The sequence below is a fragment of the Cyprinodon tularosa genome, unplaced genomic scaffold, assembly GCF_016077235.1.
Source record: "Cyprinodon tularosa strain WSP-4 unplaced genomic scaffold, ASM1607723v1 ctg42, whole genome shotgun sequence".
NCBI classification, from domain to species: Eukaryota; Metazoa; Chordata; class Actinopteri; order Cyprinodontiformes; family Cyprinodontidae; genus Cyprinodon; species Cyprinodon tularosa.
In genome coordinates this window covers 2,803,489-3,380,204 of record NW_024039141.1, presented here as the reverse complement: position 1 = coordinate 3,380,204, position 576,716 = coordinate 2,803,489, and the positions used below count along the sequence as shown (strand labels likewise).

Below are 576,716 nucleotides of genomic sequence, written 5' to 3'. Positions count from 1 at the left end.
TGAAATTGCTGTATTGTAGTTCTAAAATAAAATTAGAAAAAAACAGAAAAGATAATATGGCAAAAAATAAAGAATTCAATAATATATTGTTACCTATATTTTCTTCCTGGTATTTTCAGAATATTTGTTAACTATTAAAAAATTATTTTCCAATCCAAGTCATAAAGTTCTTAATTTCTATCCATTTCTTGAAGTCGTAGGGAAACGGCTGTTCCAACTGTTGCATTTCTGAATTCTCCCGAGTGGTGCACAACTTTACACGAGTGAATAAAGTGAATGTGATTGGTCGTTTATCAAGAGGGCAGGATTGTTGTGGCAGAACGTTTGCAAGCATGTTTGATTGTGACCGGTTTCTTCAACGCATCTTGCTAACCAGTTAGCAACTTAGAAGTATCACTAAATTGTGACTAGGCTGATTTATACTCAGAAACCATGTCATCTGCGTGTGTGTTGCAGTGAATGCAAATGTGCCTCCACCCCTACCGCAGATACTCTGGTGCACCTCTCCAAAACTGTAGTTGACCGCAGACAGGAGGCATATGATTGGTCAAATCTACATCCGCTATACACTATGCGTGGAAAACGACTTGTGATGTTGGACCAGCTAGAAGAGCAAGGTGAGCGAGACCGCTGGGACCCTTTTTCCACCTGGAACCCCACTCTTTTTCACCCTCATGTCCCTTGGTTGTGGCACAATCTTGCCCCCATGTCCTCACCGCCTCAGCTGTATCTACGCCTGCCGAAGACACAGACCTAGGACCTAACTCAATGGTCAAGTAAATGATTCTTATTTATTATTTCAGCCGTTGCAAATATTAGCGGTGATATATGAATCAAGAAGCTAAGAAGCTTTTTTAAATATAATTTTTCAAAATTTTGGAACAGTATAGTCTTATAAAGAGTACATTTATATACATGTTTAAGTCAGAAGGATTTGACATTTAAGTATGATTTCCCTATGACTTTAAGGAATGAAGAAATGATATAAACCTTCTTTTAAAACAGCCCATCATTAAATAAGAATATCCAAAATTACCCTTCTCTCCTTGTTGATGTCCATGTACCAAATTACTGTTATGCTTGTGAGGGGATATAATCCCTTTAGACAGGAGTGGCAGCTGGCAATGGCACGCTACATTGACTGGTTGGTAAAAAGAGAGGCTAAGCAACTGTTCACGGTGTCTAGGGGTAGAAGTTGAAGTGGTTGGTTGCTGTCCAAGTGCTCTTGCATTTTACAGGGTCCTGATCATCTCTGTTAAAGCCAAAATATTGAACAGTAATGCCATTACCTCTGTAAGGGCTATAGCGGGAAGCTGAGTAGAGATTGATGGTTTGCTCGGGAAAATATCTTCCAAAGATCGCTGGTAGAAAATCACCACAAAGCTAGAAAAAGAAACGATGTCCGCTTGAAATAAATGTATAATCAAACAGCTTCCTGTTTATCTAAAACATTTTTCTTTTTAGCTGAATTCCGGAAAATAGGTTCTCAGCAGTATATATGGGAGGTAATCACTAACTTCTTTAAGAGTTTCTCAGTAGTTAAAAGGAAAAGGTTCTCACGTGTTTACTGTATAGAGAGATTTTCACCAATTTATATGAACAGTTTTCAGTATTTTCCATGAGGGCTCTTCACTAGTTTGTTTGCATAGTTTTAAATGTAGTATGTGCAAAAGTTGGATTTCATAAATATGAAAGCTCATTGTGAAAATGTGATTTTGAAAAATTATTTATGGAATATATGTCAAAGCAAAGACAATAATGTATCAGCTGGCAAGTACTTCTCAAAATCAGACAGCCTTCCGGGCAATCAAATATATGCAATAAAAAACTCTAGCTTGTGAATGTTTTTTGAAACTGATAGAGAGGCAGGAATTAGATATTTATAAAAACAAGATGATTTTAAAACCCATAGAAACATGGTTAATATGCCCTGTATAATATTTTTCTGATGCACTGCCCAAATGTAAGGACAATCCTGTTCTCTGCATTTGGGTCCTAAAAAAATTAAAACAGGACCAGGAGCAAAAAAAAAAAAGTACAGGTCACTGCCAAAATTATCTAGTGTGCAGTCTGTTCCACCACAAAATGTGAACAATCCATTAAAGATGAGCTTTCAGTTCATGTTTCAGATAAAAATCTATCATCCAGTTTTTGTATCTCCATGTTTTTGTATCTCCATGTAAAATAGATGTCCTTACCCAGCACTATTTACACCAAAGATGTGTAGTGTTGCACTATTTACACCAAATGTGTGTAGTGTTGCAAACATTTTATTAACATCAAAGTCTACAACATCACTCTCGGAGATTACACATTTTAAAGCATAGAATTCATCAGAGCAAATATTACTTTCAAACAGTAATTCACTTTGAAGCTACATCTCCACTGATCCTTTTCCTACTTTTCTAGTAACCTCTTGTGGCTAAAACATACCGACAATATTTCAAATTGTCTCGTTCTCTTGCTCTTTTAGAGCAAGCGGTTAAGAATTTCAATGTTGTTTGTTTGTTAAGGAAAAAAAATATATGTACCCCAGACTAGTACGATTAGAGGGAAAGCAGATTGAGACAGACACAGCCTAGATCTATAATTGGAATCTGTTCTTGGATGTGCACAGTGTGAATGCCTATTCTCCAAAAGCTCTGTCTCCTCATAATAAGAAAGGGGCTTCTGGACAAATTTTTGTAGATTCTGCTTGTTTGGAAAGAGGATGGCAGTAAATATTAATGCAACTGCAGAGATTTTTGCTTCATATTACCACAAAAAGCACATTTTCCTAAATGTGCAGACATTCTTTTCTAGCTAACCAATGCAGTTAACTACGTAAATATATTTGTTTTAGTTTTATAATGTAGGAAATAAAAACTTCTTGACATCATTGAGCTTTAAAGCTGTGAACGGCCATCAATAATGCTTACAGTTCCTTGTTTCTAGGGTCTGAAGGCTGGAGCTCTGTGTTCCTGTTGATTGGTCTATTATCGGAGACACCAACATGGAACTGCCTATGGTGATAATGGTGTGCTCCCTCATTCATACTGACACAGAGAAATGGTAAGCCATTATAACTCGCAGCTTCTCAACATAGCCTGTCTCTGCAGCCCCTCATTCAGCAACTGTCCCCTGCAGTAGACAAATAATTCCTGTTATGGAAAATGATACAAAACCTTGATGGTAACATTTTTGACACTGCCGCTTTAGCAGCTGAAAACCAGTTGAAGAGGTAAAAGAGCTACTCAAACCTTTCCAATTCTATAGAAGAACTGCAGTTTAAGCTAGGTGTAAATGGTATGCTATTGAGGTTTATTATAAATGACTTTACTGAATGTTCTCAACAGGTTCATTGAAATTCAAGCAGAGCTGTTAAAGAGATGCAGAAGACCAGAGACTAAGGTTTAGTTCATCACATGGCAACAAACACACACAAGAGCAATTATATAACCACAAAGCAATTTAGATTGAACACTGAAATAAAACCTTCTTTTTTTGTTTTCAGCACACTCTCCATCCCTATGTCTGACATTAAATTATCTCATACAAAATTAAGTTGATTATATACTAAATGATAACCGGGAGGTATGTGTTCATTCCCTGAAAAACACAAACTATTCAAGTAAAATTGGGTTAAAGGCTATTTGTAATATTTTGTAAGTAAATAACATTTAAATAATAGTTATAATGGTAATATAATCATCAGTTATCTAAAGTCATGTTTTTTTTTTTTTTTTTTTTGGGGGGGGGTGCCTTTTTTAAATGTAGTATCGAGTATTAAGTTTCATTTATTTTCTATGGTTTATATACTGCCTGGCCAAAAAAAAAGTCGCCACCTGGAATCAACTAAGCAAATAGGATACGAGCCTCCTATGGGATAATTACTACATGGGTGATTATCTTTCAGCTTGCAACAAGTTATTTAACCCCTGGTGCAATGTCTTGCTTCTCATTTCCTAAACAACCATGTAGAAAGACACATCTCGTGGTCGTGGAAAAGATGTTAGTCTGTTTGAGAAGGGTCAAATCATTGGCATGCATCAAGCAGAGAAAACATCTAAAGAGATTGCAGAAGCTACTAAAATTGGGTTAAGAACGGTCCAACGCATTATTAAATACTGGAAGGATAGTGGGGACCCATCATCTTCAAGAACGAAATGTGGCCGGAAAAAAATCCTGAACGATCGTGATCAGCGATCACTTAAACATGTGGTGAGATCAAATCGAAGAAAAACAACAAAAACAATCAGGGCTATGTTTAATACTGAAAGTAAGAGCATTTCCACACGCACAATGTGAAGGGAACTCAAGGGATTGGGACTGAACAGCTGTGTAGACGTAAGAAACCCACTAATCATTGAGGCTAACCGGGAAAAAAAGCCTTCAATTTGCTAGGGAGCTTAAAGATTGGACTGTGGAGCAATGGAAGAAGGTCATGTGGTCTGATGAGTCCAGATATACCCTGTTCCAGAGTGATGGGCGAATCACGGTAAGAAGAGAGGCAGGTGAAGTGATGCACCCACCATGCCTAGTGCCTACTGTACAAGCCTGATGGGGCGGTGTTATAATCTGGGGTTTGCTGCAGTTGGTCAGGTCTAGGTTCACCAACAGTATGTGCTAAAAGAATGAGGTCAACTGACTACCTGAATATACTAAATGACCAGGTCATTCTATCAATGGACTTTTTCTTCCCTGATGGCACAGGCATATTCCAAGATGACAATGCCAGGATTCATCGGGCTCAAATTGTGAAAGACTGGTTCAGGGAGCATGACACATCATTTTTACACATGGATTGGCCACCACAGAGTCCAGACCTCAACCCCATTGAGAATCTTTGGGATGTACTAGAGAGGGCTTTGTGCAGCGGTCAGACTCTACCATCATACATGCAAGATCTTGGTGAAAAATTAATGCAACTCTGGATGGAAATAAATCTTTTGACATTGCAGAAGCTTATTGAAACAATGCCACAGCGAATGCGTGCCGTAATCAAAGCTAAAGGCGGTCAAACAAAGTATTAGAGTGAGTTACCTTTTTTTTTTGGTGGCAACTTTTTTTTGGCCAGGCAGTGTATCTTGACCTGTCCAGGTTGTACCCCACCTCTCGCCAATAGACTGCCGCAGGTAGACACTGGCCCAACCCCGACCCTGACAAGGACTACCGGTAAGTGGGGGAAAATGGATGTATGGGTTTATATCTTAATTGAACCAGAATTGACTGTTCAACCTTTATCAAAATCCCAAATCCATTGTTTTCTAAAAAAAAAATAAATGGTTTGTCTAACTGTTTATCATAATTCACCTAAGACAAGCTTACTTTCTGTAAGGCAATGTGTATAAGGCAAGTTTAGCAATTCTTAGGGTTTCTTATACAGGACTGTTGATTTACAAGGTGCTTCAGCCATTCACAGCTAAGTTGAGCTCTTCCACCCTGTAGACTCTCAAAGCCATGGAACATTGATGGATTGATGTTCTTGCCTGTCTTTTTTTTTTCTTTTTTCCATTTGCAATGTTCTGCTCGGCTATTACCCACAGAGCATTTGATTGCATAGCTGCAATAAGGAATTCATTGAGCAAATCCCTCATCTGATGAGCTATGACTGATTGCTTTCTTTCCACACAAATGTTTCTTTTGAATAAGCTGCATCTCAGTCTATTGATTTTTTTTTTTGTATTCCACACTAAAATGTATGTTATGTTTAATCTCACAATCAATCCGTTTTTTGCTTACAGACATTACTCAGCTGAGGAAACTGATAGTGAAATGAATGGCATAAGGCCTGGAAATGGAGCTAATCTGCTATAGTATTGATTTCCAGTTTTCTTAGATTTTCCAGAGTATACAAATTTAGGCAAAGAAGCAAAGCCTGGTATCAAAGCCCACTGTGGAAAGGGAATGTCACTCTGTGGTGTCACCATCTGCTGATATATTTCCGTGTTGCAAAAGAAAAACATAATAAATGTTTATGTATCTTTTTCTAACTATAAAAGCTGTGGAGCTGTTTTAGTGTTATGTTCTAGTAGTAATGACTAGAAAAAAGCCTCTGGAGCAGGGAAAAAGTAGAAAAAGAACAGCTAACCATTGTACTGAAAGAACATCGTTAGCTGAAAGTGCTTTGAAAGTCCTTTGACCTTGCATGTTCTGATATTTTCAGATGTTTATTGCCCTCCCCGGTAGAGGTGGCAAATATCTTTTTAATCAGATATTATTCGGACTGTCATATATCGTTTATGAACACACTCCCAACTAGCTGAGTGTTACAACAATAAATGAAGGAGTGATCTGAGCTCAAATCATGGTCAAACAGTTAATTCTGCACATGCATTGAATACATTAACCACAACTCCTGTTCAAAATATAAGAGTTTATTAACAAAAATCATTCAGCTCTAAGTCAAACACATTTCTTTTAGTCAAAAACTTTTGACTAAAAGTAGTGAAACTCAACAAAACTAAACTATGTACAGAGAGGAAGGGGAAACATTGTTGAAAACCATATTACAGTTTAAGATAGATTTTGAATCTGAAAACCAAAGTTTATTAGGAAAAATTTGGGATGTGATCAAATTAGCTTTTCACTAATGTAGATAAATTGGAATGTTTTCAAACCAATTCACAATGCAAATCCAAGAGGTGAATAAAACATTATTATTATAATGTTTTATTAAATGATTTGCTTAATCAAGAACCAAGTTAAAGGTAGTTAAATTAACCCTCTTTGAAATAGCTAGCAGCAAATAGACATGAGGATTCCATTAAATGACTTTTGGTCATTCTTGGGATAATTTTGAGGTTTATTGTGTAATTATTCAGCCCTGTGATTATTAATACAATAAATAATAAAGGCATAAAGTGAGTGGCTTAGCTTAAAGAGCATATGACAAACTATGACTGGATTATCAGAATTCAGAATTCGGCCTTTTCTCAAGCTTAAAGTAGTGTCTATCCAAGCTACATGGGCACATTTCAGTTTTTATTATTTTCAAAAATATAAATTAGCTTTGGAGTGAGGCCTGCTCTCAGTAGTTTTCTTGATCCCTATTTAAAATATTGCACCTTAAGCATTCTATAGAACATTTAGTATACTTAAAGTAAACATTTAATTCAGTTGTTTAGAAATACCTCAAGTATGCCTTTACTATGTGCTAAGGCCAAACCAACTTCTACAATTGCACTGTTTTACAAATTATAGAAAGCTAAAAGAAATCAGATTGACCTGCCTAAGAAATGAAAATGGAAAGCGGCCGTTTCATGTCCTTACCCCCATGTACAATGCATTGTACATAGCTAGAACGGCTAGTGGCAGCCATGGAAAGGCTGTCAAAGCAGAAAGTCAAAATCCCTCCACATCACTATTTTTAGCTTAGCCTTGCATATGTCAGGGATTTATGCTGACATGTGTAAATACTCCTGTTCACTAATAATTGCAGAATAAATATAGTCAACAGAACAGGATACAGAGTAATTAAGGATAAACTTATTTCTACATAAGTCTAAGTTGGAAAGTTTGGTACAAAAGCAATGACTCATGGTCAATTTCTATTTTTGTAGAACTTAGAAAAAGTTATTAACTTAGATAAATGATTCTAATACATGCAATAATTTTAGTCATAGCAAAAAAAAGTTTGGATGAAATGAATTTTTATATGTAGCAGTTTAGTGCTCCAAATGCTCCGTTTTACAGCTGATACTTTGAGAAAAACATACTAATCAATTAATCTTCTCTTAATGAAATATGGTATCCTTTGTTGGAGTTGCCGTGCAGAATTTTGTTTATTTTTTATGGGCAGTCTACCATATTCACTGGCATACATGTCAGTCTGTACTGTGCTTCCTTTTAACATTATTAGCCAATGAAGGTGGAAACCCCTTTATTAAAATTAAAGCCAAATACCAATTTGGCCATAGATCACCAAAGCTATTCTTACATGCAAATAAATAAATGGAATAAAAAGCCAATCAGACTAAGAATGATTTATGTGAACACGTCAGTCAGAATATTCAGATTAAGTTTGGTAGGATTGGTATGAAATTATAATCCAACTAAATGTGATGGTTTATGCTAAATTACATTCTTATCGTCATGTATGCAAACATTTCTTAGGATTGAGTTACTCTAAATAAGGCAACCTGACCTGGGTGTTCATGTGCACACCATTTCAATGTGCCATATTTCCGGCTTGAGTGGCTAATTGCACGATATTCCAATAATTGATGTCAATAAAAAATATAAATTCTCTTTGTGTGTGTTACATGTTGTACATGTAAACAGAGCTATGGTTTTGCAAAACTCAGAGTCTGAAAACAATGATGGATCTCATCATAAATGTCTGGATCTAATTTCTTTGTGTTGTTTTTTTTCTCTCACCTGAACAATTTATATGTTTTCTACAGGGTTTTGTGTTTGTGTGAGCAGTAAAGGGTATTCACGAGATAATTACATTATGCTGTCTGACTGAAATATACTTAGCTTTTCAGGTTTAAATACTTTATCTGGCACGCAGTCTCAAAGAAGAAACCAAAAATCAATACAGGTTGGCACTGTAAATGGATACAGCTGCTTGAAATTCTAATTCCTTTATCAGGAGAAAGAACAAGCCAGAGTCTTGACAATTCATTTAGCAAACGAGGACTCTGGAGACTTGTGAAATCTCAAGGGCTTATAGTGCATTCTGCTTTGAAGGGTAGGACAAACCTAGAGTAGCTGGAAAGAGTGTTATTATTGTCAGAGTCTGCATACCTGTTAATGCCCTACTGGCATTTCAAGTGCAGGTATTAACATTTAAAACTTTATCAAGGTCGTTATCTTGCGACCCAAATGATATGATGAATGTCCACTATGAATTTAAACAACTACTAAGAGCCATAAAGCATCTGTTAAGATGTTCTGTACAGTCATCACAGCTCCCTCAGCTAAATCTTCAAACTGTCACTGGCAATTGCATTGCAAATATCAAGTTTCCCAACCGGCAAATTTTGTCTGAGGCTATGCTTATGTGTGGTAATCTGCCAAACTTTCAAGTGCAATCACTCTCCACTGGAAAGTCCAGCTTTTTATTTGACACGGAGTGTTACACTGGACCAGCATCTAATTATTTTTCCCCAGTGATTAACATTTGAAGGGAGCTCAATCTTGAACAGCCAGAGAATGTGTTGCATCACAGCACAGCTCACAGGCATGCAAGATATTTTTAAGTCTTTTATTTGATGTCTGTGTTGATTTTTTTATTTGTTTTGTTTTTTTTTCTAGTGATGTTCTGTATGACTATTTGTGTGGGGGTTGGTGTTGGGGTGGGCAAGTATCTTTTACCTTTTAGGCACACTAAAATACAGATTTTCCAGGAATCCGGTACATTGTGAGGACTAACATGTACATGAGGAAAAGTTATCTTCTAGGGTTAAATGTTATATTTAGGACTAAGGTTTGAATTGGGTTTCGCATAGTTGTAGGGTTAGGTATATGTTAGTGATCGGTAGGGTTAGGGTAAAGATCCAGGGTTTGGCCATACAAATGAATGTTGAATGAATGTAATTAAATGCAAAGTCTCTATAAAGGCTGCAGAACATAATGTGTTTTTGTGTTTTGTGTTGCTGTTCCTTGAAAACAATTTTATATAACTGATGTTAGATCCTGCGCAGTCAACCCTTAACTCTGTGTTCATTGACATGATGGCTCAGATTTTATTTTCTTCTACTCATCTTTCTACATATGTGGCTACAACCACATTGGGAAATCCTGTGGCTCACTTTATCTGTCTCTCCTTCCTGTGTGACTAAAAATCAACTGGAGAGACTGAACTGGAAAAGGGTTGCAGATCCAGATATTTCCAACCTAACAGTCCTGAAGGCCATTATGCTGTCAGGGTTCTCCCCTTTTGGGACTCTTAGTTTTTAGTTTTCCATTATTCTGTTTTGTTGATCTTTGGTGTAAACTCTATCAAAGAGTCAAGGGGGGGTTGCTTAACATCCATAGAAAGTCGGTCATCGTACTTCACAAGATTTATAAAAAGCACACGCTAACTAGACATTTAAAAAGTAATCAACTTACGGGGTCTTTTCCTTTTCAGAAGCATCCCCAACAACTTCTGTTTTTCTTTTTAAGGTGCTAGTGCATCGCAGTTGTGCTCTCCTGATAAGCCAATGAAGACAAACCACTTTATCACCAACTGCCCAAAAGTATTTCCATACTTTGGATACTTTTGGTCTCCTAGGAAATGCCTCCGTCCTCAATTCAGACTCACCTGCCGCTGCCATTTTCATATCAAGCTCAAAACAGAACCAACAGTAAGAGAAGCTTTTGATAGGAGATTAAAAGGGAGCGAATTAGCCAATGGTGTGTAAACAGCAAAACTAGTGCAGTGGAGTGGAATTACCTGAGCTCAGAGGATCCGTTTCCTCAGACCAAAATAAATAGTGAATAAACAGGCTTCTAAAAAAATAGTCATCAACGGAGAAAATATCAGTTAACAAATTTTCATCGTCGATAATCGCGGTAGCACTAGAACGAAACCCAGGATGAGTCTACAGCAGAACGTCAGCAGAGCACAGGCCCCAATCTCAGAACGCAATGTATTCACAACATTAATTTTAAGGTCACTAGAAGAACTTATACACAGCAGGGTTGATATTTAAAAGTCGTTTTAATTTAGCCCCCTGGAAGGATTCTTTTGTCGAACCTCTAGCGCAGACAACAGCCAGCAGATGCCTTCTTTACCCTGCTCTGCTACTCTGTGTACCCTGCAGGCTGATCTTTCCATCCCCAAAGGTTCACTTTAAGAGGCTAGCTTTGGCTAGTCATACCATGTCCTTGCTCTGTTTCCCTGGCAAGCTTCAGCAGGCACTTTGTCTGCCTGGCAGACTTATCCGATCTACCGATTCTTGGACCCTTTACCGTTAGCCTCCATAGCTGACCCGGTCTGCTGAATCCTCTCCCCGCTAGCACTGTTAAGATCTACCGCTGTGCTTCTCTGCTCTCATTCTGAATAAATGAAAAAGACATAATGTTTCATAAATCCTTTAAGAAACACATCCTTTAAGATGCCTAAAATTATTATCAGTTCCTAATATATAAGTTCCAGCTCATGGTAAGAAATGCACACAAACTTGTCATTTACACTTTTAAATTGTTACATTTTGACTCAGCAGTTCATTTATCTTCTGGTGTCTTACATTTTTTATTTACGTTGGTAACCTTTTTCAAAACTTGCTTTGACCTCTGAACACACAAACAAAGCAATTATTCTATTTTTAACCACATGCAGCTAATAAGCAATGTTAAGTTAGAGAACATTGTAACATTGAATAAATGGTCGGCATTCACTGTGCAAATCACTCTATACATTGCAACATTAGTAATTATACCTGACAAAACATATCTTTGTACACATGTAAACGAAATGAACAGAACAACATACAATTACAAGTACAAAATTACTGGTCACAGCATAGTTTTATGTGTAACTGCTGTGTTGATACCATTGTTCCTACTGGCCATTGTTTTCCAGTGCTGGCATTCAAAGTTTTAAAAATGGAGCTTTTAGGATGCTAATTAAGTAGCCTTTGTTTCTGGGTGGTAAACGTGGAATTTTCATGTGCACTTGTTGCTGAAAAGCTCCGAAAATTGGATTTTAATAATCAGCTCTTTAGAGGCTAGGATGAAAAAACTAAAAGCCTCTTGCATAAGTTTCAATGCATCTTAGTAATGCATGAAACAATGTACATGGCATGTTGCTAAAACATACGTACATCCAGTGGGAATCACCTTAGAAGGGTAGGGAAATCAGTCTCATCTTAGCATATGTGTGTTTGCCTCAAACTAACGTCCAAAATCTCTTTCAGGAAATGTCTTTATTTTTATGCAGCGCATTTGTACAGTGTTTTTTCACTTCACTGCAGTTCCTATCTGACATTTAGCTCTATTCTCCTTTTGCTCATTCTACATCCCTGATAATCCACATGCTGTCTCTTTTTAATTACTAATGTCTAATCAACTCAGAAGGTTACTTGACGGTTGGTGTTTCACATTGTAAAGGACACCAGACAGGTACAGAAATAATTTGATATACGTACAAACTTTGGTATTATATACCCCATTTAAGTGGCAGTTTTCTACTATTACTCTTTGACTCCAAATATTGGCCCCATAATATAAGCCCCATAACTACAGCTGCAGTACTACCGCGGTATTTGTTCAACGAAGGGCAGCATATATTGGCTACTGCTTCAAGAACAAGAAGATCCCACTGGTGGTAAGTTTGACTGTGGCTAGCACCAGCAGTAAGTTTATACAGACTCTACAACAGACTGATGCAGGAGCTACAGGTGGAAGATGGGAATGAGGCAGCTGAGTGACATAAACATAATATAAGTTGGTGAAGAATCCCAAGACTTGATGCAATTCTTGGTGGTTCTTATTCTCTGTGGCCTATATGTAATGTTTGCACTAAACACAAAACCAAAGCTTTGATTAAACTATATAGGCAGTAAATATATAGCATGTTTGAATGTCTATATTTGCAAAGCAGTTGCAGATGTAGCCCAATACATAATATCCCACAAAACAACAGTATATAATGTAAGAAAACATAATAGTAACCTCAAACTTTCCTTTGCTTGCTCAATCTGAGTAAGACAAAGGCAGGTTTTGTACACAAAAACACTTTAATACAGTTTTAAAACAGATTTAAAAAATATTTTTTTTCAGGTAATAACAGGCAGGCTTAACTTCATCCTAAGCTTGTATAGAACATTAGAGTCATTTTAGTGAAACAGTTTTCAAGGAAAATTAGAATTATGCCCTCTAAAGAAATGTATTTTTATGGCTCTGCTGAATGTATCCCTTTAGTACTTATATATTCAATCCAATTCAGTTCATTTATATCGCTTCAATTCACAACACATGTCATCTCAAGGCTCTTTACAATTATACTGGATACTACAGTCCATTGATTCAAAGTTTTTTACCTAAGGAAAACCAGTTGATTGCATCGACTCACTGACTCGAATGCAATCCCTCACACTAAGCATGCTTCTAGTGACAGTGAAGAGGAAAAACTCCCTTTTAACAGGAATAAACTTCCAGCAGAACCAGGTTCAGTGCAGAGGTTGACTGGGGTTTAAGGAGACAGAAGTAGAGATACAAAAGGCAACTATAAAAGGCGGCCCCGTCCAGGAAAGACACAGCCAGGCAGACGAGCTCCGAGCATACTCCCATGTCAGAGGATGAAGAGAGCACATCCAGCCAGTCAGAGAAACAGGACTACACTGGCAAAACAGGCCGATCTCCAACATCTATAAACAAATGTGTTGATGGCAGCAGCACAGCTGATATGTCTCTCCAGGATGGTGACACAGCCAAAAAGGAACAGACGAGGCGAAGCTACTATGAGGAAAAGCAGGGAGAGCATAATGTTAGAGATTGAACTATTGGATTCTTTGGTGTGGGAGAATAGAGATAGAATGAAGCAGAATGATAAAATAGGGGTCCCTATGTCCTCCAGAAGTCTAAGCCTATAGCAGCATAACTATACAGCTGGCTCAGGATAACTTTAGCCACTCTAACTATAAGCTTTAAGCCTACCTTTAAAAGTAGACAGGGTGTCTGCTTCACAAACTAAAACTGGTAGTTGGTTCCACAGGAGAGGAGCTTGATAACTAAGAGATCTGCCTCCCATTCAACTTAGAAATTCTATGAACCACTAGTAAACCTGCAGATTGAGAGTGAAGTGCTCTGTTAGGGACGGAAGGAACAATCAGATGGAGCTTGGCCATTTAAGGCTTTATATGTGAGAAGGAGGATTTAAAATTCTATTCTTGATTTAACAGGCATCCAATGAAGGGAAGCTAGGATAGGAGAGATATGATCTCTCTTTTTTATTTTCATCAGAACTCTGGCTGCAGCATTTTGGATCAGCTGAAGGCTTTAAACGGCAGTTGTGGACTTCCTGATAGTAAAGAATTACAATAGTCCAGCCTTGAAGTAACAAATGCATGGACTAGTTTCTTAGCATCGCCCCTGGACATGATATTTCTATTTTTTGCAATATTCCGTGGATAAAAGAAGGAAATTTTAGAAACCTCTTTGATATGTGATTTAAATGACAGGTCTTGATCAAAAATAACACCAGACTAGAAACACATGGCTATAACTTTTGTTTTGTCTTTCTTCAAAAGCAGAAAGTTAAGAGTCATCCAGGTTTTTATGTCTTCAAAACATGCCTATAATCTATGTAATGGGTTAGTTTCTTCTGGATTTATAAACAGATATAGCTGGGTATCATCAGCGTAACAGTGAAAGTTAATCCCATGCTGTTTAATAATTCTACCGATTGGGAGCATATATGTCGTAAAGAGTATTGGTCCTAGCTCTGATCCCAGTGGTACTCCACAGGCAACCCTTGAGCATTAGGAGGATCTGTCATTAACATGAACAAACTGAAATCGATCAGATAGATAAGATTTAAACCAGCCTAGAGCTGTTCCTTTAATTCCTATAAAATATTAAAGTCTTTCTAAAAGAATGTTATGATCAACTGTATCAATTGCAGCACTGAGATCTAACAGGACAAGTACAGATACAAGTCCATTATCTGAGGCCATGAGAATATCATTAGCGACTTTCACCAGAGCTGTTTCAGTGCTGTAGTGAATCACAAAGAACAATTTGCACCAAACTGGTGCCTTTATGTATTGTTAAGTAAGGTTATCTTCTAGATAAGTAGAAAAGTCTCTAAATCTTGAGTTATAATTTTGTCAATATTCTTTGTGTTCTTTTATTTTAACCAGCGCACTTAAATTAAAGTTAGACATGAGACCATAAGTTACAGCTAAAGCTTTATCTTTATCTTGTCTTTATCTACACAGAACATTTCTGGAAGTAACTGCAGCAGAACTTCCATCTCCTATGGTTTCTGTGAAAACAATAATTAGAGACGAAACCAATCCATTAAAACCCCTTTGACTTAAGGAAGATAAGCCTTAGGCACCAATTAAAGAGGAAACTTAGCTCACCCTGCAAGGGATACTGCAAGGGATACTGTACATAGTTTGAACTTTAAACCAATTGATATAAGTAAGTTTAAACCTATTTAAACCCATGCTAAAATGTATGAAAACATTCTTGCTTTTTGTTTGCTTGAACACCTCTTACATGTCACTACCCAGTGGTAGGGAGCTGGTGTTTGAATTCAAATCCTCAAGCCACTGAAGTGGTGATAAGCAGGGTAGAGTCTGTCTGCCAAAAAAAAAAAAAGGAACTCTGATACATATTAAACACATGCTGAATAATAGCGTTAATGTCAGGTGCTCTCCGTGGTGCTACAAAGTCAGGTGCATCTGGCTTTTCTCATGGGAATGAGATAGGAATTACAATAAGACACTTTTTAAAAAAACCTAAGCTGTTAAAAGAACAGATAACAGCACTAGGCTCTTGGTATTATTGCACAATATTCATTTTTTTTAATGTAAAAATTTTTTTTTATAAAATAATGGTTTGAAATTAGAATAAAGGCACAATGCAGCCCAATTACCTTGTAGATTAAATTTTTGAAATCAGATGTGTTTGCTACGCTTTGGGATTATAGGGTTGAGTGAAGTTTTCCTTTACTCCTAGAAACTGGTCATCAACAGCTTGAATATTGCATGCGTTTATCTGGCTTTTGCTCATTTTTACCAGGTTCTTCAGCTTCCTTCATAGTTAAAAATCATACTAATTAGAATTTTCTTTGCAAGGCAACTTGTCCAAGGAACTGCATGTCTTTTGTTCTGTGATGAAGCGATAGACTGGACCAAAAGCAAAGGTCGGTCAGTTACTGCAGGAGAAAATTCTGTATACATGTAAAACACTATTAACTATAAGCCTGTTTTAAAGTAAAACGAGGATGTTACAGATTGGGAGGTTTTTTTTATGGCGGCAGGTCTTGTTTCTGGTGGACCGCAGCCTCTTGCCAGGCGTTAGGGTGTGAAAAAGTTTGTGTCCAGGGTAAGTGGGGGCAGCTGCAGCAAGAAGATTACAGCCCAGTACTGTTGGTGATGGCAGGGGTGTGCCAGATGGTGAAGGAGCATGAGAGAAGGGACTCGTTAATGATGGAGTTGAAGTGCACCATCACTATGGAAAGTAAAAGTTCTTCAACTGCCAAAGGTGTTGGGAGCTGGAGAAGTTCCATCTCTCTCCAGCAGAGTCCACCATGGACATTTTTTTTTTTTTTTTCTCTTTTTTTCTTTGGGGGGTTTGGCATGTCTGTTTTCTCGGGGGGCAGGCGGGCCTGCTGGGTGGGGGTCCTGCTGGCGGCGCGCCGCTGGTGTGTGGGGGTCCGGGCGGCTCCGGCGGGGGTAGTGTTGGGGGGCCGGTCTGGGCGGGCTGGCTGCGCTGGCTGGGTATTCGGGTGGGTTTTCCCTCCTGGAGGCATGGCGGGGCTGCTCTGTTCCCACTGATCGCGGCGGGTGGGGCTGCGGGGCGGGTGTGGGCCTGGGGTGGCTATGACCGGCGCGTGGTGGGGGGCCGGGGCGGCGGAGCTGCTCTGGCCGCGTGTCGGGGCCTGGTGCGGGCTGCGGGGGGGGTGGCGGACGTGGCTGGGCTGCTTTGGCATCGTCCGGTGGGGGGGGCGGCGCGGTTCGCTCCGCTCTGGCTTTGTGCTGCCCCTCGGGCTGCTGGGGGGGGGTGGTTGCGCCGGCTGCGGTCTGCTCCTCTTGCGGTTTTGCGCCGGGCGGCTTTTCTGCTCTCGGGCTGATTCTGTTGAGCTATTGAGCATTTTTTTCTATGGTTAAAACTTTACATGCACAAGTTCACCCTCACAAACAACTACAGGTGCTAGGCTTCAGGTACTTAGAGATTCACTTCCAAACAGAAACCCCACATTCATATCTTCAGGTAACACAGAGTACATGTCAGACTTAATAATATTACTTTAGTGATAGTTTCAAGGTGTTTGCTTTATTGTATATCTCGTACCATGTTTTTTGGTTGTGCTGTTCTTTTTTCTTTTTTTTTTTTTTTTTCTCCATCTCATTACAGGTGTTGAAGCAGACTGAAAATGTTTTGTCATTGTCTCCTTCCTATCTCCTCTTTCTTTCATCTTTTGTCCTGTTTTTTTCTTTTTCTTTTTCCTTCTTCTTCTTCTGTTTTTCTGCTCTACTTACATTGCAGTGTCCATATGAACTGTAAAACTCCCTGCATAATTATAATAAAGCAATTTAAAAAAAAAAAAAAAAAAAAAAAAAAAAAAAAAAGAGTCCACCATGGATCCTCCTGAGCTGAGCCTTCGACACACCTGAGGCGCATCTCATCATCAGAGGATCCACAGTATAAAAGCTTTCTTCAGACCTTGCCTCAACGCCGCAGTGTTAAATCCAGTTGGTTAGCACCTAAGCCTAGAATCTTCTGAGAACCTTGGTTGTCATTGAATCCAGACTGGATTCTAACCCTTTGTCTCTGCTTTCAGGAATCCTGTCTTTCTCCTGTGAAGCTCTGGAAGAGCTTAACCTGCCGAGCCTGCCTTCTGAGCCAAACCTGAAGACTCTTCTCTGGATTCCCAAGCAGCTCAGGACTAAGAGCTGGAAACTCAGAACCAAGGTCTGCCTTCAAGCTAGAATTAAGACGCTGAAGCAGTTATCGGACTCTGCTGAACGAAACAATCTCTGGATCCCAACAGTTCCCAAGGCTTTATCAGGACTCCTCGAGGTACAAACCAGAAAACCTTAAAGACTCAAACTCAACAGAGCCAACTCTAACTAAACTGTCTCCCTCACAGACTCCAGTGAACCAGCCCCCCAGGCCTGAACCAGTACCAGTGTTATTTCCATGTGCTTTGGTGAAACAATAAACCTGTTAAACTTTTATTGTTGTGTTCTGCATCTTGGGCCTCTCAGTAACCCATCATGACAAAAGGAGGTACATTCCTTAATGTGCTTTCATGGGAAGGGATTGATCAACAGTTCCCACTTGGGGTGTGAAGCGAGTATTCCCAGGAAGAGGAAAAGTCAATACACATGATGATGTGGGAGGGAGTGGGGGGTGGGGGGCTGTGCTCTTTCTAAAGCCTTCAGATGTCTCCACTGTTTTCCTAATGTTAAGTGTTGACTGCTCTTTCTTGCAGTGATAAATCTCCCATCTGTAGGTCAACTCAACCCCGTGAAATTTGCCAAATGAAGTTGGTGTCATCTGCAAATGTCAGGAACTTGACTGGTGACTGGAGGTGAAGCTGTCGACATGCAAACCATAGAGGGGGAAATGCTCCTGAAATGAGTCCTCTCTCCAGCTTCACGTGGTGAGAGTGTTCCAGAGTTACCTTAGTGAGTCTGAATGATTGATCCTGACCTGTTCTGCCTCTCAACCACTGCGCCTGCTTGTTTCCTTCTGATCTGTTTGCCTGAACTGTATTTGGACTCCAGCTGGATTCTTCCTTTTTGCTGAATTTGGCACTGCTTCAAGTCACTGACCTGGAATTCCCTTCAGAACCTTTCTGGACTTCTGAACTCCTGATTATGAATCCCGAACATGTCCGGCTTTGGCTTCACACTCTAGATTATCGTTCCTTTTCATCTTCCCGGATCTGATCTCATGCTTGTTCTCCATCCTCCAGGACTGCGGCGTCTGATACACTCTGTTCGGCACCCGCCACATCTTGCTGGGAGCCCACCAGCTGGATCCTACCTTGTTCTCTGGGCTTTGACTAAACTATTAAACCAGGTTAGTGACTCACCCGTTTGTAATAATCGTCCGTCAGATTAAACTTGATAATAATCTGTGTTTCCCGTTCTGCAGAGGCTCCTGCCTTAGATGTCCTTATTATAATTGCAGATCTGCCATTTTTAAACAATAACTTTTTAATTATCCGACTCTCTGTCTGCCTTGAATACTGGGTCAACCATTTCACTGGTTTCCTGAACATATGCAAATCGTGATGCTTAATTCTCCTGGCTAACCCTGAGAAAAACAAGTTGTAGTGGATGGATGGGGTGATCGAAAAGTAATTGTGACAAACATAATCAACAATTTGATTAAAGTACACACTAAAGAGAATAACCTAGCAAAACAACACACCCTCCACAACTTAGATTTGGCTGATTAAAGTTACAGTAGATCCTTTCCCTACACTGCAGGTCAAGAAAAGCTCATAGGTAAATAAATACTTAAGAAAATTTGACATGAAACAACGAATAAAATCATTATATATATATCATATTAAATTCCGGTCCTGTGGCAAGTCCCTATTATATAATTTAAAACTAATTTATGTGGGTTTTTTTGAGAATGTAGTCTGCAGTGACCTTATACTGTATATATATTCATAGAAAAATCTCTAATGGCTGCTAAGAAAGACAAATGACAATGATAATAAGACAACAACAAAACTCAGCAAAGTTATATCATAAGAAATATTTGTGAAAGAATCTTTGCTTTTTCTTGATTACAGCTGCAGTCAGCAATCCTTGGCTTGGAGACAAAACAAAGCAATTCTTAATTTCCAGCAGTCACAAATGCCAGAACCCAAGGCGCATGGAAGCAGCAGATAAAGTTGTTATTGGCAAATGTCCTTGGTGCAAGCAGAGTGAGCGCAGTAATCCTACTGTGTTATTAGTCTCCTAGGACCCTGGGACTCTGCGTTGCTATCACAGGCTGGTCCCATGTAGATAACACCAGCTCAATTCACCCTCACATCTACTCATAGTTAAATTGTCTACAATTATCAAGACTTAGGAGCTTATGACCGCCCTCTTTTATTTGTGCAGCCTCCCTCACAAGCTCCAAAGTTTTAAATGGTGGACATTGCTTAGCATATTAATTCCCCGTTAAAATACTGATCCAATCAGCTTTCCCTTAAGCTTTAATTGACCATTAAACCACAAAGTTAGGTATTATATAGTTTGTATGTTTATTTCCAAGCTATATTTACCTAAATTTCTATCTCTAGAAAACAAAGCAATTTATCATCTTTTAAACAGCATTTGTAAAAAACAGTTCTTACAAATTTGCATACAAAAGATATCAACAAAGATAAGACATCAATAGGCAGGGTGTCTAAATGTAGAAATACCCTGCTCCTTAATAGCCAGTGTTACTCACTCTTCTTGACATAATTTTGGGGAGATGCTTATCTTAATCATACAGCATTTCTTTATTTTGGCTTTGAGATGTTGAAGCGAGTCTCTTGCACGTACAGCCTGTTTCCATTCGCTAGAATCCTAAAATTAGTTCAGTATATTTACATATTTTTAATTCACAACAAATGTTATCTCAAGGCACTTAACACTGTCAATTCAGTCACATAGACTGACTGGTTAAAATGTTTCTAAGAACAACCAGCCCATGGTTATTGTTGAGGATCAAATGACAATGATAAAAGCAGAAGTAACTCCACCCTGACGTCACATCCCTGCAACAGAAATTACTTAGGCATCCTCCCTCTTCAACTCTCTTTTTCTTGTGGCTTTCAGGCTTCAAAAAGGGAGACATACGCCAGTTTTTAGGTGAGACAACGTTGTAGCCACCGAAACCCCTCCAGAGAAGAGTGTCCTTCCTGACCGAATCAAGCTGCACATCACCTATGATTCAGAAGGAGCTGAACTTGTGACTGTCATTTCCTGCATTTCAAACTTAATGAAAGCAGTCTGAACACGTCTGCTGAAGCAAATGAAAAATTCTCCATTTCTGTCAACTCACGGAACAGCTGGACTCAATTGCTGTTCTGCTGAGGAGATACATAAGCCGCTGACCCATTCCATACTTGTCTCCCACTGCCTTGAACTGGACAGCAACCCATTGGTTCGGCTGCTTTTTGGAGCTGTGGTTTTGCCACCGCAGCCTGCTGTGACAAACTACCCACTGACTTAAGGAGACACATGTGCCAAAACCGCTGTACGTGATAGAATTAAGTCCCGCAAAGTTTGCTTATGCCATTAGCATTAGAATAACTTAAATCTCTTTACACGAAGAGATCGGGCGCCCTGAATGTTCCTGGAACGGAACCACTGAACCAAGTCGGACTCTGGGACTGAACTAAAACCCCACCCCATTAAATTCCACTGAGGCAGGGGTCAGCATGCGGCTTATGAATTGTTTCCACCTGATAAGATGTAGACAGTTTTCAGTTTTCTCCAGGTAATTACTTCGGTGACAATGTGGCCCTGTCAAGTTGCCTGCAACTAAACATAGCTATTTTGTCAGGGGTTTTATCCCTTTGGCTGACCAGTCACCACATATGACTATCACCTGGGAGGTTGTGGGATAAAATTTCACCCGGGCCCTCTGTGGCACAGTTGCCACAGTTGGTGTCAGAAGTGGGATCCTTGTGCAAACAGTAAAGAGTCCATATATTCAATTATGATGGTGATGTTTCACCCTTGAAAAAGGGAATATGGAAAAAAAAAAGTTGGACACAGTGTTACTTCTGTCAGTTCCAGTGCTGCAATGGACGAGCAGAAGCAACACGTTTCCCCTGCTTCAAATCAAACACAACCAGTCGAGTTGTGTAAACAAATCGGTAAACAAACTCCTAAAACACAAAATCTTGAAAGATTTCAGTCTTCAAATCCTATATATATATATGCATAGTCAGAAAAGTAACATTAAATAAAATTAATTTTAAACAGATTTTAACTTGCTTATCTTTTTCACTGCTTCTCTCTGTGGCCTTGAGACTAGAAAAAAATTGTTTATCAATCTACAGATCATTAGTGTTAATTTCCATTAACCACCAAAGAAAGCTGTTCATATACAGGTAAAATGTATATGGCTATCACCTTTGTCTCCTTTGGCTATGGTAATGAAAGATGGTAACGCAGCATTGTGTCCTTTAGTGGGAGGCACTGCCACTCAGCTCTGCCTGTTGTAAAGGCAGATTTAACCAAAGTTATAATTATGTCCCTTTGAAAAGGTTCCCCAGTTCCTAAAAACAGGTGTCTCTTCCAGGTGGGTCTAAAAATGACCCACAGCTTCATTGTCTCCCAGTCAGGCTTCCGTGCTCACCACAGAAATTGCCCTTGTCGAGGAATTCAATTTTAATAAATGTAGACTTTGGAAGAACCAAAGTGCTGGTATTATTGGACTTTAGAGCAGCATTTGACACTCTTGACCACTCTATTTCATATAGTGCCTGTAAAGCTGGATCAGCCTTTCTGATACAACACTCAGCACGTTGTATTTGAAGGTCCAAGCATTTATATTAATTTATTTATTTGCAAGGGACAGTCCATTAATAAGCATTCCTTCAAATGTACCAGAATTATCCAAAAGGTCATTTTTCATCTGTTTTACCTGGACAAAACTTAAAATGTCTACTTAAAAACACAACAGTAAGAATTTTACAGAAATACAAACAGGTATAACTTTACAAAACTTGTTTAAAAATACAGAATTAATGTTCACTAGACTATAGACTTTAGGTTAATAAAATAGAATAAAACATTAAAGTAAAAATAATTACACCATATATATAATTACACTACACTGCTATATAATTACACTATATATATAAAAAAAAAAACTCTTCCCCACCCATTGCAGGTAGTCTCAAGCTCACCAGAAGCCTGGGAGCTTGAGGGTTCTCCGCAGTATATTTGCTGTTCCTAGAACTGTTCTGGACTGAGATGTATTGTATGTATTTCCCGGGATCTGCTGTAACCACTCTTCAAGTTTGGGGGTAACTGCCCCGAGTGCCCCAATGACCACGGGCACCACTGATGCCTTAACCTTCCATTTCTCCAGCTCTCTTCTGAGACACTGGTATTTCTCTCGTTTTTCATGTTCTTTTTTCCTAAAGATGCAGTCAATTAGTATTTCTTTGTCAACCACAATGGCTTTCATCTGCTTTTTGTCCACCACTACAATATCCAGCATGTTTGCCATTACCATTCAGTCTGTCTTTATCTGGAAGTCCCACAGGATCTTGGCTTGGTCATTCTCTACCGACTTTGGAGGTGTTTCCCAGTTTGACCTTGGGGTTTCCAGCCCATACTCTTCCCTGATTTTCCTGTATAGTATGTAAGATTTCCCTGCTAGCATCTTACACCCTGCATGTATATGCTGGATTGTCTCAGGGACCTCTTTGTCCAGTCTGCACCTGGGGTCTTGTCTGGTGTGGTAGATCTGGGCCTCTATTGCTCTGGTGCTTTGGGCCTGCTCCTGTGCAGCCATGATGAGTGCCTCTGTGCTGTCCTTCAGTCTGGCCTTGTCTAGCCATTGGTAGGATTTCCTGATATTGGCCACTTCAGTTATGTTTTGGTGCTACATCTCATGTAGTTGTTTATCCTCCCATGAGTCTCTGGCACCTCATTTTCTGTTCCCCATTGTCTGAAATGTTCACTGAGCATGTTGTCTGTTGGAGCCTTGTTCTTGATGTACTTATGGATCTTGGATGTTTCATCCCGAATAGTGGGTCTTACGCACATTAGTCCTCTGCCTCCTTCCTTACAGCATGCGTACAGTCTCAGGGTGCTGGATTTGGGTGGTATCCTCAGTGTCTTGACATCTGTGGCCTGTACCTCCTCCTTTGGCCAGCTTATAATTCTTGCAGAGTATCTGATTACTGGCAGAGCATAGCTATTTTCTATTTATTGCCCAAGACTACCTTCCCTTTCTTAGTTACCATCCAACCAAACTTCTCTAGTCTGAATGACATACCAATGTCCATACCACCCGATATCTGGGTGGTATGTCAATGACTCGCTTATTCTTATCGTACAGATTGATGTCATCCATGTAGGGGAGGTGACTGATGGTGGCCCTGTTCCTGAGTCAGTATCCGTAGCCAGTCTTGTTTGCCACAGTCTTGTTAGGGCCTGTCACAGTCTTATATAGACAGAGAGAGAGAGAAAACAACAACAACAAAAAAACTTCAGTCTGGCACGCGGATGACGTCATTCACACTCCGCTTTGTTTTAAAAAAATATAGATATAAAAAATATAACTGCGGATGTCTGGGGGACAGTGATTCGCCTACATGTTATGAATGCTGGCGTACCATAAAGAATAAATTATGAACAGTTTAGTTTGTGCCTTCAACCCGTTGCCCATAGGAACACGTTACTTGGATATAACCTAACCGCATATCTTCAGAACAGCTCCAAATGACACAAAACTCATATGGGTGAGTAGAATATGATGTAATAACGTCAAGGGCCCAATGTAAAAAAAAAAACAGCGTTCCACTTAAAGTGGGATACACCACGCTATATATATATTACCTGTGGTCATCTGCTGTTGATAAGAGCTACAACCTTGTTTTGGCTCCAAATGTGGGAAAAATTAATCAGGCTGTCAACATTTTGAGGTGTTGGACAACACCAAGAATATGTGAACTTCGGAAAAAAAAGCCAAACCTCTCAGTTCTGACATGGCATGTTTTACAGCATTTTATCTTGTTTGGTGCTATAGTTTCCATAGGCATTGCTTTCCATTTATTAAAGCTTGTCAACTGAGAGGCAAAACAGAAATGAGGCTTATCCATGCTGGTAAACTGAAATGCTATTGGCCCTAAAGCAAAGTACACTACTCTCAGAGAAATGGTGAACATAACTATCCCTAGGCCAGATGGCATTCTGAAGAACTCTGTGAGAAATAGAAACAGTTCACAACTTTTTTTTTCTTTAATTAAAGATGTAAGTAGATTGATGAAATCCAGTTAGACCATGAAGCATTAGCCCTTATAAATGATAGAAAAGATCATAGGGAAATGCATAATGTTTGAAGTTCATGCTTTTTTAGATGAGACTGATTCAAAAACAATATGAAACAAAATGCATTACATACACCTCACAGATGGAATATCAAACAGACATGCTTATTGGTGATGTAATAGAATGCATTAAAGCATTATCATGAAACATTCAGTCTTGTTTTTCCCTCTTGCTCCAGAGTTCAAACTGACCTTTTGAACATTTGATCTCTGAATTAGATTGAAAGGAAAACTAATGTCAGCTGGGAACAGATTTCATCTAGAGTTTATGGTTTAACTCCAACCTTGCATGTTGTGTTTGTGACGCATCACTTGTTATTTTCTATGTGGCTTTTTTCACCAAATAAGCCATTTCAACATATCCCTATTGATAGACTTACTACTACACTGGAGTGACCTTTGATATTTTATATCAGCAAGTGGCCTTTGCATAGCATATGCATGAGTCTGTGCCTTTGTGTGGACTCTATTTCATATATTTACCAATACAAGCTCATTGTAGCATGTGAATATTTTTTTCATACCACAATACATGTTTCAGTTATGTCCCGTATGAACAGCTTGAGCTAGTTTTAAATTATATAGTTGATTCCTTCAGGAAGCCCGATTTAAAAAAGGCCGATTAAAAAGGGCAACCCAGCTTCACTACTGACAAAATATTATTATTTTATGTTCAACAATGGACAAAAATTTTTTCAGGGCTAGTAAAAATTTGAACTAATATCACATCATAACATATGGATAAAGTTTCAGTTCATCCAGCAGTTTTAAAAATTATAATTTATTATATATTTTTAAATGTACAGGTAAAAAGGTTTTTATTTACATGTATAAAACATTTCCTCAGCTTGCCTCTGTGTTGCATTTAGATTCCATTTAATACAAAGACAAGGCAAACAAATAAAGATTTGTTGCTCTTATAAATAATTTGGAAGTACAGTAGCGAGGAGTTATTCACAATCAGCCTAACAACTGTCCTTAACAAACTTTCCCATGCTGCAGCTCCCCAAACATTATGAGCTTCTAGCCGGGTATCCCCTTGCAAAGTAGTAGCCTACAAAATACATAAAGAAAAATAAACTTTTGAAATGTTTTTCTTACTTCTATCCCCATTAGAGTTGTTAAACCTAATAATAATAATTAGCATTTTTCAACGTTTAATTTATTGCCACTGAATAACAAGCATTTTAGCAAATTGCTGATGAGAACAGAACAAAAAAAATCTAACCAGTCTCAAGTGTGTGTAGTAAGGAGACAGGATTCAATGTGTGTCATTGCTGTATTTGACGCCTATCACTGTACACCAGTAAAAATGTTCTTTGTGTTTCTTAGAGTACCTCTAAAGTAATTAAGGTAGGTTGTTGCAAAGGGAGACCTGCATATCAAGGCCACTCTATTGCCAAAAGGCAGTCTCCACATTGAAAACCTCTGTCTCAACATATAAATAATAACTTGTACACCACTTGTCCCTATTGGGGGGCATTTTTGATGTACTTTTACCATTTCTGGTAAAAGTACAAATGCTATTGTGTTAAAATGCTCTGCAAGGTCATGTGATTATCAGCGTCCAATTATTTAAATTTCTAAGCACCTGAACATCTCATTGATAAAATGTAAGGTTACGATCTTCCATGTAAAATGTCCATAATGATAAAGTAATAGCCCTGCAATGGACCGCCGACCTGTCCAGGGGGGACTCTGCCTTACATCCATCAACTGCCGGAGAAAGACACTGACCCCACCGCAACCCTGAGGGAATCAACTGGAGTGGAATGATGGATGGATGGATGGATGGATGGATGGATGGATGGATGGATGGATGGATGGATGGATGGATGGATGGATGGATGGATGGATGGAATATAATAGATAAATGAATTAAATTGTGTATGATTGTATACATTTTATGAACATTTTTATAATTCAGTGTAATAAAAGAAAACAAAACTAAATGGCTATCCACCTTTTAATAGCTTGTGCACAAATAAGCGGCTTACCCACAGGCTATAGGCCAGTGAAATAATATTATAAATCCCACATGCCTCTTATTTTTTTTAATGAAAGCCAGCTGAAAGACATTCTAGTTTCTGGAGATATGAGTACTAACTCTGTCGGTTGTCATAATAAAGAAAATGCAATTCTTCATATTCTATATCTTTGGTATAATTTATAGTTAAGCTCTCCCAGTTACTGCACTTGTAGTTCATGTTTGGAAAATAAAACTGTGAAATTTCTTTTCTCTAGTCATCAGCATTGTGAATTTGTGGAAAAAAAAAAAAATATGCAAAAGGTCCATTTAGCAAAAAATATCCAAATTAGGACCCAAAGCGCCAAACTGGATTATATGACCAATTTTATCATAAAAAAAAAACAATTTCTATATGTAGTGTAGTGTTACACAAATTGTCATTCAAGCTTTCTTACAGTACATCATATTTAAAATTTTCAGTTTTCTGAATCTTAACTTTACATTTTCCAGTGGCGGGATGTAAAGAAATACAAGTACTTTGCTACTAACCCATCAAAAAATAGTCAGAAAGTTCAGATTATTGAGAACTTTGCTAAGCCTCGAAAATTTTTGCTTACTAAGGTCATTGTTTTGCCTATAACCTTTAGAAGGAATAGAACACTTCAGGAATTTTCTTTCTTAATTGTTTCTCCCATAAAACTTTTTGACAGCCATTTCTTTCAAACTGTGAAAGGCACCGAAACAGTTTCTTTCCTTGTTTGTTTTGACAGTAGATATGTGAGCAGTGATAGCCACTGCAGTGCTTGCATCTCTGTTGGAAAATGATCAATGCCATCCTTTCTCACATTAAGAGGCACGATGCAGCTTGGTCTTTTACAGGGTCGTGTTGGATGCTCTTGGATAGGAGAGGAGAGGATAATGGTCCTAAGTTGTCCTGAAAGTGGATTAAGGTTTGCAGTTTCAGAAACCGATCTAGACATTACATCACAAACTGCAGAAAGCTTGGTTTCCTTCTCCCAATAGGCTCTGACACAGCATTTGTACTAGGCCCATATGCATATACATGCCTAAAACTTGCTTTATCTCCTTTGCAAATGTGTTTATGGACTTTCCCTCCTTTTGGACACTATTGTTTTTTTTTTTTTTGTTCTGCTATCCCCTTGAGTATTTCATCCGTGACAAACTGCTTGAAGTACATATGCCTTCTCCAACACTGGCAATAAAATCGACAGCTTGAGCTTCACATTGTATTTTTTTCCATCTGTGTTCTTTCTTTTTCTCATTGGCCTTGAGTGATACATTTATTGGCCTTGACTTATACATATTATTAGGATTAATCTTGTCTTTTAACCCACTAAATCAAGGTTAAGGGTATACCTCCTTCATTTTTTAACCAACTGGAAGAAATTGTCCCCTTATGACCATCCCCTCTTTATTTTCATGATGATGCAGAAATGCATGTAGACAGTGAAAAGGGACTGGCATAAATAAACAGGGTGGAGGAAATGAACAGAATAAAAAACATAAAAAGAACAAGAAAAAAAGAAACAACACACAAACATAAATACATATTAAAACAATTAATTAAATAATAAAAGTGAAAATTACAATCATATATCTATATCTATGTATATCTATTTATCTTTTAAGCATTTATGTTTTTCTGTATTCATTTTTAATTATGTCAAACTAACAAATAACTGTAAACTTGCAAATAGAAGCTGTGTGCCTTAAGACAGAATTAAAGCTTTTTAGTTTCCAGTCTGCTCTCTGTCAACAATTAAATGCATGACCTTGGGCCTGGGCATATAGAGCGGGGACGATAGAGGGAGAGAGACATGCATGAAAGGATCACAGGTGCGATTCAAAACCCAGGTCGGCCACGTCAAGGACTAAGACCTCCGTACATGGGTCTGGCACGCTAACACTTAGCCACCAAGGCACGCCCCTAAGTATGTTCTTTTTAATCCTAAAGAACTGACTTCTATAGATCTCAATACCGAGTAGAATGGGGGAGAAAATATATATACATATAATCAAAACATCGCACAGAAATTCAAAGTTTTAGCTTTTACTTCAATTGTTCTCTTTTAAAGACCTCAAACAATGCACAGCTCATATAAAACAGCAGTGGCGCACAATATATGTTTTTTCTTCATTATCAGCTGAAAACTGTCTGTTATAAGGCTGGTAATATATCAGGTCCGACACACTCATAACAGCAAATGCATTCTCCACAATCTCTATTTGGAAAGCACTCAGGTGCTCATCAAAAAAAAACTGTCATGATTTTAGTAGTCAAAAGAAATACTTAATCACTGGCTATGATGTGGACAAATTTTTAAAAAACAGGGATTTCCACATTGGAAAAGAAGATGGCGTCTCCTTTGACCAGTTGAAGCCGTTAAGTCTTAAACTTAAACTAAACAGCAAACAGTTAACACTAAAATCTAACAATGTAGATATGTTACAAGTTACACTGGCAGTGTTGTTTTACTGCTACATATTGTTAATACAACACCCACTATTTAATTAACACTATACCTAAGATTGTAACAAGAGCATATTTGCTGTGTACTGTTGAGAATCAGTTGAAATTGCATGTAATCACAAAACTTTCCTTCTGTCATCTCACAGCAGGAGGCACAGGCAGAGCAACACACTGATTTGGTTACATTCCCCTTCTGCTTTTATTGCTTTACCAAGTAAAGAAGAGAGGAGTAATCTCTTTTGTTAAGTTGGAAACTGTTATGTTTTAAATGCTACAAAGCTTAGATTTTCCTGAGTTACCACTTCAGTTTACACACACTGCTCTGGCTAACCAGATTAATAAATTCATAGCAAAAAAGTAACAAGGGAAGGGGTTTATCTCAAAGTTAGTTGAGATCCATTAACAGATAAACCATGTGCCATTGGAGCACTGCGGTAATACCCTCACAGCGTGAGGCTGATTGCCATCATTGTTCCTTCTCAAAATACGGAATGAGATCCCCACAGAGGAAATCCCAGATAAAAGCTGTTTCTTCTCAAATATTAGGAAAACAGAGCATTTGGTGGAGTTATATCATCTGGGATGAGACATTGTTGATTTTTGAAAATACAACCCATAATTTTATATTAAAAATTTCCATAAAAATAGAGTTATGTTGGCAGAACTGTGGTGATTTTCACAACATAAAAACAGATACATTTACTTTTAAATTAATAAAGTTTAATATCTTCAAATGAAAACACAAAGATTTAATTTTCAACATGTTGTAGACCAGTGAACATCTGCTGTCAAGTTTGTATGATAGCCAATGCTCCTATAGCCTTAATTAGCTCACAACACCAGGCATGAACATTACACCAATTATCTTTCCTCAAGCTTCCACTGGGAGAAATGTTACCCATGGCAGGTTCTCTATAGGGGATCCTCTGGCAGATGCACATCTAATTACACCTATGGGGAGATTCTCTTGGATGTCAGAATGGTCTCATTTATCCTCATACAGGGCAATTTACTCCCCTGTGTTCTCCTGGCAATGACCAAAGGTAGAGTTTTATGAAGAAAAGCAGTCTGCTTATACATACCTGTTTGGCTTTACATCAACAATTAACCAACGGGAATGTTTTCTCCCCTAAACCCTTTATGTTGAGGTTAATTGTATTTGCATTCTCTTCCTTTTACAAATTTCAGCAAGATTTGAAGTTTTAAGACTGGAAGGTTAAGTATTCATAAACAAATATTTTAAGCTGCACTTCTGCTAAGGTGTCTTAATCCTGAAGCCATACCTCTGCTGCAGCACAGCATTAAGCAATCAATAATTTAGTTCAAAACCACCTGATGAATGGTCCATCCCAGTCTCACTCAATATGAATTGTGCTTGAGTTAGTTTATAAATTGTGACACCACTGAAATTTCCTCCCAAATAAGACTTTCTTTCAGCTTAGTTCACACTGAGGAGCTTCAGAGTCAGTCTTACAACATACGTGATAATATGCTTACTGTAGATGTGTCCTGCACAAATGAGTACGGACAGTGCACAGGCTGACATAGCAAACCTACTGTTGTAAATACTTACAGCAAAGGTTGTGGACTTTAGAGGAACAATAAGAATAGAAAAAAATTAATAAAAATCTAAAGTTTTGATGGAATAAAAAAATAAAAATACCTCTTGCACATTTTTAGACCCTCTACAAGCTTTGTGATGGGTGTTCTCTGATAACTGTTAATATCCTGTATTGATTTTGCTGTTGCTTATAAACATGACAAAATTTTTTTTGTTTGAATTGAATTGTATAAAGCGTATCTCCAATTCGGCTGCATTACTTTGTTTCGCCCTGCCTTTTTCTCCACTGTTATTATTCCTGATGATCCAAACATGCTTTAACACAGACTCTCTCATTGTTGTCTTTCATTGCAGCAATGCCTTCTTTGTGCCCACTGACACTTTTGTGTGTGAGTTTGCACCTGACTGCTACAAAGTTGAACAGCTATAACTGCAGTTGAAGTTTAGATGGCTTTGCAAATTTAAATATTTGCATATTCTCCACCAGGATGTGTCAATACGATCTGCATATTGTTGAAGGTACACATCCAAAAAAAGGGATAAACATGCTACCAGCTAGATTGCACTTCCAAATCTTCTTCTTTGAAGATCCACTCTGCGCCTTAAACAACATTGAACATGTTTTAAGAGGTGCAAACACTCTGAAGATTAGGCTCATAATATTCCTGTTCTCCACATTTAAAAATAGCTGATGTGGCATCTTTACATATATAAAGAGTTCCCGCTATGTTTTCTAATATGATGTTGCCGTTTTCTGCACGTTTCTCTCCTATGGATAACAAACCCTGAAAGTGAGCCCAGCGCCTCTCAAGCACTAGAGCAACTTAAGCCTTGATGAACCAGTAACGAATGAATAGAAATCTAACTTTGCATCCATTTTTTTTTATCTATTTGTTTATATGTTCTTGCTCTTCTACTGTTAAAATCTTTCACCTTCATTGTCAATAATAGAAGCAGTAGATTTGCTATGTCAGCCTCTGCCCTGATAAGAGGTTTCTTATCAAAACTAGGTTGCACGGGAATGTCTGATCACATTATTAGGTATGCCCAAGGCTGACTGAAGTTGCTCTGTGCAGTAGCAGTTGCTGGAAGAAAAAACCCTATTTGGGAGCCAGTTTTCCAATACCAACAGGATCGAGTGAGACCAGGATGGATCACTCAGCAGGTGGTTGTGGAATAAATTATTTAATATGTTGGTGCTGTGCTGCAGCAGAGGAATCCTAGTTATGTACAAGTATCAAAGCACATACAGGTGCTGGTCATAAAATTAAAATATCATGAAAAAGTAGATTGATTTCAGTAATTCCATTTAAAAAGTGAAACTTGTATATTATATTCATACATTACATACAAACTCATATATTTCAGATGTTTATTTTGTTTAATTTTGATGATTAAAAATGAAAATCTCAAATTCATCATATCAGAAAATTAGAATATTGTGAAAAGGTTCAAAATTGATGGCCCCTGGTGCCACACTCTAATCAGCTAATTAACTCAAACCACCTGCAAAAGCCTTTAAATGGTCTTTCAGTCTAGTTCTATAGGCCACACAATCATGGGGAAGACTGCTGACTTGACAGTTGTCCAAAAGACGACCATCGACACCTTGCACAAGGAGGGCAATACACAAAAGGTCATCGCTAAAGAGGCTGGCTGTTCACAGAGCTCAGTGTCCAAGCACATTAATAGAGAGGCGAAGGGAAGGAAAAGATGTGGTCGAAAAAAGTGTACAAGCAAGAGAGATAACCGCACCCTGGAGAGGATTGTGAAACAAAACCCATTCAAAAATGTGGGGGAGATTCACAAAGAGTGGACTGCAGCTGGAGTGAGTGCTTCAAGAACCACCACACACAGACGTATGAAAGACATGGGTTTCTGCTGTCGCATTCCTTGTGTCAAGCCACTCTTGAACCACAGACAGCGTCAGAAGCGTCTAAAGAGAAACAGGACTGGACTGCTGGTGAGTGGTCCAAAGTCATGTTCTCTGATGAAAGTAAATTTTGCATTTCCTTTGGAAATCAAGGTCCCAGAGTCTGGAGGAAAAGAAGAGAGGCACTTCATCCACGTTGCTTGAAGTCCAGTGTAAAGTTTCCACAGTCAGTGATGGTTTGGGGTGCCATGTCATCTGCTGGTGTTGGTCCATTGTGTTTTCTGAGGTCCAGGGTCAACGCAGCCACATACCAGGAAGTTTTACAGCACTTCATGCTTCCTGCAGCTGACCAACTTTTTGGAGATGCAGATTTCATTTTCCAACAGGACTTGGCACCTGCACACAGTGCCAAAGCTACCAGTACCTGGTTGAAGGACCATGGTATCCCTGTTCTTAATTGGCCAGCAAACTCTCCTGACCTTAACCCCATAGAAAATCTATGGGGTATTGTGAAGAAGAAGATGCAATACACCAGACCCAACAATTCAGAAGAGCTAAAAGCCACTATTAGAGCAACCTGGGCTATCATAACACCTGAGCAGTGCCACAGACTGATCGACTCCATGCCACGCCGCATTGCTGCAGTAATACAGGCCAAAGGAGGCCCAACTAAATACTGAGTGCTGTACATGCTCATACTTTTCATGTTCATACTTTTCAGTTGGCCAACATTTCTATAAATCCTTTGTTTTTATTGATCTTCAGTAATATTCTAATTTTCTGATATGATGAATTTGAGATTTTCATTTGTTGTCATTTGTAATCATCAAAATTAAACAAAATAAACATCTGAAATATATGAGTTTGTATGTAATGTATGAATATAATATACAAGTTTCACTTTTTAAATGGAATTACTGAAATCAATCTACTTTTTCATGATATTCTAATTTTATGACCAGCACCTGTACTGTGGTATTTTTTTTAGAGATCTGAAAATGACCACAGGGCTTTTTACTTGTTGAGAATTTAGCCTTAATATTTACATTAATTGAGTTTTGGATTATCCCTATTTTGCCCAAACATTCTAACACATGAAACCATTTGACAACAGTAAGCCTCATCTTGTCTTCTAACCCACTAACACAATGATGAGCTTAATGCTGTACTGCTATCATGTTTTAACAACAAGTAAACATCCTTATTTCCCCAGAGCTGCTATAAAATTAAATGGAGACTGAATCTTATTCTCCTCCTGAATGACCGCTCCTGAAGCAGAGGCTACAGTTTATGTTGGGGCCATATGAGAATAGCATACAACTTAAGTCGTCCATCTGTGCAGGTTGACAGAAAAAATAATAATAAACTGATAATGTCATAGGAGCATCGGAGATTTCTCTTGTAATACTAATACAGTGGGGGTGACAGTGGCATTGGGTGTACATAAACTACATAAACTGTAGGAGTTTGTCCTGTAATCGAAGGATTGACGGTTCAAGCCCCGGCTCTGACATGATCAGACATGATATCCCCTCCACTTTCGAGAAGAAGGACACTGCTTGTCACCCTCTATGAGAAATCCTTGTTGAGGTTTTAGCCTCCGTCTATTCGAGTAAGCAGCGAGAAAGTAGAGCCCTGATTGGATAACACCTCAAAATAGGTCACTTCCAGTGATGCTCAGCCTCTTAGGGTGTCTATAGACCAGGGGCGGGTCATGAAGCTGCCTGCTCAATGCTGATTGGCAAACATACTTGAATTGTGGCAAACATAACATCTGTTTTGATATCAGGTGATGTTTTAAGAAGACAGAAATGTTATAAATGATTATTCACAAGGAAAATATATAAGTCTCTGACTTCAAGTTGTGACTCAAAGAAAGTTGATTCCACTCTAAGAGACAATCAGTCACAATCAGTCACGGTACATGAAATAAACACAGGCAACCACAATTAAAACAAGAGCACTTATGTTAAACCTAATCATACCTATCACAGTATTATTATATTCAATGAAATATGTGAATACTAAAAAAACTAATATAAACATAGGATTTGTGAAAAAATCAGTCCTTGGGGTAGTCTTTGCATGGCACAGAAGGCACCTCAAATGCAAATGTCTGGCTCAGGCAGAACCAGTTCCTATTTAGTCGATTAACAATTTCACTTCTCCTCATTCGTTGTGCAAAGAGAAAGTACCAACAAAGACGATGCTGGTTTTCAGCTCAAAGCTGCTTCGCAGATGGATGCAGTCACGTTTGCCAGCAAAATGAAGACCACACCTCCGGAGGTATCCTCTAAGCGGTCGTGATTGTCAGTAGGGATATTGGGTATTTCTTTTCATCAAGATGAGGTGTTAAATTTGAAAAGAAACTGGTTGGACAGTTTTAAAGGAACAGCTGAACAGCTATCCAGGATATGATGCCAGAGAGATAGACCTTGTTGAGTGAAGTTGTAATTTGATCCGTTACAAGGGTAATTATTTAGTTTAACCTTCATGTCAGATTTAGGGGACTAATCGGCGAAACAAGACACTGGACTGTGATTGCAAAAGAATCATTAAAGCTTTTCATTTTTGGAGCTTGTCACCAAGTGTTATTAAGTAAAGCGTTACGGTAACTACCTTACTTTTCCAGTAACTAATACTGTAACTAATTAGTTTGTGAAAGTCAATAATGTGTCAGCAATTGCCAAGCTTTAAACAGATGTGTTATTTGCTACTTACTGTGTATAAGTAAGGACTAAATATTTCCTGGCACACAAATCAGCAAGATGCATGTGTGGCGCACGTGGCGTATGCAACAGCTATGCACATTTGCAGAGTGAACACAGTGCAATGGTGCAGAGCCACCAATTAAAAAAAAAAAGTTCTTACTGAAGGCTAAATGTTTCTGTGATTTGCTCATTATGTGTGGGAACAAAGAGATTATAAACGTTGGTTAGAAGCTGTGATCTAAAGATGTTCCTCACATTATCTTAACACTCACTGACAACTATCTGCCTTTAATCAACACATATTCTTTTCAGGGATATAAGGATTTTACTTGCATGATTTACGTTTTCTCAAGCAAACATTCTGAGATCTCACAGTCCAGGGTTTTCTTCTGGAATAATGAAACAGCTGTTTAATTCCATTGCAAATGACATATTTTTGTTTTTGTTAGATTTCCTGGAAAGCATTATTTTTTTAACTTTCAAAGCTATTCTAGAGCCAACTGAAGGCTCCTAATGTGCAAAAAAAAAAAAAGAAAAAATGCCAAAACATCTTATTTTTCTTGTATTATAAGCTAGAAACATCATCATATCTACATAATTATAGTCTAACTCACTTGATAAACCACACGCCAAAATAGTTCAGGTTATTTTACAAGGTTTTCAGAGAACACCTTGTAGAACATTTGTTAATTAATAACCAAAACTTATATTCTATAAGTCAACTACTAGTTGCATTTAAAATTCAGGAAGGTTTTCCAAATTTGTCAACACTTTAGATCATAACAAGTAACTGCATAGTTACTTGGGAAATTACTTTCACTTATCAGTAACTGAGTTACTAACTCAGTTATGTTTTGGAGAAGTTAATAACAACTAAAACTCGTTACTTTTTTAAGTAACTTGCCCAACACTGCTTCTAACAGAGAAAACAAAACAATGCACCTTTATAGAGATGCAGGAGTAAATCATTTTGGTGATATATTGTGATTTTTGGCTGCTTGATATAATATCGATCTTTCAGTTACTAGAATCATTTTTTTAAAAACAAAAGATTTTCACCTAAAACAATAATGGAAAAATGGGCTACCTTTGCATCGCCACGCTGGCAGATAGCTCTGTGGAGCCCTTTCGCAGTGTGGTGCAGAACCAAATATGTAGTTGAGGCAGGTCACAGTGAAAGACATGGACTGACTAAAAACCCCCCCAAAAAACAGATACAAAAATAACTCAATGATTATTATCATCTGATCAACATATTATATTATATTTTATATATACGTTTCATTTTGATAGCTGGGAAAATTATTGCAGTATAGAGTGATATTGCAATATTGTGATAGTATCGTATCGTGATCAAAGTACTGTGATACGTTTCGTATTGCAATACCCACTCTAATACTCACCGCTACACTTTTATAACACTAAGAGCACCAAAACATCTCAGCACTGAAAACAACCCCTGAATAACAAAGTTAATACCAGTCTTCCATCCTTATCCAAACAATGTTTTACATTCTGTTCAATTAAGTTTTTTTTTAAGACGGCAAAATAGCATTGCCATAAAAAGGACAAGTAGCAAAATCAAAATCATCCCCACCGACACTTTTGATGCCTATAAATGATGTTGGTCCTCTACAGAATCCTGTCTGATTGCGACAACATAATGAACTCTAGCACTACAGCAATCTTTTCTCATTTAGTTGTGCTGCATGGACATCGCCAATGAGATCTCCATTACAGAGTTAAACTATGTCTGAGAACATAGCCATACTATAATGTCAGTGCCAGAGGCTTAATGTTGTTTCACACAGCAGCATCAATCCCAGATTAACCTCCAGGTTGGCAGACGTTTCACTGCAGGAAATTCTTGAAGTTATTTTGCAACAAGGATAAGGGTTGCATTTTCTTTAATGGAGAAAATAGGCATAGATGAATCTGGACATCAGCACAGTTTGCCACAAATGGACAACCCAATGAACTGTCTTTAAACTAACTGCAAAACAGCCTGTGGTATTTTGTATGAGGTGAAATCATTAATGTCAAGGACATAGTGCATCTAACCATATGAGAGGAATGTTGAAAATTTGTCTGCTGTAAATTGAGGGAAGAAGTTGAACCCAAATGGTCTTACCTCAGTGATAATGCACTAATATTAGAGTCACTATTATGTTTCTGTGCTGCATTGCACCACCACCTTTGCAGGCCTTGTTATTCACCAGCGATGCAGCCTTTCTGTAAGAATGAATATTATACCTTTTGGGGCAATGTGGTGTGGGGAAGAATTTAGTCCTAACATGCTGTCGAGTGGTTCCCCCCAAAATAGGGCAGACAAAATGTATGAAGCTAAAATTAAAGAATACTTTTATTAAAGCCTTACTTTACCTTATCAGTTTAGTTTTGTGCTAGATGTTTGGAATATCTGAATTTTAAATAGTTGCTATATGTAAGCAGTGCATGTTTTAGTCTCTGATAAAATGGCTTATCTTTTCAATTACAAAATGTTTATCCTGAAATTTGATCAGCATGCCAGAACTTGCTTCCAGAAAGCGTTATGTTAGATACTGTCACTGTTCATGGAGATTCAGAGCTTGTTTGACAAACTCTGCACTGCAGCTGTATGTCTGAGACCCGCAGAGGTTTGCTGCAGGAAATTGCATTATATCTTGTGTGAATCAACAGGCTGGGAGCTTGCTGAATAAATGTGTCCATGTGGAAATAGGCTTGTGGTGAGAGGAGTGCGATACAGCAATCATCAAAGAAAGTTTCTTTCTGGACATTGACTAGGAGCATTACTTTTAAACAAACTGCTCGGGGATTCTTAGTAAAAGATGTTTTTGTTTGTTTGTTTTTTTAGCAACAGCCACATCCATAACCTAAGCACCAAAAGCACCTAATGTTTCAAAGTATGATTTTCACTTTCACCAGATGGTTTTGGGGGGATATTAAATGACATTCAGATCCCCGTTTTTATTGATAGAAGTTTCTCATCCAGTACTTGTAAAGGCAGTTTTTTTTTTATTTTGTAAAGACTTAATCCCTTCCTGAGAAAATTCCAGTCAGTCAGTGCAAAAAACAGAAAGAAACTGAATTATGAATTTAAAGTGTACAGTACAAAACTACTTGTTTTCATTACACAAATGAAATTCTTGTCAACTAAATTTTGTTTCGACAAAGACTCTTGTCCAGGGAAATAATGGCAAACTGTAGCTTATGACATTTGCCAAGGTGTTTCTGAGTGTTTGTGCTCTTGTGTCGTTTTTTTTTTTTTTTTTTTTCATTTGTACTGATGTAAGTTTATTTTTAGCCAACTCTTTCTGTGGTATCTACTGGAGTAAAGATAACTTACCTAGGAGGAAATTACCATGATCATTCAGAAGCATAGTTAATGGTCACACTGTCAGTTTAACATTCAAACATTTTTATATTTATCACATGGCTGTGTGGCATAACACTGAATTCTATCATAAGGTGTCTTTTGAAAAAGGTAATAAAAACCTGATATTAAACATAGATATGTAATTTTCATCTTGTTTTAGAATGGTCAGTGTAGCTTATAACAGTGATTGTTAGAAGAAATATTATAATGCCTTTCCTACTAATAAGTAAAAAAGTGATGATCTCAAGAATAACTGATCTAAAATTGGCAAACTCAGTTATAGAGAGTGAAAGAGACCAGACTCAAGCTTTTTTTTTTTTTTGATTGGCTAATCTGTTGAACTGCCATCCATCGAAGACAAGCCCAGTCAAAAAATGAAAGTTTTGCAGCCATTGCTTCAAAATTAAGCCAAAGAGCACTACTTCCCTGACTTCCATTTCTAACTGATATTAGACTTTACCTCAAAACTTAAAAGGAGCCAAAAATAGTACTTAATAATAAAATCAGTAAGCTGTTCTAAGCACAGAGAACTGCTATCAGTCTTGCCTTAGATGGTAATGACGTCTTAGCTTCCTTCTTTGGCCTCGAGCACTGCAGACTGATAAGAGTATGGTTTGTTAATCTTACTTCTGTTATGAGGGTCAGCAAGATTCTTCACTTTCCCCCTTTCTGTACAAAATCAGACTTTATTTTGATCTAAATGCATCCAGGATGTATTTAAACCATGGCTAAAAACACTTTATAAATTCAGCTTTTGTTTCCTAATAGTTAAAGCAGATGGGTATAACTTCTTTGATTTTTGGATTTAAAGCAGCACTCTCTTCCTGATCAAAGCTCAAGAACATAATGTTAAGGTTGTGTGTGTTTTCTGTCTTCAAAGCTCATGTAGTGTAATCAAAGAGATACCCAGCCTTGATAATGCGGAACGTTTGTTGAACTAATGCAGTTTGACTAAAAAGATTGTTAATATTTTCTGACATGTATGTTGACAAAGACTTCTTCATCCATTTTGAATTTTAAAGTCAGATTATTAAAAGCTAAGCCAATGTCACCCAGCTTATCAAACTAACTCTGAGCTTTAATCTCAAGCGACAGCAAGTCATTCTGCAAAAAAAAAAAAGAAACTGAAAAATATCTACAATGGGTGACTTTTTTTTTATTGAATATTGTATAGGAATTTATTTCAGACAGACAATAAATGAATCAACACACAAAAGAGGTTAGTTACTGTAACATCAAACCAAGCCAAACAATAATTTCCAAACTAACTAAATATACCTGAACATAAATAGGAACAAAAACCTCTCCCAAATAAACCTGTCAGTATATACAGCCAGAAAACTGACCTGATTAATGTTAATTTGCCCTTGTGGTTGTAGTTGACATAGCAATACTAAGCGACTGCAACATCAGGAAAAAATAACATTAAAACCTAGAGAAATATCAGGGGCTCAGAGAAGAGCTGGAGAAAACCTTGAAGGTCAAGGCATCAGTGGTACCCGTGGTCACTGGGGCAGTCGGGGCAGTGACCCCCAAACTTGAAGAGTGGTTACAGTAGATCCCTGGAAATACATCAGACATCTCGGTCCAGAAGATTGCAGTTCTAGGAACAGCAAAGATACTGCGCAGAACCCACAAGCTCCCATTCCTCTGGTAGAGGACCTGAGCTTGGAGGAAAAAGGGGGGGAAGACCACCCGCAATGGGTGAGGAAAAGTTTTATTATTTAATTACATATATATAATTATATTTACATCCACATACATGCATGTGACCGAAAACATATATACCTATACAAACAAAATCAGGCCAAAATCCACGTTTACACCCTTGTACATCAGAACTCAGAGTACTGTACAATCATGTCTTAATTTCCACTAGAAAGCTAGGAAAATACCTGAGTTGCTCAGATGAGGTAAACTTTGACCTTTAAACATGGCAGAGAGCAGCAAAACAATTCTTTGTGGTGAATATTGCATCGTTAAGCGTTTTCTTTCTTGTTGTGTTCATAGCCTAAACAATGCTGTGATATATTTTTAAAAATTATCTCACCATTTAAACCTATGTCGTTTTTGAAATGACCGTTATGATTTGACTTAATCAGATACTCGCTAGCAGTCAGTCCATGCATTTGAAGCATGGTCTTCTTGCTATCGTAGATGAATTAGAAAATCTGTCTTGCACAAGTAGCAGGTCAGGATAGTCTTTGGATCCAACATGTTTCTCTTCTATACCACAACAAAAGCACTTGAACACAATGCATGTGATCAGCCAACAAATCAATGCAATTCAAAAGAACATTTTGAAAATCTGTAGCCATTAGTTTGTTCAGGTAAGTCTTTAACCTTGAGACATATTCTGATTGGACCTAGTTGAGAGATCTAATGAATCAAATTAATAGCCAGCATACAGTTATGTTTTCTTCAAGCTATCAAGTACCAATTATTTCAAGAATACATCATTTTACTGTATTTTCAAATACAGAGGAATTCTAAATTTTGTGGGAGCCTTTGCTAAGCTAATGCCCCTAATGTTCTATCTCTGTTTAGATATTAAATCAGTACCAGTCAGTTTCAAGTTATACTTTTGATTCATAGCAGCTTTACTGATGACTACACTAATTAGTCTGGCAGATTTTTAGCAAAGAACAAAATCATTCCATTACTACTGGTGCTGCCCTGCTATGTTAATTCATCCAACATAGCAACATATTCAGATTCACTAAATGAAGAATAACAAGAGGAAAGATTCATCCTTGTTAAATGAATTAAGATGATTATTTCAGTGACACACTTCAAAGTATTTGGTAAGAAAAAAAGAGTCAACCACATGTCAGTTAATAAAGTCCTGATGATTGAAATAGATATTACAAGACTGAGCAAGGTTACAGAGCAAACTCAATAAGTATATCAATCTCAATGGCGTTGCGACCCAAAACGTTGAATAGTGTAAATCCATTAGCTTTCAGATATCTGTTGAAGTGATGGTAGGGTGCATAATGCCTTCTGACAGCTATGAAATAAACCCAACACCGCTGTGAGCAAGTATTTATCTATAAAGCTTTACATTCTGATGGCACAAACATTTAAAAACGATGACAGGCATTTTTTTTCTTTCCATCTCACAAAAAATATAATTTCATGCTGGATTAACTACATATTGACCAGAAGTAAGAAATATAATATTCTTTAGGCACAATCGAACCCTGCAGGCTAAAAGATGTTAATCAATTCATTTTGTTTCAGCTTAGTATTGAAGGAGCAAAGAGAGAGAGAAAGAGGTGAACAACTAGAGAAGTGTGTCTGATTTCGACGCCTGACCTAGGGGCAGTCAAATCCTTAATCTGGAGACATTCCTTCTGACACTGCAGCGTGTCGACTGCAGATGCAACACACATCAATGATTCAATTCCACTACTTTACATTTTAATTGCTTATTACCATGTTAGTTCAGCTTGTAGAAAAGACTTATAGGTCTATGATAGCGACACATCCCTGCTTAAGCTCCATTTTAAAAGCACAGAGCTGCAACTAGAACATTAACATAAACAAATCATTTGTGAGTTTTTCAGTTTAGCATACCAGGTACCGCTGCTTTTTGACTTCACATACAGTGTGGGCTAACTATGACCATTTTAATAAGAATAAACATTTGGGAACATTTCTAGAGACTAACTATAGTTCAGGTTACTGATTGTAACAAACATCTGAAGCAACATAAATGTTCAAAGTACTATATTTGCTTCTTGAAATACTCCTACTAGGGCTAAATTAAAATGGCTTTTTTTTAAAGCCACTCCCAAACCTCTTAAGAGCATTTCCTGTTTCCTCCTTTCTCAACATTATTTTCTCTGTCTTCCAACTTGATTTAAAGTTAAAACCGTGTTCAATTCATGATACTTTCTCATCTTCTAATTTGTATACTTGTTAATGCACTTGACTATTGAATAATTTATGATTTTATACTGCAATGTGATGTAAATATACCTCTTCATCACTTGATAAGACAGATAAAGCAGAGGTTGCAGAAGGCATTTGGTATCATGACAGTCTACATATTGTTGGAGGGGAGAGGCACAATCTGTCTCTATGATTGTGTGAAAAAAAAGAGGGAAAAGGACACAAGAAGTTGATTAATGTTTATTTTAAAGATGCTGAAATAAATCTAATTCTAAAGAAATTCTAAAGAAAATCAAGCCTAGCAAAAAAAAGGCTAAATTGGCAAAACAAAAACCCAAGGTGGGGAGAAAGGTTGGGCCCAATATTGCTCCCCATTAGCAACACTCCCTTTTACATATGGCTGAGTTGACAAATCAGGGGTGACCAATGATGCACTTCAATCGAAGCCATCCCTGCTCAACCGGACACCCGACAGGGTTATTTAATGTTACATTTGGAGATAGACCAGTTTTTGCACGTTGTTATGTGGTTATGTCATCTAATTCATTTTGGGTGAGAATCATACATGTGTCTTTAGAATATTTTTAGGGAAGGCGTAACTTACTAAATGTTAGATTTATTGATAAGGCTTGAAATCCAAGTTAATTTCCTTCTAACTTTACAAATACTGTATGTGCTTGGATTACTTTGTCATACAAAACCCCAATATGAATATTTATTTCAAAGTTACAAATACATTCACAAAGCATTCAAAAGAACCAGGTTTTGGAAAACAAATAGATTATTTGCTAATACGCCATTGCTTTATCCCCTTGAGCCAACTCAGCAGAGGGTGCTACAGTAGAGGGTTAGTAGAAAGCAACAATCTTTGTACCACTTGCTCTAAATCAGTTTTTTTTTTTTTTTTTTTTCAAAAGTCATGGAAGATGGCTTTTCTGATGGAGAAGTATAGTCCATCATGGTTAAGGAATACATGCTCAATAGTCAAGCTTTGTGACTTTTGTTCAAATAGGCACCATCTGTTCCACCTCACTGATAGTGATAATGTGAAGAGAATCATTACAGAGATTTAACAAACATATGGCAGCTGTCATGCACCGAGGCTTTGTTTGGAGCCTTCTTTGCATGTTGTGTATCATAGAGCTCCTGTCTTATGAATATTAAAGGAATATTGGGATATTTGATGTAGTGTGTTTTATATTAAATGTTCTAAATCATTATATGAAGCTAAAACATAAGAAATGTCCTAATATGACAAAAAAAAAGAATATGTTTTTGTTCAAGTAAAGTAAGGGTAGTACTATATCCAAAAGCAATACATTTGTTTTGGTCTTTTTTATTTTTTAGACGATAAAGGCTATCATTAAATATGCCTGGATACAGTATATTTAACAGAGTAGATGTGAATACCGGTAATTAAGATTTAAAAAGGGAACCAGAATGAAGTCTAACAAGAAATTTTTTTGTTGTGTTTTTATTTTTATAGCACTATTCCTGTGCTCTTCTCAAAACTATAATTTGTACATGGATGGGTTTAGCAAATAGAGATCAATTTTAATGTAGCAGTATCAATAACATACATTTTTAGGTTGATAAAAAGGGTTCATGTAGCCCTTTACGTTCCTTAAAAATATTTTCATCTTACCTTGTCGCAAATATGAGGAGAATGATCCAACATCACATTTCATGACTTTACATTGCTTTGCAACATTAAAATAATCTGCTGTATATGTGCTTAAATGAAGAATAACTACAACTTGTTTTGTGGATTTTGTTATCAGGTGTAGCAGTTCATTGTAAAAATGGATTAAATTTTACTAAGACTATTTGCAAACAGCACATTCAGCTGCAAATCAAACTTGTTTTTATGACAGCAGATTTATGTGGAATATTCTGGATTTAGTTCAGTGTACAAAGCAGATAAACTTCGTACAAAACGCATATCTGTGTGTCTTTGTATTGGCTGCAGTGTATCTAACAGAGAAAATGCAAACAAAACACAAATAAAGATGAAAGTCAAACAAGAAAAAGACAACAGATATTCATTAGACCTCTACCTCCTCGTGTTTGCTATTATTTTAAATAACTAAAGATCACATGCATGAAAATAAGCTGAATTTTTACTTTAACAACTGCAGTAGCAGCCATTCAAAATGGCCACTCCCAGTAAATGCCAGCCGGATGGCAGCCCACTTCCTTCCCTCTCCCAGCGAAATCCCTTCCAACCTCCATTCACTGAAGTGCTCACCTCTTGCATATTTTTTTTACTATGACTCCACCTTTTCACTGAATTGCAGGGTCTGACCAGCAAATAACACTTCTCTTTAGATCTTAATGTCCACAAATCATGGCAGATATAATATTTTAGAACAAATATTGATGTTTAAAAAGGAATTGTAGGGGACCAGCCTAGGGCACATCAATGAAAGTGGGGACATTTTCAATGGCTACTACTGTAAAAAAGTATCTGTGAGCAATTTAAGTGAAAAAAAAGGGATTGTGGACATCTAGCTTTATCTTGTAGTTTAGGATGGTTATTAATCGGGTTTGTGTCTTGTGACTTTTCTTGGAGTTGGAAGAAGCAGGCAATGACATTTTTATTAAGTAGTTGATATACTTCTCACAGCTATTGACCAGATATATTGCCTTATTCAAACAGTTGCCAAAAAGTACACTATAATTAGAGCTTGCTTTCCACACAGCCCTGAGGGTTAAAGATGTTCTCATTATCTTTATTGCTTCTTATTGTCACAAGTCCAGACATGTCAAAATAATAAGGAATCAAACATTAGGGCTCTTATATTGTTTGTTGTGGTTTACAGCCTCAGGTTGTGGGGTTACACCTTAATGTCATTATAATTAGACTTTTGTTGTTAATACAGTCTGTAAATCTGAAGCAATAAATTAGTTTAGTTAGTTTTCTTTATCTTACTTTATAACATAAATACTAACATTATATATTTCTTGATATATTTAGCTGAGTAGATATGAATTATTCCTCATAAGCCACAAGACTAACTTGAACTCTGTAATATTCATTAGCAGGAAGAGATTTTCTTGTATGATTAGTTTCTGTAACCATTAAAATATTTTAAATCTACAATTTACAAGGCTTTTAATGTTATAGTTTTTTTCTAAAATAATAAAACTTATTGAAAACTTATGAAAGTATTTTATGGAATGTGTGTGTCATGCCAAGGAACAATTTAATTCAATTTGGTAATGATCCAGGCCATGTGCAAGTTTTAGCTATAGGTGTAAGTCATAGATTGGGGCGAAATTTGCAGAGCTCTCCGAGTGCTTTTTCTAGTATTGCTAAATGTTACTACATTACATTGATGTTATAAAATAATGGCAAAAATATTTATATCATTTTGTCTTTTCATTTAGTTTTATAAAATAAGTTTTATCACGACAGTTTGTGAGACTGAAGGATCAACAGTTTGAACAGGTAGTCAGCAGCAGAGGAGCACCACAGGGGATCGTACTCTTACCATTGCTTTTTACTTCATACACTTCAGATTTTCACAAAGACCTGTCTATTGAAGAAATACTCTGATGAGTTTTCAGTATTTGGGTGCATAGGGATGGACAAGAAGCAGAGCACAGAGAGCTAATAAACCACTTTATACCATGGTGTGAAAGCAATCAAATAATCCTGTATGTGAACAAAACAGAACCAATTTGAATTCTATTAACATAATGGCAGACTAGGGGGCGGTTCAGGGATTATAAATACCTAAGCGTTAACTGTGACAACACACTGGACTGGCTGGAGACAGCTGAAGCAGGCTACAAATAGTACAATTAGAATTCTTAAGAATTCCTCATGCTTTCAGAGATGGCATACATGGATGGATGGATGGATGGATGGATGGATGGATGGATGGATGGATGGATGGATGGATGGATGGATGGATGGATGGATGGATGGATGGATGGATGGATGGATGGATGGATGTGTTTGGATGGATGGATGGATGGATGGATGTTTTTCATAAAATGAAAAACTTTGTAAACAATCAATCATCCCCTTCAGAAAACTGTTCAAACAGCAATCAAAGGCTTTTCCAGATCTCCAACAAGACTGCTACAGATGACATTTGTAACCTAAAGATATCTATATATACAACTTAGAGTTATAAACAGCATTTTAATAGCTTCTTTTTTTTTAATTATCGTCCTAACAGTGCGGCAGGCTGTCTATTGTCGATTAATTTACTTGTGTTAGCAGCATTCTTCAAAAATTAGAGCAGATCTTATGTTTCTTGATTACAAAATAAAAGAAATATAACCCAAAAAAAAGTATGGTTTCCCGTTTCTATATTCTTCAGTATAACCCAAATTAAGCTACAACCTTTCTGGAACAACTGAGGATAAACAAGGCTAACTGCACTGCTGTGCAATATTTCATAATAATTACAGTATGGCTTTTCAGTTAAATACACTCAATGTTTGGCATCTTCTGCTTTACCTTCTTATCATCTGAGTCTGTGTTCACACAAAAGTACTGTGATGCTTTGAAATCTTGACATAATGGGCACTAACAGACTATGACTGAAGATGGCACCACAAGAAGGGCAAAAATATACTCAATTAGAATCCCTCTACCACAGCAGTGAGCGATTTCCATGATCACCAGCTGCTGCTTGTTAGTCTCTACACCTGTGTAGCTTAAGTCCTAAGCACTGTGTAAGCCACAGTGGCAGTCCGTGGCTCTATGCCCTCTGATTGCTCCTAGTTATCCGCAGGTTTCTGCTGAGCTGACAGCCAAGACTCACAGGCCATATGGCCAAAGCAAGGAAACTGGGCTTAGAATTTAGAAGGCCGCTTCCAGACTTATTAGCTTTCCAATTAGATATAAATGTCCAATCAGGAGACATCTTTGACACTACAAGCTATTAGTAACATTATCTGCAGCTCTAAAATCTGATAAAGAATTGGATGCATTTTTTTTTATTAAATTTGGTAAACAGGTACATTTTGTTGTTTTTTGTAAAACATTCAACCAAGTATTATTTTCTACCTAATAATTCCATGTAAGATCATTGAGAGAGTGGTAAAGAGCCAAATTGTGGCAGGGTTTTACCTTCTTTAGATGTAGTTTTGATTATATATATAAAAAAAAAAAAACTCCTTTACCTGTTCTGTTTAAACAGCAGATTGAACAAGTTGGTCCTGGATGAGGCACTGGATGAAGCTCTATGACAATTACTGCAGCTCTTTCTTTGCATTTAGTTAAGGCTGATTTTTTTTTTCTACTTTGAAGCAGTCATATGCTGGACATTGTTCAACCAAATATTCTGGGCTCTATTTATCAAACTTTGTAATTAGTCCTAAGTTTAATTAAGTTTAATGGACTTATGAGAAAACAAATTTTAAGTAAAATGCTGAACTAAAAAGTTATTTGTCAAGTATCTCAATCAAAATTTTAGCAAAGTTTAGGAAAAAATCTGAACTGTGACTCTTAGAGCGAGTTATGACAATACCTAATATAATAAATGGAATTTCAGAGGATGAGCTTTCTAAGTAACTTCTAACTTCAAATGGAAGTGTTTATTGATGGCTGTGATGGCTTATCATTATCTACAGAATTTTACAACCTAAATATTACAATACAATCTGGTAGAACTATTGAAAACACAAGGTTTTTACTGACCTGTTGAGCTGCTGAAAACACGCATTTAAATGGTGATGTGACATGAACAGACATGTTTATCTTTTTTTTTTTTTATTATTATGAGGCTCATTTATGAGCAATAACTTCAGAATCAGAGCAAAAGAAGAAGTTTTAACAGCTGGACTATTTCAAAAAAGAATTAAAAATAACTAAATAAAATTGACAGAGTAGTTCATTTAGGACAACACACTGACATGCTGTAAGTTCATTAGTATACTACTTTTTGAGCTGCGCTTAAAGGTATAGTGGTCCTCCTAATTGTCAATCTTCTGGTGATATGTTTACATAAGGCCGTCCTACATGCTCATCCCCATTTTCACTTGCCGTTGGTGAGTCTGACAAAGTGGAAAAATTGTAAATCTTCTTTTAAAAGTAAGCTTGAATGATTGATACAAACAGCAACTTTTAAACAGAGCGTGCTTTTAAAATGAGAAATGGGCTTGTGCATCCTCTCGCACATGTTTAATAGGTGTTCCCTCTAGGGAGCAGGTTCAGGGTTGTTCATGTGCAATTTTTTTTAAAGAGGAGAGGGTGGGTCTTTCCAAAATTTCACAAAAATCCTCCACTATAACTTTGACTGACACAGAGCCACCAGTTAATTTTTTATCCAAGCTGATGTTATCATATTTTGTTTTACAGAAAACTGTAAAGGAAATGCAGTTAATGTTCCATTTTCTGTTAAAACATTGTAATGGCTTTCAATTCCAGCATGAAGCTCAGCTGCATGTGGTTACTGGTGAGATTACATCCCTTATTTTGTCCTTAACACAAATTATACCCACTGTGTTCAAACATAACCGTTTGAGGTGTGTGTCTTCAAAGCTAAAACGTCTTCAGCTCCAGTAACTTCCGTGCATCTCTCTCTCGCCACAATACCTTTCTCTAGTGGCAATTCCTACCCACTTAAGAAACCTTGGAGGTCTGGTAAATATATGAAGGAGTAGGAGTGATTTCTAGTCTTCAGAAAGTTAATAGATATTGTAGCTTTTATTCTTAACTTTGAGAGTAGGAGTATATTCTACAAATTCTCAGCACTTAGGACTAAAATGGTACTCTAAGATGCTTGATAAACACAGCCCCTGATCAACTTACTTGTAACACTGCTGCGTTGCAGCATTAAGATCAAGATTTTGATTCCACCGTGAGGCCTATTTGTTTTTAAAAAAAAAATGTTCATGTGATGTTTTAAAGCTTTAGAAATTAACTATACTTTACCAATAAAATTAGATCAAATGGATTAAACCAATTTTTACCTTGGCTTTTTTGTGTAAATAATAAAAGTTGTTTTTCTCAGTGAATGACAGGGGTGAGAAGAAACTTAAGAAGGGAAGAAGGACATGAGAATGGAGCAGAGAAATAGGATAACGAGAATACCACATAAGGTCCTACAAGTCTGTTTCCACACCTGCAGTCAGAGGGGGATAAAGAAAACCAAAAGAGACAGAAAAAATATCATAGGGTAACCAAAGCATGTTTAACAACCTGACTGAAAAATACACAACATCGTTATGTGTGTGTGTTTCCTGTTTATTACATTTGATTGCCACAATAACTAAGGACTTCAGCTACTAGTTCTGTTTCACCAGAAGTAGCTAAAGAAGCTTGGTGGTCCTTATAATAACTACTCCCTCTGGAATAATCAAAGAAAGTTAAGAATCAATTATTTGAAAGTTTATTGACTTCTGATTAATGACTTCTGTCCATATTTCAGATCACTTTCTTTTATCCTTCAACGTTTCCCTGTCTCTCTCCATAATCAAGCCTGTCCGTCAGATTTCCTTCCGCAATATTAAGAACATAAACACAGACATTTTATCCTCCCACATTGACAATATCCCAATCCCTGCTCTTTCCTCTCCGGACCACCTTGTCACACACTACAACTCTGGGCTTTCCAATATTCTCAATTCCCTTGCCCCTCTCAAAACCCGGTCTGTATCCTTTTCCCGCTCTGCCCCTTGGTTTACTCCTGAGCTCCGCCTCATGAAAGCCAAAGGTCGGCAACTGGAACGCCTCCACAAAAAAACTGGTCTCTCCATACACAAAGAAATGCATAAAACTCATCTACTTCAATATTCAAATTCAATAGCCATTACTAAATCAAATTACTATTCTGACCTTATCTGCTCCAGGATGGAAATTCCAAGTCTCTCTTTTCCATAATGCATAAGATCTTTGACCCCCCTGACACCCTGCCTTCTTATATGTATTCTACTCAGACCTGTAATTCTTTGTCAACCTTCTTTAATGAAAAAATCTGCTCCATTCACCAGCAATTACATATGACCACCTTGCCTCCCACTTCCCCTCCGCCCCTCCCCCGTAGCCAGTCATTTTCCTCCTTCCTACTGCCCACTTCTTCTGAAATTTCTGACCTCATTCAAAAATCCAAGTCCTCTACCTGTTCTCTTGACCCCCTCCCAACAGCTCTGGTCAAAACCTGTCTTACCTCCCTCCTCCCCTTCATTACTTCCATTATTCATTCCTCACTCTCTTCTGGTATTGTTCCTTCATTTTTCAAAACTGCATCTGTCTCCCCGATTCTGAAAAAACCTGGTTTTGATCCCACTAACTTTAATAATCTTCGTCCCATTTCTAATCTTCCCTTTATCTCTAAAATACTTGAAAAAACTGTGTCTGCTCAACTCCACACCTTTCTTACCCTCAACAGTCTTTACGAGCCTTTCCAGTCTGGTTTTCGCCCCTCTCATAGTACTGAAACTGCTCTAATAAAAATCACAAACGATATCCTTATAGCTGCTGACTCCGGACTCCTCTCCATCCTCATCCTTCTCGATCTCAGTGCAGCCTTTGATACCATTTCTCATCCCATTCTACTCAATAGATTATCCTCTCTTGGCATCTCTCACATCCCTCTTGACTGGTTCCGCTCATATCTCTCCGACCGCACTCAGTTTATTCAGCTCAAATCTTTCACTTCGCACCCTTCCCCTGTCACTTCTGGTGTTCCTCAAGGCTCAGTTCTTGGCCCCCTCCTCTTCATCACCTACCTTCTTCCCCTTGGCAGTATTTTCCGGAAATTCAACATTCACTTTCACTGTTATGCGGATGACACCCAGCTTTATTTATCCAGTAAACCCACTTCCTCACTCCCCCCTTGTCCCTTACTAACTGCCTACTTGAAATTAAAGACTGGTTCACCTCAAACTTCCTTAAACTAAAGAGTGATAAAACAGAACTCCTCCTCGTTGCCACTAAATCCACCCTATCTAAAATCAAAAGTTTCTCACTACCCATTGACAACTCCTTAGTCTCCCCCTCCCCTCAGGTCAAGAGTCTGGGTGTCATCCTCGACTCCTCCCTCTCCTTTCAGTCTCACATAAATAAAATTACCAGGTCTGCATACTTCCACCTTCGCAACATTAACCGTCTCCGTTCCTCCCTCACCACTCATACTGCCTCTGTCCTTATCCACAGCCTCATCACCTCCCGTATTGATTATTGCAATTCTCTTCTTTTTGGCCTCCCTCATAAATCTCTCCATAAACTTCAACTTCTTCAGAACTCTGCTGCTCGTGTCATCACCAGAACCCCCTCCTTCCATCATATTTCCCCTGTTCTTCACCAACTCCATTGGCTCCCAGTTCAATTCAGAATTCAATTTAAAATCCTTCTCTATACTTTCAAAGCCATCCATAACCTTGCTCCTCCATATCTGTCAGACCTCCTTCACATTGCCACCTCCTCCCGCTCCCTTAGATCCTCCTCCTCCATCCACCTCACTGTACCCCCAGCTCGACTTGTCACCATGGGGAGCAGAGCCTTCAGCCGCTCTGCTCCCCAGCTCTGGAACTCACTTCCTCCCGACCTCCGCAGTATTGACTCTCTCCCCTTATTCAAAGCCAGACTCAAAACCCATCTGTTCCAGCTCGCTTATTTGTGATATACAGGTGCTGGTCATAAAATTAGAATATCATGAAAAAGTAGATTGATTTCAGTAATTCCATTTAAAAAGTGAAACTTGTATATTATATTCATACATTACATACAAACTCATATATTTCAGATGTTTATTTTGTTTAATTTTGATGATTACAAATGACAACAAATGAAAATCTCAAATTCATCATATCAGAAAATTAGAATATTACTGAAGACCAATAAAAACAAAGGATTTATAGAAATGTTGGCCAACTGAAAAGTATGAACATGAAAAGTATGAGCATGTACAGCACTCAGTATTTAGTTGGGCCTCCTTTGGCCTGTATTACTGCAGCAATGCGGCGTGGCATGGAGTCGATCAGTCTGTGGCACTGCTCAGGTGTTATGATAGCCCAGGTTGCTCTAATAGTGGCTTTTAGCTCTTCTGAATTGTTGGGTCTGGTGTATTGCATCTTCTTCTTCACAATACCCCATAGATTTTCTATGGGGTTAAGGTCAGGAGAGTTTGCTGGCCAATTTAGAACAGGGATACCATGGTCCTTCAACCAGGTACTGGTAGCTTTGGCACTGTGTGCAGGTGCCAAGTCCTGTTGGAAAATGAAATCTGCATCTCCAAAAAGTTGGTCAGCTGCAGGAAGCATGAAGTGCTGTAAAACTTCCTGGTATGTGGCTGCGTTGACCCTGGACCTCAGAAAACACAATGGACCAACACCAGCAGATGACATGGCACCCCAAACCATCACTGACTGTGGAAACTTTACACTGGACTTCAAGCAACGTGGATGAAGTGCCTCTCTTCTTTTCCTCCAGACTCTGGGACCTTGATTTCCAAAGGAAATGCAAAATTTACTTTCATCAGAGAACATGACTTTGGACCACTCACCAGCAGTCCAGTCCTGTTTCTCTTTAGACGCTTCTGACGCTGTCTGTGGTTCAAGAGTGGCTTGACACAAGGAATGCGACAGCAGAAACCCATGTCTTTCATACGTCTGTGTGTGGTGGTTCTTGAAGCACTCACTCCAGCTGCAGTCCACTCTTTGTGAATCTCCCCCACATTTTTGAAGGGGTTTTGTTTCACAATCCTCTCCAGGGTGCGGTTATCTCTCTTGCTTGTACACTTTTTTCGACCACATCTTTTCCTTCCCTTCGCCTCTCTATTAATGTGCTTGGACACTGAGCTCTGTGAACAGCCAGCCTCTTTAGCGATGACCTTTTGTGTCTTGCCCTCCTTGTGCAAGGTGTCGATGGTCGTCTTTTGGACAACTGTCAAGTCAGCAGTCTTCCCCATGATTGTGTAGCCTATAGAACTAGACTGAAAGACCATTTAAAGGCTTTTGCAGGTGGTTTGAGTTAATTAGCTGATTAGAGTGTGGCACCAGGGGCCATCAATTTTGAACCTTTTCACAATATTCTAATTTTCTGATATGATGAATTTGAGATTTTCATTTGTTGTCATTTGTAATCATCAAAATTAAACAAAATAAACATCTGAAATATATGAGTTTGTATGTAATGTATGAATATAATATACAAGTTTCACTTTTTAAATGGAATTACTGAAATCAATCTACTTTTTCATGATATTCTAATTTTATGACCAGCACCTGTAGCTTAAAATTAAATATTATTTTACCAAAAAAATTTTATTTACCTCTGATTTGTATTATGAATTGGTTCAGACACATTCTAACTGCTCTAAATCAGTTTAAGATTGATTCCAGATAAACATTGGTTCTCAAACATAAACATCTTCCTATTGATTATGTATTTTTTGTGTGTAAATAGTAATTTAGTTTAGTTGAATTTTTTTTTCATAAATTCTTATGTTCTAATTCTCATGAGTTTGATTAAATTAAAATTTTCCCCCTTACTGTCTGAAAATTATCTATTTAAAGTAGATATTTGCTCCTTTGTGATTCACGTGAATGAATCTTCTGGCCTGGTGTGATTTGTGATTTCCAAGGAGTGACAAATGTGTCACTGATTCCTCACTTGCCGTTGTAAGAATCAACACTAATTTGTTTTCGCTGTCAGGCTGTTTTGCTGACTGAATGATTCCTGCCCTTAATGCAGAGCACCTACTACATTGAGATTGGTGCTGTTTTACCTGCTCACATGGCATACCAATTAAATAAGATAGGACAGGCATGACACACTGCAACTGATCTTTTTCATAAATCTAAGAGTCACCATAGTCATATTCTTTAAAAAAAAATTTTGCTCTAACCTGGCTGTCTTACAGTTGCCAGATCTTCAAAATAAGGTAAGGAGAGATTAAATTAATTACCATTTATAGCTGTTAAGGGAATATAAAATCCAGCAAAAGGTCTTTGATTAAAACACCTTATTTCTTTAAACCATATTTATAGCCTATTATGAAAGTAAATGAGCAGAAGATGCAGTTAAAGTTCTGTAAATAGCGCACCTTATGACCGAAGCAGAGCATTTCAACTTCAAAAACTTAATACTGCTGTTGCTTGAACTGAATGATTCAGTGAATGAGTTTTCTGTATGAATCAAATTAAATTAAGTCTGTTTACCCAAAAGAACTGGTTTTCTGATAAATTGTAGAACACTGAATGTAACTTTGACTGTTTCTTCTCCTCTTCCTGTTGCCTCTGTTTGCCTATCAGAGCTTTTGTTCCCTACAGAACCTCTGATTGTAGAAAGGATCACAGCTCACTGTTCCCTAAACAATCATTCATTAGCTGCTAGGTTATTAAATCAAAACAGGTCGTAAATAGGTAACATACAGTATGATAGTATACACATGCATACCAAACACATTCAGACACATTATCTCACAGACCTACACATGCATGGACTTGTATGAATGTTTATGTTGACAACAGATCCCTCAGCATTATTCTACTTAATCGGCAATTTAATTACAATTGTGGCCCATCAATATGTCCAGACCACTGCAAAAAACATTTGCTTTGCTTTGAAAAGGCTAAAGAAATAAAAAACATAAAATATTTTTAAAGAGGCATTATGTAAGTTTGTTTTAATGAAAAATATCTTTAAAATAACCTCTTAATTTGACCCATTATTACTAAAACATAATTTATTGGGTTGACCGATTCCTCAGTAGTTCAGCGTCGATGCATCTATGAGCCAGTAGCTGATTTTCCTTGATGTACTTTGCGTCTGAAGTTCCCATTCTGTTTGCTAGATATAACATTAAGCACGTCTATTTAATTGGGTCTGACCAAGCAACCAGTATCCTCCTAAACTCAAACACCAATGGAAACTCTGGGTTAGGTGAAAAAGGTAAAAAAAAAAAAAAACTTGCTAAGAACAAGCGCAAGATACCCGAACAAGCAGAGGAGTGATGTAGTTCTGTGTTGTGGCCACAGTATCATTACAAAACTCCGTAATGCCTCTTTGAGAAACTGAATCATTTTTGCTTGCAACAAAAAGTGTAATTAAAACAATTGACTAATTGAATTAATCAACACAATGAAAATAACAATAAAATGAAAATAAATTCCCTTAAACATTGATTTTAACACATCATTTTTTGCTTTCCTTATGGAAAAGTGTATGGTCTAATCACCAATAGGACTTTTTAAAGAAACTCTTGTTTAATAAGTAAGAAAAATCAACTCACTCTGGGTAAGGAGTGTCAGGGGAGTGTGAAAGGATTGTCTGTTTTGGCGGTAGATCCCTCAGCATAGTTCTCCTTTAGGACAAGGACCACAGAGACTCTTGTGTGCAATTTTGGGACAGTGTGTCAATAATTTTATGCCTTTGAGGGAAAACTGGGTGTGTGTTTTATTGACTTTTTCTGTTGTCTCACTAACAATTCTAAACATTCTCATTTTTACACATAGATAAGAACCAGAAGTATCTGTAATGGCCTTCCTGATGGTCTCTAGAAAGACTGGCATATTACAACATCAAAACATTTTGTTCAATTTAGAAATGTTTTTCTTTTTGTTCCCGCTCTGGGGAAATGCTGGTGTTTCACTGACAAAACATAAGGACAAACGAAACATATATCTACACACAAGATTTAAAAAATACAAAATAAAAAAATTTAAAAGATCAGCTTGTAAAGCAAAGAAAAGAATACCTATCAGATGTTATTTAAAAGTTTCTTTAAAGCTACAGTGTGTAATAATTACAGGGATATACAGTCAGAAATGTAATATATTATACATAACTATGTTATTTATCATCATCTACGAGCTCAGCCTCTTAACCTTAATATTTGCGTTGCCTTAGAATTCGTTATTTATAATTACATAGGAGCGGGTCTCACAGCCATGGAGGCAGATATCTTTGCGCTACGGCAGCGCAGAGCCAACAAACTAGCGATTGCGAGATCTCCCATTACGCTCGAAAGTAACTACGGCAAGTTGAGAGAGATTAACTGAGACGGTACTGAACAATAGATGGCAGTATTAAAATTATCTATGTAAACAAACCTCATCACTTGAGAAGGTAGGTGAAGCGGACGTCGTGGAAGACATTTTGTCCTGTAACGCTCGCCGTACTGTTGGGGGGGAGAAGCGGTGGGGGGGAGATGTTCATGTTGCTGCAGTCTGCAGTCTGACCGCTAGATGTCGCTAAAAGTTACACACTGTAGCTTTAAAGATGTAGACACAGATTAAATAAAAACATATCAATATGCAAAAATGAAAAAGCAATCAGAAAAAAAGCACATAAAAAACTGTGAGAATAACAACATCGATAGGGTCAGTCAGTCATTCTGGTTCAAGCCGCTGATCTCTCCATGTCAGTCATTGTGTCCTTCGGCAAGACACTTCACCTGCACTTTCTGTTATTCACAAACATAGCAAGACCCCCTCTTCTGTACCTGGTTCTCTTGGCCAGAGAGAGATGATAATTTTGCCTGTTTGTATGTGTGTTAGCGCTCACTAACTTTGTCTGCAGTGTAAACTCTCGGGGTATTTAAGAGATACAAACACACGAGAATCTATCTTGTTTCTCTCCTGCTACAACCATTCGAGACCAACAGGTCGGCCACATTTGCTCACATTGCATCATTACGGTTTAATGTGGTACATGTAACTGTGATATAAACAAAAGTTGCCAAGCCCACAGCTGATCAAATATAAACATGGCTGCACTGAAGGATGTAAACGTAGCTGCTGCTATCATCTCTTTTTATCCAAATCCACAATTTTATCATTGATAAAGAAACATCATGAGTGTAAAAGGGAGGCTATGGTTTCTCATGGTGTCTGCTGCTACTGTACTACTTTGTTTCTGATTGGCCAAAACTCAACTTGGGTTGGTGGGCACTGGTGTCACTTCATCCAATCAGCTTTTAAAGGATCTGCTAAATGTCCCTTCTTTCCCAAAACAGATTTGATCAGTGCAACTAAAGCCGGGCTTACACTCTGCAATATTTTGCCTTTTTCGGGGCGAATTCCAGTCGTGTGAAAATTTTTCTGATTGGCCAGACTTTCAGCCTGATTGTGCGTCATGCATTGTGTAGTGTACAGGGGGTAACGAGGCTCGATCAGCATCTCATGACCACCTCCCGATCAGGAATCGTGAGGTCGGGAGAAAATCGAACATGTTTAATTTTCATTTGAGGGTCGTGGGCAAATCCCTCAAACAAGGACTCTTCCTCTTGCTCTCAGATGAAAAAACAGAAGCATTGCAGGGTACCAGGTAGCGCCATCTCACTGCGGAGCTGAGTCCGACGTGGTTTTTGGACGTACAGTGTGAGCAGGTTGATCGTATCAGCGCCGTGCTGCACATACATCGTCAGCTGTGAACTCACACTGTGAGCTGTAGCTGCGTGCAACAATAGAAAAAATTTGTATGCCTGGCTTTATGTATAGAACTAAACCTGAGTGCCACACTTGTGCTTTAATGTAACACAAAATAGTTTGATTCATTAACCTATCAATAATATATTTAAGTGTTTTTCTCATTTATTTATGTTATTGGATAAATGGGTTATTGTGAGTAAATTGAAATTTTTTGCCATCATCATAAAAAATTTGATTATTTTTTCTTATAGTAACAAAAAAATACTTTTCTATATCTTTTTTATCTAAAAAGTTACCCATTTTCTAGCTTTGTCTTTTTTTTTTTTATAAAATGTTATATAAATGCCTCACTGAATATTTTGACCAAAAGATCACTTCACACTGCTCACAGTCATCATATTCAACTTGAAAACCATATTTGCCCCTTATCCTCACTGTGTTATTGTGTTTTTATACAGTTGTCTATTTCTGCAGAGCCATTCAAAGGGTTCTCTGTGAGAAGACCAACAGAGCATACAATATCCTTCCAAGGGGTTTCATCAGGGGGGCTATTAATAGGTTCAAGGGACATCCTCATCCTCCTCAACACCAGACACTCCCAACAACTTACAACTTCTTCTAAAACTGTCCACAGATAAGTGCCCCCCTCTCCTGGTATTGGAGCTGAAAAGGTGGAGGGAAGTGAGCCACTGGACATGATGTTGTGCTATCATTTGGAGAGCTCTTTGACTGATGATGGTTGTTCCATACAAGGCTTGTGTTTATATAAAATTTAAGGAAACTGTATGACAAAGAGGTTCAAAGACACATGTGTTAAAAAAAATTGTAATTATCAGTAACTGTATTTCAGTTGCATCACAGTTTTTCAGTTTTATGCTCAGTAGTGTTGTGCAAAAAAGTTTAATAAATTATGGATCTCATGCCAGTCTGAATATTTTTAAACACATGAACAATAAATGTTTTGACAATTAAGTAAATTATCTGTGTAATAAATGCTTAATATTTGGGTTAAATGGGGAGTTTAAGATGCAATTCTCCTTCTTTCAACGTGTTTACACACTTTCATTTTACCTTTCATCTGCTACCACTGCAATTAAACTTCATGACTTTTTAAGTGTTTTTGTAAACTCAGCGTAATTACAAATCTCATTTAAGATAGAACAGATATTAAATGAAACAACACAACAGTGATAATGTAGGGAGGTTTAGGGAATGAAAACAAGAAGAAGTAAACACAAAATGTGGGATAGAATCAGTAATGGCAAGAGAAGAATCACAGAATAAAGTAATTTATGTAGAAGGATTAATATTCCAAGAGGGTCATTAGAGGACTGGAAACAGGTAAGTGATCAATCACCACTGTGAAAGGGACATGAACATGGCCAACCAAGGGAGGTAGACATGACAGAAAACTGACATAATAAGCAATATCTGAGTTACACTATCCAATTAGAAATCCCAAACAGAGAGCTGCCTATATTCCTAAAACAAGAACAATTTCTTCAACTTTGCTCAATTGGATTTTATTTTATCAGTTTAAAGAAATGGCATTTGTTCTGTTAGTTGTTCAGCATGAAACATATTTGGCCCACATTAAGAAAACTTTGCATTTCTTTTGGAGGAGCTTACAAAATCGCCAGGAGCCAAATGTTAAGCCATTACTTTTGTTTTTGTTTGTTTTGTTTTTCCTATTTTAAGTGCATACAATTGTTGTGAACTAGTTCAGAAAATTGCAGGGTAAGGCCTGGTAAACGACTGTGGGAATTTTATTTTTTAAATACAACAATACAACCTTTACAAAAGGGGAACTCTCTTAAAAACATTTTCAGCTAGGCCACATGCAATTATCTCTGTGTCCAACCCTCTCTGATTCAAATTTTATCAAATTTTGATAGCAGGAAAGGTTGACCAAAACATCAAGATAAAATATTTATATTTGTGACAGGTTCTCTATTGTTGTTGTTTAACTGAATAAATAAGAACTTGTAGAAAGGACCACACATTAAAGTCACTCATACTCGTGCTTATATATACATCCTCTGCTGAATATATTGTAAATATATAATACAAGATGTGTAGTGATTTGGATCAAGTAATAAAAAAAAAAAAAAAGAAAAATGCATGAAGAATGGTGGGTGGTTGTGTTGCTACCATTGCTGAAATCAAGCTGTGCCCTTGGTCTTTCCATGAACAATTTACATACACAGACATCATCTGAATACTAATAATACACTATGGTTAGCCCATGGACAACACTGAAAGTGTCTCCTTGTCTAGGTCAGTCTGCATGGAAATGTAATCCTGTGACTCAGTTTTTAAGTATGGCATTACCATAATAAACCTAGAAACAGAAATAAAATTGTTATATTTTGATGGAACATTCAGCTGATTATTACTAAGGTAAATGTTAGCGTAACTTTCAACAAAAATCTTTGAGTGATGAAAATCCTAACCTTGGTGTGCTTTTCTTGAAGAGTTATTCACTGTGGATGATTGCTCATATTGTTGCTGCATGTAAATCAGTCTCTGCTGTCACTATTTTTATATGGCATGAAGGACAATATAATTACAATGAGACTGTATGTCATAAGATATTAGCTCCTATTACAAAGCCCATAAAAATAATGTTAAGATATTAGTGAACTGAGAACCTATACCAAGTATTTACAAAAATATATTCTAGAATTTTTTTCGTAATAACATTTTCTCAATCAAATACATATTTAATTATGATTTGTAGGCAGCAGGCTTAACTTGTGGTTTTAGGTCATACTTTATACATATTTCTGTAAGTTAATGGCTGTGCCTATCAATTTGTTGTCATGGTTTTGGGTAGGTAGGTAGCACTGCTGCCTTGCAGCAAGAAGGTTCTGGGTTTGATTCCCGGAACGTTCTGCATGGAGTTTGCTGGTTCTCCCTGAGCATGCGTGGGTTCTCTCAAGGTACTCCAGCTTCCTCCCACAGTCCAAAAACATGACTTTTAGGTTGATTGGCTTCTCTAAATTCTCCATAGGTGTGAGTGTCTGCGTGAATGTTTGTTTGTCCTGTTTGTCTCTGTGTTGCCCTGCGATGGACTGGCGACCTGTCCAGGGTGTACCCCGCCTCTCGCCCATGGACAGCTGGAGATACTGTAGGCACCAGCACCCCTCGCGACCCCAATTGGGACAAGCGTGTCAGATAATTGATGGATGGTTTTGGGTAAGCTTTTGACCCACATACAAAACACACTCAGGAGATAGGGAAAAATGTTTTATGTTTATTTTCAAAAAACAGCAAGAACTGGTAGTGGAGGTCCTAGGCTGTGGTCTGGTTCTTCGGCTGTTTAGCAGAGGATGACAAGGTAGTTTAAAGGTGGGATGGATGAAGGGAGTTTTCAAATGAGAAGGTTTGCTTAATGATGGGCATGAGTGGAGTTGCCAGGGAGGAATGAGTGGAGTCTGAGGAGTGACAATGATGGACGATGAGGAGCCAGTCTCCAGAGGTGGAACAGTTGGAGGATGAGCAGGATTCGATCAGGGCGTGCAACTCAGAGGAGGAGGAGTCCAGGAGGCTGCTGGCAGAAAACAGCAGGGAGTCTCTTCTGTTGGTTTGTCGAGAGAGAACCGGGGAGCTTCTGGTGACACAATCCAAAACACAGAGGCAACCTGAGAAGAAGTACAAGAGATGGGTTAAACTTTCAAAATCATAAATTAAAAGCTTGCCCAAGACACTTACTGTTTTCTATAAATAGTAAATATTTTTTCTTGGCTATACATCATTAAGACATGTCTTCATCAGCATTTTCTTAATGTTCATTTTAAAAGAGCTGGATTTAAACAGCAAAATTTAAATTAACTAACTAAATGTTACTGGGCTTTGAAAAAACAATTATTGAAGAACCCAGCTAGATGTTGCTTCAAAAACACAACATAATAAACATATATTTACTCTTTCTAATAAATACTTTCACTTTGTTTTTGTTCCAAAAATCTTCTTTAGTTCAAACTATAGCAATACCTTTTTTTCTATTATAGAAGAAGCCTCCTTTCAATGCCTCAATTTTTGGGGGGCTTCTTTTTTCTTTTTTACCTGGAGTCATGCAGCAAACCAAGCAAGCTAAATAAGCCCTGTCATCATCATCATCAACTGTGACGTGCGAGTGGAGCGGTGCCCCGTCTTTGGGGGTTATTCTGGCTGCTCTGTTTGATGCGAGTTGCCCTTATCGTTGCAGTCTGTCTCACCCATCATGTCACCGCACCAAAACAGTTGAGGGCAGTTTTACAATCACCCATGCTAAAGAATGACCAACCAGAAAGATGAAGGTTTTAAAACCTTTCTTACACCAATATGGTTAAAGAAAGATCAGGACTAAAAAATATTTTAGAAGTAAAATAAGGAATGTTATATGTAAATGTGACTTCTGCTTCTTCCTATTTACCTACTCTGCTTTCTCTAAGGGAAATTGAGATTTAAAAATAATCGTAACAAAGCATTTAAAAAAATATTTAGTAAACTCCACACAAGATCGAATAAGCTACAAGCAGAACCTGTATCAAAAGCAGGAACCTTTGTCACATTTATTAGTTCACTATAGAAAGGATTATGACAGAGATGATGTCAGCACTGGTTGAATTGGCTTTCAATGAAATCGACTAAACAAACCATTAAATATTTTTTACTACTGGCATCCTACAAGCCCAGGAATACTGCTCAACTTACTGTTACTGAAGCAAAAGTAAAATAACAAGAAAAAATAACCAACCAATCAATGTACACTCTCTAAACTCATGCATTAAATGTATTTTTCTAATTTTGTTAGTCCAACCCATGATAAAAAAAAAATGCCCAATGGGTTTGTGCTACCAAAGGGATAATGTGAGGATAAAGGACCCAAGTTGTACTACAGGTTTTACGGGTTTTACATAAACTATGAGGTTTGGGTTTTTAACCCAGACATTGGATGTGGAAAAGACAAAAAATGAAAAAATACTTTATTGATTCCAAACGGAAATTAGATTAATTGAACCTCTGCATTGTTATATTATGGCTACAAAAGGTGGATTTAAATGAATAAAGTAAAAAAATAAGTAATATTCAGGTTAAAATCAATATGGGAAATTTTCTAGCAAGCTTTGTGTTTCTTTGCAGGTGAAATGATGATGTTATATCAAGTAAATATACCGTAAACAATTAAATATTTTGATTGTTACTAAAAATGATAAAGCAAGTTATCTCTTCTTTTACCCAACAAATTCGGTTTTTGTATCCATTTGACAGACCAGACCATCTTTAGTCTGATGTATACAGCTTTTTTAACAGTGAATGACCAGCTTAGCAGTGGAATTAACATTTTCATTAATAAATTGCAGCAATGATCTAAATGTAAACAGTGTAGGAGAGATGGTGCAAAAAGGTTTGACGAGGAAGGTTCAGAAAATATGGTGCAAAATGAAGTAGAACACTGAACTGAATTCTATTAAGTAGTGCAACTACAATGTTTACAGTACAATGCAGAGTCTCGATTTGTGACTTTGATTAGAGTTTTCAACAGTCTTATGGCAGCGGGGAAAAAAGCTGTTACAAAACCTGCTGGGGCTGTATCCAATACTGCGCAGGTATATGGTGGGGGTGTGAGGGATCAATGATGTTACGGGCTTGGGACACACAACGCTGGGATGAAATGTCTTTTTGTAGTCTTCTTGTTTTTAGGTCAGGACTTTTCCTTTGTGCTGCATTACTAATTACCGGGACACCAGAGGCTGTGGTGAAAGCCTAAGATGTTTGATTGAGTGACTCCATCATCCATGCATTTCGCTCTCCATAACAAATAGAAGACGTTCTACTCAATGCAGTAATTCAATCTGGCTCCATGGCACTGTTGCATTAAGAAGAACCCTCCTCCATGGTTCACAGGTTTTAGCCAGTGTGAATGATTGCTAACTGCTCTTTGCTTTCCTCCACAGATCAGCTGACTTATGTACATCTTATACTACTGATTTCACAGAAATTCAAATCACTGCTTAGAATGTTCATTTTACCTTGAAGGTATTTGTGAGGATTTCAGAGAATTTTTTAAAAGACCCGCCCTCTCCACCTTAAAAAAATGCAGATGCACAACCCTGTACCTGCTCCCGAGAGGAAACGCCTATTAAACGAGTGCGAGAGTGTGCACAAGCCCATTTCTCCTTGTGCATGCTCTGTTTAAAAGTCGCTGGTCTCATAGCTCATACAAGCTTACTGTGTAGTAAATTAACATTTTTATGGCAGATATAATGCCATTGGATTTTAGTTGAGAAATACATAATTTTTCTGGTCGGAATTCTGACTTAATTTGCTCTCATCTTCATGCTTCTCTACTATATGTGATTAACCATATTTACACGCACAAATCTTTTGCATACATCTAGCCACAATCACTATTGTTCATCATAATATAAGACAGAAGATTTGTGCATCTGTGTATATGACTCACAGTGGAGATACCTTTTAGCTGACTTGTACTTATAGAATTGCCAAACTAACTTACTTAAATACTTGTCTTTTTACCTTAAGAACAAGTCCATCAAGGAGAGCATGAAAGGCAAATATGAGTCATAAGCAGTGAACCTGAGGAAAGGTTCTGACAAATATAAAGGCTGACACAGGAGCAAACTTTTTCCAAACATGCCCTATTATTTTCATTTCAGTCTTCAGTGGTCTGATTGACTTATTCAGACTGGAGAGGGCAAAGTGAATGTCTCCCTTTTCTATTTCCATCACCTTGTCATGCTTGTTTAATTCTTTACAGAATATCAAACCGATCCTTACATCATAACAGGGGTCTAGATGCTGTCTGAGTTAAGAGAATGGGTGAATCAGGGAAATGAATTTCTGAAATATGAATGTGATATTTTACCACAACTGTCTAATTAATTCATAAGGTCTCATGTTTAGTCGGGGATTTCATCATTGAATTACATGCACTTAAAAGTAGTGCTGCTGTTGCAACAGGAAAATTAAGATTCGGTGATGTTACTGTAAAACCTTTTAATATTTCCTTGTGTTGCAGAAGAGATTTTGTTTAATATAAAATACATATTTGGTGCATTGGTGTTCCAGCTATGTGGGTGGGGAATGCTTCTTCCACTCTGCTGTAAGGAGAGGCTTGCCTGTGCTATTAAACGTGTAAATGTAAATTGCAGGTAGGCGGTTATGCTTTCTGCCTCTTAAATCTGTGTAGGTTCTTGATTGGAAGACTAGTGCCACCTAGTGGTTTCCACAATTACCACACTTTAAGCCACTTCATCAAAAATGGTTCACTGGCGTATTTTTTTGTTCTGCAAAAAAAAGAAGATCACTGCTTTTTTTTTAGTATCTTTTCTTAAGATATTAACAAACACTATGATTACAGGATTCTTCCCTTTTTCTGTCTTAGAAAAACTTTTCATAATGGTTCATCATGATTTACTGCTTATAAAAAAATTATTAAAATCATATATAATACATGTATTTTTCAGGCAAAATGAAAAAGTAGTGAATTTTTCCTTATGGTTGTACAATACGCATTATCATTACGTTAAGTATACCTGTTTAACAGTTAAAAAATTTAGGCAAAGACTCTTCCAGTGAAATTAAATACCATTAAATTATCTACAGTTCTCTATGGTTGATAGAAACACAACTGAAAACAAAAATCCCACAGTAAGACATGGTGGTGCTCACATCATAATATGGTAAAGATAAACATTTTAGTAGGGAGAAGGAAGCTTGTCAAATTTGATAGAAAGATCACTTGTGTTAGATTAACTACAATGAAGCTGTCCAGATCCAATCATTTTCATCTATTTACCGTAAAATCTGTGTTGAGATCTATCAATCACTGCTATTCAAACAGACACACTTTTTACATTTTAATTTTATAAAACATTTAGTAATCATGTTCCTTTCACTTCACAATTGTGCACTACTCTTTGCTGGTCTGTTTTATAAGAGTATAAAAAATACAAAATGTATATCACCAAGAGCTTTTTTCTCATTTTCCTTCACATATATATTTATAAATTTAATTTTATCTCATTCTTTTTAATATGATACCAGTTATCCCAAAGAGCATTTCAATCTGAAAAACTCACAAAGAGAGAAAGATGCAATTAGAAGAGTTTATTGATACAATAGTTTGAACTTTGGCGCTCAGGCCTCGGCAGGAAACATAAACGCTGATTTATACTTTAATGCAGATAAACTGATGTATGAGAATAAGGATATTCCCCCTGGGCCTGAAACTGGTGGTGGAGTTTAGATAGATGAAGTTTGGTTAATCCATAGAGGCTAGTATACAGGGTGATGCTTGAGTTAGATGTCACTGAATGAACAAAGTTTGCATAAACTGTCCATGAAGAGCAAGCATGAAGCGACTGTGGAGAGAAAAAACTCCCCTTTGGGAAGAAATCTCTGGCAGAACCAGGCTCAACGTGGCGGTCTTCTGCCGGACCGTTTAAAGTGACAGGGAACTCCGTGAAAGTCTGGAGGGAGTACACACTGGAGGTGAGGTTGAAGGAGCATCGAGGAGGAGTCGGATGAGCTCACTACAATGGTGGAGAAGGGGATGGAGGTGGGTTGTCTGAATCAAAGTCCGACATAGGAGCGATGGATCTTGCGCTTGTTGAAGAGCAGGCCTAGAGATGATTTGGAGTGGCTTTAAGTAGAGTGCTGGAAGATGATTGGGCATCGAGGAAAGTGGCTTGAAGCGGGTTGGCTGCGTCGGAGGCGGATCAGCCTCAGATTGAATGGAAGTAATCAGAGTTTCTTCAGTTGAATTTCCGCCTTAGCTTCATTTGTGAGGTTAGACACTGATGTTGGGCCAATTAAGGCCAATTAAGCTTTTCTACCAAAAACTTACTGACTCATCTCTTTTTAGACCTTCTATTGTCTACTGCTATGGCATCAAAATTTTATTTTATAGTCTGAAAAAAAAAGTAACAGAAAAAAAAATGTATACTTAATACAAAATAATCATGCCAGTACCATTTTAATGCAAAGTGCATCTTGCCACTGCTCAAGAGTGCAGGGATTCCGTGTTTAACGGCACTGAATCTGACATTTTGAATCTCACATGGTCTCACAGTTGCTCTGTGATAACAATCTATTTTATGACTCTCTCAATGAACTGTTCTCAAGCTAATCTGAAGTTCCCAGGAGGTTTGAGGTCTTCGACTGATGAATCTCTACGGAAGGGTAAAATCTGAATATTCTGTGTCTCAGCATCCATTGGTTTTCAATGATGCTTACTACTTCAGGCTTGATTGCTGTCAATCAGCAGGAATTCACAAAACGTCTGACAGCAACTGTTTTTTTTGTGTTTTTTTATGCTTTTTTGTTTTGTTTATGCAAATGTTTGTCTGCATGCTATGGTGCTGGACTGTAAGCATTTTTCATTGATTGGAAACATCTCCATTCAGAGATCTGAATAGCGCAAGGAATTTCAGGCTTTATAATGTAAAATAAAGGTTTATGGATGTAATAGGAAAATAATCTTAAATGTTTAATGGCATTATGAATATCTTAAGAGGCACTAAACGGAGCTAAGGCTTGTATGCATTGTATAACTCAAATAAATTAAAAAATGAAATCAGAGTCATTTAGTGGAAAAGCCTTCATGGTGACATGGGTTAGAGGGGAGAAAAAAAGATAATTAATAAATGATTGTTTATCACGAGAAGATGGAAACCTCTGTTTCCTTGAAAAAAGGTTTTTCATAATATAGAACTGCATTCATAGTGCAAAAGCTTATGATGTAAATAGTTTGGGCAGAATTCAGAGTTGATTGGATGCTAGATGAGATTAAATGCCAACAGAATAATAAACTGTTTAATGAATGGATTACATTTTGCTTCCAAATTGTTTTAAATTTGATCAAACAATCATTTTAGAAAAAAAAATGTTTTGTAGTTATTTTCAAAGAATATCTTTATCCTATTTTTATTTACTTCTTGAATGAATAGTTTGTAGTATAGTTGGAAAGCTATGGGTTCCATTGCATTGATTTAACCTCTTTATTCATGTTTTCTCTCATTATCTTCACTTCAGGCTGTATTGTTCAACTAATGATGAATGGTGACACTGCCAGAAGCCAAGATGGGTTCTCACTTTGACCACACAAATGCTGCACTTTCAATACCTCTCCAGAAAGATTCATTACTGTAATTAGAGTTTTGCTTATCCACATTATTCCTCACTAGTTGCTCATTGCAATCATTCCCTACTTGCGGCAGAAGCTGAGCCTGTTGTGGTTCTGCTGGCATCAGGAGTGGGTGGCTAGACTGGTTTTCTATTTTTATGAAGGTGGACATCACCAGCTTGGATAATCAACTCCAACAGATTGCTCTCTGAAAAACAAATTGCTTCATTTAACCATGAAAATGATTGAGCAAAAGGCTGACAAACACGGCGGAGTGCATTTATCAAAGCTGTTTACATAAGACACGAATCACTGCTGCTGGAACCACTTGAAAAATTGCTTTGTTATAGTTACAATTTATCATTGACATGTTGTATTTACCAAAAAACAAATCTGTCAGTTGTTAGTAAAGATAAATTCAACAACTCAATTATTATTCCTGCCTGAATTTACAGAGAAATCTCCAGAGTGTGCGGCACATGCTAAAGCATTAAAGGTCAAAACATAAGAAGCTTTCATCCATCAAATAACGTTCAAGTTTCTATTGTACAACTTTAATTTATCGGCAACCTTGTTACTGTTTGATTGTATCATGGGTTTTCTGTAATTCATACACACTCAAAATTATAAGTAAAAAAATCCGAATACATACACAGTCCTATTCATAAACTGAGTGGGTTAAATCCAGCAACAAGTTGCGTCTCAAACTCACAGTTTTTGTAACAATGAAAAAATACTTCAGCATAATTCTGGGTTAATATCTGATTGTCACTCTTAAGCATATTGGTACTGTTCATCAAACTGATAGGTTTTCTCTCGCCCTTTTCTCTGTGTTTTTTTTTTCAAGGTAATAACCATACTTTAGCAGTTAGGTCAATTTGTCTATTAAAAAAAAAAAAAGATAAAATCTCTCTGGACCTAGAAACCACCCAGGCTCCAGATTGTCATAAACTGGGAACTGCTGATAGCACCATTGTCAATGTCCACAGTAACACAGTGGATACTTTTATACACCACCACAGCGCTAACTAAGAAATAAGCGCCTCTGTCTAAATAAACACCAATGCAACTTACATTTGCAGCTAGCATCATAGAAAATCCAAATGCTTTGTTAAAGAATGACTTGGGATAAGATGAGAACAGACCTCTCCATCTCTTTTTTTAATATATACTAACACTGTCAAGCATGATGCTAATAACCTGCTGTGGGATTTGCACAGGATTCATGCACCACCTCCGAGTCGTTTGTTTGCATAACCCTCAAATCTAGCCCTAAAGTTGAAAAGCTGACATCTATGATTTCATTAAAACTATCAACAAAATTTTTGACTTATTTCATATTCAAAGCTTGTACCATTGTCATATGAACCTCAAGAAGAAAAAAAAAATAAACATGTACATTTAAACATTTCAGGATATATTTATACTTTGAATCTTTGAATTCAGCTGAAACCAAAATCAAGTCAATGCATTGAGACAATCAGGGTCTGTCTATGTAGTAGTCAATATTCATCTCTCTCTAAGGTTGGACCTTAAAAGAATTGGCAATCAATAAATAACCTAACATGTAAAGGCCCAAAATAATAATATGAGGAAGGTCCTAAAAAAAATGGTAAACTGAAAGGCTCATATAGAATATTACTGTCTAATGAGTTGCTAATTTAAGATAGGTCTACAAGCCAGTGGATTATTGCATATTTTCTTAAAAGGGTTGTTTTGCTTTAGAAAAAAGGGACCAGAGGTTTTAAACAGTTATGGCTCTATCAGTATCTTTTGCAGCACAAGGTTGTGAAAGCTTTGGGAATGCTCTTTGCCATTAACCTATTAAAACACAGTTTGAGCAGTAGATTGGTACATTATGAGAATCTTTTATTTGTACCTCATTAAAGCAAAATTAGTTACCAATAAGGTTTACCATTAAAAGGCAGGTTTGCTTCCCGAATTCCAACAGATTTCTGCTAGTTTCTTTTCCTTTATTTTTAGACATTTTGAAGCTTTGTTATTTTCACTGTATCGCACATAACCAGCCAATTGTTTTTATTTTTCTAATTCATTGGTAGGTATGGATAATATATGTTTTATTAACATCCAAGATGGATTTGAATAATATATATTAGAAATAGATACATTGATTTCTACACAATTTCAGTTAGGCATTATAACTAATGATCAGCCAAAATCTTGAAAGACTTATTTTATATTAATAGGGGAAAGGGGTTTTTACTTATTTTTAGGAAATTAACTCAAACTAAACTAAGAGTCCTGATCATAGGCTACCTTAAATCATCTAATTTATGGTTTCCATTTTGGTAAGAAGCACATGGAAGTTTAATTGGATTGCTCTCCATACCATTTCCCTCCAAACTAGTGTTTCACTGGTACCGATTCCAGTATCAGGCAGGGCCCCGATACCGCACTGAAATGGTGATATCGGTATCGGCAAGTACTGACAAATAGGGCACCGATACCATTTTGAGAGCCAAAGGTTTGTTCAACCATTGTCACCCATTCCAGGAAGGCAATAAAAAGTCCTACTGGATTCACTTTGTATTAGTCTTTTTCCTCCTTCACAAAGGTAGGCAGCAGCTTGACAAAGCCATGATGGCAATTATTTTACATCCAACTAGGATGCAGTTCTTCATATATACACCCACATCAATTTTAAACAGATGGTATCAGTGTGGTTTCGGTATCAGCCGATACTGCACAGCCAGGTATCGGGTATCGGTATCAGGGCCAAAAAATGGCATCGCCCCAACACTACTCCAAACCTTAACACAGCAGCATCATTGGCCATGTTAATATAGCCAGAACCTTAGCGATTAAATGTTATGATTCCCATAATTTTCTAAAATAAGAAGAAAAACAAGAAAATGGACCCCTATGCAATTTTTTGAGTGGTTTTTGTATTGCATTATATCACCCAAATTTGACTAAATTTACTTGAAATTATTTTAAAACGTAACTCACACAGAATAAGTAAAAGCGGTTTTCAAATAGTTTTACATTTTATTAATAATAATAATAATAATACATTTTATTTGTATTGCACTTTACATTTCAACAAAATCTCAAAGTGCTACAAAATTCAGTTGGTTAACATCACCTGGTTTGTTTCAACTGTGATGGGCTGATGACCTGATAACTGATACTGAGATAAAGATAAGCCACCTGTGACCCAAATGTTTTATGGTCTGAAGAATTTTCTTTATCAAATAACAGAACCAAAGTGATTATTTTTAATGTTTTTAGTCACAATGCATTTGACAATATCATATACTCTTCCTAATATTGCTTGTTGAAAACGTAACTAATATATGATGAGATATTTAGGGAAAGGTTCAGAAGTCTTGCAGACATTCACCAATTATTTTTTTCCACATTTTATGCATTGGGGAGAGGATTGCAAAGCAAGTAAAAAGTCTGCAGTTACTTTTACCTCTTTTGTCCTTGTGCTTTTCCACATTCTTTAACACCAACCCACACAGAATCCCAGAGCCTGAAACTATAAAAATTTACATGGAAGGCTTAAGCAACTATAAAGACTCTGATGAAAAGAGACTGAAAGAAAACTGTGACACAGAAAAGATGATTTAGAGGGCAAGGTTCCAGATTGCTCAAAACAGCTTGTTTAAATGAGAGAACTGCAGTTTGCCAAAGTGATAACATATAAATAAGTTTACATGCTAAAATTACACAGTAAATATATTGAAGTAGTTTTCTATATTTCATATTGATCATGTCTGTCTTAGTAATGTCTGTATCATTAGGTCATTAAAAATGAACATGTTGCAGTTAAAACTGATACTTATCAAGGCTTTCAGTAAAAATAGGTTTGTGTGCTTAAGTGTGATCTCTTCTCATGGTGTTTGTTTCTAAAAAAACAAAGCTTAGAAAATTGGCAAGGACTTCAAAGTATGTAGTGTGTGATTTGGAGAGCGGGGTGTACGCTTCAGAGATTTCTGCAGAAGTCTCTTGATTTCCCCGGAAGCAACATTAAATCCTATTCAGCCCGGCCGGCCATATTTTTTGGATTTGTGTCCAAAAAAAGAGCTTGGAATGAGCCCAGTTGTTTTTCTCATCAGAATTTAATAACTCTGCACTCGACAGTTTCAAGGTACATGATGACAGTTTTCTCATTGAAATCACATTCATTGTTCCAGAAACCACAGATGGCTCTTAATTCACATGGTTTTAGTTTCCTACATTATAAGCATTCAGTGTTTTTTCTTTGGATTGTTTTTTTTTTCATAGCAATTGAGTTATCTTACTGTTTGTAACAACACTTTATCAAAACTTGTTGACAATTATCTTTGTAAAACAACTGAGGGGAGCAACAATGTTTAATGGAAATTGTCACTCAAAGCAGAAGACATTAAAGGCAGTATTGGATTATGGAGTTGAAAGTATCAGGTGGGCTGTAATGTTACTCTGCAGTATAGGGCTTCAATGATGTAGCAAAATGTGCTTGCCTACAGACTGTGACATTTGCATGGGAACTGATGGGCTGCTGTCTGTGGTGGCTGAATTATTCAGTCTTTAAATTTTGTAACTGTTATCAAAGGCTTAGATGTTGCACCAGTTTATGCGCGTGCTAGTGTTTATGCTACATCTGAGAGAAGAGCTTTGGAAAGGGAAATAAAAAAAAGAAATCAAAGCACATAAATTTAAAACTCCAGTTATTTAAAACTTGTGCTTGAGTTTTGCTTCAGTTTTACAATGTATTAAACAAAAAAATCTTACTGTTTTTTTTATTTTTTATTTAGGGATGTAAATCATGAGCTTTTGTTACAACTGAGATGCTAACTTAAATACGGATTCTGCATTTTTCTATCACACACAGTAATTGTATATTATGCATGACAAAATGTGACACAAAAGGACTATTTCGCTCTGTAAAGAACCAGATTTTTCCGTTGATCCTGCCATTTCTAAAATACTTTTTGAAACTTAACTGCATGATACTTTATATCTTTAAACTATAATGTTTTTTCAAAACAAAAAAAAATTATATATACTGCATATATATATATATATATATATATATATATATATATATATATATATATATTTATATATACATATATTTTTTTAAGCGTTTTATTGTCATTACACTGTCACAGCAGGTATTAGCATACTGTATATATATATATATATATATATATATATATATATATATATATGCACAAAAGGTACACTGGTTGTCATCATAGAAAAAACAGTAAGCTTGTAAAATATATCTCTACAACAAAGAGATACAGTCATTTTCAATTATTTCAATTAGAAAATATTTTACAATAAGGTAATATTTTTTGTTAGGTTCTATTGAAATTCCTTTTAAAACTGTAAAAGTGCGGAAAGCCCGATTTCTTTTAAATCAAGACTAAAAACACATTTGTTTAGGATTGCCTTCAACTGTTCTAGTTAAACAGTTCAACTAAAACATATTTTCTTTAGTCCAACTGTTTTTAATATTCTTTTTTGTTTCTGCATTTTTTATTTTATTTTATTTATTTATTTTTTCCTACTTGCTTTGATTCTGTTTTATCTTCCTGTATTTTAATCATGTAAAGCACTTTGCATTGTCTTTGTACTGAATTGTGCTATACAAATAAATTTGCCTTGCCTTGGCCTTTTAAAAAGCAAAAACTAGTAAACAATTATTCAATAAACCACATTTTAATTTGAAATACATGTTTATATATGCCCGATGAATGTATTTTTTATTTACTTGTTTTGTTTACTCATTTATTTATTTTTTTTACAGGTTCTTTGATTTAAGTACGTTATCTGTAGATGCAGTAGGAGAAGAAAAAACTTATAAAAACTCTAAATTGAAACCAGATCTCAGTTGAAATTCTAACCCATAGTATTCTAATTCTAACCCAATAATAACCTTGAATTTAATGTTTTGTTAATGTTTGTAGTTTTTAATGATTTAAATCTTTTGCTTGTCTGCAATCAATCTATATAATGTGATTAAATGTGTGAATTAATTCACCAAAATAAATAAAATATTCAAAGGCATTGCAGTTAATGATATGGTCATATTATATTTCAGAACTTACCTTCTACTTGGGATATAGTTAATTATGCTGCTTTGTGTTGGTCTCTTACATCAAAATAACTCAAAAGAATATACTAAGGCCCGCTGCAACAGCAAAATCTGAAAAAGGTAATCCTTATCAATGTCCTCAACATCCCAAACGCAAACAATTCAAAGAGTCGCAGCATTTCACAGCAAACTCCAGCCCAAAGACATAACATTAAGCATGAAGTTTGAGAATTCAGTAAATAGGAGCCAGTCAGTAAATGCTTAAAGGATTTTATTTTATTATCAGTTTTAAATTACTGAACAGTTTTCCTTAAAGTTATTCCTGTTGTTGATATGAAAGCTTGAAATACATATTTGGAATACGTCCCATTAAATATCTGGATTTAAGTTATACAACATAATTCTCATAAAACATAACACTTTTTTTTTTCCCCCTTCTGTGTGTTCGGTTCTGAGCTTTTAGAAGCTCCTTATGAAAGCAGCATGTTTTCATCAGAGCGTTATAAGCCTCAGGACAAAAATCTGCCAGTCTGACACGGCACAATTTTGTTTCAGAAAATATTTGACACTTGGTGAGACTCTGTATCTCTCAGACCTCCGTTGGCTTTGCTATAAATTGCTTTTGTGAGACAGGCCCCAAGCTCCATTACCCTCAGTGGAAAACCATCTAATGCAAGGAGTTGTCAGCTTGAGGCTGATGTGTTCTCACGACTGACTGACAGAATTCCCTCTCTCTGTCTCGCTACCTTTCTCTATCTGTCCTCCGCTATCTCCTTCTTCTGTCTCTACAAACCCTCGCTGTGCACTATGTTAGGATCATACTGCTCCTGCAAGCATTTCAGTTTTCCAATCGATTGCAAGAGCAGCTTTTTCCAGCGTCGTTAGCCTGTCAGTCCTCAGACCACCCACTGCTGAAGGAAGAGGGAGCTAAACTTATAAAATTTACCATTTACATATAACAAATATTTAATAACCACAACAGTATCTTCTTATATTTAGCACCATTAACATCCACTAGCTGATTGCAAGCATGGTATTCATCAAAAATGTTATTGGAAGGTGAAAGAACTAAATCCATTAGAGATACAAGTTGATGGGTTTTTCTGGCCTGTTTAGGACGTAACAAAATGGGGGGAGAGAAATGGTTTTATGAAAATAGTATCATTGTGTCAACAAAATCTTTAACTATTTCGTAAGTACAGAGCAATGAAATTCACCTCTGCACTTAACTCATCCCCTTGGGGAGCAGTTGGCTGCCATTTTGCGGCGCCCGGGGAGCAGTATGGGGTTAAGGGTCTTTTGCTCAGGGACCCAGAGCGGCAGTCTGTGGGAGTGGGGCTTGAACTCAGAACCTCTGGATTCCTAACGCAATGCCCTAACCACTAGGCCCCCACTCCCCTCAAACTATATGTGAAAAGCTATGTGAATGCTGATTTCTTCAGCACAATGATTACATGCTTTGTAAATAATAGCACAGTATTAATTAATGTAAAGAGCCGGCCTATTAGGCGATTTCTAACTACATATACAACAGGGCCTTGCATAATCACATTATTTTTCAAGTAACATAACACAGACGGGGATTATTGATCGATCAAAATAATGTTAAAAAAAATCTTGCGGTAGAAATGGGTGAATAAGTTGTGTAGTTTACTTAAAGATTATTTTATCTTGTAGGTCATGCATATTCCTAGGAACACTAACATCAGTAATGCTAAAACATTTCAGTGTGACCTCACTCTTTATACATGTCACAATAATTAGTGTTATATGGTAGAAAACCATGCACTACCATTATAAATGCAGAGGAGGCGAAAAACGTTGTTAATGTTCAACATAAGAATTTTTCTGCTGAATCATCATTTCAGCCTGAAAGAAGTGTCACTGTGCATACTTGTCATGTAGAAATACACCCACCATTGAGCTGCATCACTTCAATTTTGAGCAATATTTTATAAGCATTCTGAGACCTTGAAAAAAAAGTAAAATTCATAATCATTTTAAACACAACCTTTTTGTAAACTTTAAACTGTTACAGTTAAGATGTCTGTTTTTCTCCTGGATTATTTCCATCTCTTTCAGATGTCTTTACCCCTCATTTTATAATTGCTTATTTAGGCACAAACAACAACTGTTCCCCTTTTAATAAATTGCTCTGGAAATAATTAACTTTGGATATAACACATAACTTATGAATTAGCATTACCATTTGCTTTTTAGATTGTTTGATTTTTATGAACATGCTGTAAATTTTTGTATGGACAATTTTAGTTTCCTTTATCATCAAAGACAAAGCAAAGGGCTCCAAATAGTTTTACAGATTGTCTAACAGCATATTTTACAGCACAGCTACAAAGATAATTTCAACCTGATCAAACTTGGTTGCCTAATTATTTATAAGATTATAAAGGAGATTTGCATAAAAAATTCATCTCATGCAATTTGAGTTAAAAGTGCAAATTTTTTATTCCCCAATCTCAAACTTGAATCTTTAAGGGCCATGGACAGCAATTTCTAGATTTGTCCTTTGCCCTTTGCCAAATGGCTAAACTATCTCACTAGCAGGAGTCAAGTTATCTAATAAAATGTTTCTGGTGTCAGGTGTGTTGGGAGCAGAGACACATCTTAAAGTTACAGGATACCAGCCCTTGATAACTGGAGTTTGAGACCACTGCAAATTGATTGTAAGGAGAAATTGGCCAGTTACAACATAGATTATTCTGTTATGTTTACAGGGCTTTGGGAGCAAGGGTTATACAAAAGGGTTTAACTGCATTCCCTTATTCTATATGCCATCCTTTTACTTCCAGTCCTCAAGGTCTGTTGTCCTGACCTTTTGGGTGTCCACTTCAACATTCCTGAGTCAAATAATTAGGTCATTAGAAGGAGTTTGGAGAATTTGGTATACTGAGGAGATAATTCAGCCATTTGATTGAGGTCTGAAAGCAGAGAAGCATCTTACAGGTGAGGTATACACTATACTGTACATCGAGGACTGCAACTGAGGACCCCTGTTATATGCTATATAGCACTGCGATAGATTGGTCCAAGGTGTACCCTGCCTTTCATCCATAGACTGCTAGAGATAGATAAACGGAAGAACATGGATGGATGGATGGAGGGAGGGAGATGGATGGACACTATATGCTATGGTTATGACTTTGTTTTCTCTTCTCTCATTAAAATTTTGATTTCACGATACAGACTAAATAGGAGATGTTTTTTCTAAAAAGGCAAATTAGCCTGGTTTTTCACTGTGTGTGCACCTCCATTATACCAAAAGGATACTCTAATTTTATAAAGCAAATAAACTATTTTCAATCATCCTAGGGCATTAGATTGTGTAGAACCTCTCAAAAAAACAACAAAGCAAAATAATGAAATCTGAAAGTTTACACCTTGTCTAATAGGGCATTTGATTATGAATTTAAAAAAAAGTCTAATTTAAAAAAAAACTCTTTTTCCCAAACTTTTTTCTCACTGCTGACAAAAAAAAAAAAACATAAAGAAGGTGAAAAACACCATTTTTATAACTGTTAACAAAAATCTTCTCTTATTTGAAATATAGTACTTTGGATTAAAGATTAGCTATTCAAACAACAACTCTGTGACATTTTAACATTTCCAGATTAATTAAATTGAAGGTTCAGTAAACTAACCTTCAATTAGTTTAAAATTTAGTTTTTTTAAGTGTACTGATTTTTTATAAAAACAAACATCTCAAAGATAATTGCAGTAAGAAATATTTTCAGGATACTAAGCAGGCAACAAGAGAATTAAGAAAAAGTACTGGTGTTAGTTTGTTTACCTCTGAAGTGAAAAGTTTGGATGACATATTGGGACGTCATTCTTCTTGCAAGTCAGATAGCCAGTAAGTTTTGATAATTGCTGTTTTAATTAGCAAGCCATCTAATAGCAATGCCCACCAACAACATCATTTTTTTTGCATTTCTGTGCATTATAACGGTTAACTAAGAATTCAATTAACAGAGGGCATTGAGTACTCGGTGTCTGAATGGCTGAAACTCATGTTTTAAAATACTTAGACATGCAAATGAACTATTCTTACGGCTGTTCCAACGTTTTAAACACATTGTGCCCATTTTGTATTCGGAGGTTGGGTTTGGTGAAAAACCTAAAATTTTTGTTGTGACACAGCTTTATCCCCTTGTTTACTGCTTTAACTTGGAACAATGAAGGTCCGATATAACAGCATCTTTCAACCAAAATGCTGGTATTTACACAGATTTTTTGCCATGTTCAAAAATACACAATAAACTGAACTATTTTTATTATCTTACTTTTCGTTGTCACAGTAAACACAACGCCAGAGACAAAATCATACTGCAGCATCTTGTCAGGATTTGGGATCGTTTGGCTGTGTGTTTCTTTCTAGGTTTCACTAGAGGGCGCCCTGGCACTGCTGTTGGGCTGGCTGATTCTCCACACCTGTGTGACTGTAACTACAGACAGGTGTACCCAAACATCTCATCACCTCTGCATATAAGAGGAGTGGTTTACCAGTCACTCAACACTCACTGTGTTCAGCCTAAGGTTCACAAACTCTTTCTCAAACCACCACCCAAAACCCTCAATCCCAGATCTCCTACTCTCTCCCTGGCGGCGAACTTTATAGCCTACATGTTTCTGGCGAATCCCTTAGCTGCTTCTCTGCTGGATCATCTACTTATTCATATTAACTTCTATACAATAAACATGATTTCTTCTCAATGCTGTTTTCTTCTGGGAGTCCTTTTTACATGCGGGTCAGAAAGTTTGGAAAAAACCCACAGTACATTTCTGTTCTTGTTATACATTTAAGTCTGTAGCATACTTTGATGTTCACATAAGCCAGGCAGGCATGGATTATTTGGACATGTTAAAAATCTTCACAGCATGAGTACCAAAGCTCACACTTGCAATGTAAAGTATAACTCACATGTGCACTACCATTGCAGAAGTGATGCAACTGAATGTCAAGTATGAAAGCAATGACTCAATTATTACACTGCTTGGTCTAATTCGAAAGAATGTTTTAAACAGAAAGGACTTGGTTTCTTTTCTTATTACTTCTACCAATAATTTCACCGCTTATTGACACTCGTATACCTTTTATTTCAACAAGTCTGACCCTCAGATATGAATGAATTGATAAATACATTTTGCCATAACTTGTCATAGCTGAATGGCATCATTTTGACATCCATAAGCTAAAGACATTTTTAGTTCTGAAACACATTGAAGAGTAAAACATATTTCAAAGGCCTGATGATACCTGAAAAATATATTTATCATTACGAATGTATGTATATTTTTTTATGTTTCATACCAAAAATCACTAATATGTCCCATTTTTCTGTTCCACATGTTTGTCTCGTAAAGATCAAGATTTTTTTGTGTTATATAACAAAAGGAAAAGGGATTTTGAACCACATCCTCTGTAATTAGGTCCACTGGGTGAATCATCAGAACCAATCAATGAAAAAAGATAGAAGTGAAGTTGTGAAGGTGCTGAAGCAAAGAAATGCCAGTACAACTATTTGACAGAGATTGCAGTCTGCCTTGCAAAGTTTAAACAGAATTGTACAAACTTATGATCCAATTAAAGTAATCCCCAAAGATTATATAAGCCTAAACTTTATGCCATGATTGGAAAACAAGACAGTTTTGCCCCATATAACATGTACATGTAGGCCTACACAGCCAAAGTTTAAATGTACAGGTACATGGTAATGTGGCCCTTTCAGACTACTACATATATAAAAAACAAAAAAAATAAGATGCCAAAAGTGTAAATGCATTCACACAGTTTACCTGGTAGTACTGATAAACTGACAACCAGCTAAAGGGCTGGTTATACTTCCGCAGCAGTGTGTCGAAGCGAGCTTTTCGCAGTTAGGACGGCGACTTTTTTGATTTATGCTCAATTTTGAAACGTGGTCTACAATATGTTATTCCACAGCGCAAGAGTAACAATCATGAACTAGCTGTGGGTCTAGATACGGCCGTGGTGTTGAGGAAGTGGGGGCAAGTTTGTCCGACAATGGAGGGATATGAGGGCGAAAAAGAGCCGGGATCCAGGTGGAAAACGGGTCCCAGTATTCTCGCATACCTTGCTTTCTAGCTCAAGGTACCAAACAGGAAGTATGCATAGAGTACAGCAGATGTAGAATTGACCAATTAGAGGCCTCCTGTCTGGGGTCACCTACAATTTGGGAGAGGTGCAGCAGAGTGTCTGTGGAGGGGGTGGGGGCGTCTCTGTTTTCACCACGACACCTATGCAAACGACCGAGTTTTGAAGTATAAATCAACCTTAAGCCAGGCAAAACCCTCCATAGAATCATAACAGCACTACAGCTTACATACAGCGTACCTTCATGTACCTCAGAGGTGACTGAATTTTTACTGTATTTCATCAGTAATGACTGAATAACAAAATAATAGAATCAGTTCATTAAAATGATTGAAATCTGTTACTTGTAAAAAAAAAAAGATTTCCAGACTACATCTGGAATCACAAATTATTCCTGACTGTCAACTGGGCCACCAGCAAACCATTGCTATCATTACTACAGGGGGAGTGGCTGCCTAGTGGTTATGGCATTATCCTTGGATTCCAGAGGTTCTGAGTTCAAGCCCCACTCCCACAGACTGCCATTCTGGGCAAGACCCTTAACCCCACACTACTCCCCAGGTGCTACACAATGGCAGCCCACAGCTCTCCACGGGGATGGGTTAAATGCAGAGAGTGAATTTTGTTGCTTTGTACTTGTGACAATGTAAAGACAATAAAGTTGAATTCTATTATTTTCTACTATTACTGTCCAGCAACAATCACTCTGGTTCATACCAGAGAGGGTGAATCAGTGCCATTTTCATTCAGTACTACTTGGAAAATCCCTCCTCAACAGAATATCTCTGCTTTTAGTTGGTTAGTGCAAGGCTAAATTCACCTGTTAAACTTTACCTTGGAGTATTAGATGCTGCTGTGAATGACAGAGAACATAAATTCCCTCCTAAATAGCTTGTACTGCTTGTAACTGACTGATTGTCTCAAGGGGGAGGGTGGAGGTTTGGCAGGACCCAAATGCAGACACAAAGCTAGAGGTGGTTACATAAAGGTTTAATTAACCACAAGTTCAACAAAAGCAAAAATATAAAACATAAATCCACAATAATCCAAAAATGCTCAAAGCCAAGAATACTCACAACAAGAAGGGGACAGAGTAATAACGATAAACCAGCCAACAGTGACTGAACAGGAGGGGAATAAATGGGAGAGACAAACAAAGACCAGGCTAATTAGCAGATTGGGAGCAGGTGTGAACAGAAGCAATAAGGGAGCTAGGGAAAAGGAGACTAACACAAGAGGGCAAACAGGAAATATCCAAGAACTCAAATACAATCAAAATAACTAGAACACAAGAATGAAAAATAAGACCAATGAAAACTCAGAGGTAAAACTTCAACAAAACCAAAACCATGACAGATTGACTGACTGACTGATGACTGAGTAAAAAAAAATGAATGAATAAGTTAATTCATTCATTCATTTCAGAAAAAAATGTAATCCAGTCATATTTACACATTTAACATACAAACATTAGGTATAATTGAAGATATATATAATTGCATTACATTTATAATTCAGTACTTATGTCTGAAAAGTAGACAGGGGTATTTGCCTGCAATATGTCTCTACAGCGATCCCTCACGCCGAGCATTGATGCATGCAGTCATTGCATCGCTGAAATCAGCTGGTTTTACTTGGATAGAATACTTTAAATCAGTGACTGTATGATCTGGTTGAGTTGTCTCTGTAAAGTGCCTTGAGATGGCATGTGTTGTGAATTGGCACTATAAAACTAAACTGAATTGAATTTCATGGAATAGGGATAACAATAGGGATAACAATTTTGCCCTCGTACGTATAATCGTACGTATAATCCCCCAATGGTCATTTGATCCTTAATGAGAGGATAAAAATGAGTGGCATCCTCATTTGTAGTGCAGATTGAGTTTTTAACCTGCAAGCACATTTGAGTGATCAATACTTTGAAGATGTGACTGAATTTGATGCTCCACAAATCCTCTTAATTTCATTACATCCAGATCAATGTAGCAATTTGCCAACATTTATGGCCATATATGAAAATGTGAAAGCAGCTTAAAGCTCCATGTCATGTACCCAGTGTTGGCTTTAATGTTCTCATCCTGGTACCACTATTAGCTGATCTGCTGAGGCAGCAACAATAGATATGAAGCAAAGTGGATCCAAGTTAGCCTCTAAAATCCTGACCTGCAGTCAGTAAACCAGGAGTTCTGGTTGGAAACCATTTACAGGACTGCTGTTCTCACATATTTGTGCATTTCTAGCAAAAGCACTTGACAATTTTTGCTTCATTCCACCGTGTCTCCTTCATTAACTTTTCTATTTACCTGAGAGTGGATGGCGCCTTGTGGAAAGCAGTGTTTTCTTCACCTTGCAGCTTTTCTTTTATTTTTGCCCCCTGGGGCTAACAGAGCTCACTCTAATTCTTTGAGAGCCATCATCTTGATCCTGCAATTCGTATTTGCTTCTCCTAATTAATGATGAAGTTATGAGAGTTCATTTGTCGGTGAAGACTTCTACTCTTTTTCTCCTTTACCCTTAGGCTTATGTTCCAACCATCATTAAAAAGTGTTCAGGAGGAGATTAAACAGGTGCAAAATTTTAACCTTGAATCTTAAAATACCTTAGCAGCACATATACTGTGTCTATATGTGAATGTCATCTTTAGTATTTAAACTTAAAATTTCAGAAACAAATTTATCTTGTAGAACGGTCCAACGTTTTTTAAGGAATTCCTCCCATTAAACTCTTTCTCATGTGCCCTTGTTTAAAAATAGTTTATAATTGTCAATATTCCTCATGTTTGTGGCTTTTAAAAACAGAAAATATATATTTGCTTAGGCCCAATTCAGTCTAAATAATATTAAGTTACAATAGAAGCCCTTTTTTGAAGAAGCAATCACAGGGAGATAAGCAGTACATAGTGTAAGTCAAATTTCCTATTTTCTAAGATAAAGCATCTAGGTGAGCAGAAAACAGGTAGTTTTTTTATTTATTTTTAAAAAAATCTAGCAAAAGAACTCTAGCAGTAAAATAATAAATCATACATACCTGGATGTGGAATCATGAGATTCTCCCTTTAAATAGGGTCTAAAAAAATTTTTTAAAAAGTAGGTACTACTGTTCATGCAGAATGCCAGAAAATGCTGTGACATTATTTAAATAATTCACTTTGAGTTACAGAAGCTTTGTAGACAGAAGATGATGGAAGTTTTAGTCAGTCTAGTAATGATCAGTTTTCTTAACTAACAATCATTGAAACATTAGACACCAAGTCATTGTGCTTGGGTTTCAATATATTGTTTTATTTAAGGAAGTTTAAGCATTTATATGTATATATATATATATATATATATATATATATATATATATATATATATATATATATATATATATATATATATATATATATATATATATATATATATATTCCAACATGCTGAACTGAATGGTGCTGTGTTTGGTACAATGGAAAAATATTCATTTTTTATAATCAAATGTAAACTGGTATATTAACATTTCTTAAAACTGACTGGATCGGTCAATATGTTATTTTATTTACATGTTACAGCGACTTACATAATTCTAAAGGTGTAGTGTGATCAATATTTCCACTTGACAAAACTCTTATTTTTGAAAATCTTCTGTGTCTTTGTGTTGTTTTGGATTGTGAGTTAAATTCTGTTTCGCATCCTCATTATTTACAGCTTTTTAAATTTTTGCTTTTTCTCGTCTCGTCTTGTCGTCTCGTCTCGTCGTCTCCCGCTTTATCCGGAACCGGGTCGCGGGGGCAGCAGACTAAGCAGAGACTCCCAGACTTCCCTCTCCGCAGACACCTCCTCCAGCTCTGTTGGGGGAAGCCCTAGGCGCCTCCAGGCCAGCCGAGAGACATAGTCTCTCCAGCGTGTCCTGGGTCGTCCCCTGGGCCTCCTCCCGGTGGGACATGCCTGGAACACCTCCCGAGGGAGGCGTCCAGGGGGCATCCGTAGAAGATGTCCGAGCCACCTCAACTGACTCCTCTCGATGTGGAGGAGAACCGGCTCTACACTGTGCCTCTCCCGAATGACCGAGCTCCTCACCCTATCTCTAAGGGAGAGCCCAGCCACCCTGCGGAGAAAGCTCATTTCAGCCGCTTGTATCCGGGATCTCGTTCTTTCGGTCATGATCCAAATTTCATGACCATAGGTGAGGGTAGGAACGTAGACCGACCGGTAAATTGAGAGCTTTGCCTTTTCGCTCAGCTCTCTCTTCACCAGGACAGACCGGTGCAGCGTCCGCATTATTGCAGCAGCCGCACCGATCCGTCTATCGATCTCCCGCTCCATTCTTCCCTCACTCGTGAACAGGACCCCAAGATACTTGAACTCCTCCACTTGAGGCAAGGACTCCCCTCCAACCCGAAGGGGACATGCCACCTTTTTCCGGTCGAGAACCATGGCCTCGGATTTGGAGGAGCTGATTCTCATCCCGGCCGCTTCACACTCGGCTGCTAACCGCCCCAGCGCACGCTGTAGGTCTTGGCAGGAGGGAGCCAGCAGAACTACATCATCCGCAAAAAGCAGGGACGAGATCCGCTGTTCCCCAAACCAGACCCCCTCCGGTCCTTGGCTGCACCTAGAAATCCTGTCCATAAAAGTTATGAACAGGACCGGTGACAGAGGGCAGCCCTGTCGGAGTCCAACATGCACCGGGAACAGGTCCGACTTAATGCCGGCAATGCGAACCAGACTCCTGCTCCGCTTGTACAGAGAACGGATGGCCCTTAATAAAGGGCCCCCGACTCCATACTCCTGGAGCACCCCCCACAGGGCAGCACGAGGGACACGGTCGAATGCCTTCTCCAAGTCCACAAAACACATGTGGACTGGTTGGGCAAACTCCCATGAACCCTCAAGCACCCTGCAGAGGGTGTAGAGCTGGTCCACCGTTCCACGGCCAGGACGAAAACCACACTGCTCCTCCTGCAGCCGAGGTTCGACAATCAGCCGGACTCTCCTCTCCAGCACCCTGGCATAGGCCTTTCCGGGGAGGCTGAGAAGTGTGATTCCCCGATAGTTGGAACACACCCTCCGGTCCCCCTTCTTGTGGAGGGGAACCACCACCCCAGTCTGCCAATCCATGGGAACTGTCCCCGACCTCCACGCGATGTTGAAGAGACGTGTCAACCATGACAGCCCGACAACATCCAGAGCTCTGAGATACTCAGGACGGATCTCGTCCACCCCCGAAGCCTTGCCACCGTGGAGTTTTTTGACTACCTCGGTGACTTCAGCCTGGGTGATGGACGAACCCAGCCCCAAGCACCTCGTCTCTTCTTCCCCCATGGAAGGCATGTCTGTCGGGTTGAGGAGATCCTCAAAGTATTCCTTCCACCGCCCGACAATATCCTTCTTCAAGGTCAGCAGCTCCCCACACCGACTAAAAACAGTGTTAGTGAAGCACTGCTTTCCCCTCCGGAGGCGCCGGACGGTTTGCCAGAATCGCTTTGAGGCCAACCGATAGTCTTTTTCCATGGCCTCTCCGAACTCCTCCCAGGCCCGAGATTTTGCCTCTGCAACCTCCCGGGCCGCGACACGCTTGGCCTCACGGTACCTGCTTGCTGCTTCAGGAGTCCCACAAGCCAGCCAGGCTTGATAGGACTCCTTCTTCAGCTTGACGGCATCCCTTACTATCGGTGTCCACCACCGGGTTCGGGGATTGCCACCACGACAGGCACCGCAAACCTTACGGCCACAGCTACGGGCAGCCGCATCGACAATAGAGGCAGAGAACACAGCCCATTCGGACTCCATGTCTCCAACCTCCCTCGGAACCTGAGAGAAGCTCTCCCGGAGGTGGGAGTTGAACACGTCTCTGACCGAGGGCTCCACCAGACGTTCCCACCAGACCCTCACTACACGTTTGGGCCTGCCGAGTCTTTCAGGCTTCCTCCTCTTCCAGCATATCCAACTCACCACCAGGTGGTGGTCGGTGGACAGCTCCGCCCCTCTCTTCACCCGAGTGTCCAAGACATGCGGCCGAAGATCAGAAGATACGACTACAAAGTCGATCATCGACCTTCGGCCTAGGGTGTCCTGGTGCCAAGTGCACCGATGGACATCCTTATGCCTGAACATGGTGTTCATTATCGACAATCCGTGACTTGCACAGAAGTCCAATAATGAGACACCCCTCGGGTTCAGAGCTGGGGGCCCGTTCCTCCCAATCACGCCCCTCCAGGTGTCACTGTCGTTTCCCACGTGGGCGTTGAAGTCTCCCAGCAGAATGATGGAATCCCCGGGAGGGGCGCTTTCTAACACCCTCCCCAGGGATGCTAAGAAGGCCTGGTACTCCATACTGCCGTTCGGCCCATAGGCCGAAACAACTGTCAGAGTCCTCCCTTCAACCTGAAGGCGAAGGGAGGCGACCCTCTCGTCTACCGGGGTGAACTCCAACACGAGACGGCTGAGCTGGGGGGAGACAAGCAGCCCGACCTCCGCCCTCCGCCTCTCCTCGCGGGTAACTCCATAGTAGGAGAGAGTCCAGCCTCTCTCAAGGAGCTGGGTTCCAGAGCCCTGGCTGCGCGTAGAGGAGAGCCCAACTATTTCTAGCTGGTATCGCTCCACCTCCAGCACAAGCTCGGGCTCCTTCCCCGCCAGTGAGGTGACATTCCACGTCCCCAGAGCCAGTTTAAGCGCCCGCGGATCAGGTCGCCGAGGTCTCCGCCTCTGGCTGCCGCCCAATCCTCTTTGCACCGGTCCCTCATTGTTCCCCCTGCAGGTGGTGGGCCCACTGGGGGATGGCCTCGCGTCGCTCCTTCGGGCTGGGCCCGGCCGGGTCCCGCGAGGAAGAACCCGACCACCAGGCGCTCGCCGACGAACCCCAACCCCAGGCCTGGCTCCAGGGTGGGGTCCCGGCTCCGCCGTACCGGGCGACGTCACGTGCCTCGTTTGAGTCCTCGTCATAAGGGTTTTTGAACCGCTCTTCGTCTGACCTGTCACCCAGAGCCTGTTTGCCTTGGGAAACCCTTCCAGGGGCATTTAGCCCCCGACAACATAGCCTCTGGGATCACCCAGGCACTGAAACCCCTCCACCACGTTAAGGTGGCGGTTCAAGGAGGGGAACCGCCACTGCTTTTTCCTTATTTTTTTTAAAAACATCTAAATTCTATTAGATGTTTTTTTCAACTCTTTCCCACTCAGATAACCTTTAAATGATCCCTACTTTTGCTTATATCATATTTCCATCCAATCAGAATCCAAGGACAAAACATATAATATTAATAATGCTCCAGTGAAGCAAAGCCAAAGAATTACATTTGCCAACTGCTTTTTAAAATGAAAGGGCTGCAGTTAGGTAAAACAATCAATGTAAGTTAAAAAAGGACTTTGGGTTGGCTAATAAATGGATGACTCAAACTTTAAATTTTGGTAACAACTCTAAGGAATGCTGGATTGTTATTTTCATCCCCCAGGTTGAGCTTGTTGGGTCATTTAATTTGGTTGTTTTTGATGAATTGCGTATACTTGTAATAATTGTAGCTTTTTTCTCTTACAGTACCGAATAGTTTATTTTATATAATCAAATAAAGCTTCATATAGTCCTTATGATGAAAGTTTGGATTGGTACACTAGAAAGCCAGCAATAGCTTACATGTTAGTCTTTGTTGTTGTTGTTTTTTTTTAAGCTAGCCCGGAGGGCTCTGGCCACATTTCATCTAGTGCTTTAGCTAGTCAAGCAGTTTTTTCAGTTGAGTTACTTATCAAATGAGTAAGAACTAAATGGATTACCATTACTTTAATGTTTTTTTTTCTTTAACGATTAAAAGTGTAAGTAACAGAATCACTTTTCACAAGAAACTGCTGAGTGTGCTTTTGTTGCAAAGGCAATAAGTTGCCAAGGCTCTGTTTCACAGAACTTCATCTTTGTTGGCCTTTTTGATGCAGCCTTCTAGATTTCTGACATTTGGTTACTTCTTTCCGCGTTGCCATGATTTTGGCTCCCGACCTTCTCCTCCATGGTCGACATTGTCCATTATGGCCCCTTTAGCATGACATTTGCCAAGCATCTCAATGATTACTAACACTGAATTGTACGTGTATCAGCTTATTGGCTTTTGTAATGATCACAGTATGGATTAAACTTACTGTTGTTTTAAAAACATGATGGACACAGATGTCAACTCCAGTCCTTAAGAGCTGGTATCCTGCACCTTTAAGATGTGTCTCTGTTTTAATTCACCGGAATCAAATAATTATTGGCAGGAATCTGTACAACTTAAATGCAAACAGTAAAGGCAAATTAGCCATTTGATTCAGGTCATTTTACCAAACTTCTTTTTTGAAAGGACATCGACATGTGATTGAACATCAGTCATCCAAATAAAACATTTAAATTTTTTAACTTAAATTTATTATTGCCAGAGACCAACAAGTGACAGCATGCGGGAAAAAAATCCAAAGCGGAAATCCATGTTCATGCTTTAGAATTACATTTATTCAAACAGAATTACTGCTAATCAAGAGGCCTCTTAGAGAACAATGCATTTGAATTACATCAACAGATGGATAGAAAGAGAGTGGGAGCTTAGTTGAAAAAGAAAGAGGAAGAACAGGTGAAAGAAAAATCCCACCTAAGATTCTAATTTTAAATTTAGTTCAAGTTAATTACCAGCTAAGCTTTAAAACTAAACGTACATGTTTGTGTTTTTGCAGCAAAAAAATTAATTAAATTTGCATAAACTTTATTATAATGGATAAGAAAATGCCTCTTAACAATAGTAAAGTGTCAAAATGCTGCTTTGCCTTCTAAAATTCCTTATAAGGGATAAGCTATTAGTCCATTCACACCTGCATATCAATCAGACACACATCGATCCCCAACCCCCAAACTGCAATCTTAATTTTTTTGTTAATGGCCCATGAAAAACTTTATGGGAATGGGAGGGGTTGGGGCTAAAGTTAGTCAGACTGAGAATTTACTCACACTGAGGTTTCTCTGAAAGTAGCATTACTACCTACATGTCTTGAATCAAAAGATCTGTGTTCTAGGGTATTGTATGCTGCAGTTTCATTAATTTCCTCATTGATTTACATTCACTTCTGCTTGAAAGGATGGTTGTACAGTGACATCTTGTGGTCAACCTGTCACCTTAGGAATGAGGATTTTTATAAGTAGAAGTTTACAATGTCTCGAGTTGGGCATGATTTATAAATTTTTTGACCTATTTGTGGTTGAGTTAAATGACTCTTATTAGAGAATAATTACGATATTTTTCATGAAGAAAGGTCAGAGGGTTTCATTTTACATGTTTGTTTTTTCTAATAAGAACAAGGTTGAATTTATACCTTCATTCATCCATTTTTCATCACATTTTATCCCAGATGGGGTCGTGAAGGGTGCTGGTACCTAAATCCATCTGTCTATGGGCAAGAGGGGGGGTACATTCTGGACAGGTCACCAGTCCATTGCAGGGCAACACAGAGACAAATAGGTCAAACAACCATTCACACACACTCACACCTAAGGAGAATTTAGAGAAGCCAATTAACCTAACAGACATGTTTTTGGACTGTGGGAGGAAGCCAGAGTACCTGGAGAGAACCCGCATGCACATGCAGAGCATGCAAACAAACATGTCTTTCGGTTGTGCTGTTCTTTTTTCATCTCATGACAAGTGATGAAGCAGACTGAAAATGTTTTTGTCATCGTCTCCTTTCTATCTATTTTTCTTTCATCTTTTCTCTTTTTTTCTTTTTCTTCTTCTGTTTTTCTGCCCTTTTTATATTGCAGTGTCCATATAAACTTTAAAACTCCCTGCATAATTATAATAAAGCAATTTATATGCATGAATCAAGTGTAGCAGTATGGCAATTGCCATACTGCTACACTTGTGAAAGTAAAATCTGTTGGGCTCTTTTTGGCATCAAGACAATTATTCTTATTGCCACATTGCCAGACAGGACACTGAAAAAAATTTTTTTAAATAAGAGCATGCAAACAAAGACCCTGGGCGTGTGAGAGCCTACTGTCACACTCTAAAGCTGTGTGGTAAATTTTACATTTCTCATTTTCAAAATAAGTTGCACATCTCATATATTTTCATTAGTCTGACTTTAAGTTAGCTTTTCGCAGTGCACAAATGTAGTTAACTTTATTTGTCAGGTTGTTTTTTTTGTCAAGATGCAATGGATTCATTCCTTTTTTTCTTTCAGTTGCCAGTTTTCTTTGGATCTGCTGGTGGAGGGCTGCAACGAGCTCCAGCTTTCCTCAATAGGCTCTATACACAACTCCACCACTTCCTGAACTTCAGGAAGCTCCTTTGTTTCCTGTCTTTCATGATTGGATGCACTGATTAATCCAAGTGTGTATGACCTAAGTAACTGGCCAGACACACCTGGATTAATCAGTTCGTCCAGTAATGAAAGACAGGAAACAAAGGAGCTACCTTAAATCCAGGAAGTAGTGGAGCTGTGCATAAAGCCCATAGGTTGTTGCAGGCTAATCAGCGGGTCAACCCATTTGTAATGGGAAGGGAAATTTGTTTATCGTTTGTTTAAATAGTCTTAGTTTGGGGAATTTTGTTAATTAGTTAAATGTAAAAAGTACCTAGTGTCTGGCCAGTATTTATCTGATTAATTAAGTTTATTTGTTTGTTAGTTTGTTAGTCAGTTATCCCCCTTGTGCGTCAACAGTGGTCTGATCAGCCACTATTTAAGTTTCCCTCATTTCTTGTTTGTTAGTTCAGTTTGTGCTTCAGTTCTTTATGTTTGTGCAAATCCCTCACAAGAAGCTTCTGTTAAAACAAGTTTTTACCATAGCTGTTCATTTAAGATATAGTTTTCAAGAAAATAGCAGTAGTCCTGTTTATACTTTAATGATTTTATTTTGTACGTGACAGTAGTACCTTTGGAAGCAGAACAGACCACTCTTGCTCAACAGTTTGTAAAGTGTTTTTAGCTTAAAGCATTATCTTGAATCGTTTAAACAAACCCCCTCTTATTGTGGTGACAAATAGTCAATATTTGTCTCGACTGAGCATTATTCTTTCTACCGGGAGGCTTTTGCTTGTTAATTAGCACATCTGTATCTTTCACCCGAACCAGTAAAGACATAAGTTGATGCCTATTTCTTTGTTAGCACTCAGAAGGCAGAAAACGTATTTTGGTCGGGACAGTCTGGCTGGTCTTCCAGCACTTCCCAAATAATGTTTGTATTAACACCTACCATCCTCAGCTTATTAACTTTAACAATGATCAGAAAATATTATTCCTAGTCATAATAAGGTTTTACTAGAACAAAATAATCAGCATTAATTTCAGAGAGGCAATAAAATCAAGGCCGTTTCAAGCCCTTTATAATTTTTTTTTAAGTTGTACGCTAAACAAAATAAAACACTGCCGTTGAAAACACAAAAAAATTGGGAAGTGGATTTCATGTAGTTATTTTAATGTGCTCGTTACATCTCAATGTGCTAATTACAAGGCCATTTTAACCAGATATATGAGATACATCACCGAAGTTGCTTATACTTCTACTAGTCAGATGGTGGTGCTGTCTACCTATGCATCTATGAAACCCCTTGCTTACTGTAAACCGTGAATGACTGAATAGACTGAATAATATCCATTAATCTTCATGATAGATTCTGTGCGAGGGATGGTGCATTGGATAATGAATATGCATATTTATGAGGTTCTTCAGTCATGACCAAGATAATCCTGGCATGCATAAGTTACATTTTTCTCCACAGCCATTTTACTCCTATTTCCTGGAAGCCTTACTGGGTCACCCACAGCATGCAGCTTCTACCGCTGGACCTCTAACCCTGCTTATTTCCCAAGTCCCATCCGCTTTGAGAGGCATATAGGAAATGGTAATTACTGGTGTCTCTGACTACCCGCATATAATAACTGTATGGAGAACAATGAACATATTACTGGAACAGTCGAGTACCTTTGCACCAAAAAATACATCACTGTAGCATTTTAGAATATGAGCGAACTAAAGTGAGAATAAGTGAGACAAGTTGGCAAAGAGAGCTACAGAAGCTTGAAAAATTCTGCAGGAAAGAGAAACACCATGGGGATTCATGATAATCATTCATATAGACTTCAGTGTCATACTGGGTAATGACTAAATCCTAACACTATGCAAACCTGTTAAATCTGTAGGGTTATTATACCCTTATATGTCTGCAATGCACTGGGTTTGTTTGAAAGTAATAAGAAAATAACAGAGAAAGCCTAACACAAACAGAAAAGTACACTATCATCAGCCTGACAGCAGGTATTAAGGCCTAGAGGCAAACACTATTGCCCAGTACCTGGAAAATTGCAATAAAATAAGTTTTTAGACTACAATTAGGATTAAAAAACAATTTGAAAGGCAATAAACAGGAGAATGTTAACACAGCTGCTGGAGAAGGTGCAGCCATAGAGACACGTTTTGGGGCCACAGATACAGCAAAATGACCAACCTGGAAACCAACTGATAGATGTAGAAAGACCATTCCAGACATGTTACAGGGTCGGTCTTGTTTAATTTCAGTATCTGACTTGGAATTCTTTGGAGGTTATTAGTTGGCTAGCAGTGGCCTTTTTAAGCAAAGTACCTGAAAACGTGTCATCAGCATTTACTATCTAACAAACAATCCACAACGGAAAGCTGTCAGAACAACCTCAGCTTAAAGAAATTACATTTTCGGAGGCGAGTTTATTTTACAGTTAGTCACATGGGAGCCAGTTCACTTCAACCTTAAATATTTAATAATATCACTTTCTAAAAATATTTATATTTATATAAATATTTGAATTTAAAAAATAATCATCTTTACATTATTTGATTATTTACATAGATGACTGAGCTGATTTGTTGTCAATTTTTCCTCATACAGAGCATATACAGAAAAAAAGGTTTAAAAAACAAATCTCCCAAAACCAAATCTAATATTTACTGGGACAGAAGATGTATAATTTCAATCAAAACTGGTTGAAAATGTAAACTTGCTTGTTGGGTTTGAAAATAAACTACAGCAGGAGCCTGCTTTTTTACTACCAAAGATCTAATCAGACTTCCACAAACATCTTCCAAAGTTGGACATTTTAAAATAAGGCTGTTTGATCAACTTTTTTAAAGAAGGCTGTGTTGACAACATTTCTTCGCACTACAAAGTGAGCTTGTCCATTTTGTCACTTTACTGTTGTTAAGATGATTAGTCGTGTTCTTGCTAATGAGTTAGCACAAGTCAGTGGTTGACAGATTCAGTAAGAGTTATAAAGTTATTCTTTTACATGGTGGCATTCTGGCTAGTATTGTGGTCTCACACTAAGAGAATGCTTTTAAAGGTATACTATGCAACCGGTGTTGATTTTTCCAGCAAGGCTCCCCCTAGAGGGCGAAAGTAAAAGTGCACTGTCGTAAATATGCTCAGCTGTTCTCCTGGTTTCTCCGTCAACCCAGGCGCGGTTGTTTTGAGCTTAGCAGACAGGCGAACGCAACAAATCACCATGTCTACTGCGGTAAAGAGCCCTTTTCCTCTTTCTTGCCTGCTCGACATGGGCTTTCGCTGTTTTCTCGCTGGTTCCGCCATGATAACTGCACAAATATCGCCACTGCGCTAGCAACGAGCATGCCTTTCACTGGAGGCGTGTAGCAGTTCTCGCCGTAAAGCAAGACCGACTCTCGCGATGCACGAGACTTCTTAGCCTGTGGGTGCGGGCCGAGGGCTCCTGCAATTGCAAGTATGGTATTTCCCCTACAGACCACCAGGGCAGCCGAGAAATCCTTTGTTCAACCTGAAATGACTCATTTAATCATCCAAAACGTTATGGAACACATTAATTAACTGAAAAATGTTGCATAGTGTGCCTTTGGTGTTTTTAGTGCAAACATAGGCTCCTTGTCACTGTCTTGGTTTTGTAAAGTTTTCTTTTGAGTATTCAGTTTTACTTTGCTTTTCTAGTTTTATTGGCTTAATTCCTATTTTGTTGTGTTTTCTGGATACATTTGAGTTCTTAGGTTTTTCTTTGTGTCCTCTTGTGTTGGTCTCTTTTTCCCCATAGCTCCCTTCTAGTATCCTCTCTACACACCTGCTCCCAAAAGCTCTTTAGTCCTGTCTTTGTCTAGTCTCCCATATTAACTCTCCCTGTACAGTTCCTTATGCATGGTTTTTTGTTTGTTTGCGTTTTTGTTGGATTTTTGTATTCCTGCCTTGTTTTGCATTTTTGTGTTGGGTTTTTGGATTTTTGCTTCTTTTACCTTTTTACTCCATTAAAACTACAAGAACTCACCTCTGCCTCACTCCGTCTGCATTTGAGTCATCAAAACCTCAACCAAACCCTGACACTCCTGTGATTGTTGGATTAACAAGTAACACTGAATAACTGAATAATAACTAAACCTGAATAACTGAATAATCTTTCAGTATGTGAGCATGGTTGTCTGGCATTTGTGTGATCAGACAAAAGGACCATCACACTAATTGCTTTAGGCTAAAAATCTAATTTAATAATGTTTCACGACCTTAACCCAACATTGTTGTGTGAAATCAGTTCAGACCAAAATGATCCATCTTTTACTCATGTCTTTGTCAGAAAAATAACTGAAATTAGGTTTTGTTTAGAAAGTTTTTGATCAATTCTGCTAATTTTCAGAGTACCCTTTCCAAGCAAAAGCATTGAGGTTATCACAACTATTTAGAGGGTTTAAACAAGCTCTAACAATTATTTTTCCATTATAGAAGGACCCCAGGCACAGATAGCCAAGAAACATAATTCTTTAATATTAACACAAACGAAATGAAATAAGCAAAAGGAGAACTAAGGATGAGGGCCCAGGCAAGACACTGAAGTAATAGAGTGTGAGGCAGAACAACCCAAGAATCAAGCAATGAACAATTAGCACCATCACTGTATTTACCAACAGATAAGTGGAGATTGACACTGAATCCAGATTATTCAATTAGGAGATTGTGTGAAGCAGCTGCGGAAAAAGGAGCACAGGGAGTCTGAGAAATTAAGTTTAAATATCTTGAGAGGCTATAGATGAATAAACAAAAAAATGTCTGTCAAACAAAGGGGAAAAGTAAAGCTGATCTTGCAGAAACTATTTAAAATTTACAAAAACAGAACTCAAGAATACCTAAAGAAAGCAAATCTAGAGGAATAATCTTAGATGGCAAAACCACAGTGATGATAATAACAGAAATGAACAATATATGGCAAGCCCTAAAGAGAACAATAAGACTCAAAAATACCCTCCATCCCCCCCCAAAAAATAACAATATAAACCAGCCAAGACTCTAAACAAAACATATACTTTGAATAATTTGGATTTCTGGCTAAATACATGAGGTTCAGTACACTGAGAAAACAAATGGGACAAGATAACCCTGATTTTTACTTGATTTGGCAAAGAATCCACAAAGAAGCAATTCTAAAAAATAAGTGCAGACAAAAATAACTGCTCTGTGTTTTTTTTCAGCGTCACATGTAAAACAAACAAATAAGAAACAGAAATGGCTAAAGAGAAAAAAATGGGAACTAATGTAACATGGTAAGAACAGTAGCTACGTTTACATGGACACAACTAATCGGATTGAAGGCCTGATCAGATCAAAAATGTTTCATGTAAACATGTCAGACTGAAGATTCTAATCCGATTCGGTCCGATCGGATCTAAATTTAATTCTGAATGAGAGAGGAGGTTTTTGCCGATCGCCATTCTGATTGGCGTCCATGTAAACACCCATTCGGATCTTAAGAGTAAAATAATCTTCACTGCGCATGTGTGCGACGTCAGCGTGACGTTTTTCCGCCTTGTTAACAACAGGAAACCACCGGTCGCTCTCGCTCTTGTTGTGAACAACATGGCGGGAGGAGTCTAGGAACGCCGACTTATACACTCAAGTTCATTTAAAGCTGCAGGAAGCAGGAATTTATCCTCCTCCTCTTCCTCTTTTCTCTCTCCACAGCCCACTCGCTCTCCCACGCTGGTTCAATCGCTCATTCTCTACATTTTCTCTCGGACATTTCGCTGCCAAGCGCTTTTTTCCTCCTCTCTCCTTTTTTCTTTCCGCTCGCTCCGAGCGCATCGTTTGTCAGGCCTCCCAAAAACCAGACGCAGACAGAACTGCCAAGTTTGGCAGGAAGTTCTGCGCATGCTTAAAAGATTTAATCTGATCCAACACTTGGTACATGTATACACACGTCATGATCGGATCATTCCATTTAGTGTCCATGTAAACGGAGATTTTGAATTTCTGATCAACCAAGGTTTGGATCGGATCGGGGAAATTTTGCGCATGTAAACGTAGCTAATGTTACCTCACAGCTCATACTGTTGAATGTATTATGTTTATACATGAAAGATTTTTTGTTGTGATATGTTAATAATATATTTAAGTACCGTAGCTAAATCTATGTCTTGCTTTTTTTTAGGTAAAGCATTTTCTTTCAGCTTTGAGTGGTGTTAAGGCACTTTATAAATAAAGCTGATGATGATGAAGTCACAGGTACTTTAGTATGTATATGTTTATCAAAGTTATATCAGAAAAACAAAAAGTTGTGCACTCATATTCTGAATTATTTTTGCCCTATAAACATTTTAGCAAGCTCTACATTAAAGGCTCCGTTAGTTCACTTATATGTATTAGCTGATTTACATATTTAAAACACCAAAGCTAGAGTGTAAACTAACTTCAAGTAAGATATTTTACTTTAAGTTTGACTATATTTTAGTCATTTTCCATGTGGATTAAGCTTCTGTTGTTTTTTTAGCTTGTTTTGCCAGCTAGTATTTATTTTAATTACAAGAGATGCTCTCTTGTGCACATGCAGAACATTTCTCCCATGTAAAGCATTATATAAGATCTTTCCTTGAATCAAAGAATCATTTCAGTCTGCAGCAAGTGTCTTCAGTTGCCTAGCAACTCCAGCCCTGGTGTGGACTAATGCTGTCTGGTGTGTGGAGGTAAATCGGGGGGCAATCTGATTTCAAAATAGGTTGCATGTAGGCATGGGTCAAACTTCTTTGTTGCTTTTGTATGGCTACTTTCCCTTTCTGGGATCCAGATTGTGCTGCTTGTTTTGAAAATAGAGAAAACATACAGATACTAAAATAAAGGATGTGGTTCAGAGAGGACGCTGTTGCTTAATTAAAAGAGGCTTAAGAGACTTAGATCCAAGGTAAAAGTATGAATCAGACAGATTCTAGTCATGGGAAAGTAATATTTTGCTGTTGACCACGTAGATTAAAGCCTACAAGTTCTTCGAAACAGTGAAATTAACCATGCCTGCCACCTGAGCTGCCAAGTCCGCAGGCAAGCTGTGGCTCTGTTCAAAGCATGGAAATTCACTCTGTGGAGAACAGCCATGTCCTTACTCATTGGTATGTATAATTGCAGCACTGGCTCCTATGTGCACATGTGAAATGCAAGTGCCTATAGCAATTGTTCTTCTTCTTGCAGGTTTCCTGCTCCACGTTCGTTATGCTTCACTACAGAACTTCCACATTGCCTTCAGCAAGAAGGTTTCTCTTTTGCACCTTCATTATTTTTTTATTTATTTTTTTGGTCATTAAAGTTACATGGCAGATCGTTGCTTTCATAACAGATGCATATTGTATGTCTTTGATGCTAGGTGCAGGTGCACAAGCTCTAAGGTTAAACCAGATTTTTGCAACCATACATATGTGCCACTCAGGATGCCATTTTTGAAGCAAGAAGAGACACGGAACAGTGGAATAACTTCCATTCAGGGGATCACAAAGAGTGAAAACATTTTTCATAGATTTGTTTGAGATATACTTTATGTCCTGTCTCCTTGTGATACTTTTTAATTACATTTAAAAAGGTGCTATTTACAGTAAAGGAGTTAATGGAAGAAATTTTCAGACATTTTTAATTTTCTAACTTACAAACAATAAAAAATTGCTTGGAGGGAAGAATCTTGTTCTATTGTATGTGCTTTAAAATTTATCCTAAGAATGCTAAAGTATTGTAAAAGGATGGTATTTTTGGCCTTTTGACAGAAAGTTAAAATGCATCTTTAAAATGTCTCCTTAGGTCAAGTCTCAGTCATTTGTCCTTGTGTAGAGTTTCCATGTTCTTTTCTTTTTTTGGTTTTTTTATGTTGCCATGTATTTAGCTCTAAACTCCAGCTAATCCACCGAAATATAATCTTATCTAATTTCATTTAGCAATCTGTCAAAACATTTACATTTGATTTATACTGTTCTATTCAGAAATTTAAATGTTGTATATTTGACAAAATATATTTATTACTTAGTTTTAGCTAAAAATACATACATTCATCTTCATCATCCAGGTCATAGTCATTCCGTAAAAATTCAAAAAATATCCACTGGACTTGGTTTCAAATCTTGGAAACCAAGTCCAGTGGATATTTTTTGAATTTTTACGGAATTTACTTCGTCACCATTTCATTTTATTGAGTAAATACTTTAAAAATAAAATGTGGCACATAAAGTTATGTCCCATCCATATCTTACATTTGCTGTTGGTTTGCATTTCAGTTTTTAAACAGATCAGAATGCATGAATTAGTCCAAATTGAGTAAAACAGTACACAAACACTTTTTTTTTTTTTTTTAAATACATCTGAGGTCAAGAATGCTTCCATCACATTTACAGACTCCTGACTTCGTCCTACCCGCTGACACAAATACCATTTCGGGCCAGACCACCCTGCGAGCTGCTGCAGCCTTAAGCAGAGTTCCCCTGACTAGGAATCTGCGATAAAATCAGGCAAAAATTGTGCAGCGTGTCCTCAGCTTTAGGGCTCAGGAGTCTTTCTTTTAAGTGAACGAACCATCATGAGGCCCAAGCAACATACCCATTGGGTTAGAGATAAAGGTTAAAGCCGGATTAGGCCATAAAACAATCTTTAGCTTTGAACATCTTACACAGAGTGCATCAATCCATCATCTAAAAATTGGAAAGAGCACAACTGCAAAGCTACCTTGACATGGCAAAAAGTACTTTAATAAGAGAATTATGAAAGAGGCCTGCAGTAACTCTAGAGAACCTGCAGAGATATACAACTGAGTTGAGAAAATCCGTTAAAAGGAAAACCAGCTGTGTACTGCATAAAATCTATCTTCTATCCAAATGAAGCAACATTTTAAACACAAAAAAAATCCAGCATAATTTCCCTCAGCAGATTGTAAAATGCAATGTAGGAGACCCAACAATTTTATCCATCAGATGAGATTGAAATGAAACTTTGTGGACCTTATGCCAAAGCTTTACTACGGGTACAGTAAGCTAACATTTCTAATTGAAAATAACAACTGTAAAAAAAATATTTGTAGCAGCATCATGCTGAGCAAGTATTTTTCTTTGGCAGGAATGGCAAGCTGCTAAGGGTTAATTAAAACATAGATTGCGTTAAATACAGACACATTTCCAGTAGAAAACCTGTCAGAGGTTGAAAAAGACTTAATATTGAGGAGGGAGTTCACATTCCAGGAAAATTGAAACAAAAACCCACAACAAAGAAAATGTTTTGATTTGATCACATTGCTGGAATAGATTTGTAAGTAAATGCCTGGGGATTTTCAGCGTTTTTTTGTTCACCAATACTATGCATCCAATCTGAAAAAGAGCTTCAGGTGTTCTACAATTAATTAGGTGGGGAGAGTCATCTCTTGACATGTGATTATGGTCAAAATCTGCATGTGTATGCAGAAAACAATGGCTCTTTAAAGTACAGATGAACAGAGTTTAATATTTAAGCTAGGGATGCACAATATAATTGGCCCCCTATTGGTATCGGCCTGTATCGGCCTTAAAACTGAATATCGGACATCGGCCACCCCACCGATATTTAACCCGATATTTGATCAGCTAAAAAAAAATTAAAAATACTACTTCTTATTCCTCAAAAACTTCTTTTTTACAGACTTAAAAACTTCTAAAGACGAGGAAAAAAAAATATTGATACATTAAAATATCACAATATCTTCATATGCTCATATATTGCCATTTAAAAACACCATACCAATCTCTTTTACTAATGAAATATTGCTATATGTCATCGTTATGCTACGAAATCCCCCCAAAATTCACGAAATGTTGCCATATTTTTATATGGTGATATATTGACGCGGTATCTATCTATTTTACTAACAAAATCTCACAAGAATTTGCAAAATATCACAAGAGTTTGTAACAGAACGATGAAATTTCACAAGATTTTGAAAGTAAAATAGATCGATACCGCGTTTTTAACAATCAATTTGATATCAGCATATGAAAATATATTTGAGTATATTATTTTTCAAAGTGTCAGAAATGGATAACAAAACTGTTATTTTCAATGACTACTTATTTTTGTCCAGCTTTAACATCGGTATCGATATCGGTTATCGGCTACATGAGTTTTAAAATATCGGCATATCGGATATCGGCCAAAATCCCAATATCGTGCAGCCCTAATTTAAGCCAAATTTTTCAGATATAGAATTTTTTTTTCATGGTCTAAAACTTAAATGTCCATGAAAATACATTGAAAGTTGGGAAACTGATATGAGACAATTAAAGAGTACTTTGTCTTTTACACTGTAAGACTGTTTTATATTACCACCTAAACACAAACACAATATGCAAGCAAAAACACCTAGGGTTTGTGTTACTAAAGGTGTGTTCCTGAGTGAAACGGACAGATAAAGCAATAGAAAAATATATTCATATGTATTAACCTATAAGATAAAACCTGCTAAATGCTTTGTTTCATCATGCCTGATGTTTAAAGGGACTGCCTCATTTTTTTCCAATCTCAAAATATTTTCTAAACCTTTTTGATGCTTTCCGTTGACTTGCTTCCTGCCCCAAAAACTCACTTTGTCACATAGTGACGCATCATTTCACATGCTGAATTTTTTAAATCTGGAACTGGAAATCCTTTCTCAGCATGCAATATCCATTAGGGGGAAAATTATTCATATGATTCCCCTGCATTATTTATTGCTTAATGAAGAGAAATATGTGCCACTCATGCTCTCACCATTCTACTTTTCCCCTTTCAGGATTTCTAGTCTTTTATTGGATCTTCCTTTGCCAGGAATGGAGTTTTGTTAAAAACTGTAGATGAATGCCCGAGTGTCCTCATTTAAATACTGCCATTTCAAAGACCTATAGAGATCAGCAGTATTTCTTTTTATTCCTTAGGTTGGCTTTTACTAAAACTGCGAGGAAGCCTTTTGATCTGAGAGTAGACACACCTAAATTACTTATAGAAGACCAAAGCCTCCACTGCATGTGTTAACTTTTTTGCACGACATTCTGAACAGACTTGGTCCAATGCACTGCAGAACTGGTTTTAGATAGATTTAGATACATGACAAAACAGGGTTTAATGCAAAATTATGAAAGATTGAAAAATGACATTAGATACGACACATCAGATAGAATCTACTGAGAGCATTTGTTGCCTGTGGAAATGAGTGCGAAAACATTAAGCAGATATTCCTGTTTGGCATACTGACTGTCACTCTGTGTTACAGTCAAGGCTGGCTTGCCTCTGTGTCTGGTTTTGGAATTTTTCTTGTTGTTGTGCAGAGCAGAGGGAGCAGATGGAGACGTTGCAGGTGGGAGAATCAAGCTTCTGTCCTGGATTGAAAGCTGGGAGAGGAGGGACTGTACGTGTGCTGCTAATATATCCCAACCTCTTCAGGGTTCCAAATATCACAGTACCAAGGGTGATAAATGAACATGCAAAGGCGACACTAACCATGTCAGTGTTTGGAGGATTTTGCGCACTTGCTTTTTACGTAGTTAAACACAATGGATGCTTATTCTTGCAAAAACACAAGACCTGTTTGTGCTTAGAATTCATACTTTACAGTGCAATATCCTAAAGGAATCCGGCATACTTTTACTGATTCAGCTTACATGTTTGCAAATTGAGGTAAATACCACAGTCAGTGTAAATGAGCCGTCACTGACCTTTTGCTGCAAATAAACATTAGTGGTTTATGCTGCCGGTTCTCTGTAACCTGCAGCTTTTATGGGTCACAAAGAACACTTAAATGCACTTACAGTTGGAAACAGTGCTGTGGGCTATAGTATGTGGTTCAACAGACAAAAGAATTTTAATTTGAAGTATTTATGCTTTTAGATTTCAACATTTCACCCTTTTGCATTTCTCCCCCCTTCCTGCAGAACCTTACCTTTGTTTACTTTACAGTTTTGGATTTTGGCTCCCTTTGATAAATAATTGACATGTTCTTCTCCTGATATACACTTTTAATGCATTTTTCAAAAATGTTGTGAAAATCATCTCTTATAGTCGTCCTATTCTGCAGAATTCAGAATCCACCTCAGCAGGGTCACTCAGATGTATAGTTTATTTTAATAAATTTAAAACATAATGAATGCATTTCTTTGTCCTTTGAAAAGAATGAAAATACATAAACATGAAATCCCCCATTCACCTGACACTACACTGTTATTCTACTGTGGATTTATATCGGTCTTAACTTTCATGTTCCCATATTTTCAGTTCAAATGCTTGATGATGTTGTTTTTTTGTTCTTGTTGAACAACACAGCACACCTACAGCTCATAACATTTAGTGAATTGTTTACTTAGTTGCTGCCTGTGCTGTAGAGCTTCATTTATTTGAATGCTCCAGGCAAAAGGAATTTCAAAGTGATAACAGTCTTTTAGAGACACTTTTTTTGGCTATGGCAAATGCTAAATCTTTAATGGAATTGCTTGGCAGACTCACTGTGATAGCTTAAAATGCTTTGACTGATTGCACAACAACTTTGTAAATGTTTAAATTCTCATATTACAGAAGCACATTATTGTGTTTACCTGCAAATAGTAACTGTCATTATTTCTTATCAAAACACATACAGGATCCACAGTTTATTATGGTTTTTATGTGATGGACTAAAAAAGTAGTGGCTGACATTTAAAATGGAAGGAAACAAATATGCTAATCTAAAATATTTACAAATTTGAATTTTAAAAAGGCATTCAATGAATAAACAGCAGAGATGGCAAAAGTACTCACTTTCCGTACTTGAGTAGAAGTACAGATACTTGTGTTAAAAAATACTCTGGTAAAAGTGGAAGTACTGATTAAACTTCTTTACTCCAGTAAAAGTAACAAAGTACAGGCTTGTAAATTTACTTAAAGTATAAAAGTAAAAGTAGAAACCACTTTTTTCATGCTGTTGCCTACATTTTAATGGATGTATGCCAATAGGACTAGATCTCCGTTGTATTCATTTTCAATCATCTCGTCGTCCATGCTACTATGCTAACGCCACCGCCACAAGCTGCAATGATTTGCCGCGAATGAATACCTCCGAATCTGTCGATTCATCTTGTAGTGGTGCGTCAAATGCAACGTAGATTCCCATCCAATTAGATTGAATTTGGTATTGATGACGTGAAAAATAATAACGGTAACTCCATTGAAATGATTCAAAACTAAAGTAACGAGCCAATTTTTTAAATGTAAGGAGTAGAAAGTACAGATATTTGTGTAAAAACGTAAGGAGTAGAAGTAAAAAGTCACCATAAAAATAAGTAGTAAAGTAAAGTAAAAATATCAGAAAAATCTACTTGAGTACAGTAAAGAAGTATTTGTACTTCGTTAAAATATCAGTACAAATTTAAAGCAGTTTGATTGGGTAGATGCTACTCCGTGTTGATACTATTTGCACAAAAAGAAATTATAAATTGAAAAAAAATGTACCTTTAACGTTGAGCTTCAGATCTTGTGATCTTTTCAGTTATCCTGAAATAAAATAAAGTTTAAGGTTCACAAACTTATGTTGTCACAATTTGAGGGGTTTAGAATATTTTTACAAAGCACACTAGTGTTCATCATTGACCAAGACTATGTGTGCAGGTCTGCTGTGCTGATAAATAATTAATAGTTTCTATAGAGAGCATTTCATTTGAAATAATTAAATGTCTGAACGATTTTTGCAGCCAATAGAGAAAGATGCAGTAGAAGTCAATTTTATCTCTTACTTCTTAACCTTGCTTGGGCTCATCTGGCTGCAGCCCTGACATCAGCCAACCCGCTAATTAGTTCCCACTGTGATGAAGCAGGGCGCCAAGCGTCCCCAGCTGTCATTACTAACAATAATAAATGAAAACATTGTGGTCTGCTCTCGGTATATGACTGAGCTTCATAGTAATTTCTACTAACAAGTCAGTGTCAACTGCTAAACACGTTCAAACAATAATGACTGTGAAATCTTGAACCTATTATTTTTTTGTTTATTCAGCAAAAGTGAATAAATCAATAACTTTCTTTTTTTAAAATCTAGTAAAAGGACAAATTTAACAAAAACAAAGGTGTAATTTAATATATGTTTAATGACATTTTATGTATAATTTAGTGATTATGTTTGAAAAGTAGAATAAAGAACTGAAACCTTTTTTAATCTTGCCATTCTCTTTACTATATTCCTAAATATGCTTTAGAAAAGTAAAGAAATAGAACAACAGCAAAATTCAATATGGCCATAAAAGTGTGGATATTTGTTATAACTCTCAGTTCTAAGTTATTTGTCATTTAAAGTAGCTCTCCAAATGTGTGGGCATCCCTCAGTTTTATAAGTTAATTCTTAATAAAAGAGTTTAGCTTTTAAACTTTGAATGTAACTATGTCATATATAATCCTTCTGTCCCCTTTTACTGCTTTTTTTTTTAACAAAGTAAAGCTACAAATCATAAACCAAATCGTACTCAGCACCGGAGAGAGATGGCACCACTGGGACTCGTCTATTTGGAAGCCAAACCAGTAGAAGAAGAATATAAAGCTCTCTAGAGTGAAACATGCTGCCTTGGCAAATTTTGCAATTTTGTGCTGAAAGCCCTAAAAAGGAAAGGTGGCAACATATTTGGACAAAGACATGGCTGAGTAAACGTGGCTACTATAGTCAGTTAATTTTACAGAAAGAACTCAGTTTCACTCGCACCCCGCAATGCTTCTGTGCTTCCATCTGAGAGGAAGAAATAGAATCCTTGTTTTCGCATGCCCTCTCAGCAACTTCCCCACGACGGAAGACTCAAAATCATACATGTTTGATTTTCTCCCGACCTCCTGGTGAGAGGATAATCGCCCCACGTTACCAACTGTACACTACATGACACACGATCAGGCTGATATTTGGGCCAATCTGAAAATTCTCAACTGGAAAGTTGCCCCGAAAAGGGCAAAAAAATCGCACAGTATAAGGCCTGCTTTATGAATGTATTAATCTTATATAGTGATATAAATGTAAGGTAAAATAATTGCGAATAATCACAGCATTTTTTATTCAGTCATTGCTTTTGATTTTGGAGTCCCGCTGCCACCCCAAGATTTTATTGGCCAAATGTAAACTACTCTATGAAAAATGTACCAAGATTTTATCAGGATCCCAGTTTTAGTGTTCGTCTGTTTGGCTTGTCTTTTGTGTTTCTCCCTTCCACCACCAGGAGGCGCCTGGCTCCAGTTCGCCTCCTCACACACCTGCAAGCTGTTGCCTCATCACCGGACTGCTCTTAAGCTGCTGGTTTCCACTACTTCGACGCCAGTGTGTTTGCCAGTTTGGGGTACTCTAGCCAAGCCTTGTTTATGCTGAGTCTAATCTGAGTTTTTGCAGTTTGAGTTTTTGTTCTCTAGCCAGGCTGAGATCACTTTGAGTTTTACTGAGCGCTTGTTTCTCCCTGAGTCTCAGCTTTGTTTGTTCTTTGCCTTTCGGCAGGAAGCCTTCCTGCAAACTGGACCTTTTCAGACCGTCTTCTCCCAAGTGGGAAAAACTGAGTCTTACACTGAGCGACAGATTCCAAACAGGAGGTTTGGATCCAGTCACCTTTGAAAACGCTTAGATCACTCTCTGAGTAAGGAAGTCACCTTCACCACGACACGTTCAAGTACCACAGGAAAACTGAGTTGCAACCAGCGGCTGCATTATTCCACTCCGTCCGAGTTCTGGGTAAACCCTGTTCCGCCCTCCACCGAATCAAACAAACTCTGGAAGACCAACACACAGACTGGAGTCTATGAGTCTCTTCTCCTCTGGAAACGTGAGTGGCAACAATACCTCACCTTCAAGATTACCAACTCCAATTTCCCACTGAGCTTGAATGTAACAGTCTGTCTTCCCCTCGTCTTCTAGTTTCCGGCTGAGCAGAGTTCGGAGGAACTCTGCACTGAACTCAAAATTACCTTCAATAAAATCCGTTGAACTTTATTCTGTGTCTCTCTGTTTAGCTTCACTGCATGTGGCTCCGAGCCTAGAAAAATCATGACAGATTTCCCCTTGCTTTTCCAGGATCTAGGCCTTTCTGGTGATGACGTTCGCTCCCCTCAGCCTCCTTCCTTGTTTAAGCAGAGCCGTCTTTTGTTTTCTATTGAAGATTCTCCTGATAATGCCATATTTGTCTCCTCTGCAGGGGATGGCAAGCTTACAGTTCAGGTTAATCCCTTGGGACTGGAGAAATTTAGCTGTTGTTCAGTAGACTCACAGGCCAGCTCTTCCAACCCCATTGTCAGTGGCTTCTGGGTGAGGATTTAATCTGTAGCCTGGTGATGATAACTTTATTCTTGTATATAGTTCCTTTTATTGTTTTCAGCATTTTGATGACAGTGAGCTTTCATCTTTTCAATCAACCATAGAATACATTTCTGCTGCTGAAAACTTCCACTGGCAAAAGATCCAGGGAAATATGTTTTTATATCATCAACCTCCTCCGCTGATAGTGTCTTCTTTAGTCTCAGTCTTTAACGGCTTTCCTCTATTAACCTTAAGTTTATAAAATCGATGTAACCAGAATGAATTGTAAAAATGGAATAATACAAAACACAAAATGCCATGAGAAAATTCTCAAAAATAAAAAGTTCACAAACTCTACAAAAAGTTCTTGAAAGGAATAATAGAAAAAAAAAGCTTTATAATAATAGTTTTCGGGGGGGTTTTCACCTCATTACAGTTCATTGAAGACAATTTGACACAAAAGTGATTACGAATCCAGGATGGAGACAAGGAAGTGTGAACATCAATGGCATGCAGATTCAAGAAGCCAGTGAAAGGTGATATTCTGTTGAAATGCAAATTCTCTGAGGGGTTTGTTCCAGAGGCATGCACAATGAAATTGCCCTTTAAATGCGTTGGCATACTAATGTCTTAAAATGCCTAACCCTTAGCCCATTCAGACAAATTGTGGCATTAAAACTGACTTGTAGTTCACACCATAGAATGTAACACTTAATCACTTAGCTTTGTTCAACGGTGTATCTGGGACACACTATAGGGTACAATGCAGGGATACAGTTCATTTTTATCTGGAGGAAGGAAGGTAACACTCTCTGATTCATAACCCAACGCCCACCACACACACAAACACAACCACACATTATTTCTTTCTTCATTTCCTTTTTTATGTTTTCTATAAACTAAAGATGAGAATAAAACATTTAGAAGGACAAGCAAGAACACATGAGAAACTTTTTCTTTGCTGTTGTTTTTTTTTCTTCCTGTTTTATGTTTAGTTGCGTGCACACACACCATGTGGGCGGCCGCCCTTCAGGCTTCAGTGCTTCACTGAAAACCTTGACGCTTAAAGGTTCTACACAGTGTCTTTTCATGCAACAGTGTCCTTCTGGATAAAGATTTCAGATGTTGGCTCTGGAATGTGATGCAACCCCTCTCCCAGTTTTAGGATCACAGTTTCACAAGTGCTTAAAATACTGCTTCAATGTTAAGGCCTGCTGTTTTAAAGTTTCTGCGTCCTTTTTAGTACTGGTATTTCTCAGACTTCATGTTTTTCCTCTTAATTGATGGGTTCGTTTGATATTTGAATTTGCTTCTTCTACAACCACTACACATGGTTAACTATCAGTAGTTTGATTTAAATTGGGAATCACAAAACATTTGTTTCATTATAACTTTAGAAGAGCAATTTTATTTCTTTGCAGATTACCTTTATGATTTTTTCTTAATAGCACAAGCTAGAGAAAGGAGGAGGCTTCTTAGTTTGATTTTATTTAATACACCTATCAACCCCTGTCAGTAATAAACTAGGTTAATTTTTGCATAGTGAGCCATTAATTGATCACCACTATCTATATAATGAGTTATTAATATTTCAAATGAGTTGTCAGGACACTCTTTTTATTTCAGCTACAGTTTATGATAAAAAAAAAAACACATATTTTTTCACAAACTGATCTAAATATTAAATGTTTTTAAAGTATAATCAATATTTCTTCAGCTGGAGCAGTTTGTAGCACTGTTACCTTGTAGTAAGAAGATCCTACGTTTAATTCCCCACCCAGGGTCTTTCTGCATGTAGTTTGCATGATCTCCCAATGCATGCATGGTCCCAGCTTTCTCCCACAGTCCAAAAAACATGATTGTTAGGTTAATTGGCATCTCTAAATTGTCCTTAGGTGTGAGTGCATGTGCGTGCATGGCTGTATGCCTCTTTGTATCTCTGTGCTGCCCTGCGATAGACTGGTGACCTTTCCAGGCTGTACCCTGCCTTTAGCCCATAGACTGCCAGAGATAGGCACTGGCCCCACCGCAATGGATCACCCGGAAGGAAGGAAGGAAGGAAGGAAGGAAGGAAGGAAGGAAGGAAGGAAGGAAGGAAGGAAGGAAGGAAGGAAGGAAGGAAGGAAGGAAGGAAGGAAGGAAGGAAGGAAGGAAGGAAGGAAGGAAGGAAGGAAGGAAGGAAGGATAGATGGATAGGTGGATAGATAGATAGATAGATAGATAGATAGATAGATAGATAGATAGATAGATAGATAGATAGATAGATAGATAGATAGATAGATAGATAGATAGATAGATAGATAGATAGATAGATAGATAGATAGATAGATAGATAGATAGATAGATAGATAGATAGATAGATAGATAGATAGATAGATAGATAGATAGATAGATAGGGTAAATTCAGGTAAATTATAATTCCAATCATTCCATGCAATTTTTCAAGGTGACTTCTACTTTCATATAATGTCTGCCAAATCATATGAAGCCACATGTTATTTTGTTTTTAACAATATTGTGTACATGTCCTCAACTTCTTCAACCCTTTATTCCCCTGAGTAGGATACAATCATAAGTCCATAACAAACAGACACCGATCATGCAGTAAAAACTCTAACTTAAAAACTGAAAAAAAAAGTCTCCTTATGGGGATAAAAACCAACCTATATTCACTCAGATTATATTGATCTCTTTGCTGAAGCCCTTAAAGCCATACTGTAGCAGGCAGGGTTATTCAGTGGAGCAAAAACCTGGAACTTTGCTCAAACAGGCAGAGTACAGGTGCTGGTCATAAAATTAGAATATCATCACTGCAAAAACAATCCAGAAATAAGTAAAAAATGGCTTAAATTAAGTATATTTAGCCTTAATTTGAGCAGGTAAATAAGATGATTTGCCAATGGAATGAGTATTTTCACTCTTAAAATAAGACAGTTAGATAATATTTACTTGAAATAAGACGATAAAATAGTTTTTTCTTATTTTAAAAGGAAATTGTCTTGTTCCATTGGCAAAGTGTCTTACTTACCTCCTCAAATCAAGGAAAAACACACTTATTTTAAGAAAAAATAACTTATTGAGATTTATATTTTTTGCAGTGATGAAAAAGTAGATTGATTTCAGTAATTCCATTTAAAAAGTGAAACTTGTATATTATATTCATACATTACATACAAACTCATATATTTCAGATGTTTATTTTGTTTAATTTTGATGATTACAAATGACAACAAATGAAAATCTCAAATTCATCATATCAGAAAATTAGAATATTACTGAAGACCAATAAAAACAAAGGATTTATAGAAATGTTGGCCAACTGAAAAGTATGAACATGAAAAGTATGAGCATGTACAGCACTCAGTATTTAGTTGGGCCTCCTTTGGCCTGTATTACTGCAGCAATGCGGCGTGGCATGGAGTCGATCAGTCTGTGGCACTGCTCAGGTGTTATGATAGCCCAGGTTGCTCTAATAGTGGCTTTTAGCTCTTCTGAATTGTTGGGTCTGGTGTATTGCATCTTCTTCTTCACAATACCCCATAGATTTTCTATGGGGTTAAGGTCAGGAGAGTTTGCTGGCCAATTAAGAACAGGGAAACCATGGTCCTTCAACCAGGTACTGGTAGCTTTGGCACTGTGTGCAGGTGCCAAGTCCTGTTGGAAAATGAAATCTGCATCTCCAAAAAGTTGGTCAGCTGCAGGAAGCATGAAGTGCTCTAAAACTTCCTGGTATGTGGCTGCGTTGACCCTGGACCTCAGAAAACACAATGGACCAACACCAGCAGATGACATGGCACCCCAAACCATCACTGACTGTGGAAACTTTACACTGGACTTCAAGCAACGTGGATGAAGTGCCTCTCTTCTTTTCCTCCAGACTCTGGGACCTTGATTTCCAAAGGAAATGCAAAATTTACTTTCATCAGAGAACATGACTTTGGACCACTCACCAGCAGTCCAGTCCTGTTTCTCTTTAGCCCAGGCAAGACGCTTCTGACGCTGTCTGTGGTTCAAGAGTGGCTTGACACAAGGAATGTGACAGCAGAAACCCATGTCTTTCATACGTCTGTGTGTGGTGGTTCTTGAAGCACTCACTCCAGCTGCAGTCCACTCTTTGTGAATCTCCCCCACATTTTTGAATGGGTTTTGTTTCACAATCCTCTCCAGGGTGCGGTTATCTCTCTTGCTTGTACACTTTTTTCGACCACATCTTTTCCTTCCCTTCGCCTCTCTATTAATGTGCTTGGACACTGAGCTCTGTGAACAGCCAGCCTCTTTAGCGATGACCTTTTGTGTCTTGCCCTCCTTGTGCAAGGTGTCGATGGTCGTCTTTTGGACAACTGTCAAGTCAGCAGTCTTCCCCATGATTGTGTAGCCTATAGAACTAGACTGAAAGACCATTTAAAGGCTTTTGCAGGTGGTTTGAGTTAATTAGCTGATTAGAGTGTGGCACCAGGGGCCATCAATTTTGAACCTTTTCACAATATTCTAATTTTCTGATATGATGAATTTGAGATTTTCATTTGTTGTCATTTGTAATCATCAAAATTAAACAAAATAAACATCTGAAATATATGAGTTTGTATGTAATGTATGAATATAATATACACGTTTCACTTTTTAAATGGAATTACTGAAATCAATCTACTTTTTCATGATATTCTAATTTTATGACCAGCACCTGTATTGCCTGTATTTTGGCCCAGCCTAGGTCTTAAACCGCTTATGATCAGCACTTTCAAGGCCTGCAGAAGAAGAGAAGCTTCAAGATTCAATAGTAATATGAACATACTGAGGATTTAAAATTAATTTTATTAAAACTTTGAAGAAGTCAATGGAAATGCCATGTTAGTTACTAATTCACAGATGAGCAGACGTAATGTTGCATGCAAGGTTTCATTTACCTGCTATTTGGCTGGACAGTAAACAGAATTGAGCCAAATATTTGATTAAACTTTATAAAAGAACATGAAAAACATCTTCTTCTCTCACAGTAAATCAACTTTCTTCTGATTGAGAGGAAGTTACTACATTTTTTATTGTATATATTACATGGCTTTAAAAGCAAAGTCTACATTTTTTTGGATTCTATCAGTCTAGATTCTTATTGCTGTACAACTTTTAGAATACAAAGAAATAAGGATCAACAAACTATTTTACAGTTTATGTGAGGTGTTTAGTGTTTACTATATTGTTGAGCTTTAAATGTATGTTAGAATCAATCAGGTACTTTGCAATATGGGTCTGTAGCAGGACTCAGACTGCAGATGCATAGATGCATTAGTGAGTCGGCTCTACGATTGGCATTCAGTTGAACTCCCTGCAGGATTTCAAGCAATAAATATGGAAATCTGAGTATGAGAGCCAAGCTCTTGTCTTGCTGCTTTTTTTTCCTATTGCACAGTTTAGTCAAGTATCACTTTAGGATAAACAGACTAATAGCACACAGAGAAATTGGTGATGATGACTTGAAAAACATATTCGATGAAACAATCAAACCTTTCCAATTTTCACAACCCCTTTCTCCCTAAACTACTTTGCTTTCCAGAAACCACACATGAGAAGTATGATGATTGGGACAGTAAAAGCATCTGTGTACAATAGATTTTGCATGTTAAGTTTAGAATCCTGTAGGACTTGTGCAAAAAAAAGGATCAGCTAAGCCTCAGGCAGTTGGCACAAAATATCCACAAATCCCCTCTCCCACCCTGGGCAGTGACACATGCTGTGACTAACCCTTTTGCTTGATAATGCCTTTAAGAATGCCATAAGAAAAATGCATAAGCTAATGTATAACGTATGGCAGTAAACATTTAAAACCAACAAAAACAGTGTCTGATGTAAACGTTGGTATGCCTCAGCAGTTTGATTAAAACTATTTGCCAGACTATTGGAATCCCAGGGAGATCTGCTGATTTTAGAAACTGCTTTGTAATCAGCCTCTACCTGAGATCCAATCACCGCAAGTGGAGGTCTCAAAATACCATAAATGTGTTCTCAGACAAAAAAAGTAGTCAGACTGTACTGTAGCTGGAAATGGATGTTTATGTTGGGAAATTACGAAACAGTACAAGTCATGCACACAGGAACATGACCATTCGCACAGACTCTAAGAGTAGGTCAAATGCTAATGCAAAGATCTGCCTTTTCTGCTTTTATGTACACCTGTAATTTATAAAAAATATAAAAACCACAATCTTCCATAAATTTCACAAATATTTTACCGTTGCTTAATTAAAAAATTCACTCCTGTGTCTAATGCTGTGCTGAGAATAAGGGATTATGTCTATGTGCATATGCTGTGGGTTCATGATATCTCCTGGAGTTAAAATAGGAAGAAAATAAACCTAGAGGTCTAGTAATGAAATTGTATGTTTTCATTTTCTCTAAATTGGATGAAATTTATCACTCCTTGTTCATGCAACATCTACCCTTGCTTTTGTTAAAATTCTTTATCTTATATCTTAACAATTCCATAAAAAGGGCTTTGAAAGTTATCAAGCGTTATTAAACATACTAGTCTTTGGAATAACACTGCATTTACAAGGGGCGAAGGAAAAAACCCTGCTAATCACTCAAACTGAGTCAGATATTATTTCATGCCACCCATATGAGGACAGTGTTATTCTTTGCACTGGACATCTGTTACAGACAGATCTGACAGAAGCACTCAGCTCATCCAAGTGTAAATAAATGAGGGAAAACAGAGGATCTTAATTAATCTGTAGAAGGTTGTACTAAAATAAATGATGTCAACTTGAAAAGGCATGAATCATATTTGCTTTAGTAGGACACAGGCATATTTTTTTTATTGTTGTTAGTCCTGTCAAAAAATGATAAAAAAAAAAAAAAAAAAAAAAAAAAAATATATATATATATATATATATATATATATATATTATAACAGAGGAAGCAGATGAAAATCTGTGTTTATTTCTCTGTGTAGGGTAGGAATGTGGAAAGGCAAGATTTAATAGAACACTATTTTAACAACCAGAATTTACTCTTTTTTTTTTTTTTTTTTTATTAACGTACATTAAAAACCACTCATATAAATGGGTTTATAGTCAAATATTTCAAGTAGTTTATATTATCATTTACTTTATCATTTTCTATGTGGACATTGTTACTGTTTGTCTTTAAAGAGGGCTGTTGTTCCAGGTTTGACAGAAAGGCCTTTATCAGACTGTTGCATGTTTTCATGGGTTAAGACAAATGCTCATATTTGAATTTCTCTCCACAATTATCAGCATGACCATTCGTGCTTTTCTTGGGATGGTATCAGCTACCTGTGCAGAAAACTGCAAACCAAAACACAGAAAAGAACAGTCATTACTTGACTGTTATATGGATGAACTGCATTGGGCTCAGATTTCCTGCTTACCTGTATGCTCCTGTATGCAGTTGGAGATACTGAAAATCTTAGCAAAGCCACTATTTGCTGCATAATCTAAAAAGCGTATTTGTTATTAAAAGGATATAAACATCTTCATAACCTTCCCCAGCCACAGAATAAAGAACTACGTTAAGGAAGGATTAGCAATGCTGCAATAATGCATGTAACATGAAATAAAAGACACAACTAAGAGGAAACCTTGGAACAGCTTAAATACCTTTTTTTTTTTTTCATTTTTTGATAAAGAATTAAAAAATGTTATAGAAGCTTTGGACTGCATAGAATGTCTGTCTGAAGCACAAGAAGGTGATTTGTTAACAGAAATTTTCTATGTTTAGGTAAGAGTTAGGTATGGTTTTACCTGTCAAAAACATACATTAATTACGTTAATTACATTATCTGAACAGATCTTATTGTTTCCAAACCAGTTTTAGCTGAATCCAATCTAAAATAGGCCTTGTTTTTGCTAATAAACTGCCAGATTTTCTACTGGTATGAATTCTGAGGACAAAGGAATGTCGTAATAGAGGCTGCGTTCACACTGATGGTCTATCTGTCCATCCACCCATCAATTAATCTTCTGCTGCTTACTATGTCAGGGTTGCGTTGGGGCCTATCTCCAGCAGTCTATGGGCGAGAGGCAAAGTCTGATTTTTTTTTGCAAAGTTGTTCAGACTACTACTTCAACGCAGCGACCATCAGGTTCCGGTCTGAATGTTTCTTGCACTGAACATGACCAGTATGTGCAGAAAGTCAGTGTAGAAATAACCAATGTTGAAACGTTACTTAGAAAACATAACTAGTTATAGTTACAAGTTATTTTATGAAAAAAAAATAACTTAGTTATACATATAAGTCAGTTGCTCAGTTACTCCTCAGTCAAGGTAACTAGTTAACTACCAAAGCAACTATGCAGTTACTTTTTATGGTTCAGAATGTCAAAGAATTCGGAAAACCTTCTCTTTTTGGAACTTTAAATACAACTAGAAAATTCAATAATGGAAAATAAATTGTTTGTTATTTATCAATGTATTTAGTCATTAATTAAGATGACTACACATCTGAATACATTGAAAACTATTCTGTATTATTTTGGTGTGTATGTTTTTTGTCAAGTGAGTTTCAATATAATTAGTTAAATGTGATAATGTTTTTGTTAAAAATAAAAGAACAATAAAGAAAGAACAATAAAATTTCAAATTTTAAGCTTTATCATTTTTGCACATTGACAGCCTTCAATTATAGCTATAAAAAATAATGCTTTTCCAGCAGATTGACATATACTTTGCAATATATTTAATCAGGTGTTACACTATTCCAGAAAAAAAAAATAGTAGTATGATCCCAGTATATTTGCTTGTCAAGATAATATCAAGATAATGTGAGGAGCTTCTTTAGATCACAGCTTCTATAAACTCTTTGTTCCTGCATATAATGAGCAAGTCACAGAAACTTTTAAGCTTGGTTTATGCTTGATGCATCCGCGAGGTCCGCACTGCCAAATTTCGTCATTTTAGGCTTCCATTCCCCTCTTTGTGGACTCCATGAAGACAGGATTTTCAAAGGGAGCACCTACGAAAATTTGTAATAACATGAACTGATTTGCACAGAAAATAGCAGCTCATGCTGGGGAGGTTTTGCTAATTTAAACAACCTGGGATTTAACTCATAAATACCACATCTAGGAACATATTGTGGGAAAAATTCCTGCAAAAAAATTACTGTCGCTCTTGGACAGCATAGAAAGCTACACTATGAAAAATTTGTAAACAGCTGGGTTTTCGACTAATACCATTCATGATGTACTCAGGGTGTGATCCTAAATCTTTTGCATTGCATGCAAAGACTAAAACCTTTATACTGGAGAGACTGAATGCCAGGACAAAAAAGTCATAGAAATCGATCAATTTTACGATCTGCATGCTACCATATTAGCTTCCACTGGTTATTTTAAGGTTTATATTTTTTTTATTTAGTTGAGTAAATGAGAGTTAACTTCTTAAATTATTATATTTTCAGTTAAGTGGTTAGAAAAGGTGTATTTTAAGCTGTTTAGACATTTTCTCCATCACCTATTGTTTGCTGAATCAGTCAATCTGTGATCGATCTCATGGTCTCCTAAAAAAGCTGCACACCTTTTATTCTTGATTACTTTCACCTGCCTAGAAATTATCCCATCTTTTGAGCCTGGCTTGGCCTTTGTGAAACAGATGAAGCCACAATGCATTAGTCAGAGTCAAGCCTGACTTACCCTTTTTTCCTGAAGTTTCTTACTTCAGCCTTCGAGAAATAGGCCTCCGTAAACCAAAAATAATGAACAAACTAAGAAAAGTACCTGCAAATGTAAACCTTAATAGCAAACCCTAGATGGCTAAATTAACAGAACATGTCAAGAACTGTAGAACATACAATGCAATAGGAAAATTTTGAAAAAAAAGAAACGAAAATGAGAAATGCACCCAAAGGCCTTGGGATTGTGACATCATTTGAAAACAATGCATATAAATGCAGATTTAGTATGCAAATTAGAAAAACCCAGCATAAGTAGGGACAGCTATTCCTACTAAACAGCTGCTAAGTACTTCCAATCTGATCACATCAGTAGGCATTAGTAGTATAAACACAACACGCTGGCTGTTAGGTGATATTAGGCATAATCTGAACAATAATCTGCAGTGGTTTTATACCTAAATCTGTCCAGTCTTCATTTGGGATAATCGTGTCTTGATTAGACAGACATTTTCAATTCCCCTCTAACAGTTTGGCTTTTTCCAGGCTTCCTAAATAGGAACTTTTACTATTCTGTATCCTTGAAAAGACATTACTTATTTGTATTCTCTATGGATACAGAGATTGCATGAATTAAGTCACAGCTGAAATTGGGTGAACTCGAGCCAGTCATCTATCGAAAAAAAAAAACTCCAGAGGCCACTGTTTGGATGTCTTTGAAGCACTTTGAGTGCAGATGGTGCTACAAAATAAATCTTTTGATCTGTCACAGCTTGACATTGTAGATATTGAATTTCACTAAAATGACTCAATGTAATTGAGATTTTTGATTTGGTCTTTTTTCTGTAAAAAACAGGAGAATTGCTAGTACTAATTCTGCTTGTGCTACAATCTTCCATCTGTTTGACATTTTACCTGCACCAGCACCATATAGGTTTCTGGCAAAGAGACTTAACCCATGACATTTTGTTTACTCAATTTCATCAAATTTCATTGCATTTGAACATTAAGGTACCAAGATTTTTTCCCCAGTTTAGTTCAGGTCTGAACATATCGAACTGTGTCGTTGAATAAAAATATGCACCAGGGACTCCTCTTTGAGTTATTATGTCCAACAGTGTGCCTTATTTTGGTGCATGAGTCTAATGAGGTAATTTTAGGCCCACATCTAGGAACAGTGCATTGTTATTTACTTCATAATTCTGTCTATGGCCACCTGAAGAAAAGGTACTGTAGTATGCATCCATTAGGTTCACAATGACAGGAGCATACACCGTCTCAAAATATGGCAATTATACCAAGACTGCATTTTTCACTCCCCTTATTAAGATTATTTTTTGGCATTGTGGCCTTTATTTAGTTATATTTGAAAGTATGCAGACAGGAAATGTAGAGAGATGGGAGAAGACATGCAGCAAAGGGTTAGGCTGGGATTTGAACTTGTGGCGACCATGTTGAGGACTGAAGCCTCTGTACATGGTGGTGATCTTAACCCCTCTAACACGTTTGCAACCAAATTTTAAATAACAAACTTAATGCCACATAGACATAAAAAGAGACATGACTCACAAAACACTAAGTAGTGTTACTTTCACTGCATGGAAAGTGGGATTTTCGTCAATATACGGCACTGTAGATTGTCGTGGAACTTCAGGTTGGCTGCAGTTTACGGCAATTTGCAGGCTTCGCCGAAAACTCACTTAAATTGTCAGAAATTGACGTGGAATTTCTTAGGCAGTGTTCCCCCCATGCCTCCCCCCCATGGAACTCTAGGGGAGGCTTTAACATGTAAATGAACATGCTGTGAGCTATACAAATGCAAACCAGGGTTGCAGGGGGGGTTTTACCCCAAGTGACACCTTTCTGGGTAAGAAAATCTCTGATACAAAGAGATCAGGTATAGCCTCTTACATTTTAGCTTGAATTGATTTATTTAATTAAAGTATAGAGACCAAAACAGATCTTTAGCTGACAGAGCAATACATTTAAAGCAGTAATTATTTTTTTTTAAATTTGCATTTAAGATAAAAAATAAAATGTTGTCTGTCAATATGTTCAATTCACAATTACTTAAGTGGAAAAGTTTCAAGAAATGATTCTGAGATGATTCACTTTATAACATGGCGCATTATCCTGTTGGAAGTAGCCATCAGAAGATTGGTACACTGTGGTCATAAGGACATAGGTCAGCATGCTAAATTGGTATTAAGTGGCCCAAAGTGTGGCAATAAATATCCCCCAAATAGATGGTAGAAATAGATCAGGCTCAGTATAGCCTAATTATAGACTCTTACATTTTAGCTTGAATTGATTTATTTAATTAAAGTACGCTAGATTACTGTGTATGCAAATGTTATGTAAAAAAAATACACAAAATAATTTACTTCAAAAATTAGTTTTACTCAGAATCAGTTGGCTGTAATGGTTAATTTTTTTTTTTAGATTTCCACTTTTTTTTTTTTTTTGTTATTGAATATATAAGAAAACAATAACAATCTCAAATAACAAGTCAATAACAAATATTTCAATACAAGAAGAAATATCACAACTCCTGCTTTTGAAAAATAAAATTAAATGCACAGGCTGGAACAAAGTATAAAATAAAATAAAATAAATAAAAATAAATAAAATAATAATAGGGTTTAAAGTAAATTAATCAGAGGGGACTACCAACTGAAATTCTTCAATTAACTCAAACAATTTAATTGCATTTAAATTCTGCATCTTTCTCAGACATCTTTTGAAAAGGGAAAGTTCATTTTTGAGAGCAGAGATTGAGAGGGAGCATTTTGCATAGCGACATTTATGGATATAATACTTTGTTACAATTATTAGAATATTGATTAAAAATTCCAAATTTTTTTTCTTTAATGGATAAACCGAATTGAATGTTTTGCCAGGAAATAAAATCTAAATTTATTGTTTTAGAAGACAGAAAGGTTCGAAGTTGATCCCATAAGTTTAATACTTCTTTACATTCATAAAAAAGATGTTTAGTTGTTTCCAATTGAGTTGTACAAAAGCCACAATTCTCAACATTAAACTTAAATCTCTCTCTTAAAAACTCATTTGAAGGATATATGTTATTTATTATTTTAAATTGTAATTCTTTATATTTAGGAGGAATTGGGAATTTCAAATAATTTGTCCTAATTTTGACTATCATAGATTTCTTAAAATTTTGTAAGAGAGCTTTGCTTTTTGTTCTTCCTGGGTACATATAATTTATAGAATATTGATTCAAAAACTTGTTGTTGCATTTATTATCTCTAATGTCCACCTGCTCAAATTCAATCTTATGGAGACAAACAATTGCAATTGCAAACAATTTATAGGTGCATTACCGCCACCTTCCAGAATGGAGCGACGCGAGCTCTTCTCGCGAGTCCTTCCGTATAACAATGACGTCGTATGTGATTGGAGGAGCCTGATGAGCCTTCGGCCCCATCGTCCAATCACGTGTGAGCTTTTGTGCACTACGACTACTCGCGAGACCAGCATATTACCAGACATGTTTGTGTTACTATACTCAGAAGAACTTCATCTCCAGTTACCGTGTTTGTATTTTGTTGTTACGTGAACAATGGCTGCACGACGTCTCGCGTTCAACTCGCCTCCAACTTAGGGTGGCCAGATGTCCGGCTTTAGGGCGGACAGTCCGGATTTTCATTGCACTGTCCGGCGTCCGGCGCTGCACCCAGCCGGACGTGTATTTGTCCTCCTTTACCCCCAGATTCCACATACTCCGTCAGCGCTCTGCCCCGCTCACGTACGGAGTACTTGTCTGTCATGTAAATCAATGAGAGCTGTTCCACATCCTCCGCTCGTCACCGCCCACGTACGTCTTCTCCGTCCTTCACCGTCAAAATACGGAGCTGAGCTATTTTTTGCTCCCCTCCGGTCCGTCCAGATCAAGACCCGCTATTGCAATCGCACCAAACAGAAAAAAGAATGTAGAGAAGACCCGGTTTGTCAAATTAAATTATAGTAAAAACAGATCGGTATCTAGAAATTAGAGCATAGTTTGTATATATTCCCAAAAACTAAGAGCAATTAATTAAATAATTGGATGCACACTATTGGTGCTTCAACAGACCAGGAAGAAGTTGTGAGATTCTAGAGTGAATCTCACAACTTTAAAAGAAAATTCTTATTGCAGGAATGGATGAAGAGATGATGAGTTTGGAAGCAGAGAATAAACAGAGTTCATACAAACTATGTATGATCCTAGTTATCCCTGTTACAAAAATCCACAACAGAAAGAAAATATTTGGGCAGAAACTGAACATCTGCTGGATGATGATGGGGATTTTTTTAATATGTCAGATTAAATTAAGCGTTCACAGGGTTTATACAGGAATGAGGAACTCTAATTTAATGCTCTTTTAATGCTATTAGAAATAATTTTAATGCCATCAACAAGTATCATGTACACAAGTTATTAGTTTACATGAAATAAGGAGCTGTAAGCACAGTTCCATGACTCAAGTTTATATATATATATATATATATATATATATATATATATATATATATATATAGATAGATAGATAGATATATAGATAGATATGGATAGATAGAGAACATGGTGAAATCATCTTTACTCTCGACAGGCTGCAGCCATGTCATGAATTCCTCTTTTCCAGCCACTTTTTGCAGTTTGCATCGTCCTATTCTCTAGCTCTTTCTCGAGCTTCTTTTCCAAACAACTGCTTTATGATCAATTGCAGCAGTTCTGCGCAAATTAATTGTGTTAAAAAATGGTCACTTTTTAAACACCACAATGTATTAAATAAATACAAATGCTGGGAACCGATTCTTTTTTACATTTCTTTAATATTTTGTTCTATTCAGCTACACAAGCATCCTCTTTAAACTACTAAGAATTGTGCTATAAATGTGACTTTACCCGATTCTTATGTACACCTTAGTAATTTATTGATATGCCGCACAATGTCCTCCTTTTTGGTGCTATAGAAATGGCCACCCTACTCCAACTGCTCTTAGTCCACAACTTTCGGCCAGCCCGCAGACTGACGAGAAGAAACTGCTGATTGCTATCAGCGGACTGTCTCGTCAGCTTGCCCAACATACTGCCAACATGAATGAGCGCCTCACTCAGCTGGAGAATTCGATGCACTCCAGGTTGCAGTCCATAGAGGACAAGATGGCGGCTCTGCAGTCGAGCAACTTTGTGGGATATACGAACTCGAGGAAGAGAAGACGGGTGCACAACGCCACGCTAGCGGTAAATATATGTTCGATTACTGGTAGCTATGCTAAAAGCAGCCTAGCTTAGCTAGGCAAGCTAAAGACAACCTAGCCTAGCTAGGTAAGCTAAAAGCAGCCTAGCCTAAAGCTTTATTAAAGTGTATTTTTTGTGATTCACAGGAAGCAGTATGCCGTCTTAGCAACTCGGAGACTAATTGCAGGCGCTATGAACCGGAGCAGGGGTAAGGTTTAAAGAATATGCTTTCATTCTGCGGTAAAAGGACATGGATACGGATAAATACCGACCATAGCTGTACTTTTTTTTTTTTCACAGACTACAGTCACGTCACAATGAGGCGGTGACCTCCTATTTGCCATCTCGGCAAGTCCAGATTTGCACGATGTTGATAAAGACGACATTGTGTGTAAGTGACTTGTTTTAATGTTTTCTCCTTCCTTGTTACTGTGACTTGCGTTTGATTTTTTTTTTTATTCATACCACTCTCATTTAATTGTTTTCCAGCTGCCTGTAAGACGCATTATGAGACGGTACGCAGGAGCTTCAGATACATGCTGCTAGCCAACACGCTGCGTGCGGAGGCTGCCAGGCTATCTGCTCGGAGTCGGGCCAGAAGAAAGAGGGTAAGACTTTATTTGGTGACTATTTTTCAGGTGCATTGATAGATGTGTTGTGTCCATATGCAGTGCACTGATTCATTGTTTTTTTTTCAGCTGCTGAAGGCGAGGCAGAGTGTGCTGGCAGATGAGGAAGTGGAACTCTGTAAGTCCGCCACCGTCGACCTCATGTCCGACGAAGAAGATGGCGTCGTCGGCGGTGTCTCTGGATGGATTGTACGGTCGCCGCCATTTCGTAGGCCGGATCTCACTGAACTCTGTGTTAAGCTGCAGTCCCGGTTAGAAGCGATGCCGAAGTACAGGGCCACGCACAGTAGGCGTCTGCACATCGGACCTGCCTCGGAGGGAATGCTGCCTGTTACCTCCAACCCCGAGGAAGCAAACGGACCGTTCACGGAGTTGTAATTTTTAGATACGCATGTGTTTGGATATGCGTTGTATATAGTTGTGTGTGTTTTAATAAAGCTCTTTCTATGCATAAACAGCTTCCTGGCAAATCTTCATTTCCTGTATAAATTCATTCATGTCCTTGATGGTAGCATAATAATTGTGTAGTAGTGTAGGATAACATAAATACACAGCATATGAATGAATAAATATATGAATGAATAAATATATGAATATATATATGAATGAATAAATATATATATATGAATAAATATATATATGTAAATATATATATATATATATATATATATATATATATATATATATATATATATATATATATATATATATATATATATATATATGCCAACCAATCACGAGCGACTTTACTTGTTTAAAAAGAAGTGGTTCCGTCCAATACTCAGTAAGAAAATTAAAGCCTGGCATGGCCACGTGTGGTTTTGCTGCCAATCACGAGCGATTTCATTTGTTTGAGAATAGTGGTTTCAGCCAATACTGAGAAGGTTATTCAAGCCAGACCTGGCCAGCCGCGCGGGTTTGCTGCATTCATATGCTAATTAGGGCCATTAGTACAGCTGATCGCTCTCCACATACGTCATGGTATGTTTCCGACAATTTGTGGCACGACAAACGCGGACAAGCACGGGTTGCAAATTGTCGGAAACTGACGAAAATCAGGCAGATCTGCGGGAGTTTACGGGGGTTTACGGGGACGAAAATCTCACTTTTCATGCAGTGTTTGTTACTTTCAGCCATATTAATAACCTCTCCACAAACTAATGCCTCTGTCACACCTTGATGACTTAGACCAGTGTATGCCAGGCGTAAGGAACATCTGGCAAAAACGTTTTGTATAAGTTATGAGCACGCTGAAATACGGTGAAGCACACGTCAGAGATACAGGAAGTACATCAAGGAATGTTGAGCATACTCAAAATTTCCAGACGTATTCCAGCGTATGCCATACATGGGGTATAAATTACAGGTAAATTATCTGATTGTTGACAAACGTTAAGTGCAAGTTACTCATACGTCATGGCGTCTAGCTTACCAAAACCTGTGAGTAGCTTGTTCATAACTTATGCATTACGTATCTCCAACGCCTATCAACATATCTGATGTGTTCCAGGCGACCACTGAACGTGATTCTAACTTACAGCTACTATATAATGGCATATTGGCAGCATTTTAGTATAAAAGGGGGTTCACAGGAGGAAACCGTCAGTTCTCCTCCAGACTGCATCAACATCATAGGGTGAGCGAGAAGGTGAGTGTGATGGATCCTCCCTGCATTCATGCCGGCGACCAACAAACTTCCTAGCAGACATGACGCTGAATCTACTGCAACTGCAAACCATTTTTCTTTCTTTTTTCTTTTTATTTATTATTTCTTTTTGGTGGGCAGTAAACAGCAGCTTAGATAATACCTCGATCAAAGAAATCTTTTTGTGCAGTCCCGGCGCCTCCAGGCGCATTACTGCTCCCCTCAGGACACTGGCTTGTGACATTTCATGGGCATTACGGTGCCATACGTTATGCATAAGTTAGGCTGTCATTGGACATACAGTCTGGAAATGTTATGAATACGCTATGCATACGCCCAAAATTGAAAAAATACATAGAAAGTTCAGCTTATGCCAACATTTTAGAGATTCTGGGATGCCAGGCATACGCCGTCTAAATTAGCAAGGTGTGACAGGGCCCTCACCATAAGCAATATTTGGTGCACTACTAAAAAATACAAAAACCCACCCTAAAATTCTCCTGACTGGACAGAAACACAAGCCTTTTACTCCATCACAGACCTTTTGAGATGATAATTTTCATCCTGCTCATTTTCAGCCACTTGTCAAAATTATTACACAATAGACATTGATTGTAGTGGTTTTATTAAATTTCTTAATTAAGAGTTTTCCTGGGGGGGGCGGGGGGGGGGGCGGGGGGGGTATGAAAATGCACAAGACGAATCGCCATCCTCTAAAATAGATTTATTATTACAGTTTTTTTTAGTTTTTTTTTAACAATATCTCTGTGTGTGTGTGTCAGTGTGTGTGTATAATTGAGTCATTTCCCACTTAGGTCAATGTGTCATTATTAACGGTTCATATAAATGTCAGAAAGGTTGGTAGACTGCTTTGCCATGGACACTCGAGAAACAATGATGAAGATAAATGGTTAAAAAAAAATTTTTTTCATTAAAGCCACAGGCAACAAAAACACCCAGGCAAGATCCAATGTGTACAATTATGAACCTTATTGCTACGTTTGCATATAGTACCCACAGGCTTCCAAATGTCTTGACAACACATAAGCATGATTTTAAAGTATAAGATATCTAAATGTAAATTAAAATTTTAGAGTACCATGTATCGTTATTTTTGTTTGTCTATATATAAAAACAAGATCATTAGCCTGGAATTTGATTTATGCCTACTGCTTAATTTATTTCTTTTTCTGTAAAATAAGCCATTCCATCATTGCCCCATAGGGCAAGGAATCTGTTCTCATATCAAAGTGAAACAAAGAGCTCTGGACATTGTCCACCAAAACCTTAGAATCACTTTGCTTTCTGTGATAATTCATAAACAATGTAATAAATGTCAGATGAACAGACCTAATACCACTATAAAAAATGCTTCTAAAAAATGGCAGAGAGCTGACCACAGAGAGCTACTTTTTTATTTTTTTACTATTTCCTTGTTAGAGATTGATTCATTGCCGACAATGATCTCATTCAGTCACTGTTGAGCAAAGTGCAAGTTTATTGTGACCAAATAGAGTTTAACAAGCAAACAATTTTGTTTTTTTCTCATCATTAAATGAAATACACTGAAATACCGAAATTAAGAAACAAAACTGTGCAGTCGAAAAACTGAGAAGGAATTTTCAGTCACAAAGGAAGATACCGTGATGGTTCAAAGTGTGGCAATTAAACTAATCATGTTTTTCTTGGGTGGAACAATTAGGCTGTGGGTGAGCTTCAATCAGCTAACCAAAAATTTATTTTTCTCTACTTTGCAGCTTAAATGAACCACATTATCTAAAAAATCTCAAGCTATTCTGGGATGAACTGTGCAATCCCAAACACAAGCCACAGGCTCTTTCTGATCAGGTTAGAAACAAATTGATGTGCTATTAATTGTTTTTTCATTTCTGCATCTTAAAAGATGCCAAATTTATAAATGAGGTTTACAATTTTGTCTTAGCAAACTTCTTTTGATGTAACATTATGACTAAAGAGAAACAAAGAGGCACTGAAAAGCAATAACTGTATGAGAGCCGTTAACAAGTCATTTTTTCTCCTGACTCATGTTTTAGAAAGGTACGTCTAAGTGAAGCATCAAATTTTGAAAGTTCTTGTCTAATGGATGTCATTTGGTCTATCTGAAACACTGCATTGCCATATAGGTCACAAATTAGAGACACCTGTTTGTTTCTTTTAAAATAAATTAACACACATTCTTTTTTTTTATACTAATTTTAAGTCAGAAACTTTAATTATTATAGGGTAACTTTTTTCTATTGCCTAAACGACTTACAGAGAAAGGATTCTGGATTCTATTCAAACAAAGTTCATGCAAACTTTTGTAAACACTTTTCTTTCACATCCAGATTTTTCTTTTCATGACTTATATAGATCTTTAGACTGCAATTTGATTATATTTCATGCTTAAAAAAAAAACTAAGCAAATAAATATTCCTTAATAGGAATTCCTGGTTGTGTAGCTCCAGTGAAATACTAAACCTAATGATTTTTGTTTTTTCTTCTTTCCGGAGTCAAAGTGTGTTCACCTTGAGATAACACTATCATGGCGACATACTGTAAGAGGTAAAACTTTGCTTCTAATAGTGAGGATTGCTTCCTTCCAGTTAAAATGACCCTTTATTGATATACAGTCCTGTTCATCAGAATGGCAGTTGTCCTTTTCACTGTTCTGCTGACTCTCTTCTCTTGCTGACCTGTCGAATTTATTTATCTTTTCCTTCTTGTATCCTTGTCTTGATTGTACCATACTTGACAGATTTGAGCTTTGCTGCCCAATGTTTTGTTCCTTTGTAGCCCTCTACCCTTTTCCCCTTTATTCTTTTCAGTCTGATGCCTTTAGTCACCTTAAAGTATTAGAACCAAATTTCATACCTTGTATTTAATATTAACATATTTTTAGATTACATGTTCAAAATACTTTAATAGTTTTAAGGTGATGGCTTTCAAATATAATTACTGAGTCTTCTGTGTGTAGGCTTAAAGATTATTTTGAAGTATCCTCTCCAGTTGCCTAAGGCTCAGCATTTCTATGTTTGTCACAGGGTTGATATGCCTTAAGAGAGGAAAAGAAAAAAAAAAACTCTCCTTGTGATGACTGAACTTGCAAAGCTTTAGTATGCACTTCATGTCATGGTGGTGAGTACAAAGAGTAAGGCCAACAGAACCCCCTTTCAGTGGTACCATTTTTTGTTATTCATTTGTATTTTTCCAGCATCTTGCCCAGTCAAAGCAGGCCTCCCACCCTGGTCGGTATTAGATTATCTGCGTCTTTTTTATCTATGATTGGTGTTTGATTTAAAAGTCAAAGGCAAAAAAGCCAATGTCGCATCCACCCCTTGCTGTTCTATAATTACATGATCACTCCACACAAGTGTGGCATAACCCCTTTCATAGACGCAAGTTTTTTGTTCAAGAGAACTAAATAGGTTTTAAATGATTTGAACCAGGAAGGCTACTGTAACTACTGATTCTGTCTGTGTTTCACTCCAAAGATAGATAGATAGAGATTGATACTAAAGTGTATACTACTGAACTCTTACAACATAACTATTTTGTGAGTCATAGATTATTTAAGACACACTTTTTATTCTCTGAAACATTTGAATCTGTTTATAGAATTGAATGATGATTACATTTTGTGGCATATTATACTTACATGTTAGATTCACCAGAGCAAACAAAGATATTCACTCCTGGTAAAGATGGGTAAAATGCCTAAAAGTTTAATAAATAAAGAATATCAGGAAATAACTGTTTTGAATAAAATCCCAGTTACTAGAAGGTCTCCTAAAACTTAAATCAAAACAGGTAAAGAGAGTATTTTGTGAATGTATACTTTAAGAGGCAGACATAGGCAATGTGGAGTCAACAAGTCATCTCCATGTCATGTATTTAATCTGCCCAGCCAATTAACCAGGTGAGTCCAATCTGTACAGGTTAATTCACGGTGAAGATTGGACTCACCTGCTTCAGTGGCTGGGTAGAACAAACACATGACATGGAGATGACTTGTTGACTCCACATTGCCCATGTCTGTTATGAGGTGATCTAATTATATTGGAACCTTTACTAACTACATGACTTAATATTTTTTGGGGCTATCAATACAGCATAATGTGCATTCTTAAATATCTTAGCAGTTCTGCAAAAAGGAAAGACAAAGTTATATGCAATACTTGTAAAACACATCTAACTTCCTAAGACTGAAACATAGCTGCTTGGTGACCCATATCCAGACTGAGCAAAAGTTTAAATGTTTCTGAAGCATTTAAAGCTAGACTATTCAAGAACCCATTTACAGTATTTCTTACCACAGAAGGATGTTAAAGGAAGGAAAAAATCTGCTACATGCAACTCAAAGCCCAAAGCACATATCAACAATACCTCACAGCAATCTTTTCAATGCACATATTTAATAAGTACACTGTATTGCCAAAAGTATTTGCTTACTTAATTATTAGAATCAGATGTTTCAATCACTTCCATGGCCATAGGTGTATAAAACCAAGCATCCAGACTGTTTTAACAAATATCTGTGAAAGAATGGGTTGCTCTCAAAGTGCGTTCACACCGCGAGCAATCTGGACGTCAAAATCGCTTAAACGACAAAATGTGTATGCTGAGTCATGAAACAAGAATGTCAACCTTAAAACATCATCCGTACAATCAGTTCATCAGGATTTTGACCCTAAGAAATGCAGTCGCAGTTCTTGAACTGCAATGGCCAGCCTGTGGGGGATTTTCAGCCGCCGTTCATAGACGCTGGAATTGAATATAAAGTTTTCTTGAGGGTTGATTGTAAAAACTACAAGTACCAGTATATAAAATTGGATATTGGTCTTCCTGTGTTCTGTTGGAGGTGGAAAAACGACAGGGGGAAACAGAGGAGCCTGCTGACAGATGGAATGGCAGAGCGGGGAGAGAACGCGTCTACTGGTCTGTTTGGTGGTAGGAACACCAAACAGTCCTTCTAGGGCTACATAAAACAGCTTTTTTTAAAGCCACCTACTCACATCTTAAGAGTATTCCTTATTTCATCCTTATATTGTATTATCAATATTATTTTCCCTGTCCCCCATTTTAAGAAAAAGATTGCCTGATCCTGACCCGTTCTGCCTTTGAACCTCTGAGCCTGCGTGTCCCTGTTCTGATCTGTTTTCCTGACCTTTCTTCGGACTCCTGCTGGATTGTGCCTGTTGACCGAACCTGGAACTGCTTCCTCACACTGACCTGGATTTCCCTTCGGTACCTCTTTGGATCTTCTGGCCCGGACTCCTGAACCTCTACGACACCGGCTTTGATTTTGCCCTCTGGATTGTCCTGCCTTCCTTCGTCTGCTTGGATCTGAACTCCTGACAATTTAGCTGTTTTTAAGACTTAAACCTCTGGAACTCTCTGGGCAGCGTTCACCCCGTGTTGTCCAGCTGTAATCCAGCTCTTCCTCTGGGTACGGACCGAACTTTAAGACCAGGTTAGTGACTCACACGTTCATAATCATCCTTCGCCAGATTAACGGGGTCACTAACTTGACTTTTTCTCCTGCAGAGGTTCTTGCCTTAGACACCCTATCTGTTCACTGCAGAGCCGTCATTTTTAAATAAACGCCCTTTGAAATATCTTACTGTCTGTCTGAATACTGAGTCTGTTCTGAGCCTTGACAGTTTTAGTGAACAAGTGTTACCAGGCGACCTTTTGGCTGGCTTTCCGGTAAGAAAATGAAACTATCAGTCAAAGTGAAGTGGAAGTATCAGCAGGTTTATTCAGCTTCACAGCATCAAGCCTCCTATCAAATACAAAATCTCTGCCTTAAACACATTTAAATCAAATATATACATACACATCTAGGTTTTTTTTTTTATGAACATTTTCTATTTTAAATTTACACCCAAACACTATAGAAATCTCACAAATTATGTGCACCAACCCCCCATATTTTCCATTGTCTCCCCCAGAACCTATAAAAGGTGTATTGACCCCCACAGAAGCATTTGTCCAAACACCCTGGAGAGAAAACAGAACAGGTAAGTCACTTTCCTAGCATCACAAGACTTCTTCTGCACTCTCTTCCAACAGATTGTACACTAACATATGCTAAAGTTTCTAAACAGTAACAGACAACTACCCAAATTGTTAATGGAGCTGCTGTGCAGAGCCTAGAAGAAAAGGCTACACACCAACTAATGAAATACTCAAATATCAAATAAATCATTTAAAATCCTTGCGCACAAATGATTCTTTATGTGCATGCTTAAAGTGCAGTGCTAAATAAAGTGTCATAGTGCTAATCAAGCTGCTCTTTTGCCATAAAGTGTAAATGTCTTTAAAGTGATAAAAGTAATTTACATAAAAAAAAATGTTCCAGTCGTGAAGACCTCTTTTTTTATGGAGATTAGGCAAGGCAAGGCAAGGCAAATTTATTTGTAAAGCACAATTCAGTACAAAGACAATGCAAAGTGCTTTACATGATTAAAATACAGGAAGATAAAACAGAATCAAAGCAAGTAGGAAAAAAAAAATGAATAAAATAAAATAACAAAAATTCAGAAACAAAAAAGAATATTAAAAACAGTTGGGTTAGCATTTGATCAAAAATTTCTCCTTGGGCAGTTGACAATTCCCCAAAACCTTGCCTTTTGTTCTACTACCATAGAACTGCAAAACCTTTCCCATTATTTACAGGTAATTTAACTCTGCCCGATATGCAATTTAGCTCTGCCCGATACACACCAATCCTATGGTGCCAACCTGGATAACTGGGGGGGATCCCACTCTAGATTACTGACGTCTCAGTAAAATTAAGTACCTTCTGGTGGCACCTACAACCTTCCTCTCACTGCTAGAGAGAGCCTCATGTTCCTATGCGAGGTCTTTTGGTTCACAGGTGGAACAAAACCTGAACTGCCTTTTTACTCCCCAAAAAGAAAAGTTATCTTTTATTTTGTAAAAAATGAATAAAATAAAATCTTTAACATTTTTGTTTATTGCAACATTAAAAGAACCTTATTTTCTTAGCAATATCGGAAATAATGATAAAATCTATATATAAATCTTTATTAAAAAGGTAATTTCTAAAGGCAGCTGGTTGCATTTGATGCTATTTAAGAGTATTAGTTATCTGTGTGGCATACAACTGCACACCACACCTTTCAGATCTTTATTTTTAAGAATAGTTGAAAAACCATCTCATTTTGTCATCACCCGTCACATATAAAGGCTGTAAATTATATACTGACCATTGTGGTTCTAATGATATTACATGAGAGAAAGTTTATAGGCTTGTGCCAGAAATATGAATATTTATCAGTATCTTAGAAGCAGTTTATACAGGAAAGCAAGATGAAGAATAAAATTTACTGTTTTACTTATTAGGTACCCGAGTCATCCGCTCAGAATAAAACCCTCCCTGTGCATTCATTAATTTACTCTGGCCCAATAAAAAGAAGCCTCTGTCTTGATTAGATCTGTCATCTTTGTAGAATTTAATCTAAATTTTAAACTTTGCTTCAGCACAGGATTGGTTCTTCTGCAGAAGACACTAAAAAGTGACCCTTTGACTTAATAAAACAAGGTTATATTTGACGAGTTGTCAAAGCAGACAGAGCAGATGGGCAGGGGATAGCTGGGTGGCATAAACCGTCCGCTCCTTTTCATGTATGATGAGTGTGCCCTTGGTTACCTAGTAACTCTCTTTATCCGTCTCCAGTTGGCGCTCCCGCACACGTCCGCACGGGAAAGCGCAGCGCGGTCCCGCGATGCGCGCGTAGAGAAGAGTCAAGGCGAAAGCGTCAAAACGCACCAGGACTTGGAGGGGAGCTTCCCGCTGGAGTAAAAATAATATGAACATTGCCTTAATGGCATGGGAATCCGTGAATTTTAGAGAAGGATAATGAGGGCCGTGTTCGCTCCGCAAGAAGGTTATTCCCTAAAAACATAAGCTTTACAGAATTCCAAGGATATTTGGAGTACACACTCTACAACTGCAAGTGAAGACTCCGAGACGGACAATCAGTCCCGGCTTCTTTTTAATTCTAAGAAAGACATGGGGAAATGTTCACCTTGGAAAAGCAGGTGAGTCATTTCCTATATACTTTGTGGTGTCTGCGTGCAGAGCTGAGCCAGTCAGTATGATGCGGGGAGAGATTGGTACTCGCATTTTAATATATTACTTTTTTTTTCTCTCCTTCTGTAAGAGTTTGGTCACAAAGCAACATAAAATCTGCCTCGCAGCCAAAGCACGGACAGTCTATAAACGCTGGCTTATCAGACTTTTCCATGTTAGAAACAGGATTTATTTTGTTCTTTTTACTGATGCCCTAAATGCAGCTTTTACCCAGATGTTCGTATGTTACTTGTCTCACGGCGCGCTCACAGCGTCGATGCGGTAAATTCAATGCTCTGTGGTGGAAATGTGGAAGGCACTTGTTACTTGGGCATAAACGCAAAGACATCTTCTGCGGGAGATGAAGCGATGACGCGCTGGCTCCCTGTCATTGCTCTGCCTAAGAAATCTAACCTAGGACCCACTTGAGTAGTTAAAGACAAATTATTAAATTTGCAAATAAAATTTCGGGGATTCGATTTCAGTTTGCAGAAGTATTCTGTTGCCTATCTGCAAAACAAGTAAGGTGAGATCCAGCCTGACCCTAATATATATATATATATATATATATATATATATATATATATATATATATATATATATATATATATATATATATATATATATATATATATATATATATATATATATATATTTGCAGAGAGCTTTGCATATTTAATTTGTATCTGCATAGTATGTATTTTGCAGAACTCATCTCTAAACTAATTGATAATTTCAGCTTGTTCAATCCCTGACCTTTAAATGCTGCTCTTAAATGCTGCACAACTTGCTCTGCAGAGGAGCTCGTTAATCAATATATATATATATATATATATATATATATATATATATATATATATATATGTATATATATATATATATGTATATATATATATATGTATATATGTATATATGTATATATATATATATATATATATATGTATATATATATATATGTATATATGTATATATATATATGTATATATGTATATATGTATATATATATATATGTATATATATATATATGTATATATGTATATATATATATATATATATATATATATATATATATATATATATATATATATATATATATATATATATATATATATATATATGTATGTGGGTGTGTGTGTGTGTGTGTGAGAGAGAGAGTGTGGTATTCCTGGAGACATGACACAGCTCAGAAATAAGTGCTTTGATTGTAGTTGTTGGCCAGAAAGGAATATTTAACTGAGTGAGAGTTGAATTCCAAAGAGGGAAGAAGAGGAACTAAAAAATGTCATACAAGAGTTGTCATGGTGATAAGTTGAATGAGCAAAGTGTCCCTGTTGCCTGAGCATTTAGGAGATAATCCAGCCTTTTATTGCACGGCACTCTCTTGATGAAAGACTCTTTTAATTGGTGGTGATAACACACACACACATATGGAATTCCTGGTTTCTCTTGCATATATTTAAAAGCCACTACTGGATATTGCATGAGGACTCCTTTTTTGTTTACAAGCAAATTGTGTTCATTTATATTGTATGCTGCTCCACCATATCATGTGAAGGATTATGCATGTTGCTGCTAGAGCTGCTTATTAATTCTCTCCCTCTCTCTCTCTTTTTTTTTGGCCCCTCTGTATTTGCATTCCATCGCCGATGTTTCAAGTCCCCCTGCTGTTTTAATATCCACTTTTCACTCTTTTTGTGATTTTTTTTTCACTTCATATTGTTCTTGGATGTACTTGTGCTGTGGAACAATCACGGCTGCTTCATTTACAACTAAAAACTGAGCTTTCAGTCCGAGCTGTGGGAGAGTAATTACAGGGAGCGCAGCTCACTGAATGTGTTCATTTGCTGTAGCCAGATTATGCCGGAAAGGCCGCAGCTATCAAGATGTGGTCAGTGCATGATCACCAACACGTACTAACACACACCAGGAGACACAGACATTCATCCCAAAATGAGGCCTAAGGTCTGTTGTTTAGCCATGTGTCTTAGAGCTACTCCAGGAAAGCCACGAGACGCTTAGCCTGATGCAAAGGTCAGCTTCCTTCTGACTTAAAGAAAATACACCTGGGTACAGCTTGGCCTGACTTAACATGGATAAACCAGTCATTGGTTTTTGGCTCTACAGCCCTCTTTTACTCTACCTTCACTCGCTCTTTCAACACGCACACATTGATGCTCTCAAATACAGACACAAGCAGAGGTGTGCAAGCTTCTGTCATCTTATCTATATGTTGATGCTCACGGATGCACATATGAGAGACCGCAGACAATATTTTTGTTTTCTTATATTCTTTATTGCACTGGATTGGTTGCATTGAAAAAGCTGGAACAAGAGCTTAATAATTTCTCAAACAGGTGCGCCTGACCTTCAAAGAGTTTTTAATCACAGCCCATTCCAGTAGCTGCAGAGGTTGTAAGGCAATGTTTACATAATTATATTTTTTTTTACAAAAGAAAGGGAACAGTTAGAAACCTAATGGAGTGATTAAGATGTATTGGGGTTTTAAAAAGTTTCCTCATATAATTAATTACAGTATGAAGTTTTTTTGAATGAGTGCCAGAAAAAAGTGCCTAGGTACCAAACATTATGTCTGTTCACAAGGAGTTTGCATGTGGTCCACTTTTTTGTGATCGCAGTGGTTTCAAGTGCAGACAGACACATTACAGAATGCTGTAATACTCTAATTCAAAGTGGTGGCGCCAAACACACATCTGCTGGGAGCTGAATAATATTAAACAGTAATGACACTTGTTCTAATGGAAAAGTGTGGGTAGATAGGCTCTTTTCCTCCACATTGATGATATAAAACTCAAGGTAATATCACCAACTGTGAAGAAATAGGGAAAACTGTATCTCTAAGGAGTATTGTGTGGTTCAGCAGACTCCAAAATAAATATAAATGAGGATGCACGATTGCAAGCAGGCTCTAAGCTGAGGGATGTAAAGGTCTTTATGCAGTAGGCCTCCTTTCCCAACACACCATGTCACTGCATATGTCTGGTCACCTAGCTGAAGTAAAGAAAGTGTAATTTTCTCAAAACCTATCCGCCTTATTAAGATTTCACTGTATAAGAAAGTTGCAGCTAAATACACACTTTTAGTCACACTTGTGTTATTGCCATTTGATAAAGATTTTACCCTTCTACATGTCACAGCATACGTAATAAACGACATAATGTGCAATCATGTTCAATACCCTGTGAAAAAAAACTGTTTATATTTAATACCCTATATTATAACAATAACCATTGGTTAACCATTGCCCGATCGCCCGGGGCAAGTAGTTTTTATTGTCTGGAGAGTACAAATAGCAAAAAAAATTATTTATCACCCAAAATTACTTTAAAATCACCGACATTCGATGAAAACGACCTAGAAGCTTTGCCGGCACCATTTTTGTTGTTTTGTACACATTCTCGCGTGATTTGAAAAAGTCACATGATTTAAAAAAGCCAGGTGATTTTCCGCCAGATGCCGTGATTTTTGTCCACCTAGCGGTAATTTTGATGTAGTTACCAAAACGACAAACAAGCTAGAAAGCTCTATCATATGGCAGTCTTCTGTACAGTGAAGCAGGTCATGCATTAAAAAATGTTCATAAAATTTTTTTCTCTTAGACATTGGAGAGGTGCATTTAAATGTTATAGAGCTAAACATGTTAAATTGGTGACCTGTTATGTTATTATTATTGTCTTGTTTCTGCATTTATTTTGTCAGGGAAAACTAATCCTGAGTCAGTTAAAAGTCAGGGAATTCTGCAATGATGTGGAAAGACTGTATAAAATAACTATGTATAATGATTCTCTAGAAAAGTCACATTATATTAATAGTATTATCTTGTATAAACATACCATGACTCTAATATAAAAGTTATTCATTTGTGACATTAACTTCTGTCTTGTGATTTATCTTAAGTTTTTAACCTGTCAAGTTTTTTTTTTTTTTTTTTTAACATTACAATTAATATTTTTCCAAGCACACAACAGTTTAAAGCAAAGTTTAGTTTGAAAAGAATGTGCAGGAAGGATTGAAAAGCATGTTAACACGGTAATGTAGGCTTGAGTTCATTATCTGACGCATCCAGATACACACCAGGAACCTGTAAACTTAAAAAATACCGAATTACAAAAAACATTTAAAAAACAAACAGGTTTCATCGATATATATACAAAAATGAATATTAGGAACTATATTTATCAAACATTATACTGGGCAAGTAAAAATTGTCTCTGGGCAAATGAAATGTCAAAGTCACTTGCCCGAAGGGCCTCGTCAACCCCTGATATATATATATATAGATATATATATATATCTATATATATATATATCTATATATATATATATAGATATATATATATATATCTATATATATATATAGAGAGAGAGAGAGAGAGAGAGAGAGAGAGCAATAGGCGCCAAGATCTACCACACAAGACAAGTGCAGGATGAAAGATGCTGACAGGGAGACCTTACATAAAGCGCCATAACCAAGTGGCTGGAATAGTGTACAGGAACATCTGTGCAGAGTATGGCCTGGAAACCCCAAGGTCAAAGTGGGAAACACCCCAAAAATGGCAGAGAATGACCAAGCCAAGATCCTGTGGGACTTCCAGATACAGACGGACCAAATGGTAATGGCAAACCAACCGGACATTGTGGTGGTGGACAAAAAGCAGAGGAAAAGCCGTTGTGGTTGACATAGCAATACCAAGTGACTACAACATCAGGAAAAAGGAACATGAGAAACTAGATATATACCAGGGGTTCATTGAAGAGCTGGAGAAAACCTGGAAGATCAACGCATCAGTGGTACCCATGGTCATTGGGGTATTTGGTGCAGTGACCCCAAACTTTAGGAGTGGTTACAGCAGATCCCTGGAAATACATCAGAAATCTCAGTCCAGAAACCCACTGCTGTTCATTTTGGTTCATTTGGAGTTCATTTGGTTGCTCTGTGGATGCATTTTATAATGTGTATGTATCCCCATGCACTTTTTGCACCTTCTTTTGACTATTAAGCCAATGTGAATTTCTCCAAAAAACAGTCTATCTTATTATATCTTATAATAACCCATTCATTACTGTAAAAAAAAATAATTTGGCCGTTTTAATCATGCAGATATAGTATGTACTTCAATCAGGCACATACTGTACGAGTTTTTTAAATTTTTGGGCTGATTCTCCAGTCATGCGAAAATGTTTTGGATCAGGCCAGGTTTAGTCTCGACGTGTGGTTTTTGGACGTCCAGTGTGAGCAGCTCAATCGCATCTGAGCATTGGGCCACACAGTGTAACAACAGACATTGTGAACTGTGAACTTTTAGGCAAGGCAAAGGCAAGTCAATGCAAATGTATTTGTATAGCACAATTCAGAACAAAGACAATGCAAAGTGCTTTACATGATTAAGATACCGGAAAATAAATCAGAATAAAAAAAAAAACAGCAGTTTTGTTTTACAGATTAAGCTGTAGCTGAGTTCAAAGATAAAAAATATCAAAGTGTTTGCACACCCTTAAAGGTTGATTTTGAGCAAATGTGAATTTAACTTCACCAATTAAAACTGAGTTGATGTGATTGATGTCTCCTAGATTTCTTTAATATTGATTCACAAAAAATAAAGAGGGGAGCTCTAACACACAATAACAAAAAGCTAATAAAACTTGATGTACATTATTGCTGCAGAGACCCTGAACATCCTCAACTTTATCTAAAGGAAATCATGATGACATGGTTACTGAATTCCTGATTATTGTGAAAATCACAATTGTTTGGTTCAATACGGGAAGTTCAAGCATTTAATTGGATTACTCCTGACTCTGGAAACATCCATTTTTTCCCAGCTCCCTTTTTTTGCTATCCTCTTTTCAGCTTTAGCTGGATTTATCCTCCTCGTTCACCAGGGGCTTTCTTTTCCATCCTTTCAGTTTTTACTGGGCTGATGATACCCAAACCTGGTAGAAAACTAATTGGGTTTTTATAAAGGGACACTTTTGTCTGGACCTCTGGTGTCAACAATGGTAAAAGTGGTAGAAACCAGTTGCAGAGCTGGTCTTTTATTGTTGGAGGGCAGATAGGGTAAATGCTATCCCAGGGGTGTCCACAGACCCTGAGAATAATTAGTTTTTTAAACAATCATTTGCAGTTGTAATTCCTGAATTTCAAATTAGTTATATTTTAGTAAAGAGAGAAGATTTGTGCTTTTAATTCTTTTAATTTTTCTTTTTATAAACAATGTAACAAAGATGAAGCATATTCTTACCACAATGTCCTTGTGTTATGCTTTTGTATTTTAAAATCTTCGAAAATAAGTCCTTTAAGTCCAAATCTTAGTCTTGTTATCAATATTTTTTTCATTTCCACTAATTCTTTCATTGATAATTTCTCCTGCTGCCTTTGTGATCCTTTTAACCATCTGACCTTTTCTGCTATTCTTTCTTCTGCCTTTAATTGATAATCCTTTATTATCCTTTATTTATCCCTTTGGTTTGAGTTTGAGTTGTTCAACTATTTTCAGAAACAAGAAGTCGATAGCTGTCAAATGATGTATCACACATGTAATTTGGTCTCACATTTCCTTGGTTATTTGCTTTTCCATTTAGGGAATGCAGAACAGCGAGGATTATTTAAAACGAGGTGGGTGTTAAGAGGTTAAGTAAAGTTTGATTAAAATATTTTACCCAGTTTAAGTGTCTGTGGATCCGGTCAGTGAGGCTTTCACTTCTGACTGCTAATTCATCTTTGCAGTGGTCCCTAATGGTTTCCTCTATAGGTGGTGGGTCCAGTGGGGGATGGTCTAACATCACTCTCTCAGTCTAACCAGTCCCACAAGGAGGAACCAGGCCTGACTTCAAGGTGTGGTCTTAAAACAGCTTACACTGTTTGAGATTATTGTTAGACAGTGGAAGGAATACTTTGAGGATCTATTCTGCCTTATGTGGCAGAAAAAGAGAGGATGTACTTGGAGCTGGATTCGTTCATCACCCAGGCTGAAGTCACTAATGTTGTCAAAAGACTTGCGGCCCACTGCATACCAGGGTGCTGGAGGGGAGAGTACGGCTGATTGTCGAACCTCAGCTTCAGGAGGTTTAGTACGGCTTTTGTCCTGGCTTTGGAACATTAGATCAGTTTTACACCCTCTGGAGGGTGCTTCAGGGTTCATTGGAGTTTGCCCAAATGGTCCACACATGTTTTGTGGCCCTTAAGAAGGCATTTTACCTTGTCCATTCCATTGCCTTGTGATGGATGTTCCATGAGTCAGGGGCCCTTTACTAGGAGGCATTCAGTAGACGTACGTACAAGCTAAGCAAGGTTTGGTCCAGCATCAGTTTGTACCTGTCCCTGGTGCATGTTGGACACCAGCAGGGCTACCCTGTGTGTTTTGGTCCACACTCTGGTCCTGGATACAGTGAAAGACTAAGTGTATGAGTACTTTATCCAGTTACATTTGAAATATATATGTTACCGAGTAAAAATGAATACTAGGTGAAAGAAAAGACAAACACCAGAGGCAGTAGGAGTGATCAATCAGCTGGTTTAGTAATTAGATCCCAACAAGGAGCTAAATCTATTGGCCTCTTGTGGTGCTAGCAACAATTCAATTGTGCCTAAACTGGTCCTTAAATTATTTTACAAACTAAACTTTGTATAAAAAGATTGAACTGTCTGCATTTAAAAACTCAACATTAAATCTTTTCAGCAAATAGGGGGAAGTAAAACAACATTTTAGAGCTAAGAGAAAAACTATGAATATTCTCTTGGGTAATTGTATAAAACATGCTGTTTTTTTCATAATGTTACAGCTCATAGCCTAATGGTAAAAATAGCATCATTAGCTGTACCCGAATGGACATTTATTACTACATGTAGTAGTCAATAGGTGGACAGTATCCGTTTCAGTTTAATGTTTAGGATATTGACCATGCAAACATGCTTAGTAGTATTTTAACAACAAATGTCAATATATGATATCAGTTTTATCTGGTACTGCTTACACTAAAAAGAGAGGATCAGGCTCTTGGTTTGGGGACTGGTATTTAAAATGATTAAATATTAGGGATAACTGATAGATTGCAAAAAGGAAATGGGAAGAAGATCTACCACATTCTGAGGAGGAGGGAAACCACAGAGCCACTTAATAGATGTAGGGAAGAATACAGGTAAGTGGGTTTGGTGTACCAAAGAAGGATGATAATATGGGGTTAAATAATCAGCTTTAGACAACTCTAATAACTGCAGCTAATAGAAGAACAAGAAAATCACTAAAAGCACAGATATCTCTCAAAGATTTAGAATGTCAGAAAAGTACCCTGAAATAACAGTTGCTGGGAATTATCGCTTAGTAAATTGGTCCATATAAGTAAACAATGTTGACATCTTTTAATTTTGTGCTGCTTTATTTTCTATAAAGGTGCTTCTTTAATTAAAAGCTGTTAAAGACAAATAACCCTGTTTTTAATGAAGCATGAGCATTTTCTTTTGCTTGCAAAAAAGTGACACATTTTACACAGGGGATCTTGTTTGCATTTAAGTACAGTTTTAATAAAGTTACTGTATTTTTACTTGTATATGTTTTGCATTATTTCCTAGTCCGCATAGTATCAACTACTGTATAGGACTGATCTTGTTCTGTGAAATTTCAAGTCAAGTATCAAGTATCAAGTCAGCTTTATTGTCACTTCTTTCATATGCAAAAGACATACAAGGGAAATGAAATTACGTTTTCTCTCTATACCATGCCAGGACAAGACATATACAAGACTGACATTTTACAGACTGACATAAAGTGCGGTGGACTGGTAACAATAAGTCGTCAATAATAAATACAGTACAAAGAATATATGACATTTAACATTAACATTCAATATTTAACATTGAACATGTAAAAGAAGATAAGATTTCAATCGCTAATGTGAAACCTGGGGGACCAGTCAGCCCTTGCCCTCATTCTAGCTCAGCCCCTGGTAGCCACCCATCTGTGGGTATTATGTACTTTATGTTCCTTTTGCCTATAGGACTGTGCCTAGTCTTTTCTAAAATGTCTCGGAGCTTACAAAGAGAGTTATCTGTAACTATAACTTGTTTTTTACAATCTGTTTTGGTAATTCAGCAGCCTGTACGTATATCGGTGTTGACTCCCATCAGATTTGGAGAGACCAATCATAGAGCAGGAGGTGGGGCTTTACGATATGTTACTCTCAGCACCAGAATTACCCATAATGTAGCTGCACTTTTCTGCTAGACTAACAAAAAGTTGACAATTGTAATGGAGCAATCTTGCAAATCAATTAAGAACGCAATAGAGAGCAAACCTCATATGCTCACATATTTTAGGCAAAATTAGCAGAAACCATTTGCTTGAGAGTTTCTTCAACAGCTACACATATTTCACAGACTACAAAATAACCAAAAACAGAGCGCTTGCTGGGAATTCTTTGCATCCATTCATCCATCCATCCGTTTTCTTCCACTTATCGGGTCATGGAGGAAGCAGTCTAAGCAAAGATGCCCAGACTTCCCGATCCATGCACACTTCCTCCAGCTGACCTGGGCGGACCTCAAAGCAACACCAGGCAAGCTCAGAGACATAGTTCCTCCAGCCTGTCCTGGGCCTTCCACGAGGCCTCCTCCCAATGGGACATGCCTGGAACACCTCCCGAGGGAGGCGACCTGGAGGCATCCGAAACAGATGCCCAAGCCACCTCAGCTGGCTCTTTTGACGTGGAGGAGCAACAACTCTACTCCGCGCTCCTCCCGGTTAACTGAGCTCCACACCCGATCTCGCAGGGTGGCTGGGCGCACCCTTCAAGATCGAATTCGAGTTATTTTATTGGTTCAAACCTGATGTTAGTCCCGCCTTTGAAGTCAAGCTCTATCAGCACTTTATCAGACTGATACGCCTATTATCAGTCTGGCTGGCCAGGTTAAAGCTGAAGTCTGTAAGTTTTTAAAAATCACCTTTTTGTCATATTGGCTAAAACTGTCCCTATGCCCAGACAGCAGTACATGTGATATGTAACCTGTGAAAAAAACTGCTTCAATTGGTCCCGCCTACTGCCTGTATTTCAATCTGGAGAGAATAATTCGGGACGAGTCAAAACAACCAATCAGGAGCGTCTGATGGAGTGTCAATCACAGCTCACACACGCTGAATCCCGCCCCCCCCCTTCTAATCGCATGCGGTAGCCGCGCAGATGCTGTGAGAGGGGTGGAGCTTGGAGGTGGGGCATGAGTGAAGCAGAGAGGGTGGGGGAGTGGCGTGAAACCTGTTTTTCTTCAAATTTTCAGTCGAAGTCTGCTCTCTTCTCAATGTTACAGACTGCAGCTTTAAGATGGCAAAGAATTTCAATTCAATTCAATTCAATTTATTTATATAGCGCCAAATTCACAACACAAGTCATCTCAAGGCACTTTACAGTTCAACCAGATCATACAGTGAAATGGATTCAGAGTTTTCTATCTAAGGAAAACCAGTTGATTGAATTGACTCAAATACAATCCCTCACACTAAGCATGCTTGTAGCGACGGTGGAGAGGAAAAACTCCCTTTTAACAAGAAGAAACCTCCAGCAGAACCAGGCTCAGTGTGAGCGGCCATCTGCCGAGGCCGACTGGGGTTCAAGGTGACAGAAGCAGAGATACAAAAAGCAGCTGTAAAAGGCGGCCCCGTCCAGGAAACACACAGCCAGGCAGACGAGCTCCGAGCCAGCTCCCATGTCAGAGGATGAAGACAAGTAACCCCAAAGAAAAAAAAACAAAAACTTTACTTTGTCTAGTGAACCTATTTTTAGGTTTATTTAGCAACATGTTTTAGAACAAAAAAATGTCATAACTAATGATTTTCTGACAATAGGGAAATTTGTTTATTAATGATAACATGGCACTTAAAAAAGCTTGTAACAACCTTCACTTATAAGATGTTTCACATGGTCTTAGGATGTACAACAAATTCACAGACTTATGACAGATACACCACCATCTTAAACATAAAAAAATAATAATCTTTTTCTACACTGAATACCTACCAGGTGTGTCTGTTGTTAAAAAGCTTAATCAAAATCAACCAACACAGTTCCAGTTTAAGACCCAGTGGAATTTAGCAAACTGGCTGCAGTTCTCTTAAAGGGAGGGTTGGAAGTGTTTTTTTTTTTCCTTTCTTTACCATTTTGCTCATTGTGAGCAAATTATTTATGGGTCATTGTCAACCCTAGTGGCCATTTGGCTAAAAATATAAGCTTAGAATAGTGTTCTTTTTTTATACCCAAAATAAATAAATAACACAAAATTATGGAATACCTATTAAAGAACCTGTTGTCGGGGAACCAGTTTTTGTGTTACTTGTTTTATTTAGTGAACAATTGTTTAATACTGTCTAATATATCCCTTTTAAATTTAAGTACTTAAATAAAGATCTGCTTTTGTCACATGTTATTGTAAGATTAATCCTATGTCACACATCTTTACTAGAGCCATTAACTTTTGTTGATCTTAGCCATACATTAAAAAAAAATTTGTAGTCATCTTGTTTTATTTTAATTAAAAGGCAAAGCTATAAATGAAAATCAAACTTTCATTTAATGCACACTTAAGCTGAGCACCTAATGTGTCCCTATCAGACGTGGCCGTACTGTGACTAATGCAGGAGGATCAACTTGTCTCTTCATATTTGCTTGTGAGGATGCACCGCTGTCATCATCAAATCACACCTATTGTGACAAAATTTCCTTAGAAACACAGTGTGACTCCTCTCTGGTGTCATTATTAATAATGTATCAGACATAATTGTTTAAGCTGTTGAAAAGATGGAGGGATCTTTGGATGACTAACAAAGTGATTTTGGCCTCAGGCACAAAGAAATGCCTCAAGCCTGCTGCATATAACATATTTAACAGCGATATTACATTGTTCATGGCCCAAAAACATCTCCCCTGACTAACAGGTTTCCCTGCCAAAGACCAATGTCTGCTTAGTAAACAAGATTCTTTTGGACATTGCCTTTCTAACTACAAAGCAGATGTCACACAGTATGTCTCCGCTCAGTGTCTGCCAGAAGTTATTCACTTATTAATTATTTATTAATTAGGCTATTTACACCCCGTAACACACAGTCGAAGCACACTGGGTTCAAATCAGAGATTTAGTCGGATACGCATCCGCAGTATGGGCTGTCTTTGATAACTCTTCTTTAGAAAATTGAGTTTAAAATGAATTGTAGAAAGGGGAAACATCAAGAGTATTGGGAGGAGGTTCAGAAAAGTACAGTCTCTGAGGCAAATCTGTACTTTAGGCTTACATATGCTTAGTTTGTGATAAAGCTGAGCTTCTTCATTCGTGTCATCCACAGAACAAAGACCATTTCCTCTGGTGAAAGAATCAATCCACCGAGGCAGTGTATGCATGTTTGTTTATGTTCCTCCAGCTTAATGTAAATAAATGGCTGCACTTTGGTGTTATTGTGACTGTGTTGCTATGAGTGACTTAAGGTAATTTGACCAGGACCAGACAGAAAATGCTGCTGGCTTGCTTTGGATTTCTGCAAAATGTCTTTCAGCATCAGTGATGCAATTGTGTAGAACTGAATTATATAAAAAGAAAAGTCCCCATACTGTTGGGTGACTGGACTTTTTTGTCTTACTGATGCCTGCTGTTTTGGTTTGACCATAATATTGCTGAGGTGTAGCGAAAAAGCTTAAATTAGTACTGTGGTACCTTTGGGAACCCATGATGTCCTGTTTATCTCTTCTATTTGGGAGGGTAAAAGTTCCTGACAAAGTACAATGTGACTAAAATAAAAGAGTTATCTTATAAATAGTCTGAGATTAGAAACAACTTATCTATAAGGAAGGACACATTGGAGGAGCTACCATACCCAATCTGGTTTTTGACTGTGTGGACATTAATGTCAGCAATACACGATTGACAAAAAAACACATATATTCCTTTTTACCTCTGCTGTAATCCCTTATTTTTCTGCTTCAGCCTCCAGAAATAAGCTGATCACAGACAACCAGCATACTTTCTCACATAAAAAGTTGTTTTGTGTAATTTTGCAGCTAAGGTTACAAGAGATTGCAAAACAAAATGCATGAAAATATATTTTTATGGCCATTCTGTCAATGCAAGAGAACCAGTTGGTGTCAAAAACAAATTAAAATCAAACATACATTTGGTAAACAAAAAGCCCTTGCAGCACTATGGCTAACAGAGTGGTGTGGCCGAGCAATGCGTGCGGAGCTTCACTATAATATTGCACTGTTTGTATAAAGACTCCAAAACGGCACCTTTTAAGAGACATGCCTAAGACATGGACTTCTAACTGAATAATATCAGTCACGCAGTGGATCATGGTAAAGTGAAGCTAGAGTACAAGAGATCTAAACATTCATTATTCAATGGTAATGAGGTGGAAGGAGCAAGAAGTTGACCTGGACCTCCGGTGTGGCTTATAAATAAAAAAAAGTTTGATAATAGGCCATTGACCATGTGCCTTATAATCCACTGTATACGTGTACACTAAAAGAGGCTGGCAGTGCACTTACTTAATCTGTATCCATCAAATGTTATATCAGGAAACATCTTGCCTTATTGACTTAAAAAGAGGAATGAGCAATAATTTGATTTTGTTCATCACAAAAGGCCTCACCACCAAATTTAAAGTTTAAGTATTGACTGAGACTTTGACATTAACATCCCGAAGACAGACGTGTGATAGAACTATGGGATACTCTTACAAATGTTGGTTTGACTGAACATGTTAACTCTTTCTGCACCACTAAATAAATAAATAAGCTTCCAGGCAATTCCAGTCTTTTTCATCAGTTTACAAAAGGAGATTGTTAACTGGCTCCAAAGGTGGCCCAGTAAAAACACGGGCAGGCAGAGATACTGCAAGCCAGTTCCCATTTCAAAGAATTCTAGAGATCACATACAGTTACACCTTCATTAGTAAGGTCATTGAAAAAGCTTTCATCAGTTAAACACCTGCCTGACAATGACCAGTCACTTTGATTCCTTCAAGTAAGGCGTTCTGCTCACCAGAAAACAGAAACTGGCCTTTTTAAGGCATTCAATGACATCTGCTTAAAGGCAGACTGTGGAAGAACCCTAGTGCTGGTATTATGAGACCTGGTTACAGCGTTCAACACTGTTGATCAATCTTTTTTAATAGAGTGTCTGGAAAATTGGGTCCCCCTGTCTGGTATAAAATTGCTCAAGTTTAAATCTTCGCTGAAGGACAGGGACTATTTCTGTTTCTGTTGGTAATTTTACGTCAGAGACCTCAAAGATCACAGGTAGTGTTGAAATTAAAGTCAGTCCTATTCACTATCTAAATGATCCTCCTAAGTCAGATTATAATAAACAACAAGAAAAGTTACCATAACTATTCAGAGGAAACACAGCTATAAATTACAACCTCAGTAGGTGACTATAAAAATATTCAAGGACTCCGTAAATACATGGAAGAAATCAGTGCATTGATGTGCCTAAAATCAGCTGAAGCAAAACAAATCAGTATTAAAAAAGTTTGGAAGAATGTTCAAAAGTTATCACACAGCTTCAGTTAATACAGCTTGAACCACCTTAAAATCTCATTGTAGTGATGGTCTCAGACCAGAACCTTCTTGACATGAAAACAGTAACAAAATTGGCCTTAAATCACCTTAAGTTGATCTCCAGGATTAACTTGACTGATGCCTCATCAGGACCATGAAAAACAAATTAATGTGTCTATCGATAGTAGAAGTGATTGATAAGACAGAGGAAAAAAACAAGGATTAGATTAAGTAAATGTAAATCATTAAAGCGGTCTTATGTTTATACCTTATAAGGATACAAATCCAACAATGTAAAAATCCCCACTGTTCAGAGTCAAAGCTGTAGTGCATCCTAATCTTTTTACTTAGAGGTGGGAAGGGACGATGGACAATTGATAGAAGTTACAGGTCTTTTTGAAGGCACCAGTCATTTTGGTGTAGATGGCTCTCCTTCTGAACAAGCTGAAGAGGATCCTGTTGCTTCTTGATTGGTGCCATCTTCCTCTCCTCTGGAAGGTTTGAACTTCTTATAAACTGGTCATTATTCTGTTGGCCTGCAGAGATCTGTGCAGATCCTACAGCTTCTTATGTGTAATAGTGGATCTAATGCACCTTATGCATTGAATGGTAAATTGCTTGCTCACCTCGAAAGAAAAATATCACTGGGTTTTTCATTTTGATGATGTTTTACAGTGTAAGGATTTCACTGTTCTGTAAAAGTAAATTTTTATACATACTAAGCTTGAAGAAGACTTCATACAGAGACACAACTGAGGGATTGGACAAATGTGCGGGCAGTAATCACATGCCAATTGCTATATTTTGACCAGTCAGCATAATGTCTTAGTCTTTGGCATAGTTCTTTATAAACTCCGGAACTGTTCACGGCTGAAAAAATGGGGATCCTGTGACTTCTGGCTCTATTTTTCTTGAGTGTTTTAAACCGTTCTCATCAAAATTTCTCATGATGTTAGGCAAGATTGCTTGGCAAAGTCAAAACAAAAATTGCTGTTACCATTGTGTTTTTTTCTGCAGGTGTGTTTGTAGAAATAAACATTTAACACTAAACATTAGAATAAGTTGTTTTTTTGGGACGTTTATTTACTGATATTTAACCTAAAGTTTAGATAAACACGAAATCCTCAAAAAATTAAATCACTATCAAATCAGTTCAATAATGAAAAGTCATTAATATATGTACAAGTTGTATTTGGGTTTTAATGTTTAATAATATTCTTTAAAAAGGTCTTGCAAAATGCCCTTATACAGCCAATCGAACTCCTCTATGGGTGAATGAAGAAATAATCCAACAGGAAAAAGAACAGGTTGCGGCCCTAATTATTTATCAGTCCTGACTTCCACAGTTAAACCGTGATAGAAACTCTTACAGACCTGCCATTCCACACGCACACAGCTGAGAAAGCACCTGTTGGCAGAGCAGTTTGATGCTCCATGTGACGATGTGTTTGCTCCAATCAGACAGGGTTTTTCTGATCTGTGCAAAAATATAGAAATCCAAAACATGTTACTTTTTCCCTTTTAGCCCTTTTCCTTTTTTAGCAGAGCAGCAGCAACAATGTTTTGAAGCTGCAGAGCCTTTCTCTTTCTAAGATCTTGGGGTCCAGTGTCTGAAATTGTTCTGACTGTGTTTGCAAATACTTTCTGAGCTTCCACTGAATGCTATAATTGGTAAGGTGCTATGTTGCGCCTTTGTCTTTTTACTTCCAGCTTGTGCGTCATAAGACTAAATGGTTTAATTCTGTGTTTTGACTTAGTTTCTGCGACTGTGTTTTTTTCTTTTGTACGGTGACCTTGAGTGTCAAGAAAGGCACGTTTGAAATAAAATTTATTATTTATTATTATTATAATTAAAACCCCTATCTCACAAAACAAAGTGAAGTTTAAAACAAATGCATTTATTGGCTCATTATATGTTTTCTTCTAAATTAATTTAGCAGAGAAATTACAAAATAAAAAAGCTCCATATTATTTTTTTATAAAACTAGTTTGAAAAAAAAGTCGCTTTTCATATTTTGATTGTAAATTATGAGTGAATGGATGATACAAAGATTTGATACAAAGAAAGAAAGAATGATACACCAATTTATTTTCAATAATGTCCATCATAATATTTACTTAAACAAGTTGTCAAACTCAGCCCATGAGAAAACTAAAGGTTTTCCTGTAGACTTCGATAGTCATGGTGCGTTTTCTTTTCATTGGGGTTGTCATTGAGAATGTTTTCAATGCTAAAGTTTCTATTGTATGCTGGTTTTCTTCAAGAAGTGTGACGATTCTCCTGTCCAGTCACTTAATTTCTGCTGCTACAGAATCCATCCATATAATATACATGAGCTCTGGAGCAGGTTTGGGCTATAGGCCTGTGATCCATGTTGACTTGATCTGTTGATCTTTATTTTTTTTTCTGTTTTCCCCTTGGCGCTTTCAGTTAAATTTTGACTTATCTCATTATATGTTTTCTAAGTCATTTAAATTTCCATTTAGAGTCATCAAAGTTGTTTTCTAGTTATATTTAAGCATTGTATTTTTTTGGTTTCTCTCTGTTGCCCCCTTGTGCCATTGTCCTTTCCCTTAGCTCCCTTCTAGATACTTTTATTTTTTTAATACAACTTTATTTGTTTCTGCAAAGAACAATACAGAGCAACCATATTGCACTATAGGTATTCATAACAACCATTTTTCACAGACATTTTCAACAAGTGTAAATTCACATTTTTACCAGTCAAGTAAATGTCCTCATTTTGTGCAAAACAAGAAACAGTAAGGAAGAAAGACAAGAAAAAAGAAATAAATTAAGATCGTACATCTATTAAACAAAAGTTAATGCTAGGGGGAAACAGCACTCTAAATAAGATTAAAAAGAGTTTTGATTGCTTTCTTATTTTCTTCCTTCTAGATACTTGCACCTGCTCAACATCAGTTAATTACACTATTCATTGTCCTATTTGCCATATATATTCCTCCTGTGCAGTTACTCTTTTTTAGATTCTCTTCTTTCCCTCCTGAAGCTCTGTGTTCCCCTTTGTTCTGGTTCCTGTGTTCCCTGCTTTGTTATTCCTGGATTTATGCTTCTGTTGCCACCACTCTAACTGTTAAATCTGCAAGAAACCACCTCAGCCTCCGGCCGCATTTGGGTCCTCTAAAAACCTGACCCCGTTGACACGGGTGAAGAATTCTCCTTTTTTCTCCCGTAGTTAAAAAGTCAGTCTTGCATATCTTTTCCACATGCTGTCTCAGTCTTCTAAAATGTGTGCATTTAAAAACAGAGTTTACCATTTTATAACCTACAAAATTATTAATTAAAGTATTAAGTGATGCCCTCATAAATTCTACTGACACAATTTGGAATAAGACAAAAAATCACCTTTTTTCCTCTTTTTGTTTGTGCTGTGCCGAATTGTTCCTACCTTTGGTCGTGGTGTTTTTGTACAACAGTGAGAAAAAAAGAGTACAATGTTTTATTTCTAGATATTTCACTTTACTACACTGTAATGTTTAAATCTGGGTTTATATTTTCACTCTTTCCAAAAAAATCTAGAAAACAAGATGTATGCAACAAAATTCAAAAAAGTTTACATCATATATTCAGTCATTTGGGGCTAAGATCGATTTAAATACAAGGAATTAGTGGTAACAGATGACATATCTGCTTATCAGGGGAGCTTATGATTTCAAAGTGTAATATTTTGACTGTAACTTAAAGTTGTAGAGGATGATCTTTTATTTCCGGGTGAATCATTTAAATAAGTGGTCCTCCTAATTGTCAATCATTGTGGTGATATGTTTATGTAAGGCGGTCATATATGCTCGTTCCCAGCTAGCTATCTTTTTCTGCACATGCGCACTTTCAGGTTTATATGTGTGGTGAGCTACGGTTTCAGACAGTCATTGAAGCTCACCTTTCTTAACCCAGTTCTTTGAAAATGGCCCATGGTCATGAGAAAAAAAGTGTCTACAAAGTGTATCAGAAGAAAAGAAGGCCTCAAAAGAGGCACAGAGTTCTCTTTGCAAAGAATTATGGGATTTGCTCTCACATCATTCAGCTTTCGACTAATAACAAAGATGGCGCAGGCACCGTGCGCTGGAGGAGGAGTTACTTGACAAAAGGGGAGCAAAAAGCAGGGATCATCTGTCCAAACGGTCAGTTAACTGAGTTTACTATAAATTCCACTATATAGTCCCCGCTCTATATAGTGATTAAGGGATCCAGGGGTTAGGGCGAATGTTTGGACACGCATGTGTTTAATGGACTATCCCTCTCGGCAGCGGGAACAGGGACGTCTTTTTAAAACATCACGAATATCCTACACAGTACCTTTAAATGTAGTGTTGAGAGATGGTGACAGGTGTAAGTGTATGAGTATCAATTTGAGATTTGGCATTAGAGTAAAACAGTGGGGAGGGCAGGAAATACAATATCAGTTTTCTTTTGAAAAGATTGTATTTAACCACACATAGAGAGGTTATCACTCAGGGAGCAGAGGAAGAGGAAAATTGTGTTGAATTGGAGAGAAAACATTTAAAACGTTTATCTGCTCTTTTTTTTTTATCAGCTGATCTGAAATATTGTCACAACCTGGTGAACAAGATCCCTTGACATTCATGACATAAATGAGAGTTTAAAACATTAACATTTGAAACCCACCAGCTCATTTATCCTTTAAACTATCTGTCCATAAAATATTAGAGGCAAATCTCCTACTGATCATCTTAAAAAGTCTCTCTTTTTTAATTAACCTCACTGAGGTGAAGCTTTGCGTGTTTGTTTTTAAAAATTGCTTGCTAATCCGGATGATTAAAAACGCCTTTTTTTTATTTACTTAATCCACCCTGAAAATATAGAAGCTGTTGACAGGGAGTCCACAGTTTTTAATTCCAGGGATGAGCGTTACTGCTCAGGTGAGGCTATTGTGGCAGTTTTCCTTCCTCCTGTCATATCCCCCTGGCCTCTTATCCCTCTAAGCGATCGCAAAGCCCCTCTCTCTCCTCATTTTCTTAACATGGAGTGATTATTGTGTTGGTCTGGCAGGACCTGGAGACAAGGGGCCGTCTAATTCATGGGGTAAATTAGTGCAGATAAGGCCTGAGTCAGTACCTTCAGCCTACCATAGATCCCCTGGGGCAGACTCTTAAGGAGCTTAGTAAAAGCCTGTCGTATGAAGACATGACATGGAGCTGGCTAAATGGGCTACGTTGGAGTGTTTTCCATCAGCCTAATATTTATGTGGGTCACTGTCGTTCAAGCTTTAATCCCATTCCATTTATTCAGTCTTTATTTTCAAGTCAGAGTTTCAGGAAAATACAGCACTTTGGGTAAGAAAAGTGGAAGTGCATCTATTCATAAGATTTTAATGGAGGTGTGAAGCTAACAGACACAGTTAGGGCCCACTTATAATGCTATATTCTCAAAACTATGAATCTGTGCCACCAAATCAATAATGAGTCCTGGTTTATCCCTAGTGAAAGAACAAGGAAGAACTCCTCCAGCATTACCGGGTCACATTCACTGGGGAAACAATTAAAGGGTTGTTCACACTTGTGCAGCTTTCTTCCTTTTCATCTTCCTCCTTTTTTTTTATCTCATGCATTTGCTGTAATTTTTCTCTTGGGTCCAGTTGCATGTCTGTTCCGCTGTTGAGAAATTACAGATACCGGCTGCTAACTCTCTTCTAGCTAGAACGACAAAAGGCTGTGTCAGGTCCTGGTGATGGATGTGGGGCCATGCAAAGTGGAAGGCAAAGTGACGGATAGGACACCAGACTTGCGGGCGTGAGTTCGCTGCGTAATGCTGACAGATTACAGATTTAAATATTTTAGATCTCAGAGAGCACATGCTGCTGGGGATGAAGAGAGTGGAGATGACGGTAGTAATGCTACTGATTAATAGAGATCCTCCCCCACTCTCCAATGCACACATATGCAGAAACTTTGTATCCACAGCAACTAGTTGGTCATCACTTAACACTTACAACTGAGGTTTTCTCATGCATTTTTAAAGGAATAGTACACCCAAAACATGATTAGCCTTCATTTTCTACTCACCCCCATGCTGAACAACACTCTGGAGTACTTTTTTGATATCTCAAATTAGGGGTGTAAATCACATCCATCGTGGCGATTCGATTCAGTATCGATTTCCTGACCCAACGATTCGATTATTTTCGATACTCAAGAATACACTACGATTCGATTCGATTCGATTAATCGGTAAATTTTTTTTTATTATTATTATTATTTTTTTACACCTTACAGGCTAAACAAAGTTTCAAGTTTGAAATAAATCAATGAAAGCTGTAATATCATTATGCATTTTCTTTAGAAACCACAGCAAATAACAGAAGTAGAAAAGTTGCATCAAAAAATACTGCAAAAATACTGCAGAATATCAGTGTAATGAGTTCAATGCAATACCTCGGCTCCAAAGAAACTGTCCAACATATTTTTAGAATGTAATAAATATACTCAGGAAAGAGAGATGTTGCGTAGAGAGTTAGACAGGAATAAAAATAAACTAGATATAAGGGAATTGTTTCAAAGGTCATCTGGGGATATAGTTTTTGGTAGTATTTTTAATTTTCTAAGAAGAACGGGTATTTTAGGGAGAATATAATAGTTTGTCTGGTCCATACTCCATTCTGGAAGGTGGCGGTAATGCACCTATAAGTTGTTTGCCAACCGCCATTAAAAAAAAGAAGAAGAAGAAGGCTCCAGAGTGTTGACGTCACCGCCCCCTTGAGAGACGCTCCGCTGCACCTCTCCCAGATTGTAGCTGACCGCAAACAGTGCAGCAGACAGGAGGCCGGCTTGTTTTGTTTTTATGACCGAAATTGCGGAAAACAACTCGTGAAGTTTGACCCGCTAGAAGAGCGAGGTGCGCGAGAACGCTGGGACCCTTTTTCCAGCTGAATCTCCGCTCTTTTTGCCCCATTGTCCCTCCGTCGTCGGACTAAACTCGTCCCCACTTCCTCATCGCCTCGGCCATATCTAGACCCACAGCGTGTAGCCCAGACCACGCTTCAATACTGAGCATAATTTAAAAATGTCTGTGTAAAGCTTGCTGCAACAAACTGCTGTAAGAGTATAACCAGGCACCGCGCGTTCACGGCGCTACGGAAACCGCGGCAGACCAACCCAGACGAAAGTGCGCATTCAGCTCAGCAAAGAACTCATGCTCTTCCTCAACACTGAAGTCCTCAGACATTTTTCTTTCGTTGTTTCTTTCTTTGCACAGGTAAACAGCACATTTCTTCTTCTACGCTTGCATTATTGGCAGAGCAGACTCTGAATGCGCACTTTCATCTGGTTTGGTCTGCCGGCTTCCGTAGCGTCATGAACGCGCAGGTGCGCGCTTTCAGGAAATCCTATACACTACTGTTTATGCTCTAAAAACATTCTAAATTACTTCGTTTCGAGTAAATTCTGGATGCTACCCACTCAGGACACTTGGAATACATTGGACGAGCAGTATGGAGGAATATTGACATGTTTTTTGTGGACTTTTATGGACCTTTCTGTCTCGAGCACCATAGACCTCCATTATTTGAATGTCAGCAGACAGCAAGAAGCCTCCCAGATCTCCAGATGCATTTGAGATATCAAAAAAGTACTCCAGGGTGTTGTTCAGCATGGGGGTGAGTAGAAAATGAAGGCTAATCATGTTTTTGGTGTACTATTCCTTTAACTCTCTGCTGCTGCTTGTTGCACTACCTAAAAAGGTACAAACCAGATACTTTAGTGTTTTTTTTAACCTGTTAACCCAAATCTGTATTAGTATTTTTCCCAAGGTAATATGTACACAATCCTAAAAAAAATACAAAAATAAAAAATCATGATGCCCTTAGATGCTTTGATGCCTTTCTAAATGATACAGTCTGATCTTGAACCCTTTTGGCTGGTGATTATCAAAGTGTGTTAGATTCTATTTCAAAACTGGACTGCCTATGTAGCTATTTCTGGCACCATGTCAGACAATGAATCACACAACTGGGATTTCTTTGTTGCTAAAATGATGCAGCTAGATCTAAGATATGGGAAAATAAAATCCTGGGATCTTACCAAACATTTACTGGCATGCATACTTGGACAAACAGATATGCCAGGCTCCCCTGGATTTAATGGCCATCTTAAAAATGATTACTTTCCATGAGCAGTGCATCTCTCACACTACAGTAGATGTTTTCCTCACATAACCGCAGCTGGCACACAAGTGTTTTACTGTAGTAAGGAACCAACATTACAGTATTTTACATTTTACCACAATTTCTGTATCAATTAAGAATCTTTGAAATAAAAAAAAGGTTTTTACCTCCAAAGACCCAAGCTGTCATGATTTATATCTCTAAGTTAAGTGTTTTTTTGTTGACATCTGCAATCAACAACAATTATTTAAGATTTCAAGAGAATTCACCATTGAAATTTGCAGGAGCTATAGTTAAACTGACAATGCCCACATGCATGGCAGTTGGATGTTGTAAGACATCAGGTAAAAGTGAAAAAAAAACATTAGTTATTCCACCTTTTCGATTCATGATCCTCCAAGGACGGGTTCGTAGTTAGATTTTCCATTTTGAAGAGGGAGGACTTTCCATCAAACATCTAACCAGAGAAAAAACATGTAATATGTAGAAGAAGAATGTTTTCTAGAGCAGGCATCCCCAACCTCGGTCCTCGAGGCCAGTTGTTCTGCAGGTTTAAGAGTTTTCATTGCTCTAGCACAGCTGTTTTTAATTGAAAGCTGATTAACAGGCTTTTGGTCTACTGCAATCATTATAATCAGCTGTGCTAAAGCAGGGAAACCTCTAAAACCTACACAACAGCGGGCCTCGAGGACCCGAGGTTGGGGATGCCTATTCTAGAGGACTTGGATAAAAGCGCGTTGTGACAAACTCTAGATACAGCACTGGGACTTGCTCAACAGCCAATACCGCACCGGGACGTCACAAACCAGAAGGTGGCAGTAGTGTTCTTTGACCAACATGGATGTCTCCGATAAAGCACCTTAAAATAAAATTAGTCCTCATTAAAACACCTTTATTGAACAGTATGTAATAATTTTATATTTAAAATACTTTCAGAATTTTGAATTATATGTCAAGGCAGAGGCAGAGGTGAAAACTTTTAGTTTTAATGAAAATGGTTAACAAAGGCAGTCCAAAAATCCAACTAAAAATGTAACAGACCAGAACCATGGAGACTTCATGGGAAAACACGTACAAGGAGCCAGGGAGAGACGAGGGGAGACGACTACAGCGAAGACAGGACCAGCAACAACAGAGGAACCAACAAAGAGTGAGAGCAGAGGGAGAGCAGAAATAGCTGACAGAGACAAAGGGAGGGCTAACGAGCTGACAAGGAGCAGGTGTGAGAGGAGACAACGAGGGAGCCAAGGAGAAAGGAACACACACACACACACAAGAGGGCAACAGAGGACAACATGAGAACTAACAAATCTAGAAATTACAACAAAATAGGAATTAAACCAATAAAAACTAGAAAACAAGGAGCAAAGTAAAGCATAACATAACCAAAACCATGACATTCTGAACATGACCGAACTTTTCCTTTAAGGTCTAGGCCTGCACCTGACGCCCCAGTTTTCCTTATTATTTTGAGTTTTTCTTTTTAGTTTACCCTTTTAACCGTAACCCTAGTTTATTATTTATGTGTATTCTTCTTTTCACCCTTAGCCATAAACACCATCCAATTAAAGGAGCATAGTGAAAATTTGCACATTTGTTGTAAATTCTGCCTGGTTACAACATGAAATGACACCAATGCTGTGCACCTGCGTGGGAGAAGAGGAAACGCATCGTGGTCTGCAGCTCGATTTGACAGCTCAAAGCCTAATGTCATCAGGGTTATAAATAAAGCTGAAAGAAGTACTTGGATAAATTGTGATTAATTGATTATTAAATTATTGTCAACTAATTTAGTAACCAAATAATCGTCAACTGTAGTTGATATGCCTCTAGCTAAAAGGGCAATCCACTTAGAGCATTAATTATATCAAAATTGTAAAAAAAATATAAACATTTTGTATTTAAGATTAAAAATTAAAATGTCTGTCAATATGCTCTATCCAGAACTCCATAAGTGGAAAAGTTTGAGTTTCACCTGGTTTAATATGGTAAAAGGTCTTCTTTAAGGAACCTTTTACTATCCAATTATTGTTCAATTATTAACAAAAAATCGACAGATTAATCGATTAGCAAAATAATCAAGTTATAGTTATTAAAGTTATTTTGAACGCAGTATATATATATATATATAATATATATATATTTTTCTTTTTAAAGAGGGCCTTTTACAGGGTAGATTTGCCCCAATATTTACTCTGAATTAGCCTTTTTTTTAAACCCTTGGCAAAAGTTTGAGCTAACATAAAGCGGTCAGTAGTTTCTTTTTTAGCATTAATGCATAATTCTTTATATGAATTTAAATTTCATAAAGAAGTAAGATGTTTATTTTACAGCTCACATGTTTTTCTAACTCAGTTGTATTTCTTTTAAATCAGTTTTTATTATTCGCAAGGAGCGTAACTCGTATAGCTTTTCATTCTATTGTGTTACATGTGTTTATCCTGGGAATTTTCTAAAAATTCGCTGAAATTATTTAAATCTCAGATTTACCACATTTAAAAATGTATAAGAAAAGCTTGGTAAAAATGCAAAGGAAAGGTCTAATATAAAAAGGCAATGTGCATATTACAAATATATCAAAAGATAAATCAATAAAACAGACATGATGCTGGTGAAGATTCTCCGTCATCCAGGTCTTAGTCATTTCAAAAAACTAAAAAAAAAACAATAAAAAAAAAAAAAAAAAAAAAAAGCTAATTCTGACATTTTGTATTAAAAAAGCTTCCTGTATGAGAAACGAAACGTCTTCGAAACTGGAAACCAAGCCCAGTGGATTTTTTTTTTTTTTACTTTTTAATTTCTTTTTTGGAAAACAGACATGAACAGTGATAAATTAAACTATGTCTGCTAGATTTGATTTTATTTTTTTTTATCAAATTCGTACTTGTAAAGTGTTGCAAGTATTGTATTTTTGACATTAGGGTGAGCAGTTCAGTGAAATCTTATTTCCTGCTTTCTCTTGTGTGTTTTAAAAAATAACAATGACAAAAAAAATCCTTCATTATCACTTGAAAGAAGACATTGTTTAATCTGCATTGATGTATTTAGATCACAGTCCTGACTGTATTTGCTATCATAGAATGCAAAAGAGAAACATGTAATGGCACCATCGATGCAGCAGGTTTGTTATAGCAACAAGAGGAGAACATATTGGCAAATGACAGTGGGGCTACATGTAGTTTGTGCACCTTGCATTGTTTGAGTGCTTGTTATCACACCTTCTGTTTGATATAAGAAATTACATCTTTTAGAGTCAAACCATCCAATCCCAAGTGAAATCATAAGTCTTTATTAAGTTATTAAGTCAAGATTAAAGTCATTCAATTTTATGACTAAAGCCTTTCTTGATTCTGCTCCTCTGCTAAGTAGTAGTTTAGATGTTTGGATTTCCTACCATTGCTCATTACTTTTGATCACTGTGGAAATTTCTGGAGGCCTGAAAAGAGACAGTTAGACAAAGAGACAGACTGACTTTATTTTTGGGATGTACTTGGTCATGTAATATATCATCTCAGATGTGTTGGATGCTTCCTCACTCCCTACTTTTTCTTGATTTCCTAACATTTATAGAATTATACTTTATCCACATTCTCCAGTAAGTGAAGTTGGATTTGATTTAAATATTGAGACGTATTCATTCACAAACGTATCTCTTGATAAAATAAATATAATCCTTCTTTTCATGCTACATATCAATTAGTTTTAGTACAGTTTCCATAGTTTCTGTTAAAGCTGTTTAAACCCTGAAGCTTAATGACCACAGGCTTAGATTTTGGGAAGTGGAATTTAAAAAAATACTCCCTTAAGTATCGATGTTAATATTTTGGTTTATAAAGCTCAGATCTAATGGTTGTATAACAGAGTGACAAAATTCTCGCCTTAGATTTTCATTTTCTATAAATCCCTGATTACATTTGCAGGAAATCTCTGAATTTCCTGTGTCTCTGTCTATCCAACCACAGTCCAGACCCAACTTACAGGAGCCCCTTCATACTGCAGCCTGTGTCTACAGCCGCGGTTCTCAAAGTGTGTGGCGCGACCCACTGGTGGGGAATTGAGACGTGACAGGTGGGGCGCGCCAAGTTCCGGTGTGTGTGTGTGTGTGTGACTATAACGTGTGAGAGCAAACTGTCCTTATAGCTGTATGTTGCCGCTTTTTAGACTAATCAAACCCACAAAGTAATCATTACTAGCCTACATGCAGTCTAATTAAAAGAACATTAGATATGAGAAAAATTTCACCTGGAACTGAAGTGCCAAAATGATGATTGACGTGACGTCGGCATATTATTTGTAACGGAATAAACTTTCGCGCCCCAGTGTTGCCAACTCAGCGACTTTGTCGCCATATTCCAGACCCCTCCAGCGACTCTTTTTCAAAAAAGCGACTAGCGACAAATCTAGCGACTTTTGGAGAACATAGTCCGTCAGCGCTCCGCTCCAGACCGCCTGCACAAAGCAAAGCCTACAGCCGCCGCTGTCCCCTCCGCTCCGCTCTGAGTTCCTTGGAGATCGTAGAGGGCATGCGCCAGATGAACCAGGGTTTCCGCGGATCATTAAAAATAATTACAATTCATAATTCTTTTTTTAATCAAGCCCTTAATTGGCACTAAAATTAATTAAATATGTTTATCGTTGCATTTATGATTCTTTAATAAAAATGCTTCTAAAAACAATTTCGTCAGATATGTTATATCGCTATTAATTTGCGTGGAACTGTTTATAAAGCCGTATGTTCGGAAAGGAAGCTCGAGGCGGAGAAAAAGCTAGAGAATATATATACGTATATATATGTGTGTGTGTGTGTTTTTACATACATACAGGAGTCATGGAACTGTGCTTACAGCTCCATATTTCATGTACACTAATAACTTGTGTACATGGTTCTTGTTAATGGCATTAAAATCATTTCAAATAGCATTAAAATAGCATTAAATTAGAGTCACTCATTCCTGTATGAACCCTGTGAGCGCTTAATTTAATATGACATATTAAAAAAATCCCACCATCATCCAGCATATGTTCAGTTTCTGCCCAAATATATATATGTATATATATATATATATATATATATATATATATATATATATATATATATATATATATATATATATATTTGTAGATTTTTGTAACAGAGATAAGGATAATTCAAAACTGCTTTTTTTTTTTAATGAACTTGTTCTCTACAACTCAGCATCTCTTTTCATTCATGTAATAAGAAGTTTCTTTTGAATGGATTTGATTAAACTTTAAGTCCCTCGGTATAAAATAAATATTTTAATGGAGATGAGAAATCTGCTTCCTGGTTGGTGAATAACCAATAGTTTGGATCCAATCATTTAAATAAACGGTGTTATTCTTTTTATTTTTTTTTTAGATATTTATAAGAATTGTGCTATAATTTCTAGTCACCGATCTGTTGCTACTATATTTTAATTTGACGAACCGGAATTTGTCGAGGTTCTTTTTCCTGTTTGGTGCGATTGCAATTGCGGATCTTGACCTGGCCGGAGCGGAGCAAAAAATAGCTCGGCTCCGTAATTTGTCGGTGACGGACGGAGAAGACATACGTGGACGGAGACGTGCGGAGGAGTAGCGGTGGATGTGGAACAGCGCTCATTGATTTCCATGAAAGACAAGCGCTCCGCACGACGTACGTCAGCGGGGCGGAGCGGAGCGGAGCGCTGACGGAGTATGTGGAATCTGGGGGTTACGGGAAAGCACGTATCGTTCCTTTTCTTGTCCTGCTGCCGTGGGGCGCCTCCTCCCTCCCAACCCCGTTCTCCCCCGCTATCGCAGGAGTCCCTCTCAGCGCTGCAGTCAGAGACACAGCATGTTTACCCTCAGCGTCCAGACTGCAAATGAAGCGCACATGCGCCGGGATTGACGGCGCAGGTTGATCATAAATAACTGAATTTGAAATATTTTATCTTAAATAAATAACGGCGTTTGATTCACACAGCCACATGTTCATGTTTCTAGTTTGGAGTGGAGAGGGAGTTTCCACTCATCGGGCAGAGAGCTGTGTGCATTCTTCTTCCCTTTGCCACATCATATCTCTGTGAGATGGGCTTTTCAGCTGCTGCTTCACTGAAAACAAAGCATGACTTGAGAGTGGCAGTATCAAGCCTGCAACCCCGTTTTGAGAAACTGTGCAATGCAAAACAGGCCCATTGCAGCCACTAATGCAGGGATAAATAGACCTGTCTTGCCTGTTGGATTTCACTTATTTTCTTTTATTAACAGATTGCAGAGTGGCACATTAATTTTTTCTATCTTTGAGCTTGATACAAATTTTGACACAGCTGCATTTTTATTTTCTTTATTTTTGAGCTTGCTGTTATTTGATGTAGATAGTTTGTATTTAGATACTACTTGTTACTTCAATAAAATTGGAACATTTTAAGATTGTTTCATATTTCATTACCATTATGTTGGGGCGATGGGGACAGGCGGGGCTTGAAAATTCCCCCTTGTCCAAAGTGGGGAATGACAGAAAAAGTTTGAGAACCACTGGTCTACAGTATGAATGTGATCCAATATCTCTGCAGCCATTGTGTCCTTTTTCTTTTATAAGGTTACTGTTGTGACTTCAGCTCAGAGGCTGGAATGTCGTCTTGTGACCAGAAATGGCTGGTTTCCCTGCCTGGCAGAATAATGTGAGCCCATGAAGTTCCCAGGGAATGATGAATGCTGAACGCCTGAAGTGCTCCAGAGCAAGGCACCCTATGCTGCTAACCCCACAGCTATTGTCCTGTAGAACATTAGATAAGGATTTTTACTTATTGCCTGCATGCCCTCTTTTTTTAGTATCTGTGTTAAAAATATCTGGAGGGATAAATGAAGGATTTGTATATCCGTTTTATGTAAAAACAGGCTGCAATCAATTTTGATCATGTTATAACCTACGGTCAATAAAGGAAAACACAGATAAATCATAATTAAAAGTGGATAAGTTTACAAATCTTCCTGAATCAGGGTTCCCGCGGGTCCTTAAAAAGTCTTAAAAGGCATTGAATTCTTCAAAATAAATTTAAGGCCTTAATTGGTATTAAAATGTCTTAAATCAGTCTTTCGTAGGTCTTAATTTTTAAAACATCATAAATACACTGGAAAAAATCAATATCTAGATAATTCATTTTATTCTTAAAATCAGTGCATTTGTTCTTGGATTGAGGAGGTTAAAGAGACATTTTGCCAATGGATCAAGAAAATTTACACTTAAAATAAGAAAATACAATTGCATTGCCTTATTTCAAGTATATATTATCTAATTATCTTATTTTAACGGTTAAAATACGCATTCCATTGACAAACTATCTCATTTACCTACTGAAATTAAGGGTAAATATACTTAATTTAAGAAATTTTTACTTATTTCTAGATCGTTTTTCTAGTGTAGGATTATTTTTATTACGATTTATTTTTGTAATCTAAATAAAACGTTAAAATTGACAGTTTTTTATTTTATTTTTTATAAAAAAAAAAAAATGGCTTGCCATTATTGGTTCCGTCCCGATAGCCGAACCAATAAAAGCGTTGTTGTGGCCGGGACATTTGGGAGATGCACCATGTGTAAATGTAAAGAAAATTGGTTATCCAGCCAAGAGTTTTCTCCATGGCTAAAACCAGTACCAGGGAACACACATGAGGAACAGTGGATTTTGTGCAAGAAGTCATTCAAGCTCGGAACGATGGGAATTAAGGCAGTGGAGTCGCACATGCGAAGCACGAAACGCATAGCGTCAAAATCGAGTTACCGAGAAACAGCCGGTATTTCTCGGTTTTGTTCCACCCTTGTCTCTGCAACGCCTCCACTTATCACTGAATCAAACATACTAAGAAAACGATACAAAGAAAAATAACTGCAAAAAAGACTTAACACTGGTTATGTTGTGGCTTTAAAACTGATTTTTTTTGTTCCCTGCTAAAACAAAGTTTGTGAATTCAGTTAAATAATTGTTAAAATATATCTGTCATTTGTGTGTTTTTAGCTTTCTTCCTGTATGGGAAGCTTTTCAAAATTTGAAACATTAGTGCAGTGGTTTATGTTAAAATAAACCTTTGGGTTAAGTTGTCGCAAACAGGTTTTTCTTGTGTTTCTTGTGAATTAGGTCTTTCTTGTGAATTTGGTCTTAAATTTTTATTTCAAGTGGCATTAAAAAGTCTTAAAAATCTTGTATTTAACTTGCCTTATGCTGTAGAAACCCTGTGAGGTTCTGCCTATGAGTTGTTTAGAGGCGTACAAATACACCTAGTTCTAACTGTTGGTTATTTATATCTCTTGCCATCTTGGCAAAGCCTCCTGATAGACTTTACAGTAAGAGAGAAATTACTTTATCAAGCTCAGGGCCCATCTGTGCCCATATTCTTCCCAAAGGGAGCCGTCTCAAACTATTATAGCTTTCTTCCAATGATACCATCATCATGCCATCCCTCTTTCTAAGAACAGGCTCCAGGAAATTGACTGGATATTTATCTGACAACACCAAAGGAAACTCTTTTTTTGAATTAATTTCAGTTGATTACTTTAATTGTTTTTGTTTTTTATAGCTTGAAGAGAAAATAAATGTGGAGTTGTGAAGAAAAGCAAAATAGTGCATTTGACTCCTGTGTTCTCTTTGATATGCAGCAGCTCATTACAATGACGCAGACAGACTTACCTGGATATCTAGGTCACTACAGAAATAGCCTTTTGACTTACTCTCCTAAGATGGAAGCTCTTGATGAAGTGATCGCTTTAGGTCATTATGATAGCAGTTTTGAGTCGAAAGTAACATTGGAGGGAGGAGCTTTGGGTTAGACTTTTTTTTTTTTATCATTATTTGAATTAGCTTTCAATGTGGGGGAACATAGAGGACTAAAGAAGTCCTGCAGGCACTTTTCTGATCCTTTAAGCAGATGAGATTTGTGGGCTATATGCAACAAATTATATTTCCCAAAAGCTGTAAATCGCATAATATCTACATAAATCTGTGACTTTGAACCCATTTGGTTCTTGTAGGCTGAAAGATGGAAGTGTAAAATTTTATGAAGTCATAAATTTTGTTTTTAATGTGTCACAGTGCTTAAAATACATTTTTATACTCCTTAGAATGTTTCATATTTTATCATAGCAAAACTAGAAACTTCAAAGATTTCTACTGGGACTTTATGCAGTAGACAAACACAAAGTGCCCATATTCAGACATTATAGTCCAACTAAACTACCATGGTGGGCAAAGAAAGTAATATTTAAGGTATTACCCGAGGGGCTCATGGCAATTCTTGAGCTGGCGCAATCTATAGCTCTAGTAAGACAATTTGTTGATATAAAAAGTGGTAGTCGTACAGTTTACAAATCTGCATAAAACAAGGTCTTCTTTGAAAGAAAGTCTTACACAAGCCATGCAGGGGATTCTGCAAACATTGGAAAGAAGATACTCTGATAAGACACAACCAAAACATACAGGTGCTGGTCATAAAATTAGAATATCATGAAAAAGTAGATTGATTTCAGTAATTCCATTTAAAAAGTGAAACTTGTATATTATATTCATACATTACATACAAACTCATATATTTCAGATGTTTATTTTGTTTAATTTTGATGATTACAAATGACAACAAATGAAAATCTCAAATTCATCATATCAGAAAATTAGAATATTACTGAAGACCAATAAAAACAAAGGATTTATAGAAATGTTGGCCAACTGAAAAGTATGAACATGAAAAGTATGAGCATGTACAGCACTCAGTATTTAGTTGGGCCTCCTTTGGCCTGTATTACTGCAGCAATGCGGCGTGGCATGGAGTCGATCAGTCTGTGGCACTGCTCAGGTGTTATGATAGCCCAGGTTGCTCTAATAGTGGCTTTTAGCTCTTCTGAATTGTTGGGTCTGGTGTATTGCATCTTCTTCTTCACAATACCCCATAGATTTTCTATGGGGTTAAGGTCAGGAGAGTTTGCTGGCCAATTAAGAACAGGGATACCATGGTCCTTCAACCAGGTACTGGTAGCTTTGGCACTGTGTGCAGGTGCCAAGTCCTGTTGGAAAATGAAATCTGCATCTCCAAAAAGTTGGTCAGCTGCAGGAAGCATGAAGTGCTCTAAAACTTCCTGGTATGTGGCTGCGTTGACCCTGGACCTCAGAAAACACAATGGACCAACACCAGCAGATGACATGGCACCCCAAACCATCACTGACTGTGGAAACTTTACACTGGACTTCAAGCAACGTGGATGAAGTGCCTCTCTTCTTTTCCTCCAGACTCTGGGACCTTGATTTCCAAAGGAAATGCAAAATTTACTTTCATCAGAGAACATGACTTTGGACCACTCACCAGCAGTCCAGTCCTGTTTCTCTTTAGCCCAGGCAAGACGCTTCTGACGCTGTCTGTGGTTCAAGAGTGGCTTGACACAAGGAATGCGACAGCAGAAACCCATGTCTTTCATACGTCTGTGTGTGGTGGTTCTTGAAGCACTCACTCCAGCTGCAGTCCACTCTTTGTGAATCTCCCCCACATTTTTGAATGGGTTTTGTTTCACAATCCTCTCCAGGGTGCGGTTATCTCTCTTGCTTGTACACTTTTTTCGACCACATCTTTTCCTTCCCTTCGCCTCTCTATTAATGTGCTTGGACACTGAGCTCTGTGAACAGCCAGCCTCTTTAGCGATGACCTTTTGTGTCTTGCCCTCCTTGTGCAAGGTGTCGATGGTCGTCTTTTGGACAACTGTCAAGTCAGCAGTCTTCCCCATGATTGTGTAGCCTATAGAACTAGACTGAAAGACCATTTAAAGGCTTTTGCAGGTGGTTTGAGTTAATTAGCTGATTAGAGTGTGGCACCAGGGGCCATCAATTTTGAACCTTTTCACAATATTCTAATTTTCTGATATGATGAATTTGAGATTTTCATTTGTTGTCATTTGTAATCATCAAAATTAAACAAAATAAACATCTGAAATATATGAGTTTGTATGTAATGTATGAATATAATATACAAGTTTCACTTTTTAAATGGAATTACTGAAATCAATCTACTTTTTCATGATATTCTAATTTTATGACCAGCACCTGTATATTTGAGATACTCAAGAAAATACTTTTGAGATGAAAGCTAACAGTGTATATAATTTCAAATGGCTAATCTCCACAGTAAAGTGTATTTAAAGGTGTGGTAGGTTACTTTAAAAAGACATGTTTAACATATTAGCTAGAACTGTTACTATGTACTGACAGTCACATATGAATCAGATAATCTGTGAAAAGTTAAGCTCCTCTGCCTCCTCCCAGTACTCTTACTGCCTTTTGCAGAATACACCACTCCCGCAAGAAACAACCAATCAGAGTCAGAAGGAATGTCTTAGCAATGTTGATTGTGCTCGTCTAATCGCCGCTCAGTCCCCTTCCAAGCAGAGCACATACTGTTGAAAGTTACGATTGTTGGTGTGCTGCAGCTGTGCATCAATGTTGTACCTCCTTACAAGCCTGCACATTCCCAGAAGGCTCTGCTGAGCGAGAACTGCAGCGCAGAAATGAGCTAGGGGAAGGGAACCTATAACAAGTGCTTGTGCAAAGTTTCAGGCTAAGTTTACAGTTTTCTCAAAACTCCCTACTGCAGCTTTAGGGATGAATAGAGCTGATACAGGGCACTACTGGAAGCAAGCCTGTCAGAGGCTCAGAAGACATGAGACTGGGGCAGGTGACCGTTTAACGGCATAACAATAAAAGATACAGGTAGATTTAAAATGTAATAGTTTAACTAAAATTGATGTTTCACAGTAACTTAGTTGGTATTGAGAACTAAGCATAAATTAGAATTTGGTGCAAAACTAGGAAATTAATGTTCACAGATTTTTTCCATTTATTCAGTCTGAGCTTGAACTATCTTCTATAGCAGCGGTCCCCCACCTTTTTTGCACCATGGACCGCTATATGTCTGACAAGTCGCATCATTTTACTGGATTGTATTAACCCCCCCATTTTACTGGATCGGTAATACGATCAGGTAAAATGATACGACTAGCATAAAATCAAATACAAACAGCATAAAAATAAAACAACAAGCCGGTCCCATCTAGGCGTAATCGGAGACAATGACATATGAAGTGTGCTCCTGATGTCCAGTCTGGTCCGTAGCTTTGTTTTGGTCGCAGTAACCCTAGAAAATCCCGCTTCACAAAGATAGGATGTTATAGATAGGATGAGTCTTGAACTGAATTAACCTGTGTCAAGAGGCACAGATGCACCGACTGATGTAATTGGGAGATAATACCGCAATTTTGTATATTTTTCAAAACAAAACATCACTCAGACTCTGATCGTCGATAAATTATATATATACACCAAATGACCGATCGACGTACTAGTCCGCAGCCCAGTGCTTGGGGACCGCTGTTCTATAGAGTACCTCAGTCTTCAAAATCAGCAAAGTTGTTAAAGAAACAGCCTAAAAGACTTGATGTAATAACTGAAAAATTATCGACTCAGGAGAATGAATCCAAATGAAAACCTCATCTTTTTTTTTATAGTAGGCAAAACACCTAAATGTAATCCAGGTATCATTTTCCTTTAACCTTAGAATACGTGCTGTTTTGTCCAATGAAAACCTAGCCTGAAATACTCTAAGTCTGCAGTTGTAAGATGACATATTATGAATTATGTTTAGAAGGTTTAAATACTTATTTAAGGCATAGTATGTCCACAGTATTCTAAACTGAGGACTAGATTTTAAAGATAGACTTCAGAATTGTAGTTTTTGTAGTGGTTGTGTCTCCCCGGGCCACTTCTGTGAATTTCAACACTATTTAAGTACAGGTGTTGAATGACATAATAGTGGTGGGCAGTTCCTTTCCTGGAGCGGGGTAGCGAATTGATACTGTTGGATAGAAATGGTTCGCTGAGAGCCGCCGAAGAGGGGAGGGGATCATCAAGGATAAGAGGAAAGACAGAAGGAAGAGGTGATATTGAAAAGAAACAAGAGGAAAATGGCCTGGGTGGAGAACGGTAAGAGCGGATAAGTCTTTTGACAAGTGAGCTGTGAGCTAAGAAAAGCCAGTCAGACAAAAAGAATTCTGCCAAGTTTGTTTAATTCATACTATGGATAGCTACAGCTTCACTATATGCTTGCAGCTTTTAAGGGCCAACACACAAACAATAAGATGAGTACAAAACCATCTGAACAGCATTTCAGAGTTTTGCCTTCACCTCGATTCCACAGTTTCGTGATGTTTCATTGAAGCAGATCTTGTGTCATGCTGAAGATTATTAAATGATTCAACATTTTCTGACAGCACAGAACTTGCTGGCATTCTCGTCTCCTATTCCCTTTAATCATGGCCTCTTTGAATCCAAACCTGTTTCGCTCAATTTTTCTTGCATTTAAAAAAAATCCCCCAGAAATCCACGATTCCTAAGCAAACAGCGACAATCAGCATTTATTGTTGAAGCTTTTTGATTTCCTGGCACCTAATAATATGTTCAGTAAGGGTATGTTGAATTGAGTTATTTGCTGCTGCTGTTTAAGAATAAAAATCCACCGGGATATTGAATTTAGCTCTTTGAGGCCCTTCTGAAAGACGCTCTATCTCCTAAAATGAATTATTTACATAAAGTTGTAGTTTTTTTTGTGTATTTTACAGGCTGCAAAGCATTGGGATATAATATATTTCAGGAGATCTATCAGTCTGCTTCACTTGATTGGTTATTTGAGGGAAAAAAAAAATCTTCTTGAAAGTCACAAGCCAGCTTACCCATTGACACACTCACTTAGCACAAACCCACCAGAAAACTCCTCAGGGTTGATTCTAATGATATCCATGTGATTTATGCAGCAGATTAGTGTGTAAAAAAGAACTGACCTAATAATCCAAATCTTTTTCTTTGTTTCTCTCTATGCTTTGTTGAAAGAGGCACAAATGATAGAACCTTATCACAAAAGATGGTGGAATATGACATATTTCCTTTGGCGTAAACGTCTTTGTGGATTTCTGTGCCCCACATTTCCTTCATTTTAATGCTTTTAGACACACAAATGGCAAGGAACTGCATCAGGTCTCTTTTCCTAATTCACTTTCAAATTTCCAGAAAAGTTTTAGTACAGAATAAGCTCTTTTTCTTTACAGAGAGTGAATGAACATGACATTTTTGCCTTTTTGTTGGTTTTTCATTTCCATCTGAAACTGGAAAAACAAAATGCTGCCATAGATAAAAAAAAAAAAAAAATTAGCTTGAACAGTGAAGCATGTATATAGTGATGGAAGGCTCAGAGGATACTTTATATAATCTCAGTGCACCAGAGTTGGCTTAGACCAGACTCAAAGCTGCTGTTGCAGAAAGAGACCCAAATACAGTAGCAAATTTTCTAAATCCCTCGTAGACACAGAAAGTTAAGACAAGCAAGGGCACCATAAAACAAAGCCCCAGCCCATACATCTAAACCTCCCACACAACCCCTGTTACACAGTTACAGCCTTTGGCATCCTCAGTTCCCCAAATCTTCCCTCAGCCAGATATTGATAAAAAGAGTAAAAATCCCACCTAGGAATTCTTTGCTTACCCAATCATGAGCTTTCTCTGCTAAATAGATATCATAAAACTGTATGGGCTATATTCACATTATAAATTAGATTTATTTCTTTTCCGTTACTCTCATTGACATTTTGCTGTTTCCCCCCTTAACTCGTTCTGCAAGTACTGTATCTTGTGCTACATGGCTATAGGAGTTTATAAGGATTTCTTGACAAAGCCATCCTTTTATGAGCATTTGTTCCCTCCGGAGACAAAACACAGCCGCTATTCCATTAAGAGTGAAACGCTTGCAAAAAACAAATAAAAACAGGGCCGCTCTCATCATTAGATCTTAAGTGCTTAATCCTGCATGGAGGCGGGTCCACTCTTCCATGGTAAATCTTCTCATTGTATCTAGTACATATGGATTTTCTTCCCGGAGTGTCGCCACAAGCCACATGGTGGATGCTGACCCCTCAAGCAGAGGGGCAATCTTCTGCCAACAGAAGCTCTTTTGGGCTAGTCCGAGGGGAGCAGAAAAAAAAGTGACTTATGGACTTATGGATTAAGCGGTGAAAGAGGTCTAGAATTGAGATAGAAAAGAGCATTAGTTGTGAAAACAAATGCCAACGTTCCTTAAAACCTTTGCAGTATTACATTTTTTTCTTTTTGTCATGTCATGCATATGAACTTTCAAGCAAAAATGGAATTCATTCCTGCTTAGTGCACGTGCATACTTGATTTATATCTTTCTTTTCCTTGCCTACTCATAAAAGACGCCCACATATGTGTGCACAAAGGAATCACACAGTATTTATTAAGTCAGAGTTGCTGCTCACTATAGGGGGTAAATATTTATAATAGGTGACTAACTTAGTATGAAAGGTTTTGATTTGAGCCTTTATAAAAAATTGCAGGAACACTTTGTAATTACATGGCATTTTATAGCAGGCATGCAGGCAATTTCATTGTTGTCTTTTTTTCTTGTGGAAGCTTCAAGGCTCCTCAGTGAGAAAACAACAATAGCCTCGTTGTTCTGTCTCTTCTACATCCCTCCCCTCGTAGAAAGAAATAAAACTCTTCCCACTGTGAGCCCCAGCTTGTCTCGCTTGTATATCGTTTGCTCCGATGCAGGAGAAATATTTTCTAAATTTTTACAGTTCAGGGCAAGGTATGGATGTCAGCCATGAAATGAATAAATAATATACCATCAGGTCTCATTTGGAATAGCTGAATCTGATCTGAAATGACTTTTCAGACTTGGTAAACCGCTAGCACCCAGATGTTGATGAGAACATTTTTTTATTTCTTTGGTCTGGTTGAAAGAAATGGGGCAGAAGTCTAGAGGCAGGAATCCAAATGTTGTGGATGATTTCCGATTTTTCCTTCTTTACAAAGCCTTGACTAAGTGCTCTTGGCTACTGGTATGAAGGTAAACCAAGGTTTTAATTTATTTATTTCTTTTTTTAAAGATTTTCTCATAACACTCCTGTGTTTAAGGGTTCTTTCAATGGTAGGAATAGAGAAGTCGATTTTTTTGTCTGCTCTGTGAGCAGAGTATTATCACTCATGTTCCTCTCTCAAAGTTCTTGCTGCACTGTGCTGATGAACTGGCTTTAAAATATGGAAGTAAATCTGTGTCGCTGGGATTTGAATTAAAAATGCCACTGAAATTTAAATGTTGTATGTTTATACTTACTGTTTCAGTGTTAAAATATATTCAGAACACATTTTTGACCTAAAAAAAAATTATTGTCATTATTTCTAAACAGTTGAAATTTCATTTGTTATTTTCTCTTCAAGCTAAAAATTCACATTACTATTTCAAAGTGATTACATTTTCAATACTTATTTTTTAGTTTAAATTTTGAGTGTCAACCTTTCAAAATTCAAACTCAATATTTTCAGCCTCCTGAGATTCAACTGGCTCTATTTCACTGTCTTAAATTCGGCGTCACGTCACGTGACTAAGAAAACGTAACGGGATTGGCTGGGTGTTGGACGCCAAAATCCATTGCTAATGTCTGTGACCTAAAGTAACCCTTCCCTTTTTACACTGAAGTTAGACGCCGAATTTAACACAGTGAAAAAGAGCCAGTTGAATCTCAGGAGGCTGAAAATATTGAGTTTGAATTTTGAAAGGTTGAATTTTTTTATATGCTGATTTTTTTAACACTCAAAAATTAAACTGAAAAATAAGTAAATAATGTAGTTGCGCTTTGCTTTATGTAGTTGCGATTTCCTTAATGTAATTGCGCTTTTAGATTTGTAGTTGCAGTTTGCACTTCAGGGCCACCGTAAAAATGTGTTCTGAATATATTTTAACACTGAAACAGTAAGTAGAAACATACAACATTTAAATTTCAGTGACATTTTTAATTCAAATCTCAGCGACACAGATTTACTTCCATATTAAAATGTCTACTGGATGTTTCCTTTGCTCGCAAGAAAGATTAATTTGTCTCCATGGAAACATTTCTGATCACACAAACCCAGACATGATTGTACCTAAATGAAAGTCATCCCTTAATGTTTTAAAATCTATAGCTGGCAAGTGATGAAATGCATATCTGTTTGGCAGCCAACTGCAGACAGGCACAATAAACAGATATATCCTGTTAATATCAGCTTGTTATACCACCAGTGTTGTTCTACAGACAACAATGCTAAAAACCATTTACAGTAGGGGGGGGGGGGGTTATAAATGCACTTTACAGTTATAAATTAAACACATTTATTTTTTTTTTTTTTTTGCTTAAGTCTATTTATGATGTTCAAGAAAAGAATACATGCAATATATATATATATACTGAGTTAAATTGAAATTTAAGCAATCATTAGCTTTGCTATTAATACAAATTGATAGCAGGGGTAATATTGTGCAAATTACAGTACATAAGGAAGCAATCACTATAAAGAAATTAGACACAAAATTTAATTCATTCATTACAACTTCATATAGCCACTAAGTTGATGATAGTGTTGGGCTGTCGCCTTGTGAATCCTCCTACAAGGCGTTTACTGTGGCTGGAAGTGACATAAAGCTTTCTTTATTTGGTAAAAATGAACAAGAATATAAAGCAGATTTTTTTTCTAGCAGGTTTTGACATTTTAAGTTAATGTTACCGTAATAAACGGTAATAAAACAGACTCACACTTTCCTTGTATATGAAAAAATACATACCTGGAAATAAATACCTGGCTTGTGCTGTAAACCTTTAAGTGGAGTGTAATCTCTTCTTAAATATTGTTCATTTTTATGGTTCTATGCTGACAGCTCTTCAGCAAGAGTGATCCTGCCTTGGATGCAGGGATAGTCTCCCAGCTAGACTCTGGATCAGCTTCTCTGAATCATGTCAAGTTGAAAAAGTTTTCATTTTAAACTCCAGCATCTGATTTAAATGCACTTGACAGGATATCAAGCCAAGACAATCCAACATATTGTATTTCCCCGATTTGCGATAGGAGCGGTACCACAGTAAAGACCTGATCACCCTTAACACTGTCACGTTTTGTTTGTGGTTTGGAGGACCCAAATGCAGAGGCAGAGAGGCTGAGGTGAATACTTGTAGTTTTAATGATGAAAATGGTTAACAAAGGCAGGAATCCAAAAATCCAACTAAAAATGTAACAGACCAGAACCATGAAGACATCAAAGAAAAACACGTACAAGGAGCCAGGGAGAGATGAGGTGAGACGACAACAGCGATGACAGGACCAGCAACAACAAGGAACCAACAAGGAGTGACTGCAGAGGGAGAGCAGAAATAGCTGACTGAGACAATGGCAGGGCTAACGAGCTGACAAGGAGCAGGTGTGAGGAGACGAGGGAGCCAAGTGGGAAGGGAACACACACAAGAGGGCAACAGAGGAAAACAACAGAAAAACCTGAGAACTAAGATAAATCTAGAAACTACAACAAAATAGGAAATAAACCAATAAAACTAGAAAACAAGGAGCAAAGTAGAGCACAACATAACCAAAACCATGACAAACACAGTAGAGACTGCAGAATTATCCTCATTTGTCTGGCAGAAAGGCCCCAACATCGTGGCCCTTCGAATGGAGACGGTTGAGGCAGAAATAATCACCATTATTGGTGACAGATCTGGGCCGGCTGGTTTTGTTTTTATGACCGAAATTGCGGAAAACAACTCATGAAGTTTGACCCGCTAGAAGAGCGAGCTGGGCGAGAACGCTGGGACCCTTTTTCTACCTGGATCTCCGCTCTTTTTGGCCCTCATGTCCCTCCGTCGTCGGACTAAACTCGCCCCCACTTCCTCACCGCCTCGGCCGTATCTAGACCCACAGCGTGTAGCACAGACCACGCATTAATATTGAGCATAAATCAAAAATGTCTGTGTCAAGCTTACTATACACTGCTGTAAGAGTATAACCAGGAAGCGAGGTAGGAGGGAAAAATAGTTTTAGCGCCACCGCAGCACGGGAGGGAGAATTACGCCCAGGAGCAAATGGATAAAAATAGACTGGAGGAAAAAAAAAAACATGAATCGATTCTCTTGTGGAGGTATTGATGCATCGATACAAAAATATTATTATTTACACCCCTATTACATACAATGCTTTTTAGTTTCTAAATAAACAGTCACTGTGCTATTAAAACAAAAAAAGTTGGCAGTGCTTTGGTCAACAAACTATTTGAAGCTTATGCTATGACAATGTAATTTTCAACTTATGCTATTTTTACAATGTGGTATGAATAAAACTAAATTACCTCAATCTTCTCTATTTTCATATTCATTAGAATTATCCGTAGTTTGGTACTATGAAGAATTCAATATTTTTCATAAGAATCTATAAAGAATATTTAATGAATAACATTATTCAGTGCAGAAACAGTTCAGCATATGTTGTACGCATCAAAAATGTAGATAAAATTATATTTAATATCTTACTATTCGTCACAATTGATGGTGTTTTCCATCAGGATATAATTAAAAAGCACTCACCCCTGCTTCGGCATCAGTTCAAACAGACTGATGCAGGAGCTGAGGGTGAAGGATGAGAATGAGCCAACTATGTGAAAATACCATGCCATATGTCCGAAATCCCAGATTAAGTTAAGAATAAGCAGGAATGCCTACGAATCAATTAGGAATCTGTTTTAATAAGTGAAAACCTGATGCAAAATCCAGATAGGACAAGAATTTAATACATGAGAGAAAATGATTGGAAAATGCTGGAAATGCTTGAAAGTGTAGATTTGCAGTCTAAATTATGAGTGCCTATATTCAGCCGATGCTGTGGCCTTCGATTTAAAACGGGCACAGAATGGAAGAAAAGATTCAGTGTTGTGCAGTGTGTCTGTGTTGTGCTGTTTTCTCAGAAGCACAGAGAACTTGAGGCCACATTTGCCCGCAGCACTTGGACGTGGCCTACTTCGAAGTGTGCAGTCATTAATGTGCTCCGCTTTAAGTACACAAATGGGATTTTAATTCATACCCAGAATTCTTTATGCTGGCCATCTGCTCTGTGTCTTTTTGTTAAATAAAATTTAGAGCTGTGTTAAATACATAAATATTATGTGCATAAAAATAGTACGGATCGCAGAAAAGTGCAATTTTCTGTGTGCAAGATTGACCATCCCCAAAAAGTGCTGATTTTAAAACATGTTTGGTACCATGGTGTGGATGCTGTGCTTGAATTACGTCGTGCAGGAGACACTTTAAGTGCAATGTCTCGGGCTGAGGCGTCAGCAGTGATATGAGGTCAATCTCTCCTCTCTGTGTGCCACTCCATGGCAATGGATTAGAAAAGCATTAGAATGCATAAACTACAGCTACATTGGTTTCGTCATTGTCTGGGAACTCGGATGAGTTTCTACTATCACTGCCATATCAGTAAAAATACTGCAAACAAGAAAAGGGGGTTAGGAAATGAAAATATTTTTGGAATTGATGCTAAATATGAAACAAATCGAGTTTATGTGGAAACTAAACATATATCTGCTTTCAGCTGTGCTCCATTTTGGTTTTAAGGCTGCCATGCTATCATGGTGCAAGGTACAGCTGAGTGTTTCGTATCGCAGCAAATGGATAAGTGCACTTTTCAAAGATGGGTGTGGAGGTGGGTGAGGGGCAACCAGCACAATAACAAAGGATGCATTACCTAATAGAGCTGGCAGTATTACAGATCTTGGGGGGGGTCTGATAAAGCTGGGTTACAGTACTTTAATCAATCACGAAGAACACAAGCCAATTTAGGAAGAAGGCTGACATTCAAGATAGGCTTTCAGACAGGATTAGAAATACTGAATGGAAAGTAAACATATCTGCCGGGCCGAGCTGAAAGGACTTTTTGTCAGCGGATGGTGTTCCCTGCTCTGTCTGTGATACTGAAGCATGCCTCTGGCTCACACCTCACAGTTAGTCAATCCTACCCAGTATCTTTGAAAGGTAACATTATGTCTTACCGGCTTATCTCCTTGGATATTTTTTTCCACTAAATGCAAATGTGTTTGTACGCAAAGACATCCGTGGACGCCTTGTTTTTTTACTCTTCCTTCCGGAAAGGGCACTGTCATTTGAAATTTCTTTGGGAGTGCATCCTCATCTGGGTTCTCAAGACTGAGTAATGATATTCAGAATGTCAATGTGAAAAGGCTAGAAAAATAAAAGAATACCGATGGAAAGAAAATTGTGCTTGAGGTCATTCATACGAGTTAAAACAGTCTTGGTCTCCTGAGATTAAGTCAAGTTTTTATATTTCTTATAATTTCTTTACCAACATTTATGGAAAAGAAAATAGAAAAATGCTAGTTTTTAATTTCATAATTAAAAACTTGTATTTGAGGCCATATGAAATAATAAGATAGTAAAATAATCTAAAAATTGGCATTTTTATGGTCTACTTTTAGAAAAGTGATTTAAATCTATACTTTATCTGTGTATAGAGTAGAATTTCCAATTTCAAAGTCGATCAGTCTTTTTATTTGTTTAAGCTGAAAAAATCAGTAGTTTTGTTAAAATTATTAGAAACTTAGGCCTGCTTTAGCACATTTGAAGCTAATGGTTGTGTGCTAACCATTGAGACATAACTTAAAGCAACTCTGCGTATCTTTTGACCCCATTTTTAGCTTAACTGAAGATATTTAAATAGCATGTATTGATGCTCCCTTCTAAAAACTCACCTATATAAATTGAGAAGGTCAGATCTGTTGCTGAATGAGTCACGTGATCTTCTGTGAATACGGCCTTGTCTTTACATCTAACTTCATGAATTCTCGATCTGCTGCGTCAAAGTGGTATTTAATTTTGCCACAAGGCAGTGCCGCTTCTTGACTTCCTGGACTTAAGCCCTCTATTTTCCACATAATGCGTACTCATACTTTGCGATAAATATCTCAACTTGTATAGTGCCTAAACTCCTAATCTTGGTATCAAATATGTAAAAACTCAAGAGAAAATTATTCTGAGCCTGGGCAAATAAAGTTTTAATGCCCCCCAAAAGATTTCACCTGAAAAACAGATGTTTACATACAAAACCCCTTACTCATGCTTTATAGAAGTCAACAAAATAGATTGAACCTAGACTTATACTAGTAGAACTTTTATTCTCATTTTGTATATTCATTTTGTACATTTTTTTAGACAGTAAATGAACATTTCCATTTCTTAAATTGTTGCAGTGATGAAATGTGTGGGAGAGAAAACAAGGTGCTAAAACATATTAATATGGAAGTTAAGAGCATTAAATATGTATGGTGCAAATATGCAGTATTTTGGTTGGTGTTATCAGTATGATGCAGAGTTTTTGACATGATTTAGAATTTTTTTATAACTGTTCATCAGTCTGATGGTGGTGGGGGAGAAACTGTTGCAGAATCTGCTGGACCTGCATTGGATGCTGCGAAGCCTCTTTCCAGAGGGCAGCAGGGAATACAGTCCATGGTGGGGGTGTGAGGGATCATTGATGATGTTAGGGGCTCGCGACATGTTGCGCTGGGATGAAAAGTCTTGAATGGAGGGAAGAAGAGCTCCCATGATCCTCTCTGCTGGTCTCACGACTCTTCTCTCTTTCTTCCAGTCTGAGGCGCTGCAGCCTCCACACCAAACAGTGAGATAGCTGGTCAGAACGCTCTCTATGGTGCTTCTGTAGAAGGTGGTGAGGATGGGTGGGGGCAGGTGGGCTCTCCTCATCCTCCTCAGGAAGTACAAGCGCTTCTGAAATTTGGCACTGCTGACCACCTCTACAGCTGACCTGTTGTTGAGCAGTGGAGCGTGGTTAGGCAGCTTCTTTTCTGAAGATGACAATGATCTCCTTCATCTTCTCGACTACTTAAAATTACTACACCAAAGTAATGTCTGTACTAAGGCTGACATGATTAATCGTGATTAATCAATTATTGTTGTTGTTCAGCAAATTCAGTAATCGATTAATCATTAACAGGAGTATAGAGACTCTAAAACAGGTCTTTAGCTGACAGACCAAACCACTTAAGAGGAGTAATTATACCAAAACTGTAAAAATATATATAAACATTTTGCATTTAGGATAAAAAAAAAATATCTTCTGTTTTATCATCTGTAAATATGCTCTATCCAGAACTCCTCAAGTAGAAATTTTTTTGTTTGTGTATTTTGGTAAAAATAGTCAATTAGACTATTCCTCTTTCCTGACATTCTAACATAACCTTAAATTTTAAACTCCAAGTGCATAACGTTTGAATGATTCATAGTGAAAACAGTCATGATTGTGATGTGCAATTGTTGGACAGTGGTCATAGATATCACTCAGTAATCCCTCTTTATCTCCTGTAAATCCACCGCTCCAAAGTAGCCTGTAATGTGATGAATTATGATAGAAAAATCTGAATTATGAGCGTCTCTTCAAACATAGATAATATGTTATGGGATCGGGGTGAAGGCATTGTAAATTTATATTGACATTTTACCAATTTTAATTTAGTTTCTCCTATAGTCATGCTCTGAGTACCAAACATCTTTATTTGACCTTCCTTAGTTCAGAAATCCTCCCTCACTTTACCAACATCTCTGTCTGAAATGTCAAAGATTATATGTTAAATAGTTCCTCTGCATAATAAAGTGTAATTCAATTCCTTAACACTCTTTATTATTGGCTGATAGAGGCCATGTTTCTCAGTGTGCATGTGTTTGGTCTTTGTTTACGCTGGAGATGAAGGTCAGCCCCTCATTAGTGCTGCTGCATCGTTTTTGATGTTGTGATATACATAGCAATCGAGTGCGACTCACATTGGTAGTTACTGTTGACCTTTAGTTAAAAGCACATCAAAGTCTGGTTATTTCAAAACTTAATTATCCAATAAAACTTCTGGCTTCATGTACAGTGGACCGACCTCATTTAATCTTCTTTCATTAAGCTACAGTAACCCCGTACATACCCCGTATCTGCAACAGAGCACATGCCGTCATGTTCATGACTCCATTATGTTTTTATGAACGCTGCTCAAACATGCACATGTTTCATGTTAATAAAGTGGATTCTCTGTGTTATGCTATTTTAAGTGCACTAGCTTCCAGCTTTGTGTTTAAAAATTCTGCTTGTTACACAGCGCTGCCCATTGGCACCTCTAACTTTTCCGCTACTACCAGGCATTTGCATGTCAATAACACAATTTTATTACTGCGCTTCTGGCATTTGCGAATGCTCTGCAAGAAAGCCAAGTAATTAATGTCTGTGGATGGAAACCTTAGATTTATTGTGAACATGCATTCGTGAACATGAGATTTTCATCAGACATCACCCAAGTTTAATTGATCATCACTTATGATTAAGGACCCAAGTGTGTGATTTAGGACTGTTTAAAAGGTGCAAGTAATATTTAAGTGCCTCTCTCAAGGCAAAAGTTGATGGTATAGCTAAAGTGATGCAGTAGCGACCATTTTGCATGAAGACACGCTTTCAGATCTGAGCCTTTTAATTAATTTATGTTCCCTCAGCAAGTCAAGCTCTGAAACCATATTTTACCTGAATGAGGTATGTCTCGCAGCTTGCACATTACTGCTGCAAACGTGTGTTATTAGCTCATTAAATCTACAGCCAGCATCTGGATCATATCTTTCCTTTGTGTATGTAGGATAATGAGAGGCTTTTCACATTGAACGATAAAGCTGAAGTTTCAATTTTAACATAGTGCAGCATCCTCCTTGCCTTAAATGAATATATCATTTGGCTTATTAAGCAACTGAAAGATTCATTACATTTTGCTTTCAGCATTTGTCACATGTGGTAGCACCTTTAAGCACATACAGAAATCTATTGCAGATTAACTTCTGGTAGAATTCATTTTAATCAAAATTTGGAGTTGCAAAAATGGGTTAAAACATTTTAGAGTAAAAATCTTGGTTTGAATCTAGATTGTGTAATGTGGAGAAATATGTTGTTAGATGCAAAGAAAGTGGCATGTTCTACCAAATCTCATGAGACTTAATGTAGAATTATATATAAATTGCATGTGAGGCAAGGTGTTCAGACGAGATACGATTTGAAATGCTCTATAGCATGTTACAAATATAGCTATGAGCCTGATACCTATATTTATCGAAGCAGCCCCAAAGTCTTACCTTTTGGAAATCTATACCATGTAAAATCAAAGATACATTCTGTATTATTTTATTTAATAACAAATCTCCTCCTTTTATAACTAGACTCCTTGAATAGAAGCAACAACATATTTATATGCTGCACGGCTGCATTTTGAACAGTTGTTTCGTTATGGCGACCAGCTGGCTTTACTATGTGGCGTTTTAAAGAAACGACTCACCTCCTTATGGGGGGGTTCCACGGTTAAGTAGAACCAAGGTTGAGAGATAAACCCACTGATCTCAATAAGCTCACAGGAAATGCTAAATTCAAATCCGTTTTTTTATGTGTTGAGAAGCTGCTATAAAAATATTTTTTTCCTACTCCTTCCGACTAATATCATTTGTTTTAATTTCTGCCTTCTACATAAAAAATCTGCCTCATAGAGGGGGTCCCCTGTCGATCGGGGAGCTTGCGTGTGGGGCGTGGTCTCTGTTGTGATTGACAGCACAGCAGCTCAAATATGGACATTGATCACAGTGATGATTTATCTGTTTTATAACAGAGTGGTCATACGAGAGTGGTCAAACATTACTCTCCACAGGTTTCACCAGTTCAGCTGGACCTGCCGAGGCATCCAACTGTAAAATAGGAAATGTTTCTGATTGGCATTCTAGGATGCTGATGATGTCCAGATCTACTTTCCTTTAACTTCAAAATCCAACAACTCCATCCAGTCATTTTCTAACTGCTTAAACGATGTTAAATAATGGATGGCCTCAAACTTTCTGAATTTGAATGAAAGTAAGAAAGAAATTATGTTTGGTTGTGGTACAGCAGTTTTTCCCCCTGGCTTCTTGGGCCGTCTTACACCTAACATTTGATCATCAGTAAAAAATCTTGGTGTAATATTTGATGACATTTGATCGCCAGGTTAGTTCGGTTGTAAAAAATAGCTTTTACCAGTTAAGAATTTTATCAAAAGTGAAAGGGTATGTGCCACAAAAAGATCTGGAGAATGTAATCCATGCTTTTATTAATACAAGATTGGATTACTGTAACTCTTTATATGCTGGCTTGGATCACTCACTTTTACACCGTCTGCAGTTGGTACAAAATGCAGCTGCCCGTGTCCTTAGTGGCACACATAAACGTGACCACATATCACCTGTTCTAGCCTCATTACACTGGCTACCGGTTGTTTTTATTATAGATTTTAAAATGTTATTGTTTGTTTTTAAAGCTCTTAATGGTCTAGCCCCCCAGTATTTGTCTGAGCTTCTCCAAATCCATGCCCGGCCAGAACACTGAGATCCTCTAATCAGCTGCTACTGGCAATGCCTAAAACCAGACTTAAAACCAAAGGTGATTGTGCCTTTATGGCAGCGGCACCGAGGCCCTGGAATAACTTGCTTTGGCATATTAGATCAGCAGGGTCCTTTGAGGTTTTTAAATCCTCTTTAAAACACATTTCTTCTCCCTGGCTTTTAATCATGTCTAAGTGGACATTTGGCAAGATTTTATTGTATTCTAAAATGTATTTTAATTGAAACATTTATCCTATTCCATTTTTATGTGTTTATGTATTTTAGCCTTCAGTTTTATCTTATGTTCCTTAACTGTAATTCCTGTACAGCACTTTGGTCAACCCTGGTTGTTTGAGTTGAGTTGAGTTGAGATTAACATTTTATACTATTAATTATTGGTAGATTAGAATACAATGTAATCTATGGTGAGTTTTCATGGGAAATTGTAAAGTAATTGTAAACCCAAAGGGAATAATGATGGAATATCTAAAGCGGTACACCTGTTAGACACAAGGAGGACACTAAACAGATGGTGCTGAGGAAAAAAACACAGGTTTACAACAACTGTGCAGTTAATTCTTAAAATAACAGTTTACAGCACTATAAGAGATCCATGTTTACACTTAATTAGCAAAAACAAAATAAAAGTTGTCAATTTTTAGATGAATTCATCATACAGTTTCAAAGTTTATCATACGTTCTTACAAACCTCTTTAGAGTTATGTTAAGGTTTGATCATCAGCAGTATTTTATCTGAAAGAAGAGTAGTTATGAATGATAAAAGTATTGAATGGTAATTAAAAAAATACAGCCATGTTTGAATTATGAAATTCTAGGATTTTACTATAATCAATATTTTTGAATTTAGAAACCATTTTTTGGTTCACAAAGTATGTTATTTTTTTATGCTTTTTTTCTTCTTTTTTTTCTTTTTAGTGTTTAGTTTATTCAGCCAGCAGTTTTGAATTAATTGATGCTGTTTTTGTGGACCAAATACTTTGGGAGATTTTTGATTTGGTGCATCCAATTTGCTGCAGGAAGATTATACCTCATATGTTCCTAACCAGCCAGAGTGAAATAAGCAGGGGTGGGCATTGGCAAAGAAGTCATGATTCGATTCGAATCACGATTCACATGCTACAATGCGATTCTATCACGATGCATCATGATACTTGAAATATTGCGATGCATTGCGATATTTTCACTGAACACTGTTAGAAAAAGATACAGCCATTACCAGTGGCTGACTGGCTGTGTGTGATCTGAATAGTGTCTTCAATTGATACATAACTGAAAGCAACTGAATTCATACATATCTGTATTTATTAAAACAACTTTTTGAGGTGTTGTTATGAAAAAAAATACTGGACACAAATATTACTATTACTGGGATGGACACACTGACAAAAAGATCTTAGGATTCATAAAACTTAAAATAACAAAATAAGGATAATCAGTGCCATTTACATGGCCTCAGTGGTCCTTTTGCAAATTACGTGCATCATATCAATTTTTTTTTTTACCTTCTTTGTTTTTAAAGCCAGAATGCATCCAAGCATCTGACTTGAAATGTGGTGGAGCCGGGGGGCGAATTTTCTCAGTGTCCATATTTTGTTTACGAATGACTCGTCTCAGTATCCCGCTGCCGGAAATGCTTGTGACGCAAAGCAGCGAGCGTCAACACATCCGCAGCGACATCTGCTGGACTGGAAGTTGTATTACACTTGATTTGGCTTATGTGCGCCAACCATTAATGTATTTTATTTGTTCATTTACTTTTTTTTTTTTCTAATCGATTCTTGCCTTCCAGAATCGATGCAGTAGATCACAAAAATTAGAATCGCGATGCATCGTCATGACGATTATTTTGCACACCCTTAGAAATAAGAGCCAATTACGCAACCTGTGGCTAATATCTACCGAAATGATTTATACATCTTTTTCTGACTAAAAGTTCTGCTCTCGTATATATTTTGTATCTTTTTGGTTTATGTTTATTATATATTAAACTATATATAAAATATATGCATTTTTTAATGAAGTGATAAACTAAACAACAGTGGAATGTCTTTGGAATAAGCAAATGTTAAAAAATTATTAATATTTTTAGTATTTTACTTGATCAGATAATAACTAATAAAGGGTAAGGTGATAGGTGGTCTCTTGCAGATTGTATTTTCCATCCAAATGTATTTATTCATTTATTTGTTTTTTTGCAAAAGTCTCTTTTTTATTTGATTTTAGTCTTTAAAACTGTCTTAAAAGATGTGCTAGTTAAACAGGCAGTAGGATAAAAGTGGTGGGTAGTTTCATCAATGCATGGCTCTGTTGCTCTTTGAACTAGTGCACAGCTAAGTGGTTTCTGAATGACAATGAGCTCTTCAAAGGACTGGCACAGAATGAGGACCCTGTTTCTGTTTTAGCATTTCCATCGGAGAATCATTCCTAGCTGGGGTAGGAATAGGAATTTGCTTTCTGTTTCTCTGCCAGGAAATGTCAGCCAAGCTATAGATTCACCTCCCTACACTGTAAATTATAAAAATTATTCCACTCTTAGATCTGAAGGGGAACAGTTTTTGGTAATCGCCCTCACATTAGAACCAGCTTTTACTCCTATTTTATGCAGTCATTTTTTTTGTGGCAGTTTTAACTTAGCAGAGAAACACATTTTGAAAAGATGATATTTTATTAACTGCCTGGTTGCTTTCACTTAAAGGAAAATAAAGTCAATATTAGACTGTAACTGGATTTTATAATGTAGTACTGATAAAAACCGAACTGTGGTTGTGAGATCAATTTGGGGTTGTGATTACCATGCAGATCTCAACTAGTTCACATTAAAACACTCGGTTCAGCAAAGCCTGATCTTTCAGTGTTTCAAGGTTGCTTTATGGATAGATGTTTCCCTTCTCTTTTCTAATACCCCTCACTGATCTACTCTTACCAATGTTCTATACTCTGCAAGTGTCTAATACTGTTGATAAATATGTGTAGTTTGAACCTTTAGTACAGGATTTAATGTACGATAACCCAATTAATTAACCTAATATAATTTGCAATGTATGTTGCTTCCATTAAAAGCATCATTTAGAAAAGAGGCTGAGGGTAAACTTAATATTTAAACTTCAGATGACAGCTCTAAAGTCTGACTCGCTTTGTGTATGCAATGCCATGCCATCGCTGCTCAGGTATCTTGTGCTTGCCTGAATTTTATTAGAGAAAGATCCCAGAAGACTGGAAAAAAATCCATCCTCTTTCCACTGTAAGCCAGAAATTGATGTTTGTGCTGCCATGTTATACGTGCTGTCCTCTCAGCTGAGCAGATGAGAAGAGCAGCTTGAAATATCAGCTGAATTTTCCTTGGTATGCTTGAGTGGAACGAGATCTGATAAAAACTTATCGTGATACAGATGTAGGGAACTTTTACAAACAATCAGCAGACACAACAGTCAGATCCATTCAAATTTCCTATAAACAGAAAATGTGTAATGCTTGTTATAGTGAATATTATGGTCATTACTTGGATTCACTTTATCTGATTAGTGTGTTGCTGATCAATGATGAATCAGTCTATATCCCCGGTTGAATATAAATCATGCATTTAGTTGTAACCTCTACTACATTCACAATTTTTTTATCTGAGTTTGCATTACTGTAAATACAGTGGAACATCTTATACAGATTGAAAGGTGCATTCACACCAGACATGATTTCAGCTACCACAACAATTTACATTCACCGGCCACTTTATTAGGTACACCTGTCCAACTGCTTGTTAACACTTAATTTCTAAGCAGCCAATCACATGGCGGCAACTCAGTGCATTTAGGCATGTAGACATGGTCAAGACAATCTCCTGCAGTTCAAACTGAGCATCAGTATGGGGAAGAAAGGTGATTTGAGTGACTTTGAACGTGGCATGATTGTTGGTGCCAGAAGGGCTGGTCTGAGTATTTCAGAAACTGCTGATCTGCTGGGATTTTCACGCACAACCATCTCTATGGTTTACAGAGAATGGTCTGAAAAAGAAAAAACATCCAGTGGGTGGCAGTTCTGTGGGCGGAAATGCCTTGTTGATGCCAGAGGTCAGAGGAGAATGGCCAGACTGGTTCGAGCTGATAGAAGGGCAACAGTGACTCAAATAACCACCCGTTACAACCAAGGTGGGCAGAAGAGCATCTCTGAACGCACAGTACTTCGAACTTTGAGGCAGATGGGCTACAGCAGCAGAAGACCACACCGGGTGCCACTCCTTTCAGCTAAGAACAGGAAACTGAGGCTACAATTTGCACAAGCTCATCGAAATTGGACAATAGAAGATTGGAAAAACGTTGCCTGGTCTGATGAGTCTCGATTTCTGCTGCGACATTCGGATGGTAGGGTCAGAAATTGGCGTCTACAACATGAAAGGATGGATCCATCCTGCCTTGTATCAACGGTTCAGGCTGCTGGTGGGTGTGTCATGGTGTGGGGAATATTTTCTTGGCACTCTTTGGGCCCCTTGGTACCAATTGAGCATCGTTGCAACGCCACAGCCTCCCTGAGTATTGTTGCTGACCATGTCCATCTCTTTATGACCACAATGTACCCAACTTCTGATGGCTACTTTCAGCAGGATAATGTGCCATGTCATAAAGCTGGAATCATCTCAGACTGGTTTCTTGAACATGACAATGAGTTCACTGTACTCAAATGGCCTCCACAGTCACCAGATCTCAATCCAATAGAGCATCTTTGGGATGTGGTGGAACGGGAGATTCGCATCATGGATGTGCAGCCAACAAATCTGCGGCAACTGTGTGATGCCATCATGTCAATATGGACCAAACTCCCTGAGGAATGCTTCCAGCACCTTGTTGAATCTATGCCACGAAGAATTGAGGCAGTTCTGAAGGCAAAAGGGGGTCCAACCCGTTACTAGCATGGGGTACCTAATAAAGTGGCCGATGAGTGTATATCTTATCTCTATATTGGGGTGCGTTCAGAAGCGCATCATGCAAAGCGATGTAAAGGATGTGCTTCTAGTGATGCAAACGGCAAGATGGAAACAGCAGAGTCGTAAAAATTGAAACTTTCCTCAGGTTACATTGTGACAACCAGTCAGGCACTGGATGTGGATCTATTGCAGGGTTTACAGTAGAAACGCAGTATAGATGAAGCTTTCTTCCTCAAAATTGAAGACAGAAAAAATTATGTTGACATAGGATGGAGAAAGGATTGCTTTTAACAGGTTTGTGAATGTCTTAGTAAAGCCAGAGTTAAATCATTAATCATTTATCCTCTCTGTGTCATGATTGGCTAATGGACTTAACCCACATGCAGAACACCAAAGTGGAGACAGAGGAAAATTTAACAATGTTTATTTAGGAGGAAACACACAGAGTAATATGGACTGGTTCTGGTACAGGTCCGGAACTGGTTTCACAGATATCTGAAGGGATGAGAGTTTGATTAGCCAGGCAGTTAGATGGTTTGACGAGTGAGTAATTTCTGAATGTACCTTGAAGAGGTTCTGACAGATCCTTGAGATGGGGAACCGGTTGGGTCCAGAGATTGTGGAAGTAGCAGAGAGCTCAGCAGCAGCAGCGTCTAGCTTCTGGTTAGTGAGACTCTGACGTGGGTTTTGTTCCTAGCTCTTCCCTGAGAGCTGAAGAAGGAATCCAGACCGAGATCTTCAGGTTTAGCTTCCTAGCTTTTCCCTGAGAGCTGAAGGAGGAATCCAGACTTAGACCTTCAGGTTTAGCTTCCTTGGGCAGGCAGGCAGGTTTCCAGGTAAAGCTCATCCAGAGCTTCAGACTTCGGTCAGGTTTTCTGTGAGTAAAGAAGACAGAGGCAGGTTAGAATCCAGTTCCTCTCTAGAGTCTACTGTGATTCACTATGTTTACAGAGGCTTAGGTTTGCTAACCAAACTTGGTCAACACTCCGGCGTCGAAGGAAGGTCTGACTGCTGCTTATGTAGGAAGGTCTCCTGATGGGCTGATGAGCTTCAGGTGTGCTGGAGGCTCCAGCCCAGGAGACCCACAGCGCTCTCTGCTGGAGACAGATGGTAGATCTCCAGATCCCAACAGTTACCCCCTGTCCCTAACAGAAAACATAAAACAGAAGAGGATCCTCGGCGCCCTCTGGTGGGCAAAGACTCAGGATCCCAACACTCTGGTTCTTCACTATCTTTGCCCGGCTGTGGTGATGTCTGTCCAACATCTTCCTTCGAGCTGGTCCCATTCACCCTACACCTGTGCTTCGCTCTGGTAAAATTGGCGTCCTGCTCTGATCTCCTGCAGCTTCTGTTCAATTTGTAGAACGCTGCCTTACCTTACTTACCCATGTTTCCCAGAAATCTTTTCCCAAAGCAGGAGTCGGTACTCTGGATGCAGACTGGGATCCAGTCAAAGCTTCCTATGGCTGGATCCAAAATGCAGTGATGCAGCTGTTCTGTTCTCCATAATTAATACAGCACTGGGACTCGCTTGGTAAAATCCAGGTACACCACGCTGAAACCAGCAACCAGCAGATAGAAGCTCCTTCTGTTTGATGATGAGGTGATGGAAATGAAGCATATTCAGACGACATGCGATTTCCCAGAGAGATGTAAAGCATGCAACAACACCCAGATGTGGTGATACATTCGCTGGAACAAAGTTCAGCATGAACAGACAAAAATTCCTTTTAACAGACTGTTTGTATGTTACGGTGTCATCTTAAACATATATCTCTAGGGGGAAAAATGCTGAGAAATTTCACATGTAAATAGATTTTTATAAAAGCTTTATTTATTGCAAACATTTTCCAACCATCTCACAGCCAAAACATGTTAAGCACTCAAAATTTGTCATTATTAGCATAATAAATTAATTAATGCTGTATGTTAACCTCTGACCATCACTGCCTCAAGAAGGATTCATTTCAGAGTTAGTGGCATGAAATCCCTAAATTCCTGGAAAGGATGATAAAAGCGGGATCATTATCTATGAATCAAAAAGAGGCCAGTATATTTAAGCTCTTAGGGTCATAATTAGTCCCACAACATCGGATTTGGACAATTTTGTGTTGTGTGAGAACACTGTCTGGATGAGATTTTACACAAATTGTACAATTTTCTAATACCGTATTTTTTCGCACTATAAGGCGCACCTAAAAAACTCAAATGATCTCAAAAGCCGACAGTGCGCCTTATAATCCGGTGCACCTTATATATGCAAACTACGGTAAGCAGCAGCCTACTCCATTTTCTTGGAGCTAGACTGTGAACTGCATGGGAACAGTGGATGACAGAAGGCGAACACACTTTCACCAAGACAGGTAGACAGCGCCGGACGACATATGCTACCATCTGCCAGTTAATCGTAAATGCATGGGCTGATATATCAGTCTCAACTGTGGTCCGAGCTTTCAGGAAGGCAGAAATTGTCACTGAACTGCTAGACAGCAGTAAACTGACTTCGCCAGATGGATTTGCTCCGCATATCCATCTGGAAACGTTCCGTAGAAGTAATTTTGGGAAGGGGCGAAAATACTGGTTAGCTGATTGGCCTATGTTGGTGATAGACAGGCCAAATAAACCAATCAGATCAACGAAGCATATGACGTAACAGAGCGATGACGAAGAGGAGCCAATTGATAGATCAAACTCTTGCCAGAGCAGTGTTTTGCTCTTCTTTCAGTTAAGAAATACAGTGTAATTCCGATAAAATTTGCTCGATAGCCACGCTAATGCTAGTTTCTTTGGCTGAAGTCGCCATGTTCTTTAGACTGAACTGTCGTGCTTCTCGTTGCGTCACACCTCAACCCGCCTCAAAGCCAACGCTGATTGGACGTTCGTTTGGTGAACGGCTCCAAATTTTCTTCAAGGGATAGTCTCCAGACTGATTAGCGAGTGAAATCTTGAAAGCTCGCGAGATCAGGATGGTCTCAGGAGGCTAAGACAGCAGCAGCTGTCTAGTAAAGTTGAACTGACCTATCTGACTGTTTTGTTGACATTCCCTTTAGCGCAGCTCCATCTAATTGATGCATAAAGTAACCTCCAGCCTCTACTGTAGCGTCTATTGTATGCGCCTTATATATGGACAAAGTTTTTAAGATAGGTCATTCATTGAAGGTGCGCCTTATAATCCGAAAAAGAAAAAATACGGTATTATGCATCAGCTTTCAGTACCTCCCCACACTAGTAAATATGCAGCAGCACATGGAAAACAAAGCAGAACAGTAAAGGTGTGAGAGTAAGGTAAACAGTAGTTTATCTCATGGTACAGTATATATCATTTCATTGCCTCAATGGCACAATTATTTCTTTAAAATTTTTGGAACTTCCAATTTAGACAACCTTTAATTTAAATTTGCATCTGCATCATTTCTCATCTCATGTATAACAGGTATAGTTCCTGACTGGTTGTTTGGTTATTGTATTAAGCACATTCGATGGATGATCAAATCTATTGCTTGACCTGTCATGTCATTAATTAACCTTAAACCTATAAACGGAGGTCTTTCTGTACAGTTTGGAATCAGAAATCCACATTTCACTAAGATCCCAAATCTCAGTGCCTGAAATCCTGCCATAAAGTGTGACCAATCCTCTAGTTTGTTTAACAGAATGCCTGACACACTCTGCTGTTCATCTCTTAGCTTTCATACATATGCATAATAATGTGTTTGCAAACTTTGAGTCAGACATAATATGTTTTTGGTTCTTTAAAATAAAACAGAAATTGGAAAAAATGCCATGTTTTGCTTGTAAAGGTTTAATTAGCGACTTTATCATAGCAACAGTAAAGGCAAAGAATTATGTGCTGCTTGTAAATAATTTGTGTATAGATTGTTGCTCCTCAACAATGGCTGTACAGGTGCTGGTCATAAAATTAGAATATCATGAAAAAGTAGATTGATTTCAGTAATTCCATTTAAAAAGTGAAACTTGTATATTATATTCATACATTACATACAAACTCATATATTTCAGATGTTTATTTTGTTTAATTTTGATGATTACAAATGACAACAAATGAAAATCTCAAATTCATCATATCAGAAAATTAGAATATTGTGAAAAGGTTCAAAATTGATGGCCCCTGGTGCCACACTCTAATCAGCTAATTAACTCAAACCACCTGCAAAAGCCTTTAAATGGTCTTTCAGTCTAGTTCTATAGGCTACACAATCATGGGGAAGACTGCTGACTTGACAGTTGTCCAAAAGACGACCATCGACACCTTGCACAAGGAGGGCAAGACACAAAAGGTCATCGCTAAAGAGGCTGGCTGTTCACAGAGCTCAGTGTCCAAGCACATTAATAGAGAGGCGAAGGGAAGGAAAAGATGTGGTCGAAAAAAGTGTACAAGCAAGAGAGATAACCGCACCCTGGAGAGGATTGTGAAACAAAACCCATTCAAAAATGTGGGGGAGATTCACAAAGAGTGGACTGCAGCTGGAGTGAGTGCTTCAAGAACCACCACACACAGACGTATGAAAGACATGGGTTTCTGCTGTCGCATTCCTTGTGTCAAGCCACTCTTGAACCACAGACAGCGTCAGAAGCGTCTAAAGAGAAACAGGACTGGACTGCTGGTGAGTGGTCCAAAGTCATGTTCTCTGATGAAAGTAAATTTTGCATTTCCTTTGGAAATCAAGGTCCCAGAGTCTGGAGGAAAAGAAGAGAGGCACTTCATCCACGTTGCTTGAAGTCCAGTGTAAAGTTTCCACAGTCAGTGATGGTTTGGGGTGCCATGTCATCTGCTGGTGTTGGTCCATTGTGTTTTCTGAGGTCCAGGGTCAACGCAGCCACATACCAGGAAGTTTTAGAGCACTTCATGCTTCCTGCAGCTGACCAACTTTTTGGAGAAGCAGATTTCATTTTCCAACAGGACTTGGCACCTGCACACAGTGCCAAAGCTACCAGTACCTGGTTGAAGGACCATGGTATCCCTGTTCTTAATTGGCCAGCAAACTCTCCTGACCTTAACCCCATAGAAAATCTATGGGGTATTGTGAAGAAGAAGATGCAATACACCAGACCCAACAATTCAGAAGAGCTAAAAGCCACTATTAGAGCAACCTGGGCTATCATAACACCTGAGCAGTGCCACAGACTGATCGACTCCATGCCACGCCGCATTGCTGCAGTAATACAGGCCAAAGGAGGCCCAACTAAATACTGAGTGCTGTACATGCTCATACTTTTCATGTTCATACTTTTCAGTTGGCCAACATTTCTATAAATCCTTTGTTTTTATTGGTCTTCAGTAATATTCTAATTTTCTGATATGATGAATTTGAGATTTTCATTTGTTGTCATTTGTAATCATCAAAATTAAACAAAATAAACATCTGAAATATATGAGTTTGTATGTAATGTATGAATATAATATACAAGTTTCACTTTTTAAATGGAATTACTGAAATCAATCTACTTTTTCATGATATTCTAATTTTATGACCAGCACCTGTACTTTTCCAGCAGGTGTTTTATTCTAGATGGAATAGGCAACAAGATATATAAAAATAAGAGTCTCGGCTTAAGAGAAGAGAGGTTTCTACTGTATTTCGGCTTGTTTTTATTCTAAAAGCCATGGTAACTATTACTGAATTTAATATGAACACACAAAGACAATAAGACTTGTCATATTATCTATTGCTTTTATTTATCTAATCATTTATGCATGTGACATTCATAATCCTTTAGCTTCCATACCCTGAGTTTCTTATGATTGTAAGTTCTTGTGAACAACAAAAAAGTTGTATTATTTTTTATTTAATTTTTTTCTTCCAGCCAGCGTTCTGGAAGTTCAGGCCATCTGGCATCCCACTCTTACTATTTACCGCAAGCATTTTATCTGGCTTCTCACTAGCAGGGATTTTTGTTTAACAATAGTTAGTATTTTATAAGAACTGCTTTTTATATATAACGTCAGTAAACTTAAACAGCAGTTACAAAATAATGCCTATTTATAACCTTTATATCAGACTGCCTTACCAAATGTTTCAGTATTACTATTTGAAGAATTAACAAAGTTTAAGAAAAAGGATACGACCTAATCCTGTTGTGCACCTTGACTTTAAAATTAAACTGTAAAAAAATAAGTAATGCCAGAAACACTTAATTCTGTGAAATCCATGCTATATAGTGTGCAAAATTTTACCTTATGCATAGGATTATTGCCACAGTCATTTCTAACACTCCTCGCTTTGCCAAATGTCATGAGTGCTTCTGTTGATCAAGCAACAGAAGCAGTCATGAGACAGACTGCAATTACTGCGGAAGCTATAAATATCACTAAGCCATGTTTGGATCTTAAATATATCAATGTTGGCAATCAACCAATCCCTGTGGCCTATTTGGGTGATTACCATCTTTGAGTTTTATCCTCAATAGCATCTCATGAGAATCTTCATGGATCAATAGAAGGTGGGATAATGAACTCCTTTAGAAATTTCTTTATTAGTTTTTAACACTTGGTATGGATCCAATTAGTTTGGTTAGCTATATTTCATGTGGCATTATGAGATGTTTTTTATGAAATTTTTCTATTGAAATTTGGTTTGTGCACACCTTCAATAAAAAGAGAAGTTGTATAGAGATGTGAGAAAGGATCACTGGTTCTGGTTGCAGCTTTGAGGCTTCTAGCTCAAATCTGTCCCTATCATTTTAGCCACAAAGAGTAAACAGTTGCTTTAAGCATTGTCAGCAGTTGAGAGAGAGGCCATTATTTATTGGCAGTGCAGCCAGATAATTCATCTCAACATGTGTTCACCTGCAAAACTGCCTTTTGTTCTGGCTGCCCAGCTTTCTTCTCTGTTTTCTTGTCCATTTGGCTGTTAATGATACTCATGGTAGCCTTTATAAAGTGGCCAGGAAATGAGATGGAGACACATGGCTTAGTACAGAACCAAAGTAGCAGCACAGCCATTGCTCCCCATATTCTATACGCTTGTTGAAAATATATTAGAAACATTCCAGCAATTAGTCAGATGGTGCTAGTACTTTGTCCTTGAATTTTGTGCCAATTCTCCTAAGTAATAATGACTGCATGGGTTGTGTGTGTGCGTCTGATGAAAAAGCAAGAGAAAGAAGGAGGCCTTCATTCTCTCTGTCTAGTGGCACTTATTCCCAGCAGGTGCCTTTATGAGGTCACAGTTTGGTTTGACATTTTTTGAATGTTGGTTCTGAAACATGCCAATCATCTTGATTTAATGTGGTATGGTGTTGTTCATCAAGTTTAGGTGCTTATATTAGAGATAGTGCCTTTGAATGCAGGAGTGCAATATGTGTGTACACTTGTCATTTATTTTCCTTTATGGAAACATGGTTAAAGTGATTTTTTTGAGGGAGTAATTTAGAATAAATGTTTTCATATTACTGAGGCCAGAGTTCGATTTTCTCACAAGGTACATTTCTTTTTGAAATGGATGCTGTGCCCTGATGTAGATTGGTGTTCTTAGGATAACAGAACGGGAGCATGTTTACAAGGGAGAATGTTTTTTTGGTATTTATTTTTTGTATTGAAATTGTTTAATCTTTGTTTTTGATTTAGAAGAAGGGGAACAGATTTTAGCACTATCAAAAAAGCAAAACAACTAAGAATTTTATATCATTTTTTATTTCAAAATCAAATTAAAAGTGAAAAAATTACAAGAAAATCAGGTCTTTTATCTGTAACCAGTATGGAGCATTTAATTTCCGAGGTCTTTACGTAGTCGGTAATGTTTATCCACAGCACCATCTGTTTTTGTTTTATGTTGCCATTAAGGAAGTGTTTACAGTTGGTTAGCTGGCAAGTTCTCCTGATTAACATATCAACTGAAAACTGCCAGTTTTTTATTAGAAGCTTCTTCATTGGGCCATTTCTGAACGTAATAAAACTCCCCCGACATCCTACTCTTTTATGGTAATGTCATTAAAAAGAGCTGTACAACAGTTTTAAGTGAAGGATTTTTGTTTGTTCTTATAAAAATGTTCCTTATATAAATTTTTAGTAGGGTAAATATATAATATAATAATAATATTCCAAATATATTATGATTAAATATTAAACATTTCATCTGTTTAAAATGTTTATTTCAATCTTTCAGGATCTTTTACTGGAGGGAAATGACCTGAGACTTAAGTTTCACTTGGAAAAAAAAATACACCAATTTAACTTTTATTATATAAAAATGTTTGGTTCAAGTATTTTCTGTTCTCTCTGTTCAGTAACGAATTTCCCATTTAAGGTAAAAGCAGTCCGTATTTTAGATTTTAAACTGGACTTAGACTTAGACAGATTTTATTTGTCATTTTGTTTACACAAGTTTAAAACAAAAAGGAATTTCGTGTGGAACAGCTCTCCAGATAATTTCATCTTTTTTAAAAGTGCAGCCTTGAAAAATAGTATAAAACAAAATAAATAAATATATAAAAACAGTAATACAAACATATGACTAGGGTTGTCACGATACTAAACTTTTCAACTCGATACCGATACTAAGGAAAATATTCGATACTCGATACCATTTTCGATACCACAAGGATAAAAACAAAGACTCCAGAATTCAACAGAAACTTTCATTAATAATAAAATACAATAAACAATAACAACAATATTTTGAGGTTGTTTGCTGTGCACAGTATTAAGCAAGCTTGATAAAAAAAATGTACAAAATTAAAATTAAGTTTTCCTTACTTGGCTATGCTTTGCACACATAACAATGACACTAGCCAAACCGGTTAAGAAACAAAAATAATTCTCAGCAGCTGCACCTCTTGCAAAAAAGTGTGAAACTGAAAAGTGCACAGAATTATTCAATCACACAGTGTTCAGAAAGTGCATTTTCCTCTATTCTGCACTTTAGATAAATGACTGTTTAGGTGCCACTGGTGGTAGCACTGTATCGATACTTTTGAAAATGAGTACTGTATCTGGATACAACGTTTCAGTATCGATACTTTTTTGAGTATCGATACTTTTGACAGCCCTACATATGACTGTGAATGTAAAGTTCCAATGTTGTTTTTTGTTTGTTTGTTTTTTTTAGACATAAATAAAATACAATTCAGACTTATTTAAAGATCTTAAAAATGTCAGCCATCTTTCTTTTTTTTCTTTTTACCCAGTACCTAAATTTTGCATTTCATGTATCATAGTGAATGATACTGTTGTCAAAGTGGAAAACGCTTCTCCTTTTCTGAAGTCTTTATTAGCCACCAATCACAACATAAAACTCTGAGGTTTTGACTTATTTAAGAACAACAATCTTAAACGAAGACATGCCAGGGATTAATCTAAAGCATAAACACTGCATTTATGTTTTAAAATAAGTCACATTATAGCAACAACAGGTTAGCAATTCACAGGGCAGACCTCACTTTGACATGAAACATCGTAGCCAACTAAAATTACACGCTCCCTGCACCCCAAGCAACTGACTAACAAATGGATTTCCTGTAACATTTTTTTTTTTGTTCTGGTTTCAGTCATATTTTCTTTCTATAATTACACATTATGGCTCGCTAGCAAATAACAGCAGCTGATTTTTTTTTTCTAATCAATGATTACGCCTTCACAGGTCAGAATAGCTTGCTTCGTTTGAAGTTTGATTTTGCCGAGCCCTAATGCGGCTTTGCCAATGTCTTTGTTGCAGCGTAGTTACTATAATAACAGTGAGGAGAGTCAGATGCTCCATCTAGTCAGAAACCCCTATTTGTTCTTTTTTTTTTTATCATAGTCCATTCAGCCTCTCTCTCAGGGATGTTGGAGCGTAGGAGTACATTTGGCAGTGTGCTCAGACTTTTTATTGCAATGCACAGTTCCCTCTGCTGTGGAAGAATAAAGCCTCTGCTACAGTGTGTCTACAAAGAGGAATGAACTCTATGCATTTTCCTCTGCATATAGGATCAGCTAGGGGACATCCAAAGTGTTGTGCCAGTAGAGCCATTTTGAATAATGATGAATAGGAATAGGACTAGCAGAATTCAACATGTCCCATTAATCAGGCGCTGAAGAATTGGGGAGGAGGGTCTTTAATGGCATGTACTTGTTGGAGTGCCTTCTTGCATTAAAGGCTAATAACCTGATTTAGAGTCAGCACTGCACCCACCTCTCCTCCCCTCTCCCCACAGCATCCCCCCCCCTCCCCCGACCTCCTACTTCCATCACCCCAGTTGTATTTATTATGGGCTGCAAGGCCACGGTGATGAGTCGATCAATACATCTGGGATGATGAGGGAGAGCTCATGCAGTCTCTCCCTCTCACGCTTTCGTCCCTTGGCAGTGCTTCAGCAGGTAGGGAGATCAAAGCGGAGAGGACCTCTGAGATGCTGCTCGGGAAGAGACTGATGAAGTCCTCTGTGCCGTGCATGTCCTCCAAATACACACTCACTTCATCACAATGTCCTTCGTCCTTGCTCTGTCCTGATTAGAAAGTTTGCCCTGATGTGGTTTATGTTTGATTGAAATTACTGTTATCACACATATGCTGCTTCTACGTGGAGGAAAAAAAAAACACTGCCTTGACTAAAATTGGAATGGAGCATCAGATGCATGTGTATGAAGTATACGTATAGATTTATAGTATGAAGCTTTGAAGGCGAAGGGTCCTTACACATTTTTCTTTGCTTAGTGGATCAATATAAGGCGCTTTTACCAGCTGAACCTGTAACTGATAACGTGTGAATGATCTTAATTCAAAGTGAAACAGAGCAAATGTCACTATATGGTGTTTACGGTTTTCTACTTGGTGTTTGAAATTGAACCACAGGTGAGAGGAAGAACAACCTCAGACTAAGGTTGAAAATTCAATTCCTCTCCAACATCTCGATTCTAAGTAAGATAAGGAACCCAATATTTTTTTTTTTAACTATGGAGAGTCATAGCTGCTTAAGATTAGATAGCCTGTGGTTAAATTTCAGAACCACTTTTATTGGCGAAGATATTGTGCAACACATGGTGAGGTTGATATGACCACAAATCAATATCACGATAAATTGGGCAGTTTTACCTCAATAACGATAAATGCTCCAGCTTCTCTGTCTGAAAATAATAACTTGTTTAGAAAATGCAACTATCTAGTTTTCATATATATTGCCCAAATCACATTACGTATTACTTTCAATTAAATATAAAAGTCTTATAACCATTCAAGTTTAAATAGTCAACAATGTCTCATTGAACATTGATAGATTGAAAATGTTCCCTCTCTTTTAAAGGTAATGGAGTCTTTTACACATCTTTGAACTCAACAGTGTTGATGTGCTGTAGGTGATGGAGGTTGGATGTGTTACTTCGGTTAGTTCCAATATATATATATATATATATATTTTTTTTTTACTGTTTCTGGTCTTTTTGTTCAACATCTGTGATGCAATTTTTGTGCCACCAAACTGTGCTCAGTTAGAATGATGTAATTGTTTAAAATCACACCCTCAGTCAAAACTGGTCTGCTGCACAATCAGCTCTGACAACGTTCACTCAACTTCTTCTCTGCCCGCTCAGCTTCATCTCTTGGCTCTATTGCTGCGCTCGCTTGGCTCCACAGGATTAGATTAGATGCTTCTCCACTGGGCTCATCCTCCATTCTCTTTGTTTACACTTCTGACTATGGAGATAGGTCGGTCTCAATTTTCACAAATACACATATGTAATTTAAACATGAACAGGACAAGATTCACCAAAGAATTTCTGTTCCATAAATAATTATACAAAATAAATTACAGAGTACCAGTAGTCAAAATTCAGTGCTACTGTTTCCTGCCGAGGTCTAAGCACCAAAACTACTAATTGTATCCATAAAATTCTTCTAATTGTCTTTTTCTTTCCGTGTGAGTTTTTCCAGATTCAAATATAGTCTAATGAAAATGTGTGTGTGTATATAAACCTTTGTTAGTGTAGTAAGTCACTAAGATTAAACCTCATTACTATACAAACAATTTGGTAATTTGTTTATCATACAATTTGGTCCTGTTTTATAAATAAAAAGTCAAATAATAAATCCAAATACTTTTAAATAAATGTTTTCCTATTTTTACCAAAGCTGTCCCTTAGTCCCCATTATTCTCTAGACTCTGACATGAACATAAATCAAAACTGTCCCAATGCTATTTGCTGCTGGCAGTGCTACGATGTTTTATTTATTAAGAAAGGTTTCCTTGATTGTCCTAGGTGTCTAGTCTATGTCTAACTTAGGGTGACCTTTTTTTTTGTTTGCAAATAGGAGACAATTGAACCTCCTACAGCTTAACATTTATGACATGTCTCTCCCACCTATATATATATATCTTTAGATTCTGTATGTTTTTGGGAAAAGATTTAAGGTTGTAGTGCTTATAAAAGCCTACCATGCCAACCTTGGGGAATAAACTGTCTTTGTTCCGGTAAGTTTTTGTATATACTGCTTTATAGGGCCAACCGGAAGGCAAAAGTTTATACAGCTTGTGTGCAGAATGTGTCGGGTGATGTTAGCAGGCCTCAAAACGGACCTTTAAAGTTGTGGTTGGAGGGAAGATCAAAATTGGTGACCTCCTCTGCCATCTTAGTGTTGCAGTTTGTACTTGCACTGTTTTCAGTATACGTCAAGACTAACAGAGAAGGCACTAAATGCACTAAACCGACCTAATAATGCAAGTAGAAGATGAGAGTTCATGCAGAAGGCTATACTTCCTGAGTTGCTTCAGTCTCTACAGTCATCGCTGAGCTTTCTTCCAAGCAGTGTCTGTGTGAGGACCAGCTCTGCTCCCTAGAAACTAACCAGATTTTTCAAATAATTCTCTAATTTGATTTGCATCTTACTTTTACAACAAAGATCTTTTAAAATCTGCTCAAGACAAATAAAAGTGATAAGAAATAATGTTTGTCTGTAAATTAAAGGTTGATTCATTGATTTTTGTGATGTGATTAATCACACTTTAAAGGTATAGTGGAGGATTTTTTAATGAATTTTTGAAAAGTCCCGCCCTCACCACTTAAAAAAATAAAATAAAATAAATGCACATGCAAAACCCTGTACTCGCTCTCCAGAGGGAACGCCTTTTGCTGTTTGCATCGCTAATACAAGCTTACTTTCCAAAAGAAGATTTTCAATTTTTCCACTATGTCAGACTCATGGGGACAAGCATGTAGGATGGCCTTATATAAACATATCACCAGAATGATTGACAATTAGGAGGACTAGTTACTTTGATGATCCACCTGGAAATAAAAGATCCTCCTCTGTACCTTTAATAAACAATTTAAAAACATTATCCACATATGACGTTTCCAATGCTCTGTACTATGTTACATATTAATACTGTCAAAGTAACTTTATCTGCCTTACATGTTCTTTGGAAGTCAAAATATTTAGTTACTTATATTAAACTTTTACCCAAATACAAGTAAAGTTACCAAATTTTCACTGAAATAAATTGATAAAAATAAATATTTGCTGATACACAGATAATTATTAATACATGGACATGCTGACATATGCATGATCTTTAGTGTGTTTAAAAGGTAAATTATGAACACACATTTTTGTCTGACATGTAAACCTCAATATGTATAATTAATATCTTTGAGCATGCTGAGCTGCTGCTGTTCTTTTTAAAGGTATATAAGGTAATTATGTCCCCTTAAGGGTTTGCACATGTACACAACTGGGTTATTGCATTTTTTTATTTATTTTTGTTTTGTCTCCTTTCTTTTTTCCCTCTATACACATTTATACACTATATACAATCATCAGTGTGTAGCTGATGTATTTGCATGAATAGCAGTTGGCATTTTGTTTTGTTCTTCCAAGCATAAAACAAGGAATAAATATAAAAATGTTTTTACTGACGTCTGTTGCATGATTGATGACAGTGTACCAAATGAAGACATGTGAACTTGCATGCTGTATGTTTTAATGAGAACTTATGATATATCAGTCTCTTAAAGGAGTGCAAGAGGAATATTTAAAACATTTCCTAAATTTATAGCATTGGGGAAGAGTTCGGGGATTAGGAAAGTGGAAAAACAATCCTCAGAAGAAGAGATATACGTTCCTGTTTCTCTTACTGGTTTACTGTTTTCATGTTAAATTTGAAAAATATAACATATCTAATATAAATGTAATGCCAATATTCTTTTAAGGCATAATACAGAGTAATTCAAGGAATTGTTGATACAGATTTCTCCGGGTACAGCCTGCTGTTTCTTCCATATTACTAATGGATTCCTATTTTGAGAAATGTTCAGAAAAGCTGTAATGGCAGCATGTTTGCTGCTGTGTTGCCTCACCTGTTCTTTTGACAAACTAAGAATATTCCATGGATTTAAAACAAAAGTTTTAAAATGAACTCTTGGTGCATATGAAAATGTTACTCTTCATGCTTCAAAGCTCTTTTATCTCATTTCACTTTTTTATAAAGTCTGTTCCTGAGATACATCCAGTTGATCCAGTGTAGTCTATAGATAAGAATGATCCATGAAGATTTCTTCCATGCATTTATTTTGTAATTTTTAATTTTGTAAATCATTTATTTATTACCTTTTTTTCTAGATTAATTGGTCTATGTTAATTAGGGGTGGAACGGTTCACAAAATCCTCGGTTCGGTTCGATTCACGGTTTCTGGTCACGGTTTCCGGTTCGATTCGATACATGTTGATTGTTACACCGAAATCCCATAAAAATTTATGAAATGAATGAAAAAATCCCCCCAAAAATAATGGATTGTAACTATTTTAAATGATCCGCAGAAACCCTGGATCATTTCCGTATGTTTTGCTGCTTTGAATTGAATCATCTGGCCACCTTCTGCTCTGGAGTGTAAACGCTTCGCCTATGAGAAAAAGGAGCAGCGCATGAACCGAACGAAACACACGCGAACCGAGACAGTCGAACCGAACGGTTCGGACGGTTTTCATAAATCGTCCCATCCCTAATGTTAATGCAAAATTATTTTTATAGATTAAGCATTCTTTTCTGTAGGTAAAGTAAAAATAATTTGCTTACCTCAAAAAACTGTCAGCCCTTAAGAAAGAAAGCAAATGTTTTTTCTTTATGAAGTGAAACTTTTTCAGCTGCGAATGTCCAAGGATACATTTTATTTTGTGAAAAAAATAGTTATATATAGACAGCTCTTTTTCTAACTCTCTTCCATTTCCTAAAATATGAAAGATATCTATTCTTTAAAATACAGTTGCTAATTTTTTTTTTTAGCAAAATGGATCAAATGGAGACATAAGGTGGATTTTCTAAGGGATGATTTTTCAATTTGAGTTCTGTAAAAGTCTTATTGTCTTTGTAGAGAATGTATTGATTTGCTTTAAGTTTGCATTTATACATACTTTTACTTTGAGTTATTTTAAAATTGCAAAAGACTACTTAGACACAATATTTAGTAGGTTAATAAACTGTAAATGTGTCATGCGTTCACATTCATCTCCACAATATATCAGACTGGATGCACTCAACTGCCCTTAATTAGCAGGTTGCATTGGCTAATTGGGAATGTTGTGGACAATATAATGGAGAAAAAAATAAATAAATGAACAAGATAAAATGGTTTAACTGGAATAGATAAAATTTCTATTTTATCTATTATATAGCAGGAAATTATTTTCTTGATATTTATCACAAAACATGTTTAAAAGAGAGGTTATGAGCAGGTTTGAGGATAACCGAGTGCCTTAATGTTAAAGATGACTATTTGAGATTGGTTAAGGTTTTTTTTTTTATTAACATGACTTCATATTGAGCCGGGTTCCCTGGAAGTGCTGGGGTTCTGGGTTGGTTCCTGTTCATGTAATGTACAGCCATAAGCAGGAATTAAATATTTCTTAGTTACTCCACTGTGAAATCCTTTGAACACTAGGGTATGACAGTAAAGTCTACAAGTCTTTTTTTGGCTCTGCGACAGGAATCCTGCTGAGCTGGGGAGGCACTTTGTCAGTATGACTTCTCTAGCATTTTGAAGGCTTTGTCAGCCCTTTGCCCCCAGCAATTCATGCCTTGTAGTCCTCAGATTGGATATGGATGCCTTTTCATGTATTATAACATGGCAGGTGTTGGTTTTGTGGGCTTCACAAATAAACCATATTGTCCACGAGAAATATTCCATTTACAGAGGCACCAGAGCAAGTGGAATCATCTGTCGCCCAAACAAAATATACGTATGTGTTGTAAATAAAATGAGTGCCTGTTATCTAAAACTGGGAGTGCATACAGTATGCCAACATCAGGTAATTTGGCAATGTGGGGCTGCAGTCATAACTGCAACTTCAGGGATGTCAGGATTGCTTTCTCTCAATGGTTTCATGCCCTCCACAACTGTTGATACATTATAAATTATTTACACATTCATTTTGGAACGCAATATCCCCCTCTAAATGCTGGCTTTTCTTTTTTGTGGTTATTAGAGTGAATGTAGAGGTAAGCATAGCAATCTGAGGGGGACCCTAAGCCATAGAAATTGAAAATTGATCAGCAAGGGTGGGGAGCTGTTAATCCTGGCACTACCTCTTACTCTTTAGGATTATTGATTAACATTTACTATAAGGCACCTATGTTAAAGGCAGTTTTGCCACCTGCACCTAGAAACCCCGTACGACGACCCCTTCCTGTTATCTTCCCAAACATTGATCATCTGTAAGAGCAAAAAAGGAGTAAGAAATTTAATTTTCATTATGCTGTGCCCTGAAAAAGTGGAAAAGGAAGAGAGGATATTCTCCATGACATTAAACAGGTCATTAAACTTTTATTATGTTATCAGTTTTCAGTGATTGGCTCACACTTTAGGGTTGTTAATGCTCCACGCATAGCAGTACCTCATAAAATTATTCAATACACTAGCACTTTTCCTTTCCTGTCACATTACAACAACAAAGGGTTTTACAGTATGTACAATATAAGACCAGCACAAAGACGTGTATATTAGAGTGTAAGATTTGAACTCTTAGTTTTTACTTGAATAGCAAAATATTTTAAATCAAAATGATGTTATATCAGTCTTAGGGAATTTTTAAATAGTAAATTACTGCTTAAATGACATGTACTAATGAGATACATCTGAAAATTATTTCAAAAATTATATCATTTTTGCAGGTGAAACTAGTAAATCGATTCATAAAACAGATTTAAACATTTTAAGCTTTTATTTCTTAATATTTTATTCATACCCCTTAAGATGATAAAAACCCTCAAATGTACTGGGTGAGAAAAATTGTAAAAGGTTATGCAATTAAAATTGATGGTGTTACACCCCAATCAGCTGATTTACTGCACAATTTTAATTAGTCTGTAAAAAGCCTCTCAGTCTGAATCAAAGAGATGCTAAAGGCTTTGATCCCGTAGTAAACAGAGAAAACAGAATAGCTTGAAGACACACAGTAACCTAACCTGATGGATATGCTCCACATATCCATCTGGAAACCTTCCGTTGTAGTAATTTTGGGAAGGGGCGAAAATACTGGTTAGCTGATTGGCCTATGTTGGTGATAGACGGGCCAAATAAACCAATCAGATCAACGAAACATATGACGTACTAACAGCCAGGCTACTCTTGCCGAAACCAGTCGGGAGAAGAGCAAAAACATCTTTTCCTCTGAGAAAAGCCTCCAGAGCAGTGTTTTGCTCTTTTTTCAGTGAAGAAATACTCTGTAATTCCGATAAAACTTGCTCGATAGCCACGCTAACGCTAGTTTCATCGGCTGAAGCCGCCATGTTCTTTAGACTGAACTGTCGCGCTTCTCGTTGCGTCACACCTCAACCCGCCTCAAAGCCAACGCTGATGGACGTTCGTTTGGTGAACGGCTCCAAATTTTCTTTAACGGAGAGTCTCCAGACTGATTAGCGAGTGAAATCTTGAAAGCTGGCGAGATCAGGATGGTCTCACGAGGCTATCAGTAACCCCCCTCCCCAAAAGGAAGTCGGGCCACAATTTATCATAGCAAAAATACTTTTATTATTCATTTCGTAGAGAATTGCTTCCAAGCATATTCAAGGAAATTTTAGCTTATAGAAAACTGTAGGAAATGTGCTTCAGCAACAGCCATAACCATAGCTATAAATGATTGTAAAGTAAACTCTATTTAATAATTTTGGAGAGCTACACAAGGACTGGAGTCAGTGCACCAAGAGCCACTATACAGAGACCAGTCGTACACATCATTTAAATGTTGCATTCCTTGGTCAAAACCTGTTCAGAAGTACAGCAATCAGAAGTATCTAATAACTATTGCTCTGTCCAAAGTCCTCCTTTCAGCTGTTGGAAAGGTCAAAGGGTATGAAGATCCAGGGCAATTTAATTGGCTTTGAATAAAGTAAAGACAAACTGCCTGATGAAAGTCTTCCCATACCAGTTATTGTATTAGCATCTACAGGCACAGCTTGGCAGCTTGCACCACACTTAATTATATTATAGATTAATGATAGCACTAAGGGCTGCATCATATTTGTGTTAAACTGTTTAATATCATGACAGAAAAGGATTTCAAGAGTCAATAATAATGACTGGCTTAAAATGGTGGGTTGTCAGGGAGCTTGCACTAATTTTCCTTTCCTCTTATTTTTTTTTTTACAGAGTTGGCTGGAAGATCTGACAAGAACACAGGGAGGAAAGTGAGCGAGGACCCGCACGTCTGTGACTATTTCCCATCATTTGTTAGCTGGTGGGCTTCTATATCACAGCTGATGACTGTCCCTCCGGAGGCTGGATTACAGGGGTTAGCGGCAAGCCTGAGAGTTTGCTGAAGGGCGTGCCCCCAGCTTGTATGTTGGTCACCTACCCCCGCTCTTGCTCACAGGGATCATGTGGCTTTGTCCAAGGAGAAATCGTTTCCCCTTGCAGAACTGGCACGGTGTCCAAAATTGCACCAATTTCAGCGTGTCGTTGTGGGTTTTAAGCTTTTGTTGGTGCTTTGCGGCCCTGAGAGGTCAGAACTACCACCCCACTGTGAACACACAGTATGGGAAGCTCCGTGGGGTGAGGGTGCCCCTGCCAAGTGAGATCCTGGGGCCGGTTGACCAGTACCTCGGAGTCCCATATGCAGCTCCCCCTGTGGGAGAGAAACGCTTCATGCCCCCGGAGCCACCTTCCTCCTGGTCGGGAGTCAAGAACGCTACCCACTTCGCTCCTGTCTGCCCACAAAATATTCACAATGCTGTGCCAGAAATCATGATGCCAATATGGTTCACCTTTAACCTGGATATAGTTACTACATACATACAGGATCAGCACGAAGACTGTCTTTACCTAAACATCTATGTTCCTACAGAGGATGGTGAGTGTGTCGAGTATGAAGTTCAAACTGTCCTCCTCTTTTCTTCTGTCTCTTCTTCCCACTCTTTCTCTCCTCTCTCAGAAACTCTGTCACTTTTTTGTTTCTTTTAAGCAGAGCATGACCTGTCGTCTGGTGCATGCTGTGTCCGTGTCCATTAGATCAGCCTTTCACATTGACTAGATATTCCACTTAGTCTTTTCATCAACTCTTCCCTTCCATACCAATGTTAGAGGTTCCTCTTTTGACAACTAAATGACTCTTCAATATGACTTGATATAAAAGAAAAGCAAATCAAATGCAAGAGACAGATTGGAAATACCTGATGCACCCTTGTTGCCCTCACTGTCTTGACGTGCTCTGGGGATATGACCAATAGTAGCCTGCCTCATAAGTGAATGATTTACTGTAGGGTTGGTGAAATATTCTGTCTGGTACATGAGAAGCCTGTGGCATCAGCCTGATCTATGTAAGACCCTTTACTCTCCTTTCTTTGTTTCATGTTTTTCATACAAAGTTCATTGCCAAAAAAGGAGAGCATTAGGGTGAACAAAAAGAAACACTTTAAAGTTTTTTTTTCTCTATTTCTGGATATTGACTCCTTAAATGGCAGCCATTATTGACCACTTAAAGGAGAGCCACCCAGCAAAATGGACTTGAAATATAAAGTGCTCCAAAAATCAAATAGAAAATGCCAAAAGGCAGAAAAAAAAAACGGTGATAAGTTCAAACTATCTGTCCTCTGTGTGGCTGTAATGGGTCTTAAATAGAAGTGCATGTGAATATGGGCTTCTTGTGTCCCAAGGTGCAGTAAATTCATTCCACCATTTCAGAATATTTCCGCAGCAACACCCCAGCTACTTTTTTCAACAGGTCTTCTGTTGTTATTGTTGTTGATAAAAGTCTAGTGAGGGTGGGAGGAGGGGGAAAAAGGAGAATAAGAGTCTCAGCTGTTGCATGTCACATGGGTTCTGTTTCAGAGCTCTCTGTTATTTTGTAGTTTTTCCATTCATTTTACAGTCAAAAGAATATCCAAGGAATGTGCGAGGAAACCCAACAAGAAAATATGTAGAAAAGGAGGTATGTAAAAAAAAAAAAAGCAACATGGAACGAAACGCAAGGAAATGAAAGAGGGAAGAGAGTGATTCGTGCTTCCTACCAAAGCCGTCAATATCACCATCTACCAACTCCAAAATCCGAGTGTTAATTGGGAAAAATGTGGTCCTTATGACTCAAATCAACCTCGACATAAGTGTGAGGGTTGAGTAAGTTGGTGCTTCAGATGTGTATGTCAGTGTGTGTGTAAATTGTATTGTGGCCTGAATGTGTGAATGTGAGTCAAGGGGTGAGAAACATGGTTCCTAAATAAATAATGCGTTGAGAGTAAGTGTTTTGGTCTATAACACATTTTACTTTATGGCTTTTTTTGGGATGTTTTCTTTGATAATGTTACAGTTAATAACTGGGATAATTTAGGCTTTATGAAGCGGGGTTCTGTGAAGTAGCCTTATTATCATAGTTTGTGGATTTTCTATTGAAGAATGATTTAGAAATTATGATATAGGAATGATAGTAGAGCAGTTATGACAACAATTCTTCTAATTTTAGGAGCAGAAATGTAAGCATTTCTTGTTCATAGTTCACCACCTAAATAACTTTAACCCTTTAAAGCCTGATCCAAGAATAAAACAAAACAGAAAATTGCTTTTTTTTTGTTTGAAGTCCTTATTTGGCCTTTTAACAAAATATGTAAAAAGAAAAAACGGAAATACATTTTTGATATCAATAATTTATTACTATGCGTTAAGTCAAGATTATTTTTTGTGTAGTCTTTTGCTTTCTGTTATCAGATATATCTGATTGTGTACATTAGGATTTTGAGCAAAGTTTTTACCATTAAATTATGTAAAAGGTGTCAGACACAAAACATTTCAGAAACCGTATGTATCAAATATGATACATTTGGCATTACAGGGTTAACAATGTTCAGATCAAATTAAGCATTAGATAATTTAGGTTGAAATTGAATTAAATCATATTTATTGTTTAAGTAGTCTGTTACCTGGGTCATTCCATGAAAACTGTTAAGTTTGGGTCCATAACATTCAGAGAGGAATAGGAAGCATAATAAAACTGTCAGTAATACTTTAAGTGTCTAAAGCCATTGATTCAAATTTAGTTGGTAGCATGATGTCAAATAAAATTGAATAATAAATATATAAGTTGTCATGGTTAGAAATACTTTCCTCTTAATAGGAAATGTGTTAATTATATTAAAATGTCATTTTTTTTATCGAAATAGCATGATTTTTCTATGTCCATCAATTTCATATTCCACCCCGTCACACCAATGTTATTTTGCGCCAAAATGCAATACAGTACACTTCCTAGAAGTGACATTACTAACATGAAGTGACATAATTCAAGAGTTTGAAGAAGAGAAGTCTAAAAAATGCTGAGTTCTGTTTTTTCTTTAAGAACATTTTTGGTACATTTTTCCTTCAAAAATCCTTTCTGTTAACCATAGCATATCTACCCCGTCACACACTAAAAGTGGGGAAAACAATTTGTTAATCAAATTTCGAAATTATATTTGTATTAATCATTCATTTTTCATTGTACTTCAATGCTAACGGCACCATCAGGTTTTAACATATCCAGAAATTGAGCCATATTGCTTTAGATTTTCCACCCCGTCACACTAAAGCCTGTGACGGGTTGGAATCATTGTGATAGGTGGCAACGTTCTTCATATTGAATTAATGCTGTACATCACATAAAAACATTAAAAAAAGACACTTTCTGAAGTAAATAACATTTTGCTTGTCTTAATTTTATCTAAAATTGCCCTTTAATTTGTTAACCTTTGTCCTGTGACGGGGTGGAAAAGGAAACTCTGTTCCCTGGATATACTGTGCTAAAATATTCGCAGAAAATGGTGTCTGAGCTTGAAAAATTTGTTTTATTGCAAGTGTTACATGTTCTACAGGCTATGAAACTAAAAAAAAGAAAAAATGGTTATGATCAACAACCTCTAAATTCAGAGGTCCAATCTTTACACTTTCCATGGAATGACCCACCTACAAGCAAACAACCTGCAAAGTAAATTTTGCCATCATCCTCAGCCATATACAGCTCAAAAGCTGACTGGATGGTATGCAACCTATACCTTGGAGTTTACTTCTTGTGAAGTCTTTGACATATTCGATAAAGCCGGCAGCCAAATCATTAAAATAAAAAGGTTGTAAGGAACTACGCATCACACACCCTCAAAAATGAGAGTATATAGGTCTCATCTCACTAAAGCCTTTTGAACTCAGTTCCTCACCACAGCAGGCTCATGAGCAATAATAATAAAACAGGGGTTCACAGCAAGGTTTGTCCTTAGAGGGGAAATATCCTGAGTCTTTTGGCACATAAAATTGCCTAAAGACTCTTTTGTCATCAAACGACAAATAGAGTTGTTTGATGTCTGGATGTTCTCAGTCGTATGTTCAGCATTATGAGTTAATTTTCCTTTAATAAAATTAATACCACTTATGGACATCACATTCGTATGTGTCCATATTTAATATGAAAACTTAAATAGATTTTGGGAAGAACATTAGTCTTATATAAAATTAAGGCTGCTGTCTCAGGGGACTGTAAAACTTATACTTAGAAATTTATTCATCTGTTTTGTACGGAAGAGGATTAGGGCCACTGGAAAAAAAAAAAAAAGTGAACTGATTTTTAAATTTTATTTCAGTTTAATATGGGAAAAAATGTCAGAATTCTGACATTTTTCTCAGAATTCTGACTTTTTTCTCAGAATTCTGAATTTTGGATCTTAATGTAGATGGGCACCATCAAGGAAGAGATGTGGGAGCACTCAGCTTCACTGACAAAGATGTGAGTTGTTTGGCAGGAACAGGAACACATTGGTGGAATATGATGGAATTAGGCAACATTTTACGTGCCCGAGGGGTCCCCTCATTAATGGAGGAGCAGAAGGTGATTAAAACAAGAGAGCTAGTCTCTAAAACAGACATGGATATGGCTTGATGCTAACATGTTTGTTTGCTGTCAGAATTCTGAGAAAAAAGTCAGAATTCTGAGAAAAAAGTCAGAATTCTGACTTTTTTCCCATGTTAAACTGAAATAAATTTTAAAAATCAGTTAACTTTTTTTTTTTTTCAGTGGCCCTAATCCTGTTCCGTAGTTTTGTTTTATTCTTTTCTAGATAACATCTTTATTAATTGAGCTGTGAATCTTATCAGATCGACTGAAAATCATATTTCTGCTAAATTTAAGCCAGGAAGTGTTGGAGCAGACCTTTGGATCGTCACCTCTGATGTTGGATGTTTATTCCATTGCATCTACAGAGGAATCTAATAAAACACAAAGAAAACATAGTTCAAGGATCTCTGCATGTGCTATGATACAGACTGGAAAAAAAAAATTTACATCCTCATCCAATAGACAGTGAAGTTATGTCCTTCCCGGGTACCTTTCATAGCAGTAACAGCAGCGTGGATGCAATGGCAGCAGATTAAGGTTGTCATACAGTATCTGCACCACCAGGTAGTTTGTGTTCTCTTTGGAGTTTTTGTTTTCTCTCCGCTCCGTCCTTCTCTTCTGGCTCTACAGCCAACAGTACTTCCTCATTCTATTCTGGCTGAAACAGACAGAAAAATGTCACAGCCCCCAGTTTTTACTGGCTTGCAGAACTTTTCCAATAAAGTTCATCGAAACAGAAGTCTCACAAATCATTTTTTATTTTTTTTTGTAACACTACTGCTATTTGGCCCCAAAAGGAACTTTGCAAACCAACCTTGATTAAATAAGGTTAAATGATTTGGTTTACGGCATGCCGATTTAGCATTGCTTTAAAAATATATTTTAGGTTATGTTATGCTATAAAGCTGATATCTGCTCTATTGCTATTGTGTATTTGTTACAGGGTCTAAGTGATGTTACAAATGCAAAATATATTCTTTATTCTTAATTATTAATAGCTACTGCTCAGAACTCCTCTTCAAAAGCTGTTCATTTGATCAGAAGCATGAGTGCTGGAAGTGTTTAGATTCAGTCATGTTAAAATTCAGTCTTTAACACAAAGTTGATGTGAACTAAAATTCATTTTTTTAATGTAATGACAACTTTAATCTATCAACTTAATTTTTACACAGAGCAATGCTGGAAAAAAGACATTAGCAGTAGCTGAATTATCTCTGCTAGTAACCATAGAAGGATCATTTACTGTGAGCGCCTGAAGGCAACATGCAGCCTTAACATTATGATCCTGAGCATATTTTGTGCCACAGAAAAGATTCACTTTCAACTGGGAGACCTTTGCCACTGATTTCCACAGAGGCAGAAGGCAGCTACTGCCCTCATGGTGCCCACATCATCCGTTCATTTAGCTCTGGTAGACCATTTTCGTCAGAGACAGACTGGCCCTTCAGGCACTCCTGCTTCTGAATTAGTCCCAGATGTGAAATATACGCAGAAATATCTATTTAATATTTGCCTTCCAGTAAGTTTTTTTTTTTTTATTATTATTATCTTCAATGTGTATGGTAATGAGAAAGTGGTTTATAAAAACTTTTCAATTTCATTATGTTGGTATCCTAAAATGAAATAACTCCTTGGCTTTTTTCTTTTGCTGATCATAATCTACATTTATAATTTGAAAACAATGTTCTTATTGTTGCTTTTTTCCCACCAAATTAGCCTGTGGCAAATTTCTTGTAATTTGGTTTTGATACAGAAATGTATAAATTTACGTTTGTGTGTTTGAGTGGGTTTTCATATTCGAGTTAACAACATCAAGGAAATCAGATACTTAACCCTTCAATGTCACATTGTAAGTTTTAAGCCCTCTAAAAAAAGAACTCTCAAAACTTTCATAAAATAAGGGATTGGAATATTTTAAAGATTTTCTTTGAATTGGCGAATTACCTACTTGTGGTGAAAATGGGAATCATACCAATCCCACAAGATGCTCAGTTTTATTAAAAGTAGAAGGTTTCTGCCAAACTAATAGAATGACCACATTTAGAGGCTTTTCATTGATGTGTTTTAATGTCACAGATCTAAGACCAGTCCTTTTTATTTTACAGTTGAACATTATGGTTTTGTGAAAAAATAAATCACACAAAGTTGAGCAAAATCTTGAATCCTCCTTTAATTTGTGGTTCTATAACAACTGTCTAATAATGTAAATGGAGTTTTAAAAATGTTAAAATAACTTTTATTTAGATGTTTTCTCAATGTAGGAGATACTCATTCATATCTCTTATTACTATGCGATCTGTCAGAATGACACTAAGATGTTGCTCTGCTCCACCTGTAGAAGCAGTAATGCAGCAAAAGTCCCATTTCAGGGATTCTTTATGGAGTTTGTTCCACCTTTTTTTTAAGTATTTTTATTTTTGATTCATGTGTTACAAAGCCATAATGTTCAAAGGTCTCAAAAGAGATGTCATTCAATTTCTGGTGGTTTTATATATGGTGGTACCTAATTCAGCTTGGATGAAGGTGTTATTTCACCAAGAGAGAGATCACAATCATCAGCATAGAGATGATTAATCTAAGGATAAAGAACCGTGTATTACATTGCCTTGCAAAAGTATTCATACCCATTAACTTTTTTTTACATTTTTGCAACCACAAGTATATCATTCTAAAATTGAAAGAAAAGAACTTTTAAAATGTTCTCTAGAAAGTTAAAGGTAGTTAAACATTTTAGCCTTATGAGCAGTTTAATGTGGCAGAAGTTCAAGAATGGTTGGAATAAAGCCACAACAACCTCTATTTTTCTATAAGCAATTCAGGGGGGAAAAAAACAAACAAATAATGTGTTTTCCAGACCATAGAGCGCAAGACACTATAAGCCGCACCCAAAAAGGAAAAAAAACAACAACAAAAAACAGAAACACATTTATAAGCCACAACGGCCGCTGATATCTACTGCGCTATCCCCCACCAGACCTGTAGGGGGAGCTCTACATTATTTCCTAGAGTAGGAACGAAGAAGAAAAAAAAAACTGGCCCCTGTTAGCTTGTTGGCCCACTGCAGTGCTGTCACTACTCGATCCATAACGATCTAAACCATCAGCTTATTTGCACATGTGCAACAACATATAGATCTGTGTTGCCCTGGATTTTATTTAGTAACAAAGACCTAAATTACGTTTTTCCCTCCTTAAAGATAGTAAGCGTGCTAAACTATAATGGGTTAAAGTTAATAATGTATTTCCTGAGAAAATCCTTTTTGTTTTATCATTCGTCTTTGCCCGATCTGCACCGTAAATAGGATCCTACGCTCCTTTTGGGAGCAAAATTTTTCGGCTTTGGATTTAAATATAAATCTAGTCTTTTTGAGTTATATTTTTTTTCTTTCGTGTTAACCTTATGGTATATAGTGCGTAATCTAAAGAAAGAAATAACAAAAAAAATATATAAAAATGGTTAAATTATATTTTCCCAGACTACTCTTAGCATGTCTGATGATGACGTCGGACAAGTTATTTAACAAATTAAAAGCATACAATTTTCTCAGAAAAGTAATTTTTTTTATATATATATATATTTGTATTGGCTTTCTTTAGTGATTTAAGGTAAAAAATAAGTAATTTTAGAACCATAACTACATTATTTATGGTGACCTGGATGAATATCTGCTTGCACATGCGCAAGTGAGCTGATGGTACGGATCGTGCTTCCAGGACGGATCAGGCAGTGACAAGTAAGAGCTTCTAATTAAAGATGGGGGCCTGTCAGCTCTTCAACTCATCTCTGCAGGAGTTAAGTGTAGTATCTTCAACAGTTTTAATGTGGCAAATAAATGTCAAAATGTGTAAATTCTGGACATTTGTTCTCCATCATGCCCGCTGTTATCATGTGCTTGTGCCAAATGAAAAATAGAGCTTCTTTAATTTCCAACTTTTAGGAATAGTACACCCAAAACATGATTAGCCTTCATTTTCTACTCACCCCCATGCTGAACAACACTCTGGAGTACTTTTTTGATATCTCAAATGCATCTGGAGATCTGGGAGGCTTCTTGCTGTCTGCTGACATTCAAATAATGGAGGTCTATGGCGCCCGAGGCAGAAAGGTCCATAAAAGTCCACAAAAAAGGTGTCAATATTCCTCCATACTGCTCGTCCAATGTATTCCAAGTGTCCTGAGTGGGTAGAATCCAGAATTTACTCGAAACAAAGTCATTTAGAATGTTTTTAGAACATAAACAGTAGTGTATAGGATTTCCTAAAAGCGCGCGCCTGCGAGTTCACGAGCCTACGGAAACTGCGGCAGACCAAGCCAGATGAAAGTGCGCATTCAGCGTCTGCTCTTGATAATGCAAACGTAGAAGAAGAAATGTGCTGTTTACCTGTGCAAAGAAAGAAACAACGTAAGAAAAATGTCTGAGGACTTCAGTGTTGAGGAAGAGCATGAGTTCTTTGCCGAGCTGAATGCGCACTTTCATCTGGTTTGGTCTGCCGCAGTTTCCGTAGGCTCGTGAACTCGCAGGTGCGCGCTTTTAGGAAATCCTATACACTGCTGTTTATGTTCTAAAAACATTCTAAATGACTTTGTTTCGAGTAAATGGACACTACCAACTCAGGACACTTGGAATTAATGGGACGAGCAGTATGGAGGAATATTGACACGTTTTTTGTGGACTTTTATGGACCTTTCTGCCTCGGGCACAATAGACCTCCATTATTTGAATGTCAGCAGACAGCAAGAAGCCTCCCAGATCTCCAGATGCATTTGAGATATTAAAAAAGTATTCCAGAGTGTTGTTCAGCATGGGGGTGAGTAGAAAATTAAGGCTAATCATGTTTTGGGTGTACTATTCCTTTAAGGCGGTTCAAGAAAAATCCACAGAAAAGCAGGACCTTCCTATAAGCCACATAGTTCAAAGCGTGGGAAAAAATTAACAGCTTATGGTCTGGAAAATACACAAGAAGAAGCTGCTCTGGTTAGACACCCAAATTCTACTTAAAAGAAACTGGTGGTAATTATACAACTTTGAAAACACTATATGCAGTATAAATAATGAATTTGGTGGAAACATTCTGTAAACTTGGGTCAATTCAGCAGGAACAAGGTTTCCATTCAATTTTTATGGTAAAAGTTAGAGTTAAAGACAGGACAATCTGGTTAAAAAGATGTTTGATGATGGAAAATACTTACAACTGGAAACCTAACCTAAACATACAGCCAGAGCTCTAATTGAAATGTTTTATCACTGCATGCTCGCAAGTTCGAGTGGTTTGTTCAACACCTGAATCCAAGGTAGAATTTGTGTTATGGTGTAGATGTGATGTAAGAAATGGTGAAAAAAGTTTAAGGGCCATGAAATTTTGTGCAAGGCAGTGCATGATCTAACTGAGCCAGCAATATGTTGCAATCAAAATTTTCCATTAATTTGCCACCTACCTGAAGACAATTTCTATTTACAAAGCAACCTGTTGAATGTGTCAGAGTCATACACACTGTGCATTTTCAGTACTGATATAAATATATTAAATGATTACTTTGTACAATCAGTGACATTCTTTATGATCCTTATTTTTTCTTAGAAATGTATTTGTTGCTTTATTTATTTATTTCTAAGTTTATTGTTCCCACAGTACCTTGAAATATGCTCTGAACTAGACAGACTTTGTAAAAATAAATGTATATAACACTGTACTTAAAGGAAAAACAAAGTACCTCCCTACTGGTGGAGCTGACTATTACTCGGGACAATGGTTGTGTAACTAATTTTGATGTACCAGATGCAACAGAGCCTTTTTCTTTGATCATACCCATTTTGGATGATTACGCTGCCTGAAATCTTTAGACCATATATTTTCTGTTTTGTACAAGACTAGTATCACATCCCCTTAACAGATGTCCCGTCATGTAATGCTTTAGGTCATCAGGAGGTGATCTAATGTGCAGCATCAGCACCATGCCCCCACCTCACACCCCACAGTTTCCCTTTGAAGGGGCCTTACAGCAAGTGCTCAGAGTAAAGAGCAGTAACAGAGCTGTGGGACACTGGAGCCTTGGTCATATCATTCAGTCATTTTCTCTGCTCTGAGTTAGAGTGAATGGAGTGAGGAGAGGGGTAATGGTGTGCAGGGACACAGCTAAGCACTATTCAGCCTCAGAGTGCTGGATCTGTTTGAGATGGGCCAATTTTTTTCTTTAGGAAAAACCTAGAGGAGATAAGTGTTTACCTTTGAAATAGGTTTGCAGTGTATTTTTAAATTGTTTGTCAAACCTTAAACTTGATTACTACAATCACATCCTTTTGATAAGACCTCCATTTAAGGATAATTTAGAAAATCACATACAGTCGTGGCATTGTGTTCCGCTTGTATATAGAGTATTGCAACACATAATTTTCAACTTGGATTGACAACATTTTTTTTTAATCTCCTTTATGTTTTCTATGTTCTTTGGAGTCATAATTCTTTCTGAGTTGTTCTGTATTTTGGTTACTACTCTAACATAAACCTTCTTTCAGTCCTAAATTTATCCCGCAGCAGGAGTCTGTTTCGAATCACAAAGTCAGTCTGGTTTTGGCTTGATTTGGAATGTCCAGCTATCATTCCCATGCAGCTCACTTGGGCGGCAATCTGCCAGGTTTTTATGCAGCTCCATGCCAGTGCTGAATGGTCCCATCAGCTGCCAAACCTGTAGATTAACTACCCCAGCAGAAACACTGGACACTCTTTCCACATGACCTCCAGTCGTCACAGAGTTGGTAAATCTACAGAAGAACCCCGGTCCCTGCTAGACTGCACGAGGGTCATGGCAAACAGTAACACACCATGCTAATCCCATTGGTTGGCTGACTCAGACCCGCCTCAGGAAAGGATGGGCCACTCCCTGTGCTGCTGAGGAAATCTGTACACTAAACAGACAAGGGCTAAAAATCTTTCAAGAAGACAAGAACAAAAAGCTGCTTCTGTGTTTAAAAAAAAAAAAGCAGATTCGCCAAAAAAACAGCATAAGCATTATCTGTATAGAATTTTTTTGTATGACCATTCAGCATTATTTGTTTTTTGATAATTTAGCACCATGGAGGGAAAAAAGTGATTTGTCTAAAAAAGAAATGATATTGACTTTTCGAGCCCTTCTGCTGTCCAGCTTCCCATCAATCTAGTTCGTTTCTTCCCTTGTTTATCTCAAGTTTTAAGGTAATGATATCGTTAGTCAAACTTAATAGGCAAGACTGGAAGGAGACCGTTGTAAAAATACCACAATTTTAAGATATTTAGACAGTATTACAACCATAAAATACTGAGTAGTATACTGCTTTAATTCAAAACAGAAAAACTATTGTTCCTCTTCCAGTAAATTAACACAATGATTATTACAGTTATAACAATGTTTTAAACATGCGAAACCATTAACAGATAATATATATAGTTGTCCTTGCTCTTTAAAGAGTGACATAAGTGTAATTTACTAATAGTGTAATGTGCTGCTTGTTTTTTGCTCATATTTTGGTGAGATATGTTGGTTTATTGAATCTGATGGGACCAACTTGTTTAGTTTCTACACCATGCCTCTGTGTTTTGTGATCAGAAATGTCTCTGGTGAGACAATTTTCCCTTAATTGTAAAGAAAAATTGTTTCAGAGAGTAAAAACAATGATTACTCCATTAAGGCCAAAGAAACTCCAGTCAGTTCTTAACGTTTCTGGCATGTCATTTAAATGAGTCAAAGTCATACAAATTATCTGACAGCAAAATGCTCGGCCCGCAGGGTTCAAATTGAGGCTAGCAGTTGTAGTCAGTAGAGGAATGATGGTTGGCGTTTCATGCTTTCCTGGGCAAATTTGCATGTCTGAAGGGTAGAATTTTTATTTTATGTAAGGAGGATGTATCTGTTCTTAATTTCTTTTAGGAGGTTTACTAGCAGTGCGCAGAAAAATGTGCGGGTGGTGCCATGGTTTTTTATGGTCATAAGGCAGAGAAATTCTCATTATTACAATTTGTGTCGTATCTCATTAAAAGATCTTTAACCCATTTGCGCTGTTTGGTGCTTATTTGAACCCCAGTTTTGCACAGTTCTTCTTTAATTTCCTGATTTATTCCCTCTTCAGAATAAATGTAAAAGGATAAGAGCCCTATTTCGTCCACCTTACTGGCAACACCCAACTGCTAGTGGGGAGTGTTATAAGACTATACAAATCAATAATACTTTATTAATCCCCAAAGGGAAATTCAGCTTTGATACAGCCCATCCACAAAAACAAACTCTTCACCCCCCATGGGAGGGGTGGAAGGGGAAGTCTGAGTCCTCCCCATTTTTCTACACTGAAAAAAGTGAAAAGACTGTCATTCCTTTAAAGGGCATCTTTACATTGATTGAATGAAAAATCATGGTTTCCGTTTTGAATTAGATTTTTCCCCTTTGCTTCAAAGCAAACGACACTCCCCCTGGACAAAATTAAATAAAACAACTCTAAATAAATAATATTTTCACTTCCAATTTGAGGTTTTCTTGTCATGTGACACTGTATAGTCCTCATTTTGGCAAAATAGTAAAATAAAAAAATGAAAACACAGATCAATCCAACTTTTAGCATCATTTAAATTCTATTTAATTCAATTTGTTTATATAGCGCCAATTCACAACACGTCATCTCAAGGCACTTTATATTTCACCAGATCAAACAGTCAAATTGATTTAAAGTTTTCAATCTAAGGAAAACCAGTTGACTAAGCATGCTTGTAGCGACAGTGGAGAGAAAAAAAAAACCCTTTTAACAGGAAGAAACCTCCAGATGAACCAGGCTCAGCGTAAGCAACCATCTGCCGAGGATGACTGGGGTTCAAGGAGACAGAAGCAGACATACAGAAAGGAGCAGAGATACAAAACACAAATGTAAAAGGCGGCCCCGTCCAGGAAACACACAGCCAGGCACACGAGCTCCGAGCCAGCTCCTTTGTCAGAGGAGAGAATAGAGCACATCCAGCCAGTCACTGTCAGAGAAACAGGACTACACTGACAAACAGGCTGAAAATCTATAAACAAAGGATGTTGATGGCAGCAGCACAGCTGATATTTCACACAGCCAAACAGGAACAGACGAGGCGAAGCTAATGTGAGAGAAAGCAGAGAGAGCATAACGTTTGAGATTGAACAAACAGATTATGCGGAGTGGGAGAATGGAGATGGAATGAAGCAGAATGATGAAAAAGGGGCCCCTAAGTCCTCCAGAAGTCTAATCCTATAGCAGCATAACTATAGAGATAGCTCTATGGCTCAATGGCAGATAGCTCGAGAGCTCAACACAGCTTTATATACTAATTTTTACTTGACAAACTTTGCATCTTCAAACCCATATCTTTTTTATTTAACATAGCTCCATTTAAGATCGGCAAGTAGTTATAATTTTGTATATATTTTGTTAATAAATAACCCTGCCGGGTGCACACATAATACTGTATATTTGTATTCATGCACTTGTCATGACATTAGCAGAAATAAATAGGTTAAAGAGGCCCTGTAGAGAATCTTTCTTGCTTGGCTTACAGTATATCCCTTAGATCGCAGAAGATTTGGTTTGTTTGTATAACATGTTCTACACAATGGTCTAAAATCATGCATTGGTCAATATCAATTTTTTGTGTGCATTCTTCAGTTTTTGACAATACTTTGGCATATTTCCCAGTTCATTCTCACAAATATTAGGAATTGTCTTTTCTTTCATGTTGAGACCAGCTGTGACACAGTGTGAGTTTTGGCTGTCCTTTACTGCAGGATTATAGCATCCTTAACCTTTTAGCTGCATTCTCCATCATTCTCTCTCATGTGTCCTTCCCAAGCTGTTCCTTAACCTCTGCACCGGGAGACAGATTGTGAGAGACTGAGACAGACAGACTGGTAGTCACTAGGCGGGGATACAGAGAGAGAAAGAGAAGACCGAGAGACTAAATGCTAGAAACAAATCCAGGCAGAGAGAAGTGGCCACCTGAGGATTAGAGACTGAATATAACTGCTCTGAATTGTCAGGACCGCAACATTTCACAAAGTCTCTTTCCACATCCTGACCTTTCTGATATTTAACTCCAAGGCCCATCTATTGTCAGTGAACCTTTTTTGCAGCAAAGGAAAGGCAGTTAACATTCAGCCCTTCCACGACATATTGAGTGAATTGTGGATTCAGTCCACAAGTCTCTGGAGTCTGAGGGCACTCTCCATGTATTTATGTGCTTGAGCGTGTCAGTTCATGTGTGTGCGCATCCTTCATGTGAAACTTTTTTCGCCAATTACAACAAGGCTTTGTGCTTGGGATTTCATCATGTTGAAATGTTACATTTTCAACACACTTTATGCATGCAGCAAACCTGTCTAATGTGGCTCCATTAAAACTGATGTGATAAATGTGACAGCTTTCTATTAATCTCGTCAAAAGAACATAAACAATAGGTGCTATTCAAGAGGATACCTCCTTTTCACGGGGTACAAATAATACCTCCTGGAGGCTGTGTGCACAAAAGCTCCTTACTGCAGTAAAGTTAGGGTTGGTAATACTGTTCAAAAACACTTTTTGATTTATTGAATGAAACGGTCCTTCCATCCTAAGAGTAGTCAATACCTTCTGTAATCGGAAAAAGGAACAAAACAAAAAGCAGACCAATGTGGGAGCTGCAAGCCTCTAAAAACAATCCCTAACGTTCATTCCGAATGGTAAAAGCTAATCAGGTGCCTTCATCTCAGTCCCGTCCTCCTCTGTAGGAACGCTCATCATGGTTGGAGATCCGCAAATATTCACAAGACCCCTTCGCAAAACTCTAGAAGTTAGTATTGCTAAACTTATCATGCTACCTTGAAAGCTACAATAAAAATATAGTTTACTTGCAGGTAGGGATGGAACGGTTTATGAAAACCGTCTGAACCGTTCGGTTCGACTGTCTCAGTTCGGTTTGCGTGTGTTGCGTTCACTTCATGCGCAGCTCCTTTTTCTCATAGGCGAAGCGTGTACACTCCAGGGCAGAAGGTGGCGGTACTGCAACCAAAGCCAACCACCAATAGTAAACAAGAAGAAGAAGAAGCGAAGAATAGCCGGGTGTAGCAGAAAAATCAGTTGTTGTGGAGAATTGTGTGGGTATGGCGAGTGGGAAAGAACAGGAGTTGGAAGACATGCCAGCAGCACTTTATAGGTCTGCTGTATGGGACCACTTTGTATTTAGAGTGACCTACAATGACGGCGGAAAGAAAGTTGTGGATGAAAGTGCAACAGTGTGCAAGCATTGTGCAACACGTTTTGTTTATGCTAACAGCAACGTGACAAACATGTCATGCTAACCCCGAAATCCCACATACTCCCCTCCGCTCCCCCCCGCTGCGCACCAGACCGCCTGCACAAAGCAAAGCCTACAGCCTCCACTGTGGCTCCCGTCCGCTCCGCTCTGAGTTCCTTGGAGATCATAGAGGGCATGCGCGAGATGATTAAATTAAATTCAAAGCAGCAAAACATACGGAAATGAACCAGGGTTTCCCCGGATCATTAAAAATAATTGCAATTCATTCATTTTTTGTATTTTTCATTAATTTCATTAATTTAGATTTTTTCATTAATCTTTATAATTTTTATTAATTTTTTTGTTGTTCGGTATAACAATAAACATATACCAAACCGAACCGAAAACTGTGACCACGAAACCGTGAACCGAACCGAACCGTGGATCTTTTGAACCGTTCCACCCCTACTTGCAGGTGAATGAGACATGAGTTAGTTAGGTTGAAATCCAAAATGTAGTTAGTTGGCTGTCCTCTGCCGAGTCGGCTGTCCTCTATTGAGATCTGCTGTGAGATGCGCGTTCAAGTTTACAGGGAAGGGCTTACCTTTAAACTGAAGCACCACTTTCAAATCTCGCTAACTCTCCAACATTACCAACCATCGCTTAAATGTATCTGAATCTTACACTTTTCCACTTTTGCATCATCGTAAAAGATTCAAGGTCAAATGTTGTTTTTCTGCCTTGCTTTAATAGCGTGCTAAGATGTCATGTTTTCAATTTGAGATCAGGATGCCCACACAGAAAGGCTCAAACACTGCAAAATTCAAAGTGAGTTTCTCTGTTGACACCTGCCATCTGGTTTATGCTTGTCTGACACTCTGTCACTCAATACATGCAATTTTTCACCCTGTCAGTAGCATAGGCCTCTCAAAAATTATGGTATCTTTTTGCCTTATCTGTTTATTATTTCATTATAATGTAAATAATAATAATCATATTTAATCAATAATCAATTATAGCATCATCTTAAAAAAAAGGTATAACTGTTATGGTAAGCAATAAAAGTTAAAAGATTGGTAAAAACAGTACTGCAATAGTAGTACTAAATCCTTTGTTCCCAGTCCTTTGTGAAATAAAACTCAAATTATTTGGAGAAAATCAAACAGGAAATGTAACCCACAGTGAGAGACATCATATTTAACAGCTCAGAAGCATTTCATTCTTGCACAGCAAAGTTATCCTGATTGATTTGCCGCCTCTTTGGAGTTAAATCTGAGAAAATTTGAAGCAGCCATTTTCACATATTGGAACCAAATTGAACCCTTTCCATTCACTTACATTCACTTGAGAAATGTTATCTGTTTTGACTGGTTCAACATCTGTATTATGTTATTATAAGTTGGTTGAAATGATAATCATACACTCTAGAATATTTCCACCTACAGTACTGCAACACTTTGCTTGGCTTAGCACTTTGAAATAGGCTACCTATTAATATTAGATAGTATTATCATTGTTTATATTTTTTTAATAACTATTATTACCATATGGCAATCATCACAATCTACATAATTTGTAGAGTGCTTTAAAATGGCTAACAGCTAAAACCAAAGGGCTGAAAATAGCTAAAAATAAGAAAACACAATAAAAGAATGAAATACAGCATATAGATATAAAATAAGGACATAATAAAAGTCTTTCAAGCAGATAAAAGTAAGTATTAAGCTGCGTTTTAAAAGTTGAGAGTAAAGAAGCCTCTATTCCATAAAAGAGGAGCAGCGATAGACGACTCACGCCACTCTGAGCTTCCTCTTAAACAACACTCAAACTGCCGGTAGCAGAAGCTATCTGCTCATTTCAATGGGGCTCAACAAAACCAGTTTGCACATCTTATCATATAAGCGACCATAACAGATTGCCCTCAAAGCATCCACTTGTTGCAAAACTTTTATAGAAAAGTAAATTTTTCATGTGCAATTTTATACTCTTATTTTGGATCTTTAGAGATCAGGCCCTCAGTATGTACAAAGATAAATAGTTATTTAATTAACAAAGTCAATATTAGAGTAAGGAAATATTCAACAGTCTGTTTATTGGTGTCCATTTTACAGGAGGTACATGTAGTTGTTAGCATGTGTGTTCCTGCAGCAGGTTTTTCCAAGCCATCGGGGAGCTGATCTTAAGCCTGTTGGTGCAGGCTCACATTACTCAGGGTCTGCCACAGAAGAAAGGGAAAGGAAAAAGGAAACTGGAAGTCTGTGAGCAGCTCCTCTGGTACAGTTGTGGCCCTTGACTTCTGGAAGCCAGTGATGATTTTTCGTAGATGTCTTTTCAATGTGCAGGAGGTGGCTGCCACTGAATCTGTGCTTGGACCTCCTCCTACCTGTATGGTTCATCATCATCTTTGGCAATTATCCTCAAAGTTGATATGTGTTGGAGACTTGTGACATATTGGTCTAGTCAAGAAGTCGTTCCACTATTTTAGATAGGAGGTGACTATAGAATGCATCATCAGGAGCTGCGAATGTATTAGTATACAGCCTGATTTGTTGTAGGAGTGCTGTAGGGGTTCATGGTGGAAATGGGTTAAATAAATTACCCCTTTGAGGTGTTTTTTTCCATCACTGGTGAATAACAATATTGAATAGTGACTGGTAAAGTAAACAGTTGTTGGTACATTGGAATTTAAAGTACATAGTTGTTTATTGTATTTAAATATTTAATATACTGCTGTTGACTATTCTTGTTTCTCTCTTGAAAAGTTTGGGAACCACTGAGTTAAATAATAGGAAGAGGCGATTATAACACCCAAGGTTCTTGCTACCTTTAATGGAACAAGAAATAGGGATTTCAAATTTAATACTAATTTAAAATTTTAATACTTGGATATATGGTCAGTTTGTCGGTTAAAACAAGCAGATTGGGTTTCTTTGGAGATGATCTAGCTATGTCACTGTTGTTGTGTTTTCTGTGATTTGCTGTCAGGTCATTTGGTCCTCACTTTAGATGGCCAACAGGACTAAATATCCTTAACATAGTATGTAATAAATTATCTTCTGAACAAGCAGATGAGTGTGTCGATTAATGATCAACAATTTCTGTCTTTGTCTCACACAAAAAACTTTAGGCAGAGCTGAAAAGACATGTTTAAGCAGTTCTGTCAGGAGGAATGGGCCAATATTGTTATTGTAAAAAGCTTGTAAAAAGATATCCAACCATTTAAACCAAACTTAAACACTTCAAAAGGAAATATTAGAGAAATGTATTTATAAAAATGTGAAAGATCTAAAGAATTACGGTATATCAGAATTACAGCAAAAAAAAAAACAACAACTCATAATATAAGTACAATTAACACCAACATGATACCAGACATTAGAAAAGGTTTGAGCCTTTTAATAATTTCTATCCTTAAAATTCTTAAGTCTTAAAAGACTCTTCAATAGACATTGTTATTCCAAAACTGTAAAATCTAAAGTTTGTGGGCAAATCTGTCAAATTATGTTTGACCAGAACCATAATTTGCAAAGAAAACAGAGAGCTGGGACTCTAAAAAATCGAATGTGTTCTGCTGGAATACAGTACAAAATGTAGAAAAGAAAAGTCCTTTAAGAAAAAGTTTCCTGCAAGAAATAAATAGAAAACAATAATTTCACTCTTTTAATGTTAATTATTGTTGTACTGACAATTTATTTATAGAATTATTTAATTAAAAATGTGTGTATGTATTTCATGGAGGGTGACCCCACATACTGTACACACATTATATAAAACATTTATTTTCCTTAGTCGTTTCAATTTACCTGTATTGAATGGTAATTTTGGAATAAGTTAGCTTTTTATTTTTTCTAAACCTCAGATTAGGTTTTGAAATGATATATATTGCTCTAAAGCAAAAGAAAAAAAAAATATATATATATACTGTTTTTTTTCACTTGGCTTACTTACCTGAAAACTATAATTTTAAAAGCCCCTATTTCAATTTTGTTAGGATTTGGACACAGCAAGCTTTCATCTTCTCTCTAAACAGAGGCAGCCTGTCTCACTGTAACATAAATGCTTTGCAATCCTTTCACCTCCTATCACTACTATGTATGTCTTTAAACCTCAGAGTATCATAGCTGAATGCTTGGTTTGCAGCTGTAGCTCATATCCAATTCCATATTATTTAAAAATGTATTATTCATGATACTGTAAAACTGATGAACACACTTAACAAGGTCATTGTAGTTGCCATGGAACTAAAGAAAAAAGTCCCCTTCAGAGAATATATATCAGTAAATGTCATGACACTTGGCCTTTTACATTATGCATTATAATGCATTGCACCTACAGTATCAATTAGCAAGGGAGAAGACAAGTGAGGATGTGAGATGAGATAGTCAGGAGTGAAAACATGGATTTATAAACACATACATATGAGACAGGAATCATATAGTTTAGATACGACAGTCTTAAGATTGGTTGATATTGGCAAGATTGACCTAGGATACAATAAAATGAAGCAGCGTTACAGAACAAGTCATCTCATTTGCAGAATATATTGCAGGTAAATGAGCCAAATTGTCTTTTTTCTACACTGAAAAAAGTGAAAAGACTGTCATTCCTTTAAAGGGCATCTTTACATTGATTGAATGAAAAATCATGGTTTCCGTTTTGAATTAGATTTTTCCCCTTTGCTTCAAAGCAAACGACACTCCCCCTGGACAAAATTAAATAAAACAACTCTAAATAAATAATATTTTCACTTCCAATTTGAGGTTTTCTTGTCATGTGACACTGTATAGTCCTCATTTTGGCAAAATAGTAAAATAAAAAAATGAAAACACAGATCAATCCAACTTTTAGCATCATTTAAATTCTATTTAATTCAATTTGTTTATATAGCGCCAATTCACAACACGTCATCAGGTAAATGAGCCAAATTGTCTTTTTGTGGTCACTGGAATCACCGCAACTAAATGCAAATCCTCAGACTGTTAAGTGTATTGAAGTGAAAGTTAAAGGCAGCAGAGGAAATACTTTCAACCAAGTACTAAGAATAACAACAGTTTTCTAGTAAAAACTGTTTTCAATTATCTTTTAACTGATATTAGCAGCAGTGACTTAAGCTTCAGCAATGGGTCGAGCCCACCTCTGTTAATAAAACATTTCAGGAAGATGAGTTGTAATAATAAGAGGATTAGAGCATGCATTTTGTCAATAAGCCTGTAAGATTTTTATTGATTCCTATTTTTGCTGTTGTAGATATTACAATGGAGGAAGAGTCCAAAGTCACCGACAGCATTATGATCCTCTGTATCAGGCTCTGTTCAAGTGGAAAATATAAACTGACAGGGTGTTGGATAAAAGGTCATCTCCAAAAATAACATTTCTTTATAATCCTGTCAGAAGATGACAGACTGTTGCATAGATGGATTGAGAGATGAGCCAACTGACTAACTGGTATTGATATTCCAAAGCCTTTTGGCTGCTGGTATTAGGCACCAAAAAAAAATCATTACTAGTTGTAAATGATGAGTGAGGAAAACACTCAAGGGTAGATTTTTTTTCTCATTACTGTATCCATAATACGAGGATAAAATTCATAACATCACTGGCTGAAAGGCGGTGACATGTTAAATCAATGTTGCTTATCGCATTACTTACATCGCCACAACGTTTAAATAATGTGCCTTTCACACTCTTAACCAACACAAACAGATGAGCCATATTCTGACAGAGTAACAGCACTTCCCTATCAGTGCTGCTAACCAAGGGAGCAGCTATGCTTGAAGGTTCTGTTTTGCCTCTCTTGATACCAATCTAATGCCATTTGATTCCAATTCTTGGGTTGCAGCAGGTTATTCCCTACTGCTAACCCAAAGGGCCTGAAAGAACTATTGGCCTATTTGCCGACAGTCCAAGGTGCCGCCGGTTTGTGAATCGTGTGACAAGTCAAAGCATGTTTAAAGATATAAAAATGATCTCTTCTTAGTTAATTGTAAAAAATGTGAGGACTCAAAAAATTAGAGAGAAATCTGAGTGATGAGTATGTACTAGTCAGTTTTTATTTTGTTCTTTTTTTTGTTTATTTAAAAGTGTTATTTGAACATAAGACAATTATAAAAACAAAATGGAGGGGAAAAAATAATTCACTGAAAAAGAAAATTCGGTTCAAAAGGAGTGGGAAGAAAAATGTCAAGGTCCCTAGTAAATGATAACCCCTATTCCTATGGCTGAAAACATTTTGAATAATGAGTGGTAGTAATTGTTCCCTAGCTTTATAAACCATCTGTGCTGTATGATAATGAACCAGGTCCTGAAGATTAAGTAATGTTGGTTTTAAACATCACCTTATTATTTATTTTAATCTACAGTGAATCCTCAAATCATTTAAATCCCCATTCAAATCTAGATTAAAATAGTTTTCATCAACATAGAAGATTATCTCTAACTGACATCAACCTGTATATATATGTCACACGTTGCGCGGCAGCCATATTGAAAGCTGGTCAGCCCATTGTTTACACTTCGACTTCACGCCTGTAAGGACTTGCTTTCTTCTGCTAGTAGTTTGCTTAGTTTTTTGCCGTTTCATTTTACCTCTGCTGTCGTTATGATCACCCGTTGCTGTGTCGTAGGGTGTAGTAGCGCAAGCTGTGACTGGACGGGGAAAAAAATCTCAAATGGATTGTCTTTTTACCGTTTTCCAACCTGGAGGCGTCTCAATGGAAAACAAATGTCCTCCATAACAAAGAGTCGCCGGCTAGCATGGGTCGCTGCTGTAAGACGGCCAAATATAACTTTCAACTCAATCCCAGTGTCCATGAGAGTGTGTTCCCGGCATTTTCATTCTGGTAAGTTACAGAACATACATACAACATAGTACCATGGTAGGACAGTCATATATCATCAGAATGTAACTACAGTATCCCAGGACACGTACAGTCAGCACAAGATTTGTTTAGATACATTTTTGATGTTTTACGTTAGTGCCTGCACCTAGTCTTATCACCACAACAAACACCACACCATGTTGAGACGGTAGCTTACCTTGGATCTAATGACTGTTCTCATTCGGTTTGATTACTTCCATGTCGTGAACTTTTCCATCTGTCAGCTGTTTGTAAGCCTCTAGCGACTTGTAGCAGCGAAATTCTTCATGTGTGTAGGCACTGACGCCACACACTAGATAGGAAAATATGTCCTCCCTCGCAAACGGCGGTAGAAATTCTTCCCCAACGCACCACTCCTTGCTTGCTACTTCGTAGGGATCAAGTCCGTTTATGAAGCCCATCTTTTGCAGATAACGGTCCCTGGCTTCCCTCTGCAGTGTGTCTCGGTATATTCCGCATCCTTTCTTCGCTTTTAACATCGCTGTTTACTCGTCTCTGTGCTGTTTTAGGTCTTTGTTTACCGTAGCAACTAGCTGTCAATATGGCAGCTAGTTGCCCATCAAACCTGTAGGGGGAGCTCTAAATATAGCCCCTGGAGTAGGGAAGAAGAAGAAGAATGCTAGCTCCCGTTAGCTTGCTGGCTCGAAGATGGGGTCTCGTCGGCTCTTTATTTTAGCTCTGCAGGAGTTGAGCCCAGTCTCTTCATTGGTTCGGCAGCTTTATAGGAGAAGTCCAGTCATATAGTACATTAAATATGGAATTATTGCATGGTGTTCAATAAATGATAAGTGTTTTTAATTAACAGTAATTTCATTTGAATGTGCTTTACCGGAGACATTCATGTTTGTCAAAGAACACTACTGTCAGCTACTGGTTTGTGACATATAGGGCGGTATCGGCTGTCAAGCAAGTCCCAATGCTGTATCTGGTGTTTGTCACAGCGTGTTAGTATCCAAGTCATCTTGAAAACATTCTTCTTCAAAATGTTGGCTACATATTATGTGTTCCTTCTTCAAGTTAGCAATCCAACAACTAACCCATTCGTGGAGGATCATGAATCGGAAATGTGAAATAACAAATTTTTATGGATTGCAGATGTGTCTTGTAGTTGATTTTGCTCATAAAGCGGGTAGAATGGTGCTCTGCTTACCTCACCGTGACATCACTGCGGGAAGATGTAAGGAGTGAGGTGTTATTACTTTGAAAAAAATGGCCGCTCCCAGACACAGTGATATCAACAAAAATGATTATTTTAATTTTTTTTTTTACTGATTAACGTTAATTTCATTAAATCACCGTTTTAGATGTAGATAATGAGCCATTGATCATTCCTTGGTGAACAGACTTTTCCTTTAATGCATCAAATAATTTTTAAAATATGTGAATTTGCTATGTTTGTTCTCCATCTTGGATACTGCTAGCATGTCTTTGGGCTAAAGGAAAATTAGCCCCTTATTCTTTAATTTCTAAGCTTGACTTCTCCTTCTGCTGGCTTGGAAAAATCTACCAAAAGCTGCACCTTCTTGTAAGCCTCACTGTTCAAAAATGTGGGGGAAAAATAGCGGTTTATAGTCCGGAAAATACAGTAACTACTTGTCAGAAGACACTTGAATAAACAGGTAATTTAATTTAAATCGAAAATCTGAATTGAGACCAACTTGTGCTTGTTTTATCCAGAGGATATCAATAAAGTATTCAAATCAATTCAAGTCAGTTTATTTATATAGCAGCAATTCACAACACGTCCTCCCAAGGCACTTTACAGCCCTCCAGATTATACAGTCAAATTGATTAAAAGTTTTCTATGTAAGGAAAACCAGTAGATTGCATTGACTCATTGACTCGAAGGCAATCCCTTACTCTAAGCATGCTTGTAGCGACAGTGGAGAGGAAAAACTCCCTTTTAAGAGGAAGAAAAAGTATTGCAGGGGGTCTAGGAAAAAGACCCTGCTTGATGTCCGGGCAAAACTCAGTGGTGCTCCTCATTCTGCGGTTTATCTTAACCAGCCCCCATCCAGTGTCAACAGTAAACAACTGCCAAGACAGACTGAAGCGTAACTGTTGCCTCCTTCCTCTCCTTTATTACTTACAAATTATATTTCTGCTGCAGCTTTAAAGCATGGTTTTTACAGCAGACCCTATGCTTTGTCATCTGGATGCAAGGATTGTTGCAGCCAGCAAAGCAACACATCACATCACATCCAGATGGATGAAAAAAACAAACAGTTCTGCTTCATATTTACTTGGAGCTACAATCGATCCTGTTATCCAGTGGATGAATTTGAAGGTTGAAGATTAATCAGCTTTCATAGTTGTCTATCTCTAATACACACTGAAAAAAAATGAACCTACAGAAACTATAGCTGCTGTGGATGTGTGTACAGCATTCTCCAATTTAAAAGCACCAGAAAACTGATTTTCTTAATTTTTTCCTCTTTAGATTAAAAACACAATATTCTGAAAAGGGGATTTTTCAGAGAGAAATACAGAATAAATATTAATATTTTATTTGACAAAGCTTAAGCACAGTAGACGGATTTTAGTTCTTCTGTTCATTCTTAAGGTTTCCTCTCTGGAAATGTCGGTGATGTATGACTCTGAATTAAATATGCTAAAGCAACAGGTTAGCTTTGTATACATCAAGTCTAAAAAGGTGTCTTCTGGTATAACTCATTGTAACTGTTTGATCTGTATCCAAAAATAAATTATTTTCTATTTTTGCCTGAGTTATTTTATTTCTGTAGAAATGTCTAATTTTTCTTTTGGATTGTATTTTAAATAAACACTGTTCTGTTCCCATGTATTTTTAAATGCTGCTCTCACTGAAATGCCTCCCTCCCCCATTTGTGTTTTTTGCCAAACATGCTATTTTGAATTTCTTTGTACGTCTCTATGTTTCTCTCCCTGCTTCAACAACAGGGGCCCATGCAAAAAAACAGGGTGAAGATTTGTCGGAAAACGACGGTGATGAAGATGAAGGTATTTTCCATGGTGAACAAAAGACGGTGCATGATTTTCTTTTAAAACGAACTGTGACTGTTTCCTAATCCTTAATGGACTTTTTTTGTTTTTTTTTTATTGTAAATGCACTCACCAAACACCCATGTCTCACCCATGTCTCATCAGATGACTCATCTGTAGAGCAACATTTTCACAAAGATGGCATGTGAGTGAATGCTGTGGCTCTCATTTCAAGGATCTATATTCAGGGGATAAATGGCAAAAGTTCTGACTTTGGGGACCAATAACATCCAGTATCTGTTAAGATATCTAAACCCAAGAAGTAATCGATCTTAATTTTTCATGCAATAAATGTTGCAGCTGATTTCGAAGGTGTAGGTTTAGAGTTAAAGTCCTTCGTTAAGGTATGGCCAGAATGTTTATGGTGAAAAAAGAGGAAAAAGACACAGTAGTGTAATATCAGAACGCTCTGCTTCCTCATTCAGATGAGGAGCGGCAGTTCAGGACTGATGCTGAAGAGGATTAGAGATGAGAGGTGTAGAAAATGGGAAGTTGCTGCTCAGCACTCGCATTGTTCTCTTTCCATATTTATCTTGGGATATTCCTGGCTCAGGGTGGATCGCTGCCGAGATTAGAGTGAGAGACAGCTCTTGTGCTGCAACAGAAACAGCTTAAGTCTCTGAATCTAAATCAAAAGCCTTGATATAGCCCAGCCCACCTCTTATGTTGCCACTGTAGTGCAGGTGATGAAAGCCTGATGTTTTTTATCATCCAAAGCCTTTGATTTGCAATCGGATTCAATAAAAATTACACCATTGATTTTCACCTCACTTGTACGACTGCATCTCAGTGACTTTAAATATCTAATATGACATTTATTTTTAGAATATTAAACATTCATCTAGATAAATTGCACAGAGGAATATATTTCAACATTTATCTCTTAATTTTAGTTTTAGAAATTTCTCAAAAGCAGTTTTTTGAGCAGTTAATCATTAACATTCTCAAAGGATGATGCACAAGAAGGCTAAAGTAACATTAAAAGTAGCAGTAAAGTTGTCTTTTAAAGTAAGGCATCCAATATAATAGTAGAAAGTCGAATGTAAAAATGTCCAACAAAGAGACAACCCTTAGATTGAGACAATTATGAAGCAAAGGCTGTTCAAAAAATTTAGAAAAATGTTTATTATTGTTTTGGGAACTCTTAAAATTGTCTGGAAATTTGAATTAGGGGGTTTAGAGTCCTGATGCTGCATTTTGCATCTCCGGATGTTCCAGAGTTCATTGGAAATCTCCCTCCTTCTTGTCAAAAGGGCCTGGATCATCTATCAGGAGGTGTTTCCATGGCACCACTTTGACACACAGGTGTTTCTTTATTCATGCCCAGGGCAAGCTGTTACAACTGCAGCCAAACTGTCTTCATTTCAACCTGCGTCTTTACATATACACAGCTCATGCATGTGAAGCTCTGTTCTTCAAGTGGGCTAACGTGTGTCTGTATCTAGCCCACTTTGTTTAAAATTGCTGACAAGTGCCAATCCCTTTGTCTGGCAAGTCTTTGCATGCATACACAGCGGCTTGGTCTCCAAGCTGTTGTGCTACACTAGCCTCACTGAATATGTGACAAGTCTATTCTTTACCGAGCGCAACTAATGCTGTTTGCAGAGCATCACCAAAGACTCACAATGTAGTCCCAAAAGCATCTTTGCTGCATAATTGTAACTTATGCATGCATGACAGAGTTGGCCATGGGTTCCTAAAAAGATGTTTCTGGTAGTTTGTCTTTATTGTTCTGGTCATTGTGTTTTACTAGTATTGTGGTAATTAAAGTGGAAATTAGGCACAGTGCACAAACATCACGGTCCTTGAAAAGTGGAAAATATTTATGTTGAAATAGTAGTTTTCCTGTCTAAATATTTATAATGAGGCCATTGAGATTCAATTCACATAAGATGTCAAGAACAATCCAATTAGTATACTGTTACAAGAAATATTGCCTTGAGGTTACAGGTACGGCTCAGAATATGTGAATAAATATATTTAGGGCTTTTTGTCAGTTATTTCAGATGGTGAAACTAAAATAGAGTCTAATATTTCAAGCAGTTTCTAATAAATTTAAAACTTACTGCTTGCAGTTAATAAATGTCTTTAATTCTCAATTATTTCTAAAAATAAAATGGATCAAAACTTGCGTTACGTGGATGGAAAAAGTGCAGAGGAAGAAGGTACTTCAGCAGCAGGTATAATTACAGTCTTGTGAACATTGTCTAGGAAATTCCACCCAATAATTTGGGGAAGCTTTGAAAGGAGAGGACTGGCGCTGGGCTTCGCATAGAAAGAAAACATTATAGAGATACCGATTTCATTCTCCAGCAGGCTAAGTATCTGCCTACCAAGCCAGAGGTGCAAAAAACTGGTTTAATGACTATGATGCTGCTGTGCTTGAGTGGCAAACTGGCCTGACCTGAGCTAGAGTCTATGAAGTATCATCAAAAGAAGGATGAGAGACACCAGACTCAACGATGCAGATGACCTTAGAGCCGCTATCAAACCAACCTGGGCTTCCATTACAACCAGACAGCTTCACAGGCTTATTGCCTCCATGCAGCCCCATATTGATGTTATCATTAATGCAAAAGGAGGCCCAACCAACTATGGATTGCATAGAAATGAATATGATTTTTAGAAGCCTCACAGTTCTGTTTAAAATACTTGTATGACTGATCTTATTAAATATTCACATTTCGTTAAACACAAAATATTTTTTGTGGTTTTCATTATCTGTAAAGTATAACCATCAATATTGCAAGAAATAAATGAAATATTTTACAATACATGTGAATATATATTGAATTTATATGAGGGTATGACTTTCAGAAAAGTTATCAAGGAGTGAATGGGGCTTCACACAGAAATACCTGTATTTTTTCACTAAAGTAAAATGCACCTATCAACTGGTCTCTGCAAACTTAGCATGCAAGATGCTAATGTTGAAAAAAAAAAGTATCTTAAAACAAATTTAAGGTGTACTGCAACCAGTGTTATCCTGGTATAATATAGTCTGGAATAATGAGACAAAAATGAAAAAACTTTGGACTTCATTGAAAACTTGATTAAAAGAAGGGATGGCAGTGCACACCATCCAAACCTAGCATACCAACAGGATTGCTTTAAAGGCATACTATGCAACATTTTTCAGTTAATTAATGTGTTCCATTACGTTTTGGATGATTAAAGGAGTCATTTCAGGTCGAACAAAGGTTTTCTCGGCCGCCCTGGTGGTCTGTAGGGGAAATACCATACTTGCAATTGCAGGAGCCCTCGGCCCGCACCCACAGGCTCAGAAGTCTCGTGCATCGCGAGAGTCGGTCTTGCTTTACAGCGAGAACTGCTACGACACATGCATAACAAATAATGTATGAAAACATGCTAAATTTTCAAACTCGAAAATTGGAACAAAATAGTCACTTACCGCAGTAGACATGGTGATTCGTTGCGTTCGCCTGTCTGCTAAGCTCAAAACAACAGCGCCTGGCTTGACAGAGAAACCAGGAGAACAGCTGAGCATATTTACAACAGTGCACTTTTACTTTCGCCCTCTGGGGGGAGCCTCGCTGGAAAATCAACCGGGTTGCATAGTATACCTTTAAGGTGGGATATGGGCTGTTTGTTAGCATGTGGTTCTGGAAACTCGTATAACTTATAGTTCAAAAAAGGTTTTTGGAAGAAGTTTAGTCAAACTTATCAGGTCCAAAACCCTTTAGTCAGACATAACTTACATTTACCATTCACTGTAATTTAGAAAAAAAAATCTTGACAAAAAAATCATAACAAGAAAAGAATTATAGTATACTGATAAACTATATTAACCAATAATATTTTTACTCTCTTTTGTAGAACCACAATAACACAACCTTTCCTCTAGATAAGTGGAGAGGTTGAGGATAAGTGGAAACATTATTCATAGGAATCTCAAAATGAAAGGAGCAACACAAAGATCCTGAACACGAAACAAAAAAAACTCTCAGTAGGTCTCAGAATAAGAAAATTAGAATAGATTAGATGAGCTTTATTGATCTAACAGTGGAGAAATTCACTAACAAGCTGCTGCAGTTTCTCATAATCACCTAACTAAAATACTGTTAAAATTCTTTAAAGGAAACGAAGATCTAAGAGGCCAATAGAACCTTTGGTTTTTGATGTGAAGAAAATAGGTCCAAGGCTGAATAAATTAATCAGATAAATCGTAATTAATCGATTATTGAAATAATCATCAACTAATTTAGTAATCAATTAATCATTAATTTGAATATAGAGACTACAATGTGCTTTTAGCTGACAGAGCAACCCACTTTGAGCAGCAATTATAATTATATTAACATATGTTAACATATTGTATTTAATATAAAAATCTTTTTCGTCTGTCTGTATGCTCTATCCAGAAAATATTGAATCTATTTCTTCAAATGGAAAAGTTTTAGTTTCACCTGATTTAATTTAAAACAAATTCTTCTCTAAGGAACGTTTTGTTGTCTAAATATTAATTGATTAATCAAAAAAATGATAGACAGATTAATTGATTTGCAAAATAATCATTAGTTGCCGCCCTAGTCCAAATCTCACCTCAGCAAATGCATGTGGCTGTTTTCTTTGCTGGAAAAGTCTTGAAACTCTCATTACCAAAAATGGCTTCTCTGTTAAGTATTTGATAAACTTATTGTAGTCTAAATAAACTTTTTACTGTTTTTACTTAATTGTATTATACAGATAGGTATTCCTTTTAGTTTTCATTTCATTTTATGTTTGCATTAATTGGGCTATTCCCATATCTGGTGTCTCTTTTTTGTCAAAGCCAATTAATATATACATAATTTGACAAAACATGTGTCATGTGATATTTTTCTCAAACGATTTTCTCATAACAATTTTTGTTTGAACAAGTAAACATTTATTATTGCTGGTAATAACTTCATATTTGCCAGTAACTTTCCTTCACACATTACTGATGAAAAATGAGAAATTTGTATTCATGTTGAAGAACAAGAACAATCAGAGCACAAGCCAAACTCCCCCTCTCACTCTCGGGCTGATGTACCTCTTATCCACAAATTTTCATTCAGCTGAGGGAGCCGATGTCTTGTCTGGTGTCTCTGCGTAATATCTCTCACTCTGTTCATCCCAGCATTACCATGATGCCGCCTAACTTGGCCATCCATCTATTCTGGGATAATTTGGTCCCTTCATTCAACATATTGGAATGGCCTTCCTCCTTGATCAAACCCTCTGGGCACGTACTTCAGTTTTAATCCTGATACATATAAGAACAATAAAGGATTCTGACTGTGCCAAAGACATTAAGCCATTGAAATAAAAGGCTAATATATGAATTAACAACATTAAAAGGGAGTAGGAGTGCCAATAAAACATTAAACTCAAACAGATGAGCATAATTAAATGTAAACAGAGGAATATAATTTTATATTATGCGTTAAAAAATATATAATGATACTCTTTCTCTATAATTTTCTGTTTGTAACTGGATCTATGCCCTCTATGTGTACACCTGTCTGTTTGAGAGCCAGTCAAGTCCTAAGAACCCCTAAGAGCATTCAAATTCTGCACTACACTCCCTCAAGCAGTACAAGCGTGTGGGCCAAACTGCAGTGATTTACTACAGCCCACAATCAAGACTCAATTTTACAGAGGCCGTTATTGCACTGTAAAACGGAGTGCAAGCTTTCAATCACTTACCTGCTGTTGTTAGATAAAGCTGGGTATGTAAATAAAGGACTGGAGTCTGTGCAGGGGGTAAATCTTCCTAGTGAAGTGTGGCAATGTTGTTGAGGGGTTGGACCTAGTGACAGACACCAAGAGACAACCACCCACCCTCCCCATCTGGCCCGGCGTACTACGATAGAGGAAAATTAGATTTGTTTTCATGTCTGCCATTCAGCGCATCCTGACTCTAAGGACTGTTTCCACTGAGAGTGACTGCACATTTGCACAAACATGCTCATGCACAGAATGCCTCCTTCCAAACTCTAGAAGCGAGCCCTGAGGAAGGCACACACACAAATATAGACACCCTGCCACTACCCTCAGAGACGTTCTCCATCGCTGCTGTGCCAGACAGCAGAGCTGAGCTCCACCTGCCTGGGTATTACCATTAATTCCATTGCACAGTTCTGGCTGGATCCCCACCCAGCAAAGCCCTTAGCTAAGGCAGGCCTGAGAGTGGGAAATCAACAGTAGGGGGAATTCACCCACTGCTCTCTCTCCTTTCTGCCGCTATCCTATTCTCACTGATGTAGCAATGAGATGAGAATTCATAGCCCTTAAAGTCTATATATTAAGAAATCCTTGGAATGTCGGGGCTTTGCTTCTTGCCGTAAAAAGCATTTCTACTAATGGCTGATCCACAAGACATCATTTCAGCCAATTCAAAGGAACACCCTTACTGTGTTTTTTTCTTCTGTATTTGCTCTTTACCTTTGATTGGGACAAAATGACAGAGATGAAAAAACTCCACTTAAAGCTGCAGTCTGTAACATTGAGAAGAGAGCAGACTTCGACTGAAAATTTGAAGAAAAACAGGTTTCACGCCACTCCCCCACCCTCTCTGCTTCACTCATGCCCCACCTCCAAGCCCCACCCCTCTCACAGCACCTGCGCGGCTACCGCATGCGACCAGAAGCAAGCAGCGTACGCGGCATGGAGTGTGAACCGGTAAGAGCGATAACACTCACCTCCAAGCAGCTAGATATAAGATGCTGGTTATACCGAAGTTTGCCGTGTAAGCAGTTGTCGGCAGGGGCAGTAAGGCAGTTTCTCTTTCGCTGGTGGCTGTCGCTCCGCCATGGTTGGGGGCGGGATTCAGCATGTGTGAGCTGTGATTGACACTCCATCAGACGCTCCTCTGGCTGTGATTGGTTGTTTTGACTCGTCCCGAATTATTCTTTCCAGATTGCAATACAGGCAGTATGCGGGACCAATTGAAGCAGTTTTTTTCACAGGTTACATATCACATGTACTGCTGTCTGGGCATAGGGACAGTTTTAGCCAATATGACAAAAAAGTGATTTTTAAAAACTTACAGACTTCAGCTTTAAGTAAACAGAGAAATTAAGTGTATGAAAACATGAAACGTCAAGTTATAAAAGTCAAAGGTAATTTCTAATATATTTGTTAGCAAAAAAAATCATAGTTCTAGTCTCATTTATTTGTCACATCCCCTTTGTTGGGAGGTGGTTGATCTTTAAAAGAAAAGTAAGATTTCATAAATTCTTAAATATTGTAGAAGTTTCTTATAGTATAATAGTGGCTAAATTGACTGGATCAGACATGGTTAACTAACCTGACTCCGCCAGATGGATTTGCTCCACATATCCATCTGGAAACCTTCTGTTGAAGTAATTTTGGGAAGGGGCGAAAATACTGGTTAGCTGATTGGCCTATGTTGGTGATAGACGGGCCAAATAAACCAATCAGATCAACGAAGCATATGACAACAGAGCGACGACGAAGAGGAGCCAATTGATAGATCAAACTCTTGCCTAAACCAGTCGGGAGAAGAGCAAAAACATCTTTTCCTCTGAGAAAAGCCTCCAGAGCAGTGTTTTGCTCTTCTTTCAGTGAAGAAATACTCTGTAATTCCGATAAAACTTGCTCGATAGCCACGCTAAAGCTAGTTTCATCGGCTGAAGCCGCCATGTTCTTTAGACTGAACTGTCGCGCTTCTCGTTGCGTCACACCTCAACCCGCCTCAAAGCCAACGCTGATTGGACGTTTGTTTGGTGAACGGCTCCAAATTTTCTTCAACGGAGAGTCTCCAGACTGATTAGCGAGTGAAATCTTGAAAGCTCGCGAGATCAGGATGGTCTCACGAGGCTAATGGTTAACTAGGTCAAAAGGCAAACTTTATGGCATAATAACCCTTTAAATGCACCATTTTTATTTTTTTCTAATTATAATTCAATAGATGTACTTTATCTTTCTTATGCAGTCAGGAGGCCAAAATGTCAAATCTCTAGTTTGATGTGACTTTTTGTTATTTAGATTTTACTATATTTCATTGTATATTCAGGTCACGCAGACAGAATACCATAAGGAAAAGTCTTCCCGCCTAATAAATGTAATGCTTTGCTTTAATTGTAAAATTCAGTTACCTGTTTTAGTTGCTCTCTGTGCAGTATTAGACAGCTGCCTGAACAGAGCTTCCAGACAGACGGGGACCAGAAGTGGACAATATGATCTGTCTTTAATGTAAAGGATGAATTGTTAAGTAACAGCCAGACTTATTTGCGAAACAAACTGAAAAATAACAGTCTATATTGTTGGTTTTCAGCAACAAAATTTATCAGGGATGCTTTGCTTGGTTAGAAAATGACAGAGAGCAAGCCAACATTAGGTATTTTCTCAGACACAACCAAAGTCATTATTTAATTATTTTTTGTTTTATTTTTTTCAACTAAATAAGGCAAAAAAAAATCCACATGAAGCATCTTTTAGTAACATTGCCTGCATCAAAATATAGAACATTATTTATCATTAAGGCAGTAATGAAATGCATGTTCTTTGGATGTTTTAAAATGACAGCATCTCCACTGCTTTAACTTCTCATCCAGATTGAGGCCAAAGGGGTGTGGGGTTCTTTTTCTAACAGCATTGCTTTCCAGTCTCTTCCCTTCAGTTTAGTTCACAAAGTCTTGGCCCACATCTTTCCATTCTCGCTTTTCTTATTCATGTACATGCTCATCCTGCTCTGCAGCCAAGATCAGCAGCCAAGGAGCAAAAAGTCACATTCTCACAAAGTGCATTATTCCTGTTAACTCTAGTTGTGTCACTATTTGTAAAGGTGCATGCACTAACAGTCACTTTATTCTTCATATAGCAAGGTCAAACCGGTGATTAGGTTTTCGTTAATCTAATGTGACATATGACATCACTCAGGGCTGCCAAAATGTCTGGAGAAAAGAGTTCCGTGCAGTATTCTCTGGCTGTAGTTTTCTTTTTCCAAATTGATCACTTCTGCCGGTATTCTTGCTTTTAAACTTCTCTGCCTTTAAGGTTCTATGAGTTGACTTTTGAGCTTTACAGCAGGAAATGTTTATTTGCTATTATTGGAGACATTTTGAGGAATAATCGTTCAAAAAAGTGTCACTCTTACTGAAGGATAAAAAGATATTACTTCACAGTCTGCCACTCAGTGTTTGTAGAAGCCAGTCCTTTCCTTTGAGTTCTACAGATCTAAAACATGAAACGACAGACCTTTTCTACAAAAGAGTAATAGAGTGCCAGAGTGTAATGTAGATCAGCAGGAGTCAGGCTTTTAGACTTCTCTTCAATAAAACGTCACCTTATTCGTCTTAAAAGGCCTAAGATGTAGGAAAGGACAAGACCAGTCTTAACATGGCTTGGCTTGTGGTAAAACAGGGTTTCGGTTTGGTTGCGTTGTCTTGGTTTTAGTTTAAGATGCGTGTGCCTTTGTTGCCTTGCAGATGAAACGTTTGTTTAAAATAAAAAATGAAAAAAGTGAAATAGCTTTTACAGACTGATAGAAAAAAAGCTAGCTGTTTGTGAAACTAATCGACCACCGGGTGAATACTTTTACATTCAAGCTGAATCAGATAAAAAAACTAATCTTGATACCATTAAGGGAGAAGAGAAAACAGAGTTTGTACAAATATCCTGCAAATAGCTTGAAAGGCATTTTCCATTTCACTTTACCAGTCGCTTTGCAAGCTACCCTTAAAGCTCAGCAAGGTAAAGGTGATGTTCAGTAGTTCCTGAATGCTTTACATAGCAGAGTTAAATTCATAAAAATTGGAAGTGGGTCGGTAAAAAGGGCTCGATTTCAGATACATGAGGCTCACTCAATGTTACACTCAACGTTACTTTACAAACTATGTCTAAATACAGAGTACTAAAACTATGGACCAACAGAAAACTTGAGCTTAGAATCTGTAAATAAAAAGTTTACGAAGTTGTTTGTCAAACAGCTATTATATTTTTCTAGTAGAAATGTTAGGTGATGGGTAGATTTTTTTTAGCTTGATCTTACTTTTTATTGAAAAAAAAGTAATGGGTGAAAATGTTGGGATTTATTTGGGATCTTTATAACCCAGAGAGAGTCAACATTATACATTAATAATTGAGCAAAGCCCAATAAATTTGATAAAAAATTCCTTCGAGAACTACATATAATAGCCATATATATCTTACTGCCATACATCTGAGTAGATAATAGACCACAATGCATTTGCACTCTTTTACACTTTAGTTCTCTCGGTAGAGTTTATTGAGTGAATTGAACTTTTGTGGGGTTTAGCTTTTAAGGCTGGCCATTGATTATTATTTTAATTAGGCTAAGGTTTCAAGAACACCATCCCAAAAGCTTGCTTAACCTCAGAGCCAGGCATCTGTATGTTTGGGTCACTGTCTCTTTGAAACTTCCACACTGGTCCAGGTTTTTAACCATCCAATCCAAAATGTCTTCCATAGAAAGAAAGGTCATCATATTCTGGAAATATGGTTAATATATTCAACAAAAACCCAGGATCCACCAGGTCAAACTTGGAAAATGGCCGATGGGTTATTTTTCTGATGGATAAAGGAGTAGTGAGGGACAACTACTTTATATTACTTAGAAGACTTGTCATACAAATGTTCATATTTTGTCTTCAAAGCAGGTATCCTGTTCTCAAATCAATTCATTATGTTAAATTCCTCACCCCAAAATAAAAGGGCAAAAACATCTCTGCTTGTCCTACTTAACAACGCCCATCCAAATCTGAACCAATTGCATAACAGTTGTCTGACACCCTGCCAGAAAATTGGTTTTTTCTGATAACATATTGAGAACAAGCAGCAAGAACTTCTAAGACAGGGCTACGAAAACAAGCATGCACACATGTCAACCAAGAAAGAAGCCCCTGGAGTTAAATTAATCTCAATTGAAATCTTAAGTTGCCCTCATGGGTAAGCTAAATGCTTTATACAGAATGGGTAGATGAGAAAAAGATTGAGCTGTGAGAGCATAATGACAAGAGTTAGGGTTGGAGGAGTCAATGCGAGGCTGAACCTGAAAACAAAGTCAAGCATGGTGAAGGCTCTGGCATCATGCCAGAGGTACTGGTGCATTGCACAAAGTGGAGGATGGATGAAGGAGAACTATCTCTAATTTTATTCATGTCATCTCAAATCAGCAGCTACACAGCTGAAACTTGGGCAACAGTTTTTTGCAACAAGGCAACATTCCCAAACATACATTAAGGGTAATTTTAAATTCATTAAAGATCATTAGGTCTTCTGTATGCTCAAACAAAGCCATGTCAAAAGCCATTCTAGAAATCAGAAGAATTTATCTAAAACGAGCTTCTGTATAATGAAGTATAATTTTACGATCTACTTTGTGAGAGCCTTCTTAGACCTTTCTTAAATGTAAATGTTGCTTATAATAGACTTGTCAGAAATGTGTGATTGAGCCTGGTCTAACAAGAGCACTACAGTAGGGTACATGTCATGTCTTACCACATCAGGACGTTGTCGCCCTTTCCCTCCCACCTCAGACCTCATTGATAGCCGCTGACAGCCACCATGTTTCCCCAAGCGTTGACACAGTGCATGCCGCGACAGTTATCTCCACTCAGCTTTGTCCTGTCCCACTCCGAAGTGTCAAGGCCAGTTCTGGGGGTTTCAGCGTCAGATATATATGACTGACTGCTTTCAGTGCTGAGAAAAGGCTAAGGGCAAAAAGGTGGGGGGGTACAGGTGGAGAGAGAAAATAAGATAGCAGAGGAAGGAAAGAGTGCTCTGAGCCCTCCTGGCTGGTTTCACTTGCAGCAGCAACACTAAGAGGCTTGGCGTCGGTTTGAGTTATGCCTCCCACTGACACTTCAATCAGTCCAGAGGCACCTTTGAAAGGTTGTGCCCCTTAGTCCTTTTCTAAAATTCATGCCCTGTGATGTATTTGTAGGTCTAACTGTCGCCGCTGTCCAAGCAGAGAACCTTTGATTTATTTATGCACTGGGCAATACTAAGTAAATTTGTTCTACTGTGGTGCAATAATCTGCTGCTCATGGAATAAGTGCTGGGAGGGAATGAATGTATGTCTATGTGTAGTGGGTGCTGCATGATCTTACTCAACTAAAAGAATATAAGCAAATACTGATTTGCGTGAGCACTGTTTGATGCACAATACATTTCTACATTTTCATCATTCACTGTCTTTATTGTTTGTCTGTTTATCTTATTTGGTCAAAACATGAATGTATTTACCTTATTTCACATTTTGATTTAACCTTGCATGGTGCTTTAATGAAGCATACCAACAGGCATGGACCAAGACTACTCAAGGCATGAGTAATATAACCTTGAGTAGGAATCCTATGGTTTAACAGTATCATGGTTCTATACAACAGGATCTAGATTGTTAAGATTAAATTAGAAAAGCTTCACTTCCTACTTTTCCTGAAAAAATTAAGGTATTGATTCACCCAATTATAAAGATTTAATTCCCTATCCCTTTGTTTGTACAGATGACAAACATCTAGAATAAACATTTTAAAGATCTATCAGTGGCTTGTAAACAATTATTGCAATAGTGTATTTCTTTTGCCAAAAAAAAGCTATTTTGATTCCAGATTGTATTTCTAACCAGATAAGGTAATGTTCTTACTCATTTGGATATTTTGCAAGAAATATTTTTATACATTTGGACCTCTTTTCCACACACAAATCGTATTTTTTTATCCAATGTGGTTATGGATATCTAAAGATTTCATGTTGATATAATGTTGACATAGAGGCAAACTTTGACAATTCAAATGTAGCCTTTTGGAGTTAATTGGAAAAGTTAAGGAAACATATCTGTCTGTCTGTCTGTCCTTAATCTCGAGTTAATAATCTCAAAGTTAGTTATTTTGTTCAGAGTTAGATAGGACACCATTAAATGAGTAGAAGCTGTTCTTTTAAAAACAGAACATATCCTAAAAATGGAGCCAAAGGGCTATTTTAACTAACTTTCTGTGCCAATATTTACTGGTTAGTAGAGGTACCTGTACAGTTAGTGCCCATGTCTGATTGTAACAGCCATGGTGTGTGGATTTTACCTAATTGCAGTAGCCTGTTTTTCTCAGTAATCAATGAAAAAATGCACTTCAATTCTTTAACCAGCTGCTTAGCAGTGCACAATAGCTTTGGGTGGCCGTCTTTGCCTAATCCTTCAAAAAGGCAAAGAAAACTCCTGTAACTCCAGCAGTTTCTCTGTCACCTCTATAAAATTAGTAAAGAATGATGTGAAATATAAATTTTTGCTTTAACAGAATGAACATTTTAAACCCTGAGAAACCATGATACTGGTAACCAGCCAGGTTATATAAACAATTCTGTCTATTAATGAATGTATCTCTTCTTTTTTTCAGCCAAAGCTTGGTGCTGATTCTTGATGCTAATAATATGTGTTGTAGTAATGATGTGTTTGCCTTCGAGGGAAATGGTGAATCATGACACTTTCTGATGGAAACAACTTAGTCACCTTGTTCAGCAGATTGGGTCATCCAGAATAGTCAAGAAAAAAAATAAAAATAACTGGTCAATACAAAATACTTGTTGTTGCTGCTCAGATGTGTCTGAAAAACATTTTATTTTATTTTCTCTGAAGCAACAGTCTGGCTGAGATCGTAATCATTCTCTTAAAAAAAAAAAACGATCCCTGTCAGGAAGAGATTTATATCATATCTGTGACACTTCTCATGCCAGATTGACTTAATAAATAGATTAGAATAAGTGGAAGCTTCTCCCAAATGGAGACCCAATGTAAAACAACAAAAGAGGTGACTGATAACATTGACATGACTAATCTGTTTCTTTTTTTTTGTTGTTTCTGTTCCCTTTTCTTTCTACCTCTCCACCATTTTCTTTGTATCTGTGGCCCTTTTGTTTGAATAGCTTGTGGAGAATATCGTTCTGCTTCTCCCTTGTCCCTGCTCACCTCACCTCTTAGTTCTTTCTTCCCTCTCTGACTGTATATGCTTTTTTCTCACCACACACCACCCCTCCTCCTTCTCCTTCTCTTCCTCTTGTCTAAGATAAGTGTGTCCAGAAAGGTGTCAGCTTTAAATCACATTTCACCGGGTAGCCTTCTCAGATACCAGCAAGATAAAGGTAGCCATAAATAAGTCCACATCATAAACAAGTTACTGCTTTGCTTTTAAACCGAACAGAACCACAAATAACTGAGGGGATAGTAAAATAAAGAGGAAAGAAAACACGGATTAGGTCGGAAATGGGGGTTAAAGAAAAAATGTGTCCCTACATAAAACAGTTTTGCAGTTGTCCTCTGCGATTAGCAGAAAGGGCAGAGGGTTCTAGGATCACGAGGAGTGCCTGGAGATTGATGCAGGTTATTCCAAACAAGATAGCTCAGGATGATGATTCTCTGTAACCAGAGCAACCAGATACAACGTCGCCCCTTTTAAATCTGACTCATTCCTCTTGTCTTTTTATATATTTCTGTTGTTTTCCTTATTTCCTCCATTTTTGTATGTGTTTCATTCTACTCTCCTTCCATCTTCAGCACTCGTTGCCCTCCTACCCCTTCTCATTCTCACTACTGCAAAAAAAAGGAGAGGGTGTTGGACAGAGATGGAGGAAAGGCAGGGGAGGAACAGTGAGAGACAAGGGAGAGACTGTGAGTGAAAGTGATACAAAGTGGGAGGGTGGAAGGGGTAGAAGGGGGTGGTGGGTTGAGGCAAGAAGCTATAGAGAAACGCTGAGGGAAGAAGGAGTGAAAATAAGAGAGTTTCTTGTCTTGTCTCTCAGGTCCAGTTAGAGAGTCAGTTATTCAAGTCTATTCCTCAGACAGAGACTTTTTTTTTCTCTTTCCTTTTCTCTACCTCTGGACGTGCTGTATCTGGCTGGAGTGTCACCCCAGCTGGGTATCAAAACCCCTGCTTAGGGAGAAAAATAAACAACGTTTTACCAAAAACAGAAGCAGAAAACATAGCTTACGGGGACTGCAGGACTGGAACCGTGCAAACAATTTGCTACTGCACGATAGGCCTGTGTAAAAAAAAGGAGACACAAGATAGCATTGTGTAATTAGCTAGAGCATTTTCCCCCTATTACTGTCAGGCCAGATTAGCCTTCTGCATGCTTAGGAGATGTGTCTTAGTACCTATCTCTTTATTTCCCTTAATGGATTTCTGCATGTTTATGCTTAAATAGTGCCCCAGTTCCTGGAAGTTAACCTGCATCTGAATACAACTTGGTTTGTAGATATGCAATGATTTGCAAAAGAATTACCCTTAGACCTTACCACAAAATTTCTAAAACAAATATATATTTATATACCAGAGGTGTGGCCTGCATTTAAATGTTGTGCCTTGAGTCTGTATGTTGCTGCAATTAAAGCTGCATGGCTGTTTCCTTATGTCTCAACCAGCTTTGCACATACAGTGAAATTATTCCCTATTTTATTTAGCAGGATACCGTAAGCTGTGTAAAATCATATGAACCTTGTTAAACAGCATAATTGTTCAAGTCTTACCACAGTTTCTCCTTTGGATTTAGGTCTTGTCTATGGGTGAGCCGTTCTAAAACATGGAAATCTTCTACTACAGCTCTCCCTTTATTTCATGGATTATTATGCTGCTTGAAGATAAACTTTCTAAAATGTTCTGGTGCTTTTGGGAGGTTTTCTCCCAAGATCACCCTAAATCTAGTGGTTCTAATCTTCCCATCAACCCTGACCTCTATTCTTATACCCAGTAAACTAAAGCATATCTAAGGCATGATGCTGTTACTCTAGGTTTATCAACTCTTTAGGGTATTACAGCATCATCTGCCCAAGAAATTGTTCTTTGAATATTTTGCAAAGCACTAAAATTATATATATATATATATATTATCTCACAAAAGTGAGTACACCTCTCTCTGATGCTTTTTGGAAGGCAATCAGTATGCAGTTTGTATGTAAAACAGTATACATTTATTTAAAAACTCAGCCTTTAATGTTTTGAAAATAGTAAAAGTAAAATTTAAATGTCTCCAATTAACCATTTTAACTCCCTGCTGGAAATGGTTAAAACTTTCTGTGGATCCAAAAAAAATCAGTGCTGCTCTATATAAAGTAGGTAGGTTATAGCAAGATTGTCCCAAAACCTGAAACCGAGCTGCAGCATGGTGACCAAGACCATACTATTGTTTAAAAAGGCAGGTTCCAGTCAGAAAAGGCCTTGCCAGCCAAATATGTTCAATGCATGCGCTCAGCCCCATATCCAGAGGTTGTGTTGGGAAAATAAATGCATGAGTGCCTCCAGAATTGCTACAGAGGTTGAAGGGGTGAACAGATTTTGTGCCAAACAAAGCATTAGTCTGTAACTGGTCTGCATGGCTGTCATCCCAGAAGGAAGCCTCTTCTTGAAATGATGAAAATTATGATAAGAGAACACAAACAATTTGATAAAGACAAGCAGACTAAGGACATGGATGAACGCAACCATGTTTTATATTGTCAGGAGGAAAACTTGTCTTGATTCAGTTGAGTGTGTGACAGGAAATCAGGTGATGAGTACAAAGACAAGTGTGTCTTGCCTGCAGTCAACAAGACGGCTGGGAGTCTTTTGAGGCTGCTAGCATACTGCAATAAGTTATAGTCTCATACAGCTGTATCCTGACCACTTTACATTACTATATGTCCAAGAGAAGCAAGATCTTCACTTGTTTTCTATCAAAAGATATAATGAAATATATGCATAAATTGGAGCTGTGTTCCTACTTCTATGAGATGCTATTTAGGTGTAAATACATAAAGCAGCAGGTTTGAATTCAAGTGGACTTAAGTCTTTCTTAGAGAAGATCCAATAGAAGAATATTGCATCAATTTCCATTAGCAGGCCAGCAGGCTGGACTGTATGATTAGAGCTGGTATCTGGGAGGGGTTGTCAGTTTGTTTGTTTATGGTCACCATGTGTATCTGAAACTGACTTGACCCTTTAACCGCAGCGGATGGACGACAATGTGAATATGTTAATGATGGCACTCTTGCAGACATCCGAGATACCGGGGCCAAGCCTGTGATGATCTACATCCACGGAGGGTCCTACATGGAAGGGACGGGAAACATGATCGACGGGAGCGTCTTGGCCAGCTATGGAAACGTCATCGTTATCACTCTCAACTATCGAGTCGGCGTCCTCGGTAAGCATCCTTTTTTTTTTTTTTTTTTTTTACCATGTCCTTCAAGGAGATTTTTCTGGGGCATCTTTATAGGGCACCTCAGTGTAATGAGCACTACTGATTGCCTCACACACACTTAATGAGGCCTAATGAAAAACACAGACAACTGTAAAATATGAACCGTCCTTTATGCCTCTTCTTGATGTGGTGCTTGAATACAGTCTGGTTATGGATCAAGTTGCAGTAATTGAGTCGACTGAGTGTGGGTTTGTTGTTGTGGCTGGGATTTGGAATAAATTAAGAAATTATTGTAATGAGGTTGAGAAGTGATGAGATGGGTGTGATGTAGAAGAGAGAGAGGAGAGGAAACAGGATTGTTAGTGTTGAAAGAGGATCTTCCTGAGTTGTGGTTGGTTGCAGACGAACTCACGCAGATAAATCCCCTTTCAGACACTAGTGTGTTTGTGTGGTTTGAGGAGGGCAGTGAGGGAAAAAAAAAACACAGCGAAATAGAGTGATGAGAGCTCCATGGAAACAGCTAAAACCACACAAAATGGAGTTTGTTAGAGCCCTACCAAAGCTCTCTGACAATTTTCATTCATCTTTTGATCAAAATTGATCTCAAACCTTGCATATTTTTTACATTTAAAGTGGTTATAGAAAAAACATTTGAAAAAAAAAAAAAAAAACTCTGTACTGTTTCCTTCTTTAAATATTGCCTCACATTTCACCTAATTTGTTGCTGGCTGTTATATAAAGTGTCCCTGGTGCCACTTTATCCTTTTAGAAATAAATAAGAAATCTTGTATAAACACCAAAAGATGAATTTGTTAGTCAACACTGCTGTGTTGCCCTGATATTTCCTAGCTACTCTGCCATAACTAGTTACAAATGGGGCCATAAAGTACAGAACATTTACAATGATTCATTAGACCATCGTTTTAATATGACGGATTGGGATTAAGTTAGGTTTCTGCTGAAAAATTATAAACAGTTATTATTTACTTGCAGGAGAAAACCTTAATAATGTCACCTGGATATGCATTGGTACAAGCTAATAGCTAGTATGAAATAGGCCAATTAAATTGAATTGAAAAGAACCTCCTAGATGGGAAGCAAAACATCTTCAAACTTGGAAAGCAGAGTCCAGTGGCTTTTTTTTTTTTACTTTTTAGATCTTCTCTTTAAACAACTTTAATTTAGAAAATATATATTTTTTAACATGCGGATCAGGTAAAAGACAAACCTCATATTTGCAATTAGTTGTTTTGCACAGAGAGGCAAATACCTTTAACAGATAGTTGGTGGAAGAGGTGGGTCCTCCCTCTAGAATCGTCCTGTGTGAAACAAATACTTAAAAAAAGAAAAGACGCTCCTTTAGTCAGATGTATCCACTGATATAAAAACATCTTAGCTGTTAAGATATTTTCCTCAAACCCTCAAAATTGATTGTTTTTTTAATCCAAAATGTAGATAAACTTAAATAAACCATAACCCTGTGAGACAAAAAGCATCTAAAAATGATAAACTGATTCAGTTTGTGTATTGCAAAATGTTGTGTCCAGGTTAATTTTTTAAATATTTTTCTTTTGAAATCAGGTCACAAGAAACAGGCAGTAATATACCAGGCACTGCTCATCTTTCTCTTTACCAAGAAATCCTAGAAACTATCCCAGCTTTGCTCCTATGTGCACATAGATCCGCCTCATTACATTTAATAAGGAAAAGCAATACAGTGTACAGTATATCCCCCATTTCTTTAACTCATACCATGTTAACTGAACCACTGGGGATCATTTAATCTGTATTTTTTTTTTTTTTTATTATTCTTTATGTAACCCATTTTAACAAGGCATCTACATGGTAAATTTCATTTACTAACTCTTCCTACAAGTCCTAAAAGTATGAGTATGTTTTCACTCTTTTTATCACCTTTATTTGTTTTTCACTAAGTCGGGTTATGAAAGTGTGTTAGGTTGAAAGACAAATCAGAATTTCTCAACCACTAAGATGTGTATAAAAAGAAAAATCATATTTCCCTCTATTTGCCTTTCATCTAAACTAAGGTTTTTGTATAATCAGCTGACAGAAAATAACTACACACTCATACATGAATGAATAAAGAGACATTTCACATTTGGAATCTAGACCTTATCTGAACCTGTATTTTGTGACTTTGAATAGATATTCTTTCCTTTCTTTTTGAAATAAAAGCATGAACAATAACAAGCAGTGAAAACCTAGACTTGATGTACAACTGGAGGGTCACTGATTTGAATTCTGATCCTTGCCTTTCTGCATTGAGTTGGCATGTTCCTCTTTTGTATGAGTTAATTCAATGTGGTTTCTTTCAGATCCTCCCACACTCCCAAATAAGCCTTTTAGGTAATTTAGCTATAGGTATGGGTATCCATTATTTTTTTATTTTTTGGCCTATTTGATTGGCTGGGACCCTTCCTACGGCCTACATCACTCTTCCAATGGTGACACCAACAGATAAAGGAAAAACCTGATAAAGACTTTACCTTAGCATTTATTACATTTAGGCTATTGCCATAAAATTGCCTTACACTGGATCCAGTCTTGATGCTGTGAAGAAACTTCGTATAAAATACTAGACTCATTTAGATGCAGATGAGAAAGTGCAGACAAAAAACAGTAATACATTTATAATTAAGCTGTAATTAACATGCTACATATTTTGCACATATTTTCAAAGTTATCTTTAGCAAAAGCAGTGCTAATAAAATAATTTATAAACTTATTTTAACCCTCTCTATTTGCTTGACCACAAAAAAGTGAATTTATTTTCATATAATAGTAAACTTTTCCAAGCAGTATTAATTATATAGTAAAACAATGTTAATCTAACTTTGTCTAGAAACCAAAAATTATCTAAAATTGTTCTTTACAACAGTAAAAACGAAGCAAGCAGCACAGGGATTGTGAAAACAAAATTTTTAGGAATCCTACTGTATGCACTGTATTATTCATATGGCTGAGCAACATATGTGTACCATCTTCTATAAAAGTTTGATTTCATATAGACTCTTAAAATATGAAACAGAACCCAGGTTGATCATATTAAATGGCATGAGGGCAGTGCATCTCATTGTGTTCATGTATGTTTAAAAAGTTAGATAAAGGAGACCTTAGCACAAAAAATATTTAAAGCATTTATTAGTGGGACAGTTCTTGCAGATTTTAAAGATGCAGTTGCAACCGATTGTTAAACAGTTACATAACTGATGCAGACTATGTTTTATCTGTAATATAAAATGATTTGCTGATGACAGACAGAGATAAGGAAAACCTCTACCTTTACTGTTTAAAGGGCAGCCTTCTTTAGCTTTCAGCACAAATAGCTCTACATGTGAGCCGCAAGAGGGTGACTGAAGAGTGCTGCGTTATCCTCCAGGACATTGAGATGATTGCTTTGGGTGAATCGCAAAAGCACAGCTACATTCATCCTGAGACTCCCTTTTTGATAGAGATGAGAGCGCTACGGCCTATCGATTTTGTCATCAGGACTTCTCGCCTTGAATATGCTGTGTTTTCCTCTGTCATTTTTGTGGAGTATCCTTTTGAGCGTTGTAATCAGCCTTCAGGGTGGGAAGGTAGTCAGGCTGAGCACGCTGCCTCCTGCTCCTTCCACTGCTTTAAAGCTGAGCACATAAGCCTAATACAGATTCATGACCATATTTCTTTCATGGCACTTCAATTATGAGTCAGATGTTTCCTCTCCCGCCGCCACGTTTCACCAAATGTCATTCTACAAGCCTGCCGACAAACACCACATACAAATTCTAGCAATGGGGCCGCACAAGCACACACGCTAAGTCCCACATCATCTAACGCTCTACAGACACAGGCAGTGAGACGAAACACGAACAAGCCAAGCACACACACACTTTGGACGCACACAAGTGCACACAAACACACGTTCGCAGACACAAATACAGTTTACAGAGCAGCTCTCATGGCAAGCTCCCCGGCCGCTATTCTGACCAATGAGTGAAGAATAAGTGATGCATGTAGTTGAGTGATAATGTCCATTGCTGTACTATGGTCAGATAATCTCCCAGTGGTAAAGCATTAAAGCTTTATTACAGGCATGCTCATATAAGCCAAATAAAACTGAGACCAGAGAGAAATAAGATCATGATGGGCCAATTACCACTAAGCTGTGTGAAGATATTCACTCATAAACTGCAAGAGCATGAGAAACTGGGATGTTTTCAGTTTTATGTATTCATACGTTTGCCTGCATTTTAAGAAATAATCTAGACTGAAGAGAATGAGGTAATCTTTAGTGTTTGTTTTGGTGGCACGCATAATATCAGGTCATCTGTTATCTAGATTAATGTAAATCCCTAAGCTTTACTTCATTTTATTACATGTCAGTAGATCATACACAGATAAATTGATTTGACTAAGAAAAAGGCTAAATCCATAAACAAATAAATATAACAAAATGAAAATCTATTTAATTAGGTGACCTAAAGAGAGGAGGAAACAATGGAGGCAAGGAGATTAGGGTATGATGACGAGTTTAGGGCGAAACAAATGAGACGTCTTTAACTACATGTTCTGACATTAATATAGCTCTCACATCACCCCCTTGCAATCTGGTTGCCTCATTAATAATGCAGCAAACACCTTTGAAATCCAAACAACACAATAAATATTTAATACAACTTGCAGAAACAATAGATCTAAATATATTAGATAGACCCTCCCCAACAAGCTTGTTGAAGAGTTTTAACATGAGATTAAAAGAATTTTATCGGAATTAAACTAATTCAAACAGTGGTGAATAGGGTTATTGTCTCTTTTTGTTTTTATGGATTGCTACAAGCTTGTTGGAGCAGTTTTCCTGTCAAGTAAGAACAAAATTAAATACCTTGAATAGGCCGTTACCATGGTTACATATAAGGTGGCAACCAGAGCAATGGCGATAAGAGTGTTCTGACAACTCCATTGAGGATAATGGGCGGCCTTTAAAAGAGTAATGGCGACGCATGGAGCTTTAATAGCTCGAGGGAAGTTAGCCGCTCACGCTAGCATTGCTATAGACATTAGAAGAGCATGGCAGTCATGCATTGATACATCTATAGTGCTGTGTTTTGGAAAGGTAAGTGGTTCAAAGAAATTAAAGTTTACATCTTCTGTTCATTGGCTCACTCATCATTGTAAATTATTGTATTTTCCACTTAAATTTCACCCGTTTTAGTATAATTTACAGGCTTTTAATGCCAAGATTATGCTAAAATAATTACAAATGAGATAATTACCAGTTAATAATGAGATAATTACCAAAATTATCAGGTCTGTCACCGATATGCCTGTATTTTGAGTGTCTCCCAAGGATTTCCACCAAACTATTTGACGCCCTAGCTACCTAATTGGTTTGTTCCATCAATGACACCACTCTCCTATCTCAATGGATCTGTTGGCAACAGCATCATACTGTTGCAACATTTGGGTTTTTTTGCATAAGGATAGGGAAACTGGTTGTTGTTTTTCAAGAAGGCTCATATTTCATCACTACAACAACTTTAGTGTAAAAGTGTAAAACAAAAAGACAAAACAAAATTTTGTTTGGAACAGCTCTCTGGACAATTTCATCTTTTTTTTTAAGTAAGTTAAGGCCTCTTGATATGGCCCTAAACAACTTAGGTTTGAAGGTGGTTGCATGGAAAATATACTTATGGGGTAATTAATACATATAGAATTGTCATTTATTTATTAATGTATATGATTTCATTTGATTTCAATTCAATTTATTTATATAGCGCCAATTCACAACACATATCAACTCAAGGCACTTTACAATTCACCAGATCATACTGTCAAACTGATTCAAAGTTTTATCTAAGGAAAACCAGTTGATTGCATCAACTCATTGACTCTTCAGCAATCCCTCACACTAAGCATGCTTGTAGTGAAAGTGGAGAGGAAAAACTCCCTTTTAACAGGGAGAAACCTCCAGCAGAACCAGGCTCAGTGTGAGCGGCCATCTGCCGAGGCCAACTGGGGTTCAAGGAGACAGAAGCAGAGATACAAAAAGCAACTGTGAAAGGCGGCCCCATCCAGGAAACACACAGCCAGCCAGACGAGCTACGAGCCAGCATCCATGTCAGAGAATGAAGAGAGCACATCCAGCCAGTCACAGTCAGAGAAACAGGACTACACTGAAAAACAGGCCGAAATTCAGTCCAATTCCATCTATACAGTATTGTCCCAATCACAACACATGTAATCTCAAGACACTACAGTCAGACTGGTTAAAAGTTTCTGTCAAGAAAAAAAAGTTGATTGCATCGAGTCATTGACTTGCAAGACATGGTCCTCCTGGATGTGCATTTATTTAATTGGGAGTAAATACTTTTGCAATGCACTATATATTTGTACAAACATTTGTGCTGATGTTCAAGTTTTACATTTACTCTGCTTTTCACTGAAAAGCTGTAAAATAACAAAATTAGTACTCAATGTGGTATGAAGTATGGTTTTAGAATGAGATATAAATCTATTTTGGAAGGAGAATTCATAAGAGCCATATGGTATCTGATGTGCAAAATAAACATAACTGGAAAAAAAGAAAAATTAGGGTGAAATTCTTAGATGCATTGTGAAGAAAGGCATGAGATTATTTCCAGGGAATCTGATCTGTTTTATTTTCATGTTCCAATTACAGTGGAGATTTTTTACATTTCTATTGCAGCTCCATCAGCCCCTCCCTCTTGCAGCTCTTAGCTCTATGCTGCTGTAATGGTAATTATAGCTTCAAAGGATGAAGCACAATTTTCCTGCAGTCCCATTTGCAAACTTTCAGATTTCAACCTGCTAAGATGAATGAAAATTAATTTCAGATTTCATCTTTAATTAGTTATTGACCCACTGCAGAATGATTATCACCAGATGAATTATCGAGTGTAGGGTTTTAAACCATTCAGAGTGTCCTCTTACTACTTGTTTAACTGCACTTGGGTCAGGGCCCCGAGGTGGAGGGTTTGTTTACCAAAGACAAGCAATGTTTGGATTTCTACTCATTGATCTGTGTGTGTTTATATCTGTGGATATGAGTTTGTGTGTGTGCTTGCGTAAGTGAGTGAAAGAAAATAGAAAAAGACGCTGTGAGTATAGCGGCATGCACAGGATGCACGTGCACGAGCCTCATTGCTTCTCTCTTCTAATGATGTGTAATGAGTCCCAGTCAGGGGGGAGTATCTTGTATCACTGCTCTTTACAAATATAATTACTCACTGATTCTCCAGAGCATGTCAATTTTTCAGTCCATGTGGGGGCTTAAAAACTTGTCGGTGGCGGTGTGAGTGAGTATGTGGGAGGTTGGAGGTGTGGGTGCTTAATTACTAGTTTCCAAATGCATTAGAAATTAACAAAGGCAGCCTGACTTGCCAAAAGCCAAGGTGAGACTCTTCAAGGCACTAGGAAAAGAAGAAAGGTCCAGTACAAGGTGGAGTTGTGAAGAGTTCCACCTCTAATGGGGATTATTTTATGACCTTTGATTTTTATCTGCCATATCTGGCTGATCGCAGCCATTTTATGGTCAGGCTATCCACACTGTGGATTGGCACCTCAGTGCACTCAAAGTTATTCAGTCCCTCCAAAGAATAGCTTATAGATCAAATCTAAATAACCTGCTGTGTGGGTAAAACAGCAAACGCATCAACCCTAATGCTAAAGGAGCAGTGCAGGTTGGTTTGTGGGATTCTTCCTTCTGTGTGTTACATTCCTCTCTTTACAATTGTGGCTGTCAGTAATTCAGACAGGGATTTGGGGAGCGGAGGATATTTGCTGCTGATTGTGAACAATAATGTGAAAGAAAAAGGAGCCAACCTCCCAAGTTTGTGGAGTTGTCAGTGGCTAGCAAATGACTGCGTAGCTCCTTTGAGAGTTGAGCAGCGTTCAGTGTGCTTCTGGCCTCCTGACCCCTGCACCGTACTCTGCTGGCTGTTCCTTTAACACCACTGTAAAATATTCCTGCCTGAACTACAGAGGCATTGGCTCTACTTTTTGCAGCCTCATTGATGATTTAAATAGTATGTTTGATTTTTCACTGCAGTAAAATTAATGGACGCCGGGTAGGCATGTCACTCTTTCAACAAATGGTCATACACTATTGGATAGGAAATCAATGAGATATAGATTTCCTTTGTAGTATTTAACAAAACACAAAATATTTGCAAACCTAACTAAAAACAATTGATTGCTGTGTGTCATAAACAGCACTAAAATCCAGCTAATCAGCTAAAATCAGTCAAGGCTACGGTAAACAAGTGACTTTTAACTAATTGTCATATAGATTTTGAAGCATATAATTTGCCTGTGAGTGGAGTCATGTGATGTATTGTGAATACACCATAATCGCAGTGATAATCACAAATATCATTACAGCATCAGTGTGTTAATATAACTGTCACATTAAGCTTCCTGGGAGAAATATTTAGCTAGTTGCAACTAGATGTGAGATCAAAGTTTCTAAAGCTGAAGGAAACTCTGTGATGATTACTTTTCCCTCATGGTGCCGAATTGAATTATAGTAATGATGTAAGCAAAACTGGAAGTGCTTAACTCTGGGTTCGACTAGCAGGCTGCACTCATCAGTTTATTGCATATGTGCCGTTTTAGGAGGAGGTAGCAGGTGATGCAGAAATCCTGCTGTAAACATCCTGATATCTAGCCACGTTTGAATTGTTTTTGCCCATTTCTTTTTTCCTCAAGTCTCTTCTGTTTTTCCTTTTTTTCACATAAGGATAAAATGCTGTACTTTAGATGTCGATAATTCAGTAATTATCATTTGAAGGAGTTTTAATAAAACACAGGAAGAAAAACAGATACACAGAAAAATCCAAACACCGTGGAAAATGAGCATTGATAAGTTGAATTTTGTATACACATAGTGTAAATTTCGTTTTGTAGAGCTCTCAAGACATTTCCATTTCTCAAAGTGCACTTAAGTCTCATGTGATGTCATCAGTGATATGTGCTCATAGTCTTTTTTTTTTTATTAGGAGCACTTCACTGACAATAACTTGCAGAACAAACAGGAGACTTATCACAACTTGTTCTGCAGGTGACTCACCATATCTGACAAATGTTTTAAAGCTTTTCAAAAAAAATCTAGCTAGAGCCTTTAAGATTTCTTATTTAGATTTTTTTTATGCATTTTTAGATTGATATGTGCTATTCTCTATTGATTTTTGACGTAAAGATGTCTCTTAATTTTACTTTATTCAGCTTATTCTTTTCAAGTATTGTTATGTCATTGATTGTAGTAAAATGCTGTGTATCTGTTATAATTGATTTGTCTTATTAAGGATTTCAGACGCCTGAAATTGACGCATTTTTCTACATATCTGCAAAGACTTAAGACCATCCTCTACCATCAGTAGCGAAGCTAAGATGGATATTTACCTTTTTCATTGCCTTTTGGATAAATTCATCCAAATTAAGAAGTGTACAAAACATTTATTCATCCTATTAATGTCGGGGACTGAAGGATTGAAGAACGGCTTTCATGCTCTAGTCTGCGGCAGCTTGTTGATGCTTCTCTCCCACAAATCCCAGCCAGGAAATTAACTCTTAGCTGTTCTCGCAAGACACATTACAAAACGTCTTGCTCTTCAAGACGGGGCCAATTGTTTCTCACTGCTTGGCTTTTCACCATCCCCATGAAGATATTTTTGTCAGTTGCATAAAACACAAGCAAAGTGTTGATTACGCATAAAAAAGAAACGTGCTTAGTGGGTCACAGCTTTGGAAAATAAAGGAACATTTACAGCGAGACACGTTTTTTAAAGCAGAATGCATCGTCTTCCATTTTTCATGATGATTTCACACAAAGTACCTCTAAATATTTACATTTTCGATAATGTTGGTCTTCAGTTATTTTTGTTTTCCTTATATAAATATACTGATACCTCAGATTTATCCTTTTTGTTTTGGTGTACACTACAGCTTTTATGTACTATTTGTTTAGACAGTTAAGTTAGACAAAATAAAAAATAGTATGTGAGGTGTGAAGTTTGTCACCCATGATATGTCTTTAAGATTATACACCGTAATTTTGCATTAAATGTGTCTAGAGTTACAGTCCCTGATATTTAGTATATATCCATTTTGTTTTATGGAAATTAATACCACAAGTTATAGGATCAGATGTTTATTGTTTTTTAGTCATGAACGAGGACATTCTATCAAATCCAAGCAGATATTTAGTTCTAAAATTGTTCCCATTATTTACACTGAGACCTACAGTAACTTGCAGTAACTTGATATTTTATGAGTAAAAAATTGTGTTTAAACTGGAAATTTTATAATTTCATTGTAAGAGTAATGGACTGGAGCACTACTCTCCTAGATGACTGGGTTGCCATTCAGTTTGATTGCTATTTGAATCTTGGCTGCAGGCTTTTTGTGTACAACAGGAGGCAGCATTAGTGTTTATGCTCCCCCACCAGGGAGCTTGATATAAATGTAATATAGAGACCCAGTTGGCTTCTTTAAAATGGGAGCTAAAACAGTATTGTTTACAGTTATTTTACAGTAAGATTTATCTTATTAGCTATTTTAACCCTGATTCCCGCTAGCATAATTTGAATGCATCTACGTCTGTGAAATTATTAGGGTTTTTGTTTTCCTTTTTCCTAAATGTGATTCTTTTTTGCTCGGTATGGTACTTCTGCATGAATTTTCAAATGTGACGATTCATCCAGCTTCAAAAGAAGAGATGGCTTAATATGAAAAAGGTAAAATTTAACGCTTTTAGGTATTTAAAAAATCCCTTTTTTCACATAGTTTCCCAAACTTTATTTATTCATTTTATAGTAAAACCCATCTGTATATATGCTATTGTACATAACTGTAAAAACCCTTTTTATATTAATATCCACCTGCATATTATATTCGGTACATATCCATCTGTACATTTAGTTCATAACACTAGTGTTCTATATATTATATTCATTATTTATAATAGTATTCATCTCTATACTCATTCAGTAGAAACCCATGTCCTGTATTTATGGAACCAATTATTTATCCTGCACTTGCTGCTATTGCACTTCTGGTTAGACCTAAACTGCATTTCGTTGCCTTGTACCTGTACCTGTGCAATGACAATAAAGTTGAATCTAATCTAATCTAAAAAAAATATAACAAACAGTATTATGAAGAATCTAGAGTCAGAAATTTTCAATATGGGAACTAGTAGTTCAGTGTTGATTGATCTAGTTTATGTCATGATGGGTCTCAGAAAAGCCCAGTATGCAGAACACCACGGAAGCAGATGAAAAGTTTAACAAGTTTTATTGAGCACAAGCACATGGATTAAACGCAGGAACTGGTTCAGGCCTGGGGGCAGGTTCACTGGAGTCTGTGAGGATGACAGTTCAGTTAGCTTTGGAGCAGATGAGTTTGAGAGTTTCTGATTTATACCTTGAGAAGTTCGGGTTTGGCTTTGAGAGAGGAACTGTTGGGTCCAGAGACTGTTTAGTTCAGCAGAGTTCAGTAACCGCTTCAGCGTCTTGCTTCTAACGTGAGGGCAGACCTTGACTTTGGGTTTGCAGCTCTTAGTCCAGAGCAGCATGAGAATCCAGAGAAGAGTCTTCAGGTTTGGCTCAGAGGGCAGGCTCGGCAGGTTAAGCTCATCCAGAGCTTACAAGGGAAACTGGATTCCTGTAAGCAGAGACAAAGAGGGATTAGAATCCAACCAGGGAACAGAAGTAACGAAGGTACTCAGAAGATGCTAGGCTCAGGTGCTAACCATACTGGATAAACACTGCGGCGTTGAGGCAAGGTCTGAAGGCCGGTTATATACTGCAGGATCCTCTGATGATGAGATGCGCCTCAGGTGTGTCGAAGGCTAAGCTCAGGAGGATCCACGGCGAACTCTGCTGGAGAAAGGTGGAACTTCTCCAGATCCCAACAGTTTAAGCCTGATCTCTCACTAAAATCTTTCTTTACCTTTAGCATTAGTGGGTTCTAGCAGTTTGCTGCTTTAAACATTTGTCGACAACAAACCTACGTTCAACAAAAGAGAGCCAATAACACATAATTTTTTTGATTTTCAGAATCCGAGTTTCAAACCTAAAGTTTGCCCAGCTTAATGCATTCACGGTCTTGCTAATTTCCGTAGCTCACACTTATTTCACTTATCAAGTTACATTCGAACAGCAAATTGATAGAGCTTTGTAAAACAGACTTCACTTTAGTGAGAAGTATTGTAGCATGGTTATATGACATATGTTAGTTGTGATGACATCTATTCCCTTTTTGGATTCCTTGTATGTTTGTTTTATTACTCATAGTAAGCTGTATTTAGCAGAGAGAAGACTAGAGGTGCTTTCAAAGGCAATATTCTTCAAGAATATAACCAAGAAGGCCCTTTTTCTTTAACTTATTCAGTAGGCATTGAATAAATGTTGCCAGCTATAGATTCTGCTTTTTTTCCTTCTATATTCAAGAATAAAATGATTCATTATAGTTTGTTCTATAAGGAAGGTTATTTTCCACTTTTACAATAGAAGCAAAGGACTGTTTACATGCTTAATGTACAGATCTTTCTGGATGTACAGGCTGAATGGAACATGGTACATTTAAATATTTCTGAAGTAGATAAGTAATATTAAGGTAAGTTTAAAAAAAGGGTAAATTAACAAAGTAGTGCAGCAGCCTGCTTTTTTCTGTAGGTTTTTTGCTTTTCCTATTGTCTTTGTGTCTGTACTGGATTCATAAAGTAATGTGCACTAAATGAATGCAGAAGCAGTCCAGCTCATCCTAACCACAGATGGGAGCAATTTGCACCAACTTTTTTTCTTTTCTTTTAACATGTCAGAGTTGTTCTGCCTACAGTCATAAACACATAGGATGCTGAAGTTTTACAGAAAAATATTTCACTGTTTTATTTTTAGATTTTAAATTCAATTCCTGGGATCTTTTACCCTTTGCTTTGTTTGTGTTTTTGGTTATTTTATTTTTATACATAATGTTAACTGATAAGGTATAACTATCTTTGGCAAGAATAAGTCTCAGGCAATAAATAGCTACACTCTACCAGTAATCAGATACCCTGCAGGAATAATAAGCTGGCTAAAGGATGAGATACAGGACACAGATGTTAAGACATGATAGCTCCCAAGCATGAACAGAGGGTACTAGCCCAAATCCAGCACCCTGAGACTGTACCTTGGTCGAAAAGAAGCAGGCTGAGGAATAGTGAGCGTGAAAGCCACTATCAGGATGAAACATCCAAGATCAATAAGTACATCTAGGACTGGGCTCCAAAGACAACGTACCCATGAATGAATGTCTCAGACAATGGAGCACAGAAGATGAGGTGCTAGAGGTTCCATCATGGGAGGATAAGCAACTACACAGGATGTACCAACCAAAATGGCAGATATCAGGAAATCCTACCAATGGCTAGACAAAGCTGGACTGAAGGACAGCACAGCGGCATTCATCATGGCTGCAAAGGACCAGGCCCTGAGCACCAGAGCAATACAGACCCAGATCTACCACACCAGACAAGACCCCAGGTGCAGACTGTGTAAAGAGGCCCCTGAGACAATCCAGCACATAACTGCAGGGTGTAAGATGCTAGCAGGGAAAGCTTACATTGAGCACCATAACCAAGTGGCTGGAATAGTGTACAGGAACATCTGTGCAGAGTATGGGCTGGAAACCCCAAGGTCAAAGCTGGAACACCTCCAAAGACGGTAGAGAATGACTGAGCCAAGATCTTGAGGGACTTTCAGATACAGACAGACCGAATGGAAATGGCCAACCAAAAGGAAATTGTGGTGGTGAACAAAAAGATAGAGGAAGCTGTTGTGGTTGACATATGCCATACAAAGCGACCAGATATTTTGAGTGCCCATCTTCTGGCAATGAATGGAGGCCTATGGCAGCTAAGTCTTAGGAGCATGCTGTCTGTACCAAACTTTCATGCTACCTAGGCGCCCCCCAGCACAGTCTCTGTGCCAAGTTTAGACCCTCTGATATTTATACTGTTGGAGTTATTTTTTGTGCCTTAGCGCCACGACTGGTGTTTATCCCTATACCTAACCCTAACCAATACCAAGCGACTGCAACATCAGGAAAAAGGAACATGAGAAAGTAGAGAAATACCAAGGTCTCAGAGTAGAGCTGGAGAAAACCGGTAAGTTCAAGGCATCAGTGTTACCCATTGTCATTGGGGCACTCGGGGAGTGACCCCCAAACTTGAAGAGTGGTGACAGCAGATCCCTGGAAATACATCAGACATCTCGGTCCAGAAAAGTGCAGTTCTAGGAACAGCAAAGATACTGCACAGAACCCTCAAGCACCCAGGACTCTGGTAGAGGACCCGAGCTTGGAGGGAAAAAGGGGGGAGACCACCTACAGTGGGTGAGGAATAGTTATATATATATATACGCATATATGTGTGTGACCATAAGTAAACTCAGGTCACACTTTAGCTGAGCTTTACTTTCATTTAGGTTGATTTAGAAACATGTGGTTGCACATTGACAAAAAACTGGTCAAACAGTTTTTCACAATGTTAAAGTTAGATTGCATTCATGCTGATTCATTGCATCAAATTCAATAAACATTGATGCTGCAAATTCAAATCCAATTATTCTGCTCCTTTACTGAAACACAACACCTTGGCATGGAAAAGAAAGGGATGGCTTTTATGTAAACCTGTCACTGGTGATACAGTATATTTGTCAGAGAGTTTAAAACTGACAGGAGCCATTTATCATGGCTGCTTCCTCAAAACAAGGCAGTTGTTTTTTTTCCTTAGCATTCCAGACGAGAAGATCGATTTAAAATGTGGCTTGGTAACAAAGCAGTTTACATATTGGATGTCATAGGTTCATTTTTTTTTTCAAATGACATTCACCTTCTGAACATTTTTCATCTTTCAGCTGTGAAGGTTTTTGTATTGTTGTATACATCTGCACTCAGCAAGACAGCAGAGCTCAAACAGAAGGCAACTTATTAAACTTCATACATATATATATATATATATATATATATATATATATATATATATATATATATATATATATATATATATATATATATATATATATATATTAGGGATGGGACGATTTATGAAAACCGTCAGAATCGTTCGGTTCGACTGTCTCGGTTCGGTTCGCGTGTGTTTCGTTCGGTTCATGCGCTGCTCCTTTTTCTCATAGAGGAAGCAATTACACTCCAGAGCAGAAGGTGGCGGTACTGCGACCAAAGCCAACCGCCAGTAGTAAACAAGAAGAAGAAGAAGCGAAGCAGCTTAGCCGGGTTGTAGCAGGGAAAAAAATCAGTTGTTGTGGAGAATTGTGTCGGACTGGCGAGTGGGAAAGAACTGGAGTTGGAAGACTCGCCAGCAGCACTTTATGGGTCTGCTGTATGGGAGCGCTTTGCATTTAGAGTGACCTACGATGACAGCGGAAAGAAAGTTGTGGATAAAAGTGCAACAGTGTGCAAGCATTGTGCAACACGTTTTGTTTATGCTAACAGCAACATGTCATGCTAACCCCAAAATCCCTCATACTCCGTCAGCAACCCCCGCTCCGCCCCGCTGCACTCGAGACCGGCTGCTCAAAGCAAAGCCTACAGCCCCCACTGTGGCTTCGTCTGCTCCCCTCTGAGTTCCTTGGAGATGGTAGAGAGCACGTAACCTGACAACAGCCAGATGCATGTCCCGCTCGGAGCAGCAAAACATACGGAAATGATCCAGGGTTTCCGCGGATCATTTAAAATAATTACAATCCATTATTTTTGGGGGGATTTTTTCATTAATTTCATAATTTTTTATGGAATTTCGGTGTAACAATCAACATGTATCGAATCGAACCGAAAACCGTGACCAGAAACCGTGAATCGAACCGAACCGTGGATTTTGTGAACCGTTCCACCCCTAATATATATATATATATATATATATATATATATATATATATATATATGTATATATATATGTATATATATATATATATGAAAAATATGTAATACACGGAACTTGCTGATATGCTGGGAGCATGCACTACCTGTAATATTTGTATTTGTCTGTTCTTTTTAACCATCGGTTCAAATTTTGACATTAAAAGATTGTACGACTTGTCTACGCTTAATTAAGGCATATATTAATACTTGGATGAATGCATTGTGTCTTGTTTAAATTGAGATTGGTGGTGTATTGTTAATAAGAGTTTGTTCTCCCCCTTCATCCAGAAACAAGAACGTAGCTAATTATATTTCATAAGCCTGACATTTTTGGAAAACTGTGACATTAAGAAATTAATGTCTATGGTACAGAAGGGCTTTTCACTATGCAAAGCAAGCTCTGCTGTAGCACTGTCCAGAGATGAAAACACATTTAGATGATTGTAGTACTTTCACCAAAGCCGCAAATATGCATTACAAAGACATCAGAGAGCTAACCGACAATTGCTTTCATCTGGTCAAGGGGTCCTTCAGAGTATCTCGTGTAAAAATGGAGCGCTTCAGTCAAAGATGGTGATGTGAAATGCAAAGATGGAGCGGCAGTTCGCTGAGGGAAAATGTCAGCCTTGTGTCAGTGTTTGTGGGTGAGAAGGTTTATCGCTGGAAGCTTGACCTTTACTGTTAGTGATTGAGGATGTGCTTCATGGGGAGCATTTGCAGACATACCATCGGTAAACCTTATACTGATATGATATAAAATGTGTCTCGTATATCTTGATTGTTATGGATTGCGTCACAAAAGTATTTTGAGTACTTATGCTAATACAGTATTGTACGGATTCAAAATGTTGAATTTTGGCTGGTATTTGTACCAGAGTGGATAAGATCTTCAATTGCATGTCTCTGCAATTATGGCTTTCTTTTATGGTATTATCTTAAGCTGGAGTTATACTTCGCGAGGTGGTGTGCATGACCAAATCATATCATTTTGAGCCTCCATGCCCTCCATGTGGCATCCATGGGGAAAGACTCATTGCTCCAGGCAAATAGAAAAATTTGTAACTACCTAGAAAGCTCATCATGGCAAAACACGGCAAGAGAGAAACAGATCCAACCAGTGAGGGTTCACAACAGATTGTGGAAGTCAGAAAGCTTTAAAATGTTGTAAACAGCTGTGTTTTCTACGTAACCATGTGGTTTGTGCAGATTTTGTGACAGGTGGCTAAAATGTTCACACGGATTGTAAGTGCATGAAGCATAACCCCATCTTTAAAGTGTTGAACATTTAGAAATATAAAATTTTGCCCAATTCCTGTTTGCAAGACAGCTCAAGGAGAATGAACAGGTAGTATCTTTTGGAACATTACTTCACCCAGATTCCCTATTAGATTCATATGTGAACTATTTGGATCAATTGTGCTTCTAATGTAACCATTCCATTGTCACTTTGTTTGAATGTTAGGGTTAATTTTTCTTTAGCAGTTTAACTTCAACCACTGATCTAAGTCATTTGCTACTCATTTACAAGTCATTTTTGTAGTATTGCCTGTAGTCAAGTCACATAGGTTTTATTTATCTGCTGAAAAAGAGTCTCACCAAACAATAAAGCCACCACCACCTTGATTTTATTGTGGAAGTTGTGTTTCTCAGGGTAAAACATCCTTTTGTCAAGACTCAAAAAAGAGGACCCAGCATTCAAGCAGACTGTTAGATTTAAAAAAAAAAGCATTTATTCAAAAACATCAGAACTGCAATTAGCAGCTAGGGCAACACTAGGAACCTCTGCAGAAGGGAAATGCAGGTTAGGGACCATGTTAATCTTGTGAAGGATGTTTACGAACGTGTGAGTCACTAACCTGGTCTTAAAGTTCAGTCCATGCCCAGATGAAGAGGTTAATTCCAGCTGGACAGCTGTCAATACCACGCGATGAACCCTGCCCAAAGAGACCCAGATGCTGAAGCTTTGAAGACAGCAGAACTGGAAGGAGATCCGATTCAAGCAGGCGAAGGAAGGCAGAACAATCCTGAGGGTGACGCCAAAGCCGTTATCGAAGAGGTTCACAGGAGTCTGAGCCAGAAGATCATGGATCTGAAGAGGTAACGATGGGAAATCAAGCTCGGAGTCAGGAAGTAGATCCAGTGTAGGTCAACAGGCAGAATACAGCAGGAGTCCGAAGACAGGTCAGGAATACAAATCAGAACAGGGAGAGGCAGACTCAGAGGTCCAAAGGCAGAACAGATCAGAATCAGGCAATCAGAACACAATCAGGTATGTTAGAGAACTCTCACTAAATGCTCAAATAACCTGGCACTAATGACTGGAAGCAGGCAGTTTAAAAAAAGACTAGTGCAGGTGATACAGATGAATGCCTATAAGAAACTGGGTGGACCTAGACAGATCACTATAATCAATAAAGCCAGTCATCAGTGCCAAGATCGTGACACCCTTATCATATAGATTCTGTTGTAAAAACTTTCTCAACTAAGTTTTCCTTAAACAACTATTTACTTTCCACTAGATTAATTGCTATTCAGTACTAATTAGAGATCATGGTCAGCTTTCTTGATCACACCTGCAGCAAGAGGTAAATTATTCAATTTTCTATTTCAGCAACACCTTTGCTATCAATGAGGTCTTGTACTATTTGAAAATGCCAAATTAGCATTAATTGTAGAATAGTACTGTTGCCAATACAGAGATTAATATATTCATACAGCTTTTATTGTTTTTTTAGGTCAAAGCTATAAATCCTTCAGAAATTGTGTTTGTGTAAATCCCTACTTGGCTTCTCCTTTTGCTTTTACTGCCAGATACCCCTTTAACATTCTTACTAATACATCAGGGAATATATTCACACTAACTGCTCCTTTTGTGTGACCTACAATAATTTGGGTGTTTGGACTGGTTTACAGCCATGCATCTGAAATTGATTAATACTTTTGGTAAAATGAGGACCCTTCCAATTTAAACATACACAATCAAAATGTAAAACAAATATTAAATGACTTGGAAAATTCTGCTATCTATTTGGCCCCTAAATTAGTTGTCAGGGAAGAGTTTTAGATATTGCACCAGACTTAAGACTAAGCCAGAGGTTCACTTGTCTACAACTGGAAATAGACCCAGAGCTACAATAAAATAATTGGAGTTAGAGCATATTTATGTTGTAGAGCAGCCAAAGCAAAGTTCAGATATAATCTAATATATTGTCTTTCTGATTAACATATTTTTCTGATGAAATAAACCAGATATTATGGCAAACAATTAATTCTTTAGCCTTTTCACTACTCTTTTTTGGCCTTTTTTCCATGACAACTTTCAAATTTACCATAAGCAAAAAATATATTGTAGTAATATTGATTGATTGATTGATTTTATTATTACAGACTCAAGGTCCAATATACATAAAAAGAAAACATACACTAAGAATAAAAAAGAATAAGAGTACAACAGAGAAGGTGCCTAACCCTTCAGGAGGCAATTATACCAATGTCTCCAAAGCACAGATGAGTATTTAACTGCACTATATTTGACATTGGTCATCAGTAAAATAATTCTATTATCAGACTCATTTAGACGACAAATACATTTATACATAAGCTTTTTCAAAACAGCCATAACAATCCTGACACTAACAGATACAAACAATTCACTGGCACTGGTCCATCTGGGCTTATTTAACAAAAGTCTTAGTGCATCATTATAAGCCACCTTCAACTATTGCTCTTATCCAAGTAGTTTTTGGCTATTCTACCCACCTTTCTACACTAAACAAAGTTTATTTTAATTTAATGGAAGGAAACAAAATATTTTTAAAGAAACATCCACAGGTAGGCCTTGTTTTTTTTTTGCTGAAAATGTCCTGAACATTTATTGGTCTCAATTATCATATCAATGTATTTCTGGGGAAGTGTTGCTTACACTTTGAAAATTAGCTTTAGTTAAGCCGAGTGAAACATGGGCACAGAAATCTTTTAAATTAGTCACTGAATATGTGAACTAAAGAAAAATATATTGCTAAAAATAGATGATTTATTTCTGTTTGTTTTATTGATTTGAATTTGAAGAGAAAATCATAATTTTGCAAAGTATTTTTCAAAGCCCTGTTTCCCACTGGACATTTCACTCATTTTGTTTAATGTTGTTTATCTGCATCGACAGCCTGTGCAGTTGATGCAGATCATGTACTACATGAACTGCTTCCTACACAGTCATTCAAATGGACTTTGAATGGGTTTTACTACAGAAAACCATCTTCTACAAAATAGTAAACCAAACAAGTACATTGAAGTTTGTGGTTGTAGTGTGACATAAGATATTCTAAATGAAAATGTCAGAGCATGCATGTAAAAATATCATAAATGAATGATGAAGTAAATAATGCATAGGTTTTTAAAATGACCAAATCTAACTGAATTTAAGGAGGCAAACAACTGCAGAAAGGACAATAAAAACAATGCAGTCTGTGTAATGGGAACAGCAAATTACTGTTCCGTTTCTCCACTAGAGATATTGACACAAGGATGAAAAAATCAATTAACTGAAAACAGTACATATCGCTGTATGAAGTCTTTGAACAAATATCATTCTGTCAGATGACACCGGCAAGATATATGGTACACCCGAAGGTGAATATTTGTATTTCTGAGACTATTATAACTTTAGTTTATTCCCAGCTTGTATTAGGATTCTTGTTTATGGCGCCTGAAAGATCTATCTGAGGTGATTCATTGCTTGAATGCTTTGTTTTGCTTTATGCTCTACGCCAGGAGGGAGCATGGGACTCCTAATGGCAGCACAGCTTTTCTTCTCAGCGTATTTGTCCTTCAGGGATTTTTAACTTCACAACCACAAAACACACAGGCGCCTCTTCTTCCTGAGGGTGAAACACAAACAGGTAAACTGCCTTATCGAACAGAAGCCAGCATGTACACCTTCCAGTTGAGCCCAGTACAACGTGTTTCATCATTCTGGAAGAGGGAGGAAAAAAAAAAAAAAGTGTTTATGAAGGTAAAACTCCTCTGTTTGCAGTTGTTTACTCCCTCTTCAGCAGAAGTTTTGAAGAGAGGATTGGTGTATCATGAGGACCAATCTTTTACACGCTTCATCCCATGGACAGGGATGATTAGTGTTAAAAGATATAGACTTGCCAAGGCAGGTGGAGGTAGTGGCTTCTTGTCTTGTAGAGGCATTAATCATAGCGGTGACCAAGCTTAAGCACCAAGGTCAACAATTCTTGCTTGTGTGGGAAAAACTCGCCACATCTGCTGCCACACAGCGCCTCTGCAGAAGCGCTAACAGAGTCAGGCGTCTGGAGACGGCGAGGACAAAAATGACAAACGGACAAGGTGAAAAAGAAGTAGGAGGAGAGCAGGAAAAGGAATGCAGTTCATTTAGTGACGTTTGAAAGAGAGCTGTCGGTAAAAGTGCAACACCTTAGGTGGTAGCGAATGTGACTACGACTTGCAAGCAACAATGGGTGACGATCTTAGAATGACGGATTAAAGTGGGAAGCCAAGTTGTTCGGGGGAGTGTGGAAAATTAACAGCTTGTGTTGCACTGTCACAGTGGATGCAACCAACAATCAGGGGGAGGAAGGATGGGAGACACAGTACGAACAAGGTCTGGACACAGTTCTTTTAATTACACCCGTCCAGTGGGAGTTTTCTATTATTAAAACAGGACAGAGGTGAGAGTTGCATTTGTTCTGAAGAGTCGTGACTGTGTAGTTTAAAGGAAGATGCTACAATGGTATGAAAAAGTGTTTCCCTTACAAACTTTTGCTTTTTTTTGCTTTTTTGTCACTCCAAAATTATTCGGCTTAAATATTTCTCAGTATTGAAGAGCTACATAACAGACAACAGCAGTTATGATGATTTCATAGAGAAATAAGCTACTGTATATCACCCAAGCTGACCCTAAGGAAATACGTTTTGCCACTTAAGTAATTTTGGCACATCTGGTGGAAGCTTTTAAAGAAATGTTTAAATCGGCTAACTTGCATTATTTTGGGGTATGAATGGCCTTTAAAAGCTTAAGCCACTGTATTTTATAGTCTAAATTTTTAGAGTTTTAATTAAATATCAAGTTGTTCAAACACTGAAGCAGCAATGTGGTCCTGACAAGATCAGAATGTTTTCCAAAATGTTTTCCTTTGTCAGCAGCTGTTTTACCAGCTAACCTGTTAAACACTGATCCTAGATTAGGTAAATCTTCAGGGCGGTAGATTTTGTTCTGGATTTTTTAATGAACTTTTGGATGATCCCTTGACAATCTCTTGGAGTAATTTTTGAGGGGCTGCAAATCCTACAAATTTCACCAACTCCACGTTTTCTCCATGAGGGAAAAATCGTTTTCAGTGTTGCTCCCTGAAGAAGGAAAACCTTGTGACGGACTTTGGGAGCCTTTGCTAATAAACGTCAGAGGCTGATTACTTCATTTCTTTCAATCAGATGATGTTCTGTTGGTTTTTAAAGATCTTTTCCTTATTTCTGTATTAAAGTATTCCAGGCAGGGTCGTAAGTCTGCTTGGTGACCCCTTAAAAAATACATAATTATTTCACTTATTTATAAATAAAGACTAAAGTAATTATACAAATTTTTTATTTAATATTTTTTAAGGAAATTTGTTAATTTATCTTATGATTTTAAATGTTATGTATATCATTGAAAGGGACATTTGATTATTCAGTTGTTAATTTTATCATTTGATTGTATATTTATTTATTTATTTAAATGAGGTATTAAATAGAAGAGTAATACACCAGTTATTTTATGATCAATCTTGGTCCTCAGAGATCTACACCTCAGAGATCACATCATGATGATTGTGGAAAAACTACGTCACAAGCCCTCCCTTGTTGTCTCACAACCCCCCCGGGGGTCCCAACCCCCACTTGGTACTCAACCGGTAAACATGGTACCACATGAAATCATGATTTTAAGGCTTCTTTTCTTTAATAATTAGATATGAAAATTGTTTTTGCAAATGCTTAGGTTATATTTTAGTGTTAAAATCTGACAATGAGGTTAGATCTAGAAGGGTGTTAGAAGAGACTCTTTGGGGAAAATATCTTTGAAGAATTCTGACTATAAGAGGTGCTTATAACATGTATAAAATAGTCACACAAGTAATACAGATAAGTGTTTCTTTGCAAATAACGTAAAATCTCTTGCATGCTAAGTGTCTTTTCTGAGAACTTATTTTAGAGAGGGTATTTGGTGGATTTGTATATAGCCTAATATAACCTTAAGGAAGTTTACCAATGTGTGGGAGAGCACTTTCACTCAAGCAGTAAGAAGAAAATACTATTGTTTTTCAGCTGCAGTGTAAAATTCAATATAGCCTGTTATTCCCTACTCAAAGAAGCCTTGGCTGCAGTCCAACTCAGTCCAACTTTATTTTCTTCTGTGATTGGTATAAAATAGATCCATGTTGGATTTTTTTTTACCTTACTATTTGCCCACTCTTTCTTTTCAACTCAGTACAGAAGTAAATAGTCTGGAGGGAAATTTTGAGAATTAAAAGATACTGGAATGACCTACAGTTGCAGGACAGCCTAAAAAAAAACGTTTGCTTCTTACCAGGTTGTAACAACTCTTACAACGTTCTAATGGCAGCACTGTAATGATAATATGATGGTAGTTGTAGCATGCATTTTACTTAAAATCTGTTTGTACTCTCAATTCTACCTTAATGAAATCACACATGACATTCAAACAGTAAAATGACCAAATCTTCCCCTTAAAGCTTTATTAGTTCTTAAAAACAGCTATATGTTTATATATGATTCTTTTTTGGTTGTCTGTTTTAAAAAAACTACATATTTGATTAAAAACCACAAATTGATATTTTACACTTTGTGACCAAATAGTTCTTCTGAAATATTTTCCAAGGCAGGATTTTTTTGTGAAGGACTTTAGTTATGATGTCAGAGGTATATATAAAGATAAAATGTCTGAAACAGATCAAATGGATCCCTATTTCCTGCTGATTTTACGTTATCTTAGGTTATTGTGTTAGACAGTATGTAAAAAAACAGAATGTATAAAGTGCTAAAAAACTCATGCAAATATTATATTTGTTTAGAATGTGTGTGTTTGTCAGTCTTTTCTAACTCTTGAGCTTTATGAAAAGAATCCAAAGTATAAGATTAATGTATTATAAGTTTGATATATCTCTATTGTAATAAAGCCAACAACTGGAACAAAAGATTATTTTGTACCAACAGAGTTTAAAAGATTCATACATTACATCACAGCATGACAGAGCTGCTTACTAAGAAAAGGAAGCACCACAGATGTTCATAAATTAATTCCATTATCAGTCATTAACTGAGTTATGCAGACATGATTTCCTTAAAAATAACTGGGAAAAGAACTGGATAAATTCACAAACTTTTTCCCCCAGCAGTATTTGTGTGTGGTTCTGGAGGGGAGGGGGAAATGAACCTCAACGCAAGCTGCACAGTTCTACTTTCTTGGTTTTTATCATTTAATTCGATTTGTTATGTTCATCAGAGGATTAAATATGTTTTTCAAGGGTTGGGGTTTTTAGCAAAAGGGCTTCATGGGTAATGATTCAGCAAATACAAATGGGCGATGTAATGATAAATCCTGAACCAATAAAGTTATTGAAAATGTAAGTCTTAGAAGTTTTACTTAATTTAATCAGATTTAGTTGATTTACATTTTAAGAGTTCAATTAATTCACATTACACATCAGAGCACACTTTTGTGCAACGTTTTCAATTTATGGATACAAAGAGAAAGTTATAAGCATAATGTGTCTTTAGCCAATACAACATTTTTAGCCTGCCTTGATATAAGAAGTAATAAATCTGTGGCCATTATTAAAAAATAAAGCCGTTCATGTGAAGCATAACAAGATGGAAATGAGTCATTTTGTCAATCAATATTTAAAGGTACCACAAGGGACAATATATCAGTGCCATTTTGATATATTGCAAGTGGTTATGAGTATCTTGGCACTTTTGAACATTTTGTCACCTTACAATAATTAACTAGAATTATTTTATTGGATTTTATGTGATGGACCAACTCACAGTAGCACATATTGTGAGCTTTAATATTACTTTTTAAGGGTTGCTCCATGCTTAGCACCATCAATCTTCCTATTAACCCTTCCCACCTCACATGGACCATCTGAAGTAAAGTATCCCCTGAACAGGTTTTGTCATGTGAAAGATGTACTCAATGTGATGTGTAGCAGTTTTCACACATAGCAATTTATATTTAGGCCAAATATACAGAGGATGTCACAAGATGGAAATTTAACGCTGGAAATGAAAACACTTTTTTCGGATCAGCTATAATGTAGTGAACTTTTACCTTATGCGCGTAAAGATGGGAGGAAGCAACACCACCAGTACTACCTGAGATGTTACACTGAAAAAAAGAATGCAACCACTTTTAGCACTCCAACACAATTGTTTTATGTCCTACTCTGCTAACATAAAACAATTGTGTTAAAGTAACTGATTATTATTAATTAACTGCCAAAAATGGATGCATTATTTTTTTCAGTGTAATGTAAGAACAACTAGCTATTGCAGTACATTTATTTAAATTTTCCTCCATCAATGATCTCTGTTCAGTACTATCTTGGAGCCTCTATGTGAACTGATACAGTATGCAAGTGAAGAAATTATTTGAGGCTTTAAACAAAATGGAAACACTGCAAATTCGCTATTTTTTTCAAACTTTTAAAGGTCCACTTAAAATTTCAGTTGGATTGTTTCTTTCTTTCCATGATACCATATCAAGTAAATTTATGCTGTGCTTGTTTTAAATTGGTCCTGCGAACAGATTCTCTCATCTGAGCTTTGAATGTTTGCAGCTCCTATTGACATATTGTGGTGCTTCCTTAGTCAACGCTACTCTTGCCTATCAGTTTTAAGTCTGCCACATACTGCCCCATACTTACTTTCTCATAGAAAGTAAGTCCCATCCACTATAGTTAACACCCTATGGGCAAAAGAAAATTCAACAGCAGCACAATGGCTGCGGAGGCATTTGTTTTGAGAGATACTGTATTAAGGAGGGGCCAAAGTTAATAAGGAGGAAGAGGACAGCAACGTGTTGTATTAAGTAGAAGAGAAATTATACAAATATTCACATTTTGTTAATATGATTTCTCACTAGGGCTGGGTATTTTTGCCAAAGTCCTGAATCGATTCAATTTTTATTCATAAAGTTCTAAATAAGGGTGTGCAAAATAATCGTCATGACGATGCATCACGATTCAAATTTTTGTTATCTACTGCATTGACTTTTTAAAGGCAAGAATCGATTATAAAAAAAAAAAATTAAGAAATAAAATACATTAATGTTTGGCGCACATCAGCCAAATCAAGTGTAATACAACTTCCAGTCCAGCAGATGTCGCTGCGGATGTGTTGACGCCCGCTGCCCTGTGTCACAAGCATTTCCGGCCGTGAGATACTGCGACGAGTCATATGAAATAAAACATGGAGGACACTGAGAAAATTCGCTCCACGGCTCCATCACATTTCAAGTCAGATGCTTGGATGCATTTTGGCTTTAAAAAAAAAAAAAGAAGGTAAAAATGAAATTGATATGATGCACGGCATTTGCAAAAGGGGAAATATACATTTAAATGTTTTCGTTTCATTGGTTTAAAGGACCACTGAGGCCATGTAAACAACACTGATTATTCTTATTTTGTTATTTTAAGTTTGATGAATCCTAAGATCTTTTTGTCAGTGTGTCCACGCCAGTAATAGTGATATTTATGTCCAGTATTTGTTTTCATGGCAACACCTCCAAAAGTCGTTTCAATAAATACAGCTATGTATGAATTCAGTTGCTTTCAGTTATGTATCAATTGAAGACATTATCCAGATCATACCCAGCCAGTCAGCCACTGGTAATAGCTGTATCTATTTCTCACAGTGTTCAGTGAAAATATCGCAATGCATCGCAATATTTCAAGTATCATGATGCATCGTGATAGAATCGCATCGTGGCATGAGAATCGTGATTCGAATCGAATCATGACTTCTTTGCCAATACCCCACCCTAGTTCTAAATCGATTAATTTCGATTTGAACTGTTTCTACCATAATGAAAGTGGTTCAACTGTGTTTCAAAACACTCATGTATTTTATTTTTTCTCGTCATATTAAACACAAATTGCAAACTTGTAAATCGGACAGTTGTGAACAAAACTGTCGTAAAACTGGCAAAATTGTTGTAAAAAGTGAAAAAGCCTCACTCGAGCAAACAGACGTGACACGGCGGGGACACAGCAGACATGCATGGGCTGCATTATCTCCACTGCACAAACCAAATTTGCAGCGTTGTCTGTAACAACTACAGGGTTTTTGCTGGTCAGCCTCCATTTGTTAATGTCTTCAATCAACCTATTAGCTATATTTGCAGCTGTCTGGCTTGAAGTATTTTGATTGCATCTTTCCTGCTCATTTGAATGTGAACGTTACGCACGTCACTATAAAACTAATTGATCTCATTCCCTAGACATCGATTTTGCAAAAATGTAAAGGAATCGATTCAAAATCGATTAAATGGATTTTTTTACCCAGCCCTATTTCTCACCGCCTCTGCTGGCTGATCTTCAAATGATCCATAACAGATCACTCTACGGATTTCCACACCTGAAGTAAGGGGTTAATGTCAAACCAGAAAATAAAAGAAGAAAATTATCTCAGCTGTTCCTACGTTACTTAACAACACCCGTCCAAATCCTGACCAATCATATTGACACGCTGCAAGAAAGACACTCTGCTCAGATATTGAACCCTCAATAGGGCGCCAATAGAACAAAATGATGTAGTTCACTGCTGGAGTGGAAACAAATTTCTCAATTCTCATGGAGTATGTAGGGGCCATGTCATGTTAGGTGTGCGGTTGTAACACACTCTGCTTTAGGTTGGTGTGTTGAATGTTGCCTTTTGTAAAATGTAATGGTTGAATCGTTTTCTAAAGTACCTCTGCTTTCTACACAACTTTATCCAAAATCCTTTGATTTCTCAAAGAGCGCCAGTATTTATATTAAAATCTAATACATACTATACAAGTCTTTTCTATTTACATAGCAACTTTATTCTTTGAAAAACATTTTTTACACCTTTTTTCTATTTTTTCTATTTTTCTAATACAGATATACAGTAAATGTCAGATTGTTTTTGTTTTCTACCCTTTTCTTAATTTTTTAATCATGCTTAAATTTATGTCTGTCACATTAGACCTTGATGAATTACTTTATTTTTATTTTACTTAACCTTTATTTAACCTTTATTTAACCAGGAAGTCCCTTGAGATTGAAATCTCTTTTTCGAGGGAGACCTGGCCAAGACAGCACACCAGTTAAAATACAAACAGAAATACAACATAGACAAAATCTCACATAGAGGAAAAGACAGGTCACATAGGGCAGTTACATTTTTGAATGACATGACATTTTAACATGGCCTTAAATTTATTCAATTGGACTAGATCATTTAAATTGAGCAAGTTTTGCAAATTATTCCAGGACCATAGAGCAAAGTAAGAGAAGGATTTCTTCCCCAGCTCAGTAAAAACCATTGGAATCTTGTAAGAGCGCCACCTGGTGGAACGGAGATGAAAATGGCTGGAATTTAGCTTGAGGAGATTGCATAAATATGCCGGCAGTTTACCCAACATGGCCTTGTATAGAAAAATATAGAAATGACGTTGTCTACGTAGACTTAGTGACGGCCAGCCTACCAGTTCATACAGCGTACAATGATGAGTACGGGAATAGGAGTTAGTTAGGAAGCGCAGAGCACTATGGTACACAGAATCTAACAGGTGGAGAGTACTAGAGGCAGCATGCATGTAGACAACATCACCATAGTCCAATTGACTAATTACTACATTTTAGTCACCATCTGAAAAAATTGAAAGAATGGAAAGGGAATGAATAGTTTCGTTAGTGACTGTAAAGACAGAGTCTAATGTATATTTAAAGGAGAAGTTCGGTTTTTTACACTTTAAGCCCATTTTCTGTAGTGTCCAGGATGAAATCGAATGATCGACACCAAAAGTTTGACAATTGGTCCTGTCTCTGCTTTTTGGCTCATTTAGAATCACCCCCTGGCTGCTTCAGAATGGCTTTCATAGAGCATGTCCGATAATGTCCTTAAAACAACCTTAAACGTTCTTTTTTTTAAATATGCTACTCACCGTGTCGTCAGCGCTGTTCAATGACGTTCCAAAAAAAGTTTCGTGAAGAAAAAACGTTCCTGTAGTGTTTTATTTAGCATTTTGTAAATCCCATTGAGTTCTGTTGGAATAGTCAATATTCCGCTGCCACCGGAAACGGAAATGGGGCCTGTTTACACAGTTGTAGTCTTTTCGCTTCACTCTGTGTACTCCGACGTCGAGAATCAAGAATCCACCTTTCGTATTCCATTTTCAGAGTTTTTTAAAGTGTTTAACAGAGACGTTAGCACCTCGACGTCGGAGTACACAGAGTGAAGCGAAAAGACTACAACTGTGTAAACAGGCCCCATTTCCGTTTCCGGTGGCAGGGGAATATTGACTATTCCTACAGAACTCAATGGGATTTACAAAATGCTAAATAAAACACTACAGGAACGTTTTTTCTTTACGAAACTTTTTTTGGAACGTCATTGAACAGCGCTGACGACACGGTGAGTAGCATATTTTAAAAAAAAGAACGTTTAAGGTTGTTTTAAGGACATTATCGGACATGCTCTATGCTAGCCATTCTAAAGCAGCCAGGGGGTGATTCTAAATGAGCCAAAAAGCAGAGACAGGAGCAATTGTCAAACTTTTGGTGTCGATCATTCGATTTCATCCTGGACACTACAGAAAATGGGCTTAAAGTGTAAAAAACCGAACTTCTCCTTTAATACCAGTCAGGCCTTTATAGGGCAAGAGGAACGCCATCTTTGATATTAGCCATCATATTTTTTGATAGCACTGTTGCTGTACTTCTATATCCTGCTTCTCCTCTGCTGCGAGGTTTATTGAAATTCTGTAACCTCTATAGCATTCTATATCTTTTCTTTCATAATCCAGGGTTTCATTTGTTCCTGTTTTGTTTACATACTTACGAGCCTCACTGTTTTTTGTTTCGAATATCAAACTATTAGTTTCTGTCATCACATAACCTGTTTTAGCAGGCTAGGAAAGGCATCAGGGAGGAGTGCAGCACCTGGCAGACGCTCTGGGACTGGGTTACTGCAGAGATGCAGCTCTCATCTGGTTTGGAAAACTCTTGGTCCTGCTGCCATGTATTGGCCATGATCCTGTGAGAATTGTGAACCCTGCACTACTTGGCCTTTACACTCACAGGCTGCACACTGGCAAGTTGACCTTTATCATTAACCCCGCTGCGTGCTTGTCATTTGAAGTCCTTATTATTCACGCTTCCCTTTGGGTGTGTTGTATACCGGGGAGCATTAAGAGGGATGCTGTGCCACTTAGCACATTCCCACTTAGCATTCATCACACTTAGATTCTAGTGTGACGGTCAAAAAATTTGAGATAGAACAATTAAGAAAAAAAGAGTGTCTACACAGGGCAGTGTTATTTTCATTATAAGGTCATTATGTGATCTGCACCACAAACAGAATTATAGATGAGTTAATATCAGTTTGGTGCGTCTGATCCACATGTGTTTTGTCCATATGAAAAAAGGCTTAGAGCAGAACTCTGGGTCGTTTCATACTGTAACTGAGGCACCTGAGCTGCTTTTAAATGCTAAAAAAAACCTGTACACCTTTGGACAGAACAATACCCAGATAATCTACAAAAAACAAATGTCTTCTCGGTGCAATTTTCACTGTCAGAGCTGTCCCTTTTTATTAGTCTGGTTTGTGGAATTTATGGGCCAAAACACAAGAAATCATTTGGAAAGCTAAGGGTCTCATATTTGCTTTTATGCACATGATGTAAGCGGATAAATGGATTGAATTTATACAGAACGTTTCTAGTTAAACCGCTTTCTGGTGGAGCCACATTCACCCAGTCACACATACAGTATTCATACACCAATGGACAGATTGGGGTTATTTTGGCATCTTCAAGTCATGAGTTGTAGTACCTACAGGAGCAACTGAAGTACCTAAGGTCAAAGTATACAAAGTGTCTACAAAAACATTAAAAAAGACAAAAAAAACAGGGTGCAAAAATGCATTGATATAGAAGTTTGGAGCATTAATATATATAGTGCAAATATGCTGTGTTTGGTTTGGTATTATCAGTGTGATGCAGAGTCTGTGACATGATTTAGAGTTTTTTTAACAGTTCAGCTGCCTGATGGCGGTGGGAAAGAAGCTGTTGCAAAATCCGCTGGAACCTGCATCGAATGCTGCGAAGCCTCTTCCAAGAGGGCAGCAGGGAGAATAGTCCATGGTGGGGGTGTGAGGGTTCATTGATGGTGCTACGGATTCAGGACATGCAGCTCTGGGATGATATGTCTTACATGGAGAGAAGAGGAGCCCCAATGATCCTCTCTGCTGGTCTCACCACTCTTCTCACCTTCTTCCAGTCTGAGGCGCTGCAACCTCTGCACCTCACAGTGAGACGGCTGGTCAGAACGCTCTCTATGGTGCTTCTGTAGAAGGTCGTCAGGAAAGGTGGGGGCAGTTGGGCTTTCTTCATCCTCCTCTGGAAGTACAAGCGCTTCTGTTCCCTTTTGACCAGTGAGGTGGTGTTTACAGTCCAGGTGAGGGTGTCTGTGATGTGCATACCCAGGAATTTGGTGCTGTTGACCACCTCTACAGCTGAGCAGTGGAGCGTGGTTAGGACGGTTCTTCCTTAAGTCGATGATGATCTCCTTCATCTTCTCCACGTTCAGGATCAGGCTGTTATCTTTGCACCAGTCCACCAGCCTCTCCACCTCCTCTCTGTAGTCGTGGTCGTTGTCGTCTCTGATGAGGCCCACCACCGTAGTGTCGTCTGCAAACTTCACTATGTGATTGGTGGTGAATCTGGGGACCCTGTCGTGTGTCATCAGAGGGAACAGCAGGGGGCTCAGGATGCAGCCGAGAGGGGAGCCTGTGCTTAGGGTGATGACATCAGAAGGTTCTGTCCAACCCGGTATGACATACCCTTGAGGAATTGTGTTTCGACAGACCGATCAGGGAAAAGGGAAGGACAGTGGTAATCCATCCATCCATCCACTCATCAATCCACCGATCCATCCAACCATCATCCATCCGTCCACCTACTTTTCCATCCATCCATCCATCCATCCATCCATCCATCTATCCATCCATTCAGAAATTCATCCACTGGTCTATCAATCCATCCATCCATCAATCCATCCAACCGTCATCAAACCATCCATCCACACATTTACCAACCCACCCATCCATCCATCCATTCACTATTCAAAGTGTTCCTGCTCCTTCAAGCAAAGCTAATAAAATAACACTGTTTGCATAAATATTGTAGACTGATATTTTTTCGACTGATTCTTTTTATCTCTTTACACTCTCTCTGTTATAAATCATTTAGAGTCCAAACTTTCAAGAACCAGCCAAGCCAGAGGGGAACAGCTGGCGCCGAGACACTGTTGATATCCACTGGGTTGTCGTCGTTGGCCGGAGCTTGTGTTAACCAGCAGTCATTCTAATTAAACTCAGTTTGCTCTTGAAATACTTTAAAACATGTTCAAACACTTCTGAACGACAAATGTTTGATTGGACACATTTTCACCTCTGTCCTGTTCACCGCTGATAAGAACATCGTCTGCAAAGGAAGTCAGCAGGGATGCATTTTTCTAAGTGCAGTTCCTGCGTGTGCATTGAGACCGACCAAATCAATGTCATGCACACAATCCCTATGATAATATTCATGAGTGTTTCTTTTTTTTTTTCCACCCACATTCCACATCCATTACATCTTTATCACAACTATGTTTTATTATCTTCTGATGCTGTGACTCGCTTTCACTCAGCCTCATTCTGCTGTGTGCAGAAGTCAGCAGTCTGCACAAAAAAATAATCCACTGCCTCTACTGATGGCATGTGATATAGCTCTCATCACTTTCAGCACTGCTGCGGCAGCTGCAGAATGTGGCAAACAGGCTGTTGACACTCCACTTCTGCTCTGTCAAACACTCCATTTGAACACAGCGCCTTAAAATAAATCCAGCAAATGACCAGATTACATTAATCAATCGCAGTGTTTTACTGCATCCCCCATCACGGTAGCTATTTTATTTGGAGGACAGCATCGTGTTTTCAGTCTCAGTTTAATGATACCACTCAGCTCTGCATCATATAAGCATGTTCACCTGGTTGTACACCACTAGCCAGAGGACAGATTATAAAAACGCTGTCTTAGCCCTGCAGTGCTCCCCATTAATAAAAACAGAGCCTAAGAATGCCGTCCAGATTACAAATGTGAAAATTGGAAATGCATGTTCCCCCCTTCTCTTCTATACCGTGTCTGAATCAATTGCACAAACTGCCATGATATTTGATGGCGTGTGAGCTCCAATTATTAGAGCAATATTATTGCCGGAGTAAGTCCGGGATACTCCCTTGGAATTACAATAGTGTTGGGAAGCTATTTGTGTTGGTGCTAGTCCTTCAGGGGCTGCAGAAGGGCAAACAGCTCAATAACTCAATTCTTAACAATTAGCCCCTGACATGTCCCACAGAAATCAAATAGAGAGCCTCAGTGAATTATATTTTGTAAAGTATGAACATCAGTGTTTCATAGACCTGAAAAGCCGTCCTGAAAAAGTTGCCACTTTGTTCACCAAACATCTTACTGATGAAATCAAATAGTCGCTAAGTGTTGACGTCTTCACCTCTCAGCTGTTTCAAGTGGAACTTTATTTTGTGAGCATCAGCATGGAACTCATCACAGCCACTACCTGCCTTTTTTTTCTTTTTCTTTTTTTTTTTTTTAGTCTTAGTGAGGAGAAAAAAGGTCACATATTATCAACAGCACAGTCCCAACGCTTTCGGTGGCACAGTCCTTATCGCTCTCAATTTTAACTGTATTATACTGAAATCAAAGGTGCTCCAGGATATGTGAGCAGATCTCATCTTACTGGCCACAAGTCAAATCCCCCGCCCGGTTCCCGTCGGAGTGACCTTGCGCTGAGGCCGACTTTGCTGCATTGCCGCGGCCTGATGTTATTAGATTGTCCAGAAAGGAGAAAGGTTAAAATAGCATAAGCGGTCCATCTTGCCACGGTTTGGTCCCCGCTGCTCTTCCAAGGGGATAGAGAAAGCAAATAGAGCTGTTAGTGGACGTTTGACTTTTGTGTGCCACACATGTCTGTGCTCACGTGTTCGATTGACATAACCTGCACACCATCAAAAAGGATGAGGTGATATTTGAAGCGGTGCTCCAGGAGGAATGCTTAAGGGGATCAGGTAGGGTCTCCTTTGGGTTCTGATGAGCTGTGTGCTGTGGCCTGATTGCAAAGAGGTCAAAGCTTTGTAAAGAAAGCCCAGGAGGCCCTGATAGAACAATTAGAAATATGTGTTTCTGGGTCACTGGAGCACGGTTACAAGCCTGGCAATATTTTCAATTCCCTGACAATAGAGCTCTTTGTTTTGTTTTTTTTTCTCTGACTTTTGTCTTATTTGTTATTGGAGCATCTATATGCTTTTACCTCCCTGTTCTCCAATTTAGTTCACAATGGGTCAGTGGTTCCCTAACATCTCATAAAAGTTATTACCTAGTAAATTTGGTTTTAGAGTATCATCACCTTCATAAGCCTTTGTAAGACAACAAAACACAATTGGGCTTACATTTTTGTTTGTTGTTTGTCGAAAAAATCAAAAGAAGGAAACAACATAATGATTTTACTACATGTTAGTTCATATAGAAGTTTAAACTCAGGATTGAGGTTAAAAAAGATAACAAAATAAACGCTAAAAACATATCAAATTGTTTAAACAAATACAAATAAGGAATCCTGGATAGCTGTAAAAACAGGATCATGAGAGGAATCAGGGGAATAACAACAGTGTTGTTTACAAAGGTGTTACATTAGAAAAGGGAAGAAGATGAACAATAATGCTCTAGAGATACCAGGAATACTGAAAAACTGAAAAAAGTTAAACTGCATCTTTTAAAGAATTCAAGACAACACCTAACATGCAGAAATAAATACAAAAATATATATCTGATTATGACAAAAAAAGTATAAGAAAGGGAAAAGGATTAAATCACTCACAGTCGACAGCTTGCATAGAAACTGTTGATAGTAGTATGAAAGAAAAAATACATATTTGCACTCCTGAGGATCTTAGAAATTGAGTCGGACGCACATACTGAAAATTGATGTCCTGTGAACATGTTTCTACTGTTTTTTAAAGTCCATATCCAAAGAAAATAGTTATTAGCTTGTTGAGCTAATATCCGTAAGTCTATTAAGTGAATATAGGAAAACAGACTTTGACACTTTAACATTGAGCTGCAACACAATCACTTTTGGTCTAACTTCAAAGCAGTGTTGTATAAAACACTGAAATCTCTGAGTCAAGTAAAAGTATAAGTACCTCTCCAAAATATGACTTTTGTAAAAGTCCAAGTCGCTGACTGAAATGTTACTTGAAAGTCTTAAAGTATCTGAAATGGCTTGTACTTAAGTATAAGAATTACTGTAAAAATAGATGTACTTAAGTAATGTAGTGAAAAGTATAAGTAGAAAGTAAATGCAGTTTGAGTGACGTTTTTTTTACATTTTAGTAAACTTTAAAGGTTAAATTCACTTAAGATAATATAAACAATAGGGGTGGGTATTGGCAAAGAAGTCATGATTCGATTCGAATCACGATTCACATGCCACGATGCGATTCTATCACGATGCATCACGATGCATTGCGATATTTTCACTGAACACTGTAAGAAAAAGATACAGCCCTTACCAGTGGCTGACTGGCTGGCTATGATCTGGATCGTGCCTTCAATTGATACATAACTGAAAACACTAAATTCATACATAGCTGCATTTATTGAAATGACTTTTGGAGGTGTTGCCATGAACATTACAAATAACGTGCATCATATCAATTTCGTTTTTTACCTTCTTCGTTTTTAAAGCCAAATTGAATCCAAGCATCTGACTTGAAATGTGATGGAGCCACGGGGCGAATTTTCATAGTGTCCTCCATGTGTCCCACAGCCGGAAATGCTTGTGACACAAGGCAGTGGGCGTCAACACATCCGCAGCGACATCTGCTGGACTGGAAGTTGTATTCCACTTGGTTTGGCTGATGTGTGCCAACCATTAAAGTATTTTATTTGTTCATTTTTTTTTTTTATAATCGATTCTTGCCTTCAAGAATCGATGCAGTAGATCACAAAAATTAGAATCGTGATGCATCGTCATGACGATTATTTTGCACACCCTTAATAAACAACCAAGTGTAGGATCAATTTAGACTCGCTTTGCGAAACAGGCATATCCTATTGGTGTTGATGAACAAGCCCAGGCAAGACCCGATTTTGTAGCCAGTAGGTGGGGTCAAAACACTTGCGTTTCTCTCGCTCTATCGCTCGTTTTTTTTTTTTTTTTACTTAGTAACTAAAGCATGTATCGGAATAAAAGTATGCAATTAAGTTTGTAAATGTAGTGAAGTAAAAGTGAAAGTTCTCAAAAAATGTATACTCTTGGAAAGTATAAAGTACTCCAAAATATACTAAAGTACAGTAGTGAAGTATTTTTACTTTGTTACTGTACAACACTGCTTCAAAGGTAAATGGAAGTTGGGTTTCTAAACGATTGAAAATTCTTTACTTTTCTGAAAACTTCCCATGGAAAGATAAACAATTTTTTTTTTTTAAGATTATGTTTTTTTTTTTAAATAGCCCAATTTGGTCTTTTCACATGACGTATTAGACATAGTAAGCTGACTCTATCATATTAATCACTATAAATATCTTGTATTGTCATAGGTAGAAACAACATTACATTCAAACAGATTAATTTAAAAGTCAAACATAATTTCTGTCTATATGAAGTTTTTTTTTTTTTTTTTTTACAACAAAACCACAGATAAATGGAAAAATACTACATTCGACCAGCCTCATATGTAGCCTTAAAAGTGGAGAGTTTTCGAATTCATCCATAACGGTGATTAGTAGTAAGCATTGTGCACATGACTGAAAAAAGGCCCAAAACAAATATGCCAAAGAGTACTACATATTTTACCCAGTTATATATTCACAGTCCAAGTTAATGGTCATTTATTCATAGTTTGAATTCCAGCTATTTTCCAATAAACTCCTGTTTATTACCCCATAAATTCCTGTTAAGTGCATTGCTAGGCTCCAACAACCATCCAGAATTTCGCACAGTGGTAGTGGCCAATACCCTTTGTTCCCAGTTCACTGTTGGTAAATTATGTATCTTATTAAAAACTAATACAAATTTTTTCCACTCAGTACCACCAAGGCAGCCAAAGCTTCACCAGTGGTGCTCAAACCAAAGTTTGAGAAGGATGGCCTCTGATTTCTTTCTACCTTGTACTGCATATCAAATCTTTCTTCTCCAAATGTACTGGTTGTTACGTCAACACCAAGCTGTGCTGCCAAGACTGTAGTAGCAATATAAATGACTGAGCTGTGGGCCTGCTACCTGTAAGCTCACCCAAAAATAAACAAAGCCATAATTTCACATATGCTTAGAGCAGCATGTATGGAGAAAATGTCCGTAATATATCCAGCAAAATTGGTCTCAGTTATAAATATTTGATGAAATCTAAAAAACATTGTATACACAGTACACGGTGCAAGCTTACAAAATTTAATTCACTTCTCATGAAACATGGCTGTTGGGCCCCTCTGCTTCCACTGTCATAAGCTGTATACAGCTCCATTCAGGCAGCATATCTACTGCTTTATTTTTCCAGTAAAGAACTTAACAATGCTTGACAGGGGCTGAAATGGATATGGATTCATGAGATTCAAAATTTAATGACACAGATCATATTAGTTGAACTGTTAAGTGCCAGACCATGAAGCCCAAGCTTGAAGAGTGCTTCTTTCTTTTGTTTTTTTATTGTTTCAATTTGAAACCTTAAAATCATTTGTACCTGGATTTACAACTGTCGGTTCTACAAAACAAGGCTGATACAAATGCATGAATCTTACTGTTCATGTGTTCATTCAACTTTTGTACATGTTGTCATGTTACAACCATAAATCTGAATGTTAGGGGATTTTATGTGATAGACCATCACAACATGTACTTACTTTGAAGAGAAATTTTGTTACTTTTTCCTGAAAAATGTTCTTACAATAGTCTTTTTATTTAATCTTTTATGACCAAAACATAATTTGAAGAGCAGACTGACACCTCAGTAGTTCAGCACTGATGCCTCTACAACCCTTTAAAGCCCGATCCAAAAATAAAACATAACAGAACACTTACTTTTTTTTGGTTTGAATTCCTTATTTGCCCTTTTAACAGATTAATGTAAATACATTTCTTTCCCTCTAAAATCTTGGAGCCATCAAAATGATGGGCTTGGGAGTTCTAGTGTTAAACAAATGGTGGAATATGGTTGTGGAAGTATTATGCCATTTCTTAGCAAGGACACTAGCTATTTTTACATGGAATTAAGTAGTTGGAATAAACGTCCGAAAATTGTATCAGTCAGTATATTATGATCGGATTCTACAGGATCAGAAATAAATCGTAATCCGACTGAAAGGGGGAAGTTCATGCATATCAAACGTATCAGGATCAACTTGTTTCGAATAAGGAAAGCTGACCCAACCTGCCATAGTTCCACCTTGAGTGGCTAACTGCTCTGGCTAGTTCTATCCTGATTTTAAAAAGACACCTATTTTTTTGTCCAATATGACGTTTAATTTCTATTGCCTATTTTCATGTGCTGTAGGTACAGCCCCAATGGTGTGTTTGTTAATCGAAATGCATTTCAATCAAACGTGTGAAATTTTTTGCATGTCAATGTAGCTGTTGCAACCAATAAAACATTATATTTCAATAAGATAAAAAGATAAATCCTGACCTTCTTCAAGTATTGAAACTATGACCTTTAGAAATTTGAAGATTTTATGAATGCCTGGAGCATGGAGGATGAGTAACTAAACACTAACAGAACAGGATTTGAAAGAATAATTTCGATTGAGTAAAAAAAAAAAGAACTAAACTTTTTAGAAATCAAACATCTTCAAAATAAGATGAGATAAGATGGACATATGTGCAGCCATGGTCGGCTCGTTTTGCAAAAATAAACTGGATAACAACACAGAGATTGTTCATGCTATATTCCATTAGAAAAGATACCATTAGTTTGACACATCACTATTTTATAGCTATTACTATCTAAAAAAATGAATTATTGCTCATTGTTCCTTTAAAGACTACACCTAAAGATAATTGGGAATATGTGTCAAGGTTGTAAAAATTAATGTTCACTCACATTCCATCCTTTCTGACCTAGCTTGATTTATTCTGCAAAGAAGAGTAGGGATATTTTTCAGTCTTAAGATTTGCAAAGCTGGTACAGCCCACAAGAGAATTGAAGCTGTAACATTAACGCAGAGTGCTTTTACATAGTAATGACTCAGAGGGGGTGAAAACAAATACAATCTCCCTTTTTCAGATTTTCTTTCTGGATGATTTTAAGCACCATTTAATTTTCCTTCCAATTCTGAAGTACTTTCTGTTGGTTTAAAAATGTACGCAAATTCTGTCCTGGCACAGTAATTTTGTCAGATTGCAAGTAAGTATAGTAAGAAAAGTGAATTTATGTAATTATTTTCAAAACAAAACAATAACTAAGAAGTGAATATGAAACAAAGGAAATAAATAGAAAAATCAAATGCTATTAAAGCCAAAAAAGATGAAATCACAGAATAATAGGGCAATTGTCATCAAAATGAAAGTAAATGACAATAAAAAGGCTGATTAAAGTAGAAGGTTTTCCCTTTTTTTTTTTATAGGATCCAAAGTGTTAACTAAACATAGTAAATATAGACTGTTTTATTTGTTATATAGTTATACTTAGCATTTAACCTGTTGTGTTTGATTGATGTCATACCGGTCAAACCCAGCGGTTTATTGCCAGGACTGTAGACTTGAATTATGGGTCAATTATCTCCCAAGGTTTTTAGAGCCTGTTTCTGAGTTCAGCTTTAGGTAATCTTTATGTCGTATCCTAATTCTGCCATCTAAATAGATATGGCTCCTGACCTTTCCATGCCGTATTATTATATACTGACTGCATGCTTTTACACTCTACATTTGCAGTTTACTGTTTGCTCCCATTTATATTCACTAACAATACCACTGTGGTCAAAATTACACTCTTAATCCCAGCAGTCGGCTGGAAATATGGAAAATACTGAGAGGGAGGAAATCTCTAAGCCTTTTAGAGAAGGTCTTGTCTCGTTTGAATAAAAAGCTAACACATTTTCCTCAGCAAATAAGTCAGGGACCGGTCCCAAATGGTGGTGGTTCCTCTGCTCTACTGCCCGTTCTCCTCCATGTTGTAAAAGGCTAAATTAGCTTCCTCTGGAGCCAATTTAGCTGAATTAAGGAGCTAAGAAAGGTCATTCTTACATTTTATTTAAACCTAATAGACATTGCATTAGCAGTGATTTCCTGTGTTTGCCTATATTACCTGCAGACTTATTCAAATTTAATAAGACCAAATTTTCATCCATTATTTCTGAAACGTCATCATCCAAAAATATTATACATGTGGCTCAGGGAGAAAAAAAACGGGAAAAAATCCTTAGGTATCCAATATCTACGTGGCATTTTCCTAATTTAGGCCTGAAATTCAGAGCATGTTTGGCCAACAAGCTACCTCTTTAAATTAAATAATGAATGAATTGCATGGGTAATTATGAAAACTGCTCACAAGCGGGACTAATGCTTCTGCAGGTTTAATTAGAACAGGGGCCTGCCACTCAAGATTTTTTCCAGTGCCAATCCAAAAGGACAGAATTGAGGATTCTCAGGCTGGAGGAGATAAGACACAGCTTGGGAGCTTGCTGTACATCAGACCTCTGAAAGGCTGCTGTATTTGGTTGCAAAATATTGGTCAAATCTTGAATATGATGGACATAACGTCTGAAAAACTGACATGAAGAAGAGCTATTAACTACCTATTTTTTCTTTGGGAGCTATTTCAGTTCAGTCAACTAGTGGAATGCAAGGGGAAAGTTTTATTATTATTTTGTCTTTACAGTTTATCAGTTTGGTAGTTTTTGGTAGTTTAATTTTAATGTCTAAATATATTACTCCTTTCACTTCTTTAAGCAACTCCCTTTTGTTTCATTGGTGTTTGAAAGTGCAATTCTTTAGTTAAAGCTCCACCAGACTGTTGATGCAGTTAAAATGTAGAATGCACATTTTGAGTTTATGCTCAAGCAGATTCATATGCAACATATAAACAACACCAATTGACCAATTTAACAAAAAATCATGTAAGTCTTTCTGAGATGATACAAAATGATTCAAAGATAACGTTGATTAATCTCATGTCATGCTATGCAATACTCTGTCTACCTTGATGAAGGTTCAACTCACCTAATGCTAAATGCCTGAAGTGGATGCCTCTGGTGTATACTGTTTAACTTTCTAATAAGTTCTGTAAATAAACATTTAATCATTTTAAAGCAATCATAAGCTGTGGTTATAGATCATTGGGTTTTCATCTACAGATAATTATGCATTAAAAGGAAACAAAGATGTGTCAAAAAAGTAAGCAGGAAGTTCAAAAAAGCAAACCACTAAAACTTTGTCTTAATCCCAGTAAAGACACAGAGTACCAAATAGAGTTACATTCTAAGTGAATCTTCTTCACAATGGTTGCAGGACTGAATTTTCTTGAATACTTCATATTTTGCTTTTTTGCAAGGCATATAGACATAGGAAAAAATTTACAAAGGAAGATACACAAATCTTGTTTTGTGTCTAAGGCTAAATCAGTATCTTCCATTTAGAATGTTCCAACATCATCAGGATGTCAACGGATAGTAGCAACAAGACACCATATCTGCAAAAGACATCATTAGGGAGCATAATGAGAAGCTGACCACAGCTAATGGGATTAATTTTAAATGGTAGCACTATAAAACAACCATCAATTGCCCTTGTTCTGAAGTGCCATGCAAGGTCTTACTTTGAAGGGTGAGGATGTCCATGAACAAGGTGTAGGGATTGGCAAAGGGACTACGCAGAAGGACCCTACAAACACTGAAATTGATTTAAATCTTGCAGCCCGTGCTATGGAAAATAGATGTAGGCTGGTTCCAAGTTTGCAAGTGAACTTGTAAATAATTCTGAAAAGGAGAAAGCACAAAATGTCTCTATGCAAATGTCTTTGAGGACAGAACACATGAATGTGTCATAGAAAACCCTATTTTGATAATGAAGATAGAGCATTGTGACTTGGAACACTTTTCCTTTAACCGTACAGGATTACATCATTATATGGGCAAATTTTCTGTTCCAATAAAAAAACTTTGGATGGTAAAGTTCACCCAAAAATACAGTGGCTGAGAATTGCAAATGCATAACACATGCAGCAAATAGAAAATCCACAAAAATGCCACAACCACAAAATGAGACTCTGAAATAAGGAAATTGCTTCCTTGTCTAGAAAAAAAAAAACTCACAAAATGCATGTACGGTACTTATATGTTGGACGGTACTTTCACATATACATCCCATCAGTGTGTGCACACACCATCAGTGTGTGTGTGAATGGGTGGGAAAAATTCTACAGTCACAGAAAATAGAGAGTAGCAAAATGCAAACGCAGTGCAAATAGAAAACCCTCTGTCAATACAGAAATTATTGTATAAACACAAAACATATGCAAAGGGAAAGTGCCATTATTAGCAAAAGCATCTTTAACTCAAGAAACGCCTCAAAATCGCTCCAGATAACAGAAGTATTCGAGACCAATAGGGGAAGACCTCAATCAGACCCTTTGGTAAAGACTTAAACAGGTTGCTCAGAGAGATTTAGGACCTAAAGCCTCAGTTTTGAAAGAGTTTACAGGTTTTAAACTGATAGTAGGGAGAAAAAAAAAAGCCGGATGTATAAAACCTTCATAATACTTGTTACCACACACCATAGTGGCCATAAATGAGGCATTTTTTCAATCCCAGATGACAGAGAGGAACTTTATGCTGATGCAAACATATATAATAATAATAATAATATCAGAAGAGAAAAAGAAAATCCTGGGCATGCAAGGACGAGTTAAGTTTTATCAAGTTATTATAGATTTTTTGTTTTTTTGTTTTGTATTTTGGGTAAAGCTGGTGTTTAATAGGGTTTATGGAGATAAATCCAGTTGTTTAGAGCAGTGATTTCCAATTGGGAGTAAGCATAACCCTAATGTATTGCAAAGGGTACAGAAAAATATTTAATTTCTTAGGTAGTGAAATAAGGTAGGGTTTGGGATCTCGTTTTGTGAGGACTAAATTGAAAAATAAAACAAGGTTTTATCAACCAAAAAGTAAGTTTGTCTTATATGTTTGAGTTCACCTTCAGCTTTGACGCACATCCAAACCAAGCAGAGGAACAGACTGGATATAGAGAACAGCCTTGGATCAGCTGTTTTTCCACATTGAGCTCATCAAAGCAAGATCAGGTGTCTTGATGGAAAAACAAATTTTAACTAATTAAGTCAGTCTGAATATAATTTTTTTTCAGTATTTTGTTCCCAATTTATCAAGTTTAAATGTGATTATAACGGAGTATGCTGGCCAAAATTATCAGTCATCCAGGTCATAGTCATTCCAAAAAAGTAAAAAAAAAAAAACACTGAAGCTTTTTCAATTCAAAATGTCAAAAATAGCATTGAGTTTGGGGGTTTACAGAGTGGATCAAAAACAAAGCCTTGTTTAGGCTTGTTTAGAAAAAATGCAATTTGAATTATATAGATTATAAGGGAGTTACTCAGAAGAGACCCATTTTATAAATACACATTCATAATATGATTTTATTTTGTATTTATTTTGATTTTAACTACCTTCCAGGCTACACATTTATTTTGTTTTTTTATTTCAAATGGAAAGCATAACAAACCTAAGAATTAAATGCTCAAATTAAAAGATCGAGTAAAATAGTTTTTAATTTTATAATAAGTTATTGTATATTCTGGACAGAGCATAATTTGCTCTAAATGTGATTCCAGCTCTTTCTCTTCCTGGACATACTGTAGTGGGTCAGATATAGATTTTTCTATCATTTTATTTCATATCTATCCCTTCTTTTTTAATCATTTTTTGTGTGATTTTTTTTAGATGGGCTACTTGTGTAAATATCATCTAGCATTTTAACTCTTATTATTTTTTTTAATAATTATTGTCATTACAACCTCCAACTAAATAGCTTGCAACCTTATCTCGCTTTTAGGGCCACTCTTAGAGTGCCAGTAGCACACCCACTCTGTTCACTTTTAAAGATGCATAGTAAAGTTATAAGCATGTGCAAAAAAGACCACAAACCATTTGATCCTAGAAAATAAAGGTCATATATATCAATCGTCCAGCCTGATAGTGTTTAGATAGTCCTTTTTGACACAAAGTAGAATAGACATGAACAGATGTGCCACCAGATGTTGGCAGTACCATGGAACTACCATAATGGTGGCAATTGAGGCAACTGCATAATAGAGCCCGAGCATCCTGCAATGCCTCATGGCAAAGCGATAGAAGAAACTGATCTACCGCAACTTAGTTCTAATGAGTCCTATCCAAAGCTTTATGTCAGAACATCAAGGAAAAAGAAATTTCCTTTCAATCAAATGCATAATGGAATATTTCAATTAGATAAATAAAGGCATAGGTTAAAATATTTTCATTGGAATAAACTCAAATTAAACACATTAAAACTCTGCTACCGGGTAAGTGCATTGTTATCGAGCCCTGAATTGAATCTATCTTCTGGCTTTTAGCAGCTTTGAAAATAAAATTTATTCCATTTATTCCAATCAATCTATCTATTTATTTATAATCTTGTCTGACCTAGACTAGATTAATAATTTCATCGCTATCAGTGTTGATAAGGATGTTTGCTCACACATACATCAATTCTCCGCTCCCTCATCTGAACACCTCTGCAGCTTTAGCTCCACTTCAGTGAACATCAGCGTTTATATTGTATCCAAGCGCTGTGTGAGCCTTATCCCTCCTGAAATCAAATACTTTTTTCAAATTGGATCTTGGACTTTTCCGCATTATATTTTTACTCAGCTGGTGCTAACTGGCTTAGCCCAACACTTTTCTTCTTTACCCTGTGTGTGCTAGCGCTCTATCGTACCCCCATTGTCATTGTTATTATTAACAAAGGTCTTTATTTTCTAACAAGCTAAGCAGACACAAAATGTAAAACACAAAAATAACAAATAGTACATCCTCAGGATGCAGTAATCTTTCAGATAAACTTTGTATGAAACCGGAGAGTATGCATTTTTTCAATGGGGCGACAGTGTCAAGTGTAGGAGTTTGTCCTGAAATCGAATGGTTGACAGTTCATGCCCTGGCTCTGGCTTTCAGTGTCATTGTGCCCTTGGGCAAGGCACTTTACCCAAATTGTCTACTGATGTTAGTCAGAGGGCCCAGGGCAGCTTTAGCTACAAAGTTGTTTGCCATCATCAATTGGTGCATGAATGGGTGAGTGACTGAATGTACTGTAAAGAGCTTTGGTCAAGTCTCCTGACTTGAAAAAGAGCTATAAAATACAGGCCATTTCCCATTTAAAATGTGATATCAAGGTACTATGTACTTTTCGGAGGGTGGAACCAAACCAGATTGCACATCTTAACATTTGCATAAGTAGTTTTTGTAGATTACTCACAACCACCCTTTTTGCATGCACAAAATACCTGCATCTAGCTTAGGGCTTCTTATTTTGAACATTTGAGACACTTCACTTTTAGCACCATTAATAATTCAAAAAGATTCGAAGTAGGACTTACCACCTTGCTTTTCCTTCCAAATGTCCCCTGGGCAGGTACTTTATATTTTTTTCTAAGAGTCTGGTCCACAGACGATAATTTGTAATAATGTCTATGGTCTGGTTCCATATGAGTGGATGCTTGTCTAACCTTAATGATCATGAGCCCTTCTGTCACTGTGTCTGCCAATTAGACCATTTTACTTTTCTTTTTTTTTTTGGTGAGTCTAAATTCTGTTTGCAGTACTTATAGTATTTATTGCAAATTTTACTAGCAGTGCATTTTCATTCTTCAGCCACTGTGCAAAACCCTGAAATAGGTCATAGCCAGGTCTTCTAGTCTGACCCTAAGTCATGGCAAGGCTTGAAAGGACGGGTTATACAAGAATCTTAAGATGGCTATGGGGTTTGGTGTTCTGTCATTTGACCTATATCCATGACATTCTGTCTCTCTTAATTAGAATTAAGCCACCATAGAAAACTGAATGGTTGTTTCTTCCTTTATTACCAAATATATAACATTATCAGGGACCAAATAGTCATGTCTGGATTTATTGAAGCTGTTAACCGGTGTTAATGACACAAAGCCAGAGGGCTACTTGAGTAGTGAGTGAAACAAGATGCCCCTTTAATAAGATCCAGCGTCCTTCCCTCCATTAGGGCATGTCTGTTTGCCTCCCTTTAGTAGAATATTTGCATTCTTGTTGGAAAACCCTCCATAGAGACCTTTGAGGAAGCTGACCCAGGAGGAATTAGAATGTTGGCTTAGAGGTTGAGGTTATGAGCTTCAAGGTGAGAAGCAATGCCTATTTAGACTTAAGGAAGACTGAATGTTGGCCTTGACTAACCACAAACTCCACTAAGCAGTTTGTATAATGAGTGGTCCCCTCACTGACTGAGATGGTTATGTGCTATTGCTCCTTCCCTGCTCTGTTCAGCCCTCACAAGCCTGAGGGCAAAGGAGAATAAACTGAGGATGGTACTAAGAAAAGAGATGTTTGCTAATAGTAGAGAAAATGTTCACTGTATATTAAATTAAAAAAAATACTATATATATTCAGTAATTTTGATCATATTACTGCAATTGTATGGTAAACATTTGAATATTTGTATTAACTGTATTTCTTATGCTTAAACATTTTCCTTTGCATATGCTCCCAGGAAATCATGGCATTTGCTTTTGTCCTTCGGGAACAAATTATGTCTAATCTCTCACATCATTGTTTACATATGTTTTAATCTGAGGAGCATGCTCACAGATAAGAGCTCTTATGCAGTATGCAGCAACAGTACGAACATATGAACTCATAAATAGCTGCTATCAAAAAAAAAAAAGTTACTAATTAGGCAAATAGATCTGGTGGGGATTTGCGTCAAATTATGTGACTGACAACCTGAGTAATCTAGAACATAATGCATTTTTATCTGGTAGGTCTCACAGATGTCCTTGGAAAATAGAGAGCGTGTTAATGTTAAGGAGATGGAGGGGGGGGGGGGGGGGGTTCTTAGGTGTGGGTCATGTTGAAGAACAGCGACAATTTCTTCCGACAACGTCCCATCTTATTTTTTGCTCCGTCAGCACAGTCTTTAAAGCAGGGATGTCGCATTTAATCAAATTACCTGCAGAAGCTGCTCCTTCTTTTACTAATTAATTGAGGGCTGGTGGGGGTCGACGCCTATGAAGGAGCATGAAGTAGCTCCTTTGGGATGAGTGTGTTTGTGCTCTCTGAAACCGGAGAGAGCTGAGCTAACAGAAGCTGACAGCGGCAACCGCCCTAGTGCTCGGCTGCGAGAGAACCAGTTGGCTTTTTCATTTGAGCCTCATTAGGGAAACACTGAGATAAGTCATCTCAGGCTCAGAGACGGCAGTTTGGTTTGGTGCCGTGGCTTTTCAGAGAAATGGGGATCGAGTTTGACTGAAGATGCCAAGAGGTTGAGATTCAGGGGCTGTTATGTTAAGTGGCAGTGCAAGACGGTGGGCTCATATCCAGCTGCATAACCCTGCTATATTAAAGGATACTGAATTATTATTGTGCATTAATTATGTATGATTTATATTTTTATGGCATAAATATCAATTTCTATGAGTAAAATCTAAAACTAATTGTACTTGGAGGTCACAATATCTACCTTTACATTTTGTTATCCACAAAAATACAAACTTTAGTGTAGTTTTACTGAACTTTATTTAGTAGAATTATAAGGTGCTGGTTAGTTATGAAGTAGAATGAGAAGGATAAATTTTTTACAGGAAGTTTAATATTTTCTTTATTCATAAGGAGCTATAAACTGCATTTGTACAAAAAAAACAAAAAACATCTAGTGCAACCAGTTTCCTTAGAAGTGTCCTAATGTAAAAACATGGTGCATCTGTGTGTAATTTAACCTCAGACTAGATCCAACTGTTCTGCGAAGGTCTCAGGGTTTTTTTTTTTATTAATAATGAACAAAAAGCAGCATAAACACAAAGAAATGCAACTAACAGTGGGAGGATTTGTTTACAGGTCAGCTGTCAACTGTTTGATTCCTAAATCTGGACATGATGGGGTGAGACAATAAGAAAGCCAATATAAAATTTTTTTTTTTTTTTGTTTTTTTTTACCAATACTTTTCATACCCCAAGACCCAAATAGAAGTTTTTCGTTTGTTTTTTGTTTTTTTTTCTGTCATATATAATCTCATATGTTATTTATGTACATCAATCAGGACAGATTATCGCAGTGATGATGCATGTTGGTAGGACTGTCAAGCAAAAAGTTTTTTTTTCTAAAAAAGATCCAAGAAACTGGTCAGTTTATGGGGCAGGGGAGGAAGTTAAATACAAGACAATAATGAAGCAAAAACACATTTGAGTTTATAACAATTTTATACATTGATCTTAACATTCTGGGTCAGGTGACTTATAGTATAATGGAACTGCTAGGTTTAACACATGCGTAGTTATGGCCCATAAAGGTCTATTTAAGAAAATAATTAAAAACCATCTATGATTCTCTTTCCCCATGTTATATACTAGTTTATCATGGTTTGTTACATACAATTCTAATGAAATAAGTCCAAATTAAAGAAAGTTAAGGCATCAATGCCTTTGGACGGGTTGGCAAAATGCAGATTGTGAACAAAGTGGAACAATAACTCGAGCTGTGTAGCAAAATTGAAAGTAGCCCAGTCGTCATCCCACCTTTTCCCACCAATTTAGCTTTGAGCTTTGACCCTCCAGCTCTCAGGTGTACAGTGTGCCTCACCAGCCTATAGGGCATGCGGAACAAAGCCACTGTGACATTTTATCTGATGGTAGCCCCTGTGGGGCCTGAGCCAAGCTGCCGAACTGTCAGGCAGATTTCAGCGCAATGAGAAAAGGGGAAGAAAGCCAAATAAACAGAGGCCCGACGCAATCTCCAATCGCTATGCAGTGCAGACGGACCCAGAGAGATGTCCTCTGGGATTGCAGGAGGCTAAGATGAAAAGGAGAGCTAGATCTAACCTTTTTGCTGTTGATGAAACCTAGTTCTTTAGTGCTGCTAGATTTAAAGGAAGTAGTACAGAGCAAAATGAAAAGGGAATAAAGCCTTTTTTTTTAAAGACCACCATTTCAACCAAAGGGAAGGAAGTGAAACAAGTACAATAGTTTTCTTTTTGGAGGACATTGGTGCAAGTGTCTCTTGTGTAGTCTATGCCTTTTATGTTACATACAATCATTTCTGAGCTGCCCCTATTGCAAAAGTTTTAAGGAAATTAAACACAGTATTTCAAAGACATTTCCTGTCCTCAGGGTGAAGAAAATGATTCTTTCATCAGCACAGAAGAATGTGAAGATGAACCAGCTAAGCTGTCTTTTCATAAAGCAATAATGCTACGTAGGTACAAGCAAAAATCTGGATATTCAATAAAAACAGTTAAATGTTAATGGATCGATATATCTAATTTGTTCTGTAACAGTGAGAACCATCAGCAGAGCGCCATACATTTACCTGCTCTTTTCTTTTCTTCTCTACTTTTGATTAAGCCTCTTTCCCATGACTGAAAATACTCCTGTACTAATGCTGATCTCTTTCTTTAACCTGCTTTTTTCATCATTGGATTTCAAAGGAAACCTTTAAACTGTGTTTAATTGGCTAAATGAAGACGTGGAAAAGTCCAATTACGAGTGGCAACATAAAGTCCCACTCCACCCCTCATCTCTATAGGATGGTATTAACCTCCTGATTCCTTCACAAGCAGATGAAGAGATCGCAACAGCTGATGTTAAGCTGGAACTGGAGCCATAGCCCCAGGAAGCTCTTATCAAAGCCCCACCTTAGTCCTCCATAGTGCGCTGAGTAGCCCTTTTCAGTCTCACATTGCTCAGCCAACCCCAGCTTAAAGCAAACAGAATCCTCTCACACTGTTTTCCTGGTGAGAAGAAGAGTAAACTCGCTGCAGTCAGATGCAGAGATCAGAGAAGAGGGGAAAAAAGAGTGGGAAATAACAGCCCAAGATGTGCGGGGGTAGTAGAATGGTGATTGAGAGGTACTTTAACTGGGAATTGTTTGAGAATCGTCAGCAGTTTCTCCTGTGTCAAAGTTCACCGAAGACAGACAGGCGTTGGAAACTATTCCCTCTGCTTGTGGTTAACAGCTTTAAACCCCCAGGAAATAACTGAATGACCAGCACTTTAAAATCAACCTATTGGTTAAATGGCTTTAAGGAAAAGCCCATCAAGAGTAAGATAGGGGGTCAAACCTTTTATGCCTTCCTGTATGGTGATCTGTTGCTCACTATAAAGACAGGTAGATATTTTTTACTCTTTTTGTTCTTTGACAAAGAGAAAATGGATGCTATAGTCCCTAACCTGAGCACCCCCCTCTCACATTGTGAGCGTTTTGGCACTTATTCCAATTTATATTGTGGGGTAAACACATGGGCAGCGTGCAGTCTTTAGGTCCTAAGCCAATGTGCCAGTTTCCACTGGCTCGTGTGTTGGCTATACACCATAGGAAATGCATTTGGCTGATGAGTGAGAGCTGCTGGGAGCAAAAGCAAAAAGGGCCATCATAATTGAGTTAGATTAATTAAAGACACTTCACTATTCTTACAGATCAGTGCATCTTGTTAGAGAGCTGTGGGCTGAGGCACTGGAGGAGGTGTGTTTTTGGACACACTGTATGTGTTTGTGCATGTGTAACCTGCAGATTGTGGGCTAGCCAGGTTGTTGTGCAACGAACTAATTGAAATGAGAGGCGATGTGCGAGTCTCAGCCAACATGGCCGGTCCATTTGTCAGGGTGACATCACTGCACTCACACCCCATCCATCTCCGGGCAGCAACACAGAACCATGCTCCTCCTGGTGATTAATATCCATACCCTCCTCACTGCAATGCATAGCCCCCGCCACCCCACACATGCCCGCTTCTACACACATACATGCCAAAAAAACAAGAAAATACTCATATACAGTCTGTTGGGAAGCCTCGTATTCATTGCGAATGCTGTCTCTGCATATTCCCTTGTCAATAACACCTCTAAATTTGAATGCAGACGTAGCTTAAACCAAACTACGTTAACTCCAAACAATTTTCCTCAGTAAGCAGTGCTTGTTTTGAGATATTTCTTATTTAACTTGCATCATATTTTTGATTTTGAAATGTTTAATGTTTGATTTAAATGTTTTAATTAGGGCTGGGACTTTAACATGCTCATTGCAATTATTAATTATGTTGATTGTAACGCAATTAATTCTTTTCCTGATTATACATACTAAAGTCCCTAGCAGGAACCTTGGTATTCATTGTTCCTTGTAGAGTCGTAAATCTGATGCACAAGCAGCATCACTAGTGTCGATCAGGCTTTAAAACTAGGGGTGGGTATTGGCAAAGAAGTCAAGATGCGATTCTATCACGATGTTTCACGATACTTGAAATATTGCGATGCATCGCGATGCATTGCGATATTTTCACTGAACACTGTAAGAAAAAGATACATTACCCGTGGCTGACTGGCTGTGTGTGATCTGGATAGTGTCTTCAATTGATACATAACTGAAAACAACTGAATTCATACATAGCTGTATTTATTGAAATTACTTTTGGAGGTGTTGCCATGAAAACAAATACTGGACAGAAATATCACTATTACTGGTGTGGACACACTGACAAAATGATCTTAGGATTCATAAAACTTAAAATAACAAAATAAGGATAATCAGTGCCATTTACATGGCCTCAGTGGTCCTTTAAACCAATAAAAAAGAAAATATTCAAATGACATTTCCCCTTTTGCAAATTACGTGCATCATATCAATTTCTTTTTTACCTTCTTTGTTTTTAAAGCCAAAATGCATCCAAGCATCTGACTTGAAATGTGATGCGAATTTTCTCAGTCTCCTCCATATTTTGTTTACAAATGACTCGTCTCAGTATCCCGCGGCCGGAAATGCTTGTGACAGAAGGCAGCTGGCTACAACACATCCGCAGGGACATCTGCTGGACTGGAAGTTGTATTCCACTTGATTTTGCTGATGTGTGCCAACCATACATGTGTTTTATTTGTTCTTTTTTTTTTTTTTTATAATCGATTCTTGCCTTCAAGAATCGATGCAGTATATCACAAAAATTAGAATCGCGATGCATCGTCATGACGATTATTTTGCACACCCTTATTTAAAACCAGCTCAATGCAACTGAGATGCGAGGACAGACTTTTTCAGATGTGTATTGAGCGTTCAAGATTCCAGCCATACGGAAAACAACTATAATCACTGTCCTGAAATCTAGCACTCAGTGGGAGTGAACAAATTTAAACCAGTCACACTAACCAAATGCAATATGATGTCATTGACAACGTTTCTGAATACTTGAAGGATTGTTGTCTTCTGTCCTGTTTATTATGACTAGTAGGTTAAAACTGGATTTCCCTATGAGGATAAATAAAGTTGGGCTGCTCAGGTTAATTGGTTGAGTGTGTGTGTAAATGGTTGTTTGTCCTGTTTGTCTCAGTGTTGCCCTGTGATGGACTGGTGACCTGTCCAGGCTGTACCCTGCCTCTTGCCCATAGACAGCTGGAGATAGTCACCAGGACCCCTTGTGACCCCACTTGGGATAAGCGTGTAAGAAAATGGATGGATAAATAAAGTTATTTGATTTGTCCTTAAAGACACTCTTTGTCTAGTCAGCTTGAGTTGATTTGCAAAGAACATGGGCAAAAGTGTTGTTCTCTAAATAGCCAAACCTGTTAGAAAAATACTTGAAAAGACTTTTTGATTGATTGTAGATTAAATGTAAAGTAACTTTACTGGAGGGCATTTTTACAAATTCTGTCATATTTTGTTTGGGGGAAAAGGTGTAAAACCATTTTAAACCATTTATATGTACCTACAACCTTTAAAGGAACATCTACTTGTACACACCTGATTCAAATAATGAGTTCCTAATCAGGACTCTGCAGAACCTGATTGCTGACTCAGGAGGTAATCAAGCCATCTGATTCTGGTGCCTTGGACAAGGGAGGTGAAAAAAGTAAAAGGATGCTGGTCACTGAGGAGCAGCTTATAAGTCTCTTACTTTCACTGCATCAGTAGTGTTTCATGTATAAGCAGGCAATGAAATATTAGTTTTGTTGCATATTTATGGATGGGTTTGAGATTAAATTTCTAATATAATTTCACTTCATTATAACCTGTACTAATAGCATGTACAGTTAAGCCTAAAACTATACATACTAGGGGCAGATTTAGCTCAGATAGCTTTCCAAGCATTATTTGATTTCTAATTGTAAATTACAGACTTTTTACAAACTATAAAGGATTGTTAAATGAACATATCAAACATTTCACTTTTCTGTTCAGTATTTTACAGTTTATTTAAAATTGTATACACAAAATATATTTTCTATTGCAGCATATGCCTATTAAACTGAGCCAGGTTTGGCCAAAAGTTATTTCCTGTTAAAGGGAATTTTTCCTCTAGCTGCTGCCTTATGTATGAAAACTCTGTCTAAAATTTGAGACGGAAACATTTTAACTAATTAGATATTTTTTTATTATCTGACTGCATTGGTGCACTTTTTGTAAATACTTGATACTACATTTCCATGCATATATCTCCCTCCCAATTATATTTATATATAATTATTATATAGTTTTCCTTTAGGAGTCTCTAATTTTTATCTATGGGTATCTGTTATTTAATTGTGTGTTTTCTTTAGAAGCTGTCTATATCTAGCTTTTTTAAATTTTTCTACTTTTTGGGGAAAGCATTTTAAACTCAAACTATTTACCTCTGGAAAGTTTTCTGGTATGGAAACACTACTTTACACTGTTTCAATGTCTTTCTTTTCTTTTAGATGACATACTCCAAACTTTGCACTACAGCAATGTGACCTTTCATAGACATCTACCTTAACAGCTTCTCAGAATTTGTATGAGAAAACTGCAGAAATTTGTGCTGGTATACCTGTGTTCAGAGACAATTATGCTAATGAGGTAAATCAGGTAAACAGTGCAATAGATTAACAGCATCGGTGATGCTTTCCTTTTAAATTTTTGAGCAGCAAGAGAAAATTCAGGAGATTCTAGATTCATGTACCTCATTGTACCTCGTCTGTAGCATCCTGCAATGTACACAGAGCACATTTTTGACAAACATTGTTTTTAAAGACTCACCCAAGTCATCCTTTCTAAGCAGATCATTTCTCCCTTTAATCTTGGAAGAAGTTACTAATCAAAGAACAATGTCACTGGCAGAGGCTGCATGTTTTTTTTCTTTTTTTTTTAGCCAGAGTGCACTCCCTCTTTTCTAACAAATAAGGATAGAAAATGATTTGGAACATCTAAGAGCTTAGCTCAAAGAAAACGGCTCCTATTGAATTTGATGCTATAGATTTACAAGTAAAGTTGTCAGGATTTTAGAAATGAACAAACATAAGGCGACAGGTTTTATGGTATCAGGAATAAAAGCTGCAGTATGCCTTGTAGATTTGCTTCTCAAGTTCTTGTGTAGAAGTGTCAACCAAAACTAAGCTCATTACAGCAAGATACCAGAGCTAGTCTAACCTGAGGAGAAGAGGATTTGGGCTTTGAAGATCCTTTAAATGATGACCTTTTTCTCCTGCTCTGCTCCTCTGATGTGCTTTGATAAGCTGGGGCTCTGATCTCTTCTATGGTATCACAGTGCATCAGCGCACACAGAGCAGCTAAACTTTCTCACCACACCCTGAAATTACATCATTCCAGCCCGCATGTCAAATTTCATGCAACCTCTTTGAAGTTGCTCTGCCATGGGCAAAACATCAGACAAAGTCCCCTGAAGATGTGTTGTTTTGGACAAAAAGATTTTAATTACTACATACATTCATATCTAACAGCAGACACTTCTACAATAAAATGACATTTCCATGAAGTAACCTGACAAAAGACACTTCAATTTCTTTATTTCATATTTATTTAAAACCAGACATTACTTTTTATTGTTGATTCAAATAAATCATTCATGCAATAAAAAAAATAAAGTAAAATCACTGTTTTAGGTATGCCAGTAATCACCTGCATCCTCTAGGAGGCAGTTACCTTGTCTGTGCTACACCTGCCCACTTTTTCTAATCAACGAGCTGTGATGTGTGGCAGAGCGTGATCATTTCTGCTCAAAGTTGAGACGAAGTTGGTCTTTTAGCCCCTAATCTGCACAGTGACAGCAACTGATCTTTCTCTAATCTATAGACAGTGTCTAAGTCACGAAAATGTGTTTTTCGACTGAGAGAGGCTGCAGACTTTTTAAGCCTTCCTAAAAAGGGGCCTAATGAGCATAATTTGGTATGTTACCATACTGTAGTCTCCATGGTGAAGACATCAAATGAGCAGCACCCACAAGGGAGAGCATCTTTCTTCCGAGTTGGAAAGATAAGGAAAAAAGTAATATTTCATTACCAGTCATTTCATTGAATTAATACTCCAAAGGCAATATTTCACCATAATCATCATCATAATCCCTATATTTGATTTTGGAAGCATTAAAAAGTAAATGATTTAGAACCTTAGACAACCACGAATTCTGTCATCACCTGTTAAAACTTAGAAAAAGTGGCTTTTACTGATTCAAATTTAAACTTTACTTTTGATTTGCTGTACACTGGAAAAAATCGAAATCTAGATAAGTAATTTTTTTCTTAAAATAGGTGCATTTGTTCTTGGATTGGGGAGGTAAAAGAGACATTTTGCCAATGGAACAAGACAATTTACCCTTAAAACAAGAAAACACAATTGCATTGTCTTATTTCAAGTGCATTTTATCTAATTATCTTATTTTAAGAGTAAAAAAACTCATTACATTGGCAAACTACCTTATTTACCTTCTCAAATTAAGAGTAAATACACCTATTTTAATCATTTTTTACTTATTTCTAGATCATTTTTTAGTGTACTGCTAGTAGCTTATCATGCTGAAACTTAGCTAGGTTCATGCTTTGTATTACTCTGATCCCCTCCAATATCAATACGATCTTCTCAGATCTTTCCTCAGATGCTAATAGGTTTCATATCTTGCCCAAGGTCAGTGTGCTGTGCAATGATACCATGCTATCCAGTAGCAATTGGGTTCCAGTTACTGTATATAGACTGACAAGCTGGTAAAATCCTTGAATACATCTGTGAAACAAATGAAGGTTAAACTCTTGTTTTAAAATAAATAATAATGCAAGGATTAATAATCTATTTTTTTTCAGTTTGGTTGGCTCTATTTTATTCTAAAAGAATACAGATAGATCAGCTGGTTGCTTTTAATCAAATGACTTTTCAGCAGAACTGAAGCATAATTTTACTGAGCTGTGAGGGTACCGACAAATGTGTCCGAGTCTGTGCAATATATATGCATTCTATTTGAATATCACACTGTTCGTTAAGGCACAGTGCTGTTAATGAAAATTTCCCCACCGTGTATGTGCATTCAACTGGAACCAACATGATGCTTAACCTCACAGTTGTGACTCTCAAACACCAGCTCCTTCCATTCCTCCCGTGGAAGCAAGCAGGCCCGCCTCCGCACCAGCTGTGAGATGCAAAGCTCTCCTTCATGTAAAAGCATTTCGCTGTCTTTGAGCATTCTTTCTGTGGTATTATGTGAAAGGGGAGATGCTGCTGTGAGATGGTGAGAAGAGTGAGGGTGTTAGGTGGGGGTGGGGACAGGGTTATATACCAAGAACAGAGGGTGATGCTGAGAGGAGGAAGATATAAAACATGTCAGAGATCCACCAAATGGATATATATGTGAGAGGTGAGAGTGGAGGCAAAAGAGAGGCGCACAACTAAATCTCAACAGCTACTTTAGCTGACAGGTGATTGATGGAGTGGCATTCAGATGCCAGGGGTCATACATATGCAAACTGCTCATTTGTAGTTGCTTCCAGGGCTGCCGTTCACAGGAGCCCTAGTTGTGTTGTCTGACCACCACCTCGCATCTCACAATCAGATTCAGAAGCCTTGAAGTCACATGCAGGACGGCTGGTGGCTGCCACGTGCCCATAGAATCTGACTCTAAGTGTCTTGTTTTTCATCCCTGCCTGCAATAACAAGCTCTTGTCTGCCTGCAACAGATCTGGGTTTTAGAGGCTCAGATATGTGTCTGATGAGCTTTGGTGTTTGTGCAGCACAGATTTTTCCTCTTGACATTTTGTTGGTTGTTTGTCTTTTCTCGTGGCTTTGCTGCACATGAGCCACATTTCCCAATGAGCAGCTTGGAAGTTATGATTGTGTGCCGCTGTATGGTGCGCACTTCTATACTCAAATCACACTAACACATTGTAGTTTAAGATGCTCAATACACGTGTAAGATGTAGAACAACTTAGTCCACAGCTGTGGAGCTACACTGTCGAGTATTGTACTCATTGGCTGGTCGAGCGGTTCCCAAACTTCTCCTGCTTGTTCTCCATTTGGTTCACAAAGGAGCAGGGTTCTGTGATATGAGTTAATATCAAATATATGGTTATTTTACTACTAAATCTGACTAATCAATTAATTTATTTCGGCCTTGGGTTTGTTAATTAAAAAAAGACAAATGACATGAATTACTTTCAGAAACTAGCTTTTATTTTAATCCCCTCTGGGGACCTTAATTTAAAGTGCAACACAGTTTAAGCTTTGAAACATCGATTCATCAGCCAAGTGTAGAAAGACGTTTCTGTTAGAACAGTTAGGTTTTTTTTTACAGTGTAACATAATTCAATATTTCTATCACAACATTTATAGTCTATGTGATTATCTTTTTTAATTCAAATAATCAGATTTACCAGGTCAGGGGGGCCCATTTCTTTTCCGTTCTTTTAAGGTCTAACAAGTACGTAGATAAAATAAAGCTAGAACTCACTATTTGTGGAGACTTAGATAAGCTCTGTGCCGGTTAATTTAATAGAAAGTCATTTGTCTGTGTTTTTATGAAGCTTTTTTTCTGGCACCAAATCCATTTAAAAGTATGTAGTAGGTTACCTGAATGATGTTTTAAGCTGTTGAATACAGACGTACCTTCATGATGCGTCTCAATGGTTACTGGACACCCTTCACTGTCCATCAGAACTAGAGTACAGAAAGGGATTGTGTTTCAGTGCGGAAAATTTGATTTTTATAAGTATCTTAAATGTTGTTTATTCCCCTGTGTTTTTCATTTGTTTTGGTGGTAACATTTTTGAGTGTTTAAAGGGCATTGAGATAATGCTACAAATAGATATTGGAACATAAACTGTTAAAGGTTGAATTAATCATCCAAACAATGTTTTTTATTATTATTTTTTTTTTATCTGTTTTCTTTTGTTGACCAACGCACCAAACTGCATAAGATACACTCACCGGCCACTTTATTAGGTACACCTGTCCAACTGCTCGTTAACACTTAATTTCTACGCAGCCAATCACATGGCGGCAACTCAGTGCATTTAGGCATGTAGACATGGTCAAGACAATCTCCTGCAGTTCAAACCGAGCATCAGTATGGGGAAGAAAGGTGATTTGAGTGACTTTGAACGTGGCATGATTGTTGGTGCCAGAAGGGCTGGTCTGAGTATTTCAGAAACTGCTGATCTACTGGGATTTTCATGCACAACCATCTCCAGGGTTTACAGAGAATGGTCCGAAAAAGAAAAAACATCCAGTGAGCGGCAGTTCTGTGGGCGGAAATGCCTTGTTGATGCAAGAGGTCAGAGGAGAATGGCCAGACTGGTTCGAGCTGATAGAAGGGCAACAGTGGCTCAAATAACCACCCGTTACAACCAAGGTGGGCAGAAGAGCATCTCTGAACGCACAGTACGTCGAACTTTGAGGCAGATGGGCTACAGCAGCAGAAGACCACACCGGGTGCCACTCCTTTCAGCTAAGAACAGGAAACTGAGGCTACAATTTGCACAAGCTCATCGAAATTGGACAATAGAAGATTGGAAAACGTTGCCTGGTCTGATGAGTCTCGATTTCTGCTGCGACATTCGGATGGTAGGGTCAGAATTTGGCGTCTACAACATGAAAGCATGGATCCATCCTGCCTTGTATCAACGGTTCAGGCTGGTGGTGGTGGTGTCATGGTGTGGGGAATATTTTCTTGGCACTCTTTGGGCCCCTTGGTACCAATTGAGCATCGTTGCAACGCCACAGCCTACCTGAGTATTGTTGCTGACCATGTCCATCCCTTTATGACCACAATGTACCCAACTTCTGATGGCTACTTTCAGCAGGATAATGCGCCATGTCATAAAGCTGGAATCATCTCAGACTGGTTTCTTGAACATGACAATGAGTTCACTGTACTCAAATGGCCTCCACAGTCACCAGATCTCAATCCAATAGAGCATCTTTGGGATGTGGTGGAACGGGAGATTCGCATCATGGATGTGCAGCCGACAAATCTGCGGCAACTGTGTGATGCCATCATGTCAATATAGACCAAACTCCCTGAGGAATGCTTCCAGCACCTTGTTGAATCTATACCACCAAGAATTAAGGCAGTTCTGAAGGCAAAAGGGGGTCCAACCCATTACTAGCATGGGGTACCTAATAAAGTGGCCGGTGAGTGTATGTGTGCATAGTTCTTTAATGGCTAGTTAATTGGACTTTGGTATTAGCAACTGCCAATGCTAAGCTAAAAGGAGCCATTAGTGTGCCTTTGTTCTCATATGCCTATTTTTCTATATTACATAAAGGTAGATTTGGGAAATAAAAGGGTTTCTTAAAGTGCTACAGCCTCAATTTTCCTATGTTAGCTGAACAGTTCATCTCTACGTGAGATCACACTCAGAACCTCACATTCAGAACCTGCACATCTAGATCATCCCGGATCTGGATGTGCCGTCTTGTGAGAGTCCATAAATGTTTTGTCTCTATAGCGTTTAAATCTGTTTAAATCAGATCCCTAGTGTGCATGCGCGAAAGCAGCATGCTGCAGTTACACCGCTTCAGTTAGTAATTTCCCTCTGGGATTCTTAAAGTAGTTCTGATTCTGATTCTGAAAAGCTGTTGATTGAGAATAATTTAAAATAATATACATAAAATTTCCTTAAAAGGTAACCCACTCCTAACTTGTAAAATATATTGTTAATTGTTGTAAGAATTATATACTTTTAATACATTTCTCAATATACCACAACGATGTTGTTCAAACACACAGTTAATTTAATTCGTTTTAAAGTTAACTTGATCTCATTCAACATTCCCTAATATAAGCTTTGCTTTTTACACCAACACTGCATAATGTTATTGGTTTTTGATATATGTATTATTCTGTTGTTTTCTTTTTGTTAGTTACTATTTTCTTAGTGGTTTATTAAGGAGTTACTAGTCTAGTGAAAACATTTCTTATGCCCTCTTCATCCTCTGACATGGGAGTTGCCTCAGAGCTCGTCTGCCTGGCTGTGTGTTTCCTGGACGGGGCCGCCTTTTACAGCTGCTTTTTGTATCTCTGCTTCTGTCTTCTTGAAGCCCAGTCGGCCTCGGCAGATGGCCGCTCACACTGATCCGGGTTCTGCTGGAGGTTTCTTCCTGTTAAAAGGGAGTTTTTTCTCTCCACTGTCGCTACAAGCATGCTTAGTGTGAGGGATTGTATTTGAGTCAATGAGTCGATTCAATCAACTGGTTTTCCTTAGATAGAAAACTTTGAATTAATTTGACTCTATGATCTGGTTGAACTGTGAAGTGCCTTAAGATGGCTTGTGTTGTGAATTGGTGCTATATAAATAAACTGAATTGAATTGAATTTAGAAAGTTAAGTATGCAGGGCTTATATCAAAATACCTGTGTGCAAATTCACTCATCTGTTGTTTCATAATCCCACACCCTACAAGGAACATTTTAATATGGTGTCCCAACTAATTTTAATCACATTTATTAATTTTGTTAATGACTGCCTTTGAAACCATAGGAGAGGCCTACTGTCTTACCTAACCAATTTCTCAATGTGCGTATTTGTGCGTTCTCATGTGCTCGTGAAATGTCATTAGTCCTAGCACTGTTCCAATTGACAAAAACACCCGACCGAGGACGGAAAAGTCCCCGAAAGTTAGGTTCTCCATCTTGACAGCTGTCCCAGCATGCATCGTGGCACTAACAGAGCTCAGAGTATGAAGTTTAAGGTTTGCTTTTCTGTTGCCGTTGTTCTACAAAAGTATGTTTTAAGATAATTTCATTTCACTATATGGCCCATTTTGTGATTTAGTGCCATCCATTTTCTGTCACACTTATCCCAAGTTGGGTTGCGAGGGGTGCTGGTGCCATCTCCAGCTGTCTAAGGACAAGAGGCGGGGTACAACCTGGACATATCGCCAGTCCATCCCAGGGCTACAAAGGCAAACAGGACAAAAAAACATTCGCACACACACCTAAGGAGAATTTAGAGAAGCCAATTAAAATCATTTTGGACTGTGGGAGGAAGCTGGAGTACGCCAAGAGAACCCACACATGCACACTCCATGCAAAAAGACCCCGGGCCAGGAGGCGATCCCAGAACCTTCTTGTTGCAAGGCAGCAGTGCTACCCACCGCTCCACTGAGCAGCCCTGGTTTAGTGTGTGATTTAAAAAAGAAGTTCTAATGTTGAGAGGACGGTGGCAACATAAAAAATAAAAAAATTTAAAAATGTATTACTATTTAGAGACTTTTTTTTTTAAAGTAGGTGAAATGCAATTCAAGACGAGCCGAGCGTGTGGTGATGTCAGAAGTAGGTTTCTGTTCCAATTGACACGGCTTTGTTCTGCATGCTGCTGTTCACCTCAGGTCCATATTTTCCTATGTTCTTGTCAAGAATGTACTTGGCGAAAGCTTGAGTCCATACTCACGTTCTTGTGAATTGAGAAAAGACCCTATTTTAGCCCCACATTAGTGCTTGTTCATGTAAGAAGGAGAACATTGCTAGACAGTTCCAATTAAATATGCAACCATTGAGCAGGAGAGAGATGTTTGAATTAAACAAAAGCACGGAGGGTTTTTTTCCCAGAGGATTTTTGTAATCAAAGAATATTTTGGAATCCTTTCAGCCCTATACAGGCCTTGACAATAGAATCGAAGTTTCTATTAAACTTCCCTAAGGTAACATTGTCAGAAAGGCGTACAGTTTAATGAGTGTTTTTATTCAGTTTGAAGTAGTCCAATGTGGGGGAACAGACTCCTGGAACATCTGATGGCTTTGTTGCCATTTGAGGCAGCCTGATATTTCCTTTAATTATTCATTCCCAATGAGGCCAGTAAGAACTGGGGGCTCATGCATAAATTCTTTTTAACCATTTTCTTGTTTAATTAAGCTATCATGTTATATTCAGTAATATGGAACTGGCAACCAGAAATAATTCACTTTCATCACTCCAGTTCTTTATTTTATCCATTACCGGAAACAAGGATTTGGTGCTGAGTAAATGGCTTTCTGTATTTAGTCTGCCATGAAGAGGCTTTCTTGTGCTCTTTATCTCTCCTATCCTCCTGCTGTCAGATCAGTCTGTACTCTTGATATAGTTTTGGCCTCTGAGGTGTACAAAGGAGGTCACTGATCTAAGGTTTAAGACCATTCCCAAAGTTTTAGAAAACTGGAGCCAAATGATTCTAGCTGATTGAAAATAAAGGTTAAGAAATCCGTGTACATTTTGTTCACCATGAGCTGGTCACACTGGCCCTTTATGTGGCTCTGTGCAGGGTGGCCTCTTCCAGCCCATGCTTCTCATCCACACCCCCAAGGCTCCCATTCAACCCAGGCCTGGCTCAGGGGAAGTTGGAGCCCTTTTGTAGAGGAGAACTCTCAGTGAGGACCGTCAATGCTGCGACTGTGTGGACCTTTATTTCCCTAAAACGGGAAAAAAAAGAGGAAGAGATTCAGGGAGCAGCCAAAAGAGACTTGGTCGGGAGGGGTAGCGCTGGAGGAGGCTTTGGACACAGACTTCCTTGTTAATAGGCACTAGCCAGAGAGTGAGACGAGAGAGAGAGAGAGACAAGATGAACTGAAAATGAGTTTGACTAATAACCCAAAAACAGCCTCTCTCTTACGTCACTGTTGTCATTCTAATTTTCTTCCGTTTCTCTGACTGCTTCCACCTTTTTACCGCTACCTCTATCTGTCCAGCTGGATAACGAGCCTATTCCCTCCTCTCCTTTTTTTTTTCTCACCTTCCATCATTAGTTTACTGGCATTCCGTTTTCTGGGAGACCAGCAATAGGATGTGTCCGGGGTCAAAGCGATCATTATCATCACCTTTTTCTGCTGCCGTCTGAATTATAGCTCCACCGTACAGGAAACAGACGTTTAAATCATAATCAATAGAGCAATAGCAGTACGAGAAACGAAACTGTAGGAAATCATCCTCCTGGGTCAGGAGGACATATTCGGTCAGGTTAAGTTAATGGTGCTCATGTGTGGCTAAATTATAGCAAAAGGTTGGAGGACATCTTGTGCCATCAGATATCATGTCATTTATTATAAAGCTCCAAAAACAAATTTAGTGGAAAGGCTCTGATCCTGCTTTCCTCCCAATTCAGTTCCATGCATGGACATTTTCAATTCTTATTCTATTTCTGCCCAGGTTCACTGAATTTTAAAGCACTTAATATCAACACTTGATGTGGTCCAGATACTAGGTTAGATAAGAGGTAATATTATGTAAATAAGTAATAATCCACAGCTAATCATAATAAAGAAAAATACTTTTACAACGGGCTTTGCTGATATCCGGCAGCTTAAACTTCTACCATTTAACAAGCCCAATCCCAAGAGCATCATAACAGCTGATGCAACCGTTGTTTTATGAACCTTTAAGCAGAAGACACATTTGCATTTAAATGGTTATTTACAGAGAAGCTGGTCAATTTTTACACAGGCGATGAGAAAGAGGTGCCCCACCAACGATCCATACACAGAATCAAACATAAAGAATTTCCAGTCGCTGCCTGATATAAAAGTAAAGTGGTGTAAAAAAAAGCGCTATATTACAACCTTTTATGTGGTGGCTATTTTTATGAGCCTTTAAACCCTCATCACTTTAGCATTGGATGGTTCCTTACAGAAAGGCTGACTGTTTACATGGGAATAAAGGGTTGCGGGTTGCATGCCAACTGTGATCTTACACTATGTAAAGGGAAAGCATGTTAAGTGTTTCTGCCTCTATAGAAAGGAAAAGACATTTACAATGCAAAAATATGGTAATGGCTTAAGTGAAACCTATTATAATGATTGGTATAGTGCCTTCCATTTTTATTAGATAGAGACTGACCAGAAATGATTTACATAATTCATTCAATGTATGCGTTTCATAAATTCGTAGACATTTATATCTGGTTTGAATGTAAACAATCTTACATTTTAGAAACATTTTAAGTCAGATTTGGAATTGGTCTTTCTTGATTTCATGATTTTACCAAACATATAAACCCAGAGAATTATACACTCAAGTAGGGTTGTCAAAAATATCGAGACTCAAAAAAGTATCGATACCAAAATGTTGTATCCGGATACAATACTCGTTTTTAAAAGTATCGATACAGTGCTACAGTGCTTTGTTTCTTAACCAGTTTGGCTAGTGTCATTGTTATGTGTGCATAGCCAAGGAAGGAACACTTAATTTTAATTTTATAAGTTTTTTATCAAGCTTACTTAATATTGTGCACAGCAAACAACCTCAAAATATTGTTCTTATTGTTTATTGTATTTATTTATTGTATTTTATTTATTAATGAAAATATTTCTGTAGAATTTTGGAGTCTTTGTTTTTATCCTTGTGGTATCGAAAATGGTATCGAGTATCGAGTATTTTCCTTAGTATCGGTATCGAGTTGAAAAGTTTAGTATCGTGACAACCCTACACTCAAGTTATGATATTTACTAATTCTAATTTAGGAATCATGAACAATCTATTCAACTATTTAGTGCTGTAGAGCAACAATGCGTGGAATGGGACAGGTGGTGAGTTTTAACTGGATTCACCTGCTCTCCAGATGTCATGCTGCATGCCTATTATGCACCCCTACAGAAGCTCAGACAGAAGATCATGTCATGTTGTGTACATTAAACAACCTTCTGGTTATGTTAACGCAACAACAACAGGTACATTCCACACAAACCCACATACATATGTAATACTATGCCCAACAAGGGGGATGAAGTAAGACAGGTGCGGCATGACCTAGCTCTGACCAAATGACAGCCAGTGTTGCCGCTCTGGCTAAAATCAGGGCTGAGACTCTGAGCTGCCACAAGGAGAAAATGTCAGTTTGCCCATTGTGTACAAGAGGCCCACATCAACGTCAAGGCAGGCTCGCATCTAGACATGATAGAAAATCACATCATGTAATCAGTCAGTACAAATTACAGCACTGTTGTGGAGGAGAAAGAGCACAGAATCACTGTTATTAACTCATACAGTTTGTTGGTGTGATGAGGAAACTGTCATGCAAATTTCAAATCTGATTCAGCTGACATGTGTAGACATGTTGGATTCCTTATTTGGAAATCTTAAAAAAATATATGAATTCTTTTACCTGATGCCTGCTTAAAATCTATTTTCTCAATAGATCCTGTCATGAATTATGTAGGAAAAATTGCATAAAACATGTTGTTTTGTTTTGTTTTTGTTTGTTTTTTTGCTTGTTTGGTTATTATTATAATTATTGTTAATTTTTATTATTATTATTTTAGCCTTTCATTTCAATTTTAGGGGGTCTTGGTCAAATCGACGACTTTTCCCAGATATTCTTTGGCTTCTGGACAAAGCATTATGATTCTTTTTTTTATTTTCTATAGAGGGTTGAGATTGGTGTAATAATAGCAACACATTTAAGATGATCAATAGATCCACAACTTCTAAACAAGATTAGCAGAACTAAAGACGAATATTCAGGAAAACTTTTTGGAATATTGTTCGCTTGTTAAAAGAATGCACAACTTCTTCTGAAAAGTGATTAAGCTAAGGTCAATTGCCAAAGCTATGCTTGCATGCCTTAAATTGGTGATAGAATAAACAAAGCATAATGTGGTGAGAAAAAAATGTTTGTTAGGGAAAGATATGCTAAAAAAATACAGACATATTTGTTGCTACATCCATATTTTTAGGTACCTCTAAGGCAAGGTTGGGAAACTCCAGTTCAACAGCCTGTATCCTTCAACGTTTAGATTCATCCTTGGCGAAACACACCTGAATCAACTGAATTAATTACCTCCTCACTATGCAGGCAATTTCTCCAATGTCTTCATAATCATGCAATCTCTTGATTCAGGTGTATTGGGTAAGGGACATATCTAAAAGTTGCATGATTCCAGCCTTAAGGAACATGAATCGTCCTTCCATGCAAGCTTTGTGTTATTGTTGTGTTACAAACATATGCCCCTATCTAAAGATTATATAACTCACTTACATTGTAATGGTATAGGACCTCCCTTGCACCATCAACACTTTTTGTACATTTGGCTTTAACATAAACATTGAAATCCATCGAAATCCGGCTGCAATTCTGTTTTTTCATGTAGAAAATATTATGCATTGAGCATCACAAGTTTAACTCTAGATTTACACTTGATCTCTGCTCTGGTTAACACTATGCCGCCTTTTATTTCAGTCCTAATTTACACTGCAAAGCTCTCTGATCCAGCTGCTTTGCCCTTAAGCGATAAGAAAAGCATGTGCAGATCATGCAATAAAATCCAGTGATTAATGTGATAGATTAAAACTACCGCAAGATGGGCATAAAACATCAGTGAAAATTGTCTTATTTTAAAATCCAAATTTTTCATGATTCATTTCTACACTGGGAGGGCATGCTAAGTACAGAGAAGTTGTATTTTGTCCCTATGCTTTTTTTGCTTGTACTGTATTTATGTATGTTAAATTTGGGTATCATGCATAACCATAACTTATTAGTTTAGACAATACACATATACAAATATATTTATTATTATCATGAGGCCTTACAGAGAATCTACTCCAGTTTTTGGTGCAGTGGGATCTGTGTAAATTGACTCTGAGGTGAGAGTATGGCAAATGGTTATACAGATGCCAGTGTCCTGCAGTAAATGTTCTCTTTGACTATTATGTGCATGGAACCTGTACTGGAGCAGAGGCCCAAGCAGTGTTAACTAGGGATTAGACACCTCACATTTCACCAAGTTTGTTAAATCGTTCTTTGACCTGTGTCATAACTAGGGGTGTAAATAATAATCGTTTTGTATCGATGCATCGATCCAAAAGCCGATGATCCGATGCATCGACACTTCCGCAAGATAATCGATTCATGTTTTTTTTTTTCCTCCGGTCTATTTTTATCCATTTGCTCCTGGGCGTAATTCTCCTCCCGTGCTGCGGTGCAGCTAAACCTATTTTGCCCTCCTACCACGCTTCCTGGTTATACTCTTACAGCAGTGTGTTGCAGTAAGCTTGACACAGACATTTTTAAATTATGCTAAGTATTTAAACGTGGTCTGAGCTACACACTGTGGGTCTAGATACGGCTGAGGCGGTGAGGAAGTGGGGGCGAGTTTAGTCCGACAGACTAGACATGAGACAGAGGGACATGAGGACCAAAAAGAGCGGATATCCAGCTGGAAAAAGGGTCCCAGCGTTCTCGCGCACCTCGCTCTTGCATTGAACTCATTACACTGATATTTTGCAGTATTTTTGCAGTATTTTTTGATGCAACTTTTCTACTTCTGTTATTTGCTGTTGTTTCTAAAGAAAATGCATAATGATATTACAGCTTTCATTGATTTATTTCAAACTTGAAACTTTGTTTAGCCTGCAAGGTGTAAAAAAAATAATAATAATAAAAAAAAAACTTTAATCGATTAATCGAATCGTGGTGTATTCTTGAGTATCGAAAATAATCGAATCGTTGGGTCAGGAAATCGATACTGAATCGAATCGCCATGATGGATGTGATTTACACCCCTAATCATGACTAAATCAGTTGCTAATAATTTCAAACATTGTGGTTCTGATTGTTTTGCTAGTGAGATTTCTTGAAGTCTTAAATAAAAAAAAACAACAATATTTTGACACTTAATACAATGTATATAACCACTTTATAGAAATGCTGGAGCTACTATTGACAGGCCAGCTGACAGCCTCAGCATCATTACTGTGCCGGCGCGGCTGCAGGTGGAGAAGCTCTCTGTCTCACTGGGTCAATCTACAGTAATAGTTTGCATATTGAGGGGAACATCGCCTCCCAACATGGAGAAAAGTTTGAATTTAATAGGAGTGGGCTTAATTAGCAAGGAGCCAAACAAGAAAGAAGATATGAGTGCAGCAGAGTATTAAAAAAAATTTTTTTTTTATTCACATTGAACTCAACACATGAACTAAACAGGGACAGTATTCATCAGTAACTAATTATTGTGAAGGAGCTCGTGTTGATTACAACTCTAACTGCCTCAGGTTGAGTAGTGCAGTCAAGCACATCACCAGCCTAACATAACAGTGAGCCTAAGCACAGAATCCCAGGGTCATGTGTAGGTGTGAGCTGCAAACAGAACGAGAGAGAACTTCACCATCACGGCTTGTGTGAAGCTAATGCCCACGCTGTGCCGATCAGACAGAGATCATCTGCTACATCTGGAAATCTATAACCCTGTCCCTTGTGGGTGAGACAAAAAAAAGATTTACATAACTCAGAATAGGAACAAAGTGAGGCATCATAGTTAATTGCATATATTAAAGTAACCACAGTGGAATACTGAGTCCGGAGGTGATGAATAGGTGATTATATCCATAGAGCTATAGCTTTATGTGCTAAACTGCAGCATTGGAGCTGCTGCGTCAAATGGCTGCAGTAACTACAAAAGCAGAAATAGCCATACTTGAAAACCATTATTTTTGCTATCGTAATTGCTTTCCACAGCAAATACTTTCTGTCACCTTTCCAATTAAAAAATACCCAGGAGCTATGGTGGATGTATTTTTAAATGGAGCTTGCAGCATGTTGTGTGTTAGAATTTTTACTCTACATGATAATAACCCATTTTTTAAAGCATCCAGGGCAAACAAATCGGTTAAAAAGAAAACAAGTCTCCGATACTACGCCAGATCTCAATGTTCAGGATCACAGATGAGGTAAAAACTCTCATTTTGTCATCTAGTCATCTTAAATAACACAAATCCAAATAGATAATATTTACAGTATCTTTTCAATTAGGCCAACAGTTGTACAAAATTCTGCTTCCATGCCTGTCTCATGACATTTCTAAACCCATCTGACATATACTTGGTGAAGTGTGAACTGCTTTGCAAATGAGGGTTATTCTTGGAGAGTCACGTCTCCTCTGTCTCTCTCATGTGTACCCTGGAGAAGGTTGTAAAGCCTGTTGTCCTTAAGTTATGATGGAGAGCTAGGAGGAGCCGTGAGATAAAAAGTGAAGGAAAAGCTCTTCAGCTTGAGCCCTCTTTTTTTCTTCTTCTTGTCTGTCTCTGTCTCTGCCTACCTCTTTTGCACACTCCCTCTCTCTCTCTCAGCCTCTCCCTCCCTCTCTGCATGTGCCTGCTGCTCTGTCATCCTCAGGGATGCATCTGAAGGAGACCATCTGTTGATCCATTTGTCTACTGCTTCGCTTCCTTTGCCACAGCCTCTCTACTATCGACAATTGGCCCTGGCCTTTCCACTGCCCAACCTTTTTTGTTAACACCAACAAGCCCTCGGGATAAGGGTGCTCTAATGTTGGGGTCGGCTAGAAGGTTGTGGCCAGATTCTCTCACAGAGTAAATGGCTCTCTCACATGTTGTTCATAGTATTTTAAAGCATGCACTGCAGATTTTTAAGAGTTATGTGGCAAAATGCAAAAAGCTCTAATAATATCAATCTCTAAATCGTACACTAGCTTTAGTAAAAAGCGGAGAGGGGCTCTATGAAAAACCCATACTATATTTTTCCGAAGCCAAATAAGTTCTTTTTCAGAGTTTCCCCATGGAAGCCCATAGCTCTTAAAGAATAACCGAGAGCATTTCTGGCCAAAGAACATTTCTAAGCAGATTTTTAATTAGTATGCTCAATGTTGCCAAGTTGAGTCAAAGACAATTAACAATAAGTAGCAACTTAATACTTGAAGTGCACCCTGTGAAAAATGCCTAACACAAAAATGTATTGAGATTTAAAAGATAGACACTAAACACTACTCAAGTACTGTTCATAATAAGAATGTACCACCATGTTGTGTGTGATTATTATTGTGTGCAAAGGAATCCTTTTAGATTGCTATTGAAATTGCTATGCTTTAAAAACTTGTATAACTAGTAGTAATAATTATAGTAATACTTTCAATGAATTTATCACACTCTTACCACTTCACAGGCTACATAACTTATCATATTATTTCCGTCAAGGACAAATTATAGCCTGCAGCTCAAAATCAAAATTCATCCAACACGCTTTTTCAGTTAGCTTTAGAAAATGTTGTTTTCAGAGTGTGATATACTTGCTCTCATTATGAAGTTTAAAAGCAAGCTATTTAAGTTTGTTCACTTTCTTGAGGCTACAAAACAAACACTGGTCTAACTGTATCAAATTGTTTTCTTGTTTGTTTTTTTTTAACAATTTTTAAAGCGGATACCAATGCTGGTTTTTTGGGGCACTTTTTTACAGCAGATACTGCTTCTTCTTCCTCCATTTACATTATAACTAAGGCAGTGTAAGAACAAATAATCTAAATAAAAAAAAAAAACAATAAACATTTTTTAATAGATTAAACAACATATTAACAATGGATAGCAAATGGAAGTTCTAATAAACATGTCTTAGTTGATTTCAAGGCATGGTTACTGAATGCATTAGTGAAACTGCATAAACATATATTTATATATATATATACATACATATATATATGTATGTATATATATATATATATATATATATATATATATATATATATATATATATATATATATATATATATATATATATCCTTGTGCAGTTCCAGTAAGTTCAGTTCGACTGTCTTGGTTCGGTTCGCGTGTGTTTCTTTCGGTTCATACGCGTGACCACGAAACCGTGAACTGAACCGAACCGTGGATTTTGTGAACCGTTCCACCCCTAATATATATATATGTGTATATATATATATATATATTTATATATGTATATATATATATATATATATATATATATATATATATATATATATATATATCACTCTCTGCTCTGGGGAGGAGTAAGCTGCCATTTGCGGCACCTGAGGAGCAGAGTGGGGTTAAGGGACTTTGCTCAGGGACCCAGAGTGGCAGTCTGTGGGAGTGGGCCTCGCAACCTCAGGATTCCAAGCCCAATATATTGGCTAACTTCTACATTTACCCTCCTACAGGTGATGGAAAACAAAAGAAGGCCATACAAAATAACATCGCTGTTGGACATAGTCTCGCATTGTATCCATGATGCTCTTTTAGAGCTAGAAAGCCTATATTTAATACTTAATAAACAGTGTTATTGCAAATCCTTCACCCAGCAGCTGCACGACTTTCTAACCATCACTACTCCTGACAAACTCTATTAGTGTTTACAACCTCACTGTTTTTGCAGCGTGTCCTTCTTCTTAGTAGTCTGGTGTTGTTTATTATGTAAAAATATAAAAATATTTTTTGACTTTTTAAAATCAACCCACTCAGTTGCATATATCTTTAATCTGAACACACTATTTCTTTTATAAATGTACGTCTAATGTACCACTTTTCATTTAATGTTATGTTTAAGTAATGTTAACTATGGTTGGTCTTAAACCTAAATCCTAGGGACTGGATCTAGTTTTGTTGTGTTGTACAGGCAAATATATTTTTACATTGTTAATGTACCTTTAGTGTGCAGCCTTTTATTCTTATTTTTGTTGTTATACTCTCTAGCTTTGTCTGTATCTGTATGCTTCAAGTTGCCTTTCATTTTGCTGCTGGTTTACCTGAATTCCTCCCACTGTGAGATAATAAAGGATTTTTCTATTCTTTTCTCTGCCCTGTTTTAAGACCAAAAAAAATACAGCTAAATGCCACTAATTTTAACACCACTTAATATTCTGCAGTAGTTAAAGTCTTTGCTTTCAGAGCCTTCTGTGAAGAACTATGGGAAGAAGTCAGAGATGCAGAATTAGTATTTTTGTATACGCATAAAACCTGGACTTTTCACAAGCAAAAAGGCCAACCATGGTTTTAATGCTGTACCTCTTTCAGACTGTTGTGTATTAACTTTCATTACAATTGCTTAGAAAGAAAATTATGTTGCTGTTCATTATGGTGAACCGCTATACGATAGCACTCATAAAGTGTGACTGAGCTGCTCCAGTTAGGGCTGAATCACAACTTTACATACACTCATGCAGCACCACAAATATTATCTGCTCACAACATTATAATTGAAATATCAGCAACAAACTTAACTTCTGGTTAATTCAGATAATAATTATGGCTACCATAAAAGAGCTGCCATGGATATGAAAAAGTATTGTTACAAGTCTTGATGCAGTAGAACACTGAATTCCACACCATTGATCCTGATCTACAGGCACTATTTATTACAGGGGTTTATAGCCTACAAAGCAACACCGCCTCTTTAAAGATGTGACAGGACTTTGTGTTACATAAAATTCACTTAATTTTCTCACTTTAAAACCCAAGTAACAAGTAGTTTTTATTACAGCAGCAAAAATGACGCAAGAGGAAACTGTTTGATAGAAGTTTGAATTTAAAATGGTAAAGAAAATGAGTTTTACTCCAGAGTTTTGACATAATATTTAAGACCAATATTCATTGCAACAAAATACTAAATAAATAAGAGGAAAATTATTGCTTTGCGACAAAATAACAATAGAGCATTTAGTGTGCTATAGAAGATCCTGTGATTGTCATGATGTTACAAAGTTCAGACCCAAATGCAGAAAACCGAACAGAGAGACCAGGGAAAAGGTTTAACAGGTTTTATTGAAGAGGTTAAACAGAGGGAGAAGTGTTGCTCTGAACACTGCTCAACCGGAACTGTAAAGTGAGGGGAAGACACAGAGGTTAGTTCAGGCTCAGTGGGGAATTTGAATGCGGTTGTTAGTTGGTGAACGGAGAAAACTGACGGCCACTCAGATTTCCTGCGGTACTTGAACGGGTTGTAGTGGAGAATAATCCCTTTCTCAGTGAGAAGCTCAAACGATCTCTTGGGGAAAGTGGATCCAAACCTCCTGTTTGAACCCCAGCTCAGTTTGAAGCTCAGTTGATCCTTCCAGGGAGAGAAGGTTTCGAGAAATCCAGTTTGCTGGGTGACTTCCTGCCGAGAGGCAAATACAAAAACAAAGTTAAACTCAGGTTGACAAAACTCAGTTTGACTCAGCAAAACCCAGCTTGGCTAGAGTACCCAAAACTGGCAAACACTCTGGCGTCGAGGTAGTGGCAGTCAGCAGCTTAAGAATACTCCGTCTAACGAGGAAACCATCAGCTGGCGTGTGAGGAGGCTGACCAGAACCAGGCGCCTCCTGGTGGATGAAGGGAGACAAACACAGAAACAAAAACAGGAGTCCTGACAGTGATTTATTTGATTTAGCAGATTGTCAGCATATTCCAATTTTGAACAGATTGATTACGCAATGTTACTTATCCCTGAATAATTACTACTATTTTACATTTTTAAAACCAAACATATTTCAGATTTGACACAAAAAGAGCCTGGATTCATCTTCACCACTCAAATACTAATGGTTTGAAAAGGCCCTTCAAAGTTTTCAAATGCTGTATTTTCTACAAAAATGATTATATGTCAAAACTTAAAAAGCAGTCGGTGGATGAGAAATGAAAGTAACCACATTGTGAAGAAAATGAAACACTCACAGAGGGTCAAGTACAAAAGTCAAACCCAAATTTTTATTTGAGATTTTTCTTATAAAAGGTTTCCACACAAACACAATCTGATGTACTTTGTTTTTGTTATGTTGAGAGGGTGTGCTACGGCAATGTACTGCAAATTTTAAAGATATTGGTGATATTTTCTTCTGGTTAAAACACAGTCTGTAAATATATGAAAAAGTACAGAATATGATTTTTTATATCAGTCAGTTCTGAATGAGTGTGAACATAAGAAATAGCTTAGTAGAATCATATTTCTATTCACTTTCATTCAAAAAGGGCAATTTAATTTACAGTTATTTAAAGGTTTCTTTTATTTTATTTTGTTTTTTAATCTCCAGACTATGTAATCCATCTGTTCAGTGTATATTTTATCTCTCCATCAACCTGTGTACTCGTCAATCTGTTTGTCAATATATTGACCTGTTATCTAATGATACATGAATTCTATCCATGTTTGGAAATCCATCATTATTAATTTGCTGATCAATGATTCCATCAATGGATCTTCCCTGGCCCTGCACAATGGCAGCCCACTGCTCCCCAAGGGGATGGGTTAAATGCAGAGACTTATTTTCATTGCTCTGTACATGTGGCAGTGTAATGACTATAAAGTTGAATACTATACTATTCTATCTTCCAAACCTACCTTATTTCTACCTTTATAATTACATATTTTTTTCTGCCTTTTTGTCTCTGGTTTGTTGTTATGGGAAAAGTGGTTTATTTTGACAGAAATGTGTCAGACCCTTCCCACTGCATTCATGTTTTCTTAGTAAATGTAATTTCTTTAGAGTTTTTGCAGTTACAGTTACTGTAGTGTACCCTGCCTCTCGCCCATAGACAGCTGGAGATACTGTAGGCACCAGCACCCTCCCCGACCCCACTCGGGATAAAACGTGTCAGAAAATGGATGGATTTATGCAGTTCGTGTAGATGATATTTACCTCTCCGTGCGATTTCTGTTATTTTTTTAAGTCAACTTAAAACAGTTACATTGCTCTCCGTGACACACCTTTTACCCATCATATTATCTAAAGTAGAAAACATTGAAAACTGAGATGTTAGACATGAACGCTTTTAGTAGATTAAGTACATCCCGTAAACAACTAATAGCTCTGAGGAGGGCTACTGTCTAATCTTTGCTTATCTTTAGTGAGCAGTGACATCAGTGAAATCACACAGGTTAAAACTTTTTCGTTTTAATCAGTTTTTGCTGTTAACTGTCTGCCCTCCCCAGCGGACTTCAAAACAGACTTCATTATTAGATGAAGGCACAGACCATGAAATAGATGTTGGAAGCCACAATGCTGAAGGACCATCACTGGAGGCCTTTAAACATCCTCCATCAACACATTTATTGCTTGTGAAAGAGAATTTGGTGTTGGTTTCCACACGTCTACAAGCTGTCACCTCACATGCATGCCCGGGGATTTGACGGACACCAAATCCACCATTGGGACTTTAGGGATTGCCTGCCTTTGATCTTCTCCCATGACTCACGATTACCCATCATTCAGCAGGGCTTATGCCCTGGAGAGAGAGTGGTATGTTAACATGAGCTCTGATGTACCCAGGAGACGCACACTTTTCCAACTTAGACCTCACATGGCAGATTACTCTGACATGTGGGGAAAATGCCCACGAATTGTGTGTGTTGTCACTGAAAACATGACAAGTGTTAGAGAGGTTTGAAATATCTCAGAGGAAAAGTAGAGGAAATTATTACAAAATCCTGCATTTTTCAAACAGGATCTTAAGGTTTTCTATAAATCTGTAAGTTTTTCATTTGTACTGGTCAATATTGCTCCGCACAGAGTAATTTATGATTGATGTTCACCTAGGGAGACGTGCCATTGATTTTCCATGAGGTATAGATGACATGTGGGCACATGCAATCCTATTTTACCAACAGCAGTGTCATGTAATAAGTCATGATTTCACTGCAGCTGTCAGTCACCATGACGCTTCCTGTGACAATGTGAAAGTGGGGATACATGTTTGCCTGTTTCTTTTTCTCCTTTTTCTCAAACCAATCCCTTTCCTCACTCTTTATGGGTTTTATTCTTATAATGTTTTATCTTTATCTGTTTCAGGCTTCCTCAGCACAGGTGATCAGGCTGCCAAAGGGAACTACGGGCTTCTGGACCAGATCCAGGCTTTAAGGTGGATCAGCGAGAACATTGGCTTCTTCGGAGGAGATTCCAACCGCATCACCGTATTCGGATCTGGGATCGGAGCTTCCTGTGTCAGTTTGCTCACCCTCTCCCATCACTCCGAAGGTAGGACACATCAATAAAAAGGATAAATGTAGCGTCTAATGTTCTTTGACCTCCTAAAATAGCATCATATTTAATACATCATTCAAATTTGAGCAAACTATGAGTATTTCTTTTTTTAATATTTGATTTACCTACATATTCATCCCAGGAACAAGCATGCTGGATTGATGTGTCTTTTTCAGAACAGGGTAAAAAAGAACATGGCTTCATAAAGAGGAGGTAGCTATATTAAGGCTAAATGACGCACACAGTCTCTCACTGTCCTCTTTCTAAAGATTGTTGTTTGTCTCTTGGCTACCTTAATGCTACCTCTTGATGATTTACAGCTCATGTTAGCCATGGCTTTATTGCTTAATGCAGCTCTTGTGTTTGACGTGGACAGCCAATCTTTCAAGCTTATGCTCTTTTATTGCATTGCTGAAATAAGATACAACTTTACTACTAATACACAAGAAAGGTTCTGAAAGAAGCACTTCCACTTGTACAAATCAGTGCACAACCGTGTGTTGGTGTTGAGTTCTATCTGCAGAACTCAAGCTCCAGCTGTGTTCCTGCAAAGTCAAATCATCACTTTATCGTCCTCAACTTGAAAACTGTAATTCATGCATCAGACTTAAGAGCTTCTGTGCTGTCATTCTTTTAATTTATAGCACTGTTTATGCATGCAACATAAAATCAAGTAGTGGAAATGTCTGAAATAAGAAACCTTCCTGTTACATAAAATGTTCATTTTTATGTAGACATGCTTTAAGTATAATGCTTTAGGAAATTATGATTAAAAACAATAAAAAATATTTTGGTATATCCAGCTTTACTCCTACTTGTAAAGATGTATAAAAAAGGCTTGAATTAAAAGCGTGTTTTATTTTTGTAGCATAAACTAAAACAAAAACAATGTTGAAAAATCTGAACTTTAAATTTACTGCATTTCTTTTAGCGTGAACATAAATCATGAGTAAAAAAATTTTTTTTTTTTTTTACAAAATCAGTGGTTTGGAAAATATTGGCCCTGATGTTGTTTAAACATTGTGGAACTCCATTTTACCAATAGGATAGCAACTAGTTTTCTCTGCACCCCATAATATTTCATAAACATAGTCTCTGCACGATTTAAAAATGTTGAGTCAAAATGCGTCAGAAAAACTACAGAAAAAAAGTGAGGTTGGAAAAAATATTACTATTTCCAGCCTTTATTCAATGTCCCATTTCCCACAAATCCATTCATCCATCTTTCTTTACTCATTTTTTCTTTATTCCTTTGTTGTTATGTTTTTTTTTCTTTAAGCTGGTCATAGGAAATGTTAGAAATTTATAAACTTTAAAAAACAATCATGATAAATCATAAGTCTGTAGGACAGTATGAGGGTATGCCATTATTGTCAGGACATCTCTGTAGTATTTTGATGATGCTGCCAGGTCTGTCTCATCTGAAAAAAAGTACATCAATCCAGGAAACAGTTTTGACAGTTTTTTTTACACTGTTCATAGTTGAATTTTTTTATAATTCTTAATTTCTTACATTGTTTTAGAAAAAAAAACTGGTTTGCATGTATAGTTAAGACAAAAAGTGATTCTGTTTTGTGAATTTTTCTTGGTTAGATCATAAAGTTACATCAAAAGAGGAGATTATTTTAAAGCTTTTCACTCAACTTTATCAGGAATGCCATTACAGTTTGAAAGTGTTGTTTATAAGTACATTAAGATCATCAATCTTACTGCAGACAGAGACTGTTGTACTCCAGCCTTTGAGTCATGCACAAACAACACCCGCGCAGGCCGCCATACACTAATGCATATCATTTTATTTTCTTGTCACTCCAGTAAGTTCATGATGTTTGATTAGTCTACCAATGTGCATTTGAAACAGGCCATATGAGCTGATCCTCTTCTAGGCCCATTACGATGTCAGTGTTTGCGATTTGTTTATATGTTCCTCAATTTGCAGTAAAGTGTTACTAATTGTCTTGATTTCCTCCAATGAATGATGACTGCCTTTGGATTGAATTTTTATCATAGATGCCTTTTTTTATTCATACTCTATACTGCCACGCTTCATGTAGCATGTTATTATACTGCTAGTGAAACCATCTCTTCTGCCTTCCAGTAAATTGGATATTACCGGGTCTGTTTTTTTCCCCCTGAATGGAAATGTATGGCCTACTGATGGGGTGAAAAAGAAAGGAGCAAGCAAAAAACTTGAAGGGATCCTGGGAAATTGAAACAGGAAGCCTTCTATCACAGCAGGACTCTTGCTGCGAATGTTACCAATAGCAATCAGATTTCACACAGTCTCTCTTGGAGCACAGATTGTTGTAATTATAGAAAGTTTAGGACTGGAGTGGGCTGCAGGATGTGACAGGAAATCCGAGTGGAGAAGTGTCTTTTTGCACCTGCTTTCAAAGCAGTCAGTGGAGGAAAAACTGGTGGGATGCTCTTGTTGCCAAGTCAACGCAATAAACAGAGAGGAAATAAAAAAAAAATTCTATCTACATAGCATACTACATGGCATATACTTTTGACAGATAAAAATCAACCCACCTGCATCCTCTACTTTTAACTTTAATACACAGCATGTTTCTTCGCTTTTAAAAACTCTACAGACTGACTTTTTTCGCATTCCTCTATGAAGAAATGGATGAAACTTATTTGAAAATATCTGGAGAAATCAGTTTCTAGTTTAAGTGACTCAACAGCATTCTGTTGATTTTATGTATACACATGTTGATTTTATGTATACACATGTTGATTTTATGTATACACATGTATATTTTTATCCTGTGCGGGCAATGCTTTTATTTTATTTTATTCACTTTTATTTATTTTAGTTATTTTATCTTTTTTTGTGCAGCACTTTGGAAACCTTGTGTTTATTGAAATCATGCTATATAAATAAAGTGGATTGGATTGGATTGAAGGCTTGGTATTTACTGTGTTTGAACGGCTGGGTCGTTAAATTCACATAGTGACATTTAATGCCTACTGTATATCATCTCGAACTAAGGTTATATACAACAAGTGTCCATCTTGATACCGTTTTGATTCAGTTAGGTTTTTGTTTTTACTTTTTTTAGCCTAAATAGAATTCCAGCACTAGGACAATCTACAGGGAGTGCTTCAAACTTTTAGAAAGTTGGATGGTGACTACTAAATAGAGCCTGACCATTCATGCGATTGCTTGTGGTAAAGTGGCAACTCTGCGTGGTTGAAGACCAACTGATATTATAGGAATACGCCACTTTACAGCAACTCTAAGGTTTAGTAAATCCTCCCTAGAGCCTATTAGAACATCAGTTAGTCTGTTTTTGTCTGTCTGTCTGTCTGTCTGTCTGTCTATCAATCAATCAATCTATCTATCTATCTATCTATCTATTTATCTATCTATCTATCTATAATCTCATTTGTACTTGGACTGTAGAGACTAAAAATAGTATCAGTATTAATAAGGACGTTTACTCATGCATCCATTGATTTAGCGGTCACATCTGAACTCTGCAACTTTACCTCTCGCTTCAGTAAACATCAAGGTTGATTTTATATTTCCAGCGGCGCCGTTCAAGTCATTTCCCTCTTGGAATCAAATATTTTTTTTGCATTTTTTCTGTCTGGGTCTTCCTTCATTGTTTCCACACTTCGCTGAGAGTTGCTACTTGGTTCTTAGCTGTGGTAAGGTATTTTATTTATTTATTTTATTTATTTCGAACAGACAGTAAAAACAATCAAGAAAGAAAAAAAAATTGAATGAAACAAACTTAAGAATGAAAATATAAAACAAATTATTTTGCCCATGTGACATGTAAATTTTATATTTTCTGTTCGAAAAGGAGCAGGTAGAAGATACATCTTATAATGTCCTGCCCCTTTCCTACTTGTCAATTATCCTCAATTAACTGTCAAAACATCAAAAAACCAAAAAAACACCATTCCACATGATGTTTAGCCATGTACAATTATTTTAAGTACTATTTATGTACTACAATGTCTTCCTTGTTTTCCCCCTGTTCAAATGCACAGTATTGTACCTCCATTGTTATTGTTAATATAGAGAACAAGCTTTATTTTCAACAAAGTATAAAACACAAAAATAGTAAATAATATGCTAATAAGCACATGCCATGGTAATCTTTCAGAAAATAACTTGATAATTGATTTCTAAAACCTTAACTTGTTTTTTTGGGGGGATTTTCAAATTTAAACAGAACTTCTGGAAACTTTACTGTAAAATGATTTCTAAAGCTCTTGATAGTTTTAAATTCCCATTTGCTCTGAAATATAATTGTATTCTTTGTCCCTAAAAATCCTAGGTGTGGTATTATATTCAATGTGTTGCATCTGCTCTCCTATGAGAAATAAGGTAACAACGGAGAAGATTAACTTGTGAAGATACACAGCACTCACACAATATTTTTTTTCTCTGCTTCTTGTAAGATCCAGGATATTGAAAACCCAAGTAAAAAAAAAAAAAAAAAAAACTCAACAGTGATGCATTGTTCTCAAGCTCCCCTGGTGTGTTGGTGTGTATAATGACAGCAGTTCTATTAGTACAGTACACACTCTGTCAACACTTTCTGCATAGACTTTCAATCTAACAGGCACTTCTTTATGCACTTCCATTGGTAGCTTAGATGCTCCGTTCCCCTCCTGAAGGTTATTTAATAAGCAGAATCTTTCTATATCATTACAGCCCTGTGGCTTTTTTTCTTTGATAACCTGCTCCCCTGGCCTGGCCTTGGTGCTGTCCCAAAAGTGGGGGTGCTGAGTATTCCAGTCACAAGGTACATCCATCACACAGTGTCTCACTTCTGGCTCCTTTGAAGGGGATTGGATCACCTCTAATGTGTACTTGATATTTTATTTATTTTTTATCTTAGAGTCCAGTCCTTGGACTTAACCCTGCATGTAATCTCCTCCTTACTGGACCCAACTGTCTCCCCTGCCTCTGCAAACTGTAAAAGCATGCAACGTCTACAGTCGTCTCTCTTCATTCCTCGCGCTCCAGGCTTCTGCTCGCTAGTCCACTGCATGTGTGGTGGGTTGCTATTAATAAAATGGCTTCCTGGTCCGCTTTGTGGCCGTCTAGCTGCACATGTGTGACTGACGAAGCGAAATGGTCATTAAAGGCACAGTCTCTCTTGGCATCAGAGTGTTTCTGACCAGCTTATTAAATGTAGCTCAACAGTTGTGCTCCCGAGGAGGGAAGAATCTCTATCTAAATCTTCTTTCCCTCCGGCTTCAAAAAAGAAAACAGCAAAGGAATTTTAGAAGCAGGGGCTTTGGCCAGTCATACATATTATCTAACTGGCATCGCAAAGGCACTAATTAAACATGCAGATTTGGCTTTTTCCCTATCTCATAATATTCATTAGGATTTAAATAGTGAGATGACTTCTCTGACCGTGCAGGGAATAGCAAATTGCCGGTGATGTATTTGTAGACAAGTCTTTAAGAGCATGTTGAAATCCACACTGTTTTTCTCTTCTCATTTAGAACGCAAAACCAGCATGTATCACACCCATGCATGTCTGTATCAGCCTGTGCATCTAATCTTTGCATGTCTGTGTGTGCAAACAGATCTGTTCACAGATCGCACGTGAAGGGCTAGTTGCAAAGGCGCTGAAGGTCGTTTGGTTCCATTTTTCCCCTCCCTCTCTCTTCCTGTAAGCAATCAGGATAAAAGCTCTGCTTCTAAGGAAGTGCTCTCCTTTTAATGGAATGTCTTGGACATTAAAGACAGCTAGTGTGGAGGATCCTTCATACCAATGTCAGCTTTCATTTTTATTAAGACTTCTGGGTTATGGAGGACCATAAATACACATGTTAAATGCTTTGGTTTTATTGCAGCACTGCAAGAAGTGCAGATACTTTTGTTAATGCAAGACTTCTGTCCTGCAAAAAGCTTGAGCACCTTGAACCAAGAATATTGTGAAAGTGCTTTTTCTAAGGTAGAAGCCCTGCTTGTTTAATCCAATTAATAAGGAGAATTACATCTAACATGATTAAGTGATTTAACCTATTATGACATGAGGAAGTTCATTTTCTGAGAGACTTTCTACTTAAATCTTCATTATAGACTTCATTCATGCCTGCTGCTCATTTTCTGTTGATTTCTTGGCAAGGATTTGTGAATCATGCAGTTTTATTAAGGATGGGATTGGAAAGGCCTTGTAATTGATGTATTACTCCCTTGTTCCTGATTGAGTAAGATACTGGGGCTTCAGTTAGAGTGATGTTACTCTGATGCAATAATCGAAATGAGAAGCAGGCTCCAATGACCTTTAAGAGTAAGTATTTTGAAGTATGCCTACTGATGAGTCACCTTAAGTCAAAATGGCTGGAATAGAAAATAGCCTAGCTGGAAAATGGTTTTTCAATTACAGAATAGTAGGAATGATGCACAAAATTTAAATCAAAATGTGGTCTCTAAGTTTAACCTAATCCACTGTGAGCAATATTTAGATATTAATCTAAATGATAGCTATAAGGTTGTTTTAGTGCACATATCTGGGCAGATGTGTTTCCCACTGTCTGTTTCACCTTGAATACTGGGTCCATCTTCCCCTTTTGTTGACACTCGTGAGGTTTTTCTTAGCAAACTCGTAGGTCCAGTTGAAACAGAGCTACGATCATCTACAAGGACAATGCACTGTGCATTGGCAAACAATTCTTCTGCCTCCAGATTGGCGAGTCCGACCAGAGCCATCTCTCTGCGCTGAGTCCGACGTGTGGTTTTTGGCGGTACAGTATAAGCAGTTAGATCGCATCAGAGCGTCGGGCCGTACAATGTAAGAGCATACGTCTTGAGCTGTGAACTTTTAACCCTGCGATTTCATTATACAGTTTGAGCTGTAGCTGAATACACAATTGAAAATATTGTACATGTATGTCCGCTTTAAACCTGCCACCAGTCTGTTCAGCTTACTAACAGCATGTCTATCTATGTCACTAGATCAGTTTATCATCTCCACAGCATTCAATAAATCTTTTGACTGCAAAATCATTTTTGTTGAAACATTTGGTTCTTTTTTGTTCCCTCCAATGTTATTCTACTGTTATTTCTGACCGTCCATATGCAGTTACAGAATCTGTAACCATGTATGGACTATATCGCACGGAATCTGCTTCCATCATCTGTCATTATATCAATGCATCCTTTGTTCCCACTATGGAGGCAAAGATTTTTGGTGTTCAGGTGTGCAGCAGGCTTCCTAATGTTTTCAAATCAAATAAAATAAAATTTATTTGTATAGCCCTTTACAATAGCCAAATGGTACCCGAAGTGCTTTACAACAAAGCCATAAAAACAATACATAACACATATAAAACATACAAGATACAATTAAAAGTGCTGCAGTGGTGCAGCGCTGCAGGACATTAAAAGCCTTCCAGAGGTGCATAGAAAAGAGCACACAGAAAGATGACATCTAAGAGACAGTATTATCCTAGTCAGAATTAAAAGCTAATTTAAAAAAGTAGGTTTTAAGCTTTTTTTTTTTTAAAAAGGCTGAGGTCAGTAGCGTAAAGCTCTGCCACAATTGCGGAAAGTTAAAATCTCAGACAAGTAAGAGGGGGCAAAACCATGAATGGCGTTAAAAACAAACATATATATAGATTAGGGTTATCAAAAGTATCGAAACTCAAAAAAGTATCGATACTGAAACGTTGTATCCGGATACAATACTTATTTTTAAAAGTATCGATACAGTGCCACCACCAGTGGCACCTAAGCAGTCATTTATCTAAAGTGCAGAATAGAGGACAATGCACATTCAGAACACTGTGTTATTGAATAATTCTGTGCACTTTTCAGTTTCAGACTTTTTTTGTAAGAGGTGCAGCTGCTGAGAATTATTTTTGTTTCTTAACTGGTTTGTCATTGTTATATGTGCAAAGGAAGGAACACTTAATTTTAATTTTATAAGTTTTTTATCAAGCTTGCTTAATATTGTGCACAGCATGCAACCTTTATTGTGTTTATTTATTGTATTTTATTTATTAATGAAAATATTTCCGTAGAATTTTGGAGTCTTTGTTTTTATCCTTGTGGTATCGAAAATGGTATCGAGTATCGAGTATTTTCCTTAGTATCGGTATCGAGTTGAAAAGTTTAGTATCGTGACAACCCTAATATAGATAAACATTAAATATAGATGTTAAAATAATCATTTTAAGGTTTAATAATTATTTTGGTAAGTGTTGATATTGCATATCCTCTAGTCATAAGATATGATCCGCATGGTCATTAAGGCAAACAAGAGAAATAAAGTTTGCACTAGCTGTTCACTTGGTGTACATGACGCTTATATGAAAATCTGCTCTTGGGTTGCAAGCTAGATTGCATGTGTTATACAACACAAAATATTTTGAAGAATAGGCCCTTAATGCAGTGTTTTTTTGCACACTTAACTAGAGTTGAAAGAAGGAGTTCAGGGAACAACTCCTAATTTGGTTTTGCCAGTCTCTTTTTAGATTTAGCAATGCTACAACTGATAAATATATCAATGTACATATGAAAGGTCATTTTGAGGCTTTTGTGTATAGTGCAGTATACAGTAGTTGGTGTTTTAAGTTGCAGCTGCATTGCTAACACTGTTTAATCATGTTCACATTTACAATAGTAGGGAAAAAAACAATACTGTATGTTTTAAATAAAGCATAGAAGACAGGAAAATATTATTAAGAACTGAAATTTTGATTCAAGATCAGTCAGAAACTCCAAATCCCAACTGGCAAGTTCAAAAATGTGACACACTCAGAAAACTCGCTAAACTTTTGCTTCTATTCTTTTGCCAGGATTCTTGCATAGCATACATAAGGGTGGCTTTATGTCATCTGGAGGTAATGGGATGACCAGTATCATTATAAATGACGTTATATATTACATCTGTAACCTCTGCACCTTTGTGAAAAAAATTGGCATTTTCTTTTCTCCTCTGGAATCAGTCCCATGGGTTATTCTCCATCTGAAATTATTGTAAAGCCTACCCGCTTTAATGTTCCTTTTTTCAGTGCACATAATGTATAGGTGCCATCAACGCCATCTATACAAAGTGTCACATTCATTTCTGCAACCTCAGGCATCCATTTCTTATCGGTTTTAAGCAACAAATAAAGAGACCTTGGCTGAGTTTGGAAATGAATCAGAATCAGCAAGAAAAGGGGGCTGTATAACCTTATCCTTGGGATGTTATTCATACCAATGCACCTGTCATTGTTGTGCAAATTTGTCCTGCTTGAAAGAAACCAGGAACAATTGTCAAAGTTGAATAGATCCCATTTCTAAGGTGTTATTGGCATTCAGCAGCTCAGCACTGTAAAGTTACCTGCATGTTTGGCCCAATAGAATGCTTCTATCTCGAGGGTTGATTTGGCTGTTTGGTGAAGGGTGTCTGTGCATCTCAGGGTGTGAAAAGGGTCTATATGAAATGAGAGAATGGGGGCACTACTTGTCAGATGCCGTATTCTTCCATGGCGATTGACAAGAGCGATAATTAAACCACGGGGATGCCATCTCTGTGGAGCAAGAATGCTTGTATTTCTTTACACTGACGACTATGCTTTGTTGTCACTATATGCGAAGGCAATTCATTGTAAGAAATAGCTGGCAGTTTTAACAAGTGGCCTATGCTGTGTTATTCGGTTACTCTTTCAATAACTGTCTTTGACATTTTTGTAATGCAGATTTGGTTTACTTATATAAAACAAAGATGGGAGATTATCAGTCACCTACAGAGATGGCAAAAGTACTCACTTTCCGTACTTGAGTAAAAGTACAGATACTTGTGTTAAAAAATACTCTGGTAAAAGTGGAAGTACTGATTAAACTTCTTTACTTAAGTAAAAGTAACAAAGTACAGGCTTGTAAATTTACTTAAAGTATAAAAGTAAAAGTAGAAACCACTTTTTTCATGCCGTTGCCTACATTTTAAATGGATGTCTGCTAATAGGACTAGATCTCCGTTGTGTTCATTTTCAATCATCTCGTCGTCCATGCTACTATGCTAACGCCACCGCCACCAAGCTGCAATGATTTGCCGTGAATGAATACCGCCGAATCTGTCGATTCATCTTGTAGTGGTGCGTCAAATGCAACGTAGATTCCCATCCAATTAGATTGAATTTGGTATTTGTGAGATAACGGCTCGCCAGCTCCCGTCTCACGTCAGAGGAGGTGTAAGCAGATGACTTGCAAAAAGGTGGTAAGAACCAGCTGACAGAACCAGCTGACAACAACATGCGAGTTCAAAAGCGTGTAGCGGTTTATTTACTGGTGCAACAGTGAAGACAAAACCGGCCAATGCAGGCAATAGAAAACACTGACAGCCTCACAGCAAGCTGACTTTAAATATAGTCTCTCTAAGCAGACCTTCAAAAGCAGTTTCTCCAACCAGTCTCTCCAAGCAGCCCTGCTAAGCCATTGTGAGTGTGCCCGTTAAATAGACCCACCAATAATCAGCCAATTAGGACAACCCAATTAAACAGGAAGGCAAATCCCCAATAAAGCACAGTTAACATTGTAGAAAAATAAAAACAGACAATAGCATCATTCATACAAAAACATACATATTTATGAAATAATTTAACCATACTAACATTACCATTTCACCTACTTATTACCAGAGATGGGAAGTAACGAAGTACAAATACTTCGTTACTGTACTCAAGTAGATTTTTCTGATATTTTTACTTTACTTTACTACTTATTTTTATGGCGACTTTTTACTTCTACTCCTTACATTTTTACACAAATATCTGTACTTTCTACTCCTTACATTTTAAAAAATTGGCTCGTTACTTTAGTTTCAATGGAGTTATTATTTTTCACGTCATCAATACTGTGAAAACGGAGCCGTTTTCCCCCTCTGTTCCCAATGTGTAGCCGCCGTCTATCACACACAGCGTCACATCCTTCACTACATTTCCCAGCATGTACCACAGACCGGCCGTCATGGCGGCGGCAGTTCCAAACAATTCACCCGGTAATTCTCACTAGTTCCGAAATTACAACGTCACCTTTTATTCAACACTTTACTTACTCACCAGCGTAGCAAACTCTGAAGGTACCCACTGCGACAGCTTTAATATACATTCCGTAGTCGGCAATAAAACTTCCCAGTCAAATCTTCCCTTAGTCCGTCAGCATACTGGTCCGTGTGGAAACACGTACCGCATCGGAGCCAGTCGGGGCAGGGGTATTAAGTGGGATTTCAATGTATGTAATAATTGTTTGCATGGTAATAAGTAGGTGAAATGGTAATGTTAGTATGGTTAAATTATTTCATAAATATGTATGTTTTTGTATGAATGATGCTATTGTCTGTTTTTATTTTTCTACAATGTTAACTGTGCTTTATTGGGGATTTGCCTTCCTGTTTAATTGGGTTGTCCTAATTGGCTGATTATTGGTGGGTCTATTTAACGGGCACACTCACAATGGCTTAGCAGGGCTGCTTGGAGAGACTGGTTGGAGAAACTGCTTTTGAAGGTCTGCTTAGAGAGACTATATTTAAAGTCAGCTTGCTGTGAGGCTGTCAGTGTTTTCTATTGCCTGCATTGGCCGGTTTTGTCTTCACTGTTGCACCAGTAAATAAACCGCTACACGCTTTTGAACTCGCATGTTGTTGTCAGCTGGTTCTGTCAGCTGGTTCTTACCACCTTTTTGCAAGTCATCTGCTTACACCTCCTCTGACGTGAGACGGGAGCTGGCGAGCCGTTATCTCACAAATACCAAATTCAATCTAATTGGATGGGAATCTACGTTGCATTTGACGCACCACTACAAGATGAATCGACAGATTCGGCGGTATTCATTCACGGCAAATCATTGCAGCTTGGTGGCGGTGGCGTTAGCATAGTAGCATGGAGGACGAGATGATTGAAAATGAACACAACGGAGATCTAGTCCTATTAGCAGACATCCATTTAAAATGTAGGCAACGGCATGAAAAAAGTGGTTTCTACTTTTACTTTTATACTTTAAGTAAATTTACAAGCCTGTACTTTGTTACTTTTACTTAAGTAAAGAAGTTTAATCAGTACTTCCACTTTTACCAGAGTATTTTTTAACACAAGTATCTGTACTTTTACTCAAGTACGGAAAGTGAGTACTTTTGCCATCTCTGCTTATTACCATGCAAACAATTATTACATACATTGAAATCCCACTTAATACCCCTGCCCCGACTGGCTCCGATGCGGTACGTGTTTCCACACGGACCAGTATGCTGACGGACTAAGGGAAGATTTGACTGGGAAGTTTTATTGCCGACTACGGAATGTATATTAAAGCTGTCGCAGTGGGTACCTTCAGAGTTTGCTACGCTGGTGAGTAAGTAAAGTGTTGAATAAAAGGTGACGTTGTAATTTCGGAACTAGTGAGAATTACCGGGTGAATTGTTTGGAACTGCCGCCGCCATGACGGCCGGTCTGTGGTACATGCTGGGAAATGTAGTGAAGGATGTGACGCTGTGTGTGATAGACGGCGGCTACACATTGGGAACAGAGGGGGAAAACGGCTCCGTTTTCACAGTATTGATGACGTGAAAAATAATAACTCCATTGAAACTAAAGTAACGAGCCAATTTTTTAAAATGTAAGGAGTAGAAAGTACAGATATTTGTGTAAAAATGTAAGGAGTAGAAGTAAAAAGTCGCCATAAAAATAAGTAGTAAAGTAAAGTAAAAATATCAGAAAAATCTACTTGAGTACAGTAACGAAGTATTTGTACTTCGTTACTTCCCATCTCTGGTCACCTAAAAGGTATTATTGTAACTAAACTTGAAATGAAATGCAGATGACCCAATTCAGGCAGAAATGTTTTTTTTCTACCATGTCTTTATGAAGATGAAATAAATCCAAAGGTATTTTGAGCAAGAAAAGTTTTTGTTTTTTTGTTTTTTTCCTAGGCAGTTCTGATGTTTGTATATTTAATAACAAATAATATTTAAGGTCCTGTTGTCAGTTTGAGTTTAATACTTGGAAATATATAGTTGGACTGTCCATCAGGGGGAGTTTACCTGTCCCCTGGCAGAAGCGATCAGAGATGAAAAATTGAAGAATGGTCCTCAAAGTGTAAAGGCAGTTTATTCGAGTACTCCAGGCAGCACTCTGTCTCAGCTTGCAGCAGGTTGCTGAGCCAATAAAGCATACAGTTATAGGTGTTAAAGAGACGTGCAGTGGGTCACAGAAAGAGATAGAGGATAATTGAGTGCTTTAGTACATCCGTTGTACCATCAACCAGTATAACATCATATGGCTAGACTTCCCAGTTCCAGTAGCTTGACCACTATGTGGCACAGTGTATAAGCAAAATACACCAACACAATAGAATGAGGACCATCTGGTGATGTACTGCTGAGATTGCTTTTTAAATCTAATCACTGTTGATGAACGAGGTGACTACAGAATATGTCATCTGCTGAAGACCTGCAATCCCCCTGTGAAGACTGGCAAATCATTTGTTCAGGTAGATGCCATCTATGAATCATTCTTGATAAATCATTGTCCAGACTGCTTTGATAGCAGTCCTGGCAGGCGGAGGCAGTAGTGAGTGGCGGTAGCTGCATCTGCTGGCTGTGCCTTGATGCTCTATGATCCTGCTAGACTTTAGATCAATTAAACCGATAGCAGCATCACATTGTTCTCAGACTGTCTTGTCTGTTTCCTGTCTTGATTAGTCTAATGACTTGATGGAAGTTCCTGTCTGGTTGTCCTGTCACACCTATATTGAGTGATCTCTGAAACATTTGCTTGAGATCCTCTCTTCACTCATTCTTATAGCAGTGTCTTTCTTTTTCCAGTACCCACCCCTCCTCCCTATCACTCCTTCGTCTTCTCACCATGTCTCCCTTTCTCAGCCTCAGTCTTTCTCTGGCACCAGTGTAAAGCATCCATTATAAAGCAATGCATGGGTGTTTGTGTGAGTGGGAGAGAGGGACTTGGCACTCCTACTGCCCCACCTGCAGAGGAAGCACTGACAGCTGAGCACTGGGGGCTCATCCTAAACACCACCCTCTCCTCCTCCAGCCATCCTCACTTCTATGCTGACCTCCCTGCTTCTCTCATACCTTTTTTTTCATCTTTCGCCTTCTCTCCAAACCTCCCCTTATTCCCTATTGCTGAGTAAACAACCCTGTTTCTGCAAACATGTTACGTTCCCTCACGTTATTTTAAGATCATTGATTATTGTTGTGTTAATGTTTTCTTTTCAACTTTGCTTTTTTGGGAGGGGTTTCTATCATCTGTGCCTTTGTAAATGCACCTCTCTTCCTCGGACCCACCATTGTCTGCCTTTTTCCATTAGGGATTCCACACCAGACTGCAAGGCTGACTAGATGTGTCATTAGATAGTCTGTTGTTTCCGTGTTTGTCTGCCCGATGAACTATGGTGTAATTAGCTGATCTTTCTCCTTTAGTGTTGGCCATGAATACTCAGTTTGCTTGTTGTTGCTGACAACTCACCCCTGCAGTTAGCTAGGTCAGTCCTCCGGTGCCCATACATCTGTTTATCAGGGCCTAGTAAAAAGCATTCAGTGTCTCTGCATGAATAACAGATGGATTGTGTGTGGAATCGCTCTGATGCCACGCCATGGCTGGGAGCACAATCACATTTCATGCCACATTCAAAGTCTACTCCAAGACAGAGACAATATCAAGTGTTTTATAAGTATATGTACCAATTAAAATCCTTTATTTCTAGGCACTTTTCCCTACTCTATCCAGTCCAAGACTAAAACTTCTTTGCAACCAAAGCTATAAAGTAAAATGACACTGTACATTACATGAGCGTTACATGGTATAAGTTGGTATTTTAATATTTTACACTTATATTACTTACCATTCATGACACTAAAGATGATTTTTTTTGGTAGCAATAGATGTTTTGTCTGCGGTTTCTCCAAAACAGCCACAATATGCTGCTTCATTATAGATACAAATAAAAATAGCTTAAACAATGTTACAACAACACGCTAGCTAAAATGCAAATATATCTTAATGACTTGACACATAAAGATAATTTTTTTTGTTAATCTTGCTTGTGATTAACCTTTATGCCAAGCAGGTGTTGGTACTACTAGGCTAACACTAGCATACTTACCCACAGAATCTATGAGTAACTGATACTCTCTGTTATTTTTTTATTTTTTTTTATGTGCGTAAGGTTGAGTCATATTGCAAAAATACCATAGTCATGATTTTCATTATTATAAAAATCTCAATTTCAGCTTTATCACAATCTGATGTGTCAGTATAACCAAACCATGTCTGTTTTAAATAAAAAGGTACTAAAAGGAAGGAAAAAAACAGACAATTTAGGTTGAAGAACATTTCGGAACAGATTAGCAGTTTTGCTAACACGTGAAAAGAACAGAACCATACACCTTATAGACATGGAATGGCAGTACCGGAGAAGAATCTTTGGCTAGACAGCCCGCACCACGGGTAAACTACTACTAAACAGCTGTTTTAACCCATGATTTTCAATTTTTTTGAATGCAACCATATATTTTGCAAGATAAAAAGTACACACTTCTTTCACCACTTTTCACCTCCTGTTTGCCTTCTCATAAACAGAGTCTTTATCAAATATCTGTGTTTAAGTTTTCCATTTGGGTCCAGCGAGTGCCTCTGGCTGAGATGCTGCCGGCGGTGCCTTCACTGTTTGGCTCTCAAGTGTATCAAGTTTGTCGTGTTGCCATCTAACGTGCGAACAGGGTCTGAGCAAATGTTGCAAATTACTTTTATTTGCGCCTTGCTATTTGAGGAAAATCCAAACCAGTTCCATAAAATGGGAGTAGATTTTTTTTTTTTTTTTTTTTTTTGGCAGCCAACTCTGTTGGCTTTCATCCAAGGCGATGATGAGGCCATTGCCATGTGGCAACCGCTACACACAAAACAAGGAGGCAGGTCGGAAAGTGTGTCACTGGTTATTCGCCATTATTGGTCTGTCAGTTGTAAGACATGAAATGCAATGGTGGAACAGCATAGAACTGTAATTTATAGAATGTCACTTGAACAATCTGTATACTCTAACTTTGGCAGATTAGCCACACTTCCTAATCCTTCGTAAATTAAAATCATATAGCTGTGTGGAGACAATAGTTAAAGGAAAATCTACTTGCTTTACAAACCTCCTGGATTGCTAACTGAATAGTTATCTTTGGACATCTTTCATTTTAATAACTACTGATTCAGCTTCTCTCTATTCATCTTTTGTCCATACCAACCAAGGCAGAAAGAAAAGTTTCTTTTGCATAATTTTCTGAAGGAACTGAAACAGCATGACTTGCAAAGAAAACCTGTCAACCTGCCTCTAAGACTTCAAATGTGGATGTCACAGCTTCACATCTGCTGACTTATATGGTTAACCAGGTTCTCATCTTGGTTTGATGTAGTAACGACAGGGAGACTGTGTAACTAGCGTGCCAGATGGTCTTAGGAAAAAATAGCACACCAGCCACTATGGAGTGAAAGCGTGGACACACATTTAATTCCTTTGACATATGTTGGACAGGTCATACTGAAGTTCACCTGGAAAGGACACGTTTTCTGTACTTTGACAAAGAGTAGTTTCCACAGTAACAGTAAGGTTTGAAAATGGAGCATAACTAAGTAAAGTGTCACGTGCCATCAATATGTTTAGCCCTTTAGAACAGGAAATGTCAGACACACATTTTATGCATGACTTCCTATACTGGCACTGCCGAATTTCTCTGCCTTTATTTCCATGATGGCGGCTTAATATTGAAAGCTCAAGTCAGCAGTACAAGCTCATCTTGATTTGTGATTTATGAACAGCCGGAGGCAGCTGAAGAAGCAGCTCATACTGTATTTGTTGGTTTTTGAATGAACCGCTTCTTGGAAGGGTGATGTTTATCAACAAAAGGATTTTGATCTAGAATATAAGCTGTAATTTCTTTTAATTCCTGCTGAAAAAACAAAAGCATGATCATCTTTTACTCAACATTTAAAGGCAAAATATATTTTCACAAGAGTAATGATTGCTTATTAGAAAAAAAACTATTCAAAACTCACCAGTTATTAGAACTGCAAAAGAGTCCCTTATGAAAAGATGCTGAAAGACAGAAACCTTGAGTGTATATTTGCCAACACTGTGCAACCTGAAAACAACACTAAATCTTTAGATCACAAGCCCACAAGGCTCGAATAGATTTTTAGCTTAGAGAGGTAACATGAGTGATAGATCCTTCTCAGAGTTAAAAGAAAGGTAATTCACTGAATCGAATGAAACAGTTAAGGACTGAAACAGCTAAGCTGTTTTAGTTTTTTTTTTCACCACAAAGGTAGAGATTAACACTGTTTTTTTTTTTTTTTTTTAAGATACGCTTTTACAGTTTTACACAGGTTTAAACTGAGAACAGGCTTACTGGCTACGTAAGACTTAAAGCAAACAGCAAAAATGAAACACAGTAAGCCTTTGCTTGAACAACTTAAAGGAAATCTGAGCTGCAGTTATGGTTTGTGTTGTTTGCAGAAAGCTAACTTTATTTCAAATATGTGGAATGAGAATATAGAGTAACACTTTACATTAACCATTATTTGTAAATTGTAAAGAGACCATTAATTAATGATTAAAACTTAGTTTATTAATATTTGATAATCATTTATAAATGGTATCTAAAATATAAAAGGTTAATAAATCGTATTGCCCTGTTGTATTAGTTTATCGCTAACCCTAACATCAGTGGGCTTCTCGCTTAACCCTAATCAGACTTTAATTTATATTGCCCTAACATGTTGGTTTAGACCTTATCCTAACATAAGTATATGTAAGACCTGAACCCAGCATTTATTTTATTTAACTTGCCCTGTCAGGTTGGACTTACCCTTACCCTAACGTCAGCGGGCTTAATACCTAAATAATTGATCAATTTACCCTTTATTAATGGTTAAGATGCAGTTTATAATGTATCCCACAAAAATAAAAAAAATTTTTAATCATTAATAAATGGTGTATTTAGCATTTATAAAAGATAGTTGTGGTGGTTATTGTAAAGTGTTATTGTATGGTGACTTGTAAATATGAAAAAATTGTACTTTGATTTTTTATCAGAAATATATATACTTGCTTAAAGTATGTTTCGTAAATTTGTAAAAATAAAATAAAATAAAAGCTTACTACCATAGCTTTTTAACTTCTTTGTTCTGAACACAGTTTGCTTATGATCAGTCTGTTTAGTATTGCGAACTCAACTCAACTCAGCTTTATTTGAAAGCCCTTTAAAACAACCACAGCTGCAAAGTGCTGCACATATCAAGGAAAGTTACAGTAAAAATAGTATAAAAACAACACAGAAGTTTAAAAGAATAAAACAAATAGAATAAATTGTTAACAACAAATAAATTCACATAAAAAAACCAATAAAACAAACCCCAAAAAAGAGATCTTTGGCTTTTAGCACAGTCTCATGCTGTGCTAAAAGCCAAAGGATAGAAAAAAGGTTTGAAGACCAGTTTTAAAGATAGACAGGATTGTCTAATGAGCTTGTTCCACAATATTGGAGCTTCTGTTTGGACCTCAGAACCACCAGGAGCAGCAGGCCAGCTGACCTGCTGACCCACTGAAAACCACCTCATAATTTTCTTTTTATTATAAATCAATGGCTCATCTTGTTAACACATATGAGTGAGTGTGTGTGTGTTGAATGCCACTGAAGAGCCATGGTGGGTTTTGAAGGTTGGCTCAAAAACATTTTGCAGCCTAACTTACCTGCTGATTAAATTCTGTATGGCACATCTGCCAGAAGATTTAAACTTTAAAAGCCTTGCCCTCATAATTTGCAAGTTAATTTATTTATATAGAAAATATAAACGCTGCTTAATCTAATTCAAATAAAATTAAAAGTAAAATAAGTAGCCAACCTTATCCCTGTCTGTAACCTACTAACAAGGTAAGGAAAGCATCAGATGAGCTACCTGAGAAACTAACGTTACGTTTCCCCACTTTAAAACGAAACAAACATGGTCGCTCACCCTGCTGATCAGCTCTCTTCACTGCCATCGAAGGCTCCAACGTGTTTCCTTTTCAGGTTCTGCATCATAACAGTGGTGCTTCCGTGCCATGTTCATTTGTTTTTACAAAAGTTGCATGTTAAGACTTTTTTCGCTTTACAAAGCGCAGGCTGTCTGCAGATTGAGACGCAGCTTGCGTTTGCGGTATCGGTCATTAGAACAGTTGACATTACTGCCATTTGAAAACAGCCTTTGCTCACCTGCGGCGCTGGCTCGCCCCGCCGTATTTTTTTTTCTTCCTCCGTTTCAATCAAGAGGCAGTGATGACGACGGCGGCGGATGACGCATTAATCGCGCGACAAAACTAATCGATGATGAAATTCATTGCCAATGCTTTTAAAGGTCGATTTTTATCGATTTTATCGATTCGTTGTTGCAGCCCTAGATTGAAGGCATAAGTTTCCATTGCTGTTAGGTGTGCTGCATTGCTAATAAAACTTGATTTGAGCTGGGCTTTTTTCTGCTCCATCTGTGTAGATGTAACAACACTATATATTATTATTTTTTTTTTTTTGTTTGTTTGTTTTTAAGACTCGCCGACCATCTTTTCTCTTCTTTAAGGTTAATAGGAAAAATATTTGCAAGTAGAGTATGACTTAATGGCTAAAGTAGGTACCCCATAAGGACAAAACAACAACAAATTATCTAAACTTGAGAACTGACGATCTGATTCAGCCGGGATTATTGCTCCCTCTGCCTTAGCAATTAATTTCTGTACAGGCACATACTGTTATTTAGTTCTGGCCAAAGTACGTTAATTTTTTTTTCCCCCTGTTAAAACCAACTTTCACATCATGGAAAAACAGGTCTCATAGGGAAAACATTTGCACCTTTTTAGCTAAATTCTGAGCAGAGTGAGATGGATAAATAATGTATTTATGCAGCCTTGCATAAACTATGTACCTTGTGAGATCCGTGTATTTCTGCATCATCTGTCCAAAAGCAAATACCCACAAAAACAGCCGACAGGTACAGCTTAAAAGCCATCAATTTAGAGGCTAAACTGAAGGGATACAATAGCTTGCCTAGAAAGAAAAAAACTCTCCTAATGCTTTCCATAAAGCCCTCGTGTGAGGAATTTCAACATTTCTGACCTTAGCAGGGAGACAAATTATGTATTATAGCAAGAGTGTTGACAAAAAATGCATTCAGTGAGTGTCTTTATATTTTGTGTTTGATTGTACTACTTTTGCAAAGATACTGCTGCCCTCAAAGATCTAGAAGAGTTATTGAGGATTCTTTCTTTTTTAAGAGTTCGCAAATCTGAAATGATCAGAAAATATTTCCAACACATCATGTGAACTGTTTTTGAGGTAAAAATAACAACCTTGTAGGGAATCATTACGTCATCCTACTTTCATCAGCATTTTCATGTTAAAATTTAATGGACAAATGCATTGTATCATTTTTAGCCCTCATCACTGACATGCTTCAGCAAATACACAAATATTTCCACAATAGACGATCTATATACCATGACCTGGTGGTTCTGCAGCACAACCAGATGCTCCCTGTCAATCCTTGTCTCTGTGCTCATCCAGCAGAAATGCTGCCACCATGAAGTATATGCTGCACGTTGTTCTAAACATAATAGATTTTCATGTGAAACAGTTACTGATGTAGGCTTACGTGTCCTTATAATGCTCACTCTTTCAGGTACTGAATGTTCCAAGTTATGTTACATTAAACTGTGCACTCTTTCATCTCAGAGGCATTTTAGTGCAAACATATTAAGTTCCGGTTTTAATGTGTGCTTTTAATTCCGTTTATTTGCTTTTCTCCTTAAACAATCCAGGTTTTCATATGTGTTATATAGTAAAGAACTGATACACTCTTTAATAATATATTAATGCTTGCCTTGTAAAATAGAATAGCTGAATTGAAGATCAGCTAAAATCAAAATAAAGAATGCATACAGAGTTGTTTTAGCATGCAATAATTCAGCTTAGATTACTTTAGAGACAAGTTTTTCAGATACAAATAATTGGCTTAGTTCATCTTTCTTTTTAAAGAAATCTGCTACAGTTTTCAGTCAGATCATTTTAGTTTTAACTAAATTAAGTATTAGCTGTAAATAAATAAGTAGGACTAACAAGAATTAGTGAGTAAAAAGAAAGCAGAAAAATGCAAACAAAAGCATAAAGAAAACCCACAATGGATTTCCAAATCAATTCAACAGAGCAGATTTACTAAAATAGTAAAATGCTTTCTCATTTGCTGAAACTGGCACAAAGATGACCTTCATCTTTAAGCTGTGTTCAATTATTCGCATTTACGTAAACAAATAGGATTATTCACTTTCTTTTTTTAGTTCTTGGTGGAAGATTTACGTAAGACTTTGCACCAGTGGCAGTAACCGTGACAACATATCCCTTGTTAAGAAACGTCTTTAACCCAGATAAATATGACGGTAGTTATTATTTTCTATTAATTTAGATCTTATCAAATGTGTGAAAAGTTAGACCTGGTTAAGAAAAGTAGATTAGTTCCAATATCTTTCATCCAGCTTTAGCTAAATGTGTATAAATACATCCATGCAACTTTTAAACTTTAAACAAAGTTTTGCTTTGGGAATAGAAGTGCATCTTAACCCATTTTATTTATAACTAAAGGTTAACCGCATGGTTTATTACCTTGCATAATATTTGAACTGTTGTCATGTTTGTTGACTTAAACAAATGGACAGAGTTTAGCTGTGTTTAATTTGATCTAAATCCAGCTCATCTGTAAAGATGATTTGTTAGAGGTTTGTTAGAGAGCATTAATGAAAACAGTTCAGCCCAACATGAAAACTTAAAGAGTATGACCCAACTGAAAAACTACCAAGACAAGGGCGTCCACATAAACTGACAAGGAGAGCCTTAATTAGAGAAGCTTTCAAGAGACCAATTGTAATTCTGAAGGAGCTCCACAGATCCACACTACATCTGCAGGTGGAAGAATTGATTGATAGGATTCTGATTAGTCTTGCACTCCACAAATCTGGCCTTTATGGGAGAGTGGCAAGAAGAAAGGTGTTAAAAGAAGGTCATCTGAAATCTTGTGTTCCACAGGCCATGCTGCGGTGCAGCAAAGTTGTCAGATGAGACCAAATCTGAACTATTTGGGTGAGATTTAAAATGTTGTAAGTAGGGGATAACTAAAACTGCACATCAACTGTAGATAAACTGCATCATCCAAAGACTGAAAAAGAGTAAGAGAAAATAGTTTAAATAAGGATGGGTAAAGCTAAATACAGGATACTTCTGAAACATTTGGTAAGTTAGTGAAGAATGATTCATATCAAAGCATATTCATGTGTTAGAATGTTCCATTCAAAGTCAAGACCTCTATCAAACTGAATATTTGAGGCAAAACTTTAAAGGTATGGTTGATAGACACTCCTCATCCACACTGACTGAGGTTCAGCTTTATCATGTCAAAGAACTTACAGAAATTACAGACTCTAGATAACAAAACCGTAAGAGACACGGCTATAAAAGAATTGCAGCTCTGACTGCTGCAAAGTTTTGTTTTGGAAAGCATAGAAAGCAAACATTTCAGAATCGCAGAACATTAAAAACCACATATCAGTTCCAGTCTAGTATAATACTTAGTGTTGATTGGTCTCAATTTTCACAAATACACATATGTGATTCATACATGCACATTACAAGATCCATGCATGCACAGCAAGATTCACACAAGCAAAAATCCCCACATACACACACACACACACAATACAAGATCCACACATGCATAGAACAAGATTCACCAAAGTATTTCTGGTCCATAAACTATTATAAATTAAATTGAGTTACAAATTAAGTGGTCTTTAAACTTCGATACATTTGTGTTTCGATTTTTGAGACTCTTCTGATGTGCCTCAATACACAAATGCATTTTTTTAGCGGGATGCTTTGCTACCAATCACAAAGCTCCCTTGTATGAACCAATCACAAGAAAGTATTCCATGTGGGATGACTAAATCCCAGATTCCACATGTTTTGCTCCACCCCGCACTGTTCCAGCCTACACAATCTCCGCGGTTCCTCCTTTCTTGCTTCGCTCCGACTTCCATGGAGCTCGAGGAGAGCATGCGCCATATTATTATTTAATTCATAGGAGAAAAACATGCAATGAATGAATGCTTAATTTAATATGACATTATTAAATCTCACTATCAGCATCGATCACACGATCATATTTCTGCCTTAACATTTTCTTTTCGTTGTGGGTCATTGTAATAGGAATAATCACACAGAATTGGTTTGTTCTCTACCTCCAAAATCAGCACCTCTTCAACCATGCCTGGGATAAGAAGTTAGTTTTAAAGTTGTGAGATGCGCTGTTTAAAGCTGTTGTGGCTGGACTTGATTAAACTTTTAACCCTCTCGGTATAAAATGAATATCTTTTTTGAGAAAAAAAAGAAAAAGAAAGGGGAAAAAAGAAAAAAAGGATAAAAGAAAGAGAGAAAAAAAAGAGAAAAAAAAAAAGAAAATACATACCCAATAATTTAATTAAACATTCTTAGTTTTGGGGAATATATAAGAATTATGCTCTAATTTGTAGTTAGTGTGTGTTTGGATTTTATTGTGCTTGTGTTAATCGTTCTGTGCATATATGAATCACATATGTGTATTTGTGAAAATTGGGACAGAAGATACGTGAAATGCTTACCCATATTATATCATTGGGTAAAACACTGATTCTGTTCAGTGGTTTACATCATTAAATTATCATACTTATTAGAATTTGACAAAAAGGTTTAAAAATTCAGTTCTAGTAAATACGTTTACCATGATCTTGTGATTCATCACCTCACACTCAGGAAACCTCGAGCAACTTAACTCTATGTTGTGCATTGCAAAACAAAAACAATGGGAAACATGAACAGTGTTTTATGTTTTTAATGCAGCTAAATTTCTGTGTAACTCCGGCCCTTCTGATGTTAGTTACAATTTTGGTCATCATTTGCACCATTGCTCCGCTCTCTCTGCAACTTTAAATGCATGTGCAAAGACAGTCGTTAAGTGCAAAATTCTGAATTCAGAATACTATCATGAAAAAAATGGAAATCCCATGTGCTTATTAACATATGAAAAAGGTAAAATACGCAAAACTCAATCTCTCTCCATATAATTCATTTATCAGTATATCTTAAGAAAACCTCCAAAATAGCAATAAATAGCAATGTATAACAAAGGTATGCAAATCCTGTTTAGAAAGTGCAAGGGGGTAACTGCAAAAGCCGTTTATCTTCACCTTCAATTATCACATATGCGAATTTTATTAGTTTTGAGCCTCCAATCTTGATATTCTTTATTGAAGCCTAGATGCTGTTTTACATCTTACAAACTTACAAACCTAGATTTAAAGCAGGATTTCCCTTGGTTTTTGTTGCTTCTAAAGGTGATCTATGTCATCATTAAACAAGCATGCTTTTGACACGCTCAGCAACATAGTAAGAGAAGTCATGTCTTTGTTATATTTTGCTTTCATAAAATCTGATTTCCCTTTAAGTATTCTCTGCTGTTTAAGTGAGGAATGCTTGGTGCTGACAAACCCATATGGTATGTCACTAATTTTGATTGATGTCCCCATATTCACACTGCAGAGAAAAGTGAAATGAAAGAATATCATCACGTCTAACTGTTTACTGTCCATTATAAAAACAGATTATTGGTTCTCCCATTTTCCAGTTAAGAAAAAAACACAAAGAGTATTTACCTTCCAAACACACAGCAGCGCAGAGTGCATATAAAAATGTCTGTGCTCACCCAGTGAGCTATTCTTAGGGTTCCCCTTGGAGCCACTAGCTAATTGGAGCCTTGGTTGTCCTATCGGTGGAGCCGTCCTCTGCACAGACTTTTTTATGAGGGATGTGAGTTACTGAGATTTGCTGTCTGGGTGTCTGTGTCTGTTCTCTGGCATGTCCCGGGACTCCTGCTCATTGGTGAAGGCTTCATTAGCCGAGGATGGGAGGTAGCTTCAGAGACAGAACAGCTGTTTAGCTAACCACTTGCTTTGTTAGCCAGCCTTCTCCGTATGCTTAACTGCCTAAATCTGTCCCCTTGCTGCTAATAGAATGCTCATTAGAAGAGAGGAGGGAGACTGTGAAACAGCGCCACTGTGCCACAACCCCAACTTCTCCAACTCCTCCTCTCCCTCTGGTCTCCATTAAAGAGCTGTAAAGAATAAACCTACCTTCTAGATCAGCTATTTTTTCAGCCCTTTTCACCCCATAAACTTGACCCAAAGGAGAAGAAAAAGTTTGTACAGGTACCTGTGTTTCCCTTAGAGAGAGCCTCCAGCATATACCATATCAAAACATCCACCTTAGTACAAGAAAGAAACAAGATTACAAACTCCCAAAGGAAAGGCAGACACGAGTCTTGTCTCTTTTTTTTTCACAGATTCCCCTAAAAGTAGTGTATAAGGTTAAAATATTCAAACAGTGCAAAATGTACTTCTGTAATTTGTCAGCAACCCAAAGGAGCAAGTTTACTTCTTGACGAAAAAGAAACTGATGAAGCTGGCAGGGAGGACTGAAAGCTGGGACATCAGAGGTGGTGCTGCGAATATCTGACGCCATTCAATGAAACAGCCACAGATCAGAGCCAAAAACTCTGCACACCCGTCACAGCCAAAACACATCGCAGGCAGTGAGAGGATGGCCCATGTTTGATTGAAATTCAAACAGGAGAACGCGTTGCCATGGAAGTACTTCTCTGAATTAACACAGAAGCGAACAATGTCCATGCAGGAAGAGTGATAAACAATGTGCACAGACTTATGATGCTCACAGAAAAATCTGAGAGCAATGGAAGTCAATTGCTTCAACCTATTTAGGCACAGAAACAGAAATCAAAGCAGCATCCATTCCTCTGTTGCTTAAATATGTTCTTTTTTCCCTTTAATTCCTCTAATAATTCTTCTATTTTAACATCTGACTCATTTGAATTATAAGTTTTTAGATGTTTTCCCAAAAGGTTGTTTACATTTAGTCTGAAGATTATTGAACAATGTGAAATCTTTACCCAGATTAAATAAGTTGGCCATTAGTATGATTTTTTAAACCCCCTGAAAGTTTTAAAGACAAGACAAATAAAGAACTGAAATATGGAAACCTGTTGCTGCCTGTAGAGAAAGGGGAATAGATTTGATCAAAACTTTACGTGGCTCTATAGTATAAAATAGTATAGAATATAAATTAGTAAAAAAAATACGTCCCCCTTGCTTAAATCAGCTTACAAACACTGCTGATGCTCTAGGTCAAAGTACAATTATATTGAAACCAAGAGGAAATCAAATATTTCCTTTTTTTATTTATAACAAAAAAAGTTTGCTTATTGGTAAATAGTTTGATAAGTCATGCTCCACGATGATTTCTTTCTATTCTGAACCCATCTCATCACCAAATGTTTTTGACTTTCACTTTATAGCCAAGTTTTACAGCCAGAAACGGGAGCCACCATTCCTGCAAAGAAATTCTGGGAGCGTCTTGCAGAGAGCGGACGTTGGCATGTGAGAAAGAAAGTTTGAGATGTAAGAGTTTGTGTTCTGAATTGTGGCAACTATGATTAGGTTAAATAAAGTCATTAAAAAATCACGTCAGCTGCATGAACTACCCCTTATCCCGTGTAAAACTAAGTGAAAATAGCAGGGGCCAGCTTCATGCAGGTGCTGTATGCAAGTATTCCCTGTAACAGCAAGTTACTGCATTACAAAATGAAGAAAATTAATCTGATCCAACTCCTCGCTAGTTTAAAGCTAAGCCTGTGATGAGCTTAATCAGCCTTGTAGGCTAATGTCTCTGAGTCATTTCATAAAGTACCAGTGGTCCAAGTGGACAACTGCACCACTGGCATGTATAGTATGCGCCCCTCTGTGTCTTAAAGTGTCTTTGTTCTGATTTTAGAACAAGAAACATGCTCAAATGAATATCTGACTTCATGTAATCTTGATTTAAAGTGGCATTAACTAGATCCATGTAGTTCCATTTGAATTCTACACAGTGTCAATTTAGTAAGACTCCTGTAGAAAGTGTTTGGAAAAGGAAGGAACATCCAGAACAATTCTTTGAGCTGATTGAGTAAATCAATGGGCATATGCCTCCCATGTCAAGCTTTTAGCCAACAGCAGCTGTGACATATAACTTTCATGATTTGTTTCACAACCAGCAGAGTGAACTGATAAATCACACTCTTATCAAATCCGGTTTTGTGGAACTAGCAAATAGCTTTCCCATCCACATAGGTAAAAATCGCATCCTTTTCATATTCACTTAATTCCTCTATCCTGCATTTGTTTTGTTAAAAGCTCCTGCATTTTTTGTTAATACCTTAAGTGTTTTATGAGAAAACATATTTTCTTCCAAATGGAGTTAATACAGACGTTTTATATGTAAAGAGAAAATTGAAAAGTGTTCACAGTGCTGCACTTAATGACTGTCTTTGCACAGGCATTTAAAGTTGCAGAGAGAGCGGAGCAATGGTGCAAATGATGACCAAATTTGGAACTAACATCACAAGGTCTGAAGTTACACAAAAAAATGTAGCTGCAGTAAAAAGATAAAAAACACTGTTCATGTTTTCCATTGATTTTGTTTCGCAGTGCACCACATAGAGTTAAGTTGCACACCGTTTCCTGAGTGTGAGGTGATGAATCACAAGATCATGGTAAAAGTATTTACTAGAACTGAATTTTAAACCTTTTTGTCAAATTTTAATAATTATGACAATTTAATGAAGTAAACTACTGAAAAGAATCAGTGTTTTACCAAATGAAATAATTTCGGTAAACATTTCACGCACATCATACATCTGTGGTTGAGCTTAAAATGGAACGAATTAAAGGCAGTATGTCAGAAGCAAAATATCCTCCTTTTAAAAATAGCAAAAGTAACATTTTCGGTGATCTTATTGGTTTTTCACATCCTTATAGAAGGATTTTGGCTCACTCTTCTTCATATTGTAGATTCAGTTCATTGATTTGTTTACAGACAGCTCTGTTGAGTTTCTGCCGCAGGTTTTCAGTAAGGCCGTGCTGGTCTGGGGTTTTTCTAAGCCACTGTAACACTTACGCTCAGTTCATCTGTAATTTAGACAAGGATGTTAAGTATGGACTTGGTTGTTTCTTTAAAATACTGTTTTGTAAATTTACATGGAAGTTTTTTGGGGTTTTTTGGGGGGATTTCCCTTCAAAAAGTGCCATTTGTTTCATCTTTTACCAATTAGGCATTAACTGTCATACACTCTGACATTTAGCATTAAGATGTAATGAAAGAAATGTATTAATTAACTAGGTTCCTGTTTTTCCATTTTCTCTGGACAGCAGCTAGATGTGACCTGCAGAGAACATGTCTATTTTCAATATATCTAACTCCAATACACTAAGAATGCATGTTAAATGAAACAGGAAAATCACATAAAATTGCAACAGTATGGAAATGTAAGTTATTGACTAACTAATAGATTTAGAAAATGTAGCAATTACAGACATGTTTATATTATGATTATATATGTGCATCCGATTATAGATGTGCAGAAAATACATTTACGGTATATTTGAAAAGGTGGTCCTAGATAGGGAGACCAAGTCTGAGGTCTAACACTGAGCCCAGGAAAGGCTGAAAAAAGATGCCCCTTAGAGAGTCTAGGAATGTACAAATGTGTAGGTTAATTTCAGGCACAAAATACAACATGAATTTACTGAAAGCGATTAGCTTCATGTGTTCAAACCCAAGCTGAAAAGCAATAGGCAGATTGCAGGAGAAAGATTTTGTGATAGAAGTGGCAGGCAGTGGAACTAGGGGCACGAAAACCTCCAGAAATACCATCCATCGTTTTTTATTTTCTGTGGCCACTTAATCATTGCAAGGTCACAGGAGGGATGATGCTTACCTTGATCAGTGAACAATAGTTGAATACGTGCTGGACAGGTCACCAGTCCATCAAGAGACAACACAGACAGACAACCATACAAACACCCACTTTTCATTTTAGTACATTTACCTAAAAGTCTTTGTGTCCATGTTGTCATTTAGTTCTGTAATATTTTTTTCTTCCCCTGTGTTGAATGGGGATTTGTTTTAATTCTTAGTTTTTGTTATATTTTGGTTCTTTTTTTTTTTTTTTTTTTTTTTTTTTTTTAACAGTGTCCTGTCTGGTGATGTGGCAATAAGAATCATTGTCTTGGTGCCAAAAACAGACCAAAAGATCTTGCTTTCACAAGTGGAGCAGTACAGCTATCGCCATATTGTTCCGCATGGTTTATGCATATAATTGCTTTATTATAATTCATGCAGGGAGTATTACAGATTTTATGGGCACTGCAATGTTAGTAGAACAGGAAAGGAAAAACTGAAAAAATTAAAGAAAGGATAAAACATCTGTCTTCTTCATCCCCTGTAAAGAGATGTAAAAAGAACAGCACAACCAACGGATATAGTATAGGAAATACAATACAGCTTCCTCACATTTTTTTTTTAGATTCAGTTAGTCAGGCTTAACCCTCCCCCAATTCATTAGAACTAAAGTGTGTAATTTTCATCTAATGGTCACACTGCAGAATACCCCCTCACCCTCCCATAAAGCCTCTACGCTCCAACAATCATCATGGGACACTCTTCTGCAATTACAAGGTTTATTTAAATTAGATCACAGCATGAAATCCATAAATTCTTCCACACTGTTTTTGAAGAACATTGACAAGTTTAAAATTTAGGAGAGGAGTTCATTTAAGTAAAACATAAATAACATAAATATATACAATATATTTATGTCAGTAAATCCATGTATTTATTACATACTGTACCTTTAACCGTCTGGGTTTTATGCCACATGTTTAATCTGAGTCTTTTTCTGATTCTTCTAATTTATTGATCTTCCTTGATGCAAATTTCCCTCCTGTTTAGGTCCTTCCTTTATTATCTTCTGTTTCAAATTCCCTGGATTATTGGTTCATTGTTTCATAATTTCCTCTGAGTGGATTTTGCTCATCTCTTGTCTGCCTCTGGGTCCAACACAACAACAGCAGCAATTCACACAAGCGCATGTTTTTGGAAAATTCAAGAAATAAGACTAACTAGAAATGATAATAGATGTTAAATTTGTATTTGATGGACAAAGATTAAGTAAAGCATAACAACATGTGGCACAACTGATAGTTTCACAGTCGGAGTTGTTCACACACACAAAAACAGTTTCACCACAGATTGAAATCAATACTTCTCAAACATGCATGTGTACACAAACAGAGGGATATTCATTCTGAGCACAAAGTATGGCAGACCCAAGCCCATGGGATTGACTGGCATTAAAGGTTGTCCTGAGTAAATACCTCCCGTGCTTAACTAACCACTGTGTCTTCATGCAGCATGCATAGACATACACAAACACACACATGCTCTGTGGGTTAGCCTACTTATTCTCCTTCTCCATGGTGCTTCATGTGGCCAAGAACTTTAGGCCTTCCAGCATTGGATCCAAATGGGAAAAAGTAGATTAAATAATATAAAAGATGAAATTAAAACCAAGCAATTCTAGTGAATGGCTTGTTACCATGGAGAAAGGGACACAAAACTGGAAACTGGGCTTTCTCACATGATCAAGATTTAGTTTCTTTTCGTTACAACTTCTCTGCTGCATATAGACGGGTTTAAATGTAAAAGACCAATAATCTGAAGTGTGCCTGCTGAGGCAGAAATGCCCACTGAATATTTCCTTCGCCGTCATGCAGCAGTCACACAACTTCAGCAGCAGCACAAAAACATCAATCCCCACAATGAAGATGTGCACCTACAAAGGCCCTAACAACATGAGCAAACAAACCGAAGGTAGTACACGAAGGCAGCCTCCTCACACACACACCCATACACACCCACTCCCACACAACTATGAAAATAAATAGTGAATGAGGCTGCTAGGACAGGAACTCACCATAGCTCAGCTCACAGCTCTTTGCCCTTGTGCCGGAGACCTCGGCCTGTCACTCTGTGTTTTACTCCCCGCACCGCCAGTCCACTGTAAGCAGCCAACACAATTTCTGGTATTGAGGTGGCGGAGAAACTGTCCACCACTACTCACTTGGCCTTTGCAGAGCTTGACAGGAAAGACTGGAGGTAAAAATACATTGCTGCCTGTCCTGCCAAAACTAGAGCTGAAGGGAGAGGGAAATGTACAGTACAACATGTAGTGCTTATTAATAGGCTGACCAGTTTGAAATGAGGCTGACACTGTGGCAAACATTGATATATATATATTCATTTATATATATATATATATATTGTTGTTTTTTTGCTTGTGTCGCCTCAATCTGAAATTCAAAGCAATAAATCTTTGTGTCGAATAGAAGCTGAGCAGTACACATTAATTGCTTGTCCTTTGCACGTTGCGACACTATCAATCTGTTATCAGCAGCTTCAGAAATAACTGAAATTAACTGTCACTTTTCAGCTTCAAGCCGGTCATCTCCCTGCTTTATTCCCTCTATTACCACACACACTTTATAAATGCTATCTAGATGAAATCAGAGATTGCTGATTCACAAGTTGCCAGCTTTATCTATGCAAAGTTGGTAAATATGAAAGTAAATGTCACTATTGGTGTTGCATACCAAACTGTAATAATAAAAAAAAGCCTCAAGAATAAATGCTGAAGCTGGAGAAAATAATGGGACCATAGCAATATTGTGGTTTCTTGTAAATTCATGTATATTCAATTCGACCCACCAGATGTGATCTGGGATGTATGGATGAGCAATACCAATGCAAAAAAATGACATTCTATCTAAGACACCCAAAAACTAATACACAGGATTATATTTACTCCCAGTTGCAGAGCATCATAAGCCGATATGACCCCATGAAGGAGTGGCGGAGCAGCACAAAATGCAGTTAAATGAAAAGTGCTTTGGGCAAACTATTCCAAAAGCTGTCAACGCCTCTTAGTAGTGGAGTACCCCAGGACTCAGTTCCACTTGATGGTTTTTAACCATAATAAAAGAGGTAAAACTAAGAAAAAAATAAGATAAATTAAGTCCTTCTTAAAGATGAACCTATTTCAGAGTTTCATTGACAATGAAATACCTCTGACCCATCTGAGGAAGGAGGAAAATACAATTAATTAAAGGTGGACTTTTTGGTTTGAAATGTCTGGTCTTTAGGAATTTTAACTCGAATAAACCCTTCATACTCTTTGTATTGAACAGCACCTATTTGAGTCTAAATTCTTGCCTGAGTCACCAAATACATTAGGATGTCTCCGGCTTCCTCCCAATGAATGCAAAGTCACATTTAGCATGCAGAGTGCTATTTACCCAACCACAAAGCCTCAGCTTGTCTGGAATATTCCCTTAGGGCCAACAGCACAGGCAGAGAACCTTAGAGTGTTATCACCATTTTCTTTGCTTTTCTTTTTCTTTTCTTTTTCACCATCCTATGACCTTCTGTTTTCTTTAACTCATCCTGATTTTGATAGTAAGACAATTAGACACATGATAGATGTTGGCAGCTTATTTCATACAAACAGTTTGTCTTGCAAAGATGTTTTTTTTTTAGTCTGTAACAAACAGATGTGTCATAAAAGCAGCACAATATTTCTCATTAAGTCTCCTAGTGGGCTGTAGACCTGATTTCAAAATGAAGGCTACACATTATGACTCAGTGTTAAAGCTATACATAGCCTAGATTTAGAGGTATGTATTTCTTCTATGCTTAAACCACGCTCAGACTAAGCAGTTTATAAGCCTATATGCTTATTTATGTCACCCACACAATCAATTAAAAATTCATAAGGACTCCAGACAAAGTCAATAAATAATAATCATCTCTGTATTGTGGCAATAATATCAAAAGAAAGCTTTTTCGCAAGCAAATGTAGACATCTTAATGGAAACATCAAACATCTTTATCTAAAATGTTGTTGAATCCTGGAGCTGTATTGGCTGTGTGCATTTTTAGATATTGACTGTTAACAAGGTTTGTTTTCATATAAGAAAAAATGTCTTTCAAGATAGATGATAATTTTCAAAAAGACCTGCTGCACTCTTTAAAAGCTTTACTTTTCGAGCAAAGTCAAAGAGTCGCCCTCGTTACACGGATGATGTGACGCTGTCGCAATAACTTCAAAGCAGATGAGAGAAAATGCTTGTGAAACTGAAAAAGAAAAGTGTCAAGATGACAAAAGCCTGAAAGAAACAGGCAGGACTAATTTTATTTATTCATTGACTGCACATATAAAGCTGTGTGGTTTATTTAGTTGAAATCCCCTGTTAGTAATCGGGAGGTCTTAACTTAAAGCTGCTTTCCACTTGCTATTCACTCTCAAATTGCTGCTAAAACATCTCTACATTTTAAGCTCTAATGAACATTTACAAAAGTGGATTTTAGATGTCTTAGAGAAATTATTTTAAGTAAATTTCAACATTTAGGTTTTTCACCCAAAAAAAATGCTTGCTGTGCTTCAAACACTTTACAGGTACTGGAAAAATGTGAACCATTAAGCAGTCTCTATGAAGACTGCTTTAAGTTTGACACTATTATCTTTTTTTTAAAGCAAGGGATTAATGACTGCTAATACATTTTTCCAATGTATACAATTTTACTCAATGCACTATATCATAATACTGTGTTAATGCATCATTTGCATTGACTTGGCAACTGCAGATTTGCATCTTAACAGAACAATGTAAGCCAAAATACTGAAAACTTTACTATGATACCCCTAGTAAGCTTTTGTAGAACAGTGTTGTTTTAGTCTGTTCATTTAAAGTTCATTTGTTTCTGCTACAGTTTTTTCTCCAAATAAAAAAATAAATATTAATAATTTCATTTGAGTATTGTTATAAGAGATACAATCTGCGTTACTCTTTCTTTTCATTCTTTAAGTATGAGCTGAAGTATCTTAGAGAATCCATCCATCAATCTTCTTCTATACTTGTCTGTCAGGATCACAGGAGCTTGTGCCCATCTCCCCCAGTCTATGGGTGAAAGGCGAGTTACAACCTATGTTGCCAATCCATTGCAGGGCAAGACAGAGACATACAGTGATGTGCAGATACTCTTACACCTAAGGGCAGTTGCAGTCATGTTTTTCAACTGTGGGAGAAAGCTGGAGGTTCTGGAGAGAACCCACCCATGCACAGAGAAAGCATGTGAAATACATGAAGAAAGACCCTTGGTGAAGCCCATGACTTTCTTGCTGCAGGAAAACAGTGCTACAAACTACTGCATTTCTTACATAATCTTGCATCTCTTTTTGGGATTTTTTTGCGCTGTATTTACAGAATAAAAAACGGGCACAAGTGGAAGAATATACTATGGTTGGGTTGAATGGCAAACAAGTTATGTCTGTTTCAAAACAAAAACCTCTGATTTGATGCAAACAATTAAGAATTTCTATATTAAGGACTTTTAAAAAAGTTTTTCTTAGTCTTTCCTCTCTGGTTACACGACAGCTCCTTACTGTATTCCACGACATCAGAGAATATCCATGAACAAGGACGGCCATAGCTGGTAATTGTCAGTGGAATTCACCTAACCTATACTAGTAAACCGACTGTCTGTAAAGACAGTGCAGAACGTCTGATCATAAATTTCATTCAACTGACCTGCTTCTTTTGTAAATCGATTGAAAAGTCCTGGTTTTGTTCACATAAATAAAGCAAGGCCTTAGCCAACGCAAATCATAAATAAAAGTTCACACAATAATTTAATGTCTGCTATCCCTGTTGATCATCATAGTGATATCTGCACTACAAATTAACTTGTAAACTTGACAAAGTGTAAAGCAGACAAATGTACTGCTGTAAAATGTAAATGCCACTGTGAAGCTCATGCACATGTCGTGTGATGGATGCATTGGTGCTGCTGGAAGACATTACAAATGTTAAAATAAGGCCTGAATGCTTTTAAATAATTGGTGATTTAGATTTCTTTGCCCATGATGATGACTGAATTATGAGCCGATTAATCCCGGTTCATATACCTAATCTAAGAGCATTGTGTCGAGCGTGGTCCATCATTAGAAAGACCAACCAGCTGGAAGTAGTTATTTTTTGTTGGGCCAATAAAGACATACTGATACAAAAAAATTGAAGAAGACTTCACTGCTTTTAAGCTGTTTGGGCAGACTGACTCCTCAGTAATTCAGCACTGATTAATATTAAAGCGTGTAGCCTATTTTTCCTGAATGAATCTTGAGCTGTTTTGCAGATGTGATGTCAAGGCATACATGTAGAATTAGTACAACCTAGCAAACAATCAGCGTTATACTGTATTTAAGATGGATTTTGTGGATACTCAGAAGCGACCAGCATAAAGCTCAACTTAGACACCAATGCAAACTCCATGCCAAGTAGAAAAATTAAAAAGAAAACATGTTCAAGTATAAGTGTAAGCTGCGAGAATGAGAAGAAGAGGGCTGCAGCTTTGTGTTTTGGCCACTGATGGCAGTATCATCAGAAAACGGCATAATGCCCCAAGCCTGGCATACACTGTACGATATTATCAGTGATTGTACTCAGCTACAGCTCAAATTGTACGACAAAACTGCAGGGTTTAAAAGTTCAAAGTTCGAGATGTATGCTCTTACACTGTGCGGTACGACACTCTGATGCAATCTACCTTCTCACGCTGCATGTCCAAAAAAACCACACATCGGACTCAGTGCCGAGAGACGACTCTGGTCAGACTTGTCAATCTGGAAGGAGAAGAAGAACTCTTGTGTTTGTACATGCTCAGTGCGCAAGTTCTGGTAAATCGGCTCATAGACGCTCGTAACTCTGCTTCAACAGCAGGATTTGCCCACAAATACCTCACAATGGCCGACTGAATTTCAAACACGTTTGATTTTCTCCCGACCTTACGACCTACTGATCGGGAGGTGGTCGTGAGAGGCTGATCGGCCCTCGTTACCCCTTGTATACTGCACAATGCAGGACGCACGATGAGGCTGAAACTCAGCACAATCGAAAAATTTCTCGCACAACTGAAGAATCGACCCGAAAAAGGCAAAAACTTGTACAGTGTATGCCCGGTTTTAAGTACTCCATTAAAAACCTTATATATGGACTGGTCAAACCTGGACAGAACTATTTTTCTTCTTATCTAAACAGCTGTGATGTCTTTCAGAATGCATTTAAATTATAAGCTTTTTCATATTACGATGTTATATTAATTTGTTCAGATGATGAAAGGATTTTTTCTGTATAAATAAAAAAAAACAACTCAAGCACAACCATTTAATCTGAAACATAAAAACATGCATTTTTCTGACTTGAAGAGCAGAAACATAGTTGTTTTAATTGAAATTATAATGCTATTAATATATCAATTGTTCACTAACGCCTCATTCCGTGTGATTTTTTTTTAAGTTGACCATGTGGATCAACATTTTTTCCCCTTTTATTTATCAAGTTAGATTTTTTATTATTTATTGGATGTAGATCAATTTATTGTTACATCATAGCTTTACCTGTATTTGCCAAAACAAGAAAAAAGTATTCTAAATATTTTTCCCAGAGTGTATCTACAGTCTTATTTTGACACATTCTGGTTAATCTAATAAAATATTATCTTGTCTGCTGAGCCAGTTGCATCATCATAGACCAAGTCAGAGGCATTCTGTTTGGAGGAGGCGAAATCAAAGTGCTTTTAGGTTGATGAGAGACTCCATCAACACATTTTTTTTTTGTCTTTGTTGCTGCAGGATACATCTAAGTAAACAACATATTTTTTGTCAATATAGAAACATTTCATTGGATTCATCTTGATTGGTTCTACATCAGATTGATTCTTGAATGCTGACTCGAAGAGTGGCTGAGCAAATTGCTCCTAATTGTTGGAAATTCTAGTTGACTTGATTTGTTCGGGAGCAGCGTCTCCCACCAGTGGACCTTTTTCCAAGCTATTTTTTTTACAACAGAACATGTCATAACCCAATTGTCCTAACGTCCACTTACTGTAAGTGGCTGTGGTGGCTAAAGCGGCTGCCACAGTAATTGACTCAATGGGACTTTACAGTATGAAACATGAGGCAGGGACACAGAGCTCTCCGGGGGTGGGCTGTTGTGACAGTGTTGCTGCTTCTCAGCGGTGATTCTCTCAGCACATCTTATGCAAGCCCCTCTTTCTCTCAAACACACCCCACCAGATTTGCACATACATTTAATTATACAAGTGCAAAAGTTTAATAGATTCTCCATCTGAGCTGCAGATAATTTCACACTCAGGTGCAGGGATACATAGAATGGTGCCCTTGCCATCCCAAACCCGGAGGTTTGTTTGCTGTTTTCAATAGGAGTAGAGAAATAAGAGTGATGGTAGAAGAGTGAGAATCATTTCTTCTTTTTCTTGTCTGCAGTTGCATGGTGTGCCGCCTTGAATTAGACAAAGCAAGTGTGGCTTCTGGCTGCAGGGCTACTGGCATAATAAGCAGAACCAAAAGACGAGTGGTGTCAGAGAACACACAGAGTGACATAGGCACAGCTAGAAAAATCTGTTTACCCCGCTGGAGCCTGCATCCAGCCTGCTGCATTCAAGCATGGTATAATAGTTAATAAGCTTGAACACTGCTGCTGATGCTGGTTTGACCACTGACCTCATCCTTAATAGGGAAAGCCATTTAATGGTGGGTATACTATACCATGATTTCCTGGGGGAACCGGAATTACACCACATTCAGAGATTACTTTCAACTTTTGGATCATTAATGGTGGTGGATACTAAAAAGAGAAACTTAATGTTCTTGGTTTGAGTAAAACAGTTTTTGCCTACTAGATAGGCTATTTTGTGGGTATTTTCTAATGAGCTTCCTGAACTTATGATGCTGTGATGCATGGCTGTGTGAGTTCATGTTCACCGTAAACGTGGGTGGGGTGTAGAATATGTACGCCTGTAAGTATATTTTTATGTAAGCTGGAGTACTATTTTTCGTCCTTGGAGAAGCAAATTACATTTAGAGGATGTACATATGCATCAAGGATAACATGTTTTGCATTGTTGTTTGTGTTTATTAAAGCTTTACTCGGTTCAGGGACATGTTTTCTCCCCCGTTTTAACCAGAATCAAGGACCTGTTAGCTAGTGGGCTTTGGAAGACGCTGACAAGGGCCGGAGTTGGCACTGAGTTCCCGCCCACGTTCTCCCTCTAAGAAAGGCCTGTGTGTATCCATCACAGTTTCACCTCCATTGCCCAAATGGCTCACACTTAATCCGTCTATTTTTTTAGACTTAGGCATTCACAGCATAGACCAAGGTCTGTGTATCTCTTTATCTGTCACCCGTTCTTTACTTCTTTGCTTCCCCTCAGGGGGGCATCCCCCCCGTATGGTAATTAGTCTGTCACAAACGCAACTGTTGCCCGTCTCTGGCTATACTTGGACCAAAATGAGTTTCACTGATCCCATCTGGCTGTCACCATCAAGATGTCACCAAGATTAGAAGCTTCCCATCCTTTCACATTTCATGGCTGAGTTGTCATATTCGTGTGTGTCTGACTTAAGCGTTTGACCCTCTCAAGCTGCACAAGTTTTATGTCCACTTTGTTTCCTTGAAGTCAACGCAGTCCTTGTTTGTCAATGGTTATATAAAATTGAGTCAAACTCTAGAGCTATAGTGTGATTTAATTTGAAATGTAAGTGATAGAGCAACACAAAGTGGTCCATTACTGAGAATTAGAAAAAAAACATATCTTTAAAGCATATTTGTTCATAAGTCATCTTAACTCTAATAACTATTAATGAAAAATGGTTTAAAAAAGTTCCTTCAAAAATTTCCGAGACAGTTAGTAATGGTTTGCGATGGTTCTATATAAGCCCAGCTCTTCTGTAAAGCCTTAGAGCAGGGATGTCAAAGTCAAATACACAGAGGGTCAAAACAACTAATTTGCTGCAAGCCGAGGGCCGGACTGATTAAATGTTTATTAAAGCATGTTGAAATGAATATAGCCTATTAAACCAAGACCTAACATATTGTTTTATTTTGTTTTTTTAAATATTGATATGAATATCATTAATAAACTTTTATTATATGAATAAACTTCTTAAGATAAATATATAAATGTAAGTGCATGCATTACAAATTATGTTTGGATTATTTTGGTTTTTGATTTGGCTGAAGCTGGTTGTCTAAGGAGGCAGGGCGCAATAACTGCGCTGCACAACTGCTGCGCACAGGTGTCATCAGAGGCTCATTGAAGCCAAAATAAAAGGAGCCTGGATGGAAGGAGAGGGGAGCGGATCCTGCAGGTGATAAAGACGGACATGATGCTGAGCGAGGGGCAGGTGGGATCACCTGGCAGGTGAGGCACTCCGCCTCTTTAGACAAAGGACTTCAGCCCAGCTTGGGTTGTTAAAGGGGAAAAAGCAAAAACCAAAACAATCCAAACATGCAAAGCACAACAAAAAAATTTAAATAAAACAAAAAAAATTATCATGTTTTTTCCCTAGTGTAGTGTTGGAGCGTGCAACAAAACCGCACCAACACTACATTTCCCACAATGCAACGGTAGCCCACGAAGTCACAGCAGCGTGCACAAGCAGACGTGGCCTATGGGCCGGTTCTAATGGTAATTAAATATCATCCAAGGGGTCATGGATAAACAACTCCAGCCTTGACTTTGACATATGTGCCTTAGGGGGTCTTTAGGCAATATTAGTGGCCAAACAGCATTAATAATATCAAGGAAGACTCTAGCATTCTGTTTTCTCATTTATCTTTGCAACGCAGCTCAAACTCAGTATGATATAAGATTCTAGATGTTCCAGTCCGCTGGAGTAACGTTTACCCAATGCTTTCTGTGCGTTGCAACAAAGCACACCACCCTTTTTTCATTCTAAATGAAATTTTAAAACCTGTTGTGGGTCAAACAAAGAAAACATCTGCATTTGATCAGCTAGGATGATCAAATGCAGATGTTTTCTTTGATATGTTGCAATTTCCAAATAGAGTTCTTTAAGGAATGCAATTTCAGGTTGATGATGTAAGAATTGCAGCCCACTTAACAATAGTGGAAAATGCTACCTTTACATACTGTAGATATAAGTAATCACAATAACAGGATGTCAATACATCATGTAAACATCTCAGTTGAAATATTCTGATTGGATTCGACAGATGTTATACCAACATTTTTCGGTGGGTATAGTTCTAGAAGCTATTGGAAATTTAAATTGCATTACATACAATACTTAGCATCTTGTATTACATACAAAATTAAATTATTGAATTTATTGGTCTTTATTTTCAGTGTTACCTCATGTTGAAAAACCATTCAATGTCACTATGAATAACAATACCGCAAAAAAAATGTTATCATAAGAAAGAAGGGTTATATTTTTAAGGAGTATTATGTAATATTTATTGTCATCTGTTAGTGAAATGGGGGAACTTTACTCAGACAAAACACTATATAGTAGCGCGTCACTGCATCAAATATGCATTGCACAATGGTAGCCACTGTGTTGCAAACAGGTAACATTCACTGCAGCTTTGAAAGCTACTGAACCAACATAAACCTACAAATCTGTGCCAATAATGTGGCATATGTTTACAGGATTCTATCTTATTTGTGTCTCCAGTTTTGTTGTCTTAAGTTAATTTTCTTGGGAGAATGGCCAAAACGTTCTTTGTGCTGCTGCTGCATTTGCATGCTTACATAGTGGAGACTTTCAGTTGTTGGGTTAGTGTCTCCAAATGATCTTCACAGCCACCTTTCAATCACACTGTACTGCCAGCAAGGAGAAACATGTTGTTGTTATTCAAACCTTCAGTACCATTTTTCCTCTGCAGGGTCTGTACTTTGAAAATGGCAGACTGTTATGGAATTAAGCCTTATGTATAAACTAATATAAAATTTGCTTATGTACCTGATTAATAGTGGAGGTAATAATATACTGATAATAACACATGTATAAATACAGTAATCACTTTCAGGCTGCAAAAAAGAGACCTTGTTACACAACGTCCCTTTAAGAATCTCAAATACAAAAACAGATGTTTGATTTTTTTCACAAGTTTTCACCATGTAATTCTATTTACTTCTGCTCTTTAGATTTGAGGTATTTAAAATGAATCTAAATTGCCGAAAGTAATAAAATAGAAAAGCCTTTGAATGACAAAGTTATATTGAAACTTCCAACTGGTAGTGTATATACCTAAAAGCAACAGGAGAACCTTTCTGATGCAGTCGAACTACATGTTGCTTTTATATTCTGGCAAAAAACACTAATTACAGGAGCTAAAAGCCATAATCATCCCCTGCTGTCACAACAATCTAAAATATATTTGCGGAGAAGAGGTGGGAAATCAGAAAACATATTTTACAACTTGCCTTATCTAATGAGATTAGAAGATCCACTTACACAACAATGATATGGAGATACACGCTGATAAACCTGTAATAACTTTTTATTCTCCAGATTTTCACATCAACTGACAGTCGGGAATCTATAACAGTGAGCGCCGTTGTTTTGCTTTATTTCTTATTTTTTTTAAACACAGCTATTCTGAACACAGTAGCCGTGTTGAGTAGAGAGCTTGGTGAAAACTGCCTGAGACTCTGGAGCACAAAGTAAGCCAGGTTGAGAAGGACACAGAGATAGCATTCTCTGCTTTTCAGAGGCAGCAGCAATTCTGACACATGCATGAGTGCAAATAGGAAAATTAACCATGCAGGCGCTCTCTATCTCTTGGCATGCCAGGGTGACTGCAAAGGGAAAAAGGGAAGAAATCATTTCAGCATGTATGTATGCATGCATACACGGACAGATAGCGTTCGCAGAATGCTGAAAACATCTTAGTCTCTAATAGAATAGGCTGTTCATGTGGTTGCAGCTCAACTATATTCTTTGGTTTATTCCATCTTTTCTTTCTTGATGACCTTTTTAGTAAAATGTAGTTTTTGAAAAATACTAAATAGGAAAAAAGCCAAGCACCCTTTGATTGTTTCATCCATTAAACACTTCTCCACATGCTCCTCTGGCTTCTGACAAGTACAGCAAAGTGCTTAAAAGCTGCCCCAACCCTCATTTAGGAGTCAAGGGAGATATTATTCAGCCAGTACAAAGAGAGCGTGTACACGTGTATTTATGCTTATGCTTCCCTCTGCGAACTCCATAACTTAATCACATGTGGATGCTCAGATAAATAGCAGCATTATCCGGGCTGGGAATGCCAGATCCAATTTGTTCTATCAGACAATGCAACGCAGAAGCACCCAAAAGTTTTAGACAAATGAAAAAGGAGCATTTTGAAGATTTTAGTTTAATCTGCTTTGCTGCAAATGACAATAAAATGCATTAATCTGTAGTGTTCCACTTTTTGGTAAGCTTCACCCACGCCTTTCCCAGGCAAATGAATTTCTGAGCATTAGTCTGCAGATACGGTTTGATTCAGGTGTTGTGCACAGGACTGGGATTAGTAACCAGACCTGTGAGTTCAAAAAGGCGTGCTCACCCTGTTGAGCTGTGCGTACAACCAGAGGGGGGTCGGTGTGTGATGATGGGGCCTGGAGTGTGTGTTATTGACCAGCGGATGTCAGTGCACGATTAGCAGGAGATATCACACTTGCTTGGCTCAAATGTTCATTGATCCTCAAACCTTGGTACAGACTATCATTGGCGTCGTTTTTATCTTCCTACTCTCTGACTCACACCTCCTTTTTTTCCTCAAGCGATTTACCCATTCCCTTCTCCCTTCTTTACTAATACCTTCTTCCTTTCCTCTCTTCTCCTTCTCCTCTATTCCTCTTCTGTTCTACTTTTTTCATTCCCTCACTCTTCCAACCACCCACCCTCATGGATCAAACTCTTTATCTGGTCTAAGCCACAGCCTGCAGGCAAGCAGGCAGTCTCTGCTGAGGCTAGAGCAGAAGACCCAACAGCTTCAAACAGCATTATATAGGGCTGGCATGAAGCATGTCTCACACTGATAGATGAAAACACTGGCCCCTCAGACGCTGTCTGTTTATGGGTGAGATAAAATACAAGCAGGGGCAATCCCTATGTTTCTAACCCTACCGCTTTTCAGCTTAAGCATTGCTACCAAGCCACTCAAATTCAAGGAGGGAAAATAGTTGTTTTTTTCTGAACTTGGCCAAAAGGTGATTTTTATTCAGATAAATACAAATAAAAAACATTTTTTGTTTAGAAGGATGTTTATTTTTTCTTTTTAAGGGGCTCCTGTAAAATACCCTTTCCAGGGTAAATCTGTTTTAGCACAAAGACAAGACATTGCTGATAGTATCACACCGGTTGTATCCGACTTTTTAATCTCTGATCCGATTTTTTTTCATATCACATTGAGTGCATTGCGTATAGAGGTTCCTCCATAGGGTAACAGATCTGTCACAAAAAGTGGAACCATGTCCCACATTCCACCAGGTCAGAGTAATAAAGTTGAAATAAATAAATAAGAAGAAAAGCAATCTTGTACACAAAGCCTCATTTCATGACCAGCCTGCACGAGAACAGATAAAGGATTTTCATAAACACAATATAGTGGGAACTTGGTTTAAAGAGATAGAAAATGCAGCAATAAAAGCTGTAGGATAGTTTATACAGGAACTGGAAAAAAATCCAGTAATTTTTTCTTAAAATAAGTGCCTTTGTTCTTGGACGGAGGAGGTAAATGAGGTAGTTTGCCAATTGAACAAGACAATTTACATTTAAAATAAGAAAACACAATTGCATCGTTTTATTTAGAGTGCATATTACCTAATTATCTTATTTTAAGATTTTAAGAGTAAAAACGCTCATTCCATTGGCAAACTGTCTCATTTACCTACTCAAATTAAGGGTAAATACAATTTAATTTAAGACATTTTAACTTATTTCTAAATTGTTTTTCCAGCGATCTGTGAAATTTGCTCTTTCTATTTAAATTTTTTGTTTTGTTTTTGTGAGGCTCAATGAGGGTCACTATTTTACTTTGTCCATTTTCTGTCCTCCTGAACTTCTAGTATTTTTTTTTATTTACATTTTAATGATTTTTTTTTTTTTTTTTTTATGATTGACATATTTTACTTTGTATTATCCCCAAAGCAGATGTGTTTTTTCTTTGTAACTGTGTCTCTCTTCCTGTCAGACCTAAGAAATTGCAGCTGAATTGCTGTGTAGTCTAACTAAAATAGACCTGGGGTCTATCTCACTCAGAGCTACACATGCCCCCCCCCTTACAGAAAATTATGCCAGGAGCGTTCTTCCTTATTGACTCTCTGTGAATTCTAAAAGTCACGACCACTTACGACATGATTTTCTGTCAGATCGGACGCAAGATCTTTTTCGGTAACGTGCATCATCACAACACAACTAATACCCACCAGTTTAAAATCCACAAAAGGCCCGTCGGTTTTAAACAGCTTTTTAAGCTTCTTGTTTGCTCTTTTATTAATTTTTTTAATTAATTTTCAAACAGGAAGGACATAAAACATATGATTTTAAGTTTGAAAACACCAGTGGTATGGTACCAATGCTTCTACTGATGCCATGTGCTCACAGATTGTAATTTAAACATTTCCATGTACATGACTTAACAGAAACGATTAAAAACTCCAGTTTTCAATGTATTGTTGTCCACGGTTTTCTGGGCCATGATCATTCAACATTGACAAGCCCAGTCAAGATGAGTTTCAGTTCATTTTAAAAAATTTAGTTACTAATTCAACCAGATGTCATGTTGGGGTCTAGCATCTAACCCACATGCAGAAACACTCTTCAGACAGGGAAAAAGTTAAATGGTTTATTTACAAAGTTTACAGAGAATTGTGAACGGGTTCTTGGCCCGGCAGGCTGGTCACGGGAGGGAAGCACTAGAGGAGGACAGATCAGTTAGAGTGGATCCAGGAAACTTGCAGTTTGACTAGGATTAATACCTGCTCAGAGGGTATTCAGATCAGCAGGGGGGAAACCTTGTGGGTCCAGAGGCTGTCGGCGGGCTGAGGGCAGAGACTGAGGCTGAGGCGGAGGACTGACAGGCAGGTTCCAGGAAGCGATTGTTTTCTCCAGGTTTAGGCAGATCTCCAGATAAGTCAGGATCTGAGAGGCAGAAGAACACAGGGTCAGACTTGTTCACAAAAATCAGATAACAGATCAGAAAGGCTGGCTCAGGTTTTGCTGGTACCATTACTGGCAAAGACTCTGGCAGGGAAGTGTCAGCCTCCTCCTCCTTATGAAGGGCTCATGATGAGCAGATGGAAAACAGGTGTGTCAAAGTCAGCTCATGCCCTCAGGAGGAAGGGCCTCCAGATCCCAACACCAGAATCATAACATTGTTATAAAAGTGATCGGTTACAAAATTTTAAACAATTATTCATTTTTCATGTAAAATATAGGACATAGAAAAAATGCAGCTATGAAAAGTTTTAATTGACAAGAAACACATGAGAATGACTGAATTGTAGCACTGGTTAAATCTATTGGAGTAGAACCTCTGCTCAAGTATTTAATCTTTTGCAGCTTCTAACAGGTTTTACTTATTGATGTGAATTTTTTTGGGCTCCATTAATCTATTTTCAACAGTTTGTCTTGAGAAAAAAAAAATCTGTAATAGTTTGATGCTGATGACTTAAAGTATTCCTTGGTGGGGTTCCATTTACCCAATACTTCAGTGTTTTTCAGCTGATAGATGAAACAGATACTTTTTAAGCTTTGAGTGTTATTTTATACCCTAAAATGATGCCAAACACAACATTACCTCTGACATGTTCCCTTTGTTCATTGGTTCCTTGATAATTCTTTAGTTCTTTAATGTTCTCTCATAAACTTATGAGTCGTTCACAGAAGAGCTGACATGAAAGCACACACAGATGCATTTTGAAGGCATAATAAATTTGTCTAAACACAAATGCACACCACACCTTTAATAATTAGATTTCGTATTTATTAGAAAATCACATATTATTTCATTTCCATATACTGCAACAATACAAGAAAAACTTTTTGCTTGTCGGTTACTGAAAGAATTAATGAGATATATTGACGTGTGGTTTATGAAAAATTATCAAAAGTTTATGGGGTAGGAATACTTTTACAGGGCACGGTTTTCTCATTTTCTAGGAACAATTTCAGTGACACTCACTAGGAAGTGTGCAGCTTTCTTTTTCCAATTCCATCAGCATGATTTTGAAGTTAACAAGCTTTGTGTTTGTTGGAAATTTTAATGGAAGGGCAAAAACAATGTAGGTGTTGTTACAGACTACCAGACCGATGTGAAATTACCCTCAGACTAATGTACGATGAGACCAGAGGCACTTGTGTTTAAGTGGATTCTGCCCGTAGGCTGTAGCCATGGAGACCATAGCTTTAACCCCATTTCATGAGATTGCAAAAATGAGAGCAGGAATACACAACTAGGAACATTTCCTAATTATTTATGTCCTGACTGGATTCATCTTTTTTTTTCAGAGTAAAAGAAGCTTGAAAACTTATTGAACTGAAGGAGAAGCTGTGACTCTTTGCATCCCTGTAAGATATAGTGAGCTTAGGACAAAGTAACTAAACAACTTGGGTAAAATGCAGCAACATTTATTGAGTATGCTCAACTGAGCACTATCCCAGTTTAAGAGAAATGTTTTCCACTGAGGGGCTCTGCTTATAGTCCACAGGTCTGTGGAGATTTGCTTACAGTAAGGAGACGGTGAAGGTAAGATGGCTCAGAGGATTCAAGCTCCACTGAACGCAGGCTTATGTCTAATAATCAGCAGGGAAAAACTCAACTTGGCCTCCTTTAGGAAAGGAGTCATGGAGGATTCGATAGACAGCATTGAAAGCAGAGCTGAGGAAAACAGCAGAGTACAGATGTGGGCGTGGAACATTAAAAAGCTGAGAAATACATGTCCTGATGTTATTCCTTTTTTGTTATGTGTTTTTTTTTTTCATCAGGAAATGGCCATTGGCTATAAAACACAGCTGGACAATAAAGTATGGACTTCCACCGCAGGATTTCCTCAAAATAATATGTTTTTAAAAGCTTCACTTGATTTGCGTGTGATTTAGTTGATGAGATCACAGGAGGCATAAGAAATGTTGTTGTAGCTTGGATTATGAAAACAGCAGGCTCTGTGTACTCAATTGTACATTAACCTTTATTCTTTAGATTTAAGAAAAAAAATGCAGCTCCACATCTAGCATTTTTAACACAGAAATAATTAAAAAAAACAACAACAAAAAAACAATGCAGTTTTGGTGTTTCCTATTTATTCTTTCTGTTACCTGCTGAAAGACTGGGTCTCTCTCTCACCCTCTGACCAGCTAACTCACCTGCAGACATATCTGAACATGTCAGTGCTATCTATGGCAGAACGTTAATCTTATTGGTTATATCCAATCACTTTCTACATTTGTCTAATGGTTTGTTCAAACCAAATGCAAAACCTACAAAAAATGTTCATTTTTTTGTGCATTTGCTCCTCCTACATTTTGACAGACATTTCCCTGGCAAGCAACCAAAATTCGCTGCAGGGGGAATTGTTCATGGCGAAAGTTAAAAACTGAATTTTTCCTCTCCACTGTCACTACAAGCATGCTTAGAGTGAGGGATTGCCTTCAAGTCAATGAGTCGATGCAATCAACTGGTTTTCCTTAAATAGAAAACTTCAATTTGACTATGAATTGTAAAGTGCCTTGAGATGACGTGTTGTGAGTTGGTGCTATATAAATAAACTGAATTGGATTAAATTGAGTTGAAAGGCTCTTTGTTATAAAATCTCCTGTGTGTCAGATTCACCTCAACATATTGGACCTGGATTTTACAGAGGAAGTCGAGATATTTTATATACTTTGAACAGCTGAACAAAGCTGCTGGGATCTTTGGTCCAGCAGATCTTCTAGGGAAACCTTTCGTTTATATATCTCTTGTAATGACATAAAACAGGTCTTTTTCTGTCTTCTTCTGTCTCCTTGAAACCCCAGTCATCCTCAGCAGAAGGCAACTCACACTGAGCCTGGTTCTGCTGGAGGTTTCTTCTTGTTAAAAGGGAAGTTTTTCCTCTCCATGTATGCTTATTGTGAGGGACTGCTGTCAAATTATTGAGTCGATGCAATCAGATGGTTTTCCTTAGATGATCTGGTTAATTGTCTCTGTAAAGTGCCTTGAGAAGACATGTGTTGTGAATTGCTGCTATATAAATAAACAGAATTGAATTAGTTTGGTGTCAAGAAGCTGAGGCATGATCATGGTCGCTTTTTGTGGACCTTAAGGTAAGGTGCCTTTTTGCCTCACCAGACTCGTGACCTTCACCTCGCAACAAGGAGCTAAAATTGTGTTCGGTGTGAACACAAATCACCGAACTGGACCTAACATGCTTGCTGTAATTGTTGTAGAAAGGCAGAGCACCCAGAAAGAAAAGAAAAAACATGTTTGCAGAGCCGTACACAGGGCCCAAAAAACATTGAGGTCAAGATTCAGAAGCTTACATGGGTTTGGCGGCATGCTCCCAGAAATCATTTAAATAATTATATTATTTAAATCTGCCCTCTTTAAATTTTAACACTTCTCTGAAGTGTTAGAATACAATCAGTTTTATCGGATCCAAACTTTCCGGTTGATATAATAAATGTCATAATAATGTTTATGTATTATCTCTACCTTTACAAGCCGTAATATGTTTTCTTGTCATCTGTCTCATTAAGATAGAATAATAAAACTTGCAAAAGGGTCACCTGTTATAACACATTAAAATGGACAATAATTTATTATGCTAACAGGCATCATCCCTGCCCATTAGCACAGATTGAGTCTTCCCAGTGGCTGCCACATCCTGTTATTCCCTCTCCATTGATGCAATGGTGCTAGCTCATTAGCATCAGCAGTTATCTATATTGTTGTTGTCAGAACAAGATCTAATCATATTTTGAGCCTCTGGATAAATGCATGTGTGTGTGGCTCTTTTACTAGTGCAATGGATTTCTCACCAGTATAGCGACTTTTTTATTTTTTACTTCTGAGCATTCATCTGTGAATGATCCTCAACAAACTAAGGCCCGAATGTCTATTTAACAGGTGTCCAACATGGGGGCAGAGCAGTGGAGGTCAGCAAACCACAGCACAGAGGCGGCTGCAGGGCAACCGCAGCAGCATTTAAGCCCAGACCCCAATGAGTGATTACCTCAGAGCTGTAGTCATAATTCAGCATGACCTCAATCTGCCTGCGACACTGCGGTTTGATGGATCTGCTCACAGTTTTCAGTGTCAAGCACTCGCATGTCAAACACAGGCAGATAACGATAAGGCTATCTGGTGCTTTTAGCCAAAAAAAGAAAAGAAATGTGACATGCATTCAGATTGTTTTGCTTCCGGCTCTATCGGCATAATTCATCTGGAAGTTGAGTGAGAAATCATTTACTACCTCGATGTCAGAATGAGACAAAACAATGTCAGAAATAGTTAACCCTCATCACGTTGATACCTAGTGTCAATCGGGCGATTCCTCATCAATCAAAGTTAGCACTCGTGCACACATGCATGCACCGCTCCCTGTGTGGATAATTAGTGGTTTCCCTCAGTGGGGGATGAAGCCTGAGTCCACCCCCCACCCCTTCACTCCCCCTCACTCTCTCTCTCTCTCTGACCTTCCCCAGTGAGCTTCCTACCTCCGTGGGGCTCATCACACATAGTTCTAATACATATTTATTGGTCTGCTGACAGCTTATGTTTGCTGGATTTATGTGTTTCTTGACAAACAATAGTAAAAGCCCAGCCGCTCTCCTGCCCTTTCATCCACCAAAGCGGAAATAAATCTAGTGGTGTCACCCTGGCTGGAGCTTCCTCATTCAGTCGGCCATCTGTTGGTTTTGGGTGCAGGTAGACGAGGCATGGGACCCAGTCGCACTGATGCAGCTCATTTCCAGTGACAGTAGAGCAGAATTGATATTCTTATATCTGTCAAATTGCCCTGGCAATCACAGGAACAGGAACTTCTCAACAGGAAGCAGTTTTCCTACAGCAACTTCTGATCAAAGGCATTCCAGAAGTAGCTGTGGCATCCCTCGCGGAGATTTTAGATTTAGGACGGCCTCTCTGAATCCACTGCCTCTCTTGTTTGCCCCCTATGCAATATGAGCTAAAATGCAAGCAGAAGCAATACCAGTAAAATGCCCTGGGAGGGAAGAGGGAGGGAAGAATAGGAAAAGATGGGAGGATTAAGACCCCAATCTCCCCCCTGCTCTGCCTCTGAGGGGCCATCTTTCATCTTAAGTCTGCCCCTCTAAGGCTTTCAAGTGGGTGAAACCCTCGACATCTGCTTCCGCTGTCTGGGATGTGGTACAGGGTCGCCACCCTGCTGAGATGCACAACCACAGGACAGCTTGAAGGGCACCTTTTGGGGCAGGACACAGAAGGCCAATGGTCTCATCTGTGAAAAAAGAAGCATGATGCAGAAATTTTAAAGATCAGTGAAAAAAGAGGGTTACTCTCTCAAGTCATTTATACAACTAAAAATATTTTTTTTTTAAAACAAGCAAGCAAACTCAAAGAAACACAGTTTGCCAACCTGGACACAATAATTCTTCTTACTCTTTGCAGCAGATATCTGTAAGTAGGTCTGTAAATAAACACTTCTTCTTAGCCTAGATCAAATAAGCCCCCTGCTGCCTCTGATTAGGTCTACAAACATGATATATTTGAGCTGTTTATCTCATAAACAAAAAGATCTCAACATACCCTCCCACACTGATGCTGAAATATCTCAAACAGAGAAAACTCACCGGTATGTTTAAATGCTAATTGATCGCCACCTAATCACATATTTTCATTCCACACGTTTGTGGTTCTCTTCATTCCACAGTATTTCAAATTGAGTGTTTTTACATGACTTGTTTAATGTTCTCTAAAGCCATTAAAATTGTGTTTAATAATCCAGTTAACCTCATCAGGAAAAATAGGTTGGTACTATAGTAGAATGTAAGCTGATGGATATACAAGAATTAGTGCATTCTGTTGGCTTTTTGACTGCACATTTAAATGTCGGCTTTAAAGGTTATACACGATACTACTTACTTTAAATCCATTGTGTTTGTTAATAAAGACTTATCAATTTAAGTGTTTTATACACTTTGTTATTTTACAAATTTCTTTAAGTTTTTTTCTGATAGAGCACAATAAGGGTATAAGTCTGAGGTGGTTTTATATTTGTTTTTTTTTTTTAGACAAAAATCCCTCAAAGCTGTAACATGCATTTGAATTCATACTTTCAATACTTTGTTAAATTAACATTTTCTGCAAATAGCTGTTTGCCAACTCTGCACAAATAGAGCATGAAGTTGTTAACAATAGTCAAGTATAGCTATTTTCGACTCAATTTAGGTTTGAATTTTGACAGGACATTCTAATATATGAGTGTGTTCCAATATAAATGTGATACTTAATCTGATCTAATCTTAGGTCTTTAGCAGCAAATTTGATTATATTTTCTTCCAGAAGTGCCTTTAGCTATTCTTCACTGTTAACTCTAACCAAAGATGGGAAGTAACAAAGTAAAAATACTTCGTTACTGTACTCAAGTAGATTTTTCTGATATTTCTACTTTACATATTAAAGCATTTCTACTTTTACTTACTTATTTTTATGGTGACTTTTTACTTCTACTCCTTATATTTTTACACAAATATCTGTACTTTCTACTCCTTACATTTTTAAAAATTGGCTCGTTATTTTAGTTTTGAATAATTTCAATGGAGTTACCGTTATTATTTTTCACGTCATCAATACCAAATTCAATCTAATTGGATGGGAATCTACGTTGCATTTGACGCACCACTACAAGATGAATCGACAGATTCGGCGGTATTCATTTGCGGCAAATCATTGCAGCTTGGTGGCGGTGGCGTTAGCATAGTAGCATGGACGACGAGATGATTGAAAATGAACACAACGGAGATCTAGTCCTATTGGCAGACATCCATTTAAAATGTAGGCAATGACATGAAAAAAGTGGTTTCTACTTTTACTTTTATACTTTAAGTAAATTTACAAGCCTGTATTTTGTTACTTTTACTTGAGTAAAGAAGTTTAATCAGTACTTCCACTTTTACCAGAGTATCTTTTACTCAAGTACGGAAAGTGAGTACTTTTGCCATCTCTGACTCTAACAACTTTTCCTGTCCCTGCTAAAGAAAAGCATCCCCAGATCATGATGCTGCCAAAAAACATATTATACTAAAGGTTTGTTTTTGTGGCAGCATTATATGGCAACCGCTTTATTTTCAAAGGTTACGGGTTGCTTTTCATTATATTTAGGCGTATCAAAATAAAGCGGTTTAATTAATAATTTAGGTTTTTTTCTAATATTCTGATTCTAATTAAAATACATGAGTAATTTTACTTATGTTTCCACAATTATATCTGACATGACGGTTTAGTGCCAGTGACCTGCAGCTTTTCAATGCAGCCCTGCTCTAACACATCTGAAACAAAAGGCTGTTCCTTTGTGTGGGTTAGTGCGAGTTGTGCTACTATAGAGGATCTTTGTGGAGAACTTGGGTTGCCTACACAGGTGAAAGTATTCTTGATAATCATAGTGCTGGGCTTAAAAGAGCACCAGAGCCTTCATTCAGGGCTGGTTTCTTGTGTGTATTGAAGATGTTAGTTGCTTTCTAGTCTATTGCTTCCCTCGAGTATTTTTCCTGATGTTTATTGGATTTGTTTAGTGATGGTGAGATGAAGCCTCATGAGGCATTGAACCGTTTGGCCAAATTGCTTCAACGATCCCCACAGTTCATGAGGCTTCATGTGAACATGTCACCACATACTGGTGGGCAGCAGAACTACAGTTTGTAATAAAATCTGTGAATTCTTTTGCAATTGTTTTTCTTTTTTTCCCCTTTTAAGTTCCCTTGAAATTGTTAATGGTTGGTATGTATAATAAAATCTTTTGTAAGTTTTTTTTTAAGTGTAAAATTTCTTATAACAATCATTTAAGGTGCACAGTTTTTCTGCTATTTTAGTGAAATAAACTCAAGCAGACAGTGAAAGTATTTGTGCAAATTGGGCAATGATGAACAAAATGAAAGGTGTTAGTCATTTTTATTCAAACATGATAGTTTGTCCATGTTTATTGGTTTTAATCAGGTTGGAAGTTATGTTCAACCAATCTTTTGGCTAAGCCAACATAATTTACCCAATCTATATTTTTACTCGGGCAAAACAATGCAAATTAGTCTCATCAGCCAAAATAATTAAGTTTAATCGCAACTTTCAAAAGAGACAGACTGGTCTTGAACCATCAATCTCTAGGATGAGGGTCTGCCTCTTACAGAGGACACCACTTATATAGATAGTCTGAACTGGGAGAGAATACTTGTTAACTCTGACGTATTAACACTGGCTTTGTCTGGTGGTTTTGCTCAAATTTTGATCATTATATTGTTTATTCAAACCAAATTAGCTTTAAGCAACTAGATTGGTTGGAAAGACAACCAATTTATTCTTAGAATCTATCCAAACTTTATCCAGCTGAGAGCATCTCTCCTCCAAACTCCCACATCTTGACTGAACACTGAGGCTGTTTAGATCAGTGGTGTCAAAAGTACACACATTTGTTACTTAAGTAGAAGTATAGATACTGCAGTTTAAAAACACTCTGGTAAAAGTCGAAGTATCAACTTGACCTCTTTACTAAAGTAAAAGTGAAAAAGTATGTGCTCCAAAAACTACTTAAAGTATAAAAGTATAAAGTAACCTTTAAAAAAAAAAGCCAAATGCCGCTATATGAATTGAAAGCTCAATTTCTCGACTGTTTTGAAAAATTCTTTGAGATCGATCGACCAAGTTAATCTGTTGTTGGTCTCCGTCTCCATCTCCCGATACGCTCTCGCCTGTGTCCGACCTTTCAGAAATTTCAACATCTTTTTCTGAATCCAACATTGTAGCATGGCATAGACAATTCACGTTAGCAGTTTGAAGAACACCTGCTTGCTTCTGATGATTTCCTTTAGCTAACCAATGAGTGTTTGCGTTATATGACTCATCCAATTACACTAGTTTTAACTAGATGTGGATGGAGCCAATGATTTATAAACATTAAACTAAAGCCAAGAGTAACGAGTAACGCTCGTTTTAAAAATGTAAGGAATAGAAAGTACAGATACTTGTGTGAAAATGTAATGAGTAGAAGTCAGAAGTAGGAAGAAAAATAAGTAATGGAGTAAAGTATAGATACCTGAAAAGTGTACTTAAGTACAGTAACAAAGTATTTGTACTTCGTTACTTGACACCTCTGGTTTAGATGCCTGTCAAAATTCTTGCACTTCCCGAACCGCTTACCGAAGCGGTCACGTGGTATCACGGTAGCGAGGCCTCGGACGTCATCAATTTTGGCCCCTCCTCTAAATGAATCACGCCTCGACACGCGCTTCGGGGAAACGCCCCCTCCATTACTCGACACACGCCTCGAAGCATCGGCTCATCTCATAACATCACTAGTTTTGTTTGGTTTTCAGTATTTTTATATTTTGGATTTTTGCCTCTGTTTCCCTTAGACTTACATTAAACCATCCAAACTCATCTGTGCCAACTTCTCTCTGCATCTTAAAACCTCCACCAAACCTGACAGAATTACCTCCTTGACCTGTTATTAAGTTAAACTATGTGTGTTGGAGCATGGGGGCATGCAAAAGCTGGTATATCTCATTAAATTTAGAGGAAAATATATGGGAATTTGTGAATGTCACCCAACAAAATATGAAGTTATATGAATTGTAATTTTAACCACTGGTAAACTGTGTTAAAGCTGTAGATATGAGTGTCATGGTCTATGAAATCCCCTCTACAAAAACAAACCACTCTGAAGCACCAAACCAATATGTAGACTAACATAATAAAGTTCTTTGTAGTTTAAATGTATCTATTCCAGTTACGCACAAGCAATATAACCAGGCTTTCTTTTCAGTTTGGCTTTTCATTGTGTGCCAGCAGTCTGCATAGCAAGATCAAAAGGTGCAGTTCAGTTCTTCCTGCAAGTGTAGTGAGTAGGAGTCACCTTTTATTTATAGAAATCCACCCACAAGCTTCTGCAGAATTTAAAATCGTTCAGGTAATAGATATATATAAGTGAAGTGAAGCATATCCAATGCAGAGCCATGTGTGTGGAAGGATGGGTGTGTGTATTATGACCTAAAAGAAATTCAGAATCCGTGTTTTTAATTACATCTTTGATGTTTATCCAACTAGCCTGAAAAGCACACTATCAATGGAAGGGAAACCCCTTAGCATCTACAATCCCCTTGTAGGGTTTTTATGCAATTGTACTCTAAATTTGAGTGATTGTTGAAATAAAAACAAATCAACATGTGTCCCTTATATAAAGACAGAATATGAGTCAATGAAAAACAAAATAGTTTGGTTTCCAAGGTAGTTTGTATGCATTTATTCATAGGGAGTAGTATTAGTAATAAAACACATATTTAAGAGGTCACAAAATAAATGTGTATGTTATGGTTTTTCTATTAAAATAATAATTTCCTGTGTTGCATAGACAAGCTCTTTTAGATTAACAAAGCCTCAGAAGACAACATCATTGGCTTACTTTCATTTAAAAGGCCATCCTGGGTAAACCCCCTCCATACCTGTGTCACCTGATGTCTGTAGCTAACAGTGGTTACAACTCACGCGCTTCAAGTCGGGTTCTTTACACTATTCCCAGGATCAACACAGATCTTGGCAAAACATAATTTTTCTATGCAGCACCATGGTCGTGGCACAATGTTCAAAACTCCCTGCAATTACGGACTCTTCAGGGGCGGATCCAGGATTTTTCAAAGGGGGGTGCGCACCTAAGGGTCATGGGGTCACAGGTCAAGACAATGTGAGGCTAAAAGACCAAAGAATACCATCTTCACTCTTTCACACTACCCTAATTATTCATCCAAGGGTTTTTAATTGATAAGTTTAATGGATGAACATAAGTAGAATTAGCATGATTACATTATTGTAATTAAAAAAGGATCTCTCGGTTTTTAAAGCATGCACAAGGTTAAAAGGTAGTTTGAAGAAAACAATTATCCTTATCAACAATTAATCAAACAAGGAGTTTCTTTATTTCCAGAAATGATATTTACACAGAACATGAAATAAAAAACCCAAGGACTTGGGTTCAAGAATGGCTCAAGTAAGACAAAGGAGTTTGGAATATATTTTAACAAGATAAAATGTTGAAAAACAAAAAAAATAAATAAAGTTAAACCAGACAAAGAATATTGTTCTCTACTACAAACTTTATGATGATGATAATGGGTTTACAAATGTCAACCTTCTGGGATGCTTCTGGGCAAATATGTCTATGATTTTGTTGATGTCTAACTGAATGTCCTTGTGCAAATACAAGAGTAGCAAAGCCACAAACCTTTCCTGTCCCATTGTTGACCTCAGCAAAGTTTTCACTGCTTTAAGACCCGAGTTAGCACGTTCCACAGAAGCACTGGTAACAGGAATGACTGACAGAAGGTGAAGAATCATATAAATGTTTGGGTAGCACTTCATATTTGTTATCTTTAGAATTTCAGGGAGAGAGCTGGGTTTTTCCACTGATGACCACTTTGTGAGCCACAACTTCACTTCCTGCCTGAATGTTGATCCTGACGGTAGATCATCTTTATATGATGTAAAAATGATAAAAAGTCATACTTGTCCAGCCAGTCCCTCTGGAAAAGAAAATAATTGATCAGGTGAACCTTGTAATCTCAGGAGGAGCCACAAAACAATTTAATGTTGTGTTTTTATCGTAAATTATTAAATTCACTGAACACATATCACCAGGTGCACAAAACTGAATATACTTAAAAGTAATTTGTATTTTTATTGTAAAATATTCAATGCACTGAAAACAAATAACACCAGATTTGTAGTTATCATATCACAATGTTAACAAGACTCCCTTAGACTCCAAGCATGTGCTTAGAGCATTTATTGATTTGGATCCTTACCAATTGATAAAAGTTAGTAATGTTTTCATAAAGGACACCATTCTTATTTTTAACAGTACAACACATGTGGTACAGGTTTAGACCCAAAAATACACACTACAAAATAACTATTGTATGCATGTCAATGGCAACTAAAGATGCTTATTTTTGTTAATTGTACACTCTTTTTATTACTTATCAAACACTGCAATTTTCATAACTTTCCCATTACTGGTTAAAGTATTCCTACAATTGCATTACTTTGCAACTTTAAACAACTTGTTTATCAACAATCAACAATGTTGATCATGTTTTCTCATTATCAACATTTTCTAGCAATCATCATACCTTTTATCTGTGTGTCTCCAATATCTGAACGTTCATACAGGTCAACGCTGTGGTCATTTTCTGTAGTTGTGCCAGGTCCACTGAAGAATAGAAAACAAGATATAAACATTTCAATCTGTGTTATTTAGATTATAGACATAAGCCTATAGAAAATAAAGTGATAAAGTTGGTTTCTACTTACCCTTCTGTTGGATTGGACCAGAATCTAAAAAGAGATGGTTGTCTGGTTTTCTTGTTTGCCCTTAAATCTTCCAGGTCTCCACGTGCTCGCAAAGACGGCATTGTAGTATGGCAAGCCGATTGGGCCAATAATCGTCCGTACAATAACACGCAGTTCCAACCCGTATTTTACGCGAGCGCGCGTTTTTTTACGTCACCGCGCGTTTCCAGCCAGAACGTGCGGTGATGTAAAAAACGCGTGTTGGAACTGCGTGTTATTGTACGGACGATTATTGGCCCAATCGGCTTGCCATATCCCAAAGGGGGGTGCGCGCGCCCCCCGCGCCCCCGCCTGAATCCGCGCCTGCTCTTATTCCGCTAAAGCATTTTAAATCACTATTGAAAACCGCTTGCACAGGGAATTGTAACTGTTATTCTAAAGTCTAGTTTATGATTGATTTTATTATGTTGTCCTGTGTTCTTATATGTCTTACTGTACTGCTGCCTCTTGGCCAGGTCTCCCTCGAAAAAGAGATTTTATCTCAAGGGACTTCCTGGTAAAATAAAGGTAAAATAATAAAACAAAATTTAATTCTGTTTAATAAGGCAATATTTCCTACTACAGCTAAAAGTGAACATTTTCATTACTTTTGATGTTCACTGCGTAGTTATTCCCACACAAACCTCTTAAGTAGACGACTGCTGCTTGCTGATATATTTTTATAAAATATTTTTGAAAATAGAACCACTGGCTGATGTCTAATCTTTAACCCCTCTAGCCTTTGGTCCCATGAGAAGATGTGATCTTAAGATCTGCTTGTTCAACCCTTTAACAGGACATTTTTTTGTTGGTTGCTCTTATTTTTGGTTCCTTGCAGGAACCAGTCAGCTCTGTACTGCCTCTGCCCATTTTTCTGTGGACTGGATTTTATAATGAAAACTTATCTCACTTTCTGATTATAACTAATCATCATGTCTTGTAAAGAACACATACAGAACATTATAAATCCTAATAACACTAGACAAAATTAGCCAAAGTCTATAGTTTTTAATCAAATGAAAGAAAAATTGAAATTATATATATAAATTATTTGTATTATAGCATTAAAGCGTAAGGTCCTTACGTTTTTTTGACTCTACAATTGCAACAAATACAAGCTGCTTCCGACCAAATAGAAAATTTACCTTATCTGCATTAAATTTGATCTCTGGCTCAATAGTTTACCAATAATTTACCACCTATCATTGCGCAGCTATATTTATTTGACTGATTGCCATACATGCGAACAATGGGTAATTAATGCTATGTAAACTGCACTCTTTATTGCTACTTTTGAGGCTTGCTTTAAATATACTTAAATTACACCAATAAAGGTACTTTTAAGGTAATGTTGTTAGGCTAGAAAATAAACAGGTGACACAGCAGGGGTTTTAACAAGGGTAAACAACTTGATTGCATTACTATTTTTGTATTCTGCAGGATACAGAATGACAGCATTACCTTATTAACAATCCTCCATATTCACCAATTGAACCTGCAGCTGATTCTCAACCTGCAACTGCTAATCTACAAAGTTTTTTGAAAAAACATAAAATATTTTCAACAACAGCCCAAGTCTTGTAGACTACTTTGCATGCATTAGTATTGCAGGTGCTCCAGAGTTGTTTTTCACCTGAGAATGTACACAGGGCAGTGTTGACATAATGCCCTGAGCGTAGAGTCGATATGGGAAATATTTCACATGTAGGGTGGCAGGCCGTCTGTGGTCTGCCGCAGACCACAGACGGCCTGTCATCCTACTCTGTATATGGTTTCTGTATCTTATTTGCATGTCCACAGTGGCCTGTGTCAGGAAATATTGTTGCACACATGATGCTGAAATTGGATTCCAAGCTTTAGTGATGAATTAAGAGGTTTCTTTCTTTAATAAGTCTGGACTGTAATTGATGAGCTTAAAAACCTACATATTGATAGAGTGGTCACATCTTGTTTACATACCCTATAGAGAGATTCCTTAAAGCACAAATGGAGTTTTATAAAACCCATGTCTAAAAATACAAGAAATAACAGTTTTCAGCTTATTTATACATAGGTCAAACCTGGACTGAATAATAACACAATGATACATGCATCTAACCAGGCCCTTTATGACAGACCAATATTTTTAGTTTACAGTGTGTACAGCAGTGACCATGGGTTTGATTATTTATGGGTTGGCAGAACAAGTTGGTTTCCCAGGGTTCCATGCAGACAAGAACTCTTACTGACAGTGAACTCCAGTGTCTCTTGAAAGTATTTAACCCAAGATAAAACATGCATTTAATGCACCTATATTTTGGTATACCTTAATTCGCTTCTTGGGATGTAATGTCAGTGCATAAGAAAGGTTATATACTGTACTAAAGAGGATGCAACAGTAGAAGGAGGAAGACAGTAAAACAGACAGATTGCTGTTTCTTCCTTCTGTCTGTGAGACCAGGCCATCTGCACATTTATTATCACAGCAATGATTCCATTATTGTTCTGTGTGGCAACAAGGACTCGTTCTGTCTGGCCTTTGTTATTCTTATCTGCTGTGTGGCTGACAGACCGCTTTTGATCATGGCAGGAACAAAATTAACAACTCTCATGTATCGCAGTGCATAACTGAATCATCATCCTTAATAATGACACATTAAACATTCCCCTATCTCTTGTCCTTGTGTCCTTATACAGGTCTGTTCCACAGAGCTATCATTCAGAGTGGGTCAGCCCTTTCCAGCTGGGCGGTGAACTACCAGCCAGTCAAGTACACCCGTCTCTTGGCAGAGAAGGTGGGCTGCAATGTCCTCGACACATCAGACATGGTGGACTGCCTGCGGAAGAAGAGCTCTAGGGAGCTGGTGGAGCAAGATATCCAACCTGTTAGGTATCACGTGGCCTTTGGACCCGTCATTGATGGGGATGTTATTCCAGACGACCCAGAGATTCTAATGGAACAGGGCGAGTTTCTCAACTATGATATCATGCTGGGGGTGAATCAGGGTGAAGGCCTGCGGTTTGTGGAGAACGTGGTGGACTCAGAGGATGGTGTTTCTGGAAATGACTTTGACTTTTCTGTGTCGGATTTTGTGGACAGCCTGTATGGATACCCGGATGGAAAGGACACGCTAAGGGAGACCATTAAGTTCATGTACACAGACTGGGCAGACAGGGACAACCCCGAGACTAGGCGGAAAACGCTGGTAGCTCTCTTCACTGACCATCAGTGGGTGGAACCGTCAGTGGTGACAGCTGATCTCCACGCCCGCTATGGTTCACCAACCTATTTCTACGCATTTTACCACCACTGCCAGAGTCTTATGAAGCCTGCATGGTCAGACGCAGCCCACGGGGACGAAGTGCCATATGTCTTTGGAATTCCAATGATTGGTCCCACCGACCTTTTCCCCTGTAACTTTTCCAAGAATGATGTCATGCTCAGCGCTGTGGTTATGACCTACTGGACCAACTTTGCCAAAACTGGGTAAGTCACTGCTTCCATTCTGTTCCCATTAAAATAATGTGCCTATAGCAATAAACAGGACCAAGGATATACACACGCATAGACTTTCATCATTTGATGTTTTATATTGGTGATTAGTGGATAAGACAGTAAGACACAGTGTACATTGTAATGTCTTGAGAATGAGAATGTTTTCTTTCAATCGAGGATTTCCAAAAATCAAAACAGTATAACAGATAGCAGTTTGAAAGAGGATGAAAAACAGCAACATTGCTGTACTCCCTTTAGCCTTCCTGTTATGTGCTGAAAATCTCACTCACTGAATGACCTGCTGCGTCTCACTGTGTCATAAAAACCTCTTTCAGTTTTTTACTCAAAACCTCTTGTATTGATTTGCATACAACTGAACAAGAAGTTGCATCTGAGTATCAATGAAGACATTCACAAGTAAGCTCAATGTAGGTCATAACTTGCACATATGATATGACAATAAGAAGACATCGAAATAAAAAAGAGGAAAAAGAATTGAGCAAACCCTTCCAAATCATTCCAGGAATAATGAAAAAGGGTTCTTAATTATAAAATATAGCCAAGGAACATCATTAATATAGGTACTTTGGGTTGTTGTAGAAATTTGAATAGTTTTAAATCTACTATCTTTCTGTTGAGGTGAGAATCTGATTTTCTCCAGTTTTAGACAGGATTATATGTCAGCCATCCACTGAGCCTGAATAGGCAGGGAGGCTTCCCTCTACCTGAGCAGAACAGCTTGTCTGGCATGGAGAGAGGTGAAGGACAGAATATACTGCTGTTTTTTTTTTTATTCACTTCTCCCTCTACAACATCAAACAGAGCAACCATAGGGTCAAGGCTCAGATTAATTTTTTTTCCCTTTTAAATTACTTACATTTTTTGTATGAGCAGTCCTATTTGTTTTCCAGCTAATTTTCCTGCTTATACACATATTGAAGTTAATTGATTGGAGGATCACTTGTTTTTATTTCATTTTTATGGGACTGGGGAAGCATTGCCACGATTTCAGGCCACTTGAACCATTGCAATATATCAGGCTGCTCACAGTATTGAGTTCCCAGGTAGACGCCACCTTTCACCAAGCAACGTAATGTTCTCTACAAGCCAAAAAGAAAGAGTAGTGAAATCAATGCCAGCACCAGACATCACAACCAGAGAAGATACAAACTGATAATCACATCCACAATTTTGGGAAATGTGAGATACCTTCCTAACTAACAGCAGAAATTGGCAGTCAGACTCTACCTACTGAGGAGACGGAGATCTGTTGGAGAGCAGGGGGCGCTCCTGGAAACCTGTTTTGACTCTGTGGTGGCATCAGCCTCTGCTTCGGTGTAATATGTCAGGACAGCATCTTATGTACTGTCCAATGATGCCCCTTCGAGCAGATGCACTTGGTGGGAAACAGAACCCCAGCAAAACTAACATTCCTGTTGGACCGTGTTGCCTTTCACATGCAGGGAGCGGTTGCTGTTCTATTATAATCTATTCTATTCCAGATACCCTGTTTATACTGAAATTGATCAATTTTTTTATCTTCTTCCCTACTGAAGAGTGTTTACAGAGTTAATGTACAGTAAACTCCAAGGACATTAACTCTTTTAGAGTTATTGCAAATGCAACTGGAGTAAAATATACACTACATAGAGAGTTAATTTAACACTAATTCAGAGTGGAACCAAATGCACTCAGATTGGTGATAAATTTAACTTTTCAAATGTTACTTTAACACTGGGTACTGTGTAACAATGGTGTGATAAATTATTTAAAATACCTGTGCGCTTATATAAACTAAAATGGATTTAAAATGACATGCAAAACTATGGGAAAATGGCATTCTAGTTAGTATGAAGATGCTGTGAAATCTGCTAAACAGCTGCAGTGTAGCAACTGAACTGTGCTGCACAGTTGAGCAATTGCGTTTAAATGTGACAAGCTTGGATTCTAACTGTCTCACAACATTATAGAAAAGATTTCTTCTGAAGTCCCCATAAAAAGAATCACCTTTAAGTCTTGTGGGAGGTGAAATATTGCAGTAAGAGAGCAGGCTACACATGAGTGAGTGGAGGCAGCTGTCATAAAGGGAGTGGAATAACATTATTAATTTGAGGATCACTATAAGCTGTAAGCTACATGCTTCATAAAAGCAAACTGGTTAATTGTTTAAGTTTTCCCAAACACTGGCATCAAATCAATACTCCAAACATTCAAATACATACTGCTTACGGCCAACTGTTCTTTATCGTTACTGGGGTTCATTAAGACTGTAGTGCTCTCATGCAGCAGACTTTCAAAGGGTAGTTCAGGATTTAAGATGAGGATCTGTTAAAAGATATATTATCTCAGCTGCAGTGGAAAATCTCTTCTTCATGTACTATAAATCCAGAGGGGTTGGTCCTGGAGGCTGAAGTTGATGTGTAGTCAACCACCATCCCTTATTGTCAACATCAATGAACAGTTTCAGTAAATTAAATGTCTGTTTTGTATTTGTTTACTGTAGTCAAGTTTGCCTTGGTGGAATCTGCACAGTAAAACAGCTTTTGAGATGAGGCAGGATATGGCTTTAGCCTTGGTAACTCTCTAGCTTAAGTATCTGAATCAAACTAAAGCACATTTATACTGTCAGGTTTTAGTTGTGGTTTGGAGGACCCAAATGCAGAGGCAGAGGCTGAGGAGATCTCTTGGCAGTTTTAATGGGGCAAAACAGTAAACAAAGGCAGGGATCCAAAAATGCAACTAATAATAAAAAGGCAAACCAGAACAGAGGAGACATCTGGGGAAAACCAAACACGAGGAGCCAGGAAGAGACGAGGAACATAGACCACAGCATGGGAAGACAGCTAAGACAAGGAACCAACAAAGAGTGAGAGCAGAGGGAGAGCATATATAGGAGACAGAGACAAAAGGAGGGCTAACGAGCAGACAAGGAACAGGTGTGAGAGGAGACAACGAGGGAGCCAAGGGGAAAGGAACACACACACAAGAGGGCAAAAGAGGACAACAGAAAAACTTGAGAACTAATATAAATCTAGAAATACAACAAAACTGGAATTAGGCCAATAAATCTAGAAAACAAGGAGCAAAGAAAAGAACAGCAGAACCAAGACCATGACATATACAAAATAGGATATTTTGTATATTTATGGAATAAGAGAGAATTGTTAGTGAAGTTAGTATCCAAGCTGCTATAAACTTCTAGCAGATCCTCACCTTTCCGTATGAACCAGAATTGGCATTTTTGGGTTTGGAGTTTCCCTTTGTACTTTTCCATGGTTTTACTTCATGAAGCTGTTAGGAAATTCATAAGATTCTCACATTAATATTTTGCATGTCTGCAGAATGTATGCAATGTTGCATTTATTTAGTTCAAGGACATGCTGAACCCAGGGGCCCTGAAGGCAACATTTGTGCTCAAATGTATTTACTGTTGCACCCGCGTGGCTATATTAATTAGTAAAGCAAATTACGCTTTTCTTAATTGATTTAGTTGTTGATGTTGTGAGATTTATCCTCCTTATAGTTTAAGGTCAAACAAAAAAAAATAATAAATTTAGTATATCTTGCATTTGGTATATTAGTTTAATTCTCAATTAGGTCTGTGCTAAAATTAGGAATATAGATATTTTCCAATTCTGTTTTGATTCTCAGGTTAATTCTTAAAGATCCATTTATATAGTCAAAGATCAGTTGGAGAAAAGAAGTATTTCACCGTCCTTACAGCCTCCATTGAATACCAGCAATTCAATCTAATATAGGATGGAATCCATTCTTGGAACTTGATTCAATACCTCTTTTCTCATCAGTACAGAATACTAAAAAATATAACATAATTAAAGCTTTCCACTTACTAAACAAAAAATTTGAATTATTGTTAGTAAATTTCCACTGGCACACCATGGAGTTCAGTTCCACCTCCATGACTTTCCATCACGTATTCCTTTTTTTTTTTTCAGTACCTGTAGTGGATTTTTTTCATCCCTGCTCAGGCGTACTGTAGGTATGGACAGAGCTGAGTGGGGCCAAAAAGAAGCCAGTATCAGTACTGAAAAACAGCAAAGTTGTACTTGCAGAGTGTAATTGGGTTGTGTAGAGCAGGGCCAAGGAGTACTGGTGGCAAAAGGGCATAATGGCTGTTACTATGTGATGTTATTTTTTTCAAAATATCGCGCTACTAGCATGTGCTTGCCTGGGACTAAGTTTGATTTTGTTATGGAACTAAATATAAAAAACCATCGAGTGGAAAATCTGCTATCCTGTCAGAAAGCTCTGAACAATAAACTGACAAGGAAAGCATCCCTGACTGGAATAGTCGACTGAAAGGACACAAAAAGCAATATAGTGAATTGCCAGTCCCGCCCAGTGCCACATGTGGGCAAATATTTTCTCTCATCTTCTTTTTATTATGAGTCATTGTCAGGTAAAGGGAAGCATGTAGTGATTGTATGAAACAAAATAGAAATGTCATTTCTGGAGCATCTTTTTTTTTTCTACATGTCTTAGTTTGGTTTCCCCATTTTTTTTGGTCATGATGTTGCTGCAGAAGCTCCTATAATGGAACATGTCAATGCTCCGTGGAGTTTTGTTGTTGACTTGACAAAATATTGATGGCACTCCATAATCCTTTAGCTGGAGCCTTTTGGGTGGAAAACCTTAAGAAAAACACACTGCCAAAAAGGCAGACTCTTCTAAATGGTGCGTGGAGAACTTGCTGAACTTCATGCAAAAGCGTTCACCCCAAATCATCTGCTGTTGTTGATCTTTAGGGAAACTAAAGAGTTTTTTCTCCTGACTGCACCATTTGTGCTCTCAAAAGTGAGACAAAATACTATTTTAAATTCAAATTACGTAAAATAAAAAAAAAAATAAAAAAGCTACTTCTTGTAGGGAATCTAAATGAGTTGCTTTACAACAGAGGACTGAAGGTTGTGTTGTTTTGCCAAAATGACCCCAGGCATTGCTCTACCTCCAAGTGTGAGAGGGGAAATCAAGACTCTGATTGTAATACACATTGTAGAAGATGGCATTCTTTGGCCCTGATAAATCAGATATGTTGGAAATTCATACTATCAAAAATAACAATCATTTCACAAACTTACGTAGCATTCATTTCATATGTGGAGCAGGTCTGATGAGAATAGCTAAAGTCATACTTTTATTAAACTGATTAAGTTATTTAAAAAAAAAAACAGTGCAATATTTAAATAAATAAACAAAAGATGGTTTTCCAGTATTCAACATTAGCGCCATATTTTTTTTATAGCGGTACTTTAAGAAGTCTTTCACCATAATATGCAATGACTTGCTGAGGCAACCCCTATATAATGGAGCAGTCAAAAGACTTCATCATCACATAGGTAATCTAAACCCTTCACTTCATAAAAAAAGGGTTTCACTTTACCATCGAATTATATTACAGATACCATAAATCATTCATTTGCTGTATAGATTTCATACATATTTATGTAAATATTCACAAATTGCACCCACAATGAGATGGAAGTTCTAGAATAAAAAATAAATCAGTTCTTTATTAATGTATTTTGTAAGAGAAAATTTTAACTTAATGTAGTCAAGATTCTCAAGTGTAACATTGGGTTTTTTTTTTTCTTTTGGGGAGTGGCAGCCTACTGGTTAGGGCATAGATTTTGGAATACTGAGGTTCTGAGTTCGAGCCCCACTCCCACAGACTGCCATTCTGGGTCACTGAGCAAGACCCTTAACCCCACACTGCTCCCCGGGCGCCTCACAATGGCAGCCCACTGCTCCCCAAGGGGATGTGTTAAATGCAGAGGTAAATTTCTCTAATTAGAGATCAATTAAGTTTAATTATTACTATTATTTACTGGCTAATTGTAAATTTGGGAATAGGGAACTTTATGAACCATGTCCTGAATATTTGAGGACAGCAGGAGATACTGAAAAGAGTAGACTGTTACCAAAGCCCAGTACCTGAGTTGTCACTATGGATGGACTGTAGCTGGCAGCTTATTGAAACAATATAAACATTGACTGCAATAACAGTTATAATGTTACTTGCATCTCTGAGCTTTATTTTACTGAGTTTTGTTACTTTACAATGTTTGTGTAACGATCTTGGTTCTGTTGTTTTTCTCTAAGTTTTCAGTTTCAAGTTCATCCAGGTTTTTCCTTGTTTTCTAGCTTTATTGGTGTGTCTGGATTCATTTAAGTTGCTTAGGTTTTTCTGTCTGTCCTCTGTTGCCCCCTTGTGTTCTTTTCCCTTGGCTTCCACATCAGCTCTGGTCACACCTGCTCCTTATCAGCTCATTAGTCCTACCTTTGTTCAGTCAGTCATAAATACACTCCCTCTGCAGCCCCTCTTTGCTGGTTCCTCGTCTTACCTTTTCTCACCCTGGCTCCTTGATGGGTTTCCCCTGATGTCTCCTTGGTTCTGGTTTGTGTTTGATTTTTATCTCAGATTGTTTTTGTTTAACATTTTAAGTTGGATTTTTGGATTCCTGTTTTTGCTGCCTGATCTTTCATTAAACCTTTTAAGAACTCACCTCTGCCTGTCAGCCTCTACATTTGAGTCCTCATAAAAACCTCCAAACAAATCATGAGTTTGATGTTTTTCACCAAAAGCAAAACCATTTAGTTGCAAAGATAAAGGCCCCAATGTTTAGCAGTAAAATCAACAGCGCATGCCTAAACTGGCAAATAGCTTAAAGAGAAGAGAAAAAGTTCTTATTAAATTGGACATGAACTAGAAATCTTTCTTCCAACAGTATAATTTTGGTACAGATTTCTGCATTCTGCCACATGTTTTTAGAAATTATTAAAATCAGTGATGACACAACTGCAAAACTTGCTGAGCTATTTATAGAAAGTAACTGAAATATCCCATCTCAGCTGCACGAAACGATGGTGCATGGTGACAAAAAGGATAGCATGGCACAGAAAAGGCATTTTTAACAAATATATTTGTGAGTTCTTTTTGTTCAGAAGTGATTTTTGCCTGTATTTCCTGGGTCTTAGTCTGAAGACCTGAAACATATTGAACCTGAAGAAGATTAAAAGTTCCTGCTGAGTCTTTGTTTTGCTGTATGTGCTTGGCTGACTGGTTTGGCTTAGGTGGAATGGATGCTCACTGGCCTTTTAGTACAATTCACTTCATACAGTTTGACTATGGCTTGGTATGAGTGTGTGCATTTGGCTTAGTTTTGTCTCTTCTCCTGTGTGCTGTGGTCCCCAAAATCACAAAGCCTTATCAGGAGGAAATATCAAAGTTTTGCTCTGTGTTGCATTGATCCTTTACATCCTGGGTTGCGTCGATCACCCATACCTTGGGTGAGTCACTCCCCACAATGCTTAATTTCACCCCAAACCATCACGGACCCAGGCCCTTTTATCTGACCACTAGTAATCATTTCTAACAACTTAAATTTAATTTGACAATCCCTGTTACCAGATAGGTATTGATCCCATCCTGAATGGGATGCTGGCTGAAATCTGTGTCTGTGTTTTATCTGTCTCTATATCATCTGCTGTCCAATTAGAGGGCATTTACATTCAGTCATCTTGCTGCAAGAAGCAGGAGCTGCAAAGAATTGTCGATATGGGTTGATATGGGCTGCTTTGTCTTCTCTAGGGATGTCTTAGGTCCATAAGATAAAAATGTGCCTGGCAGCAGTCCGTTCTTGTCTTTATGGATACAGATTTCATGCATAAAATATATTCTTATGAATCTTTATTTGTTTGAAAAATTGCTTTATTTACTTGAAAAGATGAAAGTTCTACAGTTGCCAGAGAAGTCAGGCCATTGTTCTCAGTTCAAGATAGAGGGACTGCTCACTCCAGGTCCAAGGTCATAGTTCAAGTCTTGTTTACTAATGATGCTTGAATGGAGTATGAGATGGATGAACGAACTGGAACAGAACTGGTGTTGTTTTTCATGGTGCAGAAAGAACCAAGCCAAAAATAAAATCTATTCATTTACCAGTCCATTGAACCCCAACCGGTGGTCATAAAATAATACATTAATCCCTGAGCCAGATCATGGAGGAAAATTGGGTTCAAGTCCAGATCCAGTTTTGTTTCTCTACTCATGTGAGTTCAAAGCAAGTCATTCTATGGGGAAATTCAGGGTCTCACCTTTGCTCTGATGGGACGCCCAGATGATGTGGCTCTGTTGGTGTTTATAAGTCGTAACCATCAGGTGCACTGGAGCGGCTGACAGCAGGGTGCACACTGGCAAGAATGAGGGTAAGCTCCTCTAAATATGATGACATGGTTCTCCTCCAACAAAGGGTGAATCGGGTCATCTGCAGTAATGACGACACTGCTCTGGTCTGTTGTGGTGAAAAAAGAGCTAAGCCAATGCTTTATTCCTCTGTCTACTTCTTGACCCTCACCTAGAGTAATATGATTTAGATGATTCCTAAAAGAAAGAGGTCATCGATACAAGCGGCTATAATTAGTTATGGCTGCTGGGTGGCAAGGTTCAGCTTTAGAAATGGGATGTAAAGCTCCATCATGTGGAGGAGATGAAAGAAGTGCTGCTTTTCCCCCCATCGAATGGAGGCAAATTAGGTGATTTTGTCAAATTGGATCAGGATGCCTCCAGGGTACCGACCTTTAAAGGTTTCGTAGGCCTGTCCCACTGAGATGAGATCCCCAGACCGAGCTGTAGGGACTATATACTGTATTAACTTTAATCTGTCTATATTTTTGAATTGTATTGGTATACTTTTTGTTTGAAGCAAAACAAGCAGAGCAACTGTTCATGCAGACTGCCTTGATATGATGTCCTTTGTTTTAACTGAGTAGAACATACACTATATTGCCAAAAGTATTTGCTCACCCATCCAAATTATTGGAATCAGGTGTTCCAATCACTTCCATGGCCACAGGTGTATAAATTCAAGCACCTAGGCATGCAGACTGTTTTTACAAACATTTGTGAAAGAATGGGTCGCTCTCAGGAGCTCAGTGAATTCCAGCGTGGAACTGTGATAGGATGCCACCTGTGCAACAAATCCAGTCGTGAAATTTCCTCGCTCCTAAATATTCCACAGTCAACTGTCAGCTGTATTATAAGAAAATGGAAGTGTTTGGGAACGACAGCAACTCAGCCACGAAGTGGTAGGCCACGTAAACTGACGGAGCGGGGTCAGCGGATGCTGACGCGCATAGTGCGAAGAGGTCGCCAACTTTCTGCAGAGTCAATCACTACAGACCTCCAAACTTCATGTGGCCTTCAGATTAGCTCAAGAACAGTGCGCAGAGAGCTTCATGGAATGGGTTTCCATGGTCGAGCAGCTGCATCCAAGCCATACATCACCAAGTGCAATGCAAAGCGTCGGATGCGGTGGTGTAAAGCACGCCGCCACTGGACTCTAGAGCAGTGGAGACGCGTTCTCTGGAGTGACGAATCGCGCTTCTCCATCTGGCAATCTGATGGACGGGTCTGGGTTTGGCGGTTGCCAGGAGAACGGTACTTGTCTGACTGCATTGTGCCAAGTGTAAAGTTTGGTGGAGGGGGGATTATGGTGTGGGGTTGTTTTTCAGGAGCTGGGCTTGGCCCCTTAGTTCCAGTGAAAGGAACTCTGAATGCTTCAGCATACCAAGACATTTTGGACAATTCCATGCTCCCAACTTTGTGGGAACAGTTTGGAGCTGGCCCCTTCCTCTTCCAACATGACTGTGCACCAGTGCACAAAGCAAGGTCCATAAAGACATGGATGACAGAGTCTGGTGTGGATGAACTTGACTGGCCTGCACAGAGTCCTGACCTCAACCCGATAGAACACCTTTGGGATGAATTAGAGCGGAGACTGAGAGCCAGGCCTTCTCGTCCAACATCAGTGTGCGACCTCACAAATGCGCTTCTGGAAGAATGGTCAAAAATTCCCATAAACACACTCCTAAACCTTGTGGACAGCCTTCCCAGAAGAGTTGAAGCTGTTCTAGCTGCAAAGGGTGGACCGACGTCATATTGAACCCTATGGATTAGGAACGGGATGTCACTTAAGCTCATATGTGAGTCAAGGCAGGTGAACAAATACTTTTGGCAATATAGTGTATCTCTTCTTGTGCAGAGATGCCTTAGGATTCCCCAGAATAACCACGAGAGTGTCTCTAAGTGGGACGTCTGTGTCTGACTTCTATCTCAGATGTTATCGCACTGATGTCGGATAAGCAGACAGGCCATCCTGCTAATGTTATCAATCACTCCAAGCTGCTTTTCAGAAAAATAATCCAGATGTTAGACATTCCAAAATAACATATTATTCTTATCATTACAGTTGTTTTCACTATTTACCTAATAGTTCATATGAAGCTCCTTGGGCCAAAGCAGCACAAACATACCTTTTATCGATTCAGTCTAGCTATGTCATGGTAAACATGTCACTTGCCATCAACCTAGATAAAAAGAAGATGTCCAAACTACCATTAAGCTCTCAGATGGTAGTCTGGGATTTGTCCCAGCATTTAAAAAAACTCTGCTGTCTGCTGCAATCCATATACCCTGTAACTAATTAAAAGGAATCTACCATTGACTCTCACGGTGGAGGGTTATGGATATGACTATTTTTTACCAAGATTTTGAAGTTGATTTCCCTCATTTGGACCCACTAAGGGTTAGAGATCAACCCAATTTGGCTCTGGAGGACAAACTTTTTAATTAAGACCCAGCTGAATTCTCCTTGGCTTCCTAGCCTGGCCCAGCCAATATATTCCTATATATGTAAAGTACCTTTTCTGACCCTTCAAAATGTGTGCAATGAGCTGACCCAGATTGCACTCCCTGTTCCTCCTTCTAAATCAGCTGTAGGAACATGTGCAACACAATGTTGAGACATTTGGGCTGCATGTCAACAGAGTGTATCATAGTAGCATATCTACCGCCTCCCGAAAGCTCTTCCTGTCCCGGCTTTCGTATGTCATTTTTACAGGGCAAATCCATTCCCTGTGCCTTTTCCCCGTCTGTGTCAGTGAAGCATAAAAGCACACGCAGAGTGCACACTGTCAAATCTTCTTAGTGAGCGCACGTAAGCGTTCAAACCATGAGTCTGTCTTTTCCTGAGATAGGTGGATTTATTTGGCTTCGAGTTACTTGTCCTGACTGGAATGTTTGTATGTTTTTTTTTGTTTCCATGCTTTTCATGCTGAAATGCACACCTTGGTGTAATTTACTGATAGGGAAAGTTTCCCTGAGAGAAGTGTCAAAATATATATTTTTTGCTTCTCCAACACAAGTGCTTTTGCATAAAAAGAGTGGCTAAACACTTTGGAGGAAAAAACTACAGCTGAATAAGCCAGAAGAAATCAATAATTATACCATTAGTGAAGTAAATGTGTTGGTCCATTTCCTTTTTTTTTTGTAGATTGGTCTACTGGTGCTCATTTTCTCTGCTTTCCATGTGAGCTGTGCCACATACTGTGCAGAGGGCCTCGGCAGGTAGTTAAAGAGCAGAGTGCTGTCATTTTTAGTTTTCTTCTTTGTCTCCTTTATCTGCTCCATGTGTCCTCTCTCTCTCATTATTTCACACAAAGGAAATGTGGTCATGTATTACATTCACAACATGAAATAAAGTATGCAGTATTGATTAGTTTAGTGACAAAAGCTGCCAACTAAACAAAAGAACCAACAGTGTGTCTGAACATCCTACAATGTGATTCGCAATGTAGTAAGTTGATTTTTTTTGTGTTTTTCCCACTTGTTGATTGATTTTCATGCATCTCACCTCTGACCTCATTTACTAGAAGCTAGATGCATTTATTATTAAAGTAAAGTACTACAAGATATTTCCTCTTTCTTCTGCACCTTAATCTGGATTGTTCCCTGTTGTCTCAGGCGGTTTGTGATCCTCTAGCTTCATTACCATCAATTCTAACCAGTTTAGTCTCTGCTAAAGAAAAATATCCCCACCGCCTGATAATGCCTCCACCGTGTTATTTGCAGTGTGATTTTTTTACTCGACACATAGTTTTTTGAAAGAGGGTCAGTTAAGTTTATCATGATCTCATGCCGGGGTGCCTTCTTTCACAGATATCACTTTTATGGCTTGCTTTTTGTTGAGTTTTTCTCATAGCCTGATTTTTTTTCCCCTTCCTCTTGTCATTGAAGTACTCTCCCATACGACTAGCTGCAACTATTCTCTGTGGCCGTAATCCTCCAATGAACAGAGGCAACAGTCTTCCCTTATTTGAGAATCCATGACGAGTCGATGTTCTATTTTAATCATTTTTTTCCTGTTTTATCAGTCCCATATTCAAGCATTAAACAAGAGGCTGACATAACAATCAGAGCAATCAGGAGCAGCTATCTTTAGAAGACGGTGTTTTCATGCAAAATTACTAAAAAAAAAAACTAATTATCTATCTTTTACTTAGAATCCTGTAATTGCAGAAAATAAACAATGGGCTTTCCTGCTGTAGCCTTATTCTGCAAAAGAAGATATAAAGGAAAAGGGTTCAAAGGGTGTTTACAAAAAGTTTACAAAGTGTGTTTTTTTTCTCATAACCTCTCTAAAGCTTAATAGGCTAATGAAAATTTTTTATTTTGAAAATGTTAAAGGAGAATTCCGGTTTTTAACACTTTTAGCCCATTTTCTTTAGTGTCCAGGATGAAATCGAATGATCGACACCAAAATTTTGACAATTGGTCCTGTCTCTGCTTTTTGGCTCATGCAGAATCCCCCCCTGGCTGCTTCCATTGTGCATGTCCGATAATGTCCTTAAAACAACCTTAAACGTTCTTTTTTTAAAATATGCTACTCACCGGGTCGTCAGCGCTGTTCAATGACGTTCCAAAAAAAGTTTCGTGAAGAAAAACCGTTCCTGTCTTGTTTTATTTAGCATTTTGTAAATCCCAGAACTATTTTTTCCGATACATCACAACCGCTTATAAACTTCCACTTCCCGTTCGAATCTGAAGCGTTGCACACTCCAGACCACTAGTTGGCGACAATGTCTCTATATACTCCTCCTCAGTATATTCCGGTTCAAAACGGTATCCTCTACCGTCAAACTCAAAGTCCAATATGTCCTCCTCAAGAATCCACCTTTCGTATTCCATTTTCAGAGTTTTTTAAAGTGTTTAACAGAGACGTTAGCACCTCGACGTCGGAGTACACAGAGTGAAGCGAAAAGACTACAACTAAGTGTAAACAGGCCCCATTTCCGTTTCCGGTGGCGGAGGGATATTGACTATTCCAACAGAACTCAATGGGATTTACAAAATGCTAAATACAACACTACAGGAACGTTTTTTCTTTACGAAACTTTTTTTGGAACGTCATTGAACAGCGCTGACGACCCGGTGAGTTGCATATTTTAAAAAAAGAACGTTTAAGGTTGTTTTAAGGACATTATCGGACATGCACAATGGAAGCCATTCTGAAGCAGCCAGGGGGGGATTCTGCATGAGCAAAAAAGCAGAGACAGGACCAGTTGTCAAAATTTTGGTGTCATTCGATTTCATCCTGGACACTACAGAAAATGGGCTAGAAGTGTTAAAAACCGGAATTCTCCTTTAAAGATACCACATATGTGGTAGCTTTAACCTGTGTGTAATGACCCTGTCACACCTTGACGATTTAGACCAGCGTATGCCTGTGGTACGGAAAATCTGGCAAAAAGGCTGGCATGTGTTGGATAAGTTATGAGCATGCTGAAACACCCTGCAAACGTCGACATATGGCGAGTACCGCGACGAATTTTGAGCATGCTCAAAATTTCCCAACGTATGCCAGCATATGCTCATATGTGGGCCATAAGTTATAAGTAAGTTATCTGATTGTTGACATACGTTATGTGTAAGTTACTCATAAGTCGTGGTGTCTAGCTTATCCAAAACATATGAGTAACTTGTGCATAAATGATTTGTAACTTATCAAGAACTTTTCTCCAACGCATATCAACATATCAGACGTGTTCCTGACGAACGCTGAATGTGTTTCTAGCTTACAGCTACTGTGTAATGGCGTGTTAGCAGCGTTTTGGTATTTCACAGGAGGAAACCGTCTGTATTCCTACAGACTGAATCCGCATCATAGGGTGAGCGAGAAGGTGAGTTGGATGGATCCTTCCTGCGTTCACGGCCACGAACAAACTTCCTAGAAGACATGATGCTGAATCTGCTGTAACTGCAAACCTTCTTACTTTCTTTTTCTTATTTCTTTTTATTTCTTCTTTTTTTGACATGCAGCTAGGTTAATAATCAGATACATTTTTTTATGCAGGCTAGGCGCCTCCTGGCGCATTGCTGCCCCCCTCAGGGAACTGGCTTGTGACATTTCGCTGCTGTGCGTTATGCATAAGTTAGGCTGTTGTTTGACATACACTCTGGACTCGTTATGAATACGCTATGCATACGCCCAAAATTGATAAAATACATAAAAAGTTAAGTGTATGCCAGCATTTTAGTAGATTCTGGGACATCAGGCATACGCTGGATAAATCAACAAGGTGTGACAGGGTCCTAACCCTACAATCATAAACTTAGCTTGGTAAGAATTATTGATCATACACTTTGTTCCTGATAAGGTCCTGCTAAATATCCAGTCAGCTTCTTTAAACTTAAATAAAGCCTGTCCATTGGTATAAACTTGTTTTAGTTGGTCTTATCTCTCTTGAATATGGCGGTTTTAGTCACAATTAAGTTCCACTGCCTCCGTGGGATGCAGCAGTATCAAACTAAAGGATAAGAGCCACAAGGGTTAACTAGTGCTGCCGGATGTTACCTTGTTATAGGGGCCATATACATAAGTCAAGCTTAAGGTCATTTAATCATTGAATATTTTAGTAATTATAATATTTATGCTGAGTAATATTCACAAGAAACCAGTGAATTTACTCCGTAGCTAGTCAGTCATATGCAGTCTTTTGATGTCATGTTTTCAACCAACTCTGTGTGGATGGGACTAACGTCGCTAGCAATACTTAACATATTACCAAAAACATTAAAAAGCAAGTTGAGCCATAAGGAAACTCTGATTTGTTACCAATGGAAATTGGCCATTTGTTTTGTCTTAAGCAGAACCAGAGATAGGAAGCCATTTTCACAAAAGTAGGTAACAATGAATGCTGCTTGAGTACGAAGGAAAGGATGTGCACTCATCTCAGTGCATGAGATGTCATGCTTAACCCGTGATTCATGTTATACAAATACAAATTACATGGAAACTACTTTTGAAGTAAATAAATTGCAGCTACAACAAAGACTGTAGAGTGGTTTATAACTGGGTGAGGCAGTGAGGTGACTCTCAGAGAGCTTTCTGTGAAGTTTTTCTTTTATTTATTCCATAAGGAGGAAATCGCAATAAGCAATGCGTATCCTGCATTGTTTCTTGTTGTTTTGGGGGTTTTTTAAGATCAAGATCTATTTAATACTTTATCTGTTTTCTATTCTCCTGAGCTCCTATCATGGCTTAAGTACTATTTATTGAAAAGTTTAGTGTTCTTCCCAGTCCATCACTCTTGCTTCCTTACAGTGTGTTCTGAAACTAGTGAACCTGGTTGGTTTAGCTTGTAATTCAGACATTTTACTTCTAAAGCGGATGTGTTTTACTTTGCTACTGTGTCTCTCTTCCTGTCAGACTTATGTCATTGCCATGCCAGCACAGTTGCAGTGAATCGTGTGTGGTCTGACTAGCTGCGCTCTATGAGCCAAAACCTCCTACAATCCAATTTTCCCTCCAAACAAACGCTAAATTGTGTCTGGTGTGTTCAAGTCTTTTCGGTGGATTAGTGTGTGAGGCGTCCTCCAAGGGCCAAAAAGGTAAATTTTGACCTTGATTGACCAGAGACCCTTAAACAAGTCTTCTCTGTCCTTTACACACATTGTGACAAAATTGAAAAGCAACTTCTTGTGGTTTTCTTTTGAAAATAGCTTTCTTTTTTCCAATTTTCCATAATGGCCATATTTGTTTTCCTCTTATATGTCCGTCGACCACGCTCTCCCTGTAGGATTAGTAATGTTTATACATAAGCTGCAACTCCCATCTGACCTCATTCACTGAAAGCTACAGGCAGTTTTTTTTTCTTTGCTCCAAAAGTTATATCACTCGTCTCTGACCTCCTTCCTTCCTTTTCTCCTTTCACTGGATTATACCCCATTGTTTTTAGTCATTCTTTGCGGCCAAATTGTACCAACAGCATTGAAGGCATTTCATCAGAGAATAGCACCCCCCCCCCCCCCCCCCCCCCCCCCCCCCCCCCTAGCAGCCACCTACCTACTCCATTAAATACGCACTCACTTGATGGGAGATTTGTAGCCAATATCCTGATTTGCATTACAGAAGGTAAGGAAGTGGTGTGGCTTGTTAAGGCGCCGGCATGCTATTGATCGGAGTCCACGCTGTGTGCTGAATGTAATAAGAGAAGGTTGGAGAGGAGTTGGAAACAAACAAGAAGCAGATCTCAGTGCAATTATTTGGATTCTGATACATTGAAAACAAAGCATCTATAATTTCAAAAGTAGTAGTTTAGTTCGATATGAAGTCTATAAGAAATATGGGAGGGTGGGGTGTTTTCTTTGATGCACATTGCTGGTCAAACAAATCGATAAAGTCCAGAATAAGAGAGCTGTGTCCTCTAACACTTCCATCCAACCCAAAGTCACAGCGCCTCGCCCCTGCATCACTTAGCCTGCTGAACTGAAGGCTGCCATTAAATATGAACCACGCATCACTCAGCCCTGTGCCGCGGTGTGCAGCCGCATGAAGGAGAAAAGAGCACAGCCCTCTGATTCACCTGCTCTGTACTGAAGCCATTCCCTGACGCTGCTCTCAGACAGGAGCTACAAGCAGGATCAGGTCGGGTGCATTTCTCTGAAATGCACATCCAAAAAAAATATAAATAAATAAAAAAAAGGAGGTGGGGAGGGCTCCAACACTGTGTGTTGGAATGCAAATTAAAATTTGGCTTCTTACTTTGTCTTATGTTGTAAGTAGATAAACAACCGCAGGCGCTGAATTGGTCACACGAGTAACAACAATAACAACACAAAATGGTGCATTTTTGCATCTTAGCAAAATCAGTGCCGCCAAGTTAATGTGTGCCTTGTTTTATATGGGAAAGCTGTACGCCGCCCTGGATTCACAGACCTTGAGTGCAGTGAAAATAGATTCTCGTCTTCTGCCTTAGGGCACCTAAACGTGTCTTTTCAGATTTGGTGATGGCTAGGTCTATGATCATTGAAGCGCTTCAAATTACATCAGGATGAAAAGGGAAAGGAGGTACATGAGAAATGGAAGAAAAAGAAAATGATATTCATTCTTCCCCCTTATCTACCCTTTACATCAGTGCGTGCAGATAGGGCTTAGAATAGGTAATGAGCTCAAGTCACACTCTGCCACTTCCTCTGTAGGTAAAGCCAAAAATCACGTCTATCATCCATGGGGTGTGGCCTCTGTTAGAAAAGCAGTTTAATCCTTACACTACAAAAAATGTTTTATATATTATATATTTATATATATATGGAATTAATCAAAAAGTGACATGTTAGTCTCTCTGTAATCTAACTTGTCCTGAGTTCAAGCCACGAGTTTGTGAAGAGGTCAATATATAATACAGATTTTTTAAAACACCGGTCAATCACAGTCGCAAACTACGGAAGAGGATTAGGGCCACTGGAAGAAAATAAAACAATGTTTTCTCGAAATCTGAGATTAAAGTCAGAATTCTGACTTTTTTCCCCATATTAAACTCAAATAAAAAAAAGTTATTTTTTTTTTTCCAGTGTCCCTAATCCTTTTCCATAGGAAACATATGGTAGGACTTACAAAAAAAAAAAGGCAGGTTGAAGAGAGGTCAGCAGGTCAAGTCTGTTTGAAAGGAATGGGGGCATTAGGTTTATACTGTCACAGCCATATGAACGCATCACAGGAAATCTAAGAGGCTATTAAATCACTTGCTTTTATGGGTGTAATAATCCCTCTCCACTGCCAGGGAGTCCAGCCGAGCATCCAGATTAGGAGGGAGGGCTAACCAGGCGCATGCTGTCAGCTAATGCTGGGAAGCTCTCAGAGCCCAATGGGACTACAGACATCACTTCATGGTGCAGTTAAAGCAACTGTTTGCTCTGGAGCTTAACATGATGCGCAGTGACGTTTTCTAAGAGTTTTATCACATGTTTATGGTTGTGTTTGAAAAGAAAAAAATGTGATGACAGCACAGCCCTGGTGCAATGGTTTATCCTAAATCTGCAGTGATTTACTCAACAGAGATGGATAAACCTACCCCATGCTATCTCTATTCATACTCTTAGAAAAGGTTTTTAGAATATTTAGTTATTTTAATTTCTTTTTACTTCTGTGGTTGTAGTTTTTAGCTATCTAATTCTATTTTATGCATGAGTCTGAAAATTAATCTGTAAAAAGATTAATTGACAAAAGACTTTGTATTGAAAGCCATTTTTTGGTAATTATTATTAATTGCAGACATTTGTTTGATAAAGCTCTCATAATAAAAGCCATTACTCTGCATTACATAACAGGGATTACATAAAGTGTTGTGTCCTTTTATGTTAATCAGAAGCTTCATACTCGGCACCGTTTTACATGACGTTGCATAAATAGAGTTAAATTAATTGACTTAAATATTCAGAGACGGTTAATGGGACTCAAAACTAATTCTGAGATAAACTTTTAGTATTTAGAACAACAACTGATAAAAACAGCCTTGTGTTGAGGCAATAAAAGACATCTGACAGGAATCAAATTTGAGTAAAATTAGAGCTAAATGGAAGAGAGGAGTGAGACGTTTACAATAATGAGCTATTGCTTCCATTGTAACAGAGTATGAGAATATAGAGAGCCTTGCAGAGGTATTAAGTAATGTCTTTAGGATTGAAGGTGATAGATTAATAAATACCACATGGTTTAACATTTTTTTACAAATAAAAATCAGAAAAGTTTTCTGTCTGTGTCCTGACTCAGTTCAATCCTTGCGAATTGATATAACTCAACATCTAAAGTCCAGCTGAAAGAGGAATGTCTATGAACATCACATTTTTTTATTTCTAGCTTCATATATTTAAATTGATTTTAGCCTTAACTTTAACTGTGTAAACTGCAAAAAACGATTTCCCCTTCATTTAAGCATGTACATGATTTGTAGAATTAGTATTTTTACTCTTAAAAGAAGATAATTAGATAATATGCACATGAAATAAAGCAATGCAATTATTTTCCCTTTTTTTATATAAATTGTGTTTTTCCATTGGCAAAGTGTCTTACTTATCTCCTCAAATCTTATTTTAAGAAAAAAGACTTATTTAGATTTTAATTTTAGCAGTGTATTCAAATTTTTTATTTTTTTTCCTGCTGTACCCCAGTCCTGGGGTTTTCAGGTTGCTCTGAGTTTTGCTTCATCCCTCTTCCTATCTACTGTGATCACCTTCCCTGCTTCAGCAGAAGAGATTCATCCCCATAGCATAAGGCTGCCACCGCCATGACTCAGAGTGGCGATGGCGGCTTCTTCATAATTTGCTTTTAATTATCACCAAACATAGCGGTCTGCATGTGCGCAAAAATGAGGTTTGCTCCAAGCTCACCAGAGAACAGCTTTACAAGTGTAGTTTATGCAAAACTGCAAACTGGATATCAGATGCTTTACTGTTAGAATATTAAATGTAAGTGAATGCCCCACATTAACAGATGTTCATTTGTTAAAAATCAAAAAGCATTTATCTCTTCACTTCAATCCCTTTTTGCTGTAAAGTAACAGACCCTGGTAAATTTGGTTAAGGATACTCTTGCAAATGATTTATATGAGCCTCTTTTCTTTGTTTTTTTCTAAGACCTGCTCAGAAATAAATCAATTTAATAATGACTGCACAGCAGAAATCTCACATACAAACAGAAACGTGTAACCTTGAGGGTCTCAACTCAATAAGTAGCACAGCCCAAAATTCAGATGCAATCTCAATGCCCAAAAGTTTAGCAGCTATTGAAAAAACGGTTCAAAGGAATGTACCCTGTTTACTATTGACATTGCAACAATTACCCAAGCATATGTGTGTGTAATTAGATAAGGCAGCCAGTTGTTCTCTAATGCGGCAAATCAAATTAACTAAAGATGCCACATTGATTTCTTTGTGTTGCCTAAATTATTCATCCTCACTTGCAGTGAAAACAGTCAGCGTGCCACCAAAGAGCTTTTCTAACTCCACTGCACCACTGCACCCTCACTGCCTGCACACAATGATTGTATTACCAGATATTCCCAAGTACTGTTTTTTTTCTTCTTTTTTAAAAAAAAAAGTCTGCTAATTTCCTAGAAGAAAAAGAGTTTGCCATGTTTTGGTGACTACTATAATCCCATCAACGGGAGCAGCCCTGACCTCCATTACTGCTGTCGTATATATGCCAGAACGAGGGGGAGGAAAACAACACTGATGTAAGAATTCATGAGGCGCGCAGGCTGCAGACAACCTCATCTCAAGCTGCTCCATTGACATCCTGTTCCCTGGCATGTTGCGCTTAGGGAGATCAATATGACCTTACCTCCACCGCACGCTCCTTTGAAACTTAATTACTGATATTCAGCTACAAAGTCATCATAGTCTGGCTGTCAATATTCATTGGGGATCATTACGGCCCTAATAAAAGAGGTTATTTACGGGCTGCTCTGCTGACACCATCCCAGGTCCAGGAATCCAGCTCCAGCCATCTCAATTTGCTTTGCCTCTCCCTCTCTCCGTCTCCCAGAAGCACTGACCTGAAAAATAAAAATTGACAGCAGAGAAACTAACAGGAGAGAGGACACAGGATGGATTCCTCTATCTTGTCTTTTAATTCTCTTAGCTGTGTTTGTAAGTTTTTCAACCTGCTCCAAAAAGAATAAAAAGTAACCATATCCCAAATTCCCTAACTAAATTTGAACTTTGTTTACCATCAACATTGCACTCAAACCCACTAAGGAATATTTCATAACATTTGAAGAAATGGCAGATTCTTGCTTTTCATTCCTCAAGCATTCATGTATTGTGTCTCAGCTATGATTCACGCTTCTTCATAAAAAGTAATTTAGTTCACGACGAAAGCAATACACAGCGCTGCCGAGGTCCCTCTCCTGACATTGTATGCCAACAAAGAGCTGTGTGATTGTTGGAGATTGCTATATGTTAATTCATTCGATAAATCAATAGCTTCACTATAATTGAAGTCGTTTGCTGTTTGATGCAACATCTTTAAAAGTGAAAGGTGGAACAGTGAACCCTGTCGATCAAAAGATGAACTGCAACTTCCTCCAGAGCCATTCATGCACAAACGCACACATGCAAGATCATGACTGCACACTTCCCTTTATTGCTTTTATTAAAGTGGTCCACCTTACATCAGTGCACTGGATGCTAGTATCCACTGCCATGCCTTCCGTGAGCAATTAGCAGAGAACCTCCACCAGCATTGGATTATCCACAACAAAATGCCTCCTGACGCGAGCCCTGAAGCCTGCTGACTTATTCATATGCATTTACTTTTAAAAGCCTCTGGCCTGCTTTTAAAGGCTAGGCTGCCTCAGAATTGAAATCAGATCAACATCTGGGAGGAAGGAGAGATGGGAGGTGAGACATGTAGGCATAATAGGTCTGCAAAGAGGTAGCTGAAAGGAGAGAGACAGGGGAGGGAGGGCTTCTGGATTAGATTTAAACTGCATTTAGCTTGAGATTAGAAAGTTCTCACCTGGTTGCTATACTTATTGCAGATTGTTGTGACACATGGTAGTCGTTATATAAATATATATATATATATATATATATATATATATATATATATATATATATATATATATATATATATATATGTGCCAGTGTTGCTTTGACTGAATGTGACAGCATGATTAAAAAATGAGTCAAGTTTGATTTTACTGATTGCTTTTTCTCTTTCTCACCTCCAGAGACCCCAACAAACCAGTTCCCCAAGACACCAAATTCATCCACACCAAGGCTAACCGTTTTGAAGAGGTGGCCTGGTCCAAGTACAATCCCCAGGACCAGCTTTATCTGCATATTGGCCTGAAGCCACGTGTGCGCGACCACTACCGAGCCACCAAAGTGGCCTTCTGGAAACACTTAGTGCCCCACCTGTACAACCTCAACGAACTGTTCCACTACACCTCTACAACCACCAAAGTGCCACCCCCAGAGACCACACAGAACAGCTTGTCCACCAAGAGACCCAACGGGAAAACCTGGCCCTTTAACACCAAACGCCCCCCCATATCGCCTGCCTACAACAGTGAGGATAAAGACTCTTGGAGTGATGATGAAGTGATTGACCCACCTGCGGTGGACAACCCCAGAGATTATTCCACAGAGCTCAGTGTCACCATCGCAGTGGGAGCCTCACTGTTGTTTCTCAATGTCCTGGCTTTCGCAGCCCTGTATTACCGCAAGGACAAGCGGCGGCAGGACTCTGGCCACGGGCAAACCAGCCCGCAACACCAGAACGCCTCCAACGACATCGGTCACCATGCGCCAGAGGAGGAGATCATGTCCTTACAGATGAACCAGACCCACCATGAGTGCGAGGCAGGGAACAGCAACGAAGGGGCACTGCGTCTGGCCTCGTTACCTGACTACACCCTTACGCTGCGCCGATCCCCGGATGACATCCCCCTGATGACACCCAATACCATTACCATGATTCCCAACTCCCTGGTGGGCATGCCTAACCTCCACCCTTACAACACCTTCACAACTGGCTTCAACTCCACCGGCCTGCCGCACTCCCACTCTACCACCCGCGTATAGCTTTAAGGAGTATGGGACGGGGGCAGCTGGCGCAGGCGGGAGAGAAGGAAGTGGTGGCGGGTTGGCGGAGGAGGAGCGGGAAGATGAACAAATTGAAGAGAGGATTGTGTTTTATAAATATAACAAGCAGGGGGGAGGGCTGTGTTGGGGAGGGGCAGGGAAGGGCAGGAGTGGGATTAAAACATGCAGAGATTTAACAAGACTTTAACTATGAGGAGAGTTGCTGAGAGCTCTCTGTGGATGTCAAGTTGTGCAGAGCTGCCAAAATCAAACTGCTTTCCTTCTCCAGAAAGAGGGGGAGGTAGTCTTTCTGCAGTGTTTTTTTTTTTTCTAAAATAATCATTTTAAAAGCCTTTTTAAGCAGACTGAGGATATATCAACACTTTTTTTTGTTGAATTAAGAACAACAACAAAAAATTCAAAGAGAAGTGCTTTTTATTTCCCATTCCCTCCTCCTACGGGAGACATCTAGAAGGACGGCCTCCGCATCAATATTTGCGAATATTTTTAATTGCTTCTTTGTTTTGTTTTTATGTTTCAATGCCTTACTGAGCTTTTTCTTTTCTGTCATTATTTCTACTCTCTGAGACAATTTAGAGTGTATTACAAAGCAGGACAAGACTCAGAAATAAGAGACTGAATCCAGGATGGGAATCTTGAGGATATGCAGATGTAGAGATTTTAAAACCCATTTTGGGCAACTCTTTTTTTTGTTGTGGTTGTTATTTTGTTTACTTCTCTGGTGCATACCAACATAACAGCCACACAGAAAGCGTTATCTCTTTTTTTTTAAACTAGAAATGATTTGTGTGAGACTGTATTTGCCACGACAAGAGAAGGTGGAGATGAATACTACTTTACTGTGATTGTTTAATGAAAAAAGTGCATCTTTTACAGCCAATTTTATCTGTTGAATTATCTAATTTTATGGTCACTGGGTGTGCACGTGCACAAGCTGCTGTGTGGTGTGTTTGAAGTGCATGTGAAGATTATTTTGTATCTGCAGCTTGCAAGAGCGGTCATAAGGTTTGAGATAAAGAAAGAGAAACGATGTAAGAAACTAAGAAATGTAAGAGTTTGAGGGTGTGTGTTTGTGTATGCGTGTGTGTGAGTGAGTGTGTTCGTGCACCATTTTTGTTTTTCCTGTTCTTTTTTGTTTTGCATCTTACTGTAGGTGTGGGTGAGGGGGGAAGTGTAGGAAATGGGTACTTTCTCATGTGGCAGATTTTGGTTCAACACCAGTAGTGTTTTCTGCTGCGTCTCTGGGTGTCTGTCTTCGCCAAATAGCACTTTTGTTCTTTTGAAAGCTCTATATGTCTAATTTTTTTTTTTTTTTTTTTTTTTGCTTAATGAATACAAAATAAGTATATTATTTTATGTCTTAAGAGAGAAAAAAATAGCTAAAGAATCTGAACTAACTGACATGATTCCATTGACTTTGTAAGAGTTCCTCTTCAACAGCAGACAGTGGCCTGTTTGCGCTGACTAAAACTACATCAGTGCACACTTGTATTTCTTTTAATATATATATAAATATGGGCATACATACATATATGTATAGGGCTTCTATTGAGATATCATTCCCATTTACAAAATAATTAAATCACTTTCCAGACTGAATTGCCCCAGCATAAAGACTTTCCATGTAGAGGTGTTGCTATTTGAAACATACCAAGCCCAAGAATATTCGAGGTGTCTTTGTAAGAGCTCTATATGTATATTTATGTATAAAATATTTAATATTTATTTATGTAAACCAGATGCATACATGCTGATTGTGCCATGTGCCAAATTAAAACTGTAAAAAATGGAGAACATAAAGTTTCACTAAACTTTTTCTTTTCCTGATCAAAGCTGCTTTCATTTTATGACTTATTATTTCCATTTTTAGTGATTTAAAGAATTATCCTCATAGCCAACTCCCACTCTACCCCCCTCCAGGACTTCCTCTTGTCTTCTTCCTTTCTGCTCCTCCCTTCCTCCTCTCCTCTTTTCTTTTGCTGAAACATTGAGAACAAAAAAGAAAAAAAGAGGCTAACAGCTTGGGGCCTATCTGCGTGCATGACTCCAGATTTTACTGTAATTCATGCAAAGTAGTGCTGCAGCAGTGGGAGATTGTAAAAAGATTGCCTTGATGCACTCACACGGCATCCTATTATATGTTAATCTCGTGGAGAAAACTAGAGTTATTGATTCTGCTAGCAAAACTGACAATTTTCATTTGCCGTCTCCCTGCAACCCTAATTCTCTAGGAATTGCAGTAATGTGACCCGACCAGCAATACTAGATCATCTTTGGAGATTTTGTACCATAGAACTCAACATACTTATGAAGTAGGTCATTACAGTTTCCCCTAGGTATTTGATGACTGGAAACGCAGCCAAGTAAGGGGTGCATGTCTGGTCAGCTCATCACCGATCACGTCGGAGAAAGAAAGAATGACAGACAGACAGACATTGGCAATATTTTTTTTTTTTTATGAAGCCCTCTTTTGTCAGATTATTTCCCTAAATCTCCATAAAGAAAAGAGTTTAATCATAGCAATCCTGCAAGACATTTAAACTACAAAGATTTTTGAAGTAAAATAAGCACTTTTCAACACATCACCATTCAACAATGTTTTTTATTTTGTTTGTTTTTTTTAACATATTGCAACCTCAACATATATTTACATTCTGGGTAAAGATGGTTTTAAAGAAGTGAAGTTAAAATAATTTTTTTATGCAGTGGCATGATGCCAAATTCTATTGTAGAATTAAAGAATCTATTGTAGAATAAGATATTTCTGGAAAACTTAGAGAAATCTAATGTCTAATATTTGTGCATTTGGGAAATTCATTATTATTTTTGTTTGATCACAGCAATTAGAAATGTTTAATCTGTAATCCAGGACTTACGTCTTACCCGGCTGTTGATTCAGATGCAACAACGGCCGATTTATCTAAGCCGCTCTTTGGAATAGGAAAGACAAGACGCTGATGAAGATTTTCAGTCTTCCAGGTCATAGTCATTCCGTAAGAGTAAAAAAAAATACACTGGACTTGGTTTTCAAGATTTGAAGACGTTTCGCCACCTCTCCTGGAAGCTTTCTCAATTCAAATGTCTGGATCCGCAGTGAGTTTGAGTCTTATATAGACAAGGCCTTGTATTGCTTGGAAAGTGGGTCGTTTGGTTCCATTGTTAGCCTGTAATATCTGAAGCCTGTCTATGATTCTGAAGGTCGTCGTTAAAGGGGGATTGTCGCTTAAGGGGGGGATTTTTTTGAACTTTTACGGAAAGACAAGACAATAATAATAATCCATGTAATGCAAAAGCTGTACACTAAATTGTAGAAGTCAACAGATTAAGTAGAATTTTCTTAAAAACTGATATTGTCGAATTTTAACTAAGAGAAGATGTAAATGGAAGACTATCTAAAATCAATACACGTTCTTAGCTGTATATATAAAGAAATGAACAATCCATTTGCTTTTTGAGAAGTACAACACTCTTTATATTTTCAGATCAGTGTTTGAAAATATTTGGTTGGTTGATTACAGGTTGTGTAAAATTTCTGTGAACTTTTTTAATCTTGCAATTAACAAAAGGATTCAGGAATCAAATATCACCAGTTTTGGATTTTAAACGAAACATCACTCAGTATATTTCAGATAGTATTACCTTTAGTTTTGTACTGACTTTTCCTTAACAGGTGGACAGAAACAAAGCTCCTAATATATGCTATGTTTCTATCAACGTGCTGTACGGATTTGTGAACCACTAACAAGCTGCCAAATATAATTCTAGTCATTACTGATTGATTATGTAATAGTTGTAGACAATCTGCTGATGAGAGTGACTAATTCTGAAAGCTCAGAAATTGCACAATCAGGGCACCGCGCATCGGGCCTCTTGTCAGCTTTTATTTACGTGCTCATTTCGATGAATGGACGTTTTACAACAAAATAACAGAAAATAAAGCTGACTCTTTAGTTGTGGGACTGGATCAACTTTCCACTTACTAAAGCATATACAGAAACATCACCCTTCAAAAGTTTTCAAAATACTGTTTTGTCTTTGGTGCATTGATAGAGAGACATAAAGTGTTAGATAATTTTACATTATATGAAAAGGATTGCCATTTTTTTTTTACAAGCAAAATCCATCCATCTTCTCCAGCTTATTCACTGTCCCCAACAGTCTATGAGTGGAAGTGGGGTTAAATCCTGCACAGGTCGCCACTCTATCGCAGGGTAGAGACATAAAATCCTTCACTCACAGATTTACATCTAGGTGAATTAAGACATGAACCAAAATTAATGTTTTTGAACTGTGGGAGGAAGCCAGAGAACCCATGCATGCATAGGGGAGGACGTACAAGCTCCATGCAGACAAACCCTAGACCAGGAATCAAACCCAGGATCTTCTTGCTGCAAGGCATCAGTGCTACAAACTGCTCCATCATGCAGCCCCATCTAAGAATTCGGCATGTATTTGTAGAAAGGCAAGTCAAGTCAAAACCTTTTTTAAACCACCTTTCTTTGTAATTGCAGCTAAGTCTTTTCCACAACAGCTCTGAAGTTAATCCTTTCAAATGTATCTAGAACATTTGCACACTTCACCTTTCTAGAATTTTCATGAGTTTTAAAGTAGACTTTTTTCTAAGACACATACCTGCTGCTCCTTGTCCTTTTTTTTACTTACCTTTAAAAGTATAATATATTGAACTAATGTTTAAACTAATTTAACTTTAGTTCTAGGATTAGGATTATGTTTTTTGTTTCCACATAATCTGAGCAGCTACATTCTCACAGCTGCAGAAAAGCACCTCCAGAGCATGTTACCCCAGTATTTAATTTCTGCTACATCCAAAAACATTCACTCTTGATTACTGTTTACTGCTTTGTTTTTACCTGCAAATTGTTTTGAAACTCCTGCTTTCATTTCCATCATGATTATTCACTACTTTGTGTCGTTCTAAAATATGAAATCTTAGTAAAATAACCCATTTTTAAGACTGTCGTTTAACAACATGTTTAAAAGGACTGTGAATACTTTTTCCACACAGATTTAAAAAGAAGATATTAGAGTGACCTTTAAAATAAGATAAATAGAATAGAAGACTGCCTTGTTTTTGCCATGTTTCCCATCCGGTTTTAAAGAGGGGCAGATGGTGCAGAGTACTGGCAGGGTTACACACGGTGGCCTCTAGGGCAACATTTTGGATACATTTCCCTGAGAAGAAACACATAATCACACACCAAATCACAGAGGAAACTACAGCAAAATAATAGCAAACTCGTCCCTAAATGAGACCTGAATGTTTGACTAAATCGGCCCAAACATGGGGTGACAAGAACCACCAGCAGGAGAAAACAACGAGCAGGACTCATTTCAGCAGAGTCAAAATTTGTTTGCAATCCAGTGAGTGTGCGTCCTCAAAGTGACATCATTCACCGACAAACTCAGAATACCCCGATGGGGATGGTGACTGCCTCAACTGCGCAGAAGACAAACGCATTCTTGGAAATGGATGTGCCAAATTACACAGTGACACCCGCTGGGAGAAAGCTGCAGGTGTGGCTGTGGGTTTCTCGGTGCGGGTATGTGTGAAGTTATTGAGAATTTTATTTTCACTCCACAGAGCGTGTTGTTAAGTATATTTCCTCTCACCCTTTCTCTCGCCCACCTTCATCACTCTCCTTCTGTGTCTCGTTCAGCTTAATTTTCTTTTTTTTATTTAAATCTCCTCTAAAGGAAATTAAGCCTGAGGAGCTCTGTTTCTGTCTGAGACAAAAAGGAGTTAGCAAAACCCTTAAATTTATTCTTCTTAGTTCCATTAATGTGAATTTCTTACTAATATATTTTCATTATCAACTGTTGGTCTATTTCTCAGTGGACACAAAGGTTAATATACAAAAATAAAGAAAAATCTAATCACTGAAGGATAGCTTTCTTGTTTAATTCTTGCCTGCTAGTGAGAATATATACCTGAGTTCAACCTTAAAGCTAAACATAGTTCTCATTTAGGCGTTAGTCAATAATACTTCTATTCATAGCTATGTTTTCAGCATATATATTGCATCAAGAGGAAATCAAGAGTCGGAACCGAATCACCTGCGTTGGAGCCCAGTTTGTTTATAGAAAAACTCTGAAAGCAGCATGGATGAAGCCAAGGGGCAGGTAAATATTACAGATGATGGATCCGAATCTGAGATGCAAGAAATTTTCCCATTCTTGCCCTTTATTAGAGTTTGCGTTTATGTTGATTATGTTTAATAATTCTGTTTTTGAAATTTTGATTTTCACTGAATGCCCTATAAAAGGCTTACTTATTTTTTGTGCATATAATAGTTTTTTAATATTTTTAAGTACACTTAAGTACACTTTACTTTGTAGAACCTAAAGAAACAGACTTTAATCAATAATTTTACTTTTACCACAGCTTTTTTATCTGTATTGTTGCTAAAGCCAAGAATGTGAGTAATATCTCTGTCTAAAAGTGTTATTTAAGCTCCAAAAATGTCTATAAAATGTGGAAATTTGCTAGAATGCATAAAGCCAAACTTTAAGACTTCATTATTTGATTTAGTATTATAAACCAAAAATTTTTTTCAAATTATTTTCTGCACATTTAATATAAATGTGCAGAAAATGCCATGACCTTTTTGTGGTTAAAAATACAGACAATATAAGTATGATGAAATATTAATATATTTACACTGCACTGACAGACTGGAACAAGCTTTTCAATCTTGAGTGTTGTTAGACAATCGAGGTGCACAGGATGTGCACTGACAGCAAGACGGTTCCTCGATATCTATCAGAGAACAAGTTCAAGTTTGTTGCTGTTCGAAAAATGTCAGTTGTGCAGCAAGAATCGTAAGCACAGAGAGGACACACATTGTTTGTTATCCTGTCAAATAGCTCCGTTAGAGAAGCACATGTCTGGTGATCAAGTACTTGTGAATTTGAGACTGTTGCAGTCTATTTCTTTTATTTCTTTTTGTTTTTTGTTACACTACACAATATCATCTAAAAGATGTCTACATTCAGACTTCTAATAGACACCTAAAGATATAAAAATGAACATTTATGATCCATGCCGTTATTGCTTACTTTAAATGCATTTTCAACAAAAATAATGCTCATTCATTGAGGACTGCCATGTAGAAAAGGAAAACGATTTATAATATGTGCATATATATATATATATATATATATATATATATGGGTGTATATGTATGGGTATTAGGTTCTTTTTTTAAACAAGAGTAAACTTAACACCAGATATCCAAATAAGTTTGATAATTTCATGATTTGTAATACACACACAGCAGTTAGCTAATTAGCCAGCTAGCTCCAGAGCAATGTATTGTTTGATGAATATAGAACATAACACCCATTTCGAAGGTGCTGGAAATGAAAGCCTGATCTTTTTCCTTTGTTTTCACTTTCTTATTTGAAAAATGATTTAGAGACAATCCAAATGTTCTGACAGATTGGGAAATAAATAAAAAAATGAAAATAAAGTCTTCTTAAATGGAACAAATACAGCGTGTTGAAATGTTGGATGTTAGATTTGAAACCTAACAGAGTTCCCTTTTAGCGAGTAAATACCCCTTGAAGTTTCCCTGATTTTTAGTAAAAACCACAAACTTCGAAAAACTTCTTTTTTTGAATAGTGGATTCAAAGTCTGGAGAAACACAAAACAGTGCAGGATTTTGAAATGGAAAGAAACGTATGTGTGTGTGTTTTTTCAATTTCTTTGGTAAAACTTTAAAAGTGTGGCATGCTTAGGTTCATCAATAGCCCTCTTGCAAAAATTCAGTGGAACCAACAGCCTTTAGAAGTCATTAAATAAGTTAATATATTAAGCTGTCTGTAAATTAATATCCGTATAAATTCAGGCTTCTATTAAGCCTAAACTGGTTGATAGGGAACATCCATGAACAAGCAGCATCATTAAGTCAAAGGTCAGAGATAAAGTTGTCGAGAGGTCAAAATGTTGGCCTAAATTAGTTGTAATTTACCTATTATCAATGTTCCCTCTAAGCTGCATGCTTGCGTAATCATGCACTGCCACTGCTCATGTAATCGCACACTGCTCGTGTGTTCTTAGCACACATGAAAATCTATGCAGGGCAGGAGATTAAATCCAACAAACTAAATTAATTGGACCAATAGATTGTTTTCTGCATTTGTATCTGTATTTAAATGTATCAACACATATCAACTTGAAGTAGGTTAACTGTATTGTAATTTCTTTACAAAAGGTATAATGGAGGATTTTCAAGAATTTTTGAAAAGATCCCTCCTCTCCTCTTTTTAAAGAAAATGCGCATGCACAACCCTGTACCCGCTCCAGAGAGGGAACGCGTATTATGTGGGTGTTCACAAGCCAATTTCTCCTTGTGCACGCTCTGTTTAAAAGTTGTTTGCATCGTCATACAAGCTTACTTTCCAAAAGAAGGTTTGCAATTATTTCTTTTTTTTATGTCAGACTCACCACCGATAAGTGAAATTGGGAGAAGCACTTAGGATGGCCTTATGGAAACATATCACCAGAATGACTGACAATTACGAGAACCACTTATTTTGAATATCCACCTGGAAAAAGAACATCATCCTCTACACCTTTAAGTCTATTGTTTCAACTAATTGTGAATCCCTTTAAAACATTCAGCGGAGCTCTGTTTAAACTAGCTGGACTGGAATAGAATGAACAAGCAAGACATGCCTGTTTACATGGAAGGCTGAGGGCTACTAAGGGCTGCATTAATCAGAGAGCCAGCTGAGATTCCCATGATAACTGGAGGATCTGCAGAGATGCAAAGCTAAGGTAGAAAAAAAACTGTCAATAAGAGAAGTTTTGACAAACCTTCCTTTTATGGAACAATTGCATATTGTTGACACATACTGTATTTACACAGAAAATCCAGCTCTAAGAAATACCTTGTGTAGTTTTTTGATTGATTGATAGTTTATTCTGGAAGCTAAAACAAAACAAAACATAAAATTCAAGATTTCATTCAGTGGAACAGCTAAACACAGATTAACTATACTAAAAATCACAAATAAATAAACCCTAGGATCAATAAAGAAGAGTTATAAAGGACAGAGCAAACATGTGAAATAATTTAATCTTGGTGAATTAGACATAAAGCAGATTGGCCAATATATACAAAAACAATGCAAGACAAAAAAAAATAAATCACTCGAAACACACATCCTGATAAAACAGGGTGGTGATAACACCATGCTGTAGCTTCATTTTCTATTTGGAGAACAGGGAAGCTGGTCTGAAAAGATGATTTGGATGATAAGATCATGAAATTTCCATTGTTCCAACACAAAAAAGTTTTGTTTTTGTTTATGATGTGAAAAAATGTAAAACAGAACCTAAAAACAATTAATGCTTTTGCAAGGTATTACATAAATAACATTCAGGTTAATGAGTTTAGCATCTGGATGCTTTTCTAGGTCTGTTGCAAAAAACGCACACAAGATTTTTCTTCATCCTGCTGAAATAAATAAGGTCTTTATCTGGATGGCAGCATATGCTGCTCTAAAACCTGGATATATCATTTGGGATTAATCATCCCTCCACAGATGTGCAAGCTTCTCGTTCTGGGTTTTCCTATGCGCCCTATACCATTACTAATGCTGACTTTTTAAACTCCATCCTTAACCTCAGTCTGTCTTAAATGAACTTTGGCTGATTGAAAGCCTAAGTAGTGACTTATACTACAAAGTGATGTATGTTTTAAAGCAGTGTCATTTGACTCCCTGCAGATTACATCCATTTAGTGCTGAATTAAGTCCCATCATCATGATTTAATGTGCTATCGATGCTTAAATGAAGATTAACGAGTGTTCACATACCTTGTTTCTTGTTTGTGAAGGCCTAAATGTTTGCTTTGGTATAAGTCTTTTTTCTTAATTCTCAGTATAATATTGAATACAGATTAATCAAATCCTAACAGTGCTAATTAAATGTTATTGTAGGGTATTTTACTGTTTTTTATAAGTACTTGAAAAATCCCCTCATTAAATAAAATGCAGTTTTATTACCTAAAATTCTTATTTATTGAGCCAAATAAAAGGTGTATCCTGTTGCAAATCAAATCCCCTCAAAGTATAGCAGAGAAATGCACTTACTGATGTGTTATTTTGCTTTTAAAAGGCACAGACATTGTTGCTCCTCATAGTTCAATAAACCAGGAAACAAAGCACTCCTGGATCGTAAAAGTAAAAACAACATTGTTGTTTATTTTTGAGACCTTTCTGTCATTGGATACTGGAGTCTTGTGCAAATTGTTAAAAGTGGTATTCATTCTATTTCCTTATGGATATTTAAATAGATAAAAAGGAGATACTTTGTTAAAATAAAGCAAAAACACTTCATGGTATGGTTTAGCTGTAGCTTTGGGTGCATCAAACAGAGACAACATTACAAAAAGAGAAAAAGATCAAATGTGTTGTACAGTTAAGCAGTAAAAGGAGGCCAGTTTGGCTTTTACAGAAGTCCAATAAACAGGAGCAGTCCCCATAGTTCATCTCTTACAAGCATTCCCACCTGCCCCGGGCCTAAAGCTGCTTGTCGACTACATAATGATCTGCCCTCTATAAGATAGATGGCTTCAAGATTCCACTGAGGCGGCTGAGACTAAAGCCTGCATGCTCCTGGTGCATTAGGGAAGTAAAGACAGCAGGCTGCAAGCGGGGTTTATATCCAGGCTACAATAACCAGTCAGCATAAAATGCTGCTTAATGGCTGCCTTTTCCTACTGCCTGCTCCAATTCTAGTGTGGCAGTATGCCCTGGTGGGCTTTGAACGCACCACACGGGTGCCTAATTCTAATTGGTTGTGGCGCTCGCTGGTTGCCTGTGTATATAAGGGGCCCTCCCTCACCGGGTTGACATTGCATTGTTCTCCTTCCGGTTCAGACCTCTGCGTTTGTTGGTGCTGCACGCCAGGTAAGGCAGGCTTCTTCTCTCTCGAGCAAGTTTATTACTTTTGATTTATTTTCATTTTTTTGTATAACAGCTGCAAATGAATGCATGCACTTAAACAATGCGCTTAACGGCATACTGATTGTGGACCAATCGTCCTTCGGACTGCCAGTACAAGCTTCCCACGCTTTCCTCCCTGTAAGAGGCACTACTTAAAGAGCTCAGTGGTAAGCACAGTGCTAGTTTTTGCATGCTTTTAGATTCTGTTTCTAATATTTATTTCTGATAGCCGCTGCTGTTTGTCCTGAGCCGACTGTTCGCCTGCGTTGTTCGCCTGTCAGCTGGGTTATCTGTCAGCTGCCTATCTGCCGTCCTGTTGCTGGCTTCATACCTGCCGCCCCGGCCGGCATAAAGCTGTGACTTCTAACACTCGTCCAGCGTGGCTGATTGGCGATCAGCTCGGACTTACTCTTTTGGTGCTGTGTGAGTGACGTCCGCCACAGCGGATCGGTTCCTCCCAGGATGGGCCTTAATTCTGGACTATACTGCTGTTAAATTGTGGACTGAACTGTATTATGGGAATTGTACTCTGAATGTTGTTTTTTTTACAGGAACGGTCAGCTCGTGGTGTTGGTGGTGGACTTCTGGGTGGTGGTTCCTCTTCTGGTTTGGTGCATGATTTTCTTTTGCTTTGCCTAGTTCTGTTTGCTGTGTTTATTTTTTTTCTTTTTTGTACCCTACCCTGAATTTCACTCCTCACAGAGTTACGCTTGAAAAAAAATTTTTAAATGTGAGGTTTTAATTTAGTCTTTTTGAATTAAACTAAAAGTTGTATAATAAAAGAGTTGAATGGTGAGATTGTCTCAAGCCTCATCTGTAGCGGGTCTGTGTGCCTTAATGGTAACATTTTAAGCGGAGTCATTAAAATCTATTAAATCTTTTCTTACCTGGTGTTTCTAAATTGAAGTTACCCAAATCTTATCACACCGCTCCCGCCACATTTTGGCGTTGCTGGTAGGACGGTTTACAGTTGTGAGGCTGAGACTCTTCTCTGTTTTATTGCATTTTTGTGACAGTTGTGTGCAAGCAGTAATTTTTTTTTTGGTGTGTTAAGGACAAACAGCAGCGGTTCATTTGTTTTTTTTGAGCTGATCATTTGTAGTAATGGAGGAAGAGCTACTGGAATTGAAGACCCTGATTGCTCAATTAAAGGCTGACAATGAGAAGCTGCGTGCAGAGCGCTCACCTTCCACATCTAGCTCCAGTGCCGGGCCGTCTTCAGCTTCTGCACCCCCCACTGCCCAAATAATGGACAGGTTAGTGTTTGTCCCACGCGATCGTAAGTGTCCTATGTTTAGGGGACGGATGGGGATAAGTGTGAGCGAGTGGGTTGAGGAGGTGCAGGCATGTATGCGGGCACGAAATTTGTCAGCAGCAGATCAGGCCTTCTTTTTGTACGACCATTTAGAAGGAGAGGCTAGGGATGAGATCAAATATCGCTCTAGTCAGGAACGAGGGGATCCAGCTAAAATCATTTCTATCCTCAAGGAGCTTTATGGATGTAATGAGTCACATGTTGCATTACAGGAGGCCTTTTTCTCCAGAAAGCAATTGGAAGGGGAAACATTACAAGAGTTCTCCCTTGCTTTGATGAGCCTCATGGAGAAAGTAAAAACACAGGCTCCTAGGGACATGCCAGATGCTGAAGTTCTCTTGCGTGACCAGTTCATAGAATATGTCCTTGATGGTGCACTCCGTCGTGCGCTAAAACAGTTTGTTCGTCTGAAACCGGCAGCAACACTGCTTGATGTCAGAGGTGAGGCAATGAGGTGGGAATTAGAGGGTTTGCCAGCTAGTTTGAGGGGCCGGAGTAACTCTCTGCCTTCAGCGCCCAGTTTTCAGTTTGCGGTGCGTGGTGGGTCACCAGCAATTGCTAGCCCCACTGGGGGAGAGATTAATGAGATAAAAGAGCTGCTAAAACAGCAACAGGAGCAGCTTAATCAGCTTGCACAAAGCATTACTCTCCTCCAAACTGCACAAGAGCGTAGCCGCTCTCAACGTTACAGTCCTGTTATATGTCGACGATGCCAACAACCCGGACATATTGCTAGGGAGTGCAGGGCACCACCTGTGCCCTCCAATCAGCCATCAGGGCAGCGTGGGGGAAGCCAGCTTCCGGAAAACTAGCGCCCACCGTGTTGCAGAGCCACAGCTCGGGTGGGGTATCCATAGGCTCAATGACTGGGTTGTGTTCAGAAGATGCACCTAAATTAATTGCTTCTTGTCCGCATATTGAAGTGAACATGGGCGGAGTGAAGGTGCCTTGCCTAGTTGACACTGGTTCAATGGTGTCCACTATTACAGAGAGCTTCTTTATTGAATTTTTTGAGCCTTGGGGCGAAGAGCGTTTGAGAGCTTGCCACTGGCTACAGCTAAAAGCCGCCAACGGTCTCCCTATTCCTTACATCGGCTATTTGGAAGTCTCTATTGAACTGTGCGGCAAGTTGATGCCCCACTGTGGAGTGCTGGTAGTGAGAAATCCCCCAGATAGTGGTTCAGCTTCAGTACCTGGCGTGTTAGGGATGAACGTCATAAATAAGTGTTACCAAGAACTATTTGGACAGCATGGCAATGCTCTGTTTAATACTACCCCTGCTGCATCATTTCCCAAACCATTGGTTAAGGCCTTGCAGAAATGTCATGCAGCTGAAGGACAGCACACTCCTAAGGAGCCTAGTAAGGTTAGGGTGCAGGGCAGGAGGGCCTGCCGCATTCCAGGAGGTGTAATGAAGATTGTGCCGACTACCTGCTGTGAGCAATACTCAGGTACCACTGTCTTGTTCGAACCATCAGAGTCTGGCTTACCAGTTGGTTTGTTAGCATCTCCTGCTTTAGTTCAGGTGGTTCGGGGAACTGCTTATATCCCAGTGGTGAATGTGGGCGTCACTGATGTGCTGCTTTACCCTCGTACCACTGTGGGATCTTTAAATAGTGTTGGCGTGGTGAGTCTCCCCGCGGGTGTAACTGAAGTCCCATTTTCTGTAAATGTGTCTTCCCAAACAGTTGCTGCTCCTGTCTTAGATGGGATCAAGACAATTCATTTATCACCTTTGCCAGAGGAGGAACAGTGTCAGGTGCGAGCCCTGTTGGGTAAATACACTTCGGTGTTTGCCACTAATGATCAGGATTTGGGTTGCACCAACCTGATCAGCCATGACATTCCCCTTCTTGATGACGCTCCCGTTCGGCAGCGTTACCGTCGGATTCCTCCATCAGAGTATGAACTTGTGAAGGAGCACATAAATCAGCTGTTGGCAGCAAATGTCATTAGGGAAAGTTCCAGCCCCTATGCATCACCAATTGTGATTGTTCGCAAAAAGGATGGTAGCATTAGGCTTTGTGTTGATTATCGTCAACTTAACATCAAGACACGAAAGGACGCTTTTCCACTCCCTCGCATTGAAGAGTCCCTTGATGCTTTGACAGGGGCCCGGTGGTTTTCCACTATGGATTTGGCCAGCGGGTATAATCAGGTTCCTGTCACAGCAGGTGATCGCCATAAAACCGCTTTTTGTACACCTTTTGGGCTTTTTGAGTGGAATCGCATGCCTTTCGGCCTATGCAATGCTCCGAGCACTTTCCAGCGCTTGATGCAGCGCATTTTTGGTGACCAGCAATGCCAATCCCTTTTGCTATATTTAGATGACATTGTTGTCTTTTCATCTTCTGTGCAGCAACATCTTGAGAGGTTGGACGTGGTGTTAGGACGGCTTCAGAAGGAGGGCCTTAAAGCTAAGCTTAGTAAGTGCCGTTTTTTCCAGCAGAAGGTGCACTACCTGGGTCATGTGATTTCTGACCAGGGAGTAACCACTGACCCCGCTAAAATCAAGGTGGTAGCAAATTGGCCTGTGCCCACCACGGCCACTGAGTTGCGTTCCTTTTTGGGATTTGCTAGCTACTACCGTAGGTTTGTGGAAGGGTTTGCTAAGATGGCTGCCCCCTTGCATCGTAGAGCAGCGGAGCTAACGAGTAAAGAATCTAAAAAGAAGGCTGCCCGGAGTATTGTTGGAGCCTGGACTGAGGAGTGTCAACAGAGTTTTGAGGCCATTAAAACCAAGCTCATCTCTGCTCCAGTCCTTGCTTACGCAGATTTTTCCCTCCCTTTCATCCTAGAGGTGGATGCAAGCCATAGTGGTTTGGGAGCGGTCTTGTCACAAGAACAAGGGGGGAAGATAAGACCCATCGCTTTTGCTAGCCGCGGGTTAAGACCTAGTGAGCGGAATATGTCAAATTACAGCTCGATGAAACTGGAGCTGTTGGGCCTGAAATGGGCAATGACAGAAAAATTTAGAGATTATCTGTTGGGCCACAGATGTATTGTTTATACAGACAATAATCCTCTGAGCCACTTGGATTCGGCTAAGCTTGGAGCAGTGGAGCAGCGCTGGGCAGCCCAGCTTGCTTCCTTTAACTTTGAGTTAAAGTATCGACCTGCTAAATCCAATCAAAATGCTGATGCTCTGTCTCGTAGGCCGTGGCCGGCTCCATCGGAAGTGACTTCTTTGGTTTCAGGTACTCTTGTGCCTCAGCCATTACAGCTAGCTGTGCAGAGTGAGCAAACGCAAACCATCCAGTCCTCGGTAACTGTCTTTCCTGCTCTTGCCCCTGGTGATCTCTATGTCCTCCAGCAGGCTGACCCGGTCCTTCAAGAAGTTCTTGTCTTTTGGCAGAGAAAAGAGCGGCCAAATCGGACTGAGCGGCAAGGGCTTTCACAATCGGCTCTTGCATTGCTAAATCAGTGGGATCGCCTGACCGAGTTGGATGGGCTAATGTATCGGCGAGTGTTCCGTCCAGATGGTGGTGGGGAAGTGCACCAACTTCTCCTGCCAAAGTCCCTCACCAAGGATATCATGACCCAGGTCCATCAGGAACATGGGCATCAGGGAGTGGAAAGAACCTTGGCTTTGCTACGGTCTCGCTGTTATTGGCCAGGTATGTCACAGGAGGTTGCAGATTGGTGTAAAACCTGCAAGCGGTGTCAGGTTGCTAAGGATAACCAGCCACCTGCTCGTGGCTTTATGGGCCATTTGCTTGCATCAAAACCAAATGAAATTTTGGCAATCGATTTTACTTTGTTAGAGCCAACTCCATCTGGTATAGAAAATGTATTGGTGATGACTGATGTGTTTTCCAAATATACGTTGGCTGTCCCAACTAGGGATCAGCGCGCCTCCACTGTAGCGCAGGTCCTGGTCACTGAATGGTTTGCAAAATTTGGAGTACCAGCACGCATCCATTCAGACCAGGGCCGCAACTTTGAAAGCACTCTGATCCAGCAGCTGTGTGGTCTGTATGGGATTGTTAAATCTCGTACCACACCTTACCATCCAGCTGGTAATGGCCAATGTGAACGTTTTAATAGGACGCTTCACAACCTGTTGAGAACCTTGCCCACGTCCCGGAAACGAGACTGGAGCGTTTGTTTACCCCAGTTGCTTTATGCATATAATACCACCCCTCATCAATCAACTGGTGAGTCACCATTTTTCTTAATATTTGGTCAAGAACCACGTCTTCCAGTTGACTTTTTGTTGGGAAGAGTTGAAAACCCAGTTCAGGGAACTGTTCATGAGTGGGTCAAAGAACATCAGACTCGCTTGCAAATAGCATTTGAGGGTGCTAGAGAAAAGTTGAAGACTTCTGCTGGACGCAGAAAGGCTAATCATGATAGAAACATCAAAGAAGCTCCTCTTAAGGAGGGCCAGTTTGTGTTGATCCGAAACTTGGGGAGCAAAGGTCGTCAGAAATTTCAGGATTTGTGGAGTTCAGTGACGCATGTAGTTGTCCAAGTCCCAAGGGAGGGTGGTGTAGTGTATTCAGTGGCACCAGTTCATGACCAGACCAGGGTAAGGAGGGTACACCGCTCTTTGCTGAAGGTCCTGATTGGTGCTAATGCACCCAATTCAGTTCCTGTTGAGGGTGCATCTTCTGAGTATCACTCCATTTCAGAGGACGAGCTGTCTCTGGAGGGTGATTTGTTCTTGAGGCCTTGGCCTCAGGAGCAGGTACCACCTGCCTCACCTGCCGCTGTGGTTTCTGATGCTGGACCAGCTGTGGTTTCTAGCGCTGTCCCTGGGGCTTCAGGACCTGCTGTGGCTCCTCCTGGTATGACCTTGAATCAACCTACCTCATTAGCAGTGGTACCGGTGGCAGAGTCTGGTCCCAGCGAGGTTACTGTGCGCAGATCAGCACGATCAACTGCTGGCCAGCATCATAATCTCCATCATCTTCCAAGACCCGTAGTAAGAGAGATGCCTTCATCTAGTACCATGTCTGCTGTATTTCGACCTTGGTGTTAAGTTGGATCATCGCCGGGGCGTCGATGCAGTTTGGGGGGGTGGAATGTGGCAGTATGCCCTGGTGGGCTTTGAACGCACCACACGGGTGCCTAATTCTAATTGGTTGTGGCGCTCGCTGGTTGCCTGTGTATATAAGGGGCCCTCCCTCACCGGGTTGACATTGCATTGTTCTCCTTCCGGTTCAGACCTCTGCGTTTGTTGGTGCTGCACGCCAGGTAAGGCAGGCTTCTTCTCTCTCGAGCAAGTTTATTACTTTTGATTTATTTTCATTTTTTTGTATAACAGCTGCAAATGAATGCATGCACTTAAACAATGCGCTTAACGGCATACTGATTGTGGACCAATCGTCCTTCGGACTGCCAGTACAAGCTTCCCACGCTTTCCTCCCTGTAAGAGGCACTACTTAAAGAGCTCAGTGGTAAGCACAGTGCTAGTTTTTGCATGCTTTTAGATTCTGTTTCTAATATTTATTTCTGATAGCCGCTGCTGTTTGTCCTGAGCCGACTGTTCGCCTGCGTTGTTCGCCTGTCAGCTGGGTTATCTGTCAGCTGCCTATCTGCCGTCCTGTTGCTGGCTTCATACCTGCCGCCCCGGCCGGCATAAAGCTGTGACTTCTAACACTCGTCCAGCGTGGCTGATTGGCGATCAGCTCGGACTTACTCTTTTGGTGCTGTGTGAGTGACGTCCGCCACAGCGGATCGGTTCCTCCCAGGATGGGCCTTAATTCTGGACTATACTGCTGTTAAATTGTGGACTGAACTGTATTATGGGAATTGTACTCTGAATGTTGTTTTTTTTACAGGAACGGTCAGCTCGTGGTGTTGGTGGTGGACTTCTGGGTGGTGGTTCCTCTTCTGGTTTGGTGCATGATTTTCTTTTGCTTTGCCTAGTTCTGTTTGCTGTGTTTATTTTTTTTCTTTTTTGTACCCTACCCTGAATTTCACTCCTCACAGAGTTACGCTTGAAAAAAAAATTTTAAATGTGAGGTTTTAATTTAGTGTTTTTGAATTAAACTAAAAGTTGTATAATAAAAGAGTTGAATGGTGAGATTGTCTCAAGCCTCATCTGTAGCGGGTCTGTGTGCCTTAATGGTAACATTTTAAGCGGAGTCATTAAAATCTATTAAATCTTTTCTTACCTGGTGTTTCTAAATTGAAGTTACCCAAATCTTATCACACCGCTCCCGCCACACTAGGATCAGGATCAGAAAATACATTTTATGGTAACATCCAAAAAACTCAGGGATGGAATCCCACTTTTGGTTCCCAGCTTTATAACTGTGGCTATTTTGGAAAGTTGCTATCAGAATCTTTTAGTTGCATCAGCTGGAGTTCGCCATCAGATGGCAGTCCACTAATGCCTCTCTCAGATGTCTGTTACTGATGAGAGGGGGGAGGGTTGCATCAGTGGACCTTAGCGTCAGAGTCTGGTGGCTTTCATAGCTGCATTACTGACTACACAGAATGTCAGAAAACTACTTTTATCACAGAGATTGCCTTACAAATACTTTCAGTGGCACCAATATGATCCTTGGTGCTAATCCAAGCTACCAGGCATTTCACACATCTGACAGATCAAAAACATCAAGGCTTTAACTTTAAATATCTGAGCTTACTTTAAGAACGGAACTTTTTTTTCCTCATGAAGAACAGAAAACAGCCTTTGAAGTTAAGCCTATTTTACCCTCAGAGGTACTGAACCTCATTTGTAAGTAAAGAGCTCAATTTTAACCCTGTTTAGTTGATTCTCCAGATGCTCTGAGTTGTATATATTTATAGTCCTTTCTCTGCGAGCCACATAATGAACAGATGAGCATATGTAAATAAAAAAGATTTGGAATTTGAAAGACATTTCTTCACATTGAAAGGCTGGATGAATTGGACTCCAATCGGCATAAGAAAGATTAATCAAAAATGAATGCATTAAACTTTTCAGACAGTTTTTTAGTTTGTTTTTTAATCATACTTAAGTGTTATATATAAAAAAAACTATAACTATAATAACAGGAAAAAAGGAAAATATAAAATGCTATTTGATCATTTCATTTATGAGAAAAAAATCCAACTAGCACGTTATTAGGCCACTATCAAATCTTTAACTGCTAATTATTCTTTTACGCCACTGTGGAGGAACTGTGTCCACTGTGAGCACAAATATTTTAAATCAACCACATTGAAGGGTTTCTTTTAACAGGAAAGTCCTGTTCAAGGTTCTATTACAGCTTCTAATTTTTTATTTGACTCCAGGCTTTTATTTTGTCACAGCAAGAAATTTGCTGAGGGTATACACGCTACAATTTATTCAATCATTGCACGCAGATACAGCTCACACTGTACAGCGAAACTGCAGGGTTTAAAAATTCACAGCTCACAATGTTTGTGCTCACATTGTACAGCACGATGCTCTGATGCGATCTACCTGCTCACACTAAAAACCAAGTCAGACTCAGCTCTGCAGTGACTCGTCTACTTGGAGGCAAAATGAGCAGAAGAGGAAAAAGACAGAAGTGTCGATGCCTGCTGTTAAATATGAAGCTCACTAGAGTGAAACGCTCTGCCTTGGAAATTTGTGCAATGTGTAAATTTTGTGTGCTGAAAGTCTTAAAAAGAAAAGGTGACAACATGGCTACTATGTTCTGTCAGTTCTGTGTTTTTGTCTGAGAGGTAGAAGAAGAGGAAGAATCCTTGTTTGCACATGCCCACTGAGCGATTTGCCCAAGACCACCTTACAACGGTCGACTGAATTTCAAACATGTTTGATTTTGTCCCGACCTTACGATTCCTGATCGGGGGGTGGTCATGAGAGGCTAATCGCCCCTTACCCCCATTACACTACATTATGCACGATCAGGCTGAAAGTCAACCCAATTGAAAAATTCTCGTACGACTGCAGAATCGGGCTGAAGGGGCAAAAAATCGTTCAGTGTATGCCTGGCTTTAAATCCGGACTTACTGGTTTGCTTTGGAGCTTTTCCCTCTGATGAGCAGCTGTTTTCCTTAACAGTTTTTTTTTGTTTGTTTTTTGTTAGAAGGTAAAGATAATTGTTGCAAACATAATGGTATTATATTCCAGATTCTTCAGCAACAAATGAGTCCAAACCATTTTATTACCACCACATTGTTTTGGGAGTGGCGGCCTACTGGTTAGGTCGTTGTGCTTTGAATTCAGAGGTTCTGGGTTCAAGCCCCACTTCCACAGACTGCCACTCTGGGTTCCTGAGCAAAATACCCTTAACCCCACACTGCTCCCCCAGCGCCGCACAATGGCAGCCCACTACTCCTCAACGGGATGGGTTAAGTGCAGAGAGTTAATACCGTTGCTCTGTACTTGTGACAGTGTAATGAAATAAAAAGCTGGGGAAAAAAACATCTGAAACTTCATAAATAAAGTTGGTATGGTATGGTAAAATTGTTGGATTTAAGTTGGATGTCTTTTTCTAGAATGTTGATTAGACTGAACAATCCAAAAGTTCCACTTTTTTCATGCCAATGATAATTTTCCCAAAGTCCATTGGATCATCAAGTTATTTTTTGTTGTTATGGCAAATATTCTAAGGGGCTTCCTCTCAGTTCGCAAAAATTATCCTTCATGTTTTTTCTTACTGTTTAATTTATTTCCACTGATCTAACTTAACGAAAAGAAGTGATATATTAATTTATGTGTAGTTTTCAGTTATTCATAGTGGAGTTATGAATTTCTGAAGTGTTAAAACTTCAGAAAGGACTCTGCAATCCTTTCTTGAGATTAATTACTTTTTTCCTCTTCTCTTATAAATATTATATTGATCTGGGCATTATGTGTTGCTTTCTGAATACTTTAAGGTGTCTGATTAGGTTCTTGTCAAAGACATTCTTGACTAAATGGGTGTTTGTAGTAAACTGAATCAGAAAAATGATTAATAACATATAATACATAAAAAAAAGAGTTTAGTTACATTCACACTTCGGATCTTTGCTTAAAAAACATCTATTTTCTTGATAAGATTTTGATGGCTGTCCTATAAAAACGCATTAGCGTACTTTACATTACAGAACGCACAATGACAAAACAGCCTCCTGAAATTCCAACTGTGCAAAGCTGTCTCCATCCTCTCTCCTGTAAATTCGTACATGCTCAGAGCATTTTCACAGCTGTAAAGATGCCCCGAGACCTCCCTGTGTGACTGACAGCTTCCCAGCTTGCTGCTTTTCAACACTTTCTCTTTCTGGCCCTCTGGGTAGCTCATGGCATTTGCTAAAACTATGTTCACTGTCACTTCCATTCATACATCCACAGCTTCTCAGAGTCTTTCATCCCCATTTTATTTCCTTTCTTGATTTATAAATTAGGGCTAAAGAAGAATACACTTCATACTATCAAAAACATTATTTAGTCCAGGTATTGGAGCCTTGAGTGTATGTTTTTTGTTTTGTGTTTTTTTTTGCTTAAGTTTCAGTTATGATTTCAAATGAACTGTGCAGAAAGAGGAAGGATGAGTCCAATAATCGGCCTTTCAGCAATGACGTAGCGACTCATTTAAAGTCCAGAAGAATGCATGACTCACATTCTTGGGAACGAACTCCCTGGAAAAAAAATGATACTGGTTTCCTCTCCCATACAATGAAGAAGGGGCCATGGAAAATAACAGGAAATTGCATGCTATATATTGGGATTTGTGTTTGCGTAAGAGAAGCAAGAAACATCTAAACTATTTCCATAGAAAATGTTCCTCAGAAACAGGAGGTTTGTCCTGTGCTAGGTGCCATTAGGGACATTTTTTTTTTTTTTTTTTTATTCATCAGTCTGAAAAAAAAGTTTAAAGATGAATTCTAACACTTACATTTATTCATATTTTCATTAGAGATATTTTGTCAGCCTGCCATAATGTATGAATGTTTTGACTAATATCCCTTCAAAACTCATGAATTTTCAGCTTTTTCAAAACATAAATATGATCCAAGATGTTAACTACATTATAAAGAGGAACATGTGCTGCACCAGCTGACTGAAGGGAAACGGAGAAATAAGCAACGTATTAAAATACGAAAGACAAAGTCCGAAAATTAGGCAATTACTTCTAATAACTCTTTAATTTTATGGAGTTTTTAACTACTTTGGAATGTACAGTAACTAGTCTGTAGTTGTACAGCTCTTTATAAAAGTCAGAGGACTTGAAAGCATTTTCTAAAAGAAATTGTTTCACACATTCATCTGCTGATGTGCTACGTTCTGTCTAAAGCAAGATTGCCATAAACTCAGCACCACCGGGTCCTCTGACTACAAACAGCAGGCAAGGAGGATAAAGTGTCATGTCCAAGGACAAATCATGCATCCATCCATCCAATTTTCATCACGCTTCATCCCAAATGGGGTCGCAAAGGGGTGCTGGTGCCTATTGACACCTGTCTATGTGGGAGAGGTGGGGTACACCCTGGACAAGTCGCCAGTCCATTGCAGGGCAACACAGAGACAAACAGGACACACAACCATTGATGCACACCTTCACACCTACGTAAGGAGAATATAGAAAAGCCAATTAACCTAACAGTTATATTTTTGGACTGTGGGTGGAAGCCGGAGTATCGGGAGAGAACCCACACATACCCAGGGAGAACATGCAAGCTCCATGTAGACCCCTGGCCGGGAATCGAACCTGGAACCTTCTTGCTGCAAGCTAGCTGAAGGACAAAACAAGTGAGACAAATAGAAGGGCTCAAACTGGCAAACCAACAGTTAAAGGATGAACCTTACCTCCTGACCCATCTTTGCTGCAGCGTGTCGTTCTTCTAACTCAGTGTTTTTCAATCCCGGTCCTCAAGGCACCCTGCTCTGCATGTTTTGGATGTTTCTGAGGTTCAGCACACCTGATTCAGATGACTGCAGTTCAGCAAAGCCTGATAATCTGCTATCAATTGATATCAGGTGTGTGAAAGCTGGGAAACATCTAAAACATGCAGGGCAGAGTGCCTTGAGGACCAGGATTGAAAAACACTGTTCTAACTGCTCTACTGGCATGTTTCATAATATGGTAGAATGATTCCAACAGAATACAAGCAAAACAAAGAAACATGCACCTCCATCAGATGGACAACCTCAGTGGGGAATGATTTTAAGCTTTGGTAAGGAACATTGTCCTGATCACCAGTTGCTTCAGCGATGTTTGCATCCACTATTACTTATAGATCACCATTCTGTTTCTTGGTTAAACAGAAAAAATTGAACCCTTATTGTGTTCCTTGTCGAAATTATCCATTTTACTAAATACAAATGCTTCGAAATCCACTTTGAAATCTATCCAAATATGTTGCCCAGGCTTTGTTTTTACTAACTAAACACCTCGAAACACTTATCTTTGTTACAGTTCTAGGTATTTTCTGTGGATATCGTTAGTTTTGGCAGCTACTGTCCCTACAACCCCCTCTGACATCAACTGATCCAGATGTTCAGATTGCTGGCAAAACAGTTTTTTTTTCTCTCTGTTCAAGTATTTAGACTTTTTGTTAAATCTAGCTTTGGAAATTTCTACATGACAAACAGGAGCAATTTTAGTTTGCAATGTTATTCTGTGCATATTTTTCTTTATCAGAACAATTGAAGTCAGATCAGCTCAGATCGCCATACGCTTCAAAAAACACCAAAAAGTAAGTAATTATATTGTTTTTTGTATATGACTAAAGGGATACACGCCTGTTGCGGTAGTTTAAAGTGTATTTTTCATGCAAAACTAAAGGGATAAACTAAAGGGATAAATGGATTTTGACAATGGGTATGCTGGTCTGACCGGGTATGATCATCTGACAGAACACCACCTCCTTCAACAAGGACCAGGAGCCACTAGATGAAGGTTTGGAGTAAAGAGAAAAATGTAACACTTTTGTAACTGCATGCAGAGTGGAGATTATTTTGCTTTAAAGATTCGAATGGTTGTGTACATGGATGCTAGTCGGAATGGCAATCTGTAAAAACCACCTTTCTCTTTCCGAATGGTTTTCTTTTCTGTGTTTAAGCTCTGTCCATTAAACTAAATCTGATTTGAAACACGGTTAGTGATGGGGAGTGTTTAAACCAGAATAGGGGTCCCAAAGTCATTTCTTTCCTATACCCCCATTGCACCAGCTTTGTACAACCCACCCTGTGTTTGAGGAAACTGTACATAAAACAAGTGATATTTCTAATGTTTGTTTGATGTGTTTTATCAATTACAATTTAATCAAAAGTCATTTAGAACCAATCACTGTTAATTTCATCAAATAGTTTCATTTTTTAAAGCAAATTCAAAATCGTCATTTTGGCAAATGCTCAGATAAAATGCAGCTATGTATATCTGCTGCAAATGAGGCGTTTCTACCTACGTGATCAGCATCTGAAACAGGGTCTAATGTCTACCACATTTCAGAGATTGGTCTGATTGCAAAAACAGAGACATACTGTTGAATGTGAATTACCCTTATTTTTCTTGTTCTCTTCATTGTTCCTTGCTGTCCTACCTAGTAGATAGTGAATAGAAACCCAAAGTTGTAAAAATGCATGTTTAAGAGTAAAAATCCTTATTCTGTAGAAAAGTGGGTTTATTTTTTTTAACAGACAAATAGTATAATAGTTGGATCTTGAGGGAACATCATGTGGCAAAGTGAGCTAGACGCCGATTTCCCTTATTTGAGCTGATTAGCTTGTTACTATGGATAGAAATAAAATGAACACTTCTATTATTATTATTATTAATTCAATAGAGTAAGTGCAACCACAGCTATTTTTAGTGTATAACACCACCATTTATGTAAAAACTTTCATACAGATGTAAGAAGAGAACATTTATTAGATTTGACAGTGAAATATTAAGAGCAAACTGTAGGACTGTTTCTCACCATCTTACCCAGAAAACCTGTTGTCCTGTTATAGATCACATCATCATTTACCACATTGAAAAGGTTCACAGTGTTTGCTGCTCATTTACATTTTTCTCAACACTTGAGCTTCTTCCTGCATGATAAACAGTGTTCAGTTGTAGGGAAATGTAAAGGAAGCCTTCAGCAAACGTCTTGTTTGTTTTCCATTAGCCTGAAGCAAGCAGTCTGTGCAATTTACAAAATCCTGTATTTAAATATTTAAGATTGATTACTGAAGCAGTTTGTTCCTCATTTAGTCTGATTCTAAACATAGACATTGCTGTTCTTTAGCACCTTAAAAATAATAGTGAATACATCAGCAAGAATTACACGGCATGATTCAAGCCGTGAGGGGGGAAAAAAATCACACTATAAATGGGAAGCATTTGTCGCACCCTTTCGTGTGTGTTTCCTTGACAATTGCAGGAAACACCTGCACTCCGATGCCACACAACTCATGCAGCAATAAACACTACAAATGTATTTATTTTCGTAATTTTCTGCCCTCACACTGAAAAAAATATCCATAAAAAGATAGTCAGGTGCAAGAGCTCCTGGATGTTGTACAAATTTGGAGTTACTTTTCAACAAAGTGTTACCCAATATACTAATTTGATGTTAAAACATACTATATATAATGGTAATATGTGATTAGTAAACATTAACTGTTTTATAACAGTTACTTTTAATTGCCAAAAACAAGCTAAAGATGGGTGGCGGATTGGCAGGAAAATATAGAACAAAATCATAGCCCAACCCTACAGCAGTTAAAGCATATTACACTGCAAAAAATGGAAATCTAAATAAGTAATTTTTGCTCAAATTAAGTGCATTTTTCATGAATTGAGGAGGCAAGTAAGACACTTTGCCAATGGAACAAGACAATTTACATTTAAAATAAGAAAAAAAACTATTGCTTTTTCTTATTTCAAGTGTATATTATCTAATTATCTTATTTAAGGAGTAAAAATACTCATTCCATTGGCAGATCATCTTATTTGGCTGCTCAAATTAAGGGTAAACACACTTAATTTAAGACATCTTTTACTTAATTCTAGATGTTTTTTTGCAGTGTAGTGGTTTTAGTTGTTATTCTCACTTTGAAGCACCTAGCTGTTGTGCAGTTTGGGTGGTGCATTACATGCAAACAGGAAATTCAGACCAAGTTTCAGATGTTTTATGTCTTTCTTTCTCTATGGCAGTCCTGAGGCTTGTGAAGTTTCTTAAGGATTATGGAAACATATAGCTCCTTAAGACATAGATATAGAAAAAAAAAACTAGAATAAACAAAACACAGTTGGTGCCTTTAACCCAAAAGCTGGTTTATATTGCTAGGGAGGTTTACCGAAAAACATGTCTCTGTTTGTTGGGTTTAAGAAGAATCTAGAATGAGCCTCATTGTACTTTATAGCCATTTTGCACTACACAATGACTTCTTTGGACTTTACAAAGTCTTTTCACAGGAGGAAGTTTTGCAAAGAAAAGGTGGTGAAGGCTGTATAATAAACCTAATATCAGCATGTTTCTTTAGATCAATATGTCTTTCAACCTACTTAGTAGTTACCGCAAGCTAGGTCTACCTATAACCAGTATTCCTAAAAAATACAAAGTAATATGTGTGAAGTGTTTAACTAGCTTCCTCTTGGCTGATTAAGATTCAGCAAGGTCAGTTCATATTCACCAAGGATTCAATGAGTAGTTTTATCATTGAGGAACATGCAAATACTGGGATTACTATTGTAAATATTTTTGTCACTTGTTCCGTCTGTAAAGGAACAAGGAACGCTTCCTCTAAAGGAACGCTTCCTCTAAATCAGACATTGGTTTCACTCACCCTTTCCTTTTAACATTCTATAGCATGACCGAAACCTTTGCTTGTATCTGTGTTATGAGCAGCAGTAAATGCTTTACCCTACTCTGTCTTCTTCTTGTGGCTCTGCTAGAATACCAAAGTGGTGATCTCAGTGCTTGATCCAGGATCAGTTATGTAACTCCCAGTCTGAGACCGACCATTCATATTGTGTGTGTCGGGTTGTCTTGGCAGCTAATGTGTGTGTTGGGTGATTTAACAAAGTAATTCCTCGGGAGTGCGTTGTTAGCCCGGACCAGTTGTGGAACTCACAGGGGAGAGGTTTTGCCCGACTCTCTCATCAAGCAGATGACAGAAGGCTACGTGCTCCGCATGCTGCTCTCATCTTGTCCATGATAGCTACACGCAGGCCATATCTCTGCTTCATTTACTCATTGTCTGATAATAACAAGTGTCTCCTTTTTGCCATACCCAATTACATCTTCATTATCCTCCTATTTAGCTTAGAATAAACCTGCATTGTGTTTGGAGATCCTAAATCTATGTGACACTGATTACTGGACTATGTTAGCCTATAGGTGAAGGCTATAAGGGGTCCAGTATTTATTATGCCTTAATCTTTCAGGTCCATTCACCGTCTCATCACAGCAACAATTCCTTTTAATTCAGTAGCTAATGGACTCTGAACATTCATTATTTAGTCTGTCTGCTGTCTAAACAATGACGGGCTGACATACTGACCTCTCGTTTTGGCGTGTTGTCAATCAAACCCCCGTTTCATAGTAATGAGTGGATAAACAATGGGGAGGTGTTCCCCTAAGACAAACTGATTTATTATATTTGATCTCATGAAAAAGCAATCTAATAAAAATCATGCAACACAATTAGCCGCTTGTTATTTTCTGGGTATGATAAACAGTGGATTAGTGCTGCAGCATTGTCCCAGCTCTGAGGCGAGATAGGGAGATACAGAAGCCATTCAGGTACCGATTCTCAACATTTCTGTAAACATCTAGAAAGTTCATATAATGGTGTTTATGTTTTGTGTAGACAATTCAGATTGATTGAAGAGATTATGAACAGCAAACATGTTCTCACAGATTTTCTTTAAGATTTAGTTCTGGGCTTTCAATGAGCCATTATGGCAGATCAATATAAATTCATATAAACCTTTCCAACGTACAGTGCTATACATCATTGTTTAGTGTGTGCTGGGAGCCTCTTTCCCATTGAAAATAGCGCATTAAACCAGGTTTTTCAACCATTGGTTGACCCACTAATAATCAGCATTTTGCTTCCATCCCACTGGCAAAAAAAGTTGAGTCTAACCCCTGCGTGGCCTCTGCCTCCCGCAGCTGCATGTCTGGTGACACCATCATGCTGGGTTACCGTTGATGATATCATCAGTGCAACAGAAATCAAGAAAGTAAACAATGGAGAGCAGCACATATGCAAACCAGGATGTAGTAAGTGTGTTTTATTGTTTTGCTCTTTTGTCTCTCCAAATCCCTCTCACCAGTGCTGCTCCATGTTAATTGAATGTAAACAGAGTTGATTTGGCTTGTTAGATCAGATGCAACTGGTGCGATATGCTGACATCCATATGTTGCATTAAGTGGTGTCACGTAATTTAGTGGATCAACCCGGCTCTGGTGTTTCCACGGCATGCCGATCAAAACAGAGGCATATTTAATGCAGCTCATTTGCTGAGTAATTTGACCCGGGTACACACGCCTCAGTTAGCTGTTCCCACTGCCGCTAAAGGCCGATTGTTCCCGGCAAAGGTGTATAAGTATCAGTTTGCTGGCTAGCTCCTCTGTCCCAAGAATGGGTAGACTAGCATGATGCTACCATCATGCTAGTGCATAAATTAAGGCATAAATTAATTCAGTGCATAAATTAAGGCATTTTTATCACAATTTAATAAAAAAAACAGATTTACTGTATAATATAACTGCAAAAGGCAGAAATAAACATAAAATTGCTAAGCTCTCTGTTTAGTCTGCTACAAAAAAAATAAAGGAGAGTAAACAGAGAGCTCTAGAACTTCACTAAAAGACTATTTTAAAAAAAAAATGTACTCGTCTTCCTTTTCAAAGTATCAATAATGTGTTGACACTATATAGAAAAAGGTGGGTTTCACAGTTTGGGTGCTCATTCTTTAAAAAAGCAATTCCCAATTTTTGTAATAAGCCATTGTTGGTTTTAGCCACAACCAACAACTGTTCAGGAAACCTTAAAATGGGGGTTGGGGGCATTTTGGTGTCCCCTAAATGACTTTTGGCAAAACTCTAAACAAAAATGGTTGTTTATTTGTCGTCTTTCATTAAAGTTTGATTTATGGAGCGCATGGCTAATGATGTTATCAGATTATTCCGCTTCCAGAGTTACCGTGAGTCTTGGAAGGCTCACTGCATGGCCACGTCTTTGTACAGTAGCAGTGGTGTTTTTCACTATGGGCCATATGAACAGTTGCCAGGGGCATACGATTGGGAGATAGGTGATAAGGGAATAAAAAGTGCTCAGAGAAACATTTGAAGCTTAAGTTTAAACACCTTAATGTTCCTTAACGTCTTTAAAACCTTATTCTTGACCTGTCTGCTGTTTCTTTGGATTTTAAGATGATGTTTTATCACCAATGTTCTCTGATGATCTCTAAGGGCGTTTTAGAACCTCTTGTACTAGATTTCATTTGTGGATTTCAGAGTAAAGAGGGCAGAATACAAACAGACATAAGCAAAATGGGAAAATATTTGAGGGGAGTGATTACTTTAACAAGGCCTAATTATTCAGAGCTAAATCTAAAGGGTGAAGCAATTTAGAAAGTGGATAATAATTTTTTTTTTTTGTTCTACCTGTTCTCCGGCAACACATTTCCTTCAGTTTTGCAGTTTCTCTTCTTTAGTCTAAAAACAGGATGTGCTTCTCTTTTGTCAGGGAAGTTCCATCATGCCAACTTTGTTACAATCCTGAGCAGCTGTGGCCTCAATCAGTCACTCTCTCCCTTTTTTTTTTTACAATAAGTGGAACAGAAAACAAAGTAGAGGCAGGTTACTTCTCACTACCTCTGCGCATTCCCCTTTTTGCCTTAGAAAACTCTGGTTTTCCTTTCTGGTCTCTTTCTGTTCCCATTCATCTCTTTTGCCTTTACAGGAACATCAAATGTGAAGCTCATTTGCTCTGCTGCGGCTATCTGTCCTTATGCTTGTACAGGTCAACAGGGTTAAACAGAAGACTGAATTACAGAGCTGAATCTAGGGAACAAAGGGTTCTTTAATAAGACATGAAAAGATAGGGGCTGTTATCTTGTGTGTTTTTATTTTGTGCTCCGACATTGTATTATAATGTAGGTATACTTATGCACTCTATCCATTTTCAGTGGTGCTTAAGGTCATGTCGGTTCAGCTGTGTGGGGATTTATAGAGCCTTGCAAAAGGATTTATACCCCTTGATTTTTTTCCACAAAGTATTTCAAGGATATAAATACTTTTGCTAAGGACTTTATAAGGATAGCACTACGAGTATCAAATAAACCAGTTCTAACTAACTGTCTTTGTTTCCCAAAGACATAAAATCTCTCCCTTACTTTTTGTGAGCCAAGAAAAACAGATTTTTTTTGTAATTACAATAAGATGTCATCCCACATATTTCTAATTAATGACTGACGGGCTTAGCTCCTCGTTCAGCCATATTTTGACCAGATGTGGCCATCCCTCAACAGGCTAAAAATAATTTTGCGTCCAACAGCTGGAATACACCGCAGATGTCCCACGTTATGAGATTCCAAGTAATGAGTGAAAAATCACACTTTACGACCACAGCATCCAATGCACACTCCTGTGGGTTTCTTTGACAACTGCAGGAAACACCTGCACACAGATGTTACTCTCTGTGCCAGTGGTATACCTAAGTGAAATGACAGCAGAATATAAACACAGCTACACTTGCAGTCTCCCGTCGCCACAGTCTTTCAGCTGTGACTGGAGGTAGAGAAATTCTCTTTCTCCTAGCATGTTGTGACTGTTGAGTGTGAAAGACTGTTCAGTTTTAAATCTTAGTATTGACAAAAACTCAAGAGGTATTTAAGAAAAGAATGTATCAATTGTATACCAAGTTATCACACCAGTATATTTATATAAAGGCCAAGAACAAAATACATTAAAAAAAAAACAGTTTATGAAATTATCTTTAAAAAAACAAAAACATGATTTCATGTAAAGGTTTATCTTCTGTTTATAAATCTTGCCCTTCTGAGGCTTTGTGAAGGCAAATATGTGTTTTGCATGGTCCAAGTTTAATAATGGAGAAGCTATTAGTCAGCTTTATATTTTCTTAATATATAAAAACTATTTATTTTCTGAGAATGTGTTTATTTAAGAGCAACTTTGCACATTAACAAACACCTAGAAAAAGCCTTTATATTAGACTATTTTCCATGTGAATCCAAGATTGTTCATGCTTCTTACCCTTCTCTAAAAAGTGCTTTAAATCAGTCCTATGGTCGTTATGCTGGGTCAGATCCTGATGTTTGAAAAAGGAGGCAGAATAAAGCGTAAGCCTCACTGCATGCAGTTATTCAACCCTTTACGCTAAAACAGGTTCTGGAAAAAGTGTACCATCTCAATCTGTCTTTTGGATTGCTGATTAATTTTGAGGTTCGGCTGATCAGGTCCGCTTTCATCTTCAGCTTCTATTGGAAAGTTTGCTTTAAGGGACTTCATTTAATCACATTTTTCTTGCACCATTTCTCTCTCTCTCCAATCATCTACAACTTCCGTGACTTAACCTGTCAATACTGTCTCCCCCCACTACAACCCGCACTACCACTGTGACGTCAGTTCCTGTCAGCTCTGGGCGCAGGAGAGCTGCACCTCGTATCTCCTATCCTTTTGCATTGCAACTTTTATCGAGAGTCAATGACCAAAGACTTTTGCACCCCAGGGCGTAATCTGACTAGGAACGAAAAAGCTTTACTCGTCATTGAAGATTAAATATGTATCTTGCACATCTAAAGAACATATTAATATATTTCAAAATATAAAAAAAAAAATGTATAATATTTTATCTTTTATTTGTGTTTTTATGTCTTACTCAAGGTCATTGGGTGGGCGGGGTGGGGACATAGCACCCTCCATTGGCCAGGTGCCACCGTGTATATATATATATATATATCAATTTAAACTGAAGAAAACTTATTTTATATGTCTTATTAAAATCTCATCTTGTAAAAAAAATCTGTTTCCAGTTAATACAGCTAAAATCACACACAGCGTTTCACATCGGATGGACGTCATCAGAACATTAAGACTGTATTTTCAAAAAGAGATCTTATCTTTTAAACCTCAGACATTTAGCTCTCTGAGAGCTTCCGAAAGCAAAACACATTAAAAAAATCAGCCTTTCCACCACCAGTCAGTGGAGGACATTCAGAACAACTGGGCTGTACAAGCTATTTTAATCTGAAAGCAGACTTTAAGGTGTTGAAAGAATTAAAACGCCATAAAATGTCATCATGGGGCTTCCAGGAGGAACTGGCTACTGGAGATATGAAAGTACCTCTAAATAAGCAGAAATAAACTAGAAAAATAAACCTGCCATGGCAGGTTTGTAAGGAGGAAACCTTTTCTCTGTAAGAAAAGCTTCACTAAAGAGAGAATATAGAGAAAGACTTCCAGAATAATGCTAGTTAGAAAGTGAATTTTGATTATTTGGGTTACAAGAGCGGAAGACATTTTAGGCATAAAATAAACTCAGTCTTCTATGCTTTCTACCAACTGTGCAGAATTGTGGGGTAAGTGTCAGAGTTGGGTAAGACGTTGGCTAACTGTTATGGTAACCTGACCACATTCTGAAATGACAAAATGAGATCAGCTCATTATAATGGGATTCACTATAAATAATACTGTAAGAGAGTGCTAAAATGACCATTTGTAAAAAATAAACGTACAAGGAAATCTTAAAAATTGAGAAATGGAGTCAAAGTGGACAACTTCTATGAAATCGTTCAATCATCACATTCAAAACTGCACTTGTATTGCATGTTTTCAATTATCTGAAACGGTTAAGTGCAAGAAAACAGGAAACACATTTAAGAAACGGTTCTCACATAAATTGCAGAAAAGTATTGAAAACAAGCCTAGTTTTTCAGAATACAATGCTGGCATTTCCCCTTTCTGCTTTCCTCACGTGGGATCCTAGGTCTGTCTGAGCGACATTTGTGGTTTTCCGGATTTGGTGGCAGAAGTGAAACTCGCATAATCAGAACAAGGTTACAGGAAACCAGAAAAACAAACAGACAGTTATGGGCGAGGGGCTGCTAAGAGACGTAGTGACACTAGCAACAGTGGTTTTGCTTGTTTGCAGAGGCAATAGCTCAGCCCAATCGAGTCATCCCTCAACTATTTTCTCAACCATTTTTTTTTTATTCCATATGTAACTAGACTAAAAACCAGAAAACAGACATCAAAGATAAAGTTTGATTCAAATGTAGCTTTATTTATGTATGTATGTATGTATAAAACAAAGTATATTAAAAAAAATATTCACAAAAACTGTACATTTTATATGTTGATACAAAAGTAGCCTTTAATGACTTACAGCAGATCTAAACTCATTGCATGTTAAGAAAAAGGCTTTCAAACTAAAGTGCAATTTGTAATTTCAAACCAGTCAAAGCCCAGGCTTTTTAAAAATACATGGAAATGAGATTTAGGGCCTTTTACTGGCATAGCACTTATGAGAATTTTAACATTCTCCCTTATACTCCGGGCAGCATTTTTCATGTCAGACAGATGGAAGTTTTGTCTATTTTGGGGGAATATGTCACACATCTTAGACCTGATGTGGTGGTGCAGACTGGACGCAGAATTGCCGAGGGGTGTCTGAGGGTGTTCTTGCATTTCAAAATTGAAGCGAGTGCCCTTTTAATTTCTGAAGGAAACCTTTTTCTCCTCCCTTGTCCCCGAAGAGGCGAGAGAAACATTCGCTCCATCAGATCTGCTCTGGCACGGATCTGACTTTCTTCTCAGGCTCCCCGTATCTCTGTTCACATCTCTGCAGAATGGGAGGAGGGAGGGGAGTGAGACAACAACCCACAGTTTATAAAAAGAGAACCATACAGGCATACATCAATGCACAGCCACAATCATGCAGTGAATAATGGGTTAGGCTTGTAAAGATACAGAGGGAGTTGCGATTAATTTGCAACATTAATTTTCTGTGTCGAGACCATTGGCAGCAGTTGATGTATGTTTTTTTCACTGTTACTCATGTGCAGGGATGGGCCGATATACACCCTCATGGGCCCCTTATGCACCATCCTTTTAGAGCTGATAGTAGGATCATGATGCTCATGCAGTCAAGTATGCCATTAACATTAAAGTGCATGTAGATAGTCCACCTCCTAGTCCCCAAACATGACATTTACATATAAAAGGTGCTCAGAGATAAACAGAAGGGCTTCTGCTTTGCATTGCTTGATTTCAGGAAGCAGGAAAAGATGCAGTACAGCCAGTGGCTTCACCTTCATAGCATACTGCAGCCCAATCATTTATCAGTTTAAGTGTAAAAAGCATAGAGACAAAAGTGAGTGAAATACATACCCGCAAGTTCCTGGTCCAGCATGTTGATAAAACTCTCAAGTTCGTCTGTGTCTCCCAGCTTGGCTGAAAAGGCAGAGGAGATAAAGAATAGAAATATAATTGAATTAGCTGTTGAATTTTAGAAAAGCAGGAATGGAACATTTCTGTCAGGAAATAGTGTCAGATTTGTAGTATTTCCTTTGGCTAATAATCCCGGGTGAAATATGAAACTAAGCAGAACTATTTTCAGCTTATTGTTTCCGAAATTAGGTCATCTTTAGTGCACAGGACATTGCGCATTGCACTGTAAAAAGTCTAACTGAATGCTGCCACCAGGCTGGACTAGCTCCAGATGCAAAAGCTAGTAAGAAAGGAAATTCACGTGGGGCGAAAGAGCAAAAATCGTTGTTCATGCACATAAATACAATGATATGTAACTGTTGTGTTTCTCTTCTATTTGCACTAACACGTTAATCAAGTTGGTGGGTTAATTTTATTCTGGAATTCTCCAGGACTATTTCCTGTCTGGCGCCTGACGTTTCCTGTTTGGCTTGTTAAAAAAATCAGGAGTTTGAAGCGAAGGCTGCAGCAGTGTCTGTCCAAACTTCCTTCTGGTGGAATTATTTTGTTTAGCCGTACGGCCTCGGTAGAGCCTGGGATATGATATGCCTTATTTTCAATTGTTGCTTGCAGCTCCAACTCAAAGCAATCTCAGTTCAAAAGATCACAGTTTCAATTCAATTCAGTTTATTTATATAGCGCCAAATTCACAACACACGTCATCTCAAGGCACTTTAGAGTTCAACCAGATCATACAGTCAAATTGATTCAGTTTTCTATCTAAGGAAAACCAGTTGATTGCATTGACTCATTGACTCAAATACAATCCCTCACACTAAGCATGCTTGTAGCGACAGTGGAGAGAAAAAACTCCCTTTTAACAGGAAGAAACCTCCAGCAGAATCAGGCTCAGTGTGAGCGGTCATCTGCCGAGGCCGACTGGGGTTCAAGGAGAGGAGTTTGCGATTCAGATGCGATCTGACTAGCCACACAGTACACCCACGAAGACAGGTCGGGGTCTTGAACAATCCAGACATGCAAAGCAATAAATAGAGGTAGGTAGTAACAGAAGAAACTTTCTTTTGGGAGGGAGGTTCTGACATGTGAAATGTAAAAAATCTAAGAGTCTGAAGTCTGGTCTTGTCCCTCATGACCAAAATATTAAACAGGTTTGATTTCCTTACGATCAGGAGCTCGTCGGGAGTTGCCAATCGCCAATGACCCCCTTCTATACTGCATGACACACGATTTGGCCAAAAGTCGCAAAGTTCATGGGGAGCTTAAACTCAATGCACTGTGGCTAATGTGAGTTTTCACTATGATTTTAATCATTTGGGCTCTTTGCAATTCTCGCACCTCAGCCACACCGCGCTCAGTTGGACCCTAGGGTAATGATTACGTTCAATGTCAGAACTTATTTGACAAACCGTAAACGTTCCAAAAACCATCCACTGGACTTGGTTTCCAAAGGTTTGAAGACGTTTCGCTTCCCCTCCAGGAAGCTTTCTCAATTCAAATGTCTGGATCCACTGTGCTATATAAAGCCCCAAACTCACTGCGGATCCAGACATTTGAATTGAGAAAGCTTCCTGGAGGGGAAATAAAACATCTTCAAACCTTTGTAAACCAAGTCCAGCGGATAGTTTTTTAAACTTTTACAGAACGACTATGACCTGGATGACTGGGAATCTTCATCAGCTTATTTAACAAACGTGTTTCAATCTCCCTTTTAGCACGCTATAGCACTTTTTTGAAAAAGACAAAAAAAAAAAAAACTATCAGAAATGCTTTTTTTTATGAAATTTTGTAAGTTGATTCCATTTTTTTCTGTTTCAATCAAGTTCTTCTAAAAAACGGATAAAAAAAAAAGCTAATAAGTCTTGTCTCTCCTTATTAGGTCAATACTACTTAATGTCTGCCCATTGAATTAATAGAAATGTCGAAGTTTTTTCTTATGTGGTGTTTGGTCGTTTGTGTGTAGGCCTGCTATGAAACGCTGCTTCCAAATGTCTAAAAATGTCAAAAGCTGCACAAATTAACCATGGAATCAGGCACAGTGCAATGAAAACATGAAGATTAATTTACAATTTACACCTTCTTGGTCAGGTTTGTGTGTGTTATATCAATTACAATCCGACAGAATGTGCATGTAAATCCTTTGGAATATATGGGGAGTCATTCATTTACACACAAGCAGACACCTGAGACAGGCGCCACACGAGGCCCTGCAGGAGAATCTCTAAGTAGGGTGCTGTGGAGCCACAGTCTCAGCAGGAGGGACTTTGTTGTTTCGTAACAAAACAGCTCGCAGCTTAATGTGAGGAGCATGCATGTTGTTGTTATGGTGATCAGAAGCAAAAGTGATAGTGATCACCGTAAGAACAATGGCTATCTGAAAAGAGATGGGACGATAGGAGGCTTGTAGTACCTTTCAGTGCCAGTGTTGTTCCTGCTTTGTAGAGCTCCTCCTCGCTGGTATTCAAACTGTTTCCCATAGATGCTCCACTGCCTGGAAGGGGGGGCAAAGAGAAATGTAGAAGAGAAAATGAGCACTAAGGGTATTCCATGCAAATGAGCTGCAGAAATGACAATACAACAGCAACATATGATGATAATAGTATGTTCTAAAGTGAAGGTAAATGCCTGTTTGTGAGTGACTCCCATGCGTCAGCTTGAACACTTGAAAGCAGCTCGTCTTTTCAAAACGTTACGGGGGCCAGCACATTTTCAATAATGACGACGCATGGGAGCAGAGGAAAACATCTCCTCTTTCATCTCATAACCGTCGACGAATGAGCAACAATAGAAAGGAAAAAAGAACGATTACAGAAGATGGGTTATCCATAATTGGAGTTCATTCCAGTTTATCATTAGCCAAACAGCCACTTTTCTAGAAGAGCGCAGGGTATGTGTCCCCTTGTACTGATAATTTCATGCAAATTAGAAGTGTCAAGCTGCAGTTGTTTAGGCTATTAAAGATCGCCAAGTGATACACACAGGGACAACAGACAGTGTTATAAAAAAGCAGATCATGTCTTTCTTGTCCCACACACCCTGCATATTCTCTCCTATAAAGCAAACATTTCTTGATTACAATGATGTTGGTTTTTGTGCATTTTATTATTTATATATTTGACTCACTGTAGTCAGAGTCTTCCACCCCGCTGTCATCAATGCGGTTCTTGGCCTCGTCCAGGACGTGCTGGTAAGAATGATGTTTGCTCTCAGAGGGGGCCTTTAGCTCCTCCACCACATCCTGGAACTCCTGCAGCACATCGCCCAGCTCCAGCTCCAAGTCTGTGGAAAATGTGACAGCAGTTTGAAAGCAGGCCCAGACTCCGCAGAAAGGAAACACCGAGGCTGACAACGAGCAGCAAGGCTGAGACGGCGATGGAGTGAGTGAAAATAAAGTTCAGCACTGAATTTTAAAAAGTTCAAATCAGTTTGATATTAAGGATCTCCAAAGTAGAGATAGGCTGATGCATCTGCCAGCTGATATTTTTGGCTGTTATTAGCATTTTTTCTTGTATCAGCATTGGCCAATATATGCATGCTTTTGCTGATTTATAAGTGTATTAAGCAGCCATGCCAGGAGATCATGTAAAGCGCACTACTCCTCCTTCTATTTGCTATTTTATTCATAACATGTTTTCTTTGATTTAAATCTTTATGTTAAAAGTGAAACTTGTGTTACATTTTTTATTATTGTTACTCTTATCATTTAAATGGAAGAAGAAAATAATCGGCCCAAAAAATAAATTGGCAGCACATTTCAGGGTTAGACTGATGTCAGAATAATTTGCAACAGCCTTAAAAAAAACTTGTATTATTCAATCTCTAGTACAAATATCCTTAAAAAGTACATAAATAGGTTAAAACGAAAAACAACACAGTTTAGTTTGAGTTTTTTTGTATCTGAAGATAAATTAGAGAAAAGAAAAAAAGAAGCCTTCTGACACTAGTGTGTTTATGACTAGCCATTACAATGTTAGGAACTTTATTATTTTAAATTTAAATTTGTCATCATAACTCCAAATTTTGGGGGATTAAATCATTGGAGCACTGATAAAGTAATTTAGTTTACCATGATGCATTTGTTTCACACAATATGCAGGAAACAAACTGACAGTTTATAGAGTTAAGAATTATAATATAGCACATTAACAGTTTTGTTTTTTTTACCATCTCTGCAATAATTCAAGGTCTGTTTTTAAGGTATTATTGGACTCACCAACTGTAATTTCTGAGGACATGATGGAAAACGAAGTTCAACACGAGCTGCCGCGTGTCTCTGCTCAGCGCAGTTTGAAGCTGTCAGGAAGCTGGAGTCTTATTCTCAGCATTTAGAAGAGCTGCCTGACCAATCAAGCTGCAGCGGAGGCTCAGAAGTCTACTGTAAGTGGAAAACAGTGGGCGGAAAGTTGAATGGTCGGAGCAGAAAGGAACTCGTTACGCAATACCTGGCATGCTTTCAACATGGAAGTGGAATATTGTAGTTTAACTTGGTCTGAAAACTTCACTAGTTTGTTTTTTATGTTGTTTGTTTTTTTATTTATGAGATAATTTAATACAGATAGTTACCTGGAGCTCTGAGCGCATCAGTTTCTGGTTTTATTATTGTAATACCGATTCTGAGGAAGAAAAATCCTATTTCGTTACTTTATTAACAGTGGCGGCGCCAGGGGGCGCTATAGCTAGCTCTGGAAACACCACCAGTTCCAATTAAATTATTGGAAAATAAAAAATAAAAACGTTTTAATAACATCAAAATATACAATTCAATTCAGTTTATTTTTATAGCGCCAATTCACAACACACATCATCTCAAGGCACTTTACAGTTCACCAGATCATCCAGTCAGATTTATTCAAAGTTTTCTATCTAAGGAAAACCAGTTGATCGCATCGACTCATGACTGGAAGGCAATCCCTCACACTAAGCATGCTTGTAGCGACAGTGGAGAGGAAAAACTCCCTTTTAACAGGAAGAAACCTCCAGCAGAACCAGGCTCAGTGTGAGCGGCCATCTGCCGAGGCTGACTGGGGTTCAAGGAGACAGAAGCAGAGATATAAAAAGCGACTATAAAACAGTGCCCCGTCCATGAACAACACAGCCAGGCAGACAAGCTCTGAGCCAGCTCCCATGTCAGAGGATGAAGAGAGAGCACATCCAGCCAGTCCCAGTCAGAGAAACAGGACTACACTGGAAAAACAGGCCAACCTCCAACATCTGTAAACAAAGGTGATGATGGTAGCAGCACAGCTGATATTTCTGTCCAGGGTGGTGTCACAGCCAAACAGGAACGCAATATAGTATCTCCACTATAGATAGAATTGTGAGTTTTAAAGAAAATGTTACTTATTTTGTGTGTGTGTGTGTGTGTTTAAAGTGTGAAAATTAGTGTTGCAACACTGACTATACAGCACTAAAATGATGGTATCGGCGTAGACGAGTACCAACAAATAGGGTACCAATACCATTTTGAGAGCCAGAAGTTTATTCAACTATTACCACCCATCTGGGCCAAAAATCGTTGCAACACTACTGAAATTATCAGGTGGTGTAACTGTCCAGCCCCAACTACTGATTTTTTAAAGGTTATTAAATTACTTCAAATGTATAATTATGTACTCCCAGCCGTTTGTAAACTTTTTTTCATGTGTGATTAACAGTTCCGCAATCTTAAAGTATTTCTAATTCAATCTCTGTCATAATGTTCAGGGGGTTGACTTTCTCAACTTTGAAACTTGAAAAATGAATGTGGGTTAAACAATCATCTGGTACAACCATTGCAGAGACCTTTATATATGTACTAAATTGGTCATATTTATGCTCATATTGAACTGATGATTTCTATAAATTGTGATTTTTATTTAGCTCTTCTTGAATTTTTTATTCATTTTTCCCCCACTACTATTTATCTGCATTTTGTTTAATTCCTACACAACACAAGAAAAAAATATTTAACATTTTTGGGGGAATGTAATTCAACTAATTAATTATAGGTATAAATTATTATTAGTTTACTTATCAATAACCTTACAATAACCTTACATCTACTTCACCAGATTTGACTTATGATATACATGTCACATCTGGTGGCATATATATAGTGAATTACCTGATTGTTGTTTTTTTTCAGATCTGGGGAATCAGAATGCAGTTTGTTGATTGTGTAGGTTTATATAAAACATTGTAGTACTCTATACATATATTTGATCTGCTTTAATTGAATTGCAGAGCACCACACATTCATCATCCGCCTTATTGATGACTTTTTTTAGGTTTTAGAGTAATGAGGGCCTTTCTGTTTTGCAAAGAAAGCAGAAAGGTCCCCTTTGGCACTAGAAGATTAAAAAAATCTCCATATTTTGTCCCAGCCACTCTTTACTGATATTTTAAGTTGCCCCGCTCTACTGTAATACCCTGCTCTGCCAACAGAGGCCCCCCTAAGTCCTACAAAACAAATCTGATGGCAACATCATGAAAGTTCATTGACCCAGAGTGTTTATTAGTTGTATAAAATCTTTATAACTGAAGCTAATTTGAGAAAAATAAAAGTAATCTTTAGTTCAAAGTTTTTTCAGACATTTTTACCATTTATACAAAGGCGTTTAGCATGTTAGTTACTGAAAGCCTGTCAAAGAACCAACATGAAGCCGTACCAGGTTATTTTAGCTGTAAATAACGTTTGTTTTTTGCCAAATTATAAATTTTACACCAGAAGTGAAGTAAAATGCTTGCTAAATTAATACAAAAGCAATGATAATGCTAAAAACATTGCAGCATTTATCTTTAAACGTTTAAATTTACCATTTCAATTCATGTTCCAGCATTAAACTCAAACAGAATTAGTGCCACAAATATCACTAAAAAGATAAAAAAAAAAAAAACTTATAAAGCATTTACTATCAAACAGAAAGACAAAAAGAGGAATGCAAAATTCCACATTCATTATTAAAAGGCTAAGGAGCTCATTGTATTTTTAATATATAGTCAGTACTGTATTTTAACTACTGCTGTGCTTGTGTCGTCTGCCCCAGAGACTCCTGGTGAAAATTAGCTTAGTTGGCTAAAATAGTATTTTTTTTACAGCAATGTGTATTTATATGCAGCTTTTTTGGATATTTTAACAAATAAACAAACTATAAGTTGATATTTTGTTAGCTTGCTTACAGATAACTACTTGTAGATTTCATTCTGTGATGAAAAGCAAGAATTTCCTCCATGCAGGTAAACCTGTTGTTACACTACATTTTATCTGTCAGGAAGCTGGGCAGGCAGTTTGCATTTAGTGGGAGGGGCATCAACAAATTATGTCTTCACTTGTTCAGGTTTGTATTCCTGCCTCTGCGCTCAGAGATCACTTGCTGCTGGGCGACTTGGGTAACATGCGTGAGGGCAATGGGCCATGGGACTTCTTATAATATGAACTGGGCTGGACTTCTGCAGGTCAGTGAATCAAAGGAGATTATCAGTCCTGCTGGGTGATTATTACTGTCTCAATGTCTCGGCACAGAAAGAAGCTTAAATGGTATTTTTAAAAAGACAACATACTAGAATCTGTTGATTTCATGAACAGTTAAGCACATCAGGCATCTCTAAAGAATTAGGATTTGTAGTGTCTGTGTAACTTTGTTGAATTTAATTTTCTTTTAAGTTTTCTTTCTCTTTTTATGTAAGTTGTTTGTGAGAATAATTGAGTAGATGTTGATGAAAGGGATCTTAAGGCCATCATTCTGCATTCTTGCTGTAATTCATTTAACTGTGACATTTGATATCACTGTATCCTGAGGGAAAATCCTCAGGAATTTTTCCGGGTTCAAAGAAAAGACATTGAAAAAAAGGATGTGGACTGTAAAAGAATAAAACCTTTTTTTTTCCTTTACTCAGAATTTGCTGGTCATGCTTCATATCAGACAGATCATTTGTGGCTCCATTCAGTTTTCTGTCAAGGAGGAACTGAAGCCTGGTACTCTGGTTGGATCACTAAGTAAACACTTCCCAGCTCCCTACCATCTCCTGACCAAGGAGTTCCTGCTGGTGGACGAAAACACTGGGGATTTATACATTAAAGAGCTAAAGATGGATCGTGAGCACATCTGCCCTGAGGAGAAAAAAGATGACGACTGCATCATTTTGCACAATGCCATTGTGGGGCCCTCTGTGGACCTTGTACTGTTTTCTGTTATCGTAGAGGACATCAATGACAATGCACCACATTTTGAAAATAGCAAAATACAACTAAATGTTAATGAGGATGTACCTATAGGAACCAGTCTCATGCTGGACGACCAAGCTCGGGACAGAGACAGTGGACCAAACGGACAACTGGTGTACAAACTCAAAGGTTCTGGTGGAGTTTTTTCTTTAAAGGTTGAAGAAGAGGAACAATCCATCATTATGATTGTAGAAAAGGCTTTGGATAGAGAGACTTTGGATGTGTATCACATGCAGCTGGAGGCTACTGACTGTGGAGAACAGCCTCTCAGTGCATCATTATCTATAGTTGTTACGGTGTTAGACGTTAATGACAACTGTCCAAGCTTTAGTCCTGACAGCCCAGACAGCGCCACAATCTCAGGAGACTCCAAGAAGGACACAGTGGTCACTCAGGTAGTGGCTACAGACCCTGATGTGGGCCAAAATGCAGCCATTATTTATTCTTTCAGTCCTAAGGTCTCTGAAAGAGCTATGAAACTTTTTATCATCGACAATCATTCTGGTCACATCAGGCTAATACAAGACCTGGAAAGAGATGACTCTGAAGAGCTGGTGTTAAAAGTGTTAGCCAGCGGTCTTCACTGCCCACCAGCAGAGACTCAGGTAACCGTATCCCTCCTCCCCACGGCGACCCAAGGTCTAACAATCAAGATCGGGTTCATAGCTGAGCATCACAACCAGGCTGTTGTGTTACCAGAGAACCACCCTCCCACTGCCTTAGCCGTTTTAGAGCTTGAGGGTGACAGCAGCTTTACAGACTCATCTCTTGCTATTGAGGGTGACGTGCCTTTCTTTCTGAGCCCACAAAGTGGCAAATATCTGCTTTCCACATCAAAGCCCCTAGACTATGAGATGAAAAGTGAATATCAAATTTCTGTGGTAGTGCAAAGGACTTCATCTGAAAGACTTGTGATCGCTCCACCACGGCAAGAGATCAGGGTGATGGTGGAAGATGTCAATGATAACGCGCCACTTTTCTCCCAGTCTCTCTACCAGCTAGAAGTAGAGGAAAACAATGAGCCGGGGGTAACGCTACTGCAGGTATCTGCGTCTGATGTAGACAGCGGACTCAACGGCAGGGTGACATACAGGCTAGACAAAGGCATCTCAGGCATCTTTGAAGTTGACTCAGTGTCAGGCTTAGTGTCTGCATCGGTTCCCCTGGATAGGGAGTTGAACAACGTTTACAAACTACTTGTGTCTGCTCAAGATAGTGGATCTCCTCCCCTGGAGTCTCAGGCCTCTATAATTATTAATATTCTAGATCAAAATGACAATGCACCTATTTTCTATACCTCCCATTTCATCTTTTTCATCCCTGAGAATGCCCTGCCATTCGCTCAGGTCGGGAACATAGAGGTTAAAGATCCAGATGAAGGAGAGAATGGAAATATAGAATTGAAAATTGTAAAGGAAAACGCACCTTTTGCTGTGGATAGCATCAAAAGGACTCTGCAGACCACCTCCTACTTAGACCGTGAGATGACAGACCACTATGTATTTTACCTAGAGGTCAGCGACAATGGGTATCCAATAGCTTTGACCTCTACTGCCTTGGTGACCGTCTTTATAGAAGACGTTAATGACAATGCGCCTAAAGTGATCCTGCCTGTCAGCAATTTTTCATGCCTTGCTGTCTCACCAGGTACTGCGGCGGGTACCACCATCGCAAAAATATATGCCATTGATGAGGATTTAGGCTCGAATTCAGATATTACATATTCTGTTGTTGCACCAGAGTCAGTTCAGAACAACAGCCCCTTCCAGGTTGACTCAAAATCAGGGAACATCACCTTAAGTCAGGCACTTTTAAAGGAAGATATAGGAATGCATCACCTGTTCATTGTAATAAGAGATAATGGGAAACCAACTCCTCTTTACACCACTGTCTGGTTTAACTTGTTGGTTAATGAGAGCACAGACCAGTGTCATTTAGACAGGGCACCTACATGGACTGGGAGATCTGATTTGCTTTCAAGTGCCTCTAAGTCGCCAATCTGTGTGGACGAACCTGACAGATCTATGAAAACGATATGCTTTTATCTCCTTTCCAGTTTGACGATAGTAACCATGGTTTTGTTTATGACAACAGTTTGTATGTATCTGAAACACAGAAAATGTCCACGGAAAAAAAAAAACGGACAAGCAGAAGAAAATGAGATTCCACTCAGACTCAAAGAAAAATATTACTCTGATGAATAACAGCTCAGAGCAAGCAGTGAGAAAACTCGCTCACAGTTTCAAGGATGAAAACAGTCAGAGAATTAAACAATTTGAGAGCGTTTGTCATGGGCTTTGTGCGGCTCAGAAAAAAAGCCCTACATGCTTCTGCAATTACTCTGTATTCAGAAGAAGAGAAAAATCTAACAGGTTTTTGATAAGGACCCCACAAAATGTGTCCAGAGAAAGAACTGATAAGAGAAGCATTTCTCCTCACAAACTCTAACATCATTGACATAACTAGTCACGGATGATGTACACAGTAAAGCCAGTGAGTGATAGCACACATCACAGCAAGTAAGAGGTAATGTTGCTTTATCAGGCCTAAGAGGCCCCAAGAGAGCATGGAACTTAAGGTAGCTGTGCAACTAGATTTTTTTGGGGCCTGTCTCAGATTGTTGACTTTGACTGATGGGGATCCTACAGTATTTAGACATACAAAAGGGTTTAATGTTCCTTCTGAGGGGAAGTGATGAAAGCGTCTAAAGGAGTAACCCCAGGACAAGCTGCGTGACTTAAGAGCAGCCACGAACAGCCGAGTGACACAAACATCTCAAGTCTCCGCCTTGCAGCCGTTACCTGATAACTCCAGTATTCACCCACATGGCTGGATCGCACCCAAAGGGAAGGAAAAAGAAATAAAAAAACACTGTTCTATGTGTTTCCCACTAGGTTTCTGTTTTAATACCTGAAGCTCAGAGTGAAGTCACAATCTACTTAAAGATGTATTTACAAATAGCAGCTGGCATAGTGTTTAAATAGATTTGGAAATACAAATTAGATCTCAAGCAGGTTAAATTCTGCATTAAATATGAATGAGCTAAGGTACAATGTGTTTACAAATTTGAGAGCAAACAATTGCAACAGAGAGGGAGGGGGAACTGTTTTAACACAGTTCAGGGTAGGCCTATGTGATGAGGAAAGAAAGCAAGGAGATGGAGCCTGTAATACACAATGTACAACAACCTGGTTAGAGGAGAACAAGGCTTGTATAACATGAGCTGTGTCTCTGAGGATGTCTGAGCTCGCTGCTTCAAAAAATAAATAATCTAATAAGGCCTGCACTGTGAGGATAACTACGTTAACTGGGATCAAATAAGGCGCTCCAAAACCAAATTAGGAATTAAATTAAACTGGCCTCTTTACAAAGGAAATTAAAAACTCCATTGGATTACAAGATAAAGTCATTTGTTGTATTTATGATAAAGATATGTACATTCTTCTCACAAATTGTTCTTTGAAGCAATTCGTTTTAGATGATTTATAAAAACCTGTTTACTTCAAAATATATATATATGTATCTTGCTGTACGAAGTTAAAAAGCAATTTAAAAAAGAAATTGTCAGAGGAAAGTCTGCCATCTAGTGGATGCAGATGATGGCAAATCCTGTCCTTTGTGAAATTTGAACAAGAGGGAGAGGATGAATCAGAAGACAGTCTCTCACTTTGTAGAAGTCATATTGCCTGAGAACAGTGATGCGTCCCTGCTGCTCTGCTCTGTTCTCACGGCATCTTGTTTTTCTCAGGTTTCACTTTATCTATTCAAGCCCAATATTTAATTGTAGAATAAGAGCAACAATTGATCCAAATGCCCTGAGGATCTTTTGGTGGCTGCATTTTGGGAGATTTTTTTTTTTTTTTATCATGCCATATATGAGTTGTGTGGATAAAGAAAAAAGAAATTGCACTTATTTTTTTTTTATTGTTGTTTTTCTGTTTTATTGAAGAACCAAGAGGCATTCAGATACTCGTTACTCCTCGCTGCCTCTCAATTGTCTAATCATCTGGCTTTCAGTTATCCTTGATTTTTTTTGTTTGTGAACATTCAAGAGCATAACACACCGTTAAAGATGGCGAAGATGAAACACATATCAGGTTCAATAGCAGAACAATCTGAGGCGGTTTCTTATGTTCTTGCTTCTATCTCATAAACAGGATCTGACTGTTTTACTCAGTCTGAAGAGCGTCAACTGACTACCTGCAGGGAATCTTTCTACCAGAAACAAATTTATTATCATACAAAAGAGGATTAGGGACACTCAAAAAATTAAAAAAGTTAACAAATTTTTGAATTTTATTTCAGTATGAGAAAAAAGTCAGAATTCTGACTTTAATTTCAGAATTCTGACTTTTTTTCTAGGAATTTTGACTTTTTCTCAGAATTCTGACTTTTTTCTCAGAATTCTGAATGTTTTCCCCATATTAAACTGAAATAATATCTAAAAAATAGTTAAATTATTTTATTTTTTCAGTTGCCCTCATCGTCTTCCGTTTGATCATGTTATTTATGTAAATAGGTTTTGAGTTGTTTCCTTAAAATTCAGAAGTCTGTAACAAATTGTATGAATCCTCTTATTCAATAAAAAAAATACTTTTTTAACATTTGACCACTGAAATTACTGAAAAGTTGTGCTATAATATTTTACAAGATCTGCAGTTTGAAAAAAAGTTATTCTTTGTGATTATTTTAATTATGTGGGATGATCTGTGGTACTGTCACATCTTATGTCTTTAAGAAATAGTTTATTTCGAAAACATATCTGTGAATTTTCTAGAACCCCTTCTGGAAAACCTCAAATTCAGTAGCCTAAAGTGAACTTCTTCAAGCTATTTAATAACTTATATATATATTATTTTTTATTTCATTTGTTGAGTTTAGTTGATAGGGACAGATAGACCATTACCCAGGCATACTGAAAAACAACAGCCCCATGATGGCATCCTGGTGGTTATAGTGCCATATTTCCAGTATTCTTTGATAATTTTGAAAGTCAATTTCTAAGGTGTAGGACCAAGGGAATTAGAAGACTAATGTTATTTGTTTAAATGGTGTTCACAGACAGCTGTAACCAAACATATCAATAGAAGTTGAGTGTAAGGAAAACCTTTTTAATAGGACTTCAAAGTTTGGGGGGCATGAACAAGGTGGGGACTGTGGCTGAACTTCTATAGTCATAAATATATCCAGGGTATAGGCTACAACTGATTGCATTCCTGTGTAAAGCTTCTCCTGAACCAGAGACAATGTCAGAATCAGCATGATTGAGGAGAAAAAAGAAACGGAACCCTTTTAAAGGTCCAGAGTCCTTTTTTTCCTCTTTGCATTTCATTTTGAATTCAGTCTTAGATTCAAGGCAAAGAGTAAAAGTGTTCAGGATCCATGACCTAGATCACATAGAAAATCTATGGATCTTTTCAGGAGAAAGAAGAAACAAGATAGTCAACAAAACAGAGAGCTGTTAAAGCTGCTATTATTACAACCAAAGCTACACAGGACTAAAGATGCTGCAAGAACCAAGAAATGTTTGTTTACTCAGGGTGGCAAGAACATTAACCTTCATCAAGATCAGGACATTCATACTTTATAAGAAACATAAATACAGATCTACTGAGATAATTAAAAAGTTTTGCATTAGCCGCATGAAACAGGCTTCACATTTCTGGCAATTGCACAACACTAACGGGACTTGTGTGTGAAAATTTTCTTTTGCATTTTACCTGACTGTATTTTTGTAAAAAGTTGTGTATGTTCTGACCTCATCTAACTTTTTTCTGATGGCATCCTAATTTATTAAGATTGACCTGTTGGTGTACATTCAGATTAGTATTAGATAAAACTGTGTTTTGGAAATTGCCACATGGGAAACATTAGGTTTACATCTTGGCAAATAATGTCCTGAGTTTGATAACTGGTCTGCTGAATAAAACTTTTCCATGGAAACAAAAACCCAAGCCTCCTTCTGGATTTGCATAAGATGCGCGTCGCCCCCCTTCATGCAAATCAGCATCAACAATGACCTTCCTTAACATCTGCAAGTAGAGGAGCCCTGACCTCTTCATTATCCCTCGCCCTGAAGTTCATTGAAAAGCGACATTGTTTCTTTAAAGTTGCACTTGCACTCATCGTGGGCCCTGTCCATTGTTTGGGGGCTGAGGGATTGATATAGAGGGACTGAGGGCGAGAGAGAGACGCGCATTACCAGCACATCTGCGGTGGAGTCAACTCTTCAACTCTTCATATCAGACATGGGTAAGAAACTTCAAACCTTTTCCCTTTTTTCTTCTTTTCTGCAGATTCCGTTTTATTTTAAATCAAATCTCTGTTTGATTACATGTGATCGCGCGATGATGTGAGAGGGCCTGTGAGGGAGCGTCAGAAGTTATTAAGGTCTTTTCTGCCAGTTTAGAGGGCAGCTATCAATGCCTGACGCGCCGCTCATATTATGAGATTTATTTCATGCTTCAGATGGCAGGGCTGCTTTAAGAGGAGTCTTGTCGCATTTACTTTCGATTGCAATCTTTCTCCATTTTAGAGTGGGGAGCTATAGCCACAGCTTTACATTTTCACACACCTATTTTTTTTCTCAATGTTTTCATTTAAAGCCACTGGGGCACAGCCGCTGCTCGTTAATTGGTTAATTGGAATCAAGGTGCGACTAAACTGAAAAAACAAAAAATGCAAGTTTTTGGCATTTACTTCATCCTATTTAGTTACTTTAACACAATTGTTTTATGTCCTACATTGCTAACATGAAACTATTGTGTTAAAGGAACTAAATAGAATTAAGTTGTATTTTTTTTTTCAGTGTATAAGCAGCGTTGAGATGTGAGGTTTGTGTTTTAGCAAGAGAGTTTGTCTTTTTACTTTTTAAGCCTGGTGGATGTAAAGTCAGCCTGATATCCTACCTGGTTGGGAGAGGTCAGTTTGCAGGCCTGTGTCTCTGTTTCACAGTCAACTAAGCTGGTGTAAATATATTCAATTAGAGAGCTATCGCTTTGCCCCTCCTGCCATCTGTGTTTACTGTAATGGTACCAACCACAGTCTGTCTGCTCCCATTGTGCCCATCTGTGTGCAAAGTCACCCATGTACACAAGTTGCATTGTTTATTCAGATTTCCATCCTCCTTCAGCCTTGGCAACACCCCAGTTTCTATAATTTTTCCCCCCCCAACCTTTCTGTGTCTCCTCAGAAGGAAGTCTGTGTGTGTGCATATGTGTGTCTAAAGCAAAGAGGTGCCTCTGGCCTTTGTTTGCTTGACATTGGTGGCCCTTGTGCCCCCACAATGCTTTGAGACAAATACTGTTGTCTCTGCAGTCACAAAAGCAGCCTCTCTCCATCTCTGCCTTGCTGTGTTTCCAGTCCCTTGTCCTTCTGCTTTTCTCACACTCTTCATTGCAGGGTAGTGAATGGAGTCAGGGTGTGAGAGGTGGGGTCCAGGCAGTTGCATTTCCCTTGTATCGTTGGCCCTTTTTATTTAAACTGCACATCACAGTTGTTGGGATGATACATTTTCAAAGACAAACTATTCTGCAACATGATCTAGTCAAAGTTTCTGGTCAACATTTTTGAAATATTACTTGAAATATTAATGATATTTTTGAATTAATGTCATTGACCCATTTAAAACTGAAAGAAATTATTTTTTTTTTGCAATATTTTAAAATCTCCACTGTCTTTAAGCCCATATTGCTTTATATATGGTTGTTTAATCTGAATGAAGCCATTTAGTTTAGCTCAGTCAGGAAGATTCAAAGCAGAAGGCCACCTTTTACATTGTTGGCAGCCACGTAGCTTGTATTACACATAACATTAATATCTTGCTCTCTGTTTCTTTTTTATATACAGAGTGTAAAAAATGTTGCCAGGCAAACTAATTTCAAACTTGTGGAGGTCAAATGCACCCATCTCTCACATCTACACATTACCATTTTCTCCATCTACTTCCATTTCATGGCTATAAAAACAAATAATTTCATACTTGTATACCTTAACCTTCTGTTCATTTCTATATAAATAAACTGGCATTAATATACACAAATCTCCCACATAATTACATTTTGCAGTATTATCTTAAAGGCTTTGCTTTCATAAAATGGCTCCCCCATATATTTTATTTGTGATCCTGTTTGGCCTAAATAATAAGTAACCTCCTTCGGGCAGATCATCATTCTTGGATATAATTTTATATCTTTTGATGACAAAAGTGCTTTCAGTGCTTATAATTGTCAGCCTGTGTTTGGCTTTGAGTTTTCTTTATATCAGAAAGGTATCATCTTAAAAACTACTTTGATAGAAATACTATAATAGTCATTAGATGCATACAGATCTTTCTCGTAATGAATACGAACTTTCTGGGCAGACTTAACTTTCATCAGAGTTTTTTGTGCCACACAATGTTGTTACACTGCCAATTATTACAGTTATAGCATCAATATTATATTTATTTATTACTATTTGAAATTTTAATACACAAACCTAAGTAAAACTGTATTATGAACACACACTAAATTTGAGAGTTCTTAAGTACAGAGTGGATGATAGTTGGGCTATCTGCTGAGGTAGCCAGTCTTGAGTTATGGTTCATATATATATATACCTTCTCTGGTTCACAGATATTTCATTTTTGAGATTATTTTTCCTTCTTCCTGCCCAGTTAATTTGTTAAGTTGATTCTTTTCAAAGGGGAAAAAAAAAACGTAATGAAAAAGCTGTAAATGTATACTGATTTCTAGGTTTTTCTTCCTTCCTACCAGGTTGCTATGACTGCTGTATGCGCTGTTTGGGCGGGGTGCCATATTGCTCCCTCATCGCCATGCTGCTCTGCTTCTCTGGCATTGCCCTGTTCTGCGGTTGCGGTCACCAGGCACTTACAGAAACAGAGAGACTCATCGAGACGTATTTCGCCCGAAACCTTCAAGAGTACATCACTCTTGCCTACGTGTAAGCTGTTTTTTTTAATGGGGTTTACTCTCTTGTTCTTGTGGTATAGATTTTGCAAAGTCCTTCCTTTTTATCTGTTCTTTTTTCTCTTTTAGCATTCAGTATTTCCAGTATGTCATCTATGGTTTGGCCTCCTTTTTCTTCCTCTACTGTATCGCGCTACTGGCTGAGGGCTTCTACACCACAAATGTTGCCAAGCAAACCTTCGGAGAGTTCAGGAGCACAATGTGTGGCCGCTGCCTCAGCTCCTCGGTGAGCAGGTCCAGAGTGGTACAAGTTAAAGGGAACTGGGAGATTGGCTTCCTGTGGATGTTGAGAATCTTTTAGGCTCACAGGAATCTTTGTGCATTTTTGTGCTGCCTCTTAATGTGTGACGTCTCTCTGCAGTTTATAGTGATGACGTACGTTCTTGCTGTGCTGTGGCTTTTGGTGTTTGCCTTCTCGGCCTTGCCGGTCTACTTCTTCTACAACATGGAAGCAACTTGCCGCGTTGTAGACATTCTGACTGAGACGCCAGCAAGTATCAACCAGCTCTGTGTTGATGCAAGGCAATACGGTAACATTTATATTTTGGCAACTTTACACAATGTAAATGTATAGATTTAATCAGGTTCGTTCTTATCGTTTAGGTGAAAATACCAGTGAATCTGCTCTGTGCAGACAGCACTTGATATGAATTGGTTGGCCATTATCCTAAAGCGTGATCATTCGAATACTGAAATCCCATTCGTGAGCATAATCTACACAAGGAAATTAATCAATTTGCAGTTCTCTTAACCCAAATCCTATAAAGATTTTCTATTTGTTGTCTGCAGCAGCTTGGGTAGAAATAAAAACAACAACAAACTAGAAAAGCACTTGCAGAGCAGAGACCTCCGCCAAGAAGCAAACTGATTGTACTGCTTGTTTTTATCTTGTATTTAAAATGGTTGTTAGCTTATTAACTTAGCTTTCCTGCTGGTCGCTATAGTTCTTTAACTTGAAACTGTTACATTTGTTATGATCTCATTCCTAGATGAATGACGTTAAACATAAACGGAAATAAACACAACCAAAGAGCAGCACTTCTTGTGTGTTCCCTGTTAAAAGATTTAAACTTAACGGAAAGCTCTTGAAATTCTGTCCTCTATACTTCTGTTTGACATACATTTTGGATCTGCTTACATTGCAAATAACTGAAATCATAAGAGCTTTTGACTCGTTCAAGACATGAATGCAGAATTATGTGTGCAAACATTAGAAACAGCATTTCCAAGGAATCTAATTTAGCAACTCGGATGGTAAAACAACAACTTTCCAACATCCTTCATGCTCTAGGGATCGTAAATGACTCCCCAAAGTGCCAAAAGAATTGTAAGCCAACAATTTCAGCTGGAAATACATTCACAACACATTGCTCCACTGAGCGATTTGTAACCTTATTACAATAAGATCAGTACAGATTTTAATGTTGGTTTTTTTCCCTTTTATAGCCTGTCCTGTTTGGATCATTTTAAATAAATAATTGAACTTTATTGATCTCACACTGGAGAAATTTACCTCTGCATTTAACCCATTCCCTTAGGGAGCAGTGTGGGGTTAAGGGTCTTGCTCAGGGACCGAGAGTGCAGGTTGTGGGGATCAAACCGGGTACTTGCAACCTTGTCAGAGCACAGGCCCACTGTGCATAAATATAAAATGAAAAAAAGTGATTGATTGTTGACAGCGAGGAAATACAGTAATATATTTATATTTCTGTTTGTATCTATGTAATTCAATTAGAAGTAAATTGAGTTTGTTTTTTCCCCTCTCAGGACTCTTGCCATGGAATGCAATACCAGGAAAAGCTTGTGGTATGACCCTGTCCAATATTTGCAAAACCAGAGAGGTAAGAACTCAAACTTTAGTGTCTGTTTCATTTCATCACTGGTCTGACAGGAAATGGGGGAAAAAAATAATAATCATTCTGATTTCCTCCTGTTAGTATCAGACGACCTATAACCTGTACATTGCTGCCTTCGCCGGGGCTGGCGTCACTCTCTTGGCTCTGGTAAGTGTCGAAGCCGAGGGCCAGGTCAGGGTACAAAAACCACGTCATGGCTCATGTGACTAACGCTCAAAGTGTAGGCAGAGAGGCATCTCGGGCCTCCATGACTGATGACTCTTGTACTGTTGCTCTCTGTTCCTCTTTGTCAGCTGACACAGACAGCATAATAGAGCTGTAATGTCTGGCGGTGTTCTAGCCAAGCATGCAGCCATTATACTTGCATGCTCCATTACAGGAGCTGTTATATTAATCTAAAACTATTAGCACCATCATGTCTTGTTGTTATGTTTGTAGATATCCTGGGTCTCCTCATCTTTCTTCTCCTTGTCTCTCTATAGCTGACCTATACTGTGTCAAGCACCTATAACTTTGCCGTTCTGCGGTATCTTGGGAGAAAGGGCATAGGTGGAAGGTGTTAGGCACCCGGCTTCCTGTCCACTCAGTCACCACTCTGACATCTACAAGGGGATCTGAAGGGAACGGCGACACCTTTATCCTTTCACTTCACCTGCACAGAACTACCTATGGTCATGGACTTTAGAAGATACTATTTTATCCTACTTTTTATAAGAATTTGTATGTTTTCTCTCTGTTTCAATTGACGCTGTGATTTAAAGCAGGCCTTATATTCTTTGTTGCATCACTCCGATGTTTATCTCTGCCATCAGTTGCAGACAAATCATAACAGAGTACTAATTTACTAAAACATAGGCTAAAAAAATCCTATAGCAGCATACAGCTGCTGAGCAGAACAAGGGATTAAAGGTTAGTATGGCCACCACGCCTCACATCTGGTTGCTATTGGAGTAGACAAACAGTCTAGCGGTCTCACTCTGACCTCGGGACTTTTCTCACGGGCGGGAGAAAAAAAAGCAACAATGGAGTCATGCCAGTTAGAAAATCGAGCCAATAAGGAGCCTCTGCTAGGGGCCACCTGCACTGCGAGTCTCTGCAAGAGGGGTTGTATTACGTCTCAAAGGAGAGGGCTCTCTGGACAAAGACAGGGTTAAATTTCTGTGACCATCCTGTAGCCTTGCTTCAAACGGAGGCAATAAATGGCTTCAGAGATTAATTTCAGAATTGTTAGATCTGGTAAGGTCTGTAAATGTTTCTCAATGTGGGATGGCTAAAGCACTAGGTGCTTAATTATAAAGTAACTTCCTGATATCACAACAAAATGTTTCCTGCTTATTATGACTGAGTTTTGTTTTTAATGATAAAAGAATTGCTTTGTTTTAATCGTTAGCAATTTTGTTGTAGTTATTGTATAACACAACTTAACTAATTGTAGCTGAATTTACTAAAACATTTCTAGTGACGTCAGAAGTTTACATACACATCTGCCGTATAAATTTTAGCCTTTTGATGATGCATTTGAACTTTTTTTCAGGATGTTATTATACAGAAAATTACATTAATACATTAAATAATTGTTTAGTTAGTGTCCTAGAATGAGCTTTAAGTTTTTTTCAGTGACTTCTCAACAGGGTTGAGGTCAGAGCCATTCCAGAAGCTATGGGTTAACCTGCTTTATCCGTTCCAAAACCAGTTGTGCTGTATGTTTGGGGTCATGTTCTGGGTGAAACATCACATTCTGATAGACTTTCACGCATCTGAACCAGACGGTCAGATTAAAGTTAATTAAGCCAGGATCCACCTTGGCTAATCGACAGTAAGATCTGCATTTGAAATCATTGCAGGGTTCTCTGGAAAAAAATCAACATCTAGATAGGTCATTTTTTCTTAAAATAAGTGCATTTGTTCTTGGATTGAGGAGGTAAAAGAGATCTTGCCAATGGAACAAGACAATTTACACTTAAAATAAGAAAACACAACTGCATTGTCTTATTCCAAGTGCATATTATCTTATTTTAAGAATAAAAACACTCATTCCATTGGCACACTATCTCATTTACTTACTCAAATTAAGGGTAAATACACTTAAGACATTTTTACTTATTTCTAGATCGTTTTTCCAGTGGGGCTGCTACGCTCAAATTTGTCCAAGCTACACTCAAATTCACACCAATGCGCTTATGAAAAATAAGCATACCGACCCTTTGTGTGACATCTTGGGCCCCCCTTCCAGGGCTCTGTCCTGCACATTTCAGAACAAACTGGTTATGCTGAAAGTTTTTTAAATTACTGACTCTTAAAGAGCGTAATGGCTGTTGAATCTGTGTTTTTGACTCCTAAAGGCCGCAACATACTCACGCTTTAGGTTGTTGTGCTGGTCTGTATGTGAGCCCATAGAAGTGCTGTACACATTCATAGTTGACGCAGATGTAGGTGCAGTACTCGCAAAAACCACAGGGACAATGATCAACATAACAATCGGAAATGGAGAAAAAGAGAAGAAACAGTTCGCACTTCGAAAAATCAAAGCAAAAAAAAAAAAAGGAATGGTCCAGAGTTCAACTTTGTGAGAAATTTAAGGACAGAAGCTAGACTAAGAACTAGGTCTTTCAGAGGAAATAAGCTTTACCGTTCTGTTGAGAGAAAAGGGAAAAGAAAAAAAAAAAAGGCGGTCAAATGTCCAAGAAAAATGATGCTAGAATCTGGTTGATGGCTGCAAAAATGTGATGGGCTTTTTTTGTACTATCTTGATATTATTGGACTGTCTGTATTATTTGGGCATCAGTGGATTAAACAAAATTAATATTAAATTCAACCTTAGCAGCCATTTCCTTTTTAAATTCTCCAACATTTCCATTGCATCGTTAGTCCAAGCTAATAAAGATGGATTTAATGGGAGCATTAAGCAAATCTGAATATACAGAACTTCTCTTCTGATCAACACTGGGAGAAAATCTTTTTGCAAAGGATTTATACAGATTAAACCGTCCTTAGCTGTGAGTTTTTTTTTATTTCTTAGAGCTTGTTTGTAATTTTTTTTTTCCTTTGCTTTTGTGTGTTTTGGTAAAGAACTTTAAAAAAATAAATAAATGGAACAGTTGAAATAATGTCATCATGCTGCCTTAAAAAAAAAAAAAAACATGAATCTGAAGTCAGTCCCTGTTTTGTTTACTCGCTCCTCCCTGGCTCCTGGCCAGAAGCCTGGGTCCGGGTGTTTTGTACATCGTTTTGTACTGCGTCTCGTTGTGTCCACAGGTGCACTGTTGCCTTCACCTGGCTGTGTACCAAATGTATGTGAAGATGCTAAAGCACAGGGCGAAAGAGGAGAGGAGAGGCTACGACCTTTACAGGAGGATGCAGAGGGACAGAGGAGGGACCCTGTCCTCTCCATACTCTGCAGACACATTTGACATCTCCTGACAGCACTAAAATTCTGCTGTCATTAACTGTTGGATAAGCCTATGGTGTATATGTATATCATTTCTGTTTTATAGCGGTTGCTTGCCATTTATAGATTTTTTCCACAGGCTCCTAAGTTGCGAATTGCTTAAATACTGTTAGATTTCTCTTTAATCTAGGAGTAATGATTTTGTTTTCTTGTTGATTGTCTGAAATCTATAATGAGAAAACTGGTTTGGATGTCAAAGCCCAGATCAGATTTCAGTGTTTGTTAGACAACCTTGGTTAAAAATGAAAATAAAGAAATGCAATGTCTGTTTTCTCTCTATTTTAATTGTAGTTTAGACATGTTTTTGCTTTTTGGGACACGGGGGTGGTCCCAGAAAAAAAAAACTATGCAGCACACAATAAGAGTAAGGGTATTAAGATAAACACAGGAAGACGAGACTGATTAGTGGTGATAGATATCAAGTGATTAAAATGTATGCAGTTTGGTTTCAGAAGACTAAATGACCAATTTATGGTATATAAAAAAAAGATGCAAACAGAATCAATATTTGGTATTATGTTTTATTTGAAGCCAAGCACTGGAGAGCATCCTCCACAGTGTTGCCCTTTGTAGTGCAAAGTACAAGAAGAGAAGCTGTCTAATAGATCAGCACAGAATTAAAATGAACAGATCTTTCTAGTTGCACTCGTCTACGCAATCTTTTTCTTCTTTTACACTGAAAGCAAATGTAGTTATAATCTTGAAACTAAAAGAAACAGAAAAATCATTTTAACAAGCAAAAAGTTGACCAAAAAAATGGGGTGGGGGGTAATTTAGAAGGGTAATGCTACTGGCTTATAGAGGCAAATTTTTCTCAGACAAGTATGATTAAAAAAAATTAAACCATTATGCAAAATCAGAAAACTGAGGCAGCAGTTGAAAATCATATTTCATATCACAAATAAAATATTAGCCCTCATAAGAGTTTATGTTTTCAAATCACCCTTTTAGCTCACAGGTTGATTTATTCAACATAACTCAATTTGTACCCAAACATTAACATACAGCAGAATTCAAATAAACCATTAATTGCGGTTCTTCCAGTTTATCCGAGTCCTAAAACCTTATGACCTTACAATAAACTGGCGATTTCTGTGAAGTTACTGGTTTCCAGTGAGGGTATGGAACATCTTTAACTGTTCTAATGGATGATATCCTTTCATATTTGAACATCTTTGCAGAAAACGGCACAAAGGTTAAATGACCCAACAACGTAAACAAAAAAAACAGGTTGCAGCTAGAATAATGTAATAGTACCTCGTTCTATTCACTTTCACAGTGGAATCCTTTAAAACATTTGCTAAAAAAATAAAAACTAATCTCAGGAGGTAAATGTATCAGGCTATAAAGCCCAAAAGAAATGTGATGTAAGAAAAGATGGGGAGATAAAAGCATAGGTTAAAAAAGTTAACATATTGTTTGAAAAATGCTTTGAAAATACTATAAATGAAAATCACAGTTAAAATTAGTAAGCATTTTAACACCAAACATAAAAAAACAATCTTAAAATTATGGATCGCTTCAGGGATGCAAATACAATGATGGAGGTGCCATTATTTCTAAATACTTTGTATTCTGTTGTAATACTTTAAGAACCAAGAGGTGATTTAGAATCCGGACACTGGAAGAAACCACCTCACTCCTGCAATTTCACATTCAACCGAGAACTTTAATACCAACGGTATGAAGTGGACGCCCTTTATCAGCGAGGCACAGGAGACCCTCTGGCCAGGCACAGATGAAAGCCTGGAATGTTAGCGCCAACACAGGATTACAAGGAGGTTGTTTATAATTAGAGCTCTCCCACTTAGTAAGGAAAAAGGTCTTTAACTTTCCCTCATCAAACCTTTCAAGCTCAACGTAATTGATAGAAATGAGAAAAAAAGTCTTAAAAAACAAATACCAGAGGCAGAACTACTGAGGTTTTTTTAGTTTAAACATTTGTTGTGTAGTACGCGGTTTCATGAATCACATTACTAGACATACAGTACAAATATAATTCCCTGTTACAGCCTGCAGAAGAAAACAATAGATAACCACGTAACTAAAGGGCACAGCCATAAACCTGACCATCAACATTCCCTTTCTGTCGAGTACGAACATATCTCTTCCTTCTAGAGCCCTCGTATTTTCCCTTTATCGTACCACAAATGATCCACTGATGTTCAGTGTTTGCTGGAACCTCAGTAATCAAATGTTCTAAATGCAGAAAACACTTTAGCTTATAAAGAAACTGTATACTACCATACAGGTGCTGGTCATAAAATTAGAATATCATGAAAAAGTAGATTGATTTCAGTAATTCCATTTAAAAAGTGAAACTTGTATATTATATTCATACATTACATACAAACTCATATATTTCAGATGTTTATTTTGTTTAATTTTGATGATTACAAATGACAACAAATGAAAATCTCAAATTCATCATATCAGAAAATTAGAATATTGTGAAAAGGTTCAAAATTGATGGCCCCTGGTGCCACACTCTAATCAGCTAATTAACTCAAACCACCTGCAAAAGCCTTTAAATGGTCTTTCAGTCTAGTTCTATAGGCTACACAATCATGGGGAAGACTGCTGACTTGACAGTTGTCCAAAAGACGACCATCGACACCTTGCACAAGGAGGGCAAGACACAAAAGGTCATCGCTAAAGAGGCTGGCTGTTCACAGAGCTCAGTGTCCAAGCACATTAATAGAGAGGCGAAGGGAAGGAAAAGATGTGGTCGAAAAAAGTGTACAAGCAAGAGAGATAACCGCACCCTGGAGAGGATTGTGAAACAAAACCCATTCAAAAATGTTGGGGAGATTCACAAAGAGTGGACTGCAGCTGGAGTGAGTGCTTCAAGAACCACCACACACAGACGTATGAAAGACATGGGTTTCTGCTGTCGCATTCCTTGTGTCAAGCCACTCTTGAACCACAGACAGCGTCAGAAGCGTCTTGCCTGGGCTAAAGAGAAACAGGACTGGACTGCTGGTGAGTGGTCCAAAGTCATGTTCTCTGATGAAAGTAAATTTTGCATTTCCTTTGGAAATCAAGGTCCCAGAGTCTGGAGGAAAAGAAGAGAGGCACTTCATCCACGTTGCTTGAAGTCCAGTGTAAAGTTTCCACAGTCAGTGATGGTTTGGGGTGCCATGTCATCTGCTGGTGTTGGTCCATTGTGTTTTCTGAGGTCCAGGGTCAACGCAGCCACATACCAGGAAGTTTTAGAGCACTTCATGCTTCCTGCAGCTGACCAACTTTTTGGAGATGCAGATTTCATTTTCCAACAGGACTTGGCACCTGCACACAGTGCCAAAGCTACCAGTACCTGGTTGAAGGACCATGGTATCCCTGTTCTTAATTGGCCAGCAAACTCTCCTGACCTTAACCCCATAGAAAATCTATGGGGTATTGTGAAGAAGAAGATGCAATACACCAGACCCAACAATTCAGAAGAGCTAAAAGCCACTATTAGAGCAACCTGGGCTATCATAACACCTGAGCAGTGCCACAGACTGATCGACTCCATGCCACGCCGCATTGCTGCAGTAATACAGGCCAAAGGAGGCCCAACTAAATACTGAGTGCTGTACATGCTCATACTTTTCATGTTCATACTTTTCAGTTGGCCAACATTTCTATAAATCCTTTGTTTTTATTGGTCTTCAGTAATATTCTAATTTTCTGATATGATGAATTTGAGATTTTCATTTGTTGTCATTTGTAATCATCAAAATTAAACAAAATAAACATCTGAAATATATGAGTTTGTATGTAATGTATGAATATAATATACAAGTTTCACTTTTTAAATGGAATTACTGAAATCAATCTACTTTTTCATGATATTCTAATTTTATGACCAGCACCTGTAGATGATACTTTTAACCCTGTAATGCCAAATGTATCATATTTGATACATACTGTTTCTGAAATGTTTTGCGTCTGACACCTTTTGCATAATTTAATGGTAAAAATTTTGCTCAAAATCCTATTGTACACAATTAGATAACAGAGGGCATAAGACTACACAAAAAATTATTTTGACTTATCGCATAGTAATAAATTATTAATGTCAAACATGTATTTTTGTTTTTTCTTTTTACATATTTTGTTAAAAGGCCAAATAAGAACTTCAAACCGAAAAAAAGTAATTTTCTGTTTTGTTTTATTCTTGGATCGGGCTTTAAAGGGTTAAAACTATCAGGCATGGGCTGGTTTCAGGTTGGTTTCAGACTGAGCATGACAACCTAAAATACTCTATTTACTGTATTTACTCAAACATTAAAAACAGAAATGTGTTACGTGATGACATTTCTTTTATTTCAGCGGCTCCCCACCCAGAGTTTTAGCTCTTTCAGCTGCGGTTTAGAAAATTAGGTAGCGTTTGTTTTTCTGAAAGTATGACTTAAAAAGAAAAAAACAGTCTTAGCTAGCTAGCCATGCACAGCAACGTGTGTGTGTGTGTTTTTTTTCTTAAATCTCCATATCTTCATTAGATCTACATCTAATCTGAAAGTAAAGCAACTTCAAAGTTTGAGATTTTCAGGCTATGCTGGCTGTTTGAGGCCGGTTCACAGAGCAAGATAATGGGTGCAGAAATCAGCACCATCTTCCCCTTCTGAGAACCCTTTTAGACCAAAAATATTCAATTTTATACTCTAGTACTTGCCCTTTTTACCACCTAAAAACACTTTATATCCACTTCCAGTCGCTACAAACTGCAGCGGGAAATCCACCAGTGATTGACCGCTTTAGAGAGCGATCACTGTAGCCAATACAACAGCTCTGTAGTTTATAGTGCTGGTCTGTATGTGAGCCCATATAGTGCACTACAGAAAATTTTAAAGCAGGATAAATATCCTTTCTCACTTAAAAAAACATTTTTAAGGTATAATGTAGCCGCTGCCGAAAGGGAACACCTATTAAATGCGTGCGAGAACATGCACGAACCCATTTATCCTCGCTCTGTTTAAAGTTGCTGTTTGCATCGTTCATACAAGCTTACTTTCCTAAAGAAGATTTGCAATTTTTCCACTATGTCAGACTCACAACCGGTAAACGAAAATGGGGACGAGCACGGAGGAAAGCCTTACATAAACATATCACCAGAATGATTGACAATTAGGAGGACCACTTATTTAGATGATCCACCCGGAAAAAGAACATCCTCCACTATACCTTTAACTAATTTCTCCCCCCAAATCATCATAGCAAATAAAGCTAGGCGACACTCTTTGCATCCATATATATTTTTTTTTTATTTCAAACACAGACACTGTCTGTGGTCTCTTCGCTCGATATGAGTTGAGGATTTCTAAATCAGATTGGGTATGACGTGCTGCGCTTGTTGTGTGGCTGGACAAACACACCAAACAACCAAAACTTCCTAATTTTTTGGGCTGTTGCGGTCTCTTAAGTTCTGAAAATCATTCGACAGTTTTAAAATCTTGCCATGTGAACCAGCCTTTAAGCAATTTGGATTTCCCTGATTTTATACAGCTTATCGACAATTTCCTAGTTTGAACTTTAGTTGTATGGAAGCACATTGCATGCACAGGTAAATAAAAGAAACTGGTGTGTTTTTTCTTAATTAATTAGGTATACAGTGAAGAAAAGGGGAAGGAGGGAAATCGTACCATAAGTTGACAAATATGGATTGCATTTGAATTTTAAAGTGTCTCAATCCCAAAAGAAAGTGAAAATGAATTAAACTGAACAAACAGGACATGTTGAAACTTCTCTGAAGGAAGGTGTCTTGCTTAGAAACCTGCAATGCCAACAGTAAAAGAACATCCAGTAGGAAATCAGAGCAGCATTTTCTCATAAAGTTTTTGTTTATGTTTGTAAAAATTATCTTGTTAATTCAGAAAAAAACAGACCAATTTATTAGATGAGATCAAGCCGCCTCCACAGTAATGCAACATTACTAAAATAAAGGTAAACTGGAAATTTGCATCAACAAAAATATTCTGTAAGAATAAGAAAAATATTTTCCCATTATTTCAGTCAGCTGGCCTAAAGTGCTTAGCAACTGGTAGGGGAGGGGCAGCTCATTAACGTATGCAGCATATAGCCAGAAAAAAAAAACTCCTGCACCTTTTTGCATTGAATACTAAAATCTCTCATTATCATGGAACATTTCTGAGTAATCTAAAACCTTCATTACCTTGAAACCAAAAACCAACCCATGCCTAATCATTTCAAGCTCCAGAATTAGGGCAACTGGAATCAGGGCAACTGGTCACTTCTGTGTGTTTGTGAGAGAACTGGCACACTTTGTCTGACAATAAATTAGATAAAAACGAAATGCTTCATTCCATTATTTGATACCACCCTCGCATATAAGCAGGAAGAAAAAGCAGTATTTTGTGAGAAAAGAAGAAGCACGCCTGCCACAGAGTGCTGTACCTTCATTGGAGCAACAACTCACTCACAAGCAGGAGCTGAATTCCCTGACACCAGCAGCAGCTGTATCTCCTGCAACGTATCCTTACTCGATACAGTAGGTTAAATCTACAGAACACCTGTTGTCACAACTAACAGGCAAGTTTAAGCCAGGCAATATAGTACCGATGGGCTTTCAGCAGCATGACCCGCGGGACGCTTTACGGTTGCCGTGAAGGTCGATAGTGCTGCCCAGCAGTGCATGACCAATCTGGTCCTCGGCAGCTAGGACCACCCTGACGGCTGCCTCGAACGCAGCTGTGACGTTAGTGTCATCTTTAGCGCTGGTTTCAAAGTAAGGGCAGCAGCCGTTCTCCTCGCACCAGGCCCGTGCTTCGTCCTCCCCAACTTCCCGCTGCTCCATATCAACTTTATTGCCCAGCACCACAAAAGGGAAGCGCTCTGGGTCTTTAACGTCGGAGTAGAACATAAACTCCTTCTTCCAGCAACTGAGATTCAGGAAGCTCTGCAAGTCGTTGACAGCGAAGGTGAGCAAGCAGCAGTCTGCGCCTCGGTAGAACGGCGTGCGTAGCGATTTAAAGCGCTCCTGACCCGCCGTGTCCCAGATCTGAAGGGTGACCAGCCGCCCGTCCACCTCCAAGTCTCTGTTAAGGAACTCCACGCCAATGGTGTGAAAAGACTGCGAGTCAAAGCGGTCTGTGACGTAGCGGTTCATCAAAGAAGACTTGCCAACTCCACCATCGCCCAGCAGGATCACTTTCAGAAGGACGTTATTCCTACTCATGGTGTTTCCTCCCACCCAGTTAGGCCTCTCTGGTGGATTTTAGGCCACAGGTACCGTTGGAAGATCAAGTTCAGCTGAATAAAGTGAGAGAAAGAAAAGCAAAAAAGTCATAAATATCAAGGAATACATACAGAGTTGTCATGGACAATAAAATGTGGAGCAAAAAAAGGCTAAAATTTGTGTGGTATTAAAGATATTAGTGAATGTTTGAATTAACCGAGAGTGAGTAAAACTTGTTTTTAAAAACCTACAGAATATACTTTTCATAAACACATTTCTATGGAGCTAAATTGGAGCCATGAAGTTTGTTAAAAAAAGAAAAAAAAATTTGTAAACCTGAAAAAAACATTTATTTCAAAACAAAAAAATTATATCCGAAAAGGAGTTTGTTCAGAAGAGAAAAAATATATATACCTGGCATGGAAAAGTTCTTCAAAAGAAAAAAAAAAACTTGAACTGGAAAAAAGTTTGTTTAACCTAAAAATAATTCTCAAAAATAATGCTCAAAAAAAATAATTAATTAATTAAACCTGAAAAAACATAAGGTTGTTTCAATAAAGGATTAAACTTGAAAACTAAGTTTGTTCAAAAGAGAGAGAAAAAGTTCCCATGGTCCGTGAAAGCAACAGCTGGGGATAGGTTGTTCAGCTGTTGTGTTGAGCCCCAGTGATGACACCCCTGTCCTCTGAGACCCTGCCCCCCCATGCCAAAACAGGGTAATAAAATCTGCAAGTTTGAAAAAAAAAATGTTTCTTTTCTTTTGAAGAAACTTTTATTTTTTAGGTTAACATATTTTCCAAATATGTCTTATTTTTCAAACAAATGTCTTTTTATGGTGCAATTTATTTGTAAACAAACTTTATGGCCCCAATTGGACTCCATAGTTGCGTTCTCCAGTTTCTCCTAATGACAGTTATCTTACTGAGAAAGCTTCCTGCCTGCACAGATCAGCACCACTCAAAGGACATGGATCAAATTACATTTGAGCACAAATCATGAGAAGACAGGAGAGGCGCTCAGATCCTCTAATTCCTGGAGTGTTTCTGAGTTCTAGCAAAGTATAATCATCTGGGCTGTCATCAGATCCATGTAGTATTCCTGGTACTTCCTCTCTTAGAATGTTTTAAGTAAAATCTTGCTTGATAATAACTCCTAACCTCTGTTATGACTCATAATACATGGTTAATAGAATGTGCAGCCTGCATGGGGGTGTTACAATTACAGCAATTACATTTTGATATAAGACTTTTAAAGATACTGATTATACTTCCATTGAGGCTGCTTTCATGACTGAAATAAAATTATTTCTCTGCATCATTTTTAATTCCTGCTCCACAAATTTGACATTAGTCCAATGCTGAATATCCAAGGGGTTTTCAAAAATTTTATTTTCATTATACATGATCTATTAACTAAATTATACATAAAGTTTGACTTTGTTAACCCAGTTTATTTTGCATGTAATTTTTGAGATTCAGACATACCTTTGTAGTCTTTTACCATCCTAATTTTAGGTCTTGACGCATGCACCGTGGACACAAAAACCAAGGTAACAGAATAAATAACTAAAACAAAAGGATAATACTTCAGTTATGGAAAACTACAAATTCAAAAAGATTTCTTCAGAGAACAATGCATGTTTAGGAGGTTATAGTCAAGGCCAGATTTCTGCAACCATTTCAATGTCTTATTTCCTGCACACATGTGGAAGAGTTTGGTATAATTTAGAGTTGTCAAAAGTATCGATACCAAAATGCCGTATCCGGATACAATACTGTCTTTCTAAAGTATCGATACCACCATTCGCTGCAGCTAGCAATTCAAGGCTAATGTCACGTTAATGATCATAATGGAAATAAATAAATCAGGCATGTAGTGTGCCCATATTACGTTAATTGACAGTGTCAGTATACATAAGCATAGAGTTGATATGTTTACATAAATGTTGGTGACTGAAAAGTGTTATTTTCTCTCTTGAAGTCACAGAATGAAGCAGATAGAAGTAGACCTGTGTCCAAACACCATCAAACACAGCCGACGCTACCATCCATGTTTGACCAACAACGGAAATATGATGCCAAGTTCCCAGAAGCTATGAAAGTAAACAGAATATACAACTATGAAAAAAAGGGCAAATTCAGGCCAGTGCTAACACCATTGGCACCTAAACAGTCATTCATCTAGATTGCAGAAGAGAGGGAAATTAACTTTCTGAACACTGTGTGATTGAATAATTCTGTTCACTTTTCAGTTTCAGATTTTTTTTGGAACAGAAGCAGCTGCTGGGAATACAGCATTTATTTTTGTTGTGTAAACCATAGCAAAAGAAGGAACACTTAGGTTAATTTTGTTGTTTTTTTTAATCAAGCCCCCCCACCCCCTTGAACATCGGTTGTGCTTTCTGCTCATGGGACTTCAGCATACAGTGCACCTCGCCACGGTGTCATCATTCCTCACCATGGGCGGTTCTAGACAGGGGCCAAAGGGGGCCAGAAATTCCAATGATGATATGCGCTGCAACAGACATGGTTACTGATAGGTCCTTCGGAACTACTTCATTCTTTTTCTTTAAAAATTCTGTTTTATTAATTATTCAAAAACAATAAGGTGATAGCTTCAGTGGTACTGAGATAGGATCCCAGTTTTCATCTGCTAAATGTTTTTTTTTTCCACAAAAAATAAAATCCTTAAATTCTTAATAATCCTTAATAAATCCTTAAATTTTTACAGATGATTTAACAGTTTTTCTTGAGTTATAATTCAAATCTGATAGAAAACAGTAGTTTTAACTTAAATCAAGTCAAAAATATGTACAATTCCTAAATTATAAATGTATATTGACCTAATAAGAAATAGAATTTCTATTGAAGCTATTTGAAAAGAAATTTCACTTCATGCAGCTCTCTTAATATATTTGAATCCCTTGCCCTGTTTTTTATTTCATGCTTTTCTGTGCCCCCATGAAAACATGCTGCCCCCCTCCTGGCCCCCTGGTAAATTTGGTCTAGTTCCGCCACTGTTCCTCACCTTCACTGTACATGGATATACTTTAGTATATTCTGCTGTAAAATTAGTCCTATATTTTCATTTTTTACTCGAGGATTCAATCTCTGCCATTTCACAAGATGCACAGCTTTGAGTGGTAACTAGGTGACTATGCAACTTATCGGACTGATCCAATCAGCTCTCTGACAGCCAGTCGCCTCAAACGCTCGTTGAACAGAGCATCGCTTTGGACAGATACGCTGCACAGGGTTCAAAAGTAACATACTCCCGACACCCAGTACTCTCTTGTTGTCTGTGCAATCAAAGTAGTTCTTATCCTCACATGATGAATGAATTATTGCCTGCAAGCTCTCACTCGCATTAAAAAACACCACCGGTAAAATCCGGGATAATTTATCATCCATGAACAACTATCTATATCAGCGAGACTCCCGTAACTTCCGGGAGACTTGGGATGTCTGTTTTTTTGATCCTCGTGGTATCGAAAATGGTATCGCGTATCAAATATTTTCCTGAGTATCGGTATCGAGTTAAAAATGTTAGTATCTGTTAATTCTGACTAGGGTAATACTGTCTCTTAGGTGTCCTCCTTCTGTCTGCTCCTTTCTATGCACATCTGGAAGGCTTTTAATGTCCTGCAACGCTGCACCATTACAGCAATTTTAATTGTATCTGTATGTGTTATGTATTGTTTTATGGCTTTGTTGTAAAGCACTTTAGGTACCATTTGGCTATTGTAAAGGGCTATACAAATAAACTTGATTGACTGATTGAGTATGACAACCCTTGTACAATTTTACCCTGTTTAAAACTGATGATTAAATGCTTTTTTTTTTTCCTAAATCAAATTTTCTCTCAATGCAAAAAAGGAAAGAAAAAAAAAGAATAAACATACCCACATTGAACCCCATTTTAAAGTTTCTGGAGAAGCAAACATGGCAGATGTGTAATGTTTAACTAGTTTAACTAAAAGATGATAGGGGTGCGTGACAGAGATACATTTTTAAAGCATTGTTTTGTTTTTTCTTAACATGGAACAGAAACATTGTGGTCAACATATAAAGATTGTACTGTGGAAATGAGAAGGTTTCTAAGTGAGCAGCTGCATCACATCAACAGAAGTGAAAAGCTGACTGACGACAGCTGTCTTTACGCAAGCTTTAAACAAACAACATGTTTGACATGTTCAAGCTTGTTCAATTTGACTGAGGGGAACGAAGTCGAAAATAAATAAAGCTCTGCCCGGAGTGTTGTTTAATCAAAAGTAGCAATAAAACTGTCCAGAAAGCAGAAGTCAGTAAGGAGCGAAACAAGCAGCTGACTTCAGACAATGAGGCGGATAGCAGCGGTCCGGGAGCTAACGGCTTGTTCATATTCTACTGCTGGTCAAGCTAGCCGTTAGCCCTGCTGCTTAACCTAATTATAACTATGTTTAAAAATACTCACGCTAAAAAGCAAACAAACACATGGAATTGTTAAAATAATTGCAGCCATTAATTTGTCAAAAATGCTTTATTTCTTACCTAATATCGATAAATCACGCAGCGAGCTCTCAGCATCTGACCGACATTCAGTGTCGTGACGTGACCAGTGGCGTTCACAGCCCCGGGCGCCGGGGTCCTAGAGCCCGCAAAATCCACACTAAAAATCAATTATTTATGACCCCAAACAGTGGAAAAGCTAGATTTATTTTCCATTCTTTTTTCTTTTCTTTTTTTTTTTGTTTTGTTTAGAAGTTAGGCTTAATCAAGGGGGTCCAAAGACTATAGAATAAATTTGTTTCGCAATCATTTACAATTCTATTTTCTGAAGGTTAAATATATTTAAGCATAAAAAGGCTTAGATTTTATTTTGTACACACAATTGTAAACAAAAATAAAATTTATTAAATACAGCTCACTAGAACAGGGGTCTTCAAAGTTTTCCAGGCCAAGGACCCCCAAACTGATGGTGAGATGGAGGGGGGACCCCCTAATTATATATATTGTATGAAATTGTGTTATATCAAACTTGTCCTATAGTCACTCTATTACAGATGGAGTCAATTAAAGTAATTGTCTCCCTGTGATTATTAAAGTATTTCTGATTCCTCGTTGATGGGACAGGTGTTGTGAATGAAACGGTGCCCAGCTTGAAAGAGCTCCTGTGTGTCACTGAATGTGTGCCTTGATGACTGAAAGACATCTTCTGCCTCCATTTATCTGTTTACTACAGTGTGTTGAATTCATGTTAATGTGTATTTAAAGACATTACAATTAGTGGAAAAGTTTGCGGGGGAATATAAAAAAAAAAAAGTCTAATCAACCAAAACTTTCGTGACCCCCCATGCAGTACCTCCAAGGACCCCTGGTGGTCACGGACCCCCTGTTGAAGACCCCCAATCTAGACAATTTCATGTTTTAGAGTGCAGGTAAGCAGCAGTGATAAAAACATTGTGATGGAAAAAAGTGATGTAAACATATGACTGCATAGTTACAGTTCCGACTTTTTTTTTTCTTTTTGTAGATACGATTAGTGTGTTTAATTTTCTCTTTATAATAATGAAACAAAAACAAAAAAAAAATCTATAACACAGCTTGGCATATGTATGAGTTTGAATGTGTTTATTGAAGGGTGAATAGCCTAAAAACATTGAAGCAAAATAAAGTGCTATACAAGTACAGATAGTTTACCACATAAACCATTGTTGATGTAAAATTTGGTTAAATGTCCTTTGAAAGATTTTCATTTAGCCTCTTGTTTATTACACCTGTTAATTACTGACCAACAGTTGAAAGCCAATAATATCTCCCCGCTTTTTTTCCTTTATTAAATGGACCAGAAGTTTTTTTTTTCTTACAAAAAAGTACTACAGCACACCTGTAGATTAAAAAAAAGTTAAACGTTTTTAGGTAATTTGTATTTTTGTGAGTAACTTTTTTCACTTGTAACTGTAATTGTACTTTTCCTTACATTACTGTATTTTATGTTGAGTGAGTTTGTTTTATTTTTTTGTTTGCTTCTTTATTTTTTGCACTCTTTCCACCTTTGCATACCACCTCAGCACCAAGTATCATCATAGGGACAATCAGAATCAGAAATTGTTCCTATCCCTTTTAAATATTATTTTGTTAGAATTTCTTTAAAAAAAATATTGAAATAAAAGATTAATTAAAAGACCTATTCCTACACAATTAGAATTTTAAGATAAATCACAAAGTTGTTAAGGGTTCTATGTGAAATTCAGCATAAGGCCTCTGTCAGGGTGGGGAGTAGTGGAATATTATTGCTGTTTATGAGCAAAAACAACAGAAAAGTCAGTTTTTCCGGCCAGTGTATTTATATAATGCCAAATAAAACCAACTGTTATCACAAGCCAAACAAATAGAATTTAAATTATGTAATATATATTAAAGTAAGACTATATACCATCCAATTATATAGACAAATTCAGTTTTAATTATTAACAATTCAATTAGATCCCACTTATACCTCAGACCTGTTCCAGTTAAGGGTATAGCAGAAGCTGTTCTTTGTGCTTTGAGTTCAGAGCGATCATCTGTCCCATATGCCAATCTTTGTGACCTAGGCTATATACTTTGAAAACTTGAGCGATGAGGACAGATTATAAACAGAGCTGTGTACTTACTTGAATAGACTATTTAGTAAAGGAAAAGCCAACATCACAGATAAAGAAAGACTGTAGTTACAAAGATGGCCTATATGATTGAATAAAGTGAGACATGGTCGGGTAACTCGCCAGCTACGCTTGTGAATAAACAAACTAACCAACCACTCACAGATTAAAGCATCATTAATTAGCATCATTCACATGCAATCAAAGAGTGGGAAACAAAATACATAATTTATATGGTTGTATTGTATTGGCTTATTTGTCATATTCAGGTTAACAAAAAGTCCACAATGTTATTTAATATTAATTGAATTCAGTTTACTTATATAGCAGCAATTCATAACACATGTCATCTTAAGATGCTCTACAGAGACAGTTCAATCAGATCATACAGTCAGATATGATTTAAAGTCTTCTATCTAAGGAATATTTGTCATGAAATATTTAGGATGAGAATTAAGGGGTACGAATAACATGCAATAAAAACGTCACATAATCCACCAGCAGTAAAACAACAACAAACAGGTTTGAATCAATTCATAGAAAACAATCATTTCAGAAGAAATATTATAAAAGTTAATGCTCCCTTTATGTGTCTGGCCTCCCTAATTGTTAGTATGTCTAATAATTTTTTCATAACGTTCACTTATTTTGAATTTAAGTCGGATGTGTTGGTTGTCTGATATAGACCTAACTTTTCTCCTACTTTTTAGATACAAATTGTTCAGACCCTGCAAAGTGTTTCCTGGAGCCCTACCTCCATTCCTCTAGCAATCTTTAATTTAATCCTGGCAAACCTATTGTCTTTCACTTATACACTTATTTTTTTGCCACCATTGGTGTTAAAGCTGAGCTTGTCAACTTGAAAAATTTTCAAAACACTAAGCACTATAATCATCTTAATACTTGCTCAGTAAAAGTAAGCATAACCAGAATAAACATAACCAGGTACTTAGATTTGCAGGCAACAAAGACACAATGTCTGTTTCAAAGCATTTTTTTCTGTCAAGCGGACTTTAGTCAAGCATGCCAGAATCACAGGAGGAGAAGGAAGCCTGACAGGCTGCATTCCTAAGAAAATATCATTGCGTGCAAAACAAATGGAGGCTCTTTCATGACATGACTGTACATGACTGTTGATGACACAGAGTAAGCAAAGTTTACTGATGATCTGATGGATAAAAGTAGCAAGAAAATATATGTGGCCCATCACAAAATGCTGTTTGTTCAGACTGAGATGAGGTTGATACAAGTCTGTCTCCAAAAATAAAACATCTCACCAAAAGGAAAAACAATTTGATTTTCTGCAGGTACCTAATAGGTTTGTATGGAATGAGATGATGAGCATCTGCTGTTCAGTTTTTGCCTGATGGAAAAAAAAAAAACGTTGTGGTTTAAATCTGAGCATTAGGGGTGGAGTTTGCATGTTTTTTTTTTCTTCACATGCAGGGTTTTACTATAAGCATAACTTCCTGTCAAAGTATAAAACCCTGCAAAATTATGCAAGTGTTAATGTTGGTTTGCATCTGTTATGGACTGGATACTTTTTAGAAAGTGCCCTACCAAAAAAAATAAAAAATAAGGATAAGGCCCAGAAGATCTTAAGCAGGATTATATAAACAAAAGAGAAAAGCTTATAAGTGGCAGGAGAAAATATTAAAAGTTTTAAAAATTAAGCAAGTGTTTACTTGTATAGTTCCATCATACAAGCAAAATGAAACCCAAACAAATACAAGCCCTCAATGGTTCAAATTAAATAATCAATTTTTTTTTCTGATTTTCTCTTTCTTTTTTATGATTATAAGAGGGTTCATCACAAACTGTTATCATTTGGAAGATAAAGGAAGAACACGCAACAACCAGGTTTGATTACCGTGTTTACTCCACTTTGATTTATTAGGAAAATGAAAAAGGCACCAAAACACACATATCTGTAAACCTCAACATCCTGTTGTCATGGAAGTGTGTTTAATTGTGGACCCTACAAGTCCAAGACCCTTGGCTTGATCAACTGGTTGTAACAGCTGAGCATGAAGACCTTATAAAGCCAGCGCGGTGCACCTTACCCTTAAGGCAAGGCTTAGGAAGCCGAGGAGAAGCTGTGATGGCTGATGAGTCTCTGGCCTGGGGGGAAGACAGTTGCTCATTAAAACCATGGAGGAATGAGGTCCAAGGCAGGGAATCAGGGTTGCTACCTCTTGATTGTATGGATATCGATGTATATGGATGTACAGTGGTTAAACTGCTAATTGCAAGACACTAAGAATTTAATAAGGCTGCCATTTCATCATGCAAAAGAAATCAAAATAAGGATTATTAATAAAGATTATAGTTGTGCTCTTGCAAACACTTTATTTAAAAATGTAAATGCCCTGGAGCTTTAAGGATTATCTGATTTCCATGTTGCTCAAACAAATCTTTACAGTTTTGAAAAATACTCTTCCAAAATGTGTATAAAAGTTATTCAAGGGAAGACGTGAAACTTGTAGGGAGCTTAATTTCTATAAAAGTTTTTAAAAAACATTTAATCCACAATTAATCCTCCAAAAAGATGTTCAGTTATAGGGATTAATTCTGTTTTTAAAAATTCAAATGTATGTTATCTGTTTAATTATTAAGATCATTATGTTGAAGACTTTGTTATATAAATCCTAAACAAATGCTAATATGATTTTTTTTTCTTTCTTCTCTTTTTTTTTTTCCTGTTTAGGATTTTTGTATAGGATTTGTTGAAAAAAAGGTCCAATGTAAGATTAGTAGAATTTGTTTATATGAATTACTTAAGCATCGTCTTTTTCATAATTTCTTTTGTGTAATTCCCAGAACTAAAACATGTCTGGAAGAAAATAAAGCAGACTTGGATGAAAATTTTTACAAAAAGAAAGAAACAAATAAATAATCCATAATAAGAAAAGAAAAATCCCTCAAAAACTCACCCTTTGCTGCTTTTTATTGCCGCAAGCCTCTTCCTTGACTGTAGGTGGCGCTCGATTGCAGTTATGACGTTAGAGGAAAATTTTTACCGTAGAAGAAGAGTCTGTTGTTACTGATGTGGGAGAAGAAACCGTTAGCTCTGTTTACAGAAGGTAAGTTTAGATTATTTTACACAAAAATGTGTATCTTTTGAATATTTAACATGTTTTATGTATGTTTCATAGTGACGTCATAATAATGGCATTATTGATTCGATGTAGCTGAAAAACTAGCGTGTGTAGCTGTTTACTTTGTTCAGCAGAGTTTATAACACAGTGTGCTCTGATAAATTCAGAGATAGAGATAGTGAAGTCTGATTGTTCTTGTAAACCGCATCACAGATGTCAGGTAGGAGGAGGCTGCTGCCCTGTGTGGGTCTGGGGCTGCTCGCTGTCCTCTGCTGGGTGTGGGTCTCCTTCGCCTCCCTCTCTGGAGAACAGCTTCATCTCGAAGTCCTGGACGTGGCGGACCGAGGAGCCTTTCAGCCGCAGAGCGCTTTGTCCGACATGGAGTTTGGCTCTGTGGCCTCATACAGAGGACCAGGGAACAGTGACCGCCGCAGTAACAAGGAATTGCCCATTATCCTCTGGTGGAGTGGGGGACTTTTCCCACACTTCCCTGGTGACACTGAACGCATCGACTGCGCCACGTCCTCCTGCCTGGTGACAAGCAACCGCAAGGTACCAGATTTCAATTCCATTCAGTTTATTTCTATTCCGCCAATTCACAACACATGTCATCTCAAGGCACTTCACTGTTCAGCAGATCATACAGTCAAATTGATTCAAAGTTTTCCATCTAAGGAAAACCAGTATATTGCATTGACTCATTGATTTGAATGCAATCACTCACACTAAGCATGCTTGTAGCGACAGTGGAGAGGAAAATCTGCCTTTTAACAGGAAGAAACCTCCAGCAGAACCAGGCTCAGTGTGAGCGGCCATCTGCAGAGGCCGACTGGGGTTCAAGGAGACAGAAGCAGAGATACAAATAGCAACTGTAAAAGGCGGCACTGTCCAGGAACACACAGCCAGGCAGATGAGCTCAGAGCCAGCTCCCATGCCAGAGGACGAAGAGAGCACATCCACTCAGTCACGGTCAGAGAAACAGGGCTACACTGAAAACAGGCCGATCTCCAACATCTATAAACAAGGGTGTTATTGGCAGCAGCACAGCTGATATTTCTCTCCAGGATGGAGTCACAGCCAAACAGGAAGATTTCCTGAAGGGTTTGACTCAAATACAAGAAAAGTGGTGTGTTTGCATCAGTATTACTGCTCTTTATCACATATAGACACATAGCAACCCAAACCTTAATGCATTTTATTTGTTTTAGAGATGAAGAATAAAATTTCATGATTGATGGACCTCTAGAATGTTGATTACAACTTTAAAGGCAAATTAACTTTTTAGTAAATAGAGTCAACCTGTGATGGATTTAATCACACTCATTTTTTTTTTATATTCCTGAGAGGTTAATCTTGGAGAACATTAGTGAACAAACAGCCATGAAGGCCAAGGAACACAACAGACAGGGTCAGGATTATGCTTTGAACAAGTTTAAAGCACAGTTAGGGTATGAAACATAATTTCCAGCCCTACATTGTTTTTTTAATGAGAGGCGATAAATCCGTTATCTGAAAATGCATGAAATGATCACAGCAGCAGATCTACAGAGACATGGCATTGTGGATATGATGAGCATCCAAGAAGGAGGTGACTGGTAATCAGGAAAAGGCAGTAAAAGATCGATCTAAGTGTCATAACTTCATACAATCCTATTTTCCTTTGGATCAGGTGGAACAATCTGTCCACAAACTATTTTATTCTATGACTAACACATTTTCAGAGGAGCAGCTGGAAGAGAGCTATTATATTATTAAAGTAGCCATTGGCTCTTCTTAACGAATTTGTCATAATTCATGTTGACAATACTGCAAATATGAAGAAGACTGATCTCTAGTCAGATGAGACCAAGTTTTAACTGTTTTTTTTCTTTTCCACAAGCAAATACGATTTACTATTCCTACTGTAAAACATTGTGGTGGCAGTATCATGCATGGGGGATGTTTTTATTTAGCAGATCATAGTAGATACTAAATACAGTACCATATTGGAAGAAAAGGGTAAAAGTTCACCTTCATGCAGGATTAAAAATCTTAAACACACAGATTATTTACTTTATTTCCACCGCTTTTTTTTTTTTTTTTTCTAATTCTCATTTCTTACTATCAATTTTTTATTATTATTGTTGCTATTTCTTTAATGCCTTGACATCAATGGGTGGGGAGGTTGGAAAGGAGGGTAAGGGCTGGGGAGTGTTAACATGGGCGGGGAGGAAAGGTGTTCTACTTCTGATGACACAAATCCGTCTACACTGTACAAAATTTTGACTACCTGTGGTTGGTGCAAATGTTCCTCCTCTAATGTATAAAATGTGAAAAACAATAAAAAAAAATTTATCACAAAAAAATATCTTAGACATACAGATCAATTCAAAAATGAGCAGCTTAGACCAAAGGATTTAGTCTGTAAACCTGCAAGCAATGTTGAGAGATATCCAAATAGGTTATTGCAGTTAGAAAGCTTTGCAAAATTCTGACTTTCAGGGAAGCTAAATGGAATAAGATGACACATTTTAGACTTGTATTGGTGCAAATAATTCAAAATGATAAAGAATTGTAATTTCACTTGAGAAATGTGCATTTATTAGTGTGGCTCTGTGTTCTAAAATCTAAGTAAGATTCAATTCAGTTTGTGGTCTTATTGTGCTGAAAATATCAAAAGCCAAAGGTTACTGTTAAAGTGCAAACATTAAAAAGGCGCACTGTTCTCTTGGATTCTGAAAAGGTCCAGCTTTACAAGAGGACAGCATCCATCATCTTTTATGGGACAGACTTCAGGGCGTATGAGGCTCCACTCCCCCGCCTGCGCCACCAGACCTGGGCGCTTTTCCACGAGGAGTCACCGATGAACAACTACATCCTTTCTCACGGACCCGGGATCCGGCTGTTTAATTACACGGCCACATTTCGCAGGGAGTCAGACTACCCCCTGACTCTGCAGTGGCTGCCCTCCCTTGAATATCTACTGGAGCCTGTCGCTGTGTCTCTGGAGGAGAAAAACCGCCTAAGGAGGGAGGGCTTGGCTCCTGTGCTTTATATGCAGTCTCACTGCGACGTGCCATCGGACAGAGACCGCTACGTCCAAGAACTCATGAAGTACATCCAGGTAGAGTCATTAAAGGGTGCCTTTCTTTCTGCTTTATATTCATATAATCAATAAGAACTGTTTAGTTAAATTGGTATGAGAGGCTACCAGACTTGATGTTTTGCATTGACTTATTGTTCACTACTGACAGTGTTATTGGACAACATGTAGTTTACCAGAAATGGGTTTTCCAGAACAGTCCCATTGGTCCTTATTGAATTTTCCATCCAGGAACAGAAAAGATTTTCAGAATAAATCTGTGAGTAATTTAAAGGTCAGCTCAGGCTTTTCAGTCAAAGGTTTCATTAACTTGTGTGGAAATTTACCAGAATCCCAGGTATATGTATGATAAAGCATCGTATAGAATGTTTAAAGGTCAAGTACCAAAAAAATCTTGTGATTTTTACTCATCCTCTTCTGACATGAATAATCGTATCGTTAGTCGTTATCTTGATACATTTCTAAACATGATGGCAATTTTGAATTATCATCAAAACAATAAAATAGAAATAATTATGATAAAAGGCTCATAAAATGGGTTGATTGTGAATTTTAGTTTTAATATATTTGTGCTTTTATAATTTTATTCCATTGGGGTATTGGCAAATTCATGAGTAAATGTGGTTCCTATTGGATGTTTAGTGATATAAATCCCACTACTTTATGTAACTGGTGTTCTGAAGAAGCCTGTTTTATATTTGTGTATTTTTTATGAGTAGCATTAGCTATTGGGAGGCTAAGATTTCTGCGATGGGCAGTCTCAGTTAGGGATGTCTTGATCCGATATTATAAGAGGGTATCGGCCGGATTTTTACTCAAACTCTCGTATCGGATTAAATTAGCCTGCATCTAAATTTCCGATTTTTTTTTTTTTAAGCTGATAGAGACTCTTTGGTTTGAAGTTTTTATAACTCATTGTTAAATGTAACATTGATCATTTGTACCTCTTGTTGTTGACTATTGTTCACTGCTATAGAAATACCACATGATCAGGCTTAACTAACATCCTACAGTCAAAAATCAGCAATAGTAGCCTGAATGATTCGTGCTAACATCGTATCGGAAATGGAAAAAGTGGTTGTAAGGGTGGTTAAGTTTCCCCAACTTTAACCTATAAAAAATGAAACAAAGACAGAGTAAGATTTTTCCTGAAATGCTTTGCAAAGGGGAGTCCAGAGTTGAAAAATCAATCTCTGCATCTCCGCTTGGCTCAACACTTGCCAGGCTTTTTATTGAGCAGTCAACACATTACAACAGCAGGCGTAAGTTTCAATTACGCAGTCTCTTAGACATAGCATGAACTTTTAAGATAGGGAACTTGCCTGGTTTTAGTCTAAGCTTTACACAAGGAGTCAGGATTATGACTTTTCACTTCTCTGCTTCTCAAATGAAAAACAGGAAAGCATTCTTGCAAAATATTTGACCTTCTTATGGCCTTCATACACTATTTATAATGATGAGAGTAACATATAGAACATATAAATGATTAAAAGCAATATAAAACATATAAATGAATAAAATGATAAAAACAACAAAAATCATAATAACTCCAACAGTGGTATTAGGACCCCCCCAACAGCTATGCTGTATAATTACCAAAGAACAACTTCAAAGAATTAATGAAGAGTGTTTTTATCGTTATCAGGATCATCACAAAATATGATGCGATTTTTAAAGCCATATCGCCTAGCCTTAATCAGCTTTAGATGCAGAGTTCCTCTGCAGACTGGAAATTTCTAGAATTATGTGTTTATCCGGCTGTAGATCGGTCTGAACAAATAAAAAGACAGACTAGAGTTGAAAAATATTAGTTTTTGAACTTTGTCTCCATTCTCTAAAACCCATCCATTGATCCATCGCTGAGAACTTTACAGATTACTGGCATAAATAGTTAAAATAAGAGATACAAACAACTCAATTTGAGTGTGGAAAAGAAGAAGGCGTTAAAATGATAAAATAAAATTGTCATTCTCTTGGTTATTAGGTGGATTCTTATGGGAAATGCCTGAACAACAGACCCCTCCCAGAACACCTGGAGGACACAGCCACTGCTACCGGCGAGGAGCCGGGATTCATGAACTTCGTGGCTCGCTACAAGTTCCACCTGGCACTGGAGAATGGCGTGTGTCCAGATTACATGACAGAGAAGCTCTGGCGGCCCCTCCATCAGGGCTGCGTTCCTGTCTATCGAGGCTCCCCGGTGGTGGCTGACTGGATGCCCAACGACCACTCAGTCATAATTATAGATAACTTTCCCTCACCCAAAGCCCTCGCAGACTTTCTCAAGCATCTGGATGAGAACGATGATGAATATGTTAGATATTTAGAGTTCAAGGACCCCAGAAGGATTACCAATGCTCGCCTGCTGGAGGGCTTGGAGACGCGTGAATGGGGAGTTAACGACATGAGCAAGCCTAACTACCTAAATGGATTTGAATGTTATGTTTGTGAGCAGGAGAATGCCCGATTGGCTGCAGAAAGAGCCTACAGGAAAGCTCAGAAGAGGAACCAAGCACCTCAGCCTAAAATGGCCAGTAACTCCCACATGGGCTGCCCACTGCCCAGCCCGGGGTACGGAGACATCAAAGACTTGCCTCCAGACGACGGGTGAGTAGGAGCCAATTTATTCATCCTGCCAGGTGTGAACACCACCTTCTCTCTCAACCCTAATGTAAATAGGAATGTCCTGAGGGGAGAAAAATCTCTTCGTTTTATTGTCTAATTAAAGTAGCCTTTTGAAAAGTGTCTAATCTGTTTGCCTATCTGTCTGCAGATGGTTGCAAATATGGCCTCAGGATTACTGGCAGAGCCTCGATCAGGCTGAGGGGCTGGAGTCCCTGATAAGACACAACGAGTCGGACCCCTCTCTGCTGTGGAAGCACATCCAGAACATTGCTGTGAGCAGAGCCAGAGGAAAACACTGACACAGGCTCTAAAGCAAACAGAGCATGGAGTCCGTCCAGGACTACAGGGCGGCGCTTGTTATGCGTCCCCTCTGTTTAAACCAGGGGTCGACTCACAGTTTCACACTGAGCCTCAACAGCTTCCCTTGTGTGGATTATAGTGTCTTCAAAAATCTTCAAACCTCTTAAGCTTGTTCAAACTACAACCAAATCCCTTTATTTATACGATCAGGATTTCATGTGATAGAGCAGCAAAAAAAGTGACATGGTTGAAAAGATATTTATAACAGTGCAAAAAATTGAAATCTTAATAAGTTATTTTTTCTTAAAATAAGTGAATTTTTTTCTTGAATTGAGGAGGTAAGTGAGGCATTTTGCCAATGGAACAAGACAATTTACATTTAAAATAAGAAAAATAATTGCAGTCTCTTATTTCAAGTGCATATTTTCCAATTATCTTATTTTAAGAGTAAACATACTAATTCCATTGGCAGATCATCTTATTTACTGACTGAAATTAAGGGTAAATACACTTAATTTAAGAAACTTTTACTTATTTCTAGATCGTTTTTGCAGTGAAATAGATGTCTGAGAAAGTGTTACAGCATCTATGCATATACAGTCCCCTAACATGAATACTCCTTAGAACAATCATTCTCTTTCATTGCAGCTTAAAGCCATTTGAGGCACATTTAGAAACTTTTTTTTCCTTTGCAAAGTAGCTTAGGTTCCAGCAGCCTGGCCAGTCACTCTGATTTATACGTCTGGTAATCAGTTTGGCCCATAATGCAACAGCGCTTCCCTGCAACCATAACAGTCAAGTATGCAGCTGCAACAGAGCAATGGTTTAATGATGCCCTTTTTATGTCCCGAAAGTGATGCTTATGTTATTCAAATGTCAAAAACTGGCTTCTGTAGGAGCTTTTCTTAAAAAAAAAAAATGTTTTTGCATCATATGCATATTTATCTGATTGGTTCTAACCAGTTTCCAGAATAATAGGCTTTCTATATGTTGTAAATTCGTCTCCTGGGCTTCAGATTGTTGATCTGATTTAGCTCTGGTCTTTCATTACATCATTTTAACGCATTGCTGACTTACCAGTTTCAGCATTCCTCTAAGTTTTAGATGTTTCTCAAATTCAGCTCACTGACATTTAAGCCTTTTTGTGTTTTGATATATAGAGGAAATAATTCAGCCATTTCGTTGAGCAGAAGCACATCTTAAACGCGAAGGACGACAGCCGTATCGAACAGACTTTCAACCAGACTTGCTGTTCGTTTACCTTCACCCATCTTCTCATTATCTGTGACATATTCACTGTCACTGCTTAAAAAAAAAGCCCCACAGCTGCCACCATCACCATGAAATGCCATGTTCAGGATAAGGACCAATACCTCACATGTAGATAGAATAAAATCATCTTGGTCCAATCTTCCCACATCTCCTCCCTCTACATGTTTTCTGTATCCGGCTGTATCCTTTTTAAGGCTTTCCTAATAATAAATCCACTTTTCTATAAAGGCCAGATATGTGGAGCATATGGGCAATAGGATTTCCCCCTCAGATTTGGATCTCTGCAGTTCCTCCAGGCTACCACGACGCTTCTAGCTTGATGCTCTCCTTTCCTTTGGCTTTATAAGTTAAATGGCTTCTCAAGGCAGTTTGTTGCAGTGGATTTTATTTAAGGGGTTTTGGAAAAGGGAACTAAATTAATTTGCATGCAACACTTTTCGGAATTGTAAAAAGTTTGAAAACCACAGTCTTTAGGTCTGACTTTACAGCCACTCTATCACATGCAATCCCAGGGCAACACCATAAAGGTTATGGTTGTAATGTGACAAAATATGAAAAAGTTCAAGGGTTAAAAATACTTTCCCATCTGAATCTGGTGCATTTATACCACATGATTCTCTATCCAACGTGACACTTTGGAGGAGGATGTCTCAGAAGCTTAGATATGGACATTTTCATGTGATAGCCAGAGTGGAGGGGACATAACCATATTTTCTCTGCATTAAGCATTAAATGTGCAGTTGTTACAGGGGCAGATGCTCTTGGAAAGCTGCTTTTTTTCAGCTCTGGAGCTGAGCCAAAAGGACTTGTCCTGTGCACCCAAGGAGATCTGCCTAACTGTGTGTGAAGACCATCAAGGCAGCAGCCAGTGGTCTGCTTATGCTTTTTTTAAAGTTAATCTGCAGGTGGCCAATGGCTGGTAGCCAGAGTCACAATTATGCAAACAGCTACTTGAAGTGACTGTACAAGGAAGGTGCTTTTATTTTTTGTGCATAGGAGTTTGGGGAATGTAAAGCACAGCTTCCCAGCAGGAAATCTCTGCACTAGTGATGGTTCGTGAAAACAAAACAATTCAGAATTTTTGTGATAAATACTTTACATTATTGCTCAGACCCTCATATGTTGCATCACACTAAACTCTTCCTTGTGCAATAATTCTGATTCTAAACCGACTGCTGTGTGTTTTCGAGCGCACTCTGTTTTTATTTCTTATATATAACATTTGTACCAGGATTTTGTAAAGCATTTTATTTTGCTAGCAATTTATTGTACATATCAACTATTTTGTATGAAGAAAAGTCAAATAAATGAATGTTTTTTAACAGTGCATCTTCTGTTGTTGAATTAGTATTCAAGCACATGACAACCTGAGTCCAAACATTAAAAAAGAAACGCATAAAAAACACATCCTTCATTATAAACTGACACACAAACACGTTTCTCCCCCTAAATAATGGATTGTTTCTAATGTTTAATGACTTACAGATGTGTTATTATGAAATATATTCGTGCAAACTTGAGATGATTCCCAACTTATGAATATTAACATGAAGAAAGGGGTGCGAGGATAAGGAAGTGATGAAAAGCTCGAAGGATTAAACGACGGCGGCGTAGCAGCTCTCGCAGTGGACCTTCCTGTTGTGCAGGAACATGTTGGCAAGAAGGTCTCCCATGGGTCTACTACACACACCACACTGCAAGAGAAGAATATCATCTTAGGCAGTGTTGCAAGGAAAATCCTCTTACCGTTTAATAAAACCTTGACGGCGCAAACACATGCTGGAGCCTTAAAAACTCCTTAAAGGCTTATCATGTTTTTGCATTCAGCATCAAAAATTTAAACAAATTTTATTACAAGGAAGATATTTGTAAAATAACACAATAAAGACACTCTTTTTGTGCTAGTACTCTAATTTGTAGTTAAATTAATTCACTGCAGAATAGTCTCACTGATATTTGTTGACGTTTTGCAGCAAACAGAGAGGGGGACATTTGACCATTTCTCTTTCCATCTAGATCAGGGGTCACCAACGCGGTGCCCTCAAGGACCACATGGAGGGCCCTCAGAGTCTTCTAAATAAAAAACAACCCACCTGTGTGCTAAGTTTGAAATTGTATTTTATTCTGTTGCTCTTCTTTTTAATAATTTATAGAGATTTCCAAATGACAATGTCTAAATAAACTTGGAAATTAACAGAAAGAATAAAAAATATGTTGATAATGAACAAAGTTTAAGCTAACACTAACCCTTGCAGCTCATGGGTCAGTAATGGTCGCCCTTCCTACGTCTCGGTACCCTTGAACTGGCCCTCAGCCTTAAAAAGGTTGGTTACCCCTGATCTAGATGGTCCAAAGTCCAGGAACTTAACAGGTTTCCTACAGGATTTAGTGATGAATCTGGTATGGTCGTGGAAGAAGATTCTTTTGTGAACCATTTCTGAGTGGGTTTGGCTCTGTTCATGATACCATGCCCTCTAACAAGGTTACCCCTGCCTTTAGCAGTGAAAAAAGAGGCCCGCAGCATGACAAATCCTTTACCATACCTTACAGGAGGCCAGAGAAGCTTTCAAAGATTATTATAATTTCGTTTTTTGCATTAATGAAATAATGCACTCATTTCAAATAGTTTAACAACTATAACTTAACTGTATAGTAAGCCTTTATAACCCAAAGGAAAGATCATTCAATGTTTATAAATCAGCTTAGAAATATAAAGTTACATGTAATTGCTAGAGGCCCTAAATAAATGGACTCAAACTGAAGGTTTGTTTTTTCTAAAAATTGCAGAAGGCAAACTGTGCTAATGTAAAAAAGCTGAATATTACAAGGCTTTAACACATATTTACCATTAGTGTCAACAGGTCTAGGGAGCGCTATAAATAACCGATACATGGGCACCATTTACCTTGAAGCACTCAGGGTGGCAGTTTATACTTAGGTGCTCGATGGTGATCTTGGCCTCGTTGCCCACCTTATTTCCGCAGTACGTGCAGTTGGACGACAGCGAGACCCTGAAGATAAACAACAGGGATGGGAACAATTTAGGCTGATCTCCTGAAATACGAGTAAATAATCCTTTGATGTTCCCACTAATGAGCTGAATGCAAGGTTGGCTCGCGGGGATTTCTGTCCCACTGTTCGCACACCGGTTGTGTCAGGAGTGGAAGAATAAATAGGTGAGAGGAGACGGAACTTCGGCTTACAGCTGGTTTTAAACTGGAATTTGTGTTGGTGCATGGATTAGGTGATAAGGGTGACTGAGAGGTTGATGTCTAACTACACGACGCTCTGTTGGAACAAGATCAGCGAGAGTGAGCTTACGTAAAGGAAAGTAAACACACTCAAAGCTGAGAGCAAGCAGCTCAAAGCACTTAAATAGTGAGATTTAGCCCTGTCAGCGGCATATTGAGGCGCAGAAGGGGAAGAATGGCAGTGAAAGGGTGAAATAAATACTTTTTATATTAGATTAAAATAAATAAGTAAAACTCCAAGTAAGTAACGCAGTGGAAAACACAATCTCTGCATTAAATGCTGTAAAGTCTCTACATGTGAGCATGTTCTGTTTGTTTTTAAATACATACCATGGAGAGAAATATGTACTGAAGAGGACTAGGGCCGCTGAAAAAAAAAATTACCTGATCTTTAAATTTTATTTCAGTTTAGTATGGGGGAAAAAGTCAGAATTCTGACTTTTTAGTCAGAATAATCTAAGAATTCTGACCTTTTTTTCATTGTCAGAATACAGTCAGAATTCTGAGGAAAAAAGTCAGAATTTTGAGATTAAAGTCAGAATTCTAAGAAAAATGTCAGAATTCTGAGGTTAAAGACAGAATTTTGAGATTAAAGTCAGAATTTTGAGATTAAAGTCAGAATTCTGAGATTTTTTTTTCCTACTTGCTTTGATTCTGTTTTATTTTCCTGTATTTTAAAACACTTTGCATTGTCTTTGTACTGAATTGTGCTATACAAATAAATTTGCCTTGCCTTGCCTTAAAGTCAGAATTCTGAGATTAAAGCCAGAATTTTGAGATTAAAGTCATAATTCTGAGAAAAAAGTCAGAATTCTGAGATTAATGTCATAATTCTGAGAAAAAAAAGCCAGAATTCTGAGATTAAAGCCAGAATTTTGAGATTAAAGTCAGAATTCTGAGATTAAAGTCAGAATTCTAAGAAAAAAGTCAGAATTCTGAGAAAAAAGTCAGAATTCTGAGATTAAATTCAGAATTCTGAGATTTTTTTTCCTACTTGCTTTGATTCTGTTTTATTTTCCTGTATTTTAATCATGTAAAGCACTTTGCATTGTCTTTGTACTGAATTGTGCTATACAAATAAATTTGCCTTGCCTTGCCTTAAAGTCAGAATTCTGAGATTAAAGTCAGAATTCTGAGAAAAAAGCCAGAATTTTGAGATTAAAGTCAGAATTCTGAGAAAAAAAGCCAGAATTCTGAGATTAAAGCCAGAATTTTGAGATTAAAGTCAGAATTTTGAGATTAAAGTCAGAATTCTGAGAAAAAGTCAGAATTCTGAGATTAAATTCAGAATTCTGAGATTTTTTTTCCTACTTGCTTTGATTCTGTTTTATTTTCCTGTATTTTAATCATGTAAAGCACTTTGCATTGTCTTTGTACTGAATTGTGCTATACAAATAAATTTGCCTTGCCTTGCCATGAAGTCATAATTCTGAGAAAAAAAAGCCAGAATTCTGAGATTAAAGTCATAATTCTGAGAAAAAAAGCCAGAATTCTGAGATTAAAGCCAGAATTTTTAGATTAAAGTCAGAATTCTGAGATTAAAGTCAGAATTCTAAGAAAAAAGTCAGAATTCTGAGAAAAAAGTCAGAATTCTGAGATTAAATTCAGAATTCTGATATTTTTTTTCCTACTTGCTTTGATTCTGTTTTATTTTCCTGTATTTTAATCATGTAAAGCACTTTGCATTGTCTTTGTACTGAATTGTGCTATACAAATAAATTTGCCTTGCCTTGCCTTAAAGTCAGAATTCTGAGATTAAAGTCAGAATTCTGAGAAAAAAAGCCAGAATTTTGAGATTAAAGCCAGAATTTTGAGATTAAAGTCAGAATTTTGAGATTAAAGTCAGAATTCTGAGATTCTTTTTCCTACTTGCTTTGATTCTGTTTTATTTTCCTGTATTTTAATCATGTAAAACACTTTGCATTGTCTTTGTACTGAATTGTGCTATACAAATAAATTTGCCTTGCCTTGCCTTAAAGTCATATTTCTGAGAAAAAAGTCAGAATTCTGAGATTAAATTCAGAATTCTGAGATTAAAGTCAGAATTCTGAGAAAAAAAGTCATAATTCTGAGATTAAAGTCAGAATTTTGAGATTAAAGTCATAATTCTGAGATTAAAGTCATAATTCTGAGATTAAAGTCAGAATTTTGAGATTAAAGTCAGAATTCAGAGATTAAAGTCAGAATTCTGAAATTAAAGTCAGAATTCTGAGATTAAAGTCAGAATTCTGAGAAAAAAGTCAAAATTCTGAGATTAAAGTCAGAATTTTGAGATTAAAGTCATAATTATGAGATTAAAGTCAGAAATTTGAGATTAAATTCAGAATTTTGAGATTAAAGTCAGAATTCTGAGATTAAAGTCATAATTCTGAGATTAAAGTCAGAATTCTGAGATTAAAGTCAGAATTCTGAGATTAAAGTCAGAATTCAGACTTTTTTCCCATACTAAACAGAAATAAAATGTAAAAATCAGTTAACTTTTTTTTTTCCCAGTGGCCCTAATCCTCTTCAGTAAATATGTGCTTGTATTAGTTACAACCAAAACAAATAAAGGTGCCAGTAGAACACACCTAACTTTCTTCTCTCAGATGTTGGACAAATCAAACAGTGTGGCCTCATTGTACCTTTCTGCAGATACTCTCCATTTGAACAATGAGATCCTTCTGATTCTATTTAAACTCACTGCAACATTAGCTTTATGTTAGAGGAGCACATTTCAGCAAAATCCTGCTGTGGCAGCTGAAGCTCTTTCCTTAAATGTCACATTAAAGGTGGAGAAGGTTTCGAAACAAAGGTTTCTATTTGATGTTATAAACCTGGAGTTTTAACAGGGGTTCATACCCTTTTAAATCCCCTTTATTCTTATTCAGTCTGAGTCGTTGAAATAGTTTTTGTGAGGGGTGTATTACCTAGAGCTGCTGGAAAGACTGTATCTTGATGAATAATCATCTGACCAACTGGGGGAAAAAAAGCAAAAATTACCATCAATATTTTCACAGAAGTGCTTCAATAAGCATTTAGTCAAACAATAATTAATCTTACCTGTTGAGGGTGTCCATGGGATTTAGCACAGACGTCTCGCTGGTGGAATCGACATATTCCCGCACATACACAAAAGGCCTAAAAGAAATGCAGGAAACAAAAACAAAAACTTAAAATTGGTAGAAATCCTCATTTAGAAGGAGGTTTCTCTGTTTGTACAGATGCTAACTTTTTGGTATCCGTTTCGGGTGTTGGAACCCGTCGTTCCTCCTCTGCTGCAGCCGTGGAGTACCTCGCTGACCTGCAGATGGAGAGCAGCAGCCTAATTGTCATCTTTTACTTTAAAATGACAGGAGTGTGAAGGGCCATGGGACCTGTCACAGGAAGAATTGCTTCATTTTTTTACCACTTCTTGTTAAGGGCAGCCTTTCAGTGTGGTCGAAAGTGTAAGAATGATGACTCTAATACATGTCATCAATCTGACATGTGGAGGCCCAATAATTAGAGGAAGGGAGCCAAATGAGGGCAAACTGAAAGACAATGGGAGTGCTGATCTCTGGTTGTTGAATGTCAGATAGATGGATCTGTTAAAGCTGAGTTTGCAGGCGACTCTAACGCCTGAGTGGAAAGTTTAGCAGCTGTTTTCCCACAGGGTTCAGGGCTAAATCTGGTTAGCTAAAACACTGGAGTCACATAAAGGGATCAAATCGGTTCAGGCAGACAAGAATAAAAAAAAAAAATATTCAGAATCCTTTAACCTTTTACCAGTTTGCCAGATTATAACACAAATAAATGTTGAAATAGATTGATGAAAAAATAAATTTTCTTCACACCTAAAAATCTGAAATGTGTGGAATGCATTTTCATTCATTCTCCAAGCTGATACTTTGATACGTCTTGGTTCTTTTCAAAACATATCTGAAGCTTAGTCAGATTGGATTAAGACTTTCTGAGAACAAAAATTTGTAAAATGTGCTTCTAATTTGTCAGATCTTAAATAAAGGTGCATGTTTAGGGTTAATTCACTGTTGGTGGGAGATTCTCCAGGCCGATATCAAACCATTTGCCACCTCTAACTGTTTTTCTTCTCGCCCCAACCATCTTCACACATCATGATGTTTCATCCAAGGTTTTGTGCAGTTTTATGTTCTTTTAGATGCAAATTGAATTTGCAAAAAAATTACATGTTTAAAGCATGGAATATCGTTTAATTTAACAAACATTATTTCTGGCCGGTCAGCTGTGTGTCCACAGATGTTCTCTATAAAAAGCAATAAAAGGGGAGAGGTGAGTCTATACTTAGATTGAATAATAAAAATGATGTACTCTGATTATAAGATGATTCATGGGATTCAATTAATATCAAAACAAGCGTAAAGATATCCTGCTGAATGCACACCCACTCGTGTCAGATTTTTCTTTTTTCAATAAAACACTTTCAAGTTTGTGGTTTTAATAATGTAGGACAAAATACAAACAAATTCAAGGGTTGTGAAAACGTTTGCAGCAAAATCTGGATCTTTGATTTGATTTTCTTGTCCTAAATACATTACATTACTTATTACAGCACTTACTGCAAGTCATAAAACTGAGGAAGAGCAGATTAGGACTGCATGCAGAAGCACATGCTAAGAATTTAGATAGGAATAAAAGATAAAAAGCTCCAGCTAAGATGAGTTAAGGATAAACATCCGGTGAAAGCATCCTTGCATTATGAAGTCTGACACTAACAAGATCACAAACTTACTGATCCATAGCGGGCTCCGGCTCATTTTGTATCTCCCTGGAAAGTGAGTAGAAAAAAAACAACATATCAAACTTTTATTATCAGCCACAGCTGTCAATAAGCTTGGACGCAATCCAGCAAGGAGGAATTCTGCAGTTTTTATAAGGCGATGATGAAGCGTCTCTCTCTCTCTCTCTAACTCCACCCAGGCCAGGCCTCGGGTTTATTGAGCAGGTCTGCTCTGTTTCTCCTCCTGTGGTGCAGTATTGCCTCAGCATCTTTCATCCACTTCATTTTTATTGCAATCATCATGTATAAAGTCCCCCTTTTTAGGCCCAATGGTTTCACCTCTTAAAGCATGACAGATATAAGGTATTTTTCCAAACCTGACAGTGGTAACGGTGATTGTCTGAGGTTCCTCAGGGCTGCAAAACAGGAGAAATGTGAAAATTTGAGATTAGAAATATTTGAGATTTTGTCATGGTTTTGGTTATGTTGTGCTTTACTTTGCTCGTTGTTTTCTAGTTTTATTGGTTTAATTCCTATTTTGTTGTAATTTCTAGATTTATGTTAGTTCTCATGTTTTTCTGTTGTCCTCTGTTGCCCTCTTGTGTGTGTGTGTTCCTTTCCCCTTGGCTCCCTCGTTGTCTCCTCTCACACCTGCTCCTTGTCAGCTCGTTAGCCCTCCCTTTGTCTCTGTCAGCTATTTCTGCTCTCCCTCTGCTCTCACTCTTTGTTGGTTCCTCTGTTGTTGCTGGTCCTGTCTTTGCTGTAGTCGTCTCCCCTCGTCTCCTTCTACGTGTTTTCCCTTGAAGTCTCCATGCTTCTGGTCTGTTACATTTTTAGTTGGATTTCTGGACTGCCTTTGTTAACCATTTTCATTAAAACTACATGTATTCACCTCTGCCTCTGCATTTGGGTCCTCCAAACCACAACCAACCTTGACAGATTTTCATTTTCTATTTCAACTGATTTCAGTTCTGTTCTTCAGCAAATGATTTGCACACATTGAACTTTAGGATACAACTTTAAAAAAAGGGTAAAATGGTAAATGGCCTGTACTTAAATAGCACTTTTTCAGGTCAGAGACTTAAACAAAGCGCTTTACATTACATTCAGTTATTCATCAATTCACGCACACATTCACACACTGATGGTGCCTTGGGGCTCACTGATAGAAGCAAGGCTGCCGTACACCAGCGGCACCAGTCCCTCTGACCACCATCAGTAGGAAATGTGGGTAAATTGTCTTGCCGAAGAAAACAACACTGAAGCTGGGGCTTGAACTGACATCCCTACAGTTTCATGGTAAACTCCTTTATATGATGCAGCTGTCGCTTGATTGTGTATTTCATTATCTCATTCTTCATAAACAATACCTGTCTTCCTCCTCCTCCTCATCCTCCTCTCCTGTCGAGACGGTATAAACAGTGGGCGATGTCCATCTATCCCATGGTGAGTCATTCTCAGAGGATCTAGATCACAAACAGGGATGGGACAATAACATGAGTGGATTCATATTGTATGTTTGTTAAAAAAGCAGAGCAGGGTTACTGAAGCCTGGACCTGTTTGGCACAGCTGTGAGGGGAAGGTAATAACAAATACCTGACCTATTTTCATCAGCACCGGTGCACAATAACTTCCAGCTCAGAGAGTAAATGCTGTAAAAGCATAGCTCCTCCACCGCAGTGAAATGAAACGAGGTTACTGGGATAAAAGGAGCCAATGTGCACCTGGAGCTCATAGTAAAGCAACAGCTTACTTCTTTTCAAACATGATCAGTGTCTCTTGATTTTCTGCCTGGTCCTCTTTCTCCGGTTCTTGACTGAGGGAGAAACAGACATACATTGAAAGGATTTTAGCTGGTAATGAAGACAGGTCAGAGGAGAGAATGAATGGGGACTAGTGGAGCATGCTACATCCAAACAAAACTTGTCCTCACCTTTCCTCTGTGTTAGTCTGCTGAAGGATTTCCCATTCGGTCATCCAGGACCGCTGAGAACTGCAGAGAGAGACAAACTTTAGATTTATGTTTCTCAGCCTGTGTTGACTGCTTTTAGTGGTACTCAGAGGAACATTTGGTATTCAAAATGTGCAAGATAAATACAAAGACAAACTGAGATGCAGAGATGAAAAAACACCAACAGCCAAAATAACATGTATTTCAGTTGCATTGATATCTGCTCCTTTAGAAAGGTCCAAAAACAGCTAAAAATATAGAAAATGGCTGGTGTAAACCCAGCTACCTTACATGAACATCTAGAGTCAGGAACTAAACATGGGAATGATACTAAAGCAGCCTTAAAGGGAAAGTTCGAGGTTTTTGCTGTTCTGTTTTACAAATCTAAGCTCTTATTGTACCTGCAGCATATATCTCTTTGGATTTTCTATCTAAAATCCAGATTAATTGGTCCAGTCGGATGATATTACGTTAATCCCTGAGGCAGTAGGTTGTTTAAAAAGCAGCCATTGATTATTTGAACACGAGATGGAGATAGAAAGCAGAAATCTTTTTGTGTTTTAAAAAGGTACTAAGAACAACAACAACAAAAATCATCAAGGATTTTTGGTCAAAATATGCAAAAACTTAACAAACTTAATACCTTTTCTTTTTACACTATTTTACCTGTACTTTATATTTGGTATTCTGAAGAAGAGCTTTACTTTTTGTGATTCTCAGCAGATGTTTTTCACACAGGAAGCCTATTAGTGTTACACTTCCTCCAACCTCTATTTCCCATTTCTATTAATGGTGATAACCATAGAGTTATCTACTGCAGGTAAAATATCATCTTCTCATAATTCAATCATTATGTGGATTTTTGGTTGTGTGTTCACTTGGGATTTTCAGATACACTTTGATTTGTGTCATTCTCAGTTTTCTAATCAGTTTCATTTGCATTTAGTGTTATTTAAGTTATTTTCTAGCTGTATTCAAGCCATGTTTTATTCCTTGGTTACTCTCCTTAGCTCCCTTCTAGCTACTTTTGTCCATATCTGCTCCCAGTTAGTTGATTACTCCATTCATTGTTCTGTTTTCCATATATACTCCTCCTCTTCAGCTACTCTTTGCTGGGTTCTCTGTTTTTCCCTTGGGTCCCTGATTTATCATTTCTGGATTTATGCTTCTGTTACCACCACCTTTATCTATAAATTTGCAAGAAACCATCTCTGACTCCGTCCCTGCATTTGGGTCCTCCACTCAAACCTCCACTCCTCTGCTGACACATGGCTAGATTAGCTGCAGAAGTTAATTATTTTTTTTTTTCTGTAAAAGATTTTTACTTTCAAACTACATATAGCTTTATTTGTACTATATGGGGTTGTATTTTTGTGAAAAATATAATAACATACAGACATTTAAAAAAGGAAAATTAAGTGTTTTTAACATTTAAAGCAGCCTTAATTCTGATATGTTCTGATGAAAAAATGCAACATGTAATATGTTCATAACCCTTAATAGTGCTGCGACAAGTGAACATATTTTTGTTCCGGGCTTCAAAAATCTACCTTTGGTGGTGGGCGTTGTTTTAAAATATTTGAAAACCTCTATTTCCTTCATCTAAACTCCTTTTCATTTCCTCTATTATTTGGCCATAAATATATTATATGGTTATGTGCAGTATCATAACTGTTGGCATCAGAATTGTTACTGTTCATGCAATAAAAAATAATCACAAAAAGCAGCTAAAAGAGAAAGCAAACCTTTCAGACTACAATAAAACATGGATCTTTGGGGATTTTCTCTTTTATGTAATCATTTATTACAGAGCTGCAGGTGAAGCTTAAAATTTTAATAGGTAAAAAAGACAGTTTTCCTTGTGTTAATCCTATTATCTGGCAACCAAACTGCACCTTGCCTCTCGCACAATGAATGAAAGGCGAAACCATCCAAAAATAGCTGCGTGAAAGAACAGGTGTGAATGAATTCTTAATTTAATGAATAAAGCCAACTATCAGACTATGCAACAGCTAGAGCTCACATCAGATGTTTCAGATGTTAACTATGTCTGTCTGCTAGTGTAACAGATAATTAAGACCTAAACACAATGAAACAAAAGCAATAAATAATGATTATTTACATGTTAGCTGTAGGTGAAGTCATTTCTGGATTTGTGCTTTTCGTCTCCTCCTCTGGTGTTGCAGAGCTGAAAGATGAAATTTAAAATAATAAATAACAGCTACTAGTAGAGCATATTGACAGTTGAAACTGCGCTACATCTCCAGAGTGATTGCTGCCAGTTATGAATAAAGATAATTACATCAGGAGCAGCAGGTTTAGCAATAAAGACATTGTGTAGCAACATGATGGTGTCACAGCAACAAACAGAGGTTTGGGAGGGATTTGGAGAATCTTTTCCCTCACCTGTTGATGGAAACATCAGCGATGGGCTCAAGCAGGTCAGAGGGGCTGAATGGGAGGGAAAGTGGCTCATAATCAGACACCGCTGCATTATGCATGCCAAGATGCTATCTGGCTGGCTGGAAGACAGTCGCAGCGCCAAACCAATATGATTACCTGTTATGGGATGCGGTCCCCATCGGATATGGATCAAACGGATCAGCCGAGCTGAAAAACAATTTCACACTGATTTCACTCTCAATTGTCAGCACGGCCCTGTCTTGTGTCTGAGGAATTCTGATCACATTGGCTCATGATGGAAAGATTCAATGCAGTTTGAATGGTAAACAGAAACGGAGAGAGGGCAGAAGGCTGGGAGTCGTTCAGAATCCGAATCTGGATGTCTTTAGCAGATGGAAATACAGTAAGATGTATACTACACACTTTGGTTCAGTGAGAAATTACGTTATTTTTTTTTTACCAAAGTTGTCTGTTTTTTGTCTGGCACAAATATTAATTCACAAATTTGGGAATTCAATCATTTGATGCCAACAAACTTCCATGTATTGTAGTCGGATTACATGTGGCACCCCAGTGAAAAGTTGTACATAAAGGTAGTGAAGTGGGAGTTGTGGGATTAATGTGTTTGATTTTTTTCATCAAATAAAACAAAAAAGTTCTAAAATGAGGCTTACACTTGTATTCAGCTCCTCCTGATTCAATACTTAGAAAATCTTGACAAGTTTTCTTAAGTAGCTCGATTTCAGTCAGATTGGATTTCAAATAATTGAAAATTAGTTTTTAAGTCTTGGCAAAAAAAAATAAATAAAAATCCCAAATGGCTTAAGTCTTAGGTTCTATTTAGACCAGCAGTCTGCAAGCTTTATGATCACAAGAACCGTTCTTTCCTTCAGTCCAACTGAGTAAAAGTTATTCAGAGTTTTTTTCTTAAGAGTATATTAAGATTGTACAACTTTGGATAAATATATCCTCAAGCTATGCACAAATTTTTCATTAATCACAATTTTTGGCAACAAAATAGGATTCATTTCTTCTATCGGAGGCTGATGTTTGTGGAAAATAATAGTTTCTAACAGTTTGATAAGAAAAACAGACAAAAAAAAAAAAACATTACCAATAGAGTTCATTATCTGGCAACAATTCAGAGAAAAGTTTAAACATTTTGCTAAAGCCCGCAGTATTTCTTATTGTATCTATTATCAAAATAATGCAAATTGTCGTTTGTCATTAAGAGCCACTGCACAAAGTCCAAACAGCCACAGGTTGCTTCTTCTACTTGTTTTTATTCTGCTTTTATTTTCCTTCCTTTTTATTAATTCACGTAAATCATAATTGCATGGTTGGATTTTTAACCGAAATGCGCTATTTAAATAAACCTGCCTTGCTTTGAAAACTAGTTGCAGCACAGCTGGGAGGTGATACTCCTGGTTCCAGGTTTAATGCGCATCCTCTAGTGTTTTTTTTTTCTTCTTTATTTAGAGCTGCCCAGTGTTTAGCACCATCCATCTTCCAATCAGCTCTGGGATGTCCTGTCAGCAGCTCCCTCAGAGTTACCATGGCACTCACAACTTTATTTAAACTGAGGCTGAATTACACACAGGTGGACCCTGTTTATTTATGAAGTGGCATCTTTAGACAGGTGGCTGCCCTAGATTTTGTTTAGGGGAACACACTTTTGCGAGTTTTACATCTATATTCTTCACAGTTATACTCTACCTTGTGTTGGTTTGGGACATAACAGCCTAATGAAAATAAGGAAAAGAAAGAGGGGGTAATACCTTGATTCTGGGACTGTAGTTGTAACATCTGGGCTTGATGTATCACCATGGTCCTCTTGGCTGGATGTTAGGAGGACATTAATGTAAGAATATGAAAGAATGGCATGGTGGGAATCAAGAAAAAAAAGGAAAACACAGGGCAAGCAAAGGTTAGTGTTGCTGTTCTCATTCAACATTTTCATCGCTAGTCCATTAGGAAAGCCTGAAATCCACTGAACTATTTAACGAGCATGCAGACTGTCTGAATATGCGATTTGGCTTCTTTTCATGTGCGCTCTTTGTCAGGAGTAATCACAGCTTTGGTCGTTACAGAGTTATGACTGTGGGACCACAGACAGAGCCGGCATAAATCATTATGTTGCATATCGTACTTCTCAGAAGGAACAGCTCTGCACCGATAGATAATTGTTTAAGAGCAGCCTGTCATCTCCCGCTACCTTTGTGTTTCCACGGCTGTCTCATCCGTCTGCTCCTCCTCCTGCTGCGGCATGCTGAGGCTGGTGGAGAGACAAAAAGAAAGCAGAAATACTAATCAGTACAGAGCACTCTCTTCTATTTCTGTACACACATGCAGATAAAAAAGAAAAAAGAGGCTTTTAAAGTTTCAAAGTCATTTCATTCAGGAATATGAGCCTTTTGGTGCTGACACAGAGCAGTAGATCAAACTCTGCGTTTGTGATAAAATTAATCTCATAAATCAGGGTTGCTTGTCTTCTTTATCTATGGTAATAAAAAAGAAACTCCTGACAGAAGAAGAGGGTAAGATTGAGAGTGTGAGGCTTTTCTCACCTCCGTGCCTCTGTGTGCACCATAATGACATCATCTGCCATAAGATCCAGGGTTTCAGATGTCTTCACAGGACTGGACTCACTATAGGCAGACATTACGCAGAAAGTCAAAGGGAGAGAAGACTTTGGGAACTTCATCTGGGGTAAGTTAAGGTGATGCTTTGCTTGCTTCTAACAAAGGAGCTATAGATTTATCACTGAAGGGAGACTAATTCTTCAAATGAGTGTGGATTAGAACTTCTGAGGGGATAAAGGCCCTTTTTTGTACCTGCCAAGTCCGCCAAGCAGATCCAGACTCCAGCGTCCCGGGCTGGATGGAACAGGCTCTGCTGGTTCTTCAGGGCTGCAGAAGCAGAAAGCAAGAAGTTGATGAACCAAGAGGGAATTTTAAAGCTCATATAAGCTGCTTGACAGAAAAGTGACTTTATGGGTGGTGCAACAGTGCCTCCTTGTGGCTAACATTCAAAGACTCTTCCTAATTGCACAATCAGACAAAAAAAGTGTTTTTTAACCAACCCATCACTGAAACCCAGGAGATCTCCTGTTATCGGTTCGCTATCTCTGAGTGTTGGCTCCTGTTCAGCACTGCAGAGACATGCAGAACACAAAAAAATATAAATAAATAAAAGTAACAGTTCAGCAGGTTATTAAAGCACATGGTTTGGCTGGAAAGCACACACATCTCTTTAGCAAATGTGTTTGTATCACGTTTAATCAAATGTATTTTGGGGACTGTCTTGTGGGGATATTGTTTAAGGCACCAAAAAAAGGAGATGTGATTTGTTCTGTAATTACTCTGAAATGAACACAACAGAAATCAGATCATGTTGGTGTTTACGCCAGCCACGCAACAGCAGGAGTGAGGCGGTTATTGATTTTGTTTACCTGTCCTCTGGGGTGGGACTGTCCGCTGGGCCTCCTTCTTCCTCTGCCAGATCTGGCTTGTTGTAATCAGTGCTGCGAGGAAAACAAACTCAGGATCAAACAGTAAAGTGTTGGGGCTGTGGGCATCAGTGTTAAACTGAGAGGGGCTTCATTTTTAATCAACTAATGTTTAGGGGCTGCTTTCATAATGTTTGTTTTTTCACATGAATACCTGCTGTTCTTTGTGTCCAAAGAAAGGAGGGTATCGGACAAAGCAGCAAGCGTGTCAGAACTGGAGCTATGGACATAAATGCACAAGAAAAATGTTGAATGTTGAATTCAAAACACAAAAGAATGAAGTTTAAACAAACAGATATACTTGCTATCACATCTGGAGGAGGGCTTTGTATAAAAACATAGTAAAAGGTATAAAGGTAAATCCCAAACAGCCAATATTGTATAATGCAGTTAAAGACGTTACATTACTGTTTAGTACCGGGAAGTTTCTTGCAAATTACAGTCGAGAAAGCAAACTACCAAACAACTGATCAAAAGCATTTTTACTCTATATTCCAAAGTGGTGCATTGAATGTAAAGTAATGGTTGTTGCTTTAAGTTTTTGAAGACGAAGCAGCATTTCTTTTCTTGTTTCGTGGAAATGTTCAATTTCTCCTATCTAACAGGCTTCTGCTCCGACTTGTCATGTAACGGGTTTCAGATTAAAAATATGTAATAAACATAAATAATGATGAGGACCAGTTTGTGATGTTATGCTAAAGTTATCTGGGATCTAATGGACACTAATTAAAGATTTTGAAACAACAGAAAAGTGTCTTTCATTTGGTCTGCAGCCAGACACATTGATCTGACAAATTGATCTTAAAAACTATAGCATTTTCATCACTATTAAGGCTTTTGGGATATCCAATAAAAGCCTTACCAGTTGCAAAATGTTTCTTTAAGAGATTAATATGAGATTTTTTTTAAAAAAAGGAAAAGAGGATATTGCAAAGGTTTTGCTGCATCTTGTTTGATTGGTTCAGGAGGATGTGGATGGTTTCCCAACAATTCTTGTTTGCTAGCCAGTAGTTTCAATGCAAAAACAATATTAAGTCTAATGAAGGACAGCTAGTCATAACTGTTATTGAAATACCTGAGAACATCACACACATGCAGGAAAAAGGAAACAGGATAGTTCCTTGAACAAGTCTGACCTTGGTTCTGCAAATGGCTCAGGCTCTAGTTGTAGTTCTGGACTAGATTCTGGTTCAGGCTCTACTTCTGTTTCAACTTTAACCGCTGACACAGCTTCTAGTTCAATTTCAGCTGGAGTTTCATCTTGGGGCTCTGATTGCTCCTCTGGTTCTGGTTCTTGCTTCTGTTCAGCTTCAACTTTAACCTCTGGCTCAGGCTTTTGTTCAACTTCAGGTTCTGTTTCTGCTTCAGAAACAACTGCAGTTTCAAATTTATATAGGGGTTCTTGTTCTTTCTCTGGTTCTAGTTCTTGCTTCTGTTCAGCTTCAACTTTAACCTCTGGCTCAGGCTTTTGTTCAACTTCAGGTTCTGCTTCAGTAACAACTGCAGCTACAAATTTATCTAGGGGTTCTTGTTCTTTCTCTGGTTCAGGTTCAGGTTTAGTCTTCACCAAAAGTTCAGTCACAGGGTCTGTAGGGACCAGTGCCACAGGAGCAGGAGAAGCTGCAGTAGGAGCTGACCGTGGTACTGGAACTGGCGGTTCTGTGACAGTTGAGGCAGGAGACTCTAAACCAACTGAATTCTGGGCAGGGGAGGTTTTTGATGCAGGGAAAAGTTTGAACAGTGGAGTTTTATCCTCAGGTTGTGGTTCTGTGGAGACAAAGTCAGTGAGCGCCTGGCCAGCGGCGTTTGTTGCCTCATCTCCAACTTGCTCGGACTGAGAAAGGGGTTCTTTTTTCACAGGCTCAGAACTGGGCTCCGTTGCCTTTGGATTTAGAGCCTGATTTATATCAGATTTCTTCACAGTGTTGTTGACTCTGTAACCACAAAAATGATGAACTGAACCAAGGGAAGTAATTCAGCACATGCACTAATTCTAAAACATGAGGCGAGACTCACGCGGTCCGGGCTTTGGGTGTAGGAGCAGAGGCAGCAGATGTGGGAGGAACAGCAGGGGAGGGTGCCTCTGTGTTGGCAGGTGCTGGAGTAACAGCACCTTCGCTTTCATCATCAACAACCTCCACTCTGCATGCATACACACAAATTAGATGTAGCTATCACAACCAAAAAGGTTATTTTTAGCCCCAGGTTAAAAGTTATATAAAGAATATTTCACCTTTTGGCCACAAATGAAGGAATGTTGGTGGTTAAAGATGTGTCAGGTGATGTCTCTTTAGCCCTGAAGTTGTAAAGATAAAGATATCGGAATATGCTTGGCTTTAAAAAGAAAAACAGGTTAAAACTCATAACATCCGTTAGTGACAAAGCAGAAGTCATACATACTCGTATAGTTTAGCAGCAGACAGAACGTAGGACCGCTGTTTGGCTGCTTTTGGCTTCATAACACTAATGGCGGCCTCCGTCCTGCACAATAAGTCAACCTTGAGTTAATGGAAGGGCTTCTCAACATCAGGCTTTTCAGGGTCAGCAGAGTCTTACCGTTTCTCCTGTTCTTCAGGACTAAGCTGGCCTTCTGGGTTTTCAGAGGTGTTTCTCACTATATGAGGGGCTCTATGGAGCAAAAGCACAAACATAAACCACATGAAAAAAAAACCTTCTCAGTGAGATGCAAAATGTTATCTGCAGTCCATTTTTCTTCACTTACATTTTCCTGTAGGCCTCTGAGGGCTTTTTAGTGAAAATTTTCGGTTTGCTATGATATAAAAAAGATTAATTTCAATAGATTTGACAATCCGATATCATTATGTAATTAAATGTTCTGTTTCTAGAGTGAAGATGCTTTTACCTGGTGCCATTAGAGGGCGCAGTTGAAACAGGCTTGTCTAGTTTAGTAAAAACACCCCTGAGGGAAAAATAAGAACGTTATTAACATTAAAATATATGCTGCATTAATAAATCCACATGTTAATACAGGCACATCCCAGTAAATTAGGCAAGAAATTACAAATTGATTTTTAAATGTTTTTTTTTTAAAGGTACAGGTATGTCTAAATACTATGCAATATGTGGACTATATTCTTAAAAAAACATAGATAACATGGTCACCCAAAAAAATCACTGATTGTGGAAACTTTTCACTGGACTTCCTGCAACTTTGAGTCTTTTCCTCCACACCCACCACCACACTGTGGCAAATAAGTTTTTTATTTAAAATGCAAACTACAGTTAGAAAGAGAGAATTTCACAGCACCTTTCCACCTTGGCTAATATAAGATCATTCTGACGTCTCATATACAGCGTTTTCTTAATTTAGGGACATGGTTCCTGAACTTTTCCTCATTCTGTTTACAAGAAAATTGTCCGTGGTTGAAAAAATAAAAGTAAACTAAAGCAAATGATCTTTAAATAATGCATACCACCTTTAAAGATTAATTGATTTATTTGACTGTGTTATAGAATTCAACATTCCTATGAATGATAATAATAATAAAAAAAACTTTAAGTATACAGTGGATTTTTCTTCAGGTTAATTCTACAACGCCTCCCTGTAATTACACTTGGGCCCCCCCTAGGGGGGCTACCCCCTATTTTGAGACCACTGATTTAGGGAATGCAAGAGTTTCCCTAAATCATTTGATCAAAAATTAAAAAGTCTGATTTAATCTTTACTGTCTATTTACAGAAACGGTTTAAGTTATTTCTCCTACCTGATGAGGTATCCTTGTGTTGCCGGTTTACTAAAAGTCAAAACAGATATTTGGTGAAATGAAGCATAAAAGAAAAACATGTAAATCAACAATGTAAATCTGTGACCATACTGATACTATGGTTTTACCTCTCGCTGTCAGAGTTTACTGGTGGGGGGGTGGATTTTACTGGTGAAGACACTGGACTTGTTTCAATGGGAGCTCCGTTCAGTCGCCTGGCTCTAACTTCTGCCAACCTGTACAGATTGTTTTGGGTTTTTTTGGTTGAGTGACTTGGCAGCTGATGAGTTGGACAGGAGCGTTTGAAAATATATTTTTTCTCTTACCATGGCTTCTCCTCCTCCTGAGTTTCAGGCTCGGGTTCGTTTCTTTGCTGCAGCCAGCTGCCATCTCCCTTCAGCTTTGTTCGTACTTTGGTGGTGCGAAGCACAGCTGCTCGGTCTCCAGCTGGGACACAAACAGGAAGAAATATGAGTTATGACATGCATTGCAGGGTGCATGGTCATTACATTCTAGTGTGTGTCCACTATTGGCATTTCCAACACATCCTATCCTAGAAATTTAATTGAAACATTCTTGATTATTGTCAATTTGACAGTATAAAAACAAAATTCTATCTACACCAAGCACATACGTTAATAAATGTAATTAATAAATGTAATTTCAACACATTTAAATCAACATAATATGTTGGTAACACTGTCTATATATTGTTTTGTTGGCTGGAAGTTAGTTGCCTGACAACCAGGACATGGATTACTGTTAGTGACTTTCAACCATTGTGTTTTGTCTGACAGAAAATTGGGTTAGATAGGTTTATGTTGACATGTGTGAACTAGATAATCATAGTAAAAGAACCGCTATAAAACTTGTGTTATGTCTTTTCTTAATAAAAAAGCTCTTAGCCACAGTGCTAAATCCAAACACCAGCTAAAATCCAGACTTGTTAACCCTGACTTACAAGCTGCCATAAACTGAATGACTCGATGTTCCAATTCTCTGAGGACAGTCCCTATTTAATTAAATTAGTTGAGTGGTAATTTCTATTGTAAATGTAAATCATCCTATTCTGTTGGCAAATCAGATTTAATAAAGGGAAAATAACACTTTGATCAAGAAAATGGCTCTACTTAGATTTTAATTTGTGCAGTGTTTGTTTTCAGTACAGCTGCCATAACAGGAGCTGTTTATGAGGGGCACTGGCCCCTCTTGGCCCCTGTCTGGAACTGCCATGTTGGAATCTGTTTTTTTTTTTACTGAAGATATGTTCCAAATGCAACATAAAACAAGGTTTTATTAAACTGAAAAACAACAGGCATCTGAGAGGTGGCTGCAGGATGAGTAAGAGAGAGAGAAAAATCATAACAGGATGACTTGTAAAGCATTGCCTGCAGTGTCAGCAAGGGTTCCTCCCAGGAGAGATGTTACAGAACTAACCAGCAACCTTTATTTTAATTATTATCAGAGCTATTTATATGTAGTTTTGGCTTATTTATAATAGTGATAAATGTAAATAATTGTGTCGTCTACTCAGTTTAGACGTATGAGAGTTGCTCCAAAATATACAATAAAATAAAAGAGCCAGTTAAGTGAAACCCATGATAGAGGGACAGATCATGACCTGGTTAAATGTGCATTTCTTCTGTTTACCTGCTAGCTTCAAATAAAAGTAATTGTTTTTGTTTTCTTTTTCCAAGTATAGCTGTTTTTAGCATCTCATTAGCTATGAAAACAAGCTATTAATAACAGAAACATTTGTATTTTACAAGGATGTTCCCTGTTTTTTCTTACAAAAATAATCAACTTCTCAGTTATATCTGAAAGAAAGAATAGTGGAAGTGATAGAAGAGGAGAGATGATGCAGGAAGGAAGGAACAGATGCGAGAAGAGTTAAAGCGAGGGAAGAAAAATAAACTGATGGAAAAAAGAGTGAAGGGAGAAACAGGAATATTAAAACAAAATAGCAGAAAAAGCTAATATGTTAAAAAAAGAGGGAAGAACATGATCAAGACTGACTGAATGCATGAATGCATGACCCACCGCCCCTACTATATTAATACTTCTTTTACTACTTTTTTCTTTATACTCTTACGAAATGCTAACAACAATCATCCCTGCTGTTACACTTGAATTTAAAGAGTAAAAACAAACAAACTGTTCAGTTATAGATTTTTTATTTCATCTTAAAAATATTAAATTATATTCTATTGCTGAGTTGAAAATCCCTGGAGTTAATCTCAGAAATCTGGTCACCTTACAATGAACTCTATATCTTACAAGGGTTTACCGGCCTGTTTGAACAGGTGTCGTTTTATACCTTTAACACAGCTGGGTTTTTTTTGTTTTTTTTAACATGCATGACAAAAAAAATTATGACTTTATTTAATATATACCAAGAATAGTGGTTTGGGATTTTAAATATATGCCATCATCTTGATGTTTATCAGCTATAGATTGTACAGATGCTTTCCTTTTTGTATGAAAATATAAAAAACAATCCAATCAAACCCAGCAATACTCTCTGCTGTGTTTAAGTTTAACCACATTTTTAGAAAATATGTTTTTCAAAGTAATCAATTCAATTTGTTTATATTAACATAAAAACCACATTTTAATGCATTTTCTTGAAATTTACCTGATTTATTTGTTGTAAAACTTGCAACCATCTGCTTAGAAACAGATTTACCAGTCAGGTCTATCAGCTAGTTTTAAATTTAATAGTGACTAAGAAAGATTTCATTAGTAATCCATTCCTTCCTGTTTCCCTTGGGTATAAATTTGATACGACACAGAGCCATCTGTGGAAACCACCAGAAAACATTCAAGAAGCCCAAAGCCAAAAAATGCATTTGCCTAAACGAAAAAAGAGGATTGAATAGGAGATAGATGTGTAAGATCCAAGTTTATTTTATCACCAATTCAATGAGGATGTAAGTAAGAAAAATAAATTTTTAAATCTAACTATTAGAGAAAGGCTGAGAAGAGTTTGTCTTTTTATCTAATTTTATCCCAGTTTTCATCAGTTGTCTGCTACTAGTATTTAGAAATCAATTTGGACTTGATGATATATGAATTTTCCAAGAAGTCAGAAATTTTGAACAAAAAAAGGGTTAGGGTTTCAGGAATCACTTTGTTAGCGCTTTTCAATTGGTCTCATTGGACTAATAGTCCATATCGCAGTATAAATGTCTCTGAACCCCAGTCGGCCTCAGCAGATGGCCGCTCACACTGAGCCTGGTTCTGCTGGAGGTTTTTTCCTGTTAAAAGGAAGTTTTTCCTCCCCACTGTCCCTACAAGCATGCTTAGTGTGAGGGATTTCAATCAACTTATTTTCCTTAGATAGAAAACTTTGAATCAATTTAAATGCATGATCTGGTGAACTGAAAAGGGCCTTCAGATGACGTGTTGTGAATTGCCGCTATATTAATAAAGTGAATTCAATTGAATTGAATTGAATTCAATCACCCGCTAACAAACATAGATATGATATTTTGAAGGATAGCTACATCTTCTTAAGCAAACTAACCAATAAAAATAAGTCCCTTTTTCCAGGAAACAGTTGGTTAAATTGAAAACATGAAAGAGTGATTTAAACAAAGTTTAAATGGTAGCAAACATTAGTTTTCTTTCTAATGTTTGCTACCATATTTATGGGTTCTCAGCATTTTTATTAGAATAGAATAGAAAATCCCTTAATTTTCCCACAATGAGGAAATTCTGGTGTTTACAGAAGTAAAAAGATTATAGAAAATAAAGACAAATGTGGACCTTGACAAAATGTATAAGAATAACATACTAGTGATAAATATAAACAAGAAAATACTGTACTGTAAAGGGTTTTGTTAATAACATTGTCTAGTTTGATGTGTTTTAGTGCAGTTTTTTTTTTTTTTTTCATAGAATAAAATGGTTTGCTAATTTCTGATGTGAACTGAATATGCAAACGGAAGCAGAGACAGAGGATTTAGGGAATTTAACCAAAATGTGAAAATTAGGGATGGGGCGATGCTCAATACTCAGATAAATAACAATATTAACATTTAAAGATACAGTGCCTGTTCAGTGTTAATCAGACTACAATCATTATAATATGGGATTTTCAAACCTTGAGGAAAGATAAAAGCTGTAACCCTAACGATTTTTACGGGGTACATGAAGTCTTAATATGCTAAATTGAAACAGTGACAGAACGACTCTGCCCAGCTCAGCACAGAGGGGCGATAACATCAGATTTTATTGTAGGAGGCACATTGTATCATAATTAGATCACATTAATTGGTCTTCTCACCGTTTGACATGTTTCTCCTGGTGGGATCTCTGTTCTTTCCCCTACAGACGGCCTGGAAAATACATCAGCGAGAAACATTAGTGAAGAGAAAGTGTTTTATCAGCAAACCGCTTATCTTAAAATGAGCCAACTTTCATGGTATGTCCCCTCCCCAAAAAGGCTGTCAGGAATTTCTTACTCTCATCCTTCAAATATGCAGATCATCCTGTTCTACTACTTGCCTAAATATACTTCTATGGCTTACATGTGAATGAACACACACATAGTGAGTGATGTCTCATATCATCAAAGATGGATTCTGGTTTCCTACTTGGAAATGAGTCGATCCCAGGGTTTTATTTTGGATTAGAAAGCAACCTGTTCAGAGGTAAAAATCAACGCCCCAGGAGATTATTTGAAAAAAGAAAATACAAGTTAGAGACTGTTTCCTTATCTCAAAGAAGCTTATGCAAAAATAAGGGGCATTCAGCCAGGCTGAGAATGCAAATATTAACAGCTAAAACTCCGTAGGCTCTTAGTTTAGCCCTTCTAGAGCAAGTTGAGCAAATATTTCTCAGGAATGTTTCCCTGAATAAAAAAGTGAGACCAAATGGAGAAAGGATGTTAATCCTGGCAGTCCACACATGATAAATCATTAATGAAACACGGCAGCTTTTAAAGAAAAGCCCTGAACATGAGAAACGGCTGAAACAAGTGGGCAAACAGAGTTAATTATCCGTTTAAACTGGCAAACATTCACACAACATGACTAATCCAGCGTCCCATCACAACAAAACAGTTAAGATTATCAGTTAAATCATATTATAAACAAGCCCCGGTGAGATTACATACCTGTTCTAACCTAATGTCCAACAAGGCGATGTCCACACAGCTGAGTGTGGCCGGTGTGAGAAAAAGAAATGTCTTTCGTTGCTGACAGGTGTCTCAGTAAACCAACAGGTACGGGCGTGAGCTCTAACAAGCCCAGCCAGTCAAGGAGGGTGGACATGGGGTGGAGCAGTGTGTGTGTGTGTGAGTTGGTGTGTGTTTATGTGTGTGTGTGGCAGAGGTTGCTAAGAAATGTTTTTTTTTTTTTTTGTTTACCACATCTGTGTTTTGTTCTACAGAATCAGTAAGCATGTACCTGTCCTGCAGGTGGAGGACGATCAGTTCTTCAACCAGAGTGAAAGGTGACAGGGAAGAGGAGGACAATGTGCAGAGCGTGGCATTCATAAATGAGGCGAGTGGCAGCAATGTCTCCTGTGGGGAACAATCGTGTCATGCTCTGCGGGGCCCGAAACCCCGGGAAGCAAACACACATCATTAAAACAAAATCAAGAGAAGCTCACAGAGCTGAGCCCAGAAAACAAAAACATTAAGACTTGATTTATGGTGCCATCTTCTGTGGTGTCTTGAACACTTATTTTATATTTAAAAACACAAACTTTGAAATCTTTTTTTTTTTTTTTTGGCATTTTGCTGGATTATAAAGGTCAGTTTAGATAGGGGATCGCAGAGCCTATTGTAAACAAAACGTTTGCTCAGACTGACTGAGTTGGTGTTTGTTCAAGAGAAAGGCAAGAAAAATGAGATCAGGTTCCCTGCAAATGTCATGCAATTTCTTCCATAGATGAAAACAGTCAGAGCAGGGAAATCAACCAGAAACCCTGCATGTTAGCTGCCAAAATAAACAGTCAGACAATCGCACATATTAGACTTCTGCATGGATGCAGCAGCATGTCACAGTAACAGAAAAGAGGAAATTTAAATCTGTGAACCAAGGTTTCGCTCTGGTTAGCAGAGCTACACATATTATCCTCCCTCTTTTTCCTTTAACACCAAACCAGTCGGATGGCCTTGTCTTGTAACTCTGACTTCACGAATGAATCATTAAGGTGCTGCTGGCGCAGAATTAAAATGAGAATGCAAAGTATCTGAACTTCACTCCCTCCTAAATTTCACCACACCAAGAATAGGAATGGAGACAATGGCATCAGAAATGGTAGAAAACCTTTATTCTGGTTTCCTGCTAAAGTTCAGCTCCTTATCTTTTCTGATTTTATCTTTTTTTTTTAGGTTTTATCCCCTCATAAAAATCTAATGGTTATATTATAAAAAAAATAAACACAGTGAAAATACCTCTTAATCTACGTTGTTTAGCGAAATTCCTCAAATAGTTTTCTGCCGAGTTGTTTCTCATGGGAGAACATCCTGGTGGAGCAAGTCTCAGAGAGGACAGGTTTTGTCTGTTTTCTTTTAAACTGAAAGGTTTGTTAATGTTTATCTAAATGAATTTGGGGCCAAAATCAACATGACATCAGAAATGATCAGTTCTTGTTCTGGAGTTTAAGCCTTAACCAGATTGATTTTTTTTTTTCTACATTTCTTCTACTTTAGATTATATTTATTTTGTAATTTTATATACACATGTATACAAAAAGAAATCTCATTTAAAACAGCTCTAGACAATTTCATTTTTTAAAGTGCAGCCTTGAAAACAGTAAAATACAGAACTAACTTCTCATACCTTGAAATAATCCCTTGATAAGGGACTTATTACTTTTGTGGTGGAGTTGGGTTTATTGTCCTGCACTGGAAAAAAATCCAAATCTAGATAAGTCATTTTTTCTTAAAATAAGTGCATTTGCTCTTGGATTGAGGAGGTAAAGGAGACATTTTGCCAATGGAACAAGACAACTTTTCCACTTTAAATAAGAAAAGACAATTGCATTGTCTTATTTCAAGGGTATATTATCTAATTGTCTTATTTTAACAGTAGAAATACTCATTCCATTGGCAAACTATCTAATTTACCTACTCAAATTGAGGGTAAATAAAATTAATTTAGGAAATTTTAACTTATTTCTAGATTATTTTTTCCAGTGTGGAAGGTGTTGCTGCAGCAATAAAGCCACTTAACTAATAGTAACATGAATACCACTGCTACTTTATCTGTATGTAATTGAAATCCTTGGAACTGCTATATATAGCCTGAAATTCTAAGAGGTTCCCCTTCAGTCTAACTGAAAGTTCCTTTTTTTCCTCTCTCAGTGGTGAAACAGCTTATATAGACAACCAGAACACATGCTGAGTTTTTGAACCCTTGGTCAAAGTGGAAAAAATGTTCATCACTGATAATTGTTCTGTTTTGCGTTGTTTTTCTTTTAAAAATAAAATCATTGGTTTATAAATAACTATCCTGTTAACATTGGTCATATAAGTCCGCATTTAGTCTTTCACATTTCCCAAGGTTGGAGCATTAATGGAAATTGCACCTCCTCCTCTGGAGCATGCCCTGGCTACTGCTTCTTTAGCTCAATCTGCAGGTTTTCTAATGTATTTATTGTTGGTGGAGCTGATATCGCCTATAGTGAATCATTTCTGTGTTGATTAGGCCATAACGTATGCCTTGGATCAATGTTCTGTTGACAGATTATGACAAAGTGTGTTAGCTGTGTTTTAGCTTCTCCGCTATGCTCAACAGCTGGCATACAGAGCTTCTCAAAAGAAGTGACAGGTTTTTAAAAAGTTGCACCTCTGTTTTGCAGCCGACTCCCCAAGGTGTGGCGTCTGGCATCTCTGCGTCATTCGGCTAAAGTTAGCTTGAAGCTTAAAATCCATTACCATTTAGAAAATTCCAGAAATAGTTTTTCCTGCCATATTTCCCAAACATTAAAGTACAGCATGTATGGAAGCATCTAATGCTGAGGTGAAAACATGGGGACTGCCTGATACATATTCTTTCCATCAGAGAGATTTATTTATTTTTATGAGTTTGATTATTTGTCTCTGTGAACAGCCTTCATGTGACATGTGTTGGGAATTGGCACTATATTGATCAACTGGAATGAATTTTAATTTAACTTTTGCTGAAGTCCAAAAGTACCTGGTTTATTTAAATGTATCTTTAAAATTTGCACATAAAGCTTTGCTCCATCTCTATTATAATAACTTTAAATATCAGATGGATCGAGTACTTTGTTCTTCAGTATCCTTTTTACTTTTGGGTAATTTTTTGGTCGGCAACTTTTTACTTTTACTTAAGTGAAAATATTCTTACTGTTACTTGATTACATTTTTTGGGTACTCCACCCACCTCTGCTTGTGGAGAACACACGTATTCAACATAATCTCTTGTCTTTCCAATTTTTTTACAGCTGCTAAGAGAAAAAGGCCCATTAAATGTACAAATTAATGTCAAATTTATCTTAGAAAATGCTTCATGTTACATTATATTAAGAAAAATATCAGTTTTGCTATTAATTGTGACACTGGCAAGAGCGTAGTAAAGTATTCATTCAATTTTATTTTTCATATAAATGTATGTTAAACAGCTTTATTTTGGGTGACATTATGTCTGGGGATTATCCACATGCAATTATAGGAGATAACAGCATTATTGTTTCCATTTCAAAAAGCTGAAAACGACTTAAAAATATTATTGAACGTAATATCAGGGCTGAAAGTTTTTCTTTTAATTCTAATTTTCAGAATACTTTTCAAGTCCTTCATTTTGAGCAGCAGTTGTTTGCACTTTAAAATATTTTTCACAGCCTCGTTTCATCGGACTGCACTTGTGACCTTTAAGTTAGATAGCACAGTCAGACCACAGCTTAATATCTTTCATCATGTCCTGGTTTGAATTAGATAACACCACGAGAGGAAAAAATGTTTTTATCAGCTTCTCTGAATATATAGCCACTGGAGGAAGTAAACTTTTAATATAAGATAGAGAGCTCATCTAGGGTCTAGAAGAAGTTTTTTAAAGCTTTAGGACACATCAAAATACTTTAATAGAAAAACTGGATTAATGTATGATGTGAGACATGATGAATGGGTATTGCTTATATCAACAAGCAACAGAATGTGCTTGTTGATATAATCAATACCCATTCATCCTATTCATTCATTCATTCATTCATTCAAATGTGTGAAAAGTTTTCAAAGGAAGTTTCTGGCATTGAGTTATTTGTGTGTTTTAATGCAGATAATCTGCCATTAAACCTCCCACAGAGATTAAAGTGTTTATTTGTGTTTTAGAACATAAGCACAGCATTTATTATGGCTGGAAAAGAGGCTGTACATCAACGGTAGGGACTCAGATCGTATATAATTTTGCTGCATCATTCATTGGGGTTTATTATTAAAATTTTCATCTGGCACTGCATCCAAGAAAAAAGGATCACTTGGGGTTTTTTGTGGTTGGACGCATTGTGCTGAGGTGTGCCAAGACAAGATAGATAAATGGACTTCAGCTGTGGGCAGTTTTAGAGCAACCCTGGACAGAAAGGGTTAAAAAGGTTCAAAGAGCCTTGGAGAATTAGACGCAGCTGTTGTGGGATTTTTATTAACGTTATTTGTTGTTCATATTTGATGTCTTTACTTGTTTTTATTTTAGTTCCTTTCTTACATGGTTAACAGTGACGTGGTCCATCCCATTGAAGCCATATCCGTTTTTAAATAGTTGTGTGAAAAAGCAGCGAAAGGTTCATTTCTAAATGTGCAAAATAAAACTTTTATTGTCTGAATGTAGTAAAAGAATAAAAGTACAAACTTAAAGAAGACATCCAGGGTGGGTACTAACTAGTTCCATTTGTTTGACTAACTTCGACTAAATATTTGAGTAAACGAAAAATTTAGAAGTAATTTTTCTGTAATTTTTCATTTGTATTCCAGTAATATTCTTGTTAGAGTATGGCTACTCTTGAGTACAATTTCCTGTTCAATCTACCCAGCATGAATAATTTAGTCATCTACTGTTTAACGTAGTTAACATTGCCAGCAACTCTATCTTTTCCTGACATATGCATTACCTACTGAAAGGATTGGTTTTATCATTTTATGTTGGAAATGTAGAATTTAGAAAACTTTTTCTACCTGAATTTGTCAGTTTGCATTAGTTTTATTTAGCAGTTTTTTTGCACATAAATCTTTGATGAAATCACGTTTAAACATCATGTTTACTGTCATAGTTGAGCAGCCATCTTACAGCCATGGCCTCCGTCAAATAACAGAGGGCTCCCAACGAATCATGAAATGTCTCCTTTAATTTTGAGCCTATATATTCAGGAACACTTAATACTGGGCAAAAGTCCATAACCAAATACTGCCTTACATATGCTGTTATTATTATATATATATGGACATCAAAGTAGGTGTATGTTAATCTGACTCCACCAGATGGATATGCGGAGCAAATCCATCTGGAAACCTTCCGTTGAAGTAATTTTGGGAAGGGGCGAAAATACTGGTTACCTGATTGGCCTATGTTGGTGATAGACGGGCCAAATAAACCAATCAGATCCACGAAGCATATGACGTACTAACAGAGCGACGACGCAAAAACACAGCCACAAGCCAGGCTACTCTTGCCGAAACCAGTCGGGAGAAGAGCAAAAACATCTTTTCCTCTGAGAAAAGCCTCTAGAGCAGTGTTTTGCTCTTCTTTCAGTGAAGAAATACTCTGTAATTCCGATAAAACTTGCTCGATAGCCACGCTAACGCTAGTTTCATCGGCTCAAGTCGCCATGTTCTTGTTCACTGAACTGTCGCGCTTCCCGTTGCGTCACACCTCAACCCGCCTCAAAGCCAACTCTGATTGGACGTTCGTTTGGTGAACGGCTCCAAATTTTCTTTAACGGAGAGTCTCCAGACTGATCTGCGAGTGAAACCTTGAAAGCTTGCGAGATCAGGATCGTCTCACGAGGCTGGCTGTATGTGTCCATTATATCCCAAATTAAAAAAAAAGCATGATTAGTATCAGCAAAGTCTTTCAAGAAACAAAAGAATTGCATAAATACATTCCAGAGATCCATCGTCATGAATCATCTCAGCGTCAACTTATTACAAGATATCAATAAAATGTGTTCTGTCTCAGTCAGGGATAAGAAAGTACAGAAGTGCGCTGACCTCTTGGTAGTGACCTGGGTGGGCTGAATGGGATTTTTTTTTTTTTTTTTTTCCTTCTTTTTTTTGTAGGGATTGTTTTTGCTGTATTTGTTTCTATATCTTGTTGGATAATTATATATTTTTTTTGTATTTACAAACTGTATGTATAAAAGGATTACTCAATAAAAAGACAGTGATTAAAAACTTATTACAAGATATCATTCCTTATTTGAATACAGTTTTTGCATATGCTTAATAAAACATGGTGGAGAAATGCAGCCATAAACAGCATATTGAAATTTACCTTCAAGCCATTTTATACAAACAATATGGAACTGGTTATAAAACCTGCTTAAAGATGCCTTTACTGTGAAATTTTGTTCAATGATTTTTGTTTTTGTTAAACTGCTGCTAGCAATGCTAAGAGAAGACTTCATGTTTAATTCCAAAACCTCTTGAAATCTTTTGCCAAATACTAAAAATATAAGAGTTACTCTTTAAAAAAAAATCTGACATGAAATGTTGGTTTGTTAGGAAGATTTCTAGCCCAGCAGGAGGAACCTACAAGCAATTGGAGTGGCAGATGTGAGATTGAGTCACTCTCTAGTAAACTGCAAAATAAATGCTGACCAAAAATGGCCTCCAAAGAGCTTGGATCGATATGACAAACTTTATTTTAAACAGAAAACAAAATGAAAAACCAAAATCACTTTCACATCACAAACAGTATCCATTCACTAAAATGCACACCTATCCCAAATACATAAATCCATTTATTTTACCACAGTGCACCTTTCCCACGATTCACACATTCACTGAGTAAATTAAGTATATTTGCGAGACTTTTCTTTTCTCAGTTATTTGACACTTAAAAAGTGTCCGAATTTTTAGCTAAAGGTATTTTGAAAGCGATTGTAAGCATAACAGAGTTTAATCACAGTTCAAATACAAAACAATGGAGGTGAAATTGTGAATTAGGTTTTGTATTTACTATTGAAGTATGAGTTCTTTGCCGCCATCTGCTGGTGGAATTTGGGAATAGCATTATTAGGCACAGAGGCTTCTAGTGATGAGGAGTCCTTGAATAGTTCTTTCAGTGCATCATGTTGGCTTCATCTTCTCTCTACCCATCAAGCCCCACGTCTAAGATGAGGATAGCTCTCCACCGTGCGTTTGATCCCCTCCTTCAGACTGACCACAGGCTTGTAGCCCAGGTGCTCTTTGGCACGCTCACAGCTATAGTAATGATAGGTCCCAGCCAAAGCCACTCTCATGGGTGTAAAGGTGGGTTTGAAAGACATAAAGGGGCGCAGGATCCAGGTCAGCAGCCACAGGAGCAAAGCTATTCCGTAAACGAGTCCGTATGGGAGGTGGAAGCGTGGGGCAGCGTATCCTAAGCCAACCAGAATCTCCGACATGAAGTCCCAGAAGCGGACTGGCTCATCATTGGTGATGTGATACGGCTGCAGGAGGGGAGGGCACAGAGGTATAGATCAATGGTGAGGTTGTAAAACAAACTAAAAAATGAAAAGATGAGGTCTCACTCACTTTTCCACAGATTGGGGAATCTGCTCTCAGGCACTCAGCAGCAAGGATGTGGCCATGAACAACATTCTCCACGTACGTGAAATCGACAAGGTTTGTTCCATCACTAGTTTAGGGGGAAACAAAAAAAAGGGAAAGGAAGAACAAAGGTTACAGTTCAAAGTCGCCCCAGTGGATACGATAGCAAGCAGCAGGGGGCTTGTTTGGCAAAACACACTTGAAAATACAATCCACAAAATGAATGTAATAAAAGACGCAGCATTGATCTGAGATCAGCGGCCAACACTTTGACCAGCTGATACGTTTACTTTTATTACCTGGTTTGGCAGCTGGAAACAAGAAGAGAATCAAGCTAATTGTGAAAATTGCTGGTAAAAATCAAAGGAGATAGATTTCACAATTGCTTTAAGTCACAAAAAAAGACCGACATCTGGAAGGAGATTCGGGCGAACCAAACCAAGAACAAAATGATAAAAACCTTTTTTATTAGCCAGTTTATCATTCAGATACCTTTAAAAGGTTAACAGCTTTGATCTCTTGCTCAATCTGTCTTTGTTGATACTTGGATATGGATGTTATTGAATTATAGCCCTGAATCATTGTGGGGCTGTTTCTGTGTACTTGGGTATTGTCTTGTTCTGAGGTTATGCTGCATATTTGCAAGCTGAGTTACTGACAGTATGAAACAAGGAGAAAATGATCAGGTTACATTTTAAACATCCTTCATCAGTAGAACAATGAGCACAGTTATGTTTCCAGCTGCCCAGAAATATCAGAACTTGGAAGTTGAAGCCTCTTGTGGACGTTTGTGGTATTCATTGTTAATAAATGATGACTGGGTTAGTGTGTTAGAACAATAACAATGGCTAAAACACTGCTCTGTGTGATATTTTGTCAATATAAACCAGCTTGTTTCAGTTCAAAACTGACTAAATGTCACATGAATAAAACATAAATAAAAATGTAAAACAGTAAAAGAGAGAAACTGTTACATTCTGCTCTGTTAGCACCAACTTTCTGACTCATAGTTCCTACTCATTGAGGCATTCCAGTTAAAACGTTCAACTCTGAGGTCATAAATTTTGAATTTTTAGCACAAATGAAATTCATCAGTTTTCCCAGAATATATATATAAATGAATATCTATCTATATATAGAAATTTATTTATTTTATTTATTTTTTTTCTGCATTTAGCAGGTGCTTTTATCCAAACCGACTTACAAAGTAGGCATTAGCATGAAGGGTCTTGCCTAAGGCCCCCACAATGGCAGCGCATTCCCTCCAGTGAGGATTCAAACCCAGGGCCTCCTGTGTGCAAGTCGGGTGTCTTACCACTTGAGCTGGCCAGCCTACATCTATCCATCTAGATTGTTGTCAGACCAGAAGACAAAAGCTCAAAAGCAAATCCTGAAAGTCTGATCCATTTCTCCGCTCTCTGATCTCCAATTTCCAGGAATCATTTGCTTTTCTATTTTACCAAATTATATAAATTATGCATGCATCCCACAAAAAAATTCCATGTTTTTCTTTATTCCTTTTCACAGCTTTTGTGCTTCTTCCAACTTTCTTCCTAAACCTCTCTGACATTTGAAATATTACATCTACTTCCCTCAGTTTCAGTGTTAATCTTAGTGACAGTGGTGCCTCAGTTTATTTATCCACTGATCAGATTAACTTTTTTTTATTTACCCGTCTGTCGATCCATTTCAGTCACCAGTCAGTTCATCTGTGTGTCCCTAACATTTTACTACATAAACCAAGAACTTATGCATGATTGTTTAAAAAAATAGAGAAAGTTTTTTTCTTTTTGGAGGCAAATTGATGGTTAATGCCTTCCAGAAATGACCCAATCGCTCACCCGATGATGAACTTCATTTTCCCCTGGCGAGCGGCGTCCACCAGGGTTGGAACCAGCTGCGGATCCCGAGGGCCAAAGATGCCGTGAGGCCGAATGGCAGCTGTGAGGAAGCCCTTCTGCTGGTCGCAAGCCTTCAGCACCAACTGAAACGCAGTAAACAAGTCAACTTTGAAGGAGAATCTATTGAAATATTACAAAGGTTGTAAAAATATAAAGTTAATGAGCAAAATCGAATGACTTTAATGAGCCTCCTACCTTCTCCTGCTCAATCTTGGTCTGAGTGTAGTAGTCAATGGGTCTCTTGGCATAAGGCAGATCTTCTTTTCCGTTCTTAACGTCTGTGCCCTCGAACACCACGCTGGCACTGCTTGTCAACACCAGTTTCTGGCAGCATAGTGGGGCATCTTTTCACATTTCTCAGTTCTCAAAGAGAAAGTTTGCTAAACCAAAGTTTTAGTACCTGTACTCCAGCATCGATGCAGGCCTGGATAACCGTCTGGGTGCCCTGAATGTTGACCCTCTCAAACAGCAGCCGGTCGTCGCTTGCAGGAGCCGGGGAGGCGCAGTGGAAAACCAGAGACACATCCTCCAGAGCAGAAAGCAGAGCCTGGAGGAAATAAAGTAAGATAAAGGCACATTAACAGCTGCTGACTGCTAGCTTTTATAAAACAACTACACTTTTTTATTTAACTGCATCTATGTTGGACATATTAACTACCAAAGAGAATGTAAATATTAAAAAGGACTTTTTGTTTTTTTACATAATATTTCAATATGCATGACTATGAAAACCTTGGCCTGCCTAGACTCTATGTACATCTAATTTATTTCTAGTCTTACTACAGCTGATGTGTGAAGGACATTAAAGATTTGTTAGAGAAGATTAAAAAAAGAGAAAGTTTTTTGCGATTTGGTTTATATTAGAAAAAAAAAGTTCTCAAAGTTTTCAACATCTCATGGCTTAATCCTCCACTGGAAAATGGAAATCATATGGCACAGCTGCAAACATTTTCAGACATGGCCGTCAACCTGAATTTAGGAAATAATCAGTTGACAGAAAAACATATCAAATCACACATCTGACTTTTAGAAGACATTAGTAAGAAGAACAAAGAAGTTGATATGAGCGATAAGAAGAGTGCCAATTTATACCTATATAGACCAGATATGATATCAGCATGAATCATCCACACTTTTATTTTGAAGTGTGTAAAGTTAGAGAGAGTTTGATGAAGTCATTTTACTCAGAGAACAATGGCCCACAACAAAAAGTATGAGAACAGCTGAACAATTTATTATTGATGGTTAAATAAACTTTAAACAAAAGAGGATGGGAGCCAAGTTTTCTATCAGTATGCTCACAATCAAAATTTTATATGCAGAAGATATATTCATTAAGCTTTTGATTTATTTTGTTTGCTTTTTTCAGCTGGTAATGGATTGATGTCTGATGCCAATATCGGATCAGAACATTAGACAATAAAAAAGGGGGGAAAAAATCCTCCTCAACAACATTTTTATTATATAAACAACCAACATAACCCCACCTCAAAACAAGTAGATAGACAAATAGACAGATAGTAGTGATGGTGAGATGAAGCCCCATTAGACACCATTTGAGCTAATTTGCTGCAACGATCCCCACAGTTCATGAAGCTTCATGTGAACATGTCACCACCTACTGGTGGACAGTAGAACTACAGTTTGTAATAAAATTAATGATTTTTTCCCCCCTTTTCAGTTCATTTGAAATTGTTAATGGTTGGTTTGTGTAATAAAATCTTTTCTAAGTTTTTTTTAAGTGTAAAATGTCTTAGAACAATAATTTAAGGTGCGCTGTTTTTCTTCAATTTTAGTGAAATAAGCTCAAGGAGACAGTGAAGCGTTTGTAGAATTTGGGCAATGGTGAGCAAAATGAAAGGCGTTAGTCATTTTTATTCAAACATAATAGTTTTTTTCCCCCACATTTTTTGGTTTTAATCGGGTTGGAAGTTGTGTTCAACCAATCTTTTGACTAAACCGACCTAATTTGGCAGCGTTTTTACCCAATCTATATTTTTACTAGGGCAAACCAATACAAATTAGTCTTATCAGCCAAAATAAGTATCATCACAACTTTCAAAAGCCAAAGGCAGGTCTTGAACCATCATTCGCAGGAGAGGGAGTCTATGCCTTACAAATGAAACCATAAGCGATTAATTGCCCAATGGAGAAAATACAACTTAACACTAGCGTTACAATTGTGTCAGGTTGCTTGCTCAGATTTTGATCATTACATTGTTTATTCTAACCAAAATAGTTTTAACCAACTAGATTGGTTGTTTTTTTCCAACCAATCTATTCTTGGAATCTATCCAAACTCTGTCCAACTGACAGCAACTCTCCAACAAACTCCCACATCATGACTGAATACTGAGGCTGTTTAAATGCCAGATAGGTAGATAGATCAGATATTTAGATAGATTAGATAGATAGATCAGAACAAGTTGACTCAGAAAAGCCTGAAACTATATGCATGCCACACTTTTCAGATTCTTTTCAATGCACATTTTGGACATAAAGCATCATTGATAAAATAGCTTATACTACACAACATGCTAAGCAAGTATTTGTACCTCAAATAAAAACATATAAATGCTTTGTTGTGACGTAAGAGGGTGAAGGATTATTGATGCTCTGCCTCAATCTGTGGGGAGAAGCCGGATATCTGACCTGTTTATCACAGAGGTCCCCCTGATGAAAGGAGACGCCTGGAAGCTCGTAGCTCTGTCGGATGTCAAACACAGAGACAGAATAACCTCTGTCCACCAGCTTCTCCACCAGGTGTCTGCCCAGAAAACCAGAGCCTCCGATCACTGCACACCGCTTACTGCTCTGGGGGAGAGAATAGAAGCCATTATCGACCAAACACACTAAATAAAACTTAAGAGAAGATCTCTGACTCACCGGCCGAATTCTTGTAGCCATAATGAGATGAAACTGACCGGTGGAGAAATTACGACTGTGAGAAGGAAAAAAGTTTGTCTTCCTGTTTTCTTTTTGGTTGTTTTTGTAGCTAACAGCACAGAGACGAAAAACTTTCAAACACGAAGAACACAGTGTTTAACTTTTGCCGTTATTCTACTTAAACCCTGCTCTAATTCAGCGTTTAAGCTACATGGACTGTTTCTATCAGCTGAGACAGTCTTCCTGTGATTGGTCAAGATATCCGCAAGTGTAAAGGCGGTGTTTACGGCCAGCCAATAGATATTAAGATACGTCAAAGAACGCCACAATTTTGACCAATAGCAGAACGCGATAGGATTACTTCCGCCTAGTGTATCGGAAGCCACGCCTCTCAGGGTTCATGACATGACGTTTCACCTCAAACCGAGTTTATTCCATTTGTATGAGCATTTTATCGTATTTATATTAAAAACAGAGAAGTTCTGATTTATTCAAGAAGGATTAATAAAGGCATGTACTTATATATATTTTTAATTTCTAAAAGAGTAGAATTGAATACAAACATTGTCAAACTGATGACAATGACAATCAAGCAAATAGGTTCACACACCACTAAAACGTTACATAATAATAAATAAAAAATAGTAACCAAATATCAGCGTAGACTGTAGAGCAAATGGTTTCCTATCTTTTTAGCTTCTGAACACAAAATGGTTCCAGAATGGCCTCATGACCCAACCTTTAGGTTAGAATAAAAAAAAAAAAACTTTCTGACTATAGATATAATAGTAATAAATCAGCATCAACAATTTGTATTTGGTTTAGTCCATTTTTAAGCGATGCTTTAATATCTTAAAACACATAAAAATGGTTTATCATCTTCATTTTTATTTGACAGCATATTTCATGACCTGTGACACCATGTGAGGTCATGACCCCAAAATTGGGAATCAATGCTGTAGAGGAGAAAAAACACAGTACTATATATATATATATATATATATATATATATATATATATATATATATATATATATATATATATATATATATATATATATATATATATATATATATATATATATATTACAAATATTAGTCGATTGTGATAAAGTTCATTATTTTCTATAATGTAATGATAAAACTTGAAAATTAATATATTTTAGATTCATTGCACACCAACATAAATATTGCAGATCTTTTATTGTCTTAATACGGATGATTTTGGCATACAGCTCCTAAAAACCGAAAATTCCTATCTCACAGAATTTGCATATTTCATCCTACCAATAAAAGAAAAGTGTTCTTAATCCAAAAAAAAATCAACCTTCAAATAATTATGTACAGTTATCCACTCAATACTTGGTCGGGAATCCTTTTGCAGAAATGACTGCTTCAATGCGGCGTGGCATGGAGGCAGGTGTTACGGAGGCCCAGGATGCTTCGATAGCGGCCTTTAGCTCATCCACATTATTTGGTCTTGCATCTCTCAACTTTCTCTTCACAATATCCCATAGATTCTCTATGGGGTTCAGGACAGGAGAGTTGGCAGGCCAATTGAGCACAGTGATACCATGGTAAGTAAACCATTTACGAGTGGTTTTGGCACTGTGAGCAGGTGCCAGGTCATGCTGAAAAATGAAATCTTCATCTCCATGAAGCTTTTCAGCAGATGGAAGCATGAAGTGCTTCAAAATCTCCTGATAGCTAGCTGCATTGAACCTACCCTTGATAAAACACAGTGGACCAACACCAGCAGCTGACATGGCGCCCCAGACCATCACTGACTGTGGGTACTTGACACTGGACTTCTGGCATTTTTTTGGCATTTCCTTCTCCTTGGTCTTCCTCCAGACTCTGGCACCTTGATTTCAATATGACATGCAAAACTGAGCAACAGTCCAGTGCTGCTTTTCTGTAGCCCAGGTCAGGCGCCTCTGCCGCTGTTTCTGGATCAAAAGTGGCCTGACCTGGGGAATTCGGCACCTGTAACCCATTTCCTGCACACATCTGTGCTCAGTGGCTCTGGATGTTTCTACTCCAGACTCAGTCCACTGCTTCCGCAGCTCCCCCAAGGTCTGGAATTGGCCCTTCTCCACAATCTTCCTCAGGGTCCGGTCACTTCTTCTTGTTGTGCAGCGTTTTCTGCCAAACTTTTGCCTTCCCACAGATTTCCCACTGAGGTGCCTAGATACAGCACTCTGGGAACAGCCTATTCATTCAGAAATATCTTTCTGTGTCATACCCTCTTGCTTGAGGGTGTCAATGATGGCCTTCTGGACAGCAGTCAGGTCGACAGTCTTACCCATGATTAGTGTTTTGAGTGATGAACCAGGCTGGGAGTTTTAAAGGCCTCAGGAATCTTTTGCAGGTGTTTAGGGTTAATTTGTTGATTCAGATGATTAGGTGCATAGCGCGTTCAGAGGCCTTTTTCATGATATACTAATTGTGTGGGATAGGAATTTTGTGTTTTAATGAGCTACATGCCAACACCATCCGTATTAAGACAATAAAAATTATATATTTAAGTTAGTGTGCAATGTATCTAAAATATATGAATGTTCAACTTCTATCATTACATTATGTAAAATAATTAACTTTATCACAATATGCTAATATTTTGAGAAGGACCTGTATTTTCACATGTGATTGTGTTTGTCACATATTTGTTTTCCTCTTTTTCATAAAAAAAATAACAAATGAAGATACAATACATGAAATAAAATAATATATATGGTGACTTTTACCTACTTTGTTGCAGTGCGAACTGGTGCAGTTTTCGAAACCACCACTTGGAGGTGTATTGAGTCAATTTCAAAACTGCGGCATTTAAAATATGGTCAAATAATCTGTATAAATGTGACGTGAAGGTGAGAATTGAGCTGAACATTCGTCGCCTTGACTGCTGTTAATACATTAAACCCATTTATAATAATATACGGGCCCTGTGATATTTAACATCCAATCAGCTTCCTGGCCGATGGGTGCGTTTGATTCTTCACACGGTACGTGCCTGTCTCCATCTTTTACCTGCTCTCCTCTCTGATCACAGAGCAGCGTTTAGAAACTGGCGCACAGTCGGTTAAAATCTTCCGCTCAGTCCGTGACAGCAGCTGGAGCGCAGGTTGTTAGCAAGAAAACGCGATTCCCCTTTACATCATGGCTGATATTTGTGTTAAATAAACAAAAGGATTTGATGAGCTTTATGCAATCTACTGATCCCTCCTTCATGATACAGTAGCTTTACAGCGTGGAGGAAAACAATCATTTCTTTTGAGAAGCTGCAGATCATATTACACAGGAATAAATGGTGAGTAACATCAGGTTATATCACAGTAACAGTCTTTTCTAGTTTGTTTTTTAGATGTTCTTTTTATACACAAGTGTGTCATTTATTACCAATTTTAATTACATTTTTTATTATGACATGCAAATAGGCAACCAGTGCTAAGAGACCATCCCTGCAGGGTCCAGTGCCCCCTCCTCGCAAGAAGACAACTCCCAAGCCAGAGCTGACAGAGGAGCAGAAGCAGGAGATCAGGGAGGCTTTTGAGCTCTTTGACACTGATGGATCTGGACACATCGATGTGAAAGAGCTCAAGGTAACATGAAGATTTACACTGATCGATGTGAGAATGTAGGATAAAATGTTTTCTGGAATCCCCTGAATGAGTGTTTCTGATTCTGAGCAGGTTGCTATGAGAGCTCTGGGATTCGAACCCAAGAAGGAGGAGATCAAGAAGATGATCGCAGAGGTGGACAAGGATGGAACAGGGAAGATCTCCTTCGCTGACTTTCTGGCAGTCATGACACAGAAAATGGTATACATGGACTGTCTTTTACTGTAGAGCGTATGCACCTTGAAGTTTCTTCACGTTACAACCTCATATGTAGAAAAGCTTCTTACCAGATGGCCATAGGAGAAAAGAATGAAGCAAAAATCATGGCAATTGTTCATCGTTTGAATCAAATAGTCTCTTGCAGCTCTGGAGACCCCAGATATAGCACATAAAAAGTAGGGCAACACTGATTTATCGGTGCATAAATGTATAGTGGAGGATTTTCTCTAATTTTTTAAAAGACCTGCACTCTACACTTAAAAAAAAAGCACATGTACAACCCTGTACCCACTGCTGATAGGGAACGCTTATTAAAGGTGTGATAGAGAACGCATGAGCCCTTTTCTCTCCTCATGCATGATCTGTTTAAAAGTAGCTTTTTGCATCACTCATACAAGCTTACTTTCCAAAAGAAGAATTGCAATTTTTCCACTATGTCAGACTCTCACCTGGTAAGTGAAAATGGAAACATATCACCAGAATGATTGAGCACTTATTTTGATGATCCAGCCGGAAAAAGAATGTCCTCCCCTATACCTTTAATTTTGGGAGTTCAGCGATCGGCCGATTCTAAGTTTTTAACGATCAATCTAATCCATCTCTGCAAAGCTTTAAAATCAGTTAGTTGCAATGCTCCAAACTGTTCATTTATAATTCAGAGTATTATCTGTGCAGTTAATTGTTCCTTTTATTCGAATAAAATGATACTGAAGAATTCATTGTTTATTGTGAACATAACTGCAATTTGTTAGGATACAAATTCAATCAGAATCTGTTGTCATGTCTCCTGGTTATTTAATACATATAAGTTATAAAATGTTATTTAAAGAGTTTGTCTTGAGGGATGCCTTTTCAGGAAAAAGAACCAGAAAGATAGAGCATCAGGTGTATGCACACAGAGTCTATCTTTAACAAATTGGTGCATCCCTAAAGCCATGATCTTGTGAAGCTAAATGAAGCTAAAAGTGGAAAACCCCTATACTTGAATCATTTTTGAAATAAAACTTTAAAGGTAAAAAGATTAAATAGAACCAAGAGATCAATTAATGACAGTTTCTGTGCCAGCTCTTATAACCATAAGAAATGCCTACAGAGCTGTGCTTACAGTACAAGGGCCATGACAGGGGATAGGAGCAGTTCTACAGGGGCACTGGCCCCTGCAGGCCCCCATCTGGAACCCCCTGTGAATTCACAGACCAGCCGTATACTTATTAGAGGCATTTGATAACATATTTATAGATGATTAGCAGAGTAAATTGGGCTATAAATTTTTTGTTTTGTGTGTCCTTCGTCATATTGATCTATCTCAAACTCCCAGTAAAACATCAAATTTTTTGGTTGTAACATGATCAAATGAGGAAAAATTCAGTTGTAAGAATATTTTTGCAAGTTTTAATCTATGCCGTGCTCATTACAAGCGGAGCAGAAAGACAGCAGGGTGCTTAGATTCTCCCTGTTTGTTTTGCTTTTCCTGTAGATGCTTCCTAGTAATAATCTCACCTAATTTCCAGGCTGAGAAAGACTCCAAAGAGGAGATTCTTAAAGCTTTCCGGCTATTTGATGATGATGAAACAGGCAAGATCTCCTTCAAGAACCTGAAAAGAGTGGCTAAAGAGCTCGGGGAAAACCTGACGGATGACGAGCTGCAGGTGAGCAACAGCATCATATAACAAAACATACACTTCCGTTCAAAAGTTTGGGGTCACATTGAAATGTCCTTATTTTTGAAGGAAAAGCACTGTACTTTTCAATGAAGATAACTTAAAACTACCGTATTTTCACGACCATAAGGCGCACCCTACTAAAAGGCGCACTCTCAGTTATGTGTGCCATTTCTGTATTTAAAACACACATAAGGCGCACCGGACTATAGGGCACGTTTTTTATATACGGGTACATGTCCTCTACTACCTTTAAATACCTCTACTGCTAATTTAAAAATACAGCGGGGGCAAAACTGAGTATGACTGTGCTTTATTCATGTATTTATTACAAAGTATTAATCAAACCTGGGAGCTGGCCGTGAGACAGACACATTGCAGATGACAGAGCGCTGTGGTCACTCCTAAATTAACTTAAAATCCTGAAACCTGCCGACGGAATATGTTCGCTTTTATTACCGGTATCCTGGTGCCTGCAGTTTAAATTATTTAGATGAAAAACACCTGCCAGCCACCGCGTGAACCCGGAGGCTGCCCCGCCTAGAGGCTGCTGTTGAAGGGATTTCTACTGTCGGTGTACCGCTGGTATGTGGGGGTCTGAGCGGCTCCGACATAAATAGTATAGGCAGGATAATAATCTGGATTAACTGACTGCAATGATTAAGTTTTCAGGTGGACTTTCTCACTTAAAAACATATTTAAACTACTTTATTCCCACTGATCACAGCAAATATAGCTGCAAGATTTAGATTATTTAGATGAAAAACACCTGCCAGCCACCGCGGTGAAACCGGAGGAGACACGGCCCAGAGGCTGCTGTTGAATTAAGTTTTCAGGTAGAAAAATAGAGCGGGAGCAAAACTGAGTATGATTGTGCTTTATTCATGTATTTATTACAAAGTATTAATCAACCCCATCAAAGTCATCCTCCTCTGTTTCTGAATTAAACAGCTGCGCTAAATCAGACATGCCAATTTCCCCTTCTTCGCTGTCAGTCACTTTCAGTGCCGCGCGGCTCCTCAGAAATAATGCCGGCTTTTGCGAAAGCTTGAACAACAGAGCCAGCAGACATGTTAGTCCAAGCATCTACAATCCATCCGCAAACGGTGGCGTAACTTGCCCGGCGCTGCCTTCCACTTATCGTGAAACTGTGGTCTCAGTCTGTCACCCATCGCTCCCACGCCGCTCGCAACCTTACTTTGATCGGCCGGTTCACACGTTGAGCGGTTGAAGTTCCTTTGTCAGACCCCCGGGATAACAGCGTTCATTTGATACACCTTTTTTTTCACATCGGCTGTGAGATGGGCACGCAGTCACAGATTAACAGCGATGGTGATGCGTGGAAAAAAAACACCTGGTCTCCTCACATACACCTGCCTCAGCCACGCTTTCATCATCTCCTCATCCATCCAGCCTTTTTCATTTGCCTTAATATCATATGTCATCAGAGCGCTGTGTCTGTCTCGCTGTCAGCTCCCAGATCAGCTTGTCTGATTGGTTGATGCGGCGCTTCCAGCAGCAAAACTTCAATTTTTCCATCTCGAGCAGCAGCTGCGGCACCGTTTGCTGCGCCTATACGCGCGTCAACCATTGACTTTGCATGTAAACACGCTGCACCTGCTGGGTCCGGTTCACACCGATGTCGAGCGGTTGAATAACAGCGAGCACAGCTTTAATTTGTTTCACCATGTTTTTCACATCAGCTGTGAGATGGGCACGCATGGAGTCACAGATTAATGGTGATGAGTGGAAAAAAAACACCTGGTCTCCTTACATTCAGCCACTCTTTCATCATCTCCTCAATGAGGTGGTCTCAAAAGTCGCAGTTACAACACACATAGGGCGCACCGCTAATTTTGAGAGGAAAAAAAGACGTTTAAGTGCGCCTTATAGTCGTGAAAATACGGTAGTCTTAACTTTAAAGAAATACACTCTATTCATTGCTAATGTGGTAAATGACTATTCTAGCTGCAAATGTCTGGTTTTTGGTGCAGTATCTACATAGTTGTATAGAGGCCCATTTCCAACAACTATCACTCCAGTGTTCTAAAGGTACAATGTGTTAGAAATGAAGGCTATTCCGTGCGAGAAATTGCTAAGAAATTGAAGATTTCCTACAATGGTGTGTACTACTCCCTTCGGAGGACAGCACAAACAGGCTACTGCGGGTACTATTTAATGAAGATGCCAATTGGGGACCTGTAAGCCGTCTGTTTCTCAAACTAGAGACTCTAATCTACTTATCTTCTTGCTCAGTTGTGCAACGTGGCCTCCCACTTCTTTTTCTACTCTGGTTAGAGCCTGTTAGTGCTGTCCTCTGAAGAGAGTAGTACACACCATTGTAGGAAATCTTCAATATCTTAGCAATTTCTCACATGGAATAGCCTTCATTCCTAAGAACAAGAATAGAATGTCGAGTTTCAGATGAAAGTTCTCTTTTTCTCGCCATTTTGAGCGTTTAATTGACCCCACAAATGCGATGCTACAGAAACTCAATCTGCTCAAAGGAAGGTCAGTTTTGTAGCTTCTGTAACGAGCTAAACTGTTTTCAGATGTGTGAACATGATTGCAAAAGAGTTTTCTAATCATCAATTAGCCCTCTGAGCCAATGAGCAAACACATTGCACCATTAGAACACCGGAGTGATAGTTGCTGGAAATGGGCCTCTATACACCTATGTAGATATTGCACCAAAAACCAGACATTTGCAGATAGAATAGTCATTTACCACATTAGCAATGTATAGAGTGTATTTCTTTAAAGTTAAGACTAGTTTAAAGTTATCTTCATTGAAAAGTACAGCGCTTTTCCTTAAAAAATAAGGACATTTCACTGTGACCCCAAACTTTTGAACGGTAGTGTATCTGCTGTAGTAATAACAGGAAAAGCCAGCATACAGCTTGGAATTTCCTGTATTGTCAACACATTGCATTTTTAGCTCGCTCTCTCCAACTTGTTTCGTTTCTTTGTCTAGGAGATGATAGAAGAAGCGGACAGGGACGGGGACGGAGAAGTGAACGAGCAGGAGTTCCTGCGCATCATGAAGAAAACCTGCCTGTACTAAAGGCAGAGCACGACGTCTGGGTTGGTGACGTAGAGCCAAACGGGGCCCGAACTTTGCTTTGTGTGTAATGCTGCTCGTACACTCATGTAGGAAATGTTGTTGTGTCGTGCCATAATTTTCACCTAAAACGTATCAAAACACATCAGAATTAAACATGTATTGGACGTGAAGAGTAGTGCTGCAAAGTCAAATATTGTTCATATTTGATTTACAGCCGTATAAAAACTCAACATGCTGCAGATTTGTATTAGAAATAAAGTTATGTTAATGCCAAATTCAGGTGTAATCATAAGGAAAATTTCAGTGCCTGCTAAAAGAGTGACAACCAGTACATTCCAGTGCTTCACTTCTTAGAAGAGTTTATGCATCAAGTTCTACTGGGCTCTTTGTTTTTGCCCTTGTTTGTAGAACTAACCTTGGAGAACCAGGGAATGCTGTCTGATCCCTGCACTACTTCTGGATTTGTGCCTGCGCCTGAAGGTGCAACCATCACAATCAGGGAAGATGCTCCACAAATCCACTCACCCTCCTCACTGATCCCTCCATCCCCAAAGCTTTGAATATTGTAGGTTTTCTATATATATATATATTTATTCTCCTGCTGTGCACATTTGCTCCTCTGAATCGTTGAGTACTTTGTATCGTGTGAGCCAAAGCATAAAAAAAGGTAGCAGAGTAGTGTCTAAAGAAATTATTAAATATAATGAAGCAGTGTGTTGTGTTTTTTAATTTTATTTTTTTGTATTATACTTTTATTACCAACTTTTTTTCCTTATTGAATAGCTTAATGTCATATTTTTTTAACAGACAGTCCGAGGTGATATTACTCAAACTCTCAACCTTCTGATTACAAGATAATTATACAAACAAAACCCATTCAGCTTTGGGCGCTGTGAGAAAAATTCTATATAGATATGTTGTTATTAAAAACGTTAAGCTAGATTATCTACCCCGACCGTATTCCTTCGTAAATTAAACAAGTAAAAGCCTGAACCGATATCAAGTTAGTCAGACTATCTGCTCTGGAAGTGAGCCTGCAGTCAGCGGCTTAAATACATTTAGAAACAGTAGCTTGCTAATTGTTAGCAGTTATAGATATATATAGATATAGACAGACTTGTCGTTTTGCTTACACAGGTGTAAAACAAAAAGAAATTTCGTTTGGGAAAATTTAATCTTTTTTAAAAGTGCAGCCTTGAAAAATAGTAACAAAATAAATAAATAAATATAAACATAAAATAAATAAATAAGTATAAACAGTTGTAGTTAGCACGCTGATCATGCCAGTGTTTTTTATGTCAAGTTTAAAGGAATCTTTCACAACGTTTTAAACATTTCTTTTCAAAATGTTCTAATATATCTTTAAATCTTCCATAAAATAAATAATTTAGGGCAACAATTTGATTAAAATTAGCATAAAATCTAAATAAAATGATGATTAAAACATTGACTGGATGATATGTAACGGATCATAGATGCCTGAAAATATACTTTGTAATCAGCGAAACCTTTTCTTTGTTTGTGGGGAAAAAAATAAAGAAAAGTACTGGTAAAAAAAAAAAAAAAATGTCCCTCTCTGATGTGTTCAACTAACAGAGGTTACCAGGATAGCATTCATTCAAAAAACTCAAAACAGGAAAAGTTTTATAAAATGTAAATCAATTCAATTCAGAAATACTTAATTAATCCCAAAGATAAACTAAATAAAGTCACTTACAAAAATAGGTGGACGGCAACTAGTTACATTTACATAAGTGAATAAAAAAAGGTAACACTTTACAATAAGATAAACAAAATATGATTACCTAACAGGTAGTTAATCAGTACTTACTTGGAAACAGCCAACCCAGCTTTATTAATGGACTACTGCTTAGTTACCAAGGAAACCAAAGATGAACTAAAAAGGAACTAAAGGTTATTTTCACTTTATTTTAGTTTATACAAACACATAATGGTCAGGTTCTGATTAGTTCCTCAGTAACTGGATATGCTGCTATTCAGTAAAGTATTTTTTTTTGTAATCTGTGACTTCACAGGTTGAGTTTATTTAGAACTAAAACTGAGAATTCCTACTCAAATTTTTTTGTTAAAAAAACAGTAGCCCCATAATACGTACTGGTTATCTACCCATTGGTTTATGATTAGTTATTTTTTGTTTCCTTGGTAACCACACATTGTTCTTTCTTCTCAAGTACCTAAGCAGTAGTCCCATAATAAAGAGGGGCTTTCCTCAGTAAGTAATGGTTAACTACCCATTAGTTCCTGCTTTGCTCTGCAGGGGTTCTCTGGTAGTTAATCGAGTTTTGTTTACCTCATTGTAAACAGTTTTGTAGTAGTTGTACTTCACCGAACTTTTACGCTTTACTGACGTCACATTCTTGTGAGAGTTCCGCTACTCATACTTGACTGGAAACTCTACCAACAAGTAAGCTGAGCCATTTGGAGATTAGGTTGAAAATGCAGTAAAAGGTTTAAATTGTAGCTGCAATTTTTTTTAAATCAAAGTTGGAAAAATGTTTCCTCTGCCCGATTTTTTTATTTTGTAATCATGTTTTTTTTTTATTTTAAAATACAAAAATTAGCAGATAACTGATAACATATAAACATTAAATCAGACGTTACTAGCCAACATTTAGACAATACTTGAGTAGTCATTTTACATAGTACTTTTTTCTCCTACTGGACTAATTTATTGGATTTATTCCTCCTTTTATTTGGGTCAAAAAAATATAAAAAGTACTGCTTCTGTTTTATTGAATTTAGGGGGTAATCAACCCAACTCTTCTTGCTTTATTTATTACTCAGGTAGGATAACCTAAAGTTTAAAGTTAATTGAAAAAATGTTTTATTATATTGTTTATCGGTAGTAAAACAAAATTAAGATAACTTCAAAGAAAGTCTCAAATCCAAGGTAACATCTTTTTATAATTGTACAAAAAAAGATGTCAGATGTTGGTTTTATGTTTCAGATTTTTATTAGAAAAATTAATTCCCTGCTTGTAAACAAATGACCAGTCATGAAACAATTACATCTACCTGAACACAACAACATTGAAAAGATTGACTGTTCTGGTTCACATTTCCAGTCAAAATCATAAGGAAAAAAAAAAGAAAGGAGTTGATATAATTTCACCGTAGCCAAGGCAGTAAGAGTCACTGAATGAGGTAAAAGGTTTGCAGTAAATCTGCTCCATCAGCTTTCACTGAGTTTGGTCTTGGAGGCAAAGTCGGCGCTCAGTTTTCGCATCACTTCCGCATGGCTCTGCCCCATCAGCTCCTGCCTCACGTTCCCATAATTCTCTTTGACAAACGTGGCGAATGGAGTGGGAGCGCGTGGCTTCACAGGCGTAAGTAAGATCAGCTGACCAGTGCAGAGGGCGCAAACAAACTTCTGTGTGTCCAGTGACTTGGAGTGACGGCCGATCCTGCAAAGAAACATAAAAGAAAAATGTTTTTCTTCGCTGAATAAACATGGATAATCTTGGAATAATTGAATTCAAAACAGTTCTTAGAAAATAATACTAAAAGGATTACGCAGACTTACGTGTTCTTGCAGCGGGTGCACTGATACTGGAACTTGTATTTGATGTCATAGCTGTGGCAGCGCGTCACAACAGGGAGCTCAGGATGTACGATCGTGGCTTTCCGTGCATACATCTTCCAGAAACTTCCATGTCCGTCCCTCACACCGTTTATCAGCCATGTGGCAGCATGACACATCTCATGGATCAGAGTGTCTCTAAGGCGATCTGGCATGGAGAAAAGAAATAAACCAGGGAGTTCAGCCTGAGATGCTGCATTTTCACCAATCGTGAGAACTACAGAATGTTTATCTTGTAGGAGCATCACCTGCAGAGTCGCAGACTTTCTCTGACAAGTCGATGCGAGCGTATCGGCTTCCTCCGCATCGTTCCTGCCCTGTGATGCAGTACCCGGCTGTTTTCCGCATCTTCTTATTCCAGGTAACAGACATATTGGTTGGAAGCTAAAGATGTCGTTCATGAATAAACAAAGTTAGTAATGCAAACCATGACAACAAGTATGGATTTTTTCCTTTCTTCTTAGATTAGACTTAATGAAATCTAAACTACAAAAGTCAAGAAAACATTCCAATAAAATTGGTTTTGCAGGATACAGAATTTTTCATGGAATAATAAGATTTCTAAAATATTAATGTCTAAAAATCCCATCTTCTATAATTTCATCACAACTATTCCCGGAGATCCATAACAGCAACGCAGGCTGGAGGGGCAACGTATAACCTGACATCAACTCTCTTGACTTAAGCATTTGGTTAATTGATCATTTTATTGTTTGCACAACATAAACTGAAAATACTTATTTCATATAATTACTATATTGTGCATACCCAATATGTATCAAAGCCAAAAAAACAAAAAAAACTTTGCTTTTATTTGTGCAGGCTTCTATAAGCAGCATCTTCTCAGATGTATGGAAGGTGAAGAGGGACAAACTGAAATAACTACAGCATAAAACAATTGGTAGAAATATATATTTACTATAGAATAATGAAATGTAAAATGGCAGAAACTAACCACTTTGTTTATTAAATACATCATTAAATAATTAAATGTACTTTTTAATTATGAAATTCCAAACTGAATAATATTCTAATTATGACATTAATGCTGGGTCATTTGCATTTCATCATTTCAAACTTAAGTTATTTCGTCGAGTTGGGCTCATAAAATCATTTAAACTGTCAACTTCACTTATCAAACTCAGTGGGAGGGGGTACAGTTGATTCAATAGAAACCCGGGCGTCTGATTGGCTGTTTCTTACTGAGAAAGACGAGTTCTTCCTGGATATTTTTTGCTCAAAAATGAAACCCCAGAAAAATGTGAAAATTTTAAAATCCATTGCAATGTATTTACAGCACATTAAATGAGCAACTTCAGCTTTTAATTCCGTAGTTATATTTTTGTTCCACCAAAAAAAATCTAAATAATAAAAGCCGAAACTCAATCATAAAAACAAAACAAAAACTATCTAGGTCCATCTGAACCTAGAACTAAAGACATACATAGTTCTCACTCAGCATGTATAATTAGCTATTAACTACTATTAAACTCTCCCTTATGACAGTAAATAAAGAGGCTACACACAGTAAGCAAACTCAGAATAAAGGCAAAAGATTATTAAGCTGCTTTCTGACTGAAAACTTTTGGCTCTTTTCCCATTTGACCGAAAAGCCGAATCCGACCCCCCGCTGGCGAGCTGCGATGCCACTGCATGTCTGATGATGGCATCAAGCTGGGTGAGCGTCGATGATGTCGACAGTGCGGCGGAAATCAGGACAGTAAATAATGGAGAGCAACATGTACGGGAGCCAGAGCCTAATCACTATTCTTTATTATTTTCCTCTTTTATCTGTCCAAATCCCTCTTATCAGTGTCGCACCAGTTGTATGGAATGTAAGCTCAAATTTAGTTTCAGCTTGTTAGATCAGAAGCGACTGGCACAATGTGTTTATGTCCATACGTTACCAAGGCGAATTTTTTTTTTTGCTTGCCTAGTCGTTTGATTTGGGTAAATACGTGTCAGTGAGCTTTTCCCACTGCCCTAAAAGCTGATTGTTCCCGGTTTAAACACGTTTTTTGGCCAGTGGGAAAGATGTATTGGTTTCTATTATTGCAATAATGCTGTATACCTATGCTGCCTGTATTTAGGTAAAAACAAACCCAAGTGTGTATCCACCATCACTAGTAATAGTACAAATTATGCAGAAAACAAGTGAAGCAGGGGGGCGAGTGGATTGAGATCACCTTGTCGTCGAAAACACTGGTGTTATAGAACTGATATAGTTTGCTTGTGAGTTCTTCCTTATTTGTCCTGAAACTGGACCCATATTTGGACCCTGGATTTGTGAGGGAGTCCAGGAAGCAGCCAGGGGTCTTACACACTGGGATCCTAGAAGGAAATTAGACAAGATTAGTCTCAGATCAACAGGAATAAAGCAGACAACCATCAGCCGTGAAGAAAGGCCGACCTGCTCAGTGTGGCGGGTCTTGGTTCAGTCTGACTGCCTTTAGGCTTCACTATGGAGGGTTTCCCTTGAGCTTTCACATCTTCTGGCTTTTCTTTCATTGGTTTCGAGTTTGGTTTTGCGAATGGCTTGACAGCTGGAGTTGGAAGCACAACCTTTTTTTCTGATTCTAAAATGTAAAGAAAGTAAAGAAAATGTTCAAACAGGAGAAATCCTCCACCAGCTCACAGAGGGTTAAAGCAAAGCAGAGCCTTTACCTTTAGAGTTTTTCGGAGTGACCGTGGTGCTTGTGAGAATATTTTTCTTTTTCAGCCTCTCCAAAAGGGACCCAAACTCTTCCTCTGAACCGCTCGACTCATCCAGCCTAGAAGGGGCTGAGAGAGTGCGTATGGGCGAAGTCTTTAATGTCTGAGTGTTGCTGGGAGGATGGAGGAAAAAGGAAAGACTTGGCAGCAACGGTGATGCTGGTGAACGATTCTCTTCCTCCTCGTTTTCTCTCTGTTCGGCTTTTTGCGGAGGCTTGGGCTTTGAGTGGCGAGTCTTCCAAGTGCTCCTTTTGACGATGTTATCGTCATCATCATCCCCGCTGTCACTAACAAAGACGGGGGAGTTTAAATGGGCGAGGGGTCTTCTGAATGAGGGCTGTCCTGCTGGAGTGATGGTCGTTGGACGAACTGCAGAGTAAAGTCTTTAGTCTTTAGTTTACTCATCAGTTGATTAACTTGTAAATCATAGAAAAAAGGACAATTTTAAAGTTGGTTATATAAACAAATGTGTTAAACAGGGTCGTTTTCATCAATGGTGACAAAATTATTTCATTGACGCTCCTTTTTTTCATGATGATAACGAGAACTGAGGAGCTAAACATGGTTGTGAGTTTTTGTTGATGAGAGTAAATAAAAAATTAGCGAGTGTCTGTCAGATGTTTAAAACGGATCATTGTGCTGTGATCTATAAGACAAGCTAAGCAGTGTCAGCCATGCTGCTAACGTCCTGTTTAGTCATACCACACACCTGGCGAGCATGACCACAGATGGACCATGGCAGCAGAAGCAGGGGGAAAAGTAAGCCAGAATGGTCCGGTACTGCACGCTCAACTCTGACAAACTGCTCTGCTCTTCCAGCTGTCCTTGTGCGCACCCTGCGCTTTACGTTCCACACTGATGGTTCACTTTCAGCAGAATGGCTCTTCCTGCCCTCGCTAATTAATAAACTACAATCCCTGGCAAAAATAATGGAATCACCGGCCTCGGAGAATGTTCAGTCAGTTGTTTAATTTTGTAGAAAAAAAAGCAGATCACAAACATGACACAAAACTAAAGTAATTTCAAATAGCAACTGTCTGGCTTTAGGAAACACTGTGGTAGTTGGTAAACGGCTGGTTATACTTCAGCAGCAGTGTGTTGCAATGAGCTTGTGATAGAAATGTTTTGATCTATGCCCAATATTGAAGCGTGGTCTGCACTATTTTATTCCACGCCACAACGCAACAGGGACAACCAGGAACTAGCTGTGGGTCTAGATACGGTCAAGAAGGTAACGAAGTGGGGGCAAGTTTGTCCGACAACGGAGGGACAATGAGGGCGAAAAAGAGCGGGATCCAGGTGGAAAAAAGGTCCCAGCGTTCTCGCGCACCTCGCTCTTATAGCTGGTCCAACTTCACGAGTCGTTTTCCACAATGGCGGTCATACAAACAAAACAAGCCAGTAAGGTACCAAACAGGAACTGCGCATAGTGTAGAGTGGATGTAGATTTGACCAATCAGAGGCCTCCTGTCTGCGGTCACCTACAATTTTGGAGAGGTGCAGCGGAGTGGCTGCAGCGGGCAGGGGCACATTTGCATTCACTGTGACACACGCAGGCGACCTGGTTTCTGAGTATAAGTCAGCCTTAACGGTTACTTTTTTATACCAAGCAGAGGGACAAAATATGAAAAAAATAAACAACTGAATGAATATCATCCAAGGCCGGTGATTCCATCATTTCTGCCAGGGTTAGTATATGTGGCTTATCAGCCTCTGCCAAGTGTAAAAAATCTTTTTGTTTAACTATCAAGATTTTTTGTTCTAAAGGAAATATTTAATTGCATATTGTTTATTTTTGGATAAAGACCCAGATGAAAAGGTAAATTAAATACTGATCTTTTATTTCTTGTTTCTATTTAATCAAGTATGATGTAAAGGTTTCCATGTATTGCCATTTAAACATTATCTCTGTTTCCTTTGAATATTTCAACATTTCAGTTAACATATTCTTGAAATTTAGCTGCGGATTACCATGGCATTATAATGCAATTATGTAGATTATCTGTGTCATTTTTTTTATATCAGACCCCTATGAATATAAATCTATTTTGACCCCTGAGCAGCGATATCAAAGGGGCAAATTCTTAGACATAAAGACAAAATTGCCAAAGTAGAAATAAGAATGTTTTTGTTCTTTGCTTTTTTGAAGCAATGAAGATTTTATTGATCTGTGTGGAATGCGTAATTTATAGATCAAGAAGTGTTTGCTTCATGACGGAAACCTTGTATGTTTAAAACCATTCCTTTATTGTACATTTTGTTAGCCTGTCTGTCACCTATAATAACTAATATGAAGTGTTGAACTAGATCTGCTATTTTCACAACTTTTATGAGACTTGTTTGTATAAAGTAGGGCATTAATTCATAAAAAAGTTTATTTGATTTCAAAAAAATCAGTTTTCTGCCCAACAGCATTTTATCTCCAGCAATTGTAGTATCTAGGCAAAAGCCGTCAGTCAGGTAAAGAATATGGTTGTTATTGGAAAATATAAAGGTTAGCTGTTTCATGAGGTGCAACATAAAACTGACTAAACCTATCACATACACTCACTGGCCACTTTATTAGGTACAACTGTCCAACTGCTCGTTAACACTTAATTTCTAAGCATCCAAACACATGGCGGCAACTCAGTGCATTTAGACATGTAGACATGGTCAAGACAATCTCCTACAGTTCAAACCGAGCATCAGTATGGGGAAGAAAGGGGATTTGAGTGACTTTGAACGTGGCATGATTGTTGGTGCCAGAAGGGCTGGTCTGAGTATTTCAGAAACTGCTGATCTACTGGGATTTTCACGCACAACCATCTCTAGGGTTTACAGAGAATGGTCCGAAAAATAAAAAACATCCAGTGAGCGGCAGTTCTGTGGGCGGAAATGTCTTGTTGATGCCAGAGGTCAGAGGAGAATGGCCAGACTGGTTCAAGCTGATAGAAGGGCAACAGTGACTCAAATAACCACCCGTTACAACCAAGGTGGGCAGAAGAGCATCTCTGAACGCACATTACGTCGAACTTTGAGGCAGATGGGCTACAGCAGCAGAAGACCACACCGGGTGCCACTCCTTTCAGCTAAGAACAGGAAACTGAGGCTACAATTTGCACAAGTTCATCAAAATTGGACAATAGAAGATTGGAAAAACGTTGCCTGGTCTGATGAGTCTCGATTTCTGCTGCGACATTCGGATGGTAGGGTCAGAATTTGGCGTCTACAACATGAAAGCATGGATCCATCCTGCCTTGTATCAACGGTTCAGGCTGGTGGTGGTGGTGTCATGGTGTGGGGAATATTTTCTTGGCACTCTTTGGGCCCCTTGGTACCAATTGAGCATCGTTGCAACGCCACAGCCTACCTGAGTATTGTTGCTGACCATGTCCATCCCTTTATGACCACAATGTACCCAACTTCTGATGGCTACTTTCAGCAGGATAATGCGCCATTTCATAAAGCTGGAATCATCTCAGACTGGTTTCTTGAACATGACAATGAGTTCACTGTACTCAAATGGCCTCCACAGTCACCAGATCTCAATCCAATAGAGCATCTTTGGGATGTGGTGGAACGGGAGATTCGCATCATGGATGTGCAGCCGACAAATCTGCAGCAACTGTGTGATGCAATCATTTCAATATGGACCAAACTCCCTGAGGAATGCTTCCAGCACCTTGTTGAATCTATGCCACGAAGAATTGAGGCAGTTCTGAAGGCAAAAGGGGGTCCAACCCGTTACTAGCATGGGGTACCTAATAAAGTGGCCGGTGAGTGTATAGTGATGACTAAAATGTGAATAAAACTAATAATAGTTTTCATCTTCAGGATGAAAACTAAGACTAAATCTAAGCTGGCTGTCAAAAATAACATTGCTGTTAAAATGTTTACATGCTTCGCAAATTTACAAACTTTTTAACACTTTACACATAAAAATCCTAAAACAAATGCAAAGACCAGCAATTTTATTCTTTTTCATGTCTCAAAACATTAATTTGCATCGATTCTCTTTCAGTCTGATCCAAATGAAAGCAGAAAGTTGTTTAGTAAACTTAACTGGGTGCAGCTACTTTTTAATGCCACTGTGCGTACAAACAAAGATTGAATATAATTTACCTCTAATGGATGACTTTGTTTCAATAAAGTCTTCATCAGATGAGAAATCGTTCACAATGAAGTTTTTCAGGCTGTTAGAAAAAAAAGAGAGGAAATCAAAATTTGTGCCATTATAAAGGAATGTTTTAAACAGAAGTATTAAAGATTAAACTGGCCTGTCTTCACTGCTGCTTTCAGATATTTTCTGCGCTTTGGCTGCAGGGGTTTTAACTCGCTGCAAAACTATAAGAGAAATGGGAGAGCATGATTTAACCTTACAGCCAACTTTCTGCACATTTAAATTAACAATGAACTTACAGTCCTCAAAATTGTCTTCATCATCTGAGCTTACCACGAGCGCATTTGAGCTGAAACAACAAAAAAAGTGTCACAGTTTAAACATAGATTAAAAAAAATAACTAAAGACTCGTTGATTGTTTGCCATACTTGTCTGTCTTAGCAGCACTGCGAGGGTTCGGGGCTCTGGTTTTTGCTTTGGGTGTGAAGTTTTCCACAAGAACTAAAATAAAAGACAATATATTATAAAGAAAACCAGATTTTAATCAAATGTGTCATATGGAAGTAAAACAGTCTCATTGAAATCTGCCTTTTTTTTTTTACATCGAATTTTAAACACTGATGACACAATTAAATTTTTTTGCAGCCGATTCTGATTCTGAACTTTTTACTGCTAAATTCTTACCAGATATAAATTCTATGGAAGAGGATTAGGGCCACTGAAAAAATTAAAAAAGTTAACTGATTTTTAAATTTCTTTTAGGTATAATATCAGAAAATTCTGACTGAATTCTGACAGCTAAAAAATATATTAGCATCAAACCGTAACCAATGTCCGTTATCGAGACTAAACTATCTCCTAAACAAGCCTAATTCCATCATTTTCCACCAATGTGTTACTGGCCCTCTCAAACAACTATCATCTTTGTCAGTGAAGCTGAGTGCTCCCACATTTCCTTTCTTCATGGTGCCCATCTACATTAAGATCCACAATTCTGAGAAAAGTCAGAATTCTGAGGGGGACAAAAAGTCAGAAATCTGAGGGGGGAAAAAAAGTCAGAATTCTGAGGGGGGAAAAAAAGTCCGAATTCTGAGGGGGAAAAAAGGTCAGAATTCTGAAGGAAAAAAGGTCAGATTTTTGAGGGAAAAAGTTCTTAAAGGAATAGTACACCCAAAACATGATTAGCCTTCATTTTCTACTCACCCCCATGCTGAACAACACTCTGGAGTACTTTTTTGATATCTCAAATGCATCTGGAGATCTGGGAGGCTTCTTGCTGTCTGCTGACATTCAAATAATGGAGGTCTATGGTGCCCGAGGCAGAAAGGTCCATAAAAGTCCACAAAAAACGTGTCAATATTCCTCCATACTGCTCGTCCAATGTATTCCAAGTGTCCTGAGTGGGTAGAATCCAGAATTTACTCGAAACGAAGTAATTTAGAATGTTTTTAGAGCATAAACAGTAGTGTATAGGATTTCCTGAAAGCGCGCGCCAGCGCGTTCATGACGCTACGGAAGCCGGCAGACCAAACCAGATGAAAGTAGGCATTCAGCGTCTGCTCTGCCGATAATGCAAGCGTAGAAGAAGAAATGTGCTGTTTACCTGTGCAAAGAAAGAAACAACGAAAGAAAAATGTCTGAGGACTTCAGTGTTGAGGAAGAGCATGAGTTCTTTGCCGAGCTGAATGCGCTGGTTTGGTCTGCCGGCTTCCGTAGCGTCGTGAGCGCGCATGTGCGTGCTGTCGGGAAATCCTATACACTACTGTTTATGCTCTAAAAACATTCTAAATGACTTCGTTTCGAGTAAATTCTGGATGCTACCCACTCAGGACACTTGGAATACATTGGACGAGCAGTATGGAGGAATATTGACACGTTTTTTGTGGACTTTTATAGACCTTTCTGTCTCGGACACCATAGACCTCCATTATTTGAATGTCAGCAGACAGCAAGAAGCCTCCCAGATCTCCAGATGCATTTGAGATATCAAAAAAGTACTCCAGAGTGTTGTTCAGCATGGGGGTGAGTAGAAAATGAAGGCTAATCATTTTTTGGGTGTACTATTCCTTTAAGGGAAAAAAATTCAAAATTCTTAGGGGAAAAAAGTCAGAATTCTGAGGGAAAAAATTTCAGAATTCTGAGGGAAAAAAATTCAGAATTCTGAGGGAAAAAATTTCAGAATTCTTAAGGGAAAAAATTTCAGAATTCTTAAGGGAAAAACGTTTTCAGAATTCTGAGGAAACAAATTTAGAATTCTGAGGAAAAAAGTAAGAATTCTGAGATTTAAGTCATAATTCTTAGGAAAAAATGTCAGGATTCTGAGAAAAAAAAAAAGTCAGAATTCTGAATTCTTATAAAAGCAGTGAGAAATTTAAGATTGGACCCATAATTCTTACTTTTCCCCCCATATTAAACTAAAATATATATATATTTTTTCAGTGGCCCTAATCCTCTTCCATAAAATTCAGTGTGAGGAATTCAATGTGTAGAAAAGAATATCTGTGTTTAAAATTCGGTGAACAAAAAAGGCAGATTCCAATGAGACTGTGTTTCTTCCAGAGTCACATAAATCACTCACACTTATCAAACTCTTCATCGCTGGACTCGCTCAGAGCTTCTTTAGTGAAGCCTCTTCCTGATCCACTTGTCCCAGCATGACGGGTCTTGCAAATCATCCTCATTGACTACAAAGAAACAAATGTCCCTGTTAGATGGATCACACCGCTCTCTGCATCAAAAGCCCGTCTGTGTCATGACCGCCATGTTTAAATGGGAACCTTTTTTTCCGTTGACTCCAGTCCCTCATCCATCCAGCTCATCTTGGTAGTAACTCTTTCAAATGAGATATTATCGTTAATTTCATTCACTCCCCAGAGAAAGGTACGAGATTTAATATGGGATTTATAGCATACGACCGAATAAAAATAATCCTAACCCTGACAAAATAAGCGAATTGTTATGCATCTGTAAACCCCGCAGCGACACATTTGGGGAAATAAAGGGTTAGCATTACCGTTAGCAACCAGCGGCTTACTAGTACTGATAATGCTAAAGCTAAACTAAAAAATTTTTTTTTTACCCCAAATCTACTGTTCATTCAAGACGACAGACACCAGATAAAACCGCTATAATATAAATACTATTTACCAAAGAATTACTGCGATAAGACGGAAGTGTCGGGAAGGCAATCACCGGTATAGTAAATTCAAACAGTGCACATACACCACGTCAGAAGTTTTCAGGAAGATAGACCAATCAGAGCAGCTTTCAAACAATACGTCATCGGGTCAACGGTCTTAGAGTGCGGAAATTACGGCAGGCCGTTTTGTCATTTATTAGCTTGACCGAACATGTAATCCAGATGTCTGCAATGCATTTTTTCATAGTCAGAATTAACATTTCAGATCTAGAAACGGAACAAAAGAGGACATTGCTTCTAATAAATGTCAAAGGACCTGCAATATTGGTCTACTAAAGGTATGGTACAGCCTGCTTTAAATTCAATGTATTGCAGGCCTGCTGAAACACACTTGATTTACCAGTTACATTTATTTTTTCATAATTAAAAAGGGAAAAAATATAAGTCATATTAAATCTACCAAAATAAGGTAATAAAATTGCAATAACACTATTTTGTAAAAAAGGAACCTTCCCCCTGCATTCAAATGCTCCTCTCCAGCAGCTGTCACTCAAATGCTCTGGTCACCACACTGCCAGTTTAATAACTATATTACCTTTCATTAAAACGCCTTTATTCATATTAAATATGAAGCATCAATACTCTGTGATACTGCTCTCCAAGTTCTAAGAGTATTAAGAGTATTAGTCAAGATGTTGACCTGAGAGGAAACCCATAATAAAACTTGTATATTATAGGAACGTCGTGCAGCTATAACTGCTTTGCTGCCACCATCTTAATTTCCAAACAAGGGGACAATATGGGATAATTCTACTAAATTCCATTAAGCTTGGATTCTACGGATTTGTTGCCCTGCAGGTCCTTCACACCTTTTTCCTCTCTGCATCTCTTGTAAATTTTCTGTTTGGGCAGCCGTTTATTTCTTTACAGGTTTACAGCTGGATGGAGGAGTGATCGTAGACGTTTTCAAGTTTAAAACAGCTTCATAACTTCATTCTGATTTTTAAAAATTTCAAAATGTTATCCCCATACTGGTCTTTTGTGCTCTTAGATTTTATTAATGCCGTTTGGTAAAACTTAGAACTTTGGTAGAACTTAACTATAATGAAAAAATATTTTCAGTTTTATGCATTTATACTTCTTTCATCTCATTGTTGATCCTCTAACAAAATCTTCCATGCATTGTCAAAACCTTGTTTCTGATCTTAAAGCTACAGTGTGTAACTTTTAGCGACATCTAGCGGGCAGACTGCAGCAACATGAACATCTCCCCCCCAACAGTACGGCGAGCGTTACGGGACAAAATGTCTTCCACGACGTCCGCATCACCTACCTTCTCAAGTGATGAGGTTTGTTTACATAGATCATTTTACAGATAGTATTTCATTAGTCTGTGTAGGGTATAGATTTCATGTAGACTTAAGATAATAAATATACCCGTTATTTTTTCTACATCGTTGTGACGTTTTGGCGATCTCGCAATCGCTAGTTTGTTGGCTCTGCGCTGCCGTAGCGCAAAGATGTCTGCCTCCATGGCTGCGAGACCCGCTCCAATGTAATTATAAAATACGAATTCTAAGGCAACGCAAATATTAAGGTTAAGAGGCTGAGCTTGTAGATGATGATAAATAACATAGTTATGTATAATATATTACATTTCTGACTGTATATCCCTGTAATTATTACACACTGTAGCTTTAATGTCAAAAAACAACTCGGAGCAAAACAATTTGGTTTCAATCTCTTTTTTTTATTATATGTAGAGACTTGCAGCTTCACCAACAGCATACAGTTAAACAATACAAAACAGAACTGTTTAGAAAATACTTACCAATTTCAGGCTTGTTTAAAAAAACAAAACAAAAAAAAACAATCCAATAAGATATTTTGATGTTTTAACTGAAGTTCAAACATGTTCCAAAAATTGCTTTTGTCCAATTATAAGCAGTTCAGTTTGACATCAAAAAGACGACACCTACTAAACAAAATCTTTTGACAAAATAAAAAGTTGGCATTTTTTGTGGGAGAAACTTTTTCAAAACGTACACATTTACTTCTTGTGGCCATTTAAGAGCAGCTCACACAAATTTGTCTCATACTGGCTTGATAAAGCTGATGAAACAATTTCAATGGTGCAACATTGTCATTTTAAAAACGTTTAACATTTAATTCAGTTCTAAACAGACCCAGTAAAGATAGATGGGCTTCCTCTCCACAAGCTGCATTTAGTCCCGTTTAAATGACAACAGGATTCAAAGGGAAATCCACTGTCCAAGGTACTGAAGGGAAAAGCAAGGTATTCACAACCTTCTCATGCTCACAAATTACACCAAGTGTTTCAGTGCAAGAGTCTCAGACAAGTCGCCGGAAAATATCTCAGGCTCTGGCTCACCATGTGACTCGACGACAAGCATAATGGGAGTCCAAGTGTGAACATTTGTGGGCTCCTTCAAACCAAGAGTCCCCAATTAGAGTAAATGAGAGAAATTGAAACAGTCACTGAAGAACAGGGAGTTTGAGTGAACCCGACCGTTCAAACGGCGCTGCTGATCAGGGTTAAAATCGTAGCTAACATGTTTCAAGTTCAGGCGTTTTCACTGGTCTCCACTGTTTGGAGTTTGACCAAGTGATCTGGCTTGTTTCCGCTGCTGTGATGTTCCCACATTTGCAGATAGAGCCTTTCCAGGTCTATCGTGTACTGCTTGGTGTTGAACAGGGGGCTGCAGATTCGCTGTTTCCAAACACGTGCTCTGATCATCTTTAGGCTGCAGGAGGTAAAGACAAATATTAGATGTACTGGAAAACTTTATTTCCTTTTAACTTGGGTTCAGATAAACGTTTACGTACTATTCCATGTCGGATCCCAATTTGACTGCTATGTCTTCATATTCCTGACGAGTCTGAGCAATCAGCTCTGGGCAGCCAAGACAATTCAGTTGTGAAGCAGCCACACGGGAGGCCAGAGTCTCACCTAAAAGATTTAAGACGTTATAATCAAAGCAAAAATACTTTAACTGTTTAAACCAAGATGATGGCTAAGCCATCTCACCTGGCATTGTGACCATGGGCGTTCCAGCCCAGAGAACATCCATGCCTGTGGTGTGACCGTTGCACAGAGGAGTGTCGAGGCACACGTCAGCCAGCTGGCCTCTTCTCACATGCTCCTCCTTAGGAGCCACGGGGGAGAAAATGATGCGAGACCCAGGCAGACCCATGTTTTGGGCGTACTGCTGGATGTTCGGCTCACCGACAGCAGGGAAGCGAAGGAGCCACAACACGCTGTTGGGCACACGTTTCAATATCTGCAGCAAAATGGGAGAATAAAAAACTAAGAATACAAGAGGTAACAGAACTGTTGGGATAATATGTATTCAACTTACATTAGCCCACATCTGAAGGGTTGGAGGATCGATCTTGTAGAGCTGGTTGAAGTTACAGTAGACGATCGAGTCTTCAGGGAGACCGTACTGGGAGCGGGTCGTCACTACGATGGTCCGCAGCACCTCCTCCCCAGTTGCAGCTTTGTTATTGATCTAAAATTGGGAATAAAACAGTGCTGTCTTGATACTTTTGCTTATAGCTTTCCAGTTGAGATGATTAATTAAATCACTGCATCTCCATAAAACAAGCATCTTCAATGACAAATGTCTCTTTAGATTTGATCCTAAACCACTCAAAACAGACATTTGTTCAGGTGGTACCTGTGTGGTGGCCAAGCCGTTGCTGACTGTGAAGTTGTTGATTGTGACCTGGATTTGGCCTTGATTGATCATGTTGATGATTGCCTCTGCTGCTGTGTTCATGGGAATAACCGGCATGGATAGAGCTCCGTTTGTGTCTCCAGCAGTAGGCTCCTGGTTGTTGTCACACTTCATCTGGTCACAAATGAAAAGTTTCAACTTCAAATCCTTGAATGCTAAAACAGAAAACTAATGATGCTACTATTAAGGATCAAGAATGAGGAGTTGCTCATCTTATGTTTTGACCCAAATACTTGCTTTTAATTCTCATAAACTGGTTTGGTTATTTTTTCTTTTTTTTAAACACACCTTTATCACTTTGACATCTGGCAGGCTGTCTAAGAACGCTTTCAGATCAATGCCGTTCAGAACAATCCGGTTGTCGAAGATGTGTCCGTTGGATTTGAAGTCAATCACGGCTTTTTTCTGCAGGTTAAACAAGTGTTACAACCGTTTCTATGTAACAAAATAGATCAATTCTGCCAACAATCTTGCTGGACAAACCTTAAGATGAGGGAACATGTTGGCATGATCTCCAATGAAGAAAGTGTTAGGCATGTAGGCCAGTTTCTCAGAGTACTGTTCAGCTACTTCGACGGGAGACGTCTCCTTGTCAGTGATGATGTAGTCCATGAAAGGAGCTCCACTGGTTCCAGGGTAACCAAGCCACATAGCCTGGTAAAATAATACGAAACAGCTGATTGAACTTAGGCCACAGCCACAACTAACTCAACTGTATTAAAGTATCTCCCCCTCTGTATCAACGGTCAGAAACTGACCTGAATAGGGGCGGGGCGGAGGGCAAACAGCTCATTCCGAGCTCCCTTGGTGTATCCGTTCATGTTGACCAGAATGTGAATTCCATCCTGCTGAATACGATCAGCTGCCTTTCCGTTGCAAGGAATCTAAGCAAAAAAATAAATAAACATGCACATTTTTAGAAGAAAAACAAAAGAATTTGATATCATTGTGGGTCTACAGATTACACAGGTCTACTAAGTAGTGCCTTTTCACAATAAAAAAACAAAACGGCTAATTTATCTAAAATGAATAGAAGAGTTAACCTTTAATTTCTTTTTCAGGAAGAGCCTTTTGATATTGATGGATAGAATGGTGCTTGTAGAAAGACTAACAAATGTATAGACTGATACGAACTTTAAACCATGGGTTAATCAAAAACCAAATAGTGTCTGACATTCAAAATATTTTTCTATACTCAATTTTATCTAATACAACTGGACCAAAAGCTTTAAGTATTCAACTCCAAAAGTTACCTGGGAAAGGTCTGTGAAGTGATGAGCTTCTGCAACCACTTTCACACGGAAGTTAGTGTTATCATCAGGGCTAAGAGCGTAGCAGAAAACCTTGGGAACAAAATTACAAACATATTTTAGGCAACTTTATCCATTAAAAATAAAAATAAATAGATGGATAAATATTAACCTCAAACTTTTCAGGATTGTGCATTCCAGGGATGGACTGCATCAGATGGGAGGTGGGGTGGTTGCCAAAGTCAGAGCTGACATATCCGACGCGCAGGCGACCGCCGCTGCTCTTCAAGTCCTTAGGATGCTCAAAAGCAGGTTTGTGGAGCGCATTAATCTGTGAAATAAATAACAATGTTAGACAACAAGATCAGACATTGATCAAGTCAAATATATTAATATTATTATTTTTTTTTAAATCAAAACTCCCCACCCTCCTTTCAAATCATCCACCATAGCAAGCAACCACTCCACCACCAGCTCTGCTGCTCCTTAATAGCCAACTGATCTCTTACCTTCCCCATATCCCAACATCCAGACCCCTCCATCACCACGCACCCAAAAATATAGTTTAAACGTTACTTGCTTTGATCATTGCGAGTACCTTATCCAGGCAAAGGTTTCCATGGCGCTCGGCTATGGCCTTCCGGAAGCTGTGAGACAGCGGATACAGCATGCTGTGGTGGGGGTGCACCGAGGGCAAGCGGTTCTTGTCAAGCTGGTCGGCCACGATGCTAACAAGTTTCTTCATCCGCTCATCGTAATCTGTCCAGTCACATACAATCTGGAAGAGAGAGGGAAAAACAGAATTTTCACATTTATAGCTTTCTAAACACTAATTAGTGAACTAGATCTGAAGATAAACAAGATTATTCAAACCTGCAGGCAATGAGCCAAGTTGCAGTAAGCATCAGGGAAGTCTGGCTTGAGTTTAAGGGCTGTGCGATAAGATGCAATGGCCTCTGGGATGTTTCCAGAATCCTAAGGAACAAATTCAGAGCGTCATTTAAAAGCTGCATAGCAGGAATAACGTTCTCAAAGTCGATCTTAAAGAAAAATCCAAGTCTTAAATTCATCATCTAAAGCCGTTTTTGCACACTTTTACAGCCAAGGAGAAACTTTGAGAACAGCCCCACCTTGTGGATAGAAGCCAAGTTGCTGTGAGCATCAGCAAAGGCTGGGTTGATCTGGATGGCACGAGTATAGCACTGCAGAGCTCCCTGGACATCCTGCATCTCCTTCAGCGTATTGCCCATGTTGGAATAGGCATCAGCAAATGTGGGGCTGATCCTAAAATCAAAGCAAAAGTTTTAGTGCATTTGATCAACTTAAACTATGACAATATGCTTCTGCAGTTACACAGACAGAAGATAGACTGAAAATATGCCTGGAGTTCATAATAAGCACAAACCTTATAGCTTCCTTGTAATGCATGAGGGCCTCCTGGAGTTTGCCTTGCTGTTGCAGGACACTGGCCAGATTAGAGTGGGCTGCAGCAAACTCTGGGAACACCTGAAGGACAAATAGAAAACATTCAGTTACTGTGCTCACATTCCCTTAAAACCAGATCAAATTAAAGAACGCTTTTAAATAACTAGGGTGGGGCAGCGAGAATCGATCAGAACCAGTTATAATGTATAAATTCTTCTGAAACATTGACATTTATTTTCTATTCCTTATTTTGATGCGCAGTCCATCGACCGGACATAGAAGTTGCCTGACACAAGTGTGTCCAATCACCCTTTTGTGCTTCAAAATAAAAAAATGTAGCTTAAGGTTTATTAAAGAAATGATCAGACGACTTTCTGGTGATAGGGATGATGGTATGAAAGGACGGTGCACAGCAGACATGATTAAACAACGCTGAACTCGTCTTTGAACTGCTGCACGGCTGCTGTAATAAGGAAGGCTATCTGAGGCTATCTGCGCATTCCGCAGGAAGAGCTGAGCCTTGTTTACATTTTCTTCCTATTTACATCCTAACAGATACCTGCTTTGTTTCCTACACATTCTGGATAGAATGAAAAGCACATTAAATCTGACAGATTTATAAGCTTAACTTCATTAGTCGTTTCCATCTGTTAATCTGGGGTCCGTTTCATATGATAAAACCCATTTACTGAACGGTGGCGTATGAAATGTGATAATTCCTCGTTCATTACTTTCAGATCAAGTTGAGTAGAGCTGAGACGAGCTCAAACGCTCAGCCTAATGCCGCATCACAGCCAGGATGAGGCAAATAAAATAAAGTTGTCTCGTAAGACAGAAGTACCTGAGGTGTCCGACAATGTTAAATGTGTTTTATTATGTTTTCAAACAGAAAGCTTTATGTGAAAATGTAACTTTGTGACTAAGTTTATATGATTTTTTTAGTTTATAGAATTTATTTTTTATATACGGCTTGAAAATAATTATAAAAATGTATAGTTAAATTCACACAAAGTTAGATTATCAAGGAATTAAATTTAATTGAGGTTCAGACTCTTTCTTCTAAACGACAGTCTGGTTTCACAGCTGACCACCATGTAAACTATAGGCTCCTTCCTCTTAAATGAATCGGGATAAAGAATGGATATCAACACGAGGAATCTGAATCGCTCAAACTAAACGATGCCCAACCCTAGAATTAACTTACTTCTAAGGCTTTTCTGTAAAGCTGAACAGCTTCTTCGATGTTGCCTTGCTCACGCTTTATGTTGGCCAAGTTGTTAAGAGAGTCGGCGTGAGTCGGACACAAACGCAAAGCTGTGTTGTAGCACTCCTCCGCTTCGGATACCTGGTTGTGACACGCAAGTCGAATTTATAAAAAGCTGACCAAAGAGGATTAAAACTATTTCAAATCTGGTACAACAAAGAAGTGCACATTACGTTGCCTTTCTCCTTCAGGGCATTGGCCAAATTGCAGTAGGCATCAGGGAAGTGGGGCTGCAATTCAATAGCACGGCGGTAGGTGTCGATGGCGAGGTCAATGAGGCCTTGCTCATAGTAGACACAGGCCAGGTTGCCATGGACAACAGCATGGTTGGGACTCAGACTCAGGGCTCTCAGGTAGGCAGCCACAGCTCTGAAACCAAAACAATCATTCAAACTTTTCTTTTCGTCAATCGACATGTAACTGGGTAACATAAAAATGACAACATTGGATAAAATGGCAGCTTATCTGTCCTCTCTGAACACTTGAATGTACAAAAAAGCAAACATTCACTGCAGACAAACGCAAGCTAATGTTGACAATTTAAAAACCATTAGCTTTATGCTGAGCTAGGTTAAGTTTTAGACCAAATTTAAATTCTAGTAATGTAGGTCCTATTTTATATTTGACTTTTATTACTTTCCAGACTGGATGAATTTGGATATTACCAAGCTGCCACTTCACTAGATGATAATTAGAAGTAGCTTGACAACAGCTCACTACATCTCATTCTATTTGTTAGAGTCAAAACCGCAGGTTAGGGTATAGCCTTTTAGACTCACCTATCAAAGATGCGGGCTTCTTTCAGAACGTTTCCCAAGTTGATGTATGCGTCTAGAAAGTTCGGGTCCAGAGTCACTGCCTACAAAAAAAAAAATAAAAAACATTTTTTAATATTTATTTAAGCATTAAAAGTAGCAACACAAAATATCTAAAATCAGAGTTAAAGAATGTTTATGAATTCATTTTTTAGACAACACTGAATGGTTTTAAGACCTTCTTGATACGACTTTACATTTATAGTCAAAATGTCTCATTGTATGTACTGCTAATGATGAAATAAGTTCAATTTGACCTAATTCAAGCAAACTTCTACCTTTATTCGCATCGACTTTTTACGTTTAAGTTTTTGATTCTCACATTTGTCAAATCAGTGCTTTAATTTTTAAAGCACAGCATTTATTCGTAAGAAAACATAACACAAAAATTGCCGTATAGCTTCATAGCATTTTACTGTTTTAAATTAAAAAGGCTCTAAAGTAGAGGTCAGGACAGCTTTCAAAAGGTTTTGTTCTTAATAGACTTACTCTAAAAGAAAACCGATATATTTCTGAAGCTTTCATCTTTTACAATAATTTCTAATCAAACACTATTTGACAATAATTAATATCACTGTTACCTTTTCAAAATGATGGATGGCCAGCCATATCTCTCCCTGGGCATTGAACACACAACCCAAGTTGCTCCAAGCGACGGCAAAGTTGGGCTGAGTCTCAATGGCTTTCAGGTAACAAGCCTTCAGTTGGGTTACAGTGAAAACCACAGGAAAGAGGACAAGAGGTAGAGCGGGGAGGGATTGTAAAATAAAATAGATTGAGAATAAAAGTAAGAAAAAACAAAAAGGGAAGAGAGAAAAAAATTAGTGTCTGATCTCCAAGAAGGCAAAAAGTGAGTCTGCAGCATGGGCTCGCTGGCGCAAGTCTGCCGCGCAAAGCTGCATTGCTTTTTCCTACGCTGCGCTGATCCAACCAACACCTACACGTAGGCCCTCATCCATCAGTTATGGAAATATTATTTATTTAATTTAGCGACATTACTATTTTCACCTCAAACAATTTTTTATAGGTCAACCAATTGAAGCATTAAGGAAAATAAACACTAATGTTGTATAAAACCTCACAACCGTGGATGCAGGGCAGTTAGCGCAGGTGATGGTCCCTGTAAAGCATGCGCAACAATCGCAGGCGCGATGTGTGGCTCTATTGCCACAACCACAATGCACCGCTTATCGCCGCTTGCTTGACCTTGCGCCTGGCAAAGGTTTTACTCGCCGCTGCGCTTGCCTATTGGCCACATGGGACAGCTGCAGACCACGAACCCCTGGCAGAGTAACTGCAACACCAGACTAGCCCATGCCTGGCACCCAGAAGATTAATCATTAAAGAATGGGGCTGTAATGGTTTCAGTGTAAATTTTTCAAGGATGTCAGAAAGAAAAGGAGGATCGAAAATGAAGAGAAAATATATAAGAAATTCTGGAGACAAAAGTCTTTTTCTGTAAGCTGATTATGACTGAAAATTTGGGTGCGCTTGAGGGCGAGGCTGGTTTGAGTGGGGAGAGGTCCACAACCAACAGGCCAAAGGGAATGAAAGGGGATAAGGGTGAGCATGCTTGCGCTTTCCGCCATTTTGGTTACTTGAAGGGTATCGCTGCGCAGCCCCTGCGTCGCTGCAGACTCACAGCGCAATATCTGCATCATCAGAATGCTGAAACTCCAAGTAAAGAAGGGAAAAACAAAATAAAAAAAACAATAACCAATATATAAGAGTTAGAGGGTTCTTACTAGTTTGCTTTTCTTAACACGTTTATAAGCTTCCATATTCAAGTCTCTTTTTATTTAATATAATACTGGGTAATTAGTATGGCTTATTTGCATAAATGCTTACTGTGAATTATGTTACTTATGATTCTTTTTGCTCTTCAAAGGAAGCCACAAGAAAGAGGAGCTCAAGCATGAAGTGAGGTTGTTTTTCTTTTGTTGGCATTTACAAACCCGTTACCATATTTTTGGACTTTGTCAGAGTGGCGGTCGCAGCTGGCTGGAAGAAGAGGAGAGGACTGAGGCTGCCCTAGTGTTCCTTTCCGCCAGGCACCTACGCAGGAATAGTGTCACCCACCTGAAACCTTCTAAATAACAGTATCAGTTGTGGAAAAAACCAAAAGAGACAAAATCAGAAAACAAGATCGTTAGTAAAAGGTTTCAAAAAATACATTCTTTTAAAATATGGAAATAAAACACCAAAACACAACAAACAAAAACTTAATGCTATTCTCAGTTTTCAGCCATGCAGTGGATGTAGCATTTCTAAGAAAACAAAGGGAATGCTTACAGGATAACTGGCAGGGAAGAAAGGCTTTCATGTGAACATTCAATCGGTGACATGAGGTCAGACTTCCAGTTAACCTTAGAATTAGCTTTTAAATCATCTTACAGGAGGGCAGTTACTGGCTTGATCTTTCCCATATGAACTGATCCCATTTCTTTGGGAATATTGATACATAATTAAAGAGGGAAGAAATATTATGTACTGCTTGTCTTTAACTTTCTAGCATTTTCATGAACTATTTCAAACTTTGTTTTCTTTATCCTGGCCTTCTTTCCTGAATCCTGGCCAATGGGTGGAGAAAAAGAGTCTGTGGATTAATTATTGTATCTAGAAGCCTCCACAGTTCTGAAATAAAGAGGTCATCGCAGTTGCTGCGCACGTTTCTGTCTTTCTAACCAAGCATCTGACGCAGGCGGTGGGGTACAGATAGAGAGCTGTCTGCTTGACGCTACTTCAGCCATTTTAAAGTGGAATTATCTGAAGAAGATGGTTATCAGAAAAGATAACCATCTGTATTTCATTTCCAAAATCAGATTTTTGTGAGTGCATGAATGAACAAATGGTGTGTGTTTGTGATGGGAGTGCAGATAAGGTTAGGCTGGATGGTCAGGAAGACAACTCGGAGCGCGTAAACCCCACCAAACCTCAGCAGGCGCGCGGGGGGCGGAGCGACAGAGCGGAGGAGGTTGTGACTCCCTGGTGCTCCTCCCCACTCCTTTACCCCCCTCTAGCACGAAATAAGATGGCCTGTAACCGGCAGGACAACTCCATATCTCCAGATCTGACCCAACCAAGGTAGCCACCCCCCTAGAAAAATTTTTATTTTGTAAAGCAAAGAAAATTAGATGGCAACTCCGGGGGGAATAAAAACACCCACAGACAGCAAACCAACATCAACAGTTAACCATTTGGTATTTTACATACAAAACAGGAGTATAGCAATTAGGTTATAAACCATCTTATTTTTTGCACTTCAAAGATAATCTAGCTTCTCATCAGTTCATGTTATCTTCCAAGACCGAGCCAGCATTTTTTCCTCCAGTTAGGACCACATGAAAATGCAGGGCCGAGGTTGGATCTGTTGGGTGAATTCAAAGACTCCAGCCTTTCTTCCTAAAAGGGCAGGGGCTGACCTTTACTAAAAGGTCAGAGTACAGCAAAAGGCAGTGGGACAAAACGGATATCTAAAGCTGCCTGAAAAAAACAAAATGAGGCTGTCTAAAATGTAATTTTTTTAGTGTCACTGTTAAAAACCTGATTGCTTTATATGAATGCTGACTGATTACAGTCCAAAATTTCCAACGGACTATGCCAAGCTGGGTAGAGAAGCTCTCTGCATTAGCTTTCATGAGCTGAAAGTGTTCTTCAAAGGGAATTTTTAATAATTCAAAATCTTAAAACATAAAGAGCATCTATACTTGGCCTTATTAGACACTTTAAATAAGAAAAAATAATAAAAAAAAAACCTAAAACAAAACATGAACACAAATATATCGGAGCCAACCCACTGTAACGTACCTTAGCCTCTTCCAAACGCCCAAGAGCTTTCAGCAGGTTACCCAGGTCACTACGCACACAATAGAGATCCTGGAGAGGAAGTCAGATTTTTTTTTTTTTTTATAACTGAACTAAATAATAGATTATGTTTTGGGGAAAAGCTAATTTTGTTTGTCTTACTGGGTTATACTGTAATGCAGACACATAAGCCTGCACAGCTCCCTCCATGTCTCCTGCAGCCACCAGGGCTGCTGCCAGGTTGATGTATCCATCGATGAAATCAGGCTTGAGCCTCAGTGCATGGCGGTAGTGCTCTATAGCTTCCTGCAGCTGCCCACGCTCCTTGTACACATTTCCCAGATTGGAGTAGGCCTCTGCAAGCATGGGGTTCTGTTTGATGGCCAGGGTGCTGAAGTGAGCGGACCTGGGAAGCAAATGGAGGAAAACAATAGTAAGACTCCAGAAGTCTTTGCTAGAAAAGGTGGTATAAGAAGGGAAAAATAAGAAACTTGTTTTGAAGCTGTAAAATTAGGCCCCTAGAAGCCCAACTTGTACTCTGATGGATTGAATCAAAGAGCTGCAACATTTTAAGCTGCTTTCACCTACTTCTGCTATGTTAAAATAAGGAGGCAGACAATGCACACATCATCCAGCTGGCTTTTAAGCATTACAGCTTGAAAGAAAAATATTATGTGCAGCAAATAAAACACCCCAGAACCTTTAAATGGCATCTACATCGCTGGCTTCTGGTAGACAATTCCTTGACAGACGATCCATCATAGATGTGGGCTGGTTAGTTTACACATAGAGAACATGTTGAAACTGCTCTACATAATATTTATTTTGTATAAACGTCATTGACATGAGGTGCTAGAAAAAAAAAAAAAAAAAAAAAAAAAAGACATCCTGCTGACTGGGTGGGGAAGGTAAAACATCTTCACTCAGGGTAAACACAGTCAGTCAAACTAAGGCTAATAAACTGTCCCTTCTTACAAGAGAAAAAAAAAAGACTTGATGTTCCACACAAAAGCATGTGTGATTAAAATCACAACATATATTAACATGGTTTCTGATCTGCATTTCTAGAGAACCACATATATAAAAGACTGCTGCTAAAACTTTATGAAACTAAAAACTACCCAAGGTAAAAGTTCTATAATCTAGTACCTGAGAAAAAAAAAAAAAAACTAAAAACAAAACCTTGCTGCTAAAATGTTAAATGCAAGAGACTGTTGAAGCTACAAGCTTCAGGACTCTGGTCTGCTTTATCATAAACAAAGAGCAGAAGGAAGCCACCATTACCTTTAAATGAGGGAAAGAATGTATAGCAGAGGTGTCAAGTATCGAAGTACAAATACTTCGTTACTGTACTTAGATTAGTATATTCCAGATTACTTGAGTGCACACAAACCCAGAAGCCCCATTTGTTGACAGCTACCACCACACCACATGTTTGGTGTTCACTAAGGACTGTATAAGGGATACCTGTCAAGTCTTCGGCATTGGAAGTGGATGGAAGACAGAAGCAATAACACGCCTGTGTTATCAGGCTCCTGCCTCCAAAGCTGCATGCAGTGGCGCTCAGCTGCCTCAAAATCTCCTGACTGGTACTCCCGGTGCGCCAATTCGGCCAACCCTTGGAAGGAAAGCATACGTTTTGTTGGTTCTGGAGCACCAACATAAGCCAAGGAGGGGGGAAAACAACACGTTAGAGGTGATGGAAGGAATGAAAATCAGACAAATAATAAAAACAAAAGGATGTGCATCTTAACATTACAAAAACAATGCTAAACTGAACTTCAAAACAACTAGGAAAAAGGAAAAACAAGCATTGCTGTTTGACAAAAACAAAATTGAAGAGTCTGTGTTATATGGTTTTACAAAATATTAATTATTTCAGTTTAATGAGATAAAATACTAGGCTGACTAAATAATGCATTTAAAGTATTTCAAGATAGGATAGGTTAATTCAAGAATTATTTTTCAAATTCATACAAAAGGCTTTGGTTGTCAATCAGGGTTTTAATAAGTAAAACGAAACATCAAAAACAATAAATGTATAAGATGAAACAAATGGGGTGGATGAGGGGTGATGATGTACAGGTAAAAAATAAGACATTTTAACCTTTAGTCAAACATATATAATACAAACAAAAGCTGCACAATATTTGCAAAATATGCTATATCTGACAATATCTGTGAATGACTTGCAATGAAATAATGATATTCTTTCTAAATCTACATACCAATTTTGTATGAAGCTAAATAAAAAAGCTAAGTGATGGTTTTGATTCTAAATGGCCGTCTTCGTGTGGGGTTTGGACCATGGCTCTAAGAGACCTTTGTTGGTTTTGATGGGTTACACAAGTGCAGCAAATTTTATAATTCTCAAAACATTCCTCCAAGCTTGGCCACACCCACATACTTTAATGTACTTTTTTTTTTTTTACTTTTAACCCCCCATGCCTTAGGTCAATGCATTGGAAGTATATAACTCTAAAGTTCTAGTGGGAGTTCGCTCAGATACAACACAAGTAACTGGAGAAAAATGGCAACCTTGATCCAAAATAGCAGACTTCCTGTTGGGTTGGGACCCTTGCTCCAACAGACTTTTTGGTAGGTCCTGGTGGGTAACACACGTGTCCCAAGTTTAATAACCTCAGCAAAGGCATGGAGCTGGTTGTTTTTGAGTTTCTTGGGGGCACTGTAGAGAAGTCGAGCCACAGCCACCAAATACTAGGCTGGATTCCTGTGTGGAGTTGGACTGCACCATTTTCGTGCAGTTGCAAAGATCTATGTGGAAATGAGAGCCACAAATATCGCCATGGCAAAACGTCTCACATCTCCATGGAAACACACTAAAACTCTCTGTGGCTTTAACAAAGACCAACATGTTATCTGCCTTTTGGACCAGTTTCAAGTTGATGAGGTTAAAAATGTCAGAGGGGGTGTTTTGATGATTTCAGAAGCCCTGTGATTCAAATTATAAATTGTATTTGGAATAAAAATGAGAGAACTAGGGGTGGTAAAAAACACATCCTCCAAAGACAGATATTTACATGGGAATGTGGCAGATAATTAATTGACATATTACTGATCTTGCTGGATTTTATTCTGCTTTACTTCCATAAATTGCAGGATCTTCTTTACTTTATCTTTGCCAGAAGATATAAACTTTAAAAGCCTTGCCCTCATAATTTGCAAATTAATTTATTTATAAAGAAAATATAAACGCTGCTTAAGCTAATTCAAATGAAATTAAAAGTAAAATAAGTAGCCAACCTTATCACTGTCTGTAACCTACTAACAAGCTAAGGAAAGCATCAGATGAGCTACCTGAGAAACTAACTTACGTTTCCCCACTTTTAAATGAAAAAAAACATGGTTACTCATCCTGCTGATCAGCTCTCTTCACTGCCATCAAAGGCTCCAACGTGTTTTCTTTTCAGGTGCTGCGTCATAACAGTGGTGCTTCCGTGCCATGTTCATTTGTTTTTACAAAAGTTGCATGTTACGACTTTTTTCACTTTACAAAGCGCAGGCTATTTTAATTATTGTGATCAATTTGCGCCGTCAATCCCGGGGCATGCGCGCTTCATTTGCAGTCTGAACGCTGAGGGTAAACTCCTCACTAAAATCCTGCGGCTCTGACTGCAGCGCTGAGAGGGATTCCTGTGGGAGAGGGAGAAAGGCGTTGGGATGGGGGAGGCGCCCCACGGCAGCAGCTGCCGCTGTAGGAGAAGAGTAGGAACGATACATGCTTTCACGCAAGAGTCTCCAAAAGCCGCCAGTGACACCGTAAAAAGTCGCCAGATTTGTCGCTAGTAGCTTTTTAAAAAAAATAGTCGCTGGAGGGGTCTGAAAAGTAGCTGAGTTGGCAACACTGCAACTGCGGCGCTGACTCGCTCCGCCATATTTTTTTTTCTTCCCCGGGATGACGGCGGCGGCGGATGACGCATTAATCGCGCGACACAACTAATCGATGATTAAATTCGTTGCCAACGCTTTTAAAAGTCGATTTTTATCGATTTCATCGATTCGTTGTTGCAGCCCTACAGTAGACCTTTGCTGAGCCTAAAAACAACACCTGCAGTTTGAAACCATTCCCATACATGTTTGCCTACAGTTTACGTCACAATGCCCAAGCCCAAATGAAGACTGTAGTAAATCAGGTTTTCTTTGTTAAGGTGTGCTCATACCAACCATTTCAAAGCCATAGACTAACTATATTCACAAAGTGGATTTGGTAGTCTTAAAAAAAACAAAAAAAAACAACAATTTAGGCTTTCCTGGTAAAAACTGATTACCTGTTATTGTTGTTTTCCCTGCCAATAAGTCTGTATTCTAAGATTATAATGCATGACAGACAGCATTACAGATTCTTTTTTTAAGGTATATATGTTGAAAACGTAAGTGTACATGCTTTGATCCATAAATTGGAACAATTAAACTGGAAACAACTTGATGTATCATCGTTTTTTCCCCCAATTAAATCAAAGTTCTTGTTTTCATAGAGTTCATGAGAACAAGATAAATATATAGATGTCCAGGCGTGGTTACAACTGGTGTATTACTCGGTACTTATTAGTCTGTATTTGAAAAAGACTTGCATACTTAAAACTATTTTGTATGCAAGGTTATTGTCTATGAAATTTAAACTGGTTTAGCTGGAAAGGAAAGAATCAAACACATTCGGGTCTTAGTCAACATATCCATGTAACATTATAGCTGTGTCCTTACGAAATAATTATGTAACGATTCATAAACTCCAAAGGAAGAATGATTCGCTTACTATACAACTCAAGACATGTCTTAAAAAACAGGCTTAAAGTATAACTGCCTAGGAGTACCTCCAATAGTTAGAAAGAGCAATAGTTACATTAAAAAGGCAACACCATCTGCTACAGATAGTACTGCATTTGCGCCATTAAGTTCCATCTAAAACAACATATTCAAGTTTTATCAAACCTTTCTAAAAGATGCTAGCGTAAACAACATAAAAATAACCGATGAATTTGGTTTTCAGTCGTTAAAGTGACACAAGCCGAACATGAAATACGTTACACATGTTGCTAGCATATGCTAACGTAATACCCGGCCTCCATTGTTAGGTGCCTCCTTGGGTAAAGATGAAGCTCACATGAAACGTTTTAACTTTTAGTTCCGGTATTATAAACTATATTGCTTCACATGCGTCTATGTTAAACATATGTTGACGTTTAAGCACGCTTTGGCCTGTTAGGATAATTACATACATTATAATTTCCTGTACATGCTAGGTGCCGTTAGCCATATTTGAGATAAAGAACCAACCTGTGCTGTCGGCCACATTTCCCACTGAACTCGCCATCTCCTCTGTCTTCGGGGATTTCACGTTGGTCGTCAACTTGTCGTCTCAAGAGTAACAATTTTAGAGAAAAGCTCTTTTTATCTAGCCTTTAATCGGAGAAAAAAAAACGTTGCCTGACTGTTAGGGTCAAATAAACATACCAAACCTTTCTGAATTCTAACTCTTGGTAAAGGAATTTACTGTAAAAACGACTATACTGTAAGATAGTGACTAATATTATACTTTTCAATTCAATTCGATGAGCTGTTACTAGAAGCTTCTAACACTCCCGCTTCCTCTCTTCAACAAAGCAGGTAGTGAACATAAAATGGCGAAATGGGTGGAACTTGTTTTTCAGACAAACTAGGTCCACAAAATACCATTAAAAGATACGGACCAGAAATTGCATTTAACCGGACATTTATTTCAAGGACTATCAACATAATACAATTATTAAACATTGGTTTACTTATGGCGATAAGCGGTTTCGTGAAATATAAAATTTCATCGTAAAAAATTTCCCGCGGAAGAATATATTGGTGCAGTGAGACGAACCACTCATGCTGTCTGGCGCAGCAGCGCAACATTTGCAACATGGCGTTATGGCTAAAATAAGAGAGAAAGAAAAACAGGTCAATAAAAGAACAAACAAAAGAGCCCCTTTTTGCAAGTGTTTTGATAATACTTTCAAAATAGCTCAGTTAAAAAAATAGAAAACAACCACAACATGAACAATCTTAGAAACAAGCCCTCTTTCTGTGCATCAACAGCATCCTCAGCTTCACTGCCACCAAATATATTGGATATCCTCCACCATCCTGCATTTTTATACAATGCACTGCATTTTAGCCTCACATATTAACATATTCCAACTCATAAAGAATGAACAAATCGTTAAGTTATGGACAGTTATGTAGGGCGTCATCTTTAATAGAAATATTAAATATAATTACCTAACAGTATTGAACCACAATAACATTAGTCGTTTTTTTTTTTGTTTTGTTTTTTACAGATTGATGATAACAGTCAAACTGATACAAAGTTTTCTGTCTAAGGAAAACCAATTGGTTGCATCAAATCATTGACTGGGATGCAATCCCTCACACTAAGCATGCTTGTAGCGACAGGAGAGAGGTAAAACTCCCTTTTAACAGGAAGAAACCTCCAGCAGAACCAGGCTCAGTGTGAACTGCCATCTGCTGAGGCCGACTGGAGTTCAAGGAGACAGAAGCAGATATACAAAAAGCAACTGTAAAAGGTGGCCCCGTCCATGAAACACACAGCCAGGCAGACGAGCTCTGAGTCAACTCCCATGTCAGAGGATGAAGACCCAGTGATACCAGTCTATAGATCTCAATGACATGCTCATTAAAAAGCATACAGTCAATAACAGAGGTGTCAAGTAACGAAGTACAAATACTCTGTTACTATACTTAGGTACACTTTTTAGGTAGCTATACTTTACTCCATTACTTATTTTTCTTCCTACTTCTGACTTCTACACATGTTCACACTAATATCTGTACTTTCTGCTTCTTACATTTTTAAAACATACGTCACTTGTTACTCTTGGCTTCAGTTTAATGTTTATAACTCAAAGAATGGTTTTCAAAAATGAGTTTTCAATTCATATAGTGGCATTTTTTTAAGGTTACTTTATACTTTTATACTTTAGGTAGTATTTGGAGCACATACTTTTTCACTTTTACTTGAGTAAATGTTGGGATCTGGAGAGTTACCATCTGTCTCCAGCAGAGAGCGCTGTGGGTCTCCTGGGCTGGAGCCTCCAGCACACCTGAGGCTCACCAGCCCATTAGGAGACCTTCCTTCATAAGCAGCAGTCAGACCTTCCTTTGACGCCACACTGTTGACCAAGTTTGAAAGCCTGACCAAGGTCTGAAGCTCTGGATGAGCTTTACCTGGAAACCTGCCCACCTGCCCATGGAAGCCAAACCAGAAGGTCTCAGTCTGGATTCCTCCTTCAGCTCTCAGGGAAGAGCTGGGAAGCTAACCTGAAGATCTCAGTCTGGATTCCTCCCTCAGCTCTCAGGGAAGAGCTAGGAACAAAACCCACGGCTAAGAGTCACTAGCCAGAAGCTAGACGCTGCTGCTGCTGAGCTCTCTGGAACTCCCACAATCTCTGGACCCAATCGGTTCCCCATTCCAAGGATCTGTCTGAACCCCTTCAAGGTACTTTCAGAATTCACTCTCTCGTCAAACCATCTAACTGCCTGGCTAACTAAACTCTCATCTCTCCAGAAATAAGTGAAACCAGTCCCGGACCTGCACCAGAACCAGTCCTGAGTTACTCTGTACATTTCCCTAATAAACCTTGTTAACTTTTACTCTGTTGGTGTTCTGCATATGGGTTTAGCTCATTAAACCGATCATGACAGTAAAGAGGTCAAGTTGATACTTCAACTTTTACCAGAGTGTTTTTAAACTGCAGTATCTGTACTTCTACTTAACAAATGTGTGTACTTTTGACACCACTGGTCAACAGGCATACATGTGTGTGTATATATATATATATATATAAAAAAAAAGGCTTTTGAAATCGCTGTATTGACAAAAAAAATGTAAGGAATCAAAATCCTTACAAAAATTCTACATTTTTTTAACATTATCATACTATTCAAAATTATTAATAAAAATAGATTTTTTTTTAAAAAGAAAATCATAATTTCAACAAATTTTTAAAATACTTTAATTTTAATTTCAATTCATAAATACTTTTTAGATCCATCCATCCTCTCCCACTTATTCCGACAAGGCTCCAGTCCGTCACAGGGCAACTTTTTAATTCCCAAAATCAAAATTTAATGTTGTTAAAAGTCATATATGGGTTTCCTCAACAGGTTGCTATAGATTTTAATGGTTGTAGCTATGAAGGATCTCTGGTAGCAATTGCAGTGGCTCTGGAGAAATCTCTGACTGAAGACATTCTGTTGTACTGCAGTCTAATAAAAGAAGATGCTCAGGATTGTCTTCATATTATGAAAAAATCCTCTTTTTAAAATAACCTCCAGAGGTTCTAGAGGAGTTCGTAGGACAGAGCTGAACTTTGAATACACAAGTCATTTGCTCCGATGCTCTTAACCCAGCAGATGATAGAGGGGGAGATCCCAATGTCCACAACAGATTTGTAGAAGATTTGCAGCCTCTTCTTAGCCATGCTGAAAGCCTCCTTAGGAAATACAGTCCTTTCTTGGTTGCATCCCAGTTGTGTCTCCAGTGTAGTTTGTTGTCCAGATGAACACCAACACCTCAACCACCTCCGATTCTTCTCCCATGTTAATAGGATTCAACTTGCTCCTGTTTCTTCTGAAATTTACAGTATTCTCCCTCATGTTGTTCATGTTCAGGATCAGATGTTTGTTTCCACACCAGCTCTCTGTACTCAGCTTCTTGTCCATCCTTGATGCAGCCAATGCCTGCATAGTGAGCCGAGTATTTCTATAGATTACAGGACTTTGTTCTCTTCTGTAAGTCAGATGTGTACAGAGTAAAAAGGAATAGTGAGAATACTGTCCCCTGTGGTGCTCCTCTGCAGCTGCTTGATTAGATAGTTGACTGTTCAGTTTAACAAACTGGTCTGTTTGTCAGGTAGTATTTGATCCAGGCAATTGTTGATGCCTTCACCTGAGTCTTCTGAAGTTTCTCACAAAGTAAGTCAGGCTTACTTTGGGTTAAATGCACTGGATAAATCAAAGAGCATGGTCCTCACAGTGCAGCCTGCCTTGTCTAAATGACTGTGTATGATGGCTCCATCAACCCCATCGGGATAATCAAACTGCAGAGGGTCCTGATAGCTGCTTGTTTGATTTCTAAGAAGGACCTGCAGGAGTCTCTCCAGGATTTTCATGATGTGGGATGTAAGGACAATTGTCCAGCAGATTCCAGAGCAGTTTCTTTCCCACTGCCATTAGGCTGCTGAATGATGTATAAAATGAGGTTATAAAAAACCCCAAAAAACCCTAAATGTTGGAAACTGTAACTCACATACAGCCGTATGTTTACATTTGCTCTGCTCTGGCTTTTAGGTCTCTCTCTCAACCTGTTGTATAGAGACAAATAGATGGAAGCAGGAGGCAAACGGAGCATCACCATCTTCTGATTTGGTTGAGAGCCATTCTAGGATTTATGTCAGAAATGGAAGATAAAACCTCTGAGGTGTGAAAGAGAAGCTTTGGGGCATGTTTGATTGACTGTGGGCAGAACAGAAGAAGAGAAGATGTTTCTCAAAAGGTTTAGGAATAATTCAAACCAGTTAAACAGAATGAACATGTGGCCGATGGAAAGTTGTATTCTTCTCTGAGAGTAATACTTGATATGAACATGTTTTGAATTTGATGTTTGCAGCTTGGGGAAAAAATAAAAGAATCAAATTTGTGGAAGTGTTAATTTCCCAAATGATAGCTAGTTACATTTACTCAGTTACACTTGAGCAGCCTTTGGAAGAAAATTATCTTTTAGGAGTAGTTTTACTGCAACATACTTTCAACTTTTAGTTGGGTAATATTTTTATAAACTGACACTAGTCTTACTCTGGAGTTTTAGGTTACTCTTCCATGAGTAACTTCACTGAATGTAAAACAAGCACATTTTAACATTCATTTTTTTATATATAGTTAATAATCTAGTTAAAGAATAAATTGTCATTGTAAGGTAATTTATCCAACTCTAACATATATAGTATATAACATATATGTAAGTATTAATTTCATAGGTTAAGTGTTGGAAAAGTTAGATTTGGAGAAGTTGGTCTTCTGCCTGTTTTTAGTTTACAATAAATTTTGCATTTTTTTAACTTTGAAACAACTGAGTTTGGAAAGACTTTGTATTTTTGGTCTGTTTAATTACATATTTTTATAAAGTCAATCAAATGCTATGATTAATGAGTAACCTTCCCACTAACTTTTTTACTATTATTCGAGCAATTTCTTGGAAGTTTACTTTTTATTTGAGTAAAACTATGTTCAAAGTAGTGCTACTCTAACTTGAGCTTAATGTTGTGTACTCTACCCACCTCTGCAAACAAAGTTATCTATGCAGAAGAACATCAGCAGGCGAGGTATATGTAAACAAAGCAGGATGTCACATGGAGCTATTACTTTAAGTCACACAGGTCTGTGTTGGTGAAAGTTCAGTGCCTCAAATTACAAAATTGCACACTAGTTTCTAACTCGACACATTTTAGCGTTAATACCGTTAATAAGAAGTAATACCCCACAGATTAGTTTGGATTCCTGAATTTTTATTTGAGTTTATTTTAGTAAATACATTAACATCCACTGTTCAAAACAAACACACCCTGTACATCTCTGCATGATGTTTATAGAGATTGTTGATAATAATAAATCTAATTCTCAGGTTAGTTGTGAGAAGATGTTCCCCTAAATGCTCATTAGTCCACATTTTTAGCTTCTTTCTGGGGCTTAACTTCTTTTATTTTCTTTCAAACACTTTGGCTAAATGCATTTAGAAGCAATATTTCTGTGTAAAACCATAAACATTTATAATGTTTTGCAATTGATAAGTTTTATTTGTTATATGTTTAATAAACAGTCATTGTCATTCACTTTACCTCTCAGAGGTCATAATGTTATGGCTGAATTTTAAACATTGATAGAAAGCAGCCATGTGCTCAAAGTCAACGTTAAGTAGATTTTTTTGGAACAACCAGCAGAGGGCAGCATTTGTAAAGCCAAGCACATTCACTAGTCTCAGCTGTGCTATGCAGACTTTCACATCCAAAGAGCATTTTTGCCTAATTCATATGACATGACCTTTTAATGAAAATACATCCTATTATTTTTTGCTAGATATCTGCCATAGAAAATCCGTTGCCATTTTAAAGAACCAACAGTTTATTTGTGTTTTTAGCTTTAAAATGAGGAAAGTGATACAATGATTCATAAAGATGAAGCATGGATTTGCTTCTATAGGACATTATTTGATGTAAATAAAATAATAATAAGAAAAGAGGCAAATTAAAAGAAAAATAACCGTTTATTTGCTAGCCCAAGTCAGTACAAAGACAATTCAAAGTATTTTACATGAATTAAACAATAAAATAGAAGAAAAAGAAAAATGGAAATAAAAGCAAATAAAGATGAAAAGCATTATAAAAGCAGGTAGTAAAACAAATAAAACAGTTGGACTTAAAAGAAGGATTTTTTTTTGAAGTTTTAAGAGGGCTTTTTTAAAGCTTTTTTTAAGTGCTGAAAGAAGGCTTTCAGCACATTTACAGTCTTCTGGGAGTTTGTAGGTGGAGCATAGGAGCTAAATGCTGCTTCTCCATGTTTAGTTCTAGTTTTGGGTTTACAGAGTAGGGTTGATAAACTGACAACAGATCTGTTATGTATTGAGGTGCTGATCCATTCAGTGATTTGTAGACTAACATAAGGATTTTAAAGTCTATTGTCTAAACTACAGGGAAGGACTTCAGAACCAGACTACTGTGCTCTACTTTCTTAGTTTTAGTGAGGACAGCGGCAGGGTTTTGGAACAGCTGCAGCTGTCTGATGGACTTTTTAGGCAAACCCATGAAGACACTGTTGCTGAATCAGTTCTACTAAAGATAAATGCATGAATGTTTTTGTCGTTTTTCTAGATCTTGATTGGAATTTAGTCCCTTAATCCTGGAAATATTCTTCAGGTGACAAAAGGCTGACTAGTAACTGCCGTAATGGCCTCTGATGGTTCAGGTCTGACTCCATCATGACACCAAGATTTCAGCCATAATCAGTGGTTTCTAGCTATAGTAGCTGAAACTGTGAGCTAACTCTGGATTTCTCCTCCTGTTGGTCTAAACATTATTACCTCAGTATTGTTTTTATTCAGTTGGAGCAAATTTATGACATATCCACATATTGATTTGTTCTAAGGATCACGCCAACACTCTGATGAGTACATAGTCAACTGGTGATATTGCAATGTAAAGCTGTGTGTTGTCTGCATAGCTATGGTAACTGATCCGGTTGTTTGCTATAATCTTAGCTAAGGGGAGCATGTCGATATTGAATTGGAGGGCCCCAGAATGCAGCCGTGAGGAACCCCACATGTGATTTTTCTGGTCTCTGATTTAAAGTTCCCTGCTGACACTTAAAAGTCCCCGTCCTTCAGGTAGGATTTAAACCATTCCAGTGCTGTAGCATAAAGGCCGACCCAGTGATCCAGACACAATAAAAAAATCGAGTAATCAACACTATCAAACGCTGCACTCAGGTCCAACAATACCAGCACTGTTGTCCACAATCTGAACTTATATGGATGTCATTGAACACCTAAATCAGGGCAGTCACTGTACTGTAGTCGGCATAGGAACCTGACCTGAAGACATCAAAGCAGCTGGTTATTGATAAGAAGGTATTTAAATATTGAAACACAACTTTTTCAATAATTATACTGATGTCATTCATCCCTATTGGGAAAATTATATTCAATGTACTTTATAAAATTCCATAAAGATTCTAAGACTTGTATTTGTTAATTAGTTTAGTTCTTTATATCATTTTTATATCAGTATTAAGAGCCATTATAGAGAGTCCAAAGAGCCACAGGTTGCAGACACCTGTTCTATAGAAAGTCACCTTGAATAGCACCATTTTAGCTTTCATTACACTTTTATTGCTGTGGCTGACATAGAAATGAAAATATTCTTGTTGCAAAGCTTGCTAATAACAGTCTTAAACTGTGTCATATCAAAACTCCATGATGAAATGTCTAGTTATCTTTGATCCTTTTTGTGTCATATGTAACACAAAATATTCATCAATGTAGCCCAAGATTGCTTTTGAACTTGCTTTAAAAAAAGGGTCATCTGCCTGCGGTACCTCAGTTTTTCCCACCACCTCTCTATGGGAAAGCAGTTGACATCATTCCTCATGTTAGTTTTCCTCTGTGTGCTCAAAGCATGCAAAGGGTGATGGGTTTGTGTACTCTTCCACACGTTGCTCTCGTCCACTCTTCATAGAGCTGGTGGGGGGGTTACTTGTTTGTAGAATGATGTCATGGCCGCTGTGTGTCTATGGCAATTGCATCTGACATGCCTTTATCTTTGTGCATGCTGCAGCCAGTGGGAAGGCTGTGGGAGGGGAAAGCATCTTCTCTGTGCCCAAAAGGCTCTGTGACAGCCCCCATACAACAGACCTTCTTTTCACTCAAGCTATTTTAGGAGACACGTGAGAGTTGGAGGTTAATTCACTCGACATCTCTATTAAAAGCAGAGAAAAAGCACAAAGAAATGTGATGTTTGTTCTGATTTACTAAGTAAATGGAAATATAATTTTCTAATCAAATGAGAGTATATAGAAAATGACTGCGACTGATTTATTTTAGGGTAACATTCAGTTCATGGTGGTTACCCACATTGTTTGCAGCCCTTTAGAGAAGTTAAGCTGCTTTGGAACATAGAGCAGCTCATATCATAGCTATATTACTGTCATGATCTCTTAAAAAAGCTTCCTTAAATGAGTGCTTTTAGATTTACTATTTTGTTCCCTGGATTTTTCCTAGACTGGGAACTCTGATGCAGCAGGAATACTTTGAAAACATGTTTTTGTTTTGTTTTCCCTTAAAAAGTACATGGAATTTTTTTTTTTACATTTATTTTCCAGGAATTCAAAGATAACATGACTGTGTGTTTCCTTCCAGTGTTACAGGGTCCAATGTAAAACAGGGTGATGACCAAATGATGCTTCTCGACAGGAAGGAGAGAAGGTCCAAACTGACTGGAGGATGGATGGAGCGAAACGCAGAGCAAACATCCTCACATTCAATCACATATAAACTGAGGGGATATATAGTCATTTTTAACAAATAAGTGCATTCTTGGAAAGTTTGTTTATTTCAATAAATGAATTTAACCATTGAAATACATTATATTGATAAATTAACAAAAGTTGATGTTTTGAGGCCTTTATCTCTGTTGTTTGTGATGATTTTCCACTAACAGCTAAATAAGGATAAGTTTAAGAATAGAAAAAATGTTAAAAACTTAATGAAGTGATGCTCAGTAGTTGGAGGTATGAAAAAAATAAACAAAATATGGTAGCAAGAAGGTGTGGTTTGTGGTGTTACGGTCTCCTCATTTGCTGAGAATTTATCCCTTAACCTAATGTCTCTTTGCATGTGTTCCCCACTGCTATCCCTTTTTCTTGTAACATTTTTTAATAAAAGCCATTAGTTCTGAAAAAAATAAATAAATAAAATAATAATAATAATATATATATATATTGTTTTACTTTGGATTCAACTTTGAATAAATGTATCTTAAATACATTTGTTTCTTTAATTCATGATTGTTTAATGCGACATTAAAATGAGTTTTGTGAATTGTATTTTTTTTTTATTGAATTTTAAATATTTTAATCATACATTAGATACAAAAATAATTTTTTTTATTTTATCATATATTTATTTATTTCATGGGACATTCACATGTATTTATTCCCTGATGTGTTCCTGAACCTCAGCATTAGAGTCTGGACATGAGACTTCGAAAGAAGTTCAACTTCCCTTAAGGTTATTACTTTTATTATAAAGCCGGACAGATCTAAATCAAAGCATCTTCTTGTGTTATTAAGGAAAGATTCGACATAGATCCACTGCGAATCTATGAAAAAAACATGAAATTCTCAATGCAGACTAGATCTGCAAATCTAGCGCATCCATATCACAAATGATTTGGAGAACATTGCCTCAGATAGACTGAAGAAAAATGATTATTGCAATTTTAGATGTTTTTCCTGTAAAATCGATCAAAAACCATTGAATCGTTACCTTAACTGTGATATTAAAGCACTTTCTATTGGTTTATCACATAAAATCTTAGTAAAATGCATAAAAATTAGTGATAAAAAAAGTGAAAAAGTTTAGGGACCAAAGATTTCTGCAAAGCACTCCAAGAGCAAACTGATTATGGACTGCATTGACTACTAATACATTTTAAAACTGAAAGACATTAATAATAACCATATAAAGAGAATGTTTAATGCATTGCTTTACCAGATGGCCTGAAGCAGCAGATATATTTATCCTTATGACTTTTCCCTCTGAGTAAATCCGACAAAAAAACGACAGAACAAAGGAATTTCCTCAACTTTTATAGTATAATATCTGACTGACACACTAGCAAACTTCAAGGCAAACTAGACCCCTTTTTCCAGAGCTTTTTGTTAAAGTAATTTAAATGTTCTCTCTCTGTGGAAAACATTATAGCAGTCAAACCAGGCAGAAATTAGGCTTGAAGCTGCCAAACAGGTTAATCATCAGGTACTAGTCGGCTGATTCATTCTCCTGCCCTTTATTTAAGACATTTTTGCAGGCTGATGTTTTATAGCCATACAAGTTGTGGTAAAGGTTTTTTGCCTGAACATAACAAGAATGCATAAAACTGAACTACCGTCTGTTTTATTCTTCAAAGATGCTCATAAAGTTGCTAGTTTACAACCTCACATACAATACTTCTTAAAGGTTTCTTTCTCATTGAACATTTTCACATTTTGTTATGTTATCCACAAAGTTCAATTTCATAAATTTTTCATGCAACAGAAATGCAAAGAATATTGCATGACTGTAAAATAAAAGAAAAAAGATGAAAGATTTTTAAACATATTTAGCATTATAAAAGTTAATCTGTTGCTCTCATCTGATAAATATACTCCATATTTAGATGTAGATAAATAATATAATATATATATGTGTGTTTGAGTGTGTTTATGTGACATAATATGGTAATATACAGTGTAGGACATGAATATGTGTTATATATAGTCCTCATTGTATATGTACACTGGAAAAAAATCAAAATCTAGATAAGTCATTTTTCCTTAAAATAATTGCATTTCTTCTTAAATTGAGGAGATTGAAGAGATATTTTGCCAATGGAACAAGACAATTTAGATTTAAAATAAGAAAACACAATTGCATCGTCTTATTCCAAGTGCATATTATCTAATTATCTTATTTTAAGGGTAAAAATACTAATTCCATTGGCAAATTATCAAATTTACCTATTTAAATCAAGGGTAAATACACTTAATTTAAGACATTTTTACTTATTTCTTGATCACGTAGCACATGTTTAATTACATATAATGCATGTATTTGTTTTATGCTTTTTCATTTTTTT

General features: G+C 37.8%; 11 protein-coding genes and 1 long non-coding RNA gene across 19 annotated transcripts; 6 read left to right on the top strand and 6 right to left on the bottom strand.

Moving 5' to 3' along the window:
* The first annotated feature begins 131,577 nt into the window (after positions 1–131,577).
* On the top strand, positions 131,578–409,298 carry nlgn3a (neuroligin 3a). 3 transcript variants are annotated; one of them, XM_038299165.1, is made up of 8 exons: positions 131,578–131,901; positions 204,454–205,153; positions 206,171–206,230; positions 230,196–230,255; positions 247,287–247,436; positions 323,657–323,842; positions 383,967–384,756; positions 406,633–409,298. In XM_038299165.1, the coding sequence occupies exons 2-8, from the start codon at positions 204,682–204,684 to the stop codon at positions 407,486–407,488; spliced, it is 2,574 nt and encodes an 857-aa protein (XP_038155093.1). In that variant the 5' UTR covers positions 131,578–131,901; positions 204,454–204,681; the 3' UTR covers positions 407,489–409,298. The 3 variants fall into 3 exon arrangements, with proteins under 3 accessions (XP_038155093.1, XP_038155094.1, XP_038155095.1); XM_038299166.1 differs by lacking the exon at positions 206,171–206,230 and having other exon boundaries at positions 131,579–131,901; XM_038299167.1 differs by lacking the exons at positions 206,171–206,230; positions 230,196–230,255 and having other exon boundaries at positions 131,579–131,901.
* A 9,007-nt stretch (positions 409,299–418,305) lies between these two features.
* Positions 418,306–419,182, top strand: LOC119792463. Its single transcript, XR_005281992.1, has 3 exons — positions 418,306–418,448; positions 418,519–418,651; positions 419,036–419,182. It is a non-coding gene; the product is annotated as an uncharacterized LOC119792463 (long non-coding RNA).
* A 21,745-nt stretch (positions 419,183–440,927) lies between these two features.
* Positions 440,928–446,489, bottom strand: si:dkey-27i16.2 (regulator of cell cycle RGCC-like). Its single transcript, XM_038299073.1, has 5 exons — positions 446,330–446,489; positions 445,240–445,395; positions 444,527–444,607; positions 442,060–442,122; positions 440,928–441,511 (listed from the first exon to the last, which is right to left on the bottom strand). Exons 1-5 carry the CDS (start codon positions 446,349–446,351, stop codon positions 441,504–441,506), a joined length of 330 nt encoding a protein of 109 aa, XP_038155001.1. The 5' UTR covers positions 446,352–446,489; the 3' UTR covers positions 440,928–441,503.
* A 2,951-nt stretch (positions 446,490–449,440) lies between these two features.
* pcdh20 (protocadherin 20) lies at positions 449,441–454,554 on the top strand. Its single transcript, XM_038299071.1, has 2 exons — positions 449,441–449,550; positions 449,992–454,554. The coding sequence occupies exons 1-2, from the start codon at positions 449,503–449,505 to the stop codon at positions 452,521–452,523; spliced, it is 2,580 nt and encodes an 859-aa protein (XP_038154999.1). The 5' UTR covers positions 449,441–449,502; the 3' UTR covers positions 452,524–454,554.
* A 1,860-nt stretch (positions 454,555–456,414) lies between these two features.
* Positions 456,415–462,912, top strand: plp1a (proteolipid protein 1a). The gene is made up of 7 exons (XM_038299072.1): positions 456,415–456,571; positions 459,076–459,262; positions 459,358–459,514; positions 459,650–459,818; positions 461,056–461,129; positions 461,226–461,291; positions 461,627–462,912. Exons 1-7 carry the CDS (start codon positions 456,568–456,570, stop codon positions 461,705–461,707), a joined length of 738 nt encoding a protein of 245 aa, XP_038155000.1. The 5' UTR covers positions 456,415–456,567; the 3' UTR covers positions 461,708–462,912.
* A 7,764-nt stretch (positions 462,913–470,676) lies between these two features.
* On the bottom strand, positions 470,677–476,362 carry rab9b (RAB9B, member RAS oncogene family). Its single transcript, XM_038299049.1, has 2 exons — positions 476,302–476,362; positions 470,677–471,846 (listed from the first exon to the last, which is right to left on the bottom strand). The coding sequence occupies exon 2, from the start codon at positions 471,770–471,772 to the stop codon at positions 471,164–471,166; it is 609 nt and encodes a 202-aa protein (XP_038154977.1). The 5' UTR covers positions 471,773–471,846; positions 476,302–476,362; the 3' UTR covers positions 470,677–471,163.
* Positions 476,363–481,401: 5,039 nt separating this feature from the next.
* Positions 481,402–487,894, top strand: fut11 (fucosyltransferase 11 (alpha (1,3) fucosyltransferase)). The gene is made up of 5 exons (XM_038299197.1): positions 481,402–481,477; positions 481,706–482,044; positions 484,215–484,595; positions 486,559–487,181; positions 487,348–487,894. Exons 2-5 carry the CDS (start codon positions 481,706–481,708, stop codon positions 487,496–487,498), a joined length of 1,494 nt encoding a protein of 497 aa, XP_038155125.1. The 5' UTR covers positions 481,402–481,477; the 3' UTR covers positions 487,499–487,894.
* Positions 487,895–490,004: 2,110 nt separating this feature from the next.
* On the bottom strand, positions 490,005–513,600 carry znf185 (zinc finger protein 185 with LIM domain). Its single transcript, XM_038299098.1, has 32 exons — positions 513,447–513,600; positions 512,616–512,667; positions 508,654–508,774; positions 508,456–508,563; positions 508,328–508,357; positions 507,466–507,522; positions 507,325–507,372; positions 507,159–507,230; positions 507,003–507,083; positions 506,836–506,898; positions 506,619–506,744; positions 505,739–506,536; positions 504,757–504,822; positions 504,546–504,617; positions 504,177–504,245; positions 503,929–504,003; positions 503,662–503,742; positions 503,310–503,369; positions 502,873–502,932; positions 501,251–501,301; positions 501,098–501,142; positions 500,814–500,879; positions 498,674–498,733; positions 498,494–498,556; positions 498,110–498,205; positions 497,117–497,155; positions 496,752–496,787; positions 495,234–495,305; positions 495,065–495,142; positions 494,932–494,979; positions 491,677–491,782; positions 490,005–490,465 (listed from the first exon to the last, which is right to left on the bottom strand). The coding sequence occupies exons 2-32, from the start codon at positions 512,623–512,625 to the stop codon at positions 490,367–490,369; spliced, it is 2,856 nt and encodes a 951-aa protein (XP_038155026.1). The 5' UTR covers positions 512,626–512,667; positions 513,447–513,600; the 3' UTR covers positions 490,005–490,366.
* Positions 513,601–520,397: 6,797 nt separating this feature from the next.
* nsdhl (NAD(P) dependent steroid dehydrogenase-like) lies at positions 520,398–526,081 on the bottom strand. The gene is made up of 7 exons (XM_038299070.1): positions 525,833–526,081; positions 525,599–525,760; positions 523,347–523,493; positions 523,142–523,270; positions 522,887–523,029; positions 521,031–521,133; positions 520,398–520,945 (listed from the first exon to the last, which is right to left on the bottom strand). The coding sequence occupies exons 1-7, from the start codon at positions 525,851–525,853 to the stop codon at positions 520,613–520,615; spliced, it is 1,038 nt and encodes a 345-aa protein (XP_038154998.1). The 5' UTR covers positions 525,854–526,081; the 3' UTR covers positions 520,398–520,612.
* Positions 526,082–528,858: 2,777 nt separating this feature from the next.
* cetn2 (centrin, EF-hand protein, 2) lies at positions 528,859–535,109 on the top strand. The gene is made up of 5 exons (XM_038299053.1): positions 528,859–529,141; positions 529,269–529,433; positions 529,524–529,652; positions 531,182–531,319; positions 534,306–535,109. The coding sequence occupies exons 1-5, from the start codon at positions 529,139–529,141 to the stop codon at positions 534,393–534,395; spliced, it is 525 nt and encodes a 174-aa protein (XP_038154981.1). The 5' UTR covers positions 528,859–529,138; the 3' UTR covers positions 534,396–535,109.
* Positions 535,110–537,351: 2,242 nt separating this feature from the next.
* Positions 537,352–548,048, bottom strand: gcna (germ cell nuclear acidic peptidase). Of its 2 annotated transcripts, none has more exons than XM_038299055.1 (13): positions 547,958–548,048; positions 547,588–547,642; positions 547,389–547,494; positions 545,239–545,311; positions 545,110–545,159; positions 544,968–545,034; positions 544,813–544,883; positions 540,661–541,077; positions 540,407–540,572; positions 540,183–540,327; positions 538,245–538,380; positions 537,940–538,144; positions 537,352–537,820 (listed from the first exon to the last, which is right to left on the bottom strand). In XM_038299055.1, exons 2-13 carry the CDS (start codon positions 547,627–547,629, stop codon positions 537,589–537,591), a joined length of 1,710 nt encoding a protein of 569 aa, XP_038154983.1. In that variant the 5' UTR covers positions 547,630–547,642; positions 547,958–548,048; the 3' UTR covers positions 537,352–537,588. The 2 variants fall into 2 exon arrangements, with proteins under 2 accessions (XP_038154983.1, XP_038154984.1); XM_038299056.1 differs by having other exon boundaries at positions 547,890–547,960.
* Positions 548,049–549,693: 1,645 nt separating this feature from the next.
* Positions 549,694–565,900, bottom strand: ogt.1 (O-linked N-acetylglucosamine (GlcNAc) transferase, tandem duplicate 1). Of its 5 annotated transcripts, none has more exons than XM_038299116.1 (22): positions 565,564–565,900; positions 561,736–561,916; positions 560,431–560,674; positions 560,272–560,340; positions 557,046–557,162; positions 556,429–556,508; positions 555,823–556,018; positions 555,590–555,730; positions 554,366–554,466; positions 554,091–554,244; positions 553,834–553,935; positions 553,541–553,738; positions 553,133–553,291; positions 552,964–553,053; positions 552,469–552,594; positions 552,194–552,364; positions 551,999–552,115; positions 551,651–551,824; positions 551,330–551,482; positions 550,999–551,251; positions 550,797–550,920; positions 549,694–550,714 (listed from the first exon to the last, which is right to left on the bottom strand). In XM_038299116.1, the coding sequence occupies exons 1-22, from the start codon at positions 565,598–565,600 to the stop codon at positions 550,534–550,536; spliced, it is 3,168 nt and encodes a 1,055-aa protein (XP_038155044.1). In that variant the 5' UTR covers positions 565,601–565,900; the 3' UTR covers positions 549,694–550,533. The 5 variants fall into 5 exon arrangements, with proteins under 5 accessions (XP_038155044.1, XP_038155045.1, XP_038155046.1 ...); XM_038299117.1 differs by having other exon boundaries at positions 553,559–553,738; positions 565,564–565,899; XM_038299118.1 differs by having other exon boundaries at positions 561,736–561,886; positions 565,564–565,899.
* Between the last annotated feature and the right edge of the window lie 10,816 nt (positions 565,901–576,716).

What these genes read in the sequence shown, in the direction of transcription:
- rab9b (XM_038299049.1), bottom strand. Translation starts at nt 471,772, where the DNA reads ATGAGTAGGAATAACGTCCTTCTGAAAGTGATCCTGCTGGGCGATGGT.
- cetn2 (XM_038299053.1), top strand. An exon ending in TCGATGTGAAAGAGCTCAAG is followed by an intron (nt 529,434 to 529,523) that starts GTAACATGAAGA and finishes GATTCTGAGCAG; the next exon opens with GTTGCTATGAGAGCTCTGGG. An exon ending in CAGTCATGACACAGAAAATG is followed by an intron (nt 529,653 to 531,181) that starts GTATACATGGAC and finishes CCTAATTTCCAG; the next exon opens with GCTGAGAAAGACTCCAAAGA.
- gcna (XM_038299055.1), bottom strand. Translation starts at nt 547,629, where the DNA reads ATGAGCTGGATGGATGAGGGACTGGAGTCAACGGAAAAAAAG. An exon ending in CACTCCGAAAAACTCTAAAG is followed by an intron (nt 540,573 to 540,660) that starts GTAAAGGCTCTG and finishes TTTACATTTTAG; the next exon opens with AATCAGAAAAAAAGGTTGTG. An exon ending in GAAAGTCTGCGACTCTGCAG is followed by an intron (nt 538,145 to 538,244) that starts GTGATGCTCCTA and finishes TCTCCATGCCAG; the next exon opens with ATCGCCTTAGAGACACTCTG.
- si:dkey-27i16.2 (XM_038299073.1), bottom strand. Translation starts at nt 446,351, where the DNA reads ATGTCCTCAGAAATTACAGTTG. An exon ending in GTCCTCAGAAATTACAGTTG is followed by an intron (nt 445,396 to 446,329) that starts GTGAGTCCAATA and finishes CATTTTCCACAG; the next exon opens with ACTTGGAGCTGGAGCTGGGC. An exon ending in GGTGGAAGACTCTGACTACA is followed by an intron (nt 444,608 to 445,239) that starts GTGAGTCAAATA and finishes CCCCCCTTCCAG; the next exon opens with GCAGTGGAGCATCTATGGGA.
- pcdh20 (XM_038299071.1), top strand. Translation starts at nt 449,503, where the DNA reads ATGGGCCATGGGACTTCTTATAATATGAACTGGGCTGGACTTCTGCAG. An exon ending in ACTGGGCTGGACTTCTGCAG is followed by an intron (nt 449,551 to 449,991) that starts GTCAGTGAATCA and finishes TCCTTTACTCAG; the next exon opens with AATTTGCTGGTCATGCTTCA.
- fut11 (XM_038299197.1), top strand. Translation starts at nt 481,706, where the DNA reads ATGTCAGGTAGGAGGAGGCTGCTGCCCTGTGTGGGTCTGGGGCTGCTC. An exon ending in TGGTGACAAGCAACCGCAAG is followed by an intron (nt 482,045 to 484,214) that starts GTACCAGATTTC and finishes GATTCTGAAAAG; the next exon opens with GTCCAGCTTTACAAGAGGAC. An exon ending in AACTCATGAAGTACATCCAG is followed by an intron (nt 484,596 to 486,558) that starts GTAGAGTCATTA and finishes CTTGGTTATTAG; the next exon opens with GTGGATTCTTATGGGAAATG.
- plp1a (XM_038299072.1), top strand. An exon ending in GCCGCTGCCTCAGCTCCTCG is followed by an intron (nt 459,515 to 459,649) that starts GTGAGCAGGTCC and finishes GTCTCTCTGCAG; the next exon opens with TTTATAGTGATGACGTACGT. An exon ending in ATATTTGCAAAACCAGAGAG is followed by an intron (nt 461,130 to 461,225) that starts GTAAGAACTCAA and finishes TCCTCCTGTTAG; the next exon opens with TATCAGACGACCTATAACCT.
- ogt.1 (XM_038299116.1), bottom strand. Translation starts at nt 565,600, where the DNA reads ATGGCGAGTTCAGTGGGAAATGTGGCCGACAGCACAG. An exon ending in ACTTGGCTCATTGCCTGCAG is followed by an intron (nt 553,739 to 553,833) that starts GTTTGAATAATC and finishes TCTCTCTTCCAG; the next exon opens with ATTGTATGTGACTGGACAGA. An exon ending in ACAATCCTGAAAAGTTTGAG is followed by an intron (nt 553,054 to 553,132) that starts GTTAATATTTAT and finishes TTTGTTCCCAAG; the next exon opens with GTTTTCTGCTACGCTCTTAG.
- nsdhl (XM_038299070.1), bottom strand. Translation starts at nt 525,853, where the DNA reads ATGGCTACAAGAATTCGGCCG. An exon ending in GCATCGATGCTGGAGTACAG is followed by an intron (nt 523,271 to 523,346) that starts GTACTAAAACTT and finishes CTATGCTGCCAG; the next exon opens with AAACTGGTGTTGACAAGCAG. An exon ending in AAAATGAAGTTCATCATCGG is followed by an intron (nt 521,134 to 522,886) that starts GTGAGCGATTGG and finishes CCCCTAAACTAG; the next exon opens with TGATGGAACAAACCTTGTCG.
- nlgn3a (XM_038299165.1), top strand. Translation starts at nt 204,682, where the DNA reads ATGTGGCTTTGTCCAAGGAGAAATCGTTTCCCCTTGCAGAACTGGCAC. An exon ending in CTATGTTCCTACAGAGGATG is followed by an intron (nt 205,154 to 206,170) that starts GTGAGTGTGTCG and finishes TTCATTTTACAG; the next exon opens with TCAAAAGAATATCCAAGGAA. An exon ending in CCTCTCCCATCACTCCGAAG is followed by an intron (nt 323,843 to 383,966) that starts GTAGGACACATC and finishes GTCCTTATACAG; the next exon opens with GTCTGTTCCACAGAGCTATC.
- znf185 (XM_038299098.1), bottom strand. An exon ending in ACACAAGGATACCTCATCAG is followed by an intron (nt 507,523 to 508,327) that starts GTAGGAGAAATA and finishes TTTTTCCCTCAG; the next exon opens with GGGTGTTTTTACTAAACTAG. An exon ending in CAGACTAACACAGAGGAAAG is followed by an intron (nt 498,557 to 498,673) that starts GTGAGGACAAGT and finishes TTTCTCCCTCAG; the next exon opens with TCAAGAACCGGAGAAAGAGG.